We start from the raw sequence: 567,170 nt of genomic DNA, 5'->3' as shown, positions 1-567,170 counted from the left end.
ATTTGCTTGAAAAAGAAAAAAAAAAAAGTACTCCTGTGTGGTGTGTATGATTCGAGGGTCTGTGCTGGTATTGTTCAGAGGTCCACTGTGCAATGTGGGATGGAGGGGAAAATGGGGGAAAATGGTGGGAGGGGAAAAGGACTAGGGGTTGTCCATGAGCCCTGTCTCAGATTTTTGTAATTTTTTCACCGACGATGACCGGGTTTTCTTTCCTGATTTTCTCAGCAGCATCGGCTTTATAGTTGAAGGTGCAATTATGGACGTCAGAGTATCGGTGAACACCACAGAACACGTTTCCACAGCGGCAGTCAAAACCTGCAATATACAGAGACATAGGAATGAGCAGATGCTCTGAGAGACTGAACCTGTGAGACTGAAAACAACCAGAGCATATATATTTGAGTGTTAAGGACCTCGCTCTCGGACCTAACAGTGGCTCTCTGGAAGCCACGGGATTTACCAAAATTCAAAGGGTTGTGATGATATCTAGAACTGTTATACCATTAATGCTATACTATTAAGCAATATCGCGCAAGCAAGAGCGTGTTTATACTGAATATTGGCATGGCTGACAGGCACGAGACCGCGGGTGCTGATATTCAGTATAACAGCATGACTTTGCGACATTGCTTTTATACAACAGTTTTATAAACAGGAAATTAATACTGAGTAACTGACATTTCGAACACAATATGGCCAAATAATTTCTGCTCCGCAAACAGAGATAGATCCCGAAGAAGCCATACTCACTCATAGCCCCTCGGCAAGCTAGCTAGCGAGTGAGCTCACAATGATTTGTACATTACCATTTAAGGATGGCGTCTGGTGAAATTGGTGTCCCTTCTTCCTTTTCATCTTCATTTGACGAGCTTTCATTTAAGTCAGAGTTTATATTCACGAAAAATGTATCGTTTGCCATGTTCACCGATGACATCGCTAACACTACTGTAGTAATGGATTAAGTGGGACTGTTATTAGAAGTGGAATTTTATGTGGCGAACACAAGTGGAGTGATACAAACAGTGAAATGTCCCAGTGCGGTTATACTAAATATAAGCACTCTTGGAACGCTGCTCGTCCAATCAAATTAGTGGACTGGAACTAACTGTTGTATAATTCTACTTCACACAACAGCATTCTTGAATTCTCGATTCTGATCAGTCAGAGATGTTGATAAATTTTCTATTACAGCAGCTCTGGCAGTAGTTCTGCCTGAAAGACAAAGCACAGGTTTATATTATATCAATGTGCTCATTATTTTTGTGTTTCTATAATAGCAATTAACACAGGGATTTATATGTCAGATGCTCCATATAACTTCTGTGTAACTTCTGATAAGGTGTTAAAGTTTTCTGTCAGGAGATGTTTATTTAGCATTTATGGAAGGAGTCTCCAGTGTCAGAGCTTTGTAACAGTCAGAGGAAAGCTGTAAATTTATGTTTTCCAACACAAAAGGATTTCAGAACAGAGGACTTTGGTTCAATAGAGAGAACAGGTGAAGGAACGCCTGTGAGAAACGACTGTTTATAGTTATACGTCTGGCGTACATGATGACAGGAACTAACTTGTTTAAGCATAACTATAAATGGATACAATGTCATTTAAAAAAAAAAATTAAATAAAAAAATTGGTGAACTGCTGTGGTATAAGAGGAATAAACACTTCAGGACATGGAATTATTGGATAATAATCAACTTAAGGTTCGGAACTGTAATGCAGCTTTGACACATCATTGATTATTTTCCTATAATAGCAAGCCCCATTATGTTTTATTTTATTCCTGGCAATAATTAAATTATATAGAAGCTATTGTATAGTTTGTGTCGTTTTGGTTTAACATGTATGTTGGTGTTAGAAAACTCCAAGAAAAGATGAGATCACGGTTCCATCTAAAACTGCAGCAGCATAACAAGGGTTCAGTTATTTGGTTAGACATAAATAATTCAATCCTTGTTATGCTGCTGCAGTTTTACATGGAATTTAATGTCTTATTTTTCTTATACTGTGATGTATTTAAAACTGTGAAGTTGTCTTATATTGCTTACATGAATCTGTCATAATGTTGCTAGCTAATCATGAACATAACCCTGGGATAAAAGCATTATGCAAATGACAACATGCTAACTGGTTTCAGTTCATTGTTGGTTAGGTTAGCCTTTATGAATAAAGAATTTCCTTGAGAGAACTGAGAGATGTACACAATATGAATTCCAAATATTGATATAGAAACAAGGAGCCCATTGTCACTCCAACTGGTCACTTCAGTAAGTTGCTACATGCAAATGCCTCTTACCTGTCAGGCCCACTTTCTTGCGGCAGGTGAAGCAGCGGTTCTTTTTGGGTTTGGATTTTTCCGGTTCGGGGGTGGCTGGCTGTGAGGATGCATCTGATCCTGAGGCTGAGGACAAAAATAAAAGAGTGAGAAACATTTTATCTATGTACACTTTATATTGATGGTTAATGAATAGGGCAACTGATACAAAATGCCATATAAAAGCATGACACAGAATGAGGTCAGACATTAAACAGAAATGTGCCAATATTAAATTTATCACGTGTTGATTTTTAAAGTGATAAAATGCTAAAGAGCAACCTTCTTCATAAACTATCTGAATAACAGATATAAGAGGGACTTAATATTGAGCAAAATGATTGCGATTATAATTTAATCAATTATTGTGCAACCCTGGAATATCATAGCAGTCATAATTAACATAGAGATAGAAAGCTGACCCTCTACATGAGAGTCTAAGAAACTGAGTATCTTCAATAATTTGGCTAAATCTATTGAGTGTTAACATCTATTCTTCAAAACTGTAGTCATATTTCAGGGAGGGTGTGAGTCATGGTAAAGTGAGACAGAGTTGATATAAGCTTATTTCTAATATTGATTCCTACATGGAAACACCAAGTCCTAATGTGCAGTTGATACTGAATATACCACAGAAGATCTAGCTAACAGTAAGAAACTTATTTAAAAACTGGCAGTAAGACTCCTCTTACACTGGGATTGACAGAAATAGCAGTGTCCGAGTGTGTGCCATCAGACTTCAGCAATACAGAGATTGCAGTATCTCTTTAGTCACAATCGCCTCCTAACGTTTGCCTGATATATACTTTTGAATTTGTTTGAAGTTTTGAATTGGTGCAGGCCTACTGTGAATAGGTCGAATATTTCTGGGAAATTTTATCAGAAAGGTAAAACTGGGATTCTGGGGCTTGCTAGTGGACTTTGTGCATGTGTTGGACAGTCCTCAACTCAAACAAAGGCAAACAAACAGAAGAGTAGATTGTGAGTGAGAGAGCTTGCAAGAAACACAGTGAGGTATTTTTATGTCTGTTGGCTGCATCGTTCTCTCTCTCACTCTCTCTCACTCTCTCTGTGTCTGTGTGTCACAAAAACCTGTGAGAGTGAGTGAGTGTGTCTCGAACTGCTGTAAACACTACCATTCTTGGAATGAGTTATGTCAGTACAGAGAAAGTGAAGCGAGAAAGGGGGGGTGTACCTGTTATGTCTTGTGTTTTCGGCTCTGCTTGGACTGAAGCTCCTGAAGCTTCCTCCTCTTGTGTGACTCCTGCAGGAGTAACTGTGGAGGATGATGCTTCGTCTAAACTGCTCAGGCTGGATGACACGGCAGGCACCGACACTACAGAAGGATGAAAAAAATCAGACATACAATCTTAACACATTTGGAGTTAGCTAGTTAGCTGACCTCTTCATCTTACACCTCTGGGATTAAAAGCTGGCAGTTTTGGTGTGGCACTATTTAAAATCTACTGTCCAAGTACGGCGGTTAAAAAAAGGATGGGGGGAGGGGGTGGGGCGGGGTCTGGCCAGGCTAAGTTCTACCTCTCCTATAAGGGAACAACTACAAGGGAGAGAAGAGGAGAAAAAAAAAAAAAAAAAAAACAAGGTTCACTGTTTGGCACCCACTTCATTTTATATGCTGTTAAGAAATGGCTTAAAGTGGGTTCCTTTTACTTTTGTGGAACCATGAACAGCACCAACAACCACTGTAAGTAAAGAATATACAGTCATGGGAAAAAGAAAGTACACCCTCCTTCATTTCTGTGTTTTTATTTAACAGGGCCTAAACAACAATTGTGTGGTCCTCATCCAACTTTTGTTAATGAACAAATAATCTCAGGTGACAACAACAATAACAACAAAAAACACAGCAGATTTCAATATGTATTCATTTTTCGCCCAAAAAGTAAAACAACAAAGTGGGGGGAAAATAAGTTCACCTTTCTACTTCCATCATTAAGAGCATAATTAGCAACGAGGTGTTAGTACTGAAATGTACAAGATTAGTTAATCAACAAGAAATGTGACTATCTCTATAAAAGCAGTGCTTTTTGGCAGTTTGGTGTTCTGGAGCACTCAGCCGTGTGTCTACATCATGCCAAGAAGAAAGGACATCGGCCATGAACTCAGAGAAGCAACTGTTGCTGCTCACCAATCTGGGAATGGTTATAAGGCCATCTCCAAACAATTGGAGATTCACCATTCTACAGAGAGAAGAATTGTTTACAAATGGAGAGGCTTCAAGACAGTTGCCAGTCTTCCCATGGGTGGGCATCCCAGCAAGTTCAGTCCAAGGTCAAACTGTACAATGCTAGAGATATAAAGAAAAACTCAAGAGCTACATCATGTGACCTACAGGCCTCTGTAAGAAGAATATAGCAGCGTGACTTAGGTTTGCAAAATTGCATCTGAACAAACCACAAAAGTTCTTTTGGACTGATGAGACCAAGGTGGAGATGTTTGGTCATCATGTCAAGCATGGTGGTGGAGGGGTGATGATTTGGGCTTCTTTTGCAGCCACAGTACCTGGGAAACTTGCAGTCATTGAGAAAGTGAACTGGGCCATAAAAAAATGGGGGGAAGAAAAAAAAAAAAAAAAAAAAAAAAAAAAAAAGACTACATATTGAAATCACGTTGTAGCATATTGAAGGCATGTTGCGTTTTTTTGTCACCTGAGGTTATTTGTTTGCCTATAGAAGTTGGTGAGGTTCACAGAATTGTTATTTAGGCCCTGATAAATAAAAGCATTGAATTGAAGGAGGGTGTACTTTATTTTTTGATGATACTTTATGCTGTTTGAAATTTCTTTTCAGCCCAGACTGTAGAATCACACAGTCTGAATACACTCAGAAAATTCCCCCTAGATTTAGTGGGCTACTTACTTACTTACTTTAGTGGGTCACCATACTTGGCCACAAGTCACTTCACTACTTACTGTTTTTTTTTTTTTTTTTAAAGTCTGTCTTTTTTAAACCCTCCTATTCAACATTGTGACCAGTCGTAACTGCTACTGAATTTGTCCATACATCCACCGTCTATCAATTCCAGCATGTATAATTATTGAGATGGTCATAAATCATTGCTGTCCAACATGTGCCAATAAACAATGTTTTGAATCAGTGCACTGTATAAATTCAGGCCAGCTATTCTACAGTGGTGGGGCAGCACCACACGGGTCTCACCTGTCTCAGTGACCCTGCCGTTGGTGTTTTGCCTCTGCAGGAAGTCTTTGTAGCAGATGGAGCACATGCCATTGGTACGTGGGTTTCCATAGAAACCACAGCCAGTGGAGCACAGCAGGGGCACCTGGGTCTGATTCGTCTCCTGAGCCATGTCTCTCCTGAAGGACCAAAAATAGACAAAACATTAGTCCAGTTGGTTTCATAAAGTTGTGGTGAAATAGGCAATGAAATTCCACTAACCAGTAATTATAAATTAATTAAAAAAATAGACTCTTCTTTTTAGCAGAAATAGAAATCAAATGAAATAACTAAAGTCTGTTACATCAGCTGCTATTTATCTTTTTTTTTTAATAATAATAAAATTAATTAAAAAAAATTATAAAATCTTCTAAAGTAACCTAAAGTAGATCCCAACCATCCACAGTTTACTTTCTCTAGCACTGAACTTTAGTATTGGCCAAGTATCATCAATAAACAAAAGTGTTGTCAAACATGCCCACCCACTCTGTGTCTGAAAACGTTTGTCGTGATAAAAGAAAGAGAATCACAAATTAAAAGTACAGCTAGCTCACGTAAAGCTAGGCCTTAGATGGAAATGATGTAGCATGACATTTTCTTGTACTGAAGGGCGAGGCTTATTTCATTCCCACACTGTCAAAATGCATCTTAATGCATGCTAGTTATTTCCAGAGAACAGCATATAGATTAAAACATGCCTTGTAAATTAGGGATGTATTGATACTGGTATTTTGTTTCCATTCAATAACGAGCTCGTTTATTAAATGGCCAAGCGTAACTCTAAAAGAGCTGGAGAGGTCCACAGCTCAAAGAGGAGGGTCTGTTCACAGCCATAGCCTGACATTCCACAGACCTGGGTTTTATAGAAGATTATACAACAGTTAGTTCCAGCATGCTTTTCTGCCATAGGCATGAGGCCACAGGCTGTGATTAGGTACAGCACCACTCGTTCTCGTGTGATATTTCTTAAGCGGCAAACCATCTGAAAGCCCATTTGGAGTTCGCCAAAAGGCATGCTGGAGACTTAGCGAACATGTGGAAATACTTTCTGGTCTTGATACAAAGCTCTGTACTTCACGGAAACCCAATAGTGCTCGCCACCATTCCACCAGTGAAGCATGGTGGTGGTAGAATCATGATAAGTGTTACCCATGGCCTTTTTGTTGCTTCACGTTGTGTTGGATCCAGAGCCTACCCTGGGATCACTAGGTGCAAGGCAGTTATACAACCCTGGATGAGACGCCAGACACAGAGAGAGACCATGCACAGAAACTCAATACAGACAACAACCTGAGCTCAGGATTAAACCAGGGACCCTTGAGCTGTGAGGTAGCAACCTTAGCTGATGCATCACCATGCCACCATATTCAAACATAATGAGAGAAAACAAATGTGCTAGCCAGACCCAAATAATATCTTTTCCGTGAAATGTGAGAACTACACAGCTCACTGCCAAAATGTTGACTGGTTAAATATCAAGACAGATCAATGCAAAAATGTACCCTGATTTTTAACAATTTCAACCAGTTCTACTGTAGATATATAGATTAGTACAGAATAGTACAACCTATTTTGTGTATTTTAGTCATTTAAATGTATTAATTTGTAAAAAAAAAAAAAAAAAAAATTGCTATAATTTTTTACTGTGTAAAACAGAAAAGTAGTTTACTTTTATGTTCAGCATTTATAAATAGCAATTATGTGTAAGACAATTAATCATCAGTCAAATCTCACCATCATGACAGGTCTATTACCTATAGTGAGAGACATATATTTTAATTATGAACAATGTCTTAGTTATACTGATTCCAAATACAGTCAGGTTTTTCACAACATTCTTCGCAAGCATGTCAGAATGAATTTCAACCTAAAACTAGGGAAGGAAGGGAAATTAGGGAATGCTTTCCCTTTCATTATCATTAGCTGTAGCATATAGCTGCATGGTACTTTGAGATAATTAGGGCCCAAAGGTAATATCAGTGCAATATCATTAACACAAGGCAGAGCCTCCAGCCCAAAACTCTTGTTAATGATGAAACACTACCATTTGTAATAGGGAAAATCTGGCAGGCTGCTTAGAGAGCCATTTTCTCTGAGACATAGTCAGCAGGGTCTGAGAATTAAAGCTACACTGGAAAGAGCAAACACTTTCACCACTGGAAATAGCAAGCATATTATGTGTTTTTATTCCCATTTTGAAAGCATGTTGAAAAGACTCTTCACAAGAAGCTTCTCATAATTGTTTGAAGTGTTTCAGCAGTACGACTACAACTCTAAGAGTTGCCCATCATTTATAAATGTGGTTCTTGTAAATCTCATTTCTCAGTTAACACATTAATGCTAAAGCACAAAGGCATGTGTTTAGATGTCATATTCACACTCTGGTTATGTGCTAATGTACCCTAGACTACAAACACAGACAGGCTGCTTGTAAATTAGGCAAGTTATGGCTACAGCACAAAGGCATGTGTTACACTTAAGATATGGACACACTCTGGTTATATGGTGATGTATTAACACTATAAAGATCTTATATCAGAACTGGACTGCTAATATAAACAGGTTAACGCATAGCAAAATAACTTCTAGTCTCAACTAAATATTGTTTGGAACAGAAGGAATAGAAGTGATTTTTTTAATAGAAGTATTAGAAAATCTAACATGTCCAACACATAAGCTAAGAATTTCTCACAAAGTATTGTGTAATCATTTGGACTGGGTTTAACTAAGACGAACTGTAGAATGTGAGATCTGACAGAAAAGGTAATTTTTTACGAATGAGAAATATACCCACATCTACATACCTCGGGGTTTAAAGACAGCCTAAAGCTCATCCATATAACCTCAACCTGAAAGTGAGTCTTATCAGTGCAGTTTGGTCAATGCTGAAGCCAAACTACAGCCAAACACACACTGATGGCTAATGGAACTGTGTCACTATTGGTCAAAAACACAATCACAAAAATGATAAAAAGATTTAAACCTTTGAGATACCAGCAAGCTTCAAGGCCCTTCATACAATCACTAGTCTGGCCCTATGCATCATTACTGTATGGAGGCTACTCAGGTCATTTACCAACTCTCACATGGGCAGTCCTGTGACTGGCTTAGGAAAGGCCCATGTCTTGGCACACACACGCGCGCGCGCACACACACACACACACACACACACACACACACACACACACACGGACACTGGATGGGAATGGAGTGTTTAAGCAGGATTACAGATCAACACAATGAGCTCTTGGACCACAGTCTCAGTAATGGATGACCATGTGCATGAGAAGAACTGAGTGCTCACATGCTATAGTGCTATGCTATGGTAACAAAACAAAGGCTGGATAGTTCAGTGGGTGGTCGGATGCTCAGATGAGTGGATAGCTAGACGGATACTCAGATGGATGGATGAATATGTGAATGGATGGTTAAATGGATGGTTGGATGGTCAGATGGAGGGAGGGATGGATGGATGGTCCAATGAGTGGATGGTCAGACAAATAGTTAGATGGTCAGGTGGATGGATGGTTGGCTGGGTGGATGGATGAGCTGTTGGATCTGGATAGAGGGACTGTTGGATGAATGAATGAATGAATGAATGGACAGATAGTCAGCTGGTCAGTTGGGAGGATGATCAGATAGATGGTTAAATGGTCAGTTGAATGGACTGTCGGAGAGATAGCTAGATAGATAGATGGACAGATGGTCAGATGGATGACTGGTCGGCTGATCAGTAGGATGGGTGGATGGTCAGATGGATAATTACTACCTGATACCACCAAATATGTAAATTCTCTTCAGGTAGCTCTGTCATGTTAGAGGGTATACACTTGCAACAGTTAGAGAGTATACACTTGCACATCTGGAACTATTCTAGAGTCTAATCCTAAATCCTGAAAACTGATGTCCTCTGCAAGTTCTAATGTTCTCACAATGTTGGACAATCCCAATCCTGTGGTCCCATGTCTTTCAAATTTCACTGGTTTCCCTACTCACTAATTCAACTTAACAGATAATTGCACTGGGTGTGTTAGTGCAGGAAAAACAGTGTTCTAATAGACACAGGTGATTTGCACAGTTTTTCTCTGCAAATGTCCAGCATTTTAAATAACAGACTTTACAATGTGAACCAGGACTGACAGCTGATATATTAGTCTAAACTCTAGGGCAACTAATTACATTATTTTCAATGCAAAATCTACTTGAAATGAGTTGCACAAGATATTATTGTTTTTATTTTTATTTTTTTTCTACAGTAGTTCAAGTCAAGTCAAGTCAAGTGGAGTCTATTGTAATTTCAACCATATACAGCCAGTTAGTACATGGTGAAATGAAACAACGTTTCTCCAGGACCAAGGTGCTACATAGAACAAACACAGAACTACAAAGGACTACATGTGCAGACAGCACAAGGCAGTACAGTGACTACTGAGATAGATAATGGGCACAGTAAGTCCCAGTGCAGCACCGACCAGTACACCGTGCTATTAGAAAGTGAATCCAGGGACAATAGTGCAAAAAGAGTGCAATATAAGTTGCTGAAATAGGTGTAAACATAAGAAGTAGTAACCTAGTAGAGAGTATAGGATATGTACAGTCTAATAAATATTTGTAGCAGCATAATGTAATGTGGGGATGTGTTAAAAATTGCAAAGAGGATGGAGGATGTACAGGTGTGTGTGTGTATGTGTTCTTTCAGTCCACTTTCTGAGTATTGAGGAGTCTGATGGCATTTAGTTGTGCACCAGAGAGAGAGTAACAGCTGATTTCAGTTCCTGATGTAGTATACAATACCCCCATGTTGTGACATCTTAAGCATCAGTGATTATACTATGCAAATACCTTTCGAATGGTAATTAAGTTTCATTTATTTAACTTCAAAATGCAAAGACGTCTCAGTGCACTTCCTCCAATCCTCCCCTTCTCCTCTGTAAGACCTAACATTACACAACAATAATAATAATAAACTAAATAGGAAGTACAGATCAAAGTCTCCTTCTTGAGTCATTCTGTCTGAAATCCTGCCCACATTCATGTTCAAATTTGGACATATTCCAGATCAATCAAGGTTAAATACGAAAAGTCTAAAATGTTTTGAAGGAGTTTGAAAGCAAATTATAATGGACAATGATTTTTTTTTCTCCCCTGTGTCCCAACTAGCTTGTTTGCTAGACTAAACAATACCGTTTTTCAAAGTTTGTCCTTGTTTACAATCCTATCCTCATTAGTTAGACTAGCATAAATAGGTCATTGGCTAGCAAAAGAAGTAAAACAATACTGTTAATATGAAAACAACGAGCTAGCAAGCTAACTGTTAGTTAGGGAACTCGTTGTTTTCCTGTTGACTGAAAGCAGTTAGCTCGTGGCTAGTTAATCTTACCATCAAATTATCACCACTTGAAGGACTTTAAGCCGAGACAAAACGCTTTTTTTCGTTTTTTCCCCCCCGAGATAACTTGGTTAGCTTAGCATAGCTGGCTAGTTTGCTGTTAACTCTAAGGAAGAAAAAACTTACCGTCCCCTGACTTCACAGCTCTGTTGCTCGAAATTACAGGACAACTTTCTTTTCCAGCGTCAACGGGCACGAAATAATAACTTGACGCCAGAAAATAACAGGACACAAGTTAAATAAACGTAGTAAGAGTCGAAGCTCGTCCTTCAGCTATCAGCCCCCACACCCAGAAACAGCCTGTTTGTTATTTTCGTCACTCTCCATCCCCCAGCGTGACGTCACTCCTTCCCCTCACTGTCAGCTGTACAGTGACGTAATACACACCGCGACAACCACGTCTTCATTAACGAGTTTCTTCTTCAGTCTATGGTTAATTAATGCGGTTTGCTTTATTAATGTGACGTTTCTGCAGCAAGACCTTACACTTTATAATTTAATTGTACGAAATATTTTATATATATTATTAGTAACATTCTTATTTTATTTTTAATTAATCACAAGCAACAACAGCAAAATGACATGTAACAACGTTTCAGCGTCGGAATTCCTAGCAGTCCATTAATAGTTTTCATTATTCTACAACAGCGGAAGTTGTTTGGACTAAACCACGCCCACTGACTCCTAATTGGCGGACTTGCGGTCTGAGAGCGCGAGCAGGAAACGCCCACTCCCGGATGTATCGCTTTCATTCATTACCACATAAGACTTTAAAATCACTTTTATAAACAGTTTAAAGCGTCAAATAACACCAACCAGCGACAAAATGACTTATGAAAAAAGAAAAAACAGAAAAATATATTATAAATAATGTAATCAAACCAGTTTCACAATAAAGTGAACGAATACCCTTTGGACTCTATAGTTACTTCAGTTAAGATTCGTTTTATGGGCCTGAAAGTTCATATAAATATCGTAAATATATATTTGGACACCAAAATGGTTTTTGTTTAAATAAAATTTTATTTAAAATTTAAATACCTAAACATTTAGATTCCAAAATCTCATCCAGACATTCTGGTTACTGGTTATGCGATAAGCGACCATAATATATATATATTTTTTACATTTGCGAAAACTCGTCTATAAAGAAAACAACCCTACCTTTGACTGGCTTTAAATATGTTCTATCTGATTGGTGCCTAAACACCGGAAGTGCTTTCGTTCGGCTGCGCCCGCCGGTAAATGTAGTACTTATAAGTTATGCTGCCTTCACGTGCTATTGAAATTACCGTAAATACGAGTTTCCCACTAACAAGTTGCACGAAGTCGTAATTACGACTGGGAAACTCGGAGATAATTTTGATACCCGAGTTTCCGAGGTGGAAGTAGTCCTAAACTTTCAACATGGCGGAGAAGAGTCCAGTTTCTGTACTGAATGACAGGTTGTGTTCATTTTTCTAAATGCAGCTAATTGTTAGCTCTTGCCGTTCTGGTCATATTCACTGATGTACTCAGTATCAGTAACCATTCTATACATGTATAGAATACATACAATAGCTTGTATTTGACTATTATCTTCAGCAAGCTAGCTAACTCGGTAATATGTGTTATGGTGTCAAAATAAAAGTTAAAGAAAAAAGAAATATGTATGAATGAACATTTCATGCATCTGTTATATGTTCAAAAGAGCACGTGAACACGACATACTCGTAATTCCCGCCTCAGTAGTAGGAAGTGGGAGAATTCCGACAGCGCGTGAAGGCAGCATTAGTCTGAGCGCGTGCAGTTTGACGTATGAGACTGCATGTGTGTAGTCAGTGAGAAAGTGCACATCAGTTAATGATTAACGACTTCACATATTAAACCTTGACACTCCTTCTGCTCTGTTGGTGAAGCAGTAACAGTGTACTCAGATCTCCGGGTTTGAGTTTGCATGAGGCACTTCAGCACTATGGCAGCCATGCGAGCAGCCAAACAGGCGCTCAGGAAAGAGATAAAGAAGCGACTGGCTGCTCTGAGTGACGAGGAGAAACTTCGCCAGTCACACGTCGTTTCACAGAAGGTAATGCAGCTGTGGATTAGTTTGGGGTTCAGGGTGTTTACACTGCTGGGTACTGCACACTGCCTTGAAGCATATCTGCACTTGTGCACTGTAAATAAGGGCAATGTGCATGTACAATATCACACACACTCACTGTGTGTGTGTGTGTGTGCTGTAACTATACTTGGAATAGCCTACATATTATATCCATTTATTACATTAATGGCATAAATGGATAAAGTAGTACTCTTAGAGTGACTTACATGTATCTCATTTATTATTATTGTTTTTTCTTTTTAAAAAAAGGTAATTTACACACACACCCCTAAGGTTTAAGGGCCTTGCTTTGGACCCCGGCAGTGGCAGCTTGGTGGTGCTGGGCTTTGAACTCATAACCTTCTGATCAGAAGTCCAATGTTTTAGCCACTGAGCTACCACTGCCCCCTGTGGAGATGTTGATAATTATAGACCAGTGATCCATCAAATGTATAAAACTTTGAACTGCATCAGATCTTTGCAATTTCCTTCAAAACAACTCTGCTCCTTGGTAACGCTGTTGCCTCACAGCTCCAGGTTGGACCCTAAGCTCGGGTTACGCTATGTGCATGTATGTATATGTGTGTGTGTGTGTGTGTGTGTGTGTGGAGTTTTGCATGTTCTCCTATATGGGTTTCTTCGGGTTCTCCAGTTTCTTCCCAGCTCCCAAAAACATGCAAGTAGGTGGATTGGCTATGTTTTGTCAAGCCATTAGTTCTTCTCATTGAGTCAGTTCTGTGTTTGTGCTGTAAGTGTTTTCTTGCCAATAACAGAGCAAGTGCATTTTTAGAATGCTTCCTGCCCAAGCTTTTCCTCACCCCAATATATGTTGTTCCTCTTTCGGCCGCTCCTGTTAGCGCTTGCCACAGTGGATCATTGGGCTGCGTATATTTGATTTGGCACAATTTTTAGGCACACTTTTTACTTTTTAAGATAAATAAATGAGTAAGCCATTAAAAGACATGAACGGGGAGTCAGTCACAATGTGTGTGTCGTTTGAAGGATCAGTATGAAGGATCAGTATATAACAGCTAACGATTCAACATGATGCATTTCATTCCAAACTTTACAACTGCAACTCTACACGCCTGCACGCCAACTCAGGCCTTCAACTTCGGCTTCTTTGACAGGTCCTTCTCTGAGTTTTAAGTTTGCTTGTAAGGTGAGACATTACAGCTTCAGTGTTTGGCCTCCTTTAGTGATTGAATGAGCTCCTTCTTCCAGTTCACGTAGTCCTGCATTCTTAGTCATTTGGCAATGGTCTAAAGATCTTCTTCGACTTTGTTTTGGAAAGGGACAGTAATGGTGATGGGGGAAAAAAAAAACTTGTGTAATCAATTAGAGCCCAGGCCGATTTGCAAAGAAAGCATTTCTGAAGTGTTTCTGCTTATCTGTTTAAAGCATATCTCACAGAAAAAAGGCTTCCATTTTAACTAGCATTTAAAGCCACACTGGCTTTTTAACCTCTCCAACATTCACAAAATGTTTGCTGTTTTGGAAGGCTTTTCATTTATAGTTGACGTTGTGTCTCCACTGAGAGCCTGTTAGAAGAAAAAGTATAAGGCCTCAAATATTATATGTAAATTTGTGATCTCATGATGGTACTTTTCTGAAAATAATCCCATGATACAATAAAGTGATCATATTGTGGTGTGTGTGATGGTAACATGAAACACAGGACAAGAAACCTGATAAAACTCACTCATTCTCTGTTCATTTTTAGGTGACTTGATACACTATATGGCCAAACGTTTGCAGACACCTGATCATCACATTCATATTTGCTTTTTGAAAATCCCATTCCAGATTTAGTTCCCTTTTGCTGCTGTAATAACCTCCACTCTTTGGGGAAGGCTTTCCACTAGATTTTGGAGCGTGGCTGTGGGGATTTGTGTTCATTCAGCCACAAGAGCATTAGTGAGATCAGGTACTGATGTCGGGTGAGAAGGCCTGGGGCGCAGTCAGCATTCCAATTAATCCTAAAGGTGTTCAGTGGGGTTGAGGTCAGGGCTCTGTGCAGGCCAATCGATTTCCTTCACACCAACCTTGGCAAGCCGTGTCTTCATGGACCTCAGTTTGTGCACAGGGGCATCGTCAATCTGGAACATGTTTGGGCCTCTTAGTTCCAGTAAAGGTAAATTTGTAATGCTACAGCATACAGAGACATTCTGTGTAATTGTGTGCTTCCAACTTTGTGGCAACAATTTGGAGAAGAACCACATATGGGAGTGATGGTTAGGTGTCCACAAACTTTTGGCCATGTCGTGTATAAGAGTTTTATCATACAGAAGACAATTTATTGCAGATATCACCAGCACAGTGAACAGGGTTTAAGTGACTTTTTAGGAAGTGCTTGGACCAGTCTTTGCTGCAAGCTATTATATAAACATTTAATGGCCTGCACTTTAAAAAAGTAAATTATATCTCTGTCTTCAGCCAATATCTTTTGGATAACACTTCACTGAATTGCACTGGCGTTTATTGTCTGGGCAAAAGTAGACAAATCCAGACTAGCATTTGTCTCTAGTTTTTCAGGTCCCATGAATCCTTACAGAAGTACTTATTGTTGCACCATCAGCTTTTTTTCTATGTGGAAAGAAGTAGGAGTGCCACCACTCCTTCAGCAGGATTGACTGGCACAGAGGAGACGCATATCTCCTTCACTGGGACTGACAGGTGCAGAAGCGTCATGTCCTTTTCTAGGACTGACAGACACAGAAGCCACATCTTCTTTACTAGCACTGAAAGGTGAAGAGGCCACACCTCCTTCTCTAAGACTGACAGACACAAAGGCCATGTATGCTCTGAAAGCCAAATTTGTGTCTCTTATAGTCACAAATTTGCTGAGTATAAGAGAGATAAAATGAGGTACTAATTAAGAAGAATAAAATGATGATTCAGCACTGTGTTGTAAAACTATCACACCTGTTTCTGTGGTTCTGCAGCTGTTCCAACATCCAAACTACAGAAGCAGCCGTCGTGTCGCAGTGTTTCTGAGCATGCACGATGAAGTTCGCACTGAAGCCATCCTTCAGCACATATTCAGCAGCGGCAAGATCTGTTTCATCCCCAGGTATCAGAGCGACAGCAACCACATGGACATGCTACAGCTGAACAGCGTGGAGGACATGAACTCGCTGCCCGTCACCAGCTGGAACATCCGGCAGCCCGCTGACAATGACACGCAGAGACAGGAAGCTCTCACTACAGGTAGTTTCCCATAAAGTGCATCACACAGGGTGAGAACATTTGTTTTGTTTTGTGAAGCCCATTTCATTTTCTGGCAAATTGTTATTACTTAATTATAGTTACAGTGGAAGACGTAGGCTAGAAGTAGTTAAATCAAGTTTACTCTCGAGAGAAGGAAAGGGGTCTTTTGTGAAACTGAAGGAATTTTATTATGTACTTTCATTTGACTATGAAAGGATGTGTGCATTATATGTTATAGTAGGAGGAAAATGCAAAACGACTATTCGACGAACATCAACATCAGTTTAGCTTAGTTTTTTTTCTTCAGAAATGAATGAGTGAACTTCTTTTCCCATGTTCCCATGTAGTGGCCTAGACCACCAGATGGTGCTGTCTTGTTACTTTCCATTCAAGAAAAAATTCAGAAAATGGTGTGGTGCAGACCTGATAATGTAACACCTTTTAAAATGTTGCATGGATGAGAAGTAATAATAATAATAATAATAATAATAATATTAATAATATCTTTCATACATTTATAGTAATAATAATTTGCATACATTTAAAATGCAGTTGAAAGTCATTTGCGGTATGTGTATAAGTCAAAATGACAAAACAGGAATCTCAGTGACTTTATTCCCTCTGTTAAATGGTCACAGACTGTCCAGTCTCTTGAATCTCGAGTCTAGATGCTAGCAGCCGTCCCTTCTTTTGGTTCTCGCTGCCCCTCCCGTCTTGGTGCTAGCAGCCCTTCCTGTCTCTCAGTGCTTGCAGCCCTGCCTATCTTTGAAGGATTTCAGATGTCCTCTCATTCTCTCTCTGAAGGACCGCAGATGTGTTCTCTCTCTGAAGGATCGCGGATGCACTTTCTCGCCCTTTCTTTGAAGGACCGCAGATGTGCTGTCTTGCTCAACAATGTGATTAAACACATGTTTAAAGCACCTTTCTCAAATACAGTGCACACCAGTCTTGAAATGAAGCTCCACCTGATAGGTGCTATTTGTGTGTTTTTTTTTTTTTTTTTTTTTTTTGCATTTTCTTATTTTTCCTGCAGGTTGAGACATGCTAAAATTACAAGTGTGGGCATAACAATGTAAGAATAGAGCCTATGGAACCTTTTCCTTTCTCACACCTGCCTTCTCCCTCCTTCACACATCCCTTCCTATTTCACTCGTCCCAACCTTTCCCCTACTTATCCAAACTCCCTCCTCAATTCAGCCCAACCTTTCCCCTGTACATCTGAACCACTCATAACTTGCAGCACTGGCTCTCTACCTCCTGCACCATGAACATCACAACATCTCGCTCTTAAAGATCTCACTATATACGTCCAGCATACAGTATTCCTGATGTTTATACCCTGATCCTTCTACATAATCTCTAATTTACAGACTCATGATCCAATGCAGGGACTAGTTCTACTATCTCAAAACCCTCCAAGAATAGCAAGCTCCCACTTGATTTTCATCAGTTGATCACCTACCATGGTAAACCTTCCTTTTATACCCACACTTAAAGGAGTCAGCTACAGCTAGATTTTCTATCCTTGCTAACCACTCATTCCTATTTAATTAGCAAAAGGAAGATGATCTGCCCCCCTGCTGAGTTTTGGTCCTCCTCCAAGGTTTCCTCCCTCTCTTCCAAGGGAGTTTTTGCTTTGCTTTGCCTCTGTCACCTCTGTCTTGCTCACCAGTTCTTAAGGCACTATCATCTCTCATTCTTAAGGCTCTTGAACCTCCTTGGAATGACGCCATTACAAAAGCACTAAAAAAAAAAAAAGAAAAGTCTTCTTCCTCCAAAGGCCAAGTTCACTCCCCATCTCCTCAACATCACCTTATCAGCCCCTTTCACTAGAGACTATGTCATCTAATACACAGATTTCACTAGCACATGTCAGAAATCAGATTTGTATGGTGTAACTTTGGTATTACATCTTTTTCTTGCCTGCTGAAATCACCCTCTTATATCAGGCAAGCCCTCACACTGTGGTAGCCATATCCCATTATCCATTATCCTTGCCCTACCACTGTTTTGCCAAATAGTTTTTTAAAAATTAGCTTTGAGGGGCGTGTGGTCTTCGCTGCTACTGATAGCTCAGTCTTAAACATTAGTATACTAGATTTGAAAAGAGCTACTGTGTGATACCCAGACACCCAGATCGTTTTTCCTCAATAAACATTATATTGAATCTCTGTAGTCCTGTCATGCAAGGATTTTGCCAGTCTTTATGCTAACAGTATGTCTCATGGCAGAGGAAAGATAGGGACTGTGAGAAAGAGACACTGAAGAATAAATGGACCACCACAGTGACCCGTGAGCTAGTTTTACTCTACCAGCCTCCACAGGATGTAAGGAAAGCAAGTGTAACCGTGAAGGAATTTGTTAGAGAGTGCATCTGTGGTGTTCACATTGAACACATTGAGTGTGACATTCACACTGAGCTTGACATGTTTGTCTGCTTCAATGCCACTGAAACTGTTTGCTTTTAAGTACTCCCACTGTTAAAGAGTGGTAGATAATGAAATAAAAAAAAGCTTAGGTGTGTTTGTGTGGGTGTGCATGCAGGTGTTTGCCCAAGTGTTTGTGTAGGAATGTGAAAGTGTATTTGCTTGTTTTTATGTGTTCAAATGTAATCACATATTCTGAGAGTGTATCGTAGGGATGCACCAATGCAGAAATCCCACTATCTTATTTTCAGTAGCTGAACTTGGCCAATACCCGATATTGATTTAATAGTGGCACATGAGCATGCTGGCTGATTCCAGTGGTATTTTGGTCCTATTTGTTAATATGGTGCTAAAGTTACATTTTCCCAAAGACCTTTTTCATATTTGTGTATAGAACTGATCCAAGGAACAGTACATAAAAGCTCACTTTGTCATTTCACTAAATAGGCCTGTGTAGTTAGCTATGTAGCAAGCTGTAAATGAGGAAAGCTGTTACACACAAACACCAAACACTCTGAGGGGGAAAAAAGAACTCTAATTACCTTTTCAGTGCTGTAACCCAATGACAAGACTCTGTTCTATAGTAAAACAAATCACAAGACAGGACTCTCAGCAGGGTGCTGATATGACTCATCACATACCAACATCTGCCCTGCATGTGGAAGAGTTTCAACAAAACATATTTTCAAGTGCCTGCATAAAACATTTCCTATCTACAGCACATATTCTGTGCCTGTCAGTTCAATCAAAGGAGGCATGGCCTATGTGCCTAACAATCCACCCAAAGGTGGTGTAACCTTTATGCTTAATTATGCAACCAAAGGAGACATGCCCTATGTGCATATCAGTCCAACCAAAGGAGGTGTGACCTATGTGTCTATTAGTCCAACCAAAGGAGGCATGGCCTATGTGTCTATTAGTCCAACCAAAGGAGGCATGGCCTATGCGCCCGTCAGTCCAACCAAAGGAGGTGTAGTCTATGCACCTTTCAGTCCAACTAAAGGAGGTGTGGCCTATATGCTTATCAATCCAACCAAAGGAGGTGTGACCTATGTGCCTGTCAGTCCAACCAAAGGAGGTGTAGCCTATGCACCTTTCAGTCCAACTAAAGGAGGTGTGGCCTATGTGCCTTTCAGTCCAACCAAAGGAGGTGTGACCTATATGCTTATCAGTCCAACCAAAGGAGGTGTGATCTATGTGCTTGTCAGTCTAATCGATGGACACATGGCCTATGTGTCTATTAGTCCACCAAAGGAGGTGTGGCCTGTGTGCCTGTCACTCCAGTCAATGGAGGCATGGCCTATGTGCCTATCAGTCCAACCAAAGGAGGCATCCAATGTGCTCATTAGTCCAACCATTGGAAGACTGGCCTATGTGCTTGTCTGTTGAGCCAAAGGAGGTGTGGCCTATGTGCTTCAGTCCAAGCAAATGAGGCCTGGCCTATGTGCCTGTCAGTCGAACCACAGGAGGCACAGCCTATATGCCTGTCAGCACGGGCGGATTAAGGTCTATATAGGCCCCTGGGCTCAACCTAAACCTAACAACCTAAAAACAACCTGCCTGTTATTTTAAAACTGGCAGGTTGTTTTTAAGTTCTATGTGTTGTTTGAAGGTGTATCTAGCTGTGTATATGTGTAACCCCAACAGAGTTTTGGACTGATGATATTCCTAGTTTGTGACCTAGTGAGCCAATATCAGAATGTATTTTTGATAGACTTCAAAGCACTATTGTAAGTCGCTCTGGATAAGGGCATCTGCCAAATGCCATAAATGTAAATGTAACTCTGTGCTTGTCAGTCCCAGTGGTGGTGTGACCTTCCACTCCTCAGAGAAATGTTTTTGAGCAAGTTGTTTGCACAAATACAGGTTGTCCCAAAAGTCTCCATACATTGGGGACTATGTATGATAGCAACATGTCGGTTGTGTTTTCGTCAGTGGCTGTTTGTAGACGTCCACTTCTTGGTTGGTCCGCAACACTTCCAGCCTTTTGCATTTGTTAATAAGTTTGGCAATAGTGTCATGTTTGACGTGCTTGCCATGTTTCCTGGTAAAGTCCATTGCAACAGCTTCCTGATCCAGTCATGTGAATTATTTCAATATGTCCTGCTTTTGTCAAAGGCATTCTTAAAGGCTATCTGAAAAAAATTATATAAAGTAAGTAGGAAAAATTTTGGAAGACATTTTGCTAATTCCCCTATGTATAGAGACTTTTGGGACACCCTGTAGTTTAAATTTGCATTGTAATAAATCACTGGCTAATTTAAATCTATCTTTCATATATCTAGTATTAAAAGTCAAAGAGTTGTCCAGTGGCAGGAGCAATTCAAGGACTTTATATAATCTTTGTGAAGAAAACTGATGAAGTGATGAGCAGAGACATGACTAGTCAACATCCATAAAAAGTATTTATTTTTACCCAAAGCATTATATGCAATAATATACCAATAATTTGATGAATAGTTCAATAGTCTGACAGTTTGTGGAGAAATGCGGCATACTTTGTCTCTTGTGGCAACACTTATGGGAGATGCTGTGCCATGGGACCGGAAGAGGTGAAATCACCAGAAGAGGTGAAAATTCAGAGCCTTATTTAAAAATAGCATAAACAGAAGAGGCACAGTGACACTGCGGGATAGCTTTACAGCTCCAGGGTTCCTGGTTCAGTCCTGAGCTCAGGGTACAGTATATGAGTTTTGTATGCACTCGTGGGTAACACCCCTATACAGCGGAAGCAGTAAGTCTCTCTCTCTCACACACACACACAGGGCTGGTGAGCCGTTTCTAAAAAGTGAATGCAGCCAACCAGGAATTGATGATTATGATATCTGTTTCATCCCCAGGCTGTAGAACTTGGCATTTATTTTTCAGTTCTTAACCATATTATAAAATGCTGTAGAATATCCAAGATGCATCAGATTTCAGATTTAATACCCATGAAGAGCAGCACGCCACGACACCAGTGCTTCCTTTCTCACACTGCGCAGTACAGCAAAGGCCTTACCATAGAGATTCAGTTAGCAGCGAAAGCACTCACCTGTCCTACTGTGTCTGCGATTTTACACACTGATCCTGGAACCCGCTGTGAGCCTCTCAAAGTGGTTTCTGGCTGCCGTCCGTTCTTCTTCATCACCTTACAAAAGAAAGCAGGAAAACCGCCTGCATAGAGATGATGTTCAGGGAGGATGGATCAGATTTTTGATTGAGGCAGACTTAAAGAAAATCTGCACAGATATTTTGTGAGACTAAATAGCCCTAGGGAGACGCATTTGCTAAGATAAAGGAAGATAGGATTGAGAATGAGAAAATAGCAGAGCTAGACCATATTCACAGATGCGAGTTCATATCATTTCTAGAACATCCAACATTCTGCAATGTAACCTTTGAAACTTTGCTAATGCTAAACTGCAGTAACAACAGTTACAGTAAGTCCTTCTGCATTATTAACCAAAACAGCACGTCCACATGAGAGTATTTAAGAACTAGATGCAGTTTGAGTTTTAACATATTTTTTAAGAGACAGACTTCAATTGCTAGTTAGTGCCTCTGCAAAACAAAATGAACACCTACATGTCAGGGGTCATCAATTACCCTATGGTCACACTAGTATGCCACAGAGGCACAGATGAATATTCATTACCTGTGTACATGTGCAACACAGAGCTGCGATTTCAGTGACAACGCAAACAACCGCACAGGAAGTGGCATTTGAATTGAGATTTTCGTTTGCAAATAAGGTATGATGTGTTAAAGTGCCAAATCCAGATCGTTGGCTTTAATGTATCCTTGGACCAATCCTAAGGTGTGTGTGGTTTGAGTTTCTTCAGTTGCCCACTGCAGTTAGTTCACATTTACTGTTTGATGTGCAAAAATGGAAAAAAAACCCTTATAAACATGGCTTCACATTTCCTGTCATATACGACCTCTCATTAAATGAAACAATGGAAGGAAGTAGTAGAGATAGTCAACAACGTTCTCTACTACCTCCTGAGTGTACATGAGTATGTACTGAGTGTGTAGCTAATACAGGTGATTTTCTTTGCAACAAACTAGTATGAGGCCTAGCATGTAATGTGAATCAAACAACCAATTTTCAAACTGATTAGTGCATTATTTCTTTTGTGTTTAGCTAGTTAGCCTTAGCCTTAGAAACGCATAGCTACTACAAGGGCCATCATTGTAAAGTCCAAGACCAGGACTAGCCGAGATTGAGTCAAGACCAAGTCGTAAGGGAGTCGAGGACGAGTCAAGGTAGAGTCCAAATGAAAGCAAGACCAAGTCAAGATCGAGACAGAAAACCATCGGGGTTATATATAGGGTTATATTTGGGTTAAAGAGGGAACGTTGCATGAGTTCAATAAGTGCATTAGGGAATATACTATTCCTTTAGAATATGAACATAATGGCAAATACTAGTGTAGAGGGTTTCACTGTAAATAATGCACATCCCTGGTGGCTTAGTGGTTAGCATTTTTGCCTTGGACTGGGGTTGGGGGTTTGATTCCCACCTCTGCCCTGTGTACACGGAGTTTGCATGTTCTCTTCATTCTTTGGGGGTTTCCTCGGGGTACTCTGGTTTCCTCCTCAGTCCAAAGATATGCATTGCAGGCTGATTGGTATGTCTAAATTGTCCGTAGTGTGTGAATGTGAGTGTGTGTGCGATTGCGCCCTGCGATGAATTGGCACCCCATCCAGGGTGTCCCCTGGGATAGGCTCCAGGCTCCTCGTCACCCCGTGTAGGATAAGCGGTACAGAAAATGGATGGATGATGCACATCCCTTTTTGCCTAGTTCCGATCTATGCAGAACTATTACCATCTCTGCATTCTCCCATTTCCCCTATAGCACATATTAAACTCAGAATATTTGATAGCATGCCTTATAAGTAATTTCTGTGCTCAGTCCGTGTTTAGCAAGGAACTTTCTGTAGTCCCCTAACTGTATATACTTATTCATGTTGTTTGGGGAAAAATGTATACTTATTGCTTCCGCCTTCACTGTGTATACATTATAAATGAATGTCACAGAGGAGCGTATTATTACACTGAGGGGCCAGTGAGGGCATCTGCTGATCATTATTGCACTGCTTTTTTGATGTTCTTGTGTTTATCAATATTTAATGAGGTCGTGTTGCTTTGAAATCTTGACTCATATTTATATGTCAGCTTCCTGTTTGATGGTGACCGATGAATTAGTCTGACTGCGAGGCGAATTATGTTGCCTAGCATTTTTCATTGTCAGGGTATGGGGACAGTTAGTGACTTTCAGCCATGTGAGTACAAATGAATGCATTTAGTCAAATGTTCTCATATGTATGCACAGAATATATGCATTTCACAAAACACAGATATTAAATTGTCATTAAAGTGTCAAAGATATTAAATTGCCTAACCTTTTATCATTTATTATGTTAACTTTTGAATTATCATTTTAGAATACATTGCTTAAACAGAAACACTACACACTTCACCATGGCGTGCCATTTTTTTCTTTATTGATTATCTGGTGAACAAAATTGTGGGATCGTCTTCTCTGAGAAGGACACAATGCAGTGCTCATATAAATGATTCCAAAATAAGGAGCTTTAGAAGATGTCTGTCCTCGTGCTATCTTCCTTATGTCCCCTTTTTGGAAAAATGTGTCCCCAAAAACGCTGCTACATAGGAATGCAGGACAAAATGTTTGTGTTTATCTACAAAGTTTAAGTGAAACCCAACATAAAGTGTGTTAATAATGTGTTGGGCCACCATGAGCCACCAGAACAGCTTGAGAATATACAAAAAAAAATCAAAAGAAATTTCTGGAACTGTACTGGAGGGATGAACACCATTCTTCCAAAGTATATTCTCTCAGATGTTTGATGATGGTTCTGGAGAGAGCTGTCTTAATGCTTATGTCCAGAATCTTCCATAGGTGTTCGATTGGGTTGAGACCTGGTGACTCTGAAAGCTGTAACATGTGATTTTATATAATTTTCATCCTCATCAAACCATTAAGTGAACCCTTGCGCCTTGTGGATGGGGACATTATCTGAGAGAGCACTACCATCAGGATAGAAATGTTTCATCGTAGGATAAAGGTGATCAATCAGAAGAACTTTGTATTGATTTGCAGTAACTCTTCCCTCTCTTAGGACAAGTAGATACAAACCATTGCAGTAAACCATTGCAGTATGCTCCCACAGCATAACAGAGCCATTGTTTTTTACTTTAATTTGTCACCCATTTGTATATCTCAGTATGAACCTATTGCTTACAATGTTGTCAATATCAGGCTTACACCTAAAACACAATATCATACATTACAAAATCACAAATCACAAATGGTAGGCAAAGCTGTCCTTTAAATATTCGCATGCTTATTGTATGCCAGCGTCAGAAGAATTCACTAGGTGCCTCCCTGATTTTTAGATTTTCTCAGTAAGGAATATTTTGTACAGTCGTTATAGTCATCTATTACACAGTAATAATCAACTGATCTTTAAACAAAGATCTGTACAGCTTGAAATGCAATTGGACTCAAAATGTAACAACTCAATCCATTATGGGCAGATTATTACATAACAGATTTGGTATAGATCCCCAAAACAGTGTGATAACATGCTCCTGTACAGGCAGAGGTACAGAATATATCACATGATAATCAGGTTATTACATAATGGTGTGGTCAGAAAAGGCCAAAATGTAATAACTTGCATTACTGGCAGGATATAATTTGGTGTAACAGCCTAAAGTATAATAATTATATTATGAGCAGGTTATTACATAATGTGGTTTCTTATAGAGGCCCAAATGCAATAAAGCCCACAGTATCATAACTTCTTATGACTTTCAACCAGCTTACTCGTATACTTCTCCTAATATCGTGCTCATGATGTGCAAACATTGGCAGACCCAGAACAGAACAGAACTCCTTGGCTGCATGGGAGGGAATCTGTCTGAAATGTTATCAAATCAGACTGAAAGCAAACAGTGAAATTAAAAGTGCCATTTAAAATCAAATTAGATTTCTCAAGTGGAATAGAAATTTAAATAATGTATGACCGACTTTTGGCACTAGGGTTATTCTTACTTTTTTTCACAGTATCAAGCCAGTTGACGGGTTTTACAGGAGAGTTGTTATATTATATGTAACTTATTGTCTTATTCATATTTTATATTAGAAAACTGATCAATGACCTTATAACATTATTGTCCAGTTTTTTGTGTTTTTAGCCATTTTGTCAGTTTTAAGTCTCATATTTTATGTAAATCACTTACGGCCACTTAAATGCCCACTTTTATTCCCACAAACATGTCACTGTAGTTTCCTGACATTAGTTTATCATTTGTCAATGTATTATTAATAAGAGTGGGTAGGATCTTTTGGAGGAAAGGGGTGGGGTATGCCAATATTCTCATCACAATACATTTCCGGGGCTGCAGAGGGCTTTAAAAATTGCAAAATTCTTCTTCTCTAAAGTGGTGTCTTCTATGCCTCATCATCCTCCTCAACACAGTTCCAAATGTTTCTCTTGACAATATGGTCAAAATTAAGAAAATGATCTGACAAAAAGTTCATATTCATCGTTCAGGTTTTTAGGTGTTCATAGTAGCATATTTGTTTCATTAACTAGACTGTACATGAAGTCATTTACTTACCAGTAATATAATAAATCTACATAAATCTACATACTACATACATTGCTGTTACAGAAAATGAATGCTAAAGCTTTTTCCCTTCTCTCCAACCTTCATACAGGTGGCTTAGACCTGATCCTGATGCCTGGTCTTGGCTTTGATAAAAATGGCAATCGTTTGGGGCGAGGTAAAGGCTTCTATGACTTGTACCTTCAGCGCTGTATGAGGCATCCTAAAGGCAAACCCTACACCATCGCACTGGCCTTTAAAGAGCAGCTGTGTGAACAGGTTCCTGTGGACGACAGCGACATACTTATTGATGAAGTTCTCTATGAGGACGTTTGAGTTGGAACCTCTCGAAAAAAAATATCAATCCCAAAATCAAAACAGTTTACTCAGTATGATTCAAGGAAAGCTACAAAGGGCTAAAGATAAGCGGGTTAAGAAATTGCAGATTTTTCCATGACTTCAGTCAAATGAAATCCAATGAAACTGCTTTTGGTTAAGTTGGAATAATTAACGAATGCAACATTTTATATGTTATGAAGAGTAAAAATCTACCTCTCAGTCTGAATCTCAATATAATCAAAAATCCTGTGGATAAAAAGTACATTTAAAGCTGAGAGTAGCTCAGTATGTTATGATTTAGTGCCGTTTCAGTGCATTATGGTGTGATTCAATATTGCAGATTGTCTAATTTAGCTTTGAGGAGTGGGAACACATGTCTATTTCACTGGAACTGATAGACTGCAGAAAGACAGAGAGAGGGGAGTAGAGAAACACACATTGCAAAAAGAATCTCATTTGCTAACTTTTTAAATTGATTTGTGCATCTTTTAACAGACGTTGTTAATATAGAGGCACTTCAATCCCCGTGCCTCGCCATTTTTCCCAGATACACACTACTTTAAATTCTGTAGCCATATCATAAATACTGTGACTGGTCGACAGATTTGATTTCTTGTCCAGGGGTACACAGATAACTAGTCATGTCCTCATATTTAGCCAAAATATACTGTAAGTACACCCATGTTATGCATTCAAAGTAAGAGTGCTGTTGTAGCATGAGTTTCAATCTGTGCATTAACTTTGTTCATTAGAAAGGAGATCAGGACAAAAGTGTGATGAATAAGAACCTTTCAGTACATCAGACAGTTTAAAAGCTGTGCTAATGTAACATACTGTGATTATCTTTTTAATCTAGATAAGTTAAAGCAAAATAACAAGCAATCATAATAGAAAGCAGTGACGAAACAAAGTGAAACACTTGTGGTGATCTCTGTAATTATCACTTTGCTTTATTTTGAGTTCTCTAATCATCTTTACATGTTTATGAAAGCTGTTCTTTTTCTTTGTATACTATATACTCTGGTTAGATGCATTGCTGCTTTTGCATTTGTTGAGTAAACTGGATTTGGGCATATGTTTTATCAGGTAGTTAGCAATTATTCCAAATTATTGGCGTCTCTTTGATACCCTGTCGATCCTTTTTTTTCTTAACCATATATTCATTGCGTAGCAACGCTATGTCCCATTGGCTGATGGTATCACTGTACAAATATAGTTGTATCATTTCTTTTAAAATATGCAGTATATCTTTTTTCCTCATTGCAGAGGTGTGTGTGTGTGTGTGTCTGTGTGTGCTTACATGTACAGCATGTTTATGTCTTGGAGGTAAACAAATGTCCCCACAAGGATGGGAATATCTGGCAATTCTGACATTGTGGGGACATTTTTTCTGATCCCCACAAAGAAAACTGCTTTTTTTTTTTTTACAAATATATTTTTAATTTATAAAAAATGCAAAGAACCCACAGGTTTCCTTTTGGTTACTGTGGTTATGGTTAGGGTTAGATTTAAGTGTAGACAGCATTAATTAGCTGCATTAATAATTATGTCAGTAGAAGGTCATCACAAGGATATTAAGACAAACATGTGTTTGTGTGTGTGTGTGTGTGTGTGTGTGTGTGTGTAGGTGGGATAGAAATAAGAGATAGTGGAGGAATGTGGGAAATATAGTAACATTAACTTTATGGTTCACATTTACAAAGATTACACCTTACTATACTGCAGGGGAAATATAACTCAGAATATCATTGTGTACTCTAAATATGACTTTTAAAAATATTGTGATTGTTAGAGAAAGTGAGTCGAGCTCATAAAGTAGGGAAATTATTTTCATATTGGAAAAATATGAACTGAGTCATTTTGGCCCTAACAAAACATAAGGGGTAAAGGAAGATTATTCTTGCTTTGTGTTTAAAGTAAACAGTCCTGTTTGGATTATCAGGTAATTCTTAGTTTAAACTGACTACTTTTAGTGAACTACACAAATGCCATAAACATGACTGCATTTTGTGTCTCTTTTTAATCAGACATTGTGTTCTAGTGACAGATAGGCTGTGACTTGCCAAACAAATGACAGCCTTGACAAAACAGCACAAGAGCTGTGTGTATGATTAGTGGGGTGTCACCAGATCTGCTGTAAAAACCAAGCCAATGGCTTTGTCCCAAATATCACTAAGCCTCCACCACTACATCACTCCCTCCCTGCTTAGGGCTGATTTATGTTGAAGCACATTTGCGTGTCTGCTTTTCAGAGTAATATTGCTCCAAAAACATCAGTTGTGTAAAGAAGACAATTTTCCCTTACTCCATCCAGTACTTTGTATTTTCTATAAACTTGGGATGTGCTTTCGCTCCATAACCCCTTTTTGAAAATGTAGTCTGTTTAAATTTTATGCATAATAGCATGCGGCAGAAACTGATGAAAAACACTTTCTAAAATATCAGTTTAGACCAGAGTCACTCTGTCAGTTTCTTAGGCTGCTGTCTTTTTAATAAATTGTCTCCTCTATGATAAAACTCTTGCATTAGATCTTAATAAATGCAGCAGTGGTTTTGCCCATGTCAACCAGAACCTGCCTGGAAGAGGAAAAGGACACACGTGTATTTTGCCCCAATACAAAATACGGAGGATGTTTAGAGGGCAAACATTTCTCCAAGCATCACGTTTAGAGATTAGCAGAAGATGGTAGCATTTTGGGGTCACCAAGTCTCCAAATCTATAATAAGTCACCACCTCCTTGCCAACAAACTATTTGGAAGGCATGCCAGAAGAAAGTCTTTACTTTTATCGAACCACAAACTTAAGTGCCTGAGGTTCACCAGATAATACTGGAACTTTGCCTAGAACCAGGTTGTATGGTCAGGTGAAACAAAAATAAAGCATTTTGAGAAACACTCAGGGTGGGTTTTGGCATAAAAAGAAGCTACGCTCCACTATTGAACATGGATCTAAGATGTTTTGCCCTCTAAAGGCCCTGAGAACCTTGTTACGATACATGGCATCGTGAACTCCATGAGAAAACACCAGGAGATTTTACGAGGGTGTGTCAAATGAAAATCGATTTTTATAATATTGCAAACAGGTGTCACAAAAGTGATTCATGTTTAAGCTAGCAATAGAAGCAGCTACTGAGAACAGTGGACCCGTAGTACATTTTTACTTTTGCAACTACGAGTTTAATGTACTCTAATGCTTCTCTAATTTATGCTGCAGTGTTAAGGTTTTCATTTGACTCACCCTCGTAAATGAAAATCTGGCTGCCTATGCCAAGAAGCTACAACTGGGTCATGGTTGGCTCTTCCAGCTGGACATGAGTCCAAATCCAATCAAAAATGGTTCAGTGACCACAGAATCAGCCTTTTCATGTAGACATCTTAGTTGCCTGACCTAAACTAACACTGAAAACCTGCAGGGTGAGCTTAAGATGTAGGGCCCTGGAGGATATGGAGAGATTCTGTATTGAGGAGTTTTTCAGATTTCTTGCTCTCATTAAGCATTATAAGAGAAGACGTAATAGAGTTATGCCAATAATTATGACATGATTTTGTTTTTAATTTCAATAATTTCACTTCATTTAAAGGTTAGATAGTATGAAGTGGTTACTAAAGATGCATCAATGAATGAATAAAGGTTAGATTTCTCCCATATTAGCCACAGACATTTTTGCATAACCTTTTTCCTATCTTTATCAAGGGTACAAATAATTCTGGAGTTGACTGTATTCATATAAGGAAATAAAGGATAAGAAGGGTGATCTAAGCACTGTCTTTGCTAAATGAAGGGAGAGGGGTGGTTCTGCTTGTAATTGCACTCTGAGCCATGCAGATTGTTTCCAGTGGCGCCAGACAAGCAATTAAAATCAGACTGTACAGGGAAAATAGGACAAAAGACTGGACAGGCACATTGCCAAATAGGAGCTTCAGACCTTAGTTTTCAGGCCTTGTGCTTAATTTTGTCTTTTGAAGGGAGCGAGGAAGAAATTGCTGCAATGCCTCTCCCTGCTTTCACCGTTCTTGTTCCTGACTGAGATGCTTGATGCCAAAAAAGGAAGCCGCTGCACTGTGATTGCGCTTTGTAACAAGTTGTTATCATCTGCATTTATTGAGCATTGATTCCTTTTCTTAAGCGCCTGATTTTTATCACTGGCCTTGTCCATTGTGCGTTGGAACCCAGCAGTTGGGGCGTCACCAGTAAAAATGAGCAAGAGAGGACAAAAAAGCAGTTAAACATAATACCATCGTATTTTCCAGACTTTCCAGAGAATTAACGGTAAATCAAATAACTGTGGTGAGCAGAAAATCATCTCAAAAACCACTACAAACCTTGAGGCCGAAACTAGACAGTTGGTCCATGCACAGATGTTACAGGCATATAACCTACTAATGAGCTAAGTGTAACTTACAGAGCCACAAGCCCTACAACAAGGTCAAAACAATGAGTTTGCATAAAAAATATGAGGTGTATATATTACGCTTGGAACATTTGGTGTGACTACCATCTCTGTGATTTAAACAGATGTTGCATATCCCATGTTAATAAATCATAATTATTACAGATGTTCTCCTCCTCCTCCGGCAATCTTACTTAACAGACATACTCTATACCCGGAAATCTTGTCCCATCTAAATAGTCCTTTACACTCCAGAAAACACAGAGATGTGCAATAGTGGAGAAACTGCATTTTTGCATCGTACTTGTTAAAATGCAGACTATTTTTAGGCCTCTGTTATTTGAAAAAGAGTAAACAAGACATTAGGACTCAAATTAAGTTGCCTCCCACCCGATGTTGATACAGCACAGCAGAAGGTTTCCTCCACTCGGCCTGCCGTTGATCATTTCAGCTGCTTTTTTGCTTCATCAGAACCAGTAGGAACCTAGAAATGATTAATTAGGAAAAAACGCTCGGGGTGCCAACTCCCAGCACGGGCGCTCATTATAAGGCATTAATAAGGAGATGCACTGCCGCATGCTGGATGTGACAGGTGGAGCCAGATGACGCAGGCTTCGCCTGAGCAGCCATAAGGCGAGTTCTCTCCCATAATAACCCCCTTATTTATCACTTCCCAAAGCCTTTATTGAGAATTAGGCTGGTATTTTTCTCCCAGATGTCCCCGAGACATGCTTTCTAGTAATTGTGTCAGTTTTGATTACCCATGGAGTTGTCAGTAAGTCAACATGGTCATACTCTTGGGCTTTGATGCGGGATCTTAATTTTTAATTTTTACTGCTACTTGGGAAATAATTGTTGGCTACACTATTGGGTACACCTTGTGGTTCAGTAGCCTTGGTGTTTTGCTCACTTCCTGCACTCTTGCCTGCCAAAGTGAACCTCTGAGAAGGGATTTTCCAATAAGAAGAGATGGCAGGTGCCATTCAGCACTTGTGTTTGTGTAGAAGGAGAGCACTCAAGAGATTTTCAACGGCGGAGAAAAGTAATCTGACATTTCCGAATGTCAAAAATGGCGTCAACGATGAACGTGTCAGAAATAAATGTATATCCAAAATCGTGACATTGTATATAGGAAGGCAACACATCTGAGTTTGGCTTACAGAAGAGAGAAATGAAGTTGATGAAGACTTTTGAACACAGCAGATTTTGTCTCTGCCAGTTGCAGGAATGTCTTATGATAGTCTTGTCCACAGTGCAAATGAACAAAATATGGTCATTTTTACTCTATGTATTAGCAGCTGTACATCAAAAATGAGAACTTGGGGGAAAAAAAGCGAAACTTGGTGCATTAATTGTTTTTTAAAATTACAACTTATTCATTTCTTCCCCTCTACATTCCCCAGCAGGACTAAATCCAGTTCCATCACAGCAAAGACAGACACAAACCGATGGTGTGTCTGGATAGAGCCATGAGTAATAGTGTAATAACTGGAGTTTAAAGTGGCATCGTGCTTGTAAAGGTGACTAATGAAGGATTCAGGACAGTGCTCTACATGGCATTGTGGACCACGCTGGCAATGGCCTCTCACTCGACATAGCAATTTGTTTTGTCGCTTGTAAACAGGCTCCCTTATTCTGTTGACAGTGAGAAGTAAAATAAAGCACCAACCTAGCTTTCAAATGGCATTGTGCTTTTCCATCCATCTACCACAGGCCAAAGGACATCACCATGCTGTATATTTTGAAACACATCAACCATGTCCGTGTTAATGACTCTGTATGCCACCAGGCTGTGATTAAGCACAGGTTCTGGATTGAATCGTAGACAGGGGCATAGAGCTTTTACAATGGGGTGGCCAGGCTAGACCCAGTGACTTTATAGGGGCTGCAATCTAATCCACATGCATAGAAAATGACAATGTGTCTACAACTATCTGTGTATGGCTTGAGTAAGATTACCACCGACATAAAATGCACATATTTGGACATAAAAAGCATCATTTGTTTGTCATCCAGCAAGCTACAAAAAAGTCATAGCTAACATAACATTAGCCTGTGTTTTATGAAGTATGCTAGCCTTATGAATTCAATATCATTAGCTAACATTAGCTAATAGTGAACTGAAGATATCCAAGGAATAGTTTGCGTCTCTGTTAGCTAGTGAAACTTGCTTGTTCCTGTATGACGTTACACTTGTTGAAAATCCTCACCATTGGACAATGACGAAATAAACTTTCAAACTGTCTAGAGATATTATAGTGGGTGTTACGTTACTACTCCAACAAGCCTATCACAGGAATTTACCCAGTTGTTCAGTTTCCCATCATATAACCATAGTTACTACTACTACTATTACTGCTAATAATAATAATAATAATAATAACAATAATAATAATTAATAATTCTTCATTCTAGGGTAGCAGTGGCCACCCCTTAGCTATGCCCATGCTCATAGATCTTCTTTGTTGAGCAGACATTAATCTATAAACATTCCATTTACAGCTCAATTCCAATTAGCATTACAGCTATCCATATCCTTTTACATCAATCTGGGCTCTTGTGCAGTCACTTTGAAGATTACAGACGATTGTTGAGCCAGGATTTGAAAACATTGCAGGCATTAAACTAACAAGCTAAAGCCACATAGAAAAAGGAACCATTGCGCAGTGCCAGTATGGATGCCCAGAAGGTAAGAATCCAGTGCCAGGTGATGAGAGAAGCCCAGTGTGGGTTTTGTGGCACTTAGCATGGGGCTTTCATGGGCTGACTTCACACTGGCATACAGCAGATTCCCTCCTGCCAACAGAGCAAAATGATGGTCCAGCTTCTCCACCAGAACAGACCCACACAAAGAGACACATGATGCAGCCTGCAGATGGTGTATTGTCAAATCTGAAGTGAAATTGCACCGAAGGGAAAAAAAAAAAGATGAAATGCTGAGATTGCATAGTGAACATTAGCAGAGCCTAGCTATGTACAGTTATCTAAAGTCGCAGGAGTTTTACTTTGGTTTATGTGTCTCTTTTTTCATCCAAGGATTGCCACTGCAGTGAAACATGTCATCTTATTCATGTTTTCCTCACAGTTTGTTCACAGTATCCAAAATTAGTACACACACATGCTAAGTGCATAGTTTGAAAACAGCAAGTGTAGTCTAGCAAGAAATTCTCCAAAAGGTTTAAAACCATTGAGCGCCAAAGTGAGATTAGAGCAGCAAGTTGCAGGATGTTTGTACAAGGCTGGTAACGGCTAGATAGATTTTTATTCAAGGCCAATGCACTAATTCTAGCTAATTTAATTTTTTTAATCAGTAGAAGGTTGGTTTTCAACTATTCTTTAATTGATGGATTCAACTTGAATGGTCCATCAGCAGTACAGTGAAGTGAAACGCTTTCTTCGCATGCCATTGGCCACTTTGGGAACATGTTCAATCAAAAAAAGCAAGTTTAGCTGACTTTCAGCCACTGTACTGTACCTTGTGCCTCTTCCATTTTGGATGCGATATTCACGTCTCATTTGCATAAAGCTGACAAACCTCTACTATTTCCATTCTTCTCACCTGGTCTTGCTCCCATAATCATCGGTGCAGGATTTTTGCCTGTCTCCATAGATAAGAAGAAAAATACATTGCAACAATATAATGCGAATGCACTGTTAGAGCAAATGTCAAGTCAAAGTCAAGATAGTGCCTTTGTGTTCTAAATGTCAACATACCGACACTCTGGTTGTTATAGTCATTGTTCATACAGCATTAGCATTAAAGAACAAATAAGGCACTGTCTTTCATAACATACTTTTACAATAGACAAAAAGAGTGTATTATTACTAGTCATTACCTGCCCTTAATTAGTGATCCAGCTCAGACAAGATAGCCAAAGACTTTGTAAAATACAGATTCGTAAGAATATTTTTACTCACATTGCTGCTTGGTCAGAAGAGATAACATACATCAGTGTATATATGTATATATATAGATATATATATCTATATATATATATATATATATATATATATATATATATATATATACATATATATATATATATATATATATAGATATAGATATATACGTCTGAGAATAAATCTTTACTCTTTTTCTGTCTCTCAGAAAGATCTGAGTGTGGTAGTACTTCTTCAGGTGGAGAAGGCCTATGACAGATGCAGGCAGTTCCCTTGGGATGGGAGTGTAAATCATGAGTGAGGAGAAAAGAAGGGAGGAGTGCAAACTGAGTGGGTTTAGTGCGCGAGACAGCAATAGTGTGGTGTGTCTCAGAGGGGCAGAGTGAGAGAAACGATGCACTCTTCAGCTAATCTAGCAACTAAACCCCTGGGGCTAGAGTAGAGGAGTGGGTAGAATTATGAGCTGGATTCCATTCAGAAAAAAAAAAACAACTGAACAAAGATTAGACTTGTACTGAACTCAATTTTAAAAGCATGTGCCATGTCTGGAATGGGCTTTGATCGAATGTGACATGAAATTATGCATAAAACAAGTACAAGCCTATAAGGTCTGGTTATAGTGGGGATTTCTGGGTTCATTATGCACCTGTATCTCTCTTCCTGTCTCTCTCTCTCTCTCTCTTGCTCCCTCTCTCTGAGAACAGGAAAGTTGATCCTCTACATCTCCAGACTGCTGAATGTCAGAGTGCTGTCATTCTTCTCTTCAGTTTGTCCTATATACAGTATTAAGCAACTTACAGACTCCAGACATCATTTCATAAAAACTAATAAAATTAAATCTTATCTTGTATCTTGCTGATCTCCTGAAGTAGTATAGCCCGTCCTGTTCATTTTTGACTTTGGCACTGCCAGAATTACTGGCACCCTTGGTAATGGTGAGTAAAAATGGTTATGAAATATGTGCCAGGAATAAAAAAAGAGAGAAAAACAATCACTTCTAACTAGAAATCTAACATTTTAAAATTTTAAAAATGATCAAAAATAAACAAACAAACAAACAAAACAAAAAAACCCAGAGGTTTAAGGCTAAATATGTTAAAATCACAGTACCGTCAGATAGAGCTTTATAATTCCACAACATTGTCATACTGAATATCAACATCACATGGCATGAAAACAATTTGTAAAAATAAAGAAAAATTTTCACAAAATCTTCTGTTTTTCTACATGCATTTCCACCTAACTATAATGTCCCAACTGTCCAAGATTAAAAGGAAGGAGTTATATACTTCACTCTAACATGTTACATGTAAGAGCCAGCTTTGTATTCACCACAAATGTTGTTTTTCCACCTTAAAAAGCTTTCGAGATTCAGACAAGGTCAGATGACTGTTTTCCAGGGTGTAGGAGTACAAACATGGGGTGCATGTCATTTCCGAACAGCATGTCTCTTTAGCACCTACACACAAACCCTTTCCGCCCAAAACCCTCCTCCTTTCTCTTTCTCAATCTTTTTGTCTTTGCCTGAATGAACACACTGCACAAAATGAGCACACAAAATATTGTCTTACACTCTCCCTGAAATTGAGCAGCTTTTCAATTCAAAGTATTTTTAAAGTAATTTTCTGTCTTGAGAGAAAAAAGAAAGAAGCCTTTAGTTTTTCATAACCGCATACACAGTCCTTGTAATTACTGAGCTACAGAACACACACACACACACACCTTTTTATTCATTCCTTCAGCAGTGCATGTTGCAAAAAAACATCAGAGCCATTGGATAATTTGGATGGGGGAATGGGGAGTGGAGCTTCCCCACCTTTGATTAAGGAAAAGGCAAATGTAAACCATAGCATGGCATTATTGTGATAATAATAATAATGATGTAATATGGTTATGCAATGATTCATACAGAAATGTTTTCATTTCCAAAGCAGTTGCTAAGTGCTGTGTATATGTATATTTTAATCATTCAAGCAATATTTGTTTATATTACTAGTTTAAAGGCTTTACTGCACAATTTATTTTTGACAGAAAGTCAGTGAATTTTTATAGCCAGCATATAAAAGCTCCCCACTGCATCACATTCAACTTCCAACCTCTTTCCCATTCTCATCTTGCTCGGAGTTGGATTCAATGATCCTAAAATATACTGCTTGCTTTCTTGCTAATAACACTATTTTTGTTACTATTAAATCTGCACTGTCAAATGAGCATATCAGTGCCCAGAGGATGTTCATATAAGTGTGGAACACCAAACTTTACTTCTGGATGAATAGAGAAGTTTCAGTTAACATTTACAAACTGATAATGTCAGATAAGACCAGGAAAGAGCTGCTCCCATAACTTCCATGGGATTACTTCTACAGGACTGGTTCATGTTGGTGAACCTGCTTAACACCTCTTTTCATATCCCCATGACCCCAGATGCTTTTTAAGGTTGGCCTTCCAAGAATTGTCAAAAGAAATCTAGCCAACAGCATTTTAGATCAATTTGTAATGTTAGCCAGATGATAGTCTGCTATCTTGAATACCTCAAAATTGCCTAGAGTTAAGATGTATAACTGTAATGGTTGGGACTCGGAAGAGTGTTCTGGATCCAGGTGCATGAGGTTTATTAACGATTCCAAAAAACAGGCAATGATCTAAACACAAATCTTTATCCAACACAGCAAGGGCAAAGCAGTGATCCAAAGAATAATCCAAAACACAGGCAAAGGTCAAGCACTCAGAGTAATAACAATGCTCAGAAGGTAGTTGGCAACACTATACACACAAGTGCTTACGGACCATGTGTTTATATATGCTAGAATAGGAAGCTAACAGGAAGTTGTGAGTAGTGAGGGGGACCTCTGCTGGCATGGAGGTATAATCTCCTAGGTGCATGTTACAATAACCTACCAAATATGAAATTATTAAAAAGCCTGCAAATAGGGCTCTTGAGTGCCACAACAGAAAAGCATTCGCCCTATCATCCAGAGATCACGAGTTTTGATGATGCAACAGCCATCTGTGGCTAGGAGTCTAAGACTGCAAAATTGGCTGAGGGATGGATGGTGTACACTCTCTCCCCTATCAATCACAGCAACACTAGCCAATCATGCATCTGTGAGCTCATGCATGCTGAAGGGGGCGGATAGCGCTTTCCTCTGTGTGTGCTAAAAATGAAAACTTATTTTGACATTTTTTTTCTTTGAAAGAAAGGGAGAGTTTAGCCCTGATAGCCCATGTGCCTACCTAGTGAATTCAGTACTGGACTGTTGTCATTCTGGGAATCTTTACAAACCAACAACACACAAAAACTGTCAGGAAACAAGTGAGTTACATACTTTTATAGCCTCTCACTCAAGAGTTTCTGTGTTGTTTTGACTGAAGTCCCATCAGTCTTTGTTGAAAGTCTGTTGCATGGGCTGTGAAGGGCAGGGGCGTGGAAAGATGATGACAGAGTTGTTTTAAAATGGTGGATGGCTGTGTTGTTTTTTGTGTGTTTGTGTGTTTATGTGTGTGTGCGTGTGCGTGCATGCATGTCCCCACAAAAAAGATAGCAATATCTGACAGTAACTTTCTTGGGACATTCTGCAAGTAAAACTTTTTTTTTAAAGGAAGACTGCTAAAAAAAATCAAAAGAACTAAAAGTTAAGGTTAGTGTTAGATTTAGGAGTAGTGTAGCATTAATTAGCTGCATTAATAATTATATCAATGGATGGTCCTCACAAAAGATCGTAAGACATATGTATGTCTGTATGCAGGGCCTAAAATTAACACTCGCAAAGCGCCAAATGCGAGTAAAAATCGGCGTTGGCGAGTGTATGTAACAGTGTCAGTCGCCAGTTGGCGGGTAAAACTTTTCCGAATTATAACAATGCGATGTCATGAGAACAACAGCCAGTTTTAAAGCGATTCACTGTTTCTGATGTAAGCGAATAAAATAATCTTTTCCGAAGACGAGCTCATCGTGATTGGTTAGCTGTCCTGTCATACGCGTCAAGAGCGAATCAAATAATAGAATAGAAATGGGCTGATAAGGTCAGAGCGGTGATTGGCTAGCTTGATTGTAGGCACGGTTCTAATAACTTTTACCTCAGAAAATATTGCTGCTTTATTTAACTTTTCCTTTCTTTATTCAACGTAACTCGAGAATGTGGCAACACGTACCTGGGGTTACGCCGCCAAAACGGAAACATGATGAGCAAACATCAGAAAGTCATGCGAGAAATGGCGTTTCACTGACAGTGGATCGAAGAGAGACTAGCTTGTATTTGATACCGCGACTAACACTGCTGAGTGTGAGAGGGGATTTAATGTGATGAAACAGGTAAAATCAGACTGGTGGTCTAGCCTAAAACCAGAGACATTATCTGACCTTCTAATTGTGCATCTTTCGTCTCCAAGCATTTCTGAGCACGATCCCAGTCCTGCTGTTGAGCTATGGCATACTGACTGCATCAGAAGGCGAAGGCCAAATTTTCTGGACAGCACAGAGCAGTGCAGTAGCGACAGATCAAACACAGACACATCTGAGGATGAGGGGTAATGGGAATGTGTGTGAAAAAGAGAGTGGGCTGATTTGATTGTCTGGCTTTCAGTCAGTGAAATGAGTTAATTCATTATTCAAAGAAACTGAAAAAATAAAAAGTTAATAAATCAATAAATCAGTTTGTTGTTGTTTTTTTCTTGAAAGTAAAGCAAGGACAAATTAAAAACATTTTAAATATGTTTAGTCATTGTAGTAGTAATAACTGCCTGTTTTTATAAAAAGAGTTTCATGGCCGATAAAAATTTTTTTGGCCAATAAATTATCTCACGTCACCGGCTATTGGCAGGTATGGCAAAAAGTTAGTTTTAGGCCCTGTGTGTATGTGTCTGTATCCCTGGTGGGTGGGTGGAGATCATCTTGACTGATTCATTCAAGTTTGTTTGTTTGCCTCTGTGTGTTTGTCTAGTCCAACACGTATTGCATCTGGTCGTCTCAGACTGAACGTGTCTAGACACTGCATCCCACAAGTGGCTGCCCCTGAATGTAATCATCTATTTTTCTTTGGCTAAAGCAATTAGATCAGTAACATGAGCAGCTTGTTAAAGGGGAATGGATGGTGCACAAGTAACACACTCCAAACACAAACACACTCCACTTCAAATCAAATTCATATTGTGTTTGTTTTAATCTGCTGTTTCAGGCAGTGACATAAAAACAGATTGATCTCATATAGAATAAAACTGGTAATCCACATTGCATTGTAGTATTTTATGCTAAAATAGCATTGGTACCTTAAAACCACACTTGACATCCAGAAATATTGGATTGTGTTACTGTTTCAGGTTCTACAGTTTAAAAAAAAGGGCATACAGAAAACATATAAAAATACTAATATAAAAGTGCTGAGGAAGATATATTCCGTTTTATCCTTTTTTTTATACGAACTTATATTATAACTTTGACACTTAATGAATGCGTGCCTCAAAACAGACATATCCTTGCACACTGCATGGTATTACTTACTCTATGATTATAAGCTCACACACCAACCTTTACAGAAAAACGCAATACACAGCAAACCAGTTTTAAATGCAACCAAGTTTTAAATACACCCCCTCCCCCATTTCCCCCCAATTTGATCACCTTCCAATTCCCACCCACCAGCCAGCTCTCCCCTACCCTAATGTAGCTTTCGACCAAGGAAGGTGAAGCATAAAACATACTTCCTTCAGCCAACCGCATCTTTTTGAACTTCTGTTCATGCTACATCACAGGGCCAGGTAACACACTTGGAAAAGAAACACTAACTGACATCTACATACATGAGCTCACAGACTCTCCTGATTGGCTAGTGTCACTGCGATTGAAAAGGAAGAGAGAGTATGACACCCCTCCCACCCAGAGAGCAAGGCCAATTTTTCCCCCTTGGCTTGTCGATGCCGTGGCTTCGTCAGGAATGGAACTCGTGATCTTTCGATGACACGAGATGACGCTTTTCTGTTGCACCACTCAGGAGCTAACCATGTTTTTTAAACAACAGACTAACAACAGCTATAGAAAGACAAAAAAAAACCCTCTTTACATACTACCTTAGTATAATGTGAGTAGAACGGTTGTGTTACTGATACCATGTGTTGGCCATTTATACATTTAATTTCAAACACTGCACTGTGAAATGGAAATGTGGGGCAAAACAGCATACACAATGATGTCTACATTGCTGCATTTTTTTTTTGTGTCAATTTCCAACCAAATTGTAACTTGCATAAACCTGTCTATGGTTTATACAAATTTTAGTAACCATTTTTGTTTTTTTTTATTACTTTCAGTGCCGAAAAATTGGGGAGGCACCAAAGATGGCCAATCAGGTTCCCCTATCTCCATGTCTTGCTCAATGTGACATGAAAAGACTTTGCAAAGTCTCTCCATTTAATTATTTCAAATCATCAACATCATGATCCATCACTAAGTTCAGGTCAACATGTGTACTGGCAAAGGTCAAGCATTTTTAAAAAAATGAACTAATTAATTCACTCATCCATCCATTCATTTTCAGTAACCGCTTTATCCTGGTCAGGGTCACAGTGGATCCAGAGCCTATCCCCAGAACACTGGGTATAATGGAGGGATATACTCTGGCTGGGACAACAGTCCATCGCAGGGCATCACTGATGCTTATTCACACCTAGGGACAGTCTATGTGGTGTCCAACTTCATATAGACAGGAACCCAAGCTCAGGATCAAACCTAGGACCCTGGAACTGTGAGGTGGTAACACAACTGGGGCAGTCGTGGCCTAATGGATAGAGAGACGGCCTTGCAACCCGAAGGTGAACCTGAAGGTTGTGGGTTCGAGTCTTGGGTCCGGCAGGGATTGTAGGTGGGGGGAGTGAATGACTAGCGCTCTCTCCCACCCTCAATAGAGACTGAGGTGAGACCCTTGAGCAAGGCACTGAACCCCCAACTGCTCCCCGGGCGCCGCAGCAAAAAAGGCTGCCCGCTGCTCCGGGTGTGTGTTCACGGTGTGTGTGTGTGTTCACTACTGTGTGTGCACTTGGATGGGTTAAATGCAGAGCACAAATTCCAAGTATAGCTCACCATACTTGGCCACAACTCACTGTGCCACTGTGTTACATACAGTATGTACAATATATAACAATGTATAATTTTTTCCTATCCAGTTATTTCAGGGTCACAATTTATTTTTATTTAGGTAACACACTGAATCATTAGGCTTGTAAGTGCAAGTTGTTCAGAAGAGGACATCTAAAGGAGACAGTGTTTAAATAATTGCCTGGTAATAGAGAATAGCAGTGAGATAACAGCTGTTAAAGATTGCGCTAAATATTGCACTAATTTCACAGTTATTGTGGAATAAACCACACATAACAAATGCCAGATAGCTAATGTTAACACTGTAGCTACATATTTAACCTGACCTAAAGCACACACTGTACACGACACGTATCCAGACCACACTCCCTGTGACTCAGTTTCTTTCAGGCAGAAATACAGCAACAACAGGCACTGTTTTATCTGAGAAAGAACATTATAATTACAACACAATTCACTTTGAAACCTGACATGAAACAGTGGCACACAGAGCAAACGTCATGTTCATGTTTATGCTGTTTCAGCATATTAGTGTATTGCATATATTACTTTACAAATACTTTGCTCTTGTTGTATAGTATGATTTTAAATAAAGTCATGACTTATTGAAAGTGTGAGTGTGTGATGTGAATTTAATTTATTTTTAGAAATAGACAGAGAATGCAAAAATAATACAACAGAATGAATAGGATTGTGTTTTGATGGGCTTGAGTTGTTGAATTGGAGTGGAGTCTATAATGCTGAGAAAAGTGACTTGTTATCTTTATCACAAGTCATAAATTTAATATTAATAATAATAAGCATCTCTCCATAAGTAGTTTGTAGGTAGAACATTATTAAGACAGGGCATTTGTTCCAATTTGAACACTAGAGACGAAACAATCCCACTTATATTCTATTCAGTTTGGCTCATATTTGCTTTCTGTAAGTCATCCCATGAGAATGATCAGGCTGCTCTGAGTGCAGGCATTCAGCAACACTCAAGGGAGGGTCTGATTATCTAATGCTCTCTTCGAGTGATAACTCATCACTTAAGATTGTCTCTCTCTTTACAAAGTCCTTGGGAAAAATCAAATCTTCGTCCTTCAGTTGTACTTATCCCATTTCGACACTGCACGAAATAGACAAATGCTCAGTGGGGCACGCTATTGCTCCAATGCCTGACGAATTTAATTAAACGCATACGCCTCGCCCTTCGGTGGAGAATTTCAAATTAGACTTGGCAGAGAGGCTCATTTAGGAGTGTGTAGAAGCATTGTGAGTGCACAGGGCCGGAAGCCATTGCCGGGGTGAATAGAACTTCATTTCGGCGAGCTATCAGTCACCATCACAAGACATTTGCTATTTCATCAGCTCTAGGTAAGGCATAGATTGACAGGTGGGGTATAGACTCCTTTGACTTGACGCAAATGTTTTAAAATTTTCTCTGCCTCCTAGTGTGAACATGACACAGGTAAGTCAAAGTAGTTATATTGGGGACATCTTATATTTCAATCATTGGCATCTATTTCTAAGTGCTAGATGTTACAATTGAATGAAAACGATCAATTATAGATCCATTACAGTTATTAAATTGGCTCTTATAAGTGATACTTGCAAGTGAGACCTTTCCAAGGACAAGTATGATTATTAATATTAGAACTTTCTAGACTGACTCACATTTTTAGCTTACAGTGCTGGCATAAATTAAATGTTGGTGCAGAGAAATGAATTGTTTTATCATTCTGCCTCTCCCTCGGTCTGTCCTCCTCTCATTTTTGTGGTCTGTTTGGTGCTTGCTGAACTGGGAAGACCCCTCATGATAGCTCCATCTAAAAATATCGGTGACGTTTACTGGTGGAGTGTGCAATTTGATGACCAATTTCCTTACAGCATCCATTTCTCTTTCTCTCATATTCTCTGCAAAGAACATTGCTTGTCTTTGATGGTATTGAACTGTGTCCCTCTTTTCTCTAACAAGCTGAGGGTCAAGTAAAGTTCAACTTTACTTTTCAAAAGATTGACAACATTGTTGTGCTACCATTTTGTCATATATTAAGATAAAAAGATGAAAAATAAGGGATGATAATATAATATAATATAATAAGGGAAGCCAATACTGAGCATCACACTGATATTGAGCTGCAAAACTGGATTTGGATTGGATTCGCTATATATTTTTTTATATCTAAACCACTGACCTATTTTTTTTTATTATTGTTGTAAATTCAAAGTATTTATTTTAAAACAATATTGTTTTATTATTTTACAGGGTTTTACTGTAAACGACAAGGCAATGATAGCACTGGTTTACAGTAAAATACCAGAAAACGCAATGCATAGAGGGATATCTAACATTTTAGGTGGCAATAAGAATGGAAAAGATTCTCTTTGTGTCAGCATCTGCAAATTAATGGATCCTTTTGTGCCTTTTATTTTAGTGACTATTTTAGGTGAACACAAACCCCCTTTGATGTACGTTTATATGCTAGTAAAAAATTTCGGTTTCAGTGAAGCACTGAAATTTGTCTTCTAGTGCATGTTTAATTCAACACTAGCTCAGTGGTTAAGCCTTTGAGCTACTGATCATGACCTCGAATCCCAGCACTGCCAAGCTGCCGTGGGTGAGTCCTTGAGCAAGACACATAACCCTCAAGTGCTCAGTTGTATCCTGCCTCAATTGTAAATAGACACAGAATGTAAAAAAAAAAAAAAAAAAAAACACAGCAGAATGAATGGGATTGTGTTTTGATGGGGTTGAGTTGTTGAATTGGAGTGGATTAAAATGTTAAACGTGTAGACTGTAATGCTGAGAAAGTCAATGTTATCTTTATTACGAGTCATGAATTTAATATTAATAAAAATAAGACAATGCGTAAGTCAGTTTCGATAACAGTATCATCCCAGTGAGCAAATGTAGTGGATTATATTTCATTTTATACTGTAATTATATTTACAAGTATTTACTGTAATTCCTCGAAAAACATCTGGATAATCTACAGTATATTACTGAAAACATACAGTGATATAATATAAGAAGTACAGTAATTAACTCTACTCTAAGTACATTACAGCACTTTGTTATATGGTTTATAATGGTACTGATCAATTGGAGTACTTTACTGCTGCCAGTAAATGATTGTAAGTTTTAAAATAAATAGCACTGTTAATCAAAACAGTCAAAACAGTTAATCAAAAAAAAAAAATGTTAGCAAGTGATGAGAAGAAACTATAGCATTTGCATCATGTGGGTTTTGATGTGGTGTGATCTGGAAGCTCTATACCTCCTATGCTGCTTTGACACCATGAAGTTGTGACAATGGATGGTTTAATTATCATCGTGGCAAAGAAAGGTCCTCATCTTGGTGTTAAAATGTACATTATCATTAGGGACAAACCACTAGCATTAGACTAATGATTCCATTTTCACTGAGAATGTTCATTCATTAAAATTAAGAGCATATCAATTATCACATTAATAACATACTGTACATATATGGATGGTTACTGTTAAATAAGGTGTTTTCTTATATTGTGAAAGCTTGAATGTATAAAGATCAGTGTGATGTCACTAAATAGAAAGTCACCTATGCTTTGTTACAGCTTTTTTATTGTAATAAAGACTGTAGAAAAATAGAATTGTGAAATTGCTTACACTGAGAAGCATACTTTCTGTACTTCACTCAAATTTGGTCAAAATAAGGAACCTCTAAATTGCATTTTGTCTTCTGAAGGGGACAGACTTTGTCAGAATTGTGCAAATGCTGTCTATCTGCTACCCTCTGACTGGAATGCAGGGCAAGTCTTTCATGCCTTGTTCTCTGTATATACTGTATGCTTTATTCATTACATAGTTTTGGGACATGAGCTCACTGCAGCACGACTCAGTTCATCAAGTTCACTGTTGTGCAGCAGTAATGATAAAGTAGTACCCAACAGGCAAACAACATCTGTTGACAGCAGCGTTTTAATATGTTTTGAACGTTGTCACATCATAGACCAGCAAGGAAACACTCATCATAAAAACAAAGAAAGACAGAGATGAACAATCACTGTTTTGATTACCTCTCAACACTGCATAGGATGTCATTTATTATATATTCATTACACCCCAGTGTTGCTGAATTCTCTAATCTGAAGGTGTTGATTAATTTTCTCTAACAGTTTGGCTTTGACAGTAGTTCTGGCTGCAATTCAAATGATAGGTTTATATTAATGTGCTCATTCTAATACCTCATCGTTTCTATGGTAATTACTCATTCACAGAGATTTTGTAAGGAGGATGCTCTACATAATCTAAATCTATTAATAAATGGATCAAAAAAAACATGTCATTTAACAGAGAAAAATATATGATCATTGGTGTGGTGAAGCTTGCTGTGAGCAGACATTTATGTAACATTTATTGAAGAAGTCTTGGGTTCTAGCACTTTGCAATGACAGTTAAGTTTTTTCAGGATAGGAAATATTGGACTTTCAGATTTCTTTGTAACATGACAAGCTGCAAAGAGAGGCTGGTGAGGGAACAGCTTTTTGTAGCTGCTATAACGTAAGTGATAACAGGAACTAACTTGTCTTGTGGATGTTCCACAACATTAAACATTAAACATTAAAAAGCACAAAGTGTCATTTTAATCAAAAAGTGCAAACTTTGGAAAATTGCAGAGGTATAAGAGGAATAAAACACTCTGGGACACGTTGTGATAAGAAAATAATCAACAACAGTAACTCTGCTTCACATTGTACTGTATCACACCACCCCGTCACAGATTATTTTCCTATAACAGCATGCTCTGTTGTGTTTTATTCTTTACATAACTTCCAAAATCTTAGAAAAGCTGCTAAACATCCTATTTATCTCCCTGGGTGAATTAGCACTTTTGCTTAGTAAAGGCCCACAGGGATCTGACCAAGTTTAGCTCTCACCTCGAGCCACCTCAGCACTCCAAGTCCTGACACCAAGGTCAGACTGATAATAACAATAATAAATTACAGAAAGATGGAAACTTGGCAAATGTAAGTTTTTAGTGTTTGTTGGGTATCTGACTCCCAACCTAAAGTGATAGTGAGGCCAAAAATGAAAGACATTGGAACACACTCGCAACAAACTGTATTTAGTTGTTGAGTATCTCAAACACACTTGCCTATGTGGTCTTGACACACTGTTTTCCATAAAATGTAAATAAGGACATCACATACCTAAAAATGGCATCTTCAAGCCAGAATCACTTTCTTCATCAGCATACATATTTGTCGCTCTGCAGAAGCATCAGACTCAGGTAGGTGTGTCCCAAACTGAAGGCAAAATTGTCAGTTTTTATTTCAATGATAATAATATACAGTAATTCCACTACTATTTGTATTGTACTGTACTATTTGTATTGTATTGTACTATTGAAATTTTTATTCCACTATTTTATGAAACTTTAAGTATGATTTTCTTTTGGTTTGGATACATGTTTGTAGCAGGTAGGGGTGTGGTTTATTGGGAGTCTGGAGTGGGAGGGAGGTAATTGGTGGATGAGTTATGGGTGATTGGCATGGCACACCTGAGTATAGTTCTCTCCACACTGTATATTAATATGATATCTTTCTTTCTGCCATTCCCAGATCAATAAGCTGAGCATATGTGCATGTGCCCATGTGTGAAGCGAAGCCAAAAGTAATAAACGACCTTAAAAGCTGCCAAATGATTCTTATGAAAACGTTTTATATTATTGACTAGCTGCCATACCACAGACACAAGCTTAAAGGAAAAGCTCATATGTGATCTTATCTTGGGTATGCTGTGTTTCGGAGTGGTGTACCACCAGCATTATTAGAATTTTGCTGAGCCAAATATTGCTTTTTCAAGAAGAATGTGTGATTGCTCAGACATGATGTTTACTAGTTACATTAGTCTAGTTCAGTGCAAAACTAAAGAAGCAAACTTCATGAACAGGTTTTGGCAGATCAATTACATTTGGGTAAAAATAGACCTAAAGTTATTTTTGGCCAAACTATTATGTCTCGTATGTGTATATACAGGGAGGAGCTAGCTGCTATTGAGAGCCTGTGAGCCTGCAAATGAGATGATGTGCATTGTGGAAATGTGCAATTCACAGTTGCCCTGTTTGAACACTAGAGGTCCCAATCTGCTCAACCCGTAGAATTAAGATATATAGAGGGCACGCTGGTCATGTGTTCACGTTTTTCATGGAGAGACTGTGAGATCTGCACTTCTGAAGTCTGATAGCTCCAGATTGTGACAACCAACATGCATTATACATTATACAGTTACATGTATAATGGTCACAATACAACGGTTAAAAAGAGCTCTTCAGTAGCTTTCAGACAACACCAGGCAGCAGAAATCTGGCATTTTAGCTGACTTTGGAGCTCTGTTTCTGCCACAGAGCTCATTATGTTTCAATCAATTTCAATGTCCAGGTCCAACACTGTTTATTCAGTCAAAGTTTGGGAGAATTTATAAATTTATTTTTAAGATATGGTGAACCTGTAGTACATTTTGTTTAAATAATAAACCTCTGTTCATTGCATTCTTTTTAGTCATAATTTTTCTACATTCAAATTTTGTTCAAAATATTCTGAGAATCGAATTAAATTGAAATCGTGAAGCCAGTATCCTGAAACGAATTGAAACATGACCAGAGTGTATTGTTACACCTATATATATTATATATACTGTCTGCTGAAAGGCGTCTCCATCCAGCTCCTGTCTATCACTATCAAGCGTCTCAAGCATCTGTCAGCCACTGTGACACCAATGACACCACTGTTTGTGAGATAAAGTGTGTGTCTGGGTGTGTGGGACAGAGATATGTAATAAATAAAAAAAAAAGCAAGGAGAAGCTTCGGATAAAAGCGCTATGTGATGGACAGAGAGAAAACAAATGGCTGCCCTATGATAAAGATAAAGTGAGGATGAAAATTTAGCAAGCCGGTGAATGATGGGAAAGCCTTCTTAAAGAGACAGTCCAAAAATACTTTGGCTAATTGTATACTATAGCAACATTTTCCAGACCTTATTAACATTCACATGCAACTGCATTTCCCGTTTGCACACAATAATATATAATTATTCAACTGTTTTTGAATTTGCGTTCTTGTGCACAACAATGTACTGTCAATGGCTGTCAAGATTACAGTCCAAATTCAAAGTCTGTTTGATGTTTCATTTTTAATATTTAAACTGGTATGATATTGCCGTATAGAAAAGTTATTACCAATCGTTCAATTTCCTGTTCTACTTTCTCATCCTCAAATTCCAACTCAGCCAAAAATAAATCATCTCTGCAGTCCCATTTGCATTTTGCAAAGTAGCCCTGTCAATCAGTTTTCATGGGTGAGACTTTGAAGAGGTAGTAAAGTTGTTTTTCAGTGGAACTAAACCCTGACTAAAACACACATACAGCTGGCAGACTAGCATTCGCCCACAGAATCTGCTGCGTTGCAATGGATTGTAGTCTTGTCAAGATTTCTTAGGATTATTTCTTAGGAACAACATTCCTAAATCTTTACTTTTCATACTAGCTAGCTAAAAGAAGCTAATGTGACAGGATTCACACCACAATGTTGTATTCAAAATGTTTATAATTTTTATCATTAATCCTATCCAGATAGATTACATAAGATAACTTGGCATGATTTCCGAGTTGTATTCCAAGACGTATTGTATTGTTGTATTTCATTTAAGTTGTATACTATTTAATTTGTATTACAACAAATGCACAATAATCACTGTTAACTAGCTGGTTAAAATAACCTGACAGGAAGTCTGAAAACCTAATCATCAGACCACTTTTGAAGGTGGAGTGCTTGCTAAGAAACTAGGGGTGAAATGCAATGCCACCATCTGTACTTTTTTGTTTATTGCTCCAAATATTCATATCTGTTTTGATATTTGGATGTAAACTGAAAGTGGGCATGGTCTAGTTCCTGTTATTAAAAAAAAAAAAAAAAACAGCTGCTGGGAACATTTATTCACAAATTACAACGTACCATAGCTTTATTCAACTACTGAACAAGATACTCAGTGGAACTTTCTGGCAAGCTTTCCATCTTCGATCTATGGTGACTGAGTAAGCAAGATAACCAAGTTTCAAAACACTGTCTTTCCCAAACCAGGGAACTGCTGTTTATAGTTGACAATAGCATATCTAATAATATTCTAATATATTTTAGTCTTCCAGAAAGATCAGTAAAATGTTTGCTGGACACTCTATTACATTTTACTATGAAGTTGGGACTCAGTGCTGGGGTCCTTTTAGCTGCATTTTATTATAATGACTATGTGATTTTAAAAAGTTCATATATTTAAAATGAATAAAAAATTTTTTAAAGACCCAGCAGAGATATGCTTCCTTATGCACAACATGTGCTCTGTGTGAGCTATATGGAGTGGCAGCTCTATAAATAAATCAGAAATGTGTTAATTTATTAATAAATAATCTTGTTAATAAATAAATAAACTTGTTAGTAAATAAATAAACTTGTTAATAAATAAATAATCGTAACACACAGTTAACTTTCCATGCAAAGATTGAGAAATGCTTTTTGGGCTAGTCTTTTTGTGTGTTTTCTCAGTTGGGGTGAGAATTTTGCTGAAATCTGGCAACCCTACCTGCCTCTGTGTGAAGGTAAAAACTTGTGTGACTGTATTTGTTTCATCCTGTGGGATCTCAGTCCCTATGCACACATCTAGTCAAAGCAAAGCTTTCTGGAAAGATTTCTAACAAAAAAAAAAAATGAATAGTGCATCTACTATTTATATTTGTGTTTATATTCATTTAGAACACATCTGTTTTGTATTCAATTACACAGTTGTGTCTTTGAGTTAAAGCTTTTGTCGTCTCAGAAAATGCAGTCATGAAAAATGCAAATACTTTTATGCAACCGCGTAACACTGCCTTAGTGTACTTGGGAGAATTGAGTTTTGTCTGTTGTGACCTAGCAGAAACCCTGAATTGAATATCCATTCGTTCTATAATGGCTGGGAAAGAGACGTCAATTGCAGTACCAAGCCTACACTCAAGCTGAACCCAGCATGAATACACTGAATCTCAGAAGCTTCACAGTAGGGGCACTCTGATTCCAGTTTTTTGGGGCAATCAGAGAAAAGTGACTGTGTCATTCAGCACTACGGTGTTGCTTAGAGAGAAGAGAAAGAGCATAATACCTTCTCTTGAACTCAGACCTCCCAGTACCTGTCTTTTACATTGCTGAGTGTGTGTGAGGCAGAGATAGAGTACAGAAACACATTTTAATGTAATATTGTAAAAAAAAAAAAAAAAAAAAAAAAGAGCTTTAACAAAAACTTATAATCATTGACAGGGTGAAACTTTCTGAAAGGAGAAGCTAATTTAACATTAATGAAATGAATGTCAAGTGTCAGCACTTTGTAATGGTCAGTGAATTTCCTGCCTTGGGACAGTCTTCGGGAAAGAGGATTTTTTTTTTTCAAGAGAGAGAGAGAAAGAGAGAATGAGAAAATGACTGTTTATAGTTGCTATAATGTTAAGTGTAACAGGAACTAACTTGTCTAGTGGACGTTCCCCAACATTAAATGTAACTATAAACAGTTAAAGCATGACGTGTCATTCTTTAATACATTAAAAATGATAATTGTTGACAAATTTCTGTGGTATAAGGTGAATAAAACACTTTGGGATATGCAGTTATAGGAAAATAATCAGCTTCGGGGTGATAATGCATCATACCAACTGTGAGTTATTTTCCTTTAACAGCACAAACGGTCATGTTTTATTCTTTACTAAACAAATGAAATCCTCAATGATGACATGAGGTGCCAGAGGTGCCTTAAGGCTTTAGGACAGTCAAGAACCACTTTATCTTTAATTTGGGTACAGTGGTATAATTTAAACTCTAATATCATAACTAGCTATGTTGCATATATAGCTAATTGCTACTGTACCAAGTATAATTTGAGATTAAATACTAATTCATGTACATACAGTGCATTAATATTTCCCATTTCACATATGTAGATGCACTGAATGAGACCAGAGAAGGCTTCTATTCTATTCTTTCTGCCTTCCCTTCATTCTGACACATGGCTAGCAGCATCAATGAGAGTGCAAATTCAAGTCAAACCCCCTAAGGAGTTCAAAGAACATTAGTAGGAAACTTTTGGGAAATTTGAATTGGTTAAAACTCATCTGTAAACAGAGATGCTACAATTTCATTGCATTTAATGCCTACACATACCAAAGCATGAAGTGTGGGTGCAAAATTGGAGCAGTTTCATCCCCAACTAGGGTATATGTGTATGTATATATAGTAGGGCTGGCCCAAATAATACTTGTGTATCGTTGGTACTCATTTTTCTATTTAGTATTCAGAAACTTTGTCTTTACTTTCCTACTTTCTATATTGTACTGTACACCACATGAAATAACAGTTCCTTCACCCTATATAGTGCACTGTATTTTCAAATTGCAAGCCATTTGTGATTTGCCCACACAGATAACTTCCAGGAAGGCTGTTGTGTCACCTAAATCTTGTGCTACTTTATAACACCTATTGATCAAAGAACGTCAGACATGAGTCTGTCAATACTGTACGTATCCTTTACCTTATTTGTCATTGTAGCAAAGCTACAGAAATGGGTACAACCCTTACATATACATGGGTTGGTTGATATACATGTTTTTATTTTAACTGTGGCTGATATATTGAACATCATTCAAGCACAGTATTTTGGCGTATAGTTTGTCTAGACTCAAAGTTATGTTGTTGACATTCTGTTTGTGTGATAAAAAAATGTTGCAAAAATAACTCTTGGTGTTATTTCATATGCAAATAATCATAACATCAAATGAGCTACAGACAGTAATTGTACACCTACCATATGTAGTGATTTCACTATATGGCCAAAAGTTTGTGGACATCTGACCATTTTTAGTCCCCCTCTTCTTCCCCCACTCTTCTAGGAAGGCTTTCCAGTAGATTTTGGAATGTGGCTGTGGGGATTTGTCCAAACCCTCTCTTCATGGATCTCGCTTTGTGCACAGGGACATTGTCATGCCGGAACATGTTTTGTCCCTTTCGTTTCAGTGAAGAGAAATTGAGATGCTACAGCATAGAAAGACATTCTATACAATTGTGTGCTTCCAACTTTGTGGCAACAGTTAGGGGAAGACCCACATATGGGTGTAATGGTCAGATGTCCACATACTTTTGGCCATATAGTGTATATGGTAAGTTTACCTGAAATTGCCAATGAGTTTAAGGTACATGTAACTAATAATCTTGCACTGTATATACTCTATGTATTCTATGTATTCTATCCTTGTATCTATATAAGAAAAAAGATCTAAAGTACTATTAGTTTATCTACAACACTTAGATAAAAAAACTACTCCACCAGAACCATGGTATTTAGATGTATGTATGGTCACTACCACTATTTCCTGACATTTTGTTGAAACTTGATACTAACAACAATGATGGTGGCACAGTGAGTAGTGTAGTGTAGTGTAGTGTTGCCACCTCACAGCTCCAGAGAGCTTGGGTTACTACCCGTGTGGAGTTTCACATATTCTCTCATGTGTGTTTCCTCAGATTTTTCTGGTTTCCTCCAAAAACATGCCAATAGGTGAATTGGATACTCTAAATTACCCCTATATTGTCTGTACGGTGGCCTAAGGCAACGTGCGCAGTGTTCCCGTGATTGGTTCTGCATCCATGGCCACCATGAACAGGATAAAATGGTTGCTGAAGATGAATGAATAACAACGCTAACAACATCACACACTACCTTGAAATATCAGATATATTGCAAAGTTCCAACTGATGCAAGATACTGCATACTACACATCCATCTGTTGATCTGTACCATGCAGTGGAATTCAAGATTGAGTCTACACCACATCAATGTTGTCCAAGCCCCCTCATGGTAGATGAGTTGTAAAGCGTAATTGCAGTCAGCAGGCATCACTTCCTATAGCGCTCCTCATTACATCGTGGATCAGCGTATTGCTGAAAGTACTCGTTCAGAATATAAATCACCTGTTTTGGGGAAAAAAACTGCCTATACCAGTTTATCTCTTAGATAAACAGGAGCCATGAACCTGTGACTTGAGAGTGCTGTCTAAAACCGATGGTGGATCAGAAAATATTTGTCCAGTCTTATAAATCTCATCGAGACAAGAGAAGAAAAAATGGACATGTGCAAGAGGCATAGAAAATAGGTGGAGGAACAAGACAGAAGGAAAGACTGATGAAGGAAACAGTGAAAGGTACAGATGAAGGGGGAAAGGGAGCACTCTGTTTAATCCATCTACTGCCACTAGGATGAACCGTTTGCAGGCCAGTGTGATGGATAAGTGGTGCATCTGTCTCCTTTATCCATTTCATGCAATTCCATTCAGGTTCCCACAAAGTCCCACAAAGAAAAAAAAGAGAAGCCATGTTGAAACTAAGATGTCAGTTTTCAAACTTAAATGTTGACATGTTTGTATTTTACACTATTACACTAACAGCTTATTCCATAACCTCATTAACATTATAATGAGCTTAGCATTATAATCAAAGATGGCGTAGTAGAGATATAGCCCAAGATCTCATTAGCACATCAGATTCACACATTGCACTGAAATATTTCCCTAACCCTCCGAGAGGGAGATAAAATTTCTATCTAGGCCACCACACTGAATAATTTAGGGCATCTTTTTCCTTAACTCTCTGGAAGGCTATTTATTCAAACTCATCTGCGGCCATACTTGATGGGAAAATATTCCTTGTATCTTCTTCATGTCTTTTTTAAGCACAGCTCTTAATTGAAATCTTGCTGTTCCATACCATACTCTGTGTGCTAGTATCCGTATGCGGACGTATGATTAGCATGGCTACATCTAAACCAGATCTCACCGCCTTTGACTTCTGTTCATAAAATATTCGGTACGATTTACCCAAACTGTTGCTGCAGGCCTCTGCTTGTGGTATATGCTCCAAATATCCAATCAAGATCAGAGCACCAAATTCAACACTGAGAAGATGCTAAAATGAGAGCCCCACAACAGTTGACCTTCTAGTCCATTATTTGCATTTGATTAAAATATCAAACACAGTGAATGAAGTAGTTGATATTTTTTGGGCAGCTGTGACTTTATTGGTTAATTGAGTCTGATTCAGTGCACTACAGACAAGAAAGGGAGGACAAGATGCACAATGCCGCCTTATCTGTTTTCGTTTCTATTCCAGACTAGACAAGCTCGGTTTAATGAGCCATCTCTGGTCTCACTATATTATCACAGCCGCTTGTACATCATTATCACCTTCTAGCGTCATGTTCAATTACTCTGCCTACCGACGTGCTTAGAATATCAACAATTAAATAAAGTAAATGTTTTGTCACATTATAGTTTGGTTGTGATTTTGAGAGGAAAAATAAGCCATAAAAAATTCTATATATACATGTACAAAAATACACACATTTTTACTAGTTGTCTAGTAAATTAAAAGTCGACTAGTCATTTTTTTCCATAGTTAAAGCAAAAAGTGTTTCAGGGCATCACTATTTTTAGGATGTTTTATTTGGGCAGCAAGGAATGTGTCAAACTGCACTTCAATGAACAGGCATACACAGGCTACAAATTAAATTTCTAGCTTCAGTACTTTTTAGGCTACAGCGTTAACGATGAAAGTAAATAAATTGGTGCAAAGCATGTGCAAAATAATAATAAAACTATGTATCATGTGGATGGATGATTTGAAACTGAGAGCACATGGAAGCTATGTATACAGTTTAGGCTAAAAGTTTACATACAACTAAGCTAAAGATATTCACACTCAATTTTTCACAACTCCACACATTTCATGTTATCATACATGTCCTGTGTTCAGTCAGTTATTGTATCTACTTTATTTCCCTAAGAGGTAATTTCAAAATAATAGCTGAGAGACAGATTTATTTCAGCTTTTATTTACTATATCAGATTTCAAGGGTTTCAAAGTTTACTTGCACTTTGTTAATATTTGGTGGCATTGCCTTTTAATGGCTTGATCTTTAGGCAAAGGCTTGTCAAAATATTATAAGAAGCTAGTCATCCACAAGCTTCTTATAATATTTTGCCAGAATTTTTGCTTATTCCTCCTGAAAGAACTGGTGTAACTCAGTCAGGTTTTTGGGCCTCCTTGCTCAGACATGTTTCTTCAGTTCAGTCCACAAACCTTCTATGGGATTCAGGCTTTGTGATGGCCACTCCAGTACTTTCACTTTGTTTCTTTAAGCCATTTTTTAAACAACTTTTGGAGGTATGCTTAGGATCATTGTCCTGCTGGAAGACCCAGTTGTGACCAAGTTCTAATTTTCTAGCTTATGATTCTAGATAATCCACCTTCCTCATGATGCCAGCTATTTTCTGAAGTGCATCAGTTCCTTTTCCAGCAAAACACCCCAACAACATGATGCTGCCACCCCCGTGCTTCACATCAATGGTATTCTTCAGAAAAAAAGCCTCACCCATTTTCCTCCATATACAGCACTTATCAGTATGGCCGAACAGGTCAATTTTGATGAGATAACACTCCTTCAAAAGGCTGGTGATCACCTGCAAACTTCAGGCAGGCTTTTTTTATGCAAGTCTTGGAGTAGGAGCTTCTTCCTTGCACAACAGTCTTTCAGGCCATTATGATGTAGGACACACTTAATGTACTTGGTGGATGTATGGTGGATGTACTTTGGTACTTGATGCCTCCTTCACCAGTTACTTTTCTGTTGTCTTGGAGTTCAGTTGAATATTTCGGACCAAAGTTCATTCATCCCTTCAGTTCAGTTGTGCCTTTTTCCTGAGCAATACAGGGTCAGTGTGCTCCCAAGATTTTTATTTTTGTATACAATTGTTTGTACAGATGCTCATGGTATCTTCACTTGTTTGGAAATTGCTGCCAAGGAGGAACTAGACTGGTGGAGGTCAACAATTTTTTTCTGAGGTCTTGGCTGAGTTACTTGGATTTTTCCTATGGTATCAAAGGCAAAAAGGCACTGGCTCTAAATAAGCCCTTTAACAGCCACATGTGCATTCTCATTGACTTCTAATTATGACTTTTAACCAGTCAGAATCTTCTAAAAAATCATTACATCAAATTGAAAGTGAAGTCTATCAAAAGTTCTCAGTTTGCTCTGCTATGCACTGTTAGCAAAACTCAGCACTTGTTTATTAGTTCAGGAGTCTTTTATGTTATCCCCTCTTCGAATACATCAAATTCAGCCCACCTAGGCCTTGCTAATTAGCAGATGAGCTGAATAAGTTGTATTAAATGAGGTACAATGCTAAACTCTACACTGCTGTGGTCCAGGACTACAGTCTGACACTCCTGATTTAGCATATCCCATAACCCTGGGCTCATCAAATGGCAGTCCAAACCCAAAAACACTGCTGTGGTTAGCGGTTAGACTGAAAAAGTGGAGTGATGTTAGGCCAAGTGTAAAAAAAACAGCAAGGAGTGACAAAGTCAGGAAGAATTGGGTACTGAAAACTGGAGGAATGTCAGTTTTAAATGAAGTGACCATCCCAGTTAGACGTTTTGTGTAAAACATGCCAATCAACAGGGGCTTTTTTTTATTTTTATTTTTTAAATTGTGCCTTTTTTAAATTGTGTTATTGGGGATTACTTTTGTAGTCGTATGCAAGTAAATATGTAAAAACAGAGATTTTACCCTGTTACAGTCAGTTCTGTTTTTCTGCCATGTTTTTTCTGCACCTGAATATAAAATGACTACTTAGAGTGTCTAAGTTAATAAAGTTATGCTCTATACAGAGAACCTGACACGCAGGTCATATACCAAACTGTATTTGCTCCATGAGAGTCTGACCCCATGTCAAATCTAATTGATAACCCTGTCATAACCGCATATCTCTCAGCTGTGAGAATAAAAATTTTTGATTTGGCTGCAATTTGTCAATTACTTCTTGCTTTGCCATCTGTGGTTTTGTTTACAAGCATGATTTCATTTTATGTATTGGTGACAAGCTGGAGTAGCACACCTATCATAAAAACATTATCAAATAAAATGATTTTAATCATGTTAAGGCAAAAAAAGTCTAATATACTGTACATATCATGGTAACATATAAGGCTCAGCTCTTACTAGAATATAAAAATTAGTCTTGTCTGGAAAGAATGGTATCACAATTACTTCTCTTTGCCAACATAAGAGCACTAAGTCTTCTGGTATATTATTGAGAGATTGGTGATGGCGATGTTCCATAGAGCTGAATGATATTTGGTTTTACTGCACAACTCAGAGCTGTCGATGATATGAAAGCTCCTTCTCACTGCTAGAAGGAAAAAAGAATAGGATCTTTGATGTGATTATATATTCGAATCCTTACAGACGATCAAGTCCAAGTTTCTCTTTCCTCCCTTTCATCTGTCATGGTTTTTGACCCACTTTCTCTAAAGCCAGGTGCTCTAGGAGATGTCTTGCAGAATTGTTGGCATACTTGTGAAACAGAAAAACACACAAAAGCTTACTGAAGATTAACAAATTCCTAATGTAATTCTCTAGCTTGTACTAATTAATGGGATTCATTAAAATAATCTAAGCTACCACATCTGCCTTTATGTTTAAGCCCATTATTCAGGACTGCATAAGTTATACATTATTTATACTTCTTATTGCATCATCATCATCATCATCATCATCACTCACTCACTCTTTTAACCACACGGCTGCTGGATTTTTGTATTTCACTTCCCCACACCATTTGACTAATGCTTGAAAGAAAAGATCATATTTCTTATCAGCCTCTTATGAACATGGCATTGCACATAAGGGAGCTGTACACTTGTTAGAGAGACAAATCCTCAATAAGAAAAATCCTCAATAAGGCTGGATAATTGAGCGTGACGTTAGACTTTACCATGGTTGCAGTTCATATGAAAGAGCTTTCAGAAGACTTTTTAAGGTGTTGTGGAATGTGTAATTTGCTACAAGTGTATTGTGCTAAAGGGAGCACTTCACATTTCACAGATATACCATACAGAGTTGATGGCAAATTTGAGAGAGAAACATAAAATACAATAACAAGAACATTCTCAGGCTCAGTATTATGTTCTGACAAGCTGTGATTACAAGTTTCTGTATTAAACTGTATTCTGTACAGTTCTAAAATAGTAGTTGCTGAAAGTGCAATTATTCAGCACTTGTCAGTCATTTTTGTTTCTTTTAAACAACTCTTAGGATTTTTGGCTTATGTCTGCGTGTATTCCACTGTGTATGCTTTGGACAAGAAATATGTTTGTGGGAATTCTAAATCAAGGACATCCACACTCAGCAAAATACTCACATCACTCTCCTGATCTACTCTCGTTTTCTCTTTAAACAGCATACTGTGCATAAGCAGACTGATGACTAACTACTGATGCTGTATTGATCTACTGTGAATGCAAAACAAAAGAAGATCTGAAGAGCCAGCCGTGTCTCCAGACTCTTCTTTTGCCAGATTTCTAAAAGAAGTTTCACTGAGAACCGAGAGCATATGAAACAGCAGACGCTCAAACAGATTCAAGCAAGCCTTGGGACTTCTAATCCATCATTTAATTAACTCTGCCCTACTTTATTCAGACTTAGGCCCTGTTCCAATATTCCTCTTACATACCTCCAATACTTCCAATACTTTATCAGTGCAAGTGAAGTTTGGAGGTTTGAGTCAACACCAATGGGTAATTGCAGAGCAGAATATACCCAGAATGTACTGTGATCTGATGCGTACTTTATGTGAAATGAACAAAACACTGTTTATAAATCTAAACAGCAGCAATAAAGTAACAAATATATCAATACTTCATTTTTGGCATCCACATCAATTTGTTTGGTGTCAACAAATGTCTGAAAGTGGATTATTTCGATTTTTTTTTTTTTTGTAACCAACTGCAACAGCACCACCACTGATCATAAAAAATACACAGAATAGTATGTAGTGGAGGCTGGGGCTGATTTCTTTCTGTCCCAGACTGTAGATTCATGCAGCCTATCAGTAACAGTCGTGTCAGGTGTCAGGAGTGAAATGCTGCCTAGATTTGATCTCCATTTGGCTGATCTTTTCAGTCCACTTTACTGACGCCTCTATAACACAACATCAGCAGAGATTGTGAAGGTACGTGAAACACGTGAATCATGAATGTAAATGATGTGAAAAAGTTGGATTATTTACATAAAGATTATTTACATCCCCCCCAAAATGCCTTCAAAGGAGAAATTAAAAAAGTATATAAACTAAGCACATGTTATTCAGTCAAAGTACACAAAAGATGACAGAACAACAAGTTTAATGTTTTTTTTCTTGGGTTTGAGTGAAAAAGTTCTACCTTTTCAATTGACCATGTTTGGTATTTAGAAGGAACACAACATAAAGCCAGAGCATTACAGACTTGAAATACTTTTAAACATTCCTAAAAATTTAAAATGGGGTTGCAGCTATTACATCTAAATATGGAAGCTAGTAAGCAAAATTGCTAAATAGCATGCCAGATAGTTAGACATCATAATAATCATTTAGCAATTACTAATTATATGACACACCATATCCTGGAGCTAGAGATGGCACTGATCTGAGCTTTGGAAAAGACTTTTTTGAAACTGGAGATGATTACATTTAAGACCTGATTGATTTTTTTAGGATCGATTTTTATTATATTTATACTTTATACTATTTAGTATATGTGAAATGTAAGTTGACGTTTGTGTGAAAGAGTTTTTTAAAAAGGTTTTGTGTGTTATGTTTTTAACTTAAACCAGTCACACACACACACAAAAAACCTTTTTGCCTGCACCTACTATACGCTGAATATCAACGTTCTGGCACAAGCATACACTTGAATTCTCTGTATGTCACAGTCTGCACAAACAAATTATAACCACACCCACCTCTACGACAACACCATTTTTATGCAGTTTTACAATTTTAAACAATTTTTTTTTAAACGTATTGAACATAATCTACTTCATCCTTCAAATCTGTGCTTTTCACGACATATGATTAGACTAACCAGAAACATGAAACTCATGAAACTTCTCCACTTCTTTGCAAACACAATGTTGATATCCTTGTGCCAGAACGCTGATATTCATAGCGTTATCAAGTGCACACACTTTAATATTGAAAAATAAAATTAACAATGGCTCTCATCTGACATTTCAGTGGTAGTTTTTTATTCATCACATTTCCTTTCCCAAGTTCTTCTTAATCCAAGATGGGCTTTTTTGTTTTCTATCCACTGCATCTGGGTGCTAAAAGGTCCTTTGGCATCAAATGGAAAGCTGCTCTGTACCAAGCAACAAACTGAAATCACTCTTACAACCGTTCATCATTCCAAGATTGATTTGAAGGCGATTAGGGTTAAATAGTTATTTCAGAGCTGTGCTGAACACATTATTTATTGAACACTTTTAATGAAGCATGAGCCAAGACTTTGGGAATGAGTTTAGTAAAGCTCTATAAACGGCTCATTAGGAATTTGCACTAACCTCTTTGCTTTGAAATCACTGTCTTGCCCACTTGATTTATTGTCAGTACATTTGTACTAATTTGGATATTAATGAAGGTTAATGGCCATTTTAAAAGCTGTGTTGATCACAACCACTTAGACTGCAATATTCTATGTGTACATGCTCTACATGTGCTTAACTCAAAAGTTATTAAAGTTATTAGGTAAAATGTTTTGCAAAAATGATCCAAACGTCATAAAAGTGTCACGTGCAAATGAGGATAAATGTGCCCTATAAGCAAAAAAATCACACATCAAGGAAGTTATTAATCCAGAGCGTGACAAACAATTTTTTTTTGAGTCAGATGACGTCTCGCTGTCCCCATCCTCTGTCAGGTAGCAGACAGATTCCTCTACAAAAATAACTCCTTAACGTTCGGTGGCTGAGTGCTTTAATCCATTTGGACACCAGGCCCAATAGGGAGCACAGCTGCAAATAAGATATAATTTCACTCTAAATGAATGCAGCCCTTTCGGGTGGCATCTGAACCGGGGCTTGGCTCGGCTATTAAAGCTCAGGGGGCTCATCTAGGATGGCACTAAATTTATCCATATAAATTACAGTGGCAATAATCTCAATCCAGAAGTGTCCAAATAGAAATAGTGTCAAATAGAACTGGAAAGCAGATAAGACAGTTTAGGATCAAGACTAAATGAAGTTATTAATGGGAGTTTGTAAACAATAGTGTACACTCTGGGTTTTGATATGTTTCTTTGGCAAATAATAGCACCATAGGTTTGACTCAATAATTTTATAGATGCCTGATTTTGTATGCATGACTTCCTGGAGCCTTATGGAACACTTGGGCCAAAAATGAAAATGGTTCCAATTTCCTGCTTACTGCAAATGTAGTCAACAATCTTGGAGTCTGATGTTTGCTTCTTGTTTGCACTTGAGCTAATGGATTAACTGGAGGGTGACAAGTAATGGAAGTCTGTACCACACAAAATCTTCTCTAAAATATCTGCCTCAAACCATTTCTAGTTCTTCAGTATTTACGTAGACTTGCTGATTTGGCTTAGGGCACCCCAGAAAACAAATGTACACTGCATCACATTAGGGCCAAACAAAGGGCTGTATCCACTCTGGAGCTGGAGGGGGTCATCTGACTTTGTTTGTTTGATTGTTTCTTTTTAATTCCACTCCTGGCCACCCAAGAAGGAATTCTGACTCATATATATATATATATATATATATATATATATATATATATATATATATGACTGCTTTATCTTGGGCAGGGTCATGGTGGGGTGGATCTGGAGCCTATCCCAGGAACAATGGCCTCAGGGCTCCATTACAGGGCACCATGCACACACATTCACATACTTATTACTAGATGACATGGAACCTTAAAATAGGACCAGACATCAGATTTCATTAGACACAGTCTGTTCATTCTGAATAGCGATCACAGTGAGTTTAATAATACAAAATAAATGATTGCATTCATGGCTTGTCACCTCTTATAACAAATAGTAGGAAATCAAAAGAAGTCACAAAAAGTCACAAGATATATTGTTTTGACTGTTAACCTGCTTGAGCCATTTTGTTTCCAACTAACAGGCAAGTCACAAGTAGCAACAACACCTCACTAATGGAAAATACAGTTAGTTAAACTAAAGACTTGAGGCTAAACTAAAAATTGAGACACAATCTTTTTCTATATGGCATTAAGTTTATACGACTAAAGTCCAAGCTCGATTGTGAGGCAATTAGGGGTAAATGAGTATTTCACAGCTCTGCTGAACACATTATTTAGTGAACACTTTTAATGAAGCATGAGCCAAGACTTATGGAATGAGTATGGTAAAGCTCTGTAGCAGCTCATTAGGAATTTGCACTAACCTCTTTGCTTTGAAATCAGTCTTTTCTACTTGATTTATTGTCAGCACAGTGTGCCAGTTTAGTTAAAATAGAGCTTTTAGGGTTAAACATTGGGATACAGTCAGCCACTCCACCTGACTGACCACCTGGGAGGAGGGGGCAACAGCATCAAAACATCCCGATTTACCAAAACTCTCGCTGCTATAAATAGCATGAGAAAAGCTATTTAACAAAATGCCTGAATAACACATTCAACCTACCCATAAAGATTGAGACTGTGTCTTTGTTCTGAACACTAAATGAAAGGGTATTCCATAGCTGAGGGATTTTGTAGGCAAAAGCTCTGGACCCCTGTAGTTTTTATTTTTCTAGGTACAAAACCTTTATTTATACATAAATACATAGCTGAATTATCATTTGAAGCAAGTAGATGAATATGTGAGTTCATGGATAAGATTTTTGGCCAGAGAGGCTTCCATTAGTGGTAAGCGATCATGTTTAGAAATACTCATGAAAAAATGTTGCTTTTGTGCTAGCCCCGAGGCAACTACATTGAGAGAAGGATGACAGAGGGGTTCTCAAGTGGGCACCCTCCTTCCTTGATGTTCCGTTGATAAGTCCACTACGCCTCCAGAGGGCTCAATGGTGAACTCTTGCAACCCGAAATTACCCCCCTCTGTATCCTACCATCCCCTAGGTTACCTGGGGGCCCAGCTGGGGTCCTGCTTTTTAATCCACAGCCATTGGTGACTTCTCTCTGCTGCCTCTGACAAAAGCTTTGATGGCAAGGTGCAGGCTCCGGCTTCTAATCCCCACGTCTCTGAGGAGTCTGATGGTAGACAAAACCTCTACATCCCAATTCCACAGGGCAGACTTCAGTGCTCCAGCCATGATGCTGAGCCTTCTGCATGTCTTGGATGGTTTTATCTTCATATGGGCCCAGCTGATGTTCTCTTCCAGTTTTCCAAGCAGTCTCCTAGTGCATGGAGTAGTGGTGGTCAGAGTTGAAATGTTGTCCATGAAAGCTCTGAGAGGAGGGAGGCACTGCCCAGAGTCAACCCGCTGGCCATCCACAACCCATGAAGCTTACATCCACAATCTACAGCTTGTGGATGTAAGCTTACAGCTCTGGCACAAAACTAAATAAGCAGACTTTGGACACCATGTATGCCTCGGCTGATCAACTAAACTTGGAAGAGGGGAACGTTTGATTTTTCACGAAATATTAATTTATCATTACAATCTGAGTACATTATAGTATTGTGTGTTCAGCATTTTCTCTTTCTTATGGTTGAAACCCACCCAGTAAATGCATACAGACATAACATATTCAGAAATGTTTGAATGGCTTAGTTGGCATGCTCTCAGCACTCTTCCTCCATTGTAAATGAGAGTCTGGGATTAATAGATGCATTGATCTCTGAAATCTGATGAGTAATTTTCCTTAAATATTTAAGCAAACATTCTGAGCAATTTGGATTAAATTAGTTTGGCTCAAGGAACTGGATCTGCTATCTCTGATGAAGCAAAAAAAAAAAAAAAACTCATCCAAACTGAGCTTAATGTAGGCAGCGGCTTTGTGAAGCTTTCACCTGTTGCTGGATTTGAGTGTCCACCATTCCTACACACTTTCCATGATTATGGCTATCTCAGCATCAAAATAAGTTGTAGCTTGCAAACTGTAACACATCAAAACACATTGCAATCTAAAACACTGTGAGCTCAATGTGTGTGGTGTGTTTGTCTCGGTGTGCTGTTGTCAGCAGCTGTTGCAGCCACTCTATTTAATGCATGGTTGGGCTCTTGGTCTGAAATGGCACAGTCCATAATGCTGGTGAGAGGTGTGGCAGAACGATCCGTCACCTGTTTCTTGGCTGAACAGAAATATGAGACTTGCACAGCTCATACAGTGAACTGCAGAACAACAGCATTGAAACAGTGACTGCGATGTTTGTATTGCGTAGAAACCCAATTTTACCCCAAATGCTGTAATAGCCAGTTTGTTCAGTTGTGTGCTGAAGCTATGAGGCAAATGTTGTTAATAAGCAAAGGAACCTCATAGCCAGCAGTTGGACATTATTGAAATGAAATCCAGGATTGGCTGGTATAAATGGGCTAGCAGGGCTAAAACTCTCTGTCCATCAAAGATAAAAATGACATTAAAAAAAGTATAATTTCTGGCATCCACATCAGATTATTTGCTGTTAATGTCTTAAAGTTCATTATTTTGGACTCTTATGGAACCACCACCAGTGGTCAAAAGAAAAATGCACAGAATGTTATGAAGAAGTGAGGCTTGGGCTGATTTTTTTGTACCCCAGACTGTAGATTCATGCAGCCTATCAGTGACAGTCATGTCAGGCGATTACACAGTGTTGAGCTATTTACAGATTTTAGATTTTAACCCTCATCTAATATCATGAATACTCATCACTGGATATATCTTAATCATAATATGTTCTCACTTCAATCCTTGTTGAGTTGTTCAGCATCTCAAACAACTAAGACAGCACATAGTTTGGTGTCATTCCACACAGGCATCAGACCCAAGAATGAAGCAAGGACCAAAGACCCAAAGACTGAAGGCAATATTGTAAGTTAAAGGTCATTCAAATGATAATCCAAAGCATCCAATTGGATTTGCATATTATTTTTTAAAATACAGACTAATTCTGCTGTTTTATGTACAAATGGTATTATTGAGCCAAATTCTGACTTTTGAGACAAGTATGTGTTGATTTCAACATAGAATTCGCACTACACTAAATTGGTAAACTCCAGGATTTCTGACATCAAAGATGTCTTGGTTTATTGACAACATATGAGTTAATGCGGGAAAAAAATCACTTTTAACACTACTGTTTCTTTAAATATGCTCTATAATTGAGATTACACTAAAGGCTTTTAGTGGCGTATAAAGTCAGTATTCCACTACCTTGTAAAGCTGCAGTGGATATCCACATGACATGCCGTATAGCTTGGCTGGGATTAAGCACAGGGCTGAGTGGAATGGTACATGCAATCAGGAGGGGCTAATGCGTCATGCAGTGACACGTTTACAAGCCAAGGTCACTAGAGAGAAAGTAAGCGGTGGAAGCACTGTGTGAAATCAAAGGCGCTGTATGATATATAGAACCCACGGTGATTTTCAATCTACGCTTTAACAACTGTCCAATCTTCTGCCCACACAGTCCGGCCCCCCTCCATGTTAATTATCTGTTCTGCTTTCCAGTGCAGAGCAGAGGCCTTAAATTGGTCCCATTTGTTTCAATTAGCCACAGGCACTGACCTCAGCACTGTGTTGAGCAACAAGAGCTGACAAGAAACTTGGGAGAAACCACAAATGTCTCACATCATTAGAATCTGCTGTACATGCAAAACATGAGTTTTTTTTTATACCATAACCTTGGCTATTGTGTATGAGACCATCATGAACTCACACATGGAGGCTTCCCAAGGTGGGCAAATTCTCATAATACAGAGTGTCCCAAAAGTCTCTATATATGGGGGAAATTATCACTTTTTAGCAAAATATCTTCCAAAATTTTTCATACTTATTTTATATTATTTTTTCAGATAGAATTTAAGAATGCCTTTGACAGAAGAAGAACGTACTGAAGCCATTCTCATGGCTGAATTGGGAAGCCGTCACAAGGTTGCGATGGACTTTAGCAGGAAACATGGCAAGCACATCACACACGACACTGTTGCCAAACTGCGAGCCGAAGTTGGGAGACACGACTCTGTGTGTGTTCACAAAGAAATGGCAATCATGTAGAGGAAGTTTTGTAAATAAAGTTACATTTTGCTAAAAAGGGTTAAACCGTATGGAGACTTTTGGGACACCCTGTATAAACCAGTTGGTGTTTTTCCGCACAAAACCCAACCTCCTACAGGAATCTGAGAGAAGGACAGCAGTGGGAGTTTTTTAGAGTCTAACATTAGATGTTGCCTCAGCACAAACACACACCATCCTTGCACAGTGTGGAATTATAACTGAGGTGTTATCATGAGAGAGTCCATGCCAGTACTGTTTGAAGTCCTTCAGAAAATGACAGAAACATCCAAGGTTTGCTACGCGTCAGTTTATCTTACTGATTCAGCCATTTAGAAGCTGCCATGCTGTTCTCTTCCCTTTGAGCACTTATTTGTATCATCCCATGTCATACAACTCTTTCTAAAAAAAGCTTGTACAAGTTTGACGTCAGACTTGTCTCAACACTGTCAGCTCCCTTTTAATAAGCATAAGATCTGCCTATATTTACAAGCCTTGTCACAGAAGGAATTCCCAGAGGAAAAAAATATTGCCCAAAGGTTGCTTTTCCTAAGCTCAGGAGACTTAGTGATTCTCAAATATCTCTCATTTTAGTATCAACAGCGTCTCATATGTTTCTCCTAAAATTCCTTCAGAGAAATAAAAGTAGACACAAATGAGACATGAGAAAGTTCTGAGAGAAAATGACTCAAAACAGAGAATGTGTTGTGAGAAACATGGGAGATCTCTTTATTGTCTTGCTGTAATCTCTTTCAAGACTCCATTATAGGAACATTTTATTGCTCTCCATTTGATGTTCATATAACCTCATTTCTGGCTAGGAGAAACATTCGAGATGTTAAACAGATCTTATTTTTCTTTTTTTTCCTCTGGGTTGAATTCAAGCTGAGTGTGGAAACTTGAATACACATTAGAAAGTCTATGCTGACAGTGCATCAGTATTCAGCCAGGAGAAGCTTTGTGTCCTTTTCTGTCAACATTAAAAGGAGCGGAGATGACCTGAACCATGCTGCCCTGATTACAATGCTAAATATTGCTTACTGTAAACCTTTTTTCCCACTCATAAGCATGTTTGTGGCCATTTCTGAATTGGTTGATGAGGGATGGATTAGCATTGAGGCTTTAGATATAGTCCAAAATGTGGTCCTATTGTTTGTTCCCATATTTTGTTAGGGCAGGTAAAGTGGTAGATAAGCCTTTGGAGGCTTGAGGGATGGAGTAAGTATCAATTTAAACTTCCAGAACCTACCCAGTAAGCATTTCAGACTGACATAATTTCTGTCAATCCATGTTAATGTAAAACAACAATGTAATGAATAACAACATTTCATTTCAGTCAGATTAATTTATGCTTTCAAACTGAGATCATGAAAGTAACTTCATTATTTGCTATCCAATTAGCTCTCATAGTGGAAAGTATCTAATTCATGCTCAAGAAGTTACTACAAGATGACATACATCATGGCCTATTTTGCATATTAATTGACATGTCATGATAATACTATATATTATATATTAATATGTACATATCACACTACAAAAAATATAGATCTAGAAAGAAGTCATCCTTGGTCATGGCACTACAAACTATTTATGTATTTACAGAACAGAGTCAAACCAGGCTATCAGAACCCTTAATAAACTGTAAAAATTGTCTCTAATATTGCACTATTATCCCCCTTCATATCATATCAAAGACTACAAAAACATCATGTCTTTTTTGAATCTTGTATACTTTGCACAACTACATTACACTACCTCAAAGCAAAATCTCCACCTTGCACCTGTGCACTTTCTATTTTTATTTTCTTTTTTTATTTATTGTTATTGTATTGTATTGTGAATCTGTTGTAATCATTATTCTACATTTCTATCTCTTAAATTTCTGTCTTGCTTCCCCCTTTACTATTTATTTCTGTTGTTATTATTGTACTGCTGTAGACTGCCTAAGCCTCACGAAAAGCATTTCAATGTACATTGTCACTGACACTTGTATATATGACAAATAAACCTGAAACTTGAAACTTGAACTTGAAACTTGAACCAACTATTTATGTACTCTCACTAGACATTTTATTAGGAACACCTGTACACCTGCTCATTCATGCAATTATCCAATCAGACCATTATGTAGCAGCAGTGCAATGCATAAAATCATGCAGATACAGATCAAGAGCTTCAGTTAATGTTCGCATCAAACATCAGAATTGGGAAAAATGATATCTCAGTGACTGCAGCATGGTTACTGGTGCCAGATGGGTTGGTTTGAGTATATCAGAAACTGCTGACCTCCTGGGATTTGACACACTGCAGTCTCTAGATTATATATAGAATGGTGTGAAAAACAAACAAAAAAAATACTGTTGATGAGAGAGGTCTGAGGAGAATGGGCAGACTAGGTTCTGGCTACAAGGCCATGGTAACTCAAATAACCCCCTCTTTACATCTATGGTGAACAGAAGAGCATCTCAGAATGGCCAACATGCCGACCCTTGAGGCGAATGTGCTACAACAGCAGAAGACTACATCAGGTGTCACTCCTGTCAGCCAAGAACAGGAATCTGAGGCTACAGTGGGCACAGGCTCACCAAAACTGGAAAGTTGAAGATTGGAAAACGTTACCTGGTCTGAATTTCGATTTTTTTGCTTACATGACAGTAAGTTCAGTCACTTCAATGGCCTTCCCAGTCACCAGATCTGAAGCAGATTACATCTTGTGTGGAAAAAAAAGATCAAATAATTGCATAAACTGAATATGCCATTTTTAAAAAATATATGACCAAGCTGTAATGTCTATGAACATTCTGAGAGAAAATCAACAAAAGTTTTAACGATCTATAACTATGATTTTTGACTTTTTTCTGTGGTAACTCTCAGTGGCAGGCAATATTTTGTGGTGAAGTCTTGAGAACAGTTGCAAATATTCACTTCTATACCCTTGTACCCTGAAGGATTCACACATTGTGAAAACAATGCACAGTTACACTATATGGCCAAAAAAACCTCCACTCTATTCAGTGGGGTTGAAGTCAGGGTGATTTCATTTAATAGTGATGAAGTGCTTTGAAAAGCTGGTTAGAAACTACATCTGCTCCCTCCTCCCCAGCTTCCTAGACCCATTACAGTTTGCATACCAGTCCAACAGGTCCACAGATGACATCATCAACTACACCCTACACACTGCCCTCTTCCACCTGGACCAGAGGAAAGGAAACTATGTGCGAATGCTGTTTGTGAATTTAACACGATTGTCCCCTTGCACCTCTGCAAAAAGCTCCAGGATTTGGGACTAAACTCCTCCATCTGCCATGGGATTCTAGACTTCCTGACCGGATGTCCCCAGATGGTCAGGATGGGAAACCACACCTCCTCCACGCTCACCCTCAGCACTGGAGCTCCTCAGGGCTGAGTCTTCAGCCCCCTGCTGTACTCCTTCTACACCAGTGACTGCACACACAGCTCCAGCAGGCTGGTGAAATTTGCAGACGATACAGTGGTGGTAGGCCTCATCACCAACAACGACGAGAAGGCTTACTTAGAAGAAGTGAATATCCTCTCCACATGGTGTCGGAATAACAATCTCTCCCTGAATGTCACTAAGACTGATCAGGAGATGATTATTGACTATGGGAAGAAGCAGGTGAGGAACTACAGCCCCCTGTTGATCAATGGGGCCACAGTTGAGAGGGTGAGCAGCTTCAAATACCTTGGGGTCCATCTCACAGAAGACCTGTTATGGACTACAAACAAACAGCTTGGCAACAAGAGCGCACCAGCGTCTCTACCATCTACGGCGTCTGGCCAGGTTCAGGGTCTCTCACTGGGTGCTGAAGGCTTTCTATGCTGGGGCTGTGGAGAGTCTTCTCACCGGAAGCATCACCACCTGGTTCAGAGGCACCATGGCCAAGGACCGGAATGTACTATCCAGAGTGATGAGGGCAGCGGAGAAGACCATCAGGACTTCTCTCCCCTGCATCACATACATCTACAGCCAGTGATGCAAGACCAGGACCAGGAGGATCATAAAAGACTTTCACCACCCCAGAAACAGTCTCTTCTCAGTGCTCCCATCATCCTGAGGACCAACACGGTGATTCTCAGGAGGAGTTTCTACCCTCAGGCAATCCAGCTACTAAATGAGAACACTTGAGAAGTCTGCATATTACTCTACAACACAGACACACATACACAAACAGTTGCACTATGAACAAACAAAAACTCTTGTACTATGAGACCATTTTTTTGCCCACTACATTCCTCGAAAAGCTGCTAAGCATTCCTCCAAAAGCTGCTAAACATATTTTTACATATAACATCTATAGATTCTTTTCTATTTTATTTTTCTATTTTATTCGTTATATTCTGCTTTTATTATTTTCTGTTTTATTATGTATCACTGTTGCACTGTGGGATGAGGCACTAAGGAAAAACATTTCACTACATTAATACATCACATGTATGTAATATGTATGCGACAAATATGCGACAACTTTCAACCTTAACAGACTGAGACACATATGAAACAGGATTTTGAAGGTCACACCCATGCTTATTCATAATATTGTAAACAGAAATAGCATATATGGACTCTGAAAACTGTTAGTGTACACAATTTCACAGATTTCAGTTTTTTCTTACTTGGCACAAAATGGGTTTTTGTGTCTGTGTATGTGTGTGTGTGTGTATGTGTGTAAAAAATATATGAATACAGATGAATAAATGAATACAGATGTACTCCATTGCTTCCCATTTCCTGGCCTTAGTGGCTCAATGCCACTTACATTTAGATTGAATAATACCTTTAACAGGCATAGATGCTAGAGAAGAGATTAGAGGATGGATGAGGGAGGGAGAATGCAGGCAAAAAGCAGAGCAGTAGAATGCATACAGTGATGTAATGGAGCAAGGAGGAAAAACACTGACAATATAAATTAGCCTTGCGCCCAAAAAAGAAAAGACAAACATTCAAGGTGAATTAACGACATTTTGCATCAGTGACTAATCGGGGTGTAGGAAATAAGGGTGAGCACATATATAAGCCTGAGAGAAAGCCACAGAAGTGAGACTTATTGGATTTTATTATAGCACATCTGATGATGATAATGATACGTTTGCGCCTGTGAGTATTTGATTACGTGTGTGTGTGTGTGTGTGTGCGTGCACACAGACTTGCTGGGCCAGGGTATATTAATGATTCCTGACAGAGAGATATTAGCTTGTTACTTAATACCTCTACCGTTGTTATCCACAGTAGGTCACATTATGATATTGCTAATGAAAGAATAACAAGGCAGAGCTGCAGCACGTATGAAATCTAATCATGTAATGTTATGTGCATAATAAAAACTGCTCGAAGATGGCATCGAGCGTCAAAATGAAATGCTGATGGGAAAAAACACAATGCACTATTCACTTTGCTGCCGGAGGTAATTGATAAAATATTTATAAGACAGGGGTGAAAATGATTAAATATTAAATATGATTAATAATATGTTCACACAGCTCTGAAGGTTTCCTGAAGCGTGTATAATATTCAGGCAAATTCTCTATGAAAGGACGACACTACACCTACACCCTGATCCACAAAGTTCCTGTATGAGGAAACTGAAAGAGTAATACAGTGCAACTGGTGAGATCATTATTATGTTTGGTTTTTTTAATTTAATGTATGCATTCTTAGAAAAAAAGTGGTTCTTCTATGGTTCTTGAAATAGTTAAGGGTTCTAACTTTTTAACTGTTTTATTTGGAACCCTCTATGATAAAGAAACATTGTTTTAGGGTTTTATGTAAAAGGACCAACCCTTTGGTGTTCTAGATTTAATCTTTTCAGAGTGAAGCTTGTGAAATGCCAGAGAAACCGTTGGGATGTTTGTCCAGGTGTAGGTATAGAGTACTTTGCTGGACCACCTTTTCATGACTAAAAGAAAACCAAAAGCCTACAGATAAACCTGACTGGTGCTTTTTAGTGAAAAAGCTCCATCACATGCCTTTCTGTTTTAATCCTCAGCGAAGAGTTGCTTTTACTAATGTAATGATCAGTGGGATAGAACAAGAGCTTGAGTGAACATACTTTCAAAAAAGTGATTTCAGATCATGTAAATTTTGTTACATCTGAATATATTCTTAGAAGGGTGGCACAGCGATGCAGTGGGTAGCACTGGCCCCTCACAACTCCAGGGCCTATAGTTGAATCCTGAGCTTGAGTTACTATGTGTTTGAAGTTTCACAGAGTTCTCCCTATATCCATGTCCAGGTTTTTCCTCTCAGCTCCCAAAAACACGCCAGGAGATGATTGGCAACTTAATTTCCCCCTGGTGTGAAAAAGTGTGTGAGTATGTGTGTGCACGGTGCCTTGTAAAAGACTCGTGTCGCATCCAGGGTGTATGCCTGCCTCGCGCTCAGTGTTCCTAGGACAGACTCTTGTTTCCCCATGACCCTGACCAGCATAAAGTGATTACTTAAGATGAATGAATGAATGATATTCTTAGACTATATACTTTACCTAGTACCCGGATTTTCATTGTCTCAAATGTAACACTAACGGACCTCACGCAAATGAGATGCTACAAAACAGCCCTGACAGGAGCAAGCACCACTTTTATAACCAAAATCCCCTAATGTTTGCTCTAAACCTTTTGCTTCTAATTTGTGACTGCTGTGTAGCAGTGTTCTCCATATTTCTGACAGTTCCATCTTTTCCAGCATGTAGAGCAGGCCAAAAACACTACTTGCACTACAAATATATGAAGTATATGATTTCAGACATGGATGTGGGCATGACTGCAGCCAGCTAATACACAACATTCTGACACATGCCAGTGGCTTACCATGTCAGTGGCATGTGTCAAAATGTATATTATGTGATTTTAGACATGGCTGTAGATGTTACTGTGGGCAGGTAATGCATAACATTTAGACAAAACATTTAGCACAACCAAACAAGCAGCATGGACACTTACATCTCTCGCTCCTCCCCCCAGCGTTTCCAGCCACTCCTTTATCACTCTGTCCCACTGATTAGACAGCTCAGTGCCAGGCGTGCATCCTCTCAGCCTGGCCCCTCGCTCCTCCTCGTCACAGACACTTTTTGCACTAACCTTTCTGAGTGAGATTTATGTAATGGAGAATGGTTGTGTCATCTTAGCAAGTGAAAATATCTTAAATATTATCTAGTATTTCCTATGATAAGATGGCAATAAACCAAATATAAGATTATTAAACCTATTTCTAGATTATTAAACCTATTTCTTTTTTACTAATTTCAAGCTATTAGCAGATAATTTTGCTTATGTCTAAAAATAAAAAAATGCTACAATTAGCAAATTGACTAAAGACTATTTAAAGCTAGAAATTAGTACAAAATGGCTAGAAATAGGCTTCATAATCTTATATTTGGTAGATACTATATAAATTTGACTATATTCAAGGTATTTCCACTTGCTATTATGTATTATTTTGTGTATATATTACAGATGCTCTTATCCAGGGTGATCTCATTTATACACCTGAATAGTTGAGGGCCTTGCTCATGGGCCCAGTAGTGGCAGCTTAGTAGTAGAAGGATTTGAACTCATGACCTTCTAATCAAAAGTCCAACATCAGTGAGCTACCACTGTCCTACAGTGTTTTATCTGTCTACTTGTATTGTTAGGAAGATGTAGGACAATTCTATAGCTTTTATTTGAAAATTAATCATGACACGTCTAGCTCGCTGTCATTTTTGTATCATCTGTTCATTAGTGCAGCAGCGTACATTAGGCTGACGTCATGGTATCACATGGTATAGTACAAAACGGTTATTAATTGAACGTAACAAATCTGTCATGTACAAACACACTTTAATATCTTAAAAGCCATAGTTTCTATTTCCATGTATAGCTCTGCTTCCCTGTATCTTGTGTATTTGGACTGGTTCCTGATGTCTTGTGTGTTCTTGGATTTGTTTGCACCAGATGCTGATTCTGGTTTTCTTGTGCCCTTATTTATTGGTAATGTACATTGTGCCCTTGGGTCCAAACCATGTTGTATTATGACAACTGTTTGTGCCATCTAGTGTACTAACAAGTATCTCTGTAGCTTAACATACAGTATATAAGATGCAGAGAAAGAAGTGAATGCTTAGAGAGACGTCAACCCATCTTCCAAAGTGATACACTGCATTCCAAAGCGATGCTTAGTCACTCCCGTCTTTCATAAATCAGTTTCCAGTGTCCTTGCAAATTGCATAATGGGGGTCATGTTTTTTTTTTTTTTTTTTTTTTTTTTTTGAGTGCATGGATAAATCCAGATGAAACCAGAATGCAAATGAAGTTGAGATTTTGCCAATAGAGCACAATGTCTGTAGGTCTGGTCACCGTCAATAAGGGATGAATGATAATTAACGGAAAGGCAAGAGTAACAGACAAGATTTCCATGGCCATAGATACATACCCATATTGGATCATATATCATGAGCTGCATATGAAGTAGTGCCATGAACTTAATGCAAATTACTGTCCTCATACATATTTCCTACTGTACAAACAACAGGATTCAAGAGTCTGAGTTCGCAACTGAGAGCAGATTTTATTTTAATTATTAATTAGTCCAAAGTGTGTTCTTATTAACTAGAAGTAGTAAGAACAATGATTTTGCATGGTACAAAATAACCTACGTACTATAGTTCTCAAATAATATGGCCCTTTCTATACTTTCAAAGCATGATTGTGGTTTCAACACCTCTCCAAAAAATGTCCTTTGTGACCATTTCACAGGTGTATATTGACTTATGGCCAAGTGTTTACTACCTCCAGAGCAGTTTTTCTCCATCCTATATTCTTATGTTTGCACACATGTGCAGTGGAGAAACATAAGATATTAGATTGCTTGTATACATGTCCAAAATAATTTGATTATTGGGCTGAAATCCATTAATGGATTTAATCTTATATAACTAGATGAAACCTTTTTTCTGAAGGTGTAACTACCAAAATTAGATAATGTTCTATTTATTAGTGTATGTTAAAGGATAGATACTGCATCACATTGAGGACCATACTGAGTGTAAATCTGTACTGTAACATGCATGTATTACCCTCTGAATGAAATATGTGGCATCAAAATTATTTGGAAATACAAATCAAGTAATGTGTGAAGAGAATATTCTTATAGATTTAAAATTGATTTCACTCTGTGTGCTATGATTTTCATTCTAGCAATGATAGCAGCTTTTTTATTCATTTTAAATGACCATTTAAATAAAACCAGTTCTTGGTAGTGGACTCATACTTTTGGACCCTGCGCTATTTCCCTGTTTACTGTACCGACTGGAAAATCTTTGCAAGAACACAGTCATCCATGTGTCCAGATTACTAGATCCCTTGCATGCCTCTGCACTGCTGTGTCAGTATTCTGAGCACGCTTTGCCCTGCTTCCTTTGAATATCCCATCAGCGGGGGGTAGAGGGGGGGTAGCGAGTGAGCTGTCACATGCTGGGGTGATAAAACAGTATGGAGGATATGGGTGAGCCATTTACAGCATTCCTTTACAATTAATAGCACTACAACCAAGGCTTCCCCTAACCACACTTTATGCCACAATCTCTCTCTATCCATCTCCATTTCTGGAATGGTGAAACTGAGCAACATTACTCTCCTTAATAACTTCCTCATGTAATTGTTGCTTTCTCATCTATTGTGAGATGAAAGGTGAAACCTGAGTCAGCTGTACTGAAGATAATGTTCAATATACAGAGATCTGTAGTGACTTTCTGTTGATGGCCACAGTTACTGCAGCTTTATGTCCTGCAGCTTTACCTCTGATCTACCCTTTCTGGGAAGGATAACAGAGACAGAGACATATTCAACTCCATATTTACTGGTAATTGTCATAAGTATAAGCAAAAATGAATAATAATGCAATGAGTCATATTCAACACATGGAAATTTAAAGTTTTAACATAAATATTTCTTCAGTAGTGAATTTTTTCTATTGCATATCAAAATTATGGATGCAGGTTTTTTTTTTCTGAAGCTTTCCCTGGAGACAATAACAGCACTATGATTCTTTCTGTAAAGGCTGGAGACACTTGTACAGGATCTTGTACAAGTCTTCATGCAGAACATATTTTATATCCTGCATCCATCTCTGCATTGCTTTTAATGCACAATCCATCTTACATCTTCCTCCTGGCAGAGGCAACAAAGCTTTGGGTTAAAATATCCAGGTATGTAGCAGATTTCTTGATGCCATCAATCTTTAGGTCAAATATAAAACAGCTATACAAAACAAAGCTCCATCCACCACCTTATTTTGAGTATACAGTCCCAGAGCTGTTGGTGTGCTCAGCCAATTTTGTTCTGATCTGACCATAACACCTGATTGATGACACAGCGGTTCCAGTGAAGTGTTTACTTTTTGTTATATCCATTACTAGATTTGTGCAGGTCGACAACTATCTTCTCTTTTGTGTTGAAAGTTGTGTTGAAAGTCCCCATGGTGATGGATGTCAAAGCGAATTTTACATTCATTCTCCAGTAACCATTTTATTCTGGCCATAATGGATCCAGAGCCTATCCCAGAAACACTTGCTGTGTTCTGTGGAATACACCCTGGATGTAATTCGAGTCAGTTGCAAGGCAACATGCACACACACACACACACACACATATACACACACACACACACACACACACACATTCACACACTCATTCATACCTAGTGCTAGTTTAGAGTAGCCACCTAAATGCATGTTTTTGTAAGTGGGAGAAAAGTGAAAAAACAAGGAAGAAAACCACAGGGACACAGACAGTCTCCGAATATCAGGAAGGAACTGAGGGCCCTGGAGTAGTGCGGTGGCAATGCTACCTGCTGCCCCACCATGCCACCCTGCACTTTACATTCATTAAAGAAATTTTGGCCAGAGGCAGCAACAATTTCTAGAGAACGAGCACAATAAAAAAAATATATAATCTATCAAGGATGACAGGTTGCAGAGGTGTTGTGGGTCTTGGATAGTCTGTCTTAGACACTCTGTTAGACAAACCATCAATAGACATGACCTAGCTTATTGACTGATCCTTTCAACACCTCATAAAATGTATCAATGGTGTCTGCTTGAATTGAATTGGAAATTGTGATACCAGGGACCAGGGACAAGTTAATAGTCTATAGATTATCCACTAAGCATCAATAGCTATGCAATGGACTATCCAAATAAACAGAATAGATGAGTAGTGATGATATATTGTGCACAATAATAAATATCACAGTATATCACATAATTGGCATGTGGCTTATTTAGAGTAATCCAAAATCAAAATAGAGCAGCATTTGGAATCTAGCAATCTAGCAATCAAATCCAGGTGAATAATTGTATAAACAGTTGGCTTTGTCTTCCAAAATCATTATACTAACACACTTTAATGACACAACATTGCAGCAATGAGGTTCCCACTTTTGCAAAGATGAGAACAGAAATGGTTTACAGCTCTATTTGCAGCACTACCAAATGAGTGCTTTCAATTAAGGCACTTTCAGGTAGTTAAGAGAAAAGAGAAATCCTAAAAGAGAAAATTGTTGAGCTGATGAATTTCTGATGTATTCACATTTGTGACTCACTTAGTCTGGCGTATATTACTGCATAACCTGCATTCAAGTACTGTAGTCAGTTCAGTGTGATTGAGGTTGAGAATTAAGTGCCAAGCATTTATATATTCTTTCCTATGCACTACTACATTATAATAGCAAAAGTGTCACGCAATGTGCACTGTCAAACAAATCATGAAACACTTACCTCACATGTTTGATACAGTAATTATATAAAGCGTTTCATTAAAGAGTGAAAATCTGTAATATATAAATCAAATGCAAACTATATTATCTAAATTACTTTGAATGAACAGTCTGAATGATTGTGAAAGTTATTGTAGTGTAAAAACATTACCGTACTTTTCCTTTAAAACACTGCCTTGGTCACACCTGGCTTTTTTTAATGAATGAGTACTTTCTTTGGTTTTCTTCTCTTCTCTGATTTAATGGTGATGTGAAGGGGTAGATGCGTCATGGACAATTTGATAGATGGTATCTGCTTGCAAGCTGAATTGTTTAGGCTTATGTCCACTTCACTAAGGCACATAACCATCCAAAAATCTGATCAAAGTGTGACATTCACAGTGTGAAAAAAACACACTTAGTTAGCAAGGTTTTAGACATCTTTATGTAACCTGACTGCTTTGTTAAACTGGCTCCTTACCCACCATGATCTTTAGAGGAAGATAGCTTAGGCAAGAGTAGAAAGTAAATAAAACATATTCATTCGAAAGTATCTCACAAGGAGAAGAACCCAAAGAGGCTGATTTTAATCAAAACCCAATTTTTGACTGTTTGCCAGAATTCAGCCGCAGTGCCAACTGATTGCTTTTCCCAGACTGCCACATAATTATACCTCCCTTAGGAGCTTTAACTGCTGCACATGTGTTTTTTTTCTGAAGACATGCTCTGCTGATGGACTTTGGGTGAAATAGATTTCCGTTACTTGTTAGGTACACGTCTTGGCTGATTGACTACATTTAAGTGGAAAAGTGTGTACATTTTATTTTATTGCTGAACCATACCTTTTAAGGTTGGATGACTAGGTAGGTCAATTCATTAGACACAGCCCTGTCACACAAGTTTGGGATCACTGCAAATAAAACATTACTAAAAAAATGGCAAGGTGTCCTCAGACCTTTGGCAGGCAGTGTAACAGAGCTGATTAGCAGGCTTATATTATTGAGGCTGTATTGCAGAAGCTGTTGATGATCAGCTCTTCTTGCTGAACATGCTGTAGCATGTCATTATAATTTGGTGGCCATTATAATGCAACACCACCATTCAGTCTGACACCTTCATACATGGCTCTTGGTAATTAAGTTACTCCTGAATAATAAATATTTATGGGAGCCAAAATCAGTAAAACATATTCACTGTGTCTGTTTAACCATGAACATTCAAAAATTGTTATTGTGATCCATAACCAGGGTCAAAACACATGCAGACATTTTGAAACAGAGGAGTATCCATATTCGTAATCTGGATAAACAGTATATACAAACATTGCTTGATACACAGACTAATAGTGGATAGAATCATCTTAAAAAAAATATAAACAGGTCATAAATTAAATAAGGTTCAGAAATTCAGGTAGCAAGAGACTTTGCAAACATGAGTGTATTTATGAAAGAGAGGCTTATCCTACATTCACACTAGTAATCGTTCGAGCCAGTCCTTACAATTTGTCACTCGGCATATGTAATTTGTATAGAATTGAGCCTGAGAAATGTTATTTGCATTGCTGCTGCTTTGTTTTTTGTGCTATCGCTGAAATTGCCCCTTCCTGTCATACATATACGTACAAAATTAATGTTTGTCTGCCACTTTGTTGTTTGCTAGTGTGAACACAGGGTCAGGGGTGATTAGGGGTGTGTTCAAGGCACAGTTGGAGCAGAAGGATATCAAGAAGTAAGCAGGAGTTTTCTGTAACAATTCTGGAGTTGTGCAAGTATGATAGGATGCAAGTGCTGAATCATAGCATATTAAGCAAATTCCGGTTATCTTAGCTATTTCAAGCATGAGGCACACAGTTGACATGCAGACTGAGGGGCAATCCATACTCATAAATCAGGCTCACAAAAAGGAGCAGCAACCAGAAAAAAACACAGGCAGTAAACCAGGCCACTAGAGGAAAATAGGACAAAAACCAATGGCCTAGGATCAAAGAAAAATGCACAAAAACACACAAGATATCACAAGGATAGGTGGAAAACAGATAGCTTAAAGCTGCCTAAGATTTGGAGGCACAGCGGGTAGTATTTCTGCCTCACAGCTCCAGGTTCCTTGGTTCAATCCTGAGCTTGGGTTATTGTCTGTGCCAAGTTTTGTTCTCCCTGTGTCTGTTTGGGTTTCCACTGGGTGGAATGCAACAGGAAGTGAATTTGTCTACATTCAATTCCCCCAGGTGTGAATGTGTCAGTGCATGGTGTATTCAGGCTTCATGTCGATTTTCATGGGATGGGCTCTGAATCACTGTGACCCTAACCGGCATAAAGTGGTTACTGAAGTTGAATGATTGAAACAAATGCTGGAGATTTGAGAATGTTTCCCTCTCTTGTAGAAAAATTCTACTCGAAGCTACTCATGGAAGAACATCTCATAATATGGGTTGTGCCACACCCTTCTCCATTATGAGGGAGTATAATGAGGGAGTAACTCCCTCTCTACTAATAATGTACTCTAGAAATATGTATCATGGAATTCACACTCTTCAGCCTTCAGAAAACAATTGCTTTTCGACTGGTCTCTGAAGGACTTTTTTTTTTAAAAAAAAACATAATTATTGTGTTCTCCTATTAAATTGGGGTTTAATAAAATATTATCTATGAATCTGCATATCATATCTCTATGGCTGTCAAATTACAAATGCCTGAAACACAGAGTGGTTGTTAATTGCTAAATAACCATTGTGGCCCGATGTGGTGCTAAATGTGATTTTCCATTCAGTCATGGTAGCTGATTTTAGTTGTTCAAAGTTAAAGGAAACAAGGAACAATTGAAAGCAACATTTATCAGTAATATTGGGACTATGAGAGTCAATACATGACAAGAGGCTCCCTACGTTTTTCTGGACAAAGAAGAATCTGGCTGACCTTTTGAGAATAGTTTGAGAGCCTCGGCTGTATACGCCATACTCCATGGCCATGTTCTCATCAAGGGATGTCTGTTAAATGTGAGAGCTAGGGGGTGCAGTGTTAGATAGTAGATCAGTCATAAGATCTGTTAGGAAGGAGATGCCTTAGCACATGCCTTAGGCTGACTGAAGACCTCTCAATATTCTGAATAGCCTGCAAGAATTTCAGGTTGCTGTTTTACTTGAGGGCTTTCTACAGAGGTTGATGCTATAGTGATGATGGTATCAGAAATAAATTACATTGATTTCATGACATTAGGAGGGATCAAACTAGGATTTCGCATTCTGACCAAGAGACTTGAGTGTTGTGGGTTTAGAGCAATGACTGTATATATGAGTGGACAACATGGCACCATTTACTTTGATGCCTTTTTTTTTGTTTGAAATGGGAGTCTTGCAAAAAATGGAGCCAGAGCATGTGCAGTAGAAATGGCCGGTCAGTGGGCCTGCCCATCTCTAGCCCATATTGATGATAGACACTACTTATTTGGATCAGGAGCACACACACTGTGAAATATTACCTGAAATGCAACTTAAGATGTTACATCGGCTCAAAGTAGCAAGTACAACATTATTAATTAAGTGCTAAATTGTGGTTGTATAATTTTTTTGCAAGTATATTGATTATACTGTTGTCAGGAAAAGATTTTAGAGCTTTGAGTCATGACTGGCTGAGCTACCATTTGCTATCTAGCCGATATATCCATAATTTTAATCAAAATAATGTAAGTATAAGTAGCTAATGTAAGGTACAAACCGAAAATATACTGGTTAACAGCAGTCAAGATTTACACTCAACATAACCTATTTTTTGAAGAAAGAAATCACTAGCTCGGAAACCTGCATTGTGTTACCCATCTGAATAGAGAAGTGCAGTGTTTTACAAGTTTACAAATATCAGAACAGTGAGCTGGCATAGACAAAATGAGCAACGAACCAGAAAAACTTCCAGTGAGATTCTGCTAGACAGATAGAGATTCAGTTTACGGCAGAACAAGACATGGCTTTTCTACAGAATTATCAAGAGCTTCAGGTGCATGTTGGAAAGAGTGTGCATGATCAGGAGTCTCGCCTGTCATGTACAAAACTGTCAATCACCTCATCAAATGCACTCTTTTATTTATCGTCCAATAACTTCTATAAAACACATTTATCATAAGGAAAAAATACTGGGGGAGATATGAGGGACAACTGAACTTGTAAAAACGAAAGAATGCTATTCCTGAAAATAATTTGTGCAGATGTAACTGTAAGTTCTTTTGTCCTAAGTATGTTTGGGTCATGTAAGTTTGGGTCCTATCTCATTTACGAACAAGGGAAAGGGCAGGGTTAAATACTGTACTGCAACCAGCCACTAGAGGGAAATTAAAGAGGAGGACATCTCACAATGCATGGCACTAGTATCTACGTGGTTGTGAACAGTTTGATTTATGATGACCTCCCTCGCCAACTGGCTCGCATGCATCGGCAGCTTCAGTGACTGAGTTGAACATGGTGCACTTTATTCGAACGAGTTTCCAGTCAGTGTCAATAAGTGATGAACGATGAAATGTAGTGTTCTAATGATGTATCCTAACAAGACTGACAAATGGTAATAAATTTGAGCACACTTATTGTACCAGAAGACCTTGTCCAGTAGCAGGTTGGACAGGGCACTACTTGATGCCATGCAGCCTCTGCAGTAGAACAGATTCTCCAGATGTTTCTAAGATTCAGCAGCTTGTAACTTGGAGCTGCTGATCTATATTGGTTCAGGATTTGAATATGTTACCTTTTCTATGGGATACAATGTGTGGATAGGAGCAAACTTTCTTTTCTAAGTGAGCAGTTTATTGAGATGAATTGCCAAGTCAGTGACTGAATCCACAGGGAGATGACTATCACTTCAGGCTGATTTGGTAATGAAACATGCCGATTATAGCTGGCTCATTCCACCCACCACCTGCAGCCAGTGTCCTGAACTCCAAGGTGACGTCTCTCACTGTGTTGTCCGTATTTGAGAGTTAGTAAGTGCTCCCCTGCCTCTTTGCCCACATACTGCAAAAAATGACATCTTAGCAAGTGAAAATATATTGAATTTAGTCAAATTTATCTGTTTTTTCCTCTTATAAGATAAACCAAATATAAGATTATTAAACATATTTCTTCAAGCTTGAAATAGTCTTGTTCTATGGACAGATAATCTTGCTCATTTTAAGCATTTACTTCTAGAAAGAAGCCAAATTACCTGCCAATAGAATAAGAAAATGTAAAGCTTCAAATGACTAAAATGTCCTGACATATGTTAAATAATCTTATAGTTGGTTTATTTGAATCTTATAATAGGAAATACTATAGAAATTTCACTATATTCAGGATATTTTCACTTGGTAAGATGTCAGCATTTGCAATGCAGTGGGGTGGTTGAAGAGGTTGTGAATTAAGTTCATGATCACGCAAACTCACCGCTAGTTAGCCATACAGCAGTGGCTCAGCCTAAAGCCTTGCCCATGAGCAATAAGTTGCATGATTGTAGAATTATCAGACAGGAGATTGAGTGGCAAGAATTTTGTACATTGGAGGAAATCACTTGACACTTGATGAATCTTGATTATACAATATATGTTGGCGTGTGAGTCTTCTGATTGTTCACATAACTGGGTGTGGAGTTTGTCACCCTACACAGCTGTTGGCTGGGATTCATGTGTAGTATAGTTAAGCCTAATGGAACTGGTTTCATGAATGGGCAAAGTTAGTGGCATCGATATGGGCGATAATAGGGAACAGTGAGATATCAGCTTTAAAAAGTGTTGTTTTCAGGAGATCTCCAGGACAGTATGCTCTGAATGCTCTCACAATTGTTATTGGAATAAAAGTAGTCAGATGGAATTCTTGTTTTTCTGGCAACCCTCTATGCGAAGGCAGAGATATGTCTGGCAGGGATGCATAACATATGCACAACATTGCACAGCATTGCTTATGTAGCACCTTCGAATCTGTCTGCCAACTGCCTGAGAAATCAGTGCCTACTGCTTCTAAAGGTCACAGCGTATAAAACAAAAATTTATGTCATGTATATTAAAAGGCCACAAGTATTGCTGAAATGTTAATTAAAAAATAAATAGCCCTGTCATTGGAACGGCAAGCGTGTGCACACATCACCATCCAAGGTGCACGATAAATCGGTCAGCGCTTTAGCATGTAATAAACCTGTCAGCAGGCAATAGGGATTTATACAGTACAATACAAGCAGGGGAAGACATACATAATGCAGGCAGTCATTATGGGGTATGGTAGCTCAGTTATGGTAGCTCAGACTCTGTGTTAGTAGCCAGAAGATTGTAAAATCCTAGGACCACCAGAGATACTGTTGGGTCCATGAACAAGACCCTTAACCTTCAGTTGCTCAGCTTGAAATGGATTCTTACTCCCTTGTCTAAAAGTCTCCACCAAATAAATAAATGTGACTGAAAAAAATAGATATAGAAGATGTAGCATCCAAGGATAATGGGTTTGCATCAGCTTCCACCAACTTACAGGGGAGACTAGTGTGTTTTGGTCAAATGTGGGAATTTTAACCCTGACATTTTAAATTGTTCTCTCTTTTTTTAATTAAATCTCAAAATGAGGGTTCATATTGCATTTCATTTGTCCTTTACCAGGTTCTGTCATTTATACATTAAATGTTTTGGTCGAAATTTTGCTCGTGTGGCACCTTTTTTTTTTGCTTTTGGATTTCATTGTTCAGTTGACTATATAAAATGCACAGTACAGTATAAGGCTTCACTATCTTTATTCAAGTCAAGTGGGTTTTTGTTGTCATTCCTCTATATAGCTTGTATACATTGGAACAAAATGTCATTTCTCCAGGACCATGGCGCAACACAGAACAGTACGCAAGACTACATAAAGTATGCACAACAGTGTGAGACGAGAGCAGGGTAATAAATACACATAACAGAAAAGAGATACACATGACAATAAATACACAGGACAGTAAATAACACAGAACGTGGGCTGTACACTGTAAACTATTTTGTGATGTAGAAGCAACAAGTATAGCAGCAATATTGGCAGCAAAAAAGGAGTTCTATAATAAAAAGTGACTGACGCAGCTTTGTAAAGTGCAGTTGTGCAATGTTTTTGAGTCATACTGGTTTAGGTATTTGACTAGCCCAGGTGAGCATTGGGAGGCAGCAGGGTGTTGAGTAATCTGACTGCCTCAGGGAAGAAACTGTTGTGGAGTCTGCTGGAAGTGGTATGGATGCTCCTGTACCTTCGGCCATATGGCAGGAGGGTGAAGAGTCCATGAGAGAGGTGAGAGGGTGGCTTTGTGGATGCAGCAGTATTGTACAGAAATAAGCCACTTAGTAATGTGAAAAATGTGATATAGTAAGATACGAACATTGAACTTTGTGCCAAAAGAACTGCAATAAAATCCTGCAGTGAAAGCTCTTTGTATTCATCATGTCGTGTGGTGCATTAGTTCAGAAAGAGCAGCTCCAGACGGATGACTTGCTTGCGATTTCGCTCCCCAGCTGCTCTTTTTGACACTGCACTTTTCTAAGGGCCAAGAAAGTTCTCTCACAGTAACTAATTCTCAAGTGTTCTGGGGGGGGGGTTGGAGGGCATTAGAAAATAAAACACTCGTTTTGATAGATGATGTAACTCTGATGTATTTACTTACTTGTTTTTAGTGTTTGTAAAAAATACTGCATTTTATGCAATGTTATAAGAAAATCTAATTTGTTTTAATATATTCAGTTGTTCCTGAGTAATGCCAGCTCACTTTAAAAACTTTCTCAATTTAATGGCAAAGAAATGAGAAGGAAAGAAAGGAGAATTATTACACATTTTTCATGACCAAAGTATAACCTAAAGAATGTTTACTGCATAAGTACAAAAAACAGCAAACCATAAGACAAGAATGATACTATACCTTTTTTTTTTCAGATTACTGCAGAGATATTACTGCAAGACAATACAAGTGATAGCTAGCTATACTGTATGTATGTAATAGATATCCCAGTTAATCTTCACATTGCTGATACTCTTACAAGCATTTTCTACATTTTTTATATTATAAATAATATAAAAATAATATAAAACCAAAAATATCATCTTAGAATTAAAATATTCTTTTCACTGTGAACACTCTCTTCAAAGAAAGACTTTGACAGAACAGCTTGTTAGAATGTCATTTGTTTATTGTTTAATCATGAAAATAACATGCACTGTTATAAAATAGTTTTTATGCCATTTTCCAGTACAAAATATATCATAAATCCAACAATTATCAACATTTTCCTCTGTAATAAGCTTCTACATAGGGATATGAATGCACATGTAACATTTCATGAATACAGGTAATCTGGAAGCTGAGATTTTTGATCCTGAAGAAAAAAAAAAAAGATTTTTAAAAAGTGATTTTAAAAATAAATGTGATTTCATGTACAATAATAAGTGTAATTAATAGTAATAAGTGTGGTTTATATGGTTTAAAGGAACCTGACAGATACTATGGGTCAGTTATGTAATATATGACATAATGACACATAACATTCATATTTATAGCAGGAAACAAGCTTTTCAGGGATATATGACATGACGTGATTGTGAAGTAGGCGGAGCTTAAAGCCTTCTTGATAATTGCTCACTTTCAGATAATGGGGTTCTGAATGTACAAAAACAGTAAAATAAACACATAACTGCTGAGTTTAGACATTATTATTTTGAATGTGTTTTTGCCTTTGTGGTTTCCAGGATTCTTTAAAGCATCACTATATTGGCATAATTGTCTAGTTTAAAAAAAATTCTCAGCTACATTTGACTTTGACAAATTTATTGGAATATGTGCAAACATTATTATAAAAATTTTAATATTACACAATTCATTTCAATTTTACAATTTACCTTTTTTCTCAATAACCAAAATTACTCTCATTAAAATTCTTTTTCCAATAATAGTATTTTCATGGACACCTTTAAAGAATACTTATAAGAATATAAATCGAAACAGTAAACCTTGAAAAAAACTATATACAGTATTGTGCAAAAGTCTTAGGCACCCTATTTTTGTAGTACAAATTATTGTTATACATGTTTATTTCCAAACATTACTTTTCCAACAAAAAAATGAAATGTTACAGAAAAATGTTATGTAACAGATTATATTAGAGACTTTTTTTTTTTTTTTTTTACAAAAAACATAATGAAGGCTGCTGGGTTTTGCATGCAAAAAACGGAAGCAAGTGCAACAGTCAAAGGCTCCAGAAGAACTGTGGCAGGTTCTCCTAGATGCTTACTCAGTAAAGCTTACTAGCTAATTTCCTTATAAAACTCCAAAAATACCTGAGACTAGTATTTTTTTAAAGCAAAAGGTTTTCACACCAATTATTAACTTTGTGTAGTTTATTACTGTTTACTGTGCTTTATAGTATTTTTTATGTTGAAACATTTAATTTCAGTATTTTGAAGGCATCTTTGCTTTACAGCATTTCTTTGCATGTGCCTAAGACATTTGCACAGTACTGTATATTGAACTTAAACACTTAAGGTAGGGTTAGCTAGCAACCTAGCAACCATTTGTTGTCTTGGACCTACGAGTGGGTCATCATCATTTGAAAGATCATTCTATAATTGAGTCTTAACCTCCTGCCAGGTTGACCAAGGACCAGGTTGTATTTGGTGTGACAACCCTTTGCTTAAAAAATTAGTAGTCTCAGATACAATTTGTGCAGTTTTATAAGGAAATTAGCTGTAAGTTTTACTGAGCAATTTGCTGTTCTTCTGTAAGTTTTACTGAGCAATTTGCCACAGTTCTTCCGGAGACTTTGTTGCACTTGCTTCTTATTTTTGCAGTAAATCCCAGCAGCCTTCATTATGTTTTTTTTTGTCTGAAAAGTGGTCTCTTACATAATATGCTGGAAAACTAATGTTTGGAAATCTAAAATGTTTTTGCACTGACTCAATAATGTAGAAGTCATAAGATAAAAATGTATAACAAAGTTTGTACAAAAAAAAAAAATAGGGTGCTTAAGACTTTTGCACAGTACTGTATATTGCAAGTGTTATTCATATTATATATTAGGTTTTGCTAGTTTTCATGATTATTTTGGAGTTTCTTGGTTTAATCAATGGGAGTTGGGTTGAAAATTTGTAAAACTTGCACTAGGGACATTTCCTAAATTTCCTGTCTGTGAACAATAAAGTGTTAGCTTAACTTTTGATGTAATTTATATCTTGTGAGCCAACTGGTAAGTAATGTGATAAGTACTCAGTGTTATGAGGTCACCGGTTGAAATAACTTGCCACTACTGTAACCTCATTTGAAGTGGTAGAACTAGTGTAACCAAAATAGTTTGCACCGATGCCATGTAGAATATATATGTATATATAGTACTGTGCAAAAGTTTTAGGCACATGCAAAAAAATACTGTAGAGCAAAGATGCCTTCAAAAATAATGAAATTAAATGTTTCTACATTAAAAAATACTATAAAGAGCAGTAAACAGTAATAAATGAAACAAAGTCAATATTTAGTGTGACAAGCTTTTGCTTTTAAAAAAGAAATAGTAGTCAGATACAATTTGTGCAGTTTTATAAGGAAATGAGCTGTAAGTTTTACTGAGCATCTTGCAGAACCAGCCACAGTTCTTCTGGAGTCTTTGACTGTCACACTTGCTTCTTATTTTTGCAGCAAAACCCAGCAGCCTTCATTATGTTTTTTTTCTTAAAAGTGTCTCTTATGTAATATGCTGCTTTCTTTATTGACATACATGTGTGTGTGTGTGTGTGTGTGTGTGTGTGTGTGTGTGTGTGTGTATAAAACGCTGTAAGCGATCAAAAGAACAGCTAATAGCTAACCAAAAGATGCTATGTGACAAAAAAAATTCATATTGTTATCAACTTGACTCATTTGTTTCTATCCAACAGACAAGTATGAGACAATATGAAATTGATCAGCCCCTGCACAGCCATTAGGAAAGGAAGAAAACATGGCCTGTTATGCTGTTAATAATCAAATAATAATCAAAGTGGGGCGATGTGATGATTATTTTCCAATAATAACGTGTCCCAAAATGTTTTATTCCTCTTATACCACAGCAATTTGCTAACAATAACATTTTTTTTTAATTTAAGGAAAGACACATCATACTTTTTCCATTTATAGTTATTGAGAAATCACAAAGCACAAAACTCTCTGTCCTGAAAATTTTCCCATGGCAGAAAAATTTAAGTTATGATTTATGTCTGAACCTTACAAAATACTGACTCTGGAAACTTCCTTCCATAAATAAATGTCTCTTTACAGAAGAAAATTAGAGTTTTTTTTTCTTCAAATCTGCTTATGTGGAGCATCTGCCATAGCATTCCCTGTATACTGAAGGTTGTTGCTGAACTAATACATTATGAAATGACACAGCCATTTCATAATGCATTAGAATGAATGCATCAATACAAACCTGTGATTTACCTGGTAGCTGAACTACTCCCAGAGCCATGTTGTTATAGAAAATCATTCAACATGCAGTATTTACAAGCTTTTTGATAAAAAGAAAACTAGCAAGGTGGTAGCATTGGAAATTTTAAACTAGCAACTAACACCACTACTAATGCTACTGCCCCACTATGTTCACAGTAGCTCGGCATACAGTATTAACTTTATGTGGTATTAATTTGACCCTGCAAGAATCTGACATCTGGTTACACTGGACTAGGTTTGATAGACATAGCCATTTCAGTAAGCTTTTAAAGACCTTAGATTTTAAGTTATACAATCTCCTCTGCTATTTTGGAGTGTCGGTTTTCTTCGGTGACATTCTGTATTAGATCTGCTCTTGATCTCAGTGTGGATGGGCCAATGCCAGTTCTAATTACACCTGCCTTCTATAACCAAGCCAGGTTTTAAGGAATTGCTGGCAAGAGCAATTTGTAGAACAGAAAAATGACCTTGTACTTTTTTTGTGGACTTCTACTATGCCTACTACCTTCTACTACCTTCATTTACTGTGTGTTTCAAGCCTTAATAGACTTGAATGTGATGTACCACAAAATAAAAGAACCACCAAAAACCCTCATTGGACAGCCACTTAAATGACACTTAACCACATTCAAGGGTCATTCCTTCAACAGTCAGAACAATAAGAGTTTTATTAGAATATTATTCCAGTTACACCTGTTTTACATTATACACTTTGAACCTGAAGTTTATGTACAGGGTCTTACAGTGTACGAGGGCTCACAGTTCCTGTGGTGAAGGCAGAGTCACCCGACAGAGTATCATCCATCAACTAAAAAGTCACGTTCAAGCAGCCGGTTATTAAAGGAATAGTTTTGCGAAAAATCAATTTGATCATTTTCAACTTATTTCAGATGTAGTCGATCTGCCAACATGTTTAGTGTCTGGCAATGTCTTCTTCAGATTTGACTTACAGCTATGAGAATAGCATAGCTAACAAGTAATGGAAATTAATCTCACCCAAAATATTTTCCATAAACACTTTTCCTTTGTAAGTACTTGCACCGTTACCAAGTATTTGAATGCTGCAATGTTATGGAACAGTCATCCTGAATAGTTATTTATTTCCTTAAAGAAGGTATTGTACATAAAAGCTGCATGTTACATGGATTACAGTATAATTTATAAATATGGACTATACCTACAAATTAACAAAATGGTTTATTTAAAATGGTATTACTCACTACAGTGCTGTCATTTGATGCAGGTATATGAAGATTTGGCACGTATTTATAGAAAATTTGTCAGGCCAAAATGATCCAATGTCTATTCCGATCGACTACATTTGAGATGAGGGGAAAACTGTGTAAATTAACTTTTCGCTGCACCAGACCTTTAATCAAAGTGTCTGGCTATGACACATTCAAGCTACAATCAAAGAAAGAAAACCATAAAAGGTTGGCCATGTGCCATTGATTTCACAAGAAGTAGGGTTAAATTCCCATAAGTCCATTTACATTACTGAGAGAAATGTACTCTAAATGTACTCTACAAGGACCATTTCTCACTGCAGAGCTTTTTTTTTTTTTTATGAAACATGTCTCTCTATCTCAATGTCAACCCTACTGATATGGTACAAAGCAGACATGAATGAGCACAGAAAAACAACTCCCTCAGTATTTTTCATCTCAGCAGCAGTTGTATGTTTTTTGATGGCAATTTGATGAAAATCATACATTTGTTGATTTCAAACTAAATTGGCCAAGCTTGATTTGTTGGTGAATTTAAAAGTAATACATGGCTGGCAGTTTGCATTCAATGGTCTTAAGGCCTAATGGTCTATGAAGAGTAGTGAATGGATTCTGCTATATCCCAGCAAAGACAGACATAGGGCACATCCCAAACACTAGTTTTCAAAAAGAGTTATTATTGTAATTTCATTCTAACGGGTCAAAAGTATGGATTGTAATATGGGTTGCAAGAAAAGAGGTCAACACTTTGTGCTATTCTAGCCTATCTAAGCAGCTAGTTAAACAGGTAGCCTGCTTTCTTTTCTGCTAATTAGTGGTTGAGATAAGCCTTTAAGATGGCACAGATATGTCCCACAGATGTAATGTATATGTAACTTTATCCTTGATTTAATTCCATAATCAATTTAAGGTTAACCAACTTGGTGCTCACTGCCATTTCTCAGTAACAGAACACTGATGTACACAATGTGTTATGTGAATCCTGTTACCATGAAGAGTACAGCATATGAAAAACTGAAAGGAATGACTTTCAAAACAACTTTTTTTAAAATGGGTTCTATTCATTGTAGCACTTAGGGCATTTCCTACAATGTTTTATCAATGCTGCCCTCATGTGCTATTGGAATTATCATGAGATTAATTTGGATACTGACATTTACCCTTGACTCAGAGGAGAGGTTCGAAGAATAGGGCTAAATGTTAGGATGATGCCAAAATACCAATAATGCACTGGAATGCAAAAACATAATTATGACCTTGCAAGTAGGAAAGAGGACATCCGATGAGCATGGGAAGGCAGCATAAAAACACTAATTAGATGTGAATCGTACCATTTGGGACAAAGCCATGGATACAGATGAAACTGACATTTCGTATATAGTCCAAATTCAAAAGTAAAACAATTGAGCTGCTTAGAATGTAAGGAGCTTCAAGTAAATCATGATCATGAAATAGCAAGGCAAAGAATGCTAATCAAAAGACAGAGCATTGTTTCGCTGAACTAAATTTGAATTAACTGTACTGAGTATTAAGTAAATAACAAGTAAACATCAGGAGAGGAATCATTTTAGAATCCTCATACAATTAATACATACAATGGCCCTTCATACATTCACTTCTTCTGAAATGGTTTTCTTGAATATATAGTAATCTAGTCATCTATCATATCTAAATTTTCACTTAGGAAAAAAAAAACATTGCACAAACCCAATAAAACATTCCTGATTTGTCAAAAAAGATAAACCTTGCTGTACAGCGTCACATTCTGTCTGCAAATTCATTGAAAAATAATTCTCATAGAATCATAGTAAAATAAAAAATATACTACGCTTCCTTCCATGTAGTGTCTATTGCAACAACATAAAGATCTCAGAATTAAAATTTCTTAATATAGTATGTTAAATACTAGCTATAAAACAAGAAAACATTATCTATGTTCCATAAAAGTCTATGTTAACAAATCATTTTTCTACTAGAAATAAAAAGGACAAACTTCAAATGTTAATCCTCATTAAGGAATTGTATTTGTAGTTAGACTCTAAAAGCAGTTCCTTGAGCCTGGATTAAGCCAAAAACTGAGCATACGAGTTCTCTGAATGGACGTCTGCCATTAAAAGTTCTATCAAATTCACAATAAGACTTAATCTAGGCACCAAAATTAACCCTACATCAGCCAAACAAGTCGTCTTGTGTTTATTGGCAACATGGAAGAAGACCTCAAGACTTCATAGTGCAAATGGGCACAACAATGACCAATATCACAGTGCAGGCTGCTGCAGCGATCAGAGCACCAATCTTGCAAACTTTGGCCCTCCTAAACTCTGCCTCTTTGCGCTTGAGCAGTGAATCATAGCCAGGCGTGTAGATGTCCTCCATCCAGTATTCCAGATTATTGGGGTTGAGTGACTCCTGGGTCTGTTGGGAGATAAAAACACAGGATGAGTGGTTCTGACAGGGATAAATTGCAAGTATGCAGCTGACTTTAATATTATTGAGGGCTGTGGTGTGAAATGAAGCCTGAGGAAGACGAATGGGGCTTCTGTTTGCTCCTCAAACCGACAATATTCAATATTGCCTGTTTAATTGAATTAGGAATGATAGAGCAAGCACAAGGGAGGAACTGAAAGGTGGAACTGAGATGGAACATTAGAGGAACAGAGGATATAGAGATGTGTCTAGGAGCAAAAAACAAATGATTGGTTCAGAAAGAATGACAGGAAAATGAAAGATTGGAAGGCTAAAACAGAAGTGAAGAAATAAGATACAGAGAAAGCTCAAAAGTATGGATTCCCAAAACAACAAAAGCCCTTAAAAAGCTAATGAGTAAAAAAATATATAACTAAATACGTATATTTTTATTATTTCCTAAAGTTTCAAACAGATAAAACTTCTCACTTTGTTTCTATATTATCGATTCCAGCACATTAAGTCATTTATCTACTTCCTAATTTCACGCCACATTTACTAATTTCCTCACTGCTTATATGATAAAGAGGGGGTGGATCTTTTACCTGGAGAGTATGTGATGCATCATTGGGTAATTGACTGTTATAGTCTAAAAATAGTACCAGCATATTTTAGGAAGGTCAGTTTACTAGCTTTCATTTTCAAGAAGCACAAAAAACACAACAAATGTGGGAGAATAAAACACAAAAGTCATAGAGCTGATGGTCTGTATCTATTTGAAGTGGAGTGCTGTGTGATAACTAGCAACAATCTCTACTTCATATAGATATATCTATAGTCTTTATGCAAAATCGGTATTGTAGCCAAATGGAATTGATTTTTGATTTGACTTAAAATAGGTTTTTTAAATTTTCAACCCACTCTAAAATTAGTATGTGTACACTGTTATATTTGACTCACTAGATAGTCTAGGGCAGAGTGGTGGCCATGGTAGGTTACTGTCTATGCAGAGTTTCTGAACATGTCTTCCCTGTGTCAGCATGGCTTTCCTTTCCTTCCGGGTTCCTCCCACTTCCCAAAAACATGGCACTGAGTGGAATGGCTAAGATACATTGCCCACAAGATCCCAGCCACCTGAACCACAATCTGCTCACACTACTTCCTTCCGGCAGACAATACTGCCGCATCATTACTCACGTGAACAGATTCAGAGACAGTTTTTTTTCCCCCACAAGCAGTAAGACTGTTGAATAGCAGCACACTGTTATAGCCAGGCATTAAACTTCAACACACATACAGTACTGTGCAAAAGTCTTAGGCACATGCAAAGAAATGCTGTAGAGCAAAGATGCCTTCATAAATAATGAAATTAAATGTTTCTACATTAAAAAATACTATAAAGAGCAGTAAACAGTATTAAATGAAACAAAGTCAATATTTGGTGTGACGATCCTTCGCTTTAAAAAAAAAATAGTAGTCTCAGGTACAATTTGTGCAGTTCTATGAGGAAATTAGCTGTAGGTTTTACTGAGCATCTTGCAGAACCAGCCATAGTTCTTCTGGAGACTTTGACTGTCACACTTGCTTCTTATTTTTGCAGCAAAACCCAGCAGCCTTCATTATGTTTTTTTTTTTTTTTTGTCTGAAAAGTGGTCTCTTATGTAATATGCTGCTTTCTTTACTGACATACAAACATTTTTCTGTAACATTTGGAAATGTTTGGAAATCTAAAAAGTTTTTGTACTGAATCAATAAAGTAGAAGTCATAAAATAAAAATCTATAACAAAGTTTGTACTAAAAAAAATAGGGTGCCTAAGACTTTTGCACAGTACTGTATCCCTGTACTGTAATGCACAGACTGCATTTGTCACCTTACACAAAATATACTCAGTGCAATAGGTATACATTTATATTTGTTTAGTTTATATACAGTCAGGTCCGGAAGTATTTGGACAATGAGAAAAAGTTTTTGTGATTTTGCCTTTATACACCACCACAATGGATTTGAAATAAAACAATCAAGATGTGATCGAAGTGTAGACTTTCAGTTTTATTTTAGGAGGTTCCACAAAAATATGGCATTTACCATTTAGGAATTACAGCAGATAAAGCAGATAAAAGGTCTGGAGTTGATATCAGGTATTGAGTTGGCATTTGGCAGCTGTTTGACTGTAGCTACCAATATGAAGTCCAAGGAGATCTCAATGCAAGTGAAGGAGACCATCATTAGGCTGAAAAAACAACATAAATCTATAAGAGAGACAGCAAAAACCTTAGGTGTGGCCAAATCAACAGTTGGGTACATTCTTAAAAAGAAAGAAAGCACTGGTGAGCTCAACAACATTGAAAGGCCTGGAAGACCATGAAAGACAACTAAAGTGGATGATCACAGAATCCTTTCCTTGGTGAAGAAAAACCCCTTCACAACATCAACAGAAGTCAAGAATACTCTGAAAAAGGTAGGCGTATCATTCTCAAAATCTACAATCAAGAGACGTCTTCATGAATGTAAATACAGAGGGTTTACAACAAGTTGCAAACCACTGGTAACACTCAAGAACAGGAAAGCCAGATTAGACTTTGCCAGAAAAAAAGCCTCCCATGTTCTGGAATAAGATTCTTTGGACTGATCAAACCAAGATTAACTTGTACCAGAATGATGGGAAGAGAAAAGTATGGTGAAAGAAAGGAACAGCTCATGATCCAAAGTATACCACATCAAGTGTCAAACATGGTGGAGGCAGTGTTATGGCATGGGCATGTATGGCTGCCAATGGAATGGGTTCACTGGTGTTTATTGATGACTGCTGACAGAAGTAGCAAGATGAATTCTGAGGTGTATAATTCTTCAGGCAGTCATTGACTGCAAAGGATTTTCATCCAAGTATTAAAATTATGGTCATATTTACAATTATGGCACTTTGTCCAAATACCTTTAAGCTCCTGAAAATGGAGGTACTTTGTTGAAAATGCCATATTTTTGTGGAACCTCTTAAAATAAAGCTGAAAGTCTACACCTCAATCACATCTTGATTGTTTTATTTCCATTGTGGTGGTGTATAAAGGCAAAATCACAACAACTCTGTCAATGTCCAAATACTTCCGGACCTGACTGTATGTACTTTACTCACACATTATATTCAGTGAAATACATGGTTAAACCTGGTTATATTTTATACTTTATACATTTATATCACTCATCTTTTATACTTTTTATCCTTGATAAACTGTGTAATTTCGATGTAACAAAAGTGCTTGCAACCCTAATCATGCATCCACCTGCTAAACTCCACAGAAAAACAAGTCCATGGAAGAATATGTGTCTGAAGCTTTGCAGCAAGACTACATTAGAGCACCCCCTTCACCCCCATCTGCAGGGTTCTGCTGTGGCCTGAACTAAAACCCAGTAAATATATAGATACCCACTACCCCTGGTACCCTCAATAGGACAGCTCAAAACAGCCTTCATCTACTCCGAGGTCACCCTTCAAAGTTCTTACAATCTAGTTCAAATCAGAGAGAGTGAGGAATGGAAGAAAACCTTTAGTATGATGTCAGGTCACTATGAATATCTGATAGTGTCATTTGGACTGGTCAATGCCACCTCTGTACTCAGAGTACATTCTCAGAACATGTACATTTCGAGTACACAATGTACTCAGAGACATTCTCAGAAAATCCATGATTGCACAGATAGATTGGCAAAAGAATTAACTATCCCAGCACATCCAACACACCACAACTCACATCAAGAAAATCCCAATGGGTCATCATTTTCAGCAGATTCAGTTTCACAATCTCATATTTTCCAGGTTCCAAAAATTACATTGGCATTTTGAAAGATATTGTGACACAACTCACATCTCAAGTATGGAGGGCATTTATGGAGCAACTAGAAGTATCTCTTAGTCTGACATTTGCTTATCTTCTTGAGAAAACCGACCAACAAACCAATGGTGGATCCTTCACACTTTTTAGTAAGAGCCCCAATAAGAGTGGTCACGTTTTGCCTTATGGGCTGAATATCCATATACTCCCTGCATCATTCAACCACACAGCTTACACCTTTCCAGCACATACTTGGCCAACAACCAACTTTTTACCTAGAACACTACACCCACAGATGCACCAGTTTTTGATGAGTGGTTTCAAAAAAGCAAGTGAGCAGGAGAAGAGACACATCAACGGTGAAGCTAAGCAATTCCGACAAAAGGAATTTGTGGACACTGCTCTGAGACTCCCACCTATGAGGTGACCTCATATGGGTGTTGACTTTAGACTTCAGACCATTTATGAATGGTAAAACTCCCATGACCTCACCACAAGACCACCATTCAAGCTCCTATCCCTATTCAGTCACTGTTACTAATGACACTCTACTCTCTTTAAATAACCCAGACTGACAAACACACTTTGCAAAGTCTTGCTACAGCATTGTGTTTGTGATGATTCCAAGGTTTCTTTATGCCTGCTGATTAGCTTGATTAGTGTTTTGACCTTGACCTTGTTAGCCTTGTCTAGTTTATGGCCATTTACCTGCCTCATGTTTCTGAATTTTGCCTAACCCTTTTGTTTGTCTGCCATATTGGTTTTAATAAAACCAGAAAACCTGACTTGCATCAGTGTGTCTGTTTCTTGACAAACTTAATTTCAGTGTTATACATCTTGGGCATTGGCAAGGACTTCATTTTCACTGTTCACCGCTGTCTGCGTTTCCCACACAATCTTTGTGTTCCCCCAAGAAACTCTGCATTCTCTCGCAGTGTTTTTGCGTTCTCTCACAGTGATATTTGAGCTCTCTCGCAAAATGTCTTAGCGAGAGACCGCAAATATCTTTGTCAGAAAATGCAAAGAATTTGCGAGCGAATACAAAGTTTCTCAGGGAACGCAAAAGTTTTGTGAGCGAACGCAAAAGCATCGAAATAGAAATTTTCTTCCCATCTCATATTTTTTCCATCACCATGCCCCCTTAGGGGCTCTGTATTGGTCTAACCTACACATACAAACAAACTCTTCCTAGTGGCCACTAAACTGTAGTGCAGCATTTCCTAAGGTAGGAGAACAAGAAACAATTCAGTAGTAGTAAAGTGCACAAAACAAAACCCATGCTATACATCCACAGTTCCCAATCTAATCCTCATGGGACCCCAAGCACATGCAATTTAATTTGTTTTCAGCTTTCAATGCCACTGCAGCTACCTGCACCATTCTGATTACCTGGCTCTCGTCCGCCAGACTTGGAATGAAACCATAACATTTGGGAGCCAGGGGCAGTAGGATGTACGTGCAAATATTTTTCACTCAGGCTTCTCTAATAGGCATGGGTAGAACATGTGGGATGCTGTAATACACAGGCAGATTCAGTAATCTAGCAAATCCATAATCATGGTCAGCAATGAGAGGTTGCTCAGATAGCACATAAATATTAGCACAATGTGCATTGTTAATTGTTAATGTCTCTGCAAAGTACGTTATGGGAAAGAATTTGCCACCAGTTCACATTTTCATTATCTGCTCCCTCTAGCCAAGCTTAAACAGATGTACTTACTGTTCCTGTTGTAAATTTCCACACCACTGTCATGTGATGCATGTGATTCATCTTTACACCTACATCTGGAAATATCCTACTGTTTTTGGTGCAGTATATAGATGCCTGACCAGAGTCAGCAACTTAATACATTTTCTAGCTTATCTAACTAAGCAAAAGCTGAATATTAAGAGCATACCCCTGAGCATGAAATGTTAAACTGTTTACACACATAATTTATGTAGAACTGTTTAATTTGTTTTTCTTAATGCATAAATTTTGTAGGTCCTACATACACTATATGGCCAAAAGTATGTGGGCCTTCCTCAAACCATTGCCACAAAGTTGGAAGCACACAATTGTCTAGAATGTATGTACGTTGTCCCTTCACTGGAACTAAAAGGCCTAGCCCAAACCAGCATGTATACTAACATAATGTAAACTAACTTAGCTAATTGCTAAAAGTAAACTAGCTTGCATTTAACACAGTTAGACATGAGTGGGATTTCAGTTTCTAATTTTGATTTGCATTTTCATATTCATATCTGTTCAATAATAACCAGATCCATCAAAATATACCATAACAATCAAAACTATTTTGTTCTTCACTACCATCAGCTAGCTTAACATGGGTATTGCAGCAATGATTTCTGGGCACTGTGTTATGATATAACATACAGTACAATGTGATTGGTCCAAAGGTACTGGGCTTTTTTATTAAGTATACTCATACCTAATGATCCTACAATCAGGGTTTATTAAACCAGAGACTTTCTTACTAAACCCTACAGTCAGGGTTTAGTAGGAAAGTCTCTGGTTTAATTAGAAAAATGTGACTTTTAGCTGTTAACCATCTTGACCCAAATACCAAACCCAATGGAACCCTTCATCCAACAGGCGTTGACTATTTAAAAATAACATTTTTGAGTTCAAGGGTATTTTAAAGGTAACTGGCAAAGGTTGCATGTTACATTTGTGAGACACTACAAAAGAAAAATAAAAGAGAGAATCATGGTGAAAAAAAGGTTCACCATTGACTTAACCATTATCTTGTTTCCACTTAAAATGGACTGTGTGCAATAAAAATGTCACAACGTAATGTAATGATAATATAATAATGTTTTGTAATAATTTTCTTTCTTTTTTTTTTTTTTTTTTTTACATATTTCAACATATTTTATACATTTAGAAATTCTCTTTTCTCCTCCTCATTCTATATTTTCATGTGTGTCCTGATGGTGTATTAGTTTGGTCTGTTTTAGGAGAGGCACATAATTAAAATGTCATATGACACCAAATTCATGCCTAATTACAGCATTTTTACTGATAAATTATTCCCACTATTTTATCAGACCATTTCATGTACTCATATTTATTCCACTAGTCAAATGGAAACAAAAAAAATATCAAGATTTGTTAAATATTACCAATTGCATCATCTACATGGGCAAACATTTCAAAGCCTTTTTGCACAAAGTCTTTTGAATGAAAACACCAAGTCATATTATTCCTTTTGCATTTAACTGTGAAAATACACAGCCACTGGCACCGCTGACAACGTGCCTCATAAAAACTTGCAGGAAGGAAATGTTCACACTTCTCATTTCCAATTTATTTCTTATCTCCAATTTATTGACGGTTGACCCTTATGTCAAGAAAACAGCACAGCTATTAATTTCAAATTATTACATTCAGTAGTGTGTGGTTTTCCATCCACCACTTTTTTGTGAGTTCTTATAATGTGAATATAAACCAAATGTGGAGAAACTAAATAGAAGAGTCTACAGTTTTATATCACAATTATAAAACAGATAAAAAAGATAACAAATATCACAAAAAATGTTTTTATACTTGTCTAAAGAGGAAAAGTTGCTCTACTGATAAAGACATGATGCAAAAAACTATGATAGAAAATGGCTTTTGAAATAAATGATGGTGTCAATGATGTTCTTATCATGTTTCAGTCCTATATCTAGATCTAAACGTATTTAAACATATAGAGGACACTTATAAGATGTTTGAGAAGACCAAGAAATGAAGCCAATTAATGATTTAATTAGTGGAAGCATCATCAATACATAACTGTACCAAAACATAACATAACCCGGACCATGATAAAGAGATTACTAAAGATATATGAATAAATAAACATCTAACTTCAACCTATCTCTTACACTGCTGTTTTGGCACTCTTGTCTTTCCATACAAGAAAGTGAAAAACTGCCATGTACTTTGGGTATTGTAGATTCTCCCTAATCACGTTTATGTCATCTATGATGACAGCAGTTGAAGAAAATACATTCATTTTCATTTTTTTCTCAGAAATTCATTTTTAAATTGCAAAATGTTGAAATGGAAACCCAGCTATTGGAGATATTACCTAGCTTAATTTCAAATGGCTGAACTATTACTATGTAAATTGTCTTGACAGTTCTATTCCAATTTGCTAAATGTGGCCACTATCTTTTCTTCTCGTTTGGTTTAAAATAATTTATAGCATCTAGTTGTTTCTACTACGAAGGCACTTGGGCTAATAACCTTTCTCTCCCATGCCACCAGACACACAGAGGGTATTAGCCTCTTTGTCTCTAGTAAGCTTAGAGTAATCTTGCATCAATAGTGCAGTCCATAATAAGGAGTAATCTGATTTCTTTTTCTATTAGAAAAACCCACCGCAATTTCATCCTGGAGGAAATTAGCAATCAATAGTTTGGAAGGTCACCGGGTGGCTTTTTTGCCCATAATGCAACATCATGGTGAACTAACTATCTCCTGGCAACAATATGAATGCAATCACATTACAAATTCAGTCACATTATATTGAGGATTTGTTAGGCATCTTTTATTCCAGGATGAAAGCCTGTTGTTTTAATTATAATTTCTCAGCAGTGTGTTCATTCTAAGGATTTGGAGAACAAACATAGATGTTAATTGGGAAATAATAGTTACAGTTAAAGGGTGAAAGCATCAACAACTGATGCATGTCTGCTCTAAGCTGCTTTCTGTTATGGCAATTATCACTGTTATCACTGAGTCGCCTTGCAAAAATGAACAAGGATAATTTTAAATACATACAGCTGTAAATCATTGATTTCTATACAAACTATTCAATGCAGTGATGGCTGGTTGTCAGTTAGATGGGAGGGCTAAAATCTATATACAGCTCAATAAGGAAACTATTAGGATTGAGTAATGCATTATATCATTGATGGCAAAATAAGAATAATATGGGGCAAACCATTACATAAAAACACACTTAGACAATCTGGCAGCTATGTTTGTTGCTTACTAATGCCATACTGGGTTTATGCTGTTTCCTCTAAGTACCAAATAAGGTAAACAGAAAAGCTGTAACCCTTTCATTTATTCAAAAAACTCTAAAATATGGTTCTGGCATCTGTTCATTTGTGTATTTTTTCTTTACTTAGATTGGACAATCAGCCTCCATTCACACCATTCTCTGTGTGTTTCTTCCAGTCATTGGTGGTGCTGTTGTGTTGCTGGTGCCACATATATGTACATATATGTCCAAAATAATCTGTTTTAATATATTTCAGAACAGCAAATGATCTGTTATGGATGCCAAAAACTTTATACTTATGCGGGTTTAGCCCATTTATACTAGCCTCCCCTTATTCAATGCAGCATTCATGCACAAACAATGAAAGAGTAGATTCAACAAACTGTCTCTGGGGCATACACCAAATGAATGTAGATATGTCCACCCATTCAAGGTGAGCTGCCCTTTATCTTCATCACTTAATGCATTTTGAATGTAATCCTATTCTGTAGTGCAACGCTTCAGGCGAGGTCTGAGTATGCTTTTAATTTACTGACGTGTTGTGCTGAGCAGAGCTGTGCCTGGCAATTTTTGTACAGTATCTCTCACAGGACAGCATCAGAAATAGCAGCCTCTAAAGTAAATCCTTGCAATCAAGTGCAATACACACCGACTATGATGTTAGCCCACTTTCCAGCCCCCTAACAGGAGCACAATGCAGTGGCTGAGGATGCATTTTCATTTCACCCAGCATTAACTGGGAATTACAAGGTCAATGAGTGGCTCTCCTGATCACACCATTTTTCAGGCTTCATTCCAATTTAAGCAGGACAAGTGCAGTTAATTTGACCACTGAAAACCTTCACCCTTCTCAAATATTGAGCAGTAGTCAATAAAATAGTGATGGATGAGTACTGGGGCTGTGTAGTTTTCCACATACGTTACATATCTTGATACATGATCAATTATCCAGTGTATGAGGGATAAAAGGGATTCATAGCTGTTAATGTGATGCGATTTAGAGCTGGGTTTTTTTTTTGATGCAGTACAATACACACCTCCTTCACTGGGACTGAAAGGCACAGAGTTCACGCCCAATTAACTAGTACTGACAGTCACAGCAGATACTCCTCAAGACAGAAAGCGCTAAAGTAAACAAATTTGATCAGATTTATAGATAATGCTACACTAGTAATAAAAGAAGCTGTGTGTGTGGTATTGGACTTTACTGGACTAATACAAGGGCATCTAAATCCATTAAATTATTCTTGATGCACATCGTATGAATAGAAAAATTAGAGAAAACATACCAATCCTAATTATGATTCTTTACACTATTCAAATGGACACTGTTTTAAAAGAATCAAGAGGACTATCGACTCCTCTCAAGATGGCCGAGACTAAACAAATATTGTCATATTGAGACAACACTAGAACCCTTCTGTATCACATGTACACTGTGTGTGATTAACAAAACATGTATGCGAAACACATTTTTGTAGAACTCTTTCATGAAGGCTTTGGTCAAAAATAATTTGGAAATTTAGCTCTGAATCTGTAACATTCATCGTTTTTTGTGTGAGTCTGATCTCACATAGATACCACAAAACCTAAAATATAAGTCTCTGAAATTGTTTTGTACTGTTTGTACTGCATTTCACTAGTGTTGAATGTTGGATAAAACTAACCAAGGGCAGCTAAAGACATTCATGGTTTTGAGTATTTGTTATACAGTGGCATGTTTTAATTCTTTATAGATGGAATTCAGTGATTTCCCGTAGAGTTCCAGTTTTGAGTAAACAAGTTTCCAGTTTTGTTTCAAATTCTTATTAATTAATCAGACAAATGTGGCAGTTGGGGTTCTTAGACTTTTCTTCAGCCAGGAACCTCTTTAGCACACACTTATTTTACTAACATAATCCAACTACTCGAATATACTCAAACATACAACAATATATTAGTTATTTATTGGAACAATAAAGCTTTTTTATTCATTCACCTTTCATTCAGTGAATATGTTTGTATTAAACTGTCATTAGATTCAAATTGACTTTATTTATAAGTCTAGTTGTGTATGAGTTATTGAAGTTTGGATTGAACCCATTCAATTCAAGTGACCAGTCAAACAGGCCAACAACTACAGGCACCTAATACTAAATATAAACTGTGATAATGATGTTTTGTAATTTTCAGCACTGTAAAAAAATTCAAATATCATGGACCCATGACTAACTTTCACAGAACGCTCTTTGAGAACCATGATACTACTGATGCAGTGGATACAGAATCGGTTGACATCTACTGGACTATTTCTTTAAAGCTCAAAAATGTCTCTGAGTTCTGAACTGTTAGTTGGATGACGCAAGTCTGCCTACAAGATTCCCTGTAATTCCTCTTTCAGACACAGTAAGAGATTGATAAGCGCAACCTTCTATAGTAAGCCCAAAAGGATCTCCAATGTCATTACAGACTTCCTCCTATTGTGTCTCCATGTCTGCAGCCATTTCAATCATAGCAAAATGCTGCTAAACACCTACCACTGAGGACATATAGATTGGTTCAAACCAACCTGCTTGGCCAAAAAGGTTTAAACAAAGTAGATATGCCCCAAGGTCTGAATGGAAGGTCTCACCTGTAGGTCCAGCACACTGAGTTTGTTCTTGTCTCCTGAGTTGCGTTTGAATTCCTCTATGGTCCAAGAAGGCTGTGGACGTTTGCTGTCAGTCAGACCAGTCAATCGCAGGTCTGTGTACAGAGGACTTCCCTTCATGTGTGACTTGACAGAGGGGGGGTAATGGTGGGGGCTGAAAACTTGCTCCACCAGGTATGAGTCCTTCGGGACCTTGGATGACCGGTGTGCCTGGTGAGGGTCATATTGCCGATCTGTCTGTTGGAGATAAACAGGGAAAATATCAGAAAAATGGACTTCAGCTGATCAGAAATCAGAATCCCATGAGAGAGAGTGTAGTTTTTTTTTAACTGTGATATTCTGACTTAAGGGGAGTAGGTTAGGGTGCTGGAATGATAGGGTGCTCTCTCTGAATGCATTATTGATATTGCCCACATTAGACTTTGTAAAATAAGGATAATTAAACAGTCTAAGGGTCTTCTTGACCTACAAGATGTTCAATTAAGCAGTCTGATTTAGCTGTTTAAGCTGTTCCTAAATCCCTGTTCTCACAAGCACAATAATCGCTAAAGTCGCAGAATTGGGGATGGACAACACCAACACAGCAAGATGGAATAACAGCAGTAGTTGTAGGCAGCCTGTGTCAGCTATAACGCTAGCAAACAGCAAAGTCTTTAGCTTTGTAGGTGTTCAACCACCTAGAGACATGACTCTGTAATATTAGTGCTGTGTTTGCAGAAATTATTCTGTCTGGTTTGTGGGCAGAAATGATCTGTTTATTATCCCTTACAGCCTCAACATTATTTGTAAATATTTCTTCCTCAGGAGTGTATGGCTATCTCAAGATAGATATGATACTGCAGCCCAAACTTGCTCCATGGCTTAGTACCCGCAAGCCAAGATTAGCATTATAGGTGGCAATGACAATGCATAACATTTATGAGTACAACCATGCCATAACTGCATTTCAGTGTGGCACAACTGCCACTTGTCAGCATTTAATTCTAAAAAAGCAATACCCTGCTGATTGTTTTTCACCAGTGAAGTAAGGAGATATAATGGCAATGCAACAAAGGTTTTGCTTGTCTGTGTTGTCCTCATGTCACAAATGAAAAGCAGTACCTCATGTCTATTGAATTTCACATTTCTTACCCGGTATGATAGCATTTCTATTTTCTAGAAAATCTTCTCCAATTTTCTCCGCTAATAATCATCAATTATTACATAGTTTTCCAAATTGTAGTAAGTCAGCTAAGATATGTTTGGTGTCAAATCTTTACTTCTGTACTTTAGCACTGCAGGCTAATGTTGCTAAAATGTAAGAGAAGTCTAGAAGCCAATGTCTCACATGTAGGTCTTTAGTAATGTCACATAGATTTGCCAATGTACTTTATTATGACACATAATGACTAAAACAAACAGGCTTATAATGCCTTTGGCGTGCCAGAAAGACATTTTAGATAGGGTAGACTGCAGCAGTTTAGAAAAGTTGGTCTCTGAAATCAAAGTGTCTGAACTGTCCATCTTCCTCTTAATCCTCAAACACACTTATCACAGAAAGTGTTTAGTCAGCAGCTCCTAAATAGTGAAATTAGTTTATTGGCCAAGTTGTAGAGATAAGCACTACACTGCTTACATACATTTTCCTAACATATTCTTAACATGTGTTTGAACTGTTACGTGAAATAGAAAATTAAATGATGTAGAGTTGAACTCTGCAACCCGGCCGTTAAAATAGTTTAACAAGTGGGTCAGTTGAAGCCACTTTTCTCTTTCAAGTCACTGCCATGATGCTGTTTCTTACAAAATCAATGTTTAAAGATTTAGATAATCCTGTAACTAACATGCTAACTACATTGTAATATAGGTTAACCACTGATAATTTAAATGGGACAAGACAGAGAAGAGTCATACAAGCATCCTTCCTTAATTGAAAAAGCCTTTAATCATGCTTTCAAATAAATGTTTGCCATTAGACAATGCAATTCTATATAATCCTACTCAGATCAGGCCATCACAAAAACTATAACATCCTCTTCTCAGTCAAGGCGCCACCATTTTATATGAATAGACAAAAAAACATTGTTATGTTATGTTCTGCTGTTTACTGCATGCCCTTTGGTTTAATGGACAGCTAAAACCCTCCTACTTTCTCTGAAAGAGGGCGTTCCAAAGCTTGATTTGGGTGTGCCTCAAAAGGAGTTCTGACAACGTATGAACCAGGCTTTAATCTGGACGACCACAGGAGGCAAGCAGGATCATATCTCTGGCTACATTTGCCGTAATGTTATAATACCAAACATGTATTAGGAATGGTTGGTTGAATTGGTCCTGAGTTAAAATGCCATAAAAACTTCAATGTGTGTGAAAATTATTGGTCCAAAATACTGTATATATTGCTTTTGCTATAACTGAACTATATATGTCAAACGTGATTGACCATGAAGTTATCAGAGGATGATGGCTGCTCATTCTGAGTTCCTCCCATGGTTTCTTCCTCCATCTACCTTTATTCTACGGGGTTTTTCTCTGCAACTGATGCTTGACTTGCTCAGCAGGAGTTAAGGCACTGATGTCTGCAAAACTGAACTGACGACAGGGCAATGGACACCCACGGCTCATTGATGTGCGTGGGAAGTGAAGGCTAGCCCATCTGGTCTGATCCCCTGATGCTGGCTATGATAGAAAGATGTACACACAGTGCATTGCAGCTTGCTGCATATGGGGCTACATAGCCGCAGACCAGTCAGAGTGCCCATGCTGACCCCTGTCCACTGCCGAAAGCGCCTACGACATCACTTACACCAGGCACCAGGATGTATAGGAAGAAAGCAAGCTGGCGGAGGCAGTGTGATGCTCTGGGCAATGTTCTGCTGGGAAACCTTGGGTCCTGGCATTCATGTGGATGTTACTTTGACAGGTACCACCTACCTAAACATCGTTGCAGACCAAGTACACCCTTTCATGGCAACAGTATTCTCTAATGGCAGTGGCCTCTTTCAGCAGGATAGTGCGCCCTGCTGCACTGCAAAAATTGTTCAGGAATGGTTTGAGGAACATGACAAAGAGTTCGAGCATCTGTGGGACATGCTGGACAAACAAGTCCGATCCAGGGAGGCCCCACCTCACAACTTACAAGACTTAAAAGATCTGGTTTTAATGATCTAGCCGATCGGTGTATTTTTCAGTTACAAGTTATCTACCAAGCACTACTGATTCATTTAATAGAATGTCACAGTATGAGAGCTAGTAGAGTATAAGACTCATAAGCTTAGGGTTGTGGGGCTGAGGTTTATATACGGAGCTTTGGACAAGCGCTTAGGGGCAGTGATGTTTCAGTGGTTAAGGTTTTGGGCCGTTGAGCAGATTTGAGAAAAAAAAAAAAGTCTCAGCATTTTTAAGCTGCCACAGTTGAGCAAGGCCCTTAGCTGGCTTCCAGTGGTGTATACTTCAACTTCCAAGCTGGGATATTAGAAGAAAAGCAATTAGTCATACTGTGATGCAATTAGTTATCCAAGTAATTATACATATCACATATTTATATATATTGCGACAATTAAGGCTAGATTCCATTTATGTCTTTCTCTACATTCTGCTTAAAGACAATGGATGTGATGCCCTGGGCTTGAGCAACACTAGCTTCTTGGTTTAAATGGTGAAAGCCACTACCTTGATGATTGTGGATGAACTACTTAATTGTTAGCTTGTAAACTAGCATGCCAGACATGCTGGGTTACGCCTGGCAAAAATAAAAATGATGGATGTTGTAAAAGAGCAGAACACAAATTACATAGTAGACAGCCAACAGCAGCTGGCTTCATCCCATGGAGATAGGACACAAATTTTGACATGTAGAGGACAATGACAAGCAGATGGTTTTAAATGGATGCAAAAATTGGCTTGCTTTCCTGAAGATCAGCTCATTAGTTTCTAGTTGAAATTAATGTAAAGTGATATACAAGATGCAGTAAGAGCCTTAGAGCAGAGCCTCAGACTAAGTATGAATAAGAAGTTGTTGTTGAGTGGATGTCTGGAATATGTGAGGAATAAAACATTATGGGGTGTGCTGTTATAGGAAAATAATCCACAATGGGATGGCGTGATAAGTTACCATCCTGAAATGGATAATTTTCCTATTGTCCCAAAGTGTTTTATTCCCCTTATACCACAGTGATATTGCAACTACTACAGTGAACTGCACATCACACCTTTAAACAGTTTAGTTACATTTAATGTTGTGAAATGTCCCCTAGATGAGTTAGTTCCTGTTATCCCTTACATTATAGCAGCTATATAGAGTCATTCCCTCACCAGCCTCTCTTTTTCTCTCTCTCTTGAAGTTAATGAGGCAAAAATGTAGCTTGCTGAAGACATAAGTCTCTCCCATTAAGCCTCTGTCCTGTAGACTCTCCTGTGGCACAAAACCTGCTGATCGTTACTAAGTGCTATGTTAAATAAAGGTCTCCTCATAGACAACTTCATCATATCAAGTTATACAACATTGGGCCTCAATTATTATTCTTGTAGTAAAGTTGTATATAAATGTTTGCATAAGCCAAACAAAACTAAATTTCCACCGGATTTATAAAAGCTTCGGAAATGCTTATTTTCTTTGTATTCATGTGCGTACCTTGATAAATGGCAATCAGCCATGAATTACTGGGCATGTGCATGGCACAGCTGATTTGCATTTAGTGATGCCCACAAAACTCCATAAAAGGCAAAGTCCCTGAGTGACCCTAAGCGGCCAAAAGTCCTTACTTTACCACGTCCTTACCACGTTCTTCAAGTGTAAAGCAAATATGCCAATGTGAACAGGTGAAAATAAAGCATGCTATGTAAATTAAATGGATGTCTGAATTTCTCCCTTTTACTGTATTCCAGAATGTGCGGCAACAATGTCCTCACTAGGGTTTTCGTTAAGGGCTGGAAGAGGAATGCACTCTAATGTATTTGGGAACACACCAGATGATGGCACACAGCACAGTAGGGAGTATAAAGCTCAGTGTAGGTTGAGACATACCAGATCAGTCACTTATTTCTCTTTGAAATGTGCCCCTAACAAGAAATCCAAGTAAACTTGGACAAACTTGGACATTCACAGGAATGGCACAGGATCTTTTTGTCAGCTGAAGTAGTGCATGCTCTAAAGCACTGCACAGCAATAAGAGAAGATGCCGTGGCAAATGGAACATATTTATAAGCCAGTTTTCATCCTCTGAAAAAAAAAATCATAGCGGTCTCTAAATATCCATTCCCTCCTAAGCCCAACACATGCTAAATCTTCTAGTAATATCAATTCTGCCATTTGCAACATCTTAGTATATGCACAGACCAGCCCACCCTCCTTTTATACAGGGGCGTTTCTTCTTAATTGAATGACTGTGTACAGTAAGGTTGGGAGTTTTCTAATTTGCATATTCATAGAATCTGGATTTCATGATAAAGGTAAAACGGTAGGATCTCCTTTACTTTTTTCTGTTTTTTTCCTTCTTCTCATTTTGTTGTAGAACAACATATAAAAGAGAATTGATGGACTTAAAAACAAATATTGAGTGATTTTAGTAGGCAAATACCTGACAGTCTTTTACACATAGACCTATAAAAGAAACTCTATGGACCTGACAGACTGATTGGCATCTAACATTATAATGTTGAACCACTAATCAGTTATAAATGACAGCATGTAACATGGAACAAGATTGAAGAAGGATGGTTAAAAATTATATGCTGAAACTTCCACTCAATGTAGTGTGTCAAGAAAAACCAAAAGGAGTAAGGACATGTAGATACTGAGTGGGTAGATGGCAGCATTGTAATTATCTTACATTCTGTGATGCTGGGCCTTGTAGAAGGTAATGGGTTCAAGGACATACATACAAGAGCTCAATGCAGGAGGACATGAGAAAGACTTTGCCACCCACTAACCACTCTCTTTCCTCTGCCTGATAAAGACTCCCCAGGTGCTGTCTGCTAAGGATGCCATTTCAGCTCACGGCTGCATGGACACATCAAGCATGAACCACACATTGCTGAGATACATTCCTCCACATTCACCATCATTTTATTTTCTATCAACTGCCTGCATGTAAATAAAGCAGTCATCAGGGTTTTATTCAATTCTGTTCCAATTCTGTTCCATTTGTGTTCATGCTTGCTTTTCCCCGATGCAGCATCACAGCTTACATTTATGGCATTTGGCATAAATGCTTACATTGTAACATTTTATTATCATGCGTTCTTGAAAACAGCATGAAAATTTAGGTTCATTAATAACTTTTCTTTTTAATTTAAGTGAAAAATTTATTCACTATTACAGTATCACATCTCTGCATATAAATCTGAAGCAGTGTGTCTATAAGATAACATTATGAATGGTCAGTTTTGGCCGACTTGTTCTTTGTTTAAAGCTCCTGTGAGGTGTTAAAATGACCTGCTAGGCCTCGCCTTGCTTGTGAAATAAAAAAAACAGCATGACGCACTACAGATAGTTTGGCAACATGGAGTCAAGCAGACTGCAGAGTGGGCATATTGAAGATATTAGTTAGTGGAGCTGTGAAAAGAGGTTGTTTAGAGGTCAGGGTTTTTGCAGTTCAAATTTGCCTTGAGGGCATGCACATTTAAGATTTTGGATGTTTTGAGACAGATAAAAGTTCACCTCCCGTAAAAACTCATAAAGTTGAAAGATAGTGAAGACAGACTGGCAAATAATGTTGAATTATGGCTGTAAATGCAAATCTGCTAAAAGATTCCCCGTGGCTTGGGAAGTGAACACACAATGAGCTTGATTATGGTCTGCACAGAGGCCTGGTGATCACTCACAGTTTACAGGATATCATTTGTATTTTGTAATGCAAAATAACTTTTCTTCTCTTTTAAATTGTAGAGCTAATCTCAAAAATTATCAAGTACAAGTTTAGCGTGTTGTATTTCTGATTTCTTAAAATCATGGTAATCACAAATAAAATTACAGCAGTATCCTGGTATTTATTTAAATATATAAAGTATGCACATGTATGTACGTACGTATGTATGTATGTGTTTGTTTTGGGGCAGGGTGGGTCTGGGTTATGACTATAACATATAAGCATACTGGTCAAAATAAATGGTGTAATCTTTCCCTCTCAAGTTGCCACAAATCCTACCCCTAGCACTATGGCTCACAGGTAGCTCTTAGTCACAAACAGTCAGTTCCTCCAATCTTCTTAAAAATTCAGATATTTGTCCCAACATGTTCTCATTAACAGTAAATCTGGCTTCACTTTACTGTTCCAACCTTTTATTTTAAGTACTGCCATCTGTTGATCCTGCATGAGGGATGCACTGCAGTGAAGTGAACATCCATGTATATACACATCAGATCCAGTGGCCAAACTGCATCTGCCATCCATGGCTAGGTGCCAAAATAGCAAAATTGGCAATGCTCCCTGGGTGGAAGGAATGGTGTCTTCTCTCTCTGGTCAATCACCGTGACACTAGGCAATTGTGGGCATTAGTAGTGCATTCCTCCAAGTATGTTACGCTGCCCTGTGGCATGGCATAATTTGAAAAAAAAAAGTGGTAGGCTGGCTTCACATATCTCCGAGGAAGCACATGTTAGTCTTCACCCTCCTTTATAGGGGAGAGCTGGGTTGGAAATGGCAAGTAACCAAATTGGGGAGAAAATAAAATTAAAACGAAAAAACAGCACAGCAGGTAGTGTTGCTGCTTCACAGCTCCAGGGTACCTGGTGCAATCCTGAGATCAGGTTACAGTCTGTGTGGAGTTTCATATGTCGTCCATGTGCATTTCCTCCGGGTTCTCCAATTTCCTCCCACCTCTGAAAAACATGCTACAAGGCAAATTGGCTAAGCTAAATTGCCCTTAGGTCTGAATGAGTGTGCACATGGGCACCGAGGGTGTACTGTGTTCTCACCTGGCTCTGGATCCACCGTGATTCTGACCAGGATAAAGTGGCTACTGAATATAAATGAATGAATGAATGAATGAAAAATGCTAAATTGATGGTTATGGCAATATTAACTAATAACATTTCATAGCCAGTGGTTTCAAAGTATTATAGTTACAGTAAAACCCTTGCTCGTAATGAGACAGGATCTTATCTAGAGCTAGAGCTGCACAGTGAAAATTTCGGTTTGGCTCAAGGGTCCAACAGCATCTCCCTGGGATAACAATCTTTTAGTCATTAACACAGTGCCTTCAAGACTATGATACTGCTGCCTTGATCATGAAACATATTATCTCCTGCAGAACAAATAACATTAAAATAAGAAAAAGATAAAAGAGAGTCTGAGATCTTCTGATAAAGCTCAGATGTATCCCTCAGAGTATCTACCTAATTCTACATATGCAAAATATTGTGTATGCCATTCTTTTATCTTATTGTAATACCGTGTAAACCAAGCTCTCAAGGGACACTATCCTGTGTTCTTCTGATATCAAATCCTTCTAATGTGTACATCAGGGGTATTCGACTAAAATTTGTAAATGTCCATTTACATAAAGTTATTTGCTCGTATAGGTCTGCATAAGCAAATAACATGACTGAATGGTGACAACAGCTACCTATTAATGTTTAAACATTAATGATTAGTTTATTACGATAAATATGACAAAGTTGTTATATTTTGTTTTGTAGTGGTGCTTCACTTCACCACTTTTGACTAGCACCGTTAACTATTGAATTTCTTTTTTTTAATTTGACGCTGTGAGAATAAAAGCATATTTCTCTGTTCATTTATCTTTAAGCATTAAGTTTGTTACAGAAGCTATGTTAGTTACTGTTTTGAAAACTAGAGTCTCTGAACTACTTTCAGTTTGTTCATACTTTTTATCTGCTCTGCTACAGTTTTCTAAGTACTCTGTTCAGTACATAGAAATACTTTGCTGGGCCTGCCAAATGATGACCACTGATGTCAACTAGATAATGTAATGAACAGATTCATTTCCTATCTTGTATACTTGATCTATCCATTAGCCTGCTCACATTCTTTTTCAGATCCAGCTTTGCTAATAGGCTGTATGCCTGTCAAGCACATCACACTGCTGAGCTCGAGGAACAGTTTGTGTTTTGGTTTTGACTCAGTAAGGAACGAATGTTCCGAGCTAGGCTGGAGATGACAGCTCCGTCAAGGCTTCACACATGCTGAGACTTCATTTGCACACAGAGACGGTTCGGTTCATCTGATGAGTGTTTTCATAGACTAGGCCCTTTGTGAGTCTTTGTGTGTGTATATGTGTGCGTGTCACAGAGTGAGGTGAGAGCAATTTATCTTACAATTTTTTATTATTTTAATATTTTAACCATATAAATAATAGATGATAATGATTTAAATTTTATATATATATATATACAAAAAGACAGATCCTTATCTTTCCCATCTCTGAAATATAAAAAATATATTAATGTATGCTAGGAATATAACCGAATACAAATACAATATGCAGATCGAACAGATAAAGTAAATACAAATAAAGATGCGATCAGTAGCTGCAGTATTAGTTTTTGTCGTTGGTGGTGTTTTTGTTTTTTAAGAAAACTTGCCAGAAAGGTTTACTGGTTGAGACTAGAGGTGTGCGCACTGGGACTGGAATCCTGCAGGATGCAACAGAAAAGTCACGTAAGTACTTCATATACTTTCATACTTCATATTCAGAAAGGAAAACCTTTAATAACTAATAACTTCATGATTCATTTTTTGTTTGTAGTTTGCTCCAGTAGCCTGAAAAACCACATTTCCACCATACTTCTGTCCAAACTCGCCTGAAATTCACCAAAGAAATAAACTTTTATTTGCAGAGCTTTTATTTATAGCTCCATATAGCCTACCCAGACCACAAGCTGTGCACAGTGCAGCATCTCTCGGCTGGGTTTCAAAAATAATCATTTAATTAATTTAAATCAGTTTCCATTGTCACTGTTAAGATTTCCTGGAAATTGCTTTCATTCACAGCAGCAATGCTTCCCAGCTTCATAGTAGATTCTGAAAGCATATCCAGCTAAATTTTCTGATCGTTCTGGAATGTAAAAAACCCAAACACCGCCATAAATCTGATAAAATATGATTTGAATATGAGTTGATTGTTGTCAACTTGCTGTTGTAGTAAGCTAAGTTCTCTAGCTTACTCAGTCACATTAGATAGAAATTGTTCCAGAAAACTCTACAGGACATTTTGGACTGGTTAAGACCAATTATAAACTGGAGTGCAGTAGCTGAGAAACTGTAGATGTTCAGGAGTTGAATAAAAAATAAAGCAACTCATAGGTAACTATACAGGAACTAAGCAGGAACAAATGAGTAGTTATTCATTAACACCTATTAAAAATTGAAAATATGTTAATGTAGAATATCTGTAACTGATTGCTATGTTACAGCCTTGTACATTTGTATGTTATTGTAGTGATTTCTCTCTTTACAGATCACAGAGACATCATGAGAAAAACAGAACACTGATGCTCTGAGGAGACCTATAATAACTCATATAAATATTTGCATTTTAGACGCTGAGGTGTTGGAACAGGTTGAGTAATATTAGGTAGTAGATCTCCAGGAGGAAGGTAAGACTTAGCTATCTGGGATTAATGTCAATATGATCAGTAATTAATCAGTAGTTATTATAAAAACACCATAGTTAGCAGGAGAAATGTAAGACACAGTAATTACTAAGTTAATAGTGAACATACTTACTGAGTAATTAACTAGTAGTTCTTAGTATTTTATAAGAATAAGATAGGTGTTAATGAAGATCTACTCTTTCATTCCTGCTTAGTTCCTGCATAGATACCTGTGAATTGCTAAATGGTATTGTAAAATGTTACCAAAATGACTTCTTATTCCCATCAGCCCTCTTTTTTTAGTGTTTCCAGGGGTATAGTGGGAGTGGGTTCACATAAAAATTTAGAAAAAAAAAAAAACTTCAGATATGGACCATGCCATCTTTGGTTTAAATCCAAATGCAGATATGAATATTTTGCGCACTAAAGAGATACTGACACAGATACAGTCATTGTCATGTGTCATTGTGTTATACCCATAATGTACACAAAATAGATAAGTAAAGTATCTCACTCGGATGTTTTCTGTGGCAATATCTTAGATCTTTTATGATTGATTGATTGAATGATGAAATAAATCCTCTGGCAATGCTGTAATTTAATATGCTCATGCCATTTTCACCTATGTTAAATTAGTTATGTGCCAATTCTTGACTGTTGCATGAGATACAAGGTAGGCAACATTTTTGAAAAGTGTTTGTGTTCCCAAAAGGATGTCTGTTCCATTTGCAATGTACGATAAGAAGAAATATTTGCTAATGTTATTATTTTAGAGAAATGTAAAGGAATATCATATTTGTCCTTCTCAGAGAAATCCATCCTATAATTCTGTTTACCGGACAAGCATTACAGGAAGGTTTGAGAAATGTGGAAATGTATTTTATTATTTCAGTCATATGAAAATATTGTGGTATGTGATAAATAGTTAGCCAATTGAAATGTAATATTGGCATATGCCTTTTTTGCAGTGTGTGTGTGTGTGTGTGTGTGTGTGTGTGTGAAAGAGAGACAGAGAATGAAAGTAAGAGAATACAGCAGTTCTTGGACCCTTTCTTGTCTTCTGGGACATTTAGCTGCTAAACTAAATTATATCTGGACATAGCAGCATGAACCCTGTGTATAACGTTCTGGGTTTTGTAGCCTCAAGCCCCTGAACAAAGCATCCCTCTTATTTTATAACAGGAACTAAACTGATTATTATAGTATTACATAACCCCTGAAAGAGGATAACAATAAAATGCTAAATATCCCAGCACCCTATTAGACAAAATCATCCATACAATGCGGTGCCACGACACACACACTATTAGCTTCTCCCAGTTGCATTACTCCATGCGAGTTTTGATTAAGTATCAGCTCCCTGAGGTGCCATTCGGAAAGATGAATCCAGGGCTGAGGGACTCCTGAGACGGAATTTATGGCAGTGCTACATTCATCAACTCCACAAAAGACGAGTGAGAGAAGAGAGAGGCACAGGAGCTGGCTGCCCTCCACACAGGCAAACAGAGGAGAGAGACAGAAAGAGAAGGATAGCATAGAGAAGAAAATGTCCAAAAGAACAGCAGAATGTACACGCATGTACAACTTACGTAAACCAAATTAGTCTCCAAATGATCAAAACGAGAGGAATATATCAGTAGTGTCCAGTGATGTCCAAATGCCTCATCTGTTGTGGCTATTATACATTTAGCTCGTAGTCTGCTAGTTAAGGATAAGTTCCAGCCAAAGTTTAGTGAATGTGTCATTAGCTGTATTTACAGCACATGCAAAGAGATTCACCAATTCATTCCGGATTCACTGCAGGATTCAGAATGAACTGTTTATAGGTATCCTAAACTGGACACTGTAGACTTCATGTATATGCATGTAAATGTAATCTGTTCCTAACACATGCACACGCATGAAATGAGCTTTGTCAATGTTACCATTACAAGTAGAAGCAAGGGGGTCCATCAGCAAAACATCATCCAAGTATGAATATTAAATGGAAAGCTTGAAGAAAACTTTGTAACCGCAGTAAACTGGACAGTTGAAAACTGGAAAAAAGACCAGGAGATGTTTTTCTTATCTTTTCCAAGCCTGAAACTGTCCACTATAGCCTCAGATTCTTGTTCTTGGATGACTGGAGTGCAACCTGATGTGGTCTTCTGCACCTCAAGGTTCACATGATGTGTTCTACATGCTTTTCTGCTCACCACGGTTGTAAAAAGTGGTTATTTAAGTTATCACAGAGTTCCTCTCTGGCCTTTCTCCAAATTTGGGAATAACAAAAGAAAAAATAAAGGTTTTATCAAAGTTTTTACCCCATTTTTCAGCTTACACTGAAATTTACAGAGGTACTCCCTGCGTTTGTGTCAAAAAGTTAGTTCGAAGTCCATCATACTGCCAATCAAATCTCACAATTATATTAAATCAGTTAAAATCTGTAACATGGACTGTGTTTTCTAACATTACATTATGTACACTATATTTTATTGCACAAGACGCATGCCATGACTTAATCACGCGTGCATAGAACGCACACTCAGATTCTGCTAGCAAAAGTAATCACACAGAAAGGTTCACATGGTTATTATTCTTCATTTTAAGAGATTAATAAAAAGATTATCTACTATCCTATTTAATCAGATAGGAATTTCATTTGGATTGGCCTAGATTGGTTTTCTCTTTTCCAATCAAGGTGTATACATAAACATTTTTTTTTATTTCAGCCAAATTAAAAACAGATTATTAGGCACATAAATGTAGCCATTCATTTAAAATGAGAAAGCGTACAAGCCTTGACTAAGCATTAGATACACAATGCAGCTTATACTTCTGAAGGTTCAGGAAGTCACAACTCAGGTCAAGACACTAATTCAATTAAGCCTCTTGGTGAAACGTCATTACAAAACACTTGACCTCAGCCCTAGCAAAGGAAATAATAACAATTACCATCCTTTTCCACCCATGCACCAGAAATCAATTCTGTAGACAGAAATGTGCACTGTAGTTCCCCTTGTATTTTTATCAGACGATTTACATCCGAGATTTGCAATGCGCTACTGCCCTTTGTTTAAGATGATGGATGTGTTAACATAGGAGGTGGTGAAAGCTCTATTCTTCTAAAACCTTTCATTAATAAACCTAATAATCTGACTATCTTATCTTTCTATTTTATATGATCTTTCAGCTCATTGTACCCTGTAGAAAGCTGCTCTCATTTTTCTCTGAACTCATAAAATGAGCAAGACTTTGTTGTTGTACTGTCATAATTGGACAAACAAAGGAACATAGCAATTCCTCACTGTAGGGCATTTGATTTACAGTGACATAAGGCATTTGATTTACAGTGCAACACAGAAGTCAGCATACAGATAGGAAATTTGATGAACTTTCAGTCAAAACACAATCAGGAAAAATGCTGGGTTAGGATCATCATTTCAGGTAGCCACAATATGCTTTATATCTTCTATCTCCATTTAGTAAGCTTAGTTACTTCTTCTATCATTATCTATAAACTTACAGCATCTTAACATTTTGCTTGTTTCAGGGAATTGAATTTGCCCTGTTAGCAAAAAAAGGTGCAATTCCGGACAAACCAAATGACAAATACTGGAACAAGAACAGTTATGTATTACCTCTTTGGCTTTCCTATGTCTGTCCTTGCCTTCACCATGCCTGTCCTTCTCTTTCACATCTTCTCCCGGATGGCTTGAATAAGAGACAGTTCTCCAGTCTCGAGGAGAATTGGTGATGCTGGCCACTTTAGACTCGGTAGCACTGTTCTCCTCTGTCAGTGACCTGGAAGATCTGCGAGTGAACATGCTCTTCTTTAGCGCCTTCACCCTCAGGCTTTCACTTCCACTAGCATCTGAGCAGCACCAGTCTGTGTTTGTGTCCACTTTGACAGTGTGACCTGTGGTGTGGCACTGGAACATGTGCGGTGAAAGGTTCACATCCGTCTGAATCTGGGCCATGCCACCGTCACTAGATTTTCCGTTTGCTTCTGGCTCTTGGATCTTCTCATCCAGCTTGGTGAGCTTGGACAGGACCTGTGAAATCTCCCCACGCACTCCTGAGAGGGATTCAAGCTTCTTCTCGATTTCACCAATCCTGAGGACCAGCTTGCATACGCTCGCTTTGAGCTCGTCATCAGTGTTCTCCAGAGAGTGGAATAAATGGTCTAGCTTGCTGGCAGACTTGCCTAGTTTGATCGTGTTGCGTTCGGGTGAGCTATCACCATCTGACTTTGTCACCTGAGAGAGTGAGCCATTGCTGTTGTAACAGGATGACTGGGGTAGCCCAATAGAGTCGCATATGCTCATGTCATCCAGAAAGCGAAATATGTCACTAATGTCATCACTTACGATCTCACACTCCTCATCTGCATGTTTAAAAGGTGGCCTCTCCGCATACTTGTGCATACTGTAGTCTTTCAACTTCCTCTGTTCTGACTGGTCAGTCTGAGTCCCTACACTAAAACCATTGTCTAAGTTAGCACTCTGGAGCGATGGACAGTTGATGCTCTTGTCTTTATATTTCTTTCCTCCTTCTCTCTTTTCAGAACTCGGACCACAACCAACGGAGGCCATCTCCTTTATTTTTGGTCCACTGGACTTCTTGGGGAAGCCTGACGGAGAGGCTGTGGGCTTCTCTTTGGCACACTGGAAGTGCTGGTCGTTGTCCATCATGTTGATATGGCGGTGATTGTCTACTGGCACCTTATGGTTTAAAAAGGATCTCTCAAATTCAGAGCCCTCGTCTGCGTTCAGGCTTAAGCTCTTGACAGGCCAGGCAGACTGCCTGCTCTGCTTCCCAGAAGTCCTCCTGGTGTTCACACACTCAGTAACCGTTGTTGGACCAAAATATGTGGATGCCTGCAAGTCGTCTAGACTCTCGTGCTTCACTCGTCCTTTGCTTTGTATAGGTGAGTTGACCGGTTCAAAATAAGGGTTGCTATATGGCAACTCAAAGCTGTGATTAAAGAATGTTGGAGGCTTGTGCAATTCCCTCCTGTGGTAATCTCCACTGTCTCTGGCACTGGTTTTAGACTCCGTAGAGATCACATGGGGCGAAAAGGCAACAAGGTTGTGAAAGTCCTCCTTGAAAATATTCCGCTTTTGCACACACGAGTGCACGGTGAAAGACTCGGAGTTAGGCAGAAAAACGTCCTTGCCACCCGGGTTGATGTGCAGGGAGTCGTGGTCGGTAGTGGACTCGCTATCGATGTCCATGGGGAAGTAGGTGCTCTGCATCTCACACGGAGGAGGACTGGCACTGGCATACTGAGGCAGATGCTGCAGCTTATCCAGTGATGCTGCTCTACATTTCAGATCCTTACTGACTCCCAGGAGAAAATTGGGCTCTGAAGCTGGTATAAATGGCTGACAGCTGTTGCACTCAGATTTGGGGCAGGGTGAGTTCCGCGAAGCATGGTGACCCCTTCTGTCGGTGTGACTATACACACTTTCACACTCGTTGTATTTATACACATCTGTATCAGACCTGCAGGACTCAAAGGATTGATTTTTATGAAACTTGGGTTTCTGAATAACTGGTAACCTGTCTTTGGCCATCCCACCATTCATCTGGATGAGGTTGAACATGGTCACAATGTCCGCAGCTACCATGAGTTTCTTAGACTGCTGATCTTCCACCGAACACCTCATTTTGTCCTTAAATAAGGTAGCGGGAAAACTAGGATCCAAACATGCCGTGTAGAAGAGCAAGCTCCTCAATTTTGCCAGATGAACCAGGTCAAAACGTGCACACAGAGACTTACACAGATCCTGATATGACACAGTGCTGTACTTAGTGTCTAGTTCCTCCAAAATCCTGACAAGGAAAATCGAGTATTCTGGCACTGCATCCATTATGGTGGCTGATGTGTTTCTTATCTTAGAGAAAAGATGATAACCTGCATGGGGAGACAGTAGGGATTAGTGACTGGAGATACTATCTGGCTGCCTGCAGAGGTTAAATGAAGCCCTCTGTAACCCTTATCACAGCATGCACACAAATTGAAAGAAATATTTAAAATAAATAAATAAAATAAAATTGGTAGCTGATTTCATTTCAGTGGTGATGTTTTAAACATTTTATTGTACTAAGCCACATAACACAGCAACAGTAGACTTAAATAACTTAAATAAATGATTAGCAATATTGGAAATATTCTGCTTCTGCATATATGCAGTATGCAGTGGATCATACAAATCTTGCATACAGTGCAATAGTAAGATCATTAGATACAGAGGCTCAAATAAGATATCGACTCAATTGGAGTTCTTCTCTAGAGACCATGGAATAAAAACTCTGAATTACTGAATGCATATCTTTACATTATTTTCTAGTAATAAAATTTACAGTGAAGTAAGAAAAAGAAGAAAGGCTATACCTATTGCACGATCCCATCTGCAGTCCTGTGCATGGAAAAAAATATTATTGCTTATTATCTGGATGCATTTCGGTTGTTGTTTCCTTCATGGCTGTGCATGCATGCATGTGGAATGAAGTAGAGGATGAGAGCTGTGATATCGTTCCCATGCCTGCGCTCCGTTTGCAGACTCGCTCACTTGGGCTTTGTTGTCTCTACAGTCCCGGGTTTGCGGCGGGGTTATGGAAAGCCAAACGGCTCAGAAACGCGGGAAATATCCAAAATTTCAATTCAAAAAGCCACAAATATCTGATTTTCTTTTTTTTTTTTCTTTCTTTTCTTTTACATAGGTGTGGCGGCCGGCAGAAATCCATCACATGGTCAAATTTGCTCATTTCTTACTTTATATAATTCTGAAAACTACAGCTTTTCTCTTTTGCATGTGTCTCAGCCAGGAAATGAAGTTATAGCAATTTAAAATCCAGTTACCCTCAAAAGTGAATAAAACTGAATTTAAAGATTTCGTTCCAATTCCACTGAAAGAGGAATTGTGTGCGAGTCCTACCTCAACATTTATAATCTAATCTCATGGATCTTGTGGAAAAACAATATTATTCCCAAATGTTCACGAATTATACGTTTAAATTGGGAATAGTCTGATTATCACTTTGATTATCAGCATCATCCACATCAGTTACTGTCTCATCATCTGAGATAAAGGTCACTTTAGGTTAGGTTAGGTTAATAAAGTTCAACTTTATTGTCATTGTCAGAATGCAAGTACAGAGACAATGAAATGCAGAGTACGGAGACAATAGCTGCGTTTACATGGACACTAATAATCCGATCGTAATTGGACTAGAAGCACAATCAGATTTTAAAAGTCACATGTAAACACGTCAATCGGAATGAATTGGCCAAAACTGATTAAAATTTCATTCGGATCGTAAGGGGTGGTTTAAACCTTTTCTAATCCGATGGAGAGGACATGTAAACACTTCATTGGATTGAAAATGAAACCAGATAGTTCTGCGCATGTGCAATGATGTACAAATCACGTAATGACGTATGACGCACGGCTGTCAGTGGTATTGGGGCTCTGACCATAGCCTCACCAGGTGCCACGTTCCCCTCCACCGTTGAGCATAGTGTCATAAATGACTGTCGTGTCATCCTAAAATTCTCCTTCCACTCCTCGTCTGTGAAGTGGTGCAAGACGACGTTGTCCCGCCAGTCCTTGCTTCGGACCCTCATCCACAGACGCCTTGTTCTGGGCTCGGGAAGAGGCATTTTAATTGCTTGATAAATACACGCAGTACCGCACAGCACATCACGCGCTCATCGTCTTCTAATTAGCAGCTGAAATAGGCAAATGTTAAGTCTGCTTTTTAAAATGAAAAAAAGAAGCAATGGCAAGAGAGTGGCTGCTAGTATCTGCATGTTGGAACGGTGGGAAATGTGTATTCGTGCACTGTGCGCATGTCAGAAGATCAAATCCGATTCTGTCATGTAAACGCGCATATCAACCCGATTACTTTATTCAGCGTTCTTGTAAACACTGCGATCGGATTAATCAATCTGATTGATTTCATTCCGACTGAAACAAAAAGTTTCCATGTAACTGTGACTAGTGAGGAAAAAGTTGCTGTTCATTCAGTCACTTCTGTTCTGTTGGCTAAATTTCTTGTTATTAATATCTTCTATTAAGCCAATTAAACATTGTAAAAACCTCATCCTTTGTTGTTTGTACACAGTGTGTAAGAGCTCTGCTGGGTGTAGGAGCACCATGAACTTCATCACATTATCGTTATATTGTTATCATTACAGACAGAGGCCAAGTCAAGGTTAGAAAATAACCTAAATAAAAACATTTAAACATAGTTTTCATAAATATATTTCTTTTTTCTTAACCTAGAAATGTCAGTATATTGGTGTTAAAAAAAAAAGCTAAATTCTATTCAAAACCAGATGTTTTGTCTAAGTTGGTTTTCCAGAATTCAGTTTTAGCAACTTCTAACAGATTTTTCCAGACTGTCTTATATTAAAGAGAACAAATTATGTAATTGTGGCATTTGTAATGTGCTGAATAAGGACAGTCAGTAATATGGTAACTTCACACTTATTTATATTTACAATGTGCTAATTAATGCTTTTACTATACATATGCAAAATTAATAAAAACTGGTAAAATTACATGTCAAAGAGTGACATGAAAATCATGCATTTAGTATACAGATGCAAAATGTGTGTTTTTTTTTAATTCCACTTTGAAATATAAGTGACACTTTTTCGAGAATGTTACAATAATATAATACTCCTTATTCCAACTTAAATAGTGAGTATGAGGCTTTTCAAGTATGCATTGCAACTGATCTTTTAGGTGTTGATTAACCGTATGGCTTTCCACACATCAGAAGTTCAATAAGAATTTTTTTTTTTTTTGTACCTACAGTGACGTAAGTTACTCCTTTAAGCTGTCAGGCAGGTGTTGGGATGAATATCAGGCGAAGTGATTTAGAGGAAAATTGCAGCTAAAATAGTATATATGAAAAACCCCAGAAATCTAAATGCAGTATTTAGCAGGAGATAAACTGATAGCAGACATTCAGTTACAAAATTTGGCTACAATAATCTGAAGTATTACAAGATAATGTAATTGAACTCATACTGAAGATATAGAACCTATATTGCTGGCGCTATAATTGGCATGTAGATGATTATCACATCACATTACATTTGAATATGCTGTTGGAATATTGTACAAGACAAGTCAGTGTTATTGTCATCATATTCATACAATGGATGGCCAAAGGTTTGTGGACACCTGACCATCACACCCATATGCGGGCCTTCCCCAAACTGTTGCCACAAATTTGGAAGCATAGAATTGTCTTAGAATGTCTTTGTAGGCTGGAGCATCCATTCACTGGAACTAAGAGACTAAGTCCAAAGCCATGACAATGCTTCTGTGCATTGTCATGGCTGAGTGTGGTTGGTGAAGACATGATTTGCCAAGGTTGGTGTGGAAGAACTCGAGTGTCCTGCACAGAGCCCTGACCTCAACCCCACTGAACACCTTTGGGATGAACTGGAACTCTGACTGCACCCCAGGCCTCCTGACCCAACATCAGTGTCTGACCTCACTAACGTACTTGTGGCTAAATGAGCACAAATCCCCACAGCCATGATCCAGAATGTAGCAGAAAGCCTTCCCAGAATGGGAGTGGAGGCTATTATAACAGTAAAAGGGGACTAAATTTGAAATTAGATCCTCAAAAAGCATGTGAGTGTTATGGTTATATAGTGTACATAGGATGAAATAATTCTTTAGGATTGTGTGTAACATAGAGGTGTGTGCAGGGCTGTTTTTTTTTAAATTCCACTCCCACAGAAACTTTGACCAATCCTGCCTGCTCCCCCGTGATATTTTTTAACAAACTTCAATTCTGTTTCTTAAACTCTTAATTTAAACTTCAGCGACCCTGGCTGGGCTAAAGCAGTTTTGAATATGAATATGAATATATATGAAGGTGTTAAATGTGCAACCTGCTCTGTCCTATACACTTCCATATTAATGAATGAGGCCTTTCTTTGTCCCTCAAACTTCAAATCTTGATGCACATCTCTAGTGTAATCTATCAATGTAGAAAAAGAGCCTGAACAGTATAGCACCACCATAATGCAATGTAGGTAACTGTGCAATAATATGCTACATAGAATAAGAAAATGAACTAGACAACAGAACTGTGCAAAGTTGGATCAACTGACTTGTGATGTACACTATTATAAACAGCAGCATATGAATGTAGCATCATAGCATATGTATATTTCTCGGAAGATGTCCAAATCTCCTGACATGACACATTTATCACTGAGCAATATCATCTGTTATCTCTTGACATTTGTTCCTTGTAGTTATGACATGTTCTGCTCATTCATTTTTGTTTACCGCATCACTTCAGCATCAGATTTATTGAGGAGGTTAAAATGTACCAAAAAAAGGGCAGGTTGTCTTTTACTTTCTTTTTTTTTTTGTAAAATTTTGAACACCAACAAATCAATATCATATCTGTGCTTGCTCAGCAGTTAGGATTTGGTTGGTGGCACACGGAGATGGATTTGTGGATTAGATGGAGGTATATGTCACTCAGAGTAAAGTTTCCAACTCTAGGTATTACTGCCAATCTATGACTATGATCACACTTAGGTTCAATGCTATTCTTAACTTCTGCTGATAATACCAGCAATTGTGAGAGATTTATAAGAAATCTGAAGCCACTAGTTCTTTCCCCTTTTGGCCCAAATGATGAGACACATGATGCAACTGAGTCATGTGACATTTAGCTTCTGAAATGCTGAGTCAGCCAGCCACACTGATGAGGACATCAGGCTTCACCATCCTCAAGGGTCTGCAAAAGCAGGTAAAAATAATTCAACCAAGAATTCTATCCAAAACAAAAGAAGAGACTCAAAGGATATTTGTCAGCCATTGTATGTACTACTGTGAAATATAATAATAATAATAATAATAATAATAATAATAATAACAACAATAATAATAATAATAACATCTGATGAGTGTTTTCATAGACTAGGACCTTTGTGACTCTTTGCGTGTGTGCGTGTGTGTGTGTTTTAGAAAGCTGCCCAGAAAGGTTCACAGAGCATCTGGTAGAGATTGGAAGTGTGTAAGGGATGAGGGATGGAACAAAAATTGTTCAAGCAGGAGGTTTTTACTTTCATGCCAGTGAGCAGTGAGATATAAAGCATGTGGGCATGAGCGAGTGGTCCGATATATAGCTCATAGGACAAAGAAAGATTGCATGAATTAATGTGAATGTGAATTATTTAGCATTCATCTGAGCCAGAATTCACAGTGTAGTAGAGTCCAAGTTTAATTAAAAAAAAAAAAGTTTAGGACATGCCCACTTTCCAAATTCAGATATAAATATGTGGAACACTAAACACATACAGACATGGATAGTGGCATTGCGTTACACCCCTAATGTATACTGGATGTGTTATAAATGATAAATAAATAAACTAATTACATGGGTAGTTATAGTACTTTTCATTTTCATTCATATTTTATTTATATTTTTCACAATGCATTTTTCACAATCAAGCTTGTTTTACATACTGTCAGAAATATGGTACTGTACAGGTACAAACAATGTAAGTGCAGATCCGAAGATACCACAGTAGTTCTTAAGTACCAATTACGTTAAATTATTTCACTGCATTGATTTCCCCAGGTAATTAATAAAAAAGGATTCATAATAATAAATAATAATAATAATAATAAGTTAAGAGTATTTATACCCTTATAGACACTGATGTTTTTGGTAGTGCAATCTCCCTTCTGGTCCCTAGTAGATGCACATCTGTAATATCACTGACAGTATGTTGTAACTCATTGGATATAGTGGACAAGAACCTGATTACTATTGACCAGAGCATTGCCTTTGCAAAAGTTTAATTGGTGTGTAAACGCAGCGGGAAAGCCGATCCATGCATGCGGATCTATACTAACTGAGGAAAGGTGTAATGTTTGCAAATATCATGACCCAGGTCTATTTTATAGACCTGTTTGAGTGCGTTCATGTGCTGGAGGAATAAGAAAAGCAATGAATCTCATCTGACAATCAACCAAGTAATGTATTTGAGACTAATCTGCTAAAAAACACTCATCCGTTCATGAGTTTCACTTCAAGTGATTTGTCTCACAGTCAGCTGAAATGTGCTGGAAATTGATTATGTGTTGGCGGTAATGAAGAAATTGACATGCAAAGCGTTTTTGGTGTGCTTTTGCTGGAGGACCCAAATAATCAGTCCAACAAACCTATATGCATTTTGAGCATTCTCATTTGTAATGCATGAAGGCTGCTTTAATGAAGCAATTTTCCATCCTACCCATTCCTTCAAGCAATGGAAGTAGAGATGAGCCTCTACCTTTTTACTACCTTTTATCAGGATTCTTTCATTCAAGCTAGTATTAAATGTAATAAAAGAAAATTAAGAGTGCAATTACTTTTAAACAACTGATTTTCATACTGCATTGCAATAGTGATCTGAATACAACATTCAGATAACAATGAACAGCTTTAGCGTGGTTATGTAATTGGAGTTCTTAGGGTAATAGATATAATTCTAAGAAGCAATGGTAAGCGTGATAGGCTAATATCTGTATCATGCGCTGAGAGAGAATCTGTATGAGATTAAAGGGTGTAATTAATCTTCCCGAGTGATGTTCAGAGAGATAAGTGGGTCAAGTGGCCAAAATAAAAAGGAAAATATATGCACACCCACATGCGAGTGCACATCGAGGGATGACTGTGCAGGGTTTTTTCCTGACTCTTATTTTAATTGTGACAATGTTTTACACCTGCCAAACCAAATTCCTTACACGTGGCCAATAAGACTGACTCTGATTGAGGAATGAGATACCGTAACTCACCAAAGAGGTGGTTGTGCGTTACCTGGGACATTATCATAGCAAGTTATTAGAAATTTAGCAAAGATGAGTCATAGACAGGAGAATGGTTTAATCTTCAGATTCTCAATATTCATCTGCAAGCTTGAAGTATCTTCAGATCAGCTTTTTCCACTGACAGGTGTACAAGGGCCCAGCAGTGACAATGTGGCAGCACTGGGATTCAAACTGACATCCTTCAGTTCAATAGTCCAGAGCCCTAACTGTTGAGCCACCACTGTCCTTGATGTGTAACTTCAGAATGTTTACACCAGCTCAGTTTCAGAATTGAGATGCCACCTTATCAGCTCTGACCTTGGTGTGTTCTGAGACTCACCATAACGACACACAAGGAATGAGATATATGATATATTCAGCATATTTAACACTCAGGGATGAACATAAAAATTTAGCAGATGGTCATAAAGTCAAAGGGAAATAATTAACACCAAATAATTAAAGGCAAATATTTCCATTGTCTCACTATGTCTCATTTAACATCTGCATCCTACCCATACAGTAGTCATTAAGGATTTTCTGTGGAGTCTGTGATCATGTAGTGTTTAGGTTTATTTAGATTTCATATGTATAGCAGTGATTTGAGAGCTGAGATTTGACATACCAGTGATGCTGACTCCTTCTGCCCTCCAGACCTGCCTGATCCAACCTTGATGCTCCACTTCTGCTTGGAGCCTCGTTCACCTGAAAAATCACTCGCTGCTGCTAAGAATGGCCCGGCATGGATAGCCTAAAGATCACTATAGGAGTACTATGGATGGTACCATATGGACACTCTAAAGATGGCTGTGAATGTTCTTCCCTGGATAGCCTAAAGACAGCAATTGCTAAGAACAGTTTACACTCAAGTCTCAATCATTGAACAGTTGAGAACTTCGGTCTTATACAAAAGGCTTAAAGTTAAACTTTAATGATACTCATACTCATGTTCCTTTTAACACACTTAGCACTATTTCAATTTATAGTACACCGTTATGGAAGAGTAATGATTTATAATCACACTGTCCAGTGCCATCCAGATGAGGATGGGTTCACTTCTGATTCTGGATCCTCCCAAGGTTTCTTCCTCATGTCACCTCAGGGAGTTTTTTCCTTGCCACCATCATCTCTGGCTTGCTCATAAGGAGTAATGTAAATTTAAATTTTATATCCGGATTTCTGTAAAGCTGCTTTGTGACAATATTTATTGTTAAACATGCTATATAAATAAAATTGAAAACTGAATAGGGTGATAAACCGTGCTACATCAGCCAACCCAGGGGTTTCCAAACTAGGGGTTTACAAATGGAGTCTTGAGAAAATCTCTCTGCTTTTGATTCATTTATTTTTTACAAATTAATATTAGAAATATTGAAGATGGCTTTTGTGTGCTAATTAAGCAATATCATGTGAGCAAGAGTGCTGTTATACTGAACATCATTATTCAACCATACAACAACACGCAGGTAATCACATCCGTGTTGATATTCAATATAACAGCATGATTGCAAGTGTGATACTGCTTTTATTTTTGCTCCATCAAGGAAAATAGTTCCCAAAGAAGCCACAGGTAGATAGAGGTGCAACATCAGACTGACTGACAGCCCATAGTAAGTGTAGTAATGGTTTCAATATAACAAACTATAGCTAGAATTGTAATTTTTATGTAGCGAACACAGACAAGTGGAATGATACAAACAGTGAAATGTATCAGTGCTGTTACACAAAATATCAGCGCTCTTGGAACACCGCTTGTCCAATCCAGTTAGTGGACTGGAACTAACTGTTGTATAATTAAGCAATAACACATGAGCAAGAGTGCTGTTATACTGAATGTCAGCATAGCTGTGATTCAGCTGTAGGTAATCACATGTAGGGATAATCCAAGCATATAGCAGATAATCAAATGCTAAGTTAATTTTATGGGTAAAGCTAATGCTTGGCAAAGGAGTTTTGGCATTCATCAGGAAATGCAATGACATGCAGTGCTGATATGTCATAGGCATGTGTGAGAGGGGTGATGGATATTAGGATTTTAGGTAAATTTATTTTATACATTTTGTACTATAGGATAGTAGACCTCTACAGATATTAACTGTGTGGCTTGGCGTATTAGCTCTGGATTGTACAGCTCTTGCTAATGTGGAACCATGATTAGTTTTTCCAAGTTCCTCAACACTGCCATGAATGACTAAAGCCTCACTCCTATTCATTTAAATAAATAGTAGCATTATGTTTATTGACAAATAGCAAAAATTAGTAGCAGTAGTAAATCAAAGTCACTGGATTTATATTCTGAATATGTATAAACCAGTGCATATACTGTAGCCCCTATATACTGTACAGGTAACATTGCACCTCAGGTGATTAGTAAAACAGCATTAAGATTAACTCTAGTTGCCAGGATGATAAATCAGCATTTTGCTTTAAATTGAATACAACACACACATATACGACGAGCTCAGTTTGTTAATCAGTATCTTAGTAGTATCAGTGTAAAGCCTAGCATTCTTGATTTGCAGTCAGCTTTTGCAATGACACTACCATAACACAAGAAATTAAAATTAAGCAGGCCACAGTAGCAAACACCTTGTTCACTTACTTTATTTACTTTTTAAATTGCTTCAGGAGCTTAAGAGACGACCCCCCCCCCCCCCCCCCCCCCCCCCAACACACACACACACACACACACACACAACCCCACTCCTTTTTTTTTTATTCAACTGCAGCATTGAAACAGCTCCTAGCTTTGATGAAGACTTTTAGATGCCAGGTCTGGAAGAATCAATTAGTCCAGACCCTCCAGGACTACAACACACATATACAGCACTATGGAGTCTGTGATTTTCAAGATAGCAAGGTCTGTGGTAAAGCTTGAGATTGAATCAGATAATGCCTTGCAGGGTGCGAGCAGTCACAGAAGAGTCGTCGATAAGGACACAGAGGAGTCCGGAGAATTGCTGATAAAGCTAAACCGATGCGGCTATTGCTATGTAAAGGCACTGTGTATTCGCTATAAATGCTGCAGTATGATGGTCTTTAGGCCTGGTTTTGTCTCTCTTCCTCTTTGTTCTGCCGTGTTTCAAGTTTCCAGAGAGGAAACAATGACAAATTGCACCAGCAGAGCTTAAAACAAGGCTTTCAACATATTCTTCAACAATACTCTTTTTAATTCAGACTGAACAGGCCAGTCACGTTATGTTTGGTTTTCAAACTGATGCCAGCCACCTTTAATTTTATGGTGCAAAGACATTAAAAAGGTCTTAAATTTAACATGAAATTCGAACAGTTTGGTGACATTGGAATAATCAGAACTGTTTTATTTGCCACATGCCAGGTAAGAAATTCTTCTTGGTTTGAGAGTTAACATTCAATAAATTCCATAGTAAATTCCAGAATTAAAACGTATAAAATATTATGGAGAATAGAAATTTATATGACAGTGCTGTTGAACTCTGGATTCTGATTGTCAGAAGGTACTGAATAATTTTCTATAACAGCAGCTCTGACCGTAGTTTTAGCTATAATTCAAATCACAGGTTTATATTAATGCACTTGTTTTAATCTGTTATTATTTCTGTACTAACAAATCATTCATAGGGACTTGTAAGGCGGATGATCTCCATAATCTAAGGTGAATAATAAGCATATACCTTTCTTAAAAACTGTTTTTATTTAACAAGGAAAAATGTATAATTGTTGATATGTTAAAGCTTTCTGTAAGTAGATGTTCATTTATATAACATTCAATAACAGATGGAGAATCTTGGTGGACAGGAATTTTCAGGTCAGGCCGCAGATTTTCATTTAGATATAAGTCTGGGCTTTGACTCGGCTAAAACACAAACCTTTTTTTTTTTTTCAAGCCATTCCCTTGTAGTTGTTGGTCTGTACTCATTGTCCTGTTGGAACATATATGTTTGCCCTAAAAGAAGATGTCTGGCTGTCTGGAGCAGGTCCACTCTGTCCATGTTGCCAGTGAGGCTTTGGCTTTAGACCAAATGGCTCAACTTTAGTCTCATCAGACCACAATATCTTCTTCTAAAAGCTCTCAGAATTTCTAAAATTACCATTCTAGAAGTGGCTTCCTTCTAACCAACCACACCATAGAGGCCAGTTCTGTGAAAAACTAATATTGTTGATGTTTGCACAGGTTCTCCTATTTCAGTCAGTGAGCTCTGTAACTCCTTCAATATTGGAGCTGGACTCTTAGACACTTCTCTGACAATTGCCCTTGTTGCCTGAGTACTTAATCTGGCCTTTTTTAAGGGTCTGGGTTTTGCCATATTTTTCCACTTTGTTATAATGGATTTCACAGGTTCAAAGCTTTGCTGATGTTTTAATAACCTCCTCTATCTTTTTTCCTCCTAAACCATTATCTCAAAGCTTCACAGGGAGTTCTTTGGTCCTCATAACAGCTGGACTGATCTGATCTATCATTTTAGTTGTGAGATCTCACAATGTCAGAAATATTTATTGTGCACCCATACAATTAGACACAGGTGGATTTAAAACTAACACATGTCCCCTGTTTAACACATTTATTGTGTGCTCTCAAAAAATTAAATACGAGTCTTAATTAATATTGTTTAAAAAAAAGTGGGGGTGAATATTTCTGTGGACATCTAAATCATTTTTATTTTATTTCTGAAGAGAGTCACTTCAAAATGAGCAGAAAAAAGATCACATTTTTAATATACTTAGATTTGATGTTGCATTACAGCAAAAACAGAAATAATCACTGGGGTAAATGCTTTTTAGAGGCACTGTACATGAATGTTTTAAGGGAGTAAACATTAGTAAAATGAGACCCTCCTAAAACAGACAGTAACCTGAGCTACAGTAAGGATCAAACCGAAGACCATGGAGCTGTGAGGTGGCAACACATAGCAAAAAAAAGCAAACCATAGTTTATCTGTTATAAGCATTCTTCTTAGCCTCACTCCAATAAAAAAAAGTGTATTTTAGTTTATGCAACAACTGACAAATTGTTATTTGTTACTTGAACTTAACAGAAGTAGTACTGTAGATAAGCTGTATAGCCAGAGTTGATTAGCTGGTGTTTACAACTTCATATTGTAGCTCTGTTCCTCGCCTTCTGTTAGATGTGATAAACACATCTGGAGCAGCGCAGTGTGAAACCCGCTGATTCACACTGACAAAGTGTAATGAATAATAATGCACGGCCTCGACAGACAGACACAAACCTAAACAGTGTGATTAAGCACAGATTTGTACTGACTTCTCCTCTGCTCCAACTTCCACCAAGTCGGTTGCTACACTTAGCCTAAGCTGAAGAGCAGTGCGATTTAGCGTGTATAGTTTAGGCCTGCCTGGCTGAGACCTAGCTGAATGCTAATACTGTGAATGCCTTTTTTTTGCATACCTCTGTCTAAATTGCTTTTCACACAACATTAACCATTCTGGTTAACGTAATGGACAGCAGTGAAGGTTTTCATGACTCAGAGTTAAATAGAGTCAAAAGTAGTCTATGCCAAGAGAAGCGCAAAACAATGCTAACAAAAGCAATAACACACACAGCCCAGCGTAGTTGCAGGGCATTGCTTACCACAGGCCAAGTTTATATGCTCTTTATTGTTTGTTCCAGCAATAAAGCACTCCAGAAATAAACTGCCTGAAATATCCAGCTTATTTTGGGCAATAAGCCAGATTTAGAAATTGCTACTGGTAGGAGAGCTGCTCACCAAGGATTTGTTGTTGCTATAGTACAATTGTAACGACTTGAAAAATGACACTAAATAACACATCCTGGAGTTTTAGAGTGTTCTTTATGACTGAGTTTTGTCAATCAATTCTTCAAAGTTCAAGGTTCAAGGTTCTTTATTTGTCACATACATTACATACATGTAATTTATTAATGTAGTGAAATGTTTTTCCTTAGTGCCTCATCCCATAGTGCAACTGTGATAGATAAACAGAATATAATAGAACAGAATATAATAAAAGCCAAATATGATAAAAGAATATAATGAATAAAATAGAAAAATAAAATAGAATAGACTCTATTAGACAAAATATAGATGTTATATGTAAAAATATGTTGGAAGTGTTTAGCAGCTTGAGAAGAGGAATCTTAGCAGCTTTTTGAGGGCGTAGTGTGCAAAAGATGCAAGAGTTTTTGTTTGTCCATAGTGCAACCAATTGTGTATGTGTGTCTGTATATTTCTTTATAGAAATGCCCTTAAAATTCACAACCACTCTCCACCTAGCTAAGTCTTCCTGGATCACATGGCAGCTGCAAAACTGGGAGAGTGAAGCACAAGCTTCTTCTGAGACACTATATTATTTGGAACTAGTGCAGCTGAAAACACTTGCAGGAGACCACTAAGTGCTCTATTCTGTTTAGATGAGCTACCAGATGTGATTAGTAGTGTTGGTTGTGAAGTGGTGGCTCAGTTATTTAGGCTCTGGGCTGCTGTTCAAATTCAAAAGTAAAACTATTTGTATAAAAGTGTCTGGCAATGAGTAAATGATAATATGATAAATAGCAATGATAAATGATATCCAGAGAGCAGGGCCAATTTTTTGGCCTGAGCCAAGAATGTGTATGGTATTATGGGGCTTCAAACTTGTGATTTCCCAACGATACGGTGAAAAAATTCGACAGTTGTGTACTAATTCAAGCTTTGTCTTCAGGACAGACAGCCATAAACACTGTGAAGCTACAATTTCCTCTGTCAGTTAGCTCCATTTCCTCCTGCTAGCACAACACGCAGTAATCTTGTGGTTAAACATGTTGAGAATAAACAAAAACAATAACCAAATAATATCTTTTAGGTGCGGTGTGAAGATCACAGCTCATGGCCAAACATTGGTCAGGGACTTGCTGTCTTTTTGTCGAGGGGACAAACACAATCTAGACACTTTCTTAAAAGGATAACGATTATGGCTGAGTCGTCACTTAAACAGGAAGTTATATATTCATTTGTGTCTACGTTAATGCACTTAATTAGCTAACTAGCTCACCATAATTTATTACATTATGTTAGCTATTACTATTACTATGTTAGCTATTACTTTATTACATTATGTTAGCTATTGCATTATATTTTTAGTCTAATACATTAGGTTTCCAGGCAACCGAGACATGAGGCTGGGGAGCACATTAGACCTTTCACTTGCCCTGCTGGCTAGCAAATGGATTTATGATTTGTCCACCCCTGAAAACATTGTGTTTTTGTGACCGCATTGTCATTGACAATAATATCATTATATTGTAAATGCCCAGCCTCAGCGCAGCCTCTGCTAACAAGATATAACTCTCAGTCAACTGCATAATTCAGTAAAAGGAGTCACTTAAAAATATTATTCATTTGTGTATCAGCCATAGTTCCCAGAATGCACAGGAGTGATTTGTATTCTCTTGACAATTTTTGCCCATTTTGCTCATGCTTGTCTTTTCCAGCCCAGTCTCTCTGGGACATGCTTAAAAAATCATTGCACTTGTCCTGACTCTGCATTCCTTAGAGAGAATACACACACACACACACACACACACACACAGATATGCCGACAAGCAAGAACCCAGACACGCCTTCAGTGAATTAGCATCCAAAAGTCTCACCAAGGACCAGATCGCATATAGAGACAGGATAAGCATTTTTCTCTCTGATTCTCTTAGTATTAAGCAGACACACACACACACACACACACACACACAACTGAGAGAGCTTAAACACAGGCATACAGTACCATCTCTGGATATTCCACATGCACATACACCTGAGCATGAACGCAGAGGACACACACACACACACACACACACATATACACACACTAAGAGTGATATATGTATGTGTTGTGTCTCCTGCTGACTTTAAAATCATGCACAAAGGCAAGCATGAACACAAACACACCTATGTGGGTCCTGTGAACACACACTCACACACAAACATCACTTGGAAAAAATACATATGTATGATCAAGCATGCATAAACACATAAGACATAAAGAGACATATACTTCATATACAGTACACTATGATTGACTTGTGTAGTACTGTAAAATAATAATTGAATAATAACTATAAAAATGTTAATATGTTGAAGGAAAAATATCAGCACGCACACACACATACTTCACATCTAGGTGATTTAACTGCATAAGTATTTTTGGATCAGCTTTGGTTTGTCCTATTCTGGACTCGTACACAAGAGGAAGCCTCAGGCATTGAGATAAGCGTCTATTCACCTCTGTGTTTAGTGCTCAGAGAAGCGCACTAGCAGGACAGCACATGTGAAGTACACACATAGTGCCTTGTTTTAAGCAGTTAAGATTAATTTATTCAACAGCTTTGCAAATGTAAAAGGAAATGACAATAAGGAGGAAGAGGAAATGAGGTAGAGTGACAGAGAGACATAGAGAGTGAGAGAGATGGGCTGAAAGAGAGAGAGGTAACAGATGTTTATGTATCCTCTCAGGCTGTGAGGATTTACTGCCACCTTCCTCATGCTGCACCTGCCATATAATGAGCTCAGTGTGTTGCAAAGCACCAGCACACAGTGACACAGCCTAAGCATCCTACCTCTCTCTCTCTCACGCACGCACACACACACACATATATATATTTACAATGAGAGCATACACACATTCATGCACACCTACACCTCCTCAAACCTGAACGAAGAACAAAATTCCCTGCTCAGAATAGATGTCATTAAATTCTTGGTTATAACACACACACAAATGAGCAGAAGAGCAGGGAAGAGAACTGGAGCACTGACCTCCATGTGGATCAAACCAAGCTTTGTTCGCAGTAGCCGCCGGAGAGACTGAGGGGATTTTTAATGAGAACCCAAAGCCTCATAGCCAATAATTAAATTCCAATCAATTCAAGGTGCTGTATTGGCAATACAAACAATGGTACATAGTGTGCGAATATATATATATTAAAAAAAAAGAATCAAGAAGCAGTACAAGAAGATAAGGAGTCAGAAAAAACAAACTGGCAAAATGGAACTTTGTACCTTGTGTGGAAACTGTGTGTCTACATTTGTAAGATTAGGCTATTTTTTAGGCTATTAATTTAGGCAATTAAACACAATATTAGCAATTTTTTAAAAAAAATTGATTCTAGTATATTAACTCATAAGCTCTATTATTAATGTGATTTAATTATTTAGTTGCAAATTGTGGCAACATATTAATTAACTAGGTTTTATTCTGAATCTCATCGTGTTTATATTTACCATTTAAATGGCTTGATTAATGTGATTGAAAATATTGTGTAAAAGATTTGTACATTTTAAAGAATACATTTTTGTATTTACAGTGTCAAGAAAATCCTGTTTTCTTTTGATTTAAAACAGTTGATGAAAAAAAAAACATTTTGTTTGTTAATTGGATAAAAATATGATTTCAATATTGAGCAAAAATAATTATAATTATCATAGAGTTGATAGGATACTTTTCCCATCTCTACTGAAAAATCCTGAAGGTGCCTTTTCTTCTTTCCCCCACACACATTGACCTGCATTTGATCCCAATCAGTCGTACATCCAGAGCCACCAGTCCACAGAAACTACCCTCCTGTTTACAAAAAATACTGACAAACTGCTGGATTTTTCTTCAGGTTCCAACACAGCAAGCCATCAGACTCTTCTGGCCAGTGATCACTCTCCACAACCTTGGTCAGGTAGGAACTGCACTCAGAAGGGGTGAGGAGTCCAAGTCATATCAGGTAACATCTTATGTATGTCTCACTGTTTTGTATGTTTTCATATGACTGTCTTGTACTTGGTTCTAATTAGTTCATAAAAACTCAGTCTTACCAAGCTTGGATCATTGTTTCTGCTACTTTAAATTTACCCTTATCAAGAAATCCTGATTCAAATGTGATTGGCTGTTATATTTTATTATTCAATAACAGTTGTCTGTTATATATTCAAGACAAGTTCAGATTTTTCAGATATATCCCTGTTTCTTTAAAGAATATGTTAAATTCTGAACAGTGACATTTTTCACATTTGACCAGTTTGCTTACTCAGATTAGTTCTGCTAAAAGGATATAATCTAACAATGACACGTTTTATAATGTTTAGGTTGAATCTGTGTTTTGATTGCATTCTGGCCAATGAATGTAAATATACTAATGTAAAAATTGAAAGTAATTTCCTTGCAGTATCACAGGGGAAGTCTCTACCAGGACAATAATTCTATCTACAAGGCAATAAAATGGATGTACATTGGCAGAGACTGAATAGGACTCTTCGCAATGGAAATTTCCAGTCATAAAATTTTGTAAATTTTTACTCACATCATTATTATAGCAATATAAACCAAGAGGTATGAAAAATAAGCTTTTTTTTTTTTAAAGCTTTCTGAAATGCTCAAACGTTTTGCTATGATAACTCAATGTTATTGCTGTGCTCATTTCAGTCAGACTCACTTCTGGTAATTTATGGCAAGAATGTAGGTTCAGTGATCCATAATTGTAATGACAAGGGCTGAGTTTCCAAAACATCACAGAGCAAAGATCTTTGAATGGTACAGCGAGCATCCCAATAAACACTCTCTCTTATTTTTATGATGTTTAACAAACTAAGCTCAGATAAGACACTACAAAAGTAGTGAATTCATAATAAGTTACAAGGCTTTAGTAAGTGACTATACTGTCTGAGTGGACTCCAATTGTCACTGCTGTATTGTGCAATAGACAGTTAATTGGAATCTCAATTAACTTTTTTTCTGATTATAGTGCAAAATTTGCACTTCTTGCTTTCTTTTTGCTTTCACAGCCAAGACAGAGCTTCCACTGGATTGTTTTTTCTTTTTGAAATACCAAGATATTTGTTTTGCAATGGTTTACTGTCAGGCCCATACCTGACAAAATTTGTTCAGCACGACCAGGCATGGCTGTAGTCCCTCTTCTGTAGGTGAAAGTAAGCCCAAATCATGAATTATTTCAGTGTCTTGTAGAGTGAGAGCTGGTATTGTGTAGCACTCTAATGTTTCCGCTAGGGTGTTGATATAAATATTGAAGAGTCTGGGGCTCAGGCAAAGTTGGATGCAGACTTGCAAGTTGGCACGTACTGTAAGCCAACACGAACAAGCAAGTCTCTGGTTTTAATTAAGCCCCAAATCAGGCATGAACATTTTAAACATGGTTGTATCTTGGGTGGAAATATTGTGTCCTAACCAGCCACTCAGCAGCAAGCATTCAACCAATTATTACACCAAAACTGAACCATGACTAACCAGAGGGTGAATAAAACACAATATTCTTAATTATAATGCTTTTTTTCTTGTAGCTTGTATCATTTTACCCTTGTAGCACCAGATATAAGTATGTATCAATCCCTTGGTGGCCTTCTGCTTACCTACACTATATGGCCAAAAGTTTTTGTACACCTGACCTTCACACCCATATGTGCTTCAACCCCACTGAACACCTTTTGGGAAGAAGTGGAAGGCCGACTGCACCCCAGACCTCCCCGCTTGACATCAGTGCTCAACCTCACTAATGCTCTTGTAGCTGGATGAACAAATCACCACAGCCATGCTCCAAAATCTAGTGGAAAGTCTTCGCAAAAAAGTGGGAATACACCTTTTTCTGTGTGTATTTATCAACGTGTTATATCAAATCTATGACTACTTAAGTCATAAGACAATCATTCCACCTCATCAATCTGTCAACTGCAAATGGTCTTCAGGATCTCTAGTTTTTCAGCTCAGTCTTATAAAAAAAAAAGTCTATTATAATCATCCCTACTTTGATAATAGAGGGTGAAATATCTATGGTGGCCGCTGCCTCCCTTTCTCTGTAGGTTGATATAAATCAGGTAGAGTGTGTGGTGGCCCATTTTTCCTCTAGCGTTTAGCTTCCCTGTCATTTGGGAAATGATAGAGCATTCACAGCTTTTGACCTCAGTCCAGATGTCCAACGATAAAAAGGAAAGGTCTGCTTTTTTTTGGGCTGCTTTCTTGCTGAAGGTGTTGTGTCACATATATGTTTCCCTGTACACTCTTTCAGAACGACACAAACCAGGCATCATTTTCACATACAAACTCACCTATTGTTTTATGGTTCCTGTTAAACAGATCACATGAGTCCATTAATTTTAAACATTCTATTTGGATTATATTCAATATTCTGTAGTTTTTCCCATTGATCTAATAGAAATGACTGGAAAAATCTTTTCAAAAATGGGAAAAAGGCTTTTATACTTGATTGTGGTAGGATTTTTGGTTTATCATTAAAAACAAGATGCAAAAAAATACTGAAATCTCAGATAAATAATGACATATGGGGTAGGTCATGTGTTTCTGCTTCATTATAATTTTATTTATAACACAGTATTCATAAATAAACTGTTCAACAAATTGTGTAATCTATCTATGATGAATATCTTGTGCCATATGTTGCTGTTTCTTGCTCTTTACTTTATTTTCTTCTTTTTCACATTTTCACACAACAGTAGATAGGAAAATTGTATTTATTGTCATTTTCTTTTTTGTAAATTTGTTTAAAACTCGTGAAATTTTCATTTTCATATCTAAACTAAATTAGGTAGCTAGATCATTTAGTAATTAAGTTCTTTAAGTGTCTCGTTTCAGATTAAATTAATTGATGGTAGCTGTATTTATTTGCTAACTACTGTACTTCATAACTGTGTTCACAGCACTACTGCAAGTGTTTCACCATCTCTGACAAAACAATAGACAAAACAACAGCCATCTATCAAGTAAATAAAAGTCTACACTGATGAAATTTCATTAGTAGAATATAGCATTACTAGAGAAAAATTGAAAAATTGTGGCACATGGCCACATGTTTCTATGAAAAAGACATCAAATATTTATTTGCTGCCCACACACATTTAATGTTTATTCATTATTTCATTGTTTTATTTTTTCAGTGTGTGCTACATAGCTATATTGCGTCAAGTTGAAGTCTATTGCATTGTTGTACTGTTTATGCCTGAAAGTCAGTCTAAATTATTCCAACATGTTTTCCAATTAATATATTACTCAACTCCCGTCTCCTCAGACACACCAAATAAATCATCCACCCTGCTGCATTATTTATACAAAACGCTGATTAAACCCACAATGTTGGTAACGACAGCAATTCAGATAATGGAGCATGTCACACACACGCTAATTACGGCTGTCCGAATACATGCTGATGTTAACCACCAAAATCAGCACAGCCTTAAAAATAAACATTTTGTCTTGAACTGGTGATGGGAGCACCCCAAGGCGACACTGTGATTAATTTAATAAATTTACTCAGTGTTTGTCCTGCAAATATGCAGACTTTCAAATAGATTATTAGACATAATTACTTCTGTTAATTATGTCAGCTTGTAGCTAGTCTGATTACGTGTGTTTATGGGTCTTTCCAAGATAATTTTGATACAATCCAAAATTATTTACAGCTGTTTGGATGGAGTGCAATATGATGAAGTATGATATGATCCAGAATTGTGCAACTGGTTTGAATTTTAAACAACAATTTTTAAAAAGTGTTTGATGTGTGACCTCCATTACTTCACATCTCTCAGACTAGCAGGCACAGACACCACTCCCTCTCACTAAGACTAACCTCCTGACTCAGAATAACAGGCATAAAGGCTACACCTCCTTGACTCAAACTGACAAGCATAGAGGCCACACCCCCCGACTCAGGCAAACAGGCACAGAGACCGCACCTTCTGAATCAGACTGACAGGCACAGAGGCCACACCCCCTAACTCAGACTAACAGGCATACAGACCACATCTCCTGACTCAGACTGTCAGGTACAGAGGCCACACCTCTTGACTCTGACTACCAAGCACAGAGGGTATGTGACTGTGACTGAGGTCACACCCCTTGACTCTGACTGACAGGCAGAGGCCACACTTCCAGACTCAGACTAACAGGCACAAAAAACCCACCCGCTCACTCAGAATGACAGGCACAGAGGCCATATCTCCTGACTCAGACTTACAGGCATAGAGGCTACACCCTCACACTGGCTAACAGGTACAGAGGCCACATCCACTGATTCAGACCCTCAGGTACATAGGCCACACCTCTTGATTCAGATTGACAGGCATAAAGGCCACACCTTCTGACTCAGACTAACAGGCATAGAGGGCCAGACCTCCTGGCTGGGATTAACAGTCAGACAAAATAAAAAGTGTAAGCTATGAGAAGTGGGATGTTATACATCACTCAGAAAGACAGGCATAGAGGCCACACACCCTGCCACAGACTATCAGGCATAGAAGCCACACTCCATGACTCAGGGTAGATGTTCTCTCCTTCCCTTCCAGAATTGAGTGCAGTGCAGCACAGTGACATTTTTATAATGTCATACAATTAGAGTTCGCTTACAGATTTCATATCACTTTCCATGGTAGACATAACAAGCAAACTAACAGAACTTACAGTACATATTTTTTTCTGTTTCTGACACTATATTTTATACAATATTTTAGTTTTAATGTCACAAAAAGGAGACATGTGGGAAGATGCTTTAAGTAGGTGGGGCTGCCAATTGAATATAAAAATGTGACATTATTTGGGTTTTCTTTGCGCAGCATAGGGATGTAGACGGGCTGCCGCCTTGGTTGCTTGTACGCCTCCATGTTCATGTTTTGTTACGAACAAGCTATCTAGCTAACTTTAATGAGTGATGTATACTTACCTCCTCACAACAGCAAACTGTATAGTCAGTGTTATAGATTTAACAAGGTAATATCTCTGTATGTTGATCGATCTAAAGCAAATACTTGTATATACAGTATAACTCATTTAAAGGTAAGAAGTGCTACTTTGATTATAGCACAAAATATAGGTACACAATGCTATAGGAAGTTTATCTGATAACATTTCTAAATAATAGTGCATTAATTAAAAAAATAATAAAAAAAGTGCATGTGATATCAGACGTTACAGATACAGAGACTGCGGTATTGATTTAGTTGTAATTTTCTCCCCACATGTCTGATATACAGTATTTCAAATGAGTACAGTTGTATCATAAATACTCAGACCTGTGCACTCATTCCAGTCATAAATCTTTACAAACCCTAATAGGGATGCTATAAAAAAATAAGATTTATACTGTAACATGAGATGAGATTACTCCCAATTTAATGAGATTACTTGTAATTTTAATACATGATTCCCAAACAGATCTGCTGCATGCTACAAAATTCAGGGCTTCTCCATGTTGTTTATATCACCATCTCTAATGGCCAGTAAATCAACTTTGTGAAATTGCCTGTAATAAATGAGGAAACACATCAATACCAGAGATCTGCAATTTATTAGCTATGAGTTATAGTAGACTAGAGGTTCATGCCTGCACAGTGCAATCAACAGTGTGAAATTACTACTTACGATGCAGAGTGATGTTAATTGAACCATGTTCATTTTGCTCTGTAGGCTGATTATAAATTGATCAGTTCCAATATCTAGTATGAAAAATTCAGCTGACCATTCAGGATGCAAAAGCCAGAAGCCTGACCTCGTTGGCATCATTTATGCACCACACACACATGCATTATGTAGCAGTCTGCATTTCAGGGACAAAAGTCTCCTATAATGAATAAAGCATAAGCATCGGGGATTCTGATTTGGGATAACGGATTGTTTTGTGCGTAAAAGCAAAAGAATGGTGGGATCTGTTTATCATTGCTCTCTAAAAGCGCTGACATGATCAGTCTACAGCCTGAGAGAGCTATTCATCTAAAACTCTGCTCCTTCATTTCCCTTAAAAATCAATTGTATGTGTATGTCTGCAATCTTCAATCTGCAAGGTTCCAGGTATGCAAACATACTATCCTCTGTCTGACTAATTTGGAGTGGATGTTGACAGTTGTCTCTCCCTAAATAAATGTTTGTAGTGGCTGAGAGAAAGGTTGCAAAGGCATTCCTCGATGCAAACACAGTTATCTCATTTGAAGTGTGATGTAGAGCTGACACATCCAGCTTAGAGAAGATGTATGACTAAGGCAGAAGTGTGTGAGAGAGAATAAATGCAAGAAAGAGAGAGAGAGAGAAAGAGAGAGAGCATGAGAGGTAAATGTAACTGCACAATTTTTCAGATTGACCCTTAGATTGTATCCCAAATGGACAAAAGTTTGATTGACAGGTGGTTATCAGCGAAACACCTGATTATGGGTAGAAATTCTACACAACAAATGGGCTCTGATGAAACCTGGGTGGTCTCACAGACCATGATGAATGAAAATCATAATCATTGTTTTTCAGCCTTTGAGGGCATTCAGCACTCTGGATAAAATCTTTCTCTCTGTAGCAGATTGACAACTTTCATGGAAAGTGTATAATATTGTTGGACAGTAATGTGGAATTGGCTGTAAAGGCCCTTCACACTAAGCCACTGAAAGACCAGTGATGCCAATTGATGATCACCTTATGTCTTCTGTGAAACATGCACTTGAACATGACAGCTGATCATCTTTCATTCTGCACTTTCATTCTGCACTTATGGGAAAGGAAATAACCCTCCAAAGCGGGAGATGGCACTAGTCTGTAAATCATAATCAAGCAAAGAAAACAGAAAAAATGTATATGTCCCAAACTGCATACTGCTGTACTGAATATTTTCAGTTACTCACCCTCTGTAGACAATTTATCTTGGTCAGGGTCATGGTGGATCTGGAGCCTATCCCAGGAACACTCGGCACAAGGTGGGAATACAATTCAATTCAATTTATTTATTCAGCACTTTTAAGAATAATACATTGTCACAAAACAGCTTAACAGAAATCCAGATATAAAACTTAAATTTAAATTTATCCTTAATGAGCAAGCCAGAGGCGATGGTGGCAAGGGAAAACTCCCTGAGGTGCAAAGAGGAAGAAACCTTGGGAGGAACCAGATTCAAAATGGAATCCATCCTCTTCTGCTTGATAGAGATAATGTAATTATAAATCATGTCTCTTTTATAACTGTATACTATAAAGTAAAGCAGTGCTAAGTGTGTTAAAGGAACTTGAGTATGAGCATCATTAGAGTTTTAACTTTAACTTTCATGTATCAAACCAAGGGGCTGATTGGTTATTAGGTATGCTCTTGTACTGTAATGGTTTAAGAAGATGTACACAGAGTGCAAGCAGGGAGTCCAGCAAGACTAGCTATGATAGCATAAATAGAAGGGAGAGCCTGAAGGTAACACAATCATGAGAGCGACCTAGGACATAAAGATGCGAGCCACTCCACCATCAATGAACCTGAGTGAACACATGGGAGGGGTGCAGGGGTGATGATGATAGCATCCAAACATCCCAATTTACCAAAACACTCTATGCTCCAAACCCTCCAGATCTGCACCTTTACCTAAGAAACAAGCTATTTAGCAAAAGGCTTGACTAAACAAATATGTTTTCAAGATGGACTTAAAGACTGAGGCTATGTTTGAGTCCTGAACACTAATTGGGAGGCTGTTCCATAACTGGGGGGCTTTAAGAGAAAGTTCTACCCTCTGCTGTAGCCTTCATTATTCGAGATACCAACAAAGAGCCTGCACCTTTTGATCAAAGCAAGTGTCGTGAATCGAAGCAAGCGTGGTGCTGCATTCTGGACTAACTGGAGTTTGTTTTTTCACCTACTGGAACATCCAGACAGTAAGACATTACAATAATCCAACCTAGAGGTAACAAAAGCACAAACTAGTTTTTCTGCATCATGTAGTGGCATTATATTTCTTATCTTAGCAATATTCCTGAGATGAAAGAAGGCTACCTAGTAATATTATCTACATGAGCTTCAAATGGACAAATTGGATGGGATGGATTCCATCTCAGGGCAACATGCACACACACATTTGTATGCTTTTGGGAGGTGGGAGGAAACTGGAGAACTCAGAGGAATCCAACATGGATGCTGTGAGAAATTGAGAAACTGTACCGACATTAACCCAAGCTCAGGATTAAAATGGAACCCTGGAGCTATGAGGCAGCAATGCTACTCCACCTCTAGACCACCCATTATGCTAAATAGTTGTACAAAGTTTCTACTAAAATACTAAAATATTAAGCCACTTATAGTGTACCAAATTCAGTACCTGTAGTGATCTGTTTACTTTGACAAATCACAGCTTGCTAAAGCATACAAGAAATGAGATACTATGTGTTAGCTCTTGAAGTCTTGCTTGCTTTCCTCACTTTAATTTCTCTTTTTCTACACTGATTTCCAACTCTGAACAACCAGTTAGAGTGCTCTTTTGAACTTTGAATGTTCAAACAAGATTGAAAGTGAATTCATCAGGAAGGTTGAAATAAGACTTCCTGGAAATGGTGGAGATGAGTATAGTGTCCAAATTTGGTGATGATTGTTGTGTCTTTTACTTTGCAATCTTGAGTATACGAATTCATACAGAGGCCAAAGGTAGGGTATTAAATGTTTACTGAAAATCTGTGGTTCACACAACACATCAGTATTACATTCAATCTCTTTTTCAAAACTTTACAGTGGGGAGGACTACATTTCCCAGCTTTCTGTGAACTACAAATATGGATATTAGCTTATCACAGAATAATACACTACAACAATCATGGACAATGTCTCCCTACTATCACATACTTTGAGACAGGCTGATCAAACAATGATGGAGTCTAGAGAGTGAAATCATTCTTGTCAACTGCTTTCATCTAGTGCGAGTTGGGACTTTGTCAGTATCAATATTAATATGAGCTTTAAATGATCTGTTTTTTGTGACTGAGGTATAATTCTTATACTTCATACGCTGCACTTTTCACATACAATAACAAGCCAGTGTTCCTTACAGGATCGATAAAGTAACTAAATATACATCTGTCTGTCTGTCAACTCATTCATCCATCCTGCATGCCGACAGTATTGAGTAATCAATATAGGTTTCACATATGATGTCAAAAACAGACTGCTTCATGTAGCCTACTTGTTCTTTTTTGTGTATGTGTTTCTGCTCTGAACGTGGAAAGTCTCTGCTGGCTTGATTACTGCTCTGTGTTGGGATGCCATCTGGAGAAAGCGTCCTCTGATTGGACTAATATTCTCTGACTGATTAAGACTAATTGCTTCCCACAAACAGCTATGCAAGCACAACTTCTAATTTCTCATAATAGGCAAATCAAACATGCCATTCATTAACCCGTGCATCCTCATCAGGCATGGTTCCAATGCAGCACTCTTTCGGTGGGATCTGGTCGTTGAGTCTGGTACTGTTTCTTCTACTACTATTTCTATGAATCCCATTTTGTGCTGGAACATATTGAGCCGTATCAACTGAATGTTTTGGTATGCTTCTGTGCTAGTAACTAAAAGGTTGTGAGTTAAAATCCCAGGACTGCCCGGGAGCCAGTCAATAATTGGACTGAACTCTGTCTCATTTGTAAGTCATTTTGGATAAAGGTATCCACCATATGAATAAAAGATGAGGTTTATTGAGATGGTTTTCTGAGATGCTGTAGATGCTACTTTTGTACTCCTACATGCTATCCTTGAGTTCCATCTCTAACCTGAGTCACAATATATATTAAAATCTTTTTGGTGTACAATGCCTAATCCTGTTTGTAGATCTGATTTTATTAAGTGCCTTTGAAAGTACCTGGATGATGTAGGACGAATAACCTTGAAATGCTGAAACTATCAACACACTGTTTTCCTGCCAGCATTATCCAGCCTAATGCACTTGTTTATGAGTCATATAGCTGCGACTTGTTCTTATTTTATCAGAGATAAAAGAACAAAAATTGCACTTCACCAGAATGCTGTTATTATCAGGGATGTATACTCCCGCAATCCAGAAAGATTAAAATGCATGAGGCAGAGGGATGTATCAGGGTCAACTATCATACATCAGCAGAACATTGTGGGCCATTTCATAGCCATGTGTGTTTTTCTTCTGGTTATAGAACAACAATCTGGAACAGTCATAATTATGAGGTTGTGACAAGACATGAAAATGTTCTGATCATGATCTGGGAGATCATATTGGGACGTATTCAGAGTTATTGACTTAAGTCCAAATGCTTTGCAAATATTTACACAGGGAAAGTTATTCGTATTCAGAGTTGGTTTACGCACATGCTTAAGCTGATTTTCTGAGCGCCCATTCAGATTATTAAAATCACCTGCATGTAATTGATGCACTATGTTCAATTAACTCTGAATATGCTCAATTGGGAGGAAGTACTGTGACATTAGACAAACTCACTAAGGTTGAATTTCAATCCAAGCAAAAATAAACTCCAAATGACGTTCACAATTTCTCCATTTTCTTTTTCCCACACTTTCCTCAAAATATACCATTTGTACATAAACAGTAAAAAAAAGAAGAGTAAGTAATTTTTTATTATGTAATACTCTACTTAGCGGAGGTGTTCATGAAGCATAACGCCTGCATATGCCTTTTAATAGCAACTGACATATTCCTACATAAACATTGATAAAGACTTATTTCAGTAGATGGCAGCTAAAATGCTTTCTTTGCCTTGGCTGTCAAGTTAATATAACAATCAAGTCATGTGACATAAATATTTACGACATTCATGTTAGTGTTATGTATATATGTTTCTATTTTACTAGCTCACATCATCACCACATAATGGTTTAGTCCACATGGACGAGTTCAGGAATGAACTCTTTTTTGGCATCCTAATGATCAAAATGAAGTGACTGATATATGGCATATATCTAGTGAATTTGGAGTTTGGATCAGTACAAGACACTTGCTGATGTCTTCGAGCTACAAAGAAAAATAACGATTTGATGGGATGATAATGAGGAGAATAAAAAAGGAGTCGGGAAATGTATTAATCAAGCTTGAGCCACAAGCTACTTTTATTGCAAGGCATGGAAAAATAAGGCAAAAATATCTAAGGTCTTGTGGTCTGTCAATCATGAAGGGCATTAAGACTGAAGTGCATTAATGCTATCTCTGTTAAAGGTCAGATTCTTTTGCAGTCCCCTTCCCTGCAGAGTTAGAGATGGAGAAGTGGAGTAGTGCTGCTCTGTAAGAACATAAAGCATGAATAGGTTTAAAAAACAAACAAAAACAATACTAAAAATTTTCATTTCAGATAACAGATAATTAGGGGCCAAATAAGGGCGAGTTCAGAAACATATAAGCCAGTTACGACAATGACAAGAGTACTATGAACTATAAGTGGAACAAATGAAAATGATGCAAATGCAACTACTAATATACAATATGTGTGACATTTACATTTTGGGATGAAAGTGGTCTGACTCTAAGTTCTGGTCCAACTCATGCCTGAGATAGCATCATCATGGTTGAGTTGTAGCTGCATTCTGGCAGCCAGATTTGTATCAGTTTATCATCATCATTCAGTTGCACTATTGGGCCAAATTAAAGTGTTAACTGTGGACCATCACTTATTGGCTATTTGGGTAAATGTGAAACTCCATTTGAAAATGTGAATATGTAAGATGCAAATTATTATAATTTAATATCATAAAATATCATAAATGATGATAAGTTCCACTACAGATTTACAGGTAAGCTAATCCTTCCTCTGTGTGGGGTTAAGGTTTTTCAGTCAGTGCTGTAAGTCCAGGTGTATGCTAGTGTTTGATAAAAGAATATATTGGTGTACATAGACTCTGCAGTAGAAAGGCCTCATGACTTTGTGCCATCATAGCCTATTTAGTAGCTAGCTAACATTCTGCTAGTATCTCCAGGCTAGTGGTTTTCCCAAGAAATTAGGCTACTTATCACTTATGTACTTTTCACTTATTTTTCACAAATTATAAATTGTGGGTTGATAATTTTTTTGCATGTTATTTTGCATACATACAGTTAATTTGGAGTCATTTTAATGCAAATAGCAATTACATAGTCCATGATATATGTAAATCTGCTGTTAAAAAAGTAGTGAATTAGCTGGTGAAATGTTGCAGTCATGATTTTAGAGTATAGTACAGGAATTGGCATTTGGGATGGCCGGGCTTTATGTATTGGAATTTGGCTGGTTTCATTGATCACTGGGCTAATTTTGGGGCTAGTTTTTGGGCTTGCTTTATATGGGCAATATATTTTAACATCTACTATAAGAAAACATAAATATATTTTACCAATGTGACATGAAAATTTCTAATTTTGCCTTGCTGTCTGCCTGAAGAGATCATGTTAGCTAAGGAGCCAGTTTAACAAATGCAGTAATAAAAACAGGCATTCTGCCTAAAAATGTCTAAAACTTTGCTAGGTCACTATGTCTTTTAGTGGAATTGGAGTGAAATCTTTAAATCTTTAAAAGTTTCTCTTTTTTCACTTTTTAAAATGCTGGAATTTTACTTTTGGTTCAGATACATACAGTATAAATAAGACACCAATTTCAGTTCAGTAATGAATGCAGTTTTAAACAATATATAAAATAGAAATGTCAACATTTGACCATGTGAAGGATTTTCCCAGGCTGCCACATGTTTATTTAAGTAGCTGGTGTTCTAGTGAGCTACTGTAGTTCTAGTGTTATTAATCAGGAAGTCAAGTGTATGGGGCAGAGTGTAGTTTAGCTAATTGATAATTACCCACAAAACCTTGTAACAAATTTGTACAAAACAAGCAGTAATTCTAAATAAATTATGAAGCTAAGCTTCTGCCTCTATTATCCCAGATGAATACGTTTCAGGTTCTCAGTGACCTGTTATTTACTGTCTACAAAGCAGAGGTGACAGTTCCCTCTTAGAAATTCATAGGTTCAAGCCATCTCCTTCATGTTCAGCCTCTAATAGAAGACCTCAACATCGTAACAAGGATCTGTGTTGCGTAAATGTCACCCCACAATCTCAAAGAAGATTATCATTCTCCTCTCCACACTCCATTCACAGAAGGACAAAAGCAAATGTGTATCTAGCTACATTGAAAAATTGAGGAGATAAAGATGGCTTCACACATTAATCTTGCCATTGTATTTAAATCCTAGAATTGCTGGATTAAACTCGTTCACATCATTGCATAAGGATTGAACATGCTGCAACAGTGGATGACAAAATGAATAGGACTATAGAAGAATAACAAAGAAAATCTGATAGTTAAAAAAGGGATGATGGAATACACTATAAGTATGTGGACCCCTGACCATCTCACCAAAATGTGGACCTTCCCATATGTATTGCCACAAAGTTAGAAGCACAGAATTGTCTAGAATGTCTTTGGTATTGCCAAATTTGGTTGGTCTGGATGAATTTGAGTGGCCTGCAAAGAGCATTAACATCAACCCCACTGCACACTTTTGGAATTAATTGGAACGCTGACTGCACCCCAAGCCTCCTCACCCAACATGAGTGCACAGCCTCACTATGCTCTTGTGACTGAATGAACACAAATCTACACAGCCACACTCCAAAATCTAGTGAAAAGCAGAAGAGCGGAGATTATTATAACATCAAAGAGGGGACTAAATCTGGAATGGGATGTTCAACAAGCACATGTGCAATGTTGGTCAGGCTGCAAGTTTTATGTTAATGCTCTCAAATTCAAATTTTATTAGTCGGACACAACCATACACAGTACGACGTGTAGTAATAGGTATAGTAGTAGGTTCTATCTATAATAGTTATAAATTCTATAGTAACAGCTAACACAGGGACTTGTATGGCGGATGCTTCACGTAAACAGATTTTTAAAAAGTGTGTAATTGTTGATATGGTGAAGTTTTTGTTGAGGAGATGTTTATTTAGCATTTTTGGAAGGAGTCCCCAGTGTCAGCACTTTGTAACTGTCAGGGAACGGTAACAACAGGGAATGGATCGATTGATGGATGCACTTTGTTGATCCCCAAGGGGAAATCTGGGGCTTTAAGGCTGTTATAAGGTAAGCGTACCACACTGCATACAACATTAAACAAAAGTATAAACAGATAAAATATAAGACATGGTATTCTTTAATAAAAAAAAATTATTAGCATTAGCAAATTACTGTGGTATATGCCAATTACTTATGCATACACTAATTTGACTGTTTATTAGGCACACCTACTTTGTATCTCCACTCACTGGCCAGTCTATCAGGTACATCTACCATATACTACACTTTGTACTTGTATAATTACTGACTGTAGCCCATCTGATACTATGCACAATTTGGTAAGCCCTCTCGACACCCTTCATCAATAGAAAGGGACCACCACTAACCAGATATTATTTGGGCACTGGATCATCATCCAAGGAATCTCTGTATATGCAGCTTCTTCTTTAAATATGTAAATCATATGACTAAGGTAAAGCTGTACTAACGACTGTCTGATAGATAAGTGTGATATTTAAGCATGTGATGTGGAAATAATCAACCCTAAAATTGACATATAAAAGATGAAATACTGACCTCAGGGGGGTCTGCCAGCCTGCTGGGACTTTTTCATTTGCAATGATGCTGTTAAAAAGGGCTGAGATAATAAAAAAAACACCTCTTGTTTTTTTTCTCCTAACATTCAGCTACAATTAGGAATGCTAGATGGTTATATAAGTTGTTTTTTCCTCCAAAGCATCAGTGTTGACTATGTGAAGCGGTGTCAGAAACTGGAAAAGCAACCCCGATGAGTGATCCAAAACAGTCTGAGCAGAATTGTGAAGCTAATTAACAGGAGAAGTAGACTAATGTAAGGCACTGTGTGCAAGATGCCTTATGCTTTAGAGCAGAACATTTCAATTAAGCTTATATATGAGCTTGAAAAAAGTCCCTTTTCTACACAGTGCTACAAAGCATTAACCATAGGAAGACTTCATTTGTTAGAGTTAATAAAGTGACATGTTTGGCTTGCTGGGAAAGATTGAGCATCACTCGCTCACTCATCTCTCACACCTGTAGATCGTCTTTTGCATACCACACTCTATATATAATCTATAATTAATATCTTATAAACTCTATAAATAATCTATAATTAATATCATGGACTGTTACCTGGTATCTGATGAAGCAAAATGAAGAACTCAGGCACAGTCTTATAAGAATGAATGCTTAGATGTGGTTTATTGCAATCTGGAGATTTTTGACCCTAGAATTGAATATACATACATGAAATAACTAAATTAATTTATTTTAGTTTTATAGGAAATGATGTTATACCCAATAACAAGCTTCAATACTAATAAGAGTATGGTGTAGAGAGAAAAAAGAAAAAATAAGTGTGTAGCAGTAGGATATAAGCAACCACAAACTTCATGCATGATACATGAGCCAGGTGCCTGAAGGTGAAAATTTCCTTTTCGTGAAGTCCTTCAGCGTCATCCTGAATCTGCTCTGCTGACCGTGGTAGAGAGCGAGCCAGATGGCCATTTGTCATGAGCATGCTCGCTGCTTTGCATATCGTACTATGTGTTCTCAATGCCATGGTGAAGAAGCACCACTGAGCATGAAAAGAGAAATAAACAGAATAGGAATATAAACTGTCTGAACGTGTTGATTCTTCACACTGGTAAATGTAATTGTAATAGATAATAGTTACCTTATTAAATATTTTCTGCTGCATTTGATTGTATTTTATACCAAATGAACCATGCATTTCATCTGGGCTGCTCTGCAGAATTAAAAGTTCAAATTGAAATGAAAAACAAATAATCATGCAGGTAATCAAGATGAAAATAGTCTAGTGTGTTATAAACTGCCTAAATATTTATAAGAATTTACAAAAATATTTACTTATTTACAATTTGACAGTTTTTCTAAATATTATAATATTATTAACCCTTTCTTCTTGTGACTCCGTAGAGCTTCTATTAGTTTCACTATAGATAGTAAATAATTAATAGTGGTTACTGAATAATATATTTGATAAGATAAATAACTGAATAATAACAGTAAGTCATGCAGTGTCATTTTACAGTAAAATATTTTCTCAAATAGTTGGGATCCTCTTAATAACACACTTATGTTCAGTGTGGTACTGACTATAGCTGAGTATGGCTATGGAAAATGCTGTTTTGATTGGATGGCAGGTTTGTTATCTTCTTATTTTTAACGTAGATCCAGTCAACAATTTAATCACAGCTCTAAGTCAGTGTTCCTGATATTACATGTTTTTATTGCATGTTGGATTGTGACTACATCAACTAACTTAAATTATGGGTTTACTCTAGGTCAATATTTACACTTATCACTTGGCTTCAACATTCAGCCCCTAAATGAAAATAAGCTAAATAAATAAAAGCTATATATATATATATTCCATTTAGGAATTACAGCCATTTTCAGCAAAGTACCTCCATTTTCAGGGGCTCAAAGGTATTTGGACAAAGTGACATAATTGTAAATATAACCATAATTTTAATCCTTGGATGAAAATCCTTTGTAGTCAATGACTGCCTGAAGTCTGGAGCCCATGTTCTCAAAACTCAAATTCTGAGTTTCCTCCCTGGAGATGCTTTGCCAGGCCTTCACTGCAGCCACCTTCAGTTGCTTGTAGGTCTTTCTGCCTTCAGTCTTGTCTTCAGTAAGTGAAAAGCATGCTCTATTGGGTTGAGATCAGGTGACTGACTTGGCCATTGAAGAATATTCCATTTCTTTGCCTTCAAAAAGTCTTGAGTTGCTTTCGCAGTATGTTTAGGGTCATTATCCACCTGCACTGTGAAGCGGCGTCCTATCAGTTTTGTAGTATTTGGCTGAATGTGAGCAGAGAGTCTAACCCTATACACCTCAGAATTCATCTTGCTCCTTCTGTCAGCAGTCACATCACCAATAAACACCAGTGAACCCATTCCATTGGCAGCCATACATGCCCATGCCATAACACTGCCTCCACCATATTTGACACATAATACTTTGGATCATGAGCTATTCCTCTCTTTTGGCATACTTTTCTCTTCCCATCATTCTGGTACAAGTTAATCTTGGTTTGATCAGTCCAAAGAATCTTATTCCAGAACATGGTAGGCTTTTTTTAGATGTTTTCTGGCAAAGTCTAATCTGGCTTTCGTGTTCTTGAATGTTACCAGTGGTTTGCACCTTGCTGTAAATTCTCTGTATTTACATTCATGAAGGCGTCTCTTGATTGTAGATTTTGAGAATGATACGCCTACCTTCTCCAGAGTATTCTTGACTTCTGTTGATGTTGTGAAGGGGTTTTTCTTCACCAAGGAAAGGATTCTGCTTCATTTGTCTTGAAGTAACAAGGGAATGGACCGCACCTGGTCAATTAAGTTCTTGTCAGTCAATTGTCCAAATACCTTTGAGCCCCTGAAAATGGAAGTACTTTGTTGAAAATGGCTGTAATTCCTAAATGGTAAATGCCATATTTTTGTGGAACCTCTTACAATAAAGCTGAAGTCTACACTTCGATCACATCTTGATTGTTTTATTTCAAATCCATTGTGGTGGCGTATAAAGGCCAAATCACAAAATCTCTGCCATTGTCCAAATACTTCCGGACCTGACTGTATGTATGTGTGTGTGTATATATATATATATATATATATATATATATATATATATGCGAAAGTCTTAGGAACCCTATTTTTTTTTAGTACAAACTTTGTTATAGATTTTAGTCATAAACATTAAAAAAACATAATGAAGGCTGCTGGGTTTTGCTGCAAAAATAAGAAGCAGTCAAAGTCTCCAGAAGAACTGTGGCTGGTTTGGCAAGATGCTCAATAAAACTTACCAGCTAATTTCCTTATAAAACTGCACAAATTGTACCTGAGACTACTATTTTTTTTTTTTAAAGTGAAGGATTGTCACACTAAATATTGACTTTGTTTCACTTATTACTGTTTACTGCTCTTTACAGTATTTTTTTATGTAGTTTCATTATGTTGAAGGCATCTTTGCTCTACAGCATTTCTTTGCATGCGCCTAAGACTTTTGCTCAGTACTATATATATATATATATACAAGTAGTAAATAAGTAGTAAGTAAGTAGTAAGTTAAGAACAAGTGTGATGCAGTGCCTTGATTAAGTGTTCACCCCCTTGAACATTTCCACATTTTGTAGTGTTACAACCTGGAACTGCAACGGACTTAATTGAGATTATACTGCATGACATAAAATACACTCACTGGACACTTTATTAGAATACTTAATTCACATCTATACACCTACTCATTCATGCAATTACATTCTGTAACAATTTTTTTTTTTGTTCCTGGGTAGTAAGTGTCATTTGCTAATTGCTTATACTGCAAAAGTATAGAAAATGGCTATTAATTCCCTCAAACATTGCTTTTGTGACCATGACATGGGGAAAAAAACAACATATGAATCAAAATTAACAAGTATTTATACTAAAGTTATAAAAAATGACCAAAAAGGATTTAGAAATGAGCAATTATACAAAAATGACCACAAAAGATTTAGAAGTGAGTAGCTTTTTGAAATTTATGATTATATTGTAAATCGCTTTCACGAAGCAGCTCCCAGTCTCCCTTCATGTTCTCATTATATTATCCTTGGTAGTGATGTTCAAAATCCAGTATATCCTGGTGGAAGCGTTCGCCTTGTTCCTCTGAGTATGCTCCCATGTTCTCCTTAAATTTGTCAAGATGAGCATCAAGCATATGGACTTTGAGAGACACCCTACAGCCCATTGTTCCGTAGTTCTTCACCAGAGTCTCAAACAGCTCCACGTAGTTTTTGGCTTTGTGATTGTCCAGGAAGCCCTGAACCACTGCGATAAATCTGTTCTAAGCCGCTTTCTCCTTCCTAGTGAGCTTCTTGGGGAATTTCCTACACTCCAGGATCTTCTTTATCTGTGGTCTGACAAAGACACCGGCTTTGACTTTTGCTTCAGACAGCTTGACGGTACTAGGTTCCTGATGGTTCTAGAGCTGTGACAAATTGTTTCATAAGGCTCAATTTGATGTGCAGTGGTAGCATCAGCACCTTCAAAGATTGTGAAGTCTCTGACGACCTCCCAGCCATACTCTTCATACTTCAAGGCATCCAGTAATCCTCTTTCAGGTACATCGAATGAGCCATGGTAACAGGCGGGTACTTGTACCTGTTATGGAGCTGAATGGCTTTGAGGCTCCTGGATGAGCTGTCAATGAAGAGGCGCCATTTGTTTGGTCTGTAGGCAATTCCGATTGCCTCGATTCCGATTGCCTTATCAATATAGCTTGCACAACTATTTACAAAGAAAAACCATAAAAATGAATGGTCAATTTCAAGTGAAATTGAAAGGCAAGGCAAGTAAAATGCCTAAATTAGCTCTGGCAACATCAGCAGTCACATAATTAGTTGAATGGGATGTACCTGTGTGCAACTGAAGTGTCACATGCTCTAAATATAAATGTACCTTGTTTCTGAAAGACCTCAGAGAACATACCTAAACAAATAACATCATGAAGACCAAGGAGCTTTCAAAACAAATCCAGGACAAAGTTCTGGAAAAGCATCAATCTGGGTTTGTTATTAGAATAAATATCCCATTGAGCACCATTCAATTCATTGTTAAAAATGGAAAGAATATGGCACAAACATAACTCTGCCTAGAGGAGGCTATCCATCAAAGGTCAATGACCAGGTAAGGAGGCCATTAATCAGAGAAGCAACCAAGAGGCCAAGAATAACTCTGAAGGAGCTGGAGAGATCCATAGCTCAGATGGAGAAGCTATTCACATGACAACCATAGCCCAGTCACTTCCCCCAAAAAACTTGGCTTTATGGAAGAGTGGCAAGTAGAAAGCCATTTGCCAAAATGCATGTTTGAGATTCAGCAAATGTGGAAAAGTTTCTCTGGTCTACTAAGCATACTGTCAAAGTTACACCAGAGTGCTTCAAAACCAAGAATGTGCTAGAATACCCCAGACAAAGCCCAGACCTCAATCTGACTTGAAAATTGATGTTCACCATCCAATCTGACATAGTATTTTTGCCAAGAAGAATAGGCAAAACTATCAGGATCCAGATGTGCAAAGCTGATAGATACATGTTGCAGAAGACTTGTAACAGTACAATAAAACAAGGAGGGTGGATACATATGTAAGCACTGTATAGCCAACTGAAGCATACTAATAGTGTTTTTTGCCATCCATTATTTTCTTATGTCAGGACACTTTGTTAGTTGGTATTTCTTACATACCACGTAGGCTTTCTGTCACAATTCCAATTTCAAATATTGGGAACTGGCACCTGGGGAGTGGAAGGACACCAAATTACACCAAGAAAAAAGTGATTGTGATTGCACAAGATTGTTCTGACTATAATGTTACAGTGTTCAGCTACACAGCTTTTTTTAATAGATTACAGCAAGTTATACTGGGTCCTAAACCACATCAGCAAGTCTGTATGACATTCTTTAAAAGAAGAAGCAAATAATTATGGAAAAGATAGATTTCCATCAGTCTTGTAGCACCAGTGCAAAATTAAAGAATAAAATGTCACACCCCAAACATGTCATGGATGATTGATTACATTTGGGATAACTGGGAAAATGTCTCAGTTATATTTGTCTGAAATATTCCTTTAAATATAGACAGAGTCAATACCTACAGTGACTTTTTTTTTGATGTTTCTAAAGGAGAATATGGATTCAGTCAGTGCCTCACGAAATGTAAAACATAAGCTCAGTGTGTTATAAGATTCATTTATTTTTGTATAACTATTTAAACAGTTGTAATCAAATCAGCACCATCAAAAATGCAGATTATGTACCAATCATGTGCAACTAAAGACATACAGTACTGGAATATATACGCATATCTGCACCATAGCAGTAAATGAAGCAATTTTCACCAATAGGCTGAAGTCTCTGAAATAGTAAGGCAGCTACATTTTAGTATTAAATAATCATCACAAAACATATGTGTCAGAAAAGACCTATGGAAGAACAATCATGAGAAAAACAGGACAAAAAAAACTGTTGAATTCCACAGTAGTGAAATTTGTCTAGCACCAAATGAACCCTGCACTGCCTGAGAAAACAGGGGCCAAGGTATCTTGAAGAAAAAAAAACAAACAACAACAAAAAAAAAACGACACACACACACACACACCTACCTACACAGAGGGACTTTTATGTAGTGTAAAAACTTGGAAAGTTCACATTTTACACCTGTGATCCAAAGTAATGCAGCTGCATGTGAGCCTATAACCAGTTATAAAGACTTTACTGATGGTGTCATCAGGAGTTACTGAAAGATAAAACCTGGTCATTTTGTTTAATAATGTGTCCAATGATTTTCATTGTAAATAACATAACTTTGTGTTGAACATGACTCCTGGAAATATGAAAATCTATGCTAGTATGTAAATGTATGCTAGTCAAACATCCACTTTTCTTACATATGTAAACACATGTGCAATGTTCTTATTGAAATATATCAAACATTAACAGTACTTACTAAAACTGTGAAACAATGAAACACAAAAGGAAAATATGTTGAAATTAATGTTTTAGGGTGACAAACCCTTAAGTTGGAAAAATAAGTACGAATATAGTTAAATAAATCTGTGTTAATCCTGTAGCCATGGAAAGAGTGGAATGGGGTGTTTGACCAAATTTACTGACAATGAAAAAAATATTGAAAAAAAAAAGATGGGAAAGGAATTGGCCTAGTCATTAGAAGACTGATCTTAATCTTTCAATATTAACCTTTAACATTACCTGCTTTGTACTAATGAGAAAACTGGGTAAAGTAGAATTAATGTCAACAAAAGAACAGTTTCTACTGGTGTTATCTGGTGTAAATAAAATTCTAAAAACATTAAATTTAGTCACCAAACCATGTTTTGCACATTTAAGTGTTTCCCCTGCTCTAACACACCTACTTCAACTCTGGAAGGACTATTAATGAGCTCACCAGGTGTGTTAGTGCAAGAACAACAGTAAAATGCGCAGGAGAAAGGATACTCCAGGACCAGGGTTGGGAACATGTGGTCTATATGAATTGTCCAATACTCACACATCCTATGTGTCAAAACCTAGCAATGTTTCAAAAAAACTTCGAGTCCTAACTCCCTCTAGAGTCTCTACTATGACTGGTCTTAGTTGAACACTTGTTTTGGTGTTCCAAATGGTGCATGTGCAATCCTGCAGTCCTAGTTTGGTTGCAGGATTTAGCAAATGAGCTTTAGGTAGCCTGTAGTGTATTTATGTGCAGAAGTGCCAACATTGCTAACAAGAACAATCCAGCAAGAGGAAAAAAAAACCAGAATTTTACCACAAAAAGAGTATATTGGTTGATGAGTGCGGCAAACCATGAGGCAAAGGTCTGGTGTGATTTGCTATGTAAGAATAAGAAGCTCCTCCATTTTATTACTGACCACTTGGTTTCTATTGGCTCACAAGACAGAGGCTTGTGAAATCGCCAGTCAAACTTCACCTAGATAAAGTTGGTGCAAAAAAAGTAAGTGACCACTACCATAAGCAAGAGCATGTCTTTTACCTTCAGTCTTTTCCATTTCAGTAAACTGTCTGCTGAATTTTATTCATATTTGGCCTGTCGATTTCTTTTTCTGAAAAAGCAGAAAAGTGTAGCTTTCAGGTGTTTCCCATATTGCCGCATCGAGGGCTCAAATCTGTTGCCACCTCTGTATGTGTGTAGCACTAGTAATTTTGCTTAGTATCTTTTCACATTAATGTACACAGATAAGGCTAGAATTAGTTGCTCTTAATCCTCTTTAATAAGTGTAAAGTCCTCTCTCAAAATCAGTCTTAGCTATGACCTATTTAGCAGTTATAGATGATCTTACTTAAGACAACCATGGCTTGTGTCATAGCTCATGGGGTACAACTGGCCCCATAAACCATGGCATTCTGGATCATATAATCTCGTTAAGGCACTTAATGGACTTCTCTAAGAAATCTGGAAGAAATAAGAGATAAGAAAATGAATATGTGATTAGGATATCAAAATGTCAATAATGTCCCGTTGCTCAGTTCTGGGATTACTGGCCAACCAGTGGCTTTTAGAAAGCAATGTAAGCCTTTCCTAAATGGTCAGCTTACTGTACAACAGCCAAGCTGCTATGTTCAAGAAGTCATCTCCAATGGCCTCCTATGTTCTCTTATGTTAAACTTTGGTTTACAGCAAAACAATTAAAAAAGTCATAGACCTTTTGCACCATTTTAAAGTCAAAACCTTAAACGTTTTAACATCTCATCTGAAAGATCTGGCATGTGCATCAATTTCCCGGTTACTGCTTTAAAATCCAATAATCCTTAATAACAATATACACAGTGTCACTTATGACAGTACGAAAAGAGGACATAAAAATAAAAAAGCTGCTACGTGGCAAGAAGTGCCAGGCTCATTAACTTTCGTGGGACATTGTGCTGGCGTAAAAGTCTCTGCAGGTTTGGCAGCAGCGTTGGTACCAGCGCATGTCCTGGCACAGGTTCTTCTCCCGAATCACCCGACAGTACACCGTCCACTGATCTCCCGTGCACTTATACGTCAGTGCCGCTGTTGGAAAGAATACAAGGACAGGACAAGTGGTTTCAGAAAATATTATATTATGCCTGCTAACTCTTTACATTAAACCTCCCATAACTAAGTATGGTCCACAGTATGTTATTCCGATTACACCACAGCAATTTTTTGCCAACAATTACAATGTTTAATTTATTAACACACATTTTACCACCACATTTTAAAAGTTTATAGTTGGATTTTATGTTGCGGAATATCTGTGAGAAAAGTTACGTTACAGCAATGGTAAACAATTGTTTCCTCACCTCTTATTCTCTCTCTCTCTCTCTTTCTCTCTCTCTCTCTCTCTCACACACACACACACACACACACACACACCCATTTTCTCGCTCTCACTCAAAAAAACACAACTTGTTATTTTACTGAGAAACCTGAAAGCGTAAAGTGCTCTTTCCTGAAGAGTTTCATGTTCTGGGAATCTTTACAAAGCACTGGCCTGTTACAAAACGCAGACAATCGAGACTCCTTCAAAAAAATTGTCCATAAATTAACAAGCATATGCTTTTCTTTATTAAACAAAAACAATGTTTTAAAAATCTGTTTATTATTAATCTTAGATTAATAATATGTTATGTGGAGCATCTGCCCTACAAGTCCCTGTGTATAACTCATTAGAACAAGCGCATTAACATAAACCTATCAGTCACGTCACAACCAGAAAGTAATTTTAACCAAGAAATTCATATTTAATTGATGTTTTTTTTAAATGTTAGAGAAATACACGTGCATTGATTATGCAAGGAATAAAATATAATCAGTGTGAAGTGGAGTTATTGTTACCACCCTGAAGTTGATTATTTTCCAATAACAGTAAAGAAATGTTTTGCTCAAGTTGTTTAAAATTTGTTGATAGACTGGTTGAGGACAGTCATCGGACAGTTTGTTGAAATAAAGATTATGGTTTTATAAAGTGTTACAACTCAAAAAGAAACATTTGTATCCCTTAGGTTTGTTAGAGCATTTCTCTAAGACCATATCTTTCTCCTCTCTCGCACTCTCTCCCCCTTATGTCTCCAATCTAAGGAAAACATCTCACAGAGCAGTGAATGACCTTCACCGCTTTGAGCCTCCTTCTCCTTTCTTTTTTTTTTTTTTAAAGACTACCAACACGTTACATGGACTAACCATATTTATCATCTAATCAGCAATTAAGCTAAACCCTGGACCACATTGATTTATGTTCTGATCTGGCAGTCTGATGTTATCTGTCTTCTTGCTGTCTGACAAAATGAAACAGGATCAGATACATTTTATAAATATTCTTCAGATGCTAAGGTCTCTGCCTGGTGAGGGGTATATGGTTGAAAGTAAATGTTTACAACCCCCATAATTTTTGAAAGGAAAAAATATATATAAATATGCATTTACTTTTCAGTATACCTGAAATTTTTCAGAAATGGGTTAAAGTGGGTGGAATCTGATTTTTACTCATATGACTACAGAAAATGTAGGAAATAGTTTTCTTACCCAGTCTTGGTGAAGTTATGGTGTTGACATTAACTTTTTCATTGCATGCCCCCTGATGACACTGCCTATATGCTGGTGGCTTTAGGACTGTGGGACAGTCGCTGCCATGACGACCCGTTACTCTGTGCATGCACTGGACTACGCGGGACTGAAGCCCCCGCCCACAGGATGATGAGCACTGGAATAAAGACAGGTTACCAATAAAACAGCGTTAGCTATGAAGCTAGATACAACACCTTCTATTAAAAGCTTACAATTAATGCAGTTCTGACTGCACTGGATGGCCACTTTAAAATGAAATAAACTTCAGTTATCATTGAAGTGAAGATAGTAATGATCTGTCCATGCCCTCAGTGCCTGGTTGTGGTGTGGTACCAAACAACCCACAGCCTGTTGGTCGGGAATCTCTGTTCCAACGGACCTTATCTTGACCACGTGTGAAGGCTGGTACTTTTAAAAAATGCAGTTCCATCATTCGTTTGTTGGAATATGTCTACAAATGTAAGGTGTCAGGAGTACTGCTTTAATTAACAATATATTTGTCAGAATTCATTTCCCTGTTTACAATTAGCTACCTAATGTAATGTGGCCTGTGAGCTGAATTATGTGGGGAAAAAAGCTGGTGTATGTGGAAAAACTTATGACTGATACATTCTTAGGGCTGGTATGCATCCCAATTATCATAATTTGTCATTTTACCGAGAATCAAGTCAAAGCACTCCCTCCTGTAGGCTGTCCTGTGTCAGAAAACTTAAAATTACAGCTTTACCTCTGACCTTTACAAAGCAATGACATTGGAGACTCCTTCCATAAATGCTAAATAAACATCTCCTCATAGAAAACTTCACCATATCAGCAATTACACACCATATAAATGATCACACACATTTACCCTACAACTCCCTGTGTAAGCTGTTACTGTAGAAATGATAATGTATAAGAAGATACATACTGTCTTCAGAACTACTACCAGAGATGTGCTGCAACAGAAAATTAATCAATGGCATCTGACCAATCAGACTCAAGCATTCAAAAGTATTGTGGTAAGAATAAAATGAAGTGAAGGTTTTTTTATACGTGTGTGTGTATATATGTGTGTATGTGTGTGTGTATATATATATATATATATATATGTATGTAATATATATATATATATATATATATATATATATATATATATATATATATTTTTTTTTTTTTTTAACATATATATATTTTTTTCCCAGACACCAATGGACTGTAGCTTCTAAAACTAGAATATTTGAGACCACAACTGCAAAACAATACAAAGTACAAAATAGCTTTTGTATTGTTTCATTGCTTTTTCCATGCTTTTCAGGCATTAATACCATTTTGTCTTCTCCACCAGGGGGCCGCTATTAACACCCATTAATGATCCACAGCCCTGGAAGCTAGAATGGTAGCCAGAAAGCTTGCATAGCAATAACCCTATACCATACATCCTATACACAGCTATAAGACTTTATAGCCCCTGACGTACACTATAAGGCCAAAAGATGGCCTGACCATCACACCAATATGTACTTTCTGAACATCCCATGCTAGAATTAGTTCCCCTTTTGCTGTTATAATAACCTCCATTCTTCTGAGAAGTTTTTCCACTAGATTTTGGAGCATGGTTGTCGGGATTTGCTCATTCAGCCACAAGAGCATGAGTGAGGTCAGGCACAGAAATTGGACAAGGAAGCCTGGGGTGCAGTCGGTGTTCCAGTTCATCCCTAAGATGTTCAGTGGGGTTAAGGTCAGGGCTCTGTGTAGGCCCCTCAAGTTCTTCCATAACAACTTTGGCAAACCATGACTTTATGGACCTCACTTGTGCACGGGGACATTGTCATGCTGGAACAGTTTTGGGTCCCTCAGTTCCAGTGAAAGTAAATCATAGAGCTACAACATACAAAGACATTCTCGACAATTGTGTACTTCCAACTGTGTGGCAACAGTTTGGAGAAAGTCCACATATGGGTGTTATGTTCAGGTGTTCACATACTTTTTGCTATATAGTGTATCTCCCATAAAGTTTGGGCAAGAGGGTAAAAATAAATGCTATGAATAAACCATAGGCACCTCTATGTATGTAGCAATTGTATTCCAATGAGAGACACAGGTTCTGAAATGTCAGAATGAGTGTGCTTGTCGGGCTCACGCTCAACCAACTCTTGAATGAAGCTTTATCCACAGGCAACAAATTAGCTAAACTCAATCAGCTTGTTCCAGTACATTCTAATAAACATGCACATCCACAGACCTGGAACAGATTCCATTAATCTTACATCTTGGCAGATCTAAACAAAGAAGAGCAATTAATGCATAATAAGCCAATTAAATTTTGATCCAATAGGGTTTGTTGGCTTTTTTTTACAAATGCATTAAAAATTCGCTGAGGACCTTAAACTGCAGGCTAATTAATTTTGTCAATTAAATATCCATTCCCCATCCAACAAAATCGCACACTGTGACCTTAGAGAGTTGAAACAAACATAGTGAAGACTATAAAAATGTTAAAAGCCCATTGATTAAACTGAATTTATTCATGAGCTGAAAAACAGTTAGGGACTAGGGATTCAGGACTGACTCTTAATATATTATGTCGATCAGATATTTAAAAAAAAAAATTGCAGACCCAATTATGACGATATCCAAACACAGCCATTTACATTTATCCATGTGAATATTTTATCCATAGAATTACATAACTTTGAAATTAAGGTTCAAACATCAAACAGTTTCACCTCACTAATGCAGAACTTTAACTGGTTTCAGATGGAAAGCCAGACCACCAATCTGAGTCTGATAAACAGAGAAATATGTAGAAGACGATAGAAAAATATGCAATTAACATAATTTTTAAGCAACATGGCAGCTGGTTAACCAAGCACACTCCAGTACAAAATCTGGAACTTTATAATTACTTATGTTTAATTAGTTACAACGTCTTAACATTCGTAAGCCAGGACATTATTGCCATATCTCACTATTAATGTTTGGGCATTGAGTCATTTAAACTTGCCACCTTCTTCACATTTTAGACCTTGCAATTGCATTATGAATATGTTTGAACTGGATCAACATTACCTCATTTCTATAAGAATACTACTAGAGCTAACAGCATTGTTTCTACTGCTATTGATGGTCCCTAAAGATATCCTAAAGGTTTGCACTTCCCAACAACAATCAATGCTCAAGTCTCACCCTAGCTTCAGTGGATAATTGCACCTGGATACTGCAAACTTCAAAGAACTGCTGCTGTAATCATAAAGCCTGCCCTTTGCTAATAACAAAACCCTAATTCATAATATATTCACACAGAACATGCTGGCATCACACTTAGTACTGTATAGTATACAGTTGTAGAAGAATAATGGTTAATAATCCAACTATCCAATGACACTTAGAAGAGGATGTTCCCTTTAGAGTCTAGTTTCACTGAAGGTTTCTTTCTCATGTCATCTCAGTTTTTAGTACTCTTTGATATTGATATCGAACTTGAGTAACATGCTAATTTTTATTTAGTTCTGTTTATGTTGTTTCTGCTGTGTGCTGCTAGCAATGAACCTATCATGCTGAGTTTCAGGGTTAAGATATTATGGCAATTAAACAGCCATATCTTTAATAGAGAGTGCTACTGTGGCTGACCCGGGAGCAGAGAGCTGTATGAGGGAGCATGGTCATTAAAAAAGGGCACAAGATGGTGTGATTTGCACATTGACTCGCAAGCAAATTGTAGACCCTGGCAAGTGAGGAGGAAGGAAGAGAGCATGTCTCAGTGCTCAGTGCTCATAGAACTGATGCGCTCTCACGTGACAGTTTCTTTAAGTATTTGGTTCATTGCTCCATGCTTGTAAATACACTATAGGGCCAAAATATCCCACCCATAAGTGGGCCTTCCTCAAACTGTTGCCACAAAGTTGAAGCACAGAATTGTTTAGAAGGTCTTTGTATGCTCTAGCATTATGGAGTCTCTTCACTGGAACTAAGAAGCCTAGCCCAAATCTGGTCCAGCATGACAATGCCCCTGTGCAGAAATCAAGATCAATAAAGACATGGTTTGCTGATTTTGCTGTGGAAGAAGGCCTGCACAGAGCCCTGATCTCAACCCAATGAACACTTCTGGGATGAATTGGAATGCTGACATGAGCCCTAGGTCTTCTTATCCAACATCATTGTCCAACCTAACTAATGCTCTTATGGCTGAATGGTCACAAATCCCCACAGTTCCAAAATCTACAGATAAGACTTCCCAGAAGAGTGGACGCTGCTATAGCAGCAAAGGGGGACCAGCTCCATATTAATGCCCATGGTTTTGGAAAGGGATTTCCAAAAGATTAAGCACATCTGGTTGTGATGGTCAGGGGTCCACATACTACTGGCTGTATAGTGTACCTTTGTGTGCACACAATTCATGGTACCTTTGCTCATTTTTATTGACCATGCTTGCTGATACTGCTCTGCATGCTCAGATCAGCTGCCCTTGTGATCTCTATTAAAGATATTGTTAAAATGCCATAACGATGTTTTATCAGGTCGATAAAGATACAGAGGAAGCTACTGTAGTAGCTCCTCTTGATATTTTTGCAGAGCACAGTTGGCAGTCTGGAGTATGTCCAGATCGCTGTTCATTAGAGCAGAAACCTACACTAGAGGCTTACATCACATAGTATCACATGTTGGTATGTTTGAGCATTTTTTAAAAAGAGTGCAAGTATGAGCAAATCAGCATGGTATTTGACCAATACCTAATACCAGTATTAGTATTGATGTATCCCTATCAGAAGTTACAACGACTGCAAGGTCTTGAACACAAATGATCTTCTCTGCACATATGGATAATAACGAACTCCACAGAGTCCAGTATGGATAATAGTGACTTGCATAGCCAAACTGCAGAGGATACTCTACAAACACAGATTGTTAATTTGAGTGGTGACATATACTTTGCATAATCTGAACAAATACAGTTTTAAATGTGTATGTCCCCACACAAGCCTCATTCTTCACCACACAATGTTTCACTTTTACAAGCCACAATGGACTAGTCAAAATCAAATCAGCATGCTGTGTGTGTCTCTCTCTCTCCACTGATATAAATACATACAAGGAAAAGTGAGACTCAAGTGATCCAGCTGAAAGCTTGCAGTGTGTGAGTGTAGAGCATAGTCATACTTTTAAATGCATTTATAAGCAGAAGTGGCATGGCACAGTGGCACCAAATCTTTCTATAAAATGTCCATTCCACTGATCAAAGCCAAGTCTGAACCCGAGGTTCAATTTTGAAAGGTAGAGCACTGGACTTGTGGGATACACTACTGCTTTCAACTTCTCAGAGCTTTTAGTTAGGGTGAACCCAAGAATGGTAAGAAATCCTGTACAAATGTTGTGCATTAAACAGCAAGTATTGTACTATAGTGGGGTTGGCAAACAGTGGCCCCTGGGGCAAATCTGGATGTCCTTATAAGATTGTTTGATCTGCTGTGTTAATTTTCTCTTTATCTGACGTATTGGCCTGCTTACATTTGCTTTTGACAATGAAGTTTTGCATGCGAAATTATATTCATTCCATTTAATGGAAACTGTCACATACAATGAGTTGTACCCTATGGCTCCAGACTTGAATAAATCAATTGAGGGAACTTGCAATTGCTTTACAAATATGTAATCCACATCAACATTTCCTAATTTCTATAAGTCTACTACTACGGCCAAAATGCTAACAGCGCCAAGCCTTAAGAGGAATTGTTTCTGCTGCTGTGGAAGGTCATGTGTCCAACTATAGGCCAACAGTAAACCTCCCCTTTATCTCCAAGATTCTAGAAAAGATTGTAGCACAGCAGTTATGCACATACCTACATAGAAATAGCATACATGAAATCTATCTGTCAGGATTTAGGCCTCATCATAGCACAGAGACAGCACTATTTAAAGTGCGAAATCACTTACTACTACTCTCCTAACCTGTGTTGCTTGACCTTAGTGCAGCTTTTTATACCAGTGATCATACTATTCTCCTTGATAGACTAGAAAATGTTGTTGGTGTTAAGGGAACAGCCTTGGCTCAAGACCTGGCTCAGGTCTTATCTGAATGATCGTTATCAGTTTGCAGATGTAAATGGTGACTTCTCTACACATACTAAGGTAAAGTTTGGTGTTCCGCAAGGTTCTGTTTTAGGCCCACTGCTTTTTATATATATATATGCTACTTGGTATTAGCTTCCACTGTTATGCTGATGACACACAGTTGTATGTTTCAGCAAAGCCAGATGAGAGACACCAGCTTAATAAAGCTGAGGAATGTGTAAAGGACATTAAACACTGGATGCTTATTAACTTCCTTCTACTTAATTCTGACATGACAGAAGTACTTGTACTAGGACCACATGCAGCTAGAAGTAAGCTTTCTGATTGCATAGTATCTCTGGATGGCCTTTCTGTTTCATCATGTGCTGCAGTAAAAGACTTTGGTGTGATTATTGACTTTCATTTGAAGCTCTTGTAGATAATATTACTAGGATACCCTTCTTTCATCTCGGAAATATTGCTAAGATAAGAAATATAATGTCACTACATGATGCAGAAAAACTAGTTCATGCTTTTGTTACCTCTAGGTTGGATTATTGTAATGCCTTACTCTCTAGATATTCCAGTAGGTGCATAAACAAGCTCCAGTTAGTCCAGAATGCAGCAGCCAGAGTTATTACTAGAATCAGAAGATATGACCATATCACCCCTTTCTTATCCACCCTGCAATGGCTCCCAATCAAATTTCGCATCGATTATAAAATGGTCTTGCACCACAGTACCTGAGTGAACTTTTGGCCTTTTATGATCCGCCATTCCAACTTCGATCAAAAGGTGCAGGTTACTTGTTGGTACCTCAAATAGTGAAGGCTACAACAAGGGGCAGAGCTTTCTCTTACAAAGCCCCACAATTATGGAACAGCCTTCCAATTAGTGTTCGGGACTAATTAGTGTTTGGGACTTAAACACAGTCTCAGTGTTTAAGTCCCGAACACTAATTAGTCCCAGTGTTTAAGTCTAGGCTGAAAACATATTTGTTTAGTCAAGCCTTCTGTGAATATTTGGAGCAGATCTGGAGGGTTCGGGGCATAGAGTGTTGTGGTGAACTGGGATGTTTGGATGCTGTCTGCTTTATGTCCCAGGGCGCCCTCATGCCTATGTTACCTTCTGGCTCTCACTTTTAGTTAGGCTGTCATAGTTAATCTTGCCGGAGTCTCTGCTTGCACTCTGCACACAATGTACATATTCTTTAACCATTAGGTGACAATTAGCATACCTGATACCTTAATCTCTCTCTCCCTCTCCCTCTCTCTCTCTCTCTCTCTCTGTTGAGCTACACATGCTACTCCTGAGATGCTAGTGATCCTGACCCCTTCTGCTCTCCGGACCTGCCTGATCCATCCTGATGTTGAGGATGGCCCCACATGGACAGCCTAAAGTTACGTGAGATTACTGTGGATGGTACTACTTAGAAACCATCAAGATGGCTTTGGAATTCAATTGATATGAACATTCTAAAATAGACTTCATGTGTAAACTATTATGAACTTTTGTGGTTGTACATCTGCACTTTTGACCATATAGTATACAGTTTAGAAGGGAACTATTTATAATAGCACCACCTGGTGTCACCCAGATGAGGATGGGTTCCCTTTTGAGTCTGGTTGCTCTCAAGGTTTCTTCCTCATATTGTCTAAGGGAGTCTTTCCTTGCCACTGTCACCTCTGGTTTGCTCATTAAGGTTAAATTCATAAATTTAAAATTTATATCCTGAATTTATATATTTCTGTAAAGCTGCTTTGTGACAATGTCCATTGTTAAAAGCACTATACAAATAAAATTGAATTGAATTGAGTCACACATGTACACCTTAAAGATTTACACTTCCCAAAATCAGTTTATGCCCAAGTCTCACCCATGCTTCAGTGGATAATCTCACCTCGATACTGTAAATTTGCATGCTGTAATCAGACAGCCCATCCTGTGTCAATACTATGACCCTGATTCACAATATACTCATACTGAACATCCTTTCAACACTCTTAGTACTGTCTGATTTTATAGTATACAGCTGTAGAAGAATAATGGTTAACAATCCAGGGTCACCCAGAAGAGGATGATTCCCCTTTAAACTTTGGTTCCTCTGAAGGTTTCTTCCTCATGTCATCTCAGGGACTATTTCTTTTGTACTACTGCCTCTTGCTTGCTCATTTGGAATCTAAACCTACATCCAGATTTTTGTAAAGGTGCTTTGTGATGATATCTATTGTTAAAAGTGCTATACAATTAAAACTGAATTGTATTGTTGTAGTGTGCTTTCTTCTGATCCCACCTAATTGATAATGACATGCAAATTCATGCAAATTGCACTGTTGCACTGGCAGGTCTAACAAAATGCTTAGAGCTTTATAACAATATTAATAGGCTTTTGTTGCCATTGTTTTTGATGGTATTGTGGTAATGGTAAGATGATTATATTAATTGTTTTACAATCCTGTAAAATGGTAAGCTAGTGGCAGACCCATCACACCTACAAAACCATGTTTCCCAATAAACAGCACTAAAAAAAACACAAGCCCATAGTCAGATTTAATTGCTGACTGCTGCTGTATACAATGCACAGATTGGGAAGATAACACAAGGAGCCTTTTTGGTGTGATATAATTTTGCTGGCAGAATTGAACCAATTTCAACCTCCCATCCAGTTGACAAATGTAGCATCTAATTTTGTCATCTGTTGCCAGCACTCACAATGTGTTTCACATAATTGGACAAACATGGCATTCCAAAAAAATCAGGATCATCCAAGTAGAGAACAGATTTCATAGCTCAGTTGGGCTGAATGCATGCAATATGCCACAAAGTGAGCAGAGCCACACCAAGTCATTCAGACTAGTGACTTGGGTTAACTTGTCTTAACCCATGATCAGAATAATCTGCTTGGGTTTATTAAGATAATTTGTGGAGTAATGTCAGGTGCAATTGTCCTCAAATGTCTCCAAGAATTAAAAAAAAAGAACAATTAAATAAAACTTTGGATATTGTAGAAAACATACAACCCACTACCAATATTTACTCACTCATTCATTCATTCATCTTCATGGTTGTTATAGAGGTTATCCCATAAACACTGGGCATGAGGTGCGAATACCACCTCAGATGGGAAGCCAGTCATTCACACACCCATTCACTCTTAGTGGCAATTTAGCATAGCCAATACACCTACAGGAATGGCACCCCACTATCAATATTTCGGTAATTCAACCAGTTTATACAATGCAGCAGCATCCAGGAGCTGGTGGTGGACTTTAGCGAGAAGGACCCCTCTCACACTTGTCTGCATTCACAAGAGCGATGTAAAGATTGTTATAATAAGGCTGTTCACAGGAAGGGACCCTACCTGCTAATGGTGCTTGGGTCCTTCAATGAATATAACAGTGTTCCATCAAACAGTAGCAGCAAGGGACACTTTTATGCAGTGTGAGCTGGACCTATACTATCTGGAAGTGGTGGAGAGGAGTATGGTGACCAAATTTATGACCACCAAAAAACAAAGTCTACCACCCCTTTCCATGGCATACTTGTCAAAATGAAGAATGAAATCTTCGGCAATAGGCTGAGCCAACTATGGTCCATTTTCCAGAGTGCTAAATAGACAGATAAACAGACTTCCCTTTTCCCATTTCCTCATCCCCATCCAACACAAATTTCAGTCAAAGTGTGAACCAGCTCTCAGCATGCTAACTTAAACTCCTCCAGCCTCCTTGACCTGAAACCACAGCCTTTACCTTAATGTGAAACCAGAGCCCTGTCCCTCTTGACCTTGCCGGGGATCACCTAGTCTCCACTGCCTGCACCTCCTCCAGCTGTTGTGGATGAAAAGTGAACCGTGCTTCAGTGCTCAGAGCACTGAAGGAACATAATCCTCATTTTCTGAGTTTCCTCACTCTGAGCTGTGTTTGTAAAGTATAGCTGTAACCACAGGCAGGACAAGCCCAAGGCTCCTGCTGGCCTTTAGCCCTAAACTTTGCTCATAAAAGTTTATATTAAACTGCTCTCCCAAAGGCAGAGAGTGATGAAATGTCTCAAAACTTTACCATGGACAGGAACATGGGGTTTGATCTTACTTTATTGTTTTTTTTTTAACAGAAAATTTCCAAGGGTTATAAATGAAGGGTTACATTTATAAATGTTGATCCATAATAAAGCTTCATAAACTTACACTGGTACATAAACATAAAGCTTATATTTATCCCAAATAAAGCTGGGCTACGTAACTACAGGCAGCAGTGATGAAAAGTTGCATCCAACATCAACATGCTCTTGGCTGTTCTTACATTTCATCAAGTTCAAAATATAAACTTAGCCATATACTAATGTGCTGCTGCTTTAACCAGTGTGGTGTACAGTTGTGTGGAACAGCTCATTACTGGAGAACACAATACTCATTAGTAGAGCACAATAACTGATTTATATCAGTAACTGAGTAAGAGATGGAGAAAATCCTATATTTGATTCCATAACTACCCACACAATATGGATATTAACTTGTTGATTTGATTATTAGTTATATAAGTAGAGAATGTAGCAGTTACTTGGCAACATTAGCAGCTTATTAGTGTTTTATTGAGTGTTTTCGCATACATACCTTATACTGTAGGTGTTACCTACTTCTCTGTAATAATAGCCTGCACATTTCCTGTTTCTGCAAATGCACAGGCTAGATAATGCTTAGTAGTAACTTGTGCTCTCAATAAACTGTCGCCACACTTAAAAACCTTATAAATTACGTCTCTTATTTGCTTATGTTCAGTACACAGCTCTATTTTATTGCACCCTCCAGAGTACTAAGTATGTATGTCATGTAAAACATGTTATTTATCAAAACAGTCAAACTCGATTATGCTAAAAAAAAAAAAAAAAAAACCTGAAATAATTAAATATGACATTGGTAATTTTTTTTTTTTTTTACATTGGTAATACTTTGCATTAAAGGTCACATACATTTCCAAAAACTGTAGTTATAAAGGAGAAGCAGATAAAATCTATAATAAGGCAAAAATATAAGAACATTAAATAATGTACTATTGCCAATTATCTGCTGTATTGGATTTTATTATTATTATTATTATTATTATTATTATTATTATTATTATTAAGTGTTATAAGTGTTTCCCTGAATTCCTACCAGAAGTGTAGCATAAGTGATGGGTTTGTGTTGCATGAGTGAACATCTGTTCAATCAACACTGTATGCATTTTGTATGTGCTAGTGGCATGACAGTATGCTTCGCTTTTAGCAAGAAAACTAATGACCAAATGAACAACACTGACAATGAAACATGGGGAAAGAGACGGGGCAGAGAAAAAGCCATGTATGTGCCTTTATTCCGGTTGTCCTTGAGTATCATTACTGTACAACCCCTCTGCTATGCAAGACCAGGTGGCACAATCATGACACCTTTGTAGATTTTTATTTTAAATAAAGGTCACAGAGAGGCACAGTAGGTAGCGGTGCTGCCTCACTGTTCTAGGGTTCCCTGAGATCAGATTTTTTTTCCACAGATGATATCAGAGGGACATTAAAATTGGAGACACTGCTTATCTCGAAGACCAAATTATTTCAGCTAATCTTTCAAACTATCATCACACTTACAGTAGAATGCACTGAATTTACAAATAACTTATTTTATTAATTAAAAAACAAAAATTAAAAGTGTGATACAATATTATATGAGGATTTCACAACCTTGATTTAGTATTTCGTGGCTACATTAAGTTGTCTGGATCAAGTGCTATTTTTATAAGCTTCCAAACAGAAGCCATATTGTTACATTAAACCAAATGTGCATTGACTGTAATAATTACAACTAAGTCTATTCATGCAGAAATATATTAGTAATATACTAGACTTCTATTAGATGTTTATTTCAATGTTTGCCATCTTCTCATTCATATATTATATGATTCTTTTTTATTTTTCATTTTTAAATTGTCCCTTGCATTTATGTTACATTTTATAATATTAATAGTAAAGAAAAAAAGGTATTTCCTTCTTAGGTCCACATTTTCTAATTTGATTTCTTGTCTAAAATCAGGCAACCTTGGAGGCATGAACTATTCACAGGTGATTTGCATAAAAATCTACTTTAGCAACTACGTAAGTCAACTCTAAATAGGCGTAACTTACCCTACATAAATACTCACATAATGTTTGAGCTTAAGTCACCAACTCTGAATGAGACCCTATGTCTTCAATTATTAAGCATTTAGATTTTACATGGAACTTATTTTTGACTCTTTTTAAATTGTAAAAACATCACTTCATTTTGATTTAACTTTTCCCCCTCTGTTAGTCTTGCACTTAATTAGTAGCATTTTAAAATAATGTAAGGGTGTGTTTGAGTGTTTTGGATAAAAGACATGTGCATCATTCTCATTTAAAGACACACCTAAATTAGTTGCTATTTATGCAATTTCCTTCCTGAATGGAAGCTCACACATAAGAGCCCATGAAAGCATCTATACAGTGCCTTTTCAACATCCACTCTTCAGTATGTTTGCTGAAATTGATAGGTGAAGCTCTGTTTTTTCATTAGTAATTTCACCTAAAGCCAGAGTGGTATTACTTTAGCACTCAGGCAGAATAATAAGAGGAAAGGCATCACAACAGGAATATATACAACCTAGTAAAACATGTACAGAGCCCAGAGTGTACCAGAGGACGTCAGGATAAAAACCCTTTAGGAAAGAAAAGGCAGCTTTTAGTAAACAAAAAAAAAAAAAAAAGAATCTTAAAATGCATATGCTGTAAAGGTTTACTGTTCAGAAAAAACAATACCTCCCTAGTAATTGGCCTTTTCGTCATGGCAGGTACCAGCAGTACAGTCATCCCACATAAAACAGTGTAGCTTTAACTTCAACAGTGATGACAGAATAAGTAGCCTCATCACTGAACTGAACTAACAGTGGTATAAATAAAAGCTCTCTACATGCCCATCTGTGCGTTTTCTCCTCATGCAAATACAGTAAATCTAATCTGGAAACTGGCCTCAGCTTTCAGAGCCTGTGTGTTAAGAGCTCAGGCTGCCTAGACACCTGGGATTCAATTTGTTTATTGCCACTAAAATCACTATAAACAAAGGAGCAATCGCGCTCCGTTTATTGATGTGCTAAAGTTTTTAGATTAGCACTCCAGCTCTAAGAGTGTGTATAAAAATGGCCAACAGCTAATGCACAGAAAAGGCAAAAATAAAGTGGACATGCTGCTGTATCATCATTTGTCAGCTTTATGGAAATGCACTGGCCCTTAATAGTGATACTTTTGTCATATACTGTATAATGTGTGCTCTTACATTAACAAATGTCCTATCAATAAGAAAATTGTGTGGGTAAATATAAAAATATTTATTTAACCACTTGAGGATAACTACTTGGAACTATATTATCAATCAAATCACTTCTAATGTACACACTCTTGTTCACACCTACCTGAGTCTGATACTTACGAGGAGCAGCACCAAACCATATGCTGCATAAAAAAGTGATTTTTTTAATCCAGATTTGATCCAGATTTAAGATGGCTGCCTGTGCTGTTAGTATTGTGACAAGCAACTCTATGTGACATTTATTCAATTCAATTCTAACATATCTGTATAACGCTTTTAACGACAGCTTTACAGAAATCCAGATGTAGATTTAGACCCCTAATGAGCAAGCCAGAGTTGACCATGGCAAGGAAAAAAGTCTCGACATGGAGAAGAAACCTTTAAACCAGACTCAAAAGGAAACTCATCCTCTTCTGAGTGACACCAGATACTGGGATTTTGATCATTACATTAGATCATACAGCCATACAGAGAAAAGACAAACAGTACTAAAAATCTCGATGTGGCTTAAGGTGAGTGTGAGATGATTTAAGCTTCGATTACTTATAGCTACATTATCTTCATTGCAATAATAAAGAACACCAAAAAATCTTGGCTGATTGCCTATATCTGGGGTAAGATGAAAATTTTGTTTTTCCTTTTGGCTTAACTATCTTGTAACGTTAGATTTAGGTGGATGAATAGCTTAATATAGCTACACTATTACACAGTTCAGTAAAATAAATCTTCATTAAGATGCAAGTAAGATGCAAGTATCAGTGTGTCTGCATGTGTGAGTGTGTGTATGTGGTACTTGTGAACACCTGACCATCACAACCATCCCAGTCCAGATTTAGTCCCTTATTTTCTGTTATAATAACCTTCTGGGAAGGCTTTCCACCAGATTTTGGAATGTGGCTTTGGGGATTTGCCCATTTAGCCACAAGAGCATTAGTGAGGTTGGGCACTGATTTAGGGCATCAGATGTCAGTGGGGTTGAGGTCAGGACTCAAGTTCTTCTTCTCCAACCTTGGCAAACTATGTCTTTATGGACCTCACTTTGTGCAAAGGGGCACTGTCATACAGGAACATGTTTGGGCCCCTTATTTCCACTGAAGAGAAATTTTAATGCTACAGCATACAAAGACATCGTATACAATTGTGTGCTTCCAACTTTGTGGCAATAGTTTGGACAAGGTACACATATGGGTGTGATGGCAAGGTGTCCACAAACCTTTGGCCATATATATATATATATATATATATATATATATATATATATATATATATATATATATATATATATATATATGTGTGTGTGCGTGTGTGTGTGTGTGTGTATACCTTGGACCAGTCTCCTGTCTTCCACTCATAGCATTTTGAGTAATCTTCACATGGCTCCTGGTGGGTGGGACGGGAGGCAGGGTCACAAAGCCCCTGGGGATTTGTGCATGTCACTATCCTTTTCCTGGTGCCCCGCCCACAATTAGATGAACACTGGAGGGATGGAGGGAGAGATAACAGGAAAAGAAAGCAGAGAAAAGAACAGGTAGAAGTATAGGGAAAATAAGGAAGAAAGAGGGGGAAAAAAAACAGACTTGTTAAATGCCACCCCCTGTGGAGTCCTATTAACTAGTTTCTCCAATGAAAGAAGCTTTTCTTAATGAAGTGGATAACACACAGATTAGAAAGGGAGGGGAGAGGGAGAGAGAGAGAGAGAGAGACAGAGGGTGAAAGAGAGAGAGAAGCAAAAACTACCACAGTGCCCTCCACAGGTCAAGCTAAAGCATTACAGTTGCATATGTCATATATAAGCCCTAAATTCCTATATGACATTCCATTATAATATACCCTGATCAGGTACAGCTACCATACACACTCACTGTCCACTTTAATAGGAACACCTGTACACCTGCACTTTCATGCAATTATCCAATCAGCTAATCATGTAGCAGCAGTGCAATGCAAAAAAATCATGTAGATACAGGTCAAGAGGTTCAGTTAATGTTCACATCAAACATCAGAATGGGGAAAAAGTGATCTCAGTGACTTTGACCATGGCATGGTTATTGATGCCAGACAGGCTGGTTTCAATGTTTCAGAAACTGCTGATCTCTTGGTTTCGAACTGACAGGAAGGCTACAGTAACTCGAATAACCACTCTATACAACCATGATGAGCATAAAAGCATCTCAGAATGCACAAAATACCAAACCCTGAGGCAGATGGGCTACAACAGCAGAAAACCACATCAGATTCCACTCCTGCCATCCAAGAACAGAAATCTGAGGCTACAGTGGGCACAGACTCACCAAAACTGGGCGGGTGAAAACTGGAAAAAGATGTATCTGCATGATCTTTTTTTGCGCTGCTACCACATGATTGTCTGATTAGATAATTGCATGAGTGTACAGCTGTTCCAAATAAAGAGGATGGTGAGTGCAGGCCACTTTGTTGGTATAAAATTACTGACTAGCCCATCTGTTGCTGTGTACAGTTTCTCAGCCCCCTCTACTCCATCCATTATTGGAAAGGCACTATCAATGGAGTGTGTGTAGAGCTGGTACAAGTGTATTAGGTACAGCAGTATTGTTGGGGTTTTAAACACTGTATCCCTGGTTGCCACTTTATTAGGCATAACCAACCTTGTTAGGTGCATGGTTAGAGACTACAGCTCATTTCTTCTTATTTATATTCTTAATCATTGCCTAGCCTTCACCAGTGTTCTCTGACCACAAAACCACTGTTTGCTGGGTCGAGAGACAGTCCACGGACCAAACTTTCCAGCTATGACACTAAGCTGCTATGGGAAAAAAAATCATATCAACACTCTACGCCTGGTCCCAGAGCTACACAAACTATGTATAAAGTAGTTTTAGACTGTGCCATTTCAGCTGTCTTTTAAGACTATTACTTGTCACAATGTATGAGATGATCCCAATAAACTCTATAACAGACTATGCAATAAAGTGTTCACCATGTCAGATTACATGATGAAGATCCCCCTGTAATTAAAAGAAATTACTGCTTTTGGCTTATGTCATCAATCAGCACAATGCTTTACTGGGTGTGCAGTGACGAAGCACAGATTTGTACATACATGAAAGCTGTAATTCATTTCCATTCTTTCCATGCCACATCCCTTTTTGCCCTGTCATGATAGAACTGTGATAAATCTCTCTACCCTACAATTCAACAATCCACCCTTCCTTTAAATTCCACATTTCAATTATGTCTCCCCATTGTCAGTACTGTATTTGTAGCTATCCTGTGAGGCTTGCTTCATCCTATGCCATCATCCTATTGGTGGCTATTAGGTGAGTGTTGTAGCAGCACACTCACAATCTGAGATTTTAATTAAAAATTTGCCAAAACTTTGTCATCACAGTGTATTTTCTCCCATATACACTGGTCGTGCACTTCTTATGCACATGCTTTTAGTGAACTCAGTATGCAACATCACAGCGTCTGCATAAAACGGAAGGACATTTTCAAACCTGGCTCCACTCAGAGGCATCCCATGCAGTGAGACAGTGGCGTCCCTCGCAGTGTTGAATGCTCTCCGGCTTCACACCGAGGCAGTAGAGTTCTCGTGTGGGGAGGAACGAGCCGTTCTGGAGCTGATAAACACAGCCGACCTCACGCTGTTGTGCACCTTTTCCACACGTCACTGAACACTCACCCCAGTCACCTGCCACCCATCTGAGAGAGAGAGAAGAAATGGGGGAAGGTTAATAGAGACAGTCAGAAAAGGACAGTTGTTTCACATAGACAGGATATAGCGCATTTATGCAGAATCTAAAGCAATTTCCATATTCTAACTCCAGCTTTGGAAGTTGATTCAGAGATAAGCCCAAATACAGAAACTATGAACTGTGATCTGCTTCTTCTGGCTCCCGTATGTTACAATCATCAAACTAAGCCTGGCATTTTGAATCCAAGCATGCAAAGGCTGCGTAGAGTTAATAGGTGTGCGACCTTGACATTTAGAAATGACTTTCAGGTTTTCACAACCAAATCTCCAGAAAAATCCTCCTAGCCAAACTTTCCATTGTTAGAGGTGTTATGAACACTATCTGGTTTCTACAACTCTGCCTTGTCCACACCTCCTAATCAATTAATCCTTTTTTTGCATAAATGTTTTTTAAATTTGCATAAAAAGCCAGTCCAGAAGGGAAAAATGTAAAATGGCTCAACTTTCTTTTGCAGTTAACTGAAATTTCACCACAGAAGCTACTATTTTTCAAGTAGTAAAAAGCAAATTATGGATATAATTTGGCAGGGGTTCTAATATGTTTCCTTATATAAAGAGTCAGCTTGAGATAGGGTAGGTTCTCTACTTTGATTTTTAAAAAAAAATCATTCTGAAAGTATTTCTATAAACACAAAAAATTAAAGGTTTCATACAACAAGCCCTTGAGCCTTGGTACCACTAACTCTGAGAAGCCTATACACTCACTGATCACTATATTAGGAACACCTGTTCACTTGCACATTCATGTAATTATCCAAACATGAAGCTGTAGAGCTATATCCGCATTATTTTATGTTAACATAGCTCAAGAGCTTCACAGTGAATAAAATAATGCAGCTATAGCTCAAGAGCTTCATGTTAATGCTTACATCAAACATCAGAATGGGGAAAATAGGATCTCAGTGACTTGTGGTTTGAGTATTTCAGAAGCTACTGATCTCCTGGAATTTTCACACACAACAGTCTCTAGAGTTTACTCGGAATGCTGCGATAAACAACCTAAGTTCTGTGGGTGGAAATGTAGATGAGAGAGGACTGAGGAGAATCGCCAGACTGGGCCAAGATGACAGGAGGTCTATAGTAACTCAAAAAACATCTCTTTACAACCGTGGTGAGCAGAAAAGTATCTCAGAATGCACATGTCTAACCTTTAGGCGGATGAGCACACAAAAGTGCAGCTGACAGATATGTACCTTTCTAACATCTTGTGGAATCCAAGCCATTAAATATAAAAGCATATAAGAATATGTTCTTAATAAAGTGACTGGTGTGTATGTGCTTCCATCACTTCCTTCTTCTAGTTTCCCAGTGTTGCTCCAAGTGTCATCTCTGTCTGCCTTGATCTTGAGTATGGACATGCCTGTGTTATCGCTGTCTGCCTGTCCCTTGACCCATGCCATGCATACTGGCAGTCCTTGAATAAGTTCTAATACATGTTCTGCCTTTGACTTCTCTTTGATAAAAAAAAGGCACATCAGATGATGCAATTGCATTTACGTAGACCATATCTCATGATAAAGTTGCATAGTAATAATAATAATTACCTCTATGGAACCACACTTAATCATGGTGACAGCATCCACTCAGCGCGATAGGGCAAAGGCCTTTATCTCTCTATTGTCACAAGCAGGGTCATGGAAAATGTATGATTTAATATGCAGTAAATCACTAAATGTCCATCAGAGAATAAAAACAATAGTGTCAGCAATTAGACTTTCCTAATAAACTCAACAGTGACGCCACAAATGGAGCCAGAGAAACATCTGGAATCTGCAGGGAGCTTTTCTGTCTCCAAGTGTCTGATGTTGTAATAAACCTAAAGCCAATTTAAAGTCTATAAAAGGACTGCACTGCTTTTTTCTGTTCTTATTGTTTTTGGATTTTATATAGTCAGGCATTTCTGGTAGCTCATTTCCTTCTCTCATATAAAGCTTTTTTTGTACACCACTTGCAACCAAGGCTTTAAATGTTTGACAAAAAGGAGACATTATGAAAAGAGGACACAAGAAAGGTAAAGCAGCACAAATAATACAAGGTAACAAGACAAATGAGTCATAATTTCTGTAATGGCTGGCTGACAGTTTTCACAGGTGGCTCTTCTTTTTACTTCACACTTTCTTCCCATTCATGTTACTGTACCACAATCCTATGAGAATGGTTAAATGGCATTTGGCTAGACACTCAGTGTACGTAATTCAACAGGGGAACACATGGCTAGACAGCTACATTGATTTTGGCTTTTCTGTAGAACTGTAGAGGTTTTTGAAGTTTCTGGTAGCTCATATTTTCCTGCTCTTAATTGCTATTTTTCATGTCTGAATTCCACATTACTCAGGCTTTACATGTTTGATGAAAATAAGATATGCTTTGCAGCTTAATACTGTTTTGAACACACTCCTGCTGAGTTCCTCTCATGCTTAGGAAGTCATAATGGTTTGCTAGTAAATTAGCGTGAGAACTTCAGAGATTTCTTAACAGATAAAATATAAAAAAAAATGATAGTCATCTGTTTATATATTTTTTGATCGATGCACAGTCACAATGGCTTAATGACTTGTATGCTAGCTAACTAGCACAGTAATAAGCTGGTTAGCTAACTACCTAGCACAGTAAGGTAATGAACTTAATCAACTGTCATGTTCTGACTGAGTCGTTACATAAACCTCAGTTAGCGCTAACTAGCTGGCTTGATAACTAGCTGTCACTACCAAGTAATGAGGTTTTGCTGGATCTCTTGTATAGATGGAACGACCGGTAAGATAGCAACAGGGATTCCCTCAAAGAAAAAGGGTGTTAAAAAGAGAGTGTGTTAAAAACAGTAACAGAATGCAGCTATCAAGAAGACCCCCAGGGACAAATTGTCCTGAGAACTCTTGTCCTGAGTTGTAGCAATCAGATTTCATGTCTAGGCTATACGTTTTTCAGTCCTTGCTGCTCTGTGGACAAGTAGGTTCTGTAAGCTGCTATCCACCAATCAGAGACAGACAATATGTACATTTAAACTTTCCCTGTTGTGCTAAGCACTACTAGTGCACTACTTGTTTCTAAATCGCATTTTCTTCTAAGCTAAATGCATCTGAAAATGCATTCTGGTACTCTGTAGGAACTATTTTTACTAGATGAATAAATTAGCGTGTATTGATGGCAGACAAACTTTTTTTTTTTCAAGAATTAACACCAACAGTGAACAAACTAAACAAAATACAGAACATGCATTGCAAAAAATGTCATACATCTCTTCTAATTGCAACTTTAGAGAAAATAAAGACACAACCAGACTCAACTAACAATTTTTGTGTATGATGTTAGGAGGGAGAATCACAGTTCAATACCAAAGCCCTGCTGCTGCTTGGTCAAGGGTACAACACAATACGCTACAGAGACTTTACCAAAATAGGTTAAGAACTTTAGCTATACAGGGTTGTCCCTTCCCCAGTACTCACTTATTCAGACCTGCCGACCCTAAAGATGAACACATGTACACAGGACATTTTTAATACAATTCTTTCACAAATCACTTGTCTAAGGTAGAAACCTGAGTTCGCGTATATACTGGGATTACAGAAACCATAAGGTTGCTTGGGAAGGAAAAAAGATGCCGCTTTCTGTTTTACTTAAGATGTTACCATTAGAACGGTTTACATGGACATTTTTTCTTCCTATTCTAAGAAAAAGAAGTTACATGCATGAATTTGTAAGAAAGTGTGCATGTAAACATTTCTATTGTCTACATTTAAACTAAAACAGACAAGTTTTTCCTTCCCAAGCAACCTTATGGTTACCATAAAACCCAAGGGCTTGGAGGTTACTGTAAAATGCTGTATATGCACAGTTTCTACCAAAAAGTGCTTGACTATGCTGTTTCTGTGCCGGCCAGGTCTGGAGAACAAACTACATTTTTAATCACTGTCTAATTATCATTACAATTTGAATGATTCCTAAAGAGTTAGATTTAGGTCTATTTAATCTTTTGTTAAGTTTTTGTTTCCATTGCAGCTGAAACTATTTTGGGCCAGATTTTTTGGTGGCATCCCTAATAAATATAGTTAACTGATGTTTACTATATATTTGTCTAAAGTTAGCCAAATCAAACACTGATTGATTTTATTTCATATTAATGAACTCAAAACATTCTCCATTTACCATGATGAAAATCAAGACAAGACAAAATATTACTAAAGTGAGATGATGGGAAGGGGACAGGGCTTCCAGGGTGTGATTTAATATTGGAGAGTTCAAACTACCTGCACAACTACGAATTGTTCCAGATTTATTTGTTGACTGGCTCATTTGCCATTTTTATTGGGGAAAAAGATGACTGATCTTTTGGTGTATTTTTTTGGTGTGCGCATAGCGGTGTGCTCTAATGTTAAAATGTTAAAATGCAGGGCTCATATGCAAAATGTGTGAAGGTTGGCATCTCTGATTGTTCTTGATAAGTGGCATCAGTGTATTTTACTAGCTAAATAGCTTGTCGTACCTTTGAGTTTTACTTTGTTAAACAGTGGTTAGACAGAAAGAACATACAATATTATCTAACAAAGTAATGTGATTCCTTTTAAAGAACATGATAAATGGTAACACCATCTGTTAGGAGGCAGATATTACAAGTTCAACAATGAGAACTTAACTCTAAAAAAAAAAATGTAAAGCACAAATCTGTTTTTTGTAGACACACACTGGTCCAATAAAAGACATGTATAATGAGCCCAGTGCACTTTGGGATTTCATTTCAGCAAGAGCAGATGATTCAATAATGTCCTCAGCATGAATCCAGATACAAATGGACCTTAGTATTATTATTTCTGAGCAACAATGGGAACACATCTCTTATTCATTCTTTTCCATAGGTACTCTCTAAGCTTATAAGAACAGAGATGCTATGTGTTATGCTTGGACCGAGTTTCATTTGAGTTCTGTTCACAAAGCTCTGGAATGTTATTTGCCTCAGCCATATTGTCTCATGAGTGTCTCTCCAAATCAGCATAGACTTGGCAAGACAAGCTCCACCATTTATATACATCTCAACAGTTGGACATAATTCACATCCACAGCTGTATGTGATCTCCAATAAAAATAGCACACTATAACTAATTATCACAGCCTTCATTTCTGTGTTTCAACAGTACATTTCCCCGATATCATCAGGGCTCATTTTACATGAAGGATATATGAGATTCACATAGTAGAGCCCAAAAAAAAAAAAATCAGTCTACCAGCAAAACCTGCTTTTACTTTATCCAGTGATCAAAAACTGATCCAAAATATTACTCAGATGATACTGAGTCAGTAATGGAGAAAATCAAGGTGGTGTAGCCTCTCTGCCTGTCAGTCCCAATCAAGGGGATGTAGCCTCTTGGTCTACCAGTCCTAACCAAGCAGGCAGGCAGGCTTTCTGCCTGTCAGTACCAACCAAGGAAACATGGCCTTTCTGCCTGTCAGTCCTAATCAAGGAGACAAGGCATCTCTGCCTACCAGTCCCAACCAAGGTAGTGTAGCCTCTCTACCTGTCAGTTCAGTGAAGGAGGCATGGCCTCTCTGCCTGTCAGTCCCAGTGATGGAAGTGTTACCTCTCTGCCTGTTAGTTCCAGTGAAGGAGTCATGGTCTCCCTGCTTGTCAGTCTCAACTAAGAAGGCATGGCCTCTCTGGCTGTCAGTCTCAACCAAGGAGGCATGGCTTCTCTGCTTACCAGTCCCAACAAAGGAGGCATGGCTTCTCTACTTGTCAGTGCCAACCAAGGTGGCATGGCCTCTCTGCCTATCAATCTCAACCAAGGACGTATGGCCTTTCTGCTTGTCAGTCCCAGTGAAGGTGTTGTGGTGTGGCCTCTCTGCCTGTCAGTCCCAACCAAGGAGGCATGGCCTCTCTGTCTGTCAGTCCCAGTGAGGGAGGCATGGTCTCTATGGCTGTCAGGCTCTTTGAGGAAGGCATAGTGACCAACTCATCAAAGTTATCTTAATTAATATCAAATGGTTGAATAACACTAAATCACACTACTTTTCCTCATATTGCATCAAAACAGCCCTAAACCATGTCATATTAAATTGTCAGCTGCTTTAATTTTATTTATCATAACATCACATCATATCGGAAGAAGAGATACACACTTGGCCTACTTCTACTACTTCTATCATGCCCTCCAGTAGAGCACTACGCTCACCTGTATTGGCAAGGATGAGTGTTGCAGTAACGGACTTGAGGTGCAGGGCGGTTCTCCGGGTGACAGAAGCTCTCATTCACCAGTGTCATGGTCTTATTAACCATCCTTATGCAGGAAACCACCGTCTTTCTTTCTCCTGGGAAAAACACACATAAAATAGTGAATGAAACTGTTAAACTCAATCAGGTTTGCACACAAAGTTTATTCTCAAAGTGAAACAAAACACATTAAAGCTTAGGGGAAATTCAAGCAGATCATAAAGGACATGGTTAAAGACAATTTGTCTTCCTATTGTTTCTTTGACCTTTACAGGCTGGACCAGGATTTGCAGAATCAGCACTATATTAGCAGTGATGTATTAAACCCCCCAAAAAGAGCATCTGATGTATTAAACCCCCCAAAAACGTAGACCCTAAAAAAGTGTACTACTTTGTGTCCTTATTGTTTTAGGATGTTACATTGTTAGAGGCTTGTAGTGGATTTTGGCATTTGACATTAGTGAGGCTTTAAATGCTTGATGGAAAAGCTATGTTGGTGTCTGAACAAAATATAATTGGAGTTTATTAGGATTTCCAAAGACTGACTATTTACAAATGAATCAGTGATGTTTTGAGAAGTAAACTTTCTATACAAGCAATACTCCACCACCATCACTACCCCCATCAACCAATCATAAGCAACAATATTATCAAAGCCAATCCAGCCCATGTTCCCTATTTATAAGGTACTAGCAAGTGCATGGAATGCATGCATTTCCACCATCTTTTTCACTTATTAAGGCTATGACATCAACCACAGTTAATAGAAAAGATGACATAGATTAAGGAGACACAATGAACCATTTGAAGGTTCATTGAAGGGGTTATATAGTCCCCACGAAACTGACTCTGGGGAAAAAAGACTGAGTGGAAAGTGAGATGCAAATAATGCAAGGTAATAACACTTATGAGTCTTAATGTCTGTAATGGCTGGCTGAGAGTTTTCACAGGTGGCTCTTCTTACTTCACGCTCTGTCAAAGCCCGTTCATGCACATGTCAATAAGTCAAGTTACTTTACCGTGATCCTATGAGAATTATTAAATGGCATTTGGCTAGACATTCAATGTGAGTAATTCAACAGGGGAACACATGGCTAGACAGCAACTCCTTTCAAAATCCATGCTAAATAGTAACACCATCCTCTGGAATTCAGAGATTACAAGTTCAGCAAACAGAACCTAAAAAGCTTTGCAGACACACTGGTCCAATAAATGCTGTCATTTTGTGGTTGCAGTCTAATTTGTTTTATGTTGTTTGAAAGCCTTCATTGATAGGTCAGAAACTAGCCTTCTGGTAATTACTTACTGCACCTTTAATGATGGAAAAATAGATTGATTCATTGTCACCCTAATTCTGTCTTTAGCTACAGTCCCCTCCAGGTCAGTTCTTTTGTTTTTGATATACCCTGAAGACATCTGGCTTTGAGATCAAAAGATGAATATGAGATGATAGAGTTTAATTTCCTGATATTTACATCTAGATGTATTAAACAACTTGGCACCTTTTGTTTGAACCCACCCACTTTTCAAGTGATCAAAAATATTGGAACATGTGACTGACAGGTGTTTCTTGTTGCCCTCATGTGCCCTGTTATTGATTGTTTAAACAATTAATAGCTCTGAAAGTCTACTCTTGGTTTAAGCCCTAGGTTTTGCCTGTGATGACTACATTTGTTGGTAAAGAAGATAAACCATCATGAAGACTAGAGTGCTGTATATGGTAGAAAAGCAAGCCATTTTGAAGCTGAGAAAATATGGAAAATCGATCAGAGCCATTGCACAAACATTTGTTATAGCCAATACAACAATTTGGAATGTCCTGAAAAACACAGAAATTACTGGTGTACTAGCAACCAGACATGGAATAAGTTGGCCAAGGAAAACAACAGCAGTAGATGACAGAAACATTGTGAGAGCTGTGAGGAAAACCCCCGAATGAAGGAATATGAAGGAATCACTATCCACCGTTTGAAGACGACCTTGAGAGCAGAAATATAGAGACCATACCACAAGTTGCAAACCACTCATCACCTGTAGGTATCAGAAGGTCTGAATGGAATTCGCAAAGAAATACAGAGATGAGCCACACAAGTTCTGGAACCAAGATTAACTGCTACCAAAGTGATGGAACAGCCAAAGTACGGAGAAAGAAAGGACCTGCTCATTATCCAAAACATACAAGCTCATCATTCAACCAAGGTGAAATTAGTGTCATAGCTTGGGCTTGCATGGCTGCTTCTGGAATGGGATCACTAATCTTTATTGATAATGTAACTCATGGTGGTAGCAGCAGAATGAATTCAGAAGTCTGCAGAAACATCCTGCTCACCAATTTACAGAGAAATGCATCCAATCTACTTGGAGAAACTTTATCATATAGCAAGACGATGACTCAATACACACTGCCAACACAACAGGGGCAGGACTTCATCAGGGGAAAAAGTCGAAGGTTTAAGACTGACCAAGACAGTCACCAGACCTTAACCCAATTGAGCATGGATTTCACCTCCTGAAAAGGAGACTGAAGAGAGAAACCCCTAACACAAACAACAACTGAAAGAAGCTGTGGTACAAGCCTGGAAAAACATCACAAAAGAAGAACAGTTTGGTGATGTCAGTGAGTCGCTGACTTGATGCAATTCTTGCAAGCAAAGCATATGCAAACAAATTGTAAGTGTTTTTTTTTGTCTTTTTTTTTTTTTTTTTTTACTTTTTGAACCATCTGTTCCAATAATTATACTCACCTAGGTATTGAGTATACCTATACTCAATTAGGTAGTCTGCCACCATAAGTGCCATGTTCTAGGCCGTTTAACACATCTAGATGTAAATATCAGGAAATTAAATCTGAAATTCTGATCTAACATCTCATATTCATCTTTTGATCTCAAACCCAAATGTCTTCAGAGTATACCAAAAACAAAAAAAATTGGCCTTGCCGGTCCAGTACTTTTAGAGGGGACTGTATGTCTTAAATCACATACTTTGCAAACTTTATTTCAAATTGTGTGTTCATATTAGGAAACTCAACAAAAATTAATTGCAGTGAGACCATGTTGGCAAATGAGCAAGACATCTCTGGTCAGCTGATGCTCACAAGAAATAAACAGCCAACACTTTGTGGTTGTGTGTTTGGTCTGATGGCTGCCCTGGCTAAGTTTTTTTTTGACCGACTTTTCTTTAAACCATTGAGGAACTGCATGAACAGAATATATGACACACAGATCCATTTTCCTTCACAAAGCTACTAATCGAATCTCATACACACTTACACATCTGTTCCTTCCAGTGGTTCAATAACAATCACAGGACAAGGTGTGTTATTGCAAATGGCCTAAATGGCCTATGGATTGGGAATTACTTTTGGTGTCGCTACACAGCTCAGAGTCAGAGTTTATCACTGATCTGGATTTCTTCACTTTGGTAAAGATGACATCTTTCCCAACATTCGTTACTGTAGAAGAAAAAACGTGTACTAAAACTAATGCATGCACTTAATTGCATTAAAAAACCTGAACATTTCTTTACTAATAAATAGAGAAGGTGGAGGAATTCTTGAATAATATACCAAGTTTGTTGAGAAACTGGATGTTTTAGATGTCATTTGTCTGATACTGTCAGATCAAAGACTTTTGTTCGATTTCAAGGGAAACTGTTTCTGCCTTTTCCACCAACGGGGGTCGGTTCAATAGAATGGTGGCACAGGGAAGAGTGACATGTCTTTTCAGAATGACTGTCTGCTGCATTGTGCAGCATCTCTGTATGAGAAGCCTTTTGCTATTTTTGGGAAAAAGCTGATTTTTCAATTACAACAAGCAGCTCAGGGAACAAAATTTTTGTAAGTAGTTTATCAACTCCAATAATGGAAAGTAGGAATGTAGCTTACTGTGGATCCAGTTTCCTCTCAAATTGTTCCTTGATTCTTATGACCACATTAAGAATTGGTACTTCCTGAAAGATGGCAGATTTTAATCGATTTCTGGGTACCTAAGAGAAGCAATTGAATTTGCATCAAATACACTAAAATATTCATTATATACACTAAAACCAGGAAGTTACCTGAAAATTGTAGGCTAGAACTCAGGGGAGTTTATCAACTCTAATAATGCCTCATGAGCCTCAAATAAAGTGTAATCCCAGCACATCCCCTGACTATTTGTTAACAACATGCATGTATTGAAAATAAAAATACAGGTAAAGTAATTTTAACACATATTACAAAATAGTGACATGTGTGGGACAACATGTTGAGAAGAAGGCAAATCAATGAATTATATATTATTTAAGCTTATTAAACTATGATTATGGGAGATGTTCTTGCTTCTGATTGGATGGCATGTGTGCAATATTTTTTTATTAAAGGTGTGACACCTTTAATGAAAAACCTGGCACCATGTTGGAATGTAACCATAAAATATTGTACACTAACAACAGGCTACTGAGAATTCATGTGCAGGATGGTGTACTGACAGAACACATTAGTTTACATTTACATTTATGGCATTTGGCAGATGCCCTTATCCAGAGCAACTTACAAATGTGCTTTGAAGTCTATCAAAAATACATTCTGATACTCGCTCACTAGGTCACAAACTAGGAATACCATCAGTCCAAAACTCTGTTGGGGAGGTAACAGATAAGTGCTCAGACAATTTTTTTTTTTTTTTTGAAGAGGGAAGTCTTTAGAGTTATTTCTTATTTTAGACTTATTTCAAACTCAAATTCATAAAGGTAGCAAGAGTCAAACACAGAGAGGCATGATGTATGCAAAAAAAGAAGGCAAATAGAAAGAGTAAACACTAAGCAAGACGAGGGTGAGATCAGTGATGGCAGACAGAGTAAATACAGCTCAGAACTTACATAAACAATGAGATTGGCAAAACTTCATAAAGGTGTATGCAAAGGCTAGGAGTGCTTTTCATTTCTTAAATTGTATGTCCTTATTTGATTCTCTTGCTTTCCTTTCCTTGCTTCAAAGCTTCTCCCTCCAAGGAAGTGGAGAAAGAATGCAAGAAAAGGAAACAAGTTCAGAAGAAATTGAGAACAAATGTGCCAAAAGAGACATCCTTGTTTACTAAAGCATCACTTAAGTAACTTATTTAAATTTAACTTATTGAATAATTTACTTATTGCAGACTTACTGATTAAAACAATATCACATGTGTACATCAGATACTTAAATGTTGATGTTTTAACTTAAACATGCTTCTATTCATTACCTGACTTCTTCATCAGGCATATTAATTAATGTTCATGCAAGTATTTTATTTGTACCCATTGTTTATTTAATTTAGATTTTTTTTTATTTGGCCTCCTTATAGTATTTATACTGTAGGGTTGCTTCACATGCCAAAATAAAAAATGACTTCCATGTAGGAAGTACCTGTGGATCCAGCCTCCTCTCTCCTTGTTCCTTGATTCTTATGACCACATTTTAAGAATTGGTACTTCCTTAAAGATGGCAGACTTTGATCAATTTCCAGGACAAAAGCTGAGGCAGGATCGAGGAATTGAGGATCAAATTGAGGCATCAAATACATTAAAATCTATATTATATACATTAAAACCAGTTACCAGTTAACCAGTTAACCACGCTAAAAACAAGTTACCTAAAAATGGTGAGCTAGAACTCAGGGGAGGGGGAATTCTGCTGGCGGGGAGGTGTAATGTCCTTGGCTTTTGTAACATACATTCAGCAAATATCTCTAATGCGATGTTATAGAAAAACAAAAACAAATTTAACTGTGTAGTAAAGATGTTGAGAGAACAGAATTTTGGTCACCTCTACCAAAGTGAGAATCTGTTTCATGGATCAACTCTTACTCTGAGCTGTGGAGCAACACCAAAAGTAATTCCCAATCCATAAGCCATTTAGGCCATTTGCAATAGCGCATCTTTTCAAGTGGTTGGTATGGAACCACTGGAAGGAACAAATGCGTAAGTGTGCATGAGAATTGACTAGCAGCTTTGAGAAGGAAAATGAATCCAAAAGCACTTAACCTGTGCATCACATTTTCTGCCGACCATTTCTTCAGTGGTTTACAGCAAAGACCTGTTGAATTTAAAAAAAGTTGCAACCACCAGACCAAACACACAACCCAGGAGTGCTGGATGTTTATTTCTCTTTTTTCTTAGCAACGGGCAAAAACATGACTATTGACTGACCAGAGACATTCTGCTCTTTTGTCAATTTGGTCTGAAATTTGTCTATTAAAAAAAAAAAAAAACATGCTACTGATTCATGTTAAATCGGTCCTATGTAATGATCAGGTGCACTGCATATATATTCCAGTCTATAATACAAAAATAAGAAAAACATCAATTTATGCAGTAAGTAAGGAATTATATGGTACAAGCCATAATATTCTAATCAGAAGTGAAAAGAACAGAATAAGATAAGGCCCCGAGGCATAACCATAGCAACAGTCATATAATGGTAGTGGGGTGGAAACTAGATGTCTAGCTAAATATCAATAAAATAACAATAATTTTGCTATGTTCATGTCATTCAGTTATGAGGAAGAAAAACACATACAAAGCCCCAAACCACTGTGGTGATCTTTTTGCCTCTCCTTTGTATTTTCCAGTAAAAAATATACTGTTTCAGCCAGCTATAAGTGAGAAGATTGAGACTGTGCTGCTTCACATTAAGCTTTTTATATCAGTGTGTTAAGATAAGAACAGCACCAGCCTTGGTGAATTAGAATATGAGCAGAAAAATAAGAACAACACATGTTTGGTATCAGATTCTGATCAGAAAGATTCTCAGACATTTCTGGTCAGTGACCCCACTTTATGGGCCCACATTTCTTGCTTCCCATAAATAAATGCTAGCAAATGGGTTTGCTGCTTTAGTTCGGATCTTATAATGCATGGCACATACTTTTTTCATAAGCACAAAGTGCATGTCAGGGCTTGGAGCATTCTTTGCTGTGCTTTCCTGCACTGTTTTAGTAAATACAATATCTAAATATCTGTAATAACAGTCAGATTATCATAATGCATATTTATCACTGTATATGATCACATAAAGCTAATCTATATGATCACATTAATCTAATCTAATGAATTTTAACTGAAGCCAGAGCACATGCTGCTGCAGTAGGACACAGCCTGAAATGCATGGGGTCACGACCCCAACGTTGAGAACCTATGGGCTAGAATCAACCAGAAATCACTAAACCAGAGAATGATCAGTGAAACACTATAGGTATTTTTGGTGTGAGCATCCAATTTCAAACCCTTCACGATCAACATAAATCACAAATGCAGTCACAAACAACAGGTACGCACTGCAAAAGAGACAGGTCATGCATTATTAATCCAGCTAGATTCCATACAGTTTGCTCTAGCTGCAGCATATGTTTCAGCCATGGACCATTGCTTCACTGTTAATGTCTTTGTTCATGGTTCCTTTTCCTAATGGTGGCCCATGCAAACAACTTAGCTTGAGCTGATTGCTGTGGCAAATAAACAACCCCAATCATTTATCAAAGCATGTACAGAACAAGTTTATTCCATGCGTAATTCCACGAACTGAAAATTTATCACATGTACAGATGTTTACCACAACGCTTGGAGGTTCATAAATCCTATACATTCTAAATTGCTCTGCTCGGACATGACCACACACATTTACATAAAGAAATGCTCCAAATTGCCATTTAAAAGGGTGATTTTTTTGCAATCTATTTCCCTAATTACATTTGGAAAACCTGAAATGACATGAATATTTATTTTTTATTGCTGCCTTTGGAAATGCATTGTGGCCACATTTGGAAATGTAATGCATTGTGACATTAGCCATATGAATGCATGTACAACATATCATTGTTATCATAGTTGTTTGGGATATGCCAGAACTCTCTCCCAATTCTTTAAATGTGACCATGGCTACAAACCCTAGATTAGATGGGACTTGAATGTGCTTGGGAATGCTACTGTTGCATTTTGTTGGCTCTCTAAAAGTACTGCTTCCAGTGATCAACTAAAATTGCACTGGGCAAACAAAGTTTGCACCTGTCTGCACCTTGCTGTGAGCACCATCATCAACAATTACTCTGTAAATTATTCTGACATGATTGCCAATAATTGGGACTGGAGGTCCTCATAATCAGTTTACCCATGATTACACTTTTCTACCACTAGGGGTTTGTGGTCAGGAGTAGTTCTAAATATACACACATCCTCATGCACAAGAATAACTTGATAATCATTTTCTATCCCTAGAGACGTGTATATGCACAGTTTACACACAGAACTACACACACACACACACACCGATCAGCCATGACATTAAAACCACCTGCCTAGTATTGCGTAGATGCCCGTTGTGCCACCAAAACAGCTCTGACCTGTCGAGGCATGGAGCCCACAAGACCTCTGAAGGTGTGCTGTCGTATCTGGCACGAAGATGTTAACAGCAGATCCTTTAAGTCCTGTAAGTTGCAAGGTGGGACCTCCATGGATTCGACTTGTTTGTCCAGCACATCCCACAGATTTGGGGTTTGGAATTTGATGGCCAAGTCAACACCTTGAACTCTTTGCCATGTTCCTCAAACCATTCCTGAACAATTTTCGCAGTGTGACAGGGCACATTATCCTGCTGAAAGAGGCCACTGCCATTGCCATGAAGGGGTGTACTTGGTCTGCAACAGTGTTTAAGTAGGTGGTACGTGTCAAAGGTTTCCTAGCAGAACATTGCCCAGAGCATCACACCGCCTCCGCCGGCTTGCCTTCTTCCCACGGTGCATCCTGGTGCCATCTCTTCCCCAGGTAAGCCATGCACACAAACCTGGCCATCCACATGATGTAAAAGAAAACGTGATTCATCAGACCAGGCCCCCTTCTTCCATTGCTCCATGGTCCAGTTCTGATGCTCATGTGCCCATTATAGGTGCTTTGGGCAGTGGACAAGGGTCAGCATGGGCACTCTGGCTGGTTTGCAGCTACGCAGCCCCATACACAGCAAGCTGCGATGCACTATGTGTTCTGACGCCCTTCCATCATAGCCAGCATTAACCTTTTTTCAGCAATTTGTTCTACACTAGCTCTTCTGTGGGATCAGACCACACAGGCTAGAATTCGCTCCCACACAAATCAGTGAGCCATGGGCGTCCACGACCCTGTCGCTGGTTCACCAGTTGTCCTTCCTTGGACCACTTTTCGTAGGTACTAACCACTACATACTGGGAAAACCCACAAGACCTGCAGTTTTGGAGATGTATTGACCCAGTCATCTAGCCATCACAACTTGGGCCTTGTCAAAGTTGCTCAGATCTTTACGCTTGCCCATTTTCCCTGCTTCCAACACATCAACTATATATATATATATATATATATATATATATATATATATATATATAGTACTGTGCAAAAGTCTTAGGCACATGCAAAGAAATACTGTAGAGCAAAGGTGCCTTCAAAAATAATGAAATTAAATGTTTCTGCAATTAAAAAATACTATAAAGTGCAGTAAACAGTAATAAATGAAACAAAGTCAATATTTGGTGTGATGATCCATCGCTTTAAAAAAAATTAGTAGTCTCAGGTACAATTTGTGCAGTTTTATAAGGAAATTAGCTGGTAAGTGTTATTGAGCATCTTGCCGAACCAGCCACAGTTCTTCTGGAGTCTTTGACTGTCACACTTGCTTCTTATTTTTGCAGCAAAACCCAGCAGCCTTCATTATGTTTTTTTTTTCTGAAAAGTGGTCTTTTATGTAATATGCTGCTTTCTTTACTGACATACAAACATTTTTCTGTAACATTTAATTTTGTGCTGGAAAACTAATGTTTGGAAATCTAAAATGTTTTTGTACTGAATCAATAATGTAGAAGTCATAAAATAAAAATCTATAACAAAGTTTGTACTAAAAAAAACTGCTTAAGACTTTTGCACAGTACTGTATATACATGAAATATGCATATTTTGCATACTATTTCCAACTCAGACACTGATTTGCTTTTAATTGTAAAAATGTAATTCTAGATACATTTTGATTATTGTTATTAGCTTGTACCTCCTCCACAATGCACGCTGCAGTCCTCCCAGCTGCTGTGAGTCCACAGGTAGAGGTGCTCAGGTTCTCTGGGCGTCTCTGTGCTGCTCTCCTGAGACTGGTTCAGAGACACTGTGTACTCATAGTGGATCCCGTATGTCTGATCGTGGAACAGGAGAACCTATAATGAGGATCAGAGGTAGAGGAATACGGCGATGAAATCAATGCAACAAGAGATTGATTGAGTGAGGACGATGGGAAAAACAGGAAATGCTGACAACTGGAAATTTCTATCATTAGACAGTTGTAAGTTGACTGCCTAAAATAGTAAAAGGAGCACATGATAGCTTTTAATAATGGATTCCATAAAAGTTTTTTTCCCCTCTGAATGCCGACTACCATATATACATATATTGCTCCAGCAATGCGTTTACTTTTGGGCCAGTAGGTTAATAGTAAATGACCTGTTGCTATGACCACATGATAGTCCTAGAACTGGCAATGGTGAACAGAACTGTTTTTAAAGACATCAAACATGTAAGATTCTCATCAGATCACCCCAAAATCCATAACGAAGCATTTTTAAATGTAGGTAACATCTTCAATAATTCACCATCTATGTTTAGCTATTATTCTTCCTTCATTAGTAATACTTTTGCTTGTGAGAAGAGGAGATTAGTGACTTCTCTATGCTTACAAAATAATGTTCCATAAGGCTCTGCTCTAAGGCCACTGCTTTTTTCATTATATATACTACCTCCAAATTACAACCATTTGTAAACATGGTATTAGCAGATGACAGACACCAGCTTAATAAAGTCGAGGAATGTGTAAGAGACATTAGACAATGGATGCATTTACATTCACCTGATTTGACTGATGCTTTCATCTAAAGCAACTTACAGAATATATTACAGGGTGGACCAGCAAGCAACCTAGCTTAAAGCACTCATCATACCCCAAACTGCGCCACGCTCCCTCCAAACCTCTAGCACTGCTAGACTGGACCCACCATCTCTCAGGGTACATGGAAGTCATGCATCAAGGCTCTTCTCTGTTCTGGCACCTAGGTGTTAGAACAAACTTCCCCTAGATGTCCGAACAGATGAGTCACTGGATCAGCTTTAAATGACAACTAAAGAACTACCTCTTCATGGAGAACTTAAATTAACACTTTGTTATTTGAAAAATAAATAAATAAAGATTTTGTTGTCTGTGTGTTTTCATACTATATGACCTCCCCAACATGTTTTTTCAGACTGATAGTACTCTTAGTCCGTGACCTTGTGAACCAGTATCAAGATGTATTTATTCATAGAGACTTCAAAGCACTTCTGTAAGTCGTAAGTCGCTCTGGATAAAGGCATCTGCCAAATGCCATAAATGCAAATGTAAATGCAATGACCTATAAAGCACTGAATGAATCTCGCCCCGCTGTACCTGAGCAAACTTTTGGTCTATTATGATCCAGCCTGCCTGCTTCAAACAATAGGTGCAGGTACATTATCATATTCTGTACTTTTCATATTCTGAACATTTTCCTACAACCCCCACCCCCCCCAGCTTTGGAATTGCCTCCCTGTTAGTGTCCCGGTCTCAGACCTAGTCTTAATCTTTAAGTCTAGGTTGAAAACCTATTAATTTAGTTAGGCATCCATTCAATGCACTTTTTTTCTACTATACTTTAATGATTAATAATCCCATTATCCGGTATTTATATCCTGTCACCCAGAAGAGGATGAGTTCCCTCTTGAGTCTGGCTCCTCCCAAGGTTTCTTCTTCATGTCATCTCAGGTATCTGAATTGAATTTAACTGATTACAAACTAAAGGCCTTATTCAAGGGACCTCTGGCAGCCCTGGGATTTAAATTCACAATCTACTTTTCTTAAGTATTGAATCTTAACTGCTGAGTAAAGTGGCCTACTCCCTTGTACTTTCTTTTTGAGTGAGAAAAAGGACAATAAGATTTCTTGAGATGGCAAATACATATTCAGCTCTATTCCAATATACTCACTTCACAAATATATTTGCACCATCCCAGAAAAAAACCCAGAATGCACTCATAAGCTTAGAGTGCAAACTCAGAGAACCTTCTCTTTAAACAGCCTCTGCTTTGCTTAAATTTAATATGAAAAGACACCAGTTCATCAAGGGACAGACTCCGAGGAGTAAACAGACTCCAATAGGTTGTGACTGAGCAGCTCGACACGGACTGGCCAAGTCATTGCCAAGAGGAAGAGTGGAAGTGCACTCATCCATTCTCTGTAATCATGTCGAAGTAATGGCACTAGACTCTGGCTAGCGGCGAACAACACAAGCAAGAGCAATAATCTCCTCTTCAATCTGAGGGGAGTGTTTTCAAAGCCAGCAGTCTGCACTGAGGAGGCTAATGGCTTGTGAACATAGGGGCCAGGTGTGTGAACATGGCTCTTTATTTCTTGTGTTCTTCCTGCTAAAATCCACTAAAGCAAAGATCTAGAGGATGATTTCATCTATCATGAAATTTAATTGACTTTTTGTCAGTTAATACATAAATAAAGAATTCTCATAACTCATTTAATTTAATGTAATTTAATGCTTGATAGCTAGGACTAGCATACCTGATGGCATCTGACCAGAGTCACTCAAGTGTACAGTTATTTACTTTTATTAATTTTATGCAACGTAATAAAAGTGTTCAATAGAGTAATATTAATAAATATGCCTCAGAAGGACCTAGAGAAAATTCAGGAAAATAAGAAAGGCTCTCACTCACGGCAGTGTGTATTAGTAAAGCAAGCTGGTGCAACATTGAAAAGGGAATTAATACAAGGAACATCAATGCATGTACTCTTTGGGAATTTGGTTTATTTGACTAAAATTAGTAGTTTTGTCAACTAGTCAAGGTTTCGCATATGCAGAAACAGTGTTGTATGTTTAGCTCAAACTTTGGTGCATTACTCCTTTTGGTGCCGTTCCTTTGTGCAGATAAGTACATGGCAATCGCACATGGGTGTGGACCAAAATGGTCTGAGAGCATCTGAGCAAGGTGGTTTGGGTCAGGTTTCTTGTGAACTGTAGACACACACTTGGAAAAGGTTTGTTTAACTTTTTCTATCACCGTATTTCTGACCATTTACGAGTATGTTTTCAACCGTACACACCCCTCAGCCAAATGGTTTTCCTTTATGGTTCATCCAATTATGTGCAGTTTGAAAACAAACCAAATAGCAAACAAACCAAAAACATCAATTATCAATTTATCAAAACATAGAATTGAAGGAGGGTTTACTTTCTTCTTCCCATGACTGTAGCAGATACCCCTTATTCAGAGCATATGTCTTTAATAAAGCCTCATTAAAAACATACTCTTGTGCAAGTACAAATCATGCTCTTTATCTCATGCTAGTGAAAAATTCTTATAAAGTGTAAATTATTGGTCATAGGCAAAACAAGATTTTAGCATTTGTGCAAGTTAAAAGCACTAGACACGTATTTTTCATAATGTATGATGAGCTGTTCACAGGTGCTGATTAGTAATAAGTATGTGAAATTAAAAGTGTGCTGTGCAAGTGCGTGACACTTTTCCATTTAAAACACAACACCTACAGCTCCAAAGTGGATTACATCAACTCACTCATTTCAGGTCAGAGCAACCTGCACCAAAGCCCCTCTGAGAGCCTCTTAATCTCCTCTGCTATTTAGCTAAAATATTCCAAAGAGGATCGAAAAACCCCTTGAAACATTTGAAGTTAAGCGTGACCTGAGGGAGCTGTGTGGAGTCTGGCACCCAATAAAGCCCGCATGATTTCTTTATTACGCTAAATATGGCAGTCCAAAGTGTCTTTCAGGCTTTTCTGGCTCTCTTGACTGTAGGGTGCAGATCTGTTGCAAGATAGATTGTATCTTGATTGTTCCTAATGAGCTTTAAGGCAGAACCTAACTGAATCCACGTATAAAGATGATCATTTTTCATCCAGTGTCTCAATAAAATGTAAAATGCTTAGCTATTTGTATAATGTCATGATGATGTGATCTTGGTATCTGACACAGAAGAAAAGAAAAGCTGGTCCACTGTCAATCAAAACAAGGGTTACTTGTTAATAATGTGCTATTTCCCTATAATTCAATGTGTTTATTCTGGATTAAGTAGAATTTCCAAATAAAAGTGGTACATTTTTCTCATGAACACAAGCCTCTTGGTTCGTGGAAAACTAGTCTACCATGCTTGATAAAAATAGCTTAAAAAGGTTTAAAAGCTTTTAGAAAAACAAGCAACCAAAGGAAGCTCCGTTTCATAAAACACTGAAACACAGCTACAATCGTAAATAAAAAGAACTTGACGTTCAACGCAGCTTCCTTGAATAAAATGGGTAAACAACTGTGTTAAAGAAGGTTGGCCAGATAAAAAAGAAGAGTTGTTCCCCTGGGCTGTAGAGTGAGGCCTAATTTATTTACCATGAGGTGGAGAGGAGTCTTAGTGGGCCCCTTGGCAGACATCTTTTCCCATAATCCTCTGCGAACATAGCGAACCGTGGTACCGGCGAGCTCAAACTCCCCCGGCAGCTCAATTTTCCAGTCGCTGTTTATGGATCTCTTGCTCGAGTCTTTCAACGCTGAAATGGTCAACAGGGAATATGGGTTAACTGCATGCACTCATGTGGCTCGTATAAACCGTTACAGCTGCAATATTAGAAAACTGATGCTCAACTATAAGGCTTAATTAAGTCAGACATTGAATTCATAGCTATTTTTTTACCTTTATAAAACTGTTGATTGTTAAGGATGAAGTACAGTTCTTGTACAATTCTAGTCCAAAAAAAGAAACTTCTTTTTTTTTTTAAATAATAATATTTTCTCTCAAAAACGTATGTCCCAAATTATTGACACCCCTAAAGAAGAACTAAAATAAATGGAAAATGCTGTCAGCCTCTAAGAACTTTTCCTTTAAACATTTCCTTTTTCCTTTTAGTCTATGTAAAATCCCTGTCATCCACTCCCATATGGAAAACCAAAGATTGTTCAGCACAAAAGATACACATCATTGTTGACCTGCACAGGTAAGGCAATGGATATAAAAATATATAAGCAGTTAAAATAACATTGAGCAGAGCTACACCCATAATAAACATTTCTGGAGCAGTGAAAATTTGCCAGGACACAGCTCCTGAGTGCCATCAAGCATCATTAGGACTACTAGAATTGGTCATGTGTTGTCTTCACTTGAGACCAAAATCAATTTCGGTCATGCACACCATCAGCATATGTGACTACTGAAGATTGAATACAAAGAAAAGCGCCTGATAGTTACTGTAATCATTGATGCTTCATGACGGTTTTGCAACTGGTGGTCACAAGGGCCCTTCTTGTGAAGAATGATGGCAATGTGTGTTTAAATGTTAAACTGAACTAACGGGAATGTTCAGGTAGCTGGTAAGTGACCAAAACAATAGTAATGTTTTTTTTTAGGTGTTTCCAGATATAACACAATCCTGACTCTAAATACAACTCTGTCGATATCTTAAGAAATGTTTTGCAAAATTATAAGAAAACTTTCGAAAAGTTGGCAAGGCAAAATAGGAATCCCTGTGTGTTTTCATCAACTGAACCAGTGCAACAAGATTCAGTCATTCAGTTATTTATTCCAAACTATCTGTTTCCATCACATTTTTATCATAAATTCTCTTTATACACATCGCAACTTTTCCAGATTAGTCAAGCTTAAAAACCTTCTTTAAGTTATATAGCTGTCAGGTTTTCTTATATGTACAAGTGAACTGAAATATCAGGTCAGGTAGAGGGCCTCTACAAGCATGAACCTTTAAAATATTTTGATTATTTTTCAAGATATACTGAAGAAAGAGATACAGAAAATCAGACTCCACTAGACGTGTGATTACTGCTGCAAGCTGGGTGTACTTGCAATTAAAGCAGCCGACATTTTGCTTTAATACAACGTAAGGCTTATCTGATATAATACAATGAGCTTCTAAAAGTGTAAGCTTTGAGAAGAGGGAAGCTTTCTTCACTTTGTATGACAGACACAGAGGCCACGCCCTCTTCACTTGTACTAGCAGGCACAAAGTCAATGGCCTCTTCAATTTGCATGACAGGCACAGAGGCCATGCCTTCTTCACTTCATATCATGGGCACAAAGGTCATGTTTTTTTCACTCTGTATTACAGGCACAGAGGCCACACCTCCATCACTGTGTATTATAGACACAGAGGCCACACCTCCTTCATGTTGTATGACAGACAAAGAGGACACACCTCCTATATTTTGTATGACAGGTACATAGGCCACACCTCCTTCACGTTGTATGACACACAGAGGTCAGGTCTTTTTCACTCTGTATGACAGGCACAGAGGCCACACCTCCATCACTGTGTATTACAGACACAGAGGCCACACCTCCTTCATGTTGTATGACAGACAAAGAGGACACACCTCCTATATTTTGTATGACAGGTACATAGGCCACACCTCCTTCACATTGTATGACAGACAGAGAGGTTATGTCTTTTTCACTCTGTATGACAGGCACGGAGGCCACACCTCCTTCACTTTGTATGACAGGCAGAGAGGACACATGTCCTTCATTTTTATGACAGGCACATGGGCCACACCTTCTTCACATTGTATGACGGACACAGAAGCCACACCTCCTTCACTCTGTATGACAGACACAGAGGCCGCACCTCCTTCACTTTGTATGACAGACACAGAAGCCACACCTCCTTCACTTTGTATGACAGACACAGAAGCCACACCTCCTTCACTTTGTATGACAGACACAGAGGCCACACCTCCTTCACTTTGTATGACAGGCACAGAGGACACACCTACTTCACTGTGACTGACAGGAAGCCTGTCATCGCTGTGTGTGTCACAGAGAGATGATGAGCAGCAGATCAATGAAGTCATCCGTCACAGAGAAACAGTGAAACTCATGGCTTCATCTCTTTTGACGGGGTTTCCCCCCACTGTGAGCCTAAAGGGCAGGGTGGGTGTCTGTTCTTTATTACAGAGACACAAGTACTTACCCAGGAAGCTGTGTGATGGCCGGTCCTCCACAACTTTAATTCGCCGTGCTCCTACAGGAATGATGGCCGCCTCAATATAACCTTCAGGGAAGAGAGAGAGAGAGAGAAAGCAGGAGAGCAGATTTCAGAACGTGATATAGTAGGGTCCAAAAGTCCACTACCAAAAATGGTGTTCCTGTCATCATTTAAAAAATTACTAAAACTGAAAAACTGAAAGCTGTAGGGATGACAATGATAAGGCATGGAGGACTAACACAACACAACAGTACATGTTATGTGTTAAGAGATGATGACAATCAACACTGTGTGTTAGAAGGCTTATGTGTTACCATTACATAAAAAACAAAGTGATCAAACAATGTGAGAACAGTATATTATTCAGATAAATTTCAATGTCAAGTATAAGGTAGTAAAACTCTCCTTAGATATTAAATATTGATATTAAATATTGATAGTGGACTTAGAATTTGGACCCTACTAAAAGTTGTGTGGGTTAAGGTGAAGTTGAGGTGAGTGTGTGCATACACATGTGCACAGATGTTAAACAATAATGTAGTGGTCATTTCCAGGCCAATCGGAGCTAACCATCTCTTACAGTCTCTATGCTAACTAGTGTGCGAACACAAGGTTGCAGGAAATGAAACAGGTTGGATTTTGGCTACAGCAAGTGTTAAGCAGGCTGGCTTTATACTGATTTGGCGTTAGCTCACATTTTACTGAAAAGGTATATCTCTGCCTTTCCCTAACCCTCCGTTCACTCTAAGACGCAACAAAGCAACAGGTGAAGTTTAAATTCCTGTCACGACATGATAACACCAAATCCAAATGACTTACTTCTACCAGTCCTATGGCAAAAAGGTTTTTCTTATATCTATTCTTATATCTATGGTTTCATCTTTTCCTGACAAATATTATTATATGCAAAATGCAACATAGTAAAATAGATAAATTATACAGTACCCTGTGTATATTTTGTCTACATATTAGGAAGATTATTTAAAAAATAAAAAAGCTTGAAAGGATAGTGCTACAAGTGACACCAGTAGCAGTTTCTAAACTCCCACAGAAGACAAAGTGACTCGTGACTTTCTAGTGTGAACGCAGGTTAAAGGTCAGATTAAGATCCGGATAAGAGAATGATGAGATGGGAAGCTCCGATTTATACCAGAAAATATTTCTCATATGCACACACAAATACACACACATTCCTCCACCTAACATGACCGTGCCACACTGTGTTTGGGCAGTAATGATAAAACAAAGCCAGAACAACACGCTTCGCTTCAAAGGAATCTGCTCAGGCTTAGCCAAGAAATGGTGAAAAGAAAATATGGAGAGAGAATGTACTCTAAGAAATGATTGCTTCTTTTTGGATTGGGTGTAATTGCCATAGGAAGAGCTTTCTTTCAGAAAGCTGATGGGGTTATTCCAATCTGACCTTGTGGCGAAAGGGAAACTGAAGCTGATAAATACCTGGACAATGATACATTACACTCTTCAACTGTTCCCAAAGGGTCAGTGTAGAGAGCAGGATTTAAGAGACCCTGTTAGATCAAGATGAGGTGACAGAACGGATGCTAGAAATCAGGAGACTGCTAGATCAAATCCCCTTTTTTTAAATCTGTAATTTTACACTGGAGATATGAGGCTTGTTTTGTATCATACTATTGTCTTTCCACAAATATGTGCTGAGATATCTTCATAAACTTCAATCATCATTGCATACCAAACTTAGTAGGGCATCATTTCAGGCTGCAAATATTGTGTTTCATTTGCACTACATCACCCTGATGCCATCACACTTTGCACAAAATATTTTTGCACACTACTTATACATTTATTCTGTACATACAGTCAGGTCCATAAATATTGGGACAGTGACACAGTTTTGGTAATTTTGCCTCTGTACACCACCACAATGGATTTGAAATGAAGAAATCAAGATGTGACTGAAGTGTAGACTTTCAGCTTTAATTCAACGGCTTCAAGAAAAATACTGCATTAACCGTTTAGGAATTACAGCCATTTTTTTACAGAGTCCCTCCATTTTCACAGGCTCAAAAGTAATGGGACAATTGACTGATAAGCAGTTCCATGGCCAGCTGTGGCCTGTTTCCTCCTTATATCATGATAAATTAAGGAGATAAAAGGTCTGGAGGTGATTCCAAATGTTGAATTTGCATTTGGTAGCTGTTCATGGGAACTCTCAATATGCCGTCCAAAGAGGTGTTGATGCAAGTGAAGGAGGCCATCATTAGGCTGAAAAACCAAAACAGACCTATCAGAGAGATAGCAGAAACTTTAGGAGGGCCAAATCAACAATTTGGTACATTCTTAAAAAGAAGGAATGCACTGGCAACCTCAGCAACACCAAAAGGCCTGGGAGACCACAGAAAACAACTAAAGTGGATGATTGCAGAATTATTTTCTTATTGAAGAACAACCCCTTCACAACATCTAGCCAAGTCAGGAACACTCTGGAGGAGGTAGGCCTATCATTGTCAAAGTCAAGAGCCACAATCAAGAGCCACCTTCATGAATGTAAATACAAACGGTTTACCTCAAGATGCAAACCACTGGTAACACTCAAGAACACAAAGGCCAGATTAGACTTTGCTAAAAAAACCTCTAAAAAAAGCCTGACCAGTTCTGATGCAAGATTAACTTGTACCAGAATGATGGGAAGAGAAAAGTATGGAGAAGGAAAGGAAGGGCTCATGATCCAAAGTGTACCACATCATCCGTCAAACATGTGGAGGCAGCGTTATGGCATGGGCATGTTTGGCTGCCAATGGAACTGGGTCACTGGGGTTTATTGATGATGTGACTGTTGATAGAAGTAGCAGGATGAATTCTGAAGTGTACAGAGCTATACTTTCTGCTCAGATTCAGTCAAATGCTGCAAAACTGATAGGACAGCGCTTCACAGTACAGATGGATAACAACCCAAAACATACTGTGAAAGCAGCCCAAGAGCTTGGAAATTAAATGTTCTTAAATGGCCGAGTCAGTCACCTGACCTCAACCCAACTGAGCTGCTTTTCACTTACTGAAGACAAATCTGAAGGCAGAAAGACCCACAAACAAGCAGCAACTGAAGATGGCTGCAGTAAAGACCTGGCAAATCATCTCAAGGGAGGAAACTCAGCATTTGGTGATGTCCATGGGGTCCAGACTTCAGGTAGTCATTGACTGCAAAGGATTTACCTCCAAGTAATAAAATAATCCTAATATTTATGATTATATTAGTTTGTCCCATTACTTTTGAGCCTGTGAAAATGGAGGAACTCTGTAAAAAATGGCTGTAATTCCTAAACAGTTAATGCAATATTTTTGTTAAACCCCTTGAATTAAAGCTGAAAGTCTACGCTTCAGTCACATCTTGACTGCTTCATTTCAAATCCACTGTGGTGGTGTACAGAGGCAAAATTACCAAAACTGTGTCACTGTCCCAATATTTATGGACCTGACTGTATGTATTTTCCCATTAAATATTTTTTTAATTTAATCTTGTATGCAACAGCTTGATGGGAAACTGCACACTGAATCTCATTGTACAATAAATAAAGGTATGTGTATTTGTATTAAGCTACATAACATTTTTTTTTTTAAATTAAATAATTTTATAAAATAGCAAAGCTAAAAAATGGGACTGTATTATCCCATTAAGACTATAAGATAAGACTAAGCCTCCCAAAGTCAGTAGGTGGAACTGTACCAAAAAGCTGTAAGTTATGCCAATGATAATTCTATGTTTAACTTAAGTTTGTAAATATGTATACATGAACTATCTCTGCTATTTTACAAAATGATTTTGGGTGAGACTTCCTCAATTTTGTAACTACATAAGCCGTCATTGCTCCAGTGCAAAATTAAAGAGGAAAACATAAACATGTCTTGGCTGATCCACTACATTAGCACAAGTACAAAATTGCATTTTTTGCCAGACCATTCAGTATGAATATACTGGTTTTTTTTTGTAATAATGTTTATTAATGAGCTTCTCTGCTGGTTTGGTTTGTGGCACGGGTTATAGGCCTGATTATTTCCTGAATGAATGCTGTTATAACTAAATCCACTATTGTGCACATACAGAACTGCTTTGTTTCACATTACTGCTCCAGACCAGACCAAATGTGTTCACACCACAGTTAATCAAAAGCATGCGGTTACTGCTATGCTACCCACCACAAACCGCTTTTGTGTGGAAAAAAATCCATTACCTGAGAGCTCAGCACACCCTTTGCACCACTTTACCCAAACACACATACACATACAAACCCACCTACCTAAAGAGCAACTTCACCATCCTGACAGCTAGAGAGAACTTTAAAGATAGCAAACTTTCTGATCACACTCTCAGAACAGTTTGAGCTGATCACTTTTCTCCAATTAATATATTTTATATTGGAGAAAGTGACTAACCTCATTCAGTTTAAAGTCACCCAAAACCTGGTATGAAGACCAAACTGCTTTATGCTTTATGTTGTGCTGCATTTCCATATTAGCTCATCATAAGCTTTTTTTTTTTTTTTTGACAAAATAATACTTGCCTTTCATATATTAAATATTGTGTCAGATTTTCCAACTAAAAGACTGCAGCAAATCTGCTGCAGAGACAATATTCAGCCTTTGTCCTGTCAATTTTAATCATTAAAAAATTTTTGTAAGGTTTCCGGTGACTTTAAGAGTTATGTTTTAAAATGATGAATGCAGAAGAAAAAAAAATTACTGTGCAAGTGCTTAAAATCCCACACCCTTTGAGTCAACACCCAAGTTACCGGGTCAAGTTATCACATGTATATGTAGGCACGTGCTGATATTATCAAATATCACAATAACAATATCTGTTTATGAAATTTTAACTCAGTTGAATCCTAAAATGTATTTTCAAGTCTATATATAGTTTACTTTTAAGTAGTCACTGACCAAACTACCAGGCACTACCAGTCAAAAATTTGGACACACCTGCTCATAGAAGAGTTTTCTTCATTTTTACTATTTTTTACTGTTTCAGTAATAATAAGGAAAATGATAACATTCAATATTCAATCAATATTCAATCATTAATATTCAATCTAGTGGGTCCAACGTTTTGACTGGTACTAGATATGGCTGGTTTAGTAATAATATCTTAAAGTCATCTCCAGAGTTGTATGCTATAAATGCTTAAAAAATATAATGTGTGAGTCTTACACTAAATAATAATCTAATTATTTATAAACTAAAAAAATAATTTACTAAACAATAAATAAATAAGTTGCTATGGTATAAAAGAAATAAAACACATTACTATTATTGGAAAATGATCAACTTTGGGGTGATAATACCTCCAGTTTGCATCAGGCCACATCACACCACCCCACTGTTGATTATTTTCCTATAACCTCCAGCCTCATCATGGTTTATTCCTTACTTAATAAGGCTTGTTTCTTGGACCTTATCCTGCTCAGCTCAGCTCTGGATTACATTTATAACTTGTAGGCCTTGCCCACCATTGCCTGTCTAGTCACTATGAATATCAGACTGATCTTTATAAACATGCTTTGAGCACACACTCACATCCTGCACCTCATTCCCACATCTGCTTGCTACATACTATTATTTTGTATAAATAAATATCAGCACATGCCTATGCACATATTTGAAAACACAGCTGCTGATTTCAGATCAGGTTTGGCATCCAACAAACACGCTGAAATCACGACATGCAGTGGGTTTCACTCAGTGGAACAATTGACATTCCTAACTAAAGAAGAAACATGTGACACTGTGTTAGAGTGGATCAGACTATGGTTTAGTGCCGCTAGTGACTTTTAGCTCCCTTTCCCAGAAGACACCAGTGAGGATGTACGTGATGGGTCAATATGTCTGGGTTACACACAGAAAGGATGCACGAACACACACCCACGCGTCCATGCACAAGCATGCGTCTTACATGAGAAACACTTGGGAAGAGCCCTGGATTTTGACATCACACACGTAGAGACCTTCTTACAATGGCTAGGGGTGACTGGGGAACAGAGAACCGAACACGGTCAGTGATCTCTTCTTGTGCTCAAATGCTGGCATTCAAAATCCGATTTTTACGACTCAGATGTGCAGAAACACACAGACACAAGCAAATACACACTCGCACCTGGGAAAAGGACAAATACGCTCAGTTGCCGAGGTCAGCAATATTGAGCTACCCAATTTTTTTGTAATCATTTTCGTAATCAAGTGTGACATTCAATTACTTTGTACAGGAAGAGAATGTCTGTTATACCTGAAGACTCATAATCATTACAAATGTGGCCAAGTGGGAGAAACTGGGAATGATTTTATACACACATTCTTCGACCCTCCTACTATTATGATTTACAATTTCATACAATTTGCACTCAGTATTTTCAGATTCACACACTTCAAGATGGCTGGTTTTCCCCACATGCTTCTTCTGCTCTGTAGAGAAATTGCACACTGTGTATTTATTTATGCTTTCCAATGCATTTATTAGATTTGCTGCATTTGCTGTTTGTGCAGTTTTCTTCCCTTATACTGTCACAGTCTGTAGTCACACACGCTAAACCACTGCAATGTGTATTACTTGAAATGGGATCAATTATCTGATGTATGAAAAATAAATTAAAAGTAGCCTGTTGTGATGTGATGTGGTAAACTGCATTAAAAGACAAGCTTGAGCTCACAAATGGTGCCGGTATCTAAGATTACACCCTCATGAGCTCCAATCCTGACAGTGACATAGCTATTTGTGGCTGGGAATAGAAAGCATAATTGCTCTCTGGGTGGGAAGCATGACCTTTCTTCTCTCAGAGCAATGCTAGAATTATTGCCACCCTTGAGAATGTGTCCCGTAAGTCCAGCATCCTAGGAGAAAAATAAAAACCAGCAGAGCAAAAGCTTTTATTTACAGAACTTGCTCAATATGTCCACCATTTTTCTCAATACACAAATTTAGACATAATATCCAGTCAATAAAGACACAGTTAATGATGTCAGGAGTAATGGTGTAACATGCCTCAATAATGTGCTGACGCAAATGTTGATGCCACATGCCTTAATTTCTCTGCATATACCTACGCTTTCAAATTGACTAGAATTATATGGATTTGTTCTTCCTTGCTCAGATATAGCATGGTCTGTAGAAATAATAAATATACATTAATCCTATGTTATAAGCTTATTAACAACAAAGACATTTTTCATAATCTCTTTTACCCATCATTATCAAAGGTGCCAATAATTCTGGAGTTAACTGTATATATGTAGACAGACGGGATAACACCTGGCACTCTGGGACTTGCTAAGACAGAATGATCATTTTGGTGTTGGAAAAAGAGGCACTGAAAAAAAGGAGAGCACAGAAATGAGTCCATGTTTTGGTACAACACCAGTTGGCACCTGTTTTATTGCTGAAATGGCAACGGTGCTGATTTATGAAGATCTGTGTGGGATTTAGTAAATTTCACACAGCTGGGTGCCAAATAGTTGTATAGTGAATGAAGGATTTATGATTCTGTACCACAGGAATGGGATACTACGATGCAAAAAACAGATCTAATGCCTTTTAAGTGAATGTAAATTTTTTTTTTTTCAGATTTGTTTTTAAGATTCTTTTATTATTTTTGCCAGACCACCAAGTGGGCCAGCCCAGAAATCTCACATTTAATCAGTTACCAATTGACTGTTACTCTACTGCTGAAACAAGCTGTGTCTGAAATCTCTCACTCACTTGTTCACTATTTGCAATACAATGTTCACTATATAGTAGGCAGCAATAAGGTATAATTGAGAGTGCACCAGAAACATGTCATTGTGACCCGCTGTCACATGAACAAACTGAACATTAGAAATTAGCTGGCAAACCCAGACCACTGTAAAACCATTAAACATGCTGCCCAGTCATATGGTCCCAGAAATCTAACTAACTATTAAAAAAAATTGTAGCTAACATAATATAATAACATACGGCAAGCTAGCTATGCAGGTAAGTGCATTATTCCAGACTAAAGGAAACAAACAAATATATTATACTTTTCTAACGAGGTTTCCAATTGGGCCAATAAGTTGGCTACGTGATGTCGTGTTCGGTCCTCATCTGAGTCTAGCTAGCATCTTTACTTTCTCTAAATATGTTTAACCACAAAATGACTGCATCTAGTAAGCAGAAGCGTTATATGACATCATGTAGTCTTGAGATGTTTTCTGAATTGTCTTGGATTTGTCTCAGATTATTGGCATCTGTAGGTGTACTTGTCTAGGGCCTTGGACATTGGTCTTGCTAAATATGGTCTTGTTCTCAACCAAGAGCATGTAAAAATCAGTTTGACAAGTTTGGCTGGCAAGTTTGACAAGAAGTAATTTCTTCTTCTAGAAAACATTGCTGGGGCAATACACAACTTAGGCCAAATAGCTGAAGTAAAGGATTGGCCCAAGATAGTTAGCTAATAGCAAGGTTTTTGATGGTTTTCAGTCTTGATTCAGTCTTGGCCCTTAAGACTGTGTTGGCGTGATCTCGGCTAACTATAGCCCTATGCTATAGTTACAGCATCTTCATGAAGCCCATTAAGTTTAAACATAGCTGTATGACAAATAAAAACTTTAGTTCTGCAAAAAATATCTAGAAAGTATTTTTTTTTCCAGGTTGCTGAGCCTACTTGTTTGATGGGCAACTACAAACAAACAAAAAAACAAAATCTACCCCAGGTGCCCTAGGTAGTGATTTGTCAATCCCTGATTAGTTTTACACTGGATTCATGGTGCACTCTGTGTAATAATGTAATGAACTACTTTTGGAATATAATTTGTCCAGTGAGAATACAGCCTACACCACAAACTAGCTGACACCTAAATACATTATATTGTGCATAGGGAATGAATTCAGACATGTCAACGGATGGAGTCCTGAAGAAAAGGGGCTTTTGACTCTCATGAGGGCGGAAACGACTATATAAATAAAGATTAAAGCACACAGCTATTTAATTAGCAGTTCCTCCATTTGAGATTTCATTAAGAAAAAAGAGACCACAGTCTTTCTGTTTTCTAGTCGCTCATGCTTTCAAGATTGGTGATTTTGCTGGGTTAAATTTCCCCTAGATGAACTCGGCATGAAGCTAATTTCTACCAGACTGCTACCAGAAGTGAATTCCTTTTATGCATTCCCACGTCCTTTCCCATTCAAGTGATTTGTTTTTCACATTTGCATTCAGGCTGACTGCTCCTGGGTTGTTATAGCCTAAGCGAGTAGCCTAAATGATGCAATTGAAAACAGTTGCTTTGTTTCTTGTGTTTACTAAAAAGGACTTGAAGCCTTTAGGTTTGCCTTTAGGCTTCTGGACACTTTTTTTGAAAAGCAAGTGAGATTGGCAGTAAGGACATCTTTCTGTTTAACTCTGCTGGAAGGTCATGTGGGTTCAGCAGCTGCCAGAGAGAAAGACACAGAAACACTTTAACTATGTATAAATACAGATATCTCGGAATGCAAGGGAAACCATGCACACACACATACACACACACACACACACACACACACACACACAAACATCAACAGATGCAGACAACCAATTCCAACATCTTTCAAGTCTCGTGTGCAAACTAATGCCAACTAAAAAAGAGATCAGACAACAGACATCAGACAAAAAGATGTCACAAATGACAACACCATACACTCATATCAACTGATATAAGAAAGAATCATTGCCGTATAACCTGTATTATGCCATTGTATGCCTCTTACCCATGCCACTGCTGTGATTGAAGTCTCCTTTGACAATTTTGCAGGACTTGCCATCTCCGTTACACACTCCACAGCGGTCCTCTTTGGCTGAGGAGCCGATAATACCGTCACAGCCGATTTTCTGAAGCAAAATAAACGTTCGATTACAAAACATTTAGAATGGTAGAATTAGCATTCTGACACTATGTTCACGCTAGTGAGGTAAACAGAGTGACTACTGAGTAGCAGCGAGTAGCAGTGAGTAGCAGTTCTCGCAATAGTAACCAATACAGAAGAACAATACATTGTTAATCCTTACTGCGATACTGGCTTTTGAAACACTTATCTCAGAAGCCTGAAATATGCAAATGAGCCTCCGTCAAAAAATTTGTTACTGTGTTCTATTTGCATGTTGAGTAATAGTAGATCATACACCAATATTTAAATATGACCTAATGATTATTATATAGTGCTGCCTCACTATTAGCTAACCAACATTAACTGAATTAGCCTTAAGCACTATACACTTAAGGGAAGTTCATATTTCGTCGTCTGTGAATCTGCAAATGTGCTGTCACCTGTAAACATAATCGCGCCTAATGTGAATGCATGCACTAGGGGGCAGTGTTGCATGTGTGTGAAAATGTGAATAAGTCTGCTCCTGAGCCAGCTTGAGCTTAAGGTCAAGATGTGCATCAAGACAAGGGTCCCCTGGAACCCAACAATAAAGTCATGGGAATGGGTGTTTTTTACCCTCACGTGGACGGACACATTTGATGTGGCGGGACAAAAAAGGCCACGTGATCAACAAGGGATCATCCTAGATGCAGCACGGTACTACGCGATGCATTAGTGCTTTATCATGGTCAAGGTTGGTGTGATTTAAGTTATTAATTTTTTTATATTTTAGTTAATCGAACTAACTGGGTTCATTAGAAAATATTGTAAGTAGGCACAAACAAAAATAATAATTGCGGGGTGGCTGGGATTGGTCAAATTTTCTGCAGGAACAAGATAGCCCTGCGAACTCCATTTGTTTTCTTGGCAGCAAGATTTGTTGTCTTGGCAACAAGTCTGACAACAGTTTCAACGAAATAATCGAGGATCATGTCAAATAGTCAAAAATTCAATCTAACTCAGTAATTCACATCTGAAGAACATGATCCAGGACAACCTATAATCCCAGCTGCTTCTCAGTCCAGCTGTATCTCTGGCTAGACTTCCCGGCTCTCTGGTCTACTATCCACCAGCTCAGTCAATTAAGCTCACCTGGGTCTCGTTACTCTGCATGTATATAAACCATGTTACTGCAAAGTCTCGCTATTGTCTCAGTTTGTAATAACAAGCCTTCAGCGCTTTTATACAGCACCTATAATTACTGGCTACTTGCCTGCTTACTTGCTTGGGCCTCTTAGATTTCTTAAATAGCTTGCTTTGGAGATTTTGACCTTTTGCGATATAATAATATAGCATTTTGCATATACGTTCCTTCCACAGTACCCCAGTACACTACATCAGGGATGTAAACTAACATGAATATGTGATTTGGAGATGTACTATTTGTTTCTGAACTTGAGCTGAACTGTCAGAGCCATAATTCAAAATACCATTCTGACAGTGCTGGCATTTGTATCTCTGTTCTTTAAATATCTTCCAGAAAAAGATATGTCTATGAAATTTGTAAATGACATGTCTATGTAATTATGGGATAAACAGATAAGAAAACTAAAAAGTAGATGGCACAGTAAGGCAGATGCATGGAGTCATTAGGTGAGTGGGAAAGCAAAGCGGAAAAGATCAGTTTTGAATTGCGTTTTAAATTGGGTAAGGGAGGTGCAGGCATGGAGATGGAGAGGAAGAGTACAATACATTTTTAACCCTGTCCATTTCCATGTTAGTGGACGGAGACTGAGCCAAACATCTAAGTTATATACTAAGTTTCTAAGTACTGGAATAGCAAGGTCAATTCTTTTGTTTTTGCTATACACTGAAGACATCTAGATTTGAGATCAAAAGATGAATGAGACAGTACACCGATCAGCCATAGGTGAAGTGAATAACATTGTTTATCTCGTTACAATGGCACCTGTCAAGGGGTGGGATATATTAGGCAGCAAGTGAATACTTCTTTAAGTTGATGTGTTGGAAGCAGAAAAAATGTGCAAGCGTAAGGATCTGAGCAACTTTAACAAGGGCCAAATTGTGATGGCTAGACAACTGGGTCAGAGTATATCCAAAACGGCAGGTCTTGTGGTGTGTTACCAGTATGCAGTGGTTAGCACCTACCAAAAGTGATCTAAGGAAGGACGACCGGTAAAGCAGCAACAGGGTCATGGGTGCCCAAGGCTCACTGATGTGCATGGGGAGGGAGGGTTAATGCTGGCTATGAAAGAAAGGTGTCAGAACAGACAGGGCTGCGTAGCCCAGACAGGTCAGAGTGCCCATGCTGACCCCTGTCCACTGCCGAGGCGCCTACAATGGGCATGTGAGCATCAGAACTGGACCATGGAGCAATGGAAGAAGGGGGCCTGGTCTGATGAATCACGTTTTCTTTTACATCATGTGGATGGCCAGGTGTGTGTGTGCGTCGCTTACCTGGGGAAGAGATGGCACCAGGATGCACTATGGGAAGAAGGTCAGATTGGAATTCATAAGTAAATAAAGAGATGAGCCACAAAAGTTCTGGAACCAAGAACCTCTACCAAAGTGAAGGAAAGGCCAAAGTGTGGAGAAAGCAAGGATCTGCTCATGATCCAAAACACAGGAGCTCATCATTCAAGCACGGTGGTATTAGTGTCATGGTTTGGGCTTGCATGGCTGCTTATGGAATGGGCTCACTAACCTTTATTGATGATGTAACTCATGATTGTAGCAGCAGAATCCTGAATCCATTCTGTCTGCCAATTTACAGAGAAATGCATCCAATCTAATTGGGAGGAACTTCATCAAGCAGCAAGACAATGACCCAAAATACACTGCCAACACAACAAAGGACTTCATCAGGGGAAAAAAGTGGAAGGTTTTAGACTGGCCAATTCAATGTATTTCACCTCCTGAAGAGGAGACCGAAAGGAGAAAGCCCCAACACAAACAACAACTGAAAGAAGCCTGGAAAAGTGACACGAAAGAAGAACGCAACAGTTTGGTGATGTCAGTGAGTCACCTGCTTGGTGCAGTTATTGCAAGCAAGGGATATACAACCAAATATCAAGTTGTATTTACTTTAAGACTATCTGTTCCAATACCTTTGCTCACCAAAAAATTAGATAGTCTGCCACCAAAGGTGCCATGTTCTAAGTTGATTAACACATCTAGATGTAAATGTCAGAAAATGAAAGCTGAAATTCTGATCTATCATCTCATATTCATCTTTTGATCTCAAACTCAAATGTCTTCAGTGTATAGCAAAAACAATAGAGTTGGCCTTGCTGTTACAATAATTTCAGTGGGAACTGTATACAGTCATTGGGACAGCCACATGACAAAGTTCTGTCTCATATGGTGCAGAGCCTACAGGAAAGGATAGAGTCCTCCAGATGTACTTAAATACCAAAAGAAGTATTTTTTACTGTATTTGGAAACAAACGGGGGCCAGTGTAACTTTTTAAGCATGGGGGTGATGTCATACTTTTTGAGATCACTTTCGGATTCAAGACTGTTTCCAAATCTATATGTTTGTGACAGCTTGAACTTTTTCTCTACTCCACCAAAAGACAACAATAAGGTGAAAGTCTGTTGTTCCTGAAAGTCTGATGCCCCTTTATTTTCATATAATGACAAAAAGGTGCAGTGAAGGTCCCTCTTCTCTGCTAAAGTTTCAGTTATTGCTTAAATGTGTCATAAACGTCATGTCATTGGATTGCTAATAGGGATTATAGAGATGATCTCCGATCTCTTACATCATGAATGAAATGGGATACTATAAACAAGAGCTCAACCCAGTTCTCTCTAACACACTGATACACACACACACACACACACACAGACACACAGAGAGAGAGAGAGAGAGAGGGCTCATAAGTGGTTGTATAACCTTCTGTAAAACATCCAACATTTCCAAAGTGTGCGAATCAGCTGGATCGAAACAGACAGAGAAGGAAAAAAGAGAAAGCAGCCCAAAGTGCAGGATGCAGCTGAAGTGTGCACTCATTTTAAAGCACTAAAGAACAAAGTCCTAAGCTGGGAGTGCAGATGGATTTGTAACACACCCAGACTACAGACTAGAGACTGAGCCTTTGAAATGACCTCACAGGGGGTTTTCCGCATGTGCTAATGTGTTAAACATGAGAGAGAGAGAGAGAGAGAGAGAGAGAGAAAGAGAGAGAGATGCAAGCTACTTAGTGACTGACTGGAATCTGGAAGTAATTTCATGAAAGTGCAGTCAGAGTAAAAAGAGAGAATCCAACACATGTTCATGTGTCTTATACCTTTTTGTTTATGTGACTGAATCTGGCTGTGACCTTTACTGTGTGTGTGTGTGTGTGTGTGTGTGTTTAGGACCAAAGAAGTCCTTTGGTAGACATCTGTTGGTAGAGCTAAATGTCCTTTTGGTAGAATAAATGTCATTCAGACTAAATGTTCATTGCTACAGCTAAATGCCCTTTGGTAGACTAAATGTCCTCTGATGGATTAAATATCCTTTGGTAGAGCTAAATGTCCTTTCGGTAGACTAACCGTCCTTTCGGTAGAGCTAAATGTCCTTTGATGGACTAAATGTCCCTTGATAGAGCTAACTGTCCTTTGGTAGACTGAATGTCTTTTGGTAGAGCTAAATGTCAAATGTCAAAGGTTAAGTGTTTTAACAAAAACTGCAGTTTTTAAAAAAAAAAAAAAAAAAACCCTAAGAACTAAATATTTCCTTTTGGTTACTGCGGTTAAGGTTAGGGTTAGATTTGAGAAGGCATAGCATTAATTAGCTACAGTAATCATTAAAAGAGATAAGAGATAGTAAGATAGAAAACCGTGTGTGCTTGTGTGTGTGTGTGTGTGTGTGTGTGTGTGTGTGTGTGTGCGCGCACACTGTCCATGATCATGAGTGTTTATGCACCTTTTTGTTTGCAACTAAACCTGTGACTTGTGAAACTGTGACCTTGTGTCTGTGTGCCTATAAGTGTGTGTGCAAGTGTGTGTGTGTGTCCTTATTTACAATAATGCTAGCTACCAAACATCCATTAATATTACCTGATATAACACTGTAAAAGTACCAAATTGCTTCTCTGCCAGCAAGACATGATAGGGAGTGCTATTATTGGCATATATTCAACTTTGGAGTGGTAATTGTATCACACCACCCCATCACTGATTATTTTCCTACAACAGCATGCACCATTATGTTTTATTCCTTATATAAATGAGTATAATTTGTATACTATGGTCCTCTATGTAATACTGTTTGTACTTCCACATCTGTCTGACCTAGAACATGTGTTTGGTGTATGTGTGTGTGTGTGTGTGTGTGTGTGTGGTGCCTAATTGTGTGTGTATGTGTGTGTGTGTATGTGAGTAAGTGAGTGAGTGTTGTCTCAGCATGTGGACTGGCTACATTGAAAACATCTGTCTGTATCTTCACCCTTAAGGATTCTTTTCTCTCTCTTTTCTTTTCCTCTAAGTCTCTCTACCAAGTTTTATGAATGTAGTGAAGACATGACACAGTGAGAAACAGATAACAGATGAAAGCCTGTGTGCATGTGTGTGTGTGTGTGTGTGTGTGTGTGCATGTGTGTGTGTGTGTGTGGGTGTGCACGTGCATGTGAGAGAGACAGAGAGAAAGAGAGAGAGAGAGAGAGAGAGAGAGAGAGAGGAGCAGAAAGCATGCAAGAATTCAGTATTGCTGTACTACAGCCAAACCTGACTGGACAGGCAGAGACAAACATATCCATTGTTAACAAATGAAGCATCAGTGGAGGATAGTTTACACACAACACACACGCACACACACACACACACACACACAAATACTGAGTCAGCAGGGATTCAGCTGTGGAGAGAGAAAGCTCTGTGTGTGTGTGTGTGTGTGTGAGATTGTGTGATTGTATCTGCCCTATTTAAAAGCCAGCAGTGATTAACTGAACCTCTTATCATCACAAATAGAGCATCTTGAGTGCAGCTGTATGACAGTTATCACACTGAAATCCGTTTTAATTGAGATTAATGGATTTCCTACCAAAAGAAAAAATGCTAATGTTGATTGTTGCAGTGTTAAACGAATTGTTCATTAAAAAATGAACATAAAAACTTAGAATTGTAACAAATTCTATAAATTAAGCCATTTAGTCAAGATATGTTTTGATTAGGTTTGCTTCTTTGGTTTTGCACTAATGTAAGGAACCCTATTGCTACCAGTTTAGCACTGGCAGGAGCTTCAAAGAGTAATAAAACCAAAATAGCATGTCAGTAATGTTCATATATCACATAATCAACCATTGGTTAATTTGGTAAAATAAAAAAGATAAAATTATGCATAATACAATAAACAAAAAAGAAATCTCGATCTTACACAATCTAAAAAGTACAGTACCTGACACCTCCCGTGTACACACAAGTCACTCTCGTAGGGTCCACAAGGCGTCCCGTCTAACACACGCTCAGCCATCAGCACCGGTGCATCCCTGCCCACCGGCGTACAGTACAGCGCACACGGCTTCTCTGAGAAAACAAACATACAATCATCATTTATATACTGTAGGGTTCAAAATCTGCGACCACTACTGAAAATGCATCTATTTTGCATTCTTTACAATTACAATATTAATATTTTGTATTACCAATTATATTATCAGCAATAACTTGAGCAGAATGTAGAATCTTTACATGAATTTCAGGATTTCTTAATTTAGAATGTCCCCCTTTGGCATTAATGACAGTTTGTATAAATAGTGACAATCCATGTTAGATCAATCCCATCATCTGAAATGAAAGAATGGTACTCAAGGAAAATCTGACCTTTTGTAGAGAGGATTTTAAATAGTGACCTAGAAATAATGTGGAACATTTAATACTGATATATTCAATATATTGAAGATTTCCCTTCTTTGTTTTAAATTTTTCAAAAATGAAAACTTTCCAGTTTTAAAAATTTTTCAAATTTTAAATGAAAAAAAAAAAAAAAAAAAAAAAATTTACAATGCGGTCTCAGACTTTTGGACCCCACTGTATATAACTTACAACATTAGAACTAAATATATGAAGAGATGGGCATGTATTTATGGAGAAGGGCTGAGTAGAACTGTAGTCAAGACCACCATGGTCAAATCCAAGACAAGTTCAAGACCAGGACTGGCCAAGTCTTAAGTGGGGTTGTCAAGTCAAGTCAAGACTGAGTCCAAACGAAAGTGAGACAGAGTCAAGATCCACACAGAAAACCAACAAATCCTTTTCAAGGACAAGCCTTTGCTTCAACTAGCTGGATTCATTTGTACATCGTGCCAGTGAGTAGGCTGTGTTTCCTAGAAGAAGGAATTACTCTGTGTCAAACTTTCTGCATGCGAAAAGAAAAGACAACACAAACATTGTTTTTAAAACTCGTTTGAAACTAAGATCAATCGAGACCAATGCCCAAGAATCTACAGTCTAGGCAAGAACAAAGTCAGGCCCATTTTTTACTTCGTACCATTCTATGCATTTTTTTATTTCTGGCCACTAGTAATGCTATTGGTTTTGGTTCCACAAAAGTAAAAAAAAACTCACTTAAAGCCATTTGTTAATAGCAAATACGGCAAAAACTGAGTTTTATTTTAAGTTAGATAGGCTAGCCCAATTTTATCTGCTGGGCCTGGAAGCTTTGCCTCTGAGATTCTTTGCATTTATGACAAAATATCCTATCACTATACATTTCTAGGATACAGGATATATTGTGATATACATATACCAACTGCCAGCAAAAGAGAAGTGTTGCATTTAAATTTTTTTTTTAAAAAAACAATGAAATAATTTTGTCTACAATGTCTACAAAAATAAACTAATTTAAAGTGCAAAGGATGAAACTAATAATTTTAATAAATAAAAACTACACTTAAAGGTTCAATATAAAATGGTAACATAAAATCAGCTGCTTCCAATTAGAGTTTGCAAATGCTATTTAAAAAATACTACAATACCTGTAATATCACCAAAAAATGTATTGTGATATCTCAATATTACACTGTCATATTTCCCAGCCCTAAATTGCACTTTTATGCTAAATGGGCAACCAGCAAGTTTATTTATAACTTAAGTCAAGTTCAAGTACAAAAATGTCAAACCTAGCATTTAGTAAACATAGTAAATTGTAACTAAAATGACTAAAACAGCTGAAAGTAGTGCAATGGCAAATAAGGTATCCCACATTTTTCTTACTACCTCAGTTAAGCTCATAGCTTGTTCATTTGCATTTGTTTGTATTTGTAATTGCAAAACTGCTAAACGAACAGCAACTGCCAAATGAAACTGGTGGCAGCAAGGGGAGGTTTTACTGCTTAGTCCATCTGTTCATTCTGAATTGTTTTGAACCTCAACCTGCTGTGGCTACTGGTTATGTGAGGGCGAACTTAAAAAATCAGGGACTGCCTCTCTGACAGGTGCACTCGTCTTATTTCATGTGCTTTCCTGAGGAGAAGATGAAAGCATGTCCAAACAGGCGTAATGGATGTGAGTGGTTCTTGAACATACAGACCGTTGGTTTTAATATGCAGGTTTGATAAAATAACAGAAATAAGAAAACAGAACAGGACAGCAATGGCGTGTACGTTAAATCTGGGGCAACAAAGGATGAACAGTGACCAGAAGGTTGTGAGTACAAATCCCAAGACTGCCAGAAGGCCACTGTTGCCTCAAGCAAAGCCGTTAATCCTCAACAGCTCAGCTCTGTGCACAGAGGATTCTGACTCAGTTGTAAATAGAGGAGACTGCATTTAGGGGTCTCAGGTTCATTTTGGCTTTAGAAGATGAGGAAAAATAATACAGACAAACTTGGGGACCATCAAAAGAACCTCATAAGTGTGTGTGGGCTTGTTTTTATATATTGGTGGAGAAAAATGTCCCCACAAAGTTAGGAATATCTAATAGTGGGTGACCTTGTGGAGAGTTTTGCCAGGACCCCACAAGGAAAACTGTCTATTTACAAAAACTAAAAAAGCTTTTCTTTTGGTTACAGAGGTTATGGTTAGATTCAGTTATAGCAGCATTAATTAGCTGCATTAATATTTATGTCAGTGGAAGGTCCTCACAAGGATAGTAATACAAGTAAGTGTGTGTGTGTGTGTGTGTGTGTGTGTGTGTGTGTGTGTGTGTGTGTGTGTGTGTGTGTGTGTGTGTGAGAAGGAGTGGCATTTTAAATAAACATTTTCTTCCTCATCCTGTTATGAGAAACCTGGGTCGCGTGTGAAAATTGACATTTGGTGGGCAGCTGTAATAATTTCCTCCAGTGAAATTCAGCCAGATCAAAATGTGATTAAACATGCTGCAGAGCAAAGCATTAAAGCAAAAATGAATATAATTTGAGAAATGTAAATAAAAAAGCCTCTGTAGAATGCTAGAGTCCTTTTCACATAACAACAAAAGTCTGATGTATGTTGTGGGAGTTACCAAACGTGTGTTTCACAGCTTTATCATTTTCAAGTTGCAATATTTTGAAGCTTCAACAGGAAAAGTGTAACTTCCCCTGCATTCCATTCAAGAGGAAGCAGACTAGTTTGGCAGCTTTTTTTGGGTTTAAGCTTTTTCTTCAGTTCTGAAGACAGAATAAGGATTATAGAAAATCCCCATGGGATGCCTACAGGAATTCATGGGTTATCAGTAAAAGTTGAAAAGATAAACAAGGTTCCCCCATGAGCTGTTGTAGGACATTCATAGGAAACCATGGGGTATATATGGGACCCCATGAAAATTCATGGTACTCTCACAAAGCCTTCCATAAAAGATACCTACAGTCCAGAATGTCTTTGGTGCACATGGCACCCCCATAAAATTTACATAACACCCACACAAAGCCCTAGGACTTCCATGAAAGGTTACAGGTACAGGTTAAGAGTTTCAGTTAATGTTCACATCAAACATCAGAATGGGGAAAAATGTGATCTCAGTGACTTTAACTGTGGCATGGTTGTTGGTGCCAGACTGGCTGGTTTAAGTATTTCAGATACTGCTGATCTCTTGGGAGTTTCACGTACAACAGCCACAAGAGTTTACACAGAATGGTGCAAAAAACAAGAAACATCCAGTGACTGGCAGGTCTAAGGATATAAATGACTTGCTGATGAGAGCAGTTAGGGTCAGACTGGTTCAAGCTGACAGGAAGGTAACTCAAATAAGCACTACAGTACTACAACTACGGTAGCTCAAATACCACTCTTTATAACCGTGGTGAGCAGAAATCAACTCAGAATGCATAGCACAATAAACCTGAAGGCAAATGAGCTACAACAGCAGAAGACAGAACTGAGCTCCACTCCTGTCAGCCAAGAACAGGAATCTGATAGAGCACTGTCTCAAAGAAACTGGACAGCTGAAGATTGGAAAAAATGTGGACTGGTCCCAATTAAAATCCCACATTCAATCAATGGCAATACACTATGGGATGCAATTAAATGTTGGGAACGATAATGGAAATCTCATGGGAATAAACCATAAGGGCTATTTTGGACAAATCTGAAGGATTATTGCATGTGCCAGTAGAGAAAGCAGCAGGTAATATACAGTATAAATGACACATGACATCATATTTGTGGGACTTCGTTGCGTGCCAGCTGTAAACAGTTGTTAATGATATTATCCGAGAACATTTAATCATGATAGTCCTGAAACATGAGATTTATTCTGGCCCATGGATTTGTCCCAAATTGTTTCTCTAACCCTCCTTTACATGAAAGATACAATGCAAGATACAAGATAAAATTCCTGACAAATGAAGGTTTATATTATATGGGCTTATGGCCTTAGGTGATGCAATGTTTGTGTTGTTTGGTTAGTTATACGGAAAAAATAATGAAAGTAGGAGGAAAGTTGTAGCTTGTGTCTGACACATATAATCTACAGCAGTCCCTGGACACTGGGAGGGACTCAAACCAACAATCACACATGAAAAACAGTGACACGTATATGTGTGTGAGCACTACGTATTAAAGGAAACTATGTGGCATGTTGTTTTGTATCAGTGTCTGTAACAGAGTAACAGTCTAATTTATACTATTGCCTAAATTCAAGTGAATATTATGCAAGACAGAGTGTGTGTGTGTGTGTGTGTGTGTATGTGTGAGACCTCACCGTCATTTACAACAGCTGTCCACATCTGGCTCTTCTTCTTGCCTGCCTGGCGCTCATGAGACTGGCACTGCTGGTCCCTGAATGTAGGGGAGCCCTTGGCACATGGAGGACCCTCACACACTTTGTGCTCCACACTGCCCCCCAGACACTGTTTCCCTCCAGGACCGGGTCTACAACGACACAACACAAAATTACTTAACACCTGTGCACACTCACCTGAATGACTGAGTGTTTGTGTTAAGTCTTCTTAACAAACTATTTACCCTTAGGCCAGTTTTCATGAGGCTACATGACACCTACATAAGCCAATCACTGTTATGGAACTCTGACATACCTGAAGTACACAGATGCAGAATCATGATATCAGTTGTCTCAAGTCCATTTAACACCAAAGTGACGAATGCAGTCTTTATAACAGCAGATGCCTGTTGTAATAGAGTAATATTACAATAATAGGGTGGTTGAGCGTCAGCTGCAGGCAGAGAAGAGGAGGGTTGAATCTTACATTGCCTCCTACATTGGGCCTACACACCTTCTTCACTTGGACTAACTGACAGAGAGACCACACCTCATTTACTAGGACTAACAGGTCACAGGGGCCACACCTCCTTCATTGGGACTAATGGACACACAGACCACACGTAATTTACTAAGAGTGACAGGCCCAGAGGCCACATCTCCTTCAGTGGGACTAATGGTCACAGAGGTCACACTTCCTTCATTGAGACTGACAGGTACAGAGGCCACACTTCCTTCACTGAGACTGACAGGTATAGAGACCACACTGCCTTCACTGGGACTGACAGGTACAGAGGCCACACCTCCTTCACTGAGACTGACAGGTACAGAGGCCACACTTCCTTCACTGAGACTGACAGGTATAGAGACCACACCACCTTCACTGGGACTGACAGGTACAGAGGCCACACCTCCTTCACTGAGACTGACAGATATAGAGACCACACCTCATTTACTAGGACTGACAGGTACAGAGGCCACACCTTCTTCACTGAGACTGACAGGAACAGAGGCCATGTCCCCTTCACTCTAAAAGACAGGCACATAGGCCACACCTCCTTTACTGGGACTGACAGGCACATAGGCCACACCTCCTTTACTGGGACTGACAGGTACATAGGCCACACCTCCTTTACTGAGAATGACAGGTACAGAGGTCACACCTCCATCACTGGGACCAAAAGGTGCAAAGGTCATGTCCCCTTCACTGCAAAAGACAGGCACACCGGCCACAACTACTTTACTGGGACTGACAGGTACAGAGGCCATGCCTTCTTCACTAGGACTGACAGGTAGAGGCCACACCTCCATCACTGGAACCCCTTTAAATTTGCTTCTCATTTATTAGAAATTGAAAATGATTAATTTTTGTCAGAGTGAAGATTACAGGTTTATTACTGAGTCAAATATAGCAGCAGGTTATGCAGATGGTATCTGTCTCGTCTAATGGCTCAGATTTGGAGAAGTCAGGTCAATTGGAACAAGACCATTCAGTTAGCATTAATTTCTAAGCAGCAGGAATCCCAGGATATGTTGCCTCATAGAGCTGGAACAAGGCCTGCTATTTCAAGAAAAGGAAAGCACTCAATTCATTCTTATTTTTTTTTATAAAATCAGCTAAACAGAAGTGTCATGAAGCAGTATTTGTTGCTGTAAATCAAGCCTTCGTGTGATGAATATCCCCACTCAGACTCATTCCGACATACTCCACAGGGAAATCATAACGGCTCCAGGCGTCCTTGTAGGTATAAATATTTGGAACTGATACTGGGGCAATTTATGATTTTGCCTCTTGATTCATGATAGAGGGTGTAAGAATGAAGAGCTAAAACCACCTTCTTTAGTTCTGCTCTTTGTGACTCCTTTAAAATACTTTAATTTCTATATAATATGTCATATATTGAGTATAATAATATTAAAAAGAATTAATGTACCAGGTATTTTCATTTCACATGTTTGCATTTAATGTTTGCTCACCTCTAAAACAACACTTCTACTAGTGTAGCGTATTTGATTCTTAGTTATTTTTATAGTTATAGTTTTTATTTATAGTTAAATTTCCATTATAAAACAATTATAATTCTAAAACAATGTTTAAGCCTGAAACCTTGTAATTCACTTTAAAAGAGCAGAGAGAGAGAGAGAGTCCATATTTAAATATTTAAATTCAGAGTGGAAGAGTATTATCATCTGTGTAACTTCCAGCTTTCTGGTTCATCTCCAAACTTTGGGCCTGGGCTTGGATTGATCACTTAAAGGTGCCATTTGTAATACTTAAAATCATATGTAATAAAATCATATTATTTTTAAAAAAAAAATGAAAGTAAGGCTTCTGCTTATATTTTTTCAGCATTGATGTTTGCTCCGCCTTTAACTTTGCTAAGCTCTGCCCCTTCCCCTGGCCAGATGTACTTTTAACAAAAGGGGTGGAGTCAAGTGGGAGGATGAAGATGACTCATCAAAGCATCAGAGCGCGCTGATAATTACAAACTGCTCCTCTAAATGAATGCAGTCTGAGAAAGATATTTACAAAGATTTTGAGTGTGACAGACTTTCATTATTTATTAGCTACATTAGCGTTATAGCTCTAGTGCACAATTAAAAAGAAAAACAAACTTCAGACACTAAACCTTACTTGCTGATCAACTACATTTAGGGGGAAAATTTACACATTTGATTTTATTTTTCCTATTACTATTATTATTATCACCATTATTTAACTATTACCTAATGTTATGATATAACAATGTAGACCAGGGGTTTTCAAACTGGGGTCCGCAAGAGGGCGCTAGAGGGTCCGCGAAAAACTTGACAGAAATAAAAAAAACTACATGATTTACTTAATAATTTATTTTTTATCCTAAGGCTATTAATAACCAAATCTATATATAGTTTTGTGATTTATATGAGTGGATCCTTGTAATGTATTTATCCCAAAATACTTTGCGCTTTTATCATTTTGCATTTTACAGTAGGCTAATTTGAACGGAGCAATTAGTGGCTGTGCACGTGCTCTACAAATGATGGAAAGATTTTTGAAGAATCTCGATCCTGCAAGCAGTTCGTGTAAATCTGATGAAACTAAGGCAGACACTAAGGCAAAAACTAGAAAATATGACAAATCTTACATTGCGTTAGAGAGATCGCAGTGTGTTCTCTGTCAAGAGATTCTCTCCAACGAGTGCATGAAACCATCCAAGCTCAAACGACATCTACAGCAGAAACATCCCAATGAGGTAGGAAAATCAACTGACTATTTCAAACATCAGGAGCTGTGTTTGGCCTGGCAGTCTAGTATTTTTCGGCAGCAAGCATCAGTCCCTGAGAGGTGTTTAAAAGCATCATATTTGGCATCCCTCCACATTGTGCGTGATAAGAAGCCGCACACAGTTGACGAAACATTATTATTACCAGTTACTAAAGACATCGTCAGGGAGTTATTTGGAGAGGAAGCAGCACGAAAGGTAGATTGTGTGCCTTTGTCGGACAATACAGTGAGCAGACGCATAGGTGAGATGGCCAATGATATTGCATCGCAACTTTTAGAACAACTGCAAGCCAGTGAATACTTTGCGCTGCAGTTGGATGAAAGTACTGATGTAGCGAATCAAGCACAACTAATGGTCTATATACGTTTCCTCGGTAAGCGCAAATTTATCGAGGAACTTCTCTTTTGTAAACCCCTTGAAGGCAGAACCATGGGGCAGGACATCTTTAATATGATGGATCAATTCATGACGGACAATTCAATAGACTGGTCTCGCTGTGTTGGAGTGGGTACTGACGGTGCTGCCGCTATGACCGGTAAGCGCAGCGGCGTCGTGACTCTGATCAAAGAGAAAGCTCCCGACGCTGTTGCCACACACTGTATGCTTCACTGTGAGGCTCTTGTGGCCAAACGCATTGAAGATGATTTGCATCAAGTGCATATGTCTTTACATTACAAAATTTTAGTTTACGTGTTTATAGCCTACTTAAAATACATAGCCTTTATACTTTAGGCAAGGGGGTCCCCTGCAAGGAATCATCATATTTGGGGGTCCATGGAATTAAAAAGTTTGAAAACCCCTGATGTAGACAATGACTTCATCAAGAATAACATTATTTCCAGGCTCAGGCCATGCCTTAAAATCTGCTATAAGATTTGTCAAGCAGGGTACACATGGGGATTCTACATTGATTTGATAAAATAACAAAGGCTAAGACCAATCATCTTATTAAGTCTGTTTTATAAAAATATTCCAGCAGTCTCCTTAACTAAAGAATGCTTCTCTTTAAACATACTATACATGATATGGAGATATACCAAAAACTGTGGCATTAGGTGAAATGGAAGGACTGAATAGAAACCTCTGTGGTCATGCGGTACAATAGAGCTTCCTGAGGGACATTATTTGAGGTCAGTACCTGGTCCACACACTGTGTGATCTGGATGATCATTCCTGTTATGTGTAGCACTCTAGAGTGATGGCCTACTACCAGAAGAAGTGACCTCTATTTAAAAGCTCATAACTCTGTCAGTCTGTTTCAGGACCACATAGAAGTGAATTAGTCTCTGAGCCACTGCAGCCATGTTGGAACACGTTCTTCTGGCCCGAGGGCTTCCTCTCGCTTTACACACAGACAAAACCGCAGACTAGATCATAATCCGAAGGCCTGAATAGCTGCAGACGGGGTCGAGACCTGGGTTAAGCGTTCAGTCTTCCAGCACTCTCATTGCGGCCATCAACTTTATAAACTTTAGGTTTATAATGTTTCTAAAACTTCTAACCAAGTCTTTCTTTTTTTTGCTGTTCAAGATGAATAGCTTTTGTCTGTATTTTCCCTCTCTCTGGCCTTCTTGGTTGATGAAAAGCTAAGATACTGTTCTGGAAAAAAAAATATTCTAGGTCCAAAATTTGTTTTGGGTGGCTCAGGAGCATTTCTGATTAAGCATAAATCAGGCATTAGGATACTTTTACATATAACCCGAAGGCCAAACTTTTGTTTTCAGGTGAAACGGAGATCAATTTCCCAGGACTGCACCCTGGTTGAAAAACAATTTTCACACTCGACCAAATACTGCAAGTGAAAATCCCTATGAGAACTCCCAGGAGAAAATTTTCAGCATGTTAACATGAATGTGTAAAGATTAAGGGAGTAAATGAGTGTGTGAAGGAGTGTGTGTATGAGGTGCAATTAAGTCACTTCATTGTATAAGTTGGAATAATGTTGCAGACATTGTAACTAATGAGACAGCATTGAGAAAGTGGCAGACAGCAGGTGTATAGATGACCTTTCACCTACATAGCTGCATGGACCTTAGTCATGCCAAGGATGTAAGTATCTAATCAAACATGATTTCACTTCATCAGTTCCTTCTAATATTTGTAAGAAAAACAGTATCATATTGTTTTATGTCATGGCACATGCAAAAAAAGCTACTAATCCAGAAATACGGTACTTAAACCCTCTGAACCACCTCTTGTTACAGCACTGCATCCTGTACTGGCAAAGAGCAACAAGAGGATTTTCTACTCATCCAAGGAATTATTACATCCTGAGTTTTCATGCCAACACACACGCATACATGCACACACTCACACTCACACACAAACACACAGACTCCAGCAGGCTGACTGCCATTGTGAATTAACTCTCAAAGTGTCAAAACCATCAGCAGCGTAATAAGGGAATTCAATTTCTGCCAGAATCCAAACAAAGCCATTAAGCAGTTCAGGTTTGGAGTGAGTTGTGACTGTGACTGTCCTGAGAGAGCAGTAGTGAAGAAATTAAACATGATTTAGAGGGTGATTGTGGACTGCAGGATGAGGGTGTGTTCAAGAAGAACCTGTAATTCAGTTGAAATAACTGCTTTGTTTATAGTGTGCTAGTTGTGGGATTTTGCATTAAGCTGTAGCGGGTGAAATTATGTAGTGTAGGGTGGAAATTATACATAATACAATTAAGGTTCATACGATTTGGTATAATATACAGAGTGATAGTTTTGTGCAAGTAGCTTAATATTATTTTGGGAGGGAAAAAAACTTTACAAAGTTGCAAGCCTTGCCTCCTTTACTGTGACTCAAAGACAGAGAGGCACAGAAACCATGCCTCCTTTACTGGGACAAGAAGGTGCAGAGACCATGCCTCCTTCACTGGGACAAATAGGTACAAAGACCATGCCCCCTTTGCTGGGACATATAGGTACAAAGACTATGCCTCCTTTAGTGGGTCGGACAGGTACAGAGACCACGCTGACTTTACTGGGACAAATAGGTACAGAGACCATGCCTCCTTTACTGGGACAGACAGGTACAGAGACCATTCCTCCTTTACTGGGACAGACAGGTAAAGCGACCACACCTCCTTCAGTGGGACAAACAGATAAAGCGACCACACCTCCTTTAATGGGACAGACAGGTACAGAGACCTCCTTTACTGGGACAAATAGGTACAGAGACCACATCTCTGTTAATGGGTCAAATAGGTACAGAGACCACACCTCCTTCACTGGGACAGACAGGTACAGAGACCACGCCTCCTCTATTGGGACAAATAGGTACAGAGACCATGCCTCCTTTACTGGGGTAGACAGGTAGAGAGACCACACCTCCTTTACTGGGACAAGTAGGTACAGAGACCACACCTCCTCTGCTGGGACAAACAGGTACAGAAGCCATGCCTCCTTCACTGGGGCAGATAGGTACACAGATCATGCCACATTTTTGGGACAGATAAATACAGAGACCACTTGTGCTGCTTCTGTCAATATCTCTGTAACTTACATTGGTAACCCACATACACTGGTATTTTATCATTCTCTGTGTCTATGTGTGCGTATGTGTGTGTGTGCTTGAGAAGCCTTACGGAGGGTTATCACACTTCCTCTGCCTGAATCGAGCTCCGGTACCACAGGTTCGGCTGCACATGCTCCACTGGCTCCATGAACTCCAGTCTCCGTCCATGTGCTGAGGGATGGGGGTCTTACTGACGCACTCACCAGCCCTGCACCACTAACATACACACACACAAATGAAGAGGAACACTGTTACTACCAGCATCGACATCATTAGTACATTACTCACAATATTCCCAATGTCCTGTACATCAGGAATTCTCAATCTTTTTTGCATCCAGGGACATCTTTCAGTGTAAAAAAAAACAACAAAGGACCCCTTAGCCTATAGGGGCTTATTACCTTATCAGTGCCGCACTCTGTGCCATCCAAAGGTGGATCCAGTTTGGTTTTACAGGATGTGTCTCCTTCCACCAGACACCACAGGCCTGCACACATCAGGTGCTGAAATCACACAACCACCTGGGTTAGCTTAGCATAACTTTCATAGCTATTTCATAGATAGGACCATCAATGCAGAACCGTTGCCAAGTTCCTGTCACTGGAATGCAGAGCATTTAAACAACAGGTGTGTGAGAGTGCTCACGTTCTGTATCTTTTCCTCACCTGAGGCGCCTCCTGAACATCGCTCTGGCATCCAAAACCTTTTATTTAATCTGCTAGACAGTGTGGCAAACTTGATACTCATGGAGCAGTGGATTAAGGAACAAAGGAATGTAATTGTGCCTCAGTTACATTAGGAAAAGTAAAAGTTACTGAAGTCAGACAGTTCATCTTTTAAGACTGCTGTCACTTTTGTGCTACACTATTCAGCCTTGACCACTTCCACTGATTTTGAATAAAAAGTTAAGCTGTGACGATGAATGTGCTACGATATTGTATTTTGATAACACAGCTGAAACAGTGGCAGTGGTGCCACCATAGATGGTGAATCAGGCCTTTAAACCAATATCATAATCTCAAAAGAGATTTCTCTTGTCCTACCAATGACAGAAATTGAAATTGACAGAAAAGTCATGTCATGTTGACACATCCTGCCCCTGATCTTTATGGTGGTATTGCACCTGACAACACATAACATTATTTATTTTTTATGCATAAAAATTGGCACACTGAATAAACACAGAAGATGTGCACAGAAGACATGGTTAAAAGCAGCTATAACTTCGGCCTTGGTCCATTTGGGAGCCTCTGGCAACAATAAAACATGCTAGACTCCTGAATACTGTCATAAATTATCAGTACTGGCATGACATGCCACTCCACACATAATTTTTACATTTCTTTTCCATTTTTTTCTTTAATAGGAGGCAAGCCCAGTCGAGATTGAGGCCCACTGGAACTAAATGCAAGTAACAGCTAAAACCTGTCCAAGAACAGTGGGAGCATCAAACGACCTGGGAGTGAGAGATTAATTGAAGCCAATCATTTGAACTTGCTGTCATACCAATCCGACTGTCACTTGTAGCTAGAATCACAGTCACACTCTTCCATTAAAAATTAAATATCATTTGTCACTTGAAAGTTGCTTGCACCAATGGAAAGGGGGCAAATCACATGATACACTGATACTCCAAGCTCTATGATCAAACCCAAACCACTTCTGTGGAGCCTAGCAGACCATCAATGGGAAGAAAAAGACAGACTACGCTAAATATGCCCTCTTCTGTGGCCTTGCTGCTGGAACATCAAGGTCACAAAACAAAAGTACACTACCAGGAAAGGAAGAAGAAAAGGGGAGACGAGAGAACCTATTCCTGACTATACACTCCTCCAGTCTCATAAAGCTGTCAGCAGGACAGATCCACAGATTTACATCCTGTACTCTTCCTCAGGATAGAAGAACTAAGGTAAGGAATGAAAGGAGTAAAGAACAACCTGAAAGCCCTGCCTAACCAGTGGCCCCAGGGATCATTTTTCTGTCTTGCACAATCTTCTGAGTGCTGTTAAATGCACTTGCATAAGAAGACTGATCATCTGTACACATAAAAAAGGGTTTCTTAGGGTTCTTTGGATAGTTCAGGGTTTTTAGCTTCCTAAATGGGTTTTACTTGGAACCCTTTCTGAAAGTTAAACCCTCTCTTGTAGGGTTTCAGATAGAACCTTTAAAAGGTCCCCACACAGAGGAATAAATTGGACTGCTTAATCCATTCATCTTCAGTAACCACATGGATTACAGTGGATTCAGAGCCTAACCTAGGAACTGGTTACTGGCTGCAAGGTGGGAATACACCCTGGATGAGTCACATTTACACACCCTAGGGGCAATTTAGAGTCACCAATCCACCTACCAGTATCTTTTTGGGTAGAAATCAAGGAAGCCAGAGGAAACCCACACAGATACAGGGAGAAAATGTGAAACTCCACACAGATAATAACACAAGCTCAGGACTGAAGCAGTGAGTGAGTGAAGTGAAATGTGGCCAAGTATGGTGACCCATACTAGGAATTTGTGCTCTGCATTTAACCCATCCAAGTGCACACACAGTAGTGAACACACACACACACCGTGAACACACACCGGGAGCAGTGGGCAGCCTTTTGCTGTGGTGCCCGGGGAGCAGTTTGGGGGTTCGTCGGTCTCACCTCAGTCGTGGTATTGAGGGCGGGAGATAGCGCTGGTCATTCATTCCCCCCACCTACAATCCCTGCCGGCCTGAGACCTGAACCCACAACCTTCAGGTTGCAAGTCCAAGTCTCTAACCATTAGGCCACGACTGCCCCCGGGAACCTGGAGCTGTGAGGCAGCAACCCTACCCGCTGTGCCACCATGCCACCCTGCTTAATCTAAGGATGCAAAAACTGCATTAACGAATACATGTAATAAGCCCTGACTACATTTCACTCACTATTGGAAAGTGTGTTTTTGTGTGGCACATTCTCTCTCACTGGTCCTGTCTCTCACTGGTCATAGCCATCTTACCAATGGTCATTTGTTATATCAGCTCACTCCACAGCATGCTAAGGAAACTAGTTCCCCTTGGAGACAGGAAAACCTTGGTGAGCAAAAAATATCATAACCTAAGATTTATTTCACAAACTCCCCTCAAAGTGGCCACTCATACAGGGACTACTTATGCCCAAGACTATACTATACACAACATTAAATATAACTATAAATGGTTAAAAACACAATGTATCATTCAATAATAAATTAAAATTGTAATCGCTGGCAAATCAGTGCAGTAAAGGAGGAATCAAACACTACATGATGCACATTTATTTCTTCCGTAACACTCCTATTTTTGTTTAATCCTAATTTCATGCATATGAAAGGGCCATCTGAATTGTTTTTAAGCACCCTTTGTAGTAGAACTGGCACAACCAATATATTATATGAAAAAGAAAAACAATTCATAATGAGATAAACTACTGAGTAAAAGCTGCAAAAATTTTTTAAATGTCTAAATCACGTTAGTCAGAGCCAATTGTGCATCATAGATTACTTGCTCGAGTTAAGGAAGGCACATTCATTCTCCAGTGCCACTATAAGTGCAATCAGTTATGTAAAAAAAGGCAATTATTGTGAACTGGCTTTTTGACAGCCTGTTCACCTGTATATACATAAAAAAAAATAAAAAATTATCCGGGTGGCATCTTCCATTTGTCTGACAGGTTGGGGATTGGCTGCTTACAATTTATATTGCATTCATTCATTTGTTAGACACCTTTATTCAAACAAAGGTTTCCATTTCAATTTTAGCATAATCATGACATAATTAAGTTTACTATGAAACCTGATGTGCGTGTAGGAAATGATGTGCTTTTCAAAGCAATGATCACTAGGTTTACTGAAATCTATGTTGGAAGCCATTAAGAACGAGTTTGCATGTGAAACAGGAATGGAATGTATTCAAGGAAAATCCAAATGTGTCGTGCTGGAAGGCTAGTAAAGAAGGAAATGAACTGCAGACAGTTTCAAACTTCTGACTTTTTCAGACTTTTTTTTTTTTGCTAGTTATTAAAAAGAAAATGAGGTAGACACAGAAGAGGGACAGAGTTATAATAGAGGATAGTTCTGATCAGTTGAAGGTTAGGAGCTGTGGGTAGTCTGTGTTTTGAACTCACAACTTTTTGGTCAAAAGTGTAGACTTCTGCTGTCCAGGTCCTTAGATTTAGAATAGACATGCTGGAAGGTCTAAATACTAAATACTCATGCTCCTTTCTTTTATACAATTTTTTTGGCTTTTCTCTCTGACAGCTGACTGACTGAATGGCTGCGTTGCTGGCAAAGAAATTGTGTAATTGTGAAGGGAGAAGCATTTGCTTACAAATGTGAAATTGGCCATAGAGTGAAAATTAGCAGTGTTGAAATATACTGATTTTCCCAAGGTCCTGCCCTTGAGCTGTACGCTCCAAGCATAGTGAAACAAGCAAAACCAGAAACTGGCAAAAAGACAAATCTCTTGTAATAAACTGACTGACTGGCTGAGTAAAAGTAATGCTCAATTTAATGACACCTCTATCATGCTCAGATTGTTTCGCTGATGCCAAATCCTAGAAAGGTAACCTTATAAAGGGAAAATTCGAATAAAGGAAAGTGGGCGAGTTTTGCCACCCACCTCCATGTTGGTGCAGAAGGTTGCGTTGGTGCCAAACAGAATCTGGCACTGTTCGTCTGCGCTGTAGTGCATGCCAGGCAGCTTCGCGGGAAGACGCACCAGGTAACGACTCCGTGGATCTGTGTGTAACAGACAGGAACTGGCCTTCGATCTGAGAGATTGGGGAAAAAACAGAAAAAAGAGTTGCTTTCTAAATCCCTTTCAAAACAACAATGTTGAACCAAGTGCTGTGCAGCGAGATTAGATTGATTAGTACTAAAAACAAAAATAAACTTTAATAAAAAGGAAAATATATGACATAATCAAAGTATACAAACACAAATCTGACCCTTGTCTTAGTGATTTTCAGATCTGGTCATTACAAAGCCACAGCAACCAATTACACTGAAACACACAAGCATGCACAGACACATAACACATAGTTTCTTCTTACTTCCCAGCTTTTAAATGCTTTCCTCCCAACTCTAACAAGACATCCTCCACAGGGAATAAAAAACAACAATTCATCCTCTGACTCGCTGCATACTAATGTGACAAGAACATAGCTTGTGTCAGAGATTTCACCTTTTTACACTGCTGCATTTCTCCGCTCTAAGAAGCTTTCACACTGAGCTAAGATGTTTTGATAAAGAGTTGGCACAGATCTGTTGCTTGTATGCAGAAAAAGAGGACAGATTCCTGAGAATGCCTGGCATCTGACGCATGGGAACAACAACGTCGAGTGACAGCAGCACACAGACGCCACCACCTTTAACTGTCTCTGACTTTCACATCACAGTGTATGATGATGGGCTGAAATGTGATGGTGAAATCTGGCATCAGCTCTATGACATGACATTACTGTCACAGCTTTCAAAGACTTTAAACAGTTCTGCTATACCATGGCATATTATACCTGCTCAATCATGTGGGACTGGGACAGAGTCTTGGACAGCGAGGTGTCTAATAAGTGTGTTCGAATATTAGACCACATTCAGACAAGTTTCAGATTGGTCTCATCTGTGAGTTTAGATTTTACAAGCCCAAAATTCTCATAATTCCACCACCCACAAAACCTCCAATTATTCCTACTTTCAAAGTAGTAGACCAGTAGTAGCCCTCTACACTTTTTTTAAAATTCACAGTACACTATTGTGCACAATCCACAGGATATTTGGTAACTTAAAGATTTCAAGATTAAAACTGATCTGAACAAAACAATCCCATTGCTATTGTTTGTACATAAAAATACTCGCAAATTACATATAATTGTGTGAGACGTCAGGAGATGCAGTTGAAAGTGCACACATTTTGGCTGTTATATTTAACCAAGATCATAAGTTCTAGCAAATTGTTTAAACCACACAACCAATTAAAACTATTTTTTTTTTTAAGTAGACCCTCTGCATGCTGCCAGTGCCACTATGCTTAACATGTTGGACGTGGAACAGCTGTGGGCTGTGAAATGGGCTCAAGAGGGGCACCAAAGTAAATCAATCCTAAAAATAAACTATAATAATAATAACAATGATAATAATAATAATGAAAATAAATAAATAAATTTTAAAAAATCCCTGTGACCTCATTCACATTTCAGGCAACGCCATGTGAGGTCATAACCCCAACATTGCAAACCAATGGTTTACAGTGGATATAAAAAGTCTACACCCCTGTTAAAATGGCAAGTTTTTGTGGTGAAAAAAAAAATTAAACCAAGATAAATCATGTCAGAACTTTTCCCATCCCCAATGTGAAATTACAACATATAAAAAATAAGTGAAAAACAAACAAACATTTTAGGGAAAAATGGGAAAAATAAAAATACAATAACCTCGTTGCATAAGTGTGCACACCCTTTTGTAATTGGGGATGTGGCTGTGTTCAGAATGAACCAATCACATTCAATCTCATGTTAAAAAGTAATTATCATACAGCTGTCATCAATGAAATTATTCTGATTAACTAGAAATAAAGACCAGCTGTTTTTTAGGATTTTTTTTTTTTAGATCTTCTTGGTTTCATCTGACTGCTGAAGCCATGTTCTGCAAAGAGCTTACGAAGCCTGTACAGGGTCTCACTGTCGAAAGGAATCGATCAGGAGAGAGGTACAAAAAAATTTCCAAAACATTAGATGTACCATAGAACACTGTGAAGGCCATCATCAACAAGTGGAGAAAATGGAGCACCACAGTGACATTAGAACAGGAAGTCAATCCAAAATTTATTAAAGGACAAGACAAAAACTTAAGGGAGGATGCCAAGTGATTAATGGGAACACTTAAGGAGCTCTCGTATTCTTCACATGTCTGGGCCATGGGGTAGGATTGCTAGACAATGCCATTTCTCACAAAAAAAAAAAAAAAAACGTCCAAGCTCAACTAAATCACCCCAAACTATGTGGCAAAATGTGTTATGATGAGACAAATTCCAAAAGGTATAATAATTCCATAATTCCAAAATGAATGTTTGGCACAAAGAAAGCACATCACCAAAAGAACACCATATTCACAGTGAAGCATGGTGGTGACAGCATCATGCTTTAGGGCTGCTTTTCTTCAGCCTATCAAGGTGGAGGGAATTATGAATAGCTACAAATACCAGCCGTTTTTAGTGCAAAACATTCAGGGGTCTGCTAGAAAGCTGAATTTGAAAAGGAATTTCACCTTTCAGCATGACAGTGATTGAAATGTTTTTGAATGGCCTAGCCAGAGCCCACACCTGAATCCAACTAAAAATCTGTGGGCTGACCTGAAGCAGGCTGTGCACAGGTGATGCCCTGACGGTTTGATGGATCTAGAATGTTTTTGCAAGAAAGGGTTGGAAAATATTGCAGTCAAGATGTGCCATGCTGATAGACTCATAAAAAACTCATTAAATGTGAGAAAAATTCTGACATGATTTATATTAGTATCATTCTTTTACGTCACAAAAACTGCCATTTTAACAGGGGTGTGTAGACTTTTTTATATCCATTATATCTGGTATTTCACCAGTGATTTATCATAAGTATTTCTTGCTTTTTTCGTTCAAGTTTAATAAGAGAGCTTTGAAATCAGCACACTACAGGAGTTCAGTCAGAAACTGGAACACTGTGGCGTTTTACACTTCGTGATTTTCCTCTATTATAAAGCAGCTACTGGAACAAATCACTGCCATGCTGGGTAAGTCTACATTTTATGTGTGTGTGTATCATGTTTTTTATATCTTAGCGGGGATCAAATGTCCCCAGAAGGATAGGAATATTTTAAATTTTAAAACCACTGGCTGGTTCCCAGGAGGAAAACTGCTATTTTACAAAAACTGCAGCTTTTATGGAAAAAAAACTAATTATCTAAAAGAGTCTCTAACTAAAACTCTAACAACCTAAAGGGTTTCTGTTTGGTTACTGAGGTTAGAGTTAGATTTATGTGTAGACATGGCATTAATTAGCTGCATTAATAAGTATGTCAATAGAGGGTCCTCATGAGGATAGTAAGACAAACGTGTGTGTGTGTGTTTTGGGGGGTTTGGGGGGGCTTTTGGGTTTGCTTTGGCAACACTGTGAGGATTTCTTAAAGCTGTTGGATCCTGGAGAGACCCTAAAGCCTGAGAGATAATATCAGCAAAAAGGAGATGGTGGAGTACAAACTGTTTCCTACTGCTTGTGATGTGGAAAAAAATCCTAAATGACACCATGGATTCCACAGATAGATCTTTTAATCTGAGGTGAGTTTTTAAAAAATATATCCTAGCTTTTAGACTATCTCAATTATCCAACATGTTCAAACTTAGAATGGCTTTGGTAACACAGTATTTCTGGTAGGCTGGGCCAAACGGGCAAACATTGACGGCCCAGAGAGAGTTCATGGACGGTAGATATTTAGCCAGTCTTAGCTGCAACACGTAGGCAATCTACCACTGAAGAAGTGCAGAGCAACAGTTCTTCAATTTTTGCTAATTACACCTAATCAGTACTACGATTAGCGGATATTTACACACATATTTATTAAATGACCCTACGATTAAAATGTCAATTAAATGGCTTGAGAGCTGTGTTGATGATGGCGTGTTGAAGCACTTTACTGATTCACACAACAACCGGTAGTCAACGTTTGAGATACCCCCAGTATATGATAGCTATGAATTCACATTATTTGTATATATTTTTGTCTACTTTGTTACACAGCATTAGATCAAACCTTAACTCTGTGTTCCAGGTGTTTGTCTTGGCATCTCTGGTTAATGGCTAAAATATGAAATGTTACTTTTACTGATGGAGAAGCCCAGACAGTCTATAAAGACGGAACTGCATTCTTGATCAGTCTGAGATAGTGAGACATTCCGGGATTGATCAGCCCCAAGTTTGTAAAAGACCCCTGAGAAAGTACCTGTCGTATAACAGTGAACTTTTAGTCCATCAGCCCAAATACCCAGAACAAATCGCATTCCTGCTACATTCTGGCTCCGTCTGTTGCCTGCAACCCACAACACATAGCAGTTTTTGGCTCACTTCCTGCAGTCAGGTCGATTCAGGGTCAAATTGCTCTCTCACTGCAACTGATCCGTGCTAGAGGTCATTTGGAACTGGACCGAGACCACCTCGCTCAGACCAGTTGTTCTGGTCCGTGTGCAATTGCTGTTTTCTCATCTATTTAAAAGAAGTGCATAGAAGGGAAAACACACCAGAGTTCGATTCAAACGGACTAAACTCTCCGTATGTGAAAGCACCCTTATATAGAGCTCATGAGTGCATTTTCCCCATTTTCCTGTACAGCAGCATTGCTCTAAAATCCATAAAAATGGAATGACAGTGATGACGATTTCTCACCTGAGGAAGTTTTCCAGGTCGTCACGGCTGCATGTAGACCAGGAGAGGTCGCTAGGGTTACGACCTTTGACCCACTCTCCTGACATGATGTGCGAGTGGCCCGTACAAGCAGCATGGTCATCGTCATGGCTAATGCCCATGCTGTAAAGGAGAATGACACATATTTTATACCACACACACGCAAACACACATCCACAGGACACTTACAGCCATCTCTTAAGGTTTCAGACCATAGCAATTAAGACAAGTAACCGCACCAAAGACCACCAACCCTAAACACTATTTACAACACTAAAACAAAAAATGTAAGCACAGCAATCCTGACATAGTGCTGTCATAGGCAGAGAGTTTCCCAGGCGCACATAGAGCCTTGTTCCACTCAAGCCCTGACCTACATTTCCAAAATTAAAAACAACAAGCAAAAAGTAAACTAGAAGGCAGAAAAACACAGAACTTAATAAAGAATGGGATGTGTGGATTTCCAGGGTGTGTCTTATTCTTCCTGTTCTGAAAGCAATAAAACTCTGGGTACTCACAGCAGGAGTATAACAAACTAACTATAAAAACAAATACAAAAAAAAACAGTTAACTATGCTGCTAAAATGAATATTCTTATATATTTTATTGCTAAGAAATGGCTTTGTGCTTGCAAGACCCTGCTAATCATGCGTACTCTCTCAGAAATAAAGGTACCAAACCGTACCTTTCCTCGCATTACAGTGAATTTATCAAGAATAAGGGTTTTTTTCTTTGGTTGCTAAGCAACATAATGGGCAAAGATTGGAGTGTTCCATGGAAAATTGGCTTATGCTCCAATATATTTATGCTTTTTTGATATTCTTGGCGATGAATCTTGTAGTCCGAGCCCCTCTACAAAAAGTCGTAAGAACAGAGATGAGCAAGAGCCAATGACAGTCAAAAAAGCAAAAAAAAAAGCAATCAAATTCATCTGCTGTCATGTGCAGCAGATCCCTGAATCCAGTTCATCATCCATCTATTTGTGTGAGAGGGCAAGGGCAAAATGTATAATAATATTGCTTTTATAATAAATGATTTGGCATGTCATACACAAGTGGGTGCTATGAACAGAAAAAAACTTGACATCATTCCTGAAAAATAACTTACACATAGCACATTAGATTAAATAAGCAGGGCATCACCAACATCCCACAAGACTATTAGCTAACCAGATTAATTTATAGCTGCGGCCAAAATTTTACATACAATCTACAGTTAAGTGCAAAATGTTACATACACCTAGGCTAAAGACATGTTCAGAAAAATGTTTTTATACATTTCGTGTGTTACGTCAATTAGGGTATCTACTTTATTTTCGATTTTAAAATAATAGCTAAACGACAGATTCCGGCTTTTATCCACTATATCAGATTTTCAGTGGGTTAAAAGTTTACGTACACTTGGTTAGCATTTGGTGGCATTGCTTTTTAATTTAATCAGTTTAATTAACTCAAAGTCTTGGGGTAGCCTTCCACAAGCTTCTCACAAACTGTATGAGTATGGTGTATTTTGAGTGATAATTTTTAACTCTTGGGAATAAAATAGACTGTATAACTTCAGCAACTGTAAAATATTCACTTAACACATTTTAATGCATTTTATTAATTTTAAAGATAACGTGTACCTGCATCACTCTCATTACTAATATGGTTTCTAATGAAGGCAGATAATATGTTAAAAATTATATTTATTGAAATTTCTCACATGTACACAAACAGATAAATAAAATAATCAACATAGTGCATCAAACCAATAATTTAAATACAATTACTCTCATTACTGAAATGCAGCAGGTCAAACGAAGGCCTATTTTTTCAGATTTTTTTTCTGAGACGAACTCCTTTTTCAGTACATTATACGTGAGCAACATAAGTATGGCATTTGTTATGCTAAATAAAAAATGTTCTCTATACATATATTTTTTATTCTATTACTGCTATGAGAAACCCATTACAGAAGATGAGGCTTTATGTTATGGTAATAGGAAATCATTTAATTTCACTTAAGTGGGAAAAGTATGAACTGATTATATCATTGAATTAATTAAAAATAGTGCATGACAACCCAATACAGTTTAAAGGGGGAAACACAAGTGGAAACACTGTAGCTTTAAACAAAAAGAAAATGTTTAAGTTTAAACAGCTGAAAAAAAAAAAACTTTATTACTGTAACCTTTGACAAGTCTATATTTCATTGAATTTTAAAAACAGTGCAGTGGACAATTTATGGGGATAAAAGAAAACAGTAAACATTGCAACATTTGAAGTTTAAACAGCTTTATTCATATAATCTTCCATAAGTCAATATGTATATTACATTGTTTAGGTTTCTTAGCCCAAATTACTCTTTTGACAAAATTTGACGCACAGAAATGTCGAGAAAGAGACTGGCTCTGAGATTACTTCCTTGATGTCGGCCATAACAAGAAAGTTTTGCACCACGATATTTAAGAACAGTGTTCTGTGGTACCATAAATCACAACATAATCATATTTCCTATAACATACTGACGAGGTTTAACCATTCAAAGAGTTAAAAGATGTACTGATTTTAACCCAGTGTTCTCACCACTATGAGCCTTTAGAGTATGCGGTAATAAGAGACATTAGTAATGGTAATGACGCTGAAATAGATATGTGAGGTAATGCTACATTATTTTTTCCCATGCTGCATGATCACAGCTTGTATTGTCTTTGCTATCACAATAAATAAAGTGATCATGCTTTAAAAAACATTTTTTTATTATCACCCAAAATATCAATAATGATAACGAAGAGTGTAGAAAAGGAGTTTTTACTAACATTTTCCAAAATTTCATCACATGAAAATGAGAGAGTTAACTCACCTTGTGTCCATTTTAAATCTTTATACTAAATAGATGCATCATGAGTAATCAAAAAATGTATTTAAAGAGACAGTGCGGTTTATAGAGACACCTGAATGTACATTACAGTAATGAGAAATATTCTCTCTGGACAATTTATTTTTAACACACAACAAATAGCAATTTATGCAAATTAAAATGATCATAAATATCATTTCACTGTATATGCAGTAGAGGCAAAATTAAAATGATATTCAGTGACATTTTCAATGCATGAAGAGAATATTTTTAGGAAAACCCTAAAAACCATATAGTAATACATCCGGACACACTGCGGTAATGAGAATTCAGGGATAAAATTGACTTAAATATTAGGGAAATAAAAGGTCACAATGGGAAAAAAAAGTGCAATGGTCCAGGAAATACTCCTCTTTTTTCTTTTCTTTTTTTTTTAATAGAGAGAATGTAATCTATTGTTTTTGGCTTTTGACTTTGAAGTGAAATATGACTCAGATCTGTTCACAAAGGCTTCATGAGAATCATCCCACAATACTTTGCTGTAATGTTTGCTCATTTCCCCTTAAAGAACTGGTATAACTCTGGCAGGTTTGTGGGCATCCTTGCTCAGAAATTCTTCTTGAGTTCAGTCCAGAAATGTTCAATGGGATTCAGGTCAGGGCTTTGTGATGGCCACTCCAGTACTTTCACTTTGTTGTCTTTAAGCCATTTTGTTACAACTTTAGAGGGATGCTTAGAATTATTGTCCTGCTGGAAGACCCAGTTGCGACCAAGTTTTACCTTTCTGACTGATGTCTTGAGGTTTTGTTTCATTATTTTTAGATAAACCTCCTTCCTGTTTTCTGAAGCACACCAGTTCCGTTTCCAGCAAAACACCCCCGCAACATGATGCTGCCATCCCCATGCTTCACAGTTGGGATGGTGATCTCCGGATTAAAAGCCTCACCCTATTTCCTCCACACATAGCGCTGAACAGTCCATGTTTCATCTGACCAGAGAGCGCAAAGGGCTAGGTCTTCGTCCTGGTGATCAACTGCAAACTTCAGCATGGCTTTTTTATGCCAGTCTTGGAGTAGTCTTGGGCTTCTTCCTTGTGCAACAGTATTTCAGACCATGGCAATGTAGGACTCTCCTAATGGTGGATGTACTTCCTTGCATCCTTGGTGGATGTACTTCCTCCATACTTTGTTAGCTGATGACTCCAACTCCTTCATCAGTTCCTTCATTGTTGTCTCAGGGTTCAGTTGAACCTTTTGGACCAAAGTCTGTCATCCCTGGGAGTTAATTTGTGCCCCTTTCCTGAGCGATGCAGCGATGTCGGTGTGGTCCCAAGATTTTTATATTTGCATACAGTTGTTTGTATAGATGCTCCTAAGGAGGAACCAGACTTGTGGAGGTCCACAATTTTTTTCTGAGGTCTTAGCTGAGTTGTTTTGTTTTTCCCATGGTATCAAGGGCAAAAAGGCACTGGCTCTAAAGGTAGGGCCTTAATTACAGGCGCAAATACACTCCCAATTAACACCTAAATATGACAACTGGCCAATCAGAAGTTAGTTGTTATTTTTGTTTGTGTAGGTGCTGTATTTTCATTTGTGGTAGTCATCCTGATAGTTTCTGTCCACACAGAGGCACTTTGCAAGCCTTGTGCATCAATGCTGTGTTTCTCTGGGATTTCCTTGTTCCTAAAAGAGATTCTTCTGAATAACTGGAAGGGTGTGGTGCAGTGTGCTGATGCTCGGGGGGTGCTGGGAGGAAGGGTGGAGATGCTGCTGTGATGTCTGGGCCTCTGATCAGCCTGTGTTGCTTTCAGTTGTCCACTGAGACTAAAACAAAGATAAATGAAAAAAAATTAAATTGAACACAGAATAATTTTGTCACAAAACCAATATTATCCAAGATATCTAACTGATAAACTGTCTGAATTGTTATACATAACTGAAAGATAATTTAAAATAAGATCAAATTAAATAAAATAGAAGACAATAGAATAATTATCCACAAACATACTTACATATCCAGAGATGGCTCTATGCCTTCACGGAAATCCTCTTCTCTGTCTCTGTCACAGCAAATAAAAACTCCAAAAGCTCTTCTGTGAAAAATTTCTTCACTATCTGATACTAAAAAAAGTTCATTTTCTAACAAACGCGAATTGCAAATCCTTCCTAATAAACGTAAGCAGTGAACATGACCGCTACCACGCAATTTGTATTTGTATCCTGATATGATGTCACGCACTATGATGTCACGACACAAGCGTGATACAACATAATGGTGTCGTCAATGACATCTGAAAATGGATGCAAAATTAGCTCTCTAAGGCATATGGAGAACCGCAGCTCAATAGATTTTACATAACATGACACATTTTAAATATTTTAGTAGTTCATTTAGGAGGTGAAAAAACATGTTACATTGGTGTTTTTGAGTTTGCAATGAAGACAGAAGCCTCGGCTTTATGACGCAATAAATCTGTCTCTAATCGACTGTTTTAAATTGACCTCTGATTTGAACAAATTAGATGCCCTGATTGACTTGCCAAAAGAAATGTATGGATTGGAGTTGTGAAAAACTGAGATTGAATAACTTTCGCCAAGCTGTATGCAACTGTTGGGCCTCAACTTTTTTTTTTTTTACTTACTTTAGGAAATTTCTGTTTTGAGATCATTAATGAAAACAGTAATATTCGTAATGAGTACTTTTGGTTCATTTAGATAAATTACCCAAGAGACCATACAGAGTGCAGCTGTATGCACTCTGAGTTTTAGATAGAAGCAGTAGTCCAGGTACAACATCACAAAAGGAGGCCAAATGTGTGTGCAGAGAGGATTACAAAGAACAAGCCTGTAAATACACTCACGAATTTCACTGCCAAACTAGTAACGTGGACCACACTAGCAGAAAAGGTTCCCAAAGCAGTCTGGTCACAATAATGCAACACAAAGCTATTCTCTGGAGTGCTATTCTATGATTATTCATACAAGACAACAATAAAACACATACAGTCATTTTTCATCACTGCACAAGTTAATGGAACCCTTTGACAAAAAAAAAGAAAAAAAAAAAAAGAAAAAAAAAAGAAAGTCAGATGCTGTTTGGTTCCGGCTCAAGACTTACCAATACCATATACACAGACATACCCTGAATAAACACAGATAGATGAATGGATGGATGGATGGATGGATGGATAGATATATAGATAGATAGATAGGTAGACAGACAGACAAAAAGCAGTATAAAAAAAGAATAGTACTGTTCACTGGGGCTATGCTTGTGAGATTTTTATTTCATAACCAGCACAGTCATTTTTATGATGAATACTGATAGTGGGTCTGGAGCTAATATTGATTCTGGTGCTAATTTATTGGTTGGTACTGTATTTTTGTTATTCCCGTGAGAAGTGAACAGTTGTCTGTTGCACTGACATCACAGGGTGACATGCTAGCAAGAAGATTTCCAACAATCTCAAATATAAGTGATAATGGTCAGGTTTCACTGTTAGCTCCTAAAAAAAAGGTTTTCCAGCAACATTTAACATTGTATTGATGAGAAATCGTGTAGTAGCAAGAGCCACGGCTCGGCTAGTTAATGATCTACGAGATGAAAATCGTGACGCCATTGATGGCGGTATTGGCATGAAAGTTGGAGCTTTGGAAGCTGATCTGTTTGAGCAAAGTGTACAGATGCGGAAGACAGACTAAAGAACTACACTGCATCACTCTCTTTAGATAGATATGAAATCCCACTGGCACCATTATCAGTGGACAGTCGCTTGGCATTGTGGGTAATGTAGGAATTTACTCATATAATACATCTTTTGCACAATGAAGATTACAGTGATTATACAGAAAATCATGATGTGCAAGTCATTCAGGGTGGATTTTCTCTTTAAACATGTAGAAAGTTTTATTTAATACTGCAACAATATTGCAAACTGTGGCAAAAGGTTAAGTAATTACTATAATGCTGTAATGTGAAAATAATATCAGCATGTCTACACTTGACTCATAATGTGACTAATGATTGATTTGGAAAAATAAAACCAATCATTGTGGTTTGACAAAAACGTAGAACAAATCACTGAAACTAGAAAAATGCATCTGCTTAATGAATAACTTGTGCAAACAAGACGAGATGTCACATTTAATTGGCTTCCCCACATGACTTAGCTCCATTTCTAACCCCATGGCCAACCATAATTGCACATTTTGTTTTCACCAACTCTTCAAAACAAAGGATCATTTAATGGATCCAAAAAGTTGCTCTTGTGTGACGAATGGCAGCATAATGAAACGTTAATCAGAGAAAGCAATGAAACTCGGAGGCTACTCTCCAGAGTTCAGGCTGTATTTTACAGTAATCTGTTTTATCTGAGCCTCTGACAATCAGACAGCGTTCAAACAATCGGTTCCAGTAAATTGGACAGAAACAACGCAGACGTTTCAAGTATTTGAGTTCAAAAGTCTTGAAGGAGTAAGAATTTGCCAAGGTGCACTGCCTGTTAAAGTGTATTTGAGCATGTAAATGTCAAGTCGACATATATAGCTCGCTGGCTAATCCAAGTGAAACGCTAATACTCAGATCTCCTGACGTGCTACACTACACTGTAGTTTTTTATGCTGTTCAAATAAAGTTCCACTCAAACCTCTAATATTCACTTTTTAAGAGGTGTTTTACAGAGTGAGCACAATGGGGGCTTGTGTGTGTGTGTGGGTGTGAGATGTGTGTTAGAGCTGTGGCACCAGCTACACAAGCGTGTCCTGCGTCTCGGCACCAGTCGGTCTCGCTGTATGCCAGCTTCTTAATGACAGGCCTTAAAGCACCCTCTGCGATAACTCCACACACGACTGGCACAGCCACAAAGCCCACGCTAATGCTAATACAACTTGGCTACATATCCAGGTGAGTTTGATGTTGGCTACCCAATGCTAGCGTATCAAAGGAGGCTTTCTTTAGACCAGGGAAGATAATGAGACAGCACGGCTGTGGAAAAGTAGTAACACCTACGCCAAGATGGAGCCTGGACTGGATAGAGTGCTAAGATTGTCAGCCAAAATGTGGCACAGAGGACAAATGAATTGTTTGTGTGTGTGAAAGAGAGAAAGAGAGAAAGAGAGACACAGAGAGAGAGAGAGAGAGAGAGAGAGAGAGAGCAGGGTGGGAGTAAAATCAAAAGATTCATGAACACACAGAGAAGTTTAGAATGTGTTTAAGACAACATTTCAGCCAAAAATGCTAACAATTATGGAAAGCCAGAGGCAATCATTTAGCATAATCTTCTTCCAAAATGATAGGTGGCTTTTGCTAGAAAGCTTTTTAGCCTTTTTGAGGGTTTCTTTAACATTTTAGTCAATCTTTAAAAATCAGCCTATAGTACAGGGGTATTCAGTTCAATCTGTGAAGGTCCAGCTACATAAAATTCTGGATAAGCAACAAACATGACTGAAAGGTGACGACCTTTAGTGATTAGTTCATGCCTATAAATAATTTCAATTCATTGTGTTATGCTTTGTTGGCTTCAATTTGCTGAAATACATCTGGACCCTGGTCTGCCAGTTGACAACCCCTGCTATAGTATGTCTCAGTACCAAGTGAGATTGTCCAGTTAAGATAATGTTATAACCTAGTGCTAGCCACTTAAGCTAACTGAAGCTACTTAACTGCTGAGCCAAGGTGAAAAAACTAGTACTAATCATTGTATATCCTCTATCTACTACAAAACGTAAAATGACCAATGAACTAACTAAACACACCATCCAGTTATGGATGAAAGTAAAAAGAAAAGAAAGTAAAACCACATCTTAACCACATTTCATTTATTTCAACTGCAGTGCATTGTTTTATCTGTCTGTCATCTTGGGATGTGATTTTCAAGGAAATCATGATAATGCTAGCCAGGTAGGTTTTTTTCCCAGTTTTTATTTTATTTATTATATTATTTTTTATTGGGAGTATCAAGTGATATTATTAAACTAATGAATCAAAAGTCAAGCTTACAAAGCTCACACTTCACTTATTTGTGGGATTAAACGTCTAGATTCACTTTGAAGTAACTGCTATTGCGTCTTTTCCCATTGAAATTGACTCACCTGTGTCCGAGCTCATGGGCAATGGTGAAGGCCAGATTGAGGCCGTTGTCCTCGGCTACTACGCACTTCCTCTTGGCGCTGCAGGTGCCACCTAAATAGGCGATACCTGTGTGGGGAAAAAAAAACAAATCCCGTTAGAGTGTGTTCTTACATCTTGTTACATGTGGGATTACAATTTGTCAAATGCTACAGCCATGACTATTTTCTCTCACTCCCCCTCTTCTGGCCAGATGTTTCTCTGAGCCTGCTTTTTATCCACGGAATGTAAAGTTCTTAGCACTGATCACCCAAAATGAGCTACATTACAGTGTGGCTCTGCTAAATTCACTTGCAAGGCTTGATGAGTGGTTCTCAGTTCACCGGTCTCCATATACCTGTGAAATTTGTAATACTGACCCCATTTATGCACCAATTACACTGGTGTTAATCATCAGCCAGGGTAATAGCAGTGAGAAGATAAGCATTTATCACTTATTCATTTGACATGACTCATTTTAAGTGATGCTAACTCACTAGTACTGATGTTGAAATGTTCAGGTATTATATTCACAGCACCAAGACTGGATTTGAACTGAATTTGAACCTGACTTTTGCTAGCAGTGAACATAAACACGCATTGCTCTATAGCATATTTTCTAAAATCAGTTCATGTTTGGGTTAAAAAACAAAAGTCGCACAAGAAGTGATGTACTAACTGTAGTTTATATGCATGGGCTCCTCAAAAAACTGCTCATTAAGCCAAGCTGGTTTTTGTACTCACATTAGTAGTTTTTATTGTAGATGACATGTTAGAAAGGAAGTTACAAAAATAACATCACAGCAAAAATATTAGGGATGGAAAAAGAGAAATGTATTTTTGTAGCAAAAATTAGGGACTTAAAACCTACAAGGTTTGATCTTGCCCACATATTTCACGACTGCAAAGGTAGTGAGACCTAAAATCCTTAACAATGCATTTAATCGATTGACAGCACCCCTTTGCTTACTTAGAGAAACTTAGAAATAACATGACCCTTGACCCTTAGAATTAATACACAATTAATTCTTAATTTATGACCCTTCCATGTTAAGAAACATTCTTTAAGACATTCTGTGTTCCTTGAAACCTAGCATACCTCAGAGCGAAGACATGCTGCTGCATCTCCCACCATCAAGCTGCACAACTCCTTAATAATGCTGTCCTAAGCATGATTTAATGGGCAATATATTATCTGAAGCAATTGCATATGAGGAGGACTGAGGCAAGAGGGTGCAGTCTGATATATGAATTATGTTGCAGTTACACATGCTGATAATTAAAAATCCCCACCATTTTATTACCATTTACAACTTTATTGTGGTATTGCATTAAACTGTAATATTTATACCTTCATATTATCAACATACTGGGGTTCAGGGTCACAATATTTTGAAGAATCCATGATAACCATATGGTGCATTGGGCAGTGTAAAAGTTTCATATTGTAATAACTGGCCTAATCTTTTATCTTTATGTGTTCTGCATTATCATGTTATTATCCTAATGCTGTAAATTCTACTACTAATGATTAAATTGTCAAAGTGGACGTTACATGGATGTATAATTACATGTAAAGTACAACCCACATGAAAGGAGGTGAGACTTGAAAAAAAACTTTTCAAAACACAATATTAATGTAAAGAAAAATTAAAGCATTTAGACATGAGTGTGTATTTAGTATTTTAGTATTTATGTAACTAAGCTGAAAATGGAAAGCTTTTTGCAAGTTCTCTTTACATGTTTGCAAATATAAATAAAATAAAATAAAATAAAATAAATAAACCCGACATTGCTGTTGTAATATTAAGACATAAATTTGAAATTCTCATTATTTTGAGATAACAAGACATCATTTACATAAACCTTCTGTCTTAGTAAATAGTTTTAAATGAGTAAATAGCGAAAATTAAATTCCTAATTTTATACCTGCCCAGTTTTATATAATTGTTGTTCCAAGTCACTTTTAGGCTTGCTAAGTCACACTAAATGTATCTATTTGCATAGACACTCTGCATTTTGCACATTCATTCATTAAGGCCAACACGCAAAATGGATAAAGGCCAGTTTATACTTGATGCATGACTTTGCGTGCAGAAGCAGCGACAATGCGAGCGGCATTGTTCACATACTCTGCATATATATGCATATCTGTATATATACGCACATATATATACAGATATGCATATATATGTATATATATATATGCACATATACTGCATATCTTATGTACATCTGGAGGATTAAAAGTGACCTCCACTAAATCTCTGTCTGTCAGGTTTCCATTTAACTGTAAAAAGTTTAGCAATTTCATGCACAGCGATGTTAAACACAATGATGAGCTCTGTTAAAACCTTCCACTGCTGTCATGATTGTTGTCATGAGCTGTGTCTCAAATAAAAAACTCTGACTTTACACCCAGAGGTGTTTACTAAGCAAGATAATCCAGAAGACTGGTACAGAAGGATTTGAAGACCATGTGAGGGTTTTTTTTTTTTAATTTAAACAGGTGGTTTGGTTAGGTGATTTGAGACAATGCTAGTTTTTTTTTAGTCAGTTGCGGACATGGTGCCACATGTTGCTATACTGCCACCACTATTTATATTGGTATTGTGCCATGCCATCTTGTGTATGCATATGCATAGTTATAAGAAAGTATTATCCATCGTTGAGATGTTTTATTCTGCTCACAATCCTCTACACGTGGAAAAGATGCTCGTTAACGCCAGGATAAATCTATTCAGAGCTCAGCAGAGTCTTTTGTTGAAAGAGCGTTTCATCTGGTATTGTAATAGAAAAGTCTCTGCAGAGCCAGGAATAGTTTTATATTAGCGTTGACTAGCATTCAATAAACCTTCTCATTATTTAGAGTTCGTAAATTGTGTTATTTTGTTTTCGAATTGCGAAAACTAAATTTCACAAAATTATACCTGCCCTTCGGTTGTAATAATTCATGCAGTTGCTGTTCTCCATCTCACTGTTAGACTTGGAAATTCACACCAAATGAATCTATTTGCATAGACCTGTCTGTATTTTACACCATCATTCATTAACGCAAATAGGCAAAAGAGATAAGAAGTCTTATTTTGCTCATCCGAATGACGTAATCCTCCATAACTGAAAAAGATGCTAGTCGATGCCAATATAAATCTATTCCCGGCTCAGCAGAGACTTTTGCTGAAGGAGCGTTTCATCTGGTATTGTAACAGAGTGCCTTCAAAGGAACTCATTAGTTTAAAGCTGCATCAATCATCGAGTTGGCCAACAAAGTGACATCTGAAGGCTGTCGCATCACTGCGTATCTGCTTTTAGGCACCTGGTTTGTGTCTCTTACTGGCCTTAGCCCAGAATGCCTCACTTGCCCTGGGACCACCATATATTTAATCAGTGACATTAAAATGAAATCAAACCCAGATGGTTTTATTGAAAGAAGCAACAGTTTCAACATTTTCATTTGGGATAACCGTGCACACATATAATTTTTGGGTCTCCATCTGTGAGTGACATAAGCCAGTTTGGACTCGATAGATCATGCGATGATGGATAGGACTTTATACTGAGAAAAATGAACACTGTTCAGAGTTTGCATGTAAGGATTATTGGGATCAGAGCTCTACTGTATCAAGTTGTGTAACAAGTTGTTACAATAGGACAGTTCAGTTTTTTTTCACCTTCATGTTTTTTCACTTAGTAGTGAATAATTTCACATCTTCGCTTTATTATTTATATCCATCCACCTGAGATTGGATTAAGCACTGAAAAGTATGGACTACGTTTCCTTAACAAGGAGACAGCACCACATGTTATCAGTTAACACAATGTGAATAAATCACACTGAAAAAAAGAAAGACAACGTCATAAATTATATTTAAATCAAAAGAACCAGTCGAGAGACGCACGCTGGTGACGTGGCCTGATGTAGTGTTCAAATTAACGTGCTTAGAACACTTTAGTCTCACACACACACACACACACACACACACATACAGGGATTGCTGTTTAAAAATGTTGGACTACTTGAAATTAACCACAAAACAATAATTAATAAGCCAAACACTAGTATTATAGAAAATTTAACAACTTAAAAAAATGTTTTCAAACCTACTAATGCTAAAATTCTTTTATATTTCAAGGTCGTTTATGTGTGCAATGAAATGTAACAACACAGCAGCAGTGGATCTAGGCTTTTACTGATATTAATTTAGCGTTTTGCATTGAAGACTGAGCTGAAGCACACTAAGGTCAAGGTAACTCTCACGCTAAGTAGCTAAACTGAAACAAAAGAACAACCTCTGGAAATTTTCAAATACAAATAAACAAAACAATAAAAAATTAGCTTTGAGACAAGCTGTTAACTCACACTTGAGTATAGCTGTAAACACAGCCGTAAAGTAGACTTCTTCAATGGAACACATGATAATATTTTGAAGCCTCTAACAACAATATTGTGGATATTGAAAATCATGCAAAATCTTATAACTGATTATTGGCGCTTACCTGGAATGGGATGGAACATGTCTATTAAGATCTAATGTCACTGAGTAAATTAACAGTGAGGTAATGCTAGGTAGGCATGTAACACTCGGACAATTTGGATCAATGTATCATTTATATGGCAATGATGACTGAAATGAATCAAGGCAACAATCATAAATCAATTATTATTGAAAAAAAAAAGGACAGACAACTGATGTGTAAAAAATAATTCATATTTTTTAAAATGATGTGTAAATAGGATAGCAATTTGATTTGACCGTAACTCTAATGCTTAAAAAATAGTCTTCTCTACATCATCATTCATTCAAATTAACGTGAAGCCTACCCCAGATTGTGAACAAAGTTGGTCACCAGTTGATATTGAGATTCAACTTTATTCTCACTGTGCAGTGTACACATACAGAGACAACGAAATGCACTTAGCCTCTGTCTATCTGTCCATTTCATATTGCATTGTAGCAAATTCAGTGGTATCATCAAACATCAAATTGTTGCCTTATGAATCAAAATTACATCACATTGCATCATATATAGCATATTCAGTGGTATCCTTAAATATTAAATTGAATCATTGACTTAAGAATCGAAATCATCCGAAATATATCTGATTGTGTGAAAGCCTGAGCTTTCCATTTCATATAAATGAAGTCTTAAGAAAAAGTACAAATGCTAACTCCACCCTTAACACTAACTTTAACTTTTAACATGCATAATATGAAGTGAATTTTGTGACTTGCACTTAATTTGTAAGTGTGAGACTGTGACACCATGTACAGTGAACAATCACAGTTTTGGGACTGGCAGTCCTATAGAGCAAAAATATGAATACGTAACAAATCAACACCAAACCCAATGCTTTAAAAAAGTTCAGAACCTCCACATACTTCTCTGCCACTCAACCAAGCCTTGTGGTAGAAACACAGGCTCCTTCTCACTACCAAGAATACCAAAACCTACATTCCTACCTACAAACCTACATTCCTGAGAGGAATATTCTTGCCAAATTAACTTGTGGAAACAGACTTGGACGGACACAATGCTAGAAAACTCTCCTGTTCAAGAACAGCTATGAACTTGCCTTCATTGCTAGCAGCATCCATTTTCTTCATAATACTAACATTTCTCAAATAGCTAAAGTTATTTATTTGTTTTTTCCTAGCTAGCTAACATAGCTAACCTCAGTTGGAACTACCTTCCATATTAGACATTGTTGGTACCATGTTCAACCTGTAAGCCAGTTCTGACCTCATTTTTTAACAGCTGACATTGAAACTTGATGACTACAAGGATTAACTAAGCTGAGCAATTCAAACTATGACTTTTTATCCCTTCTTTGCCATTGTTCTCACTCTGTGTGGGAACAGTGTGCTTTTTCAAACTTTTCACTGTTACAAATATGTGAAACTTTATGGCCCTTGTTATATTATTGATATGAAATGTATTTTTTTTTTTTTTACCCATAACCTGATTTATGTAGGTCAACAACAATCGGTCTCTTTTGTGTTGAATGTTCTTTGGGTTTCCTAAGGTAATGGATGACAAAGAGATTTTATATAATTTTTTATATGATTTTATATAACATGTGTGCAACCACATATTTATACCCCAGAGACACAGAGCATATTCAAAGGATCAACCTGGGGACTGCGAGCAAATTCAAGATGTGTTTTTTTTTTTCAAGAATGACAATTAGATTGCATTTAATTAAATACTCCTTATGGGTGTTTGAGAAAATGTTAGAAAAAACTATAATTTCTAACAATTATTATTTATTCAATTTTTTTTTTTTTGTTAGAACAAAGATAAATTGTTTGAGTGGAAAATTCGAATTATCCTGTGTTTATTTTATACAATATTTTTTGCTCATTTTTTTTCAAAGGTTCGAACAATTCTGTATGTTGCCAAAAATTATGAGTCTTAAAATTTCTTCTCACAGGCAAGTCAACAACTGATGCTCAATATTTGGGTTGGATCAAGAACACTTTTGGGTATTTTAACTTTTCTCTGTACTTATGTTCTTCAGTATTGGAACTGAACTTGTGCTATGGCAGATGATGTCACATGAGAACACAAGAACTCTAGAACAAACAGGAAACAACCACAGCCTGCTATCAACACCATTCATAACAGCATATACAACTGCATTCAAAACACTGAACTGGAAAACAGATGTCCTAAATTCTTCATGAAATCCCCACTACTACATTTCATTCTATTTCATTATCACCGCACATAGTTGTTTAAGAGCTGCAATTATTTCCAGCCTGTCTATCCTTCCTGGACTAGAAAAAAGCAGCACATTGCCTGTTCCTAAATGTGTGTGTTTTGTTATGTTGCTTAATGTGCATTGGTGTACAAGTCACTCTGTCTTTACAGTGGTGGTAAGATTAGAGTCTGTAATCAAGCACAGTGCAAGATGTAAAATGTTCCTTACTGGATTAAACTGAATGACTGACAGGTTCACACAGACACACACACACACACACACACACACACACACACACACACACACGCATGCAGCCTGAAAAGCTTGTAACAGTGCAATCCAGGTGTGAAATTAACCACTGTTGACCCCACACACTGAGGCCAAGATTTTATTCCACTTGTGTCTTTTATTATGTCTTAAAAACACGCCACAATCCAAATCCCATTCATTCCGTCATGAAAAGACCTTTCACTGTCTTCAACTCCAGTGGAGTTTGGACTAATTAAAGCAAATTTCTGCCTGAGACTTTCATTACTGATGACATCACAGCCTTGTACAGCAGCATTACAACTCTAAGCTGAAAGGCCACACACAGAGGTTGTGACAAGAGGCTTGGGGGAAATTATTAACCTCCCAAAATACCCTGGTTCATGTCTACTAATATGTAAGGAATAAAACACAATAAGGCAAAAAAAGTAATAGGAAAATAATCAACAACGGCGTGGATTAATGTGGATCAACGTGAAATGTAGTTTCCCTTACCAGCCCAAAGTTGATTATTTACCAATACCAGCACATCCTGAAGTGTTCCTCTTATACCACAGCAGTTTGTCAATGGTAACTTTTTTTTTTATTTATTAAACAACACAATTTTTTATCAGTTTATAGTTATGCTTTAATATTGTGGAAAGCCTGCCACACAAGTTAGTTGCTGTTATCACTTATGTTATAGCAGCTATAAACAATCCTTTCTTCACCAACCTATCTTTTTCTCACTCTTTAATAAGTTAGTAAGACAACTGTAACCATAAAGCATCAAGACCTCTGTTATGAAGACTTTCACTTGGTGGAAAAGTTCGTTACAGCTTTATGTCTGACTGGTACAAAGTGCTGACACTGGAGACTCCTTCCAAAAATGTTAAATAAAACAGCTAAACAGAATTTTAAATCGTCTCCTAAGGGAAAAATTTCAATTTTCAATAATTACTTATGTTAACCCATTCCTGTGTAGGTTGTTACTATAAACGTGATAAAGTATTAGAACCTTCTGACTAATCATAAGCAAGATTTCAGCTATGCTCTTTAAGGAGTTTACGATCATAAGCAGCACCAGTCCATGAGACCAAATCTGAATAATGGACGATCCAAACATTTTTAGCATTTTGCTTAACATTCAAAGGAAACCAGGATGGTTGTACCACGATACAAGTTCTACTACAAAAAGCAGAGGACTGCATGTAAAACATTTGCTCCAAGACCTTGTAGATTTCTCTATAAGCATAAAATATTAATGCTTAGATTAATACATAAGAAATAAGTGCAAGATTTTAAGTTTATTTTATTTTAAAAGATAAATGACTTGAAAGTGAAGTTTATTTCATTTATTCATCTGGAATATCCACATTGTCCTGTTCAGGACAGGGTTGCAGTGAATCCTGAGCCTGTCCTGGGAACACAAGGCAGGAATACACCCTGGATGGAACACCAAAACAAACTCTCCCACATGCACACTCATCCATGCCTAGGCACAATTTAGCATAACCAGTTTACCTACCAACATGTGTTTTGGAGGTAGAAGGAAACTGGAGAACCTGAGGAAACCCACATGGACACAGGGAGAACACGTGAAGTGTGAGGCACCAACGAAACCTGCTGCACTATCATACTGCCTCAGGGGAGACTTAGTACACTACACTAAATTCTACACATTCTCTTAACCAGCACACACCTATTTTTGGTTAAGAAGAAAAAAAAGAGCCTGGAGTGGTGGGGGTGTTTGTGAAATTACTGAATGTTAGAAACAGTTAGATGTCTGGAATTATAGAATTCCATCCAGTGAAGTGGCTGTTGCTACATGTTTGTACTGGAAAAAACAATATGTATTTGTGAGGGGGAAACTCATTGTGATTATGAATTTAATAATGGGTTTGGGCTTGGTATGGTATGGAATATACCAGAATATTACCCAATGATTTAAATATGTATATTTTTATTCAGCATAAGAACACCTGTAAAACAATATTTAGGTGAAAATTACACATTTCATACATTATATATTTCATACATTACATATTTCATACTGCACATTTACAACTGTCCTTTCTAAACTTTTTTTAACATTAATGGACATTATACAATTTTACACCAGCATCATTGCTTCCTGTACTATTTTCTTACTTCATTATCCATGATTCCCAGTCAACTCCATGCTCTGTCATGTGACCAATCACCAGCCTCACAGTCAACCTATCAACATTCTCAGTCACTGGACTAATTACATACACAGATCAGAATTGGTACTCACCTTAAGAGTAGAATGACAATGTTTTCAGAACCAAGTGTGTATGTTCACACATTGATGAAACCAAGCAAAATAAAGCTGAAGTCTCCTTGCAGTGAAACAAATTGACAGAGGCACCCGAGTGGCACAACAGAAAATAGCACTGATCACGTAGCTATCCAAGGCCGTGTGTCTAGAGAGCAAACTCTCCTGTTAATCAGAGAAACACTATCTAATCATGATCTGTTTGAGCATGTATGTGGAAGAGTACAGAAAATATAGATGCTATCCATCCATTTTCTGTACCACTTATCCTACGCAGGGTCGCAGAGGAGCCTGAAGCCTAACCCAGGGGACAAGGGTACAAGGTGGGGGACATCCTGCCTGGGGTGCCAACCCATCGCAGGGCACAATCGCACACACACTCACACACCTGGGACAATTTGGAAATGCCAAGCAGCCTACATGTCTAGGGGAGGAAACCAGAGTCCTTGGAGGAAACCCCCAAAGCACAGGGAGAACATGCAGATTCTGCACACCCAGGGCAGAGGTCGGATTCAAACCCCCAACCCTGGAGGTGCAAGGCAACAGTACTAACCACTAAGCCACCATGCCCCACAAGATACTAGCCCTACTAAACAGAGATCAGAGAGATCACAACCGGTCATAGCTCAAATGTGCACCGATCTTTCTCTTAATCTGTATTAAAGCACTTAACTAATTAACTATCCCAGCATATATTATTACATTATGTTAGCTATCACTTTTTAGCTTAGTCAGTGAGGTTTCCAGGCAAACAAAACAAGAGACTAGGCAGCACATTGGAGCTTTTATGTATCTGTAAGCTACCGAAATAGGTCTAAAGCCCATTTTTACATTCATCCACGTTTATTACACACTCACTGAAGTGGCTGCTACAATTACATGCAACCCGTCTGTACAGATTTTCAAAAAAGTGCTATATGTGTCATAAGCATGTAGTTCTGTTGGTTTATATTGCTCCATACTGTTATTAGAATATGCTGGTGAAGTCTTGGAATTCAAGGATCAAGATTTGCCTGTGTTATTTTAACCAAATGAATTTGGATCATGTGAAAGCTGACTTTCACTAACACGTGCAGAAACTCTCGTGTTTAAGGTCTGACTCTACTCAGGATGTGATCTGTAATATTCCAGGCGCCTATGCTGTTATAACATTTACCAGACAATATATCCTGCTGTCGTATCTCATACATAAAAAGCTTCAAGTCAAGAGCAAGAATCAAGACCTAGAAATACCGTTCACACAACTATACAACTATGCATAAGGATGAATTCCAAAGCCTGTGTTTGTAAATGGTCAATAAATCTGAATAATCTTGAATCTTTCTGTTGTCTAGCACACAAATCATGATAAACTAGGGTGAACTGATGCATACATTTCTTGCGCCACGATATTCCCTATGGCTACATTATTCAGTATGTTGAAAAGGAAAGTGTAAGCCTCTCCCTCATACATGCACATGCACACACCACAGTCACTGGCACTTCGCTGGCTGTGAGGTAATGCGTGTATGTTGTTTGTGGCAGAGTGCAGTATTCAGGGAGGCCAAAACTTTTGATGTCTAAAGCTGGAAACAATGAAATAAATTCACTGGAGTGTGTGATCACATACTCCGTCCTACTCAGCACTTCCAGATCAGAATCTGAACATCTAGATGGCCAGCGTTTCTCACATGGCTACACACAAGTATTCTCCACAATATTTTTTAAATAGCCTCTAGTGCTGTATTCAGCTTCAGGTATTTAAATGTACAAGCTCAGCAGACTTGCTTTAACAAAAGTGTGTTTTTTTAAACTGAAACCAAACTCAAGCACCCATAACCTTATCTGCAAAATCTGTGACCAGTCAGAACACAAGAAAAATTGTGTTTATACATTATATACAAGGGTGGCATGGTGGTATGTCACCATGGTTTACTGTGGAGTTTCATATGTTCTCCCAGTGAGACACCTCGGTGGCTAAAATAAATTTCCCTTAGGAGTGAATGTATGTGTGCATGGTGCCCTGTGATGCACTGGCATCCTCTTCAAAGTGTATTCCCACCTCACACCCAGAGTTCCTAAGATAGGCTCAGGATCTGCCGCAATTCTGACTAGGATAAAGCGCTTGCTGAAGATGAATAAATAAATATCATATTCAACATACCATACAGCTGTAGTTCGCATATAATCATACTATCATGTTGAATTTTGTATTGTCTGAACTCACTGGCTGTTTTAAGCAATTAATAGAACACGACACGACATGCTGTCATAGGAAAATAATCAATGACGTCGTGGTGTGATGCAGCCATAAGCAAAGCTTTAACTTGATTATTTTCCTATAAGAGCACATCCTGAAGCGTTTTATTCCTCTCATACACTGTGAATGACACATCATGCTTTTATCCATTTAACATAACATTTAATGTCATGGAATGCCCTCAAAACAAGTTAGTTCCTGTTATCACGTATGCTTTAACAGCTATAAACACTTGATCCTTAACTAGCCTCTCTTTTTTCTTCCTTGAAGAGAATAAGACAAAAAATACCCCGCTTGTCATGTTACAGAGAATCTGCAAATCACAAAGTCCCCTGTTTTGAAGACCTTCCAGTGGCTGTGTAAGGAATCTGATGAGGACGCAAGAGCAGGTACTCAGTGATATATTGAAGGTGTATCCAGCTCAATATTCAGTGTGCTACAATCAAGTATCTACTTGACTCAGTTGGATCTAGATTCTTGCCACTAGAATTGCTGTATTGTATAGTATTGTTGATTCTCTAGTGTGGCTTGGAAGTGTCTGTTGATCTGCACTAATTAGTTCTCTCAGGTGGCTAAATCAAGAGTAGTTTCAGTCTCCCTTAAGGTGTGAACTGCGGAAAGGGCTTACTAAGAAATATTGAAGGTTATCCACTACCAGTGTCTGTAGCAGTCAGGACCATATTCTGCAATGGTTAGAAGGATAAATTTAGATAGAAAGTAGCAACTTCAGTGTTTATCTCTTTTTGTTCACTTAAGTGTCACCATTTCCCTCTCAGCCCTCCTTAAACTCACTAACCTCCCTCCTGACTAGGCTGCAGACATGTGCCTCAAACCTACCTCTGTTGTCACCTCTCACAGCCCCTGAAGCTCTCATCCACAAACCAGAGGCCGAACTACCAGTCACCTCATCTACTCTCCTCTGTTGTCTCAGTCTCAAGTGGTAAGTGAGCTCTGCAATTGCCAGTCTGCTGTAAAGAAAGCTGATTTCATCTCAGTTTTAGATTCCCATTACTCTCTATCCTCTGTTTATGCTTTCTCTCACACTCCATGAGAAACTAGCAGAGGTGGTGGTACAGGTCTGCTGTTGTCTCAGAGATGGTGCTTCACACCTCTCTCCCTGTCTCATCTCAACATCTCATCCTTCAAATTCCATGCAGTTACAGTTACCTCCCAGATTAAGCTTCTCATCATTGTTATCTACTGCCCTCCTGGTTCCCTAGGAGACTTTCTTGAAGAAATGGACACGCTCCTCAGTCTTTTCCCTACTGACATCACCCCCTTACTGTCATTGGAGATGTTAACCTCCCCTCCGACAAGTTCCAGTCCTCTTGCCTTCTCCCCCTTCTGCATTCCTTCTCCTTGACATTCAACAGTTACCCTCCCACACGTACACGGTAGGAAATGCCTTGGACCTGGTCTTCAGCCACCTCTCTCCAGACATCAATGCTACTCCACATCTCCGATCATCACTTGGTATCCCTCACCATCACCCTCCCTATCCTGCCTAAAACCAGCTATCAATATGTCTTTCCCACTCGTCGAAACCTCCACTCTATCTTCCCCACTTCCGTAGCTTCCTGCACCCTATCACCACTTTCCTCTCCTCACTTTCCTCATCCATGGACCTCCTCTGCCCTCTCTCTTCTAAACCCAGGAAGATTTCTTGCCCTGTTCCTTGGCTATTATATGTGTTATATGGTGTAATCAGAGTGATTTAAGAACAGCAGAGAGAAAGTGGAAGAAATCACAAATTGATGCAGATCTTGCCTCTTACCGCGCTCTCTTGTATAAACTCTCATCTGAAGCTAAGACTGCCTTCTAGAAGGAAAAGCTGGAAACTTCTGCACAAGATCCTCACAGGCTCCACAACACCTTTTCTTCATTACTTAACTCACCATCTCCTCCTGCTCTGCCCTCTCTGACTACTGAAGACTTTGCCACCTTTTATGATGGGAAGATTAAAAAATATGCGAGACTTTCACTCCTACCCCAACTCCTACACTACACACTCAGGATTCCCCTTCTCCTTCACTGGCACAATTTAATCTAGCAACAGAAGAGATCCTCCAAGTCATCTTGTCCTACAACCCTACCACCTGCCCATTGGATCCAATCCCTTCCACAATGCTCCAGACCATCTCACAAGACCTTCTTCCGTTCATCACTACAACCATCAAAGGCTCCATAACAGCTGGTCATGTACCAACTGCATTCAAGTAAGCAAGAGTTATTTGCATCCTAAAGAAACCCACTCTGGATCGCTTAGACATCAGAAACTATCGACAGGTATCACTTCTCTCTTTTCTTTCCAAAATCTTCAAACACACTGTCTACAGTCAACTGTCTCTGTATCTCTCACAGAACAACCACCAAGATCCTAACCAGTCTGGATTCAAAGCGGCGCATTCCACAGAGACTGCTCTTTTGGCTGTCATTGAGAAGCTACATGCTGCTAGATCAGCCAAACTGTCATTAGTCCTCATCCTCCTCAACTGTTCAGCAGCATTTGACACAGTCTCTCTTGTCCACCATCATGAGTCTCTGAATTTGTGGTGCAGCATGGCAATGGTTTACTTTCTACCTGGAAGGCCGTTCATATCAGATAACATGGAGGGGATCCATATCTGCTCCACGCAGACTCTCCACTGGTGTTCCACAAGGCTTGGTCCTCTTCTGTTCTCCCTCTATACTTGATGTCTCAGTGATGTCATACCCTCACATGTTTTTTCATACCATTGGTATGCGGATGACACTCAACTCAACTCCTCGCCTTCCCTCCCTCAGACAATCATGTTTCTGCTTAGATCTCAGCATGTCTGGCAGACATCTCATCATGGATGGCAGCTCATCAGCTGAAACGTAATCCCAGCAAAACTGAAGTGCTGTCCATCCCAAGCGATTCATCCCATGTCAGGATCTTACGATTTCCCTGGACAACTCTCTGATCTCACCTTCGGTCACTGCATGCAATCTTGAGGTAACAATGTACATTCAACTGTCCTTTTCCTCTCACACTGCTAATCTGACATTCTCATGTCAATTTCCCCTTTACAACATCAGAAGGGTTTGTCCATTTCTATCCACACAGGCCACTCAAGTGCTTGTTCAGCCTCTTGTTATTTTGGGCCTGGACTACTGCAACTAGCTCCTGGCAGGTCTGCCTCTGGGTGCCATTCGACCTCTGCAAATGATCCAGAATGCAGATGCATGACTTGTTTTCAAGCTTACTAAGTTCTCCCACACCACCCCAGTGCTACGCTCCCTCCACTGGCTTTCTGTAGCTGCCCGCGTTAGATTTAAAACACTGATGCTTCCCTGAAAAGCCAAAAAAGCACTTCAAAGACTTCAAAGCACTTCTGTATGTCGATCTGGATAAGGGTGTCTGCCAAATGCTGTAAATGTAAATGTTTTATTTAGCATAGCAAACAAGACAAGACCGAGACATAATACAAAATCGATGTATTCAGGTGCTGAGAAAACAACATGAACTGGGCTAGGCAGAATCACAAAACGAGAAAACTAGAACTAGATCAAAAACCAGGGAGACAAACAGTAATCAAAAGGCTTGGTATCGACTGATACACAATGACAGAGAGCGTATACTTCCCAATGCATGTATGAACCGAATGTCCTTTTAACTGTGAGAGTGTGCTGTGAAGGTAATAGAGTCCAAATGTGTGTAATCAGTAATTTGGTGAGTGTGAACGTGATAGAGTCTGGGTGTTGTAGTCCTTAGTTGCTCATCATTCTCTTTGCCCTCAGGCAAATGGACGAACACTTGCTGGAAGAGCCGTAAGAAGCGGCTGTAGGAGATGGTGTGCTCTCCTCCTTGGTTCCAGATGGCCTTCGCCCATTCTAATGCTCTAACTGTCAGCAGGCTGATGAACTGGGCAACTTTGGTGCTGTCCAGGACCCCCTCTTGACCAGCAAAGTAAAGTGAGCACTGTAGCATGAACTCTTCCAGCCTGCCAGGTAGCCGGCGTACTTCTCAGGGAGTTGGGCTAGCTGTTTGGTTAGCATTTTGATCTGCTGCTGCTCTCTCATATGAAGCAGCCCTGTGCCGCTACCTGCAGCGTCCATGGAACAGCAAAGTATTCTGTCAGGAATCAGATGAGGATGCAAGTGCAGGTACTCAATGGTTTTATTTAACGTAGCAGACAAGACCGAGATGTAATCCAAAAGTTCAAAATACAGGCAAGGGTCAGGCGATACTTCCCAATGCATGTATGAACCGAATGTCCTTTTAACTGTGAGAGTGTGCTGTGAAGGTAATAGAGTCCAGGTATGTGTAATCAGTAATCTGGTAAGTGTAAAATGTGATAGAGTCTGGGTGTTGTAGTCCTCAGCGGCCTCAGCGTCCTCAGTGGCCATGTTTGTAGGCCGAGAAGTGTTTTTGGACTCCTTCCATAAACAAACATCTCCTTAACATATTAGACAACATATTAGAAATGTTGAATGAGAATCTCCTTAGAATGAGGAGATTAGTATAAACCTATGATTTGAATTACAGCCTGCACTACTGCCAGTGCTGCTGTTATAGAAAATTAATCTACTCCTTCTGAGCAGACTTCAACAGTGCTGAGGTATAAATACATTTTTATTCATCTCAGCCCAAGTATTAAAATGTGCATTGTGTTGTTTCAGACAGAGGTACCCCTACTCTAAGCCCACTCCAACCTCTCTCGCTCTGCCAGAGTGAAAAACGTTGTTGAGCTGCTTTCATAAAATGCACTGAGATAACTAATGAATAACACTACACAGCACAATCCATGGCTCTGCCATGTTCCTTTCTTGCCTGGGCACATTAAATATACAGGGCATTAAATAGTGTCACAATTTTCATTTTCATAAAAATGCTGACTCTCATGAGGGGCAGAAAGACAGAAAGTTTTCCTTAAAAAAGAAAGTAGGTCACATTTCGCATAGAAGAGCAGAAAGGCTCAGGAAGTCTTTCGAGTGAGACGTTGTTGGAGGAGGTTTAGGCAGACGAGCCCCTGACTGTGAGTTCCCAAAGCTGCAGGTCTGCTCTAAGTGGACCATTTCTTTCCCATGTTCCATGACCTCACAGATGTTTGTTCGTGTGTGTGTGTGTGTGTGTGTGTGTTTGAGAAACACTGAAGAAAGAGGCCAGCGTGTCCTTCTACTGAAAAAAACATCTACTTAAAATAAAAACGGATATCAGAGACTTAAGGTGTGTACAAAAAAAAGCCTTCATTTTTTGATGTCTATACTGATGTCCGCACAGGTGTCAGTAGTAAGTCGGGCCTTGTAAGTGTTTTATGTCTCACACCGGACAGATTTTCTTATGCCTGGACAATTTTCATTCCATTGGTTCAACTTGTGCTCAGAAATTTAAAAAATTCAGTTTGCTCCTTTTTATCGTTTCTTTTGCTGTCCAATCCTAACATAGGATTGCTAACTGATTAAATTAAAATGGTAAACCACTTAATTTTGTTCAGAAATAAGAAATAGCCAATAATAATTTACCAAGGGTGTTTATTATCAAAATAGGTCCCAGTGCAATGTTAGACAATTTCAATAGCGTTACCAAATTCGCTATTTAAAAGTGCATAGACGTGGTGGCTGACCAAATATCATCTCTGGCTAGGGCAAGCTAGCTAAGCTGTTTTACTTTCTTTGCCATTTCCATGAGTTGCCGGCTCACAGCACACACTTCATGTTTTGTTTCCGTGCATGTGGCTGGTCACCACTACTGTCCTGTGATTGATTTATATCCCATATGCACTCATCTGTTCTGCCCCTGATTAGTTTGCATATTTTAACTCTGCTGTGTTTTTTTGCAGTTGTGAGGTCTTAAAATGCATTCTTGTCATTAAGTCTAAGCCTTGTTCTTGTTCTGTGTCTAGTATTTCCTGGTTTACAACCTCACTCATGTTTCCAGTTTCCTTATGGATTAGTCTAATTTAATGTTGTCTGCTTGTGTTTTTACCCCCACTATGGACTGTGATTACAATGCTGAATCTACACACTTGTCTTCTGCCTCAACACATGGCATGTTACAGCCATTAGTGCAACAAAAAAAAAAAACAACAGGCTCTGATATCTATCTAATGCAAACTTTTCCTAATGTAATGTTTAACATTAACTTAAATGTTATGTCGAGAAACCATTTTTAGTTTAGCAATGAACTGAAGCCATGCAATGCTACAGCCACTGCTGCACAGTGTCTGTAAAGTGATACACTGAATGAAATCACACGTAATCCGAACAGTTGGGAGCTTGAAGATATGACATAAATAAAAGCTAATCGGCTACATGAAACAAAAAATAATGTTATTAACTGGTAACTGATTTCAAATTAACATTAAGTTCCAGAACAGTTAAAGATGAATTAGGTTACATTTTTGTTCCAAGCTAATCATTCATTTCCATTTTTTGTTTTCATTCCATGAACCAGTCTGGAGCCCTGTTTTGTGGAATATACTTCGTTCCCTTTGTAGGTGAGTGGCAGTTCAAATGACTAAACATCGGAACTAACTGTTGTATAATAAGTAATAATATTCTGTGATTTACACCAGCTATTTCTTATCAGAAAAAAACATTTACACATAACACACATTTGTATTAGATCCAGCTGAGGAAGTGTGGCTTCTGTGCATGTGAAGGTGTGGCATCCTGTTCTTCAAACATTATTTTAATAGCAATCCATCTGTGTGCACAATCTGAATCACAATGTTACAGAAAAAAGGTTCTTTGGAAGATCAACACTTAAATGGATTTTAGTTGGAACCTTTTCTCAAACGGAAACCCTCTGTTGCAGGGTAATAAATACAGTTTGCACAAAGTGAGGTCCATGAAAAAGGTTTGTCAAGGTTGGAGTGGTAGAATTTGAGTGCCCTGCACAGAGCTCTGGTCTCAACACCACTGAACACCTTTGGGATAAACTGGAACGCTGACTGTACCCCAGGCCAACTCAACCCAGCATCAGTGACTGACCTCACTAATGCTCTTGCTGCTGAAAGAGCACAAATCCTGAAAAATGCTCCAAAATCTAGTGGAAAGCTTCCTAGAAGAGTGGAGGTTATTATAACAGCAAAAGGGGGACTAAATCTGGAATGGGATGTTCAAAAAGCATATACGGGTGTGATAGTCAGATGTTCACAAATTTTTGGCCATACAGTGTACAAGCTGCAAGAGTTTCTCCAATGGGAAAAAGAGGGATCTAGGGGGATAGATGGAAATATTATAATCGTTAGGAGTATAGAGCATCACGTCATTGCCTGCTTTAAAGTTATCTTTCAGAGGTCTCAAAATGCATACTGTCTCCACACAGAAAATAAGATACAGACCAAAATGTTTTCTTGTGGCATTTGCAATTAGCACCAGGGCTGATGTAAATGCTGTCATTCATTCTCAGGACTGATGGGCTCAGCTGGCTGACATTTCACCTGATTAGAGCAACATGTCTGCCATAATTAGAGACACTTGAAAAAGGCTAAGTGCTAGGTATAGCATCTCAGAAGGGAAGGTACGGGGGTGTTTTTACACTAGAGAAGTGGATGACTATTTAAATTTAATTTTTAGAGACATGTTTTGATTTCTTTTCTTTGGCACCTCTCTAGTGTATCCTTGGATTATTACAAAATAAATGTCACTTTGGATTACTCGTCACCCCTTCCTTCACCTGCTATAACTATGTAGTAAAGTAGAGAAGCTTTTGCCAAGCCTAAAATCAAGTAACTGCAACTGTCATTGCCACTTACAACCCTGAAAGTATTACAAGAAAAACATCTATAATATAATCTATTCAGCAGTTAAGATTATGCAATAGAAAGCCTGGGAGGTTGTGTATTCAAATCCCAGACAGCTACTGCTATCCCTTGAGTAATAAACACAAAGGTGTTACAAACATGAATAAGACATTTTTTCCAGACATTCAAACATCTAGATTTCATGCAGAGCATGATTTAAGACATCTTTTGAAGACTTAGAAGACAAATGTAATATAGCTCAAAAAGGACAAATATCCAGCTGCCAGATAACAGTGTACTAAAATGGACCACTAACTATGCCTTTTGGATGAGCCAGTACTGTGCATAAGTATTTACCCCCATTGTAGTGAAACCATCAGAAGTCACATAATTAGATGAATGGAATCCAACTGTGTGCAATTAAAGTGTCACATAATCTCAGTATAAATACACCTGTGCCAGGAAGTTTGTTAGAGAACACACCTAAACAAATAACATCATGAAGACCAAAGAGCTATCAAAACAAGTCTGGGACAAGTTCTGGAACAATATCAATCAGGTTTTGGTTATTAAAAAAATATCCCAAACTTTTAAGATCCTGCAGCCTGCCATTAAATCCATTATTTAAAAAAATGGCTAGTGAAAGACATCCATCAAAAGCCAGTTACTGGGTAAGGAGGGAGTTAGTCAGAGAAGCAACCAAATCACTGTTGTGGATATCCATTGACGTCACTGCTCTGTTCCTGGATTGGGTTCAGCCTTATATGCTGGTCACTTCAGCGTCAGCCAAGTGAACAAATGTGAATGTATAATTGCATAATACACACATACATTTGGTGTCATTCTGAAGAAGCTGCCAAAAAGAAGACCAAAGCGCTCCAAACAGCTTGGCAGCTTGGTCAAAAGCCCGAGGTTATTACGCTGACGCCTCATATACAGTCAGCCCTAAAGTTCCTACAGTCTTCACAGAACAGGAAACTTCAGGATAAACCCAGCCAGCAGGGGAGCTTATAGAACCAGGGAGGTGCTTCACTGAAGCAAATGTCAGATTACACCATGTCCTGTGCTGCAGTATATTTCCCAGGCCTGACTCTCTTCCCTATATGCTAAGTAGAAGCAGAGAACAGAGCAAAGGAAGCTGTGGCTATTACACTCAAATCCCAAATGTCACTCTCTGGCAAGACATGAAAAGGTGAATGTGATTCACTTCGAGTGCTGATCAAAGGTTGTTCGTGAAATGCTGTGTAGGCCCCTGAGGCCTAGGTGTCTTTACTCTCCTTTCTACTGTATTTCTAACCATTATATTGTATAATTTTCTCAGATGTTTTCTTCCACTTTTTGACCTCATATTAGTATGTATGCATTATCGGAGCTGATGGCGGCAGAAAGGCTTTCACAGAAGCAAACTGCAGCTAAGTATATCTCCGCATCAGTGAAGCAAATACGAACAGGATGTAAAATGGACATGTGGTTCACAGAGAGGCTCTCACTGGAACCAAACAACCCTCATCTGTGTTATGATATGTCAGTACTCAGACAAGGGAAGAGGAATGATTGTGGTTTAGCGCAAACACGGCAAAATAATTTATTTTAGTTAATCCAGTGTTTGTTTGACACCAGTTATAATGTAACTGACGTAAGTGAACACTGTAAGAAATTATTTTTCACTGATGGATTGAGGATGATCAGAAGAAGAACTTTCAAAGAAGGGGGAGGCAAATCGGCAGCCAGGGTGATGTTAGAGAGTTAGAGAGTTATTACTGTAATTCTAGCCAGTAGAATGAAATAGCGTTCTCCAAGGCTCTGGTGTGACTTTATAGAGGTCACAGTAGTGCTGGGCGATTTTCATGATTAATTCAGTTAATTCGAATTAATCTTTTAACAATTTTCAAAATGTTCTAATCGAGATTGTACATGTTTATATATGTATGCATATAAAATTTTTTAATTAAAACACCCATAAATTCTATTTAAAAGTTTAAACCAATATGAAGAAAAAACACAGCCTTCTTAATCTGACAAACACCTCCTACAGCCTGCGCTACTGCCAAACACTGCAAGCTTATATTAAAAAAAAAAAAAAAAAAAGATTAAAAACAGGATTAACAGGCAGAACTTCGCCAAGGACTGAGGCAGTGGCAAAGAAAGGTTCAAATATAACTTCAGAGATATGGAATTGGTACAGGTTTGAAAAGTCAGATGAACAGGTTTATGTAAAATATAATGCTGCATTACATCTAAGCGGTAATTCGCCGGTCGTAATTACATCATCTTCAACCTCAGCATGTTCGACAATGTGGGAAAATGCCCCCATGTTCATATTTTGTTAGCAACAAGCTAGGCAGCTAACTTGGATGAGTAATGTATATTTTCTTTCTGAAACAGCAAACTGTATAGTCAGTGTTTTAGATTTAACAAACAAATATGTCTATGTTCATTATTCTAAAGCTAATACTTGCATATACAGTATAACTCATTTAAAGGTAAGAAGTTTTACTTTGTTTATTTCTGATGCTGTGCGCAGCTATGTTGATTTGACATCGCTCAGCAGTGTACACAATCAGCAACATATAGTGGAAAATTTGAGGGAGACAACGTGGCAGTGCACAATAGACCAGAGTGTGGGTTATTCGTTTTTAATTCGTAGATGCACAGCAGACAAGCAGGTTCAACAACCAGAGAAAGAAAATAAACCTCACCTCCTACTGACTTTTGCAGAACACACATTTTCACTTGGTATATTTAAATATAATGTGTTCCACCTCAATACTGTAACTATAGCACAGCTTCCAAATACCACCACCTGCTGCACTACACATCAGCCGAGGTGTGACTTCCTACAAGAACAACATTTAGTCACTTCAAGTGACACTAGACAGACTTGAGTAATATTTTTATTTGATGAGAACACCACAGCTCACACCTGAAACATTCACCAATGACTTGCTGACGTTTTGTTCTGTGCTACACAGGCCCCCCTGGGAATTCCTATGAATTCCTATAAATAACAAGTTTGTTCGTATAATGTAATAATGCAGGGCCAGCTAGTTAAGGCATGTAACTAGCTAACTAGCCGGGACTACATTATAACATTAAGTTAGCTACCGTTTTTTACCCATTTAGCCTAGTCAGCAACAAAAACATGGGACTGGACAGCACACTGAAGCTAAGGAACTCTTATAATAAAAAAAAAAAAAAAAAAAAAAAAAAAAAAAAATGAGTGTAGTATACTGGCAGTACGATTCTTCTAAAAGCAAAACAAAAAACTCTGCCTTAAGGAATGTAAGAGAGCTATACAGTTCTCAGACAGTTTTTATGAATAAATCACAAAATCACTTTAACAGTAGTAAAAATTATATAAGCCCCATGTATGCCCACAGAACTAATCTTTTCCTAAATATATATAACAGGTTGCATTTGATCAAAGCTGATTTGACCATCGATTTGTGGCAAAAAGTACAAAGCTAGACAAGTGATTTTAAAGGCACAGAAAGCCGTCTACATCTCCATCTCCATCTAGTACAGACTAGCACCCTCAGGGATGAGCTTATCTTGCGTTGCGTTCAACCTACATCTCCTTGTAGATAACTTTGATCTTCAGGAACTAAACAATGAGACACTCCCAACTCTGGAAAATCCTTCCTGTTGGTGTGAGATGGGGAATTCCTCTCTGTCAGTAATTATAGCGGCGAGATCTGCCTGATTAAAGGGTTATCTCAGATTTTCTGTTAAAGCAGCTGCTCAATAGAGCATAAAAGATGAAGTTTAATTAAACTCTTAGTTTGATGTATGAATGCTTTCCATCATCCAGGTACATGATCAATGTCTTGGATGTCTAGGTGAATGTTTTATAATATTAAAGATGTTAGGTGGTGTCATAGACAAGGTAAATTTTCTTAACTCTTTCTACAATGATGTATCAAAGGAACAAACTAGATGTATAGCACCCTGCATAAGTATTAACCCCCTCAAACTTTTCTACATTTGTAGTGCTACATCCTGGAACTGAAATGGGACTTAATTGGGATTAAATTGATTTACACTATATATCATTTGAAGGTTCATTTTTTGTGAGACAAACGTTTAGCAAATTTAATTAAAAAAAAAAAAAAAACAGAAATTTGTTGGTTGCATAAGTATTCACTTACTTCAGTAAATAAGTATTCACCCCCTCTGGGTCAAAATTCTGATATTTTTGCCCAGTTTTCTTGGCAAAATTGCTCAAGCCCCCAGATTCTCGGACTGAGGTCTGGACTTGGACTGGGCCATTCTAGCCCAGACAGGTACTTGGTTCTGAACCACTCCTGTGTAGTTTTGGCAGTAGGGTCATTGTCCTGTTTAGGATATTTTTTGTCCTAGATTCGTTTTGATTTTGTGCAGATTCATAACATATATTTCTAACGAAATCCATTTAAGTTCCAGATTGTAATACTATCAAGTGTGGAAAAGTTCAAGGGGTGAATACTTATAGAAGGCATTGTAGTTTCTTTCATTAGTTACATAGTACAGCTTGAAAAGTTAATTTATTTTTAGTTGAAGCCCACTCTAATTTACAGCAAGCAGTTAAACGACTTCAGAGTCGAAATAAAATGTAGCATGACCCCATGGATGATTTTACAACATTATCTGTTCAAGAAGTAGCTCTATTTTAGCACCATAGCAACATTTACAAGTCACCTATTACCCTGCTTTTTAGCTTGCTGTTAACAAGTTAGCGTAATTTCCAAACCTTTGGCTAAAGGTGCAGATGATTAACCACTTTGTGCATGTCCCAACTTACAAGGGTCAGTTCCTCCGACCTACACTGACCTAACTGTTGACCTACACCTGAAGGTAAACGACAGTTATAGGGTCAAAACTCAGAAGTGTACTTGTACCTGAATGACAAGAGGACATGAATGACCTCAGGTCATGTCTCAACAGTCTACCAGTCTCAACATTCTACCAGTACACATTTTGGACAGATAAGGCAACTGGCTTGAAAGATGAGTAATGGAAGCCATCTATCTCAAACTGGAATAAATCATGCCACCTACCACTTATAAATTTGCTTTAACATGTTTGCCCCCAGCAGTTAGACACCAGTCCGCACAAACCAACCCCAAAACGTCAGTCTCATGACATTTCAATTGCAAATCACACACAGTGTTTAAATAGCAGGAAATGTCCCTCCATTCGGTAGAACTTATTAAGCCCCTGGGACAAGTGGGACTTCAGTCACCTAGACTTGCTACTACAAGGCAATTCGTTAGATAGTCCATTCCATCACCTTCTTAGCTTTTATCTTGACAAATACACTTTCTGCCAAATTCCATGAAAAGAAATTGATATTGTTTTCACTAAATAATTCCCCAAAGTGGAAAAACTTGTGGAACAAAGTGGAAAAACCTGACTTGGTTTAAAAGACATACAGTCAGGTACGTAAGTATTTGGACAGTGACACACAATCACAATTTTCGTAATTTTGCCTCTGTACACCACCACAATGAATTTGAAATAAAGCAATCAAGATGTGATTGAAGTGTAGACTTTCACCTTTAAAGGGGTTTAACAAAAATATTGCATTAATTGTTTAGGAAATACAGCCATTTTTTGCAGTGTCCCTCCATTTTCACAAACTCAAAAGTAGTTGGACAAACAAGCATAATCATAAATACTAGGATTATTTTTAATACTTGGATGCAAATCCTTTGCAGTCAATGAATGACTGGAATCTGGAACCCATGGACATCACCAAATGCTGAGTTTCCGAAAGGCCTTTACTGCAGCTGCCTTCAGTTGCTGCTCGTTTGTGGGTCTTTTTGCCTTCAGTTTTGTCTTGTCAGTAAGTGAAAAGCATGCTCAATTGGGTTGAGGTCATCAGACATTTAAGAACATCTTTTTTTTTTTTGCCTTAAGAAGCTGCTGGGTTGCTTTCGCGGCATGTTTTGGGTCATTATCCATCTGTACTGTGAAGCGCCGTCCTGTCAGTTTTGACTGAATCTGAGCAGAAAGTATAGCTCTACACACTTCAGAATTCATCCTGCTACTTCTATCAGCAGTCACATCATCAATAAACACCAGTAACCCAGTTCCATTGGAAGCCATACATGCCCATGCCATAACACTGCCTCCACATGTTTGGCAGATGATATGGTATGTTTTGGATCATGAGCCCTTCCTTTCCTTCTCCATACTCTCTCTTCCCATCATTCTGTTACAAGTTAATCTTGAATCAGAACTGGTCAGGCTTTCTTTTTTTTAGAGGTTTTTTTAGCATGTCTAATCAGGCCCATCTGTCCTTGAGCGTTACCAGTGGTTTGCATCTTAAGGTAAATCATTTGTATTTACATTCATGAAGGTGTCTCTTGATTGTACACTTTGACAATGATATGCCTACCTCCTCCAGAGTGTTCCTGACTTGGCTAGATGTTGTGAAGGGTTTTTTCTTCAATAAGGAAAGAATAAAGCATTCATCCACTTTAGTTGTCTTCTGTGGTCTTCCAGGCCTTTCGGTGTTGCTGAGCTCGCCAGTGCATTCTTTCTTTTTAAGAATGTACCAAATTGTTGATATGGCCACTCCTAAAGTTTCTGCTATCTCTCTGATAGGTCTGTTTTGTTTTTTCAGCCTAACGACAGCCTTCTTCACGTGCATTGACACCTTCTTAGGAGCGCATATTGAGAGTTCCCATGAACAGCTACCAAATGCAAATCCAATGCTTGGAATCAACTCCAGACCTCCACACATGGCCATGAAACTGCTTATCAGTCAATTGTCCAATTATTGAGCCTGTGAAAATGGAGGGACTTTATAAAAATGGCTGTAATTCCTAAACAGTTGATGCAATATTTTTGTTCAACCCCTTAAATTAAAGCTGAAAGTCTACATTTCAATCCATTGTGGCAGTGTACAGAGGTAAAATTACGCAAATTGTGTCATTGTCCATATATTCATGGACCTGACTATAAGTCAGCAGTTGATTATGAAAGGGGCTTTCCAGCCTTATATAATCTGGGTAATTCTAGATGATATCCTCATTTATAACTGGCTATGTTCAGAACGATTTAAGTCACAAAAAGGCAACAATAAAAGGAAATAAACTGGCCAAACTTCAAGCATTTAATTCATAAAAAAGATATCATTAGTATTTTTGTATCTAGCTTGCACTTAATAATACCATAATAATATATTGTGATACATTCTAGGATATTACTCATCTACAGTTATAATCAGAAATCAACTTTCGCTGAAGAATTATGGGATTGTTTTTGCCTTTTTGGGTTAATACCAATACACAGTGTTACAAGTGATGGAATAAGCTACAATAAAATAGTCTATAGTCTAAAGATTAATGGCTTTACCATAATATATTGTGTATTTTGCTGAAGAGCCATGTATAGGCTAAAGTTACCTAGTTTAAGGTTTATTTGTTATATAGGTTATGTTGTATACTTATGCTAGAGAAATTGCTAGAAAGTTGGAATTAAGTGTGAGGTGAAGCTATTTTTTTATTTCACTGTTTTTACAGTGTACATTTGGATTATGTTAGGAAATCACAATTCAAGGGCTGGAGAGAAGTTGTTGAATGATGTCCACTTACATATCTGAAACCTTAGATTTTCTTATTTTCTATAGTGTAAAATTAATACTCCATACTCATTTGCTTTAAGGTCAAATTAAACTTTATATTTCTTATGAATACAGTCTTTCAGGTAAATTCATTTGCACATTGTACATTGGCTAAAATGTGAAAATTGTCAGTGCAAAGGGTTTGCCATTCTTTTAAGAAACAGAGCTGAGTATTTTATTAGAATATCAGACGTATTGAGGTATTGAACAAGCAACAAGCACGTTATTACGTCACAAAATAGAACAGCCAATATGCAACATGCAAAGGTAGGCCATGTAAAAAATATTACATGCAGGATTAGGGCATTTATGTTACATATTCATAGTTCTGGATTTCTTGAAAAGGGTGTGTTTAAATAAATTAGGTGTGTGTTGTCTAATGATACTTCATCTGGAACAGTGACATTAAGCAATTTACTATTCAAAATTCAAAACATTTTATGGTCAAATTCAATCAAGCCACTACTAAAGAATGGCCTGCTGCATAAAATGTGAGTCGTGTGTTTTCTAAGAGAACACTTCCATCACCTGATATCTATGAGCTCATTGCTTTGGTACTGTTCCATGATGGGGCCTTAGTGAATTTTTAGCTCTTTATCCCAATTGTTGTCATTCAGATGGAGTCTTGCCAGACCCGGGCCAAGCTGTTATTCTAAACTCTTTCTAGATGACCATATAGAGTAAAACAGCTGGCAAATAGCATAATCCTAAAACTCTAATCATCCAAAATATATGTCATAAGTAGAAACAAAGGTAGTGGCGATTTGAAGTGGAAATGGCTGGATTTGTTTAACGTGTCTTGACAGGGTAATGTTGGCTGTCTGATTCTATAGAAGGACGGCTATGTCTCTGTCTGTCATTCATTCCTCCCTTTAGGGGAAAATTGGCCACCCAGGAGGAGAGACGTCCATGCAGACGTGCTATTTCAAGAGCGTAGTGTTTTTGTGTCTGCATAATAGCACCACTGTGACCGAGCCGGTTCCATCATGCCATATCAATTATGTTCGAGTCGAGCTCTCGGGTTCTGACAATACACTCCTTCAGCTGGTTTAAGCCCTTCTGCCTGCAGCGTACAAACTCGACACGCTCTGCCTTGGCCCCTCTCTTATTCACACACTTCCAGGAGGGTACACCGCAAACAAATACCCTTCAGAATTTTATGGAGGTGATTGGAAACACAGCATTCCAACTGATGTCTCTTTTTTAACACATCTCTTAATCCGTTGGGAACAGCTTTGGTAAACGCAGCTGCAAGTGTGCCACTGCTCATTTTCACTAAGCTCTGAAGACAGACACATTTCAGCACGCTCCTATTTTGCTCTGTGAGTAGACTGGGTGGACTGGAGGACTTAGAGACATCTGTCTCTCTTTGCAGTAGGTGGAAACTGCACTATTTTCAAAAACCCCCCACAGAGAGGTCCAGAATGGAGCAGCTGCCACTAACCAGGAAAAGTGTGTGCTTTGTTTTATGAAGGAGCTCTGGTGTTCAAAATGGTCATTCAAAGTTTACATATTTACAAACTCTATGGTTTTGAGACCATAGCCTTTTTTTTCCATCTACACTGCATATAAACAAGTGTACAGACCTCAGTGTACAGAATGGCATATGAATAAATCTGCATATGCTTCATAAACTGTCATCAAAACGAGCTGTGATTTGACTGTGAATGATGAATCAGCTTTAGCTGCACAGATGCAAACTCCCACCCTCTAGTCCCTTATTTGCATGTCAAATGCGTACTGCATGCCCCAATTAACCTTCATACACATCTGAGGAATATTTAAGGAAAGAAGTAAATGGATGGGAGGAAAAATACATTTCAGTGAAGCTGAGTTAGGAGTGCTTTTCTGCAAGGCTGCTGCAAATAAAGACAGTTATGGAAGTGTGCTCTGTTTTTTAAAAAGGTGTTTAAGGTTAACATGAACTGTTTCCAACTTCACCTGCAGGTAGTTATGTTAACTTTATAGCTTTAACTAAAATCAGATTTAATTAAATCTTCATATATATATATATATATATATATATATATATATATATATATATATATATATATATATATATATATATATATACATATATATACATACACACACACACACACACAAACGATAGCATTGATTATCGTTACATTGGCACCTGTCAAGGAGTGTGATATATTAGGCATCAAGTGAACAGACAGTTCTCAAAGTTGATGTGTTGGAAGCAGGAAAAATGGGCGAGCGCAAGGATCTGAGCAACTTTGACACAGGCCAAATTGTGATGGCTAGACAACTGGGTCAGAGCATCTCCAAAATGGCAGGTCTTGTGGGGTGTTCCTGGTATGTAGTGGTTAGTACCTACCAGTAGTGGTCCAGGGAAGGACAACCAGTGAACCAGCGACAGGGTCATGGGCACCCAAAGCTCACTGATGCATATGCGGAGTGAAGGTTAGCCCATCTGGTCCGATCCCACAGAAGAGCTACTGTAGCATAGATTGCTGAAAAAGTTAATGCTGGTTATGATGGAAAGGTGTCAGAACACACAGTGCATCGCAGCTTGCTGTGTATGGGGCTGCGTAGCCGCAGATCGGTCAGAGTGCCCATGGTGACCCCTGTTCATTGCCGAAAGCGCCTACAATGGCCATGTGAGCATCAGAACTGGACCATGGAGCAATGGAAGAAGCTGGCCTGGTCTGATGAATCATGTTTTCTTTTACATCATGTGGACCGCCGGGTGCGTGTGCATCACTTACCTGGGTAAGCGATAGCACCTAAGCCACCTAAACACTGTTACAGACCCAGTACACCCCTTCATGGCAATGGTATGCCCTAATGGCAGTGGCCTCTTTCAATAAATAATAAACAAGTTTCCATCCTGAGCAAATAAACTAACTTTAGTCCATATCAATTAAACAAACACTGAAAAACAGACCACCAAATGGCCGTGTAGTAGCGTTGGCAACTTAAATCCAAAAGCTATGCGTATTCAGAGTTTGTTTACACAGCTGAGTTTTCTGGATACATCATTCAGATGATGCCAATTACCTGTGTGTAGTTCACACATCTGAGGATGACAGATATTTCTTGAGTAGGACCTTCGGATACTGGGTTTCTCAAAAGTCTCCAGACCATTGTATTTAAAATGAATGAACTTGCCCTTAATTAAAAAAAATCAGGGATAGAAAATGCAGAGCGAAGAAGAAAATAGCTTGTCTGCTATGTTTTCGTGCTGATGTAACCAAACATTAAAAAACATCTGATGATACCCAAGCATCTTTAAATACCCTAGACACGTGGTTCATCTGTCTGAGACATCTAGGTTAGTGCGTCATGGTGCTTCATGTATGCAAATGTGCCAATTACTCAACTGAAGTACTAATGAGCTAATAAAGATCCATGACCGTGTCTCTGATTCACACTGACAAATTACACTGACACTAAACCTTATTACTGTATGAGATTCCCACATGTGCAAATGTGATTATCAACAGTATTTGCCCTTATACTTGCTTTTTTACTTGCTACTTGCTACTCGACTTGCTATACTTGCTGACCTACTGATGACACTGATATTGACTTTGATTCTTTGACTGCAAATGAGGTTTTTATCAGATTGGTAAAATGTTATGTTTAAATTTGAAGGCAGACACGACCCCACATGAGTTCGATTACACAGATATACCAAAGATGAAATTGTTGAACAAAGAAAATCTTTTTTTATGATCAGATTTGACCGTACACAACTTTGATGAACAGGGGCCAGTGTATCTGTGTTGCAGGATTGGAAAACTTAACTAACTTGGACATACTGCACATTACTACATCACATTAGCTACCAATTTTTGGTCTAGACAATTAGATTTTACTTGCTAATAAATTTATGATTTGTCCACTGCAGTCTTGTGCTGCACTTAAGAAGAAGACAAAAACGTCTCTGAAGAAAGGAGGAACAATATTTATCAATATACCAGCATTGATTTTTGGCTTTTTTAGGACTGCAAGAGCTTGAGCACTGTGTCTCTCTAACTGTAAAAAAAAAATATATAAGAATCATGTAATGCAGTTACTCACCAACAGTGTCACAGGGCTCATCCTTGTGGACACAAAAATCTGTCCTGAAAAAATATAAGAAGGAGACTGTATGTTACAGACTGTATGTTAACAGATCTTACAAGCAGACATGAAGGCAGGAATGTATACAATGAGACAGGGGCTATGATCATTAACACTGCGTTAACTAGCTCACTAAGAGTGTTTTCTTTAGCTAATGCATCTGCTTGTGTGATTTCTTGTTAGAGCCTGACATTTAAAAAACAAATAAACAGATGAAATTAAGAACGTTTCCATGTCCTCAGTGAGACTCTTTACAGTAACAGTTATTTAATCAATATGAATTACTGTTTGAGGCTGATATTTTAAATATTTAAATGTTATATGTAAGAAAAGAGAAAAGAAAACTAAACATCGCTTTTAAGCCAGCAAAAGAATAGTGACCCAACCAGCAAAATAGAAAAACCAGTTTTCCAACGTATTGAGACAGTTCCTCGGACTTGATTGTTCAGCATCCATGAAAAAGCTTCGAAAATACATAATAAACTTGAGAATTTTAACAAGACTTCTCATCTGTATTCTCAATTTCCCACCCCTATGTGCAAGGTAGTGTGGTGGTGCTGTAAAGCTAAATTCTTTAGCCTGAGAATTAGCGTAAATCCCTTAGAACAAAGAGAGTGATAGGTGTGTGTGAAATAGCAGACACTACTGAAGGCACCATTTTCCCACGACCTGCTGTCCCATGACAGAGCAAGGTGTCGACAGCTTCACATCATCATCCTGAAACGCCACATGACCATGAACAGGTCAGAGGGGAAGATATGCGGACACAAAAAGAGATAGAAATAGAAATAGAGAGAGTAAATGTGAGCGATAGGCAGGCACCTCTACCAGGACCCAAGCCAGGTTCTGGATACAATCCAAAAACTTGCTAAGAAGAGAGCGATGGCCTCTCACCCCCTTAACTCCCTTCATCCATCAGACAGCTTTCAAACAGATCCAAGGGCTGCATCGCTTTGAGTTGCAAATCAATACCAGACAGCACATCTCCCTCTCAAAAACATTTGACATCCGAGGTGGTCTTAAAATCTGCTGTTTTCCTTCTCACCAGCAGCCAGGACTACACTCTAACACACTCTAACACACATTAAAGCAAAGTTCCACTGTCAACAAGACGTACTTAAAAGGTTACCATGAATTTAAATTTGTGGTGGTCTTCAAACCCCACAATTAGTGGGTTTGGGATGACACCATGAGGAGGAAGAGGAAGAGGAGGAAGATAAAAAGCACTTGCATGCCTTAGACTGTCATATTCCATTCACCAGCATCAATGACTCCAGAGCCACAGATGGTGCGAAGCTAAATCCGTCTGCTTCCCCTTGTAATTACTGTTAGGGTCATGCTGCAAGTGGGCAGCAGCGGTATACTCTAACCCTGTAATTTGACTCAACCGAAAATCTTATTTTGAGCTCTGATGTTGGATTGACTAACAGGTGACGAGGTCCAGCAAGTTCTCCTGGACAGGAGGATTCTGAAGGTTCACATTTCATTACCACTGGCTCTATAAGTGCAGAATAATGAGGAAACAATTGGTAAGAGAAACAGCAACAATAAGATCTAGGGAGCTACTGGGTTACACAATGTATAAAAGTGTAACACATATTTGTAATGTTACAATAAATAGGTTCTTTTAACCAGAAAGATGTTTTATTATTATTATTATTATTATTATTATTATCATCATTATGCCATGATAAAGGTTCAGCTCAGTCAGTAAAAAATGATTGATCACTATTCATCTTTCTCGTCACACACTGTTTTGGACCCCCACACACAGGCTTGGGTCTTAAAGTGCACTTTTCCAATCTACAGAAAGGGTGATGACTAGCAGAAATCGAGGAAGCACATACACCGATCAGCCTTAACATTAAAACCACCTCCCTAATATTGTGTAGGTCCCCCTTGGGTCACCAAAACAGCTCTGACCCGCTGAGGCTTGGACTCCACAAGACCTCTGAAGGTGTGCTGTGGTATCTGGCACCAAGACGTTAGCAGCAGATCCTTTAAGTCCTGTAAGTTGTGAGGTGGGTCCTCCATGGATTTAGCCAGCATAATTTGGCTCTTGTCAAAGTCACTCAGATCCTTATGCTTGCCAATTTTTCCTGCTTCCAACACATCAACTTTGAGAACTGACTGTTCACTTGCTGCCTAATATATCCCACCCCGTGACAGGTGTTGCTGTAATGAGATAATCAGTGTTATTCACTTCGCCTGTCAGTAGTTTACATGTTACGGCTGATCGGTGCTACCATGAGCAAACCTCTCAGGATTCTTGAGAGATTTTTTATATTCATAAATGTAATTTTCATTGCCAGTGCTAGGTATCCAGCTCACATGTGCTAACCTAAAATGATTTCTGAGAGGATTTTAAGTTATATTTATAAATGTTCACAAATCTCCCTGTTAATGTTAGTCAGCTAGCAAAAAATAAGCTAACCCGAAAAGGACATCTAAGAGGATTTATAAATGTGTTTTTAACTTTCCATGCCTATTCTAAACAACTAGCTGACATAAGCTAACCTGAATGGATTTCTGAGAGGATTTTAAGACATGTTTATAAATGTTCATACATTCCCCTTCTAATACTAGCTAGTTAGCTGACATAAGCAAACTTTACAAGGTTTCTGAAAGGATTTTTAAATCTTATTCATAAATCCCCTCTAAAACCATGGAAACTGACCAGCCAGACCAGCTAGAACCAGTCTGAAAGTGACCAAAACCAATCTGAAATCATCAAACCTGAACAGCCTGACTAGCTGAAACTGGAGCCCAGGTAAGACCAGGTAACTTTCTCAGAATGTTCTCTGCTAATGCTAGCTATCTGGGCAACATAAGCTAACTTCTCTGTAAAAACCTAATTTAAAAAACTAACGGTCTTATGCCTATTTAGAAACATTTGTAGGAAGTTCCTCTGGGGTTCCTTTACAGGCTGAAAGACACACCCATCAGTCTCAGTCTCAATCAAAGACACATCCACCAGTCTACAGTCGCACAGCCCGCATCTCATAGACAACATGGAGGATTCGAGCAGAATGAAGCAACATTGTCCTGTCACCACTGCAAATATACACGTCAGACTTTTGCCAGCTAAAGACCACCACAAATGTGTTGTAGTGCATTAAACAAATAATTTCTGAAGGAATTTTCATTTGTTCTGTGTGTTTCATCTGGCATTAATCTGCACTATGATTCAAATTAGTTATGTATGTCTAAGATCTTTTGGATGAAAAGACATAGTCTTTTAAATGTATTGTACTAAAATAACCCCGTTGTTTGGGTTTTCACTGCTTAGCCAGAAATCTGGGCTAAATTAGTGTAGGTGTTCCCCCTTCATACATCTGTACTGCATATTTCAATTATAATCTCTGATTTCAAATGACAGGCTGCACTGAGGTAATTACACACAAAAATGAACTCTACAGTTCGAGTTACATTGTTTTAGCCCAATCAATTTGTCATTTTTTTCAGTCTAATAATATTGTTCTGAACAGTAAATACCGATATTGTGTGAGACTTATAATGCTATAATAATTAATTGCGAAGATTTTTGTCTGTAATGGCTGCAGATAGTTTGCTGCAGGAGAGAAAAACCGACAGTGCACCTTGACATGCTGTAATTTGCCTGTGACGTACTCCTGCCGCCCAAAGCCATTTTGGCATTAGCACTCCGACAGATGTTGATCCTGCACGCTGCATCCTCTCACAGTGAGGCCCTCATGCCAGACGCAGTGGATCGTATTTAACCTTGCGAAGGTGGAAACAAAAGCTCCCTCTGTCTGTCACCGCCGGTTGCCCCCTCTAGATCCTCAGACCCAGGAAGACGGATAGTATCTGACAGGCTAACATGACCCCCCCCCCCCCCCCCCCCCCCCGTTCTCAACAAAAGGATTCCTTTTTTGTTCCCTGCGCTCTGAAAATTATCACAAGGTAATAATACCTAATCCGGGAGACACCGAGAGCAAACTATTTTGGCTGCCAGAAGCAACCGGCTAGAGTGCTGAAGGAGGAAGATTGGGAACAAACCTGCCTCGCTGACGGACTGCTAAATGAGAGGCTCATTAGGGACCATCATGGCTGACCTACTGAAGGGTCTGAATTATGTCAGGGCTTAATGAACGATGGGGAAAAAAAGTGTTCTAATCCTCTAAAAGCAGCACAGTGCTGACAGAGGCTGAGCATCAAAGAGGTGAAATGATGAGGGAAAGTGAGAGAACAAGTCAGAGAAAAAAATGAGAACTGTCATTCAAAAAGCAGAAAGATATCAACTTGTCGCCAACAGACATGGCAACAAGGTGAAATGCAAAAAAAGGATGTACCTTGTGACCAGTACTGCAACATCCATGGGTGGTGGATCATCTCTGCCTCCAGGGACATGGTTATTTCCTAAATATCGAGCCCCTCCGAATTCTTCATGCTGCCAGTGGCAGAAGCTCTCCAGTGTTTTCTCTCCATGATGGCCAACCTTCAGCTTCTTCTAAAGATGGAATTGGACAGAGACGTTGATCGTCACTTTGAGTACATCCATATATGGCACAATCTATTCAATTAAATTGGACTGACTTGCTCTCGTCCTCCATGTCTCTCATGTATGGCATTAGACTATCCTTTAACACAAAAGACAACTGGCTAACCTGGATAACAATGACCAAAAGCCGAGTATGATTTCCTTCCCATTATGCTAATAAATACTATTAACCTTATGAGCAAGTATAACAGCCTGAGGAAGGATTCATATCATTACACCACTCTTGCATTCTTATATTGTATTTTACTTCCTTTCTCTCACCTTTGACATCATCTTATGGTATCAACGATGCCACCCATCATGGTGATCTAATCAACAGCACATGTTTCAGTCAGAATGCACATGCAGCCAGAACAATGTAGGTGAAGCAATTTCCTTGTCTCCTTGCATTTCCTTTGATTCCTCCAAGGAATCATCTAACAAATTTCACTTGAGGAGATTGAAGTATTGAAACAGCCCTTAACGTGTCAATGGGGATTCCACCAATGTGAAAAGGCAAGAGAACCTTGACACGTCCATGTTACAAACAGTACTGAAAAGCTGCCCACTCCTCATTTGGTCCCAAGAATTCTAGCTTCAAGAAAAGGGAGGCTATACTTTCAAGGAGGAATTCTTGGGCTTCCAAGTCATCCATCTGTCTATGGTTTCTCCCTATTGTCAGATGATCACAAGTTCAAATCCTTGAACAGCCAGAGAATAACTGATCTGTGTTCTAAGAGGGAAAGATGTCTTTAATCTGTCCCATGGCTTGTGGCTTCTGGTAGATCATGTATACAGAATTGGGCAATTAGCACTTTCTACCAAGTGTGTTTAGCTGCCCTGTGCAGTTGGAACAGAAGCTCTGACTGGTGACATGTCTCAGCAAAAGCACATGTTAGCCTTCCCTTTTCCAGTTAGGACCTGAGAACCCAATGACATTTGGAAAAATGTCATCATCAGCAAGCACTAATAATTCACTACAAGCTTTAATGTTTCTAACCCTGTTCTTTCAATCCTCAATCCAATCAATGTGACAGTCCAACATGTGGTATGTGGGAGATAATAAACACATTATTAGCAACATTAATTCCTAACATTAACAGGAACTATCTTGAGAACTATATGTAAAGTGGTACAAAATGTTTATTGAACAAAATAAAATGCTATTGATAGTGCACAATCATTAACACCAATCCAACATCCAACTTCATTTCCTAGTCTTCAGTATTGTTTTTTTTTAGAACTTTTAGCCTGGAAAGCAATGGCTGAAACAAACAAACAAACAAACACACACACACACACACAGCAAAAAAGGCCCTAAAGGCAGGAATAAAACAGGAAGAAAGCTGGATTGATGTCATGGAAAGATTTAGTGCATTTCAATGGGTTTCATGGGTTCTAGTCTGTCAGGAGGGGTCACACTTACTGGGCGGGAGTGCAGGAGGACCAGTTTGGTGAGTCGAACATTCAGCTTCACTCCCAGACTCTGGTGCTGAAACATGTTATACACCTGAAAGAGAGAAGGGGGGGGCAAATTTATATATGTTTAGTGTAACACAGCAGCAAGACTTATTTAATCATTTGAAACTCAATCAGAGAGAAGAGAAGAGAAGAGAAGAGAAGAGAAGAGAAGAGAAAAGAAGAGAAGAGAAGAGAAGAGAAGAGAAGAGAAGAGAAGAGAAGAGAAGAGAGATCTTTCCCACAGAATGACAGAAGCATTAGATTTTTAAAAAAAACATTACGACAGCTCTGGATAAAAGAGACACAGCTGGTAACATTTATAAGGTCAAATAAGTAGCATGATGAGTGGACAGAATAAAGAATTAACATCTGGAAAGGAAGACCTCAAGGAGAAAGTTCAAAACAGTGCATTTACGTTAAAAAAGAGGAATATTTTCCGCAATAGTGTCCTCACTGCTCTTGAACAATGAGGAGTGAAAGAGCTGAGGGAGGACAAGTGAAGGTCTGAGTTAAATCACACCCTGCCTCGTCCTCATTTGGCTGAGACATGAGAACAAAGCTTGAGCTACGGAGGAGGCCTTCAGGAGACAAGCCGGTGCTGGAGAGAGGAGAGCTCAGCATGGAAATGATGAGTCCTGTGGCATGACATTCGCCTCCATCTGATGAACGGTTGTCAGAGTAAAATACTGTTCCAGACTAAGTATCTGAGCTGAATTCAATCGAATTAAACATGAATAAAAGATATTTTTGCTTTGTGTTAGAGTGAGACAGTTCGACATGCTTGCAGAAAGTTTGTCGAAAGTTTGTGTGTGTGTATGTCTGTGTGTCTGTGTGGGTATGTTTTTATATTTTGATGGGGACCAAATGTCCTCATAAGGATAGGGATAGGTTTACGAATAGGTGTTTGTGTGTATGGAACAGAATGATTTCAGATTAGATTTTTTTTTATTTTATTAGCCATTTAACACACGGCTCTGCAGTGTGTCACCTTGTGTTTTTTGTGTATGAGTGTGAGAGACCTGCTATGCTCCTAATGAGGTTATCTAAATGATTCAGTTCTCTTACTTACGCACACACCTTAAAAAGAAGTGTGGATTTGAGTGTCATGAATGACGTCAGAACACCCATGTGTATTGGAACTGATGACTCATATGTAGCCATTCAGAATTTGAGTACAAGAAGGCAGCATGGTGGTACAGGGGGCAGTGTTGTCACTTCACAGCTCCAGGGTCTGGATTGATCATGTTCTCCCCCTGTTCTGTGTGGGTTTCTCTGGTTTTCTCGAAATCCCACGTCCCAAAAAACATGCATGTAGGTGAATTGGTGAATTTTGCCCCTAAGTGTGAATAAGTATGTGAATGTGTGTATGCATGGTGCTCTTCGGTGAACTGGCATCCCATCCAGAATGTATTCCAGGATAGGCTGACCAGGATAAAGTGACCAGAATGTATTCCAGGATAGGCTGACCAGGATAAAGCGGTCACTGAAGATGAACGAATGAATGAATGGATGCTACACCCCAGTTTACCATCATACACAGTTAGGTATACACATCTTGTTCCTAATAAACTGGGAAGTGAAGCCATAGTTATTTAAAAGTTTTTTGGTGTGATTATAGCCACAATTCACACTAAAGCTAAAAACTAGATAGTTAGCACAGAAAATTCAAAACTGTGCAATGGTAAGCGATACCAATTTCTCGCTTCTTGACTGGTCAGAGTGAATCACATGTTGTTTTTTTTGGACAGATTCTGGACCTATGCTGCATTCCATTCCATTTTCATTTTTATCTACTTTAAAGATTTATTTGCCCGAAAAACAAAGTCAATCACTTACAAAGTACCTTTTGCTTTCTCACAATTCCATAGTAATGTTAACAAGGTGGACTACTGAGTACTGCTTGGAGCTCACCAACTGCATCATCATTTCGACTGTGACACTGAGTGTGTAAGAGATCCCGTTAACAATCAATGAAAATTTAGAGCATGAAAAAAGTGTAGGAACTAAATAAAGAAAAACAGAATGGTCACCTAGGTCGGAATTCCCATTCAGAAATTCAAGCAAGATCCAGTTTATAATAGTCTAGTTTCGTATATATAGCATAGGAGAGTATTGTTTCATGTAGAGTATAGTATATTTCAACTGATGATAAAGTATCAAAGTACATTACCAACTAAAATCCATTATACTAAAAGTGTGTCATACACACACTGAAGACCAAAAGTTAATTTAACTGAATCTAACATGACTTCTGCTAAAGTAAAACCCTACCTTATCATCTGAATCACACTTTTTGGCTAAACACCAAATGTAATATTTCCTAATTTGACAGAACTTTCATGAAGAACTAGAAATATGATAACAAAGTACTGCCATTTAAAATCTTTGCTGCAATTGAAATCAATTCCAAAGTGATTAATGGCCTTTTGAAAATCCGCTTGGACCAATTCAAGGTCATTTCCCTTTTCAAAGACATGAAAAAAATCTATTATTCAATTCGCTTATTGTAGCTTGAAGCCATTATGTCATTGAGAGCATAATCTGTGTGTGTGTGTGTGTGTGTGTGTGTGCATAAAGGAAGCTGAGCTCTAACTCAGATAAAGTGGTTAAAGCGCTTGCCAAGGGACTTGTAAAAAGAGTGTGTGATGTAGAAATCCTGAACTTCTGGAACTCACTCCCTCTCTGTTCTCGCGCCATCATCACACCACTTTCAAAGGCACTTCATCTGGCCAGCGCTGCAGGTGTGTGTTCATGGGAAAGCAGATTACCTTAAGATAAGCTTAGATGTGCTTAAGCTTAGGTGTTACTGATCCACTCAGTGCAGGCTGGCACAGTTTATCATGACATTTACAACAGGCTGGATGGACACTGCAATATATAAAACCTAGATGTGATAATGGTGTAAATATTCACCTATCCTTCCACAAGAGCAGGGGTTTCTGCACTTGTGACTCACTTTCTGCTGCTCTAGATGGTCCCACTTGGATGCCCTAAAAATTTGCACTTCCCTAAAACAGTTTGCACAAGTCTCGCCCTTGCTTCATTGGATAATCTCACTAGGATAGTGTAGATTTCTACCCAAGAACTGCTGCTGTAATCATAAAGAATGTTCTGTGCTCACCCCAAGCCTCTTATTCACACTATGCTCATACTGAACATCCTTTTAACAAACAGTACTCTACGGCTTTACTCTTGTACAGCTGTATATGGTAATGATTTATACTTCCACTACCCTGTGCCACTCAGAAGAAGATACTGTAGGTTCCCTACTGAGACTGGTTCCTCTCAAGGTTTCTCCCTCATGTTGTCTCAGGGAGTTTTTCCATGCCACTGTCATTTGCTCTGGCTTAATCATGAGGGATTGAGTTGAATTGAATTGGAATTGAATTGTTTTTTTGTTTTTTTTTTGCACTAGTTGTAATATTTGTGAACAGCGTGTATCAGCAAAATTTGGGTAGAAATGGAGACTCAGTAAAGTCTGATACGACACTACACGCTCTTTTTTATCACTATTGCACTGCTTATTTTTCAAAAACATTATCAGATAGTTAAAAATGATTTCGCTAAACCTTTTTTGAAAATCACAATAAGAAGTTCAAGGGCTACACCTGGAAACAGATGAAACATATAACCTCATTGGTATAGTAATTTCAGTGTTTAATGTACATGGTATATATAGTGCAAAGTTCACGGTGTATCTCCGGTGTTTTGACATATGTTGGTGCGTGAGGGAAGAAAAGTTCTGCTTTTGATTGTACTGAATAAAGCAGCCATGGGGAATAATATGGCGTGAGGAAGCGTGTGTCAGTTTACCTTAGTTCATCATGATTTGTGTGGTAAAGAACAAAGATTCAAGATTGTATAGATTTATCAGCCATTTATAAACATGTGTTTTAAAATTTGGACTTGCTTGTGCAACTCCCCTAGCCATATGAAGGGTCTTTCTAGGTCATTATTCTTAATTTGGGCCTGGGATTTGGAACATCAACCAACTGTTCGGACCCAATCTGACCCACAGCAGTTAATTTTGAATCTGAATGTGACTAGCGCTCAACAAAATTCTGCCCAAACTCGACCACTGTCAAATATATTCTAAATAAATCTCAGCATTCCTAGTGATATAGTATGTTTGGCAACAACCTTAGCAACAACAAGAAGATCATTATCACACTATAAGTGTAATACAAGTCAAATATTAACCATTTTATCCTACTAATTTCATAACTTTTTTCTGAAAACCTGGAATTATAAGTCTTTATAAATCTGATTGGCAAAAATAAAAAATGTATACATATGAGAAGTACACCAAAATATTGCTGTAAAAAAAGATGAAAAGCTATATCTTCTTAGAACTCATTTCAGATCAAAACTTAATACATGGCCTTATTTATTAACTTCATTAATGGTTTAATACAGTCTCTTAAAATAGTAAAAGTTTAATATCAATGCAAACATTATCTTGTTTTAGTTCTAAACAATGTAGAAATCTACAGTAAGAATATTTCTATTAAAAGCCTGTATATTATAGAGTGTCCAAAAAGTCAGGAACCAATAAGAGTAAAACTACATATACTTAATTTTGCATTTAGTCGTGTGTGTGAGTGTGTGAGACGCACCATGTTCATGACAGTAAGGAGGAAGCGCTTCGCTGCCTCGGCTCCGTGGTACTGCACCATGTCTGCATCGGCCACCACCACCGTCTCTACAGTGTACTCTCCACTCATCCGGATGGCGTTTCTCCTCCCACGAGCATCCTCCATGCTTTTAGACCTCCGATCCTTACGCTTCCCTACACACAAATACAGAAAAGTGCTATGTGTTTGAAAATGACATGAGCTAACCAATCATAATTCATGCTCATCCTGCACCCAATTCACCAGGGTATGTGTTTGTGTGTGTGTCTAACTATCTCCAAAATTTGAGAACCACTGGTTTAAAGAAACACACACTTGCCAATGCACACAATGTCAATATCAAACCTACAAATTAAGATCTTGTCATCTGATCACCTGCTTAATGCCCTAGCTACAAATTAGGATCCTATAATCTATAAAGGACAAAGACACACCAACCACTCCATATCATACCATATATAATAAAAAGCAGGACTTGTAATGCCTGCTCACAGCTTAATATCTGGCTGAGGTTTCTTGATAGCAATTCAAACAAATGGGTAATTGGCCTATTGGCCTGTTTTTAAAGCAGTTGTTCAGCAAAAGTTGCAATGTACACAGCGTACACCAAATGCAGTGAATCAACCAAGCTAAGAAACGTTTGGTATATGAACACATTGCTTTACAGCACTTCATTACTGTGAATTATTACTAAAATGTAAACAGATATGATGAGTGCACTCAAACTAATGCTATGTGGTTGTTTAAATCTTTTCAACCTCAGGCTATCAGTGGGGGTGAAGTGAACAGTTGTTAAGACTCAAGTAGACTAATTGCTTGGATCTTTGCGATCTGATAAGTTGTGAATAGCTCAGCTGCCTTTAATCATGGGAAGGTATGTTTGTTTTTATAGCAGTCCATAACTGGAAGAACCATTTCCTTGGCCTACCATGATACATATGGAGTTTTTAGGCATCTTCAGAGTTTCAGTAAGTAATCTCATATTTTATACCTAATAATACTGACTGGCTGTGAAATGATCCACCATTGTCAAAAGATTCAAAAATGTGTCTAGATACAAAAAGCTAGAGAAAGCAATATACAAGCAATGTTTTTTTTCTTCCAACATTACATGACGGTTTGATAACAGAAAGAAATAGTCCTCAGTGAGAAAGAGATTTGTTAGTAGACCAGTGTTAAAACTACTGATTTTTTGTTACGTCATGACATGTTCAGGGGTGGAAGAATCGTAAGTATACCACCTAGCCACTAGACAAGTGGAAGCTCCAGTGTGCTGCCTAGACCCATGTTTTATTTGCACTGAAACCTAAATAACTAAGCTGAAAACTGGTAGCTAATGTAATGTAACAATGTAAAGTGAGCTTTTTAGCTAGTTAAGTGCAATTATACAGACTTAAAAGAAATTAACAAAGCTTTTAATGTAGCACATCCTGTTTGTGCTCTTGACAAAACGTCAACAAGTCATTGGCAATTGTTTCAGCTATGAGATCTGGTGTTTAAAAGATTATATTAACTGAGTCTGGCTGGCTAGATTTACATGAACATGTTGGATATTTTGAGAAATTGCAGAAATTGAGAAATCCATGTGAACACTAATTTTCACAGAAATCCTGCCTTGCTTCTTGTGCAACAATATCCCAATTTTTTTTATAACTTTCATTAGCTCAGCACTTGATTGGCATCATGTCGTGGTCTATTTAGCACCCTGCTCACTTAGGTAGTAGCATGGACTTTATTAGCTCAGCTCCACCATTTAGCACTACCACCATCATTAGTTCAGCATGCTAAATTTGTATCATAGCCTAGATACATTTAAAAAGGATAACTTAGAAAATCTGAATTAGAAAAATAATTTTGAGAAAACTGAGAATGTGAAATACATGGTGTGTGTTGGAATACATCTTTACTGGAAGTCTGTATTCAAAGCAGTCCTTTGGCTGACAGCTAACCCGGGTGCTTGACTCTAAACCAGGCGTTCTTAACGTCAGTCCTGTAGACACACTGCCTTGCACAGTTTTCCCTAACCTGATCCAAAAAACATTATAATTTGTTAATCAGGTGTGTTTAAAGTAGGGAAAAACTGAACCCAAGAACCTTGCTCTAAAATAGACTTATGCGCAAAAATGGGGAATGTGCACTTCATACCGCAGTCCTGCTCCAGCTTCCGTAACGTATGCCTGTGTGTGCGTGTCTGCTATTTGAAGGCCAAAAAGCCAGTGAGTGGAATAAAAATGTCCAAGTCGGCGTGAAGAGAGAGAGCGAGCTGAAAGGAAAAGGAATGGGCGGTGATGAATTGGAAGTTGTTCTGGATTTTCATGAGGGTAAGTCAGAGAAAAGTTCCAACATTTTTGGGATTCCGTCTGGTTCGGAGGCAGACCGCAGCTCATAGTGATTCAAATCACAAAACCCAGCCTCCAGCTCCATCACAAATATGTTGGATCTATTACCCACAGCTGTGACTACACAAGATAGATATCTGTATGCCAGATAAAAACAATGATTAATTGTAGGGATCACTGTAGCAAAGTATTTTTATACCCAATCTGAGAGATGCCCTTACTCTTGAAATACTTTGTTTTTAAACTCCATAAGATGATTTAACGCACTTAACACATAAAATCCTCAGAAAGTTCTATGCTTCATAGAAGTAGCTATTACCATTTAAATAATACTGCCAATGCCATGAATTCCTCTGTTATGACTTTGAGTATATTAGATTTTTTTTTTCTTTAAGCTGCACAGTGAGACTGATGTTTTCGAGAAATGGAGCACGTCTGATCTGTGAATAATAAAATTGACACGTGTCATTTCTTTCCTAATACTTGACTACCCTCCTCTCACCCTAACAACAGCACCAAACCGGTAAAACCACCAGAGATTCCTGTGATTTTGTAGGTCAAAATGTCCAAGTGTACCAACTTGCTTCTCAGACAAGTCACACACAGATTTGGCCCTGATACACACAGATTTGGCCCTGGTCAGTGATGTGTTCTGTTTGGACACGAAGCACAGAACACAATCTCAGAGTCTGGCCTTCAATTGACCATGCAGTTTTACGCCAAGTTACAATCGTCCAGGTCCACCACCTATTGACATTGCACAATGATGCCTTGTTATTAGTGGATGTGGCTTATTTTCAGTCTGGGGAGCTTATTTTTCACTAGTTGTTAAATATAATCCTTCCACTTCATTGACACTGTGACTGGTTCACATACTTATATTAGACTGTCCCGAAATTGTTTGTACTTTAGGCATTAATGTTATGCTGACATGGTCTCCCTAATCCTAATCATCAGGAGATTACCACAGACATCCATGGCCAAGGGTCCAAGGAACCCTAACTGGCCTTACTTTCTGGGTGGGAAGGATGGACTTGTTTCCTTCTTTATTCTTTCTGTGAAGCTTGCCAACCATGGATGTCTATCTATCCATGCGTAAACAGAATAGGACAGTCACTCTCGACCAAGCACATTCAGCTGTTCTAGGAAGTAGCCCTCACTCCCCTAGACTGCTCATAGGGATAGGACAAACATACACAATGGGGTGAAAATTGGTAAAACCTAAACACTTGGTAAGACAAAGAAAGAAGAAATGAAGCCTCTATAACCTGAATCTTTTCCGAATCTCCCCTTGGCATCAGTCCTATCCCCTTTTTCATCAGCATTTGACTGTTTCCCCTGCTTCTCCTGCTACAGTATTAACCAGTGACTGGAATGTTCACTCAACTCTTAGGCCTTCCAGAGACTCTGAACTCTTCAGCTCTAAGCTTGAACTATTATGTGATTACGCCTCACTTGTCAAGTCACCTGTCAAATGAATAAATACAAATGTACTTTCTACATCTAAACCTTTCTAAGATTCATTTTCATTTTGTGTCCATCTGATGACCATTCTCTATATCTTTCCTTCTTTCAGTTTTGCGCCAAAACCACACTACCCCACACTCTTTCTCAACTTCCTGTTCTCTTCTGCTCCGTTTTAAAAGATGTTCTCAGTGCATTCTCCTTCACTGGCACCCTTTTAGGTATATTACTACATAAAACAGGATTCAGACATGGTCTTGTGGAATCAGGGAGAGTAATGCAGCAAGCCTTTTGTGTTCAAAGTGTATTTTAAGGTCACGGGACAGTCGTTGTTGCTAAAGCAGGCACCTACTTATGCAAGGTCCACTCTCTCGCCTGCTATCTCCTTCAGGCTAAGAGTGAGTCCACTGCTTCTCTTGGGTCTGCTGGAGAAAATCCACACCCCTTTCTTCCTCTTTGATCCCAGTCAGCATCTCCCTCCAGTCAGTCCTTCACTTTGTTTAACTGACCAGTCTCCTCCCATTCCATTCATGTTGGGAATATTAACAACATCAGAGACAAATAGGAATATGGAGGGTATATGAACACTAGTGACCAAAAAGGTTGTGACTTCAAATCCCACATCTGCCTGAGAGACAGTTTTGGGCTCTTGAGCAAGACCTTTAACCCTCAGTTAGGCTTCATGCTTGGATCACATCCTTCTTTACGTACACGTTGCTCTGGATAAAAGCATCTGGCAAGTGAATAAAAATGTAAATGAATGGACTGGCATTTTACTTTTGTGGTTTTCAGATTTATGCTTCCTGACTTGCATGTGTGTTCTAACCGATCAAGCGCACCCTTTTCCACAGATTGCACAACAACGTTCCAATGCGACCGGTGTGTCAATGTGGCCGTATTTCACCGGCCCAGATGGAAGAGATTGCGAGAGGAGAACGCAAGAGCAGCAGATCGCCTCCTTCTGTTGCTTTTAACACTCCTACTCTGTCCTCGGTGTAACATGAGCTTCCCTTACACATCCAGACTGTGTGTGTGTGTGTGTGTGTGTGCGTGTGTGCATGCATCGGGAAGCCTCTGAAGTACTAAGGAAACAAAGTTTAATAGATATACAGTCTGTCTCAGTCAGTATCTTTCTCCAGGGATGGTGTGGTTTGGTAGTGGTGGGGGTTTCAGGGATGCAGTTCTCCCACAACTTTTCAACACATAGGCAGATGAGAGAAAAAAGAGAGAGACAGGGAGATGATAAGAACTTCTGGCATGGTCTTGAAACAGCTTGGAACATACGAGAAAGCAGAGGAAATAATTTCCCCCAAATTTCGTCTTCTCGTGCCTCTCTGTAGACGCCAGGTGCTGGTTAGAGCAGAATGGCTAAAGCACCTGGAGTTTCACTGCAGAGCAGTTAAGTCCAAGTACATTTGCACACAATCACATAGACCCCACTCAGCCTTCAAAATCCCCAGACATACGACTGGCTCTGATCCCTTCTTTCTTTCATTCCCCCAATTTCCATCTCTTTTTTTTAGGTTGTGGTTACTTGAAGCCCTGATCTGGACGTATGGAAAGAATTTATTCACACGTGTTTGCAACGTTCAGGTGGTTGTTGCCCCTTCAGGTGGTTGTTTCATGGTATGTTTCTTGGTGAAATTGGTAGACTAAATCAAAGCCAAGGAACAAGAGAAAGTGATGTTGCACTTAAACTTTACACAAGTTCTAAAAAGACCCACAATCTGTGCTGATGTGAAACTGTGAAAATGTGAAACATTCCAGATATTGTGTGTTAGTTGGCTACCCTTCCTGTCTACACTTCTCTCAGACACTGTCACATTTGTCAAAAAACTGACATGTCAATGTCTGCTAGGTAAAGCATTTAAATATTCGGTGCTAAGTGTCTATGGCATGGTGGCGCAGCAGGTAGTGCTGTTGCCTCACAGCTCCAGAGCTCAGGTTACTCTCGGCATGGAGTTCCGCATGTTCTCCTTGGGTCTGCTTGAGTTTCCTTCAGGTTCTCTGCTTTCCTAACACTGTCCAGAATCATGCAAGTAGAAGGATTGGCTACACTAAACTGGTCCTAGCTGTGTGTGTCCATACACAGTGAATCATCCAACCTTGCACCCAATGTTCCAGGATAGGTCAGATCCACAGTGACCCTGCACAGTGCACAACAGTGAAAGCTAAGACCGGGTTTGAGAATGATTGCTCTTTGATTGATTTATGTTTTTTTTTTTTATTCTTTTACAGTACCTCATTGGACTATCCAAAGATGTGCATGCAGCCAGCTATCGAAGTCTGGAAAATTTTATTTCACATAAACAAAACATGTTTTGACTGCATTTATTCAGCAAGAGTGAAGCTGGGTAAACTCTATAATGACAAAACTGAGTTCATGCCACATGATTGGTCAAAGGCATGTATTGAAGCCATTCATCATACAGATATGTTGTTTTACTACATCACAACTCATTTGTATAAATTGAAGAAATCTCAGCATAGGATGCCAATAAAGGTGCACTGTCTGAGACATGTTCCCCTCAAAAAGAATCTAGGTTTGTAATTGGCTGCATTTCCTTCCATTATTGAGGAACCAATGACACTACATTCACACTGGCAGGAAAGGAAGATATAGCTGCGACAAAACTACAACAACAATATTCCATTATATATAGGTCCCCTGTTAAAAACAGAAAAAGTCTTCCCAAAAGGCTGCTCACCTTGGATGATTTGGCAGTGTTTCGGGCCGCTGCGTGTAGACCGGGACGTTTTGTCAGAAGAACGTTTTTGTCTGATGACTTTGTGTTCCCCGCCGGAGAAAGACTCAAGTTCCTCGCGAACAGGCGTGATAAACAGAGTCTCATCTCCCATTTGAACCAAGCCAGTCTGAGAGACACAAAAGACAGAAGGGAGTTAAACCACAGAGTAGCATTTCCAGTATGTAATATAGTACTAAGACCTTATGTTGTTCTTAGAGTCCTGATCTTGATATCTTGGTCAGGCCTGGAAAAAATCTGTCTTGTCATTACTTTATGAGTAGCTTTTGTTTGTCTGACCACTGTCACTATGATAATGCTAATTAAACCTAGAACCTAGTGCCAAGCCTAGTAGTATACCTTCCTTTAGCCTTCTGTTAAATGCGAACAAATGGGCATACATTTACCATAAATACACTACCAAATGGGCATGTTACAAATAAGCTAATTAAAAATGATAACATGTACATACCTTTAGTGTATAAACTGCAGCATAGTCCACAAAATACAACATAAAGATAAAGCAATAAAACTGCCTCATTCCATCACAAGGGAAGGAGAAAGGATTGAGTATATTTCCAACAGCCTTTGACTGAATTCTAGCAAATCAGAATAAAACTATGAGCTGTCATTCAGGCATTTTTCCACTAATAGTGTTGGAAAGCACAATTTCAGGATTCCTATCGCGGATTACTTTACTTCCACATTGCAATACTCATGGCTAGATTGGCACTAAACAAATACAAATTTACCACAGTCCAAATCTATAAACAGAATCTGAAAATATTTACAGTAAAGTCTGGGCTTAATCTGTGTTTTGTTAAAAAAAAAAGAAATACAATTGGATCCATCACTCTTTAAGACCTCATAATTTCTGTTCAGTGTGATTTCTCTATTCTCCATAGGAAACCCTGTCCATTTATCAGAAAGTAGCTAGTGTAAAGAATTGCTATGAGTTTTTTAAAAAAAAATGAATCCCAGGACCCTGTCACACTGGTAGTTGTGTTAAAGATGGAAGGACTCCCAGTGTATATGTCCATTCATCAACAGCCCTCCAGGGAACGTACAACATATGGTTGGCTTGTCTGTCTGTCCAAGCCTCTTTAACATAACACAAGTTGCCATTGGCAGCTTCGGACCGAAACTCTCATTTGGCCCAAACCCCTGAGTCAGCATGCAGTCAAAATTGGTTCCGTTCAATCATGCGGCCTTGGCTGTCACCCTACGGGATCCATTTATCTGAAGACAGTAAAGAAAAAAAGATGGATGGATAAAGGAAAAGAAAGGACAAGGAATGAACGATGGAGCCTCAAGGCGGGTGTGAAGGAGGAGGAGGAGAGGAAAAAGAAGACAGGAGTGCTGACAGGGCAAGGTGAAAGGGGGCCGTAAAGCAAGCGCTTTCATCCCCGACACGTACAGACAAACCCCACACACACACTTGGGACTGGGTTACAGGCAGCATATATAGGAATATGGCTGCCTCAGTGGAGGGAGAGCAATGGAAATGACATTAACAGAGCAGGAATCTTTTTTCCTTTCCTCCAGCCACACTGACACTTGAGGGCTCGGATAATGCTTGTGGCAACTTGAGCTGCAGCAACTGATTTCTGGGCTCAGAGGGGATATTTAGTTAGTCCTGAACATACCCTCAGATTACAGGCTAACATCAGTGATTATGACATATAACAGCAAAAAGAATGTGTTCAACAGTGGCTTGAAATCGATATGGCTACAGCAGTATTATTAATTAAAATATAAGTATAATTAACCTGTCCTGAACAATGTGCTTATTAAGCTTTATAATTATAATAAACATATAAAATTTATTTTGTAATTGAATTCTGATTTTTTTTTTTAAACTTCTTTCATTGACAAGCAACCTATTTTGACTTTGGTTAACAGTTTCCTACATTACCCACAATGCCATTCATCTACTGATAGTGACGCCAGTGAGAATCATCTCTTGCCTCATCTCTACTTTAAGAGACTGATGCAGTAGCGCTTTAGTCCCTTAGTCAGTCCAGCTCTCTCACATCCTTATCGGTACACTCAGCTGAAACAGATCAGCTTCCAACTTTAATGCTAATACTGGTGTCAACTCCATCGTGACTGTCATCCCGTAGATCGCTAACTAGCTAAGTCAAGTCTCTGTCGTAACTCTGAGCCCTATAGCTGCATTGCATTCTGGAACTATCTCACTATTTCTATGTTGAATTTCTCATTAAAATGACATTGAACATCACTGGAAAATGGTGTGAGAGGAAATATGCTTTTGCTCTTTTGTTTTTAGAAGCTATCAGCAAAATCAGACAATGATCTGTTATGATTGACATCTTTTATTTTCTTCTGTTATACAGTGAGCTAGAAATGACATCACAGCTGCAGACAAACACTAACTCCTCACGAGAATAAGGAAAGACACTTAAAGGAGCTGATCACGACTTTATAAGCCTGTTTTATTTACGCCCTCACTAAGACTTACGTGTAACACAGCCTGTGATGTCTCTCGCACAGTTTCATTATTGTTCAACATTATTGTTCAAGTTAAAATCTCACTGAAAGCATTATAACAGGCACCATTTCTTTTAAAGCCAACACGGAGAAAATGGCTTTGTGCAATCAATGATAACTGAGCTACTATTATTGAGTGGCAATGTTGTTTGATATAGACAATTTCCATAATATACAGTATTTATTTAGTCATAATGAGAGCACAAAGATGGAGTTCTACATTCAGTGAATGAATGGACAATGTGATGGACAAAGCCTGATCTGCACAATAAATACAGGTTACTGCTCCATTTATGGAAGAATTAGTCTTCTTTGTTGCTTAGATCTGTACTTCAGTTGATATAAATTGGGTCTGAAGGAGTTTTTATCAATCATTAATTTTGAGTTGTGTGTGTCCCATTCAAGAAATCCTATAAAACCAAGTAAACCTATAGAAAACTATGAAAGCAAAACAAACAAGCAAACAAACAAGCAAATAACAACAGCCTTAAGTAGATGCATGTTTTACAGTTTTATGCAAATCAGTTACATATTAAGACAAACACAAGTTGCTTTTTCACTACCACAGTAGAAAATAGATGAAAAAAAGAGATTTGTTTTGACGGCATGTAACTGAAATAAGCCCCGCCCCCAGTACAGGTACATATCACGGTTTTTGAGTCAGGTCAAACCCAACGATTTTGTATCATGTGCTAATAACGGACCATTACTTCTGGTTAAAGACAGAAATGACCAAAATATGAGATCATGAAAGAAAAACATGCTCTTAAATGGAATTGTAACTGCTTGGCTCTGGATAAAAATATTAAGCCAGTGATGAACTAACAAAGTCAAAAATGTTTGGCCACCAAAGCATTGTTATATTTACAAGTTTCATTTTATCCAAGCAGTACTCTTAGTACATTTACAAAACACAGGTCCGGGCTGAATATTAAGGCGACTGAGCTGACTATGATTGTCCAAATCCCATCTGATCTAAAATACTGAGCCACACCTATCGAGTCTGTTGTTTGTGTGTAGTGACACCAAACTCTGTCCTGAGAATGAAAGTGATTCCAGTGTTTGCTAAAATACAGCTATAAAATTCCCTTACTTAACAACATTAGCATTGTAGGTACAGTGCCAAAACCAAAGAAGCAATCTTCAAACATCAGATATGTCTTTCTACATTTGGGGTAAGTGGAACATTTGCATACTTCATTTTTTGGCTGAACTATTCCTGTAAGGAGGCCTGGCATGAAAAAAAAAACACATGGAGAATATACCATGGAGAATTAATTTCCACGTGAAAGCCATTCTAGGGAACTCATGCATGAGTCTATCATAATGGTAAATATGAGGGGCTATGTTTTGTATTTTGCAAACCTTTCTCAGTGTTTTCACAGCAATGCACAAACTATAATTAGCTAGCTAGCTGTACAGTTCTGGCCTTAAATAAGAGGCTGTAGCACTCAAGTCTGAAATGATCAACTCTCATCTGTGTAATCCAGTCCATTTTTTTGTTATTGAAAAAGATCCTGTTACATCTGCCATAAATTCAGTAGTATCCTTTTATTTAAAGAATACTACTGAATTTATGGCAGATGTAACAGGATCTTTTTCAATAACAAAAAAATGGACTGGATTACATATATATATATATATATATATATATATATATATATATATTACATATATATATATGTATATATATGTATATATATATATATATATATATACACACACACACACACACACATGTACACATACATACATACAACGTTATGATTTGGAATTCATATTTCTTTGACCAATTCTGTAAGGAGCAATGTGTATTTATTAAATTCACATTATTCATATTATTGATGTATATCACGATAGCTATATTTTCTTAGTGGATGTTTCTAAATGACTGCTCGTCTGCAATTTGAATTACTGACTAATTGGCACATTTGTACTGAAACAGCCCAAATCCTGAGTAAAAATAACAGCTATTTAGTATAAAAATCATATTAGAGGTGCCAAGAGCACATTGTGCTCTCCCAAATTTAAATGGAAACCAGCAATGTTGACAGCTGGTTAAATAATTAGTCGTGGCAGTTTTTCTGTTCTTCTGCTGAAAGCAACTCATAAGAAAATCACAAAAATGAAATAAGAAAAGCATGACAATTGGTCTTGATAAACATGCTTGATGCGGCACTGGCAAGTTTTGAGCTAGATGCCTGGCCAATCATTCATCTCGTACATTTAGTCGTCGTTTGTGTAGTAATTGGGAATTTTATATCCACTGAATTTATACTAAAATTTGTTTACAAATTTGTTTCTTCTTACTACAAGCAGGTGTTTGGGTCATTTTAAAATTCACTCACAGTTTTCCAGTGCTGTTTCTCCCCTTTTTTCCGTAGACTCGTCACACTTTAGGTGTGTGCATGAGGTCATGCAATGGTGAGGTTATGCATGGATCTTTTTTTTTTAATACAATTATTTGTGCAGCCCTAATGTTCATTCATGCACTGTTGTGTTGTCGTGATCGATCATTGGTGTCACTCAAGCATCCATGCACATCCCTAATGATGACCTGCATTTTTCCTTCTGCCAACTATCTGCTGGTCTGGAAGAAGCAATTTCCATTTGGAACCATGAGACAAAACATCCAGCTGATCTCCAGCTGATCTGCTCCTCGTCAACCCACACAGAGGTGTCAGAAAAGCTTGAGCCTCTACCGCCTGGCACATCTGTTACGACAATGATCTCATTTTCCAAAGGTGCAGCCTCAACGGAGCTTATATGGTGAGAGAAAATGCAAACAGTGTGCAGAGAAAGCCAAGTTTGTCACTGTTGTATGATCCAGAGTGACTGTGTTGCAATGGCCCAATATGGAGTGTACAGCAGAGGTTAGAAGAAGTGAGAGAGACAGTTAGAGCAGAGTCAGAAAGGTGAAGACCATCTAGTGGAGAATGCTTTCAGAGAAGATTCTGCAGACTTCAAACTATGCACATGTCTTCTCAATTGGTGCTCACTACACTTACACACCATCCGCTACTTTCACTCCCTCTATCTCTCTTTTTCAGTGTCTCAGCATTCAGACTAAGCAGTGGGGGCCTGGGGGTGTGAGCGTGACCTTTCGGCCCAGCCAAAAACCGAGTGACAGCCTGTCACAGTGGTGCTACTCGTCCCATTCAGCCGTCAGGCTGATGGCAGCTCATGCTATTCACAGGAACTGGTTATAGCTGGATCTGAGCCAGGGAATCGTATCGTACATGACAAATAAGAACAAGCACCACATAGTCCTACATAACAAACATGCAAAATGGTAAATTTTACACAAATCCCCAAAAAAAAAAAACAGTATCAAGAAGACTGTTGTAAGTAGTAAGTTGTAGTTACATAAATCAAGCAGTGGCCTGTCTCAACTCAGCCAAAAGGCTTCATATGCTTCTGTGTACGGGGGGTCTAAACTGTATGCAATTTGTACATTCAGCCTCAGTTAGCATGCCTCTCCTGTTGTTCTGTGCAGCTGGTGTTTAGTTACCCATACTAACCTGCTGAAAACCGCAGTGTGGGTTCACCAGCTACCAGCTGCCAAAACAGGCCAGGCTGCTCAAGCTGCTAAGATACGTTCCAAGTTCCTTATTTCTTGACTAATCTGATCAATACATGTTTCAGTTTAACTGTTACTAAAAATAACTTCCTTCCAATGCAGCATTAGTATCAGTTATTCAGAAATGATTTCCTTTCTACCAGCTGGCAAGGATGGTTTACAAGTTTGACCAGTTCGGTCAGACCAAGCTGGATTTTTCAGCAAAGTAACCCGAGCATTTACTATATTGTTCGCACTTCTGCTTATCTTAAGACCAAAGTTACGCTTTGATGATAAAGCCATTTCACTTGTGTGGGAAAGAACATACAAACTGAAAAGAGGGATCAATGAGTAACTCCGCTTTGCACCGACTTTCCCTACATATACACCATTCACTGACCTTGAAGGTGTATGCAAAACGAGAATCAAGAAAAACATCAAAACTATGGTATAGATCTATGGTTTATTTTCTTATAGTTTATACTGAATAGAAAAACACTTTTTGCTATGGAAAGACAAAATAAGCCCACCGTTTTTACTGATCAAAACCATGACGACACTGTTGCTAGGCGAACCAGGAGCATTAGACATAGAGAATAAACTAGTTACAAACTTAGGCTAGTGATAGAGCTAGCTAACATGTAGCCATTAAGTCATTTATTTCGAATAATATAAATAAAAAGGTAGAATCGCAGTGAAGTCTAATCAAAACCATCAGAAATATCAACATTTCCCCCAAATGTGCCAGTAAATGACTAAAAAAAGACTCCATATGACTATAAATAAACTGCAATTTACACAATCGCTAACTTAACATCCATGGGCTCGGCCATATTGAGAAACATCAACATTCCAACACTGACATTCTGATCTGGTGAATATCACAAGAGAAGCTGTTCATATAGAATCATCCTGTAAACACACTGAACATGACCTCATTTCAACGAAGCAAAAGAGTCATCGATTTAAATTGAAGACTTTGATTTAAATTAAAGTCAAAAGGTTGTCATTTCTATCATGATAAAAAGCACCATCCAATATTTAAAATATAAGTCAAGAATAAAACATGACAGGGTGTGCTGCTATAGGAAATTAATCAACAGTGAGGTAGTATGATGTGGACTGACATGAAGTGGAGTTACTTTTACCACAACAAAGTCAAATATTTTCCTATTTTTTTCCTATTTATTAAAGAACACATCATATTTTTGTCCATTTAGAATTATATTTAATGTTGTGGAAACAAGTTAGTTACTGATATCACTCATGATATTACAGCTATAAACTGTCATTCCCTTACCAGCCTTTCTTTTTTTTAACTTTCTTGCAAATAATATGAAAAAATATGCAAAGAAATGTAGCTTGTCATGTCACTGTGAAACCACAAAGCCATCTGTCCTGAAGATTTTCCCATGTTACGTAAGGAAGTAGACTGACGTACGGTAGACTGTGCGATTATGTGAAAATAATGCACACGTGATGCGGCTCAAATAGCTAGCTAGCTAACATTTGCTGTTCTCTCCAAACTCAGATTGCACCAGGACTGCTGACAATTCTGACAAAGAAAACAGCAAGACAAATATCTTTACAGTGTTGCACTATTTTGCACATAGTCACATGCATGAATATCCTGTATCATCTGATATATTGCAACAGGATATGTGGTTGATATTGACAGAAATTGACCATATGAGTGAGGAATTGTTTTCCATTGTTACAATACTGTCAATGACCAGGATGACTAAAAACGTCTATAGACAAAAATGTTAAGGATGAAATGCGTTCGTGTCTCTGAACTTCACTCAAAATGTGGTGAACCAGGAATGCAAAGAACATTTTCACTCACCAGGCCACCACAAGTGTCCAGCGAAGCAAACGAGTCAGTGTGATTGAAGACAGTGCCAGTGTAGAAACAGACCCGTCCTTTAAAAGCTGGTTCATGCTGGACGCTCTCTCCTCGACTCCGCTCCTCAACCATGAAGCCCTCGGCGAGGAAAGCCTCATCCCTCTGGAGCTCCAGGTAAAGCTCTTGACCGAAGGCAGGCAATGACACGAACAAGTGGCCATGCTGGTTCTCTGAGCGCCTCCTGCGCCCTCTGCTCCACCGGGATGCTTCCCAAATCAGCTCCACCTGCTCCTGCTGCAGCTCCGAGGGCACTACTAAGTCTGTCTCGTACTCTACAGAGCGTGCTGGGGAGGAGGGAAAGACGACTTCAATTTGGGACAGCACTGTTTTGAGATGTCAAATCTCAGCTCTCAATTTCTTGAGTACTTCAGTTGTCCCTCTGGGGGAACCCTCTACGTAGAACCCTATCAGTGTTTCCCTATCAGAAATGTTGCATCTTTTCAATAATAACACTAATAACAGTGTAAAAGTTAAGTTACTATGTAAGTTTTATAATATATACATTTTCATATTGAAATTACTGCACTATTATTACAAAGCTGTAAATAACTTCACTGAAAATTATTTCCCCTCCAGAAGGATAGTTCTGTTCGACAGGCTTTTCACAGTTTCATGGCATCCTTTGAACAGAAGTATGTGTTTCCCTAGCCAGAAAAGGACACTCCTTTAAAAGCATAAAGGACATTAGAGGACAGCTGTCCTTATGCTGCTTTCTAAATAGGACACACTTTTATCTCTGAAGCTCAAATGCTGCACCAAAATGGTGGCTTTAGCTTCAATAGATTGAAATATCTTTATGATAATAATGATAGATGCTGTACATAATGGGAGGTGGTGGCTCATTGGTTAAAGCTCTAGGCTACTGATCAGAAGGTTTGGGAGTTCAAGCCCTGGCACTGCTAAGTCTGCCACTGCCGGGTCCTTGGGCAAGGCCCTTAAACCTCTCTGCTCCAGGGGTGTGATATCATGGCTGACCCAGCACCTGAGCCCAGCTTCCTAGCAAGCCAGGATATGCAAATATAAACACAATTAAGGCATAGACCCACTACGTGCATTTATAGTGCAACCTGGGGTGGAGAATGTACTAACCCAGCACAGTAAGGTGCTAGTGTGTGAACAAGTGCTAGTGTGTGAACACTTGCACCCTACAGTACTGTTGAGCTCTTATGTACAGCTGTGTTATAATCAGGATTATAACTTTAGAAACAAATGCACCACTCAACAGACTTCAGACTGTGAACTATAAATCTGAAAAAAAAAATCATTTTTATTTGTTTTTATAGTTATGTTATAAACATGCCTTGTGTTTCAGTTTCTGCTTTTGAGGTTGAGAAATTCAAATTACCCGACTGAAGACCTGTTTAAAACTATTAGTGTCTGCTTAGCCAAATAAAACTAATTCATCCGATATTATTGGTTATCAAAGTTTACAGCTCCTTAGGTGTAACACATTTTTCATATTGCTCTGGTTTTAATGTAGATGTAATGGGAATGTATTACTATAGACGCAGTAGGTATGAGTACAGAGAGAGCAGAGATGAGTATAGAGAGCATGGGAGTGGACTACTGTAAAAGCAGTAGGTGTAGATTATTAAAAACGCAGTGGGAGTGAGGGTAGAGAGAGCAGGAGTGAGTATACAGGCAACATGAGTGAGTACAGAGAGAGCAGTGATGAGTATATAGGCAGCAGGAGTGAGTACAGAGAGATCAGAGATGAGTATAGAGGGAGCAGGGGTGAATTATTATACAGGCAGTAGAGGGAGAGGTGAGTATAGAGACAGTAGGTGTGGATTATTAAAGGCAGTATAGTATATAATAGATATTAGAGGTAGTAGGAGTGAGTAGAGAGAGAGAGCAGGACTGAGTATATAAGCAGCAAAAGTGAGTATAAGTGGACAGGATAGAGGCACTAGGAGTGCATATAAAGGGGCAGATGAGATTATTAAACAGACTCATCTGCCCCTTTATTTATGTAGTTGAGGTGGAGATTACTATTATTATTGAGGCAGCAGGAGTATAAAAGGAGCAGTAGTAGATTATTATAGAAGCAATTGTATGTATCAAGGGAGCAGGTGGGAGGTGAAGTGAGAGTGAGTATAGATGAAGTATGAATGGATTAGCCACCAGCAGTGAGTACAGGGCAGCAGGATTATTATAGAGGCAGTAGGAGTGAGTAAAGGGAGGCAGGAGGGGATTAATGTACAGGCATCAGCAGTGAGTACAGGGCAGCAGGATTATTATAGAGGCAGTAGGAGTGAGTAAAGGGAGGCAGGAGGGGATTAATGTACAGGCATCAGCAGTGAGTACAGGGCAGCAGGATTATTATAGAGGCAGTAGGAGTGAGTAAAGGGAGGCAGGAGGGGATTAATGTACAGGCATCAGCAGTGAGTACAGGGCAGCAGGATTATTATAGAGGCAGTAGGAGTGAGTAAAGGGAGGCAGGAGGGGATTAATGTACAGGCATCAGCAGTGAGTACAGGGCAGCAGGATTATTATAGAGGCAGTAGGAGTGAGTAAAGGGAGGCAGGAGGGGATTAATGTACAGGCATCAGCAGTGAGTACAGGGCAGCAGGATTATTATAGAGGCAGTAGGAGTGAGTAAAGGGAGGCAGGAGGGGATTAATGTACAGGCATCAGCAGTGAGTACAGGGCAGCAGGATTATTATAGAGGCAGTAGGAGTGAGTAAAGGGAGGCAGGAGGGGATTATTGTACAGGCATCAGCAGTGAGTACAGGGCAGCAGGATTATTATAGAGGCAGTAGGAGTGAGTAAAGGGAGGCAGGAGGGGATTAATGTACAGGCATCAGCAGTGAGTACAGGGCAGCAGGATTATTATAGAGGCAGTAGGAGTGAGTAAAGGGAGGCAGGAGGGGATTATTGTACAGGCATCAGCAATGAGTACAGGGCAGCAGGATTATTATAGAGGCAGTAGGAGTGAGTAAAGGGAGGCAGGAGGGGATTAATGTACAGGCATCAGCAGTGAGTACAGGGCAGCAGGATTATTATAGAGGCAGTAGGAGTGAGTAAAGGGAGGCAGGAGGGGATTATTGTACAGGCATCAGCAGTGAGTACAGGGCAGTAGGATTATTATAGAGGCAGGAGCTGTGAGTACAGGGCAGTAGGAGTGAGTAGAGAGGGAGCAGGAAGGCATTATTATTGAGGTAGTAAGAGTATAGAGAGAACAGAGGGGATTTATTATAGAGGCAAGAAGACTGAGTAAAGGGAGACAGGAGGGGATTAATGTACAGCCACCAGCAGTGAGCATAGAGCAGCAGGATTATTATAGAGGCAGTAGGACTGAGTATAGGTGTATAAATTATTATAAGAGGCAGTATGAATGAGTATTGAGAGAGTAAGAGTAAGTGTAGGGAAGCAGAGGGGAGATTATTATATACAGGAAAGAGGAGTTGAAGTGATAGAAATAGTCCTGTCTCTGTAGTGCATGCATTAAAGTACTGCATAAACAAAGCTCTTGATGAGAACTTGAGTCAGTCCATGCAGACGCTGTGCAGTAGAAGGGTGCTGCAGAAGGGGCTCCTGCAAATCTGTAACTTGTGCAGCAAACCCGTTAACACGCAGAGAAGTGTTACTACAATGCAGACAGGACGCTTTTAATGAAGAAATGCAGCTGCTACATTCTTACCTACTGTTGCCTTCAGTCCAACAGAAAGAAGGAGAAGGGGCAGCAGAAGCGGAGGAGCCCTGTAGCTACGCATCACTGCCGGAGAAGCGAGGGCGAAGTCAGCACAAGTCGGGCAAAGTTTTGGGAGAAATGAATCGCTGCAGCAAAGCGGACAAAACCGAAGGGGAAGACACGCCCACTGACACCGGATTGGCCGGCGAGATTTATGCGAAACAGGTCTCTGCGAGGTGATTGGACAGTCGCGCGATCACTCACAGCGGTGGGCGGAACGCGTACACGTGGTTTCCACGCTGCAGATAAAGTGCAGGTAGTGAACCCAGATGTTTAATCCACAGGAGGAGGCTTATTCAGTATTTTGCTTTGAAATAAGTATTTTTTTCACAGTTCGAAAATCTACTATGCAATATGATTATCCTTAAATGTTTTATAAAGGGATTAATTATTTATAGATTAATCCCTAATTATATTTATAAATGAATCCCTTTATATTTATAAATGCCAAACACTTAAAATGAATTATTATTTTCAAATAAATGTGGTGTATAGCATTGATTGATATGTCAACGTGTCACTCACATATAAGGCATAATAAAGTAATACTTGATAAACACACCTATATTTACATGACAATGTTGGGAATAGTCCAACACCCAAATAATATGGTCAGTGGTTTTTTTTCCAAAGACAGGTAGAGGTGGGCTGACAAACTGTGCAGAGCAACCGATGGGCTACAAGTAGATATGTCATATGTTGCATATATGTAGACATATGACTGGCAGTGATGTTTATCTAAATCTGTTCAATGGGCAAAAACTGTACAATGTGCTGCATATACAAGATCATCAATGTCAATCATTTGTCCAAATATACACAACATATAACTTAAATGGTTGAAATGCAACTATATGTAGCCTGTCTGTTGCTCTGCACAGATTGTCACACCCCCTTTACCTGTCAATCAATGGAAAAAGGCCACCATAGGTATACCACTTGCACTCTCAGTTACCTTGCTATATTTAGACAATGTTACTGTCATGCATACTTATTTGCATGATGAATGTGTACCTTCATGATCACATAGACACATAAGTTGTTGTTCTTTTGGCTGATCGTGTTTGGGGTCGCCACAGCGGATTTTATTCCCAATTTTATCCGGGCTTAAACCGGCACTGGGAGTCCACTGTCTTGTGCAGCAGTAGTGGCTGGGGTTGGTTCCCTGGCCAGGAATCGAACCTGGGCCATGGCGGTGAGCGGGCTGAGGCCTAACCACTAGTCCTCCAGAGACCTCATATAGACGTGTAAGTAATTTGGATATAAGGTAAATGTCAAATATAGGAACATATACTGTATAACACTATATATCTGTTTTTAGTATGCATGTATTTTTCCAGCTATTGGTGATGAAGTTGAACTCTTGAGGTAAGAGAAGACAAAAACACAAGAAGTAAGCTGATATTAATACTACATTACTATTACACTATATTTAAAAAAAAAAACATTAACGTGAATGGACAGCAGCATCTACTTGCCATGGCTCATCTGTCAAGTCATGTCAAATCACTAGCTATCGAGTACTCTCAACCTGGGCAGTTCTGCCAAGCTGCTCTCTTATCATGGCCAGCTCAGTCACAGCAGCTGCCAGGTCTCCTTGGCAGCTGTGCAAGTGAATAAAAAAAGAGAAATCAAAGCCACTCAAAACAGGACTAATCCCTCTCTGACCCCACTCCAAAGAACTCTGCATTCACATGCAGACGTGCAGATTATAGCTCCAACGAGAGTAAAATCAAAAGAATAAGGCTGTAAAACCACAAAGGCATGAGAGCATTGCTATTTGAGGCTTTTGAGGAGGTTCAGTTAAATACAGAGGCGGTGAAATAGGCAGTTATACATAACATGCCGTCATTCTTTGTTCTGACCTGGTGACCGTTTTATCACGTTTATTGATAGTGTAACACACCTGATTCAACATATCAATTTTTATAACATTGTTTGGATCCGTCAGGAAGCAAAAACAATACAAAAATAAATCAAACAGAACAGGATATTATTGCCAAAAGAACCAGCATTTTGAATTATCAAGCCTTATAACCAGTGGGGCCCAACAATATGAACTTCACCTTTGACCCTGACTAACTGTTTTTTTTAGCTGAACTCATGCTGTGCACTAGGAACCCTGAGGTGTAACTGAACATTTTCATAGGATTTAAAACGTGTTAGGGATGTGATTTTGTACAATGCTGGTAATTCCAAGCCTGAAACACTGACACATCAGTTGTGTGTGCCATCAGTTAAGTTGTTTAACCCATCAAACATTACAAAACACCTCTTAGCTTCTACATTTTATGAGTCCTTCTGAGATCAGTTCTGTGGGGAACATCATTTCGTAGGGTCTGATTGGGAACCTGGTGGTGGATCTGAGAAAAAAAACCCCGGCTGACTTTAGAGTGGGTCAGGGAGGGATTAGTCCTGTTTTCTTTTTTAATTGGCACAGCTGCCAAGGAGACCTTTAGCTACCTCTGAGAGCCAGCAAAGCAGCTGGCATGACTGAGCTGGCCATTATAAGAGAGCAGCTTGGCAGAAGTGTCCAGCTTGAGAGTTCAGCTGCCACAGTGATAGTCTGAATCACAGTAAATAAGAGGCCTGTCCATGTAACACACTCACAGAAGGTCTGTCAGACAGACACATCGCAACCTAATTTGAAAATGAGTTTGCATGGACAAGAGTAAAAATATGTCACCATTCAAGGGAACTTCTTATAACTAACCCCAAACGCGTCATGATTATGGTAGGGCATCATGCACAGTAAAACTCTTTGGAGGTCTTGATCTGACATCTAAGCCTATCTAGCCATCAAAATGGAGAATGCAAAAACTTTTTAGTTGTCAACAATGAACCAGTGAAGCGTCTTAAACTATTAGTGATCTTTTTCTCCACAATTTCCTCCACAGCCATTGGTGACTTTCCGGTGTCCATCATAGTCCTTGGATCTTTCTCTTTTTTTATTTTTCCTCTCCACTCTCTTCTCTTTTTCAAATGTTAATGATGCTGGTGCTGATGAAGGACACCAAAAGAGGTCCAAGCTCCAGACAAAACAGTTACTGAATAGGCCACACTTTGGGAGCAGACAGCCAATGGCCACCTACCGCAAACAGCTTATCTTCCCCTAAGAGAAGGGAGATTTTTGGCGGAACCTTAACCTGAGAACAGATACAGAAGCAATCTCCCTTCCCCTTGATTTTACAGTTTTTGTGGTGAATTGCTCCCTCTAGAGGTCAACTGACATACTTCATGGTCTGATTTTTTTTCTTCATTTATGCATATGGTAGATGCCTTCATCTGAAGGGACCTACAACTGGGACAGAACCCAATCCAATAATACTGCTGAGCAGTTGAGGTTTGCGGGTTTTGTTCAAGGGCCCAGCAGTGGCTTTTTGCCTGTATTGAAATTTAAACTCACTCTTCCAACCGCTGTCACTGAACCTTAACCACTGTCACTGCCCTAATTATAAATCATATGTACTGAAACATTGAATGGGCAGCACAGTGTCCCACTTTTAATGCAGTGTTGCTGCCTCATAGCTCCTGAGTCCTGAGTTTGGGTTATTGTCTGTATGGAGTGTCTCCATGTTCACATGGGTTCCCTCCTAAACTTTTAATCCTGATTACTTTATCCCTAATACATTTCCTCCCATAGAGTGACTCCAACCAGGATAATGCAGTTATAAAGACAAATAAATTAATGAATTAAAAATTGAATACTAGGCTGCAGGCAAGTCACCGAAATCAGTCAGGAAGGCTCATCACCAAGTGATTGTTGATTATATTCTTGACTACATCACATGGCTTTTATCTCTGATAAACTGCTTGCTTTTACATCAAGTAAGACTGAGATAAGATTAATCACCTAACAATTTCTTTGATAAAACATGTTTTTATTAAAACAAAATACTTTATAGTCAACTTTCAATGATAAAATCTTTCTTCTGACCATTTTTATCAAATGTCAAAGCACACATGTATTGGAATATATTTAACATAAACGTTAAAAAAACAACTACAAGTATATAGTTCAAGTCAACAAAAATCACAATTACTTCTACTTGTTCTCCATTCGCATTCATTTGTTCTTGGCTCTCTCCTGCACTCTCTCACTTACTTGTTAGCAATATTAGCCTTATTTCTCCTCCACGAAGCTGAACAAGCAAACTTTGAACACCAAACTTGTCTTGGCTGGGGAACTACACTCAGTGTAACGCTTTTTTCTAAAATGCAACTTTTCAATACAAGATCATGGGATTCATGGGATTAGGATTTTTTTTTCTGTAGTGTCTTCATGCAAGGTAAAAAAAAACAATAGTATGATTTCATCTCACTGATGAGAAACAGCAGAGGAGCCTCAGCAGCATCCAGGTCACTCTGTAGTATTGTGTTCCAATGAACAATAAGGATCAGATTAAGCACAATGGAAAATTTTTCATTTTGGGATCTTTTTCTTCTTGGTTGGTTTGTGGTTCATATAGAGAGTGTGGCCACAATGGAGGAGCCAAGGCAATCAGTCTCTATTGGCACTAAGGAAAAGGAAACAAGCACTTGTTTGGGTTTGTATTGCCGACAGATAGAAGTGTGTTTCTGGTCAAGTCTCTGGCACTTTCATGGTTGTAATAAATCAAAAGTGTCTCTCATAGTCTGAAGCCAATTGAGGCTGAACACCATAGGAGTCTAGGTCTTCATCCAAAAAATAAAAACTAAAAAAAAGAGGGAAAAAAAACTTCATTAGGTTCCTTCAGTCATCAGCAACAGGAGAAACTGCAGAAGTGTCCAGTTGGTTAGTGATGGTTGGCTCCACAGCCATTGGTGACTTTTGGGTGTCCATCATGGTCCTCGAGTGTGCTGTTCTCCCCTTCATCGTCTTCGTCTTCTTCATTGTCACTCCTCTCATCTTTGGTTAACTATCAAGAGAAGGAAGAGAAACTTACAAAACCTTGTACATTTTAACCATTAAAAAAACATTTGCTGAATAATACATGTTTAATTTGCTCATAATGCCCAATAGATTGCTAAAATGGCCTAGGAATATCTTTAAACCTTTACGCTCAGAAGAAATTCCAAATATATATGAATATGCATGACACAAGTATACACAAGAGTGTTGATCTGCAATGTTAAATAGTTAATAAACAGTGGCCAAACATTTCCAAATATACCATAACAATCAGAATTCCATCCTTAGCATTATCTACATTTTCTAGCTAGCTAGGTTACTATGCAGGACCATTTCTATATGTCAAGGCTCAGTGGTATACCTGTATAAAACCTCACATAACCCACACTCCAAAGAACAATGGTCACCCCATATGTCTGACTCAGTGGTCTACCTCGAGCTTAGGATGCTCAACAGGCCAGCTACACCTGATAGAGAAGAGACACTTCTCAGGTCAAGACTTGTCAGGGTACCTATACCTGATACAGAAGTGACACTCGTAGACTGTCACTACCTACACCTGAAGTAGAGGAGACATTACTCAGGTCAAGACTTAGGGGTCTACCTATATCTGAAGGGGTACTCCTCAGGTCAAGACTTGTCAGTCTACCTCCACCTAAATGACAAAGGTCACCACTCAGGGCAAAATTAAGTGGTCCATCTTGACCTGAAGGAGAAGAGACAATCTTCAGTTCAATACTCAGCAGTCTACCTACACCTGAAGGAAAAGAGACACTCTTCAGGTCAAGACTCAACAGTCTTTTGAACACTCTTTTGAAAAGAATTTTGTACACAGGATCAGGAAGATAACTGGCTTGAAAGATAATTATAGAATCCATATATTTCAGATTGGAACAAACCATGTCTGATTGGGGTGTTGCTGGGGGTAGGGGTTATCTGCAGCATGTTTAATTGGTCTTACTACATTGGGACTTGAGGAATTCCTCATTACATTGGATTGCACTTATATGTCATGGCATGTTTTCCTTGTGGGTTCAGACCAATTCACACCTCTTGACCCCAATGTCATATATCAGACTTATGAGATCACATCATGCTGTGTCCCAAACCACATCAGCAAGTCTGTGTGAATTACTTATATGAAGAACTGGATATGGTATGAAGCATATATTTTACAGGAAGCTTTTAAGTGAGATCAACTTCCATTACAAGATTTGAACTTTAGCCTCGTAACTCTAGTGAAAAATTAAAGAAGCAAATGTCTGTCATGAAGCAAGTCTTGGGTAATCAACTACATTTTGAGGTAGGTGGAAAACTGTGTAAACGTTTTCTTATCCAAACTATTCTTATTCCCATCCATCATATGAAACCGGCCTCAAGTGCACTGTATCAAAACAGCCTTGAGTAATTAACATAAGTGTCTCTTATAAACCAGACTCAGAGAACAATCAGTAACTCCAGCAACATTACTGTATGCAGTTTGATGAGCATTCAATCACACCTAATTACCACATTGAGAGCAACAGGCTTTTGGTGCATTTACAAGGTGAGGTCATTCAATTTGGCAAACACTGCCCACTGTAATCGTTAGGGATCAAGCTCCTTGCCAGTATGATCGCACACATTATGATTCACCCATTTCATTGCACAAAGAACAACAGGACAGGGAAACGAGCTGGCACTGTTTATTTTAATAGCATCTAGAGAAAGAGAGCGAGCCAAAGATGGCAAACTGCAGACCTGGGTAATATCAGATTGACTGAACTGGATGAACTTTAGCATCAATACAACAAACACATTGGCTTTACAAAGCACAGGGTGGATCGGGTCTGAAAATCAGAGTCGACTACCAAGAACTGAATTTTCCCGTGTACTTCAACACGTCTTTCAATTATATTTCAAAACATTGTGTTCTTCTTAATTGAAACCAATAGAAACATAACCTATAGACAATAATAATAAAATAATAATAATAATAATAATCATAAAAATTGTTAACAACTGAGCCAATAACTACGCTATGAATGAAAAACAAATCTAAATTATATTTTCCAAAAAAAAGTTTTCATCATTCTTCACTAATAAACAGCACATAACACATAGAGGACTGTGTTATTTATTCACAAATTACACACAATATATTAGGAGCATAAATGTGACAGAAATATGGTGTATAGTAAATGGATATAGCAAAATAACAAAACTTGGGTCAAGGGCTTTGGCAAACATCCAAGGATATATTTTTAAAAATTTTTAAGAGAATAAAGAAAGAAAAAAAAAGAAACCTGATAACGATGAAACTGAATAAATCTTCATTGATACACCAATAGCATAGAATATATGCCTTATGATAGACTGGTTTCCTTTAAAACTGTAAGCTAACTCATTTTTTATTCATAAAAGCGTGACTGATGAATAAGCGTGACTTATTCATAAAAGGCTACACTTCCAGCAGGAATACTCACTAAAAAATCAAACTCAATTAGGCCTGATATGGGAATATTTTAACCATCCATCATGAGAAACTGATCACAAGTGCACCAAACCTGCACACCATAAATCAAAACAGCCTTGAGGAATTAATGAATATCTGGCACACACACTGGCCACTGTATTCTCAGGGATTGAGCACCTAGCCAGTCCGATCATTACACACACTCACACACACACACACACACACTAATGACTCAGCAGTTTCATTGTAGAAAAAACAACAAGGCAGGGAAATGAGCTGGCACTGTTTACTTTAACGGCATCTAGCGAGAGAGGGCTAAAGAAAGGCACAGACCTGAATGGGTCAAAAAATTCAACAGCAAAAAATTCAAAAAATTCAGAGTCTGCCTTATTACTTTATTAGTACAGTTTTGACAAATTTCTCATGCAAGATTCCATTAGTCCAAAAAATTGCAGGAAGGACTATAATAGATAATAGATTTATACTAATGGAGTCAATAACAGGTTTTAGTGGTTAAGAGACTTATTAACAACAATTTTTCCACATCACTGTTGAATTCTCTGAATATTCTGATTGGTCAGAATGTGTTGATTAATTTCTTTAACAGATAATTAACTATGACAAGTGTTCCAGTTGAAATTCAGATCAGAGTATTAGATTAATGTGCTTGTTTTACTAACTAATATGTTATTGTTCATGTAGTAACAACTAATTCATTTGTATGGCGAATGCTCCACAAAATCTAAGGCTAATAATAAACAGATAATAAAATGTTGTTATTAAGAAAGAAAAACTGATAATTGTTAATATGGTCAAGCTTTCTGCAAGGAGACATTTATTTAACAGTTATGGAAGGAGTCTCAAGTGTCTGCTCTGCTCTCCCATGGCAGAGAGACTTCCTTTTCAGGACAGACGACATTGCACTATCTGGTTTCTCAGTAACATGACAATCTGCATATTTTTTGTCTTATTAATTTTAAGAGAAAGAAAAGAGAGGCTGGTGAGGGAACGAATGTTAATAGCTGCTATAAGTGATAGCAGGAACTAACTTGTCTTACAGACGTTCCACAACTTTAAATTTTTCTATAAACAGATAAAAAAGTATGCTGTGTTAGTCATTAACATACAGTATAAAAATTGTAATCATCTACAAATTGCAGTGATATGAAAGAAATAAAACAATTAGGGACATGCTGTTATAGGAAAATAAACAACTTTGGGAAGGTAAGATTAACTTCTCTTCACTTCATCGCATCACTCCACCGCATCGTTGATTATTTTCCTAAACCAGCACATCCCAAAGTTTTATTCTGTACTTAATGTTTATTAGAAGTCATCACCTTATACCTGTAGTAGTCACCTCAGACTTTTGACTCTACTGTAAGTGGATTACTTATTATACATGATACACTAAGATTAACTTTGTTTCATAGCTACACAAAAAGAGAAACAACTTTAAAAGCTACATGTAAAATGTAAAACCCACTGATATTTCACGTGTGGTTTGTTTTTATAAAGCCAATTCAATCCAAGCACAGAACTTAAGAAATGAGGGTTAAGTGATCAATCGCCAGCTCATCGCTAGAGTAAAGATCTTCAACCATCCAGGCTATTTCTTTTAGAACGTATATAATCTCACACTCCTGGATTCAGTCCAAATATTTATTTCCTGGTATAGTCAAAGCACAAAAATTTAGGCCAGGCACCTCACCTCTGGCAGATATGTTTACACAGAATTTCAGTCTCTTCATTGCAGTCCAAGACAAAATAACACATCATTATCAGGTTATGACCAAGACAAATGTCAAGGAAGTACTTTGTCAGAAAAAGCTCTTTCTTTGTATTTCCATACTAAATACTGAGACATACGTGGTAAACTAAAGAAAGACAATGAAATGGAAATGAAATCTCATCTTTACATTTAGCTGATTAACTGCAAACTGCATACTAGCACATTCAATATGGGGATTGATTTGAAATTTGCAGCCATGCCATGAAAAAATAAGTGCAACTGCAACTAGATTTTAATAGAAATGCATTTCAAGACATTGCCAAATGACAGCAGTTTTAATATAATTATTTTAATTCATGCAAACAGCTGTAGCCCTTTGGATAATTTTAATCTAGGGCATATTCTGTATACAGTGGGGTCCAAAAGTCTGAGACCACACTGAAAATCTGGGATTTTTTTTTCATTTCAAATTGGAAATAAATATAAGGTTTTAGAATTTTGAAATATTTCGAACAAAGAAAGTAAATGTTCAATATCTTAAATATTTTATATTCAAGATTCTGCTCTAACTCTAAGTCCCTATTTAAATGGAAGCAAATTTGTGATATTGACCATGTTAACTGCTTTGTACAAAACTTTCTCATGCCTAATCTCTTCTACTGAAGCATGTGTTCAGATGACACTCTGATGGATTTGATCTAAAATGGATCATAAAGTTTTGCACAAACTTGTGGAGTCCATGCCAGCTCGAGTACACACTGTCATTAAAACAAAAAGGGGACATACCAAATACTTTTCACTCAAATTGTTGTCAATAATATAACTTGTAATGAAGAGTGTTGTATTAAATTAGAAAAAAAATGCAAAATAAAGCATACTCACTAGTAGTCTCAATCTTTTGGACCCCACTGTACAGTATATTTGCATTTATTTGCAGTGTTAAAGCTTCATGTTGATCAGTGCAACTTATTTGCTATGTGCAGGCGTGATGTCTTGATGACAGCATCTGTCATTACAAGACTGCTTAAAGTGGTGGAACCAGTGATGAGGCAAGCTTAACAGGAAGCAGCTGAATGAATAGAGGTGTTATTTAAAGTGATAAACGATCTTTCCCTGAAACTTTGGCACCAACTACCATTTCCACAAATTAACACTTATTAATGCCTATTTACATAAATGCCAGGCCTTATATTTGCAGATGCCTTTACACCATTTATTATCAACATTGCACTACAGAACATACTGTAAAACCTGCAGTGGTAGGTTGAAGAAGCTGTAATGCTTGATTTCACTTTTAGAGACATATTCTGAAGGCATTTTCACTGTCATAGATTCACTTTCAAGCCTAAGGGTGATGCATGTCAGTTTGTTAGCAGAGGACTGAAAATTAGTGACAAATTATTGTATCCTAAAATTAGCATATCCATTTAATTTTTTAATACAGTCGTGTACTGCGAGTCCAGAAAAACTGACCGGTTCTTAACCACTTTGGGCTGATTCAGATTTGGTCATTAAACGCAATTCAAAATTTAATGCAGTGAAAGTGATGTACATTCAAACTCATGCTACTCAGGGGTTTAACTTGATTACTATAATGATCTGGATCCAGTTAACAGTGCGGAAGTTTTTCCAGGTTTTGAAGCATTACATTTTTTTTTAAAATTCTAGATCAGTCTGGTTTAAAACAAGAACTGGTGTTCAAGCCCAAAAAAGGTGTGTGATAGAGAACAGCGAACTGAACGTTAATACTTTATGTTTAATCTGTATTTTTATTTTGCCTCAGATGAGATTTGATATATGCAAATTGTTGTTGCTGTAGCTGCTCCCATTAGGGGTCACCAAGGCAGATTACATTCCATTGAATGCATATTGATTTGGCACAGGTTTTACACTGGATGCCCTTCCTGATGCAACCCTCTCCATTTATCCAGGCTTGGGACTGATGCTGAAAGTGCACTAGCCTTGGCACCCCCAGTGGCTGGGGCTGGCACCCAGCGTGGGGCTCAAACCCACAATCCCTATAATTCAAATTATATGAAGCATGAGAATAAAATTGTGCCCACACGTTGTTTATTTTTGTTGATCCAAAGAAACCATGCACCACACAATTAGATATACTTAATTCAATCCCGGACTTGCAATAGCAATTACTTCAATTTAGTAAATGCAAGATATATAGTATACTAAGTAATTAAGCATGCCTGTGACTTTCTGTATTTTTTTAAAACAATCTAATCTTGCTTCCATTGAATAAGCCTGCCCCTGTGCAGGTTAGAGCTTACAGAAATGTTAACAAATCCAACAACAGACAAATCAAGGATCAGGTCAATTCATCAACAATCCAGTCTGGCTAACTCAGGAATCCACATATGAAGAACAGTCACCAGATATGTCATGGAGTAAGGTTTCTAGAGAACAAACATCAGTTCTGTTTGCTTACTAATGCTAGATGTGTTTTAGCCTTGTCTTTTGGGCTACTAGCAAACTGAAAGAGCCAAGAAGGTATGGTAATTGTAGTTGTTTTACTTTATGTAATGTTGGTGAAGAATTTAATTATGAGATGAGTGTGTGACGATTTAGTCAGGCAGATTGCACAATGTTAAATTGGCAACTATAAGCTTCTCTTATTTGCTAGCTACATTGTACATTGACATGTAAAAAACTAAAAATGTCTTTGCTGAGGACTACATATGGAGTGAGGTTAGAAACTGTGCATATTTCATTTTTGCCCACTTTAAATGAGATTTTTTCTTTATGCAGAGCGAGTTTAATAATTGGATAATAAATCAACTTACACTCCCAAAGAGAAATTTCTTCACCATGCGGAGGATCAGGTAGGCCCAGAATATGTGTAGCATCAATAGGATGACAAGCACAGCATTAAAGAAGTAATACCCGAAGAAAACAGGGTAGTAGTCAGGTGGGTAGACCCACGTGCAGTGAATGATCCTTAAACAAAGACAACAGAGATGTTTCAGAGACACTGTAATTGTAAACTACAGTTATATTGCAATGTATAACTTATATTATATAACTTAATTGGAATGTATTGACCAACCAGTATTCTCATAACCTCAAACATCCATATACACACATCGACTAAAAAAGCATCTTACCAAAATGGAAAGATAACAAGTCTTGTCACCATGAACACAGCAGCGAACAGAACAAAAATGCCATTGCAGGTTTTCTCCCATTTGGCGTAGTTAAAAATCTTGGCAGACTGGACAATAAAAGAAAGTTCGTAGAGACCAAAATTGAGCTACACTCTTATACATTCAAGTCATAATAGATAAACAGACAATATAACTCTTCAGTGTTTGTGGTTTTTGTGAATAAGGGAAAAAGACTTCAGTAATCTGCATCACTCACCTCCAGAAACACATCAGAGGCATCATGAACAAGCATGACCAACGTTCCCACTCGAATATAGTTTCCACACCAGGAAAACGCCAGCAGCGTCAATGTGGCCAAGTGGTGAATTATCTGCTCCTTGAAGTCCTGCAAATATTAATAAAACATTCTCCTGTTGTTTACCTTTGGTCTCATAGTTAATATAGAGTAACAGGAGCAGTGGTCTTCAAAAACCCTTTAGATGGTCAAATTTTGACATTTTCTATTACATATACTTACAAAAGACTTTCCTGAACTGAAATGTGTTATAACGGTTTAAAGCCTGGTTACGCCCAAAAGTAAAAAGGGAGAAAACTGCATTTAAAGATTCTACTTACACTGCAGTACAGGAGCATCATGGACATTTTGACAGCTGGTATCTGATTACAAACTGAAATGATCAGACTTACGTGTGTTTCACAACGGCACATAGCTATCCAACAACTTGATTAAAGCCTGACATTCACTGTGTGAGGACGTCACACTTAGCTAGCAAGGTTTTAGAGATCTTAAGGTAAACTGATCTTTTAGAAAGTAAATAAAAAGTTAATTAAAACATTTCCACATTGTTTTGGTGAAATATATTTATTGCTGCTTAAAGTTAAGGTGTCAAAGTGTTTTGGCCAAAACCTGATTTATATTCTTTGTGTTTGCCAGAATTTAGCCGAAGCCGATGGGTTTTCCCAGACCACCACACATACGCAGTATGTAACGGATTGTTTATGCTGCTGACTAAAATGCAATACATTTATTACAGCTGTTAAGTCTTCATCACTCAAAATCTTTTCCATAAATACATGCCCAAATCTTATGACATCATTAAGCTAGAGTACATCATATAATTGTTAAATAAGCAATAACAGGTATGTTCCATATTTAAGTTCAAACTATATTATAATGCTCATTTTTTAAAGTAGCCTAAGATAGGCTATGATTTGTCTAAAATCCAGATCTCACCCTACTGACTCGTGTGTAATGGAAACAAAACAAAAAAGTCTAAGATGGCTGTCCTTATGTTACAGTGTACAGATGAAACAGTAATGTTTAGTTTATGTTCATAAATTACATTAAGTCACACTGTGTCCTATGATGTGTGTGAGGTTACGTAAAAACGTCCATTACTTTTTGTAATGGAAATTGTAGCTCCAGTGCAAAGCTACAGAATCAAACAAGGCACTAAACATGTCTTGGCTGATTGACTTCATTTGACGTGAGTAGAAAATGGTGTAAATTTAATCTTTTGCTGCACGATTCTTTGAAACTTTTTCAGTGTAGTATAAAATGCTTTACACAAAAATCTGTGCACTGCTCCAAAGGTAGCCTTAATCTGCAGTGATTGCTATTGTTCATTAACACAATAGAGCAATCGTTAGCTGATGCCTTTAGGATAGTTATTATTATTTGTACATCAGTATCATCTACTGCAAGAGGGGAACTGTAAGAAGAATCATGGGCTTTCCTGTTTGATACTCACTTTTCGTTTCACATCGAACGTGATGCTGAACAGAAGAGACCAGTAAAAGCTCATCTCCAGGATGTAGTACCAGTACTGAGACTCCAACATGGACTACAAGGAAGAAAATACAGCAATAAGTCATTCTGGCTGCCAATTTTGGTATGTATCTGAAATTAAATGAGTATTATTACAACAACAATGCAAAAGACCAATACAATAATAATAATAATAATAATAATAATGCGTAATTCACTGAAGTTCAGCACATATGGGCTATTAAAGATCTTGTATTATGAGAATTATAGAAAATCCAGCATCAGAGCGGACTTATGCGGTATTAAGGTGGTCAGTATTAATGACATCAATGCATTGGCACCCACTTTAGAGGTAACTAAACTATCTCAGATTCATTCTTTTATTACCAGCTAAATATGTTCTGCAGTGATGTTGTGTTTGAACCTGAGAAGCAGTTTATCATGGAGTTTATTTATGAGGAGGTTGTAAATTTGAGTATCACATAAACATTTATAGAGTTCTGGTTCAATATTATTAAAATCTTATGTGTTTTGTTCTTATTTGTGCCAGTGATAAGAGCAACCCATTTTTATTGGGTGTATAGTGTAAATGCAGGCACGTTAAAGCCTTAAATTATCTCGCAAAAACACAGAAGATCAAAAAAAAAAAAGCCCCACCTGTTTTGGATAAGCATTCCACACTTCTCGTAAATCGTAAAACCAGGGTTTCTAAAAAGGGGAATCAAGACAAAAGAATCAAAGAGTCATTGGCCACACTGTTGAGAGAAACCGGTCTTCTTGAGAGTTTGTACCTTTCATTAATCTTCTTTGTATGCAAAACAATACAACAAGGATGTGATCAAATGTCTGCCCTACCCCATAATGCACTGTTCATTGACAAAAGCGCTGAGCACTGATTATATGAAATCCTTTTAAGACCACACAAACCAAGAGAGAGCTCTGTTTGTCTTTTTAATGAAATTTTATCATCACTTTGCCCTAAATGCTACAAATACAACAAGAAGTCTTAATATTTGGTATATTCCAGCAGTCATATGCTGTCCTTTTACAAGGTAAAATGTATTACCCACAATGCACTGTGAACATACATTGGATTTAACAGTGAGAAATGGCTGCAAGTTGGTTTACAAATTTTATGCACTATGCAAATATTAGGTTACACCTTCATCTGTGTGATAGGTAAACAGTAATACACAACGGCCGTGCTGATCTAGGAAAATAATCATAGACCGCATGGTGTAATGTGGTGCGAAATGAATCAGAGTTAATCTTACCACTCTAAAGTTGATTATTTTCCTATAACAACATGTCCTGGAGTGTTTTATTCCTCTTATACCACAGCAATTTGCCAACAGCAACATTTTTTCATTTATTAAAGAACAACAAATGATACTTTTTATCCATTTATAGTTACATTTAATATTGTGGAGCATTACATATAGCAGCTATAAATACTGATTCCCTCACCAGCCTCTCTTTTTTCTCTCACTTATAGTCAATAAGACAAATCATTTGGCTTGTCAGCTTATCAAGAAACTGCAAAGCCTCCCAACCTGAAGATTTACAAAGCACTGATCTTGAAGATGCCTCCCAAAAAAGCTAAATATATGTCTGCTCACAGAAGACTTCAGCATATTGACAATTAACATTAATACAGTATATGGCCAAGAGTTTGTGGATTCCTGACCATCACACCCATATGTGCTTTTTGAACATCCCATTCCAGATTTAGTACCCCCTTTTGCTGTTATAATAACCTTCAGTCTTCTGGGAAGGCTTTCCACTAGATTTTGGAGCGTGGCTGTGGGGATTTGTGCTCATTCAGCTACAAAAGCATTAGTGAGGTCAAGCACTGATGCTGGGCAAGAAGGCTTGGGGTGCAGCTGGCGTGTCAGGTCATCCCAAAGGTGTTCATTGGGGTTGAGGCAAGAGCTCTGTGCAGGCCACTCGAGTTTTTCCACTCCAACCTTGACACACCTTGTCTTCCTGGAGCTTGCTTTGTGCACAGGGGTATTGTCATGCAGGAACATGTTTGGGCTGCTTTGTTCCAGTGAAGGCAAATTGGAATGCTACAGCACACAAGGACATCTTATACAATTGTATGGGGAAGAACCACATACGAGTGTGATGGTCAGGTGTCCACAAACGTTTGGCCATATAGTGTATATACTTGTGATTTGCTTAACTGAATTAATCAACCTTCTCACCAATCAATATCAACAATTCAGTAGTGATTTGTTATAAATAAACCACTATCCATTTGTAATTTATCTGCAACTTATAACTAGAGATTATAATTATTTAGCCTACTTTCTCTTTGCTTTCTGTTTTCTGGTATGTTGATTTTTACAGAGAGCTATATAATACATATGTATGTCATATAGTATATAAACTGCACATTAGCCACACTAAATTCAATAAAATGGCACAAATTTATGGCATTCTCTCTGCTTTGTCATATAGTATCTATGTACACTGTTAAAACCCATATGTATCTGTTTATGTTTCCCGGGAAAGGGTTCCTAATGTTGTAGTCACGGGGTCACCAAATGTCATACCTCAAAACACCCTTAGATAACAACCATCTAAGTAGAACTCAACTGCATTTAATAAAGGTTTAGTCTAGAATCATGATATTATATGTTGAGTAAATAATATCTGACATGAAAGCATAGATACAAATGTTAGTCTTCTAACGGAACATAGGAGTTTGCAACATGGGGCTGAAACATAGGGCACTGGGAACCTAGGTTTATTCCCTAGGAAATTTCTAAAAGGGAACTTAGGACCCTGGCAACATAGAGTCCTGGGAAAATAAGAGCCTGATAAAGTAGAGCTGTTAACAAAATTATAAGGATTATCAGTGAGATAACATACAGCAGGATGGACCAGTTATCTCAACCATTACTTGTCACTTTATTTAGAAAGAATTCTAATAATACATTTTCTTTCAATCTTTAAAGGTTGGGGAAACATTCTGATTAGCCTAAAATCACTTGCATAAAAAGCTCTTGTGAGAAATAACAGCATCAGATATACCATATAAATTCATTTTAAACGGCTTAAAACTATAACTATAAAACACTGAAGCACAAACTTAAATATAAAAACACACATTAAACATTGTCATTTTGGAAGACATTTTTGGTCATTCTTAGTGATGAACTACATTCAGTTTTCCTGTATAATTGTAGAAGTGATCAATCCAGTCAGTCTAGAAATGTCAAACCTTTCCCCCGCTACCATCTACTGCATGCCAGGAATATATTTCCTTGTACACTTTTTGTGCCAATTTGCATTTCTTTTCCTGTTTATTCTTTCTCATTTTTGTTTCCTTTGCACTTGTTCTATCTTTCATGCTCATCTACTTTTTAATTTCTCAAAAATTTATTTGAGCCGTTTTTTGGCTCCTTGTGGCTAAAATGTAATACACTAAAGCCACCAGCAGAAGATTTCCACTGCTTTTAAATACATATTGTATTTATGTAAAGTTAAGAATTTACCTACCACCAATCACTAAAGCCAACCTTTCCCTTAAAGGCTGTAACAATTCAGAAATACTGATATAATAATTGTTATCAAAGTTCCCCTTTGTATATAATATGAAGCAATGTCATGTGAAATGTTTAGGTGGGGAACTCTTATTTATATTTATTTCTATGGCACTTGAAAGCAGCAATAACTATTTCTAATTTGTTTTTAAAAAATGACATACTTTTACATAGCTAATGTGGGAAGTGTTTTAAAAATGACATTAATTTTAACAAATTAACTATTTGTTGTCACCCAGATGAGGATGTGTTTCCTTTTGAGTCTGGTTCCACTCAACATTTCTTCCTTATATCATCTCAGGGAGTTTTTCCTTGCCATTGTCGCCTCTGGATTGCTCATTAGGGATAAATTTGTAAGCTTAAAATTTATATCCTAAATTTATATATTTCTGTAAAGCTGCTTTCTGACAATGGCCATTGTTAAAAGCACAGTACAAATAAAATTTAATTGAATTGAATGATTACAGACTTTGAATTGAATGATTTAAAAAAAAAAATACTGTGACAAGCTGTGAATAAGCACTTCTCCACTGATTGCCTCCAAGCATATTTAAGTGTAAGCTGATTAGATCTTTGGCTAGATGTATCACAGATGAAGCTCTTATGAGCATTCATTCTCCCATATTGGTAGCAATCCTAAACTGGCTAATTGTATCACACAACACTGGCTATACAAACATAGAATATCAGCTTCTCCATCTCTCTCTCTCTCACTCTCTTTCTCACTCTGACTCTGAATGCATTATATGAATGGATGAACAGATAATGTGTTCTAAACAGACATGTACTAAATGTTTTTTTTTTTTTAAAGAAAACATTCCAGCAAGGTTTGCAGGGCACCTGTTTGAGACTAGAGGTGTGCATTAGGTGTGCATTGGGACTAGACACAAAATAAGTCAGGTTTTTTAAACTTTCATGTAGGGACAATAGAACATACAAGTGAGATATGAAACTTGCAGAAGTTTCAACATTTACAACATCATGAACATGAGTGGTGCATTTACAACATCCTTAGTAACTGCCTGGTCAAGGTTGTGGTGGTTTAAATTAGGCTAGTTGTTTCTATTTTTGGGAAGTAGAACCAACTAAGTGGGCAGGTACAACAAAAATAATAATTGTGTGAGCTGATTAAAAAAAAAAAAAAACAGTCCCAGCACTTCTCTAGTTGAGACCAATCCTGAAGTGGAGTAGCTGAGGTGCGGGAATTATCAAAGCCAGAATTCACAGGCCATGCTGACAGTGCAGGTATTTCTATCTCTGGTTTTCCCCTTCAGCCTTAGGCCACACCCCCTTAGGGTTTAAATGGCATTGCGTTACACCGCTAATACCTGGATCATATACGTAGTATACTGTATGTATCCTGTTTCAACAGTGATCATCTTTCTATGTTCACAATAGCCAGCTTTCAACACTAATGCATTTCAAGGTGAGTCACTGGTCAGCTGATAAGTTCAGCTTTGTTTTTATCTTCCCTCAAATAGACATTCTTTATATCCACTGAATAACAACAACCAAAAGAGCACCAGTGTTGAAGCTACAGGTTCTAAGCCTCTCCTGTCATCCAGCCATGGTGCTTTTGATTTAGACACTCAAAAAAAGAAAAGAGAAAGCTTGCTAAACGGCTCTATTTTAATTCAAAGAAATCCCTATTCATGATTTTGTCTATTCAGTACTACCTAAAGCTCTTATGAATACAGCCTATAATGCATGTCTGACTACAATGAAGTTCATTTCCTAACAAGTTTTGTAGCAAGTTCCACCATCACCTCATTGTTCTTCTGACAGTATGAATGGTTATAATGAGAAGAAACTAAAAATACTTACATCATACAGGGCTACAATGCCGCCAATAAAGGCTCCTAGGTAAAAGACAAATCTCCAGCTGTACAAAACAATGCAGAGAGGCAGTGTGAGGTTTCAGGGGGTCGTGATTGAAGATGCATTTAATACAGATACTGTAGCATGCAACTGTTCAAGATGTGAACCTTCCAAATTTATTAACACATCCACTAAAATCACAGGCTCAAAAAGATCAAGTCTGTCCCGCATCACTGGAGAAGTTGTTTTTTTCTATCGCCTTCTAGAGATGCAATTTGACTCTACATCAGGGACATGAAGAAAAGAATCATTTCTTTAAGGACCTTTGTACCATCACCATCAGTTAAGCATTTCTCTTTTTCCACCATCACCATCAGTTAAGCATGTCTCTTTTCCCATGATAAGACACTTCAACAGCGGTGGGCATAAAATGAATTATGTCTTTTTGCTTTGCTAGTTGTTTGCTATTGAAAAAACTTAAGGAAACAACTGCAGCAGTACATCATCCACAAGCTGTCACTGGGGTGATTCCATCATTAGGGTGCCATTTAGCCCTTGCAACACTTTACGTTTTTTAATCATTTTTCAATGTTGAATCTATGAAAACATATATTTAACCATTTAAAAAACCCATCTCAGACAACATCTCACTTTTACAAGGTTGCTTCACTCACACTGGCTGCATTTTACTCTTAAATAAGTTATAGGTTGAGTTTTTAGCATAAAACTAACAAATACACAAAATGTAGTTTTGCTAATGCTCAGTGCTAATGCCGCTTGAACAGTAAGGACATTACAATGATTGACCTTTTTGACATTTTTTTCATAATAATTATAATAATAATAATAATAATAATTTATTTTTAACCTATAATTTGTGGAACAGGGTTGTACTTTTACAGTGACCTTGTCAATCACAGTATTTTTGAAAATAAAGAAAAAAAGAATGAGAGAACTACATTTTCTTCTTCCCACGATGTTTAGGAAATTCAGAAAATGCGAAACATCATATCATTTTCATTCAGTACATTTTTAATAACCTATAATGGATGACTCATGGAAACGGATGTGTCAAGCACACAATGTTAAATGGATTCATACATTAATGCAAAAATTACAAGATTATTTGTAATTTGGAACTATTTTAATGACTATATTTCGAGTTAAAAGTGCAGTTATAGTGGACTGGGACAGGCAAAAATGCTGTTTTCTAAGTGCTTTAGAGCGTCTGTTAATGTTAAAAATACATAAATTAACATATTATTATATTAATAATATTTATACAGTTATTTAAGTTATTTATCCAGAACACACACGTGGTGTTGTGAAGGACACATTACCTGTGTTTAAAATGTCCTTTCACTTTACTATACACATACAGTGGAGTCCAAAAATCTGAGACAACTAGTTAAATGCTTCTATTTTGCATTCTTTTCTAATATAATACAACAGTTTTCATTACAAATTATATGATTGACAACAACTTGAGTGAAAAGTAGAATCTTTGAAATATTTACATGAATTTCAGCGTTTCTTAGTATTTGGTTCGTCCCCTTTTTGCTTTAATGACAGTGTGTACTCAAGCTGACACGGACTCCACAAGTTTGTGCAAAACCTTATGATCCATTTTAGATCAAATCCATCGGAGTGTCATCTGAACACATGCTTCAGTAGAAGAGATTAGGCATGAGGAAAATCTGACCTTTTGTACAAACCTGTTAACATGGTCAATATCACAAATTTGCTTACATTTAAATAGGGACATAGAAATAGTGCAGAATCTTAATTATTAAATATTCACGCTCTTGAACAACTTTGATCTTCTTTGTTTTAAATATTCTGTTTAGTATTAATTTTAAATGAAAAAAAAAAAATTCCAGATTTTCAATGTGGTCTCAGACTTTTGGACCCCACTGTATATTTGTAAATGTAATATCATTGGGATACAAATCTCTCCCCATTAAGTCATTAAATCACCCATTTTGTTTGTTTTGCAACTGCTTGGTTTGAACCGAGTCAAAGCATCTAGCATCTAGCACAGGGATGTCTTATCTGGAAAGGGCCGGTGTGGGTGCAGGTTTTCATTCCAACCAAGCAGAAGCCACACCTGAGTCTACTCAAAGCCAAGATCAACTGATTAAACAGGTGGAATCAGGTGTGGCTCCTGCTTGATTGGAATGAAAACCTGCACATGCACCAGCCCTTTGTGAATAAGACTGGACACCGCTGGTGGCTCAAAGCGCTCCAGAATATTTGCTCATGCTGTGAGTCCACTCAGTGCATCCTGCTGCATGATCTCTCTCTGCTCATTGTCGATGGATGTTTCTATGACATTTACGTGGATTTGGTCATGTCTTTCCACGAGCTGTCGCTGCACTCATATGTGTTCATTTGAGCTTCGCTGAACTTTTGATGCATTGATGTGGAGTGGAATTATGTTGATGTCTGACAAGAAAGTTAACCATCAATCATCTGGATAGGTATTGTTTAAATTTAAAAAAAAACATTGGCCTGCTAGAACAAGAACTATAGGTAGTGTCTAATAAGTGTATACATACAGCACCTGTTCTGTCCACAGTGACGAGAGTTCACCCTAAAATACATTATCTCCTTTATTACCATCCTGTCACTTGTTTTCCAGTCAGATGTAGTGTGCTAGTTTACAAGTTTAATGTTTCATAATACAAAGATCGATATGCATTTAGCCCGTATGTGGATGGTGAAACAAATGACATGTACTGCATGTAGCAGATACACCACACAAATGTGACCATACATTCAGCTGCAGAAGTATTTCTGTTTACATACATTCTTCTTCAGCTCCACTGAGGATTAATCTGGTGGCCAGGGAAAAGCCTTCACATGGTGAAATCTTTACATTTACAATTACATTCTATTTCAAACTACAGGCTTTCCTGTATTGAAAAAAGTTTATCTTTTTTCATATGTCTCAATCAGTTCTGGCATTTCACAATCTGATTACCTCCAAAAGTGAAAAGGAAGAAAATTATATTTAAAGATTTCATTCCAATTCCACTGAAAAAAAAAAAAACACATACTAATTGTCTAAAAACAAATGCTAATTATTAATTATTATAATTATAATTATATAATAATAATGACCTTGAAAAATGTTTTTTTTTTAGAATTCACACCCATCCAGCAGTCATTCTATGTTTAATAATATGTTATTTTATATTAAAAAAACAAACATTTATAGATTATCAGAAGATTATTAAAACTATTTTAAGGGTCCTTAATAACTCATCTCTATATTATCTAAGTTGGAATGACTGTATCTTGTAATATTATCCTGTGCTGACAGGCAAGCAAATGCCCCACCTACCTTATAGAAGAACAACATTAGTAACACTTTAATAAAAATAAGTTAACAATAGGAAATTTATAATAATAACTTTGATGATCAGCTTCTTCCAAATCACCTGAGGTATAAGACATGTGTGGCAGCAGTCACTTGAGCCTCATCAGCATTTATTTACTTGACTAATCTTTGTTCATGCTGACATTGGTGCTGAAATAATCACTGATTCATTCAATGACAGGATCATTGTAGACATTTTGACAGCTGGTATCTGCTCACAAACTGAACTGATTAGGCTTATGTCTGTTTCGTTATGGCACGTGGCTATCCAGCAACTTAACCAAGGTGTGATATTGACTGTGTGAGGAAATCTCACTTAGCAAGGTTTTAGACATCTTTAGACATACTGTCATTTTTGGCTGTTTGCCAGAAGCCATACATATTACACTAGTTGGACTTACCTGGCCTCTCTGAACTTTTTCAGGACCCCTGGACGCTCCTGGTTGCGTCTCTTCCTGAACCAGCACTCCACCTGTCTACTGGAGATGCTACATTTTTTTGACAGGCCTTGAATATCTGCCTGGAAAGAACACAAGAGATCATACATTCACAAAGATGCCTCTCACTTCTGTGTTTTGTATAATAATATGTTACAAATACACTATATGGCCAAAAGTATGTGGACACCTGACCATCACACCCATATGCGGTTCTTCCCCAAACGGTTGCCACAAAGTTGGAAGCACACAGTTGTATAGGATGTCTTTGTATGCTGCATTATGATTTCCCTTAACTGGAACTAAGGGGCCCAAGCATATGCCAGCATGACAATGTCCCTGTGCACAAAGTGAGGTCCATGAAGATATGGTTTGCCAAGGTTGGAGTAGAAGAACTTGAGAGCCATGCCCTCAACCCTAATGAACACTTGTGGGGTGAACTGGAACACCGACTGCACCCCAGGCCTCCTCACCTATCATCAGTGCCTGACCTCACTAATGCTCTTGTGGCTGAATGAGCACAAAACCACAAAGCCACGCTCCAAAATCTAGTGGAAAGCATTTGCAGAAGAGTGGAGGCTGTTATAACTGCAAAGGGGGGACCAATTTCATGTTAATGCCAATAGATTTGGAATGGACACATACGTGTCCACATACATTTGGCCATATAGTGTACGTATTATGTGTGTGTGTGTGTGTGTGTGTGTGTGCGTGTGTGTGCGTGCATTTTTTTTTTATCCATTAAGGTAAAACATTACAGATGAATAGGGTAATTTAAATAAAAAATAGATAAAATAGATAGCACAATCATCCTTTGCTAGTTCATTGCTGATCTTCTTACTTAGCATACTTAATAAAACCAAAAATCTAGCCTTTTGGTGTTACAATTAAAATTTCACTATTATTTCACTGTGAAGAGCTCTCAAGAGAACGTTTGTTAGAAACTCATTTATTTATTGTTTAATCAAGAGAATACCACTCAGTGATATATAAAAAATTCTATGCCATTTCTCAGGAGAAAGTCTAATGTAAATAATAATCAAATATTCTCAGAAATTTCTCTGTAATGTAAAATGAATACAGAAAATACAGAAATCTGTATATAGAAAAGCAATGATTTTAAGAATACCCCATGCATTTTCCCATCACTCCTTGCATTTCTGGGTGTGTATAAGTAAAAAAGATACGTGAGCAGTCAGCTGTAATTATATCACTGGAATTTGAAGCTTGCGCACTATGTTTCAAATCAGTGCTTAAGATCAAACCTGAGTGAGTTTTATCAGAGCATGATTGAACAACTAAGGACGTACAGTAGAGTCCAAAAGTCTGAGACCACATTGAAAATCTGGGATTTTTTTATTTATTTATTTAAAATTTTAAATTAATCATAAACAGAAGGTTTTAGAATTTTGAAATATTTAATCCAAAGAAAGTAAATGTTCAATATCTGGAATATTTAATATTCAAGGTTCTGCACTATTTCTAGGTCCATATTTAAATGCAAGCAAATTTGTGATATTGACCATATTAACTGCTTAAGTCTGAGACCACATTGAAAATCTGTAATTTTTTTTTTTTCATTTAAAATTAATACTAAACAGAATATTTAAAACAAAGAAGATCAAAGTTGTTCAAGAGCGTGAATATTTAATAATTAAGATTCTGCACTATTTCTATGTCCCTATTTAAATGTAAGCAAATTTGTGATATTGACCATGTTAACAGGTTTGTACAAAAGGTCAGATTTTCCTCATGCCTAATCTATTGAAGCATACGTTCAGATGACAGTCCAATGGATTTGATCTAAAATGGATCATAAGGTTTTGCACAAACTTGTGGAGTCCATGTCAGCTCGAGTACAAACTGTCATTAAAGTAAAAAGGGAACGTACCTATTGTTGAGAAACTCTGAAATTCATGAACACATTTCTGAAGATTCTGCTTTTCGCTCGAGTAGTTGTCAATCGCAAAATTTGTAATGAAAATTATATTAAATTAGAAAATAATACAACATAGAAGCATCTCTGATGTTACTGTACGTGTCAACAATAACATCAGGTGTAGAGCATACAACAGAGAATGCAGCACCCAGATTCATTGCAAATTCATATTCTGCATACCAAACATTTTACATATTCGTATAGGAAAAAAAAAAGTTTTCAAGTTCAATACAGGTGACAAGACAAACTCTAATAAACCCAAAGCAGCACCTGTAACAATAACATGTTTTTACTGACATATAAATTCCACCCAGTGCAACTCTCAGACTTTTTACATACTTATTCTATTATGGCTCGACCACACCTCATCTGACTTGTCAGAGAATCTTGACATTATTTTGGCTATAGGTTGTGAATACGAAGAATGCTGGTATGCTTTTAAGAAACAGATTGACGGTTACTGTGGGAAATGTATATGCTTTACCTGTCCTGGGGTTTTGGAACAGGAAGTGAAATAATGTTCCAGAATAGGGTTGTACTGGACTTTCTGTCTATTCTTCTCTGTTACACTCAGGGCGGTTGCAAACGGCACTGCTACAAACCTGAAAAGGATTTGTTTGTGTTACAAAAGAGCTCACTGAAAAGAACAAATGTAATGTATAGAATTTAGAGGTTAACAGAGTAATACAAATACTATCTACTCAACATCGCAATATGATATATTAGGAAAATAATTAGCAACAGAGGGACAAGGGTGGGAGCTGTTACTACCCTAAAGTTGATTATTTCGTAGTAGCAGCACATCCTGAAGTGTTTTATTCCCTTTTTACCACCAACATTTGGCAAAGATTTTTTTTAAATTTATTAAAGAATGACATGTACTTTTATCCATTTATGGTTAAATTAAAGTTGTGGAACGTCCATAAAGCAAGTTAGTTCCTGTTATCACTTATATTAGAGCAGCTATAAACAATCATTCGCTCACCAGCCTCTCCTTTTCTCTTTCTCAAAAAAATGCAAAAAAAAAATGAAGATTGTCATGTTACCGAGGAACCACAAAGCACAAAGCCCTCTGTCCTGAAGACTTTCCTCTGTCATAAAGGTTACAGCTTTACCTCTGACTGTTACAAAATGCTGACACCAGAGACTCCTTCCAAAATGCTAAATGAACATCTTGTCAAAGGAAATCTCACCATATCAACAATTATAATTGTTATATATAATTATAATGTCTGCGTTATGGAACTGGCCAATCAGATTTGTCAATTCAACAGCACTGTGATACAAACAGAGCTGTTTCTTGCTATAAGCAGTCGCTTAGAGAGCCTGGACCACCAGGGGGCCCCATGATTTTTAAAATAGAGATGCAAACAAATCAGTTTACTATCATTAGGTGAAAGAGTTTATGTATCAGGCTAATTAACTAATCTTCTGTAACTAACAACAGAAGATCCTGAAGAAGCTGCGATCATGAAGAGTTCATATCTATCTGGGACAAAAATGCAAAAAGAAAAAAGCACAAGAGGAGAAATGGACTCAATGGTCTAGTAAGAAACGAATGGTAATTAATTGGATTTAGTCAGTTTGTTCGTTTTCTTGCCTCCGCTTGTTGATGTGAGGTGTAATGGAAAAGGTTAGTTGCTAACTAGCTAGCTAGTATCTAGAGTAAGAAGTGTTATGCTAGCTCATATTAAGTTGCTAGCTTGTTACTACGAGCTATGCTACTAACAGTTAAAATACTACTAAGAGTAACCTGTTCACTTTTAAGATAATCACTGCCGAGGTGGTTGAAAAATCAATCACCTACAGTTCTTATCAGAACTATAGCAACTCAGATGATCACAAGCAATGAAGAAAAGATTTTCCTGAGTTCAAATCTTTCATTGTGCTAAGCAGCTTAATGGTGTATTGGCCATTTTTGTGACCACAAGTGCTATAAGGAAATATTTTGGGCCCCTGAGTAAGTTAGGGCTTAGGGCCTTACAAGGTAAGTTGCTTAGAGCCCCCTATATTGACTATGAAGCAATATAATGATATATTATCACGATGCATCTAAGTACCATTAACCGACTGCATGTTACATTAAAAAAGCGATTCACGCCAATTAAGACAAAAACATTGATGTGACACCAAGGGAAGGACAATATTCAAGTACTTGCATTTGAAATACAAAACACTGATTTTTAATTTGAATTTCAAGCTCATAGAACAAGTTTATGCTCTGTATTTGTTTTATATTTTCATGGTGAAATATGTAAAACAGTGCTTATACCAGAGACTCACAGCTAGAAATTCTCTATAGCAGCTTGTAAACACCTGGTTGCTGACTCATTTCTACCCCACATCTTGCAAAGAACTTGAACCTTAACTGGATTTAAAAGATTCTACATGATCAGTAATAATTTCTTAATTATTATTATACTTTTCTCTATCTAGCAAGCTGGAATGCAGCTCGCTCTCTGGACACTAGCTAACAAGCCAGATGCTAGCTAGCAAGCGAAGCTGCTCTTATTTTAAGTCTGGGGTAACACATAGGAGAAAAACAGCAGGTTTACACTGGGGTTATATACTTTAGTACAGTTCAGTATAATTGATTGACCTTTCACAAATTATTTATAGACCACTACATGGTTTCTGAAGCGCTAGCTATCGAGATACCCGAGCGATATACCAGAGCGCTAACATTTCCTTTAGCAACTGAAGCAGCATTACTTCAGAATGTTATAATTACAATGTAAAATACTGTATTTTGCTTGTATATATATATATATATATATATATATATATATATATATATATATATATATATATATATATATATATATATTTGTAATATGTTTCAAAATACATTCTTATGTGTTTTTGTCCATTAAAAATATTGATAAATATTAAGAGCTTGTATGTATTGGGGTGTCAGGAAGTGTTTTGGTGATTTAGTGTGGTTCATCAGTGTAGTGTGATCATGAAGTTAGATAAATGAGGAAATTATTGTGAAACAGTCTAATTGTAATGAGCAGTGTTTGCTTTTAATGTAAGTGTGCTTAGTAGGAAACTTTACTGAATATTTCTTAGCGAGCTCACATTTTGCATTTGCATAAGCTTGGCAAAAGTAAACATTGCAGCAACAACATCTTGTCTCTAATGTCGCACTTTCAGTCTTTCCTGTTTAGCTTGTTAGTGAAAGCGGTAATTGTACATTAGCTTTAAAGCATAATTTAAATATTTACATTTCCTGAAATTGCTTCTGGGTCCATCTGTCATCTGGTTGCTTTGAACTCACCTTTCAAAGATGTAGCGCACTATGAGGAAACCTAGTGAGTAAGGCAAAGTTATGTATAAGTCAGACACTTTGGCGTAGACCCGGCCGTCCTTGTCTTCTAGATCTGCCCATGTCAGGTTGACGGGCAGCCAGAGGCGGTCCCACCAGAACCATTCGCAGATGGTCCCAATCATCCCGCCCACTCTGGAGAAAAAAAAATTGCATTAATATCTGTCCATCAGAGCAGATTCCACACATGCATTATGCATTAGATGGAATCTGTATTTTATCTAGTAGCACCCAGTAGTTGCTTGTTCTTGGTGACTGTTACAAAGAGAAAGTGGAATGTGTCTCTAAAACTGATGTGATCAGACGTTTCTACACAAAAGCTTTGAAAAGCACAGGTATTCATAAGTACACAGAGGCAAGCCCACATATTTGGTAGGTCTATAGTTTTTCAGTTCCTCTCTGCCTCATCCATTAATGAAAAATCGCTGAACAGATATTATTTGAGTTGAGGACCATTCTCAGCACAGCACTGACACCGACATGGCAGTATCTTTGACGCTGGAACAGATGATGAGGTTTTTTAAACATCTGAAAGTCACTGCTTGGTTGAGAACCAGTCTACCAATGAAAAAATCTCCAGCTAACAGCAGGATGTGTGCTCATAAACCGACAGTGACTAAGTAAAGAGAACAACTATCACAGCCTCTCATGGAAAACGATGAGTCTTTAACTGAGCACCTGCAAAGTGGACCACCAAGATCAGTATGTGTAAAATAAAAGTGGCTAGTAAGTGTACACAGTATTTAAAATCTATGGCAATAGCGTAAAGCCTATGACTGATAATACTGTAAAGATACGACTCCATATCTACGCATGGAGTCACAATCACAATAGCTATGGTTCTTTGTGTTCATCCTACAGTTGCATAGCACTGTTGAATGCCAGTAGCGTTAGCTGTAATTGAAATCACAGGTTTATATTAATATGGTTGTTCTGATATGTTTACAGTTTATATAGCAACAGCTCATTCAGGGACTTGCATGGTGGATGCTCCAAACAAACAAACAAACAAAAAACTAAGGCTAATAATAAACAAATTTAAAAACATGTTGTATAAAACAAAAAAAAATAAACCAAAAAAGTTGATACAGTGAAGCTTTCTGTAAGGAGATGTTTATTTTAGCACTTATGGAAGGAGTCTCCAGTGTCGGCGCTTTGTAACAGTGAGGAGGTTTTCCACCATGGCTAAGTTTTCATGGCAGAGGACTTTATATGGTTTACATGACAAGCTGTGTTTTTTGGTCTTATTAACTTTGGAAAAGAGAAAAACAGAGATGCTGGTGAAGTGAACGATTATTTACAGCTACTATAATATAAGTGATACCTGGAATGAACTCTATTTGCTGACTTTCCACAAAAAATAAATATCGCTCATTAATAAATAAAAAATTCTAATAATTTTGCTGTGGTATAAGAAGAATAAAAAAATGTGATATGCTGTTACGGGAAGTGAAATAATCAACTGTGGGGTGGTAACAGTGACTCTGCTTTATGTTTTGGCTGCATCACACCACCCCATTGTTCATTATTTTCTTATAACATCATGCCCCTTCATGTTTTATTCCTTAGATATTTTTATCATTGTTAATTCTTGTACCATGCTTGTACTGAATTCACTTGTAAGTCACTTTGTGTAAAACCTCCAGCAAATGCAAATATAAACACAAGCAGATCAGACCACTGAAATGTATGGATCTACAGCCTCAAGCTTAGGAGTTCTTTATTATTTCCAGTGTAAACATTGGGACTGACTCCCCTGCACCTAGTTTCCCTTGCAATGAGCTCATAGCATGGATCCTAGCAACTGCCTAGGGGCATGATAATGAGGCTGGAACTCTGAAGGAGTTAATATTCGAATAGTTCAGGTCATGGTTTGGGTCAAACTAAATGCTCTCAAAATGCTATTAAAGGCAACACCCTCTCAGAATCGGCTGACCGCAAAACAGCTTTGCTGCAATGCAAAACAACATAGATGGGGGCGATGCAGGCTGTCCTGAACTATAAGCACAGATCATCACACAAACAAACACACACCTGCTCCCACCATGCTCGCTTAGGAACGGCACCAAGTCCTAAATGCATTTACGTGTGTTTTGGGAGGTTTAAAACTCAACAGACTGTTTAATACACCTAGGTGTGTTGATGACACTATGAATAGTAAAGTTGGTTCTGCAATAGTACACCGATTGCACATTGACACTAATTATAGCTGAAAGCGTGTGAATCTTCAAATGACGCCAGTCCCATTCAACTGGTAGGACAGGAAGACAGTGTAAGATAGTGTAATAATACACGTCTGATATTTCACCAAATGAATCATCTGTAGAAAACAAAGGTCATGGGTCATGATGAACCATATTACCTCACCCACGTGTAATCAGATAGCAGATTAATTAAACCAAACCAGCTGTGAACAACAGAACATCCCCAAGACATACAAAACACCCAGAGGAAAATGATTCCTCTTTTTTATATGTTTGATCACACCACATGGAACAAGCTATTGACGTATTTTTCTGCACACAGTTCTCAGAGCAAAGAGTGCGAACTGTGTAAACAGAATCAGCTCCACGCGTACACATGTGGGTCAACCCTCCCTCCCTTTCTGTCACCATCATCCTGAGAGCCCTTCTGCCTCAGGTCCTGAGTAGGGTAACTTAGTGATAAGCAGCCCTCATGAACACAATGAGGGGCAGCCATGCATGACAATGGCTACAGTTTAAGCAAACCGTTTCTGATAACACTAAAGCCATGCAGTCTGACTGTTAAAGCAATTCTCACACACACACAAAAAGGTAGTGCATTTAAATGTAAGATACAACGAATCTGGTGATTTCATTTATGTTCTTGGAAAATGAAATCCTTTGTATGATTTGTTATAAATCTGTGTATTACTAAACTACAGGCTAAGGACAAAGTGTAGCCTCTTGCTGACCCATGTGAGTTCAGTTATTACTATGGGGCTTTGTGGTGCCAAATTGTTTCCAGGAGAACCCAGCCGATGAACACAAATGTTGCTTTGTAAGGAGGTATTAAATCTGGCCGAGAATGCTATAATTAAAAGCCTGTAAAGGAGGAATTGTACTGGAGTGGCCATGAAAGAAGGTGTTAACACCTCTGACATTGAGTAAGAAGCACTAACAGAGAGAAGAAAAAGGAAGAAAAATGCAGCCAAATTTCAAGTTTGAGTATCTTGTGCAATATCCAGGAAGTAAGTTTCAGAGTTAAACAACAACAAAAAAAAAGCAGCTCCCCAGACCTCGTCCCATCAAAATGAAACAACTTCACTGTATTTAAAAAGAGAGAAAAAGCACAAAACCTCTCTCACAGTCTACCTTTGTTGTCATTTCTGTCCTTTCCTCAAAGATAAAGTGTAAAATCTAAGTGTAAAAGGTGAGAGAAAAGCAGCTTTGAATATAAGAGGGCCACCAAAAAGCCCTTACCTGCCTGAGCAGACGTTGCAGTCTTCACTTCAGTGCGTGTGTGTGTGAAAGGCCGAGGCGCTGGGTAAACTGAGCATGACAGCAATGCGCAGCTCTGATCACACAGAAATGCACTTCGTTTAGAATTCCTCACAGGCACACCCAGCTTAGTTACAACTCTTTGACTCCTTTTCCCCTCCCTCCCTCTGCTCCTCCCCACGTCCCTACCTTCCACAGGTACGAGAGGATTCGTCGGCTGACTGACACACACTCCGCTGCAAAAAAACAAAACAAAAATACAGCACCCAGAAGACTTGTCTTATCTGGATTGTGCAAGGCATGAGACTGGAGTGCAATTTATAGTGTGACCTCTATATTTTTGAACACATTTCATTTTAACCAGCCGTACCATAGCATCTCATTGAATTTCAATTCATTTCAAATGTATTTGTATATAGTGCCTGGATAGCACTTTTAACAATAGACACTGTCACAAAGCAGCAGAAATCTGGATGTATATAAATAAATATAAATCCCTAATGAGCAAGCCAGAGGTGACAGTGGCAAAGAAAAACTCCTTGAGATGACATGAGGAAGAAACCTTAATAGGAACCAGACTCAAAATGGAACCCATCCTTTTCTGGCTGACACCAGATAATGGGATTATAAATGATTACCCTTCTATAACTTTATACGTTAAAGTCAAACAGTGTTGTGTGTTAGAAGGATGTTCAGTATGAGCATATAGTAAATAAGTGTGCTGGGATGAGGACAGGATGTCTTCATGTCTTTATGAGAGATTTTATTTCATACAGCATTTCTTATATTAAGTCAAAGGTAAAATGTGATTTTTTTTACACAAAGAGAGAAATGAAAAGGTTTTTAGTAGAACTGTGTGCGTGTATGTGCGTATGTTGTTGTGTGAAACGTTATAATCCCATAATTAACGCCACTGACGTCATATTGACTGACTGACGTTTAAGTGCTTCGTAATGTGATTACGACTGTCTTCCTGTTGGATAAAGGCCTGGGTTGTGTTTTCCTAAGAGGAGTAGCAAGGCCATACCTCTGTGACGACATCACACTCAATTACTGATTAACCTCATTCAACCTATTAATGTTTAATAAGTTAACTCCTTAAACTGCCAGGAGACGTCATTGGGTCCAGACTTACATTCCTCCCTCTTGTGATTACATACCTTTGTGATTAGTTTCAATCTACTTACTAAATATTGGTAGTATTGATCTATCTATCTATCAGTTATATGCTTTAACATGGATAACTGAATAATAAACTGGTTTGGATGATAATATTAAAAGACCATGATTTACACCAGATCTGCACACAGCAAACTATTGGTATGCGACTAAGGCTTTCGGAAAACTGCCTGAAGTCGTCAATTCTGGTCCTTGTTTGCATGTGAATGCTAATTAAACTCTCTTCTAAGCAGCATTGTTTTTATGTTGATCCATTGCAGTTGGAGCTTATCTCTAGAAAAGTTGTCCCTTGGGGGCACCAATTTTCTAACCCACCCCGTGAGAATGAGTTAGTAGTTAGTGTCCTCTTTTCACCAGAGGCCAAAACATTGGAATTTGTGGCTGTTTTGGGGTCCCGGTGTTCAGCATTTGTGATGTCACACTCCATAGTAGTGTTTAATGGTTCGAATGAAAGTAGACACTCAGGGATTTAAGAGTTTGCAGTTTTCATAAGTATTTCTTTTTACCTAGCCTACTAGGTTTAAATGTTAGAATTTTATTGTGGCAGTTGTATACAGTGTTTTACTATCAAAAAAGCTTTAGTTCTGCTGTCCATTTTATCTCTGTACCAATGTTATTGTGGAGAGGTGAATTGTTTGCCCAGCAGGGGACTCACACCCCTCCCCTTCTCCATCCCCCTGCTCACCAGCAGCTAAACACAGAGTCATGATACTCTACACACAGAAACCCAACATTATCCTCATTAATCTTATAACAGACTTGCGGCGATAAAATAATTCATTTGTTTATACTAATTGAAATGTCGGATAACTTTCCATTCCGTCGGTGAAATGGAACGCCAGCATACTGTGAGAAAGGCTTAACGTCTTACTAAAATGTCAGGAATTTTAACAACAAACTGAACTCTATTATTTTTTGCCTTGTTAGTTCAGAGGTGTTATGACACCTCTACTACCCTGGAGTTAATTATTTTCTTATAAGTACTTTCTTATAAATTAGCAACGCCAGGGTGATGTTGACTATTTTCCTTATATAATACTTATTCCATGTATACCACAGCAACTTCGCAATAATTGCATATTTTCCTTTGTTTAAAATCAACACAACATTATATTAACATATTGTGGAATACCTGCTTAACAAATGAAAGCTAAATGCTATAGCAGCTAAACAGGTGATTTGCTTACCAGGCTCTCTTCTGTGTTCTTAAAGGAACTGCATTAAATATGACTTAAAAATACAAAGTGCTAACTCTGAAGCAGTGTCTCTTTTAAAATGTGAAATAAATGTTCTTTTTAAATAAGTCTTGACCATATCAACTCGTTAACGTATACATTTTTGTTAACGAATAGAACTTGTTTAAAAAAAATCATCCATTATTAAAAAAAATCTGTTTATGTAATTTCATTAAATGGTGCAGAGAGTCCACCCAACAAGTCCCTGTGAATTTTTAGACGATAGAAGTTATAAATAACACAAACATAAAATAAAAAATAAAAAACATCTAATATCCACCTTTTAAATTATAATATTGATAAAGGTTTCTCAGAATCATGAGGTAGCATCTAAAAATAATGAGCAAGTTTCTCGAAATTACAGATTCAAGTTGTTTTTATATTAAATATTAGCCACACATTTGCCAATAGCATTTAAAGAAAGCATCTAACAAAGTTTCTATATAGTATACCTTATCAAAAGAATATGTCTACATTCTTTAGTACAAACTTTAGTAGGGCGTCAAGCAGCTCTGGCTATAAAGTACTAAGGTTGTAAATTTCTGTGCAAATGCCAATACAATTTTTATTAATGTTAATTTTAATAAACTAGGGTTTAAGATACATGGTCAGTATATGTTGTGTTCATTACTTTTAGTTTAATAAAACAAAAAATATATATCACAAATAGCTAATTTCGGATTCATTTTGGAGCTAAAATTATTGAATGATTTTGAATTACTCAGATTTGCATCAGCATTTACTGGGGAGCTAGTAGGGTGAAGGAGGGTAGATTAAAGCTTGCCATGAGTACCCAATGTACTGCTAATATAATGTAGATCACTAAATGCTTTTTCAAAATAGCAAAATTTATTATATTTATTTATTTTTAACAATTTTACAAAAAAAAAATTAGTTTCCTATTTTAGTCTATGCCAAGGGGAAAAAAAAGCTGTTAGCTTGTTTCCCCATTTTATTTATTTACAGTATTTATTTATTTTTTCAAAAAGAGAAATGAACGCAACATACCCAGACCATAGCCCGATTCTTTCTTTCTTTCTTTCTTTTTTATTTAAAAACTGTATTGACCTCTTTTCCAAGTGATTTCTAGTAACAGGATAATTATCAGTAATCTGCCATTTTTATGCTTACTTAGTAATTACTAGGTTATACCACTTTAACAATTACTATGCTACATAACTAAAGGAAAAGCTCAACATAACCCCAAAATAAAGAATGTATTCCCTCATCACCTGGTCATCACCGTCCGCCAAACCCAAAGTGAAAGCTCCAGCTGGTGCAAATGAATTGCCAGGAAATGTTAATGATTAATGCTTGATGCTTAGAGTTCCATAAAGACTCACTATTCTATAATAGTTTTCCCAGCATTAAATACAGAGTATTACTGTATATTCCTAAATTTTGCAATATATCTGGATATCTGGTTTTGCTGTTGATAACACAAGCGAACCATTTTGCTTTCACCATCTAAATGAAAGATTTCTTCAAATTAGAGATGAACTCATCAAGCAGAAAGCTCATGTTATTATGCCTGATTTGCTAATGTGAAGTCCATTCTTGCTGACATGCTGCTGAATAGAATATAATGATGTGTGCCAATTTAAACGAACAACCTGAATAAATAGATGCAAAAACATAATGAGTCCAGACATAATGACTGCAAGATGACGCAATTAACAATTAATGTACAGTGATCTGTGTCATGTATAGAAATGCTGAGCTGACTCAGCTGACCTCGATTTTGGATCAAGATATTAAGAGGAAAAGATTTAAGTGACTTTGAAAAAGGGTTAATTATTGGGACACGGCTGGTAGAACCTTCAGTCAAAATCTGCTCAACTGGCTGTGTTTCAATAGGAACAGCAATTAAAACAATAAATAGAGTTGGAAATTGTGGTCGAAGGCATACAATCAATTCAATTTTATTTATGTAGAGTTTTTTTATGACAGATATTTTCACAAAGCAGCTTTATATAAATCTGATATTCATTTCTAAGGAACAAGCCAGAGGCAACAGTGGCAAAGAAAACTCCCTGAGATGACATGAGGAAGAAATTTTGAGAGAACCACATTAAACTAGTCAAAACCTGTTTAAAAGGTGTGTAATGTCTTAGATCTTAGGTCTTAGAAAACAGTGCTGGGACCTTCACTTGGTGCTAAGCAATTTGTTCAACCTGCCATATTTAGAAGAAGAAGCCTTTTTTGTCACATATACATTACAACACAGTGAAATTTTTAATCTCCGGATATCCCAGCTTGTTAGGAAGCTGGAGTCAGTGCGCAGGGTCACCATGATACGGCTCCCCTGGAGCAGAGAAGTTTAAGGACGTTGCTCGAGGGCCCAAAAGTGGCAGATTGGTGGCACTGAGGTTTGAACCCCTGACCTTCTGATCAGTAACCAATGGTTGATGTGCAAATAAATGACTTTTGCTTAAGGCAGCTTCTTTTGGTGACATTTTGACAAGTTGCCAAATTGCATGCATTATTGTGTCACTATGTAACTCTGTGCTAGAATCCAACATTACTGCCAAAGGCATAGGTGCAGTGGTCTATTAATAAACCTACACTATATGGCCAAAAGTACAGCCCCCAATCTGTTGCCACAAAGTTGGAGGCACATGATTGTATATAATGTCTTTGTATAGTGTAGCATTACAATTTTCCCTTCACTGGAACTAAGGAGCCCAAACCTATTGCAGAATGACAGTGCCTCTGCGCACATAGCAAGGTCCATATAGACATGATTTGCCAAGGCTGGTGGGGAAGAACCCAAAATACTGTACAGAGCCCTGACCTCAACCCCATAGAAAAGCTTTGGGATGAACTAGAACACTGACTGCATAAGACGACTCCTTTCCTGACATCATTGCCCAACCTCACTAATGCTCTTGTGGCTGAATTGGCAAATCCCCACAGCCACATTCCAAAATCTAGTGGCAAGCCTTCCCACAAGAGTGGAGGCCATGCCTTTGGAAGAAGGATGTTCAACAAGCACATATGGGTGTCACATGGTTAGATGTCCACATACATTTGTCCATATATATCTAAGATTGTACCAGGTCAGCCCATAAAGTAAAGGAAGAGGACACAGAGTGACAACTACCTGTATACAGTGCAGAATCAGGCAAAAGAGAAAACTCCATTAGTTGTGTAATAACCATCCTGGTGGACCTCCACTCAGTGGTAGAACCACAGTTACACACAGTACACTACCTTCCATTAATGTACACAAACACACAATGAATTTAAATATTTATTACTCCCAGCTACATAAGTTAAAAAAAAAAACATCATCTCAAACAAGATAAGTCGACTTTGCTTTCATGATTTCATGCAATTCTGGACTTTGTATATGAAATAGTATAAAACAATTTGCAGTGGTTAACAGGGTTTTGTTAGAGGAGGTTTGTCTTCTCTGAAGATAATGTTTGGCCGTACATCATTAAGACATTTAAATTATTTAAGTTGCGGTGCTGTTAGTTTTTCCAAATGACCTTTAGTCTCAATAGCCCGCAGCAATTTAAGAAGAGACGTAGGGTTGTATGGGAATAGCCCCCTGCTGTGAAGTCGGGTGATAACAGTCCTTAACTCAGTAAGGCACAACGCAACCTTCCCACTCAGACCCACAGGGGAGGCAGTGCTTATTTTCTCCACTGTATCTGCTGATCCACACACAGCCTGTTCTCCTGCTTTACTCATGTTGATCTCTGCTACTGGTTCCTCAGCATTCCTTCTCTTCTGGAGGTTTGACACGCTTCTGTCTTCGTCTTCAGAATCCTCTGAGCACTCATAATCAACCAGGCTTGGCCTAAATCCAGGAACTTTAGACTGAGGGTCATCACGAGGTTGTGATGTTTCTGATGCTTCAGAAAAATGTGGGAGGGACAGAGTGTGTGTCTCAGTCTCAGAGTTTTTGATACGACAACATGCATTACAAAAATCTTGCCAGTGGTTGCACAAGTGCTTCAGGTAGAGTACGCAGTACTCCAAGAAGCAGGTTTCATCAGAAATGAGGAAGTCCAGGAGGACAGTGTGGTCGAAGGAGAGACTTCTGAGTAGGAGAGTAAAGTGACAATGAGGGTTACATCCCCACTCACATGCTGAAGGGTCTGAGGACCTCGAACTAAAAAGGGTAAAAAGTTATTATCTGAGTGCCTGATAATCAAACTCTTGAAAACCACACACCCAAACATCAATCTCCTCAACATTACAACTAATGTCCCACCTTCTCTGATGTAAATACAAGGTAATCAAAACCTTGGCTGATTCTATCAGGTCATCATCCTGGTCTGCAAACACTACTAAGATCCAAGAGCAGAGATGTGTGACTGCTTTAACCTGAAGCACCTGCTGCTGGAGAAAAGCCAGCAGTTCCATAAGACAAGGCTGAACATCAAGGGCACAGTGAGCTCCTGAAACATCAGAACACATAAGAGCTTGATCAAAATAGGAAGACTGCCATCTTCTGCTGGAAGTGTGAACCTGCAAATGGTCAAATACTTCATGGGCTTAATATTTTACAAAAAAAACTGGGGTTTCATAAGAGTTGAGTTGGGATGATTCTACAGTTCTAGCTTTCTATATCATCTCTACTTGAAATACTTTCTTAAAATGAATGTTCAGTGGTAGATCAGTGGCTACACAGAACCTTTAAGGGTTCCTCCTTCATTTATGGGTTAAGAAAGACAAACCAAAGAAGCCGGAGTGATGCTAAATGGAACCCAAAATTCTCAAACAAGATTTCACCATACTTCATTTCTGGCACTTGTAGAAAAAAACACTTTATACAGTCACAATAACAACACACTTTCTCAGAGTTATGACTTGGTATGTCCATTATATGAATGTGTCCTGTAATTATTAAGCTAACTTTGTAAACCCATTAGCCTACATGCTTACATTATTTAGTGGTAGGTAATGATGAACAAAGGGGGTACAGTGGCTTAGTGGTTAGCACTGTTACCTTGCACCTCCGGGGTTGGGGGCTTGAATCCCGCTTCCCCCTACATGCACAGAGTCTGCATGTTCTCCCTGTGCTTCAGAGGCTTCTCTCTGGGTACTCTGGTTTCCTCCGCCGGTCCAAAGACATGCATTGTAGGCTAACTGGCATTTTCCAAAATTGTCTGTAGTGTGTGAGTGAGTGTGTGTGCAATTGTGTGCTGTGATGGGGTGGCCTCCTGCCCTGTGCCCTGAGTCCCCTGGGATAGGCTCCAGGCAACCCCATGTAGGATAAGCGGTATAGAGAATGGATGGATATATGATGAACAATACTTGCCACCACTCACTCAATCAACTAATCGATCGTCTTTCATCTTCCATAAACACTCCTGATCAGGGTTGCAGGGGATTCAGACAATATCCCAGGAACACTAGGTGTGAGGTGGGAATAAACCCTGGATGAGATGCCAGTCCAATGCAGGGCATATATATTTATTTACTGATTTGTTAATGACACTAGAAATGCCAGATGAAATTCAACTTGAAATTAAAACTGACACTTTGTACCTTCAAAATGGAGAAGGCATGGTGTCTGACCTTATCATCAAACAATTGCTTGTCAGTTTAAATTCCAACATTGCCACAACACACCAAAAAAAAAAAAAAAAAACAATTTCTGCAAGTGATTAGTGCCCCCTAGTGCCCTACACTGAGTTTGGTGGCTGTTCAAAATATCACATTCATGAATGTGACTTGCTTATACAACATCAGTGATTTACCAGTGCTTTAAGTTTGTGGAAATATAATATTACCTAATATACTGTCAATAGAACAGAATGTAGAATATTATGTAGAATATTATGAAAACGTAAAAGAGTTGATCAAATCACAATCAATTTACCTTGAGTAGAAACATGCCGAGTTTTAATCTCCAGACACTTGATCAGAATCAGGCTCACGGCCCTGAGCATCACAGCATCTTTCATTTCTCCATCCGAAACGTTCACTTTGTTCCCACCGAAGAAACTCGCCTGAGTTTTGACACGGAACTTCCGGAGCCAACCAGCTTCCACTTCCTGGAGCACGGCATCAGCCATCAGAAGCAAATCGGTGGAATATTCCTCATCACGCTCTTTAGAGTGATTTTCACCGAAACCCCATTCCTCCCCTGTTCTCTGAACGAGAATCCGCTTCAGCAAAAGCAGTGCTCGTTTCTTTACAAATTCCTTCATGTTGGAGAGCGTCAGACGGAGGAGTGCTGAAGTTTGGAGGAACACCAGTCTCTGAACGGAAGAGCAGAGGCCATGCCTTAGCCTCGCAGCACTGAGGACTTCGACAAGGTCCAGGAGTGCACATACACTGATTTCTAACTCGACAGTGTCTCTGTCATTTTCTGCTGCATGTGTATGTTCAGGATTGTCTTGAAAGAGCAGCTTTGGATACAAGGAAGTGAGGGATGACTCAAAATCAGCAAGAAGTTTCATCAAAATCTCTGCAGGAAAAAAAAAAAAAAACAGAAACAGCAAAAAAAAAATTTGCATTGCCCTTGGTTTCTGGGTAAAAGAAAAAAAAATCTCCTTCTCATAGTTTATATACAAAACAATTTCATGGTCATTTAATTGTGTTTTCTTATTAAACAACAGAGTCTTAGTCAGCAGTTATCTTTATTCCCGAGCGTAAATGTTTGCATCCCTGTTGACATGCTCTATCTAATTTATTTTAATGTGCATTATTAAGGTGTTTGTTTAGGTCTTTGTGAAGTCTTATGTAAAGCATAAAAAGCTCAAATAAGAAACTGTCACAAAGCCCCAAAACATATAAACTGTTGATGTTCTCAGTGCTAGAGAATTATATTAAAGTGTTTAGGGACACCAGACCTCATTTATCAATCATAATATAAGTTGTGTGTAAATGTTTTCATAGATAAAACAGAACTAAAAATTCCCTCCAGTCAGATTTACAAATGTTTTAGTGATGCTGATTTTCTTCATATATGAGTGTGAATGTTGATACTGCCAATCAGCTGTAAATTGCCAAACATGCTCACAGCACAGCTGATTTGCTTTTAGTGATGCCCAAAAAAACCCTATAGCTGAGTTTGTCACTCTCTGCATTCGCAGAGAGTGACAAAACATCTGGAATGATGACTAAACAGTGAAAGAGCACCTCCTACATGTGGTATGAGCTAATTCTTCCATTAATGCAGCTCAGCCATTGCAGCGCATCAGCTACCATAGACGCACACGAACTCTTTCTCCTTTTGTAAGGTGCCATTTCTTTTGTTCTAACTGAACAGCTAGTCTTATTTGTCTTAATCTGTGGATTTATTTTTGATTGTTTAATGTCAAGTCATTAATATGATTTGTTTCACATAAATTTGTACACGCAAGTGAAATAAATAAGCGATTTAAACTTGCAAGTGTAAACTGTATTAAAAAAACAATAACTCATACCAATTATACGATTTGATGCCGATCAATCAAGGTTCATATTAGTGTAGGAGCTAAAATGAAAATTTCACGATTTACAAATAAATTTTGTTCATATCCAGTTTGATAAATGAACCCCACCATTACCAACAGTGAAAAACAGAAGAATCATAGAAGGAACCAAAAAGTAACTTTTAAAATTCTGCCCAAGCAGCAAGAAACGTGAAAAAGGTCTGCGCTGTTTCAGTATTGACAAAATTCCTGGAGTTATCTGTTACTTACCTAAAACTGTGAAATATATAATGTTTTAGGGGCTTCACTACCTCGTTTGTTAATGCTGTCTAACTTCATTATCCTCTTAATCACGTCTGTCAGGGCCCACAGGTGTGTGTCCAGGGCGCGGCTCGGAGCCGAACTCTGAAATGTTTCTGTGAAGGCAGTCGTCCACACGCGGTTGCTACCAATCTGCAATAAACAAAAATTCACAGATTTACAAGAAATTTATTTCTCAGTATAAATGTTTAGTCATTATTGACTAGTACTGACAAGTACATACAAGTACACTTTATTAGGAACACCTACATACACCTGCATGTTTATGTAATTATCCAATCAGCCAATCACGTTGCAGATGCAGGTCAAGAGCTTCAGTTAATATTCACAGCAAATATTAGAATGAGAAAATAACGTGATCTCAGTGACTTTGAGCCTACGGTTGATGGGCTTTTTTGAGTTTTTAATAAACTGCTGATCTTCTGGGATTTTCACACAGAACAGTCTCTAGAGTTTATACAGAATGGTGCGGAAACAAAAAGCATCCAGTGAGTGACAGTTCTGCAGGTGGACACGTTTTTTGATGAGACAGGTCAGAGGAGAATGGCCAGTAAACTCTAACTACCCTCGTCAATGCATGTTCATGCGAAAGGACACCAAGTACAGCTTCAGGACTCAACTGCCCAGAAGTGTCATTTCCCATAGAAATCACTTTACCAACGTTTGCAATAAGACTGTGTGCATAGCCCACTCTGTGTCACACACATTAGACCGTCACTTGCATTTGTACGTTCATTCTCATCTTCACCTCTTGCCTCCTCACATTGTGTTGCACAGGCATGCATGGCAGCTAGACTGAGTAAATGTGGTGCATATATTGTATACTGTACATGTTGTATGCATGATTAATTTTATTGTAATTTGATCTACTTTTTATGAATTCATATATACGTGTGTTCATCTATCTATCTAGCCATCTATAAGCAGTCGGTGTATGTTAAGCAGATCTACTACATGTATGATATGTAGGGAATTTATGTAAAATGTATGTAAATTGAGTACTTACAGTATTACCGATGTCATATATGACAAAAGAAGCCATGCATTTTGCAGCTAAATGAGACAACATCCTGTCCTGGCAGTTCATCAGACACACCTACGTCAACAATAAAATAAAATAAAACAAATTAGAGAGCCATAAAACTGAAATATGGTGACCAAACATGGATGTTCTTGGATCTGGATTTCTCAAATTTAAACCATGAAACCTGTAAAAGGAAACAGGAGCTGGTGAAAAAGACGAGGACACTTCCAAAAGCTGTGGAAGCCCACACTCACAAGATCAGCTGTCAGATTAGAGGCCCCAAAGAGTCTCTTCACGGCGTCTTCATAGAACACGCTGACATCTCGTGGCAGACTTTTTGAAGTAAGCTTGGAGATGATTTTTCCAGTAAGTGTAAGGAACATGCCTGTCATCTCTGTGTCTTCACTTGTCATGCCGTGTGGAGATTGTAGTAAAATGTGCAAAGAATGGTTTATGGCTGATGAAATCTGACTTGCGAGCTCCTCAGTGCTCATAGCAGGAACAAGTCCAGACCGTACATCTGTGAACACAGCCTGCAAGTCTGAATGCTGTGCATCCATGTCCATGTCCATGTGTATGTGTATGGCAAACTGATCACCAGCAAACAACAGACAAGATAGACAAGATGGACAAGATGAACATGGACAAGAATGGACAAGATAAAGTATCAGTGGGTGCCATTTCTATATTCTACATATATTCTATATATATTGTCAAGTCCATAATGATCTCATTGGAGTTAACACTTCTTGTACTCCCTGTTTTCACATTATAGGCTAATCTAGTGGAAGACTATTATAATATAAAACTGTATGAACTTCACTACAGTTTAACGAACATGACAAATAAGGTTACTTGCTCACAAGTCCATAGTGAATAAAAGAGGAACAAAATCGCTGCGTTGGAGTTAATCCAAATTTCTCTTGAGTTTTTTAATTACGCATTAACAGAGATAAACATCTTGCACATTGCTCTTCCCTACTGTCATGCACGAGCAATGAAAACAGTCGCACTTTGTGACGTCAGTAATGGTGCCGGAAGTAAATTCCCCTCCCTATTGTAGTCTGACTTGTATTCAATTTTTCGAATTTAATGAGTGGTAACTTTGTTACATTAATCTGTATGGCATGAGAACACTTTTGAATAAGACATTTCTTCTTCTTCTTCTTTTCTCTAAAATGGTAAAGTGTTAGGTAGGTTTGTTTTTGTAGTCGATTTAGTCATCGCTGGTCGCAAATAGACGACGCTTTTTGCAGCAGTTAGGCGCACTTGACGGCTCGCTTCTTCGTTCCTGATTGGCTACATGCACCCTATCCGAAGTGGACGGCTAACTGGCTAGCTGCATTTTGTTCCAAGTATGAAGCTTTGAATAGTTTTTATATTGGTTTCTTTTCAGCGGTTGCTGCCACAACGCACCAGATACAGTTAAGTATGAGCACAAACTTTCATTTCTAAAGTTCGTTCAAAATGATTTGCAATGCAGCTGTGGAAATTAGTTACCATCTCCTGGGTAGGAGCTAATTTAGCTAACTAGCCTGATAGGTCTGCATTATTGTTAGCTGAGTTATCATTGGGCTAGCTAGCTTAACCACCTCTGTATAATGACAGCGAACGGCTCGATCGTGTCTTCCAGTTAGATTTGTCTTTATGAAGTGCCAGATTGTCTGATTAGAATTAGCTTTAGCTAACATAGCGGCTCCTGGTTCATAACACCAACTGGCTAGCGGCGCTTGCTAAGTTGGCTTCTTTCGGTGTTTGGTTATTATAGTCGTGAATCTGGGCTAGTTGTTGTGCAATATACTATTTTTATTTATTTACTTCTTACATGAATAAATTCATTTTGCTTCATGGTAACAATGACATTTCTCTGTGTATTTAAGGAGATCTACACTTGATAAGACCCATGACACATGATAAGAAAAACGTCCTGAATGCTTAGCGATATTCGGATGTTTCTAATAAAAATCTAATTCGGATAAATCTAAATGACTCCATTTTAGAGACACATAAAAAAAGAAAAATACGGTAAAAACAACCCTCTCGTTACTGTATGATGAGGTTATGGCTAAGGGCACAGGAAGTACTTTGCTAACAGGGTCTCCATGTGATTAGATACGAGAAAACGGGTTTATTGTAACATATCCACAGGAGACCCAAGACACCAGGGCTGTTATTTAATAATAATAGTATCACTTATTAATGTCCACAGGTGCTAATCAGGGTGACGTTCAGCAGTTAACCCTTGATAGTAGGCGGAGTTGTTTGTTGATGCTAACCAGTCTCTTGGCTAACTAGTTTCTTGGCTAACTAGTCGTGCTTTGGTTACTTAAGCAAAGTTTATTCGTCCTTAAGAAGCTAAAACTGAGTCAGTACTACAATATTGAGTTCATTTCTGTCCTTTAGTTTCCATATAATATAAACAACGGCTAATAGTTCATATTATTCGCTGTAGAAGATGAAAAGGTTAATTGCTAGCTAGCGACATGAATGACGTTTAGTGTATGTGACTGTCTAACAGTAACAGAATGGGCGGCTGGTGTACATGCAGACTAGCAGGGCTAAGCCTCCTGAATTAGAGATAAATCTCCTAATGAGACGTCATTTTTGGTATTACACCAGATTATTTGCTGTTAACAAATGTTAGGATTATTTTTGGATTATTATTATTTTATTTTATTTTTTGGAACAAAGCACAACAGCACCACCATGAAACAATGCACTGAACGCTATGAAGAAGCAAGGCTGGGGCTGATTTCTTTCTAGCCCAGACTGTAGATTCCTGCAGCATATCACTGGCTATGTTTACATGCACATCTAATTGCATTTCTAATTTGGATTGCAGCCATATTCCGAATACAATGTTTATATGCGCACAGGTATTGGAATATTCCTGTATACGTGGTTGTTGTAAGTATGCCTGAGTTGCCGTTTCTACATACCTAGCCTACAGCTAAAGGGCGGACACACGAGACCATAAGCATGCAAAATTTCTTTGGAGATCACTGTGAATATGGTCGGTAACTGGATATTAAATTTTTTTTATAAATATCCACACATCATGGATTCCATTATGTTCTTTTAAAGTTGTGTTGTATACAACGGGATTGTCTGACACCCTTATAATCAGTGCTTCCTCCATCTTGGATTTTCTGAAGATCGAGGTGTCGATCTTCTATTGGTCACACGTCTTCACGTGATACGAGTTCGCAGGTCAGGGTTCACCAAACATGAACTTTGGTGTTCTTTGGTGAAATGCGAAATATCTTCGCATTGAGCTTGTGTTTCCAGTCTCCAGTGTTCACAAGCGTATGAATGGAACTCAGTGGAATTGAAAAGTCTAGTGTGACTGCCGCTTAAGCATCTGTTAGCACCCACAGTTCCTTGCGGACTGAGCATGCACATGTATCTCCTTTCAGTGGATTTTCTGAATAATGTGTTTACATGCAACACATTTCTGATTAAAACAGGCATATTTAAAAGTAGCCACTGTCTTGTCATGGGTGTAATGAACAGAAACAAGGTAGATTATTTACTCTAACATCCTTCTATTCTCCAAAATGCCTCTGGAGGAGAAACTACAAGTAGATAGACTAAGCACAAATTGTCCATTCAAAGTAGGACAGGCGACAAAACTCTAAGTTTAGTGGGGGTTGTTGTTGTTGTTTGATCGAAAAAGTTACAGCATTTCTCTTTGCCATGCTTGGTATTCAGAGAAAACACAGCATGAATGCAGTAGCCCAGGGCTATTCAACTAAAATTTGTGAAAGTACAGTTACAGAAAATTCCTTGCCTACTAAGTTCTGGCAACAGCAATGACAACTACAGTTACCTTTCCATGATTATCCATTAGGTATTATTTCATGGCTATAAATAAGATAGCTTGAAGTTATGTTTTGTTTTGCACTGGTGCTTCAGGTTACCACTTTATCACGTTACACAGATGTTTTTTTTATCCTACTCCAGCCCGCTTCCCTTAAAAGTTTGACCAATACCCCCTGCTCCTGCAGTTATTGTTTTTGATTGTACCTGCCTGTAATGTTTTCTAACAATCATAGTTGGGTCTGTTTCCCGATATATAAGCAAATTAGTCATTTAAACCACTAGAAGCAGTAACTGAAGATAAACGAATGAAAGCAGAGCCACGTGAACAACCTGTATATTCCCATGTTAATGAACATGGCCTTTCTTCATCCCTCAAGCTTCATGTCTAAGACCGCTTGTATTAAAGTAAAAACCGCCCGCTTCCACAACAGTTTTCAACACCAAGTGACTTCTGTGCTTCTCGTATTAAAGTCAAGATCCCTTAAATGCAATATCAGAACAGCTGTTGAGACATTCCATCACAAAGTAATGATCTGTTGTGTTTCTTTTTTTTAAAATTATTATTATTAATGTTTAATCTCATGCTTTTGCTCACAGGTTTGTGACGCTTCTGCAGTTAGAAGTTTGATGCCGATTGGGCTGGATTGAAAAATGCGCCCAAAACACAAAGGGCCTTTCAGAACTGCTGTACATTAATCAAAGGTAAATGGTTCATTTACACCAACAGGCAACATTTCTTGAACACTCATGGATGATTTTAATTTGGCCTTTGAGTTTAAAAATGAATAATAATCATTTACGTTGGATGAGTAATTTAAATGAGACATAAAGCATGCGTGGGCAGGGGTGAATAAATCATAAATCCATTAGCTAGTCCATGGGACAAGTGGACGCTCTAAGGCGCTGTCCATTCCCATGTTTTGGTTGGCAGGAAACCTAACTGTTACATAGTTAGGTGCATTAATACAGACACAAACGAGTATGTACATCTCAGCCATAGTCTTTACCCTTTTCGAAGAAAGTTGCTAATCTGACACGTCGTGTTTATGCCCTCAACAAAAAGTCATAAGTCTTGGCTAATGTCTGGTTATGAGATTTTGTGATCTGTCTTCACATCACACCTAAAAGATGATATTTGATTTGAGCTAGTGTCATTATTTTTTTTTCTCTATGTTTAATGCTGTTTGCCATTTATTATATGCGGCTGTGTTGCACTGTGGTGTTTGCCTGAGGAAATGATTCAATATTCTATTACAGGATGAATTATGCATCTATCCTACTGCCTGGTTGCTTTATATCTACCTGTGTGTTTGTATGCCTCTGTATCTTTCTGTCTGCCTACCTCTATGCCTGCCTTTGCATTTGTGTGTCTATATATCTGCCAGCCTGCATGATTATGTCTGTATCTTCCTGTCTTTATAATCTGTCCGTCTTTCTTTCTCTGTCTGTCTCTATACCTGTCTGTCTGTCACATGCTCTTTTTCATTGACGTTCAGTGTTGTCTCTTGATGTGCTCCCGTATCATAAGTCGTGTGTCTGTGCCCAGGGACGCAGGAGTGGCTGCGCAATGTGACAGGATGCTGAACCATCACTTCAGAAGGAACCCGGACCTGCAGGAGGAGCTGCAGATCCAGGCAGCGGTGGCAGCCGGCGATGTCTACACCGTGCGCAAGATGCTGGAGCAGGGCTACTCGCCCAAGATCAGGGACGCCAACGGATGGACACTGCTGCATTTCTCCGCCGCCAAGGGCAAGGAGCGCTGCGTCCGTGTCTTCCTCGAGCATGGAGGTAGGCGGCCTGGACGGTTTCTTTTTGAGAGTGTAGAAACTGTTCTTCTAGAAAACAATTCAGCTGAATTACTGAAGTTTTTTTTTTTCCAGTAAGAATCAAAATTACACTGATGTACTGGGATTATTATGGGTGCAGGAATTTATGCCAGACGCTAGATGGCGCTATGAAACTGGGTTAGTAAGTAATGGGGGGGAAACCTACTTCCGTGCAAAAGTGGCAGGATATGGAGCACTCCTTTAAAAAAAAAAACGAAAGGAATATCCTTTTCCATGTTTCCATAGTTTTCAGTTTGTACCTGATGTAAGACTATAGGAAACATATAGGAAAGACTATAGAGGAAACGTGTTAGTGTTTTTTAACCACTTTCTAAAATAATCTGGCTTGTGCGTGGTAACAGGAAATGACATGAAATGGTCCTGAACTATGTTTTTCACCAAATTATTAAAAGTTATTCTTAGAGTTAGAGCCTCTTTGTGACAAATTAGGACACACTATATTAACACGAACACTATTTTTCAGTATTTTAAAAAGCTATACTATATCATTATACAATTACATACCATAATATTTAGCTAAACCATCATTATGAGGTCTAACATTTAGTTTTTAAAAATAAGAGATTGATTAGTATTGCCATTTGAGTGTTAATTTTATTAAAAGTTGAGTTAAAGACATTAAGACAACACGTTAAGACTTATTTATATAATTTTTTTTAAGTCTGCAAACATGAAGAAACTTGAAAAGTTTATATAAGATAATGATGTCTGGTGTGATGTACTGACACAGACTTTCTATTGAAAGAGACACTATATATTAATTGTATTAAGGTGCTTGAACCAGTAATCATTAAGGAAATGTACTTTAACTTTTCACAAGCTTCCTACTTTAAAAATAAAATTTCTATCATCTCAATGGGCAGCACTGAATTAAGTTTTTCTGTCTGTTTCTCTGTGTGTGTGGGGTGTGTTTTAAAAAAAAAAAAAAAAAAAAAAAAAACACAAACAGCGGACCCAACAGTAAAGGACTTCATTGGCGGTTTCACGGCGCTGCACTACGCCGCCATGCACGGACGCGCACGCATTGCTCGCCTTATGCTGGAATCAGAGCATCGTGGCGACATCATCAATGCCAAGAGCAACGACGGCTGGACGCCACTGCACGTGGCTGCACACTACGGCCGTGACTCCTTTGTGCGCCTGCTCTTGGAGTTCCATGCTGATGTAGACCCACTGAGCGACAAGGGCACTACACCACTGCAGCTGGCCATCATCCGAGAGCGCTCGAGCTGCGTGCGGCTGCTGCTTGACCACCACGCCAACATCGACGTGCAGAACGGCTTCCTGCTGCGCTACGCTGTCATCAAGGGCAACCACGCGTACTGCCGCATGTTCCTTCAGCGTGGCGCAGACACCAACCTCGGGCGCGTGGAGGACGGTCAGACACCGCTTCACCTCTCGGCTCTGCGTGACGACGTGCTCTGTGCACAGCTTCTCTACGCCTATGGAGCTGACACAAACACGCGCAATTACGAGGGCCAGACGCCCGCAGCTGTCTCAGCCAGCATGTCCCGCGCCAGCCGGCCCTGCCTCGACTTCCTGCAGGAGGTTACACGTATGTAAACCACTATGAGATTTTCTTGCTTTTGAGATATTGTCAATGAGTCAGTGAGAATTAGGGGTTTGTGTGTGTTCTGTGGCACAACACAGATGAAGAGATCAGTTTGTTCAAGTACAAAAATAAAATCACTTCCTCCAAATGATTAAGCTGCTAGCAACTTACAGCATTCAATGCTTGTCATAAAGAGAATCACGTTCATCAATGTGGCTTTTCTATAGAGCATTTTATAAAGACTGTCTGCTGCATTGACATGATTTCCACAATATCGACATGTATTTAATATCGACATTGATGTGACATGGTTATTCCTGGCCTAAATTTATTTGTGTAGTCATCTGGATCTTCTGTAACCACATTTCATGAGAATATCAGATATCTTCCTCAGTTCCATCAGTTTTGCCAATTCCAATATTGTGATAATGAGTAACAGACTATGTATCATTCAGCCCTACACGAGAGGAGGTCCTCATGGACTCAGTATTGTCCATTCAAAATCCCCAAACTGTTTTTATTATTAAGATTATATAAGAATATTGGGCATTTAGAAGGACACAAGCACATCCAGCATGGAGTTTATTCAAGCATTTTTTTTTTGTTGTTTTGTATTTGTTTGTTTTTTTCTACAGGTGAATTGGGATGTTCTAAAATGTTGATGAAGTGGTCTAATTACTTAAATGCCCCATGGATTTTGAATATTTTAGATGTTAGCGACATTGTTATATTAATCTAATAGTTAATAAGGCCAGCTTCTGTTGTTTACCACTAATGGTAATGTTTTTAGGTTTATAATAATGCTGAAACGTGGCTATCATAGTTGGTTTCTGTTTCTTTAAAGGAATAGAGTAAAAGAGTGAAAGCACTGTTAGCATGTAAGTAGAACAGAGACCAGCTGAACAGGAAGAGTGGTCTCAGCATGGCCAAAGCGAACACCGTTGCCTGTGCGAACAATCCAGCGTGTGAGAAAAGCGAGCCGTATCCCCTGAAGCACTAATGATCTAGTAGACAACAATGGCCACATTCCTGCGCTCTGCTTCAACTTTGATATCACCATATCAAAGCTGGCCGTCTCAGCCGCACATGCACTGCGGGGTCTATTCATGCTCAACCGTCAGCCAGATCAGGTTTCAGCCCGCTTATCGATTAGAAAAAACACTTTTCTTGAGACCTGACAGGCAGGATTTTTGAATGCATTGTGTGCTGTTTTTTTTTTTTTTTTTGTTTTTGTTTTTCCCCCACTAAGCTTCTGCGAGTGACAGTACACAGCATCTGCACATGGTCCTACCCAGGCCTTTGTAGTGGTTTTCCCTGCTGCCTCTGTTTGTGTCTGTGCTACAGCGCGGGGGCAGGACGAGCTCAGCTATTAGAACTGATAAAGTGCGTGTACTGGATTCCTGGAACTCATTTGTTGACTTCTTTCACGTCTTTAAGACAGCAGATAGAGGGGGGCACAGAGCCAGTGGCCTTGAAGCCTCAGATCTTCTTGGACAGAAACCAGAGGCTGAAAGAGGCAACTTGTGGCCTTCAAGTCTTAAGTACAGGCATGTGCCCAAGTTAAATTTTAATAGTAATATTAATAAGATTTATATAAAAAGAATTAGTGTCATGCTCTCCATTTAATGTATTTTTAAAGCCGTTTAAAGCCGTACTTTAAAGACTTTGTACACTCAAAATCTCAGTTAATATCTCATCACAAAGGTGCAGACTCTGTATGGCTGCACACAAGTTTGTGCAGTTGTATGTGCTTAAAACTTTGCAAGAAAAGAACAGATCAAGGAATATAAACACAGATGATGCTGTTGTCACTGTTCATTAAGTGCTGCTTCCATTACCAGTGTGTGTGGGTATTTTTTTTATTTTTTACTTTTATTTTAAATTAAAGTTTTTCTCTCTCAGTGACACTAATAATGCACATGCCTTATATCACAGTATACTGCAGATCCATTTACATGCCACATGCATACTCAAGGAATTTGATTTGGGCTATACGGTTCCCTTAACATTATTTATGGCAATACTTATCACAGCAAGCGGCGAACACCTTTAATACAGCACAGGTCACAGTCGCCTCACAGTTCCAGGGTCCGGGGTTCTGTCCTGAGCTCGAGTAACTGTGTGCAGAGTTTTGCACTGTGTGGTTTTCCTCTGGATTCTCTGCTTTTCTCCAACCTCCCAAAAACATGCATGTAGGTGGACTGGCTATGCTAAATAGCACCTAGAGTTGAATCCGTGTGTGCGTGAACCCCTGACACTGACCAGGAAAAAGTGGCTACTGAAGATGAACGAATGAATGAATGTTAACTGACTAATGAACACCTGCATTAGTTAATGTTTATTAACCCCTGACTTGCGATTACCTAAGGAATAAAATACTTGATGTGTTGGTGTTGTATGAAAATAATAAACAGGTTGGTGTGATGTCATCCAATGTGAAGCGGGGTTACCCCGAAGTTGATTATTTTCCATTGAAATTTCAAGTTTCAAATTTCAAGTTTAATTTATTTATATAGCACCATTTACAACAGCAGCAGCTGACCAGTGTGCTTTACAGCATCAAATAAAATAAGTAGTAAATAAAACATAAAGTAAATAAATAAAATCACAGCTAAAAACCAAATTACATCAACAACTCTATTTTAAAATATAACAAAATATAAGAAATAGAACCAGGATTGCCATCAAGTCAAAAACAGAGATGAAACATCAAGGGACATTGAAAGCGATGGAGAAGTAATGTGTTTTGAGTAGAGATTTAAAAACCTGTAAAGTAGGAGCAGATCTAACATGAACTGGTAAGCTATTCCAGAGTTTAGGGCCTAAAACAGCAAAGGCGCGTTCCCCCCTTTTCTTTAGTTTAACTCTAGGAACAGTGAGCAATCTAAGAGCTCGAGCAGGGTTATGTAAGGAAAGCAGTTCAGATAAATATGAGGGAGCTAAGTTGTAGCTAAGTTTTAGCTAAGAGCTAAAGACTTAAAAACAAAAACAAGGATTTTAAACTCCACTCTAACCCGCACAGGCAGCCAATGCAGAGAAGCTAGGACAGGAGTGATATGGGTGAATTTACGTAGGCCCATTAAGAGTCTTGCTGATGCATTTTGGACCAACTGGAGACGGGCCAGGGTAGTGGCATTCATTCCACCATACAGTGAGTTACAGTAATCTAAGCGTGATGATATAAAAACATGAATTACTCTCTCAAAGTCCTGAAAAGAGAGGAAAGGCTTGATTTTAGAGAGAAGACGGAGATGGAAGAAACAGGATTTAACCACAGAATTTACTTGACTATCATACGACAGCAATTTGCCAATGATTACATTTTTCTTAAAGAACATCACATCATAATTTTTAATTAATGTTGCGAAACGTCCAGAAAGCAAGTCCTTTTTTTTCACTTGGACTATAACAGCTGCAAAAGTCATTCCATTACTGTTTTTTTTTTTTTTTTCTTCTTCTCGTTTTGTCATGCTTGTCATGTTCCTGAGAAACACATTCATATGGGAACCGTAGTATAAACCAGGAGTTTCGCACAACTCTTTTACTGTCTGCATCCTGCATTTGATGTCTGGTATTTTGGATTATATTTTTACTTTTCGATACTGAACTTTCCTTTGTTTGAAGTATGAGCAATTAGTGCTCAAATAGTACTAATTAGTAAAATAGTAAAATATTGACCCTACCAAATCTTTTCTCTTTCTCCAGGCCAACCCAGGACATTGCAGGACCTGTGTCGGATAAAGATTCGTCAGTGCATAGGCCTTCAAAGCTTAAAGTTCCTGGAGGACTTGCCTATTGCCAAGGTGATGAAGGACTACTTAAAACACAAGTTTGACAATGTCTGACAGAGGCTTGGAAATCTCCAGGCATCAGCACAGGAACAGATTCTCTAGCAAAGACTATGCAACCTCTCATTTTCCTTTCTGTTCTTAACGTCGGGCAGCGGATTGTTTTCTACAACCAAGCGTGATGTTTTTCTGTCATTTAATCTGGAAATATAGCCAAGCTACCTGTCATGGACACTGAACCCCAGCTTGTGTTCATCATTTGATTATTGACCCAGGAAAGGAAAAAGAATTACAACATATTTTATTTGAACAATCCAGTCCTAGTATTAGGTTGGAATTAAGGGTGATATCAAAAGCTGATGTTATGATGAGCTTATATCAACCCAATATCGTGGCTTTTGGTATGTTATTACATATAATTAAATTATTTGAATATGGAAATTGATGCAAGTTTTTTTTTTATTATTCAAGCTCATAGTTTGTAGTTCTCAAAACAATTTCAAAATACTAATTTACCTATACATCTTTCATATTCACTTATTCATTTTTTTGTGATCAGCAAAACATTTTATGCATCAATCGCAAAACATTAATGGTATAACTATCAGATTTTCTTATCATGATACACAGATACCAATAAATCATCACACTCCTAGTTTCAAGTATACCTGTACAATAGATAAACAAACAATCCCTTTTATACTAACTTACTGACTTTTTTTGTTTAAGATGTGTGGAATTTGACGTTTCATACAAAATGAAGTCAATTGTGCACCTTCTTCCACTCGACTATTACCAATTCAGCACGTTTTGAAGGTGCACAGAGTTAGTTGTCACGTTAAATACAAAATATTTGACTTGTGAAACAAGCATTAAAACTGTGATTTGAACTTTTCTTCAGTTTTCCCACTTGAAGTTTTGGTTTCCTCATGCGGAACTCATTAACAAGGACTACACTATGTATATAATTGTGTCATATGTACAGCAGATATTTTTCTAGAATTATTTAAGCTATGAACTCTTGTATCATAAAGTGTTTAGGATTTTTGTTGAATGGTCGTGCGGCTTTTTTTTTTTTTTTTTAAGTCTTAATATTTTTTGTTTGTTACATTTTTAGAATTGAAACACATTGACAAACTAATTGGGAGCAATTAGTGAAATTGTGGAAATATAGTTAAAATTTTTCCCTCTATCAGATTTATATCTAAGAGTTTTTTGGAAGTTGGCACATGGCAAAAAAAAAAAAAAAAGTTCTACGCTCACTGTTCAAGGCCCACAGCATTTAGTCGTGCCTTCACTTGGGTGGATTCTTGGGTTCCTCAACAACATGCACATTTTCTCTGGTGTGTTACTTGTTATTAAATTAAGTTGACTAGTTTTTGTAAGAAACACCAGTATAATCTAGTAACGTATTTATTTTGTTCATTTCTTACATCTTTAGTCCGATTAAAAAGTATGCATTGTCCCACCTGTATTGAGTAGGCACATGCCTATAATTGGTTATACAATACTGTGCAATATTAATATTGTTGACAGGTCAAACTATTGTAGTTCTTTTCACAAGGTTGTCCATTCATCTATTTGGAAGCCAGTCCCTAATAAATCTCCTTATTGATGACATATTTAAAGGAGCATTGAACATGGACGTTCTTTCAAATTCAAAGGGTGATACGATTGTAAATCAGGATGAAAGGTTAGGCAAAGGATGTGGAAATTTAAAGTGAAGTGTATATGGCTGGATGATGTGTTTATTTTTATTCAGCTACACACTAATAAAATGGCGGTGTATTTGTTAAAATAGAGGTTATTGTATTCTTTCAATGTTGCAGGGCTGAACTGAAATTTCCTCACTTAAGCACAGGTGAGCTGGTCATCTGCATCTAAATCCAGGAATAAAGAAGAATTGGACTTTTTCTGTATCTTCAGGTTTTCATAGTTTCAGTAAAGTCCGACTCCACTTTAAAAAACAGCAGTGTTTTCTCTGAAATTTTGTTTACAGTATGTGTGTGTGTGTGTGTGTGTGTGTGTGTGTGTGTATTTGGTTTTGAAGCGCTGATGTGTTTTCAGAAAGCACTTATTCCGGATTCAAATCGTCTCGACGTCTTCCACGCCGTTCACCACAACAACTACTGAATGTATATAAACTGCTGTTTGCCTAGCCCAAAATGAATTGTGTGAATAAATGATTATCACAATGTCCTTGTTTATTTTTTAAGCATTAGTATCTGTGTTCTGGTTGTTCATTTGCATCCATTTTTGACTGCTGACATTTTAATAAAAGTCTGCTCAGTATGCTGAGGTATTTTTTTTCAGTAGGTGGTAGGGTTTCACAATATATCATTTGTTATTGATATTGGCCTTAGTGATACTAAAATTACAGAAGAGTATAAATTGTATATGAGTTCTCTAACCAGCTCTAGATGTATAAATGTTTGGATCAAACATGATATGCGGAAGTTACACTCATATTACAGTCGTTAGAGTTTACACAGAAGATGTTCAGTGAGGGTCAGTTCTGCTGAGGGAAACCCCGTGTTCATGAGAGAGACCATCAGAGGAGAATGGACAGACTGGTTTGAGCTGACAGCAAAGCTATGGTAACTCTAACTACCACACTTTACAAATGTTGTGACCAGAAAAGCATCTCAGAATTCACATCACACCAAACCATGTCAGCTAAGAAGGAGAATCTGAGGCTACAGTGGGCACAGGTTCCCCGAAACTGACTTCTGAATTAATTCTGCTGCTACCATCATGAGTTACATCATCAATAAAGATTAGTGATCCCATTCCAGAAGCAGCCATGCAAGCCCAAGCCATGACACTACCTCCACTGTGTTGACTGATGAGCTCGTATGTTTTGAATCATGAGCAAATCCTTTCTTCACACTTTGGCTGTTCCATCATGTTGGTAGAGGTTAATCTTGGTTGCAGAACTTTCGTGGCTCATCTCTGTATTTCTCTGCGAATTCCAATCTGGCCTTCCGATTCTTACTGCTGATGAGTGGTTTGCATCTTGTGGTATGACATCTATATTTCTCCTCTTGAAGGGTTTTTTGAATGGTGAATTGTGATAATTCACCCCTGTCCTGTGGTTTCTTTCTTTTTTCAGGACATTCCAAATCGTTGTATTGGCTACACCCAATGCTTGTGCAATGGCTCTGATTGATTTTTCCTCTTTTCACAGCTTCGAAATGGCTTGCTTTTCTCCCATAGACAGCTCTCTGGTCTTCATGTTGGTTTATCCTTTTGAACAACAAATGCAGTCTTCACAGGTAAAACCCAGGGCTCAACCCAAGAGCAGACATTCAGAGCTATTAATTGTTTAAACAATCAATCTAACAAGGCACACTCAGGCAACAAGATATACCTGTCAGTCACACGTTCCAGTATTTTGGATCACTTGAAAAATGGGTGGGTTCAAACAAAAGGTGTCATGTTCTAAGTTGTTTAACACATCTAGATGTAAATATCAAGAAATAAAAGCTGAAATTCTGATCTATCATCCCATATTCATCTTTTGATTTCAAACTTAAATGTCTTCAAGAATTGGTCTTGTCATTCCAATACTATTGAAGGGGACTGTATTTATGGGTGCTGACTGATTTCAAAATGCATGGAATACATGGAATGCATGGGTTTCCTTTCAATGAGCAGATATTTTCTTCAAAAAAGAGAGGTTAAAATGTTATTCTTTTGACCAGAGGGGCATAAACTGAAATTTTACCATCAGCATTTCACATTTTAATAGGCTGCATGTTGTTTTCTGTACAATGTGTGTGTCTATATGATAAGGAATTCCTATTTTTTTAATCCCTAATGCTTTTTTGATTGTTTATATATAGAGAGAGAGATTTGAGTTTTATGGTTCTATTTTATGTTTTATTCGGTCATAAAATATTATTATGATTACATGAAAAATGTACCATAATGCTAGGGTATATAACATTATGACCAGACATTGTCACATCTGTCAAACACACCTGTCATTTCCGGGCAGATAGAAAGGGCAGAAGGCCTTTTTTTGTGTCCTGTCCATACACGTAATGCAGTGTATGGAACTAACCAGCTAGTGATAGCTAGCTAACGCCACTGTTTAGTTAAGCAACCTCCAGTGCTTTGCAGAAGCTAGTGTCAGTAAAAACAGGCAAAATCACAGGTTTGTAGTAATGCACATTTTCTGATATGTTATTATTTCTGTATTAACAACTTGCCCAGAGAATCTACATAACCTAAGCCTAATAATAATAGATTAAAAAAACTATAATTGTTGATATGGTGAAGCTTTCTGTAAAGACACGTTTATTTAACATTAATGGAAGGAGTCTCCAGTGTGAGCATTGTCACAGTCGAAGGTTGAAGCTGTTCCTTTAAGTCTTCTCCCACAGAAAAGTCTAAGAATGACAGATGTTGTGCTTTGCAGTCTCTTAGGAGCAAGTCTTATTACCCTTGAGAGAATGTGAGGGAAAGGCTGTTTATAGCTGCTATAATGTACATATAATGTATGTTTTGAGGACAATAAAAGTGAGTCTAAACAGATAAGAAGTACAAAAATGTCATTTTTGAATCAATATTAAACATGTTATCATTAGCAAATTGTTGTGGTATAAGAGGAGTAAAACACTTGGTGTTAACTTAGGAGCATGGAGTCATGCCATGGTGATTACTTTCCTGTGGCTGATCACTCCATCGTTTTTATTCCTTACTTATTGAATTCTTTCTGTAAACAGTGTGATGATATATTGTGAGCTCATATACAAGCGAGGTCTCACAGAGGTGGTGGTCTGAAAAATGTAATATTGAGTTGTTCTTCAACACAGCCATGCTTCTATAAAAAATGTAGATCCTTGCTGGAGGTCATAGCACGTTCTGCTCTGTACAACTGTTTCTCAAGCTTCTTTACTCTGATTTACATTTACTTCTCAAGAGTTCACAACATGAATACTGAAAGAGTCGAACTGCCGCTGGAGGCTATTCAGTTTCATGCATATCATGCCTCTTTGCTGTCCTCGTCTCTTTCACGGGTCTCTATCAGCAGCCCTCCTCAAAGTCCTGGCAGAACTTGAGAAAAAAATTCCCACCCCTGCTACGCTGAGCTCAATGGCATCATATGTGCTTCTGTAGGAGAGACACCTTAAATGACACGCCTTGGCACGGCATCAGTGCTTTTCCTGCAGACGCCGTGTATCACCTTAACACAGGCAGGGTTTCGTGCAAAGCTCTTCCATGTCCTCTCCTCTCCTCTTCTCTTCTCTCTTTTTCTTTCTCTCTGTAGTTCCCAGGAATGCAGTTCTTAAATGAAAAGCCTCTCTGCTTTCTTTAAGTTGGCGCTTAAGTGGGCCACTGCCAGGCCTCGGGAAGTCGAGGTGGCCTAAGACCAGGCGCTGATATATTTGTGGATTCTTCTTACAAAAACACGAGGCGCTATCGTCGATCAAATCGCAGGTAACGTTACCAGATAAAACAATGGCATCTCTCTGTGGCCCATGTTTCCAGAGTACAATGCACCTATTGTGGGAGTAGAGACGGCGTCCTGAGCCACGCTAGAAACCACAGGGCTTCCATGAGCGTGAGGGGAAACTCCCTGTCCATGGCTCCGTATCTCTGCGGAAAAGGAAAAGGTTGACACGATCAAGCTTGAGGCTGATGGGTCTAAATCAGTGCAGCACTTCCATGCAGAGAAGTATGCAAAGCAGACTTTATCACTGTACAGGAAAAACTGCTACACATGGTCATTCATTCAAGTTCAAGATATGATCACTACAGGCCAGGTTTTCGTTTGGGGAAAAGGTAACATTTAACAAAAATGTAAAAATCAATGCAATTTTTTTAAATGACAGTGAATCTATGTTTAAAATTGAGCTGCAAAACTGCAGTTCATAAAATATGTACAATACTGTGCAAAAGTCTTAGACACCCTATTTTTTAAGTACAAATTTTGTCATAATATTTATTTTATTACTTCTGCATTATTGAGTCAGTACAAAAATATTATGCATGTCCAAACATACTGTATATAATATAATAAATATTTTCCAACACTGAAAAATGTTTGTATTTCAGTAAAGAAAGCAACGTATTATGTAAGAGATACTTTTCAGACAAAAAACATAATGAAGGCTGCTGGGTTTTGCTGCAAAAATCAGAAGCAAGTGCAACGGTCAAAGTCTCCAGAAGAACTGTGGCTGGTTCTGCAACATGCTCAATAAAACTAACCAGCTCATTTCCTTATAAAACTGCACAAACTGTACCTGAGACTGCTATTTTTTTAAAGCAAAAGGTCGTCACACCAAATATTGACTTTGTATTACTGTTTACTGCTCTTTTATTAATTTTAGAAAAGGTTTTCATTGTTTATGAAGGCATCTTTACTTTAAAGCATTTCTTTGCATGTGCCTGAGACTTTTGCACGGTACGGTATATAAAAATGACACAGTAGGTTATAGTTGTATGTTCTGTATGCTGTATGTATTTATATGTAATTGCTTAAGGCTGATTACCGCATTATAGATGTGACATTTGAACTCATTAACTTGCAAATCGCCTGTACAAGGTCAGTATCAATGAGACATATCTGATCATGTGACCTTTCAGGTAGAATGCAGGCCAATATGCAAAATGTAAGATATTTCTTTACATATTACAGATATACAGACGTTTATCAATGTCATTTGGACAAAGTTTGTGAGGAGCAGTCCTTTGCAATCAAAATAAGATTTAAAGAATAAACCATGAAATAAGAATGCTGTCTAGTGTGTGGTATAGGTGAGTAATGTAGCTCTCTTTGCATGGATGCACCCTTATAAATCTGATGAATAAATCTTACTACTTCCTTACAAATTACAGTTTTATATCTACTCAAAATTGTACTTTTGTATGATAAAGTTTTCATGCAAACCTTATCAACCTTATGTCTAGTGAGCATTGCATGTTTTAGGGAGGTAAGAAGAAACATGCTACTATGGATTAGTACATAGAAATTCAACTAAAAATAATTTTAGAATGCAACACTGGGTAGTTTCTCTGCCATTTCTGTATTAATTCCATTCCAACAGCTCATTATTGCTGTCAAAGTTTTCTTTGGGAGACATGTCTGTTATGACACTGATGATTATTGGATTTCCAATAAGGGCAGAGACAAACAGCTACATGAAACCTGTATGAATGACCATGAGCATTCTATCTATCTTCATTTTTCCATGATTAAGGTAAATAAATTTCAAATGTGTGCCAAATTTTATATATTACATTTTATTGAAGCAACCATTCTGTATTTCATTGGTTTGCACGCATTATACACAAGATCTACCAGAAAAGGATCATTTTTTTACTTTCATTGCTTACAATACATGGTTTATCTGGTGCAGTATGGAAAGATTTTCACTACTCACTACTCATAACAATGTTTGGCCATAAACAAGCTAAAATAAAAATATGAACATTTTTCTAAAAAGGAAAGGCACTGGCAGCTTGGCAGGGTAAGTTCTGTGCTGGTGACCATAAGATGACCAGAACAACCAGAAAGCTACTGTTAAAGCAACAATCAGTCATTATTCATTCATCTTCATCCTGGTCAGGATTGTGTAGGATCAAGAATCCCAGGAACACTGGATGTGAGGCGGAAACACACACTGGATGGGACATCAATTCATCACGGTGCACCATGCACACACACATTCACACACTTATTCACACCTCGGGACAATTTCGATTCCAATCCACCTTGGTATAATAATAGTATAGCAAAAAAAAATAAATAAATCTAATTTACACCATTTCACTTACCGCAAAAGTAGCTGATTTACTATGGATTTGTTGGTATTGCAATTGTTTGTAATGGTATATGGAAACCACCTTTGAGAACAAGATTTTTTTTCCTCCACAGATTACCTTACTATCATTCCACCCCCTAGGCTCTGCCTCGTTACAGTGGGAATAGTACAGGAGAATTAAAATACCTGAAGTTATCCAGATGACAATATAGTTCTACTCTTATATTTGTAAATATTACCATGTAACTCATTTACACTTGTTCTGTGTGGAGTTTTGCATTTTTCGCATGTTTGAAGTTTCCCTGTGTGACCAGAGGGTTTCCTCTGGGTTATCTGTTTTCCTCACAACTCCCAAAAAAATGCTGGTAGGTGAACTGGTGACTCTTAATTACGCCTAGGTGTGAATGAGACTGTGCATGTGTGTGTGTATGTTGCCTTGAAATGGACTGGCCATGCAGGGTGTATTCCCGCCTCACACCCCAGTATAGGCTTCGGATCCACTACAACCTTGACCAGACTAAAGCAGGAACTGAATGAATGGGACTATGGATCTTAACAATGTCATTTAGCAAGTATATTTAAGCATGTATTGATTTAAAAAAAAAAAAAAAATTTTTGGTTGAAAAGATTTACAGTACAAAACTAAAGCAAATGTCAGACACCATCTATTATTAATCTACTGTATTTCTTCAATTCTTTCATTTCTGTGCTTGGATTGAATTCTGCCCTCTTTGTACATCACACCAAATACAAGAATCTACTAAATGAGTAAATACACGTATAAAGTTCAGCTTTTGTGGATTTAGAGTACTTTTTCCAAGCCATCACAACAGCCCACCTGTTTCAGTGGTTGCTTTGATGTGATTTCGAATACATCGGTCAAATTACTTCTCAAATGTTACTTCTCAGGGAAGACTGAAAACTCAGCACCCACTTAAAATATATCTTAAATCATTAGTTCTCATCTAAATTGTGTTTAACTTAATAAGGTATGTGGTAATTGATGTTGGTTCTCATCTAGCTTAGCACACTGTTCTTCCTGAATAGTTATTGATGACAGAAATATTACCTTTCTGATGAAAAACATACCATGACAGTCTCTCTCTCTCTCACTCTCTCTCTCTTTCAATCCAATTTAATTGGCATGACCATATTAAGTTGCAGTTAGTATATCCAACAAAATAATTTAAGATGGTTATATAATCATAAAAGGATAAAAATGAGATTACTTATAATAACAAACATATTAACAGGTATCCATTAGTCAATCGGACACTATACTATAGTTACTACAATATTCTCTCAACTCTGTGCGTCCCAAGCTGTTCATGGGTCAGTATGGCTCACCCTTGCGTAATGGCCTGAGGAAACACCAAAGTGACCCCTCTGCCCCCTTTTTCTCTCAGCTGGCCTTTCATGATCACCTGTTCCGGTACCGTTTTTAGCAGCTCTTCATTTGGGGAGTGAAAGCCTTGGCTGGGGGCTTGTGCTCTTTGCCAGATGCGGGACGTGCTGGAGCAGAACGGAGTGAAAGGCCACGGTAGGAATTCCCTCCTGCTGGGACAGAGGAATAAAAGACTGCAAGAGTGGAGAGCTGGAGACATGGACACTGTCTGCCTTTGTGTGTCCACTACTGCACTGTGGTGGGACTAATGGAAGCAGAGCAGGACAGGTGCACCATTAACCAAGGGAGAGTGAGTGAGAGTGAAAGAGAGAGAGAGAGAGAGAGAGAGAGAGAGAGAGAGAGAGAAGAGGGGGAGTTATGGGAGGACTGATATATCCTAATATTTCCCAAGCAGAAACTATACCAAGAACTAGGATTAAAGAACATTTCCACACTAAAACCCCTTAAATACTGTATGCTTATATTGAAACATTTATGATGTGCTTAGCGATTCGGGTGCTCATTTTTTCGGCTGGTTGGCGATGTACAAGATGACAAGCACGATGGTGTTGGCTTTGGAACCTGATCTGTTTGAGCAGATTGTATAGATGAGTAGCTGAGAGAGCTGGCCAGACAGTATGAAAGCACTGCTGCATCATCATCTCTCTTTAGGTAGAGATGATGATGTAGCAGCGCTTTAATTCTGTCTGTCCAGCTCTCTCAGCTACTCATCTATACAATCTGCTCAAACAGATCAGGCTGTATAGATGAGTAGCTAGGGCTAAATCCCACTGGCACCACTATCAGCAGGTAGTCGAAGGGTATTGTGGGTAATGCCGTTAACCAAAGTGAAAATAGACCAAAATGTCAATGAAAGAAGTTTGTCCACTCAGACGTTCATTACCAAATAAACTTTAGATGCCATTTAAGGTCACATGTTAATTATAAAGATTAATATGCAAGTCATTCAGGGTGGATTTTCCTTTTTCGAAAGCTGTATACTTAGTGAATCGTCCGTGAAGAGAGTTAATCAATTAGCCAAATACCTGGCTCACCCCTGATAATTCTTACGAGCCAATTAGATTATTATTTTACAAGGGACCACATGCTGTAAATACGTCTAAGTAGGTGAAGAGAGCTAAACTATAGGCTACATTTCTACACTTTTGAATGGTAGGACATCTAAAAAGATAGACAAGTTAGGGACTGTATAAAGTCTTTGAGTCTGTTTTTCTCCAAAAAAGCTAAAAACAACCTTTCCATTCTTGTAACTACATGCTGTAATATAACATTGCATAAAAATGTATTATGATTTTCCCCTTAGTATTAGCAATAGCCTATTCGCCAAAGAAAATACACCAACTCACTGAAAATATATGATTACCAGCAGATGCATCATCATCTGTTATCCACCCCCTGAAAATGTTTATATGGAAATATTTATCATGTGCTTAGTGATTCTGGTGCTCATTTGTTGGTTGATGCTATCTAATCTATGCTCATTTAGGCTTTAAAACCTAGCATAGATTAGACAGCAGTGATTTGCTGTTGTTGTCAGTATTATCCTAGGTAACCAGATGGAAAAAATGAAACACATACTAGATTTACATATCCCACATGCCCACTGTGATATTCTGATAAAGATTTCCAGTGTGGGCTAAGACATGAAACCCATTCAGCTCAAGGTTGAAGTAATTTTAATATTTCCAGCAGTGTCTGACTCATCTCCTTTTTCTGAGTATATTCTGGGTCGACTGTTAATCGGGGACTGTGATTTAGCGACTTAATTCATCTCCAGGCTAAAATAGAACAATGTTTTACCTGTACTAGTTTGTGTCTCAGCTCTAGCCAGCTTACGGCTGCTGATTCTTGAATAATTTACCTATTTAGCCATGAAAGGCAGTTTAATGGTGACAACTGTGATGTCTTAGTCACTAAGTGTGTGTCTTTATATTTGCTAAACTGCTAAAATAGTTCTAAACTGTTTAGTACTAAATATTGCTAGTTCTAAACATTTAGTACTAAACGTTGCTAAACCTTCAAAATTGAGGATAACCTGAGCTGAACCTGAATTCAATTAAAATGCCGAAAGTGAGTTTCTAAAAATGGTGAGAAATTGGCAAAGATGGTCAAACTGATAAAATTGTGCTAAAGCCCACCATACCCCCCCAAGTAACACCTTTGTTGCAAGTAACACCTCCCAGTGCTCATTATTCCTCTGGTAGATAGACAGTGAAAAACTGATGTAACGAAACCCATATTTGAATTGCAGTTCAGGTTCCAAGTTTGGGTTATTAGATAATTTTAATTCTACAGATCACCACTCCTGAGCCAAGAAACTGAAGCTTTTTTCCTTGAGGCAACTTCTGACATGCAAACCATTTTGTCTGCTCATTTGTACAACACAATGTTTTCTTGTCAGAGGAAGTAAACAGAAATATAAGTGTGTAAAGGTAGATGTTCATACATGCCCAGACTTTCAAACATGGTTTATTATCAAAGCTACACTGTCTGAGTTGCTACACGTCAGACCTGATGCCCAATGCCAACTTTCCCACTACCTCACCTCCCTCATAATAAGATGGCAGGAAGCATTTGAGAAAGTCAGCCCACTATTGGTGGGGAATAATTGCAGGATTTCCCACCAGTAGTGGTCTGACTTTCTCAAACGCTTCCTACCATCTTACCATCAGTCGGCTTTCTATTCAATTTTGAAATGTTTGGCCAAGTGATCTCCATTCAGAGACAAGACTTACTTCATCAACACAAAGTTATGAGCGCCGGATGTCTGTTTTTTCTTTCTCCTTTCGCAGATGACATTTTGTTTTGTCTTTTGGCTCTATGTGTTGACAATATGTCAAGTGACACCATCATTTGACCAGTGCGAATAAAAGCTTGAGTCAGGCCTCGAGGTTGACAGGGCCAGCTGAAAACATGTTTCATCAGAGCAGCAAAGGGGAACAGGTCTAATGTTGGTGAGAAGTAGAAAGCAATAACTAAGTCAGGGCATGAACATGAAGAGGGGCTGGATGGGTTTCAGGACCAGGGAGCAAAAGGATAACAGAGAGAAAGAGAGAGATGGAGAGAAAGAAAGAAAAAAAAGAGGGAAGGGGAGAACTCTGTGCTTAGCCGGGTTAGGCACTCATGCAGAGAGCCATCTAAACGGACTGGCCACTCTCAATGGAGGTCCAGAGAACGAGAGAGCCGGTTCGAGTTTCCCCACACAAGAGGGTAGTGATTCAGAAAAAGGCCGTCCAAAATAGGTCCAGTGGACTTCCAGTTGAAACGCTGCCATTTTTTTTTTCGGAGGGAAGGGTGATTTCATTACGGTCTGCTGTCAAGAAAGATATTAAGTCAACTGGGTAACTTTATACAATAAACTCGAGGTAGTGGTTTGTTTTAAGGTGTAGGTTATCAGTCATCACATGTCATTGTGGGTTAATGTTCATTTTGACATTTTTATACATGGACTGCTTACTGGCTTTAGCCGTTCATTGAGTTTCCATATTATGGCACACATGGACTTTGAAGGAAGACTTTATCTAAACGTCTAGCAGAACGCTGCACATGCCAGCATGCCCATCTGCACGGCTTATTAAAAACCTCGAATCTACCAATGGGAGGCTTGGGTTTCATCATACATAAAGACAGACTGCTCCCTATTTATTTTCTCCTCTTTAATAACAAGTTTCCTCTGTCAGTTACCTTCTCATTATGCTTGGGGGAATAATAAAAGTCAGCCCGATTACAGCGGCCGTATCCTTGTCATGCTGCCGTAATCATGTACACATCATTTGTGCAGACTAGGCACTTTCAGCAAGAACAATAGCTGACATTGACGTTGTGGCTCAGAAACGGCTGCTCTCTCTCGGTGCCCCTCACTTACAAGCTTCTCAGGGCGAAAAGCGAGATGTAAACAGTGTTCAGTCATTCAATACGCTACATTAGAGCAGCACTTTTGACAAGGAGCCTTAGCATGCAGTCACAATAAAGCCTGCTCCCTTAGCCCTGTGAATGGGGTGCTGGTGTACCCTACATTCCCAAGTGACATGTAATACAACAGACTATATTTCACCCCAACAGTCGCCCACTGTGGCCACATGGAGAGAGTAATGTCAAGGGTTCTAAAGACGGCCATGTTGTTTAATAGTAGGTTCTCACCATAAAGGCTTGTATTCACCAAGACAGGTCAGACTTCTGCCATTTAGCACATTTGTCCAAAGATTAAACCAGTAATTAGATGGCTAAAGTTAAAAGGTTGGAGGCTTTTTAAACAAGATATGGTATCACTGAAGAGATCAAATGAAGATGGATACAAGAGAATGCCTAATCCTTTCTAATATATTATGTAAGGAATAAAAATGTCCCAAAGTATTTTATTCTTCTTGTTCCAAAGAGATTTGTCAGTGATTCCATTTTTTTTTTAATGAACAAAACGTCCGTTTATAGTTTAATTTAATGTTGTGGACCATCTGCAAGACATATAATAAATTTCCTGTTATCACTTTATTATACCAGCTATAAACAGTCATTTCCCCACCAGCCTCTCTTTTTTCTCTCTCTCTTGAAGTTAGTAAGACAAAAAAAATTCAGCTTGTCATTTTACCAATGAACCAGAACATGCAAACTCCTCTGTCCTGGAGACTCTCCCATGGCGGAAGATTTACTGACTGTTAAAAGTGCTATAAATGTTCCCTTAAAGTGAATTTCACCATATCAACAATTTGCTTTGTTAAATACATTTTTATACATCTATTATAAGTCTTGGATTATGTAGCCTGTCCAATGAACAGGTCCCTGTGAATGAGCTGTTACTATAGAAATGCTAACGTATTAGAAAGAGCTTATTTGAATTATAGCCAGCACTACTGTCAGAGCTGCTGTAATTATATATTCAAAATTACTTAACACCTTCTGATCAACCAGATTTGAGAATTCAACAACACTGTGGCATAAGGCAAAAGTAAGTCCTTCCATAATCCAGCATTTTAACATTTCCTATCCTATTCCGAACCCAGGCATATAGCTGAGGGGTAAGACTTTTCTTAAAGAGAACCAGGTTTGGATTCTTATCCCAATTGTATACCAATTTTGTCAAATCTCATTCCAACCTGCAAGTTTTTTACTGCATTACAGTTACCATCCTATACATTACAGTTGAGCAAGTGCTAACTGATGTGTTCTTTATACCTCAGCTATCAGACTTATGGGCTTGGACTGCCAATCGCAGATGGCTGAAGTATTGTTGAGATTTTAATCACTACCCCAGAACTCAACTACTGCTCCAACCATAACTCTAATTTCTTCTGTCTATTTATTTTTTATTTATTCTGTGTCATATTTCACTTAGTGGTAATAAGTCAAGGTGACTGGTTTCATTTTGAACTACACCGGACTCTCATAATACAGTACATTCAGTAACAATACACAAGTCTTTTATAACCCAGTGCTGGAGAGTTTATATAAGCCTTATGTCCAAGTTCTGATGTGACACTAATAGCATGTTCATAAGGCTTTAAGACATCTTCTATGAGATATCCATCTGGCATATTATTATTTGGGTAGGGTCTTTACTGTATAGTTATACATTATGATTTATCCTTTTTCAACCTTGAGCATACATACTTCATTAGGGAGCATGAAACTGTTCCTCAAATATTCAAAACTATAAAGCACCTATAAAGCACCATTCCTATATACTGTATGTTCACTCATTTAAGAGGCACAGATATCAGCCAGGTATATGTCAGATATAATCCCATGTCCTCACACTAAAATGATAATAAATTTTTTTTTTCACTTTTATTACTCAACAATGTAAAAAAAACATTTTAAAGAAGACTATACATCAGCTAAATATAGCATAGGAACTGAAAAAAATACTTCTAACTCTTCTTCTAGTATCTACAAACTCACAAGATAAGGATAAAATAATTTACAGTAACATTCCTGAACATTCTACCCCTAAAGATAATTGAGACTTGAGACCGCTACTCTCTTCTGTCTTTCATGTAAAGAAAACTAAATCACATTAAACATCCAATGTCACATCACAAATTTTAACATAAGCCTTTCATAATCCTCCAGCATTTCTTGAGTTATGAAAATAAAGTTAAGTGTTACTGACAGCATAAGTAAAAGGAATGAAGTTCTGCTGATAAGTAGGTAAACTCCAAGATAGCAGCATGATGGACAGAGTGGACAGTGACCTGGTTGCCTGAAAACCTTAACAGACATTCCTCAGTTATACATTTAAACAGTTACATTCCTTTTTAAGATGGAAATACTGAATATTTACTGAATATTTATTCCTGATAAGTAATGTGAGATGGTGTAAATGACTTTGATCTCCTACATCATTTGGCCTTGTAGACACTTCAGTAACCACTTGATCAGGGTCTCTGTGAATCTGGAGCCTGAATGAGATGCCAATTCTTCATAAAGCAAGTGGCACATATTTTTTTTAATTTATTTACATATTTTCCCTGATTTAATAACTCATTTACACCCATTTCCAGGTGATGTATGACTTCCTAGACTTCCAGAAATAGGTGACAAGTTTACCGTTTTTCCACTTCCACTTATTTCAGGTCATGTGCTTGTCAAACCTCTTATACCTTGTCTTAACCCTGAGCAACTAACCGGTGAGTCTAAAATATGTTTATGAATGGATCCATATTGCACAGCATAACAACATTCTCTGTGAACATTTGGTCTCAGTGTTTCACATCCAGGTGTTGTTAGCCGAAGAGCTGGCATGTAACTGTATGCTTCTATACACGTTTGTTCTGATAAAGCAAGTGAATGCTTGAAAGTGAATGGAAAAACTCTTGGCACTAGCAGAAAGGCAGAGCTGTTTTTTCCAGCTTAGTCAGACCCGAGCAGCATCAGATACATCTACAACAACACAGCTAAACATATGCTCATGTCTAACAAATTTACAGCTGTATTACACATTTACAATGGATCATGATTTTTTGAAAATGCCTCCAAGAAGGCCATTTTAGTGACATTTTTGTCAACACACCTGTAAATAATTTGAAGTGTGATATTTTTTTGCTCATGCGTAATTTTTTCCTGGAGAGAAAAAATGATGAACTTCATACAACTGCTCTGTTTAAATGTTCGACATAGAATATAAACCGTGTATTGATGTGATTTAGCACTGCTGCTCTTTCTCACTGCTGTGTCTTTCCTTGTTTCCACAGTTTCCACTTAGGCTAGAAAACTGTGGTCTCTTTAGAGTGATCCTTTTTTTTAATTCTACTTTCTAGCCTACAAATTTGTATTATTACACCACTGCATCACACTTCATCTGACTTTATTGGTTCCTATACGCTTCCCTGTGGAAATAACTTCACCACCCTACATGAAGTCACTCATCAGAGCTTACTTGCTACATCAGAACCATCTGCATGTGCCTGGTGATCCCAAATAGTTTGAACAAAAGTGTCTGCGTAATCAGTATAAATGTAACTATATGTTCTCATTTGATTCATATTGTTCAGTCTACATTAAAGCAATAATTTGGCAAAAACGTACCGAATTTTCTTCTTACCAAATGTAGCTGATGACCTTTTCTTCTTCAGTTTTGTGCTGTAGCTACAGTATAAGGCTAATGTAAAGAAAAAGAAATGGATGTCTGTCGCACCCCAAGTGTGTACATCTCTAAATGTAGACCATACATTTTTTGTTACCTCATTTGGTCCCAGTTTGGTCACTACCCCACTACAAATCCTACTCACTAGCTAGCTCTCCCCTATCACACAACAGCTACCAGCCAGGGAGGGTGAGGACTAGCATGTGAGATACGTGAAACCAGCCACCACATTTTTTTTCGAATCGCTGCACATGCTGCATCACAGGGCAGCTGAACACACTTGGAGGAAAGTGCTAACTGCTGTCTTCCACATACATGAGTTCACAGATGCCCATGATTGGGCAGTGTCTCCTTGACTGAGAGTAATGCCATCCCTCCCACCCAGAGAGCATGGCCAATTTTGTGCCTATGCAACACAGCAGCAACACAGACTTCCTTGAGCAGGACACCGCTAAATAAGGCCAATGAAGAGGAGATATTACTTGTAGAGTGTCATAAGAGGGACTGCTGAGACTGTCTATAGTCCAAGTTGCTCATATTCACCACCCAGTGGGCCAACATCTGCTTAGACAAATTAGAATGCTGTGTTTTAAGCCATAGCAAATAAACAGCTAGTGGAGGACTTATCATACGGTCCAAATTACACTGTAGGGCACACACCAGGCATAGCAAGGAACACTCCATAAGTACAGTGAAGACTGAAAGGTCAATAGACTGATTCACAAAATTAGGTGATATGACCAGGCAGAAATTCTGGATTCAGCCACAAGATCTCCCCAGAGTTATTTTACTGACTGCTTTACTTTGATTTATTGCTAGCAAGAAGATTGACTATATTCACTGAGGCAAAGCAGTGGAATGGCCACAGTTCTACCAAGGCTAGAGGGATCACAAATGTGTCTGCCTAACATCCTCAGCAGACACTGATCCTCCATGTGGTGGGTGGCGTGAATCTAATTGGCAAGCATGCACTTGTGGCAATACAAGCATAAATAACCACAAGTGATACATATCAATATCAAGTTTCCACCAGGGAGTCATCAGTGCATCTGCACTCAGCACTTTGGCAGTGCACATCTGGACATAATGCTCCATTTTTTGAGACCACCAGCAACAAAACAAATAACAATAGCTGATATATGGCCAAACAGGGTGTGAGAGAGTTAGGGCCTGCTCTAATCCCCCCAAGAAAATCAATAAATTCCTTGCACTGTGGCAAAGAAAACCCTGCCATCACTTGTGTCCTGTGAAAGAATGCATTTGATGTTGTGGGTGGCATTACACCATCCAACCCTAACTTGGTCTGCAGCCATCTTCAGACTGGCTGCTGATGTTTCAGCCTGTTGAAGGCAACTTTGAGCTGGTAGAGGCAGAACCAAACTCCTCAGCTGAGACCAGAGTCGAAAGTGGTGCCTCAACTTGTAGGTCATTATCAACTTGAGGAGCCTCCCAAATGCAGCTGTATATAGCATTCCTATGTTCCTCTGATAAGGGGAGAGGAGGATCTCTGATCCCTGAACTATAAGGAGGTCTGCCTCTGAGTTTCATGGTCTCAGCTCCTGGGTCACTGATTTCAGCTAAGCTATGTCTGCTGCCAATTCACTGATTTATCTAGACTGTAATTCAGACTGATTTCAGACTTCTTATTGTTCTTGTCAGTTGTCTCCTGGCTTGGGTAACTGCAACTAGCAAGTTGTTTAGACTGAAGGTTTTGTGCCAGATTAGACTCTGACCTAAGGTTCAAATCTTCCAGCTGAGCACACCATATCAACTTGCCAGGCAGTGAGTGTAGGGGATGTCTGAGTCAGACACATTCTTGAGATGGACAATTTTGAAGCAGTGAGCATATAGCTTGTGACTACGTTCACCTTTCAAACAAAAAACAAGCAGCTACAAATTAGCACAAATCCAGCTAAATTATGAGGCTCAACAATACATAGTGCATAGTATGTCAAAGGAACACCACTAAAAATGCTAGCAATACATTAGCCACAAGACATGATAGTCAACTAGTTGGTGGGGCATGTGGAATATTTGAATGGGAAGAGGCTACACCCCAATTTGGAGGACAGAATACCTGTAACACTGACCAGGGTAATAAGGTGCTATTGTCTGACTGTGTGTCTGACTTGACAAGGAAAAAGGGAATAATTGCTGTATGACAGCTGTATGATTTGCAAATACTGTTTTACATGTGACTATATGACTTTGTTGGGAGGTCTCAGTATGCATACTCATGCACAAAAGGTGGTATCCAGGTGTTTCACACTGCCCCTGGCAGTTAGGAGGGGTGAAATACAGCTGATAACTCCTGCACATTTTTTCTGTATCATTATTGGTAGTTGAGAAAAATAAGGCCTACAATATTTTAATACATTTCAACAATTTTTAAGGCCTTAAAGGATGACAAAGTAAACTATAAAAGCCTTTCTTTTTTGTCTAAAGGTTATATGGGAGTACAAAATCAACAATGTTCCCTTTTCTGCAATGTCTTCTAATTATAGAAATATCAAGTATAGACAGAAAATGTGAAGAAGAAAAAAACCATCTCAATTAAAGTGTACATCAGAGACATCTCCTTTCCTTCAGATTGGCTTTGTGAACTCGAGCAAAACTTGAGATGTTGCAGTGTAATTTCCCCAAACTGTCCACAAGCAGCCCATTTCATCGGGTATGAAAGGCAATACATGGCCAGTGAGAAACAGCGCTGACAGATTCTATATCTAAGCTTCTTTTGTGCAACAGGTTTCCTCAATGAGCTTGCAAATTGCTCAGATCTTACACACAAAGAACTCTCTCACTCCGGCAGCCAAGCATCTAACTGTGCGGAGATGATTATGATGATCATAATAATCCTGATGATAATGGGAACTGGTGAGAAAGGCGAGGGTTGAGAGTCAGGGCTGACTTCAAAGAGACCGAGGAGACACAGAGATCAGGATCAGACACTGATACAGTGCAAACCAACACTTTAGCCTCAGACTGTGGGTCCCAATATGTGGGATCCTTCACACACAATCAAGTCTGTGAAGTTCAACAAACATATACATACACTTTTCTCTCATCTTTCTCACTTTCTCTGTCATGTGAAACAGACCAAAGCACTAACATTTGTCAGAAGACTGCGAATGATAAATTGGAGTGTTTTGCTAAAATGATATTCCAACAAAGATACATGACTCATTACGAATCCTGATTCAGTAGTTATGGCCTCATACATTATTTATGATAATATCAGGTTCTAAGAGATTTGGCACAAACTACAAGGCTGTACCCAGAGCATAACATGATCACAGGAAACATCTTATCAACATTTCCTTGTATGCCAACTGTACTTTAACCATGATTGTAATTTCAGTGAGTCTTGGCTTTTCTTTTAGTTTCATTAAACAGTTATCATGCCTCTCTCGGAAGTACGAGAGTGGAAATTCAAAACAACTAGACTTGTGTTCTAATTTTGAAACAATTAACTGTTGCTTCTACTCACTGTATCTATGTCTTTATGTCAATTTTTATAGCTGAGAGTATGACAAAGCGTCAGAAACAACTCAACACGGTTTGAGGTGGGTTTGTGATTATTCAGATATGCAGTTTACACAGTGCTAAGCTGGAGGTTATAAGCTTTTTTACCTGTTAAAATCATTAGCCTTGTAGCTCCACTGCAAATCTAAAGAAGCAAACCTGGCTGATAAATAGTTTTGGGATTAGAGGAAAGTTACATTTGTTTGCATACTTTTGCACAAATTTTTTTTTCCCACTGAAGTATCTCTATAATACTCACTTACTACTTGAACTTTCAGATTAGATGGATAACCTTGTTCATTCAAATGAATGAAGTGCCAAATAGTCATATTCACTCCTCTAAAAGAAAATGCTGCTATATTCATTACTTATTAAATGGAATTCTACTATTAAGTGAGAGGGGGAAAGGGGCTCACATGAATTACAAACTTTATTACATATTTCTATTTAATAGCCATGCATTAAACGTCTTTGTCCAGTTAACAAATACCAGGACTGCTAAATTGGAAATGCAAGTTGAAGCTGGAGTGAAAAGATATAGAGAAGTGGAAGCATGAAAAGAAGTAACTTATGGTATTTTCAGGTACTTAATGTTCTTATGGTCCATGTACACTATGAACTAGTGTTTAGCTTTCTGTAACCAGTGATGCCATTCTTCTAAAGCAAATTTTATACACAATTTTCTTCTCTCCATATGTGAGTTTTCAGAAGAAAAAGGCAATGGGATACATTTTGGCTGGTGAACCCTGGTGCTGGGAGAGAATATCACCAGCAGCCTACTTAGAAGCATCCACAACAATGACTGGGATCAGGATACTTTAAGACTGGCACACATTTGCTTGAGACTTGTGTGAAAGCATGATTGGCTTGGGCATTCCGAACTAGTCTTTTAGATCAGCCTTTCAAGCAAGAAGCGAGGACTGCAACAGAGGAGTGCAACCGAGTTGAAAAAATTGTGATACCTAAAAATCTCTGGTCTATGATGCTTTGATGGATTAGCCATTCTGTGACTGCCTGAACCTTAGTGTCATTCATGATGATGACATATACCAGAATGAAGATTGTGGTATGTGAAACTCTCATTCTACTATTTTAACAAATACTGAAAATCACCAGTGATCTATGGTTCTTTGTGGAAATGTCTTTAGAATGTTGGACACATTGTTCTAGGGAGCTGGAGTATATCAAAATGTCATCAAAGTACACTCTGACAAACCTGCCTAACATGTCTCATAGGAAGATAACAAATATTTGAGACACAGAGGGACCAGACTAAATGCCATAACCAAATATTCATAATATCTGGAGGCATCACTAAATGTCATCTTCTTCTGAGTCTGATAAGGTTGTGGCACCACAGATGTCTAGTTAGGTGTAGATGGTGATTTGAGCTGTTTTAGGGCAGGTGTTAGTGGTGGAGTAGGTAGTGGTATGTCACTGCGATTTAGTTAAGATCATGATAGTGAATGCAGTGCTGAAGACCTCCTTATCTGTTCTCAACAAAAAATTCAAAAGCTAGTGAGGTGGAACATCTGATCTAGCCTTAATTTAAGACTTCTGAAATTTGTTCCTCCTTGGTTTTGCTGTCATTTGGAAACAAGCACATGCCTTGGTCTTACAGAAGATCTCTCTATAGCAAGTGGGGATTTTGATCAACAGGTCCAGGATTTTCTACTGACAGGAAGGCTATGATTATGCCTGGGAGAGATTTACATTTACCAGAAGAATTACCAGACTTGGCTATATATATGACAATTAATTGATTCACCATGCATGGCACTAGTGTTTATATATATATATATATATATATATATATATATATATATATATATATATATATGCACAGGAATCTGCAGATGATGGATTGTGTTGATGTCTCCATCATTTTCCATCTGCTCCAGTGTCAGTGAGCACTGAAATGAAGAAAGTAGTGTCTGAATGATGGAAACAAACGTAGAGTAAAATGGTTTAGTGGAAAGGCACAGAAGACATAGAGGGTACTCACCGCACTATGGTGAAATCATTCTGTCTACACTGTCCAAAAGAGCCTTTCAAGGAGCAGGTCGGATCAGAAACTCAGAAACTGAGCGAAATGATGAGAGGCTTCTTCACAGTAAAAGCAGAGATCCCTTTCTAAACATTTTTTATGTTCACCGGTGGTTTTCTTGATATTGCTGATTTGCATAGGTTCATGACTTGCATTCATGGCTCAATTTAGAAGTCTAGTGATTCAGAGTGGGGATAGGCTGTTTGTGATTCTTCTGGCTGATCACAAGACCGGGTGGCATCACAGGTGTGTGTTTGCTTGGCAGCTTTAGGCTTGGTTACTGGACCCTTGGAAATTATTTTCCGTATCATCTAAAAACATGTTTTTATCTATCACTTTGCAAAATATTTTTGCAATACAAGATAATGACTCATTAATGTCAGTAAACAGTTAGTCATAATATGATTATGGATATATATTATGATATTGGAAAAGGGCTTCCACCTTACACCCTAAAGTGTTGTTTAGCTTGTCCTTTGGGGAGACCCCTTAAAAGTCCTATGTAGAAACATGCAAAAGAGGCTTTTCCTTTCAGAAAAAGTTTCAAGTGGAACCCCATTAGAAAGCTAGAATCCTTAACCATCTGAAGGGTGTATGAATAAAAGTGATTATTGAAGTCTCAGTACGTTTAGCTCAAGGTCTGAATGAGACACAGCTGGCTCAAGGTCTCTGATAAAGCCCAGCCAATGTCATATAGATAAGAGAGAGAGAGAGAGAGCAGCAAAATGGGAGCATCTTCTTATCACTATTCACAGTCCACAACAAAGCTCCTTACTCATACTTTACTCATACTGAGCCTTTGCCATGTGGTCAGTGAGCTCATTGCTGGCTTCTAACACGGCTGTTATTAACATTATATTACATCTATTCATTTAGCAAGAACTTTTATCCAAAGTGACTTACGATAAATCTGTCCAAACATAGTGAAATGAGTGCAAAAGTTTGTATACCGTTACACTGGAATGCTGAGAACAAAAGGAAATTTAATTCAAGTTTGATTTAACACAAGTTACAAAAACTGGTAAAAAGTGAATGTTTAGATATTAATGGTAAAAAATAATCTTTCTGAATGTATTATAAATATATAGATCTTTATTTTACTTGCCTTTAAGGACATTTTCACATCTCCCCGATTTGTTTTGGATTTTGATGAATCTTATCGCTATGCCTTGCTTTCTGTTATTTTTCTTCCACTCTTTTCTAGCTCTGTGAAAGTCAATATTTTCTGTTTTACATTTTGTGTTGTGCTGTTTTCCAGATTCCTACTGACTCTTAACTTAAACAGCTTGAGAGGCTGATTCTTACTGAACATTTCACATCTAAAATAAGTCTGGACAAAATAAAGTAAACTGCGTTGGCTTTTTTAAAGTTATTAGATATTGTAATGTGTCACATTCTAATATATTAACGTGAGAATATCATTGGGGACACAAGTGTTAAATGATGTTATATTTTTGCTTTATGTTGTATGTTTTCAGAAAGAAACCCCATCGTCCCGAGCTTGCAAGTTCCAATCCCGATGATGCCACAGCCATATCTGGTTGGGAGTCCAAGAGAGCAAAATTGGCAACATCAATATTCGTTCATGGGCATCTGTGAGCTCATGATCACACTGGATGGGTAGCATTTTCCTCCGTGTGATGCACCATGAGCAGTAGTTCGAGAAGATGCAGTTGGCTGGCATCACGTGTCTCCAAAGAAGCATGTGCTAGCCTTCACCCTCCCTAGTTGGTAGCTGCAGTATAGACCTGACTGCTGATTGGTGGGTCAGAATTGGCCAATTGGAAACCCCACCCACCTAACCCCAAATCCCCACTTCCTAAAAAATTTCTAATACCCCCATTCAGCTGTGACTTAAACTCACAAGCTTCAGATCACTAGCATGTCACCTGTTATATATCTGCATGTGAGCAATGATGTACATCTGTACACAGTATAATGTTTTAAGTTTGTTGGTTTTATGCTTGAAGGATTTCTGGTTTAATTTTGCTAAAGGTTTCCTGCAAACCTGCTATTAACATTAGAAGGATGAATATTTTCAGCTATTGTTGTTGCACTATTAAAGATAAAGATATTGCAGAGGTTTCAGTGTTATGGCACAGGGCTAGAACTGGAACAAGAATCTTATTTCATTAGAAGCTTGTATTTCTAAGACAAAATGCTACAAAATTTAAGGTAAAATGAAAAGTAATACACTTTTAATTTTGCTTTTAATTAATATAGTATCACTATATAGCAGTTATCACTGCTGATAAACATTTTTTTTGCTTTGTTTTTGGAATTTTTTATATTTTTAGTCAACTTCAAACCCGTTTCCAGACTTGAACCTGTCAATACATCAGATGCAAAAAAATGCATCTCATAAAAAAAAAATATATGGCACAGACAGGAAAGGAGGTGGGGGATTTCCTTTCTTACGTAAATAATTGCAATTTGAATGAGGTCTTTTTATGTCTTTTTTTTCCGGGAGAGATAAACAGTCAAATACAAAAAAATTAAAAAAAATAATAATAAAAAAAAAAAGAGGGGGAAGGGGATGACGGGGAAAAGCTATTCTTTATATGTAAATAATTCCAATTTGAATGAATGAGGCACAGAATCTGAAACAAGAAACAAGAAAAAGGGAGGGGTTGCTATAACTTTTTATTTATATAGTGTCAGTAGGAGGAGTGAGATTTTTTTTTTAATCTCTGTTGTTTATACACGTTTAAATCATTTAGCCAATTAAACTCTCAGGAGCTGTCATTAGGAGACTTTTGAAATCTACACACCTTTCCTATTTACTTTCACTGTAATTACTATATAATTTATTGTAGTGACTAAATAAAATGCTTATAATGAATAACAAAATAATAAGCTGGAATTTTAAGGGGTTAAATAATTTCCAAAAATAATGTTTTTTCTAACTGCTGTTAATACAACAATCTGACTTGGAGCAGAGAATTTTCTTATGTATAGCAAAAAAATATCTCCAGACTTTAAAGGTTTTAAAGGGTTAAGTTGTGATATTTCAGAAAATGTACTGTTATAGACTGTAATTATCTGTAATAGACCTAAATGGATTGTTCTTTGCTTATGTTCTACAGTATGTGGATAGTATGTGGCTAAAGTGTTTTGATGTTTTGATGAATATGATGATAATGGTTAATATAATCACCCTGCATCCCAAAAAAGTTCAAAAGGACTCTGTGTGTGGTCCTGGTTATAACATCAGCTGTCCTTCATGTACTTTACTCGAGGCCAAATATAATACACTGACCAGCTATCTTCCCCACCTGGTCTAACACTCAAATGGGTAGGAACTGACGATACACTCTCAGGCAGTGCTCATAGCCCTGTATTATGTTTGTGGCTGCTTTAATTAATGTCCTTGTTTTTGCCACTGAAAACAAGGGACCGACTTAATTGAGGCTCGTAGGCCACTGCGCCGCTGTAACAGAATATTACCACCTGCTCATGTAGTGTTCCTTTTTTACCTGGAATATTTTTGCGCCAAACCCAAGGCCTCTTCATTCTCATGCAGGACATTGAAAAGGCTCTTTGTTTGCAGGCCCATGCACACCTGGAGGGAGTTAGCTCAGGCTCAGTGCTCCTCCACGCTAACTTGGGCAGAGCGGGCACCGAGTCGCTTGGCACCTCTACCTCTGAGGGTGCACTGACTCCGAGTACCGAGGCAACATGTCTCTGTTGATGCTCTGTTTGATGACTGAGATTTCATAGTGATGCCGTTTGGATTGAATTTTTAATACAGGAAAAAAAATAATAATACAAAAAAATCTAAATTGTCAATTAAATAGTTAAATAGTCAATCAGCTAAGACACATTTGCTATACGACGTTTGCTTTTATAATTTAAAACTAATAAATGGAAGTAGTAATGGAAGTTAAATGTAATCTGTCCAAAATATTTTCCAAAAAAACATGCCAACATCTTCATATAATGAGAAAATCTTATAGGAAAGAGTGTTGATGTGTTTAAGTATATGACAATAAAATAAAACAAGACATTTTGTTATTGAAATCTGAAGACTGTCAAATCAGCAACATTAAAAATAATTAAATGGCTATAAATGATTATTTAAAAAATGGATATTAAACTTAGATAATTGACACTGAGTGTACATTTACAGCAACTAGACAGCTATTTTTAACAGGTAGGCTTAAATGTATATCAAATGACTATAATATAATCAAATGACTATAATTTTACAGTACATTGCATGTGCATGTACATATTTTTAAATTATATATTTATTATTAATTACTTTTTTCTAGACAAACTGTGATATCAAATTACTATCACTTAACAGGTGTTTTTGTGTTTTTTTGTTTTTTTTTTTCTTTTTTCAACAATGAATTTTACTGTAAGGGAAAAAAGTTGTTGAAAAAATGTTAAAAAAAAAAAAACAATTTTCATTAAATAGTTGTCATTAATTAGAGCAACTGACTATTATGTGAAATGCATCTTAATTGATGGAAGTTTATAGTACATTTAATATAATTATAAATTTTTACAGTGTACTTACTTCTAATTTCATCTTTAGGCTAAATAAGTACTATTTTAAAATAGCACGTCCTTTTAGTTGTGTCTTATCCAGGCTTTGTTTTGGTCTTCAGAAGATCCCAGTATGTGGGTTGTTTAATCCTTTTACATTGTTGGAGTTCAGCAACACCAATGATCCTCTAAATAAGCCATTAAACACATCTATTCATGTCAGTGTTTTGGTGTCTGTGGTTAGTGTTTTCTGTCAGGACGCAGTCATTAGAATTAGTTAGCTATATAATGCTCCTCAATGGCTCTGAAGAATGAGGAGGGGAAAAAAACTTGACCTTCATTAGAAAAGGTGCCGAACACCAATTATCAGGAGCAGCCAAGCAAGAGGATGAGGGCACCTGTTTCAGCTTTCCCATCATGCCCCTGACCTCCAGTAAAATACCGTAACAACTTTAAACTGAGGGACTTGGAGGCATCACCTAAAACAGACTTTCTGATGTGTATTCATGTGCCTTTTTATCTACTTTCCCAATCTACCTTTCCTTCATCGCTTCCTTTCCTTTCCTTTTCTCCCCTTTCTAACTTTCTTTTTTTTCCCCCTTTTCCCATTTTGTGCAGGCCAGCTTTCTCTGATTTCCTTTTCTTTTTTTCTTCATCTGTCCCATTTCCCCTTTTTCCTCTCTTTCGCTGCCCATCCCTCCCTCCTCCTCACGACAAACTTCTATATTTCTTTTTATTATTTTTTTTTCCCTTTCTGTCTCCCTTGTTCTTTTCCTGTTTACCAAATTCTTTCTGTTGTTTTGTGTCCACATTTTCCTCTTTCCCTTATTTGCCTTCCTCTTTTTTATATCTACCCCTTCCCACTTTACTTTTTTTAACTATATCCACATGACTCTTTTCCTCTTCTTTTCACTCATCTAACTTTCCGTTTTCTTCTTTAACTTTGAATCTTTTTGCTGTTAACCTTCTCTAATATCTTGTATTTTCTCTCCTTTTCCCATTCTACCTGTCCATGTTGTTTAATTTTTGTCCATCCACATATCCCTTCTTACTTACCTTTTTCCTTTCATTCCTGTTAGCCTTTTCTTTTTTACCCTTCCTCTACTTCCTTGTTTTCTGTTTTGCTTCTTCTCAAACTCTCCCTCACAACCTTTATGTTTTTCTGTTTTGCATGGTCTGTTCCCTTTCCCTCATTCCTTTCCTTTTTCCCTATTTAACTTTCCCTTTTCCCTTTCCACTTCCCCCATATCTACCTCTCCCACTCACCCTCTCTCCTCTCCCTCTGTGCCCATCCTTCCTCATTAGGAGGTGTTAGAAAGCCGCTGGAGTGAGAAAAGCTCGCTGTCCTCATTAACACTCCAACAAGTAGAGAGTGACGAGAGGCAGTGGAGGGGAAACAATGGCGACAGTGTTGGAGGAAAATGAGCCGAGAAGCGGGGAAAGGTTTTGTCCTGGCTGTACAAAAGCATTTGTTTTGCATGTGTCTAATCGCATTCGGCTTCATCAGGCCCAAGTGCAAAAATGCAACATCAGGGCTTGTCTGTGGCACCTTGGGCTGCAGTCAGCCCTGATTGGACCTTCCAGCACCTGATCAAAGCCACCTTGTTTGGGCTGCAAATACTGTGCTGGACAATTAATCCGTCCTTGATTACTTCCACTGCTCAACACGGCCAATAATTTCTGCACTGAGATCCAACTGCGTAGTAATTTGGGGTGGGGAATTCAGCTTCAGTGTTAGTGTAGTCTGAGGCCATGAACCACTCTGGACTGGGTAGTTTAGATGAAAACAGAATGGAAAAGTACAAACTAGCATTTTCAGGCACAGCACATGATATTATTTTATCTTGGATGTATTTTTGATCAACAGCGGGCAGTGGGAAAAGCAATCAAAGTGTTAAAAGATGGTGACAGGGTTAACATGTGGATGTGAATTCTTCATTAACCATTCATTAATTATTTCATATTCGTTGTCCTGGTTACACACGTGCACACACACACACACACCCACACACAAACTTGTTAATACTTATGTCCAAATTAAAGTTGACAGTCCAGCTAATAAGCAACTGTATGCTGGAATGGAAGCTAGATGAGTTATCTACAGTTCATTAACCTTTAGCAGCAGTTTTCATCTTTAATATATATATATATATATATATATATATATATATATATATATATATATATATATATATATATATTACATTTTGTACATTTTAACTTCATGAATTTATCTAATTCTTATTTACAGTTCGCTGCTGATTCTTACAATTTAAAAAAATACTGTCTACTTAATAAATAAAAACTAATTTCTGATTTATTATTACATTTCAAACCTAACATTAAAGCTACAACAGCAGATGTGATACAGAGTTGGGCGTAGTACTCAAACTTTCCAGTGAAACAGAACATTTCAGCAAAAGTCCTTCATCCGCTGTGCAAGCAAAGTGCTTCTGAGGCTGTAAAACCAGTAAATATTCCTCAGTAAACTGATGTGTGTATATATATATATATATATATATATATATATATATATATATATATATATATATATATGTATAGATATATAGATTGATAGATAGACAGATAGATTGTATGGAAATTGGAACACTGAATGGTATGATGGTACACACACATCTCTTTGTAGACTTGCACTGGCTTACAATTGAATCTCGCTCCTACCGTATGGCAGATGCATACTGTGGCTGCCAGATTCATTTTAGGGCATCTCAGCGACTGTGATGTGTTTGATGGGGTAATAAGAGTGCTGTGTTTGATGGGTAATAACACTAAGATTTTGATTATTCTGGAGATATTTTATGGCTATGATCTTGATCTTAGCCTTTGGACGTTTTTATTCATGTAATGTGATTTGTATCCTGATGAGACTTTGTTGTCTTTATATCAGCACCTCCCTTCTTCCCTGATTAGAGACTGATTATTTTCCATTGATATACGGATAAATATAAATATTAAGAAAGATTTAAAATGCACTAAATATCATAACATTGGATTCAGGATGACTGCAAAGCAGCATTACAACATAATTAATATAAATTAATTACTAAACTCAATTCACCTCAAGTAACTCAACTGCTAAAAGTTGGGAATACTGTGTTAAAAATGTTGATATAAATTTTGTATATAGTGTCAATTGCGTGTTTCATGAAATTCACGGATGTGCTAATTGTAACAAATCCCAGTGCTGAATCACCTCACATTGTGAGTTACACTGAGTCTTACTCTAGGTATTAAATTCACACTTAGAGCATTTGAATAATATCTTACAGTACTTATTTAACTCATTCACCCCAGTAATCTGTTTAGGGATAACACTTCAAGTTTTAATTCACCACAGTAACAGTTTATTCAAACACTTACAGGAAGTATATAGTATTGATATAATGAATTGCATTCCAGTGTTGTTTTCTGATATTACTGCAGGTGTCATAATAATAATTGTTTTTCTTTCCTTCAAATTTTGTGTCTGAGGAAAAAAATAATGCTAAAATGCTAGCTTTCAGTGGTAATACTGTTTCACTAGCACCTTTTTTTTGGCAAAGCTAAATTTAGCAATATATTTGTGAGTGAAAAATTTGCATCCTCCCATGATTTATGGGCGGAAAAAGTAAAAAGTACCTCTGTATTGTAATATTTCTCAACCACAAAAATGTGAGGGTAGTACACCTTTTAGACAGCAGTACAAAAGGTAGCGCACAATCAACAGAAAAATAGTTTCAAATGATCAAAAAGAAAGAGGTCTTGCCATAGGAAAGAAGGTTTTAAGAACTGAAAGCTTGATTTTGATCTCTTACTATTTATATCTTAGCACAGTGGCTCTCAAAGTGGGATCAGGGGACTCCGAGGGGATAGCATAGCCAGAGGGGCTGTGATTTTTTAAATTTAGTACCTATTATTATCAAAATTACTATATTTATTACTGAATTCTTGTAGTTATTCATCTATTTAAGTCTTTTATTTGTCAGTTTATTTGAAAATTGCTCTTTGAAATGCTTTTGGTAGCTCCGCTGACAAATACTGGACATATATTTTTTCATATATATATATATATATATATATATATATATATATATATATATATATATATAAAGTGCAACAGTCAATTTTTAAAATTTCGTACTTGTACAAATAACCTGGAAGATATATAGAACATGATCAAATATAAAAGTTTAAGCCATGGCCTCAGCAGAAGTTAATTCAGTGGCTGAGAAAACCATTTGGAAAACTGATTTCCGGTCCGGAATGCTTGTGTGTGTTTGGCTGTGCCCCTGTCAGTCATTTTATAGACACTCTACTCTACAGGCCACCTGAGCTTCACGAACATGGGTGGGAACAGGGTGTTGGTTCACAGAGTAAAAAAAGAAAAAAAAATTAAATATTGACTCCACCTACTTAACTGTTAGAGACCTAATCTTACCAAATGTACCTTTAAAATACATCTACTAAACAAAATATACAAATGTAAATGCAATATCAAGTATATAGTGCAATACATATATATATATATATATATATATATATATATATATATATATATATATATATATAAAGAATATACTTTCAGGGTCAGTTGAATTGAATGGGTTAATAACTCAAATAATAACTCTAATGTGTTTTGATGGTGGAAAGGAGCTGAAAGGTCTAAAGTGTTCAAGACAAAATATTGTGCACATTTAAATGATGTTCATGAACTAAACCTGTACTGAGCAGGTCTGGATAGGACGGAACAAACACACACTTTCACACACTCTTTCACACTTGGGGACAATTTAGCGTAGCTAATTCGCCTACCAGCATGTTATTTGGAAGTTGGGAGGAAACCAGAGAACCCATGAAAGAAACCCACGTGGACATGGTGAGAACATGCAAAAATCCACACAAGCAGATCCTTAACCCGAGCTCAGGATCGAGTGATAGGAAAATGTGAAGTAGTAAAATCATTTACTGTTGTACCAGTACAGATCATGACATTAGTTTTGATTAGCTACTGAACTTTATGAGTAATCCTCTTAAAACAGTTTCCTAATCAAATTGTTGAACTGGCATTTGCCATTTTATGTCCTTCTCTTACGTTTTATGCGGTTAAAAGGGATAGTATGACTTCTAGACAGATAGTTCTAGAAAATATTGTGCACATTTAAATGATGTTCATGAACTAAACCTGTACTGAGCAGGTCCATGGAATTTATTTTTACAGTTAAAATTGAGAACTGCTGTCTTAGCCTACGTCACTGGAACAGTATTTGACCTTTTTTTGTTACTTGTTAAAATGAAGGAACCTCTGTGACACCTTACACAACAGAAGCCTTGTTGGTATCAAACATCTTGTTAATTTTGTTCTAAATGTACATTTTGTATATCAGGACTAAGCCTATCCCTATCAGTCCTGAAATTATAATTCCTCTGTAATAACAAGCTCTACTGTAAGAGAACTGAACTTACAGAATGACATGACATGGTTCATATGTGAAAGTTACACATGTGGTTTGTGGACACTTCTGCTTCACATGGAGTGTCTGTGTTTTTCTTTTCACCTGAGATTTTTTTCACATGATAGAGCCTTTTTTCAGTTATTTTCTCCCATGAATAATTCTTTTCACATGCTGGCACATCTGTTTACTTGAATTCACAAGTGCACTTTCAGGGCATAACATCTTAACATGCACTTTAACATGTTTTTCCACATAGAGGAATATTGCATATTAGGAATGTTATTAAATATCTGTGATTTTTTTTTTCCCTGAGGGTTTTAATCTCAGTCTTATGCTTGCACTTGAGCGCACCTGCGTGTCTTCTTATTAAATCGCACTTTTTGCGCATTCAAAGCGAAACCCAGTTTCTCGGAAACGGTTATTGTGATCATGGAGCTTCTCGTATTTTTCATGTTTATCGCGTTGATGAAAGAGAAAAGCCGGAGTGTGTGTGATTTCCCGTGGAAGCCGCATGGGCGGAGTGCGCGCTCGGAGAGGGGAGGACCTTTACGCAGCGCTTATAAATACACACACACTCACTTACTCACTCAGAAAAGGTGCACTTGCTTTATCACACACCTATACACACACACACACACACACACAGAGACACACACACACACACACACAAACACACACACTGCTCTGTCATGGCGCAGAACGGGATTACAGAGAACGGAGAGGCGCAGAATGTGAGTTTACCACAACCTCAGAAGATCTCAGACATCAAACACACCAAGGTAAACTGATGACATATTTTTGTGTTATAAATATGTATATATTTACACATCCTATGAGAAATTCTAGTTCATGAGAACCACTCGTGCTCAGGGTCTGTGCGTAATGGGCTGTATTTATTTATTTATTTTTCCCCAGGACTTCTGGATGTATGAATAACAAGAAATATGTATCATAAAAATAATAAACCAGTCTCTCTCTCTCTCTCTCTCTCTCTCTCTCTCTCTCTCTCTCTCTGTGTCTCCACGTTGTAGCTTTTTATCAATAACGAGTGGCACTGCTCTGTGAAAGGAAAGACCTTTCCTACATTCAACCCTGCAACAGGTGTGAAACTCTGCGACGTGCAAGAGGCTGATAAAGTGAGTCTTTAGAGCTTATCACAGTTATCATTCCAGCTTTGCCTTTTTACAACACACTGTTAGTGCATAGCCTAGAGTTAACCATTCTAACAACCTCCTGACTGCTCTGTAACACTAACTATAGTAAGTAAGTTGGGCTATTTTGGGTCTTAAACACACACACATCAAACTTAAACACCAAAAAAATTTGGATCAACTTTTTTCTATCCGGGCGAACTTCTTAAATCTGACATTTTAGTAAGTGTTTGAAGAAATATTTCCAGTGTTCTTTGATTTGTGTTACTGTAACACTGCAGAAGTTCAACACTTTAATACTGCAGATGCTATTTAACACTGGCATTAGAACGCTATTTAATTCAGCACTGTTTTACAGCTGTAGGTGTTAAGTCAGCAGTTCATTCAAGACTATGTTTTAACACAACATGTACACAACATATGTAAATTCTAGCTCAACACAGTAGGAGTTACTTCAACACTGCAGATGCTATTACACCACTATAAGAGCTGTAGTGTTATTAAAAATCATTTCTAAGCTGTAAAGTGTTAATTCAACACTATTTAACAACCGTAGTGTTGATTCAGCATTTAACAGCTCTAGGTGATAATTCAGCATGTTTTAACCACTCTGTCTCAACACGACAGGAGTTACTTTAACACTGCAGATGCAATTTAATGCTATTTAACAGTTCTAGTGTTAATTCAGCATTATTTAACTGCAGTAGTGTTAATTCAACACTCTTAAGTCATGCGTGTTAAGTTAATTCTAAAATGCACATTTGAACTCATGACTGTAAATGCAAGCACTGTAGGAGTTACTTTATCACTGTGGATGCTATTTAACACTATAAGAGCTGTAGTATTAATTCAACACTATTAAACAATGACAATTTTAATGTTAATTCAGCACTGTTAATTCAAGACTGTAAGTTTAGCTCATCACTGTAAATGGATCGGAGTTACACCAACACTGTAGACACTATTCAACACTATTTAACAGCTGTAGCGTTAATTCAACACTATTTAACAACTGTAGTGTTAATTCAACACTATTTAACAACTGTAGTGTTAATTCAACACTATTTAACAGCTGTAGCATTAATTCAACACTATTTAACAGTGGTAACTCTGGTTAAATCAGTTGTTAAATGTTAATTCAAGAGTTAATTCAAGACTATGTTTTAACTTATCACTAAATACTAGCTCAACCATGTAGGAGTAACTTTAACACAGCGGATGCTATTTAAAGTTATTTAACAGATGTAGTGTAAATTCAACACTATTTAGCTCATTGTATTAATTCAGCATTATTAATTCAAGACTAGATTTTAACTCGTCACTGTAAATGTTAGCTCAACGCTGTAGGAGGTACTTTACTACAGATGCTAATGAGGACTATAAGAACTGTATTGTTAATTCAACACTATTTAATTCAACACTATTTAACAGCTGTGGGCATGAATTCAGCACTGTTGATTCAAGACTGTAAGTTTTGACCCATCAATGTGCATGCTCACTCAACACTATAAGAGTTACTTTAACACACGGGACGCTGTTTTCCACTGTAAGAGCGGTAGTGTTAATTCAGCACTGTTATTTCAAGATTCGTCGTTATAAATACTAGCTGTATGGAACACTGTAGGAGTTAACTCAACTTGTAAGAATTCTTCCAACACCACATGAAGTGCTACAGAGATTTAACACTGAATTTTTCAATGTTCAGTCTGAAACAAATGTAGTAATTTGAATAACACTGTAACTTTACACCAGCTGTTTATAAGCTTAGAGTTTTGATTTCTTATATATAATGTCTATAAAACCAGTTCAATTCTGGATAGATTGAATGAACAAAACACGAGTTCTCCGTTTGTTTTTTTTTAAATGAAGTTGTAATATGACAGCTTTGTGTCCTCAGGCTGACGTGGACAAAGCAGTGGAGGCAGCGAGAGCGGCGTTAAAGCAAGGCTCAGCATGGAGGAGGATGGACGCGTCAAGCCGGGGCCGCTTACTGAATGTGCTGGCTGACCTGCTGGAGAGGGAGCGCAGTCTGCTCGCTGTGAGTGCAAACAGTAGTTCGCTTCCCCCCGGCGCTGCTTAACACGCCTGTCTGAGCGCGTCTGTCACACACTGCCACAGGTGTCAGGGGCTCACTGAATAAAAGGCTCAGCTTTGAAAAAAGGAGCTACGAGCAAAAAAAGCACAGTCGTGAAGATTAAATGGCACGTTGCAAAAAGTCCAGTGTTGATTTCACACCCAGAATGTTAGTTTAACTTTAACTCACTTCAGCTGGTCAAACAAACACTGTTAGGGCTAATTGAACATTGAAGGTTGGTTGTACTCAGATGTGTACATGTTAATTGAGCATGGATTTGGAAGTTATTTCAACAGTGTAGGTGTAATCTTTTATTACTCTCATATTCTTTTCTTCCTTAACTGCCCTATCTTCATTATTAGTGCAACTAATCTGTGATATTATACCAGTATTAAGAAAATCATTCACTCATTTTCAGTAAGCGCTTTGTCCTGGTCAGGGTCATGGTGGCTCCAGAGCCTATCCCAGGAACAGTAGGTGCGAGGCAGGAATACACCCTGGATAGGACGGCACAAACACACACTTTCACACACCCATTCACACTTGGGGACAATTTAGCATAGCTAATTCGCCTACCAGCATGTTATTTGGAAGTTGGGAGGAAAACAGAGAACCCATGAAAGAAACCCACGTGGACATGGTGAGAACATGCAAAAATCCACACAAGCAGATGTTTAACCCGAGCTCAGGATCGAGTGATAGGAAAATGTTTAAAAAATCATTAAAGTTATGTTGTACCAGTAAAGATCATGACATTATTTTTGATTAGCTACTGAATTCTATGAGTAATCCTCTTAAAACGTCTATAATTCCACAGCAGTTTCCTAATCAAATTGTTGAACTGGCATTATGCCATTTTATGTCCTTCTCGCTTATGTTTTATGTGGTTAAAAGGGATAATATGACGAAAAATGAAATGTACATATTTTTCACTTTCACCAAAAGTAGTGTGTCGGCCAAGACAAGTTTGATGTCCAAAGTCTGTTGCTTCAGTTTTTCTCTGGAGCTACAAAACTAATAAGCAGGAGAAGCTAATAGCCACAAGTTCAGCACTGTGCAAAAACGTTTTACTTAATCATCACATACAGAAGTTCATTAATGCCATTTGTACATGAACATTTTCAGAAAGAGAAGAATCATATTGGAGCACTTTTAAGGTGCTAAATTCCAAAATCAATTGCCAAACTTCCTACCTGAATCTGACACTAGTTACACCCAAAACACATGAGGAGAAACATAATTCTAGCTTTAAGCTGCAGTTTTTTACTCTTGTCTTATACAGGCATTCAGTTGCAATGCAAAATATCCAACTAGAGGCTATGCGCTTCGTTTACGTGTTAGCTGCATTAGCCTCACAGCTCCAGTGCAAAGCTAAAGAAGCGAACTTAGGACACCAAACATATCTTGGCTGATCAACTCCATTTGGCGTAAGGGGGAAGTTGTGTAAATGTCATTTTTGGCTGAACTGTTCCTTTGAGCTTTGTCATAAAGAGATTCATATTTTTCCTGTGTATTGAGAATTTTTTTTTATTTTGTCCAAGTTCTTAATGATTAGTCAAACTTTTGTGTAACTGTTGTTGCTACAGAAAGCAGCCAACTTCGAATTTACAATGGCACTGGCAGAAAAACACAATGACATCATGAGCAATTTCGCATTCTCCCCTCACACACATTCGAGTGCACATCCAGTTTTTAATGTTTAAGTATACAGTATTAATATATTTATAATATTGACTTAATTTGTACTGCCAAGTTGAATTAAATTAGAGCGTGCACTTGGGAATGAAGGTTTGCAGCTGGGAGAGACGTATTATTTCCAGAATGCATGCAAATGGCAAACATGCCTTAATTAGAAAAAATTTCAGTTACTCTCCAAGAAAAAAGTAGATAAGTGATTCTCGGTCTCTTTCTGCTTATCGATACATCAGCAGTCCCTTACATAGTGAGGCTCAGATTTAATACAATTCTGTTACCTCAGTTTAATTGCCAGTTTAGTCAGTGATTGGCTCTTACTGCGCAGAAATGATGAAATATACCTAATATTCTATATCACAATAACAACATTGGTGGATCTGCTTTTACTCAAATGTCAGACTAGTCATGCCACCCTGCATACTAATCCCTTAAGTGTGGATCTTCTCTTAGAGAGAAAAACACATAAAATATTATTGAATCATTAATACTGGTAATATATAGCCTGTGCGCACTGAAGCCTCAGATTCTTGTTCTTGGCTGAAACCCGATGTGGTCTTCTGCTGTTGTAGCTCATCCGTCACTAGCTTTGACATGTTGCACATTCTGAGAAGCTTTTCTGCTCGCTACGATTGTAAAGAGTGGTTATTTGAGTTACCGTAGCCTTCCTGTCTGCTCAAACCAGTCTGGCCATTCTCCTCTGACCTCTCTCATGAACAAAGCATTTTCGAATGCAGAACTGCCGCTCACTGGATGTTTTTGTTTTTGGTTTTTAATGTACCATACTGTGTAACTCTAGAGTGTGTGAAAATCCCAGTAGATGAGTGGTTTCTGAAACACTCAAACCAGCTCATCTGGTGACAACAACCATGCCACAGTCACTAAAATCAGATTTTTTTTTCTCCATTCTAAAGCATTTGACCTGTCTCTGCACGATTTTATGCATTGCGCTGCTGACACACGATTCGCCGATTGGATAATTGCATGAATGCACAAGGGTATAGGTGTTCCCATTAAAGTGGCCAGTAAGCGTATATAAAGGACAGTCGTGAATATTAGACAGCACACAGCAACCCGCTCAGTGCTTATGAAACTCATTTAGTAATCCGTCCATCATGAATGATCTACTTTGCCAGAATAACAGCTCTCAGGAGGAAAAGTTCTGCCAGTTCCGCCGATGGCAGTCATTGTTCTCCATCTCCCAGGCTTCAGTTTATTATAATTGTTATTATTTCATTTCTGAACTCTTGATCCCAGAGCATATTAAATCCTTGGCATTTCTGTCGCATATAAAAACGGTCATTTATTAGCGACTGCTTAGTGCATTTCTTTTAATTATGTGCACATCTTTTCTCCAATCTCTGTCCTGACACCTGGATGATGCAACACTCTGATATGGAAATCTGCGATAGTTACAACAATAAAGTTTATACAGTTAGAGATACTGATTTCACAAAAACACTATTTCCAGTTATTCATTGCAAATATGTTTGGAAAAATGGGATGACCTGATTTTACAGGGGTGAAATATTGAGCTGGGCCAAGAGTAATCCAAGAGCAAAACCAACCATTTAAAAATATTCTAACAGTTACAATGACATTATTACATATATGCAGTGGTCTTGGAAAACCTCTCATTGCTGTGGCTGAATTCTAGAAAACAAAAAAGTAGAAAAACTGAGTTTTACTTAAAAAACAAACCAAAAAAAAAACCCCTTTTTTCTTCCATTAACATATTTTGACACCTCAGTTTCAAGAAACCGTAAATTTCACCAACCGACGTGGAAATGTTTTTATTTACATTTTGATAGTGGTAAATGGTGAATTTCATGAATTTCAATTTTGATCAAGTTGTTGGATCAAGTCTGTGTGCTGTAGCAAAATGGACCTAAGTTTAATCAAATCAGTTTAGAATCAGATTCTGGCTGTCAAAATGTCCACTGTGCTCCTGTGCCTCAGTCAGAATTAACACTAAATCCCATTTTCTCCCTTTTCACTTTTCACTCAGATTTTTAAGATGCTATAAGTTTACTTTTGGTTGAGATACATGCAAAAGAAAACTATATTTCAGTTCAGGTGTGTCAGGTGAGGTTTCAGAATTATATATAGAAAAAAATGTCAACATTTCACAGTGTGAAGATTTTTCCCAATCCGGCACAAACGTGATTTATCAAATGTTCTGAAATATGGCTCATTTTTTTTGTAATTTGCTTGTAATAAAATTAGCTTCTCGTTACATTTATCATACTGTGTTAAAAGTAAAATGTTAAACTCATTGTGTAGGAGTTAAAAAACCAAATTATTGACAGGACTGAAATATTTCACTTTGTAATATGAGTTATAAAGGAATGATCTTAGATCAAGAGGCCATTTTGTACTTAGTGAATTTATTACTCCTCCATTTACAGACCATGGAGACTATGGACACTGGGAAACCCTTTCTGCAGTCATTCTTTGTTGATCTGGAAGGAAGCATCAAAACACTGAGATACTACGCCGGCTGGGCTGATAAGATCCATGGCAAGACCATGCCAGTGGGTGAGTGTTTCAAAACAAATGTCACTTTTGAAAACTCTTTTGAAAAGCCTGACCATATTGGTGGTCCGTGTATCGTGTTGAAAGTGCAGAACCCGTTAAACATCTCAATGTTTACTGCAGTGAAATGAGCCGACGCGCCAGCCGAACGTGGTGTATGGATTCTCTTTAGCTCTGGGTGGTAGCTCGCTCCCCTCTCTAATTCTTCCTCTCCACCAGTGTTCTTGTCACTTCAGGAGATCCAATAGACAAAAAAAGCTGCCCGCTTTCCTCCTGATTAGATTCAAATAAAGCGCTCAGAGACGAAAGGGCCCGGAGCACAAAGCAAAAGGAAGAGGCTCTGATCCTAATCGGTGAGGTGCGACCGCAGATGAGCCGGAGAGCGAGGGGGTCAGAGATGCATGTTCCTGACAGGGCACATCTCTGTTAATCCTGAGGTTCCTGCCCGTGACAAGCCAAAACAATCACCCAGTGGGTTTGGAACAATTTATCTGCACACACAGAGGGAACGAATTTTACCTATAACAACTATGTAACAATTACAGTATGACATTTCTGATGTGGTCTTCTTCTAAAGCAAAACAAACGTGAACCTTACTTTAGGTTTACTGTTCAGAATCCTTACACCACTCATCTGCTATGGAAATGTAACCTTTGATAAGCAGACGTGGGAGATCGGCAGGAAAAAGGGACCTCTGGCTGATGCCAGGCAGAGATGAGCATTGTGGGAAGGGAGTCGGCGAGTCTGTAATCCCGCCGACACATTGCAGCGTGGAGAAACACGAGAAGGTCAGGTCTTGGAGAGGGCGGCTTTGGCAGATTAACAGGCGTGGCTCCGTCATACTCGCGCGGGGGTGAAATGTCATGTACGTGTGTGTGAGTGTGTGTGATGCTTTTTCAGAAGTGACAGTGGTGTGGGTGAATAGTATGGCTTTAGGAGCAGGAGGAAGCAGGGGGTGGGGAGGAAGGGTGGACGGTTAAGTTACTTGACACTTATCTTCAGTTTGTTATTTGCAACTATACAGTTAAGCAATGGAGAAGTTTGATAGATGACCTTTGATGCTGTAAAATGTCAGTAATGCTTACTGTGCTGCTTAATCCTTTGTTTTGCTTGCTCATATTGTGTCTTTAGGACTTTACAGAATTAGAATTGATTCTATCTGTTTTTAGTAGTATACTAAATCACAAGCTTGTACTGTATGTATGTTGTAAGTGTCTGTTTGGTTGCATATTGTGGTGGTTTATGTACAGTGGAAGTGCAAAAGTTTGCATCCTCCATAGATTTTGACCAGAAAAAATGTTGCTACTGCTAGCAGAATCTATCTAAACAGACAAATACATAATTAGCTGGTAATTATTCAATTCAAATCAGTTCCAAGAGCTTTATTGGCATGACTGTTGAAACAGGTACAGCATTGCTAAAGCATTGAAATTGATACAAATTTCACATTTTTATGGGAAAATCGATATATCAAATTATTTATTAGTGATTATTATTTTTTGCAACAAAAATAGTGAGACCTAACACACTTAATGTCATATTGCTTCTTCAGTTTGTCATAAGTGCATGATATCTTTTGCACCCAAATGGATTGGTCTATCTATCTATCTATCTATCTAGTTACCTAACTAGCTAATTATCAATTCAATTCATTTCATATCCATTCAGTTACACCAAAGGCAGTTACAGTTTTGACAAAGCATTAAAATAACAATGTATATACAGTATATACATTTATATAGCTATATTGAATGATGTACTAGTGAGTTTACTAGCTAGCATTCTAAAAATAGATATAGACTTCTTCAACTATACTCAATAACCAATTAATTTTGGCTATGCAATACAAAATTAACATGAAAACTGAATGTCAATGAGACACAGACAGCATTGTCATAGATAAAAAGATAAATAGATGTTACACCGTGACAACACATCCTGTGTTAAACTTCTTCACTTTGAGCATGTGCGAAAGAGGAAGTGCTAAGTCATTCAGGGTCTTCTCCAAAACACGTACTGAAGAAGAACCCCAGACAAGAGAAGATGTGATAAAATATCACCTCTGGCAGGATATCTGATGCCTGAGAGAAAGAGAGGGAAGAAAAGGGAAAGTTAGGTGACAAACAATGTAGTACATCAGAACCTGAGCTCAAAGTCCAGCTTGAGCTTCTCACACACCTTGCTGTGCCTTTGCAAAAAAAAAAAAAAAAAATGGCAGGATGTATACACACTGTATATGTTAATGACCATGCCTGTGATTGTCTTTGTAAGATTTTTGTTTGAGGTTGTGTACCAAAGGAATGCTCAGTGTGCTGCTAATCTTACTCACTCCTCGTTTCTGTTTCTAACCAGATGACAATTTCTTGTGCTTCACCAAACATGAGCCGATTGGCGTGTGTGGAGCAATCATTCCAGTAAGTTTATGCAATTCTCATCTTTTTTCACTGTGTGTTATGTCTACAGATATGATTGTATCTGTGCATTATGGACGGAAACTAGAAGTGATGCGTAGGAGGTGCTTTGGATAGGCAAATTGAAAGGTCTTAATGACAACATAATGTGATGTCATCCTCAGGTTAATGACATTTTATCCAGATGCCCTTCAGATCCTCATTTACGTAATGCAGTTCGGTGTAACCCTTGGAACTATAAGGTCCACAAATAAGCATATATTAATACTTAACTAAGGAGGAATCCATAGCACTTCAGCAAACAATGCAGAGAATACAGTAACAGCTAACTGTCAGTCATTTGGATATACTAATAATGGTATTTGTTATGAATTAACATCTTGTTAACTTGTTAGGTAACTTATTTTTGTTTTCCAGCACCAAAACCTAAATACAGGATATATTATACATACAAATGAAATGTACATATTGTTAAAAAGTTTCACCTGTGGCATGAAACAATTTTATAATATATATCAAGAAGTATTCTTATTAGGATATACCGCAATGCTTACCATGTGCTTGAACAGATCAACCTCCTGCAAAATCATCACCACACCCATTTTTGCAAACTCATACCAATAAAGTGATTTGATTTTGAGCAGGTTGTCTCAAAACAAGTGGTAGTAGTGCTAGGATCAAATTGTGAATTATACCAAGATACTTATAGTTCGGGTTAAATTACATTCGTATTGGAATCCCGTGTAGACTCGGGAGAACATGCGAAATTCCGCACAGGCAGTAACTCGAGCTCAGGATCAAATCGTGGGCCCTGGAGCTGTGAGGCAGCAACTCTGCCTGTTGCACCACTGTGCCGCCTCGATTTACCTACATTTTGTACAAAAGGGGCACTAATAATGTACATGATGTTTATGATGTTAGCTCTTCTATTACCATTATTAATGGATATTTATATATGAGTCATTTGACCCTTAATGTATACACTTCCTTATTTCCTGATTAGTGCATGTATTTATTCATTATTATAAAAGAATTAGGTTTTTTCTGTTAGTTATTAGTTAGGATTATTTTATGTAGATTTTATAGTAAAGTGTTACCATAACTCTTAATGATAATGCTAATAATAATGGTATTATTGTCATTTTATTTAAATATTGCATTCCAAGTGAATTATAAAAGCATACAAATCTAGTTCTATTTCAAAACTAGACAAAAGAAGCTATTTCAAGTATTTCAGAGAACCTTAATCCTATGTATGCAGTGTGTTTGTGTGTGTGTGTGTGTGTGTGTGAGAGAGAGAGAGAGAGAGAGAGAGAGAGAGTCTGGGCGTTTCCTAGACTGAGCTGTAACAGAAACTAGGCAGGCGTTGGCTATAGGAGACAATGCCACTGTACGCACACACTATCAGAAATAGTTCATATTGGATTAATACTGACATACAGTATATTACGTACACACACATCACATCTGTGTCATTCAGAAATCCACTGTTGCAGTCCATTATGTAACTGTTTTGCCTGTTTTATACCTAATATTCTTAAGAATCAGTGATCATGTCCCATTCACTATGGCTATGAAACAAAATGCCACCCATTCACTAGTAATTCAATCTTAATCTTGAATTCTACAAAACTTAATCCCGAACACGTCCACATTTCTCATAGCAGGATCTGGATTGTTTTTGTGAGGATGTCTGTGCATCTATGACAACATCCATCATTGCTTAGGATAATAATTAGCAAATGTGGTTGGTGTAATGAGAGATTTTTTTCCTGAGTGACTCAGATCCTGATCTACTGTATATATCATGTTACTGACTTTGATGGTGAAAGGAAAAAAAATCCTCATCTTATTTATAATTGAAGTTCTGAAAGAGATGGATAGTATTTTCTTCCAAAAAAGCACAGGGAAATTAGCATTAGACACGAGAGATTGGATCATAAATCTGTACGGGTGATTACTGAGAGCTTGACTGGCACACGAAGAGTGTGACTCACCAAGAAAGCAAAAACAGGAAGTTCTGTCTCAAGCATAATCCAAAAAATTTCAGTGACTCCATCTCAAGCTAAAGAGAGCTAAAGAGGTTAAAACGGTGAGCGATAAACAAGAAATTGACGACAGTATGTGTATGAATTGTGGAGATCGAGCTAGTCATTTTGCCCACCGCGTTCCTCACCCCCCGTGTGAACAATCTGCCTGGCATGTTTTCATGATTTCTAGAATTACCTGCGTTCTCAACGATGTCTTTTTTCCACTGACAGACATTTAGAGAGCTAATCTGCATTGAGACATCAAACACGTCACGCTATGGCTATCAGTTACACATTGTCTGTAGCTTTCCACAGGATTAGGAGTAAATGATCTAGTACAGTCTTCACCTAGTTGGTCGTTTCATGCAGACTGGATTCAGACAAACCGATGACATGTAAAAGTCTAACTTTTTTTTTTTTGCTGTCTGATCATTATAGTGGAATTTTCCTCTACTAATGTTCATGTGGAAGATTGCTCCAGCCTTGTGCTGTGGAAACACAGTGGTCATCAAGCCGGCTGAGGAGACTCCACTGACGGCCCTCCATGTCGGCGCGCTCATCAAGGAGGTGAGATCAAAATCATTTGGAATAATTGATGTTATTTTTCCACAATAATTCATGGATTAAAAGAATGTTTGAGCAAATAAAGAAAGTTACATTGTCCTCTGAACTATCACTACTTACAGCAATAGTTAACATTGATAAACCATGAATTACAGTATTAAGAAGCAGAAGCCTTTATTTGTCACATATACATTACAGCACAGTGAAATTCTTTTCTTCACATATCCCAGCTTATTAGGAAGCTGGGGTCATAGTGCAGGGTCAGCCATGATACAGCACCCCAGGAGCAGAGAGGGTTAAGGGCCTTGCTCAAGGGCCCAGCAGTGGCAGCTTGGCAGTGCTGAGGCTTGAATCCCTGACCTTCTGATCAGAAACCCAGAGCCTTAACCACTAAGCCACCACTTCCCCTTAAAACACCATAAATAATGTCAACAAAGTAATACAACAATTTAGTGTTTAAGTGTTAACAAATAATGAACACCGGCACAAACTAATGTGTATGAGACGAAAAATTATCCCACATTAATTAAGGTTCTTCAGATAGTTATGGGTTTTTCACTTCTGAGATCCCAGTGATCCTGACTCCTTCCATACCTGCCTGATCCATCCTGATGCCCTACTTCTGGTTGGAGTTCTCATCACCTGAAAACCACTCGCTGCTGCTGAGGATGGCTCCATATGGACAGCCAAAAGATCAGTGAGATTACTGTGGATGGTACCACTTAAAAACCATGAAGATAACTCAGGACCGCAATTGCTACAAACAGTATTGCTATGATAGCGTTAGGACTGCAATTGCTACTAACAGTTTTGCAATCAAGTCTCCGTCATTGAACAGCTGATAACTTCAACAAAATAGACTTTGTGTTATGTAAACTATAATGAATTGAGCAAAAACTCTGATGCTCACATTCATATGTTGCTCATAAGCTCACGAGTTCCTGGTTACACTATTGCACATTGCTCATTAGGGCTAAATTTATAAATTTAAAATATTATATATTTCTGTAAAGCTGCTTTGTGACAACGTCCATTGTTAAAAGCGCTATACAACTAAAATTGAATTGAATTCTTAAGAGTACAAAAAGCGGTTCTTACACTGGACTCCTAAAAGAAACACTAAACATTAATAATCAGTTGAATTTAGGTTAGTGGGTCCATGAGCTTTTCATTACATTACTTATTTTATTATTTCAAGTCTGAATGTTTATCAACTGTAAACAGTGATGATGAGTGAAACTTCAGGACTCGCCAACCTCTCAACTTTCTGTTTAATCCTATAGGCGAGCTTTTTTTTCTCGTCATGAATTTGAATTGCATGAATGAGTGTGCTTTAGAGGCTTCAAAGGAAGACGCTTCTTTGTGTGCATTATTTTTCAAACTGGCAGGCTGTGACTTGTCATGTATGTCATTTGTTTTCACCTCTTTTACCATCACTTGTAGCCCATTAATCAGTTTATTTTTGGCCTCTATAGAAAAGCCCCACCTTTAAGTAATTATGTCTGTTAGCATTCCTAATGACTTTTAGCTAAACTCTTGAAGTGGGTGCTTGTTTTTTCGTTCACAGGCCGGCTTTCCTCCTGGAGTGGTGAACATTGTGCCAGGTTTTGGCCCAACAGCAGGGGCAGCCATTGCCAGCCACATGGGCATCGACAAAGTGGCCTTCACCGGCTCCACAGAGGTATAAGATCTTCATTGACAAAAGGAAAAGCAATGGAAGCGCTATTTTAAAATCTTATTATTACAGTTAAAAAGGCTTCATCAAGGGTTCTTTGTTTGCTAAAGGGGCTCTGTTTGGAACTCTTCAAACCCCTGTTGTAGAAGCTTCTACATAGCGCCTTTAGGAGTTCCCCTAAACTGAAAAACAGGTTGGGATCAAGAATCCTCAAAGAATGATTCGAGGATGATTCCAAGAAGATCAGTGTTATAATAGCTGTATTTTTTTTTTCAATGCCTGATCATTGATTTGGTGAAAACTACAAACTCTAAGGACTGTTAGGAGGGATAGTGTAGTATTAAATTAATTTAAAATACACACACACACACACACACACACACACGATATATAGGTCTATATATCAAAGCCATGTCATAAAACATTTAAACATTTAAAAGGCATTACCAAAAAACGTTTTTTGGTCATTTTCATATATTTCCATATACATATATACTTACCATATTAGTTTGCATAAACTTTATACATTCAAGCCATATAAGACCTGAATTTGAATTTCAAGCTTTTGACTTCATTCCAGTCTTCCCTCCAGGCTTTTTTGTGCATCTACAAAATCAAACAAGCATATCCTGACGTCAACATTAACGTTGACTTAAAGCACTCTCGATTGTCTGCTCTCTTTGTGCTCAGGTGGGTCAGCTGATCAAAGAGGCGGCGGCGAAGAGCAACCTGAAAAGAGTGACGCTGGAACTGGGAGGAAAGAACCCATGCATTGTGTTTGCTGACTCAGACCGTGAGTGATGTGGTTTTTTATGGCCTTGTGCTAACACAAAAGGCAATGAGCAGATGCAACAAAAATTTGAAGGGTCTGGCTGTCAGAGGCACATTAAGGGTCTGATGAAAACAAAAACTAACCTCAGTAACTGGAACTAAAAACGAATGGCAAGTTTAAGAAGGACTGGAAAATCGAATCAATGACTTATTCAGACTTCCTCAGGCAGGTGCATTCAAGTACGGTTAACAACATAAAGTCTCAGTTTACTATTCAGTTACTCATCTGAAAACATATTCTTCAAGAACTATGATAATATGGGTTATACAGAAAAACTATAGTAAATCTAATAGACACGTTCATTAATTAGGAGTGGAAGGAAAGTAGGGAACAGATAGAACCCAGCAGTTACAGAGCATGCATTTAATTTTCTGAATATATTTTCAATATGAAGCTTAATATAAACATTAAAATAAAATGCTTTTAGTCACCTTGACCTTAGACACATACAATGATCTGCAGCATCACAGAAAGAAGAAGGGGAGGTGCTGTTTGAAGAACTACAGTATTCACAGCTTATGTATCTTCTTCCGAGTACCATTTCTAAAATATCTTGAACTTAGGAACTGGCTTATAGGATTTTATCTGAGACCATCTGTTGTGAATCAAAAACGTTCTATTTTTTTAATGGATGGCGTTGGCCTTGAAGAAAGAATAAGCAAATCTTAAAGACATTATTACAAACAACTCATAGCATGGTGCTTCAAGGAATACTGCCAAATAAATCTTCTAACCCTGACATTTGCATAATTTTATCTTAAAACAAATGTAGTTGATCAATAGTGTGTCAAAGAGTCTTATTAGTTTATTTTAAGCAGCCTTTTTTGTTAGCTTGTTGGTTTATTTTAATTAGCTTTTTTATTAGGCTTTATTAGTTTTAATATTAGTATTAGCTAACAAGTAAGGGAAGCATACAGGCCGGAGTTTAGCATCAAGCAAAGTGCGTACATAACCTGTCAATGGATTGCACATGGTCTGGATGCGAATGCAGGTTTTATTAAATAGGACCAAGCCAGATAATCTTAAAGGGCAAAGCAAAGTTGAACACAGGCACTGACTCAGGCTGTCAATAAACAGAATATTCTAGACAAGGACAAACTTTGAAACTAAAGCAGAACTAATTCAGCACCAGAATATTGATACTAAGGCTCGGAATCATCTCAGGTTGAAAGCAGGAGTGAGACTTCACAATGACATGGATGAAAACAGCCCCTCCTCACTAATGTCATTTCCCAGGAAAGTTTTTCACAGGCATATAGTTATCAGTACATATACAAAGCCCTCTCCCTTCTTATGCACAAAGACGAATCCAGCAAATATTTGTGAGGTAGATGGTCATACGTATCACTGTTTCCACAGCTTTACTCTCAGCAGCCGACACAGGATAAACTTGGGAGGAATAAGTAGTGTAGACACCTGCTGAAGACAGCAGGTCTCTGGCACAGTAATATGAATGGTGTGGAGGAAGTGCACATGCCTTGGCTTTGCTGAAGACCTCTGAATAGCAGGAGGGAATTTTGGATGCTTGGTTGATCTCAGGGCTTTTGATAGTGATGAATGCTAAAATAATTGAGGAGTGTTTGATGCAAGATTGAAAATACTGTGGAGACTAGACATGGGGGTTATGTTGCTGTAGCCATGGGAGTCTGAGAAAAGTGGGGAACTTGGACAAGAGTGTGACCAGAAGCAAGATGAGTTTCCTCTCTACAGTGGAAACACAGTCCTCTCAGTCTCCTTTCTTTGCTTCTTGTGCTTTCTGTGGGGTGGCACCATCTGCATGGGTACCTGGTTCTCATCATGGTGAGGAAGGTTGGGCATGAAGCACCTTAGCTCCTGTCCTTTAACAACAACAAACAAATAGCTAAGACTATGCGATTGTCCAGGTCAAGTGGCTATCATTATAGGCCAACTCAGTGAGGACACTGGCCTGGAGCCCTTTGCAGAAACCTGTGATGAGAGACAGCTCTTTCATCCCACTGAATAATGCATATTCTGTGGTGGTTCTCTTCCCATATTTTGGGATAAGAGGATATTCTTTTGCTTCCTTGCCTTCCATCACTTGCCAATTCATGGTGCATCAATGAATCGGTGAAGTCTTCTATCAGGAGATCACATAGGGTTTGGATGCAAATGCAGGTTTTATTAAAAAGGCAGGTAATCTAAAATTCTAAGCAAATTATAAGCCAAAACAGGCACTGGGTCAGGCAACTGGCAATTTGAACACAAGGACAAACTCATAAGCAGTTCTAAGTCAACAACAGAATTGGAATTTATACTAAGGCTTGAAATCTGCAGTTGATTGGGATTAAGGGTGCTTGATTAGTAATCAGGGGATTGTGATTGGGGATACATGTCATGTGATGAATCAGGTGACATGGTCTGTAATTTGTTAGCTGCCTGAAGATCTTGGGAGTTTGTGATTTTGAGTGAAGCTGGCAGCGATGTGACATAACCACAGAGCTGAGACACAGCAGGTTTTCCTGGCTGTCCACAGCTTCACCCTATACTTATAACAAAAAGCTTTGCACTTCATCTTCAGACAGTCTGAAACATAAAACTCCCTGTTTATAGTCCTCGTATAGTTTGTAGCAGTCGTATGATGGGGAGAGCTAGCTGGTGGGTCAGAGCCGGCAAGTGACTAAATTGGGGAGAAAAAAAGGGGGGAAATACAGAATCCTTTGCCACATCAATGTGAGACATGATACAAGAGTTTTTTTTGTTTGTTTTTTATGTATGCAGCAGGGACAGTGGCAGGATTTGATTAACAGCCTTTAAGTTTTTAACAACTGTGATCATGATTTACACTTTTGCACTGTATCTACTGTTAAAACATGCAGAACCAATAATCAGTGTTGTTTAATACTAACACACCACATGATTTCATGCCTGTATAGAACACAGTGTCCTGATACTGCCTTAGGCAATTGCCTGTGTTGCCTTTGCCAGGAAGTGCAGGGGAAAACCAACAGTAATGTGTCATACTGTTAGGTCATATATCACAATAATTAACCCACAGAGTATTGTTATTAAGGACCGTTTAGTTTATTGTCACTACTAGACCACTTATTGAAATCGAGAAGTTAGTGACTCATTTTAAAATGCCACTTGCACAGTGTGATAAAAGTGGTGAAATTATGCAGTTAAAATAGAATAAGGCTCAATTTGAGTCATGCAAAGGGATGTCCTGCCCATTGTAGAAGTGTCCTTATTTCATCTTCTTTGGATTAATGTCTTTATGTGATGTAAGATGGCAACATGAGGATTACAACAAAATCTATAGTCTTTGTTTGAAAAGAAAAATACAGGTGGGATAACTAGCATTAACCAGTAAAACATGTCTGGATTTAATAAAGCAGTAAATTTAGGGTTTTGAAGTTACTCATTAGGGATACATTAATAAATTTAAAATTTATATTTAGAATTTATATATTTTTGCTTTGAGACAATGTCCATTGTTAAAAGTGCTATACAACTAAAGTTGAATTGAATTGAATTAAATTAATTAATGATGAGGGAGAGAATGCTGGGTCCCCTTTTTTTTTTTTTAAATAGTCAAGCCAATGTATATAATAAACTTCTAGTCTTTTTTAATACAGTATGCGGAAAATTGTAAACTGTGTAGTATGTGAAAATAATATATACTAGTTAGATAAAGGAACAAAATGATGATTCTACCTTCACCAAAACCTTTTTAATACTCAGGCAGTAGGTAATAGTAGTAGACCACCTGTAAAGCTACTGGGGGTCCACATGTGAATTGAGGACATATGGCAGCAATTGTAACATTTGTATTGTATGATTTATAAAATTCAACTATAAATAAGGCCAGATGTTCAGAACTGTGGAGTTTTTTTTTAACTGATGAATAATTCAGAATCTTTTTAGCCATTTATTTCACACTCTTCTAAGTATCAGTTTAAGATGAACAGATCTAATCAGAGGAAAACAAATATTATAAATGCTTAAAATAAATATAATTTAAATTGATGATAAATTATCTAGACATAAATTTTATTTACTTGTTTGTATTATTTAATTATTTGAAAGTAATTGATATATAATATAATATTTTTTATTATAAAAAAAAGATTATATTTTAAGGCTCTTCAGCATAACCAAAAATATAATCATTCAGTAAATTAATTGGTTCTATATCCCAGAAAGTCAAACTCTCTGCTTCTGCTTCTACTGGGTTCTATGTAGATCTGTCAAAGGTTTCCCTTGAAGGACAACCTGAAAAATTCTTTAGCATTAAGTTTAACCTTTATTGCTATGATGTAGACAATATCAGAAATATAGTATGGATGCAGCGTTAAGTGACTGTGTGTGTGTGTGTGTGTGTGTGTGTGTGTGTATGCAGTGCAGTTAGCGGTGCAGGAAGCTCAGAAGGGTGCATTCTACAACCAGGGACAATGCTGCACCGCTGCCTCGCGTGTGTTTGTTGAGGAGTGTGTGTATGATGAGTTTGTGAGACTCAGCATTGAAAGTGCTAAGAGAATCGTAACCGGTGACCCCATGGACCCCCAAACGACACACGGCCCGCAGGTATGACATCTCATCACCTCGTCCTCTCAGTATAAATATATAATATAAACTCGTTCCAGTGCCACAGCTTATCCAAACAAACACAGAACTTGTCAGAATGTTTGAAATTGTGTTTGTTAGTGTCCTTATTTTACTACTGCGTGTATAGATTAGCCAGCAGCAGTTTGATAATATCATGGAGCTGGTGGAGAGTGGGAAGAGTGAGGGAGCAAAGCTGGAGTGTGGAGGAAACGTAGTGAAGGATAAAGCGCTGTTCATCCAGCCCACCATCTTCTCAGACGTCAAAGACCACATGCGCCTGGCAAAGGAGGAGGTAGAACTGTTGTGTATAAACTTCTGATTGACACTTGCTTATATATAGTCTGATATTTAACTCACTTGTTTTAGGAAATGTTTTAATTACATTTTCATGATATCAGTGTTGAGAACTCAAAGTGGCATTAGATTTGACTGTCCTCTACTGGTCAGAGTATACAAACACATGAAGGCTATAACAGGATGTAGTTAACTACACATAATGTGCATCATTCTGAGTATTAATTTCCAAGATGAGCTCATTTCCTCAGCTATTCACCTCTATGATTGTATGTCTGTAAAGCTATGAGTTTGAATATGTTCAAATTGCAGCCATTTGTATTTAAAATCCAAATCTGAATTAAATAATCTAACTATTTAAGCCAATTTTCCACTTGATGCCAATGTAGTCGATCAGCTAGGATGTTTGGTGCCTGAAGAACTATGAGGCCATTTACGTCATTACACACTCACCTCAAAATACAAAGACAAAAGACAGATACGTTTTACATTAACATTCCCTTAACTGACATTAGTTAACACATAATCAATATGAACAAACTGTGAACTTCAGCATTAAAACACCATAAATAACATTTAATGAATAATTATTATGAACATGTTCAGAACTGAGGCAGAAAAGCAAGTTCCAATATTTACACCTGCAGACCCGATTTCAGTTCAGTAATTTAAGAACATGCTGTAATCATATTACTGATCATTTATATGTAATCATTCATATAATATGATAATATGATTACATGACTTATTTTTAGTCATGCACTGAATAAACAATCAATACAGGTGTATTTCGTTGACTTTTAAACAAACATTAATTATTACATGTATTAATTTAATTTATTGCTTTGTTAACATTACTTTGGTTTAGCAATGCTTAGGTTTATCATTTGTTAATGTGAAATATTGCAGTAACTAATGTTATATTTATTTAATATTTATTATTTATTAGTTTTTTTTTAGAGCCTTAATGTAAAACTTTATCCAATTAATTATACAAATCAAATTGGGACTATATTATCATTTGAATAACTTACCTACCTGAGTCTATAGCTTGTGCAATTTGATAATGTGCTAAAAAAAAGTGTGTGATGATTTAGATATATTTTTACACAATGCTAAACTGATAGCTTCCCTTAATAAATAAGCAAACTTTGGACAAACTTTGGACAGTTTGGCTAATTGACTACTTGCGGTAATGAGAGCATTGTGTTAGTTTAATTTTTAACTGCTCCTTTAAAAGAATGATCTATGGTTTCTTAATAACAGATGTTGTTTATGTTGTAGATCTTTGGGCCAGTTCAGTGCATTTTGAAGTTTAAGAGTCAGGAAGAAGTGATTGACAGGGCGAACAGCACCCACTACGGCCTGGCGGCGGCTGTGTTCACCCGGAGCGTAGATCGAGCACTGAGTGTGTCCTCGGCACTGGAGGCTGGCACTGTATGGTGAGACAGCAAATCACTTACATTCACAAGAACATTGTGGACACATATGGAGGGACAGCATGGTGGGATTTAGGGGATCTGAGACCCTTAGTTCCAGCCAGACCCTCTATAAAAATTAGATCAAAGGGGATGCAAGTAATATTGTAAAATATTGAAAAAAATATATAACATGTTTAAGTAGGTTACACACTATCATATCTAGTCATTTTATACATGAGTTTCCATATGTATATTGATTGCAACAGCAATCAGCCATGATCTAGAAGTTCTTAAAGGTCAAATCTGTAATTAGCATGTCCTTATTTAGCCAAGTTAAGTATGCCACACAAAAGTATTACCTAAAATAGCTTTTTTATTTAAGAAAAGCAAAATACATCACTAATTTATGCAAATATGAACATCATTATCCAAGCACTCCTGGGCTATGTAGATACAGGATCATTTATTTCATTAGCTACTAGACAGAAAAGTATTGTTTTATTAAACAGCCATAAGAAGTGAAATATCACAAGATAATGGAGCTAATGTTGAGGCTAACCAGCAACTGATAGAAGCACAGTTGCCAGGTCTCAGCAAAATGTCAGCCAAACTACATCTCATACATCATTTAAGTTTGTTCATTCATTGTTCTAAACAAAGTAATTGCTTTAGTCACCTGAGTTGAAAAAAAAGAAGCTATGTACAGACACAATCTAAATTCATATTTCAGACTAAAGTGCTAGCGTAGTTCTCCCTAAACAGAAATGGTTCTGTATATCAGAGATACACTGTCTGCACTTACACTTTCCCTTTGTTTGCCATAGCCTATTACGTGGAAATTGATTAGCTATAATTTCGATTATTCTCTTTAAGCAAGATCGCAATATTTTTACACTAGCGCAAAAACACACCACTTGCTTTTTTAGCCCTGCAACCTTGTTCCAAATTTATCCCAATTTAGTGTAAAACCACAACCCTGGCAACCCTGAATGGAATGTAATAGAAGGGAATTGCCTGGTAAAGGTCACGCTTCAATTATAAAACTCTTTCAGTCAGACACTGCCCCCTGGTGGAACTTTCTGGAATATCAGTTTGACTGGAAACACTAGTCATGTTCAAATCCACTCTGGGGCTCCTCACTCTTAACTCTCAACTGCTTCAGTGCTGTACAATACCATCTGACCTTTAGTTTCCTTTCAAATATGCAAAAAAATAATAATTTTACATCCATCTCAAATGTAATGACATATGTCAGAATCAAATCCTGAACTTCTGTTTTGCCAAATCCTGCAAAGCTACACAGGTTGAATAAATGCGTTGGTCATCTTTATGTCTTGAGTGTGATGAAGACTATCTTGAACTTATAAAATTATGGTTTCGTTTTCCAGTTAAAACAATTGTGATGGTTTAAAACTAGAAAATGGTACCGTAATAACTACAGGTGTCTGTGTTTATAAGCCTTTTGATTTCAAAAGTGAAGTTTTCAGCCTCATTAGTTCCTTAGAATATCCACTAGATGGTACCACATCGAGTGGTAGCAATTTTGTGACAGTATGTATTGGTGTGTGTACTCTATTATTAACATATCCCTGAGATCATCATCATCATGATCATTATTCCAAAATAGATACAGTTTAAACACTACAATACTGCTGTGTCCAACCTCCATATTGGATGTATATGTTACAGAAATGTTGTAATTGAGATTTATTAGTCATAGTTTACAGACTATAAGTTGCTCCAGTGCACAGAAAGTACACATGGACATTCTGAATGTTTAAATTAAAGAATCAGTATATAAGCTGCGTTATTGTGTATTTTTTTTTTTTTTTTTTAACTAAAGCATTGTTTTTTTTCAACCACTTATCAAAGAATAAAATAACATTAAAATCCTGTTAAAATGTGGGTTATGAATTCCATATGAATAATTGTAAAAATGTGCAGCTCAATAACTGTATCCTTCAGTGAGTGGAACTGTTTAATGTGGATTAAAGCATGTATCTTTTAATCAATTTATTATTAGGCTTAGATTATGTGGTGTGTCCACGCTAACATATTGCAACAAGTGCATTAATATTAACCTATGATTTGAAATCATAGCTGCTGTTATAGAAAATTAATCAATGCCTTCTGACCTATTAGATTCAAGAATCCAACAGTGCTTTAGTGTAAAGGAGCATAAAAAAAAAAAAGTCTCATAGTTTGGAAAATACATTAATATTAATATAAGATATAGCACAATAGAATGGCAGTATTATAGATGTATTAAGATTCTAAGCTGTCGTCCTTTTCTTGTGTTTTTAGGGTGAACTGCTATAATGCCCTTCATGCCCAATCACCTTTTGGCGGCTACAAGATGTCAGGGAATGGGCGAGAGCTGTAAGTATGATCATTTTCTCATTCTGTCATCACTTTAATACTCTGCATAGAAGCTAACTGTGGTACTGTGTGTGCAGTGGCGAGTACGCATTGGCGGAGTACACAGAGGTCAAAGCCGTCACCATAAAACTCAGCGAGCAGCTGAAGATTTGAGACACCACTGTTTTGGAGCTGACCCTGGTGACCTCTCATCCACCGTCCATCTATAAAGCGCTTCAGAAACGTGGTACCTAGGAATCAAACGGCCTACACAATGGACGTTATGTTTTCCCCACTGAAATGACTTCTTATATATCTACAAGCTCTTTATCTTCCAGTCTTTTTTATTCTATATAGATGTTATGTACAGAAAAAAAATGTTTGTATAATGTTTTTATTTAATCTGGATATCTTTGTAAATTGCCAAAAGACTTGATTTGAAGACTACAAATGTTTGCTTTTGCTTTTACATGGTCAGTGAATTCCTCCTCCTGCCTCGGTTTATGTGTTAGACTGGCTAAAAATAAAATTTACACAATGTTCCACTTACTCCAAATATAGCAATTTAGCCAACACATGCATGGTGGATGAAGTTTGCCTCCTGGGTTTTGCCTAGGAGCTGCAAGGCTAATAAAGCTAAAAGGTAAGGAAAGTTTATAGCTACCAGTTTCGCATTTATTTATTTGTTTATTTAGACTCACTGTCATAAGTTGTCAATCCTCTATTCATTTTTCAACTATTAAGTGAAGCTAGCTAATAATGTTACAGTAATCTAAAAATAGGAGAATCATTCTCGAGGCTTATTAAATGGACCAGCATTTAGAATTAAGTAACTAAGAGAAAGGACAGATTTATTTTTTGCTTGTTTCTGAATGTATATGCAGATATTATGGGAGGCGAGTTTGAAACATTAAATACATATGCATCACATTTATTTTGTCTCTTAAAATGGCTTATACCTATTTAAAAGCTATTAATAATGTTTAAGCTTTTGAATAAAACCTTTGTTTTTGAACCATAATCAGAGTTGCTGTTCTTCTGGTTATTCTTCCTGCAAATAACACTCAGAAATATAATTCTCAGAAGTGACTTTTTGGAAAAACTACACAAAAGTAATCACTTCTCACCGTTTCCCTCTATTGGCATCATCGCTGAGAGTTTGTTACACATTCTGACTGGATAAGTTGCTGCACAACTCATGCATATATGATGCATATCTGCTTCTGAGTATAATAAGTGAGTATAATAAGTTAGTTGGTCAGTGTCAGTTGAAACTGGTGTGCTTCTTTATGAATAGTATCAACAGTGAAAGAGAATCTTTGGAGAAAAAAAAAAAAACTTGTCGAACACGTTCTGCAGGAACAATAAGGAAATGAGTTTGCACAAATTTCCCACTTACCATACGTGCGGTCTACCAGCAATTACATGTCCAATATCCAAACTTTGTAATGGAAAGTAGGGCAGTTTGTGATTGTTTATGCTTGCACAATCCCATGACTGCATGTTGATAGTATCAGACACTTCTTTTACACTGGATGACTAGATGGATGACAATTCTTTATGTACACATGTCTAAGAATGGCCTCAATTTATTTTTAATCAAAATCCCAACTATAGGCTTGGAGATTTAACACTATTCCTGTAAACTAGGTTTTCCAATGGAGTATACTTTTTTGCTAACTAGTACTTTTTCGCTAACTAGCTTTCTAATAAAGGTAGTCCCAGTTTGGAATTACAAGAGCCAGTAGTAGCAATGACAGTGAATGATAGATGATAAGGGTGCATGGGCTAAATACAGTTGGACCATTGCTACTGAACCCCTACTGCAGCCCCTTATTGATTTCCTATATAACAGGTTTACATTTACCTTTAGTCATTTGGCAGATGTTTTTATCCAACTTGACTCTCAACTGAGAAAGGATAAAATCCAAGCATAGAGCTGAGCATCTGAGGGCTAATATGTCCAAAAAGTGTGTTTTTTATGTTTACAAAATTAAATGTGAGCAGCACAGCAGGAAGCGCCTCCAGCTCCAAGATCCTCGGTTCCATCCTGAGCTCGGGTTACTGTCTGTGCACAATTTCGCAAGTTCTCCCCATGACTGTGTGGGTTTCTTTCCAAGATGTAGGCCTGCCTTGCCCCTCGTTTTCCTGGGATAGGCTCCAGATCCATCATGGAGAAGTTACTGAAGATGAATGAAAGAAAATGAAATGCACATGGGTCATGATGAGCTCTGTGCTTGATTAAGACAGAGATGCTTTTACCACTCTTTCCTGGATGGTTGTGTAGTTGTATATTTTTCAATGGCCTTTGTGAGTCTAGAACCATGTCTTGCCTTCATGAAATTCAAATACCACCATATACCATACTGTATGTTCTAGATATGGCCCTAAATTAATAGTACTATCCAGTGACATTTTGTGAATTGTGTCTGCAGTCTTGAACCATTACAGTCGATCAGATTAGCAATGTGGGGAAGTGGTAACACAGTGGTTAAAGCCAAGCTGTCCTTGAGCAAGACCCTTAACCCTAAATTGCTCAATTGTATGCTGTCTCAATTTTAGGTCACTCTGGTTAAGGGCATCAGGCAAATAAGCAAAATTTAAAGGTAAGTAATGTAATGCAAATTAGCAATGCAATAAGAGAATAATTCAGTTTTGGAAATCGTGCCAAAATGGATTTCCTTGCTTTCTGATAATTATAGCACTGGTTTCCTCACACAGGATGACTCACAGGGATCTGTGAAGCATAGCCAGGGGGTCAGTAATAATAGTAATAATAATAATAATAATTATTATTATTATTATTACTATTGTTAGTAGTAGTAGTAGTAGTAGTATATTTTAAATTTTGTTAAAGTGTTGGAAATTAATCCACCATTTTCAAAGTTATTATATTTATTATTGAGGTCTTATAGTTATTAGACTATCTGAGTGGTTGGGTAAATGGATAAACCCTTTTCAATGGGTTTAATCCAGACTTTAATAACTCCAAAACACGTAGGTCTATAAGGAGGTCTATAATTTTACAGTTAAATGGGTCTCTGGAGTCCCAGATCTCAATCCGATCATGTATCTGTAGGACATGCTGGACAAACAAGTCTGATCCATGGAGTCTTCACCTTGCAACTTACAGGACTTCATGGATCTGTTGCTAACATCTCGGTGCCAGATACCACAGCACCCCTTCAGAGGTATTGTGGAGTCCATGCCTTGAAGAGTCAGAGCTGTTTTGGCAGCACAAGGGGGATCTACACAATATTAGGCAGGTGGTTTTAATGTTATGGCTGATCCGTGTATACTATGGCCATGATATGATAGTGCAGTGTAATTGTTTTTTTCCTGTTTCTTTAGTCCGGCTCTGCCTCCTCATTATCTGTGAACAACCCTGCCTTAGCTGAAGGGAAAGCCAGGGCTTAGCAGCAACACCAGGAAGTGAAGCAGAAGTGAATCCGCGTGCAGGAGCTGAATTGCATTTCACAACACAGACGTTTAGGACATATCCGAGCTTCCACAGTGTCTAACTCTGTGTCGAGTTTGTTTAAAGGCATGTCCATGTGAAATGTCGGTAAGTGTCGTGCTTTGCCTCCAAACTTCTCTCTCTGCATGGAAGTTACGCTTACAGAAACCAGGCGAGTTCAGAGCTCCTACCAGGTGACTGATTTAGCCGGATTTACTACTGTACTGGCAGTTAATAACAGCATTTAACCATTTCAATGCATTTCACGGTTTTCTTCGTGATTCTGTTTGTTTGTTTGTTTGTTTTTTGTATTTATGTGGTGGTGTTTTTTTTCTTGAGCGCGTGCACTCTATAGTCAGGGACAGTGTGGAAGATTAGGCTCTAAGCGCGAGACAAAGTTATTCTTTTAACCTTCACTCAAGAGAGTGACTTCTAACAGAATTCATCTTCTCACAGTGTTTTATTTTGCTCATTTCTGATAAATTCCCTTCTGAGCCTGATATTTGAATCTGGAATAACCCCCTAAACCTTGATATCCCATAATCCTTCATTCCATCCCTGCTGAAAAACAACAACAACAACAACAACAAAAACAAACAAACAATAGAAACCATCATAAAATGTGTAATGGTATAAATGGTTAGAATGGGAACTGTACTGGTTTTAATGGAAGCTGTAATGGTCCCTGTGGGTCTCTATTGGTAATTTGTTGCCTTCTACGAGTGGCATGTTATTCCTAGTGGATACCATTAAGGACCAGTAATAGTTTTAATGGTTATAATGGGAACTCTACTGGTTTTAATGGAAGCTGTAATGGTCCTTCTGGGTCTCTATTGGTAATCTGTTGCCTTCTACTGGTGGCATGTTATTGCTTGTGGATACCATTAAGGACCAGTAATGGTTTTAATGGTTATAATGGGAACTGTACTGGTTTGTAGTGGAAACCATTAGAATTTTGTGATGATTTCTATTGTTTTTTGGTGTTTGTAAACACAAACTAGACATAACTAACCAAACTAACCAAAGTGTAAGAGACAAACTAACCAGAGTTTAAATTTGATTTTGTCTCAGACCCACATTTTCTGGCCGTTTATGTTTGTGTATTGTTATTTCTCTCTTTAGATTTATCTTAGTCTTCAGCAAGTCTGACAACACTGACAATAATCACAGGTAGGGATGCAGTGATGTGGCACGGATTATCCTTATCGCCATCTGAAGTTGGATCAGACATGACACAAATTACTACCTGACCACTAATGTTTTTGTACTGCAAGTGCATGTGATGTTGACTAATATGACACATTGTCTTATTATGATGATGTTGTAAAGGACACCATTATGCCTGTGATGTTGAGTAACTTCCAAAAATTCAGTTATTGAGAGGATGTTGGATTAGTATCATCCATTAGTATTGGATATTGGTCGAAATTCAGAGCTCGGACATCAGTACTGTGTCCAAAATAAGATTAACACAAATTACAATAATTATAATATATCATTATACATGATGCATTGTGAACTGGCACAGTTTTGGTGTTGTGCACATTTCTTCACTATTCCCAGTCTTCATCTGGATAAAGTTAAAAGTGGAATCAGTGGTTTTTGATAGTTGAAGTTCTCTGCACATTCTAGCTGCTGTCGATTAAATATCTGCTGAGAAGATAAACTTTATCCCATCCTTCTTACGTTGTTTAACAAATCGAAGATAAGATGATACGTCAGATAATTCCAAACAAGCTAATTCAGTTCTTTGAACACTCCAGAGAGCTTTAATTGCATACTTTGTTTTTTTTTTCCTGGAAAGGGCAGATATATATCAAGGCTCAAAAACCATAATCAGCACTTCAGTGCAGCTAATGACAGTGGTTCAGAAGCCTGGCAAGACCGTTAAATTTTTTTTCTTGCACATTGTGATGACATGAGCTATTTAGTTTATCGTGGCTACAGGATACTCATTTGGAGTCAGGACGTTATAATGCTTGTGTAAGATTTTGCTACTTTTTTGCTAACATTTGCTATTATGAATTGTTGAATAAATAAAATTATGCCCATGTTTTGCTGTATTTTTGCTCTCATCTAAAGAAAACATACGCACAATTTAATTTAATTAGATGTAGTTCAGAGTTTGTTTTAACATGACCTTTACTGTTCTCCGGGAAGGCTTTCCACTAGATTTTGGACCGTGGCTGTGGGGATTTGCCCATTCAGCCACAAGAACATTAGGCCAGTTCATCCCAAAGTTGTTCACTTGGGTTAAGGTCAGGACTTTGTTCATGCCACTTGAGATCTTCTACTCTAACATTAGCAAACCATGTATTTCTGGACCACGCTTTGTGCACAGGGGCATTCTCCTGCTTAAACAGGTTTGGATTACAACATACAAAGACATTCTAGACAATTTTGTGCTTAAAGCTTTGTGGCAACACTTTGGGGACGGCTCATACATTGGTCTGATGGGCAGGCGTCCACATACTTTTGGCCATATAGTGTATGTGATAGTTCTTGTACAGTAATGCTGTGGATGGCAATGAAAATGAAGCTTCATGCTTATATCATTTGGGCACTTTTTTCTTGATGAGAGATGAGAGCACAAATGAACCAAAACAAACACAATCGAATTTGTTTTGCATAAGCAGATTTCCGCTTTTGACAAAACCAGTCTCATGTCATTAGATTATCAACTATCCAATCTCTATCTAACTATCCAATAGATATCTCAGAAACCCAGATATGAACAACTGAGCACTGGTTTCTGCAGTGCCCCAGTCTGTGTGAATGAGGAAAAAACAAATGATGTGGACCAACAACATCTAACCAATCAGGACAAAGAATGTGTCTCTATTTGCTTATTAATCTTTTTGCCTAGCTCAGTGTGTGTGTGTGTGTGTGTGTGTGTGTATTAGTTATGTGGACACTGGTTTAGAAAACACCAGTGAAATTGCTGACTATATGTTTCATAGAATGAAAACCATTTCTGCTGAACACCAGATTCAGTTCATCAGCTTAGCAAGGCCTTACAAAGCAGAATTTGTTGTTTGAGAATGGGAGAAAATGCCAGGCTGACTTTCTCCAAGTCCTGACTTTGATACTGCTGATGGAAAGGTGACCTGTGACTGAGTTTAGAAATGCTTAATGGTTTTCTAATAAAGTTCCTCAGAAGTCTGGTGGTCTCTGATGGTGACCTTGTGGTAACATGCTTTGGATTAATGGTGCATCAGTGGATGTAATGGACTTCTTTGGAGTTCACACTGTCTGCCAGGAATCAATAAAGCACCAATATACAGCATCTGTGGTTTTCTAAATTGAACTAGCAAATGTTCTAAAATATAAAAACTTCGTTAATTAGTCTGTAGTGGAATGACTTTTGTACTGATATTTTGCTAGTTACTGCATTTTGTTCTCTAGTGTATCACTGGTCAAATAGTTTATATTTTCATGCAATAAAGGTATGTAGATGGACAGATTTCAATTTGTTTCCTAGTATTAAACAGAATAACTTAGAAGCTTCCTAAAATAGGAGCTGTTAGTTAATCCACAACCTCTCATGTTTCATTTATAGATAAATGTATTTTTCTCTCAGGGTTTAATAAAGTGAGATTGTCCATTGACTTACGAGCCTGTAGAGTTGGGTCTGACATGAGCAAAGAAAGACCTCCTACCCTGTGATGTTGATGACAGCCTGGCACAGAGAGGGTGTAGTGACTGTAGCGACGTTTGTTGCCTCATTGAAATTCATTGTAAAAGGCCTACTGTAGGAAGCAAAATAAGACTCTGGTCTGTTTGTTAATGGGACTGATGACTTCATTGTTCCAGGCAGAGCATAAATGAGTCATGTCTGTAGGCTGCACTATTCCTCACTCACTGGGAGGCAGACTGGTGGTCAGAATGAACAGAAATGAAGATGTTGGCGTCTTCTAAAAGTTATATAAAGGACAGGGTAGAGTAGTTCTCTGATACATAATTGGAGTGGTGAACTGGAAATGGAGTTACAAGGCTCTCAGGAGGAAAGTACAAGCTCCAGTGTGCTGCCCAATCCATGTTTTTGCTCAGGCTAAGCTAAAATGTAGAAGGTAATGTAACATAACAATGTATGGTGAGCTATGAGAAACAAATCTCTATATCACCATTATCCTTTTCTTACAAATTTTCAAATGGAGCATGTTGTGTCTGCCCCCCAACAAAAGGTCAGTAGGCAAGGTTTGGGCTAGGAGCTGTGGTGTTCAGTCCTTGCATTGCAGATAAGATATTTGATTCTGGCTGTCATCTTTTATTTACTCCTGATATGTTTAAGCCTGAGGTGACTGCTTGTAGTGAGGAGGAGAATTTAGTGATGGCTCTGCATCGAAATTTATTTTCCTCTGTTTTGTCAGTGTTTCTACATACCTACATGTTCCTGATTCTGAAAAGATTGTCTTTCATCCGTGCATGCTAATTAATCTGCCTAGTAAAAACCATTCTGCTGACAGCCAGATCATGCCTTGGCTGATGTGTGTAGTGTAGCAGGTGGTGGGCTTCAGAATAAGTAGCTATAGTTACTTGGAAACATTGAGGTGTTTCAGACATGCATACAATGTTTAAACATGCGTACCAGATCAAAAAATTTTTTTGGCGAAGGATGATAAGTAGTAGGGTTTTATTTTCTTTTTCAAGGTGTTGAACTACAAGCAAAAAAACTAATATCCTGGACACAAAATCTGCTTGTCCTGGGCACTTGGGTTATTGATTTGTCCACCCATGTGCTCTGTATTGTGCTGCTGGGGCAGTAGTAGCTCAGAGGTCAAGGTTTTGACTGGTAGGTTGTGAATTCGAATCCCAGGACTGCCATAGACTGACTGTTGTGACCTGATAGTGATAGTTCAGCCAAGAATAAAGTGAAAACAATTTCCTCCTTAGGCCAAATGTAGTCAATTAACCAAGACATGTTAACAAGTAAGGGAAGCTCACAGATAAGAGTAGACTTGGGCAATATGACAAATATTACATTACGATACAACATTTCTATGAAACATGATATAAAAAGTATTGTATTGCTCAATACGGCGCTCTCAATTTAGTATGTCTCTGTACTGAACAATACATACAACAGACTGCATAATAAAGTAAGCTATTCATCATAACACACACATATATACATTATATATATATATATATATATATATATATATATATATATATATATATATATATATATATATATATATATATATACAAACACACAAAGAGAGAGAGGTAGATAGATAGATAGATAGATAGATATATGCCATAACATTAAAACCACCTGTGTAATATTGTGTAGATCTCCCTTGTGCCACCAAAATAGCTCTGAGATGCTCTGGCCCAGTCTTCTAGCTTGCCCATTTTTCTTGCTTCCAAAACATCAACTTCAAGAACTGACTAACCACTTTCTGCCCCTTTCACACTTGATGCAGCCCATTAAGGGCCTGAAAACAAGCTCATAAATGGAACCAGGATTGACAGAGCAGGGAGAGATCTACAGTATTTGCTTAATTCTTGCTAAATTCTTGACCAATGATTTGTTGTTAAGACCATTAAAAGCTTAATATTTTGGGCTTGGCCCATTTATTATTATTCAATTTTCTTTGCCCTGGAGTGTGTCTATATATCTGTGGCTCAAAGTTTATAGAAGGAATTGTATGTTTAGAATTTATTACAAATAGGATAAAAATGTATTCCAAATAAATAATCTGAGTATAATTTCATGTTAAAATAGATCTAAGGCCCACGGCATTGTGCTGCTTAGTTCAAACGATTTGCATGTCTGACTGTTTTGATTTGCATTGATCGTCCTTACAATGCTTTGTTGACTCATTATTTTTATGCACTAAGCAAGCATAACCTTTGGCCAGACATGTAAGATATAAAAAGGCATTCCGTTTCGGTTCTTTCACTTTCTACCTGTTAATCATCTCTCTAATGTGCTTTTTATTTTTTTTTCCAGTGAAGGAGTAAATAATAGGGCTTTGTGGGGGACTTGTGATGGCATAGTTGGACTGAGACTCCTGCATTAGTTCTGTAACATGTACTGGAATGTTGGAGCCGCCGAAGACTCTGAAGACCAGCCTGCCTGCTGCGATGCCGAGCAAGATGGTGAGTCTTTTTCTGAACAGCCAGAAATATGATTTGCTATGCTTTGGTTGTGGTCATACTGAGATTTTCCTCATGCTGTGATGACTTACCCTGTGTGTAGGGCTTTTAGTTTAAACCAACACTAGAAATAGGGATTATTCTCACTGGGGTTGTTTTATATGTAAAATGTGCAGAAGACATTTTTAGAATATAGCTTCTAAAGATCTTTACACATATAAGGTTAACATGGTTCAGTACATGCTGACCTTTTTCTACTATAACACTAATAGTAGCCATTAAATGTCATATCCAGCATGGTGTCATATATGGTCTCATAGTTGTTACAGTATTGTCTGTCAATGCTATTGCTCATTGCAGAGTCTGAGTAAGGATCAAGACTCTGCAGTGAGCAATAGCATTGACAGACAGACTAGCAATCGTTCTCGGATATGAGGGCAGCCGGTGACATCTAAAATATAGGTGCACAAGAGAAAGTGTTATGATACAGCTACATTGTGTGAGCAGGAAACCTTTATAAGGAAACAGAAAGAACTGTTGGTCTATTTCTTCTGATTAGTGCTACAAAATAATCAGTTATCTTGCAGCACTATTCTAATTTATCTTTTTTTGTTAAAGTTGTTGATAAACAGTCATTTTTGTTGGAATTTGAATTTTGAAATGGAATTGTTTATGGCACACCTAATCGGCTCTTGTGCTACAGCCACTGGTTGGATAGGGGTGTTGATATTCACCAAGTGCACTGGTTAAGAACTGGCCATGGTCTATGCCTCTGTCAATCCCAGTGAAGGAGGCGTGGCCTCTTTATCAGTCAGCCCTAGTGAAGTAGATGTGGCCTCTCTTCCTGTCAGTCAGTGAGTGTGTCTGTCAGTTTCAGTGAAGGAGGTGTGGCCTCTGAACATGTCAGTCTTAATAAAAGAGGTGTGGCCTCTGTTCCTGTCAGTTCCAGTGAAGGAGGTGTGGCCTCTGTACCTCTCAGTCTTACTGAATGTGTGTTGGCCTCTGTATCAGTCAGTTTCAGTGAAGGAGGTGTGGCCTCTGAACATGTCAGTCTTAATAAAAGAGGTGTGGCCTCTGTTCCTGTCAGCCCTAGTGAAGGTGGCCTGGCCTCTATATCGGTCAGTTCCAATTAAAGAGGTATAGCATCTGTATCTGTCAGTTCCATTTAAGGAGGTGTGGCCTCTGTATCAGTTCCAGTTAAGGAGGTGTGGCCTCTGTATCCAGTTAAAGAGGTGTGGTCTCTGTAAAGGTCAGCCCTAGTGATGGAGGTGTGGCCCCTATCTGTCAGTTTCAGTGAAGGAGGTGTGGCTTGTATACCTGTCAGTCTTACTGAAGGAGGTGTGGCCTCTGAACATGTTAGTCTTACTGTCAGAGGTGTGGCCTCTGTACCTGCCGTTTCCAGTGGCCTGTGTGTCTGCATTCCCACTCCTTTTTTTATTTTGATTTATATGATTTTAACTGTTTGTAATGCATTGGAGCAGCTGTGAATTGAACTATGAAGTGAACTGGCTGCTTTAAATCTTTCATACAATTTGAATTTGTGGAGTATAAGCCATTTCAGATGACCACAAGCATTGTAACATTTCCTTCTAAAACTGTTTCTTATCTAGCAGTTGTGTAAATATATGCTCACAGTGTATGCATAACAGGGCAAGGCTTTGGTTTTAAAATATTTGCTTTTGCCACTACAGTGAAACTGGGAATAAATGACAGAATAAATAAATGAGAAAAATAGTCAAATCTTCAAACTTTAAATCAGTATGACTATAAAAGTTTTCAGTTATCCAGGTCACTAAGGCATCTAGCAGAAGTGAGTCAGATTGACCTGATTTTTCATTTCTTTACTTTACTTCTTTATCTGATATGTGAAAAATAAAAGTCTTCTGGATTAAAAGAAATCCGGTCACCTTAATGTACCGCCACTAGAAAATTAATGAATGTTCCTTACATCAGTAAAAAAGTCATTAAGTTCATTAATGAAAAGAAACCATGGAATATCCCATGTAAAACTGAAACCTGCCTTTGGAGAAGGTTAGAGGTAGTGATGCACAATATAGGCAAAATACCATATCGAGGTTATACTTAAATATATCATAATCATAATTTTCCTTGCAATATATTAAAATTAATTGTTGAACATTTTGTGTAACCTGGTTAAATCCTGATTTGCATTATTTGGACCGAAATGATTTGTGTGTCTTGGGTCATGTAACTCATTTTCTCATGATTCATCCAAACCCAGAGAAGCATGCATCTGAGATCAGAATAATCTCAGCATACAGGAAATATTTAGCACTCTATTTCGAGCTTTTTAGACTCATTTCCACATTCTTTCTAGGATATATAAGTATTGCAAAGGAACAAACCAGCCAAACATGATATTTACACAATTGTCTTATTTCTCCAAATACAGTGCTATAGATGCTAGGAGCTGTTCAACATTATGCATACTGCTAAATTATTATAATTATTATACTTGCCTCAAATGACATCACTGACATCATAGCTATAGCCATGAGTTATGGCTACAAGCAGCCTATGAAATAATGTCATTGTGGATCTAATATGATGGATGGCCCTAGACTGTAGACATTTTATGCAGTCATTGTTAGCAGATGAATCCAGATGTGTAAGATTCCTACTTGCTGCCTTCCTGATGGAGTTTCAAACAGGTCATAAGTCAGAGTTTATCAAATGTGTTTTTTCCCCACCATTCTGGACACGGTCTAGTGGTGCATGACCTCGCTGACCTCAATTTAAATGGATCTTGTCAACAGCCAATGAAAATTAAGCATGCAACTTGGGTAGTGTGTGACCCTTACACTTATAAAAACTGAAAGTTAAATCTGGAGCCTCTGAGTTCTTCTGTTTGTCGCTCTGGTGAAAACCTTAAAGCTTCTATATAGAACCCTACAACAGTGTGTTTTAAAGAGCATTGCACATCCCCTTTAGGTGGCTAGGAACCCTTAATTATTTAAGGGGCTTTGGAGGAACCCTTCTTATTAGGGGTATTGGTGTATGATTGCCATTTTAGTCACCATAAAAATCTGCTAAAATCTGTCTGCTCATTTTTTTTTTTTTTTTATAATTTGTTGAGTCATATATACTCAATAAAATATCAAATGCAAGTCTCAGCCTTAAATGCTTCACCTCACAGGCCAAACTTCTCAAATGAAAGCCAGAAGTCTGGCGTGTGAGACTGTGCTGCTCCATTTCACACCACATGGATAAATCTGAATTTAAGGGGAATTCCAGGCTGTGTTCTAAACGGCATACTATTGTACTACATAGTATGTCTAAACAGTAACCACTGATGTACTAACATAGTATTTAGTACAGTAGTATGCTGTTTTGGAAGTGGCCCAAGTATTCAAAACTCTGAGGATATCATTTGAATTTGAAATGAACCCAAAAGCTCACTATCACAGCATTTCTGTGTAAGTCTAAACAAGTCTGTTTGGGTTTTCTTAACAACCTGGTCTCTTTTGAGGTAGCTGTTGCTTGAGCAAACAATATATTCTGCACTGAAAGTCTCTTGTTCACTTTAAAAATAATAATAATAATCTATACTTATTTATCTATCCCTCTCTCTCTCTTTCTCTCTCTCTCTCTCTTAATTCTACTCAAATCAAAGAGGCTTAATTCCTGATTTATTGAGGAATTAAGTCTTTCGGGGAAGTAAAGACTGGCATAACCCATAAATGAATTCATTATTCTTCTCAGAATTTATAAGGGTAGAAGAAGGACAAATTTAGATGTTAAATGTGAAGAGGAAAAAAACTTAAAGGAAACAGAAACTTGTCTAAAAATCCTCACAGCAGAAGTCTCAACACTCTTTGACCTGCCAGATAAGTCATTTCATACAGCCACGTAGGAGCAATTTCATGACTTACCAACTCAGTTACCAGGTCAAACAGCAATCCAGTGGAAGCACTGAGTCCATGTTCCAAAACACGATCCCAAAGTGAACAAGCCATTCTAGTGTGTATTCAGATAGTGTGTATACACTGGAAATTTTGAAATCTAATTCATCCTGACCCTGGAAGTGTGGTTCTGCTCAGTGAATGTCACCACTCCCCAGAGTCTTGAGCAGACCTGTGAGAGAACTAGCCAAGATTTATTGAATTGCCTAAATCAAAGCAACTAGACTTCTGGTTTACATTTACAGTGTTTGGCAGATGCCCGTATCCAGAGCAACTTACAGAAGTGAAAGTCACATTTTATATTTATCTTACGTATACAGCTGAGCATTTGAGGGTTAATGGCCTTGCTGAAGAGCCCAACAGTGACAGTTTGGCAGTACTGGGATTTGACCTGATGACCTTCTGATAAGAAGTCCAATGAGCTAACACTGGAACCAGAAAAAAGAAGTAAAGGACTAAAGCACTGTTGCATCACTCTGCATCAGCTGCATTAGTTAGAGATGAAGCGAGAGTCTTGATTTTAATCGATGTTTTCAATTGGACAGCTACTTAGGCATAGTGAAATATAAAAACTCTGGCACTGCAGCACAGACAAAGCCATTTGCCATATCATATCATATGTGAAAGTCATTTGTGTGCCAAAAACTGATGAATGATTGGTGGGTTGATTCTTTTTGCTAAGCTTTAAACTGAAACCAGAGCAAACATCTGCATACTGGTTATGGTTCGAGGAACCTCAGCATCTGCTACTTATAGAAGGAAGAAGTGAAACACAGCACAGCTCCAAATAGGTGTTGATAAGCATCTGCTATATTAGTGCTTTAGCTAAGGGGAATAAATAATAAATTCTATAGTGACTCACATAAGTATTCACCCTCTTGATCTTTTACACATTTTGTAGTGTAACAACCTGGAACTGAAATGGACTTAGTTGGGATTATTGCCATTCGATTTACACAATATGTCTAACATTTGAATATATTTTTTATTGTGACACAAAGGGTAATTTAACCATAAAAAGATATTTGGTAGGTGCAGAATATTCACCCCCCTGGGACAATACTTGGTAGGACCATTTTTGGCTGCTATTATACAGTGGATATAAAAGTCTACACATCCTTGTTAAAATGGCAGGTTTTTGTGATGTAAAAAAAAAAAAAGAAACCATGTCAGAACTTTTTCCACCCTCAATGTGAAATTACAACATATAAAAATTAAGTGAAAAACAATCAGAAACATTTTAAGGAAAAATAGGAAAAAAAAAACTTACAACAACCTGGTTGCTTAAGTGTGCACACCCTCTCATAATTGGGGACATGGCTGTGTTCAGAATGAACCAATCACATTCAATCTCATGTTCAAAAGTAATTATCATACATCTGTCATCAGTGAAATTATACTGATTAACCCCAAATAAAGACCAGCTGTTTCTATAGGATTTTCTTCACATCTTCTTGGTTTCATCTGACTTCTGAAGCCATGGTCCTCAAAGAGCTTACAAAGCCTGTACAGGGTCTCACTGTCGAAAGGAATCGGTCAGGAGAGAGGTACAGAAAATTTCCAAAACATTAGATGTACCATGGAACAGTGTGAAGGCCATCATCAACAAGTGGAGAAAATGGAGCCACAGTGATATCACCAAGAACAGGATGTTCCTCCAAAATTTATAAAAGGACAAAACAAAAACTTAACTGCATAGAGACCTACGGCAAGATTAAAGGAGCTGCAGCTGCTGTGTTTGGTGCAAAAAAAAAAAGCACATCTCCAAAAGAACACCATACCCACAGTGAAGCATGGAATTTCCCCTTTTGCAGGACAGTGACCCAAAGCATACATTTAAATTAACAAAGGAGTGGCTTAAGCAAAAGAAGATCAGTGTTTTTGAATGTCCTAGCCAGAGCCCAGACCTGAATCCAACTAAAAATCTGTGGAGTGACCTGAAGCGAGCTGTGCACAGGAGATGCCCTTATTATTTGATGGATCTAAAATGTATTTGCAAGAAAGAGTGAGAAAATATTGCCAAGTCATGATAGTGCCACGCTGATAGACTCTTAGCCACAAAGACTGAGTGGTGTAATAAAATCAAAAGGTGCTTCAACAAAGTATTAGTTTATTATATTTATTTTTCCTATTTTTCCCTAAAATGTTTCTGACTGTTCTTCACTTAATTTTTATATATTGTAATTTCACACTGAGAGTGAAAAACGTTCTGACATGACGTATCTTGGTTTCATTTTTTTACATCACAAAAACCTGCCATTTTAACAGGGGTGTGTAGACTTTTTATATCCACTGTAGCTGCAAGTCTTCTGGGCTGTGTCTGTATCAGCTTTGCACATCTACATCCTGATATTTTGCACATTCTTCTTGACAAAATTGCTCAAGTTCTGTCAGATTGGAAGCAGTTTTCAAGTCTTTCCACAGATTCTTACATATCATGCAGATTGGCTTTTGCTGGGTCATTCTGAACAACTCTAGTGTAGCTTTGGCAGTATGCTTAGGTTGTTATCCTTTTGGAAGGTGAATCCCAGTCTCAATTCTGAAACTATCCTTTTGTTGACTCGGATTTGTGTTTGGGTTGTTGTCGTGCTGGAAAGTGAAATTTTTTGCTGTTAATCTTTAGCTGTCTAACAGAGGCCTGCATGCTTTTTGCCAAAATAGATAGATTTGGAGCTATCCCTGAGTCCATCTACCTTGACTAGAGCCCCAGTCCCAGCAGAAGAGAGGCAACATCATAGTACGATGCTGCCACCACCATGCTTCACCTTGGGTATTGTGTTATTTGGGGTGATTGTATGTATGTTTTGTCAGACTTTTAGAAGTTTAGGCAGACTTAGATGTTCTTTTTTATGAGAAAGGGCTTCTGTCTAGTAATCCTACCCCACAGCTAGGGTGTTAAATATATGAGAGATTATTGTCACATGCACAGAATGACCAGTACTTACCAGATATTCCTGCAGCTCCTTTAATGTTTAAGGTCTCTTGGCAGCCACCCTAATAAGTGAGAAATTCTTTTGTATCACCAGTCGGTTGAAACGAAGATGATGTCAAGAGTCAGAATCACTTCACTGATGGCAAGTGTATGATAATTACTTCTGAATATGAGTGTGATTGGTTAATTCTGTGCACAGGCACATGCCCCATTATAAAAGGGTGTGCATATTTATGCAACCAGCATATTGTAAGTTTTTTCTTTTTCTTTTTTTCCCCCAAAAACTTTTGTTTGTTTATCACTTGAATTTTGTTGGTTGCTATATCACATTAAAGGTGGAAAAAGATCTGACATGATTTATCTTTTTACCACAACTCCCGCCTCCTTTAATTTTAACAGGGTGTATAGACTTTTTTTATTTACACTGTATATAAACTACGCATCCCCTTTTAATGTTTTGTGTTGCTTTATTATTTTGCTATATTAAATCATATTGGATTTGGGGGAAAAAACAAATGCCTACATAGTGATTTACATCTATTAAAGTATTTAATCAAGAAATAATAGATTGCATAACTACTGGCAATCCAAGGTGTATGGGGAGTTTTAATGAACATCAAGCCCAACCAGAAATTCTCAGTGGAAACAATACTACATGAAAATGAACAATTATTTTCTCTTAATATACACTTGCATGCTGTAACACTGCAATAGATTCAAGCTTGTCAGAGGTTTGGCTATCTCAGCATCAGCCATAGAAGCGCTGCTATTAGCACTGAGAGAGAATGTGAGTGCGTGTGTAGGATAGTGTACATCCTTTCCTCATATCTCAGTCCTGTCACGCCTCCACCATGTTTATGTGACGGTGCGCCCACACAGTCTTGCCACACAGTCTTGCGATGTATGAAATGATTCCAGCCTGCTGATGTAAGTCATCTAGGGAGGGACAGCAGGATTCTTCTTCCCCGTAACAGCCCACTGGGAGCACTACAGGGAGGGTTGGATTTCACCGCCTAATGGAGGGGGGGGGGCGGGAGGGTTGGGGTGAAGTGATAGCGGTGGTGGCTAACCTTGCCATTAAGGACAGGGAGCAGGGAAGACAGACAAAGAGATACTGAGAACGGTAGCATACTGTCATGCTACCAGATTCAAGGTAACGCTACTACAACCAGGAGATGTGAAGCCATGTCAGGCAGGCTAGGATGATGTCTATGTCCCATGGATGTTATGGATAAGGAAGCAGATGTTGGACATTCTCCCAAAGCATGAGAAGGTATGTTTGAGCTGCTGAATCCACATGAAGGCAAAAAGAGATGGAGGGAGAAATAGGGTCAGGTTACATACTGCATTGAATGGCTGCGCTCCAGTAAACTCAGTGCTGGGGCTTTAGATGTTCAGATGATGGCTGTGATCAGATTGTACTCTCCAAGAGTGTACTATCTCCAGAACTCTCTTCGTGTTAAGCTTAGCATTATGGGACTCAGAGTTCATGCAATAAAGAGATGTGATTGGATTAAAATCGTTTGTAACCCAGTGCTGGAGTGAATTCTGGAATCCAATTGGTCAGGAAGTAGTGATTAATTTTCTATAACAGCATCTCTGACAGAAGTTCAGGCTGCAAGTCGAATCACAGGTTTGTATTAGTGTTCGTTCTCATTTCTGTAGTAACAGCTAATTAACATGGACTTGTATGGTAGATGCTCGACATAATCTAAGGCTAATAATAAACAAATTTAAAAACAAGTTGTTATATATCGAAGAAATGAATGTAAGCATTGATGTGGTGAAGTTCTCTAAAAGGAGATGTTTATGGAAGGAATCTACAGTGTCAGCACTTTGAGATGGTCAGTAAGTTTTCTGCCTGACATGATACGCTGTGACTTTCCTCTTACTATTAACTTCGAGTGAGAGAGAGAAAAATAGAGAGGCTGATGAGAAGTGATTGACTGTTTATAGCTATTATAACATGAGTAACAGGAACTAACTTGTTTCATAGATGTTCAACAACATTAAATATAACTATAAATGGTTAAAAAGTACAACATGGCTCTTGAGTGGCACAACAGAAAGTCTTTTGCCCTGTTGTCCGTTGAGTCTGGACAACTCTCACCCCATCACTCACTAGTGATATTAGCCAATCGTGTGCGTCTGGGAGCTCGGGTATGTGGAAGAAGGCAGACAGCACTTTCTTTTGAGTGTGTTAGGCTGCCCTGAGCAGCAGTTTGGCCGGCCTCATGTGTCTTCTGTATAAAAACTATGAGGCTAATGTTCATAACAAGTAAGGGAAGTCAGTGTCACCCTCTGAATTATAATATAGAATTGTGTACTGAATGATATCTTTCGTTAATTTATTCCTTTAAAAAATTTGGCTGCTTGTGTACATACTGGATCCAGATTTTATTTGTCCACCATGACATCAACAAACCCAAATAAAACACAAGCATCTAGACAACTCCATACACCACTGCTGTAGTGGTGTAGAAGTGCTGGGAGTCTTGGATGAACACATCAATCAAACATACATCGTCAGAATATTAGGCCACACCCAGACAGTTCTCAGATCCATCTAACATGCACTACTGCAGTTCAGCAGGTGTTTAGAAATATTTCTTTTTTCCCCCCAAACTACGACAAAATGTTACAAGCAGTGTCACTATTTCACACTGTTTTCCCCTGGAAATATATCTAAATCTCACTGATGGAAAAATTATAGCTTTTTTTTACTCAATCTTTCAGTAATCAAAGTCCAAATAAACATTCTGAAATCTAGATATGTGCCAAAATGCATTTTTCATGTCTTGATAATCATCTAATAGTTTATGACAATTTACAATATCACAACTACACATATTCAAATAATTAAATAACCATTCATTCTGAATAATGATACAAAATAAAATGGCTAGAAATTGCAGATAAATCAGAAATCAAATGGTAATTGCGTCTTGAACTGTGTTCTCTAAATATATTAAAACAAAACATTAAAACCTACAAGTTATAGTATGCATATAAGAACAAAATTCATTAGAAATATTCAGTCATGTCACCTCAATCTGAACTGAATTTCCTACTATCTTGTTACAGTGGCACAGATCATGTGACTTGGATATGATAATAATATTTCTTAGACACAGCAAATGATGTTTAATCTGATTTTGGCTGCTTTGATGTAGGACGTGGACAGAAGCTGTTGTGCTTCCAGGATCCTTTCCTTTGTCAGATAGAACTGAATATTTTGGTTTGATAGCTGTGTGCTTGGACAGTTGTTTGTTAGCTGGTGTATTTTTGATGACTAAATATAATCCAGAGTTGGTGTACAGTGTAGCAGGAGATGAGCTGTAAGAAATGAGAGACATATTTCTAAACATTTTAGCACTGTAATTGCTGGAGGTGCATTTTTTTTTTTTTTTTTTTTTTTTTTTTTTTTTTTTTTTTTTAATATAAAGTATTGTTACACCCTGATGCCCATGTGGCATCAGCTTCTCTTGTTTAATAACCAGAGAAAGAAAAAAAGCAGAAACTCTTTTGCAGAAACAAATTTGGAATGTATTATATATTTAAATGTAATGCTCTTTATGCTGAGCGAAACACCTCAATGCTGAAGGTATAGCGCCTGCTACTCGATCTGAATCCCACCATCTGCAGCACCAGATATCAACTGATATTTAGATGTCAACATAAGTTCATTATTTTCTAATAACAGCATATCCCGAAATGTTTTATTCTTCCTATACCCCAGCATTTTGCCAACAATTTCAATTTTTTTTTAATGAAACAATGGCATGTTATACCTTTTATCTATTTCTATTTCTATTTAATGTTGTGAAATGTCTGCAACACAAGTTAGTTCCTGTTACCACTTATAGCAGCGATAAACAGTTGTCCTCTAACAGCCTTTCTTTTTTTTCTCTCTCGTGAATTTACTAAAACAAAAAAATGCAGCTTGTCGTGTTAGTGAGAAACCACAAAGCCCTCCGCCCTGAAGACTTTGTCTTGCCTGAAACGTAAAGTTACAGGTGCTACCACTGACTGTTACAAAGTGCTGGCACTAGAGACTCCTTCCATAAATAGTATCTCCTCCTAGAAAACGTCACCATATCAACAGTTACACGTTTTTTAGAAATCTGTTAAAATCCGTTTTATTACTAGAGAAATGATAACATATTATAACGACCTGTGGTTTGACATGCAGCCAGCACATGTAACTGCGATTACAGAAAATTAATCAACACCTTCTGACCAATCAGAATTCAAGAGCACTGTGGTATAAATTATTATATGTTATTTTATTATATTATATTAAATCCATACATCAAGCCTATTTTTGAGTCACACAGATTTACGGCCTTTGCTTCATTAAGTGGAAATACACTTTTCGTTGATCGCTTAGATTATTCATGGATTACATGTGCGATACTGTGGCATACTGAGTGGCCTAGTGTTTGACATGGATGAGTTGCAGTCAATTAAACTCCAATTAGCGGTAACAAAATGGATCCAGTAAGTTCGTAAGATCATTTATGGAGGTCAATATGATATTCTTTGCCTGCATCTGTTACCCATGCTTTTCTGTCTCAGCTTTGCTTCTTACCGCATACTGGCTTGGATAATGGAAGAGTTAGAAGGCTGATTCTGGATTTTCAGCTGTCCTTTGTGTGCCTTGTGAATCCTTTAGGACTTGAGGCCTGGCCCAGCAGTGAAACCAAAAGGCAGCACATTGTATTGATGCAGGGCTCGATTTGTCTAATGGTTACTCTCCCACAGGCTTTCTCCAGCCAGCCGACTTCAGCATGCTCAATTATTCATATCAGCCCCTTTGTATTGCAATCACACACACATAATGGATCTTTCACCCAATGATGTGGGTAGCTGCATTGACTATATAGTACAATCAGTCTGTGAGATTATTTACTGCACAGTTTGGTTGTTTGCTTGCTCCATTCTCAGTTCAAACTGCACAGAGAAAGTTGCACAAGCAAGATAACTGTGTAGTAGCTGAGTGGTTAATGGCAGCAGAAAGGTGTACCTATGTGTTTCTGGGAGATGTAGGGACAATGAGAAACTTCACGCGAAGAACCGTATATACAGTAAAGCAAGTTAGCATCGAACCGCAGACTTGGGTCTGTGAGGCAGCAAAGCTACCCACCGTGCCACCATGCAGCCTGTAATCACTTAGCCTTTCTACACTGTTAAAAACTTATAGATGGTAATGTGAACTGGGCAATGTACTTAAACTGGTCTCATTATATTAGGCCAGATAGCACTTTGTTGCAGTGTAGATATTAGGTGTGGGGAAAAAAAAGTGGTACAATCCATAGTAGCATTTTAAGGATTAAAGCAGCTTGTGAAGACGATCACTCTTAGCCTGTGGTAATTTATTAGAAATAATTTCTAAATAAGAGAGTTCTCAGATTAAATTGTTAAATTGCTTAAATGAAGCTCTTACCTCAGTCTGAGATTATACACATTTTTTCTGATGACTTCAATGCTTTAAACCAGAAACTTCCTGTTCAGTTTGTAACACCACACTAATGTGTTCATACTGTATATGTTTCTCGTTCACATTTATCTCACGTGCAAGTTCTTGCGTTGTAAAGTCTGGTTAGCACAGAAGCATAGAGGACATTTTTGCCCCGTTCTCACCTGATCACCGGAGTGACCGGTGGACAGCCGAGCCGTGGACGCATAGCCGTTCACAGCTGGCATTGTGCATGCGTCTCCAGTGACCACTTGTGATCGGATTTTCTATCTGTCACGCACATTTCTTACATCAGTCGTCTTCTTCATTTATTTTCAGACAGAAATGTCCCACGAATCATATTTCATGTACCTGTATGCACTGTTTCAAACGTTTTAATCATGCGGTCTACTAACGAAATTTATAAATGAATAAGAGATGAGACATCAAATGCAGCTATGAAAAGCAGCTGTGTCTGCTGTTGTGTCTGCTGTTGTGTCTGCTGTTGTGTCTGCTGTTGTGTCTGCTGTTATAACCCAGTGGCAGAGAGCTCTACTATTTAGCACTATTTCCAAACAGTATATGTATTTTCCAGCTAGGGCAATGACTCAGTCAATTAGGCCGTCCTTCGTTGCTGCCTGGGATGCATTGAGACATATTCGCATTCACACTACAAATATGATGTGGCCATGTGCGTCCCAGACCACCTCCAAATGTGGTTTCAGTTTACAATGTGTATTCGATTCACATTTGACCCCTTTCACATCTGTCGCACTGCCCACTTACACTCCTATCACCCAGGATGCATGTTAATGCTGGGTGTGAACCAAGATCACACTTGTTTAAAGACGTCTTTAAGCAGACTGACTGTTTTTACCACCGCATTTGTTAAACTGGCTCCTTACCTAACAGCAAGATAGCCAAGGCAAGGTTAAAAACAATCATGTCATTTTGCTCAAATTTATTTACTACTTCTTATATTTGAGGTCTAAAAGCATGTTATAGGCAGAAAAACCTGGTTTCCAGAATTCTGACACAGCAACATCTGATGGGGTTTCCCAGGCTGCCTCATATTCAACGTGTAAAAGACTAATTTAACACAATCAGTTTGTTCTCTGTTGATTTAAAATCGTTTAAAAGCACAATAAAACTTATTTTAAGATTGACTGAGTAGTTTGTGAAAAATAATTGCGATTCTATTTATTAAGCAAAATCATTTGGATTATCGTATTAGCTAATAATACATCCATCACCTTTTATCCCAGTGCTGATAACTGAATCTAAAATTAGAGAATTGATCCTGAGTTTTACAACTGAGGTCAGACGTATTGATTGTAATCAGCAGTGATTGTTGTCTCTGCTATCATCAGCTCCCTGTGTGTGTGTGTGTGTGTGTGTGTGTGTGTGTGTGTGTGTGTGTGTGTGTGTGTGTGTGCGTGCATGCCAGGGAAAACACTTGGCATGAATACTTGATGTATCTTGTTTGTCCAGTCATTTGTGTGTTTTTATATTGAACACTCAGGTGTGTGTTACCGTAAATGTGTGTCTGTCTGCAACCTGCCAAATTCTCCCACCTCTCCTCCCACTCTGATTACTTTATATAATATATATATATATATATATATATATATATATATATATATATATATATATATATATATATATATATAGCTCTATTCCTCACAACCTCTCAGTTACTGTAAATACCAGCTTTAAAAAGCTGCACATACATTTAAACACTTTTCTCTCTGCTGATGTGGAGTGCCAGAAGTCCACGGTGACAACAGTGTAATGGTCTTCTTCTCAGTGCTGTAGCTCCGAGGGGAGTGGTGTGTGAATTCTTTATGAGGCTGACCTGATTTTTTTTTTTCTGCTGCTTCTTTCCCAGAGCTGTGTGCTAGCTTTACTATTAGCATTTAGCACCCACCTCTGTGGCTAAACTAACCCACCACTCTGCTGTTATGCCCCGATACAGGCGGTGCAGAAATGGGAGCCAAGCAGTCGGCGGCAGGGAGCGCTGTCTTGTCCCAGTCGCCCACCCTAGAAAACATCCGTGAGGCTTACGGGCAAGGTGAGGAGCGCAAGGCGCACGAGCTGATCCGGCTTGCCTGCCAGGAGAACGGCGGAGGACGAGCAGACATGGTAAGACAGAACCAGATCAAACTGCCTTGCCAGCTATGGATATTTCTATTGTATCACCTCAATTATAGGAAAAAAAAATCTTTAGTTATTGCTTACAAAGTATGCCTTCCTCTCGTAGACATGGCCGCATTAGATGTTATTGATTGTAGAACAGTTAATGTAATAACCTTGCTTTGTCAACAAATCCAATCTAGAGGCAGTACATCATGCATCAGGAGATAATGTATGGGAAGTAAGTTGACATAAATATACACAGGAGCTGTTTCTCTTGACATCATAGCAGTTTTTTCATTAAGGAAAACTCACACACTTACACAACTTTTCTCTTACACCAAATGCATTCGAGAGTCAAGTCGTGTTCAGTGTCCAGTGATTGCTTCTGGAGCTATGAGGCTAATGTAGCAAAAAAGTATTTGGGAGTCTCTCTCACCTAAAATCCTGTCTGTAATCATCTCTAATTCATCATATACCAGATTCAGAAGATATTAACTGTAAAACATGATGTTTGAATCAGTTAATACTGAAATTGCACAGTGCAGTATTCAGACCTCAGCCATAAATACAGACTTAAACTCTACAGTAACATGTAGAGGTGCATGCTGGGCAAAGTTTACGAAAACAGAGGTGTGTCTACGTTGTATGCAATATGCAATCTAACATTTTATCTGACATTGAACTCCATGAAGTCTTTGACCTTGAGGTCAAGGTCCTTAAAGTTTTTTTTTTTTGCATGATATCAGTTCAAGCAGTATTAATTCCAGTGCCACTGGCTGACAGTTTGTTATAACCACAATATGTCACCCTGACACACATTTTGAATGGCATAAATACACCTAAAAATGGATTGGGTATGTACATTCCAAAGCAACATTAAATATACAGGTGACATTATGAATGAATTGTATGAATTTATTTATTGAATGAAAACTTGGAAAAAAAAAAATCATGCAGACACATTACTAGTTCAAGACCTCAGGTTTGTATTATATTTGCATTGTCATGTTACGTTGTTTGTCCAGTTTACTGCAATTACCAATGGCAGCACATTAAATAAAAAAAAAAACAACAAACATACAAACAAAAAAAAAAAACCCTAAAAGAATAATTGTTCGTGACTGTTCACTTACTTCTGGGTTTTCTCTCCTGGCTAAACTTCACACATTCTGCTGCTGTTGGTATAAAATATCTGGCTATGTGCTGTATGTGCTGTATCAAGTGCTATTTTCTAGGCCTTCAGCCAACTATTGTGGGTGGAACCCATATTGTTAAATTGAGAAATTTGCACTGAACATTGGATTAATATGAATTTGCCTAATCAGTCTGCAAGCTTTAAAGTAAAAGTGCTTGATCTGGACAGAAATGTACAGTTTGGTTATTTGCTTAAAGGCAGTTGTCGAGACATAACTGAAGAGCTCCTGTGCTAAAAGCTTTGGCTTGACCTGCACTCGGGTCATTTTAGCAGTCTGAACTGGTCCACAAATTCAAGTGAAGTGCTACAACTGGCGTTGTGTGTGGTGGTCAGATGGAACCAAAATCAAAATGTTTGGTCATGTACACCATCAGCATGTTTGCCAACAAAAGAAGACTACACACAAGGAATAGCACCTGATACCCCATTGCATAATATGGAGGTGGATCACTGATACTTTGGGGCTGTTTTGTGGCTAGTGATTTATGGGCTCTTGTAAAGACTCTTAGCATCATTAATTCTGCTAAGCACCAGAAAAGGATATTTCAGCCCCAGACCTGGTTGCCTCTGCCAGAAGATTTCAACAAGATGAAAAGCTAAACATACTTCTAAATCTACACAAAAATGGTTTAAAAAAAACACAAAATCAGTGCTGTAATGGACCGAGATCCCTACACAAGTGTCTCCAACCTTGTTAGACAGGAAGAGACTCAGTGCTGTTATACTCTCCAGGGCAGCTGTCAGAAACTATTAATTGGAAGGGTGTTGCAGATTCTGAAAGCAGTATTATATAATAAAAAAATAAAACTATACAATGCCCTTGTATGTTTGAGTTCAAAATATCACTTATTGAATGTGCTATTCTTTTTATATATGAACATTTGCTCATTTTCATGAAGGGTGCCAATAATTCGGAAGGGCACTATATACAATTATTTTGGTATCTTTCATTTTTCAACACTTTTCTACTTAAAAAATAAACAGCTTAGTTCAACAACACATTCACAAAATAGTAACGGAAGCAATGAATGACTGAATGAATAAAGAAAGAAAGGAAGACAAAAAACGGCATTATGTGAAATTTCTAACCATAAAACAATAAAAAAGAACATGGTAGGACATTTTATGGCCTGTTTTTTCTTTTTTAGTGTTTTATTGCCAGGTTGCAAAATACATGTAGAGGCTCACATTAAGAAGGCTCTATTAAGTAAGAAATATTTTAGAAATTATGGACTGAAAAGTGCAACAAAGCAGTCTATGAGTGATTATACTTTACTCACCCTGATTATATAGGGAACTGTCTGTAAGGACTGTTGTTAAATACGGTTATGAGGTTGTAATGAAGTCAGTGCTGATGGAAGGCTTTTTCCAGAATGGACTAATGATGACCAAGCCATCTGTATGCTCTTGCACCTGAGCCTCTATTACTCCATCATGCCAGACTCCTCACTTCGGCCTCTATATTACAAAATACTCCTGAATACACTGAACCCCCAGATCACTTATTAAATAAGAGCATTAAACTAAATATCTTCTGAGGTCATCGTGCGGTGTTATTAGTTTCATTTATCAGACAGCTTCATGTCTCCTCAAAATCAATGCAGACGTTTTGTTTTGGTTTAAATTCTGTTTAGCCTAAGCATAGGGCTGGGTGATATAGACAACATATTATATCACAATATGGATCTTGAAACAATATATATCACAATATATTAAATTTTCTCTAAAATTGATTAAAAAAATGGTCTATACAGTGTAACTGTATGCATTCATGACTGGTCTATGGCATACCTTAGAAATGACCGTTTTCTGGTCAGTAGTCACGTTTACATGGACACTTTTTGTTTCAATCGGAATGAAATCAATCAGATTAATTAAATCGATCGCAGCGTTTACAAGAACGCTGAATAAAGTAATCGGGTTGATATGCGCGTTTACGTGACAGAATCGGATTTGATCTTCTGACATGCGCACAGTGCACGAATACATGTTTCTCGCCGTTCCAACATGCAGATACTAGCAGCCACTCTCTTGCCATTGCTTCTTTTTTTCATTTTAAAAAGCAGACTTAACATTTGCCTATTTCAGCTGCTAATTTGAAGACGACGAGCGCGTGATGTGTTGTGCGGTACTGCGTGTATTTATCAAGCAATTAAAATGCCTCTTCCCGAGCCCAGAACAAGGCGTCTGTGGATGAGGGTCCGAAGCAAGGACTGGTGGGACAACGTCGTCTTGCACCACTTCACAGACGAGGAGTGGAAGGAGAATTTTAGGATGACACGACAGTCATTTATGACACTATGCTCAATGGTGGAGGGGAACATGGCACCTGGTGCCCCAATACCACTGACAGCCGTGCGTCATACGTCATTACGTGATTTGTATGTCATTGCACATGCGCAGAACTATCTGGTTTCATTTTCAATCCGATGAAGTGTTTACATGTCCTCTCCATCGGATTAGAAAAGGTTTAAACCACCCCTTACGATCCGAATGAAATTTTAATCGGTTTTGGCCAATTCATTCCGATTGACGTGTTTACATGTGACTTTTTAAATCTGATTGTGCTTCTAGTCCAATTACGATCGGATTATTAGTGTCCATGTAAACGCAGCTAGTGTCTGTGATTTGTTATACCCAAACCACGTCCAGACGATAGAAGTAGCTCCCTTTTTAGGTACAAGTTCCTCATCTTTTAGTCGCCCTGAAGCCTGTTCTGTGTCTGAGAGTTGCAGGGAGTTTCGCTTTGTGTCACACTCCTCCATGCTTGTTTTGTGTTTGTTACAGCGCACCTTAGTGACGTAAATCAGCTGCTGAGAAGTAGCTTTTGAGACATTGGTGATATATACGATATAGGAATTTTTTTCGATACATATCATATCCTATGATATATATGACCATATTTCACAGCTTTACCTAAAGATAGACTATATTAGTCTGCTAGGCTGCTCTGAAGGGAACTGCAAGCAAGGCTTCTAGCATGGAAACTATCAAGCAGTGCAAGTCAGAATAAAAAAGAGGGAAGTGGTCATCACTTCCTGATACAGAAAAGCTGATTCATCCCAAGGATTCTTTTGCATTCTGAACGTGAAAAATCAGCTGGATCCCATATTGCAAAATGAAGCAATGCTCTGGCAGGTCACACCGGTGAAAGGCCATGGATATGGAGTCATTCTTTTACTGATATTTTCTTCTACTCTTGTAGATCCAACTTGTTTTGCTCTGTTTGTAAATAATAGTGTTGCTAAATTCTCTTGAAGTTTCAAATGAAGCACATAAAATAGATTTTTTCATCTTTCCATGTACCACACATGTATGTACAATTGTATGAATTGTATGTATTTGTACAATTGTATGAATTGTATGTATTTGTACAATTGTATGAATTGTATGTAGTTGTTACCATAAAACAATTAAAAAGAAATGTTAGGACATTTTATGGTCTGTTTTTCTTCTTCGGTGTTTTATTGCCAGGTTGTAAAATATATGTAGAGGCTTACAGATGATATATCAAGAAAGAAAAGTTTAGAAATTACTGACTCACTTGCTGAATAGTGCAACAAAGCAGTCCATAAGTGATTATAGACTGAGGGAACTGTCTGTAAGGACTGTTGTTAAATACGGTTATGAGGTTGTAATGAAGTCAGTGATGATGGAAGGCTTTTTCCAGAATGGACTAATGACCAAGCCATCTGTATGCTCTTGCACCTGAGCCTCTATTACTCCATCATGCCAGATTCCTCACATCGGCGTCTATATTACGAAATACTCCTGAATACACTGAACCCCCAGATCACTTATGAGCATTAAGCATCTTCTCAGGTCATTGTGCGGTGTTATTAGTTTCATTTATCAGACAGCTTCATGTCTCCTCAAAATCAATGCAGACCTTTTGTGTTGATTTAAATTCTGTTTAGCCTAAGCATAGGCGTATAATGAACAGCTGGAGGGAAGTGGATTGCTTTGAAACTTCCTGCCATTACATGATTTTTTTTTGTCTTTGTACTTTTGGGATCTGAACTATCATGGGAACAGGCTCATTGAAACTGGACAGTTGAAGATTAGAAAAAAAAAATCACAATTACCTGGTCTTTTTTTTGATGTTTTGTGTATTCTGAGATGCTTTTCTGCTCACCACGTTTGTAAAGAGTGCTTATTTGAGTTACTATAGACTTCCTGTCAGCTCAAACCAGTCTGGTCATTCTTCTCTGATCTCTCTTATCAGCAAGGTGTTTCAGCCTGCAGACCCTCCGCTCTCAGGATGCTTTTTTTTTTTTTTTTTTTTTACCATTCTATGTAATCTCTAGAGACTGTTGTGTGTGAAAATCTCAGGAGATCAGCAGTTTCTGAAATACTCAAACCAGCCCCTCCGGTACCAACAGCCATACCATGGTTAAAGGCACAGTGAACATTGCTAAACGTAATTATTTAAACTGATGATGTAATGAGGTTAAGTATCGAACCAGCATAATCATAGAGCACTGCCCACGTATTACAAGTCATTATACTACAGTGCTGTCGAATTGTCAAATCTGATTGGTCAGAGGTGCTGATTGAAATAATTTTCGGTAACAGCTCTGACTGTAGTGCTGGACCTAATGTATCTACATAATGTAAGGTTAATTAAAAAAGAAAAACGTCTAATTATTGATATGATGACGCTTTTTGTAGGGAGACATTTTAACATTTTTGGAAGGAGTCTCCAGTGTCAGCACTTTGTTACAGTCAGTACGTTTTCTGCTATGGGAAAGTCTTTATGGTAGAGGAGCACTTTATGAAAGTCTTTATGGTAGAGGAGCACTTTGTGAAAGTCTTTATGATAGAGGAGCACTTTGTGAAAGTCTTTATGATAGAGGAGCACTTTGTGAAAGTCTATATGATAGAGCAGCACTTTGTGAAAGTCTTTATGATAGAGCAGCACTTTGTGAAAGTCTTTATGGTAGAGGAGCACTTTGTGAAAGTCTTAATGGTAGAGGAGCACTTTGTGAAAGTCTTTATGGTAGAGGAGCACTTTGTGAAAGTCTTTATGGTAGAGGAGCACTTTGTGAAAGTCTTTATGATAGAGCAGCACTTTGTGAAAGTCTTTATGGTAGAGGAGCACTTTGTGAAAGTCTTTATGGTAGAGCAGCACTTTGTGAAAGTCTTTATGATAGAGGAGCACTTTGTGAAAGTCTTTATGGTAGAGGAGCACTTTGTGAAAGTCTTTATGGTAGAGGAGCACTTTGTGAAAGTCTTTATGGTAGAGGAGCACTTTGTGAAAGTCTTTATGATAGAGGAGCACTTTGTGAAAGTCTTTATGATAGAGGAGCACTTTGTGAAAGTCTTTATGATAGAGGAGCACTTTGTGAAAGTCTATGGTAGAGGAGCACTTTGTGAAAGTCTTTATGGTAGAGGAGCACTTTGTGAAAGTCTTTATGGTAGAGGAGCACTTTGTGAAAGTCTTAATGGTAGAGGAGCACTTTGTGAAAGTCTTAATGGTAGAGGAGCACTTTGAAAGTCTTTATGATAGAGGAGCACTTTGTGAAAGTCTTTATGATAGAGGAGCACTTTGTGAAAGTCTTTATGATAGAGGAGCACTTTGTGAAAGTCTATGATAGAGGAGCACTTTGTGAAAGTCTTTATGGTAGAGGAGCACTTTGTGAAAGTCTTTATGGTAGAGGAGCACTTTGTGAAAGTCTTAATGGTAGAGGAGCACTTTGTGAAAGTCTTTATGGTAGAGGAGCACTTTGTGAAAGTCTTTATGGTAGAGGAGCACTTTGTGAAAGTCTTTATGATAGAGCAGCACTTTGTGAAAGTCTTTATGGTAGAGGAGCACTTTGTGAAAGTCTTTATGGTAGAGCAGCACTTTGTGAAAGTCTTTATGATAGAGGAGCACTTTGTGAAAGTCTTTATGGTAGAGGAGCACTTTGTGAAAGTCTTTATGGTAGAGGAGCACTTTGTGAAAGTCTTTATGGTAGAGGAGCACTTTGTGAAAGTCTTTATGATAGAGGAGCACTTTGTGAAAGTCTTTATGATAGAGGAGCACTTTGTGAAAGTCTATGGTAGAGGAGCACTTTGTGAAAGTCTTTATGGTAGAGGAGCACTTTGTGAAAGTCTTTATGGTAGAGGAGCACTTTGTGAAAGTCTTAATGGTAGAGGAGCACTTTGTGAAAGTCTTAATGGTAGAGGAGCACTTTGAAAGTCTTTATGATAGAGGAGCACTTTGTGAAAGTCTTTATGATAGAGGAGCACTTTGTGAAAGTCTTTATGATAGAGGAGCACTTTGTGAAAGTCTATGATAGAGGAGCACTTTGTGAAAGTCTTTATGGTAGAGGAGCACTTTGTGAAAGTCTTTATGGTAGAGGAGCACTTTGTGAAAGTCTTTATGATAGAGGAGCACTTTGTGAAAGTCTTTATGGTAGAGCAGCACTTTGTGAAAGTCTTTATGATAGAGCAGCACTTTGTGAAAGTCTTTATGATAGAGGAGTTTGTGCCTTTCAGTTTCTCAGTAACATGGCATGCTGTGTTTTTTTTTATTATTATTCTTATTAACTTTGAGAGATAGTAATAAACAGGGGCTGGTGAGGGAATGACTGTTTATAACTGCTGTAATGTAAGTGATAACAGGAACTAACTTGTCGTGTGGACGTTCCACAAATGCATGAACAAATGAAATGTAACTGTAATCATTTAAAAGGCGTAACATGTAATTCATTAATAAATTAGATTAAAAATTGCTGTGGTATAAGAGGAATTAAACAATTCCATTAAAGTACAAAGTATATTAAAGTTACAGGTAACAGTATCTATGCTTCACATCAGCTGCATCACACCACCCCATTGTAGATTTTCCTACAGCATGCCTTTTCATGTTTTATTCCTTACTTAACTTTTCTCATTAATACAAATACATTTCAAAAATACGTTTGTCTCTATAGCACTTAATAACATCTGATGACAGACAAAAGAGTGGAAGCAATTTGGACACAGAAGTAGCCAAGCAACCAGGTGCTATAGAAATGAAATAGAAAGTCATGTGCTCTATTTATTTTTTGCATCACTCACTATTTTGCTCTATTTATTTTTTTTTTTGCATCACTCACTATTTTGCTCTGTTGTATTACATTAGAAATGTTTTCCACAGTAATAGGTGTTAGACTATCATTAGATTAATATAGATTTCAGTATGGATGTTTGCATGTGTTCCCTGCAGCTAGAGCTCCTGTGTGCTGCCAGTCAGCATGGTGACGTGGAGAGTGTTCAGTTCCTGTTGAAGAATGCTCGGGTCCAATTTCCTCAGGAACCCAGTGAAGGGAATCCGGCTATCTTGGCTGCGCATTACGGCCATCACTCAGTGGTTCAAGAGCTCTTGGACTCCATTCCATGTAAGTGAAGACTCACCTGCCGTGCTGCACTCTTGAGATCACATATTTTGTCCTGATGTCTTTCTTGTCTGTAAGTATTAAAGCACATTAAAAGATTTGTCAGTGTAAATGATCAATATGGGTTGTGTTACAGTCCCGATATGGCTAATTGATTAATTCTCATTTGTTATCTGGAATTTTGGTCAAGCCATTTTTTCAGGAAGTGGCATTTTACGTTTCTAAAAATGAGCTTTTTGGGGATGTGGTGAACAAAGTTGGAGTACAGGCTAAGGAAGGAGAGGTGGCTCGAAGTAGCTTCTTTTGATGTCATGGAAACATTTGCAAGATGGGTGGGGCGGACACAAAATCCCCATCTTTGATGGTATTTTAGTGGTCTAAAAGGCTTTCCGCTAGTGACAGGAAGTGAAAAGAAAAATCCCACAAATACACTTGTGCCCAATAACCAGGGAGGCACTTGTTCTTGTCCACCTTATGTCACGCCAGTTCTTCCTGATGAGCTTTTTAGATCTAACTTGATTACATACCCTTGTAGTAATTATGTCAGTTACTGGGTTTGACTTGAAAATAGTGTGAAAATATAGTTATGCCTTTTGGATAAAAAGATGCACCTGCCACATTCCGATGGTGCATAGCTTGGTTTATGGTTGCATTTATTGCTGGATGGTGTTGACATTAACCTCTACTTTGGAGACTGAAATAGCAATTAGCTTGGTATGGATAGTAGGGATTAATAGAACTCGCAAAATGGGAGCGCTGTTAACCGGCAATTAACATCTAGTGTGTCCAAAATGAAAAAAAAAAAAAAAAAGCTCCCTACTCACCCAGTAATCAGAGGCGTGTTGAGTGCAAAGGATGCTGCCTTCTGAGATCTCGTCATCTGACCATTTCCTGAAGGCGGCAAGCATAAATTCTTTGTTACTGTTGTATTCTAAAATCCCATACGTTTGTGTCGGTGTAGCTGATCTGTAAAAATTGGTGGTGGAAAACACCAGTCAGAGGGAGCATTTTGTGGACAAATAAATTGTAATTGTGCTGTAACTGAAGGCTTTTATTCAGTTTAGCTGAACAGACCTTAAGAGTAAGTGACCGTGTATGTTGGTATTGTAGTATGTTAGTCATGATGTATGCTGCCTTTAAAGAGTGTAAACATCCTTACAGATTTCCTTACAGGTCCCTTTCTAACTATTAAATTGATCCGCTCTAAGTTTTGACTTATCAGAACGGGAAGGAAGTAAGGCATAGCTGTAATCTTTTTTTAGTTCGACTACATCCTTGTAAAGTTAATGTGGCTTGTCAGAATTCTGGTGAACAAAAACAGGACATACTGAGAAATATGATTTTCTTAGGGAATATAAAAAATGCCACTGTCTTCAGGGGTACATATGTGTTCTAGACTAAATGTCCTCCCTTATGTCACCTTTTTTAGCTCCATGTATCCGTAAAGATCTTTTGAACTGGATGCTGGCGACGGCGTGTCAGCAGGGTCATTTAGAGGTGGTGAAGCTGCTGGTTCTCAATTACCAGGCCGATGCAGAAGACTGCGCCCTACATAGTGACGAGTTTGCAGTTATCACTGGCCTGCCGCTGTATGCTGCAGCCAGGGCAGGTACTTTAACTCCAAACTCAGTTTGGAATCATATAAAAGAGAGTTTCATGCAAAAGCTTAATTCTGTCTTTTTGAATGTGACATCTAGCTGTATTGCCAGACTGTTTTTGTTCTAATGATAGTGTGGCAGCCTGGAAAACCCCTTCACATGGTTTATATAGGTCTGAAAACTACATTGCATTGTGGATATTTTGACAGTTGATATCTGATTACAAACTTAACTGATTAGGTTTACGTGCATTTCACTACAGCACATAGCTATCCAACAACTTGCTCAAAGCCTGAAATTCACTGGGTGAGGCTGAATAACTGTTTTACCACCACATTTGTTAAACTGGATCTTTACCCAGCATAGCATAGACATATTAAAAATTTCCACATCATTTTGTTGATATATATTTATGGTTTCTTAAAGTTGAGATGTCAGAGGTAAAAAAAAAAAAAAAAAAAAAAACATCTGTACCCAAAGCAAGCTCAATGAAGACATGGTTTGCCAAGGTTGGTGTGGAGGATCTCCAGTGGCTTCCACAGAGCCCTCACCTCAACCCCACTTAACAACTTTGGGATGAACTGGAACACCGACTGCATCCCAGGCATCCTCACCCATCATCAGTGCCCAACCTCACTAATGTGCTTGTCGCCGAATGAGCACAAATCCTCACAACCACGCTCCAAGATCTAGTGGAAAACCTTCCCAGAAGAGTGGAGGTTATTATAACAGCAAAGGGGGACTAACTCTGGAATGGGATGTTCAAAAAGCACATATGTGTGTGATGTCCACAAACATTTGGCTATATAGTGTAACTGGTATGTCAGATTTCAACTGACTGATAGCATATTCAATGGAAGAGGTAGTTTCATCTACAGTTTAGCTGGTATTACTTCTAGGAAGTGAAACACCCCTATGAACCACATAGCTGACTACGTAACAGTAACTCCTCAAAATGATTTCACATGGATATTAGCCATCATGTCATCATAACTGTCAGTAAACATCCATTATCCTGAATAGAACTGTAATCACTACCAAAACCACAGAAATTTGCTATTAGAGATGAAGTCAGTATTGCATATTGTGTTGCCCCATGTCCCAAGGGCCTCAGTTGCCTCAAGCTGAAATGGTGCGCATGGTTGGAGAAAATGTGCTTTGAAATTCAAATGATTAGTGCTGAGTTGAGTTAAAAACGGTCTGTGCCACACTGTTTCAGCTTGAGGGCCTTTGGGACATATCACAATGTAGGACATAATGACAAAGCTTGCAAAATATTGACAGCAGTTACAAAATATGCATTATGCAAGAGAAAGCAGTGCTATAGAGCCTTCCCAGAATGTATAGTAGTTAAGTTATATTTACATTTATTCATTTGGCTGATGCTTTATTCAAAGGGTCAGCAGTGGAAGTTTGATCGTGCTGGGATTTGAACTAAAAACCTTCTGATCTGTAGCCCAAAGCCTCAATGCCCAGTTTAACTATTCCGTAATCCATTATGCAATGGAATGGAGTTTTTAGCATTTACCTATGTAATATTGTTTAGTCAGTATCAACAGATTAATCAGTATCAGCACAGTGTACATGTACATGGCCGTGTTCTTTAAACTGTGTTGCAGTCAGGTATATGATTAGGGTATTTAGCCTGAGCTGAAGCCACAGCCTCAGATTAGGTTAGGGGATTTTTATACACTACCTATTTTCCTTCTTTGATCCTGGTGATACATGAAATAGTTCCTCTTTAAGGCTAAAGAGTGAGGTAAAAGAGACTCTTACACTTCCTGTTGTAGTTTAACTGTGATTCAAAGTAATCTCACACCTCCTTGTTTCCTGGTTCAGGAAATAAGGCGATTGCTACGTTTTTGCTGGAGAATGGAGCCTGCTTCTCTTCGTACACGTTGATGGACCACAGCAAGTTCACGCAGGAGCTGCTGAGAGAGCGCCTGGTGGAGGACAAAGACACATGCGATGATGGGAGAGTGCAGCAAGTGAGCCTACTTTAGCTCTTTTTACTCAGTCTCAGTGGTTTAGAGCCACTTACTGTGGATTAATTTACAGGCTGAAACTTCTGTATTTTCAGAACTGTTAACATTTGCTCTGTTTAGCATATCTAAAGTACATTTGAGAGTACGATCGATTGTAGCTGCATTGAAATGTGTTTAAAGATTAATAATTCTATAATGTGATATACCACAGACAGCAAACATTAGGAATAGTGCTACATTAAACCACAGAAGTTAAAAACTGTCACATTCCTAAGCAAAGAATATTCAGGAGCCTGGAACATATTTTTATCAGAAAACATACTGTTATAGTTTTGTTTTTATTTATTTATCCATGTTTATATAGCTGTTTAGCTAGATTTACCTACCCATTTTAATATTTATGTTGATTGATCTACCCATGCCACTTTTAACTAGATTTATCTATATATGCTACTATTTGGCTAGATTTGTTTACAAATGCTAAATTTTTAGCTAAATTAATTTATCTATGCTAACATTTAGCTGTGTATCTCTACCCATCCTAATATAATTATATTTATTTACCCATGCTAGTGTTTAGTTATATTTCAATTCAATTCAATTCAATTCAATTTTATTTGTATGGCGCTTTTAACAATATTTAAATATTTATCTGCCCAATGCTAATATTTAAGTAGATTTATTTACCCCTGCCGATATTTAGTGTAGATTTGTCTAACTATATTTATTTACTTGTGTTAATACTGGGCTAGATTTGGTCCCTGGAGGACTAGTGGTTAGGCCACAGCGCTTTCACCGCTGAGGCCCGGGTTCGATTCCCGGCCAGGGAACCGACCCCAGCCACTAGCAACGGTGTGCTCTCAGTGCCAGTCCCAAGCCCGAATAAAAATTGGGAGGGGTCACGTCAGGAAGGGTATGTGGCGTAAAGACTGTGCCAAATTAAATATGCGGACCAATAATCCGCTGTGGCGACCCATAACGGGATCAGCCAAAAGAACTACAACAACAACAATATTGGGCTAGATTTATCTGCACTTGCTAATATTCAGTACAATTTTTTAAAATCCATTCCAATATTTAGATATTTTTGTTCCACCCAGTATTTAAGTAGATTAATCTACCCATGCTTATATTCACTCAGATTTATTTACCCATGGTATTGTTTAGCTAGATTTATTTAGATTTATTTATCTATACTTGGCTATATTTATGCACCCATGCTAATCTATACTGCTTTTTATCTAAACACACTAATATTTAGCTCTATTTATCTACCCATGCCAGTTTTTAGCTAGATTTATTTATCTATGCTAATAGCTGTATGTATCTACCAATGCTAATATTTAACCGTATTTATTTACCCAGGCTAACTTTTAAATAAAGTTATTTATCCACACTTCTATTTACCTATATCTAGCCAGATTTATTTACCCATACTAATTTTAGCTAGATTTATTTATTTATAATTAATATTCTAATACTTGGTTATATTTATCTGCCCATGCTAATATTTATCTGTATTTGTCAGATCACTATAATATTTAGCTAGATTTATCTACCTATGCCTTGTAAATCAAAATCACAATATGACAATATGACATTTGTCTTTTGACCATGATGTTCAGTAAATTAGAAAAAATCAATTATGCAATTATGCAACTTCCTGTTGAACATGTGACTTGTGGGATGTTCAGAATATTTCATAAGGGTGAATGTGTTCAGGTAACACGGTTGAATAAATGTGAACAAGAACATACATTTTTCATTCCTATAATGGATGGCACATGAAAAAGTATCTTTCAGGCATGAGATGTTAAATTAATTCACATATTAATGCAAATAGTCAGATTTTTGAAGCATTTTAATGATTTTATTTCAAGGTAAAGTGTGGTTACAGTGGTGTGGGGCAGAGAAAATGCTGTAAATGTGTTGTGTAGGTTTTTATTAGCATTACCATCAAGTTATTGCACATACATGCACGTACATTGTGAGAAACACTTTCCCGATGTTTAAAATATATTTTTTCCCTTCATTTTGCATACATATTTTTATATGTAATATGAGTTGGACACAAATGACACCCCAGTAGTGGAATCACCATTTTAATAAGATGAAGGAAAGCGTGTTACTTTCTATTCTGATTAAATCTTCCTCTGTGGAAGCGGTGTGCATGTGTGTATCTGTGCATCTGTGTGTATATGAGTGAGCGATGTCTCTATGGGAGCAGCAATGGTACTCTTGAATGTGGATTAATATTTATCCTCTGTGAATTCTCATCTGCAGCCTGTGAGTGTGCAGTGGTCAGGGTTAAAGCTGCCATGGTTGGAGCTGGACTGGTTCCTGGATGTTTCCTCCAGGATCACAGTGCTGGATGTGTCACACAACGGCCTGAGCTCTCTGCCCTCAGTGGTGCCATGGGGCCTCATAAACCTGCACACACTCAACCTCTCACACAACAAACTCAAAGAGCTGCACACACCCCAATCCTCTCAGGAAATCATCTGCATCAGGTACAGTACAACACAAAATAAGGTCGACTCGTGTAAGGGTTTTAAATGTGTGTGCACATTTACCATTGTATGCAAAAGTTTTAGCACCCTTCACCAAAGTACTTTTTTGTTGTTGTTGTTGTTAAAGTGAAAAGAAAATCAAAATTTTCAATTTGTCATTAGGGATTATTACAGCAGCCACTAGGAATTCTCTGACTCTTCAAACCTGAAGAAAATGTCTTGATGAAACTCATTGTAATCAATTACATATCAACATTTTATCTTTATTTACCCACAGTAATGTTTTTGTCACTGTTGATATTCACCTTGTGGATCCAAAATCTATATAAAAATTTTAATTTAAGCCCCTGCAACACAAAATTGGGCCAAATCCCCAGTTTCTATTAGCTCTCTTCAATTCATATATTGTGTTATGTTACACTATGCACTACATAGTCATTAGAATGCTAGCTGAGAATCAGCCAGAGAAAAAGAGAGACACTGATGAGGGTCTGCTTTTAAGCTACTTAAACTACTACTACTTTAAATCTCTATTTGGACATGTATAGAAAATAAACAAAATTTTTGTTAGAAAGTTGGCACATCATTTTAATAATAATATTAGAATGAATATAAAGGGTTATAAAATGACATTCATTTAGAGCACATTAGTTATTAGAATATAGATAATGGATCATTTTAATAAAATATGGTTATAAATGTAATTATAAAGTGTTATAAATAACCTATATATTAATTTAGAGCCTTTAATTATTCCATGATTTCTACATAAATCGTCATTTATCCAGTAATTTTAGGACGCTCAAGTTTTAGTACGCTGGAATTAGGTAAAAGTCTGCATTTACTATTCACTTCTTTGTATGGAATAACACCTTACTATAAAGGCTTGCTTTTTTATTGCTCTCTCAACACTCCTGTTCACTTTGCCCAACATCCTGTTGTTTTTTCTTTTTTTAACACATTTCGTAATGTCTGCCATTTCAGTGTACTGACTGTATAACACCATCACCCAGAAACTACTGGGTTCCATTTTTAGTCTGGTTCCTCTTAATGTTATTCCTCCTGATTTAGAGCCTGATTTCTGCTTTGGCACAATGTACAAAAATATTAATTGAATAAACATAACATAACCTTTAAATTAGAGATACAGCGATACTGATACTGGACTCGGTATCAGTCCATTACCATGCTCATTTACAAATAAACATACTCCAAAAAATGCTCCAATACCAAAATGTGATATGATGTGATACAATGAGCAGTAGTGTATGTTGTAGCCCCAATGAATAGACGACACGAAATGACAGCATTCTGAATGTATTTCACAATTAATGATCAATCATATGGTATGTCACTATAGTTCAAATTAAGTAAATAAATAAGCCTATTATATAAATAATAAAATGAGTTAATGCGCCTATAAATGAGTCAATATATCGTGAAATATTTCAACAGAAGAATAATACTGAACTCATTATTATAAAGTATTATTTCACCATCTAATTTTCACAATAATATTGTCATATGACAGTTCATCTTTATTGCATAACGAGATGTTTATTTTATAATGACACTGCAAGCATAAACTCCATCGAAGCCCACTGAATCACAAAACATAACGTTGTATATGCTGTGCACTTTAATTCAAATCATAATCTACACCAACAAAATAAACACAAATATACACCAGTTACTCACTGTCCTACTGTATCATGTCACGTATTTAAGAGAATGGTTTTGCAATTACAGCTGGCAGGTCATTAGTTAATAGGCTTAATAATGAAGGCTTATTGGCTCTTCCACTTCCTCTGGTTTTCTGGCATTTTACATCCAGGCTGTTGTATTAGCAGCCTCTTCATGACAGTTTGTCAAGTAGTTAGTGAAAGGGAGAGGTTGTTACGCATGGCTGAGAGGCAGTGTGTTTGTTAATGGGGGGATTCTGGTATCTCTCAAACTAGGTGCTTATAAGTACACCTTATAAGTAAAAAAAAAAAAAAAATGGGCCAAGCCCAAAATGGCAAAATATTAAGCTTTTAATGGTCTTAACAACAAATCATTGGTCAGAAAATTAGCAAGAAGTAAACAAATCGATAAAGGAACTTAGTATAGGATAGATTTTCCCTTTGATTTCTTTAAATGTTTAAGCTTTGTGAGTAAACTTGCAGATAGCTTTTTATGGAAAGAAGAGTCAGTGTTGTTCCATTCAATGTTTATGGCTTCAAGCAGTTGATGAGTGGTTGAAAAATGTTTCACGATTAGTTTGTGTTTGATGTGAGACCAGATATTCTTTATAGGGTTCAAATCTGGGCTCTGACCAGGCCAAAACATGCGCCTTGTTCTCAAGCCACTTTTTGGTGGTCTTTGCAGTGTAGGCAGGAGCGTTGTCTTGTTGAAAAATAACACCTGATTGTTCTTCTTTAGAAAACTATTTTTCAGTTGTGGGAAGCAAGCCTTTCTGCAATATTCTCCTGTATCCCTTATCACAGTGAAGCAGCTCACCAGTACCAGCAGCTGAAAAGGCTCCCCACACCATGACACCTCTTCCTCCATGCTTAACTGTGTTAGAGATCCGTTCACTATTGTATTTCACACCAGATCTTTGAAGACACCAAAGAAACTCAAATTGGGATTCATCACTCCACACAACTCTGCTGGACCACTCTGAATCAAACTTTCCGTATTCTGCAAAAACTTCATTCTGTCTTTGATGTATTTCTGAGACAGCAATGGCTTTTTCACAAAACCTGAGTTAGATAACCATTGGATAGCCATTTTGGACTTGACTCTTTTGTTTTTGCCCAGGAGTGTAGGTTACAGGTGTCTGTGTTGATATAGATAGAAAACACCTACTTGTACTCAGACTGATTGATGTATTCCTATTTTAAATACACAAATAAGCTCCCCAAACAAAAAAAAAAGCATTGTGTCAATTATTCGATAGTACTTGGTTCTACCTTCCCTCGCCTGTCAAGTAAGTATACCATCAGTGGCATGAGATTCCACTAGTTTCTATCACCCCACTGACAAGGTGTGCAATTCAGCTAAGGTTTGTTGGATCCCAGTGTTTCACCTGCTTTTCTAAATAATCCCAAGTTTTCCCATTGTTTACAGAACAGATTAATCGTCTAGTGTGAGACCGGCAAATTCGGCAACTCCCTTATCGTTTTTTTCCCCCAAGCCATTTCATAAAGCACTGTTTCTGTCGATGCTGATCTTCATGTGTTTTGACCACAGCTGACAATCCAGTTTTTATGCTGCATTCATTTGGCTGCGCAATCTATTGACATTGTACAATAAAGTGCTGTAATTGAAGGGGTGGCTTATTTTTTGTCCAGGGAGCTTAAAATGTTATAAAATTTGGTTAGTATCCGAAGAGTGAAATTTCTATTCAGATTCTCATTGCCACCTGCGTGAAAGTTAAAACTCAGCATCTCTTTAGTTTATGTGAAATGAAGATGATTGAACAGTCAGAGACAGCAGAATGGTCTTCCTTCTGAAACATCTGCATCCAGGATATTTACATTTATCAGACACCCTTATCCAGGGGGACTTACAGAAGTGCTTTATAGTCTACATCAGAAAAATATCTCCATACTAGTTCACTAGATCTTCATCTAAGAATACCATCAAGCTAAAACCCTGTTAGCAGTTACTACAGCAAGAGTCAAGAAATTTTTGCGATTGAAATATTTGTGGTCTTGAACTTCCTGTAACATCTATTTCTCTATTTCACTGCTCTTTGTGTGTGTGTGTGTGTGTGTGTGTGTGTGTGTGTGTGTGTGTGTGTGTGTGTGTGTGGGGCCTCTGAAGATTACGCCAGGTCAATCTGTGTGAGAACGACTTGGAGAGTCTCCCGGTTGGCTTGCTGCATCTCAGCCAGATCCAGAGACTCTTTGCAGCCAAGAACAAACTCACCATCCTTTTCAACATCCCTAATGGTACACACACACATATACACACATACACACCTAGTTTTGGAATAGGTTATTTAGAATACCTCATTATATTGAGTGAAGTGTCATTAAGACTGGTGAGACTGGCAGATTAACAAGTTAGAGCCTGCAGATCTGGCTATTTCCTCTTAATGATTTCTAGGAAGTACATGGTTATATTAACAGGTTGGTTCCCAGATCTGTAGGTGCCAAACAAGTTTACATTCGCTGTTGATCCACTGTAAGAAAAGTCAGCAGTCGTGTTATGACATGCCCTCATTGAACGCTGTGTGTTAGAAGAGCATGTTTGAATGAAATGTGCGACATCACAACAATTTAAAAAACTATAGAGACTGTTAAAAAGTTTTATGTAATAAGAGTATGAAGTGTCAGTTTCATTAATGTTATGTAAGTGATGAAATAAAGCATTTAGTATTGTAGATCAGATTTTAGGTTCTACTGTACTATGAAATCAGCATAATGCAGAAATTGTTCAATTTTAAAGTCACCTAATTGATTTGTTTTTGGGAAAAAAAAAAAAAAAGCTTCTATATTGAACAATAAATTGCTTGACATGGCAGTTCCACCATGAAGAAATTCAGATATTAGATATGAATATGCAAATTGTAAACTGGGCTGCATTTGCATAATTCAATAGGCTTTATGGTGCAATAACTTTTACCTGTCATGTTTAATTCTCAGGTCCCTGTTTTTTTTTTTTTTTTTTTTTTTTTTTTTTATGAAGACATTTACAGCCAGTTTGCAGCCTCAAGTGAATTCCCTAAAAAGGATTTCAGGGGGAAAATGTTTTCTGAAGTTTTTAGAGCCTTTACGTCATATACAGTATTGAGTTATGTGCATGTGGTGATGACTTACTGCTAAAAATGCACAAATCATTTTCCAGACCTCAGATGTAACTAACTCAGACAGCTGCAGAGGATTTGTGCATGCAGGGCGGAGCTGACTAAAACAGAGGCCTTTGTCAACTGCATGTGATTCTAACCTTGAATTTGTGGCCATTTTTCGTATAGCTTGTGTGAGGAACAGCACCACTGGCTGACAGTTTAACCGCATGCTGAAATTTATGTTTTGGGCTGTAAATACACTCAAAAAACTATGGAATGCCATTTGAGGCCAATATTAAATAAATAAATATGACACTCTTCATATTCCAGAATATGGAAAAGTGGAATTTTTTCCCCACACACACAAAGGTTGAAGTAGATCTACATCTTAATTGGAAACATTGCTTATCTCAAGGACAGAATTTTATCTGCATGAACTGCTCAGAAAATCACCATAAGCACCTGCATAAGCTGATTCTGAATACCAAGAACTTTCCTTGCATAAATATTGACATATTTTTAACTTAAGTCACAGAATATGGTCCTTTAAGTATATGTTGTTTGGGTAAATAACAACTAAATTGTTATTTTATCATTCTTTCTGTGTCATTCTCTCTCTCTCTCTCTCTCTCTCTCTCTCTCTCTTTCTCTCTTTCTCTCTTTCTTTCTTTCTTTCTGTCTTTCTTTTTCTCCTGCAGGCACTAACTGGATTGGGCTGCGCAGGCTTCAGGAGCTGGACGTGTCTGATAACTACCTGATTGATCTCCCGTTCCGTGTACTGCACTGCTTCAAGTCCCTCAACAGCCTCAATATCAGCAAGAACAGGCTAAGCCGCTTCCCAGACCCCTGGGCCTGTCCTCTGGTGTGTTCATCTACACACTCCTTTCTTTCCCTGTCACAGTATGTGTATTTTAGGATTAAAATCAAAATGGAACGCTTTCTTCTTTAGCGGTGGCATATCCTGCTGTTTATATTATCAAATATCAGCATGCTGCATCTCTGTTGTGTACAGAGCTGATTTCTGGAGCCTTCTTTGTCCTTTACATGTTCCATTTCTAGTGTAATTAAACTGTCACTTTTTGTGTAGAAAATTTGCAAAGCTGCATCCAACCAGATCCAGAGTCTCCCTGACACAATCTCTATCTTCTGGAGGACGCACTTGAAGGAGGTGGACTTCTCAGAGAACGCCCTCAAGGAGCTGCCCTCCTACATATTTGAGCTCGAGGTGAGGATAGTTTTTTTTTTTTTTTTTTAAATAAATGCGTAGAAGATTTAAAGAAACTATATTCAAAAATCTCTCAAGTCAGAATTGTGGCATATCTATATAGTAACCATGCATCTTAATGAGCCTGACTTCCACACAGCACTTAGGCAACTCTAGAACATGTGACAATGTTGAAGGATAAACCGTTCTTATTTGCCAATTTGTGTATTATTTAAGGAATAATACATGAAGAAGTAAAGAAGAAAATAATCAACTATGGTGTGGTGTGGTGCGGCCTGACGTGAATCAGATTTGATTATTTTCCTATAACTTTGCTAACACTGAATTTTTTTTTTTATTTATTAAAGAATAACGCTTCATTCCTTTCCATTTGTAGTCATGTTTATAAAATTATGTAACTATAAAACATCCGTGAAACAAGTTAGTTCCTGCTACTGCTAATACTTACGCTATTACAGCTTTAAACAGTGTTTTCTTCACCAGATTCTCTTTTTTCTCTCTCTGAAAGTTAATAAGACTGCAAAAAGAATAAAAAGAATGCAGCTTGTCATGTTACTGAGAAAGCGTAAAGCGTAAAGTCATCTGTCTTGACAACTTTCCCATGTCAGAAAATGTAAAGTTACAGCTTTATCTCTGACTATTACAAAGTGTGGACACTGGAGACAGCTCCTTACATTTTAATGTGTTTATGTGGAGAAATCATCGTACAAATCACTGGAATTACTGCCCAAGCCATCGTAATCAAGCACTCGTCAGATATTTTAGAGATTGTCGGTTCTGTTATTTTTCTGTGACGTGTTGCCACATTGACAGTGTCTCAGGCTCTTTGTTGTAGAATATTGTGATGTTTATATTTTATACAATTGCTCTTGATGATTGTGTATGATTGTGTATGATTGTGTGACGAGCTGTAATCTGTTTAAACGTCTAAGCCTATATACACGGGATGTTTATATAGCCAATATGCGGCATCATCAAGGCTGATTTGAGTCAAGGCACAATCAGCATTGCATGTAGATTGGGTTTAAGTACAGTTCAATCACATTGTGTTCAAATGAAGTTTCTAAATAAATGAAATTAGAAAGCACCTAAAAGCACTAAAGCACCTGAAAAACAGCATAAGTCACCCAGTGATGTACAGTGAAGACAAAATAATGCAAATATTGATAAAGTCATTTAAAATGAAACCAGTACTAAAAGAAGAAGGAAAAAAAAACAATCAAAAGCCAATATGCAGTAAAACACAGGACACTATAAACATAGATAAACCTTAATACACCATAAAATGAGCTCACAATACAATAAAATAAAGGCATAAAAGGTGAAATAACCAATAAAACATTGGTCAAGGTCATGAGAAGTTGATCATGTGTGCGTTTTTTGAATGTGTAATTCTCTTTGTAGCCTCATGATGGCATTACTCTCATAGTGTTGGACGTATCTGTGTGTGCAATGTTTGTGTTAACGGTTTGGAAGAGATTTTCAGACCTTGGTTCTGTTCTTGTTATTTAGTTTTGTTGTAATTAAAAATTACACAATAATTATTGGTATCAGGCTGACGATGGCCTGAAACACGGGATCAGTATCAGATTGGGGTTATTTTCCAGCATCATGTCTGTCATGTTTCATTCAACTTTGCAATAAGCACTGGATCTTAAAAAAGTGTCCAGTAAGATTTACCTGGACTAAATTTATGAAGTGAGACAAAACTGTCTTCACAAGATAGAAATCTTCATCTGAGGGCTGTATTTTTTTTTCTCTGCATGATTAGGAAGGAGTTTGTAGAGGCTTGGCAGATAAAATACCCAGCTTTGGCATTGCACCACTGATGATTCAGAGCTTCAAATCCAGTATAAATCTCACACACACACACACACACACACACACAGTAGAAAACAAGATCTGCATAATCTGAGAGGAGAAAAAGGAGAACAGGGATCTGTCTATGCAAACTGATTAGCAGGAAGCTGTTGTCTGCTCATTCAACAAGGTCAGTGGTGCAGGTGGCCTGGATGTCAACACTAGGAATACCTTAAACATCAAGTATGAGTTTTCATCATGTGCTGTCAGTTCCATCTGTTCACAAGTGTACCATCAAGTATACCATTACAAAATAGCTCTAACAGCATTTGCATTGAGGATTGCTGTTTTTTTGCTGTCTCTCTGCTGTGAAAAAATACTCCAAAATTCTGTGTGCTTAAACAAAAAATGTTTCATGTGTATTTTGCTAGCATGGCTAAAGGACTTTTAATATATACTGGAATAACATGCCTGCTATAAAAACATGAACAATGGGTAAACTAGCGAACTTGTATAGTAACACATAGTGTATAGTATAGTAACTACTATTACTACTATTATAGTAACTTACTATTAAAAATATTAACAAATGTGTTGACACCCATAAGAGCTGAAGCACCCCTACTGTAAAAACAACACCCACTGGTTAAAGTACCGTAACTGCTTTAGTAGTATTCATTTTGTAAACCCTAACAAGTGAGTAAACTACCATAATACTGTAGCACTTTAACTGTAAAATACTAACTATCAGACTACCAGAGCAGCACATGTACTGTTAAAACAACAAATATGTTGAGCCATGGTAGCGTTATAGAATATATACAACATCCTAGCTACAATTTAATTCGTGAGCTGTTTGACACGCCAGCTGCAAAAAACAAAAATACTACCACTACTGCTGGAGTAGCAAAACACAAATGCATAAACTTTCATAATTGCTATAGAAGCATAGCTATAGTAAATCCACTAACAAATAATAATCTACTCTATAATACTAACAAAAGCTACTGTAGTTGCACACTCACTGTAAAACACTAGCAAATAATTAAACTACTGTAGTTGCACACTCACTGTAAAACACTAGCAAATAATTAAACTACTGTAGTTTCACACTCACTGTAACACACTAGCAAATAATTAAACTACTGTAGCTGCTGTAAAACACTAGCAAATAATTAAACTACTGTAGCTGCTGTAAAACACTAGCAAATAATTAAACTACTGTAGTTTCACACTCACTGTAACACACTAGCAAATAATTAAACTACTGTAGCTGCTGTAAAACACTAGCAAATAATTAAACTACTGTAGCTGCTGTAAAACACTAGCAAATAATTAAACTACTGTAGTTGCACACTCACTGTAAAACACTAGCAAATAATTAAACTACTGTAGTTTCACACTCACTGTAAAACACTAGCAAATAATTAAACTACTGTAGCTGCTGTAAAACACTAGCAAATAATTAAACTACTGTAGCTGCTGTAAAACACTAGCAAATAATTAAACTACTGTAGTTTCACACTCACTGTAAAACACTAGCAAATAATTAAACTACTGTAGTTGCACACTCACTGTAAAACACTAGCAAATAATTAAACTACTGTAGTTGCACACTCACTGTAAAACACTAGCAAATAATTAAACTACTGTAGTTTCACACTCACTGTAAAACACTAGCAAATAATTAAACTACTGTAGTTGCACACTCACTGTAAAACACTAGCAAATAATTAAACTACTGTAGTTTCACACTCACTGTAACACACTAGCAAATAATTAAACTACTGTAGTTTCACACTCACTGTAAAACACTAGCAAATAATTAAACTACTGTAGCTGCTGTAAAACACTAGCAAATAATTAAACTGCTGTAGTTGCACACTCACTATAAAACACTAGCAAATAATTAAACTGCTGTAGTTGCACACTCACTGTAACACACTAGCAAATAATTAAACTACTGTAGTTGCACACTCACTGTAAAACACTAGCAAATAATTAAACTACTGTAGTTTCACACTCACTGTAAAACACTAGCAAATAATTAAACTACTGTAGTTGCACACTCACTGTAAAACACTAGCAAATAATTAAACTACTGTAGTTTCACACTCACTGTAACACACTAGCAAATAATTAAACTACTGTAGTTTCACACTCACTGTAAAACACTAGCAAATAATTAAACTACTGTAGCTGCTGTAAAACACTAGCAAATAATTAAACTGCTGTAGTTGCACACTCACTATAAAACACTAGCAAATAATTAAACTGCTGTAGTTGCACACTCACTGTAACACACTAGCAAATAATTGAACTACTGTAGTTGCACACTTACTGTAAAAAAAACTAGCAAATAATTAAACTATTGTAGTTGCACACTCACTGTAACACACTAGCAAATAATTAAAATGCTGTAGTTGCACACCTACTATACAACACTAGCAAATATTTAAAGTACTGCTGTAGCACACTTACAACACAACACTAACAAATAAATAACCTACCATAGTTGCACACATACTGTACAACATAATAACCATATTCTACTATGGTTATTATGTTGTACAGTATGTGTGCGACTATGGTAGCTTATTTATTTGTTAGTGTTGTGTTGTAAGTGTGCTACAGCAGTACTTTAAATATCTGCTAGTGTTGTATAGCACTAACAAACTGTAAACACTAGCAAACATTAGCCTACTGTAAAACAGTAACAAATAATTAAACTACTCTAGTTGCACACTTACTGTGAAACACTAACGAAAAATTAAACTACTTTAGTTGTAATTGTACTGTTAAACACTAATGAAAAAACTAGTTAAAGTAATGAAATAGTTTACAAACTACTGATTAAAGTAATAGGTAGTTTCATTATTTGTTAGTGTTTTACAGTAAGAGTTTTACTACAGTAGTTTTATTATTTTTGTGTTTTACAGGAGGTCTGCTTCTACAGTAGTTTCATTATTTGTTAGTGTTTTATAGTAGGTTTGCTACTATGGTAGTTTAATTATCTGTAGTATCAGATCTAGTGTAAAATACTAACAAATTAAACTGTATTAAAACACCTACTATAAAACACTAACAAATACATAAACTACCGTACTTACTGCAATAGCACACTTGAAAAAGAAGGGGTGGGGGGTACAAGAGGTGAAATGACACGGAGCAGCACTATATCCACCATCCCAGATGTAATTTAACGCTCAAGCAGTTTGACAGACAGGGAATGAACCGTCTCTTGCTCGTAATGCCAAAAATCCACATACCGAGCCTCAGGTTGGGTTTGTTGCAAGCCGAAGCAGAGCAGAGCCTAGCAGCGTGGATCCAATGACTGCTTTTTACATTTATGTTTGCATTTATTCACCTTTATCCAAAGCAATTTACAAGTGACAGAGAAGCATACTGAACACTCAGGAGTGCTATACACGTTTCATAATTTCGAAATGTTACGAGCCTTCAAGCTGAAGAAGGCTGGCTGCTGTAACAAAGATAATACAAGGTAGTTTGGAGAGAATGCTTCTGGTAGAGCCGTGTCTTTAAGGTTGTAACGGAATCTGCAGAGTAACTGATGCAATTGCTGATGCAGTTCATTACACTAAACCACCAGTGGCAAGAATCTGTGAGAGACGATCCCACTCACCCAGTAGCACCGTTCACGCTCCGACCAATGGGATGACTGGGATGGAATGTAAACCCTGATGAGTGACTTCAGATCACCCTGACCTTTATCAAGTCCTGTCAGATGTGAAGACTGAAATGTGTGAAAGTGGTTGCTGTAGTGGTTTTGCTGCATACATTTAAAAAAAAAATCTGAAAATCTCACAGGGAAATCATATTTGGTGTTGGAGATCATTAATTAATCAGCATCATTAAATATATGGTCAAAACTACAGTATGTGGACACCTGACCATCACAGCTATATGTGCCCATTCCAAAACCATGGGCATTAACCCAGAGTTGGTGCAGTTATAAACAGCCTCCACTCTTCTGGGAAGGCTTTCCACTAGATTTTGAAGTGTGTCTATGGGGACTTGTGTTCATTCAACCACAAGAGCATCAGTGACATCAGACGAGGAGGCCTAGGGTGCAGTTGGCTTTCCAATTCTCATCCCAAAGCTGTTGAGTGAGGTTGAGGTCAGTGCTCAGTGCAGGCCATTCAAGTTTTTCTACAACAACCTTGGCAAACCGAGTCTTCATGGACCTCGTTTTGTGCACAGGGGAATTGTCAAGCTGGATCAGGTTTGGGCCCCTTAGGTCCTGTGAAGGGAAATCTTAAAGCTACAACATACAAAGGCATTCTATACGATTCTGTGCTTACGACTTTGTGGCAACAGGAAGGCCCACATATGGAACCTATAGGTATGAAGGTCAGGTGTCCACATACTATTGGCCATATAGTGTGTAGGAACCTAACAAAACTTTGATACTAATAATGACAAAAAGCGAAGCAAATAGTTCATTCATGGTTGCTGGTGCCAGGTGGGCTGGATTGAGTATTTCAGAAACTGCTGATCTCTTGGACTTTTCACACTCAACACTCTCTAGAGGTTACACAGAATGGTGCAAAAAACAAAAACATCAAGTGAGTGCTGCTGCCACATGAATAATCAGGGGTACAGGTGTTCTTATTAAAGTGAGTGTATTTTCTCAGTGTATAGGATACGATTTTTGCACAGTACTGCATCTCTAAAACTTGATGTTAACATTTACATGCTCACTGATTTCACCGATTCCCAGGCGTAACATAACGTGACTTGTACATTTTTTCTCTAGGCCTCATGCATCAGCAGAACAAATACATCATTATGTTGTCACTGCAAGCACTCCAGAGGGATCAAATATGATTTCTAGTTTAGTCTTATTTGCAAGTTGAGTGACTACACTTGGGAAAATGTTTGGGCAGATGGAAATCATTTCATATTGTGAACACATACTGTAGTTAGAGTAGTTCACAAATTGCCTAATTTAATATAACTACCATGAGCACTTACACTTGTTTGGGGGTGGGGTGTTTGGGTTTTTAATAAATCTTGATTTTAATAAATCTGAAATTACATTGTACAAATTAAAGGCCTTAATGAGCTCTTTAGGCTATTGTTAATCTGGTATGATTTGATTTTCACACCTAAACAGAGGTGGTAGTTACTTGCTGTTGAGATGGAATGCATTTCTTGTGTGTGAATCATTTTAATGGGCTTTTATATTTGATTTGGTCTTAAATTACATTTGAAGTAGCAGGCTTAGAAAAAATCTGAGTGCCCAGAACAAGCTAATTGCGTATTCAGGCTCTCATTTTTTCATTCACAGTTGCCTGGCAGACAAGTAGGTTCAGTAAGCTGTAGATATAATGGACACAAGTTTTTTTTTTTTCCACTCATCCGACAACCAGAGAATGAAAAATAAACCCTCCTCCCTATTGATTTTTGCACAAGAAAACTTTTCTTTCTACATGTTTGTTTAAATGTAAGACTTCTAAATTGGTTTATATATTTCTCTGTGGTGGAAAGCACCTCGATGCTGTGGAACTGCAGGGATGTGGTCTGACAAGAGCTGTTTTTACTAGGCATATATATATATATATATATATATATATATATACATACATACATACATACATAATTCAAGTTGACACAGCAGCATAAGTAGGGAAAAGAATTTCCATAAATACTTATATAATAGAAATATTAGAATTTTTTTTTTTTTTGGCCAGAACCTTGCAACAAAAAATCCCATTAGTGGAATGTTTTTAATTTTGTGTGGGTCAGATATGGGGGGAAAAAAGACCATATTAAAATAGACGTACAGCTTTTATTCATGCATCCTTAGTAACTAATTAATAATAACTGCGCTAGCAGAATTTTAAAAAAAGACAACACTCAAGCTGTTCTACAGCTCTGATTCTTGCACACAGATATGACCAGAAATATTATCAGGAGAGGATAAAGACTATGGCTACGTACAGTCTTATTAGCATAAAGTTTATTTTCCATGTATTAATGCACATAAATAGTTTTTCTTTTTAGCTTAGATAACTGCACTTCCACATGAACATAACGTGTGACTGGGCAACGCATTGGAGCTTTGCCTGTTTGACTAGCAAATGGATTCATGGATGCGGCTGATTTTATTTTTTAGCACAGGATGGATTTCATGTTTATCATAAAACAATATTGTCACACTGTCCTTCCCAGGTATCATGTTTTATGATGAAAATACAGGGTGTGCCAAATGTTTTCTTTCATTACACCAACTAGCAGGGGAAGGGGTGGGCTCGTGTCGGGTTGTGGGCGTTTTCAATTTGCATATTCATAGAATGTGGAATTCTCTGTTCCGTGCCTTTTTTTTTTTTAAATGACCTGAAAAATTTGTGCTTCAAGTGATTTTAAATTAGAGCAAGTGCTTAGAATGTACAGTCGGGTCCATAAATATTTGGACATTGACAATGTTATAGTAAGTTTAATGTCTACCACAGTTTTATTAAAGATGAAATTAAATAACGAATATGAGCTCAAAATGCAGACTTTTAGCTTTAATTTAGCAGTATACATGTTGTAGGAATTACAGCACTTTTTATAGGTGTACCAGAAAAAAATCTTGGACCAGAATGAAGAGAAGAGTATGAAGAAGGAAAGGAACTGCTCATGATCCAAAGCATACTACTTCATCTTTATGGCGTGGGCATGTATGGCAGCCAATGAAACTAGTTCCCTTGTATTTACTGATGACGAGACTGCCGACAAAAGCAGCAGGATGAATTCTGAAGTGTATAGGGCTATATTATCTGCTCAGATCTAGCCAAAGTCTTCAAAATTCATTAGACGGCACTTCACACTGTAGATGGACTCAAAGCATACTTCAAAAGCAGCCCAAAATGTCTTAAGGCAAAAAAAAACACCAGAGGAACAGGCAGGAACTGTAGACAGATGCAGTAAAGGCCTGGCAGAGCATCAGCAGGGAAGAAAACCAGTGTCTGATGATGTATATAGGTTCAGGCAGTCATTGACTGCAAAGGATTTGCAGCCAAGTTTTAAAAATGACAATTTAATTTAGGATTGTTAGTTTGTCCAATTACTTTTCTCTTAAATGGTGATGGGGGCACATATAAAAAGTGCTCTATTTCCTACACCATTCATGTGATTTGGATGTAAATACCCTTAAATTAAAGCTGAAAGTCTGCACTTTGAGTTCACATTAATTATTTAATTTTGACTCCAATATACTGTGGTGGACAGCTAAAATAACACTAGCTTTGTCCATGTCCAAATATTTATGAACCTAACTGTATGTGTACTGAGTGTATTCTTTTTTGGTGTGTGGGTGTTTCAGAATTTATCTGCAGACACTTACAGACACTTAGAGACATGTTGAGTGTTTCTGTGCAGGCTTTGGCAGTCCCAAATACAGTAATTTCTGTGTGTGTGTGTGTTTGTGTGTGGTTGCTCCAGGCCATTGTGTCCCTGAAGCTATGTGGGAATCAGATTACCACTCTGCCGGCTCCAAACAAATGGAAATGCTCTCAGCTCCGAACCTTAGACCTGTCCAGAAACCAGCTGGGGAAGTAGGTCATATGTACACACATTATATATAGTATGTACATGTGCATAAATACACGTATCTCCATCTCCTCTCCCTGACCACACATATCCACTCCATTAATCCAAACCACCTCTGAATCATCACAATTCCAACAGTTGTTAATTAGGCCTCTGGTTTTGGGTGTGCAGGCCCGTCAGGACGGAGGAGAACACCAAGACCAGGAGGCTCCCCTTCTTAACCACGTGGCATCGCAGAGACCCAGAACCAGGTACAGTACACTTGTGATTCACTGAGGCACAGCTGTAATACTGTAGCACTTTAATTACAACATCATGGTGAAAGTAAAGGGGTGAGACTGTGTGGGCAAGTTTGCCATCTGTGCTGTGGGGAATGTGTGGCAAAGCAAAGTACTTGAAGCTGCAGCCATATTTCCATCCAAATATGTAATTAAAACCTAAACAACAAATTGCACTGTTGCAAAAACATATGTGAACATATGTGTCAGGTTTCCATCAACTCTCTGGCAGAATAAATGTCACGTTGCAGAAAGAGAACTTGTGCTGATGATTGGTTATTCAATTATCATGATAATCTAACACTCTCATTATCACTATATTATTATTATGGAGGCTTCAAAATTGTCTCTCCTGTTTTATTTGTAGTCATGCTCTCCTTAGAGAAGTATGTAACAGTGTTTGTTGGGAACATAAACTGCCACAAATTCAGTTTTAAATTTTTAAGTCAACGCCATGTGAAGGCGGAGCTCATAGTAGCGGACACAACCAACAACTAGCATACTGTATCCAATATGAATGTAAGCCAGTTTGGCTGAAAAATCGCCAGTTAAGCATGTATCTGTTTGTTGTGTGTGCGGAGAACAGGTTAGAACAGATTACATGCAGTAAAAACAAACATCATCTTTTGCAAGGCAAAAAAAAGGTTAAGTTAAACCTCAGTTTTTAAGGCATGTTTGAGACAGTGGTACTTCTCCATACGTTAAAGGAGCATGGACTGGAGATCATGGAAGGAAGGCTCGTGGGTAAAGAGTGGTTTTGCCATATTTTCACAACAGTTCATTGATACATTTTTGAAAGACTGCATCCAGATCATGGCCTCACCCTTAAAATGACTATATTACTGGTAGTATTATGGGGTTGTCTTCAGTCAGAAGGGTTTATATAAAGCTACGTTCAAACACAGAACCTTAGAAGGAGCCTTATGCCTTCTATATGAGCCTGCAAATGAAATCCGGTAAAATTAAACCAAACTGATAAAGAGTTTTATACCAAGCAGCTTGATTATATACACTCAGCCTGGTGGCTTTTTCTCGTTATAAGACATGGTAATGAAGACGTGGCAGCTCCTGAATTTGACCTCTGTTTTTGAACACTAGCGTCTCTAATTAAATGAAGCCACATTTGTGTAACAGTCTGCCATTAGCAGCCTTCATCACCAACTTGAACCTTCCCTTCTCTCCACTTCAGGCACTAATGTTAGCTTCAGACGGTGCAGTCACGGGAGAACGACTGCTCTTTTTCCGTTCTATACCACAGTCGCTCTGCCGTGGCCTACTATGGCTGGTGATCAGAGTGTTGCAGTGTTTAGCTATACAGTGTATGTTCGCTTTAACTCGTCTGCATTCTCGTGGCTCTTCCTGGCAGCTTGTCCCGTCCAGTTTCCCGAAATCCTGCGGGATTCACTGGAAGTTCTCTTCCTCAACGACAACCAGCTGGAGTGTGTGCCTTCGTCTGTGTGCACCCTTAAAACCCTGTCCGAGCTCTATCTGTCCAAGTGAGTCAAGTGTTGCATCTTCGAATCATAGGAGATGTAGTCTGTCTACAAACAAACTGTATGCAATCACATGACGATAATGAAATCAAATACTTTTCTTTCATGGTTAGCAGCATGCTTGTTGGAAAGTCTCAGTAATTCAGTGTGGCTTGTTCTCCACAGTAATCCAGGCATCCAGGAACTCCCAGCTGAACTGGGCCAGCTCTCGAACCTCTGGCAGCTGGACATAGAAGACCTAAACATCAGCAATGTGCCCGCGGATGTCTGCCGCGATGGTACAGCATGACATTACACCCAGTTTCATTCATCACAGAAGCTTTGTTTCAGCTTTCAGAATTTCTGGAAGAATTGTGAGCTTGTCAATCAGCTAGCTAGGATTACTCAGCTAGTTAATACACAAATACTTTTTGAAGATTTTCACTCTGATTTTCACAGCTTTCTAATAAATTGAGTGCAGTTAGTGGGCTGATTTGCAAAGTGTTATGCAAATAACTTCATGCAAAAATTAGAGGGAGGATACAACAATATATACATGCTAATTCTTCTCACTACATGTGGTGAATTTGGATCTTAGAGAGACTTCCTTAAGAGCAAAACTGAAGGTGAAGTATAACACTGATTAGAAGCTTGTGAGACTGGTCGAAAAACCTAAATGTGATATGATTGCCAAATAAGACGGTAGACATGAATGTGTATGTTCCATTTATAGCATAAATGTGGCTAAAGTCTTTTCACAGAGTATGGAGTATTTTTCCCACTGACTTAATATTGATTTTTTTCATTTCTAAAAAACCTTTTACACAATTCAACCTGAAACTTTGACAATGTTTTTTAATGATCTCATGACCTAAGCTGACTGTGCTGCCTCTTGGTAATTAATCCTAGCATTTTCATACCGAACCGAGTGTTTGTGTGTGTGTGTGTGTGTGTGTGTGTGTGTCAGGTCCGGCGGCTGTGTTGGCATTCCTGCGTGCTGAGCTGCGCTGTGCCGAGGCCTGCAGGTTGATGAAGCTGATGTTTGTTGGGCCGCCCCGTCAGGGGAAGAGTACTCTACTGGAGGCCCTTCAGACAGGAAGAAACTCGCCTTTCTCTCCATCTGATCGCAGCATCCGCACCTCATCCTGGCTCCTAGAGAGACCCAGTGGAGTCAAAAATAACGTAAGGAACCAAACACACTTCACAAATTCAAAATGTGAATATTGGAGTGCAAGATTGCTACAGTATTTAGCAACCACAACATGTAATGCGGTTGGTATGAGGTTTTGGATGTATGTTATGTCGTATCGAATGATCTCATGCTCACTGTGGTCCCCTCATGATGGAAGTTGTGGAAATTCAGAAGTTATGGGTGGCTCCACGTTTACAAACTGACGATATGTGATGTGTCATATTTTCTAACATGGCAGAAGTTTCCTTTGTATTTGATGCACACTCAATACCTCACTCATGTATTCCCTCTTTGTTAAAATGCCATTTAGCAACTTCAGCCAAGGCTAATTTTTACTCATTTATGTCCATTTGCACACAGTAATGTGATTTTTGTTTGTGTTTAAGGCATAGTTTCCTAAAAAAAATGCTAATGAAGCAGATACTAAAAGCTAAATTAGCATAAAATACATCTGCCTAGCAAAAAACATTCCCCTGGCACTCATATTGCACCTTGGCTGATGTGTGTAGTGCAGCAGGAGGTGGGATTCAGAACATGAGCATGAAGCACATTAAACATGCTTACCAGATGAAAAGGAATTTTACAAAACTCTTTAAGGGTAGGGATTGTTTCTTTGTCTAGTTGTTGAACAGACAACTATGAATACAAAAACCTAAAATCCCAGAGATGTAATCTGCTTGTCCTGAATGCCCATGCTGCTGATTTATCCATGGCCTGTACTTGTTACCTTTCAGTCTTTTATTAAAGAAGTACTGAGTAAAATTTCTCTACATTTTAGCGTAGCTCGTTAATGTTGTCAAGCTTCATCAAACTGTCATGGCAGAATTCACTTTGCAGACGATACCGACAACTAGACATCAGTTACATTTATGGCATTTGGCAGACGCCCTTATCCAGAGCGACTTACAAAAGTGCTTTGAGGTCTATCAAAAATACATTCTGATACTGGCTCACTAGATCACAAACTAGGAATACCATCAATCCAAAACTCTGTTGGGAGCATTAATGCAAGAAGGGGAAAATATAGTCTCAACTCATAATTCTTGCTTCTCTGTTTAAATTTTTAACCAGATTTGGTCCATTACAGCTGTATATCTTAAGAATGAATAACACCTTAGACACTGACCTCTGACCCCTGCACAGTTGGTGGGTAGTGTGGGTTGAATGAACATCCTTTCTGACTCACAGGGCTCTGAGTCACACACACATCTCATCTTGTAAAAACAATCCCCACAACCCCTGATACAGTGAACTTTATACTCAATTTAACCTTTAAAATGAGAGATTCCCACATAGTCATAGATACAGATGGACACACATGCTTATATACTGACTGTACGTAGATCATTACAACCTAATTCTAACACACACCCACACACACGCAGAATACACACAGAACTTTTAAAACCCCAGAGACTGTTCCAGCTCAGACAGCTGTGATAACTAATCCTACTGCTGCCTTTTTGTTCCAGTTATTTATCATGTTAGCTTAAACAGTGTGACTTGTATTTGAACTTTAACTCTAGGTCTTGCTTTTTTCCCCAGAAATTATTCTCATGATAACGTGTATGTGTATTTTCTAGACATGACGTCACTCTTGCCCTACATTAGTTCTGTTTAGTAACAAAACCAACATAGTTGCTCTGTTATAGAATTTAGTTTTTGTCCGGTTAGCGTTGCTGTGGTTCAGCACTGTATTTTCACCTGAGCTGAAACTGTCCTGATCTTAATCCCTTTGTCAGGCCTGGAGCTGTGTGTAAATCCTTATAGTCATTATATAGCTGGGGTGGACAAATCAGTAGCCCTGACAACCAGGACAAGAAGATTACATGGACAAGTCACTGGCATTTTATAAAATGTGCTTCACGGTGAAACACCTAAGTGCTGTAACTATAATGTGTGTGGTCACTTCATGGATAAATATGTCAGGAAAAATAGTCTTAAGCAAGACACAAGTAATATCTTTTATGTGCGATGTCAAGAGAAAACCTGACCTGTTATGGGTGCAAAAACGTGATGTTTTACATTAGAAGCCTTCTTTAAAAAAGTTGTGTTTGTGTTAATGTCCCTGTACTCACTAATACACTAAAGTAATGTACTCAATAGTTTGTCATATTTTATTGCATTATGTTTTTTGCCATTTTTCATCTAGTCAGTTAGTTTTCTGGAGCTTCCACTTGCCTGGTTGGCTAGCTAATAAATTTAAGATTTGACTCCAATATTTCAGTCTTTGATGGGGGAATCTTGTAATTCACCTTAAGTCATTTTTATTAATCTCTGCAGCTCTGATACTGCTGTTGGATGAAATAACTGATTTCATGGGTCTAATTCCTGTGTAGAGCTGAAAGCTATTCTTTATTTATTTAGTTTAGTTTAAATTGAATAATGGTAAGGCAAGGAAAAGCTTAGCAGATTAGATTTATATGTCTCTGTATATGTAAAAGTGTAAGATCTGTCCAATATGATTAGCAAGTTCTGAGCAATTTTTTTCACATTGCTCAAACAGTTCATACAGTTTGTAATGATTTTTATATTGCTTTACTCCTACTGACACTTCACTGTAGTGCATAACTGGTGTGAGGGTTTTGACTGCCGATTATTTATACGAACAGGTCGAATCTGTGTCCTTTAACGTGTGGGACATCGGAGGTCCGGCCAGCATGTCCACTGTGAACCAGTGTTTCTTCACGGATAAAGCTCTGTATGTGGTGGTCTGGAACCTGGCACTAGGAGAGGAGGCCGTGGCCAACCTACAGTCCTGGCTGCTCAACATAGAGGTGAGAAAATTCACAGTAAGGAGTAAAGCATGATGGGAGCATGCTGTTACGGAAAAATAATCAATGATAGCGTAGTGTAATGCAGCTTGATGCGAAACGGAGTTACTCACTCCCTGAAGCTGATTATTCTTCAATAACAGCAAGTGTTTTATTCCTCTTATACCACAGCAGTTTGCCAACGATTACAATTTTTAATTTCTTAATGAACAATGCTTCTAACTGTTTAGTGGTGTGGAACGTCTATGAAACAAGTTAGTTCCTGTTATCACTTACGTGCTAAGAGCTATAAACAGTCGTTCCCTCACCAGCTTCACTTTTTCCCTCTCTTTAAGTTAATAAGACAAAAAAAAATCTCAGCTTGTGAGTTCTTCTGTGGTGGAAAATGTATTGATCATTATAAGTCACTGACACTGAAGACTCCTTCAATAAATGTTAAATAAATGTGTTCTTACAGAAAGCGTCATCATATCAAAGATTACATGTTTTTCCTTTGTTAAATAAGAGAGTGTTTAATTTGTTTATTATTAGGCTTATGTGTAAGAGAATATGTCAAGCATCAGCCATACAAGTCCCTGTGAATGAACTGTTACTATAGAAACAATATTGTATTAGCATGAACACATTAATATGAATCTGATTTGGATTCATATGAACCTGTGATCTGGATTACAGTTGGCACTACTGTCAGAGCTGCTGTTGTAGAAAATTACTCAACATTTTCTCAACAGTCAGTTTCAAGAATTCATCAGTGATGTGGTATAAGTTTGAGATCCAAGCTTTCGTTTGGTTTTGTCTGTGTCTAGTAAGAACAGGAAATCAAAAGAAGATATTTGACCAGGTTTCATCATGAATTCAGGGAGCGTTTGGAAGTTATGTGAGCGTTTGGGAGATATGTTGGTTTATGTTTTTGATTTTGTGTGTGGCAGGCACGTGCCCCAAACTCAGCAGTAGTAGTCATCGGCACACATCTGGACCTCATCGACACTAAGTTTCGCACAGAGCGGATTGCTACACTGCGAGCCTACATCCTGGCGCTGTGCAGGACGCCGTCGGGTGCCAGAGCCAGCGGATACCCGGACATCACCTGGAAGCACCTGCAGTCAGTCTCAGCATCTCACATCTGTGACATGCCACAGGAATTTATTTAAACTGTGCTGAACTGAGCATACTCTGTGTGTTTGTGTATTTCTGACAGCGAGGTGTCGTGTAAGAACCTGGAAGGCATGGACGGTCTCAAGAGGCTCCTGTATCAGGTGGCCTGCTCCATGAAGGACATCAGTAATCCAGCCAGCTGCCACAAACTTGTGGGAAGACTGGTATGCTTTAGCCCCTTTATATTCTCTAAATAGGAACAGACTCAATTATCCAAATAGAAAGTCTATTAAAATACATATTTTTAATTCTTTGTAACATCATGTTATATCTTATTTATACTACAGTGCTGTTGAATTCTCAATTCTGAATTTCTAAAGCAGCAGTTCTGGATGCATTACATTATTGTTTCTATTGTAACAACTTAAACAAGGACTTGTATGGTGGATGCTCCACATAAACTACTTAATATTTTAAGTAGCTACTTAATATTTTAACATTTTTTGAAGGCGTCTCCAGTGTAAGTCCTTGGAATTCGTCAGAGGTAAATTTGTAACTTTAAGTTTTCAGACACAGGGAAGCCTTCAGGACAGAAAGCTTTGCTCTTTCTTTATGACAAGCAGTGTTTCTTGTCTTATTAACTTAAAAAAGAGAAGCTGGTGAAGAAATGACTGTTTATAGTTTTTAGAGTTAAAATGAATATTGGAGTTAACAGCCCAAACATGTCACAGGGTGTAACCATCAACAAACAAAAAATAATGTATTTAAATCCTTAATATTTTTTTCCATTATATTCTCCATTTTCTCTCTTTGCTTTCCTACATCTGCTTTATGAAACTTCTAGATGTTGGAACTGGATTTGTGGGTATTAGACATTAGACACACACAGTCTTATGGCTTGAAAATCAATGCAGACAAGACCCAGGTCCTGGCAGCTGAGTCCAAATCAAACAGGTCAATGGGTTTAAACATCTAGAGTCACTGGTATAGGAGAAGAAAGTGTCATCCACAGCTAAGATTCATTGCCGGGTCGATCAGGCTACTATGGCATTCGCCTCACTCAAGTGGTGGAAAATAAAATATACGAACACTAATCCTGGCAGTGCTGCTCTATGGGTTGGAAATATGGACACTGTTCAAGTTCATGAACAAGCTAGAGGTCTTACAAATGCAGTGTTTGTGTCAAATCATGTGAGTTTCCTTCTGCAATCACCTTCAAAATGAGACCATCAGACTAAGATATGAATAGCAAGCTATGATCGAGGAAGAAATGCAGAGACGAAGGTTGCTGTAGTACGGCCACGTGTGCAGGATGAATGCCAGCCAGCTACTGTACAGACTTCTCTTGAGGCAGCAACCCTCACAGAGGAAAGTGCAGAGATCACATGGACCAAGCAAGTTGCAAATGACTTGAGGGATTGGAGACTCAAACTGAAGGAGTGACACCCTTCATCATCATCAAGCACTGAGAAGCATTATCCGAAATCTAGCCACAGCAAAAACGTACTGGCTCTAAGGTCACCCTAATCCAGGAGCTAGGGATCAAATGAGAAAAAAGACATTAGGGATGTTTTGATGTTGTGATCAATAAAGGAGAACAACCACATTTGGCTATTAATAGCAGAAAACCATTTTGGATAGTTGAATATTTGAATATTTGAATAATTGGATTATGTTTGTTAAAGACCCCCTAGCTCACTGTCTCTTTTGTCCTAACCCAAGGTTCCCCAAGTCCAGTCCTTTAATAATGTCCCTGCTTCGTAAGGGGCTATGTATGCCAGCACCATGTCCGGTGTGCCTTTGTCAGTGGATGTTCGTGGACATCCACTGCTCTGTTGGTCCTCAACACTTCCAGTCTTTTTGAATTTTTTAATAAGTTTGGCAACAGTGTCATGTGTGATATGCTTGCCATGTTTCCTGTTAAAGTCCACTGCAATCTTGCAGCAGCTTCCCGATCCAGCCATGAGAATGATTTCAATATGTGCTTCTTTTGTCAAAGGCATTCTTAAAGGCTAGAAAAAATTATTAATATAAAATAAGTATGAAAAATTTTGGAAGACATTCTGAGACAAAAAGTGGTAATTTCCCCTATATGGAGATTTTTGGGACAAGTTGTATATCTGAGGAATGCGCTTGTCAGCAATTACATTAACTAATCAAGTAGCTATGCTAGAATGAACACTACCTCAGTAGTCAATCACATATATAGAAAGGTAATGTTAGCAGGCTATCTTACTAATCCAAAAGCTGTTGGGGTTTCTGTAGCTTGCTGGGTTCGTTAGCTAGCTACCTAATGTTAATTCATACCTGTTTCTAGCTATTTAGGTAGCTATCTAGCAAAGATGTCCCTACAACATTATCCTGAGCATTACCTATAGGCTGTAGCAGCACTTGGATATATTTAACACAACAGACGACCGTTACTGAACATCAAAGTGACATCTTAAGTTTAATACAGAGTTTTCATAGTGTAAAACATTAAAAGATCTGGCTAGCTTGTCTAGCTCTGTCAGCTAGCTGTATATGTTCTGCAGGTTTGATGTTGAGCTGGGGAGTGCTGATATCTCCAAGGGTTTTGGTTCGCATAATTTGCAGATTATTATCACACGGTTTCCTTAGAATCATCTAAAACTGATGATACCTGATAAATTGGTCAGGAAATGCCCATCTATCTCAACTGTCTGCTGACTAAAGCATTTGATGCATGTAGTGTAGACTTTCAGCAGGAAACTGTTATATTTTGATGAGGTCTTGAAATTGAATTATTTCAGATTTGCACATACTGTCTTTTGTGTGGCTTACAGTCTTCCAAGGTTAAATGCATTATTTTTTTTTTCTCTGTAACAGTGATTAAAAGTAAATGTAGCAAATTTGAATGTTGTATTTTAAAAAACATCGTAAGAGTACTATGATTTTAATTACGCTCAAAAAAGTACTGTTACAGTGAATCATCTACGCAAGTACTATAACACGAGTATGTAGTTTGTTACTTTGCACCATGCTAGTAAGCAAGGAAAAGCATCGAACTGTGCTGGACTCTGTTGCTGTATGGCATGTAAGAAAACAGAGAGGGCTGCGTTCTCTTTGATTTTCAGTCTGGATTTGGTGCCTCATGGGAAACCCAGCACTCCTCCCTGCTGCTTTGGTTAATATGGGGGTGTAACCATGTCTGTACTCTGCAGACAAAACAATGCCCTCTAACGTTAAACATGGCAAAAGAAGCCTGGGAGATATAGAAATTAAGAATTAACAAGTGAAAATAATTTTTATTCTGAATATTTGGTTTGTGGGCTCGACTACACAGATCACAGGTGTAGTAACACTGTTATTGTGATTTTTTTCTTTCTGTATGAGCATTAATTGTTGAAAGCTAGGGTTATAATGATGGCAAATAATGTGTATATTTCTGTTTGTGTGTGCACACATGTTCTGCAGATCCCCAAGAGCTACCTGACCCTTCAGGAGGCTGTGTTAGCGGAGCGTCAGAGGAGAGACGCAGAAGACGAGGTCCAGTATCTGACGGATTTGGAGCTGGAACAGATCATTGAACAGAGCCCAGGCAGTGACATCAAAGACTACGAGGACCTCCAGACTGGTAATTAATGCTTACTGCATAATTGCAGAATTATTCATCTATAATAATGTTTCATAATATTTTATTACTACCTCTCTCTATTTCCTTCATTTCAAGCTCACATACACATTTAATACACTTAAATCTGATTTATCAGACTGTTTTAAGGACACTCTTCTAATATTTGTGCGATACTATAGATATTTTATGGACTCTTTATGCACTATTTCTGCACTCTGACAGCAATCAGTTTTTTAATTGAGACTGGCACCATGCTGCACTTCCCTGATACGAGTCATGGCCTGTGTAAGCTTTACTTCCTGGATGCTGTATGGTTAGCCGAGTGCTTAGAGCGGATTGTGCATCTGAAGAGTTCGCGCTCTGTGGCACGTAACGGCCTGATCCGAACCGAGGACCTGCGCATGCTGCTGATCGGCACCGGCTTTACCCAGCACACTGAGGAGCAGTACTTCCAATTCCTCGCCAAGTTCGAGATCGCTCTGCCCGTGGCCAGCAACAGGTAGGTATCTAGAACCATGTCCAGTTAGTTAATCATTCATAGCTAGCTCATGATTAAAATGATTATCATGTCTATTATAGTAATATAATATATGAATAATATATGAACTAATTGGTTTTATTAAACTTGACCATTTTAATCACAGTGATTATTCAGTTATTTACCTTAGAGCATATTATTTACAAACTGCTATAAATTCTTCAGTCAAACTAATAGGAAAGTTGTGTTGTTACAAGGGTGAGGAACTTAAGCCTCGACACACAGGTGAGTCCTGGGAATTAGAGGGGTTACGTCATCAGAAAAAAAACTTATTCTTTCATATTGTAAATATACTGTATGTATAAATCTAAAGAGGACTGCTCCTCCTCAGTGACATCAAATATTAAATGGTAAATACAAACCAAGTTAGACTCCAAATAAATTAGTTAATTGACATTTGATGCCTTTTTTTAATTGACTCTGGTGTTTTGGCTCACAAGCTCTCTGTGCATTTTATTATCTGTTTTACTGCATACACAGATCTGCAGCTCTATTGATGACTAATTTTCATCATACTGACTAGTTAAAATAAAAAAAAAAAAATCAGTGTTAAACCATAGATTCTGTTCAGGTGAAAATGTAGCATTTTTACTCAAACTGAATCCTATTTAAAAATCATATCTACATTACAAATATCACATGCAGGTCATTTTAACCTTGAAAGTTACAAGCTGTAATAAAATTATTACAAAATAATAATTAAGTATTATAAAAAAGGCAGGTAGTAGTTAATCAGTAACAAAACAGGTAATCTTTGCGGCTTCCTCATTTCTCATTTACACTTTTATGGCTTCATTTCATTGCTTATTGTTATAATATTCAAAATGAAAATAATGCAGTATATACTGGATTTTCTTTTTAATTTCTGCAGGTGTATTACTATTGAAGCATGAGTCTATGAAACATCTGTTGTTAAATAGTGAACAGAAATTAGATTTCATGTCATTTTAAAGCAATATTTTTAATAATTTGGTGAATAAATTTTAATGTACCAAGCAGAAATAATGCAGTTACATACACGGTGAAGATTGTAAGCCCAATTTTCTATGCAAAAAAGGTAAACCAGTTCTTTCAGTTCAAGCATCATCATGGTCTCAGCTCCACATGGTTGCCCCGTGTCTCATTTCCCCCACTCACATTTCATCTGTATTTCCATTTCGTAGTTATCTCCTGCCACACCTGTTGCCTCCCAAACCAGCCATGGATATCCACGGCTTCCGCCAACATACCAGCAACACTATCCAGCGCCACTTTAAGATGAGCTTCGTTCCAGCGGGATTCTGGGAACGCTTCATCGCCCGTATGCTGATCAGCCTCAATCAAATGGACCTGCAGGTACACAGGGCCTTCTATTTAATTTTTTCAGAATGATAGCGCTTCTTCAAAGGAACCTGGGCTTCAGGAGAGATGTAAACATTCAAATTTCTTTGTAAAAGGACTGAAACCTGGTTTACGTTTACATTTATTTATTTGGCAGAAATTTTTATCCAACCTATGAGGAAGACTATAAGAGTATTTAATCCAAGCTAAGAGCTCTTCAAGGGCTCGACAGCAATAAAAATGCTGCAGAGCAAAGTTCCCAGAAGCAAGTGCACAATATTTGTAGACAGAACAGCAGCTAAACAGAGTACTTGGATAAGTGCTGGTACTTAGGAGTGATACAAGCATTCGCCAGACACTGAACCCATAACACATAGTAATACATGCTAATAACAATAAGGATAGTATGAGTAACCCACAAGATACCCATGCCATTAAATGTTAATGTTTAAAAAAGTAGTTACACAGAATAACAAAAATCCTGGTTGGATCTAAAAAGAACACGCCTGGATAAACATTTACACACACACGTATACGTTCAGGTCAAAAGAGTTAACTGTGCTTTTGCATTTCCTTTATTTATTTATTTATTTATTTATTTATTTATTTGCATTTGCATGGTGTGATGGTCAGGTGTCTCTTACATTAAATACTGTAGATGGTCACTTACTTTAAATACTTACTACAAAGTTGCTTACTTGCTTATATTTCCAGAACAAAGCTTCTTAAGAGCTTATTTGCAAATGGACTTATTCAGATATGTACTTACTTACTTAGATACTACTCGTATAGATAATTGTTCATATGAACTGAGTAGAACATCTGAATTCAATTACCCTTTTTTCACGAGCTCGTTAGCTTAGAGGTTCACACGTTACTTCCAGCATACTCACTTACTTTAAATGCTTACTACAAATCTGTCTATTACATACTCAATTATTTACCGTCTTAATTACTTACACAGATGATTGCGTTCATACTTATTTAAATGCTTACTACAAACTAACATATTTTCCACCTTAAATACTTAAATACTTACTTATGCACTTACATACTTAGATACTTACTTAAATTAGTACTTACTATACTTACATACTGAAGATGATTGTTGACTTACATACTCACTTACTTTAAATGCTTACTAACTTGCTTAAAAAAATGCCAACATACTTAGATGCATAGATACTTACTACTGTAGTACAAACCTACTTATTTTCTTAAAAGCTTACTTAGATATTTGTTTAAATTTGTATGTATTTAGTTTCTTAGTTATCTGCTCACATACATAGATACCTACCTGAACTTACTTAATTAGATACTTACAAACATATTCATTTACTTTGGAACTTACTTACTTATTTAAAATAGATAATTTCTGAATTAAATATTTAATTACCTACTTCCTTACATAGATACTTGTTTACATGCACAGATAAATACTGTACCTACTTTAAATTCCTACTTACAAGGAAATGTCCTTACTTAGATTTACTTACAGCAGCCAGAGCCAGCAAAGTTCAAGAATGAAATACTATACAAGAAAAACGGAGGTTAATGGTGGTTTTATTTTCTCCGTGTTGTGCATCAGGTCTTAGAGACTAAGAAAGGCTCACGGAGCCCACGGAACAGGAACTCCGTGATTTACAGCTTTGCGGGGAAACAGCAGAAGAACCGCTGCAGCACGTTCCGAGTGCGTCGCAGCCAGACCATCTACTGGAAGGAAGGGCTGTTGGTGACGTTCGATGGGGGATACCTGAGGTCAGACTTCATATAGAGCTCTCATGAACATTCAAGCTTTCAAACCATATGATAATATTACGAAGTTTTTAGTTACTTTTTTCCTGTTTACTGAGCTCCTTAAAAACCTTGAAATGTTTCAGAACAACACTCATGGCACTCATGCATGGTGTATTGATTTATTGGATAATTGATGTTGTTAGGCCAGCAGGCATGTAGAAGCAACTCATTTTGATTATTCATCTTTTTCCTTGCTTGTTCCTTATTTTTATAACCAAGTAAAAAACAATTGCGATCATATAGTTCTTTTTTTTTTTTTTTTTTTTTACAGATTTATTAAATGTCATTTTATTGTTTTGCATTTTATCTGCCCCAGTTTGTTAGGAAACCTCAGCACAGCTAAATGTCATAAAATATATTGTATAAATCACTGAGTAATATTATGTTTTAATATTTTATATACTCCACACATTTGATATATTGCCCAACCCTAGAGCAAAGCCCTACATCGATGCACTACATCCAATTCTCATGCAAGTCATGTAGAATTGCTGATGTGATTTATGATAAATGAGCAAAGCTTCACTGTATCCTTATGAGAACTGCTATTTCAGATAGTCAGTTGTTTTTTTTTTTTTTTGCACAATTTCCTTTGATTCTGTGCAGTAAAACAAGGCGGGGTTGTCTGAATTCACAGCACAGGCATGCAGTAGGCCACTGAGTCCTGAGCTTTATAAAGACAAATTATAGCTGAAAGTTATGTAAATGACAGTAATAGTAAAACAAGGATTGCTGTATGTACCTTATCTATGTCATTCGAAGCAAGTATTTAAAGACTTAGGTGTTTATTTATCAAAACTGTTCGGGGTGAGATAGATAGCCATTACGTATTGATAACATGAACTAGTCTAGCTCCAGTACAAAACCATGTTGAGTGTTGGCTGATTTGTCTTTTTTGCAGAAATATGTCTTTATTATACCACAGTGCTCTTCTCAAATCTGATTGGACAGAAATGACAGGTTTATATTAATGTACTCATTCTAAGACATTATTGTTACTATAGTAACAGCTTATATTATTATTCCTTACATTACATTTTTACGATGGTGAGTGCAGACTCTCCTCTTGACGTGAACTTTTAGAAGAGGGAGAGCGTCTAATTGTGCTTGCCATACAGCCACACTGACGTCATGATACACCATGTTTTTTGTTTCTTTGTGTATGTATGTGAGAGCTCTGGTCTGAGATGTATATTAGTCTATTAGTCTATAAGGTACTCACTGCCATTTTCCCCTGCAGTGTGGAGTCATCAGACCTGAACTGGAAGAAAAAGAAGAGCGGTGGCATCAAGATTATCTGTCAGTCAGAGACGAGAGACTTCTCAGCGATGGCCTTCATCACTGACCACGTTAACGCTCTCATAGAGCAGTGGTTTCCTGGTGAGACCAAACACAAACATTACTCTCTAAATAAATTCCATTGATCCCATGCTCCACTGATATTTATGTTTTTCAGGTATGACTCATACACATTTTTTTATTTAGATCTATACCAGGCTATAAGATGCATTTCGTGAATGTACACTACCATTAGCTTGGAGCTAACATAATATAACAGTAGAAAATCCATAGGGTTAAATGGGATTATTGCAGAAGCAATCATCTGGAGAACAAACACTTTTTTATACTATAGAACTGCTGAGTTCTCAGTTCTGATTTTGTGATCAGAAGGTGTTTATTAATCTTCTATAACAGCAGCTCTGACGTTAGTTCTGGCTGTAAGAGTTATATTAATGTGCTTGTTCTAATACTTTACCATTTCTATAGTAACAACTTATACATGTACTTGTATGGCAGATGCTCCACATAAACAGACTAAAAACATCTATAATTGTTGGAGTGGTGAAGTGTTCTTTAAGGAGATGTTTATTTAGTATTTTCGTAAGGATTTCTTAGTAACATAACAAGCTGCATTTTTTGTCTTAGCCTCAATGTCCAGTGGGTTTTGAGATGCTTTTCTGCTCATGACAGTGATAAAGAGTGGTTATTTGAGTTATCGTAGTCTTCCTGTCAGCTCAATCCAGTCTGGCTGTTCTTCTCTGATCTCTCATCAGCAAGGTGTTTCTGCCTGTAGAACTGCTGCTCACTGGATGTTTTTTTTTGTGTAAACTCATTTTGTGTGAACTCTGGACACTGGCACCAACAACAATGCCAAGTATCTGAGATCACTTCAAGACTTGCTGTTATTGGAAAATAAACTTTAGGGCAGTAACAGTAACTCTGCTACTGTGTTGCATCACACTACCCCAGCGTTAATTATTTTCATGTTTTATTCCTTATGTGAATAATGTAAAGATAGACTAATAGATAATGAGACTTCAGCTCAGGTAACAATACAGTGCTAAAGTACAGCGGGACTAATGGGACAAAAACAAAACTAGACTACCCACGTATAAGCCATGAATTGCTGTTTTAATGACAGTACCAACATTGCAAAATGTTTTTAAAAATATGTCAAATAATGCAATATGTAAAACAAGCCATCACACCCATATGTGGGCCTTCCCTAAACTGTTGCCACAAAGTTGTAAGCACATAATTGTCGAGGAGGTCTTTGTGTGCTGTAGCATTACGAATTCGCTTCACTGGAAATGGGGTCCAAAACCTGTTCCCGCATGACCATGCTTCTGTGCACAAAGAAAGCTCCATAAAGACAAGGCGTGCCAAGGTTGGAGTGGAAGAACTCGAGTGGCCTGCACAGAGTCCTGACTTCAACCTTGCTGAACGCTTTTGGGATGAATTGAAACACAGAATGCGTGCCAGGCCTCCTCACCCAACATCAGAGCCTGACCTCACTAATGCTCTTGTGGCTGAATGGGCAAATACCATTTGAATTAATTAAACTTCATTATGATATCAACTTACAACATTACATTTTTTTGAGTATGGGATCTTTAAATGCAGTGTCACACTCTCCAGTGCAACAGCTCAATTATTTAGTTAGGGATGATATTTTTAAAGAACGTGAAAATCTACAAAATCTAGCATAGCATATTGTTATTGGTATAACTACAGTGGCTTGCATAAGTATTCACCACCCTTGAATCTTTCCAAAACTGCTGATCATTCTGAGAATATCATTCCTACCGTGAAGCATGGTGGTGGTAGCATCATGTTCAGCGTTACGCTTGGCCTCTTGGTTGCTTCTCTGACTAATGCCCTCCATACATGGTCACTGGCTTTTGTGATATTTGTGATGTGAATATTTTTATTACCAAAACCTGATCGATATTTGCCTAGAGCTTTGTCCTGGACATTTTTAATAGCTCCTTGGTTTTCATGATGCTGTTTCTTTTGGTATGTTCTCTAACTATCTCTAAGACCTTCTAGGAGAAGGTGTATTTATAATGAGATTATATGATACTTTAGTTGTACTCAGGTGGAGTCCATTTAACAAATCATGTGCCTTCTGATGGTAGCTGCTTGCAGTCGAGCTAATTTAGGATTTACTTACGAAACGTTACCATTTTTATTTGCAAAAAAAAAATTAATTGTAAAGATATGTTCCGTCTTCCCCCCGCTTCAATATCAAGGGCGATATAAAGTCCATTTCAGTTCCTGGTTGTAATGCTACACATTCTGGAAAAGTTCAAAGATGTGAATACTTATGCAAAGCACTGTAATTCAGAGTTTTTCATTGTGGTATATAATCATACCACTTATCCAGGTTCTAACTGCTGTATGGCTTAAAATCGCTTTCTCTTCATGTACAAAGTGGTTTTCTGCTCTAAGTCGATGCTTGCTATTCCATCTGCAAATTGAATAAGGCTTACAGTGAGCTTCTTGCTCACTAAAGTGATGCAGCGATTTATAATAAGCTTCTGTGCCATTAACTTTTTCAATCTATTTGAGTGCTAAACACAGACACACACACTCACAGTGCAGAGATTAGGATGAGTCATAGTTTATTCAGCTCCACTGCCTTTTTGTCAGAGTACATAAAGCCAGTCTCTCGGCATGCATGCCTCAGCACACCTGCTTTATTTGTGCTGTTTAAGAACGAACAAGTTATTTAGCTTTTCCTTCCACTGCCATCCTACTCTTTCTGCCCATGAAAAACAAGCAAATACGAACAGTTTTCTGTAAATGAGCTTTCTGCCATGTTAGACCACTCACACGACAAGGTTTAGTTAATCTTATTGCACTTAAGATGACAAATGTTTAGGAGACATGAAGATTATTTATCTTGTCGATGTGTGCGCGTGTAAATAATAGAATTTGCTTTATACTTTTTGCTCTAAATAAGAGAATCGTTCTTGTTAATTTTGACTTTGTTTAACTTTGCTCTCTGCCCTTTAAAGCATGACGAATGTGAAAACATTGGCTAGCAATTGCAGTAACTGATTTCAGCCAAAATCATTTTTATGTAACCAGTAAATTAAGTAGACACCAAATTTAGAGCTCTGATGTGATTATCAGTTTCTCAAACATGCATAAACAGCACAAAATGAGACAAGCCATATCTAAATAATCATTTAACTTAAACATGAACTAGCTTTTTAATGGCTAAGATATGGAGTATAGATAATGTCTGAATTAACTGTCTATAAATGCAATACTGAGAACATCATTTTATGAATTGCAAATAAAGCTGTGACTAAGACTGTAAAACTATATTGGGGAATAGATTTCCTATGTGACTTTTTTTTACTTTTCTTCATACTATACGTCTCACTTAATGGGTTTATGTGCAGAGTTTTGACAGTTTTTAGCAGCAACTTGATGAACATTTGGCCAATGCTTGGCCCCCTCAACTCTCTGGATCCAGGCACTTGGTCTCCGCCCCATCTGCTTTAGTCCTGTTACTTCAACTATTACATTATTGAGATGTTTTAGTCACAATTGTTGATTTTTCTCAATAGTCATGGGCTTTGCCATGTGAACAAAGCATGAACATTGTAAATATATAAACTCTAATTTGTAAACCCTTTAAAGATGCTTATTAAGATGTTAAGATAACACTTTATTGCTCCCAAGAGGCAATTAGAGTGTTCCAGCAGCATTCATTAAAGACAAGACACAAATACATATAAGAAATAAAGTAAGAATAAAATAAAGATAAAATAAAGATAAAATAAGATAACGTATATTAAATATTGAATATACTGAAAAATAAAATTTAAAAGTAAAAATATAAATGTATGCATAGCATAAATATAAGATACATCAGTATCGAAAATATCATGTTAGTTATATTTTGAGAAGTATACATCAAACATGGTTACAGTTACCATTTATACTTTGGTTCATGTTCGATAACTGCAGCTCTGACTAGTTCTGGCTTCAAGACAAATCGCAGGTTTACAATAATGCGTTCATTCTAATGTGTTATTGTTTCTATAGTAACAACTCATTCACAGGGACTGTGATCGTGGATGCTACACATGAGCGGATTTTAAAAATGTGTGTAATTGTTAATATGGCGACATTTTCTGTGAGGAGTCATTTATTTAGCATTTACGGAAGGAATCTTCCAGGACGAGTTTTTTTGTAACAGTCAGAGGTAAAGCTTTAACTTTCAATTTTCAGAGGGCTTTTACACTTTTGCGGTTTCTCTGTAAGATAACAAACTTCATTTTTTTGTAACTTCAAAATAAAGAAAAAAAAAAGAGAGGCTGGGAAGGACTGTTTATAGCTGCTATAACATAAGTGATAATAGAAATGAACTCATTTAGTAGATATTGGAAACAAAACAATTTGGGACATGCTGTTATATGAAAAGCATTTCACCACCCCGTTGTTGATTATTTTCCTATAACAGCATGCCACATTGTGTTTTATTCCTTACATAATTGCTGCCATTTCCAGTGATGCTCAGCATTTAGAGCTTTATTACCAACTGATTGTCAGCCAGTGTATATATGGTTGAAGCCTATCACCTATTTAGTCTTATCTATAATCAATCTATAAAGAAAGCATTATATATACTCTCTTAAATGTATACAATGGTGTTAGGAAGTTGGGGTCAGAGGGCAATGTCACAATGTGCAGTGTTCCTGGAGCAGTATAGAGTTAAAGGCCTTGCTCAAGAGCCTGACACTGGCAATTTAACAGCCCCGAGGTTTAAACTGCTGAAATCTCACCTCTGCTATATATCTAGTCAGTATTTATTCAGTAAGTACACATGTTTGTATATCCTGGAGAGACCTGGTGCCCTCATCTGAGGCAAATGGAATTTGGAAAATGAAACTGTCCTCATGAGAGACCCACAAATTATTTACTGCTTGATTTCCATATTTTCCTATAAGATAATATATTGCCTGCTAGTGAGGTCATTCCCTTCCTGTTGTATATTTAATATTTTATGTTCAGACCTATGCCTTTAATCAACACACCGGTTCTATCTCCTCAGCGTTGACGGCGAGCGAGAGTGACGGATCTCTGCTGATCGAGCAGTATTCTCCCTGTCCTTATTGCACTGCAGTCTCACTCCACACTGACTCGCTTCCTCAGACCAGCTCTAGCTCCACTACAGTTCACTACTTCAACATGGAGGACTGTGTGCTTGCTGCTGCTGAGAAAGAGCACATCACCTGCCCCAATCACCCCAAAGAGCTCGTACCCCTCCAGGAGCTCGTACCTGAGCTCTTCATGACGGACTTCCCCTCACGGTAAGATTTCCTTATACTTGTGCAAGTCTGATAGTCATGCTGGCCTCCCATTGAAACTTAAAATAGGAGGTAAAGTGACAACTTGTATAGCCAATCACATTAGTCGTTGTCTGTTCCCCGGAATGGTTCATTTTCCCACATGGTTCATAGCTCATAGTTCATAGTTTTCAGGTGGAGCTCCCGGGACTGCAGCCAGGTTCACTCGGTCCAGAAGAATAATGCAAGTGTGAAAATGGAAAAAAAAACTGTTCTACTAAAACTGTTCTACTTGGAAGTTTGTTTTTAATCACATCTGCATGTTGGATTTGAGACTGAGTGTCAACTTATTCGCTGCAGCTGGAGTAACCAAGGCGTTTGGGCCTGCTGTCAAAGCAGGAAGTGATGTACATAGCAGTGACACTCACAAGATAAAACATTAATCCACTATCACTCACTTACCCACACACACACACACACAGCTTTGCAAGAAAGAAAGAAACATTTGTTTTAATGAGATCATCTGAGCTTTGCTGCAGATGCGCAAGTGAAGTTAAGGGTGTGATATGGCAAAAATACCATATGACGATACAGATGTTTTCACAATACATAACGCACATCACTATTTAGGTTTGTTAAGGTTGAAGTGTAAAGCAGTACTAGAATATTTAATAAGCTCTAACAGTATATTTTTAAATAGACCAAAAATGGAGTAATTATCAAAGTAATTTGACAAGAAACAGAGGGGGGAAAAAAAGCACAGCGTTAGTTATAAAAAAAGAGATAATGGCCTGTATTAAAGAGCGCAGATTACAGAGCAAGGAATAATGTACAAACATAACTTAAAAGTGAGTGGCGAAGTAATGAATCGACTTCAGCTGTGTGAATGCAAGCTCTTGCCTACTAGCCCCTTATTTTAAATAATTTATAATATTTATAAAGATTAAATAGTTTAATAGATTAAATAGTTAAATAGTTTAAATAATTTATTATTATTATTATTATTATTATTATTATTACATTTTAAATAAATGATACCAAACGTGAGTGTTATAACAAATATCCAGAAAAGATCACAGGCTAAAAAGACATATAAATATGATTTTAAAAAAATAATCCAGTAGAGCTTGCTGATCAGATGGATCTCAGAATTATCTGGGCGTGGCTTAATATTCTAATGAGCACACTTGATTGATATCTTCTGTCTGAGACTCCTAGCCTACTATAGGCCACTCAAGCAGAACTAAAGCCAAGGTTGCAGGCAGGGGGAAATGGGATTGCTCATCCTGACATGTACGTAGTCGTGACAGAAGCACAGGCAGCAGAGTACAGCTCACACAAGCTTTACCCAATGCTAGCCCATGCCACTTTATGTGAAAGGAGAAAAGTTCTGGTGATCTACATATAGACATTAGAAATTCACTAATTATTTTTACTGGGCCCACAGGACCAGCAGCAAACTCATTAAAAAGCAATGGATTTGGGCTTAACTTAAAAAATGCACTCTACAGAAAGAACACTCATGTGGAAGTTATTTCCCTCATGAGCCAAAGTTTGCTTTCTACATCACCGCCTTGTTAAAAGCCGTCTGTCACTCTCCTGAAAGGATTCCACAAAGCTCTCTGCAGGATGTTGTGCAGGACGGAAACTCCTACAACTCATTTCTCCTCCTTTGAAATATCAGTGTGCCTTCACACTGCTTCACCGTACATGTGCAAGCAGTGCATGTGGCCCGAGTCATATTTACTTTAAAGCGGAGGTCCAGAACGGTTGCTCCAAATATTTATGTAGTGACAGAAACAATATGCTTCCTTTGCTAGCAGGCGCAATAAGACGTACTTCGCTTCCTGTCCGTATCCCAAACCTCAGGCCATAAGAGCATTTCATAAATGTAACCTTCTCCGTCATTCATGTTCAATTCAATTTTCCCTTCAGTGCCATTTTCAGTGATTTTTATGAACATCTGTGTACATAATAATATGTAATGACACATAAGGCATCATTAGACTTTTTCAGACAGGAGGGAAAATACACATACAGGCCCGATGTTTATGTAGCAGGGATGTCAAGCTCCTGTCCTGGAGGGCCGCAGCACCGCAAAGTTTAGCTTTCTACCTCATTTAAGACACCTGATACAACTCATCAGCTAATTCCCAAGAGCTTGATTTGGTAAGTAAGAGAATAAAAATAAATCTCTGTAGGGTTGTGGCTCTGCAGGACTGAAATCCCATTATTCCTCCACTGATATCCAGAGAGATGCTGCTTTTCGAGTATACGTTTCATCCACACAGCTGTTCATTCAAGGGATTTTGCTACAGTGGGGAGGTGGTGCGAAGGGGGGCTAGAGCGAGAGATTTATATCAGTGTTCATTATAAGAATGTATTTCAATCCACCAAAACTGAACTATAAAAATCTGGCCTCTACTTAAATGAGTCATTGCAATTTCCGACTCAAACCAATCACAGAGGAACTGGGCAGCATGTCCTTGCCATTAAGCCACCCTGAAAGCATGTGTGATTATACAGCTCTGAAAGATGTTTCCTTTGATTTTCACTCCCAGAAAACGCACAGAAATGATCTGGAGCAGCTGGTAAAGTGGACGTCGTTTCACTTGGCTGACCGCCAGAGATTATGTCAAAGATAATGTTAGAGTGAGTTCCCTTTCTGTGCAAAAGAAGATTGTCCTCGTCTCATATTTGCTCTGTCTGGCTAAGGGTAAGGGGTTAGTTGACAGATGCCGACAGATTGAGACAGTCTGTACTGAAAAGGTACGCTGTGCATGTTCTGCCTGTGTGTAGAGCTGTTATTGGCTTTACATTATAGCCGTGTATGTGTTAGAGGTTGCATAGACTAGCTGACTAATACATTCACTAGTCGCTGCTGTGGGGATGTAGACGAGTCGGACAGTGAGGCTGTCAGTAAAGAAAGCTGACTGAATGTACTTTGTTAGTCTGAACTGTTTGTTTTTCATTATTTTCTTTTTCATTAAACCACTTTGATATCACTTGAATGAAGAGGAGGCATGTTTTTTCAATCCCGCTCCCTCCTGAGGAAAGAATTCCTCCCACAGTTATTTTTGTAGTCCTTTAAAGCTGAATAAAATGTAAATAAAATACTTGCACTTTGGCATTGTGAATTCCTTCATGACCAGTGCTGTGTGAAAGAACAATTTCGGAACTATGGGTTATATGTCACTATCCAATCTCACTCAGCTAGTTTCGAGTCAGACCAGTGGTGCATGCATGTCTGGCCGAATAGTAAAAATGAGTAGTTTTGCAACCCCTCGTGCTTGTTGTATGGGAGATGAATGTATATACATTGTGTTTTGTGTTTGTGTGTGTGTTCAGGTTGTTCCTGGTGAAGAGTGACCTGGAGTGGAGTGAACAGGAAAAAGATATCCTCGGTCAGGGAGGCAGCGGCACCATCATCTACAAAGCCAAGTACAGAGGCCAGCCAGTGGCCATCAAACACTTCCCCTTTAAGAAATGCAGACAGCAGACACTCAACAGCGGCACAGGTGAGAGTACATCACTCGCTAGCCATCCGCCTACCTGCAGGCCGTTCTGTCACTCACTTAGAGCAGTACAGCTATGGCTATATAGTAGATGTACTATGAAAGCATCTTGCATTAGGAGAAAAGAAGCTCCATCCATGAGCATGAACAACCCCTGGGCATTTCACCACTCGGTATGTGTTGCCCCACATAGCCTGGAAAGCTGTGGCATCAGCGTCAGTGTCACAATAGCTTCCTGTTAAATAGCATCCACCCAAGCAAAAAAAAAAAAAGTTAATACTGAAGCTACCTAACTATTACTGATACTGGGCCTCATTTATCAAGCTGAATACTGACGGATTAATTCCTAAATCATTCATACGAGTGTTTACACAAGAAATCTGGTATTGGTGATAAATTCAGAAAAACGTTGGTATCCTGTTCATGCTCCTGAGTGTGTGTAAATAAGACTAATTAACATAACCCTCGACTTGATCGACTTCAAAACATATAATTTGCATGGACTTTTCTATATTGAATATACTTTCAAGTTTCAATTGCTTATTTTTATTACATTTACAGCATTTAGCAGATGCCCTTATCCAGAGCGACTTAAAACTATTCATTCAATTATAACAGAAGAAATGCTGCACTGTAAACGGAGTACAGGCCATTCCGTCTACCTCAGTTTAGAGCTCACTTACTGTTATTAATATTGTACATTAGTAGATATTTTTACTGGCTTAGAAATGAGTTAAAATAACTTCGACTTCTGCTTTCACTCTCATCATTCATTTCGTGCTCCCAGCTGTCTGAGTTTTGTGGGTGTCAGTAAATGCAACTGAGCTGTTTCAGGAGCATGCTTTGCACTTTACAGGTCATCAACGTACGCAACATGAGTACTGAAAAAATCAGCGTTTCCGAAACTTAGCTCATTTTGTAAATCTGGTGGAAAATTTTAGTTCAGTTTGAACTTTTAGCCACAGCTTTACTAAAGGATTGATAAATGAGGTGCATTGTTAGGCATGTGCCAATTATGGATTATACAGCATGTGTGTTATTCTGGGTTTTCCTGCCAGTAATATACTGTAACATCTCTACTTTAAGAAGATATAAAAAAAATATTTTTCCAAAACATCATCTTTTTATTTATGCTTCTATGTAACCTTGCCTCAGCTGTCTACCTGGAAGGCTCTAGTTGGGAAAATATTATGCTGGAAACGGAACCAGTTTAACAAACGTGTTGGTAAAAACAGTGAGTCGGTGTATAAATGTCTAAAATCTTGCTCGCTGTGTGATTTACTCTCATAATTAATGCCATGATTTGATCAAGTTGTTGATTAGATATGTGCTGTAAGGAAAACAGACTAATTCAATTTATGATCAGTTACCAAGTGTCAAAATCTCTGCGACGCTCCTTCACCATCATATTATCATCAAAACAGAGAAGCACACTTACACAAACTGTACACATGACAGCAGACAAAGTTTTAAAACAGATCTGTGTGAATTAATCAGCAATTGTTTCCTCACTAATGTTAGCGTGAACAGAAATCAGTCGAGACAATGATGAGGCTCATGACGCTGATGATGACGATGATGATGATGATGAGGCTCATGTTTAAATGCCGTGAGTGACTTTTACTTCAGGTGAAGAGACAGAGACTGATTTTCCACTGTAATCATCTTTAAAATTGGGCAGGAATGCTTTTTTATATAAATAGATTAGGTTGTAAAGAGGTAGGCAGGGTGTCTTTCAGTGAAATTGGAATGAAATCTTTAAATGCAATTTCCTCGCTTTTCACTTTTGGGGGCAATCCAGATTTTAAGACACTAGAACTTTACTTGTGGTTGAGATACATGCAAAAGAGAAGCATATTTGAGTTCAGGAAGATTTTCAGAACTATATCCAGTAGAACATGTCAACATTTGACCATGTGAAGTGTTTTTACAGACCGCTGCACATATCGTGATATTTTGCATGTTATTGTTGGGGATTCAATACATCAATACAATACATCTTCAATACATTGTCACAGCTTTTGAATTCATTTTGGCAGGAGGCTTCTGACTAAAGCATCATTTGTTCTTCTGAGTTAAAGCAGTAAAGCACTATAAAGCATCTCTCTTCTTAGGTTCCCACATGCAGTAGCTGATATGAGGCTCCAATCATGTACTAATATTGTAAATAAAATATAGTGATATTATTGTGAATAATGGGCCTCATTTGTTAAGCTGAATATCAACCCCCGGTAATATTATTTTATGGAACATACATTAGGCATTAATTAAGGTCATGTTCACATTGGACAATTGTAAATGGTTTATTCACTTTGTATGAGACTTTTATTAGATTATTAGAACTTTATTCATCAATACATATATGGGACACAAATTGACTTACTGAAAAGCTTGTTTAGTCCTTTTTAGCTTCTAATTAGTAATAACTAAAACTCTACTTGTACAGTGGATATAAAAAGTCTACACACCCCTGTTAGGAAAAATAAAAAACTTACAATAACCTGGTTGCATAAGTGTGCACACCCATAAACTAATACTTTTTTTTGAAGCACCTTTTGATTGTATTGCGCCACTCAGTCTTTTTGGCTAAGAGTCTATCAGCGTGGCACATCGTGACTTGGCAATTCTTTCTCACTTTTTCTTGCAAATACATTCTAGATCCATCAAATTGTAAGGGCATCTCCTGTGCACAACCTGCTTCAGGTCACTCCACAGATTTTTAGTTGGATTCAGGTCTGGGCTCTGGCTAGGCCATTCAAAAACTTTGATCATCTTTTGGTTAAGCCATTCCTTTGTTAATCTAGATGTATGATTTGGGTCATTGTCACGTGGAAATGTGAAATTCTTCTCCATCTTCAGCTTATTAGCAGATGCCTGAATGTTTTGCACTAAATTCGACTGGTTTTTGTAGCTATTCATGATTCCCTCCACCTGGATAACAGCCCCAGTTCTGGCTAAAGAAAAGCAGCCCTAAAGCACGATGCTGCCACCACCATGCTTCACTGTGAATATGGTGTTCTTTTGGTGATTATGGAATGATCTTTTGGAATTATAGAATTATTATACCTTTTGGAATTGGTCTTATCAGACCATAACACATTTTGCCACATAGTTTGGGGTGATTTAGTTGAGCTTGGATGTTTGTTTTTTTTTTGTGAGAAAGGGCTTTGTCTAGCCCTCCTACCCCATAGCCCAGACATGTGAAGAAGATGAGAGATTGTTGTCACATGCAGAGAGTAATCAGTACTTGTTAGATATTCCCGCAGCTCCTTTAATGTTGCCGTAGGTCTCTATGCAGCCTCCCTGTTAAGTTTTGTCTTGTCCTTTTATAAATTTTGGAGGGACGTCCTGTTCTTGGTGATATCACTGTGGCTCCATTTTCTCCACTTGTTGATGATGGCCTTCACAGTGTTCCATGGTATATCTAATGTTTTGGAAATTTTCTGTACCTCACTCCTGATCGATTCTTTTCGATAGTGAGACCCTGTACAGGCTTTGTAAGCTCTTTGAGGACCATGGCTTCAGAAGTCAGATGAAACCAAAAAGATGTGAAGAAAATCCTACAGAAACAGCTGGTCTTTATTTGGGGTTAATCAAAATAATTTAGCTGATGACAGCTGTATGATAATTACTTTTGAACATGAGATTGAATGTGATTGGTTCATGCTGAGCACAGCCACGTCCCCAGGTATAAAAGGGTGTGCAAACTTATGCAACTAGGTTATTGTAAATTTTTTATTTTTCCTAGTTTTCCCTAAAATGTTTCTGATTGTTTTTCAGTTAATTTTTAATACGTTTTAATTTCACATTGAGGGTGGAAAAAGTTCTGGCATGATTTATCTTGGTTTCATTTTTTTACATCACAAAAACCTGCCATTCTAACAGGGGTGTGTAGACTTTTTATATCCTCTGTATGGGACCTGTTGTAGTATTAGTGGCTTCTGAATATTTATGAATAAAGTCTAATTCATAGTGAATAAACTATTTACATTTGGGCTTTATTAAACAAATAACACAACTAACACAAATGTGTTCCTTAAGAGAAAGTGTTACCCAACAAATTTATTGAGAAATCATTTGCAGGTAAATACTGCATTAATATTGATAATAATATTGATTGTTGCATTAATTCAACAAACATAGTATTCATGAATATTAGGTCAGAAAAACAGTCGTATCTTACAAGTGTTTCTGAGTTTGTGTGAATTTATGTATAAGGATACTTACTAATGTAAACCTCGACTGATGGGCTTCAAATCATATCATGGATTATGTTGACAAGTTGACATGTCTTACTTATTTCCATTGCACACACAAGCTAAGTGAAAATTTTGTGACACTTGTTGGGTCGTTTCATATTACTGACTTAATGACTCCATGAATTAAGACAAATAAGACTGGATATTCAATTTGGACGAAAGTAATGTTAGTGTTTAAAAGGAAAAAAGTGTTAGTGTGTGTCTGTGGTAGCCGATTCGCTGCAATGGCTGAGCTGCATTACTGGAAAATTTAGCACATACCACACTTTCAGCACTCTTTCCGCACTCTTTCACTGTTTGTCATTTTCAGTTTTCTGTGAGCTTTGTCTTTTATGGGTGTCACTGAATGTAAATCAGGTGTGCCATGAAAGCACCTTGCACATTACAGGTGCCTGCCATTGATGAACATACACATGTGAGTGCGAAGAAAATCAGCGTTACCAAAACGTTCATAAATCTGGCGGGAATTTTAGCTCGGTTTGGCCTACGAAAACATTTCTGCAAAACTTTATAGAAAGATTGATAAATGAGGTTCAGTCATTCTAGGTTAGGCAGTTATTGTGAAATGAAAATCTCACATCAGCACATGCAAAATTGTCCTCTTTTCAGTGTTGGCCAGTTTGAGGTGTGTATTCAGGGAGCCTTGTGATTGGTCAGTGAAAGTAATCTTCTGCTGCTTCTTGTAAGTGAGCCTCTGGCTCATGCTGTGTTTGAGGTCAAATGTCAGAGCCTTGTTGATTTCATATCCGGCTTGAGCTCCTTACAGCTCCTTAGAGCTCTGATGAATCACACTTACGTCAGATTAGCAAACTGGGCTAAATTCTTACCAGCACTTCTCTCATCTCTCTTCCTTTCTCCATTCACCACACACTCTCTGGAGCACTAGGCTGTATTTTTCAGGTTACAAACATTTGGCATGCGGGTGTTGTCAAGGCTAGGTCTGTTTTAGACTTTATTTTAGAGGACCTTGGGGTTTATTTACGGCGCATAAGTGAATCATAGAGAACAATGTTGTATATTTGAGGGAACATTTACATTGGTTGTACATCTGGGAACAGCAATGTTCTTGTACAGTGCCTTTTTTTCTGAGTATATACTATAATATTACCATTTTTTTCCCCTTTTCTACTGTGTTCAGCAGTTCGTCTCTTTTGTAGCTGAAATAAATCAGTTTTATTTTTCAAACCACATAATACTGAGCACACAGTTGTACACTGCTGCAGATAACATGACATTCACATCTAAAGGCTTTGTCGTGACTAATGACACACACTGTACTCTTTGTAGAAGGACCAGTTTGGCTACCAGATTAGCATCATGCAAGCTGCTGATCATGTACATATACTATTCCTTTAAAGTGGCTGGATAGCGTGGTGCAAAATCAACTATTTTTAGATTGTGGTTGAATGCATTTCAGATATGAGTGAATAAATCTCTGCACTTATGTTGAATAAGCAGGTTTTTTTTTTCATTATGACCACAGGATCCACGTGTGTGTGTGTGTGTGTGTGTGTGTGTGTATGTATATGTGTGTATGTATGTGTGTGTGCGCGCGTGTGCTTGTCTTTATCAGCCAACTCAGCAGAGCACATTACAACTCTCCCTTATGCTGAGTCATACTCCACTACTTTCAGTGCTGTTCTTTCTTTATCCTCCCACTCTTTTATCTTCCATAGCTGCCCATCCAATCTGGCATAACCATGCTGCTTCCTTTCTGCAGTGCATCAAGCTTTTCTTGCAGCACGAGTGAATAGAGGTAACTGTGCAACGGCAGATGACAAATGGGGGCGTAAAAAAAAAAAGTCATGCTGCCAAAAACAGTAGAATCGCTCCATTTGCCGTTCCTCTCTGCGCTACATTTACAAGATGATGTGGGGTGATTTTTGGATTAAAAAAAAAGTCCCACAGCCTGCCAGAAGCCAGCTTTAGAGCTTTGTGACCTGGCAATCCAGCAGCTCATATTTTATATCACACTCAATTTATTCATGAACAAATTCTATGGTTTCGATGACAATAAAGGAAAACTGTAAATCATATTTTATGAACTAACTTTTTATCTGTTAATGTTGTGAAATGTCTGCCAAACAAGCTAGTTGCCATCCATGCTCTCCTTTTTTTTCCCTGCCACTTCTCATGCTCAAAGCTCAAACTCCTCAGTCCTGATGACTCTCATGTGGCAAAAAACTTGGCACTGGAGACTCCTTCCATAAAAGTTAAATAAAGATCTCTTTACAGAACGCTTCACCATATTGACAATTATATGCTTTTCGTTTTAAGTAACCGCACTTTATAAATCTATTTATTATTGGGATTAGATTATGCAGAGTGTCTGCCTTACAAGTCACTGTGCAAATTGTTACTATAATGTTGTTATTATTATTCATGTATTCGAATGAGTGTATTAATGTAAACCTGTGATTCGACTTTCAGCCGTGCAGTAATAAAAAATTCAACACCTTATTCAACCATGCTGTGGTATAATATGATATCTCACCTCTAATATAAATACCAGAGAAAAAAAACAAAGGTTTCCTGATGAATGTTGCTTTACCAAGGTTTCAGTAAAACAAGCCCTGCTCACTCATAAGGCTTAACGCTTTCTGGTTTTTTAGGCAGACAGGATGTCCAGAGCCCAGAATAAACACAAATGGCATTTGCAGACAGAAGCATGTGTATTATATTTTCTAAATGTAGAACTTAGCATTCATTAAAGCCCATGCTTTATGCAATCTGATTTTTTTCCCCACGCTTTTCTCTAAAGCTCAGTGTGCAGTACAGTAATCCACAGCAGACAAGTGGATCTGCTCTTTAGCAAGCGCTTTACTGCCTTGTTAAATACAAAGAATTATAAAGATTCACTATTCACGCATTGTGTCTTTTCATCACAGCTCTTGTTTCACTTCTCACCTTTGCCTGTAAGAGCAACAAAAAAAGGGATGTTGTAGCCATGCCGCCTTTCTATTTATATTTTTTCACTTCCTCTGTTTATATTCGTCAGCAATTTTCTGCATATAGATACGAATGCATTTTACTCATAAATGCACATGGAAGAACAAGACTTAAATGTAGTAACCCTCTGGTGGTTGTCATTCTCAGTAATTGATGTGAATTCGATCAACTTTACACAATTTAACGCTACAGTAATAGAGAAAAAGCTTCCATCAAGCACCCTATTTAGAGTTTTTTTGGCTAGTTGCTCTGTGGGACCCTGTAAAGTTTATATGTAGAACACTAAAACAGTGGGTTTTCCTGTCAGAAGAGGTTCCAAATTAAAATGTCTTTTAAAAGCGAGGTTTTAATTTGGAGTCTACGACAGGAGGGTCAGGAAGTGTGCTGGCAAGATTATAGCTGACCCCCTCACCCTGGACATCACCTCTTTGAAGCACTTCCCTCCAGCGGAAGACTGAGAGCGATCAAAGCTAGAACAACGAGGCACACTACCAGATTTATCCCCCAGAGCTGTGGCTGCACAGTGGACACTTGGCAGCACCTCTCTTCACATTCTGCAAAGTTAATGATAATGTACAAATCACTGTATCATTTCACAATGCTAATATCCCGTACTGTATATAGTATAGCATCTTACACATATGTGCATCTTCAGAATGATTTAAACATGCTGCTTCAAATAGCCATTTCACTGCTCATTTCACTTGAAGCATGTAGCTGTGCATAAAGAAGCATTTATTGCATGAGAAAATCTCACTTAGCACGCACTAGCAAGGTTTTCGACATCTGTAGGCAGACTTTTATTTTGGTTTTACCAAAGTGTTTGTTAAACTGGTGTATCCATTGTGATCTCTGCAGGCAGACATCAAGATGATTGGAAATATAAATAAATACCCATGTTTCCATGCCATTTTTTTGTAAAATGTATTTGTTAAAGCAGTAAAGTATTACTGGCAGAAAAACTCAATTTTGCCCAAAATGTGATTTTTCGCAGTTTTTGGCAGAAATTAGCCTTCAGCGACATCCAATGGGTTTTTCCAGACACCAGACATTTATAAATTGTCCAATGTTGACTGTTTTGTATTTTACATGTGCACTCACTAAGACAAATTCCTCAACATATCAGGCAAATAAAAGAGATTCTCATTATGATTTTGAAAAAGCTGTAAAAGCTAACCATCCAAAGAACCTTTTGTTCTAACAGTATCCTTAGGCTGGCTTTATAAGCATTTTTTGCTCTATAAACACACAAACTACAGGATTAAGTGCTATTTTGGACAGTAAACAGTAATTTTAAACTTGTTCAATAATCTTATGAAAACTATTTGATATTTTGTTCACAGAAATGTGCTTATTAAGGTCTTGCTAATGTAAAAATGGGAATATTTTTTAGAAATAAATGACTAACAATTAACTAATTAATCCATTTTTACAATGTTCATTCATCACTTATGTATAGAAAACAAAACAAAGTTATAAAACAAAAAAATTAAAAAGTTTGTCCAATCTTGCCAAGCTTTGCTGGACAAGATTTGCTTGAAGAAGTTAACACATGTCCAGAGTTTGAGCTTTGGGTCAGTCACTTCCAGTCACATGGGCTGTAGTGGCTCAGTCACTTGAGATCAGAAGATTGTTAATGTCTCAAGAGCAGCAGGGGTAGATGAGAGTAAAAACCGACAGTCAATAGGATACCAGTACCCTGCATACTGACCCTGTACCTCTTTCAAACCTGTATGTTTGACACTTCCTATATAGAGATACAACTCCCAAAATAAAGAGTCAGCTCTATAATCTTTCTGATAAACACTAGTAGTCTGACAGTGCTCTTTACTCTAACATCCATTGCCCTGAGAAGAAATCCCTAACCGGCTCAGAACTGCCATCATCTGCTAAACCCTTAATCAATCACCTCCACTTCTTTCCAAACTTTAGGACTTAAAGTCACATTCAAGAAAATGACTTCTGACCCTGTTCTATTCCAGTCGTCTTGTGTAATGCTGAAACTACCTTCTCTAGCATTAACAGTACTGTAGAGTTGATGTGATGACTTCAGCACAGCTGGAGAGAAACAGTACCCTGCTCATTAAGAGCTTATGGTCACAAGAGCTGATGCCAGACCATTACGAGCCCTCCAGCTACAAAATTTCATTGTCGCTCAGCTCTACTCAGGCAACTGGTGGCTGATGGTTTCCTCTATTGAGGTCACATGTTGCACACAGAAGCGACAGCAGTTTTATAACTTACATAAAGCTTAAAGGAATGCTTTAACCCAAATGATTTAAAAGGCTGTGATATTGTTGGGAATCAAAGCCCCTAGCCCCTAGCATGAACACTTTGTACCATTCTACCAATCAAACCCCATATCTGCAATTTTTTTGGATTAACTTATAGCCCACTAAACCAAAGGTATTCAAATAAATACCCCTTTTTTTGTAACAGTCCAGCTACATAAACCTTCTTGCTTACAAAGGTCCGGATAAGCAACTAACAGGACTGAATGGTGACGGTTAACTTTTAATGCTTAACCATTGTTAATTAGTTGATAGCTATAAATAAGATATCGGTTTGAAGTGTTTCTGTGTTTGACTAGTGTCACAGACTCTGAACAAATGAGACCTCTGTTTTTTTTTTTGTTTTTTGTTTTTTTTTAAAAAACAATCCATGTTGTCGGGAGACTGTGAGTTCAAATCCAGACAATGCCAGAGCCATCTGTGGCCAGGAGTCAAGAGCAATTTGGCAGGTAATTGGGGAGAAAAATGGAGAAGAAGCCAACAAAAAACTGGAGTCTCTGAACTGTAGCTGGTTTGTCCATACGTTGATATTTCTGCTCTAGGATTTTTTCTGAAAGTTTGGTTTGTTGGGTCTGCCACCAGACCACAGTCCACCATTTAACAGTCCTTGCCATAGACAGTTGTTTATTTCCTAACCTTTTATTTTATTATTAGTTTTCAGTTGTGTCTCATTCTAGTTTGCAATTTGAGAAACATTGGGAAGCAAGGATCCTTCAGGCAAGGCTGATATAACTTCCTCAGAACTCATCCAATAATGCCCTCTTGTGCCCTCCCAGATACCATGCTGAAGCACCTGCAGGCTATGGATGCTTCCAGAAGCTTCTCTGAGTTCCGACAGGAGGCTAGCATGTTACACACCCTGCAGCACCCCTGCATCGTGGCCCTGCTGGGCATTAGCATCCACCCGCTGTGTTTTGCCCTACAGCTGGCGCCACTTGGGAGCCTCAACACCGTGCTGGAGGAACGTAGCAAAGGTGAGATGGGCACACACCGCAGAAGTACAACCGTGCCACATCAGGCTGCTTTTTCAAGCATGGATTAATGCATGGATTAATGCGCCTCATGACATAATTACGATAACTAAGAGATGATAGCTTCCTCTTCTAGGGTTCACCCTGTTCACCCCATTGGACACAGACAGAAGCAATTCTGTGGCAATGCATACAAAGCCCAAATAGATACACTAACAGCTATATTTCACTTCTTTTAACATTAGGCTAAATCCTACAAGCTAAAAAGTTGAACAACAATACTGTCGGAAAGTAAAAGCGACCAATATGCTTTTTGGTAGTGGCTGTTTATAACATAGCATCACACTGTCAAGCTGAAGCTTTCAGAATATTCCAAGATTCTGACCAGTAAATAAAGACATGACATTTTTAGAAATTAAAAACTTGCAATTACTGTAATTGGAACATGACATAAATGCACTACTAATTATTAAATTCTTCATATTTCTTGACTGATTACAGTTTGATTACTGTTAATTCTTAGACCTCTTCCTGCTTAAGTCCCTTCCACTTAACTCCCTTTAAATATTTTTCTAGTTTTTAGTGAGGAGCGTGATGTGCATTTTTGGTTTGCTGCATTTAATAATTTCAAATTGTTAAGAATTTTATAGCATGATTCCAAAAATCTTAGTGACTATAAGAATAAGGTTGCCAGTATGGGCGGTGGAAATGAGGTTCTTCTGCAGGATAGCTGGGCTTACACTCTGCGATATGGTGAGGAGAGCCTTGGAGAGAAGAGTCGCTGCTCCTCTGAATTGAGAAGAACCTGGAGAAGTGGTTCAGACGCCTTAGAAGGACGCCCCCTGGTCGGGGCAAAGTAGAGCTGTTTCAGGGGTGTCCCACTGGTGAGAAACCCCGGGGCAGAATCAGGACCTGCAGGAGAGATTATATCTCAGTTTGTTCAAGAACATCTGAGGATCTCTGAAGAGGAACTGGAATCTCTGGCTAGGAATAGAGAAGTCTTGATTGACCTTTTCATCCTGCTGTCATCATGACTTCCACTAATTAAAGCAAAAAATTAAAGAATGATAACTGGCATTCCATCCATCCGCCATGACAGGATAAAATGGTTACTCAAGATGAACAAATAATTTTTAAAAACATTTGATGACCTGATACTGTGCTACCATTACACTAGGCATAATATGACTATCATTTTAATGTATTTTCTTAGGGTTAATGCTAAAGAGTTGTTACTGAAAGGTCCTGTGTTGTTTACTGTCCACAGGTTCCTCGTTCATACCCCTAGGCTACATGTTGACCTTCAAAGCTGCCTATCAGGTTGCTGCAGGTTTGGCCTACCTTCACAGGAAGAACATAATCTTCTGTGATCTGAAGTCGGACAACATCCTCGTGTGGTCGCTGCAGGTGGAGGACTCGGTCAACGTCAAGCTGTCCGACTATGGCATATCCCGCCAGTCTTTCCATGAGGGAGCTCTGGGAGTGGAGGGCACGCCAGGATACCAGGCCCCTGAGATCCGCCCAGGCATCGTCTATGATGAGAAGGTACACAGTCTTACTTTTTTTTTTTTTTTTTTTTTTTAACCAAAATAACGAAGTTTCCTTCAACCTGGTTTTAGGAAAATATTTTTTTTGAGTATAACAAAAAAAAGTTTACATCACACAAATATGGTTTTGCACTTGGCTGAGGTAGAACAGAGAAAATGTATGCAGGTCGTTGAATACATCTTCTTCAGGAATCTGCTTAAAATTAAGAAAACATTTGACAGAAATATAGCTGTCCAGAACATTCAGCATCCCATAATACCTTGCTTAAGTTTATAATAAATTGTCATGTCACAGTTTTAATGCAGTCAGTTTCATTTATGTAAGACCAAAATCTAGTCAATGGTGTAGGAATCCCCCTGAGGAGTGACAGAGGCTACAAATGGGATTTCTCCTATGACATTATGAGATCTGCGAGTAGGGGGGAATCATAGCGTTGCCACGTCACAGCTCCAGGATCTCTGGTTTGGTCTTCGGCTGCAGTTACTGTCTGTGTGGAGTTTTGTATGTTCTCCCTGGGTTCACGTGGGTTTCCTCCGACCTTCCGAAAACCGTCAGTGAACTGGCTGAATTGCTCCTAGGTGTGTGTGAGAGAGCAAGAGAGAGAGAGAGAGAGAGAGTGAGTGTGTGTGTGTGTGTGTGTGTGTGTGTGTGTGTGTATGGTACCCTGTGATGGACTGATTTCCCATTCAAGGTGTATTCACACCTTGCACCCAGTGTTCCCGGGGTAGGCTCCATATAGCAACTATACAGCCATATTGAATTAATTTATTGTATTAAAAAGAAAAAAAAAACGTTAGCATGAGAAAAAAGCAAGAGCACAGCAGACTCATGAAACAAATGCATGTGCTAGGCAATATATGGTACACATTATGTGAAGTTATTATGTGGTTATGTGTGGCTATGCAATGCTTTGTGGTCAACAAAAAGTATGTGCCCCCTAGTGACATCCGCTTCATACTGACATGCAGGTAATCAGGTGACTAGATTCCCTTGTAGCTACTACTAACCATAACCATGTGACCAAACTACCTTAAATCATGGCAGTGATGCTCAGTACAAATAGAATGCATGTTCTATGTGCATGGCCTACACCACCGTGACCCTGCTTGCAAAAGCTTAAATAAAAACGAATCAAAACCCATTACTGCCGTTATAACTTGATCAGTAGCAGATGAGCAGCTAGCTAGGTTAAACTATGACTCTAACAGTGAAATGATCCCAAAAACTTCTCTATCTAACAGTTACATTTATTTTCTTCATCTCTCATTCCTAGCAGTTTGCCACCATACTGAAGATGAAAGCTTAATCAGAAGTAGTGTGGCTCAGGTTACAATGAATTGTACTGTAGTGTTGATTTCCTCACATGATTGTTTGATGAAATACGTCATCATGGATAGTGAACTTTGTTTAAATTAGTTACAGTTTTTTTATTTGATTGCGTAAACCAGCCCACCATTGTTTGTTTTTATGCAGCTCACCTGGCAACAATATTGAATAGCCCTGCTTTATGAGAATGATGATCACTTGTTCTATAAAGACATTGAGTTTTCCAGAGTGCTTTTGCATTGATTGATTATGTAAAGAGCAGGGTTTGTTTCTTCAAGTGTCTTTCAAATCTCTCAACCTGAGCATGTAAAGAATTTACCAGAGCTCCTCTTTTTGTATTCTTTCTGATGAATACTTTCAGAGAGATAAAAGCTGACCTTGAATCATTCCAAGAGCCATGATTCATCTGAGCTGAAATTGAAAATTGTACTTTGATAGGAAACAGTAGCTCAATTCATTTATACGATGACTTCATCCTCATGATTATCCTTGCCACGTTTTCTGACAAAACCACAACCTCACCCATCCTCTCAGTGCCCAAACCTAGTGACTTCATCATAGGAAACCTGAGATGGTCTCGCTTTTCAGCCTGTAATTTCAAATGGCCTTCTGTCATTTATGACATTAAAGACATTGAAGTGCCAAAGGACTCTTCACTAACAGCGCAGTATTTTTTTAATAGTAACACTGCTGACACAGATTTACATTTAATCAAAATGCATACCGATTAACCCCTTAAAATAAACCAGAGTATTATTGGTGTAATGGGAGGATTTTAATGGGTTGGTCCTTGTTCATAACACGATTGAACGTTTTCCCATTTTCCATTCCTAACCCACTATTCCTGAAACTGAAACACATTTTGGGTTTGTGTCATGTGTTTATGAGACATGAGGAACAGACTTCATGTGGAAATGCTCTGTCCTTCTTCATAAGCGAGTAAATTTAACCAATATGTTTGGTTTGGATCAAAATGATGCATTTCAAATTCATGTTTATATTACATAAAGGATGTTCCTGACTAACATGAGAAACGGCTTTAAAATCTGGAACTTTTCCCTCTATATCTTTTTTGCATTCTCGTCTTAGAGGTGGACAAATCTATAGCTTGGGACAGTTGCTCGTTCAACAGTTGCCCAACAGGCATGCAGTTTCAGTAGGTCACCAGTTTTTATTGTTTTGTTTTAATTTATTCTACAAGCAGATGAGAAAAGCCACTACTCCCTATTGACTTTTCCACAAAACAAATCTTAATTTCATATGTTTGTTTAGCCCCAATTGGTTCATAAATTTCTCAGTGCTGTGGTGCATGCTGCTGTTCTCCAAATCCCACCACCTGCTGCTGGCTGTTGCTAGGAACTATATTTATCAGCCATTGTAATTAGCTTGAATGGATGCTAGACAATATTTCCAGAATAAAGAATTTGAAGATATGTCAGAATAGTGAGCAAATTCAGTACAATGCATCCCAAAAACTGTTATATAACACTAATGCTATCACAAAACACAGTTAGCTCACATTTAAACACTTTTGAGTGAAAATGAAGTTGCTAGCCAGACTCTAGTAACGTCTTCATGTGCGATCAGAGAACACCACAGCTTTGGCTGAAATGTTAGCCAAAGACTTTCTGGGTTTTTTTGTTTTGTTTTAAATCAAGGGTTCAAACGCAGTGCTTCATCACCAGAGACATTATCAGGAGAAAATAAAGACTACAGCTAAATAAAGTCGCCCCTTTCCGAGATTCAGTTCCTCGCTTATTTTCCATAGTCGTTTCCATTAATGACGATATTTAGCTTGTTATACTTTTAAGTAAATTATGTTAGTTGCCGCATTTCAGCCTAGTTAATTGGACTTTCAGGCAATTTCACATTATCTCGACTATGCTCCAAATACACCATGACATGTTATTATGTATAGAAAAAAGGAAAACAAAGCCCACTTTCTTAATATGAAATAAAAATACTTTTTTTTTTAACATCCCGCTGAATAGGCTTCTGTTTAGAACCATGTTAAATATTAATACTGAAAGATCTGTAGGCAGTTTGTTCTATAACACTGCTGCAGAATATAAAATCTAGTTTCTCCCAAATGGCTATTAAAACTACATAGAATGAAATTTTAAAAGAATATAGTTCTCTGACAGTGCTTTTGGCCAATTTTCAGCATCTTTGACTCAGAATTGCAATGTTGTTCAGTTTAGCTTTCTGAAATGTGTAACTTCAGTAGTTTTATTAATAAATTCAATTCAGTTTTATTTGTACAGCAAAGTTGAAAATAGACTTTGCCACAAAGTAACTTTAGAAATGAGCAAGCCTGAGATGAGTCTGGCAAGGAAAACCTCCCTGAGATGACATGAGGAGAAACATTTCGAGGAACCAGGCTAAAAAACGGAACCAGTTGTCCTGTGAGTGACACTGGGTCATGGGATTTTGATAATTACAGTATGCAGATATAAATGAATATATTGAAAGTGTATAGGATGTTGCGTATGAGCGTATTGTTTTAAGATGATCATTTAGGACAGGTTACAGCCAAGAGACAGAACGAGAGCTTAGACCAGTGTTTACAGAGTATAACTGAGTAGCCAAAAGATCACCAGGACATTGTGTAAAAAGGACGTGTGTTTGTGTGTTGGCGTCTGATAAGAAAAGTACTCAGTGACCACTAACTACTGACTCCTTTTCACAGTATCTTCATGTTTCTTCAGTCAGTGGCGTGCGCCCGTGCGTGTGTGTGTGTGTGTGTGTGTGTGTGTGTGCGTGTGCGTGTGTACGCAGCATGTAACTTGGAGGGGACCAGATTTTGACCTTGACATTCAGACATTTGTCTGGTCCCAATAAGAATAGCTTTTTTTCCCCATTCATCCATTTTCTGTACCGCTTATCCTACACAGGGTCGTGGGGAGCCTGAAGCCTATCACAGGGGACTTGGGTCACAAGCCGGGGGACACCCAGGGCACAACCACACACACACACTCACACACCCATTCACACACTGCGAACTATGTAGAGATGCCAGTCAGCCTACAGTGCATGGCTTTGGGCTGGGGGAGGAAACCAGGAAACCCCTGAAGCACGGGGAGAACATGCTAACTTTGAGCACACAGGGCAGAGGCAGGAATCAGACCCCCAACCCCGGAGGTGCGAGGCAAAGATGCTAACCAGTAATATATATATATTTATTTATTTATTTATTTACAGCTTTTGTTTAACAGTTTCTTTTCAGTTACTCAGGTTAAGGTCAGGATTACATTTACATTCAGACATAGCACTAATTAGCTTCATTAATGATTTCAGTGGAAGGTCTGATGATTTTTTCAAAAGATGGTAAGACAAACCTGTGTGTGTGTATGTGTGTGTGTGTGTGGTATGTTTTATATCTGGTTGTAGACCAAATTTCCACACATGTATAGGAATATCTGACACTTTTGTCCTTGTGGGGACGTCTTTTTTTTTGTTTGTTTGTTTTCTTTTTAAACTCCAGCTGAGATGAAGGTCAGTGTAGGATTTAGGTTCAAGATAGCATTAATTAGCTGCATTAAACATGACAAAATTGTCAGTGGAAAGTCCTCACAAGGATAGTAAAGCAAATGTGTGTGCACACATCTGCCTTGAATCCTTGCAGTGACTAATATGAGTAATGTAAATACTGAATAGATGACTCTCTTGACATTACTTTTCTTATCATATTGTATATTTTTATTTGTTTTTAAAACAAACAAAAATAGAATTAGGGTCTGTTCAGGAAGTGAAACAGTGTTAATACGCACTCAGCTTATTCAGCCGTTTTGAGTGGCCTGTGATAATGAGCGATGCTGATGCTGAACCCTGAGTTCAGCATACACAGCCTAAAGATTTTTACTAAGGCTTTAAATCTTTCTCCTCCAGTCGATTCTGTTTAAAACCCCTCAAAGAAAAGCTAGAAATCCTATTGAGCAGCAGTGTCAATAAACCCTTAGATTTAGGCTCTTTTTAACTTTTAACTTTGGCTCAGATTTCCCAAAGATCTCCCTAAGATTATGTTAAGATGCAGCTTCTGAGGCCAGATCTGTTGCTGTGACCCAAGTTTGAGTCAAAAAGGAGGGCCATTACCACACAAAGTTGATTATATTCCTATAACAGCATATCCTGAAGTGTTTTATTCCTCTTATACCACAGAAATGTATTACTAACCATATTTAATTTATTATAGAATGACATGTCCTCTACTAAAAGACCTTTCTGTGTTACAAAGCACTGACACTGGAGACTCCTTCCAAAAATTATGCACGTTTTTAATACATTTATGTAGAGCGTCTGCCTTACAACTCCCTGTATTATTTGTTACTATAGAAATGATAATGTGTTAGAATAAGCGCATTAATATAAGCTTGTGATTTGCCTTGAAGCTGGAACTACTGTCAGAGCTGCTGTTATAGAAAATGAGTTAACACCTTACGACCAGTCGGAATGGAGAATTCAACAGCACTCTGGTATAATGAATGGTAATGCATTGGGAAGTCAAAGTAATAAAAATATAAGGGTTAGGAGGAAGTGCTTTACACACTCAAGTTCCAAAGCCTGAAGTCCCGTATGCATCGTCATCTTAGAGACACATGAAGTGCTGGAATCTTGTTAAAGTCTCATGATTCTTGGGAATGAAGAAGCTGATTCCACTTACAGCATGACCACTCACTAATCCAATACTGCATAATTAGGAGTTTTTAGGAGGGTTAATTGAGTTAAATGAGTCAGTTACTTAATTTGGTTTTCTCTATGTGAATGTTCCCTCTAACCAGTTTCTGAATGCATTACTGTACGATGTGATCAGCGTGACTAATGTCATATACTACAGACAGTTTTGAGTTTGGATGAGTCACTGTGTTCACATGATTCAGTAAAACCAAATATTACAGTCTGGCTTACAGCCACCAACTTCAGAGCTTTTGAATATATCTCCAAGTAAGGCATATTTGCACTATCTAGAAATATAATAGCAGTCTGTTATTAATATACACTCTACAGCCAACGGTATGTGGACATCAGACCAATCACACCCATATGTGCTTTTTGAACATCCCATTATAGATTTAATTGCCGTTTGCTGCTATAATAACCTTCACTCTTCTGGGAAGGCTTTCCACTAGATTTTGGAGCATGGCTGTGAGGATTTGCTCATTCAGCCAAAGAACATTAGTGAGATTGGATGCTGATGTCAGGGCGAGGAGGCCTGGCACTGCCTCTCCACTTGAGGGACATGTCAGTCTATTATGCAGGACATAAATGAACGTGTGAAAAATCATGAAATCGCATTCTGAGCTAAATATATTTGTGAAGAATGGCAGACTTGTGAAATTAAAATGTTCCTTATTAATTTTTGTCTATTTACAGTAGCATCCAGTGGCATGCATGACATGTATTGAAATGGTCTATTAAAAAACAAACAAAAAATACTCATCTATAAGATGCATCAAAGAATGAAGAGGGCTGTCAGAACTATGCATATGTGTTTCATCTCTGGATTTATAGAGTACTTTTTTTTTTAAATAGCACATTTGAGAGCGAATATGTGCCATTTGACAACTGGACATGCCAGTGTAAGTAGAGAGCTAGCGTTCTCGGCCAGTTAAAAGGTGTGCTGCACTATGATCGGTTTGCTTCAGTTTGAAAGTGTGCTGTATTCAGATATTTTTAGCCAATCCAGTTCAGAGTGATAAGTAATGATTGACATGCTGCAATATGTAATGGAGTATAAGTGGTATAAAAATATAAAGTCTGCAAAAATGGAAATACTTTAATAAAGAATAGGTACTTATAATCCCCTCGTAATGAGGAAGTGACTAAATAGTGGTGTTTAATACTGAAACTCTGAAATGCACTGATTAACAGCCCATCTTGAAGAGTTTTTCACCACAGCAATTTTTTTTTAATTATTAAAGAATGCTACATCATAGATTTTATCAGTTTATAGTTAATTTTTTTTTAAGTTAGTATGACAAAAAATGCAGCTTACTTCTAGTGTTGCCATAATTCAGTTGTTTTTTTTTTCCCCTGAGCTGAAGCCGTTGCTACAGCCCTTATCTTAATCCCTCTGTCAGGCCTATAAGCCCATCCTAATGAGGACCTCATTACATAGCAGTGTTTAATGCTGAAACTCTGAATTTCACTATATAAGTAGCTTGTGTTTGTCTGATCACTGCTAGAACAGCTTTTGGGTGTTTAAAGTTCATGCTAACAGCAAATCACAGTAGTGTTAAATTACAGCAATGTGAAGGTTACAACACTTTTAAGAGGAATCCAATACAAAGAACATTTATCGATTATCTGGTTGTTTTCTGAAAATGTGCCAAAAAAATGCATCAACACAGCAAACCAAATGAACCATTGTAAAGATGCGGATTTTTAAACCAACCAAAATTAGTCAAATTAAGTATACATTGGAAAGTAGCCTCAGTGGTTAAATGGGTCTGGGTGTAATTAAGCAGTTTAATATGTTTCTCAGCTTTTGCTGTGACCACAGAGGCTTCCATGCTCAAGCAAAAGGAATGTAGTGCACTGCCTTATATGAGGTGGGTCCAGACGAGCCTCTGCCTCTAGCACACTTCCTGCATATCCTAAATACTTACTGAGTGATGTCAGTCTATGCTACTGTACCTCCAGCACTGTGAGGAAACCATGGCTCTGTTTTCCCCACTTGGCAAGGCTGTCCTTTCTAAAAGCACACAATGTTCTATTTTTAGGCAAGGTTCTGGTTCATTCACAGAAATTACATAACTTTGATAACACCGTAAGCCAGATATGATCTGGTTCCATTCTGTCCGGGTTTTGTTGTACAGCGGTGGACCAGGAGCCAGATATAAACCTCAGGAATGTTACAGAAGAGACACCATGCCAGCTCTTTACTTTCCCATGTGTCAAGCTCCACAAAGCAATTATTGTATATTTAATGACTTTTATGTGCTAATAAAGCTTTCTGTCCCCTTGTGTCTCTCTTCCTTTCCTTTCTGCATGGTTTCTTCTCTCTTCCTGCATCTTTGTTTCCCAGGTGGACATGTTCTCTTATGGGATGGTCCTGTATGAGCTGTTGTCTGGCCGTCGGCCATCGTTGGGTCATCACCAGCTGCAGATAGCGAAGAAACTCTCCAAGGGCATCCGGCCTGTTCTGGGAATCCCAGAGGAAGTGCAGTTCTATTGCCTGCAGGCTTTAATGCAGGAATGCTGGGAGACCAAACCAGAGAAGGTATAAAATGGCTTTTCAAATTTGAGTCACTCTAAAAACGTTTCAAAATACAGTCCTGCATAAGGTAGAAGATAAATTAATGGCTTTTAGCGTGAGTAGGATTACTGTGAGTGCGTCGGAGTCTTAAACTAATGGCTCTGAAAAGGCATTAAAATATAATTACTGAGGATTTTCTGTTCAAGTCATGTTCAGAATTGAATTATTGCAATTTGGCCTAAAAGTGTGTGCCATATTTTCAGAACAAGCTGCTTCAGAGTACAAGATGCACCCCCTGAAATTTCTGGTTTTGTCTAGTTTCACATTTTCACACTACACTGAAAATATTTATTATTATACTGTATAGCAGTGTTTAATGCCGAATCTTTCTATCTTATAAGTAGCGCTGTGGTACACCAGTCAGCCATAACATTAAAACCATTAAAACTTGCCTAATATTGTGTAGGTCCCCTTGTGCCACCAAAACAGCTGTGATCCATCAAGACCTCTGAAGGTGTGCTGTGGTATCTGGCACCAAGACGTTAGCAGCAGATCCTTTAAGTCCTGTAAGTTCCGAGGTGGGGCCTCCGTGGATCAGACTTGTTTGTCCAGCACATCCCACAGATGCTCGATCGGATTGAGATCTGGGGAATTTGGAGGCCAAGTCAACACCTTGAACACTTTATGCTCCTCAAACCATTCCTGAGCAATTTTTGCATTGTGGCAGGGCACATTATCCTGTTAGGAGAGGCCACTGCCATTAGGGAATAACGTTGCCATGAAGGGGTGTACTTCTGCAGCAATGTTTAGGTAAGTGGTACTTATCAAAGTAACATCCACATGAATGCCAGAACCCAAAGTTTCCCAGCAGAACATTGCCCAGAGCATCACACTGCCTCCGCCAGCTTGCCTTCTTCCCATAGTGCACCCTGGTGCCATCTCTTCCCCAGGTAAGCGACGCACAGTCACCCGGACATCCACAAGATGTCCAGGCCACATTCTTCCATTGCTCCATGGTCCAGTTCTGATGCTCACTTGCCTATTGTGAGCACTTTCGGCGGTGGACAAGGGTCAGCATGGGCACTCTGACCGGTCTGTGGCTGCGCAGCCCCATACACAGCAAGCTGCGTTGCACTGTGTGTTCTGACACCTTTCCATCATAGACAGGATTAACTTTTTCAGCAATTTGTGCTACAGTAGCTGTCCTGTGGGATCAGACTAGATGGGTTAGAATTTGCTCTCCACGCACATCAATGAGCCTTGGGTGCTCATGACCCTGTCCCTGGTTCACCGATTGTCCTTCCTTGGTCCACTTTTGGTAGGTACTAACCACTGCATACCAGGAACACGCCACAAGACCTGCTGATTTGGAGACCCAGTCATCTAGCTATCACATGTCAAAGTTGTTACACTTGCCCATTTTTCCTGCTTCCATCACATCAACTTCGAGAACTGCCTGTTCACTTGCTCCCACCCCTTGACAGGTGCCATTGTAACGAGGTAATCAATGTTATTCACGTCACCTGTCAGTGGTTTTAATGTTATGGCTGATCGATGTATAATGTTAATTTAATCTATGGGATTCAGTGTTATGTTAATGACAAACTAATTGTTGTGTACATTCCCGTAACTGTTAGAGTTAGAACCCCTACCATAAAGAGGACAAAAAATGAATAGCAATTTCCTGAGTCTAGAAAATGTTTCTGCTTCATCAGACACAAAAAAAAAAAAATTGAGCAGAAATGTCTTGGTCTGTTCCTTTGGATAGAAGGATAGAATATTTAAAAAAAATGCATTTATATTTACGTGCCTGTTGCAGTCTGATGGCTGTGTGTGTGTGTGTGTGTGTGTGTGTGTGTGTGTGTGTGTAGCGTCCTCTAGCCATGCCGATCCTGAGACAGATGCAGGAGCCGAGTTTCGCCTGTCTGAGGTACCTGTTGCCCTGCGAGCAGCACAGTCAGCTCTTCCTCTCCTCGCTGCAGGGCTACAGCGCCATATTCTGGGATGGAGAAAAAGACAACAGGTGTGTGGGAGCGTGTGTAGGCAGGCAAGCCTTTGGAGAGTAGTTTTCATTTTCAATTCTGTTACATGGGTTTATTTGCGGCATTTGTGCAAGTACTGCACTAAACCTTGGGCTGATTCTGATTGTATAGATGTTTATGTAAGTCAGTAATGCATATCACCTAACATCAAGGAACATGGAACATAAAGCTCTTTTTTTTGGGATTTTTCCCAGATTTTCTCCCTAATTTAGTCATGGCCGATCCCCCACCCCCCAGGCAGCTCTCCCTTGTCACATGACAGCTACCAACCTCCTATCACATGGACATGGAGCTTTTATTTCTGTGTTTTTTGCACTGGTTTAGTAAATATAAAGTGCAGATACACTACTAGTCAAAAGTTGGACACACCTGCTCATAGCAGGGTTTTCTTCATTTTTACTTAGCTCTACTCTTTTATAATAACAATAATGAAGACATTAACACTATGAAATGACCAAGAAAAGACATACACAAATTAAAACTGAGATTTTATATTTTCAAATCTTAACAGTATTCCTGATGATGGTTTGCACACAGTGAAATTCCTAAGCTCCTCACAAAACTACTTGTTTGAGGAAACAAAATTAATTTGAGGTAAAAACTGCTTATTAAAAAATACATCTCTGTTACTTTTGATTGGCAGTTGCAGTCTGAACTCTCACGAAGTGTGGATTATAACTGACTCCAGAGCATGTGATACGGTAGCAGGCTACAGCCTGAAATATAGCCCATGTGCTGTTTCGGTGTAAACTCGAGCGCAAAAATACACCACGCTGCTCTGCACAGTGCAGGAGTTTAATGTAAAAGAGCACCGATTAACATGGGAGCGTGCTGGAGTGGCCTCTGGGGTCTGGTGTAAAATGGGTTTAAGATGGGCTTCAAATTGAAACAATTGCGCAGGCTAATGAATTTTTGGCTTGTTTAAAATAGAGCTCCATTATAACGGACCCTGGGACCCCAATAGTGTCTCAGGCAACCCCACAAATTTGACGACCCATGTCATGGCCCATGAAATATTTATGAATTAATCATGGTAAAAATGATTGTGATATGACCATTTGCCCATTTTAAATATTTAATTGGCGTTGGTAAAATTAAATATTTCCCTTGTTTCATTGGTGTCTTTAATATTAATCAGGATTTCAAGTGCTGCCTTTTAGAGTAAGCACCCTTCAGTTCAGGGTATTCCACACACTTCCTCTCTTCCTCATTAACTCCAGTTACCCCCTTTAAAAACTCACAGTCGTGAAACTAAACACCCCTATTAACCCGAGTTAATGTGAAAATATTGAGATGAACCACACGGCCCATAGAAATCTGTTTGAGGACGTATTAATATTCATGATCATGCAAACAAACTCATTATTATGCATGACGGGCTTCCTGTAAGATAAATGGTGGTGGCCTGAAGCTCATCTCAGAAGATAGGTTCCAGGTGAGATGAGGAGCGGCTGCTTTGTTTTTTGTCTCTCAGCCAGCCACCCGAGGCATCCTGACAGTCTGAATGGCCGGCTTTTATCTCGCTGCCCAGGTGTTGGCAATTACATCCACGGCCATGTCATCATGCCAAATGGAGCGGCCTTGAGATGTGCTGAAAGGTGCTGTAATTCACATTCAGGGCCTGTGAAATGCTAGAAGAAAGACGTCTTTGTCTTTACACTAGCACAGCAAAACAGCAAGTCCCCTACAGAGTGCCCTACTATATCCTGTACATGAGAGAGGTTATCAGAGGTGCACAGAGGAACCTAAAACCTTTAGTGGAATTGCTTACTTTAATAATAATAATAATAATAGTAATAATGGTGATGATGATGACTCAAGTAGTAAAATGGTAAGTCCAAATAACTACTTAAGGAAAAGTGCATTACAATTTGCATTTCAGATCAGTGGTGATGATTGTGATCATAAAAATTAAGTGTTATATTCAGTATTGTGCAAAAGGTGGCACATGTTAAAAAAAAAAAAAAAAAAAATCCTGTAAAGCAAAGACACCTTCAGCAATTAAGAAAAAATCAATCTTTTGACATAAAAAAAAACTATTAAGAGTTGTATACACCAATAAACTAAACAAAGTCAATATGTGGTGTGACAACTCTGCTTTTTAGAAATGCATCAATAGACTCAGGTACAATTTGTGCAGTTTTATGAGAATATTGGCTGCTAAGTTTTACTGAGCATCTTAGAGAACCTGCGACAGTTCCTCTAGAGACTCTAACTGTCATGCTTGCTTCTATATTTGCAGGTAAAACCTGAAGCCTTCATTATGCGTTTTTTTTTTTTTTTTTTTTGTCTGCAAAGTGGTCTAATATGTATATGTTACTTCCTGTACGGACATACGAATATTTTTCTGTAACATTCTTTTTTTTTTCTTTTTGGAAAAGTAATGTTTGGAAATCTAAATGTTTTTTTTTTATTGACCCAATAATGCAGAAGTCATAAAACACACATGAAAATTTGAATGTAAAAAAATTAGGATGCTGAAGATTTTTTCACAGAACTGTGTATGTGTTAAATTAAACGTAACTTAGGCTACACCTTCACGTTAACATTATGCATACCATTTTGTCCCTGGTAGCTGGGTGACTTCATCATGCTAGCATCATCATAGACACAGCCACAGCTTACTGCAGGTTCAACCTTCCGCTCTGTTGGAGCTCGGAGTGGTCACGGGGTAGACAAAGGATAAATTCATTATCAAGCCCACGTGGCAGTAAAAATTGCAGTGTGCTGCCCAGTCCCGAGTTTTGGTTGCCCAAAAATTGATTAGGCTAAAAAGTGGTAGTCAACATAATATAATAACATATGAAAAGAATTAAAAGAAATTTCTAATGTGGCACATTGTGTTTGTACCTTCAACAAAAAAAGCAGTAATTTTGTCTATGATGTGGTGTTCTGTCCTCTACGGTGACTGGATATTGTGCTAGGACGAGTTTTACATGACTGCTTAAAGGCAAAATGTATTTTTTCTATTTGTTCAGTGTTTCCACATACCTGCATGTTTCTTTTGTTTGTTCATGTTTCATGATTATCTGGCATAAATCATCCTATCGTTACACCTCGGCTGATGTGTGTAGTGCAGCAGGTGCTGGGATTCAGACCAAGTAATACGAGCTATAGTTAAAGCATCCATGTTGTTTAAACATGCATACCAAATGAAAACTTTTCTTTGCAAAAGTCAATAAGTAGTAGTTTTTTTTTTTCTTTTTTATAATTATTCAGTTTATTTGTCTACCAGGCAGCTGTGAATAAAGACTAATAACCCAGTCCTGGGTGCCTGGGCTACTGATTGGCACATTTTCTTGCAATTAATTTTGGCAGGCTGTAAGGAAAATATTTCCAACATGCATCTCAGATGAATGTGGCAAACTTTTTGATTGATGAAACAACACAGTCATGAAAGACTTGACCTCATCATGATGTTACCTAGATATGATGGTGTAACAGACAATGAAAAGTCTAATAAGCTAAAGAATTCATTTACAGTGAATGGTGTGGATCTCATCACCACTACTTTTTTTGGAAATATACATCAGATCCGTGAGCAGTAACTGTGCTATTTGAATGGATCTTTCACTAGATATTGTCTTAGCTTTTCTGAGGTAGTCTTTTTAGTTGACTCCAATTACTTTTACCTGAGTAATTATTTTTTTAAGTAACAAAACTGGAGTAATTGAACATAACATTGATTAAAAAGAAAAAGGTGGCAAGAACACTTTGGCCAAATGTAACAAAGTGATGGTGCTTTTTTGTTTTTTAAAGAAAATGTACACGAGTGTTAGTGGAAAGTACACAAAACACCACATACCAGCCACCTACTCTAGTTGGAAATATCTCCACTAGCATGAAAGCACATATTTTGGACAGTGAATACAGCTGACAAGTCAAATAAGACAGTAAATCGTGATCAGTAGCCTTTATAGAAGTGATAAAATTTCTGAAGAGAGTCAGAGACTGTAACTGTTTAAACCCTTTCCATCTGAGAAGAGGTTTTCCCTTTCATAAGCTCTGACGTTGCTAATTAGATTATATGAAGACAAGTTAACTGCAGACATCTCAATAGATCTATTATCATCAAGATAATGCCCATTTTATTATGAAATTGGATTTTAAATTTCAGCCACAATAATAATGAGGAGCTGATTTAGGGTCATGATGGAGTGACTCGTTTGGGGAATTGAGCCATAAGGAGAGAGCTGCTCAGAGAACAGCATGATTAATGACTTCAGAGCTATAGCTATGAATCAAGATTTCAGAAATGACTTAATGAATTGCGTAAATCAACGAAATGTATTTTCATTCCTTTCCGTGTAGAAGTAAATAGCCATGCTTGCTCCGTAACTGTATAATTTACGATAAATGTTCAAACGGAAAGCCAGCAATAAATCAACTGGTGGCGTTTGCTTTCTCACATCCGAGCTTGTTAGTGTTTCCGTCGTTCTCCATGTAAACATGCAAGGCAAATAAAATCTCTTCTCAGCTGTGAATTGTGCATTTATAAAAACCTTTTTATTTTGTCTTTCCCATCATGTTTGCAAGTTAGTCATAACCAGTTTCAAGTGGAGCAGCTGAGCCCAAAGCAGTCTAAGCAGGCAAACGTGTGTGTGTGTGTATGTGTGTGTGTTAGGAACTACACGGTGGTGAACGCAGCCAAAGGTCAGGTGGAGGTGAAGCGAATGCCGTGCCCAGGATCATGCCTCAGCTGTCAGCTGAAGACGGAGAACACCCTGTGGACCGCCACCGAGGTGGGCTTCTGGGAAATGTAGTTTATCCAGGCTGCCCTTTTCAGCATACCATGGCATGTTGTCATGGAAATGCCATAAAGGTCTTTAGAATGAGAAATGGTTGAGTTCCCACAGAAAAATCAACTGGTTTTTTTTTTGTCTAGTGTATAATCCATATTTCCCTGTATTTTTATTAGACACAACAGCGTGATGCTGACATTCAGGATAGAGACTTAAGTTTGAATTTTCATTAGGTCTTGTTTATTTTCCTATTCAGAGGTCAATCAGAACTCAAAAACCAGCCAAAAACTAAACATCTGGCCTACACTGTCCAATGTTGTTGCCAAATGTATTGCAGTATTACAATATTTAAGTAACATCATGCAGTGCATTTAACGAAGCAGTATGAGACTGGTGAATAGGGTAAGTTTAAAAATAAAATAAAAAATAATAATAATAATAGCACAATCAGTCTATGGCTTTTTGTAAGATTATTATTGTTATAAAATGAGAATAGCTATAAGAAGTAATGGACCAATTCACTGACACACAAGATAGTCTGAGAGTAAAACCAGCTGATATGTCATATGTATGCAAAATGTTTGCAAAACGATAAAATATCAATTCATGGCACCAGCGCAAAAGTAGTTCCATTCCGTGGGAAAACCGCAGACCTGGCAACACGGGTCAGCATCGATGATGTGCTGGTGTGAGAGAGCAAGTAAGTCAGTTTAAATCGTTGTGATCTCGGTCCAGAATGATCAGAGCCCTCACCGTATTTTCAACAGTGGGTGAAAACATACACAAATCTGGTAATGTGAGCCGTAGCCAGACGATTGATGCAGGCCACAAGAGGATAAACAAGAAACATAGAGGTGGACTCTGAGCTTGTGGAATTAGCAAATGCACAAGAGACTTGACCGTGTATGATGCCCACAACCGGGACATATTACTACAAGAAGAGGACAGTGTGTCGGATCTATGCATAAAAACATCACAAAAACGTCAATGCAGCTCCATATTTGCTTCCGTTTGATCCATTTGCCTCTCATTGGCACTTGTTTATCAAATGTGCACTGATTTGAGTGGAATCACATCCAAATGAATCTGCATCTGATTCATGAAAAAGTGCAATTGATGAATAGCTTCAGCTGCGTGGAAACAAACACCTGCCCAGTACACCCTTATTTGCATGTCAACTCTATTTATAGCTAGATTTTTATTCATTTTAGGACGTGGAAAGATTTATTTTTATTTATTAAAGCAGTATTTATAAATGTAGGTGAGTCAAGTTTCCACTCTCAAGTCACAGCTGGTCCTTGGTGCTGAACAAAAAGAGTCAAGTTGAGCAAAAGGTCAAGTACTATTGTGACCAAGAAGGTGCTGAAATGACATGTCAGAACTTCAGAGAAATAAAAAAAAACCTGATTTAAAATAAATGGAAACCCAGACTTTTTTTTAGATGGCTGGTGAATTTTAGTGCTGATGAAATTATTTAATAACCGAAAAGTAGTGATTTGAATATCCCAGGCGTGTATTTCTCCTCCTAATGGCTCCACGTTCAGGTCCTCAGCCCAAAGCAGTCCAACAGCACTTTAAAAACGCACTTATTACACAGTTACAGGAATACTGTGCTAATAAAGATCCACTTCTGCTTCACAAATTACATGATGACACTATTCTGTCATCATTACCTACATTGTAGTTCAAGCTCCCTCTGTGCACAATTTCAATTACTAATGTTATTTGTTGTTACTTGTACTACTTATGAATGACACTAATTTTGTATTGGTTTTGATTATTTGATTGCAAATCAAGCAGTTTTTTTTTTTATTTAGTCATCTGTGTCACCATACATGAAGCCCTGCCTCTGCCTAGTCATCTGTTCTGCACCCTTACAACAAAAAGCCACAATTTTCAATTTAAAAATGGTGTTTAGTGTGATATACTCTCTGTTTGTTGAAAACTATTTATTTTTATTTATTTTGCCTTGTAGCATATACCTAGCTGTGGTTTACTAACGTCTAGGCCACGTGGCTGATTCTGTTCTTAAGTAGCTATTTGTTTGGGGTTTTTTTTCCTCAGCTAGCTGTCCAGCCATGGTGAATGCAGATAACTAATCTTTCTTTTCACGTGATTGTTTTCAGGAGCAGGAGATCTTTATCTACAGCCTGAAAGAGATGTGTCCCCTGAGTCACCCGCAAAAACTGCTCTCTTGTCCGGCCGTGGTTACCTGCCTCATGCTGCTGCCAGCCAGGTCAGAGGTCAGTATCCGAGCCGGTTCACACACTCGCCGGTCCTTCGGCTGGGCTTCTTTCAGATGTCCAGAGGAAAAAAAGCATGGCTGTCCATCAGTTTAGTCTTTATAGGCACCAGCTGTTTCGGACATTAAGATGATTATAAGGTTGTGAGTTCAAATCTCAACATGGCTAGCCACTATTCAGCAGACTTTCAACCTAAGCTGCTCATCTCTACTCCTGGATTGGATTCTGTCTCACTTATAAGGCACTTTGGATAAAATTTTTTCCTAATTCATGTAAATGGAAAATATAAAAAAGATCGCTGTGCTTTTAAAAAAAAAAAAAGTGGTGTGTAATCTCATTGTGGTGTATAACCTCATTGGTGTATAATCTAATCTACATGGCCATTTGGATAGTGGTATCTTTAAGACTCAATATTTACACGTTGATTATTATACTTACATAAGCTAGCCAGTGTTGCATTTGCTGCTTTCCTACAACCACATCCTCTGTGCAAATTAGCTGCTAGCCAACTTCACCCCTTACCCCACCCAGGCTTTACGATGAAGGGCCTCTACAGTGCCCAACACAGAGGTTTTTCCACCTTTCTCCTCCTCTCGTTTGAAGTGTCCAGAGTGCAGGTGTTAGTGCTTCAGCTCTCCGGGGCAGATGGTCCTCTCTACAGACAACAATGACAGAGCTGCTCTTCATCCCTCTCCAAACACACACTTAGACTCCCCTTGTGCACTTTGATGTGGCCTCCACCTATGTTTTTGAAGCACTCAGGGTCAATGGTGAGCGCTTTGTGCCTTTGGGGCGGCATTAGAGACTTGAGCTAAAACACTTTTAGAAAATAACATGCTAAATAAAATGGGGACAGTACTTCAGGCTTGCCTTAGAATAATCGTTTTAGGAAAAAAATACTTTCTAGCCAATTTTATTTGTCTTCTAAATAGTATGTTAAATATGGCAATATTGGCAGCGAGACTGTCAGAGTTGTCTCTCCCGCATTAGCAAAAGAAATATATTATTTTCAGGAAAAGAAAAATTAACTCATGTACTATATATTCTAAATAATGACTGTAATTAAATGTAATATTAGAGAAATTATGCTGGATGATTTCATACAAATCAAGCTTTATTACCATTTCAATTAATAGGGCATAATACACACACACACACACACACACACACAGATACATTCCTACACACCAATAAATGCAGCATGTAGTATAAAAAAGAATAAAAAGGTTAGTAATATGAACTGAGCGACGCAGCCTAGAAGAGTTCAGCACTAATTGCACATGGTTAGGTTCTGTTTTTGTTTGCTGGATGAGATGTGTCAGAGGTGACGTTAAAGGCTTTATCCTGGATATGTAAAGAAATAATGGCAGATATATAGGAGATGTCACAGAAAATTATCTTGGCAGCAGTGTGTACCACTCTCTCTAAATGTTACCTATGCTGAACTGTTGAATAACTCATACCAGATATTGACTAGCACACCTTCTAACACATTCTTGTCAGCTGCTTTTTAGAAGAGAATCATGTTCACTTTAGAACAGTGGTTCTCAAAATGACCAGTTGAAAGCTCTATCTATGATCAAGTCTGAACCTCCTGGTGGAGGCAACCAAGTTTTATTGGCTGAAATGTCCTGACGCTTAGCAGAATTCATAATGGTATCAATCTTCATAAGAGCCCTTGAACCACTCGGCACAAAACAGCCCCAAAGCATGAATGATCCTCTATATATTTTACATTGAGGATCAAGAGCTTGTCCTCTTTTGCTACCAAACATGCTTATGGTGTGCATGACCAAAAAGTCTGATTATGTTCTCAACTGACCACAACATAATACCAGTGGTAGTTCTAAGGATGCTTGGTGAAGTTCAGAGTCTGAAATGGTTCTCTCTTGCAGCACTTCCAAACAGCTTGCTCTTATGAAACTTATGAAAATTCCCAACAAATTTCCAACTGCTTCAGATATGTGAAACTGTTTTGGCCCTAATTGCATTAAACAAAGGGTTTTACATGTGTGCAACCTCATATATTTATACCTCAGGAATCAGGACATGGTTAAAGACAATTCCTGGGGACTGAAAGCAAATGAAATATAAGTTTAGAAGAATTGTAAGCAATGATTAAAAATATTAAATGTTATTTACATTAACTGTTATGCTGCTTGTGCAGTCTCTGCCAAAGGTATTCGCTGGCATGGCAGACGGCCTGATTGCTGTGTACACCCTAGTGGATGACTTGCCATTGGAAGGTGAGGCCTACGTGTGCTCTCACACTGTGAACAAGACCCTGCTGGGGATGGAGGATTTGGACCCACGCCAAAGGCCACACCCTGTACAAAGCATCGTGCCTGTACGCTCTGGCTCTGAGGTATGGTACACTAATGGGCCTGGTGTGCTCGTGATCGACAGCCTTACACTGCAGCCCATTCGCCGCCTTGACCCTTACCTCACACCCTCCCGCGTGGTCTCCATGACATCCGCCCCGAGTTTTCGAGGTGATGAGGCTGTCTGGTGTCTCGATGACCACACTAACACTCTGCTGATGTACCACGCCAGTAGTTACCAGCTCTGCGCCAGTTACAGCTGCGGTGACTTGCACCCATTCCGAGACGTTTTCCCTATCCAGAATCCAGCAGGAGTTACAGATGTCACTGTGGAGACTGAGATACAAACAGAGGAAGAAGAACCAGTACCACTCGAGCCTAAACCCACTGTCACAGTGACAATAATGCACAGCGAGGACGCTGGCACACAGATCCTCAGCCTGCAGGACTCAGTAGATTACTGCTCTATCAGCTCCTCAGGGTTCAGCTCAGAGCAGCTGGCAGGACTCACCCACACTGAGGGTTCCAGCTCAGGGGCCCTCAGCTCGCTAGCCAGCTCCTGCAGCATGCCCTTCTCCACAGACTGCGAGGATGCAGACAGAGCTCAGGATGAGCCGATCTCAGAGGAGTCTTCACCTCTAGGAAGCGCAGATCCAGCACCACAGAGCCGAACTCTTCCCCAACTTCAGGCCCTTAACGTGGTTCCAGTTAACGGCACAATCTGGATACCCAGGTACAGCAAGCTTTTCAAGTTTGGGGTCAGGGAAGGTGGGAAGGGAAGAAAACATTTCCCTGCTAATTGTTTTTGAAGTACTGAGTTTGGTTTCTAGCTTGTAACTTCAAATGTTATGTAAAAAAATAGCAGAAATCACAAAAACACAACCACCCTCACCACACTAAGAATCACCTACGAAAACCACAATTCCATCTCTCCCTTTCAAACACACCTAGTCCTGCCTCCAGGTTTCTTTCAGACTTGTGGGAGACACTGTAAATAATAATTAACCTCAATTTAAATGTGCCAGATTTAGCCAAAATGCTATTTTTCATATGCTGTCCCTGGGCAGGTTGATGTGTAAGAACATAATCCAATATTTTCACATACAAACAAAACATAAAACACAAGGTCACATTAAAAGAACATTGCTACAGATCACAAAAAGCACAAAAGTAAATGCAAGTAAGGCATAACCTCATCATGCATACCTTATAATTACACGTTATTTTACAATTACAATTTTACATCTTACAATTAAATGTTGTTATAATAGTGATACTATTTTTTATTTTTCATTTTATAAATAGATCAGACAACGTTTTCCCAGCAGTTTAAGATATCTTAATATTTGAACACAATTGAAATGGACAGCCTTTCAAAGTCATTACAACACCATATAACATGATGATTAACACAATGATGATTCAGTTAATAACTACCCATTATCTCTATGCTTTTCAGTCAATAAAACCAAATTGCTTGATTGATAGTAGTGAGGAAATATAGATGGGTGACGAAAGTACAAAGGGAAAAAAATGTGTCTCTGGAAAGTGTTGTGCTCTTCTGATCCTCCAATACAAAGCTTCAGTGCAAAGATTCTACAAGTCTCTGGAACTGTACTTGATGGTTAGGCACCATTCTTCCAAAAGATATTCCCTCAATTGGCATTTTGTTAGTGGTGGTGGAAATCACTAACATGTTGCTCCAAAATCCCCCATAGGAGTTTAATTGGTTTGAGATCTGATGAGTGTGAAGGTAATAGTCTATGAGTTGCATCATATTCATACTCATCAAAGCGTTCAGTGAGCTCTTGTGTCCTGTGGAAGGGGCAGGGGGTGCAGTGATGCGTCTCTGTAAGTGGAACCAAACCATGCCAGCAAAAAAACAGAGCCACTGGTTCACTGGTTTATCCTTTAGTTTGTCACCCAACTGTAGTTTTTGATAACTGCTACAATAAAACAGTTTTTGGTTCTGGACCAAGAAAAACTGATACCAGTATGTGGGCAGTTATAGAAGGTGTGTTTCTTGGTCTCAGCCCAGACTTCTTGTTTTTTGTTTTAATTCCTTATTCTCTAAAAGTGGTTTAGGCTCCCTCCCAATTGCCAAAACCTGGGTACATAGTTGATGAATTTTCTTGTGAATTGATTGAGAATCCCTGTACAATAGGCTTCATTCTTCTAAATAGGTATTTACTGAGCAGGGATTAACAGAAAGTATTGTTTTGGCACTGGCCCTGGGACTCGCCTGATACTGAGGGCTTTTCACTGGTTGCTTAAACCAACTTTAGTAAGAATGTGTTATGTCACATGAGAAGTGATACGATATTCCTGGAAAAGAAAACAGTTTAATGAGATAACACTCCTCTGGGAAATTTTCTATATCTAAAGATTAATTCATCACCCTATATGTGGATTTTAGCATGATGAGGAATGAATGTTGTATTCTGGGGATAATTATATTGCGTGTTACAGGTGTGGAGGGGACATAATGGTGATCGAGGTGCAGGAACAGTCAGGGCTGCTCAGAGGTCGTGTGATTGCTGTGCTGACTGTCCCAGGAGTGCAACAGTATGGGTGAGTGCCAATGCTGCGCCATATACAGTCTCATAATCCTCCCTTAAGTTTCTCCCTAGATGTCTACCTCATCTGATCTTAATACTCCTTTGATTGTGGGCCCGTGTCAAACTATATCTAAGAATCTTAAACCTGTCTTATGTAACAGTGCCGTAAATGTACTGTTTAATCACATTTACCACAGCTTGGAGGGCTGCCCAGTAATCCATGTAGCCTCTGTGAGCAAAGCAGCTGGGCCTTATATGTGAGGATGGGAATGTTCGCCTTATTCTGTAACTATAAGTCATGCCAAACATAGTAAAAAATGAAGTGTCTATCCTTAGAGACTGTAAGGTTATAAGAAGGTGTGTAAGTAAGCATGTACTTATAAGGAAACAAGGGAAAAAGCTGTAAGCAGTATTAATGCCTTGGTCGATGCATGGTAATTTTCCTTTGGATCTTCTTTTTGTTTAACAGTTGAAGCACATCTATGAGCACATCTAGGATTTTGTCAGATATTTGCTTCTGTAGCTTTGCAATGGAGTTATAAAGCTGATGTTATTACCAGGTGAAGAAAGCTTATTGCTTCCAGTTTAGCACTGAGCAGACGGCATGTCTACATTCACAGCAAAAGTGTGTGATTTTCATGTGGCCCAGTGATACCATTTATAGCAGAATGAGTCTGTGTTAAAAATAGATCACACTGACACTATGTTGTAATTCTATTCACTTCAAATGTACATTTCTACTATCATACCTTGGAGTCTGATCTTTATGCAGAGTCCAAACTATGTGCAGAGGAAGAAATTGTTGATTGTGACAATGAGTTGTTAAAAGCACTATATAAATACGCTTAAATGAATTGCAGTTGCAAGATGGCTGCTATATGTATTTTTAGTGCTGTGATGTACATTTGTTCATCTTGATAGATAACAGTGTCATACTTGTCAGAAAGCACATAAACAGGTCTGTTTGAACTCAGTGTGGTTTGAGGTGAGTGTGATGATTTAGGCATGCACAACATTACACAATGCTAAACAGGTAATTACTAGGGGTTGGATGGCTATTAATTTTAATTAATCGAATTCTGATAGTTAAAGCAAAAACTAATTGAGGATATCACTATTTTTAGGCTAGACTTCAATTAATAGCCATATACTGCTTACAAATTACTTTTTTTTTCTAGCTTCACTGCTTTTTAGGCTACACTGTTAATGATGAAAATAAATAAATATGTGGAATAAATTTTTGTATCATACTTCACTATGTCTGAATGTTCCAGTTCTTAAAATGCACTCTGCAGAAATCGTTGATTCTGGAAATAAGAGCATGCAGCATGGAATCTCATGTCCATCAGCAGAACCCTCCTTTTAGCTCAGTGACCGAAGATGCTATGTCACCACCAGTGTCTGGGAGGTTTTTTTTTTCAGGCTGATAATGACCTCGCGGTTCAACTCTAGCTTCAGTCCTCAGGGAGTTCTGAATCAGTCTTTGTCCAATCGCCACGCTAAACTAGCCGAGTTGGATTGGATAGTGATGTGCAACCCATATCACTCTTTTGCACACCACTTGTCATGACTTATTTTACTGGCTGACTAGTCTATGCCACCCCTAGTAATTACAGGTAATGAAAACTACTTGTTAGATAAATTGGGCTTGTAGCTCCATTGTGAACTAAAGAAACAAACATCTTTAAGCTAATTAACTATATTGGAATGATTATGTGCATTTAATGTTTGGCTGCTTCCTTTCAAAAAACAATAAAAAGCCCAAATAAATAGAGAAAGGCTGTCCATAAATGCAGCACAGCTACAGAGTATGATCTCATAAAATACCCCCAAAAATGCTCAAAGAGTGTAAAGAGCCAAACAGGAGGCAATTAAGCAGCTCTGGCAATGCTGTGGACTTCCCTCATCAAGTTTTAATATATGAAACCTCGTTATACACCACTAAGCTCACAGTCCTGACAAGCAAAAAAAAAAAAAAAAAAAAAAAAAGGAGCATGCAAGAAAGAGAGCAAATGTGAATATTAATTTGGCAACTCAGCTTCAATAAAGCATACAGATATTTATCATGCTTTTATGGCTCATAGGACTGTTGTAATTATACTTTATCTCTAAAAACTTCAGCAGGTCTTGAGAGAGAGAGAGACAGAATGGACATTTAAGGGGTTTAAAGACCACACACATAACCACATACACAGCTGGTTCGTAGCAGGCACATGTCCCCAGGTCACACAGGTGATTTGTCCAGCAAAAAAGTGAGACTGAAGGACACCCATATGCTCAGTACAACTTCACACAAATTTTAGAGACTCCAGTCTCAACATATACACGTGTAGGACGGAGTAATGACATTTTCACTGGTCTCTTAAGTCATAAACGCTCTCTCACTGCAGATGACATCTTTATACTCCAGAAACATCAGGATTTATAGTTTTACAAATGCAAATTCTTTCCCATATCCTTCATAGCTTTTATCCAGCTAGCTCAGATAGATCGAACTTCAATGCTAACTGATTGACAAAATGATCATCAAAATCTGTCTTTCAAGTTTTAAACACAAATGTTTCATCCAGCAAATATACGTTCTGCTGGCACATGATGAAGAGCCGTAAAAACTTCCAGTCAGTCGTTCAAACTGTCTCTCCACGCCGAAACTGAACTGGATCCAGATGGAGCTCATTGGTGAACTGATGAGAGCTTGTACTTGTCTAGACGACAATACTCTCACCTCTGCTCTGTCGAACTGGAGTCCAGCCAGGTGCAGATTCTAGCCAGCTGTCCCACGAAGCTTGAACAATTCTTTATTTTTAATCACGTCTCTGAGCTGAACCCCTCCCAATGCTCAAGTTCTGAAAACATCATCCGGAGTCTGACTCACTGAGCTCTAAGTCTTTCTTCACAATGACCACAAATGTTCCCAGCCAGGTGAACTGTCTGTTGTCTTTACCGTTCCTTCTCCAAGAAAAAAAACACTTTCTCCATGGGATTCTGTGTTTAAATCCTGGCTCTAAAAGAGTTACTCTGTGTTCTTTTATGCTAGTCAGCATAAAATTCACCTGACTAGTTTGTTGTTTGGGTGGCTCCTAAACAAGCAGCCTAAACAACTTGGTAAGCTTTCCTGCACTGTGCAGTCTCAGTATGAACTCTGTGGTTTTGCACTCAAACCATTGCATCTATGACACTGCGTTTGTGGTTCCTTTCCTTTCCCAGGTGGTTTACCTTGGATGGGTGCTAGCTTGTTTGCTATGACTAGCTAGACACATTAAAGAACCAAGGCTTTAGTGTTTTTTTTTTCCCCATTAGTGAGGGCATCTGTCCTCCATCTCTGAATAATACCATACAGAAAGCCAATACATTCAGAAAAAGGGTACTAAACTATACTTTTCCTTGTTGCTAGGGTGGTACGCTCAAGGTACAACATTTGTACTTCTAGTATGTATCTTTTAACTTGGAAGGTCCATGTAGTGCACTTTTAAAACTTTACTAATTGCGGTCCATTTATGTACACTATATGACCAAAAGTATGTGGTCACTTAACCTACCTATCACAATGATATGTGCTTGTTGAACATCTGATTCCAGAGTTTGTCACCCCCGACACCCCCACCCCTCCTTTGCTGCTATAACAGCCTCCACTCTTCTGGGAAGGCTTTACATTATATTTTGGCGTGTGGCTGTGGGGATTTGTGCTCATTCAGCCACAAGACCATTAGTGAAGTCAGGTATTGATGTCAGTTCAGAAGACCTGGCACACAGTCAGCATTCCAGTTCATCCCAAAGGTGTTTAATGGAGTTGAGGTCAGGACTCTGTGCAAGCCACTCATGTTCTTCCACACCAACCTTGCCAAACCGTGTCTTCATGGACCTCACTTTGTGCGCAGGGGCATTGTGGTGCAGGAACAGATTTGATCTAGGTCCCTTAGTTCTAGTGGAGAGAAATCTTAAAGCATACAAAGATATTCTAGCCAATTGCGTACTACAAACTTTGTGGCAACAGTTTAGGGACATCCCGCATATGGGTGTGATGGTCAGGTGTCCACATACTTTTGACCATATAGTGTGTCTTAAACCTTTTTTTAATGGTACACTATATCCACTTTTTCAGGAGAAAAATACATATTAAGATACAAAAGATGTACCCTTGTTTGATGGTACCACCCAGGTACAGTTTAGCAATGTTTTTTCTGAAAATGTATAGTAGCATTTAAATGACACATTATGTAACAGATATAAAGGGCCAAGCAGCATTAAGGACTTTTGCAACTAGTAATTGAAATCCCTGTAAAGCAATCAAACCTTAAGTCACACAGGTTTTCATGAGAATTGCTTGTTCATGAGTGCATGCTTTTATCAAGAATGAATGGCAGTTGGATGAAAGGTGCCAATTCGAGACACTCAGACCTCTCTAGCTGGACTTAAAAGAACAACTTATCATATTTTATTATAGAGACACATTTCAAAATGTCAGCAGTGATGACTGGCTTAGAGTAGTGATTGAAGTACCTGACTAACATTTAAGGTTTGATCTTACATGTTAAAATGCATGATTATTTTTAAATTCAGTCATTATCCTATTGTTTTGGTCATGTAATTTTTCTCTTGCAGTGGGCATATTTGAGCCCAAATTTCTGGCTTCGCTGCACAGCACAAACGTAACTAGTAGTGAAATATGACTAAAATTTACTCACCTTCGGAAGAATAAACGGTACTTCGACAAAGTGGATAAAATAGGCTGTGATCCTTAAGTATTTCCACATAAACTGGCAGAAGACTTACCAAATTTGTTTTCCTGATGTATACACTCGCCATCCAGCTCTAGCTAAGGTTCATATCAAACATCAGAATGGGTTTAAAAAAAAAAAAAGTGATCTTGGTGACTTTGAATATGGCTTGGTTGCTGGTGCCAGACAGTCTGGTTTGAATATTTCAGAAACTGCTTATCTCCTGGGATTTTCACATACAACAGTCTTTGGAGTTTACACAAAATGGTGCACAAAAAACATCTAATGAGCAACAGTTCAGCCAGTGGAAATGCCTTGCTGATGAGACTGGTTAGAGGAGAATGGCCAGACTGGTTTGAGCTGACAGGAAGGCTATGGTGACTTCTAATATCTCTCTGCAACCATGGTGAGCAGAAAAGTACTTCATACCTCACAACACACTGAATCTTAAGGCAGACAGGCTACAACAACAGAAGTCCACATTCAGTTCCACTCCTGGCAGCCAAAACAGGAATCTAAGGCTACAGTGGGCACAGGCTCACTGAACCAAGACAGCTGGAGATTGGGCAATGACCAGGCAACGTTTTCCCCAGTTGTCCCATAACGTAACTAGCATCTAGCACCGTACAACACAAATTCCCCTGCTTTCTGCCTAGGTTACTAGTCATACTAGTTCAGAACATCTTGGTCAACAAGACAGCAGCCAGAAAGCTGACAGTCGTGTCCTCTGACTTCCAAGAACATACGTATGGATGCAGGGTCATTTCTAGTTTCTTTTGCATCCCTTAAGGCTGTGAATGAACCAAGTACAAGGGCTGTGGTAGTAACTGCATGATGTTCAAGCACTAAGGTCACCTTAGATCATGCAAAATAGTGAATGGGAGTTATAGTTTTCCACCAGATTAAGTGCTGAAAGGATGCAAGGCAGGCACATCAAGATGCTTTTTCACTGATATATTGCCGGTGCTGGTGTCGGTGCCAGTGACTACACTCTTGCTCTCTTTTTTTTGAGACCACTTTCCAATTTTGCAGTTGGCAGAGCTTTAGTTCATTCATTCTGTGCTGCACAGGAGTGCTACTGCTTAATCCCAAACAGCACCGGTTCTCAGACCGTAAATATTCAGGGACGTTTGGGGGATTAGTAAAATACATCATCAGGACAAGAAATAACAAGTAAGAATGTGATCTGCCACAGTTGTTGGTAAAGTCCTGTTATGGAACGCCCACACGTGATTATGTAATGGTTCACCTTTCTCACACACTTTAAAAGGTTTGCTGGAGAACCGAACTAGAATTAGCGCCAACGCAATGTCAGCGGTTAAGGCGTATCAGTGTGATGTATCGCTTCGTTGTAGAATTTCATTAAAGACCGGCACGCTTTGATGTACTGTCTCAAAGATGAGTTTTAAGGCGGGGTGGACAGTGGGACAAGTCTCTACTAAAGTGATTGCTCAACCACACACATACTATTTCTGCACTTGTAATGCAAATCATTTTAAGATGTTTGATTTCTGTCAGCACGTCGTGCCTTCTTTATGAACGTGATTAAGCGGACATGTTGTGCCCAAGGCTAAGTTGAGGTCAATGAGTGAAGTACCAAGCCAGCAGCAAAGAGCTTAATCCTACATTATACAGTCCATTGAATAGCTCATATCAAGCAACCATGGTTCCCTAAAGGCCTGAGCAAATGGAACACATTATTTCTCAACCCACAGGAAAACCTCTTTAATATTGTGATTTTTTTTATCTACGGAAAAATAAAAGATATTTTAATGTATTAATTAAACATGACTTTTTCTCTTTTGTGGGAAAATGGAATATCAGCTTAAGCATTTAAATACAAGACGTTCAGGAAACCAATAATAACAAGCATAATGCTTATTCTACACTGAAATTGAAATATTCAGCAAAGGCTTGCAATGTCATTGGCATGATTCATATAAACACAGTGCAATGACAGTGATACAATGATATTCTGAGCATAATGTTGTGGTGTTGTCATAGGCAGAAAAACCCAAATTTGGTCAAATTGGCCAAATATGGCCACAGCAATCTGCGACAGCTTTTCCCAGACCGCACTTGTGGTACATTCACAACACAGAGGTGCAAAGCATTTTCAGTAACTGCTTTATTCTAGTCAAGGTTGTGGTGGATCCAAAGCCTATCCTGGGATCTCATTCACAATTAAGGGCAATTTCACATAAACAGTTCACCTACCACATGTTTTTCGGAGAAAACTAGAAAATCCAGAGGAAGCCCATGGGGAGAATATGCTAAACTCCACACAGACAGTAACCTAAGCTCAGGATTGAACCCTGGACCCTGGAGCTGTAAGCTAGCAACACCACCCACTAACTTTATGCAAATTAGATCAAGCAGATTGTTTTATGTGGAGTGGGTCTTATCATGCGCCACGCCCACGGTCACAGTCACACAAAATGCCATTTTTTATAGCACTGCATACCGCACAAAAAGACGTCCAAAAGAAGCAGGAAATAACTGCATATACTCTGCAGTAATACTCTGAAGCACATTGAATGGGAGATAAATATTGGTTAAAAATGTGTATGAACATTCTGTGGAACGTAAATATGTCTGGAATTGTATTAAGTTTAAGAAACATGAACAAAGATGTCCAAAAACCTACAGCTCAGCGATAGCTAAACATGCCTGGATTTTAGCGACACACCCCAAAAGCCAGCAAATGCTCACAAAGGAATCCTTTTGCTTCACTGCTGTATGAATGTACTGTAAATTGAAGTGTTGAAAAACAGTTACTTCTCAGTGGTCTTTACTGAAGGTGGACACGTTGCTCCTGAGACTGTCAGTGGTGTGAAACTATGGCAGCAGCAACGTCGTATTAAGTACAAATCGTATTAGTGATGCATTTAATAATAGTAAATTGTATTCACCAGTAGGAAAGTCCAGAGGAAAATCTAATTTCACACAGCTGGGGGAAACTGTAGTCTACGTTAACAGAGGCAGATGGGTCGATCATTATGCAGGAAATAGGGCACAGTCATGACCACTTTCAAATGGACTGCAGCCTTAAACCAATAAAGCCAATAAAGAAGCAGAACTTCATAGCAGCCTCCTCACACTGCCCTTTGTTATAGGACCAACCATTCTAAAAGCCCTAATTCGCCCACCTGGATGTAATAGTGTTTGACGTAAACGATGTTTCAGAGGGCCCTAATCAGCTGAATCACATGTGTCCGATTATGGTTCAGAGCTGCCTCCACAGGAGGTATGATCTCCAAGAACGAGGCAGTCGGCCTCAGCTTTTCACCAACTTCCCAGAAAAGAGTGCTTTGTACGTCTAGGAAGAATTCACAATATTTATTTCAAGAGTTTTCAAGAACATTTACACACATCTCCTCTCTCTCTCTCTCTCTCTCTCTCTCTCTCTCTCTCTCTCTCTTACGCTCTCTCCCCCTTCTACCCCCCTCTCCTTCACTCAGGGCCCTAGTGGAAGCTGCACTGGTTGCAAAGGACACTGTTGTATGTGGCTTTCGTAACGAAAACATGGCCTGGTGCCTGGCTGTCTGGAGGGGCTGGGGAGGCCGCGAGCTCGAGCTCTTCTACCAGTCCTATGAGGAGCTTGGCCGTTTGGAGACCAGCATGAGGAAAAGAAGGTAGCTGTGTGTGAGCGTGTGTGTGCGTTACAGAGCAGAATCGCAGCACTGTGTGGTTAAAGGTGACTTTAGGGAATACACACACATGTAAAGGTAAAAGGACTCAACTATTGGAAATGTGCAGACCTGCGTACTAGATACTACACACGTACACAAGCCTCGGATTGAGGGGATATACTGGAGATGGATTCGGAGGCCTAGATATGCAAACAGACACACCATACACGGTTGCCATATAAGCTTACATACACACTGGCTATACATTTGGACTGTATATCCAAACACACACACCATTATATTGGCTGAATCAGAGGCATGAGTGAGGAGAACTGACAGCAGTGCTATATTCATGAGAGAGAAGCTACATTAACTCAGCAAAGGCCAGCCCTGGGAGTATGTATGTGTGTGTGTGTGTGTGTGTGTGTGTGTGTGTGTGTGTGTGTGTGTGTGTGTGTGTGTGTAGCACAGCAAATTAATCAGCAAACCAAGAAACTTGAGACTAGAGCACTCAGACTTCCTGTAACAACAGCTCGGCTGTATTGCAAGTGTCTCTGCCTGAAGGCCATGTCAGTGTTTGTATTTCGAATTATGACCAGCAATAAGGCGTCCTGTATTAACCTTGTCTTCCCCAGAGCAGCTTCTTTATACATTGAAGCCAGTCTGGTGGCCAGCAGCTAGCCAATAGTAATGGACTATGGGATTTAATCAGAACTTTAAGTATGTTCACAGGTTTTAGAATGATTTGGTGGAAAATCAACTTTGCAGTTTTTTTTCTTCTTACCCCAAATGTAGTCGATCAACCAAGACGTGATTAGTGTCCAACATTTGCTTTTTTTAGATTTGCACAGGAGCAATGAGGCTATTGTAGGTAAGACGTAATGAACATCCATCTTATGCAAAATCTTTTCACATAGTAAATATTTGCAGCATCCATCAGACCGCATGCAGTTCTTAGGTAATATCACATAGACTTGTTGACGTGGTTTGGGACACAGTACGACTTTCATTCTAGACAGCCAGGATCACTTTTTTTTTTCTTTGGAGCAGGTTGGTATGATTAAACTCTTAGGGTCCAGCCTTCCAGAGTCTGAAGGTGCAGTTGTACTGGAAAGTTGATGATAATATAAAGACTGGTGACAAATTAAAGGAAAAACCAAGATAAAGTGTCTTAGTAAGGTTTTGGGCCATCATGAATCACAAGAACAGTTTCGGTGTGCCTTGGCAGAGATTCTACAAGTCTTTGGAAGTGTGCAGGGGGAAGAGCACCATTCTTCCAAAAGATATTACTTCAACTGGTGTTTTGAAGATGGTGGTAAAGAGCGCTGTCCAACACGTCACTAGGAAAATCTCCCACAGGTGTACAATTGTGTTGAGATTAGGTGAGTGTGAAGGCTATAGCATATGATACTTCATTTTCATCCTCATTAAGCATTCAGTGAGCTCTTTAGCCCTGTGGATGGGGGTGAAGATATCCTGGAAGAGACCACTCCCAACACGATAGAAATGTTACATCATAGGATAAAAGGCAGCAGTCAGAAGAACTTTGCACTGATTTGCAGTTACGCTTTCTTCTAAGAGGACAAGTGGGGGACAGCCTAAACCATGCCACCAAAATAATACCCCTAGAGCATAACAGAGACACAGGTTTTTCATTTCATTTCCCTTTGGGATAAATAAAGTGTTATTTAGTTTGTCACCTGAAATGTTATTTTACAAAATCTTTTACTCATAGTGAAATTATGTATCTTAACAATGACATTGTTATTGAAGCAAAGCTTTGAACATGGCATATATTTTACAGAAAAGATAGCTATAGTGGAGCTCCAGTGCAAAACTGAAAAAAGCAAATGTTGAACCCCAAACATGACTTAGCTGATTTACTACATTTGGATTACAAAATTGCATACATTCTTTTGTCAGAACATTCTTTAAATACCTCTACACTAGCAGAAATACCAGCATGTTAGCTTTTACTATTGTAAATATGTAATAGAACTTTGTAAACAATTAACTGTATGATATTTATTATGGTCTATATGTCTGCATGTGTAAATAGATTGTTACTGTATTGTAAATTTGAATAAAACTGAGCAGACCTGTATTGGATTTTTGTTATATTCTTGTATTATTAATAAAGTTTCTCCGACATTCAGTAACTGACATAAGCTTACATAACACAAGACGCACATTGTGTGAAACTGCATATACAAATATACAACAAAGCTCCAGTGTGTAGTGTAGTGCAAACTACTGTAAACATGTAAGGAACAGAACATGACAGAGCATGCTGTTATAGAAAAATAATCAGTGACTGGGTGGTGTGATGCTGAAATAGATTTTTTTTTCTCCAATAGCAGCATAACCCAAGTGATTGATTGTTAATTTTATACCACAGCAATTGGCCAGTTATTACAGCTTTAACATATATATATATATATATATATATATATATATATATATATATATATATATATATATATATATATAGTTAGGTCCGGAAGTATTTGGACAATGACAGAGTTTTTTGTGGACTTCATATTGGTAGCTCCAGTCGAACAGCTGCCCAATGCCAACTCAATACCTGATATCAACTCCAGACCTTTTATCTGCTTCATTTGTCTTGACGTATCAAGGGAATGGACCACACCGGGTCATTTAACTTCTTGTCAGTCAATTGTCCAAATACTTCTGAGCCCCTGAAAATGAAGGTACTTTGTTGAAAATGGCTGTAATTCCTAAATGGTAAATGCCATATTTTTGTGGAACCTCTTGAAAAAAAAGCTGAAAGTCTACACTTCGATCACATCTTGACTGTTTTAGTTCAAATCCATTGTGGTGGTGTATAAAGGCAAAATCACAAAAACTCATTGTCATTGTCCAAATACTTCCAGACCTGACTGTAGATAGATAGATAGATAGATAGATAGATAGATAGATAGATAGATAGATAGATAGATAGATAGATAGATAGATAGATAGATAGATAGATAGATAGATAGATAGATAGATAGATAGATAGATAGATAGATAGATAGAGTTTCTTTAAGATTCTTCAGTTTTTCACAATGCAAAACAAGGTCCTGTAACTATAAAGTCATTCCCTCAGCAGCATCTCTTTGTTCTCTCACTTGTCAAAGTGAGACGACGTGAAGACAACCTCAATCCGAGAAACCTCAAAGCCCTCCGTCCTTGTCAGAAAACTTAAAGGTACAGCTTTACCTCTAACTGTTACGAAGCGTTTACACACATAAGCCCCTTTCTAAGTTGATACTATATAAACAATAATGTATTAGAACAAGCACATTAATATAAACCTTGCAGCCAGAACTACTGTCTGTGCTGTTATAGAAAATTCATCAATATCAAGTGACCAATCAGAATCAAGCATTCACCAATGCTTTGGTATAAAAGAAATGAGCATTAATAAGTAAAGCATGTTATTAGATAGGTTACATATTAGGTTACTATTGTCTTTATTTTGAAATGCATCTTGCCTCTGCCTGTAAAACAGGTACTGATTCCTAGCTCATGTGAAGACCTGTAGACATCTTTCATCCTGCTTAGACACACACCCAGAGGTGCACGTGCTCAAAGTCACACACAACCTCATTACTGTCACACATTCACACAAGCTGTCTCACAAGCCACACAAATAAGCACTGTCGTTCCTTTCACAGATACAGCATGATTGATTACTCTGGAAAGCTGATGACGTTCTCACACACACACACCTGTCAGAAATGCCTCAACACCATGACACACATCTTCTGATAATACTGCACTCATAGAGCGCAGAGAGCTCATACGATCACAATACACACAAACTAAAGTTGTGTCTAAATGCTACTTGCTCTGATTTGATCTAAATGTACCAAAACTGTTTTTCCGGTGGCCTGTTATTCAAGCTCCGTTACAAGGGTAAATATTGCCAATCTCATGAGGATAAACACACACAAAAGAAAACATTCTAAATAAATGAACTCATGTCTGATCAGCCAATTTAATTCTGTGAACATTCGGAGACATTTCCTAGGAAAAAGCTGCTGATTCCTCGTAAAACAGGCCGATGGAATGGATGCCAAAAGTTTGCTCAACACTGGACATGGTGGCCTGCAAACAGCTCCATGAATGTGCCTCTGTATGGTGCAGAAACTCCTGTTTGTTTTGCATGACATGAATTAGTCAAATATAATCTTCAGGATTTAGCTCTTGAGGCTTATCCAAAAACAGATACACCATTGGTCAACCTGATCACTGGGAGAAATGTTTGGAAAGCGAGAGAGGGGTTGATAAAGTGGATGAGTGGATGGATGAACAAGCAGGCAGGAACACACACACACACATTTTGGTTTAATATGAATATTTAGAGGAGCCTGTAACAGTACTTTCTGGCCAGTCTGGAGTAGCACCTCAACTGTATCTACATCTCTTTTTGTCGTTAACGTACAGTATGCATTGCTTCATAGTATAAGTCACATTTTATTTTTTTATGTGTGTACACAGTGACAGCTGGTGAGGATATTAAATGGGAGAGCTAAAATGGAATAGCCATCAATATCTCGACAATTAAACTATTAGATATGAGCATTGCATTATATCATGAGGTCTCACTGATGGTATTATAAGAATGTGGGGCAAATCATCACACACTCATTTAAAGACAGATAGGCTTGATCAGGTCTTTTTTTTATTATTATTATTTAAGTATGTAATGCTCCACTGGGTTTATGCTGTGTTTCCTCCATTATAAATAGAAAAGACTGAACCCTTTCTTTAAAAAAAAAAAAAAAAAACACTAAACCTACATTTCTGTTGTCTGTCCTTTTTTGTCATTTGTACTTTAATTGGACAATATGTGCTTAGTCTACCTACGTTTACTTCCTCCTCCAAAGGCATTTTGGGGAATAAAAGGATGATAGACTAAGTAATCCATCGCGTTCATGTTCATTACACTATATTTCACATGCACCTTCTCAATCATTGCTGACGTGTTGTGACCCTGCTAGCTGATTTATACCAGCCGGCCCTGTGTGTACATCTCTAAAACAGCATTCACTTCCCTCTCTAGTGTAGCCTGTATTGATTCCTGACTTTACTCCCTTATATTCATCCTTCTAAAGAAGAAATTACAGCAGTATCGAATGATGAAACTTTTACATCTGTTGGTCTGGCTGCTCATCGTGGCCACTACACTGATGATATAAGTCTTCTCTGCAGCCATGTTGGGTAGTAATGTTCCAAAAAGTAAAGATTACAAAAACCATGAGTAGGATACATTTGAAAATATCTGTAACTGGATTCCTTGATAACATTTTTGCATCAATAAATCATAACCTCATTACCATTTGTCTAAGTGTTCAATTCAGTTTTATTTGTATAACGCTTTTAACAATGGTCACAAAGCAGCTTTACAGAAATAAGCAAGGAAAAACTCCCTGAGATGATATGAGGAAGAAACGTTGAGAGGAACTAGACTCAAAAGGGAACCTATCCTCATCTGGGTGACAACGAATACTGTGATTATAAATAAATCCCTTCTGAAACTATGTACTACATGGACAAATAGTGCAATTGTGTAACCAGGAAATTCATTACAGTTTACACATGAAGTCTGTTTTGTTGAACCTATCCACTGTCCACTGATAGAGACCTTTAACAGTGGAAACTCTAACAGCTGTCACTATGGCTAAGAAAGCTCTTATTTATATACCTTAATCTTTTTTTTTTTTTTTTGGATTGATGGGTAAAGTTGTAAGCTCTTCCATGGTAGGCTTGTCTTACAATAGAGCTAGTAATTTGAGCTAACTGTAAATAGTTGATCATGATGGTAATGTTAGATAAACACTTGTCACCCTATGAGAAATCCCATTGGATGTTGTGGCTGAATTCTGAAAATCAGGTCTTGAGTGTAGAGGTTACTTACATTACACTTTACATTCGAAATTAGAAATATTTTTATTAAGTCTCTAAAATTAGGCTTTTCGCAGAGAGGGATTGATAAAGAGGAAGGATGGATGGATGAACAAGCAGGCAGAAGCACACACACACACACACACACACACACACATTTTGGTTTAATATGAATATTTAGAGGAGCCTGTAGCAGTACTTTCTGGCCAGTCTGGAGTAGCACCTCAACTGTATCTACATCTCTTTTTGTCATTAACGTACAGTATGCATTGCTTCATAGTATAAGTCACATTTTATTTTCAATGTGTGTACACAGTGACAGCTGGTGATGATATTAAATGGGAGAGCTAAAATGTAATAGCCATCAGTATCTCGACAATTAAACTATTAGATATGAGCATTGCATTATATCATGAGGTCTCATTGATGGTATTATAAGAATGTGGGGCAAATCATCACACACTCATTTAAAAACAGATAGGCTTGATCAGGTCTTTTTTTTTTTTTTTTATTTAAGTATGTAATGCTCCACTGGGTTTATGCTGTGTTTCCTCCAAACATGATAAATAGAAAAGACTGAACCCTTTCTTTGAAAAAAAACAAAACAATAAAAACACTAAACCTACATTTCTGTTGTCTGTCCTTTTTTGTCATTTGTACTTTAATTGGACAATATGTGCTTAGTCTACCTACGTTTACTTCCTCCTCCAAAGGCATTTTGGGGAATAAAAGGATGATAGAGTAAGTAATCCATCCCGTTCATGTTCATTACACTATATTTCACATGCACCTTCTCAATCATTGCTGACGTGTTGTGACCCTGCTAGCTGATTTATACCAGCCGGCCCTGTGTGTACATCTCTAAAACAGCATTCACTTCCCTCTCTAGTGTAGCCTGTATTGATTCCTGACTTTACTCCCTTATATTCATCCTTCTAAAGAAGAAATTACAGCAGTATTGAATGATGAAACTTTTACATCTGTTGGTCTGGCTGCTCATCGTGGCCACTACACTGATGAATCAAGTCTTCTCTGCGGCCATGTTGGGTAGTAATGTTCCAAAAAGTAAAGATTACAAAAACCATGAGTAGGATACATTTGAAAATATCTGTAGCCAGATTACTTTTTCTGGATTACTTGATAACATTTTTGCATCAATAAATCATAACCTCATTACCATTTGTCTAAGTATAACAGCTGTCACTATGACTAAGAAAGCTCTTATTTATATACCTTCATCTTTTTTGTTGATTGATGTGTAAAGTTGTAAGCTCTTCCATGGTAGGCTTGTCTGATTATAGATCTAGTAATTCCAGGTAACTGTAAGTAGTTGATCATGATGGTAATGTTAGATAAACACGTGTCACGCTATGAGAAAACTCATTGGATGTTGTGGCCGAATTCGGAAAATCAGGTTTTGAATGGAGAGGTTACATACATTGACACTCTACGTCAGAAATTAGAAATATTTTTATTAAGTCTCTAAAATAAGGCTTTTCCCAGAGATCATGTTAAATAGATCAGGAGGCAGTTTAACAAACGTGGTTGCAAAACAGCTGAAGCCTCCATTTTCACTTTTGGAGGTAACTAGATTTTAAAATGCTAAAACTTCTGATTGATATATGTGCAAAAGAAATATATTTCAGTTCAGGAAAGCCTGTAGTTTTCAAAAGCACAAAAGTAATTGTATTAGATAGCACTAAGTACACTAAAGTAACGTGATGATTATTCTTTAGTTAAGTAATTTGTAAACATATTACATTTCCTAAGTAATTTAGAAAAAAGCTGATGGCAGTCTTAATGCACCACATCAAGCAGCAAGCTACTGTAACTGCTGTGATAGCACTCCTACTACAACAACGAATGGGTATATAACAAATACCCAATGCACAATGCAGAAATTATGTTGATTAACTGTACAGGTCACTGTGTATAGTAACAGGCAAAATGTCTTACAGTCTAGAAAATACAAAAATCATTTAATTCTTATGTGTATTTTCTATTCTATTCTATTTTTACAAAAGATTAGATAACTGCTAAGCCTGTTTACTTCTTTCGATCTATAAGTAAGCCAAGACAGAAAGATCTGCTCAGAGGCCCTCTAGGAATGCCATTTTAGATCACTTTAGCAAGGTTTAACCGAAGGTTTCACCCCAACACTCAATCCTAAGGACTGTCAGATTTGGATGATTGAGAGTTCTCTAGGATGCTCCAGGGCTCAAATATGGGGCCCAGATTACCTTCTGTATATAGAGGATATATATAAGAGTGCGTTATGGCTTATATGTGCCATATTTAGTTACATGTCTAGCCTCTAGCTGAATATACAGGTTGAGGATTGAAAAGATTCCGAAGATACCATTGATCATGGGTTTATTTTGCAGTCATCAGTGTATCTTGTATAGCTTCCCAGTGATTCATAAGCTACTAACCTCACTTGGGTCTTATACTGTATTTAAATATAAGTAGCCTGATAGGGACATCTTGCCTGATAGGGACATCTAGGAACAAATTATCATCTCAATACAGTATAAAAAGTCAATGGTTTGCACCAATTTATTCTGTTGTGGAACTGAAGCTGCAGCAGCTGTGTTGAGAGTTAAACAGGATGCCTGTGCATGAGGAAGGAAGGATGGCACTAATGGGGTCCATATGGCACAAAGTTATACAGAAAAACCTTCAAGAACAGTGTCCCTGAACAACTAACCAGTCTGCATGAATGCAAGCCAAGGTAGCTGGATATCAGGAACCGTAGGGATGGCATGCAGAGCAGAGGATAATGTACATGTCTCACACAAATAACATACAGAGAAGTGGCCAGCATGTTGAGGGAACAGGCTATTTGTGTTCAGCTTGCATAGGAGGACATTCATACATCATTATTAGAAAAATATGCTATATATGTATAGTAGCTAATATGTAGTTCTGAAAACTGAACTGAAATATCTTTCTATCTTTTGCATGTATCTGAACCAGAAGTAAAGTTCTAGGATTTTAAATTCTCGTTACCTCAGAAGTGATAAGGGAGAAAATTACGTTTGAAGATTTCATGCAGCATCATAGATATTTTAACACCCATTATCTGGCTGCAAACTGAATAGATTAGGCTTATTCTATTTCAATATGACACATAGCTGTTAATATCATAACAGGTTGTGATATTGCCTGTGTGAGGAAATCACATCTCTTTTGGTCAAAACCCAATTTATTTTTTGGCCATGTCATCCATTGGGTTTTCAAGAACCACCACGCATACAGTATAATACAATCCAATTTTGATATTCAATAAGTCAATAGTTCTGGGTCTAAGAACACCAATACGCTAAAATCCTGTTAGACAGGAGCTTTTTCAGATGTTCAAACAGTCAGGGGATGTTCATTCTACCACCTAGAAGCCAGTACAGAGAACAACCTTGATGCATGTCTTCCTTGTGTCTTGAGGGATGGTGGGTAAAGCCGAGCTATGCTTGTGGCTCACAGGGATGCTAAGATGATCAGGGTTACTTTAACTTTTACTAAAACCCTTTCCAAGTGACCTAGCTTTTACTCAACTGTTGGGTAAGGTATATAACACTGCTACACACCATCTCAGACTGTGGCCAAATTACATCTACACTAATTTATATCTACCAGCTCAAAGTTAAAGACTTAGACCTTCTGGGAGCCATAGTGGAAATGCATGCATATACAGTATACTGTATATATACACTCACCATCCACTTTATTAGGAACACCTGTACACCGGCACATTCATGCAGTTATCTAATCCTGTCGCAGCAGTGCAATGCATAAAATCATGTAGATACAGGTCAAGAGGTAATGATAATGTTCACATCAAACATCAGAATGAAGAAAAAGTGTGATCTGTGTGACTTTGATCATGGCATCGATGTTTGTACCAGAAGGGCTAGTTTGAGTATTTCATTATCTGCTTATATTTTGTTTAAAGATCTTATTTTTTCATTTCGCACTGCCCTCCAGAAGCTACATAAGATATTTACATGTTTCCCAGAAGACAAAATAATAACAATACACCCTGATAATCCTGTTCAAAATTTTACACCCCCTGGCTCTTAATGTATCGTGTTGCCTTTTTGAGCATCAGTGAATGTTTGCACCTTTTGTAATAGTTGTGTATGAGTCCCTCAGTTGTCCTCAGTGTGAAAAGATGGATCTCGAAATCATATAGCCACTGTTTGAAAGGGGTCAAATACACAGAAGATGCTGGAAAAGCAAATAATGTGTAGTACCTGGAGGATTTTTCTGAAGAACAGTGGGCAGTGTAACTGCTCAGGACAAACAAGGACCTCAAGAACAACTATCACAAAACAGAAAAACAGTCATTGATCATCCAGGTAACAACACACAGTATTAAGAATCAAGTGTATGTAAACTTTTGAACTGGTTCATTTATGTAAATTCAGTTATTATTGTGTCTTGTGGACTATATGTAAACATCTGCTATGTGAAATAGCTTATTCAGGGCAGTACTAAATAAAAAACAAAATGCAATTTTTTATGATTTATGTGTATATATATATATATATACTATTTAATTTGTTTAGTTGCCTACAACTATTTGTTTCATATAGGTTAACCCCTACTCCATCTCCCACTCCAAATCATTTCAATCCACCGTTCCCTTTGTACAGTTCATCCACTGAGTACAGCCATATTGTAAATATGAATACAGCCAGAATTCAGCCACAGCGATATCTGCTGGATTTTCCCAGACTGCCTCACACAGTACTGGGAACAGGATTGGAAAACAGGGCTGTAGTGTAAGGCAAGAAAAAGCTTTTGGTCCAGTTTGATCCAGCTGGCTCTGTTTGTATAAATTCTCCTTCATGTCCATCTGTGGAGCGAAGACGCAGTGGCTCCCTTACAGCAGAGCAAAATGTAGCTTGATTTGTCCCTTTCTGTGCACCGTCATGTTTCAGGCTTCATACTAGCCAAGTAGAATTTCTCTCTTCTGCTCCCATTACTAATCTCTTCCACACTCACAGGACCTTACATACACACACACACACACACACACACACAGACACACCCATATTCCATGATTCTCTCCTACTCAGCAACCATTAAGCATACTCATACAAGTGTAAGCCTCTGCAACACAGTAACTAGATATTTACTTGCACACCAGTGGTTGTATATGATATATAAAAATTATGTATATGATATGTAATATATAAAACCTTTAGCCGCCTGGTCTTAGGCCAGCTTAGCATGGGCGGATATTGTCCAGACTATTAAAATTAAACTGACGTTTGAATCACTTTACTGAATCTTGATGAGATGTTTTTTTTTTTGGAACAAAAAAGTTGCTGCAGTCAGAGATGGACACATCAAAACTAAATTAAATCAAAATATATATCCTAAATGTAAATGTATCAAAAACCTCAATGGGTCATGTTGTTACAGGAAATTAATCAACAACAGGGTGGTATTATGTGGCCTGGTGCAAAGCACAGTTACTGTTACCATGCCAAGGCTGAGTATTTTCCTGTAACAGCATGACCTGCAGTGTTTTATTCCCCTTATACCACAGCAATTTACCAAAAGTTAGATTTGTTATTAATTAAAGAAAAACACATATTTTAAAAAAAAATCAGTTTATAGATGCATTTAATGTTGTGGAACATCTACAAAATAAGTTCCTGCTAGCACTTGTATTCCTTCCCCAGCCTCTCTGTTTCTATCTCATGTTATGTTGGTGAGAAACCAGAAAGTGCAAAGTATAATGATATAAATGATTTGTCTTGCAGATAGCATTACTGCCAGAGCTGCTGTTATGCAAAACTGATCAACACCTTCTGACCAATCAGATTCGAGAATTGTATGTGTTATAAACAAAAATTACATGACTCCAATTTATTTCAATCTACTTTACATACTGTTTTTTTCAATGACCAAATATAAATAAAAAAAAAAGTTATTTGTATAATTCATTTATGCATTTAACCAGTTATGATGGTTAATGACACGTGACTTGATTAAGCAAAACACAGATTAGAAGCAATGGCCCACATATTTATGAGGAGACTACCATTTTTAAAAAAATTGATAATAAGCATGTTTTGTAAATGCTCTAATTGTAAAGTCTATTTTTGGGTGGAGCTGTAATTTTTCAATAATTTTCAATAATTACTTCAGCAAGGTTTGTTAATTCTGGCTCTGACAGTTCGTCAACCTCAGCTACATCACTTGAGTTCATATTTGGTCTCATCTAGAGTTGGGACTGTGTAGGATTGTTATTTTTTTAATCCAGCTCTAACAGTTATTATTTTTGCTTTCACCTGCCCATGATAATTTCCATAATGAATTAATTAGTATCTTAATTTAATCCACTGAGAACCTGACCAGGCAGTTACTAAGGATGAATGAATGTCATACGTGGCCTACAAGTTTCTTGCACGCCTCTCAACCAGATGCCCTGTGAAAAACTTCTTGCAAGCTTCTTTTAAAAACAAAGTGAACCTCCTGTTCATGTGTATTGAATTTATGAACACATTAATGTATTTGTATTCAGTTATTTCCTTATTATAGGTGAATCTTGGAGGTGGCCATGTTTCACATTGTAGTCGAGCCACATTACACTGAAGTCTGTGCAACTGACAAATATATAATCTACTTTTCTTAAATACAGCTCATGTAAATATCTTGGTTTGGTGTAGTCTCTTAGACGACCTCAGAGCTTACTTCGGGTATTGTGTGCATGTAAACAGAGCTAATCTCCATCTCTGTTTTCCACAAGGACTCACACACAAAGAAACTATTGAATAGTGAAACTGCGTAAGCAAAACCGTACAAATGTGTTTCATTATTTGGGCTGTAATCAACTCTTACTCACCTTCAGGCGGTTGGCAAAATTCTTAATCAACAAAAACTGAAGAAGGTATTAAACGAGTGAGTTTTATGAAAGCTCTCATATCACATTTTCTCCCAGCAGACCATAGAAAGCAAAGTACACTAAATAAGTAAGAATGAAAACCATATAATGAGCTGCAGTCCTGACTCTGTTCAGAAACATACAGTGCAGTCAGAAAGTATTCAGACCCCTTCATTTTTTTTTCTGATTTTATGTTGCAGCCTTATGCTAAAATGCTTTACAAATAATTTTTTTCACATCATTCTGCACTCCATACCCCATAATGACAAAGCAGAAACCAGATTTGTAATACCTTTGCAAGTATATTAAAAAGAAAAACTGAACTATCACACTGACATAAGTATTCAGACCCTTATCTCAGTACTTAGTTGAAGCACCTTTGGCAGCGATTACAGCCTCAAATCTTTTTGGTTATGATGCGACAAGCTTTGCACATCTGGATTTGGGGATTTTCTACCATTCTTCTCTGCAGATCCTCTCAAGCCCTGTCAGGTTGGATGGGAACCATCAGTGGACAGTCATTTTCAGGTCTCTCTAGAGATATTCAATTGGGTTCAAGTCCGGGCTCTGGCTGGGCCACTGAAGGACATTCACAGAATTATCCCTATTCCACTCTTGCGTTGTCTTGGCTACATGCTTAGGGTTGTTGTCCTGTTGAAAGGTGAACCTTCAGCCCAGTCTGAGGTCCTGAGCACTCTGGAACAGATTTCATTAAAGATATCTCTGTATAATGTTGTGTTCAGCTTTCCTTCTACCCTGACCAGTGCCCCAGTCCCTACTGCTGAAAAACACCCCCACAGCATGATGCTACCACTACCATGCTTCACCATTGGGATGGTATTGCGCAGGTGATGAGCGGTGTCTGGTTTCCTCCAGACATGACGCTTGGAATTGAGGTGAAACAGTTCAATCTTTGTTTCCTCAGCCCAGAGAATCTTGTTTCACACAGTCAAATTCCAAGCAGGCTTTTATGTGTCTTGCACTGAGGAGAGGCTTCTGTCTGGCCACTCAGCCATCAAGCCCAGATAGGTGGAGTGTTGCAGTGATGGTTGACCTTCTGCAAGTTCCTCCCATCTCCGCACATGATCTCTGGAGTTCAACCAGTGACCATCGGGTTCCTGGTCACCTCTCTTACCAAGGCCCTTCTCCCCTGATTGCTCAGTTTGGCCAGGCAGCCAGCTCTAGGAAGATTCCTGGTTGTTCCAATTAACTTCTTCCAATTAATTATGGAGGCCACTGTGCTCTTGGGATCCTTCAGTGCAGCAGAAATTGTTCTGTAGCCTTCCCCAGATCTGGGCCTCAACACAATCCTGTCTCTGAGCTCTGCAGGCAGTTCTTTTGACCTCATGGCTTGATTTTTGCTCTGATATGTATTTTCAGCTGTTAGAGTTTATATAGACAGTTGTACCCTTTCCAAATCATGTCCAATCAATTGAATTTGCCACAGGTGGAATCCACTCAAAGTGTAGAAACATCTCAAAGATGATCCAGAGAAATGGTATGCACCTGAGCTAAATTTCAAGTGGCATAGCAAAGGGTCTGAATACTTATGTCAGTGTGATATTTCAGTTTTTCTTTTTAATAAATTTGCAGAGTTATCTTTGCATATCTTTGCTTTGTTATAATGGGGTGTGGAGGATAGATTGATTGATTGATTGATTGGAAAAAAAAATCTGTAAAGCATTTTAGCATAAGGCTGCAACATAACAAAATGTGAAAAAAATGAAGGGGTCTGAATAATTTCGGAATGCACTGTATATTCTGTGTGAGAGTATATCTCCCCTGTGATATTATGTTGCATATAACTCAGACTGCAATATACTGGTACGATAAGAAGATGAAGGTACTTTCTTTTATGACATTCTTTAATAAATTATTATTTGACAGAAGCACACAATAAAAGCAAGAAGGACCTGTCATCAGCTAGTCTGACACACACATCTCTTGTATAAGTGCTTTTTTTTTCCCCTTTTTGCACATCTGGATCTAGATAATACTGCTGGTTTTACCCAGACTGCAGAGAAAATCCAGTAAGTATCTTCCATGTTGAGAATATTATATAGCACATGTTGTATTTAACAGTCATTTTACAGTGATATTGGTCAGCAGTATATACTAGTTACTTAAGTGAGGTAATTTAGGTGTAATTATAACCATAAATGCAAAACGGCAAGAGTAAACAGTAGGACTGAGTAATTCACAAGAGGCTCTGTATATATATATATATATATATATATATATATATATATATATATATATATATATATATATATATAAGTGCTCAGCATTTTCAGAACAATGGCTCTGTTGTTCTGGGGTGTTTTGTGTTTGGCCCACGTGCAGACGCTGATTGTTTTGCTCATTAAATAGCAGCTCTTCCAAAAAGAAAAAAAAGCCCGACCATCTGAAATCCACCATCACCTCTTACCACCAGTGAGGGACTGCTGAGGAAAATGCGTCCTTGGAAGAACCTGTAGGACTTAATTCTCTGACAGCCAATGGAAGAACCAGTGGCAGAAATAAAAGGTTACATGGGTGCATTAATTTATTACATACATTATTGACTCTAATTTATATTTGTAGTTAACTGGATTACCAGACTCCAATGTATAGGCTTAATGTATATCAGTTAATAAACTTTTACTATAAATGTAGGTAAAGTAATTTCCTGCTTAGTGCTCAACTACTAATACGTGCCCAGCTTTATAATATAAAGCTTTTCACTAGAATGTGATGCAACTGTGTCAGAGGCTTTTGTTCATATCTAAGCATGTACCAAAAGGAAGAGTTTCTCTGCTAGCTCAGCAGTTTCTTTCAATAATGCAAGCTGTAGCCTTTATAGTTCCTGGTTTATTTTATTTTAAATATGTCCAGTAGATTATTTTACCTAAAGAACTAAAGAACTGAGGCCTTAAGAAAGAAATTGGTTAAATATGTTTATTATACAGGTTAATAAAGATACAAGCATTAATTTGAAGGTAAAAGACGTTAGAAAAGCAATTGAATGAATGGCATCAAAGGTCTATGGAAATAATCTCCCATGAGCTCAGATGGTAGATTCTCTTAGTCTCTCCCAGGGGTTACAATCATGGGCGGAGTTTGACATTTGAACCCGGAGAGGTCAGGGTAATCAACGTTATCAGTATACTGTCCAGCGACAGCACATCATAGTAACAGAAGACAATATAAAGTGCCAATTCTGCCATGAGACCATAAACAACCCATCTTCACAAACTCACAAATCTTGAGTACCTTGCACAATAACACAGAATAGAGATGCATACACAACTTACCTAGGTTAGCTCACCTCATTAGCTGAATTAGGTATTAGATTAGGTGCATTAGGTAAGATTAGTCTATAGTCTATTAGTTTCAATATTAGATCTCTAACTATGAGGTGGGTTCGATATTTGAACGATCCCGCTCATGTTCATGAAGCTCCGCCCAAAGGATCATAGGTGGCCCACACAGTGTCTATAAAATGACTAACAGCAGGCGCATCCAAACACGAACAAGCATTACAGACCGGAAGACAGTTTGTTTTGAAGTTCCTATGTTGTCACTGGTCAGGAAAAACAATATTTGGTAGACAATAGCCCTCCTGGAGAAACTGAATGGGATGAAAAACACAAGACCCAGTGACCCGGAGTGACCCTCCTGCATCCTAGGAGGTGTGATAAAACTGGTCAATACACCAGGAGTTGGGACCCATCAGACAGACCAGAGACTTTAATATGCGTAACTGTGTGTGTATACACTATATGGCCTAAACCTGGGCACTTGAAAGTAAAAACCTCCCTTGACTTTACTGTTGGGTCCTAATGGATCTCCTTTGATTTAAACTTTAAGCAGATGATTAAAGAAATCATAGTTACTGTATTAAGCTTGTGTCAGTGTGGAAAAATTTCAGTTTTCCACAATTCTGTACACATGGTGTGCGTTGGCCAATAACTGAAGCCAATATGTTCCTTGCTGTAGCCATTGGCAGAAGAACGCATTATATTGGAATTAAATTGTTTTAGAAACTGCACACACAGCATAATGCTCCATTTCTAAGCACACATTGCATTATAAACCTTCAGGCCATGTTTTGGGAATACTGTACTAAGATGAGCTGTGTAGATACACTACTTGACACACAAAGATGAGCGACAGTTAAAGCTAACCATAGTAATTTTATTAATTAATAATCTGATTCATGTATATTATATAAAAATGTTTTGTTGACTAGTTTATTTGTTATTGTGATTTGTGATCTGTGACATTATAATCCTAATCCTTTCATAAGAAAATAATCTATACTTGTCTGAAACATCATTATAATGTTATTTTCTCAGAAATGTTCAGATTCAATGGAACATTTTCAATCTATTAAATGGTGAGATGAAAGGAAACTCCATACTGTTAAAATATGTGTGTAATGAATGTAATACATAATAAAACGCAACTATTTTTGTCCATTCTGAGAACAATGTGTGCATAATGCATACAAACAAAGCAGAACATATGTTACGCATTATAAGATTTCAAGTTTTTTGTCCTTAAGATGTTATTTGAGTGTCATGTCAACACAGAAATGTTTTTCAGATATTTGAGATCACAGTTGTGGTGAATACACACAAAAATGTAAAGCTAAAATTGTTATATTGGCACTTCAATAACTAACAACATATGTTCATAGTTCTTGAATGATTCTCTTTAACAACACTTGTATTCAAGTGCATTTTCCCTGCAGTAGGAATAGTTTTTCACCTCTTGTGCTTTGGTAGGAAATGTTATTTGCATCACTGATTGGGTTAAATTATTACAGATGTTGGTTTAGTGCTGACTTCCACTTCAGGATCTGAGAATTGTTAGGTTTGTGTTCTTGTCATATGCAGTTCTAAAGAAAGCACTGAGATTTTACCTGGAACTGCATGTCACTACAATTACCGGAGTAAACTGATGAATAACAACCATGACTCGTAGCTTGACAGAGGTTGCAACATGTCTTTTGAAATTAATACTGATTTCAAGAAAAAGAATGCAAACACAGTTTCGAAACAGCAAATTTGTAAGAATCTGTATGAGTCAGCTTGTAGATAAGAGTATTTACAAGATTTTCCCACTTATCCCAAATGACATGTTTAACCTTTTCGTCCATAAATTAGTCTAAAACATAGAAGTTAGCAGCTATTAAATAAGAGAAAAATATGGTTTTAAAATTATTTCTATTATTATTTATGTAAAAATATTTGGAAACAGTGTACATTTATTATTAAGTTAATTTTTTTATTATTAATAATGTATACTTATTGATAAATTTATCAACTTGATTAGACCTCTTTGTATAGAAACGTTAGACAGAAATGCCTAGGATGTGCTAAGATCTGTCACTGTCAGCCATGTTGGATTTGGAGTGTTGTGATCAACACTTAATCAGGATAATGGTCTAGATAACATTACAGTAATAGAGAGGTGATTTAAATTCTTAAAACAATCTTAAATTGATGGTTTATGAGTGTGGATGACATGCATAAAGGTTCAGTATTTACTTCTCTGTTTTGGTTAGGCTGATGGGTAATAATGTAACTCAGCAAAGTCTTTTTAGCTTACTTATCTCATCATGGGCCAGTGAAGCTCAGCTTTTAAAGCTCTGTAACAGAAGGGATCAGAGAGCCTCCGCTGGTGCCTTGAGCAAGACTTAACACTGTTAACTTTTAAGTGATTGAATTGAATGATAACAGTTTACATTAAGATTCCCTTAAGTGACATTATTTAACAGATTAGTTAACATGATTCGTGTTTCAGCATTAGTACTAAAATAACTAATGTAATTAAAATTTGTATTAATGAATGTTTTTTTTTTTTTAAATAATAAACCACATCAGCCAAATAGCCCGACTTTGCATTAGTAACCATTGTTCATACTATGGGGAACTTACAGTTGTTAACTGGCAGAATTAAGAAATGTATTAATATTACGCATAGTTTATTTATGCTGCGTCTGTTAATGTTAACTAATTCAGTTGCAGTAAGAAATATTAGTAACAGGAACCTTAATGTAAAGGTTCCCATATGTACCAAAGGATATTTGCCTTACTTGCAAGCTGACAGTGTAATAGCGTAAATATTTAAATATTATATCTTTTTTTATATTACCCATTTCTGTCTAATATTTAAATTTAAATATGAGTTCTCAGCGTTTTTCTAATATGATTTCTTGGAATGCTTAGAATATTCCTGTAAGCAAGGTTTTAAACTGGAGTTCACACTTCAGTGAGTTAAAGACTGACTAATTTGTCTCCCTGACACGATCCACTGAGAGTATGAGTCCTGGAACAGCACATCCAGCACAGGAAGAGCAGTGCCAGGCTCGAGGAGCTTCACTCCATGTGTTCAGCAGATGACATGCGTGAACACAGAGTTCGTCTCCACAGTGCTGACAGTTCCTTTCCTGACATCTAGTATCCGTAACATTGGTGGTGCAGCTCCAAATCATGGGAGAAGTTAAGTAATGCCATCATGTATACTTTTAAGAATATGATGATACACAGTGTACCATGATCCTGAAATCTCGACCCTGATTAGTTTTTATTTTTTTAATTATATATTTTACTTATTTTTTTTATAAGACAAAACAGATTTATATTAATGCACTCATTAATAATAATATATTTCTATAGTAAAAACCTACATGGAGACTTATAGGTGACACTTCACATAATTATTGATAAGGTCAAGTTTTCTGTGAAGAGATGTTTATTTAGCATTTTTGGAAGGAGTCTCCAGTGTCAGCGCTTTGTAACAGCCAGAGATAAAGCTGTAATGTTACATTTTCTGACACAGGAAATTGTTGAGGACAGGAGTTTGTGCTTTGTGGTTTTTCAGGAACATGACAAGCTGCACTGGTTTCCTAATACCCTCAGTAACCTTGTTTTTAAACACTGAAGCTGATTTATGTCAAGATACAAAATCCAAAATTAGGTGTGAAGGCTACATAGTTGTATGCCAAACCAATGGAATACATTTAGGTCCACTGAATACAATTTTTTTTTTCACTGGAACATTCAATTTTAAAATATCATGTTTTTATAGTTATTTTGCTGGTCTAACAAATAAGCACACAGTAGTGAAACATGTTCAAATTAGCCAGCTAGATGAAATGCTAGAGTAGTTACTTTAAAGAATAATAAAAAAAAAAAGAAAAGAAAGTCAAATCAGGCATTTATACAGAGCTTCTAAGGTGACATGGTGGTTATTTATTGGTGAGATATAACCAAAAAATAATATATTTAGGTCATATGTTAATATTTCTGGGTAAGCTCACAATTTAATAAGTTGCATGGAAATCATACTTAATACATGGCCTCCAGTTAATTATTTGGTGGGAACAGGAAAAAAAGTCTATTCACTTTGAGAATTTGCTTAATGATATATTCATGTCACAACACCAGGGACTCCAGTATGTCTTTATGCATTCAAGTGTAATATCATTATGAATTATCTCCATGCTTAGGTTCCTGCAGCCACAGTGGTCTAATTCAGTTAATCTCTCTCTCTCTCTCTCTCATTTTAAAATACCACAAGTATTTTGTAGCCCAGAAATAGATCTTGAGAAGCTTCACTCATAGCCTTAATATACACTGTGTGGCCAAAAGTATGAGGACACCTGACCATCACACCTGTATGTGCTCCCATCACACCCATACATCCCATTACAGATTTAGCCCCCTTTTGCTGTTATAATAACCTCCACTCTTCTGGGAAGGCTTTCCACTAGATTTTGGAGCATGTGGCTGTGTGGATTTGTGCTCATTCAGCTACAAAAGCATTAGTGAGATCAGGCACTGATGTTGGTGAGGAGGTCTCATGCACAGTCGGTGTTCCAGTTCATCCCAATGGTGTTCAGTGTGTTTGAGGTCAGGACTCTGTGCAGGACACTCGAGTTCTTCCACTCTAACATTGGCAAGCCATGTGTTCATGAACCTTGCTTTGTGCACAGGGGCATTGTCTTGCTGAAACAGGTTTGGGCCCCTTAGTTCCTTAATGCTACAGCATACAAAGACATTCTATACAATTGTTTGCTTCCAACTTTGTGGCAACAGTTTGGGGAAGAACCACATATGGGGGTGATGGTCAGGTGTCCACAAACGTTTGGCCATATTTCTGGACATGGGTTTTACTCATTTCAAACTTGAAATATACTTTTTCTATTGGTAGACAATTTTTCTAATTTTAAACAATTATTTCTAGAAAGAACCAAAATTATCTGCAAATAGAATAAGAAAATGTAAAGTGTGAAATGTGTAAAAGCACAAAATCTAAATATAGGTAAAAACAATTGTGTATTTGATTTATAATAAAAAGAAATATTAGATAATTTGCCCATATTTAAGATATTTTCACTTGCAGAGATATAATTTTTTTACAGTGTTAAAAAAAAATAACAGGATGTCACCTCAGTGGCTCCATACATTACATGCAAAACAGCTTATTTAGTATTAAAAATAACGAATATAAATCATATGTCATTTATACATGGCACACATTGACAGAATGTTGGAAAACACTAATGTGTGTGCTATGTAGGGAACACGATAGCCACTCGAGCACACTTTACAAAGCCAAAAACAGTGTATAATCATACACTGTGATCAGGAAACAACCTTGATGTCATGATGTTTGACTGTAGATAAGATGCAGGAACAATATGCAAATTCAGATCTGTGGTTGTTGCACCCTGGCAGCGTTTCAGCAAAGTACTGCGTGCTGGCTCAGGCATCCTCATTCCCAGTAACAGAAGGGAATAGTTTCCTCCAGTGGAATCTACAGTTACATTTTTTTCAGTGAAAAGCTGAGTTAACTTGGAACTCTCTGAAAGATGTTTACTGGTTCTTCACTAGATTCTTCACTTGAGAAAGCCAATAAAAGCTCAGTCCCGGCATGCAACATCTTAATCGTTGGCTTGAGTAATCATACGAAACCTCATAATAAACATGATCGTAATATTTGTAATATATCGTAATGTTTGTGGTCAAAAGCAGCATTACGTGATAACACAGTTCCAAAAATGTACTCGATACTCTTGGATTTTAAAACAAAGATTCACAACATATGATGTTCAAAAGGCTCGTCCACCAGGAAGAAGGTGATTTATGAAAGCCACGTGAAAAGACAGCATGGTTGTACATCAAAACCCATCAAGTCATGACGAATAATTTGGCACTCTGTTGCGTTTGATAGAAAAGGGGAGACAGATATACAGCACAAAAATAAAAATCTTCATGGCAAGTTAGAAAAAGTCATATTTTTGAGAATCCCTTCACCACGCTGTCATGTATGAAAGCTCTCGGATCACAATTTCAGTGGCACCTGCCAAAAGTGATATTAGCTGACAAATCACAGATGTCTGCTGTCTGCAATTTCACAGGATGCCATGCCTAGTTTTTTGCCCTCACATATTAGAAAGCATGAAATTTTGTCTTTCATCGATTATCTCTGGGGCAATTCAAATGACTCTCAGAAAGTCGTGTTTGATGAAATAATGTGTGTGTGTGTGTGTGTGTGTGGGCAGGTAGCAATCAGATGTTGGTTGTGTCCTTGAAACCGTGGCTATGGAATCTGGCACTGTGACCAAAGCTCAAGACAGCCCTGTCTTTTAATCCTAGCGTGCTGGACAGCAGAAGCATGTCGATGGACGTCAGCAAGGAAAAGCAGCTCTAAGATTCAGTTTTACAACAATGAATGAAAAGCTGCATTGCACCATTTGCTCATGTGGATGGTCCTATATGGATAATCTAAAGATTCGTACTTTCCAGTTCAGTTGATAATGTCACCTGAATACTGTAGAATACTTGTGCCTATGAACAGCTGCTATAATCATAAAGACTGTCCTGTACTCATCCAAGGACACTTAATCACAACATACTGAATATGTTAAAGTACTAAGTTTCAACACACTTAATACTGACTGGTTTTACAGAATACAGTTGTAGATGAGTAATGATTTATAATCTCACTAAGTGGTGTCACCCAGAAGAGGACGGGGTTCCTTCCTTGTGTCATCTCAGGCTATTATTTTCTTGCCGCTGTTGCCTCTGGCTCGCTCATTAGGGATCTAAATCTATTTCTGTAAAGCAGCTTTGTGACAATGTCTAGATCTTCTAGTTCATTTCCTGTCAAGAGTCCTGTCCTGTCTTTCAATGATGCAGATATGTGCTTCATTTTCCATTTCATTTACAAGCACACCCCAGGAAGAAGGGAATTGAGTGACAGTTGTAAGACCCTATAACAAGGGTCTTCAATCTTGTCCACAAAGGGCCAGTGTGGCTGCAGGCTTTCGTTCCAACCAGGCAGGAGTCCCACCTGTTTTCACCTGTTAAATCAGTTCATCTTGCGCTCCAATCAACTATCAAGTGCGCCTCGTATTTGGCTGGATTGAAAGCTTGCAGCCACACCGGACCTGTGTGGACAAGACTGAAGACCCCTGCCCTACAATCATTAGCCAAGAGGCTTGAGAACTCAGCGAGCTAACTAGACGAACGTTATGAAGACACACATCAAAATAACCACAGACTCATTCAGAAACAAATATTGGACCGGGTCATGGTGGATCCAGAACCTATCCTGAGAGAACTGGTGGGAATAACTCCTGAGATGGACATCAGTCCACCACAGGGCACCATACACACACATTCACATGCTCACTCACACCTAAGAGCAATTTAGAGTTGCCAAGCCACCAACTAGCATGTTTTTGGGAGGCAGGAGAAAACCTGAGAACCCAGAGGAATCCCACACGAGCATGGGGAGAACATGTGAAACTCCACACAGACAGTAGACAGAGCTCAGGATCATACCAGGACTTTATCCTGAAGTAATTCGGAGTGGAGTACTTAAGGTTCTGCACTATAGACCAGAAGTTGAAACCTCAGGACTGCCAGAGAGCCACAGATGGCAAAAACCATAACGCCCTCCTTTGCACAGTTTTACTGTCTAGCTTAAAGTGGCTTTAGTTTGCCTCTACACGCAGACTCAAAGGTTCTAGGTAGAATCATAGAGGGTTTTCTGTTTATTTTTCCATTAATGCTCCAAGTTGAGTCTCTTTTTGAGTCTCAAAACTCTTTTTGAGTCTTTCTTTGAATAAGTATGCTTTAGTCTGATTTAATCATTATAAAGCAGCAACTGTATTTGCCTTTATAATGGTTTCATATTGTATTTGATCATTGTTCTACCATTAGCACCAAAACAAACCCAGACAAACGAAAGAGGGTGGTGCCCATTCATGAAAGGACAAAGCATCAGAACTGAATCTGGCCAAATAACAAACCAAAATCAACAGCTCAGGCTTACGTAATGTTTTGTGCTTTCCACACTCTCAGGATCATATTATGAAGCAGTGGAAATTAAACACAAAATGCAATACAGCAGTTCCAACAACCACAGATGTTGTAGGCTTTGATGGGGTTCTCCAACATGATATAGCCCTGTACGGCGCACTCTCTCCCACAGGCAGTCCAAAGATGTTGTTTCCAGCATGTCATGCTCTTGGATTATAACTTGAACAAGTAATGTCAGTATAGCACAACCTCGGGACAAGAATCAACAATAGAACTGATTCCCTCATCTTCATTCTGCTCACAATGTAACTGGCTGCCAAAAAAAAAAAAGGAGCTGCCAAATCAGCAACAAGTCACCATATTGCACAATAACACAAGGCTCTTGTGCAACAACAAGCTGTGACTCAAACACAATATAATCAGCGACAGTTCTAAAGAATGGGATGTTCCAAAACAGTAACTTTCGGACAACTACGTAAAGTTGAAACTGTGGAATAATTCTGTAGCCATGAGGATTTCATAACCCTTAAAGTCTGGTTGGCATAAAAGAAAATTGGATAACCAGAACCAGTTTTAAAATTTCCAAACGTTCCCATGTCTAAAGGCTATGCTGATAATTTTCCTATTACAGCATGCCTCATTGAAATTAGGTATTGATTTTTTTTAATTAATTTAAAAAAAAAAAAAAAAAAAAAAAAAAAAAAAAGACACTGTACTTTTTATCCATTAAATGTTATGGAACATCTGCGAAACAAGTTAGCTCCAGTTGTCACTTTAATTCCAGCAGCTACAAACAGTTGTTCCCTCACCAGCCTCTTTTTTTCTCCCCTCTCTTGAAGTTAAAACAAATAATGCGCCTTGTACTGTTACTGAGAAATCATAAAGCACAACATTCTGCCTCCTGAAAGCTTTTGCCTTATGACTGTTACAAAGAGCTGGCACTTCTTCTCACAGAAAACTTCACCATATCAACAATTACACACTTTGGGGGAAAAAAAAGAAAAAAAAATCTGTTTATGTGGAGCATACACATTATGTGCCATACAAATCCATGTGTAAGCTGTTACTATAGAAATGATAATGTATTAGTATCACTATAGTTTAATATAAACCTGTGATTTGCCTTGCAGCCAGAACTACTGTCAGAGCTGCTGTTATAGAAAATTAATCAACAGCATCTGACCAATCAGAAGTCAGCTGTGTTGTGGTATTAATCTAGGTAGTGTATTGCTTTGCCATGTGATTTTCCACAGCTGAAGCATTTTATATGCAAGCCACATTGACTGGAGAAATTTATTCAATATTCTTCCAGACTGTTTCCAAACCCGAAGAGTGCGAAACGTGGCTAATTCCAAGCCTATGAAAAGACATGGAAGGTTTTGTGAGCTTGTCACACTTTAAATAGCCCTTTTTCTTATTTGCTTGGCATGCTTGCTGGTTAGCACTGCCTGCTAACAGGCTACTGGCAAGCGTCGCTTGTTGGCAGTCGTTTAAAAGTGCAAGCCCTGTGAAATCATTTAATTAGGGCTCTTGATCAAGAATCACTTGGTCACTTCGCTCCATGTAACAGGCTTTTTACAGAGTCTCGTGCTGACTGCCGTTACTGAATTAGATTAGATATTATAGACAGCAGGATCTGAAAGGTTTGAACAAACAGCTGGACGGTTTAAAGGAATGACTCCACTAAAAACTATATACACAATCTTCTAAACCAAATTTTAATCAATGAGCCAAAACAGTGCCTGAAGTTAGCTTTAGTTTTGACTTGGACTACGAGGTTAATTTAGGTAACAAGTTAGAAAAGCTAAAGGCCTACAGTCAAGCATCATGTACACTGAAGCAGACTTTGAAAACTGTAAGTGTTGAATGATCAGTTGTATTTGGGATAAGGGGAAAATTGGGAGAGAAAAGTACCAGAGGGAAGACATAAACGTATTAGCTAGCTCACTGGGCAAAAAAAGCTTCAGTGTGCTGGCCAGTGTCCTGTTTTGGTTGCCTGGAATCATAACCCATTAGCCTAAAAAGTTGCAGTTAACAGTATAATAACAGTGAGCTAGTTTTCTAGTCAAAGTGCATTAAACATAGACTAAGAGAAACAATTATATGATAATCATCATCTTCTAAGACAGTTTCTTATATAGCATATGTGATGTGTTTGAAACCTCAACAACAAAACAGCACTGAGATGTGTCGCACCATCGTGAAGGGCCTTTTGTTTAATCATAGCCTACGTACACTACATGGCCAAAGGTTTGAGGACACCTGGTCATCACACCCATATGTGGTTCTTCCCCAAACTGTTGCCACAAAATTTGGAAGCACAGAATTGTATAGTATGTCTTTGCATCCTGTAGCTTCGCAATTTCACTTCACTGGAACTAAGGGGCCCAAACCTGTTCCATCATGACTTTGTCCCTGTGCACAAAGCGAGCTTCAATGAGACATGGCTGGAGCTGGA

General features: G+C 38.1%; 9 protein-coding genes and 1 non-coding gene across 23 annotated transcripts in view; 5 read left to right on the top strand and 5 right to left on the bottom strand.

Annotated features, from left to right (window-relative positions):
- zfand6 (zinc finger, AN1-type domain 6) overlaps positions 1-12,081 on the bottom strand; it is a 13,204-nt gene extending 1,123 nt beyond the window's left edge. Inside the window, exons 1-6 of one of the 5 annotated variants that reach the window (XR_008302610.1) lie at positions 11,024-11,239; positions 5,491-5,648; positions 3,507-3,647; positions 2,294-2,398; positions 807-1,212; positions 177-315 (exon numbers count right to left, since the gene is read on the bottom strand). Coding sequence is in view for 4 of the 5 variants with exons in the window: in XM_034308656.2 (XP_034164547.2) it covers positions 167-315; positions 2,294-2,398; positions 3,507-3,647; positions 5,491-5,641 (546 nt within the window). In the remaining variant the exon portion in view is untranslated. Of the gene's footprint in view, positions 316-343; positions 1,213-2,293; positions 2,399-3,506; positions 3,648-5,490; positions 5,649-11,023; positions 11,240-12,061 lie in introns of those variants that run through there. The other 4 variants (XM_053237952.1, XM_034308656.2, XM_026930698.3 and 1 more) reach the window with 4 other exon arrangements.
- Positions 12,082-12,616: 535 nt separating this feature from the next.
- Positions 12,617-27,812, top strand: mthfs (5,10-methenyltetrahydrofolate synthetase (5-formyltetrahydrofolate cyclo-ligase)). The gene is made up of 3 exons (XM_026930805.3): positions 12,617-12,962; positions 15,923-16,187; positions 26,350-27,812. The coding sequence occupies exons 1-3, from the start codon at positions 12,834-12,836 to the stop codon at positions 26,571-26,573; spliced, it is 618 nt and encodes a 205-aa protein (XP_026786606.1). The 5' UTR covers positions 12,617-12,833; the 3' UTR covers positions 26,574-27,812.
- A 63,050-nt stretch (positions 27,813-90,862) lies between these two features.
- minar1 (membrane integral NOTCH2 associated receptor 1) lies at positions 90,863-122,412 on the bottom strand. Its single transcript, XM_026930378.3, has 4 exons — positions 122,224-122,412; positions 119,465-121,743; positions 105,293-105,547; positions 90,863-93,861 (listed from the first exon to the last, which is right to left on the bottom strand). Exons 2-4 carry the CDS (start codon positions 121,697-121,699, stop codon positions 93,664-93,666), a joined length of 2,688 nt encoding a protein of 895 aa, XP_026786179.1. The 5' UTR covers positions 121,700-121,743; positions 122,224-122,412; the 3' UTR covers positions 90,863-93,663.
- Positions 122,413-159,159: 36,747 nt separating this feature from the next.
- On the bottom strand, positions 159,160-309,812 carry adamts17 (ADAM metallopeptidase with thrombospondin type 1 motif, 17). 2 transcript variants are annotated; one of them, XM_034308734.2, is made up of 24 exons: positions 309,655-309,812; positions 305,952-306,295; positions 298,000-298,165; positions 291,471-291,643; positions 286,820-286,903; positions 285,206-285,363; positions 280,851-280,894; positions 249,977-250,082; positions 241,029-241,169; positions 236,243-236,393; positions 232,023-232,124; positions 231,692-231,837; positions 224,825-224,994; positions 220,104-220,231; positions 213,608-213,728; positions 209,807-209,881; positions 203,869-203,949; positions 201,281-201,438; positions 196,864-197,023; positions 186,805-186,940; positions 180,387-180,591; positions 178,234-178,386; positions 163,491-163,668; positions 159,160-161,996 (listed from the first exon to the last, which is right to left on the bottom strand). In XM_034308734.2, exons 1-24 carry the CDS (start codon positions 309,725-309,727, stop codon positions 161,845-161,847), a joined length of 3,405 nt encoding a protein of 1,134 aa, XP_034164625.2. In that variant the 5' UTR covers positions 309,728-309,812; the 3' UTR covers positions 159,160-161,844. The 2 variants fall into 2 exon arrangements, with proteins under 2 accessions (XP_034164625.2, XP_034164626.2); XM_034308735.2 differs by lacking the exon at positions 209,807-209,881.
- A 4,116-nt stretch (positions 309,813-313,928) lies between these two features.
- Positions 313,929-341,715, bottom strand: cers3a (ceramide synthase 3a). Of its 3 annotated transcripts, none has more exons than XM_026930620.3 (11): positions 341,566-341,715; positions 338,075-338,257; positions 335,279-335,396; positions 332,820-332,938; positions 329,043-329,100; positions 324,325-324,375; positions 323,651-323,743; positions 322,156-322,284; positions 321,900-322,006; positions 321,579-321,732; positions 313,929-314,603 (listed from the first exon to the last, which is right to left on the bottom strand). In XM_026930620.3, the coding sequence occupies exons 2-11, from the start codon at positions 338,245-338,247 to the stop codon at positions 314,481-314,483; spliced, it is 1,125 nt and encodes a 374-aa protein (XP_026786421.1). In that variant the 5' UTR covers positions 338,248-338,257; positions 341,566-341,715; the 3' UTR covers positions 313,929-314,480. The 3 variants fall into 3 exon arrangements, with proteins under 3 accessions (XP_026786421.1, XP_026786422.1, XP_034164843.1); XM_026930621.3 differs by having other exon boundaries at positions 341,570-341,714; XM_034308952.2 differs by lacking the exons at positions 321,579-321,732; positions 321,900-322,006.
- Positions 341,716-347,237: 5,522 nt separating this feature from the next.
- Positions 347,238-353,745, bottom strand: lins1 (lines homolog 1). Of its 2 annotated transcripts, none has more exons than XM_026930618.3 (7): positions 353,585-353,745; positions 352,976-353,311; positions 352,704-352,793; positions 351,688-351,829; positions 349,837-350,427; positions 348,223-348,409; positions 347,238-348,120 (listed from the first exon to the last, which is right to left on the bottom strand). In XM_026930618.3, the coding sequence occupies exons 2-7, from the start codon at positions 353,291-353,293 to the stop codon at positions 347,454-347,456; spliced, it is 1,995 nt and encodes a 664-aa protein (XP_026786419.3). In that variant the 5' UTR covers positions 353,294-353,311; positions 353,585-353,745; the 3' UTR covers positions 347,238-347,453. The 2 variants fall into 2 exon arrangements, with proteins under 2 accessions (XP_026786419.3, XP_034164629.2); XM_034308738.2 differs by having other exon boundaries at positions 352,976-353,241.
- A 255-nt stretch (positions 353,746-354,000) lies between these two features.
- On the top strand, positions 354,001-366,022 carry asb7 (ankyrin repeat and SOCS box containing 7). Of its 3 annotated transcripts, none has more exons than XM_026930818.3 (5): positions 354,001-354,145; positions 357,141-357,245; positions 358,090-358,331; positions 359,340-359,945; positions 363,648-366,022. In XM_026930818.3, exons 3-5 carry the CDS (start codon positions 358,121-358,123, stop codon positions 363,785-363,787), a joined length of 957 nt encoding a protein of 318 aa, XP_026786619.1. In that variant the 5' UTR covers positions 354,001-354,145; positions 357,141-357,245; positions 358,090-358,120; the 3' UTR covers positions 363,788-366,022. The 3 variants fall into 3 exon arrangements, with proteins under 3 accessions (XP_026786619.1, XP_053094057.1, XP_026786620.1); XM_053238082.1 differs by having other exon boundaries at positions 354,040-354,150; XM_026930819.3 differs by lacking the exon at positions 354,001-354,145 and adding an exon at positions 354,166-355,086.
- Positions 366,023-396,603: 30,581 nt separating this feature from the next.
- On the top strand, positions 396,604-420,644 carry aldh1a3 (aldehyde dehydrogenase 1 family, member A3). The gene is made up of 13 exons (XM_026930283.3): positions 396,604-396,781; positions 397,034-397,138; positions 399,051-399,191; positions 403,328-403,457; positions 405,808-405,869; positions 408,335-408,463; positions 410,028-410,141; positions 410,826-410,928; positions 415,328-415,512; positions 415,661-415,825; positions 417,112-417,269; positions 419,553-419,627; positions 419,705-420,644. Exons 1-13 carry the CDS (start codon positions 396,692-396,694, stop codon positions 419,778-419,780), a joined length of 1,533 nt encoding a protein of 510 aa, XP_026786084.3. The 5' UTR covers positions 396,604-396,691; the 3' UTR covers positions 419,781-420,644.
- Positions 420,645-422,750: 2,106 nt separating this feature from the next.
- On the top strand, positions 422,751-542,692 carry lrrk1 (leucine-rich repeat kinase 1). 4 transcript variants are annotated; one of them, XM_053238079.1, is made up of 35 exons: positions 422,751-423,171; positions 424,186-424,233; positions 429,023-429,171; positions 443,457-443,623; positions 452,005-452,176; positions 453,603-453,782; positions 455,611-455,759; positions 458,040-458,266; positions 462,077-462,204; positions 463,742-463,905; positions 464,131-464,268; positions 473,518-473,630; positions 473,797-473,876; positions 475,270-475,399; positions 475,562-475,674; positions 476,343-476,557; positions 479,180-479,344; positions 480,271-480,443; positions 480,540-480,660; positions 483,872-484,031; positions 484,254-484,530; positions 485,733-485,904; positions 487,478-487,647; positions 488,927-489,066; positions 494,039-494,297; positions 497,622-497,791; positions 508,064-508,261; positions 509,526-509,803; positions 518,157-518,351; positions 520,199-520,350; positions 524,994-525,111; positions 527,238-527,354; positions 529,522-530,408; positions 532,145-532,246; positions 540,413-542,692. In XM_053238079.1, the coding sequence occupies exons 3-35, from the start codon at positions 429,102-429,104 to the stop codon at positions 540,588-540,590; spliced, it is 6,078 nt and encodes a 2,025-aa protein (XP_053094054.1). In that variant the 5' UTR covers positions 422,751-423,171; positions 424,186-424,233; positions 429,023-429,101; the 3' UTR covers positions 540,591-542,692. The 4 variants fall into 4 exon arrangements, with proteins under 4 accessions (XP_053094054.1, XP_053094055.1, XP_026786212.3 ...); XM_053238080.1 differs by lacking the exon at positions 424,186-424,233 and having other exon boundaries at positions 422,751-423,257; XM_026930411.3 differs by lacking the exon at positions 424,186-424,233 and having other exon boundaries at positions 422,752-423,171.
- Positions 456,515-456,586, top strand: trnae-uuc (transfer RNA glutamic acid (anticodon UUC)). The gene has a single exon. It is a non-coding gene; the product is annotated as a tRNA-Glu (tRNA).
- Positions 542,693-567,170: the final 24,478 nt, after the last annotated feature.

Source organism: Pangasianodon hypophthalmus, chromosome 11 (genome assembly GCF_027358585.1).
Source record: "Pangasianodon hypophthalmus isolate fPanHyp1 chromosome 11, fPanHyp1.pri, whole genome shotgun sequence".
Lineage (NCBI taxonomy): Eukaryota > Metazoa > Chordata > Actinopteri > Siluriformes > Pangasiidae > Pangasianodon > Pangasianodon hypophthalmus.
Note: the sequence above shows the minus strand (reverse complement) of the source record. Positions and strands in the feature narration are given on the sequence as shown.

Coding starts and splice junctions, on each gene's coding strand:
- lins1 (XM_026930618.3), bottom strand. CDS start 353,293: ATGGACATGGACATGGATGCACAGCATTCAGACTTGCAGGCTGTGTTC. Junction 351,830..352,703: donor TATATGACATCGGTAATACT/GTAAGTACTCAA, acceptor TGTTTATTGCAG/ATTGGTAGCAACCGCGTGTG. Junction 348,121..348,222: donor TTGTATTTACATCAGAGAAG/GTGGGACATTAG, acceptor TACCCTTTTTAG/TTCGAGGTCCTCAGACCCTT.
- aldh1a3 (XM_026930283.3), top strand. CDS start 396,692: ATGGCGCAGAACGGGATTACAGAGAACGGAGAGGCGCAGAATGTGAGT. Junction 399,192..403,327: donor GGGAGCGCAGTCTGCTCGCT/GTGAGTGCAAAC, acceptor CTCCATTTACAG/ACCATGGAGACTATGGACAC. Junction 405,870..408,334: donor TGTGTGGAGCAATCATTCCA/GTAAGTTTATGC, acceptor TGATCATTATAG/TGGAATTTTCCTCTACTAAT.
- minar1 (XM_026930378.3), bottom strand. CDS start 121,699: ATGGATGCAGTGCCAGAATACTCGATTTTCCTTGTCAGGATTTTGGAG. Junction 105,548..119,464: donor GACATAGGAAAGCCAAAGAG/GTAATACATAAC, acceptor TATCTCCAACAG/ACAGATCGGCAATATGACCC. Junction 93,862..105,292: donor TCAGTGTGCTGGACCTACAG/GTGAGACCTTCC, acceptor ATCTCCCAACAG/ACCCAGGAGTCACTCAACCC.
- adamts17 (XM_034308734.2), bottom strand. CDS start 309,727: ATGCGTAGCTACAGGGCTCCTCCGCTTCTGCTGCCCCTTCTCCTTCTT. Junction 178,387..180,386: donor ATGCCTCTGAGTGGAGCCAG/GTTTGAAAATGT, acceptor CCATCCCTCCAG/TGTTCATCTAATTGTGGGCG. Junction 161,997..163,490: donor CATAACTTCACCAAGACTGG/GTAAGAAAACTA, acceptor TCTTTCCAACAG/CGGCACTGACGTATAAGTGC.
- cers3a (XM_026930620.3), bottom strand. CDS start 338,247: ATGATTGGGACCATCTGCGAATGGTTCTGGTGGGACCGCCTCTGGCTG. Junction 335,397..338,074: donor GTGCGCTACATCTTTGAAAG/GTGAGTTCAAAG, acceptor AATCCTTTTCAG/GTTTGTAGCAGTGCCGTTTG. Junction 329,101..332,819: donor AAAAAGTTCAGAGAGGCCAG/GTAAGTCCAACT, acceptor TGTTTTGTACAG/CTGGAGATTTGTCTTTTACC.
- mthfs (XM_026930805.3), top strand. CDS start 12,834: ATGAGGCACTTCAGCACTATGGCAGCCATGCGAGCAGCCAAACAGGCG. Junction 12,963..15,922: donor CACACGTCGTTTCACAGAAG/GTAATGCAGCTG, acceptor GTGGTTCTGCAG/CTGTTCCAACATCCAAACTA. Junction 16,188..26,349: donor ACAGGAAGCTCTCACTACAG/GTAGTTTCCCAT, acceptor ACCTTCATACAG/GTGGCTTAGACCTGATCCTG.
- asb7 (XM_026930818.3), top strand. CDS start 358,121: ATGCTGAACCATCACTTCAGAAGGAACCCGGACCTGCAGGAGGAGCTG. Junction 358,332..359,339: donor TGTCTTCCTCGAGCATGGAG/GTAGGCGGCCTG, acceptor AAACACAAACAG/CGGACCCAACAGTAAAGGAC. Junction 359,946..363,647: donor CTTCCTGCAGGAGGTTACAC/GTATGTAAACCA, acceptor CTCTTTCTCCAG/GCCAACCCAGGACATTGCAG.
- lrrk1 (XM_053238079.1), top strand. CDS start 429,102: ATGTACTGGAATGTTGGAGCCGCCGAAGACTCTGAAGACCAGCCTGCC. Junction 452,177..453,602: donor GCTCTTGGACTCCATTCCAT/GTAAGTGAAGAC, acceptor CACCTTTTTTAG/CTCCATGTATCCGTAAAGAT. Junction 480,444..480,539: donor ATCACCTGGAAGCACCTGCA/GTCAGTCTCAGC, acceptor TATTTCTGACAG/CGAGGTGTCGTGTAAGAACC.